The 576,716-nt window shown below is 43.0% G+C and overlaps 1 protein-coding gene across 2 annotated transcripts; it reads left to right on the forward strand.

Annotated features, from left to right (window-relative positions):
• Positions 1-40,321: 40,321 nt before the first annotated feature.
• On the forward strand, positions 40,322-416,795 carry LOC143988643 (glypican-5-like). 2 transcript variants are annotated; one of them, XM_077488351.1, is made up of 9 exons: positions 40,322-40,844; positions 71,364-71,525; positions 106,745-107,439; positions 145,069-145,199; positions 151,016-151,075; positions 152,469-152,594; positions 234,661-234,781; positions 332,553-332,697; positions 416,023-416,795. In XM_077488351.1, exons 1-9 carry the CDS (start codon positions 40,694-40,696, stop codon positions 416,232-416,234), a joined length of 1,803 nt encoding a protein of 600 aa, XP_077344477.1. In that variant the 5' UTR covers positions 40,322-40,693; the 3' UTR covers positions 416,235-416,795. The 2 variants fall into 2 exon arrangements, with proteins under 2 accessions (XP_077344477.1, XP_077344479.1); XM_077488353.1 differs by lacking the exon at positions 151,016-151,075 and having other exon boundaries at positions 40,323-40,844.
• The last annotated feature ends 159,921 nt before the right edge of the window (positions 416,796-576,716 follow it).

Here is a 576,716-nt window from a genome sequence, read left to right on the forward strand (position 1 = left end):
TTCGTTTTGATTTTTTTCAGCCTTAATTTCTTTTTTACATATTCTGTTATATTCCTTGTAACATATAAAAGATGATACTGTAGTGTTCCTTCATTTTTATATTTTTTAAAAGCTCTTTTCTTATTATATATAGCTTTTTTTTTTACTTTGGCCGGGAGCCACATAGGTTTTATTTTTAGGCTTTTAAAAGTATTGCCCATGGAGACATATTTTGCAGTGTGGTCGCACACAGTCTTTTTGAAAAATTCCCATTTCTGTTCATCAATTCAATAGTTCAAGATGATATTGTCAGTTAAGACGTTGTAAACAAGAACCGTTTGTTTTATGCAACACAACAATGCCACGAGATACTGTTTTTTCCAATTGTTTTTTGCAGTGATTGTATGGTATCAATTTTTCAATGTTTGTTCTGGTTAACATTTTGATTCACCATTCTCACTCTATGGTAGGTTTTTTTTTTTTCCTTTTTGGGATAAAGGTTTTACATAAATGAATAAAGGTTGACCATTTTAAGTCAGTGATAAATGGTTTGTCTCATCTCTGTAATTTACTTCTGCTGGACAGCTTGGTCTGTTATAGGAAGCTGAAAAGCAACAGACCTACTGACCAGATCCCCAGATAAAAATTAAGGAAAAATGCTTTAAAAAAAACAAAACAAAAAAAAATGTAGCCATCACATCTAAGAACTGGTAAACTTTAATATAATATTTTTGTTTTGTTTAATATCCTTTTTATTATAATATAACAGTTTTTAAGAGGTGTTTTTAATACAAGTATGCCTGTCCTCTGCTGTCCAGATATGTGTTGCTTATTTACTTACACATCTTGAAAGAATTCAGTAAAAATACCCCCATTCCTTAATATATACAGTGTATACTTTTCCTAAAATGTTACTATGGCTCCAGTCTTCCCCCAGCCTCCTATATTTTGCGAGTATCGTGCAGTTAAAGTTTGAAGAGCACACGGAGGGATATTAGTAGAACTGTGGATAACTGTAAAAGGAGCATAAACAACTCCTCTACTAACAGTTTACCCATGTCCCGACTTGTATTTCCATTAATTTGATATATTATTCAATATATTAACACTATGTAGCAATGACCCCCTTAGAAGCTGCTGGATTTTTATAGGACTGACTTGCTCTCCTACTGGTGATCTGCCCTGTAACTGCAACCAAACAACTCACTGACCCACCAATAATGACTGATAGGCAGATTTTATATACTCCAAAACGTTTCTTGCAATTTATTGGCTCAGTTGTCTTGGGGAGAGAGGGTTAGGTATACGGGATACCCAAGAACAGCAGTTTAAATTTACTGCACAATAGACCTTTCAAATAACTCTTTAGGCCCATAGGGGTTTTCTGTCTTCCAGTATCTAGAGCTCTGCCACAGGTCAGCTGTAAGACTCTTTTTGCGTCAGCCACAGGCTTATATAGATTCTGTAGGCATAGATGAGTGGGCTACCTATCAGTTTCTTTGACCTTTGCCAAAGAATTTAACCAGGTTAAGGCTCTTCAACACTCTGCCACAGGCCAATTTATAAAACGAGATCCAGATAGATAGCTATGAGAACAAATACCCTTTCTTGGCTCTGACTTCCTCCTCCATTCAAGGGGTGTTGAAGGCAATGACTGGGCCTGTCTGCAGCTACACACTCTTTCCAGGCAGATCTTTGGAGGCAAGGACCATCCACCACTACAGGCAAAGACTGGGAAAACTCTGCAGTGACTGGTAGATGTAGAACAAATATTTATAACTCCCTACATTGTATCTTTTCACTCCACAATAGCAGGCAGAATCAAACAATGTCTTGGCTGCTTTCATACTGGCATTCTCCGCCAGCAGATCTGCCTGTTCAGCAGGGGGGGTCTCTACACTGGTCCCTGCTGAGCAGGCAGATGAAAAGTCCATATCGGGCAGACACTGCACACTTACCTCTATGGATGTTCGTCTACATTCGACTGTCATCCAACCTGCCAGTCAGATTAAAAATGGATCCTCCATCCGTCTGTTTTTTGGACAGGATCGGATGTTGGCTGTTGTCAACGGACACGTGTCTGTTGACACACACTGCTCTATAGAGGGCAATGGATGGTCCGAAGCGGTTCTGCCTAAAAAAACTGACTGGCGGACCCAACTGCCCTAAGCTGTATGCCTCGTACACACAATTGGACTTTCCGACAACAAAACTGTGGATTTTTGTTCGAAGGGTGTTGGCTCCAACTTGTCTTGCATACACACGGTCACACAAATGTTGGCTAACAATTGCGAATGTAGTGACGTACAAGACGTACCTGATATCTCCATTACGAACACTAGTTTTACAAGACTGAGCGCTTCTGGCTCATTCCGAACATGCGTGTTTGTACTTTGGACTTTTGTCCGACGGACTTGTGTACACACAAACGGAAAATCCGACAACACACATTTGTTGCCAGAAAATCTGAGAGCAGGCTAGCCAACATTTGTTGGTGGAAAGTCCGACAGCAAATGTACGGTGGAGCATACATATGGTCGGATTTTCCACGACAAGCTCACATTCAACATTTCCCCGTCGGAAAATCCAATCGTGTGTATGGGGTATTAGGCTGAGGAAAAACCTAACAAACCCAGATAACAGTAACAAAGCTAATCAAGCACTAAATTTAGACTAGCAACACTCCAACAAAATGCAGGGTCCCTATAAATATTTTATTTCATAGTAAAAAAAAATGCATGTATATTCGATATACACACAGCTCCCATCTGTATTTAATTACCTACCATGTATGCTCACCTTCTACAGATGTTTTACATTGAAATCAGGTTTAAATCAAGCAGACCCAAATGGTCATATTTGTTCTAATACCCCCCACCTAGCTTCTGTAGTTTATTGGATACATGATTTAGCAGAGTATATGTAAAACTTTTGATGGAATGCTATTGTGAGTTATCACTGGGTAGTGAGCATTGTAACATTTTCCTGCTTGTACCATATTTTTATAATTGCTTTTCATATATCAATTGTTATTAAATTGTCAGATACCCTGAAATACTGCTGCTGTGTTGAGATCTATTAGCTTCATACAGAGTCTATTGTTTTATATCACCTGGACAGATTGATGTACCGAGAGAGTAGAAATACTGGGATGCCATTATGCAGCACCACTAAGCAGGAAGCAGAGATTGCCTATGTAATCAGCTGGGATGGCAATGTGTTCATTTATGTGTAGCGCCGGCTCCTGAAGAGCACGCGCTGTGTTTTTGAAAGTTAATGTTACACCTGAACTGTAGTTTGGTTTGGGTACACTTGTTCTAAATTTGGACCTCAGCATCAGTCTGACTGGACTACAGGATGTTCAGCCTGGCCACAGGGGACATTGTCTCTTCTGGCAGGCATGTAACCACAGTCTAGTTGGGGTGCTTTAAGTTTACTCTCTCTCGGAGCCTGCCCAGTGGGAGTGTCACTCTTGCTGTGCTTTCTGGGAGAGGGTACTTAAGAGGTATATGTCACGTGGTTCGGGGGTTCCTGTCGAGAAGTACATTCTGACTCCATGGTCCTGGTCCTCCTGACCAGCCCCCAGGAAGACTATGGCCTGGGGTGCGGATCCACCTGACTTGTTGTCTCGGGCTGGCTAGCCTGAGGCAAGGAAGCTAAAGAAGGATTTCAATGTGGTCCGGTGCCGTCTCCGGTAGTTGGAGAGGCCCAGTAACTTTGCAACTATCCAGGGGAGGACTCTTCAGAAGAATGCCACGTACGGGTTGGCTTCTTAGCAAGAGCCTGGAGGGGCTGAAGTACCTAAGTGAATCCTGTCTTGTGGGTATCGCTAAGCTGACTGAAAGATCCAGGTATCACATGAGTGTTCCACAAGTTTTAGTTTCCTGCATATTCTACAACAACATCTGTGGCAGAGACGTATTCCTGTAAGCTCTACAATGCCGTCTGTGGCTGAAACTTATTCCTGTAAGTTCTACAACAACGTCTGTGGCAGAGACTTGTTCCTGAGTAAAGCACCTTGTTGGCTGCTAGGCCTTGTGAGAGAGGGACTGTCCAACCTGAGTGAATATCAAGCTGTGAATGACTATTCTCTGGATCTAGTCAAAGTAAGCAAGTCCTTCATTCTTGACTTTGACACTAAAGCCGTGTACACACGGGCGGACTGTCTGTCCAACTTAGTCCGCCTAAAAACATTTCAGCGGACAGTCCGCTCGTGTGTGGGCTTCAGCTGACTTTTTCAGCGTGCAGTCTGGCGGACTAAGTATTTCGGAATTTCCGTAATATTGTCCGTCCAACTTTGGTTTCAGCGGACAGTCCGGTTGTGAGTAGGCTAGTTGGACGGACTAAGTATGGCGCATGCTCAGAAAGGATTTACACGGCGGAAGGTTGCATTGCTGTGTATTGGACGTCCTATTTCTAGTCCCGTCGTACGTGCTGTACACCTCATCGCGCAAGCTTTCAACGGACTGTTTGTTCATCGTGTGTGGTCAAGTCCGTTCATTCGAAAGTAGGACGGACTGTCCGTCGGATTGTCTGACGGACTTAGTTGGCCAGACAGTCCGCCCGTGTGTACGCGGCTTAAGAGTACCTGAACTTTCTTCCTAACCCTCTGATCATATTTTAAGAGACAGTTTGTTGTCTGAGTTTTTGCAATAAAAATCCCTTCATGCGGATCTGTCGTCAGTCTCTAAAGTTACTGGGCCATCTACTATGGGAAACCCCTAGACACAAATCGAGGAGGAGAAGGTAACGGTAAGCCCAATCAAACCAGCAGCTCCTTCGGGGGTTAGTGCTACATATAAATTTTGATAGGTTTTGATTTTAACACATTAAAGAGGAAGTACACCCTGATGAGTTTACTTCCTGTTTGATTCCCTGCAAAGGTAAAGCATAATGGACTACTATGCATCGCATAGTAGCCCATTATGTGTCACTTACCTGACACAGGAGCCAGCGAAGTCACCGCTGTCCCCTGTAGTCCGGAGCATCCATCTTCTCGGTGGGTCTCGCTGCTCAGGACAGGAGCCGCCACTCGCGGCATGCACCGTAGACAGCGGTGTCTGTGTTTTGGCAAATATCTCCTAAACCGCGTAGGTTTAGGAAATATTTATTGGACCTACAGGTAAGATTTAATCTAGGCTTACCTGCAGGTCAAAGTGGTTTGTAAGGGTTTACAACCACTTTTTTTTTTGCAAAATCTTTTTTATTGAATTTTTATTGATCCACTTTAACACATTCTAATAACATAATTTAGCAATTCATATTGATATGTTTAGTTACAAAAACTTTGCTTTTTTTGTCCTTTTCTGAGAAATACAAATAAGTGACCCAATCATACTACAGCTGGGGTGTATCTTGTGGAGAGTGGTAAGTAGTACTTGAGTTCTTGTATAAGGAAATGACAGTTTGCTGAGCCAGAGCTCAGTGTATTGTTATGGGATGTATCTATGGAGTTAATGAGAATGTACCCTAGGTCAGGCCAGCTGAGATTCTTTGCAGAGGAACATATGGCTTTGCTTAGGGTCTTACAATGCAGGCATGCATTACTGATGTTAAAGTTATCACAGTGTTTTTATTGTAATGCTTTATTCCATCTATAGGTATTTGGAGGTAGACCCCTGAGAGGTAAAGAATTTCCACTTTAATACTTGGATTTTGTTGTGTTTTCTGCTAAAGCAGTATAACAGCAATATAACCATTTATGGGGGAGTTAAGCATAGCATTGTACAATAGAATGCAATACAATAGGATAACAGAAACGTATCTATGGGACGTAAAGGATACAATCACCAGCAACCAAGGCACAGCAGAAACAGATGTAGCGTTAGCTCAAGCAGCATTCATGAGAAAAAAATCTATCTTTTCATCTGGGTGTTGTAATTCATTAAGACTGAGATTGGATTCAGCAAATTTAACTTCATTTGTGTATTCATTTTGTGTTTAATCAAACATTATATCATAAAGGAGACAAAATAAGCTTCCCGCTGCTTACACTGATCAGTGATTAAGGGCCATATCACATGTGTACGATGTGTTTTTGGCGTGTCGCTTTTTTTGCACGTTGTACATGTGTTTTTAGGCTCGCTACCATTGAACGCTTTGATGCACTTTTATAAAAATGCACACTTAAATTGAGTTCAATGGTAGTGCACCTAAAAAGTGCCTAAAAATGTGGCATGCAAAAAAAAAAAAAGAAAGATATACCTGTGCTCAAATCCCAATAGCTTGTACATGTATTTAAACTATCAGGTTGTAAATTGGTTTGACCACATATTAACACTACAAATTCTGGATGAACCCTCTGCACGCTGCTACACCCTTTCCAGCAAACGATGCAATGAAAAACAGGGATATTTAGTTATATATATATATATATATATATATATATATATTGCAATACATGCTTTAAGCTGACCAACTGCGTCAAAGTAATCCCTTATCTGGCCGGTCCTACATTACCTTGCCACTGCAAATGCTACGGTGGACGCCATGCCAACATGTGGCTCAAAAGGGTGTAGCAGTGTACAGAGAGTTCATCCAGAATTTGTAGTTTTAATTAAGGATGAGCTCATGCGTGTTCACATGCTCCATGTGCAGAGGCCGCCAGGAAGTCGTAAACCTAGTTACACAACATCGTTGGTGGTATTTGATCACCTCTGCGGTTTTTATTTTTTGCGCTGTAAACAAAAAAAAGACCAACAACTATGAAAAAAAACAATATTTTTTACTTTTTTGCTATAATAAATATCCCCAAAAAGTTTTTAAACAAATTTCTTCATCAGTTTGGGCCGATATATAGTCTTCTACATATTTTTGGTAAAACAAATTGCAATAAGCATATATTGATTGGTTTGCGCAAAAGTTATAGCGTCTACAAACTATGTGAAGGATTTATGGCATTTTGATGGCATTTTTTATCCTTTTTTTTTTACTAATAATGCGATTTTTAGCAGTACTGTGACATTGCAGTGGACAGCTCACTCACTTTTGACACATTTTTGGGATCATTGACATTTATACAGCGATCAATACTATAAATATGCATTGATTACTGTGTAAATGCCACTGGCAGGGAAGGGGTTAACACTAGGGGGCGATCAAGGGGTTAAATGTGTTCCCTTGTGAGTGATTCTAACTGTATGGGGATGTGACTGACTGGGGGGGAGACAGATTGTTGTTCTTACTTAGTAGGAACAGACAATCTGTCTCCTATCCCCTGACAGAAAAGGGATTTGTGTGTTTACACACACAAATCCCGGCTCTCACTCTCGTGCCCACAATCGCGGGTGGCTGGCGGCGATCACGCCTGCCGGCCACGCACATCGGGTCCCCCGTGGCGCAGCGGGCACATACGCGCGCATGCTATGGCTCTTAAAGGGGCCGACGTACCTATAAGGCAGTTTGCGCTGTGGTGCCATTCTGCCGCCGTATATGTATGTAAGGCGGTCAGGAAGTGGTTAAATACATGTACAAGCTATTGGGATTTAAAGTGGAAGTAATACCCATAGGACAAGGACATACATGTGTCATACTTGTGACTTCCCCTGAATCTGAGGTAATCCTTCACATAGTTAATTAGTTCTTGAAATTACAGTTTACAAAACTCCACAGGATCTCAAGGCTTCTCAAGAGTAAAATTAAACATCTAACCGTCAAGCCTTCCCGTACAATTTAAAGAGAAAGTAAATCCTGATGGGTTTTACTTCCTGTTTATTCCCCTGCAAACTAAAAGCATAATAGGCTAGTATGCATACTAGCCCATTATGTTGCACTTACCTGCACATGAAGCCCGCGATGTCCCGCTGGTGGCCGCATCCATCTTCACTCCTCTTCTTTCCGTGGACTCCGGCTCTGTGACTGGCCGGAGTCACATAACGGCACTCACGTGCATGTGTGCAGGAGCTGCCGGTCACGTCACAAGCCCCTTAGAAACGCCCTTTCTTCAGTGTGTATGTACCGATGACATTGGCGCAAGCGTATATGTTAAATATCTCCTAAATCGTTAGGTTTAGGAGATATTTCCAGTACCTACAGGTAAGCCTTATTATAGGCTTACCTGTAGGTAAAAGTGGTGTAACTAGGTTTACGACCACTTTAAGCACAGGTATATCTTTTCTCTGTTGTAACGTGGGTCAGTGACCAGATGTGAAACTAGTTGCTCTCCCCCACCTTGAGTCTTTATGCCCCATGCTGGCATGGTGTCCACCGTAACATTTGCAGTGGCAAGGCAGAGCAACTTTATTCTGGACTGCTGAGGGATTACTTTGACGTAGTTGGTCAGCTTAAACATGTAACATGTAATGCCATCTAAAGCCTCATACACACGATCGAACTTCCATCCGACTTTTCTGTGGATTTTGGTCCGAAGAGGCGTTGGCCGTGAACTTGGTATGCATACACACGGCAGAACATTTTCAGCCAACTTTCACCAAATCACATCGTTTTTCAGCTCTTTACCGCCACCCTTTGGGTAACTTCTGCTATTGTTGGCTGATGTTTAACATTGGTTCTGAGCATGCCTGTTTGTACTTTGGACTTTAGTCCGATGAACTCGTGTACATACGATCGGATTATCCTCCATTGGACATTTGTTGTCAAAGTTTGAGAGCATGCACAGTGAACATTTGTCCGTTGAATAAGCAACAATTATCCGATGGAGTATACAGACGGTCAGATTGTCCGATAAAACAGGTCCGTCGGACCGTTGTTGAAAAGTCCGATGGTGTGTATGGGCCTTAAGTATTCCTGTTTTTCATTGCACAGTTTGCTGGAAAGGGTGTAGCAGTGTGCAGAGGGTCCATCCAGAATTTGTAGCGCAAAAATAAACAAAAAAACTTCACACATGTGGACTGGCCCTAAAGCTAAAGTTTAGGTTTTTTTTTTGGGGGGGGGGTTACAGCACCATACAGACTCGGGGTGATAGTGTGCATCCCATTACCTACACGTGGTTGTTTCTGCTAAAAATTCTCTGTACCATGCCTCCTCACATCTGCTAGATGTTCTAAACCGCTGTCTTCCAGCACTGCAGCCGCTACTACAGAGTAAAGCTGAGCTATTCGCCCACCCCCTTCTGCCCTCTCCAACTTTAACAGAACTCGCATTATTACACCCCTACTATCAGGGGAGGACTGACAACTCATGGGGCCCCCGGGCAATAGGAAATTGTGGGGCCTCCGGGCAATAGGAGAAGATTATGGGGCCTCCGGGCAATAGGAGATTATGGGGCCCCCCGGGCAATAGGAGATTATGGGGCCACATAGCATATACACACACACACAGAATACACATACACACATACACACAGAATACACATACACACAATGAAAAGATACTGGAGAGGCTGGGCAGCTAGAATATTGGGATTTAAAAAAAACACAGATATTTACATACATACTGTCCCTGGTTTTATTGAGCCTGGCAACCATGATGGGGCCCTTAGTGGTATGGGGCCCTCGGGCAGTGCCCGAGTGCCCGAATGGTCAGTCCGCCCCTGCCTACTATGCATCATGTTATTTGAATTGTCAGAAATTGACAGAAATCCACCACCCAGAGAATGCGATGAATTGTAGGAATGTAGTAATACAAGGTCTGTGATTGGCAGAGAGTGCAGACATTTTTTTTTTCAGTAGCATCAGCTGCTAATAACCTTCACCGTGTTGGAAGAGCGACACTTAGACATTATGTGGCAGCTGTGAGGAGGCATTGTAGGAGACCCGCCGCCTGCAGGTAATGGGATACACGCCATTACACATAACTAATATGTATGTTGTTTTTGCTTTCAAACAAAACCTAAACTTCAGCTTTAAAAAATAATGTGTAACCCGTAATCACAACACAAAAGACCTAATCTAGTAAAGATTTTGTCTTGTCATAAGCAGAACGTGAAAATTTCTATCTTTTGTCCTGGAAAAAAAACAAAAAGTGTACATTCCGGTATATAAGTGTCTCTAGGCACTCCTTCAGTCTCTTAGCTCTACCGTAAAGCTGCAGTGTAAATTTAAAGCAGTATTGAACACAAAAGCAAACCATGCATTTTATTGTAGCTTATCAATCCTTAGATGTGGTGACTGTATGCCCTTGTACACACGGTCAGAGATTTCCGACAACCAAATCCGTCTGATTTTGTTCGTCGGATTTTGTCCGAAACTGTTGTATACACACGGTCGGACAAAGTTGTCGGAAAATCCGACATGATGACGTTATTTCGTTACGACGGGACTATGTTCACGCTAGTAGCCAATAGTTTTGGTGTAGGAATTTGATCTGAGCATGCGTGGCACTTTGTCCGATCGGAATTCTCTACACATGATCGGAGTATGTCCGATCGGAGCATTTTGTCGGAAAATATTTCCGGCAAGTTGGAAAAGTTGGTCCGACGGATATTCCGACAGAAACAGTCCGATGCAGACCACACACAGTCGGAATATCCGTCAAAACGCTCCGATCGGATTCTCCCACTGTGTGTACAAGGGCTATTTGTTTCTTTTTTTTTTTTTTTTTTAGGCTTGATTTTCGCCTGGTGATCCTGCCAGCAAGTCTGTTCTTTTTCAAAAGAACAAGTTGTTCTGCAGATGTAGCAGTTACAGGGTTAATCCCAAAAGGAAAAAAAAAACTGTGTGCTGTAACTGCTCATAAAGTGTTAGCTTTTTTACAGGCTTGGGAAAGAGATTTAGGGACTACGTTTTCCCCAGAACAAAAGGATAAGATGCTGTTGTTTAATCAAAAGGCCTCGATGGCAAGCAGATATCAAGAAGGGGGATACAAGATCCTTACTAGGTGGTATAGAACACCAAAAGTGTTACATCAAATTTACCCCCAGATATCAGAGACATGTTGGAGATGTCATGGAGCAGAAGGAACATTATTACATATATTTTGGGAATGTCCAAAAATTAGAGTGTTCTGGGAGATGGTAGCCGATACTATTGTAAGGATTACAGGAATTGACCTGGGAGATAAACCGGCAACTTTTCTGCTGCTGGACATCCCAATGGCAATAGAAAGATTCAAAAATTCTTTGCTGAGACATTTATTGATAGCAGCAAGGGCATGTATCCCGGTTCTGTGGAAAAAAAGCAACCCTCCAGCTAGAGCACAGTGGTTTCAGAGAATTGCAGAAATCCAACAAATGGAAAATTTAACAATGACAATGAGAGATCAAGACGAGAAATATCAGAAGATCTGGGCTCCATATCTAAATTATAGAGAAAGTATGATGTGAAACATTTCGAAATATGATAGAGCAGGCGGGTGGTGGTGGGGGGGGGGAGTGAGGGGGGGGATTATAGTGAAAATTCAAACTTTTTTTTTTTTTTTTTTTTCTTGTTTGTATATTTATCTATTTATTTCTCTGGGAGGGAAGGGTGAGGGAGGGGGGAGGATGACATGGAATTGAGGTATGGATTGAAATATTATAAGACTGTTATAGCTGTTAAAGAAGTTGTAGATGTAAAACGAAATGTAATGTGAAATCTATGGAAAGAAAAGATGAAAAAATAAAGAATTTATAAAAAAATAAAGTGTTAGCTGGAGTCTGGCCTCAATTTGTTAGTGTATTTAAATCTGCTAGTACATATAACACTCCCCTTCCTTCCTGCACTGACAATGCTGCTGTCCAAAGTGCCCCTGTTCTCCTCCATACAGATTGGAGGAACTATAATACAGGAGGTATGTTACTGGCCAGATCACCAGGTGAAAACAGATAGAAAAAAGCCTAAAAAAGAAAACGAGTGCAGCCATCAAATCTAATGATTAGTAAGCTGCAATGTATTGGATTTTTGGTTTATTACCACTTTAAGGCACTGCTGCCTCTAACTACTAGTCTCAGGAGATTTGGAATGAGGTTTGATGATGTCACTTCTGTGCTGCCCACCAATTACCCCTACATGTTAGACCCTGATGATAATCTAGGATTTCTTTACCATTGAGAAAGTTGTATAAGACATTTATACCACTGGCTGCCACTTTACAAGCTTTTTTGTGTTAAAAAATATATGCCTGCTGCTTATAAGTTTTTGATGAATTGGATCAGTTTGATACAAATGTTATAATAAGGAGGCACTACAAATTACTACATATATTCTTTTGTTTATTAAAGTTGTGGCATAATAAGAAATGTATACTCTCCTACCACTTCCATCATCTCATTCCCCACAGTTTAACCTTTTGTACCACCTGCCCCATCCTATTAGATTGTAAGCTCTTCTGAGCAGGGCCCTCTTAATCCTCTTGTATTTTATTATATTGTAACTGTATTGTCTCCTTTTATATTGTAAAGCCTTGCGTAAATTGTTGGCGCTATATAAATCCTGAATAATAATAATAATATTAATACAATCGGAATATAATGCAGCAATCAATAAATGTTACAAATCCAAACTGATAAAATGACTGCAACGTAATAAATGGGTACTATTGACTATTAAGTCATCAAAGCCCTGGTACATGCTATGTACATGCTATGTCATTATCAGCAATTATATTAAAAAAAAAAAAAAAAAGGAAAACAGGAATTTTAGTTGAGGAATGATAGATGAAAGCAGTGTAAATGTTAAACACCATTTTTATATAAGAAAGGGAGACAGAAGAAAAACAAAAAGGAAAATAAAAAGGGGGGGGGGGGGGGGTTAGGGGCTCGCTCAGGCCCTAAAACTAGCAAAAATGGCTTTTGGTACCGGTATGTTTTAGCAGAAGGTAAAACTATATTGCCTTATTTGTTAAAGAGGAAGCTGCTCACGCATATCAGTTTAGAAATAAAAAGGTAGAGACGCATTCTTATATGTGGTTCAGCAAGCTGGGGATCCAGTTATTTAAGGAATATACAGATTTATAGAGGGCCTGGTTGCAGGATCAGTTTCAAGAGAAGTCTACATCCAAGGTACATTTTGATGCTTATGTAGCGCTGGCTCCTGACGAGCAGGCGCTATGTTTCTTTTTTCTAAAGTTAACTTGCCTGAAACCACAGTTGGGTTTCAGGACTATTTTCTAAATTTCTGGTTTCAGTACCAGTCCGGCTGGGTTGCACTGGGTTCTTGACCGCAGGTGTCGCTGTCACTGCCGGCAGAAGTAGAAATGCAGTTTAGCTGGGTGTATTGAATGCCACTGTTCTTTTAGAACCAGCCCAGTGGGAGTGTTCTCCTGCTGTGCATTCTGGGGGGTGGTATTTAAGGTGCCAACGCCACGTGGTTTGGGGTTCCATCTTTGATTTTCTGTCTGTTCGGTTCTGGTGGTCCTCCTGACCCAGCCCCATGGCCCTCCTGGCCTGGGGTGAGTAACCATGCATTCTGAGTCTCGGGGATGGCTGGCCCGAGGCAACACAACTGCTGGGACAGGCCCGAGTGTATTTTGGGGCCTATTGATCCAAGGGTGGTCTGGTGCCGCCTCATCTGAAGGGAGAGGCCCAGCAACTGAAGAACACCAGGGGAGGACTCTTCAGGAGAAGGCCGTGCGCAAGGCTGGCTTCTCTGAAGGAGCCTGGAGGCTTAATTGAAGGAGGCAACCTGGATTCACACTCATACGGTATCACCGGATCGGCTGAGAGAACCTGGTACTGTATGATAGCTCTTTAAATTTATCTATGTCCCTCAGTAACGCACAAGTGTACATCACAAGTCTGTGGCAGAGACTTTGTCAAACACCCTACCGGCTGCTAGGCCTAGTGAGAGGAGGTCTATCAGGGGGTTGTAAAATCCAGCTGTGAAATGGTCTTTATTCTCTGGATTTACTATAAGGACTTCCTTTATTTTTTTCAACCTAAGTACCTGAACTTACTAATAACCCTCTACCCTCTATTGAAAGACTGTTTCTATTACGAATAAATAACCCAAACGAAGATTCAGTGTCAGTTTCCACATTCTTTGGGCCATCTACCACGGGAATCCCTAGACGGAGAAGCAAGCAAGAAGGTAACGGTAAGCCCAATAAAACCAGCAGCTTCTTCGGGGGTCAGTTCTACACTTAGAACACATATTAAAGTACAATAGAGTGCAGTAACTTTGAAGAGTTTTCATGAACTTAATACACTCTTCTTATAATAATTAAGCCTGTATATGTGTTAGTTTTGCTTTGTGTGGTTTTCAAATTGCAATGATGTTTACATGGGGGCAGCCATATTCCCACATTACATGTTGTGTTGTAGCACAATGGTTGTACCTGACATGGTTAGGAGTCACAAACTGTCCCTGATTTTGCAGGACTGTCCCTGATCTGGAGTAATGTCCCTCTGTCCCTCATTCCTCCTCATTTGTCCCTCATTTTGGTCTGATCTATATAGCTGTATATAAAATGCACTTTTTATCTATCAAAAAGTGTTTCCTAGTTTTAAACCTTTCATCTGATTTCTAAACTGCTGCATTTGTAAATTCCAAAAGCCAATATAAAGAAATAGTAGTGGTAAAAAAAAACACTTGTGGGTTTAACCAATCTTGTTTTTTGTACAATTGTCCTTGAAGAGGGCGTGACAAGGGGTGTGTCCTATGCCTACATACTTTTGCTGATAGGTGTCCCTCATTCCCATCTCAAACATTTGGGAGGTGTGGAGTCACACCTGTCTGATTGAAATCAACTTACTGTCTTATGGCCAAAATTTATTATGGCAGTTAGTGAGAGATTGCAATGAAAAGAAATGTAAGAAATGTGAAACATACATAAAAAAAGGACCTTAACTTACAATAATGGCTCAAACTATGTGCTCACAGGCAATAGGTATAAGCTGTTAGATAAAATACCAAGTGGTAGATTGAAAATCCTTTCTTGGAGGCACCATCCATGTAGAAGCACCATATAAAATGTATATTAAAAAAAATAAAAATTTTCAAAATTCAACCGGGAAAATATAAGACATAAGTACCCAGAAAACTTCAACTAAAATATTTTTTTATTGTACAAATATAAAAAATCTCATTAGAGAGATTACAAAGGCATAAAAGTATAAAATAACCTATACAGTATAAAAATACAGTTTATATGGATTAAATGCCCAATGTTAAATCAACGTGCGTCACGGGTTCACTGCTTCATCAGGGAGGGGAGTGCAATACATTTCTTTGCTCCATACAAGTTTAAAGGGGTTGTAAACCCTTGTGCATCCTATGCATTACTGTGAAAAAAACACCTGGCTGTGGCTGGCCCTCAGCCCCCGTTTTACTGCTGTCAATCAAATCCAATGATGTGGGCGCCAGGGGCAGAGCCGAATAAGGCATTTGTGTCTATGGATGCAAATGCTGGACTCGGGAGAGCACCCGCAAGGTAACCCCCCCCCCCCCCCCCCCGGGAAAACGCTTCTCCTAGGGGGTTATCTGATGCGGGGAGGAGCCGAGAGAGCCGCCAAGGGACTCCAGGAGAGGATGTTCGGGGCAACTCTGTGTAAAACGAGCTGCACAGTGGAGGTAAGTATGATATGTTTGTTATTTATAAAAAATAAAAAACAAGCCTTTACAATCACGTTAACGTATCTATAAAGAACACAAAAACGTCACAATATAATGCACATAGCCAGCATATATTGTATGTTTACAGTATATACATCCACTTGATCATGATTATATGGATTGCTTACAGGATTAGAATTTTATATAGCCTTGTATATCACCTTAACTGGGAATAATTGTTGAGTTTATATAACATATTAACCCTGTAAGCAATCCATATGATTAGTTCAAGTGGCTGTATATAGACATGCATTAAAAACCCTTATTTTTTTATATATATTTGGTATGGGACAATATGCTATTCTTTTCCGATATCTCCCAGCTGCTGACCATGCACAACTTCTAAAGATGCTTTGATACCACCTTGAGAGGTTTATATGTCACATACCAGGGGTGTCAGGTATATGTCACAGGCAATGATTGTCAGCACACTGACACTTCTGGCTGAGCTCAGCTCTTGCCTACTGAACAGTTGTCATTTATCTAAATGGTGACGAAACATGCAAGTCTTTTATCTCTTGTAGTCTGTCTTTTTGGTGCCTATCTTCTTCTTGAGCTATTCCACAAGATTTGAATATATTTGTAGGTCAGTTTGGCCATATCTATAGACCAATTTAATTAGGCAAAATGTAGTAATTCAGAATAACCAGTCAGTGCTTATCTTTCACTAATCAGATTTTATTAAAACGATTTCTGTGGGTTAGCACACCAACTATGGTCTGGAGGTTACGAAAGGAATGATATCTTGAGATGATCTTGAGTTTATTTGGGCGTAGAAGTAGGTGTGAAATGGATTTTTAAAGGTGCGTACATTATTGAATAGTCTGTCACTTTCATATATTCCATTCTGAAAACTTTGTGTTAATGGAATGTAAGACACCAGGAATCTCTGTAGTACACAACTTCTGCTCATAATAGGATGCATATGGTTGTGATCACAGATGTAATAATCACTTTGCCACAAAAACCACTGCATGACAGAGTGTCAAAGGGTTGGGTTTAATGAGTGTCCTCTGTGCTGAATCCAAGCAACATATTAACTGTTAGTATATTGACTCATCATTTTTTTGTGATTAGTTTCATTAGTTAAAAGAGGATCTGCATTTTATTTTAATTTTGTTTTTACGAAACACACATTTTCAGAATTCATGTCAGGCAGGCGCACTTCTCTTTGCTCACAGATTTTGACTGACAGCAGCAGGGGCCAATGGCTCCTGCTGCTCTCAGCCAAGCCTGTGAGAGTGGGGAGAGGGGAGAAGAGCTGCTGCAGACATGCACAACGAAAGATCGAGATAGGGCTCAGGTGAGTATTTAGGGGGGAAGGGGAGGTGATACTATTAAAATATTGTTAAACTTAATGCAATAAGGTTAAACTTTAAACAAAGGAAGCAATACAAAGAGAACAGGATACTTTCTCATACAAGTACATGGTGCAGCAGGCACATATCGGGAATATAAAATGTTGGGCTAACAAACACTTTAACTCTCTTTAATGGATTGCTGACCAACTGCCGTAGTTATACTTAAACAAGCTGGTTCGGCTGCGCGAATCACCATAGGTGTATCTGGGGCTCGTTCACGGCCCTGTGCCGATTGGGGAGCATCAATAGTTTAAAAAAACTAATACATAAGCACCTGAACAACCACAGCATACAGGGATATACACTGTAGTGGTCATCTTGGAGGTGTGTTTGAGGTCATTATCATGTTGGAATACTGCCCTGTAGCCCAGTCTCCAAAGGGAGGGGATCATGCTCTACTTCAGTACATGTTGGCATTCATGGTTCCCTCAATGAACTGTAGCTCCCCAGTACTGGCAGCACTCATGCAGCCCCAGACCATGACACTCCCACCATCATGCTTGACCATAGGCAAGACACACTTGTCTTTGTACTCCTCATCTGGTTGCCGTCACACACGCTTGACACCATCTGAACCAAATACGTTTATCTTGGTTTTATCAGACCACACTACATAGTACCAGTAATCTATGTCCTTAGTCTGCTTGTCTTCAGCAAACAGTTTGTGGGCTTTCTTGTACATAATCTTTAGAAGAGGCTTCCTTCTGGGATGACAGCCATGCAGACCAATTTGATGCAGTGTGCGGCGTATGGTCTGAGCACTGACAGGCTGACCCCCACCCCCCCCCCATCCCTTCAACCTCTGCAACATTGCTGGCAGCACTCATATGTCTATTTCCCAAAGAAAACCTCTGGATATGACGCTGAGCACATGCACTCAACTTCTTTGGTCGACCATGATGAAGCTTGCTCTGAGTGGAACCATGCTACAGCTCAGTTTCAGGGTCTTGGCAATCTTCTTAAAGCCTAGGCCATCTTTATGTAGAGCAACAATTTGTTTTTTCAGATCCTCAGAGAGTTCTTTGCCATGAGGTACCATGTTATACTTCCAGTGACCAGTATGAGAGAGCGATAGCACCAAATTTAACACAAGGGAAAAAAGGAGAACTGCTCCAGGTGGTGAACTGAAAGTGACGCCCTCCTCAGTGTGGAAGTAACAGGTGCTGGCTCAGCACAGGCAATAATGAAGAAAAAGAATCTGGACACTTACTTGCAGCTCAGACATTTATTTTCCACCAGATCCCCCTCCTTATACTTGAAGAAGCCATTGGAATTTGAAATGATATGTGCTAATGGTCCCTACGAACCCCATTTAATATCCTCCATATATAAAATATTACCCAAGGCCACTCCCTTAGCAGTAGATTGTCATCATTACACAAGGAAATGGTCTCAGTTACTTCAGCACGATGTATCCTTGTTGGATTGGGGAAGAATATGGAAATCTCCCACTGTGTGACCGCTTATAAAGTTCTATTGGTCTGGTATAGAACCCCAGAACTCTCACATGCCTGTAACCCGACGATCTCAAAACAATGCTGGAGATGTAATAAAGCTGTGGGTTCACACTTCCATACTTTCTGAGAATGCCCTTCAGTCAACCAGTTCTGGACCCAGACCCAATCACTTCTGGAAAAATTTTTATATTTTCCAATTCCCTTGAACCCTATGCACTACATATTAGGTCTTCCTTTCCCAGGTATCTTCAAAACTAAGCAGAGATTGATGTGCTTTATATTATTAGCTGCTAAAACGAGCTATCCCCAGGCTATGGCTCTCTACCTCACCCCTTACAATCCCACAAACCCTCTCTATTATAGCAGACATACGAAGAATGGAACATCTAACTGCGATCGATGACTTAGTACAGAAATTTTCAAAAATCTGGCAGATATGGGATGATTTTGACTCTGGTCCTGAAGCACATAGTCCCAGCCATTTGGTCTTTGATACCTACAACATTTCCCACATTGTCTGTTCTGCAGAGGTAGGCTAGGTAAACAATTGTTTGTGGAACTTCTACATTGTTTTTCTGACACTCTTGTACATATGGTGCTACTTATATGCTGATACTTACCCGTATGTGTATAAACGCTCTATGTCCATCTATTCTGCAACTTTATTGTTAATGTTGTTTCTAAAGCCTCATACACACGATTGGACTTTGTACAATCTTTCCCGTGGATTTTTTGTACAAAAGGCATCGGCCGTGAACTTGTTTTGCATACACATGGCAGGACTTTTTCAGCCAACTTTCACCAAATCCCGTGGTTTTTCTGTTCTTTACGACCACCTTTGGTCAACTTCTGTATTGTTGTCTGATCGTTTGCATTGGTTCTGAGCATGCGTGTTTGTACCTTGTACAAAAGTCCCATCATTTTCTGTACACACGATCAGACTTTGCTCCATCTGACTTTTGTTGCCGGAAAGTTTGTCCGTTCGCAAAGCCAACAAAAGTCTGATGTAAACTGAAAAAGTTTGTTCGATGGAGCATGCACACGCTCGGATGTTTCCTTAAAACAGCTAATTTGCATGTTTGTTGTCAAAAAGTCAGATCGTGTGTATGGGCCTTAAGATTCTGTATTTCTTTCTTTTCTATTGAAGACAGTGTATATTAGTACTGCGTGGAAAATTTGTACTATCCATCTGATTTTGTAATATTCTGAAAATTTCTTTAAATAAACAATTAAAAAAAAAAAAGAATCTGGACAGCTTCACTCCAATAAAAGCCTTTATTGTAGCATATAATCAAAGTTCATGTGACAACAGAAGTAGGGTATGATAAGCTATTTTACCCTGCTTCTGTTGTCACATGAATGTTGATTATCTGCTACAATAAAGGCTTTTTATTGGAATGCGGCTGTCCAGATTCTTTTACCAAATTGAACACACCGGCTCCCCATTCACACCTTGTAACAATAATAAGTCACATGGCACCGTGGAGAGAAAATGGCTAATTTGGACATTTTCACTGAGGGGTGTACTCACTTTTGTTTCCAGCGGTTTAGACATCATTGGCTGTGCGTTTGAGTTATTTTGAGGGGACAGCAAATTGACACTGTTATACAAGCTGTATACTCACTACTTTACATTGTAGCAAAGTGGCATTTCTTCAGTGTTGTCACATGAAAAGATATAATAAAATACTCACAGAGTATATTTTTTTATTTATTTTTTTATTTTTATTTTTTGGTTGAACTGGATGGACTTGTGTCTTTTTTCAACCTGGCTAACTATGTAACTATGTAACTATGTAACTATGTAAAAATGTGAGGGGTGTACTCACTTTTGTGAGATACTGTATATGATCACATTAGTCTAATCATATTAGTGATTTCTATAGTAACTTAATGGGATTGGTGCCAAATTAATTAATAGGATGTTAACAAAATGAATATAAATTGACCCAAAGGGGATCTACATCTCCAATTATCTAGAGACTAGAGATGAATGAGGACTATTGTGAATATTGAAGTCTGGGACGGAATGGTGGGTAGCAGGGAACCGCCAAGCTGAATATCTGAAGGGAGAGAATGCAGTCAGGGAATGACCAGAAGAGCGGTTAGTGAATCAATTCCAGATCAATACCTGATTTCTCAAGGGAACATTTCATCACGGCTGCTTTAATAGCGCAGTGTTATCCTATGACAAGAAATGGATTGGAGGTTTTCCAGTCAGCAACTGAAAAAAGAAGAATCCAATTTGTTATTAGATGAAGATTCACTAACCACTCTGAAAAAAAAGAACTATACAGAGCTAAGATAATAATTCATTTGTAGCATAGATGTCACTATATGGGGCATCATGCTGAAGTCAGGGGGAATTTGCTCCTGATTGAACATGGTGCAACAATTAATATAGTGCAACATCTATGGAGGATAATGTATGGTTTACGCAAGCCTCCCATAAAATTAGGTATTCAGTTTGAGGTCATATAGATATTAACTGTTTAAAAATCCAATAAAAGTAACAATTTATTTTAAAGGTTTAGTGGCTGACAGTTGAGATTATATGATCTATGTTGCAAAACTATGTACAATATGCTTTGTTGGGATTTTGTATTGTTCCATCTTAGCTCTTTTATTAATTTCAGGTTCATAGCTGCTAATAATCAATTATTTTTTGATGCCTCATAACAGGTACAAATCTGCAGTTTCCTGATACCATAGTAAACTTGCTTTAAAGCGGAGCTCCACCTAAAAGGTAAAGGTTTGCTTGTTTGCACCCTCCACTGCCACACCTGCCACTTTTTCGGGGGGGGGGGGAGGGGCAGGCGCTTTTAACCCTTTTTCTCTGATCGCCGTCGTATTCCCATCTGTCTCCTGCTCACGCATTCCTTTCCGTCGCTTCCACGGGGGGTGGGGGGGGGGGCATGATCTCTGCATTCATTCAGCAAGGGGGTTGTTGTCGTTGGTTTGCCACCCCTCTCCCCAAAATATTAAACACCAGCCGCCACTGATCACGGTGCTGCTTCTCTGTCACTGTCCATTCACAGTCTGAGGTGGGTTTACAGTGACCTGGTCCCAGAGTAAATAGGTTAAATGATGCTGGACATTAGACTAAGGACATCTAGTGGTAGAAAGTTTTGCAGGAGAAATCTCTGGATTGAAGCCAAATACTGCAGAAAATTCTGGTTTTGCTATTTTATTTATATTTTTATTCTTATTTTTTTGGCTGTCATGCTTTAACAAGTTCCTAAACTATGTGCAAACATTTCCCCCTGTCCTTGCATCTTCATCATCTGCACCAAGTTATAATGGGGAAAAGTGCCAGATGTTTTTGTTTTAAATAATTATTGTACATCATTATGTAATTACCGGTATATCATTTTTCATTCTGGTGACTATCTACAGTGATGTCACCACTTCAAATGAGAGGGAGGGCACAAGCATTTGGGCGCGGCAGCATGAGCATACGGTCACCCCTCCCTCCATGATAAAAAATAAATGAATAAATAAAATCCCTCAGGATTTAAAAGGTGCTGTCACTTTAAATATTGCAAGGAAAGGGATTAGGCAGGAAAAACTGGATTTAGGCGGGAAGGAGAGGTATCACGTGGCCATTTAAAAAATTCTGGAAGGTCATGTGAGGCATTGGAAAGTTCTGGAAAGCATGACTCATTATATAAAGGAGCCCCGCTGTGAGGCCAGTGGCGTAGCGAGCCCCCCACCCCACCCTCCCTTATCACAAGGCACATTTTTTGTGGTTCATCACCCTTTTTATTGAAAGGGGGGACTTGTAGTTATGATTTATGATATTGTGCTAGAGTCCTTTATGACTGAGAAAAGTTGTATTTTGCAGATTAATAAAGTTTAAGTCTAATTATTAATAAATTATATTCAATGTGAAGTTGTTATTCATAGATAATTTACACCAATAAACGTGCCACGGCCACAATTTTTGCCACTTAATGGTGTCTGTGTTATTATATGTAGAATTTAAGTTAGCTTTTGAATGAGCGACCTGCATTCTCATTATGAGTCTGCACCAAGGAGTCCCTGTACACTATAGATTTACATGACAGATACCAATCTGCTCTGTTCCTTTAGTCAGACCATGGCATTTTTTCTTTTCACACCAACTTAATTCTTATATATAATGTTGCTGTGCAGCCTTTTATATTTACAAAAATCATCACACATTATTTCCCATGTACTGTTGGTACTATATTTGTAAATGTTTTTCAATAGAGGGATATATTGGAAAAAGCATGTTTGGCTGTCTTGATGAATAAGTAAAGTGCTGCTCAGTATTAGGTGGGATATACACCAATCAGCCATAATGTTATGACCATCCACCTAATAGTGAGTAGGCCCCCCCTATTACCATCAAAATAGCTACTTTTTCTGCCAAAACAGCTCTGATCCATTCAAGCATGGACAATAATAGACCTCTGAAGGTACACTGGCACCAAGCTGACAGTAACAAACCCTTTTAAGAGGAAGTAAACCCCGATGGGTTTTACTTCCTCTTTTGATCCCAGCAAGGTTTGCAAATTAAAAGCATAATGGGCTAGTATGTGATGTATACTAGCCCATTACACAACACTTACCTGCAAACGAAGTCTGCGCTGTCCCCTGAGTAGGCTGCATCCATCTTTACCCCTCTTCCTTCCGGGGCCACGGACTCCATCTCTGTGACTGGCTGGCATCACTCCTGCGCATGCAGTCACGGCACACACAGGGGGGGAAAGAAATGGTGGTCCGTTTCATCACAGCGCATGCGCCGGTGAGAACATACATCGGCAGACTTCAAGTGAAACATCTCCTAAATGGCGCATGTTTAGGAGATATTTCCACTACCTATAGGTAAGCCTTATTCTAGGCTTACCTATAGGTAAAGATCAACAAAAAGGTTTACAACCACTTTAAGTCCTGTAAGTTGTAAGGTGAGGCCTCCATGCTCCATGGATCAGACTTGCTTTTCCAGCACATCCCACCTGATTGGATTGAGATCTGGAGAATTTGGAGATTAAGTCAACACCTTGAACTCTTTGTGCTCCTAGCCCAGTCTGATGAAGGTGGTAAGGCTTCGGAAACACATTGCCCTTGGTCTCCTGTCAATGGCGTGAGTGAGGGTTTGCGATGATGCCGACATTTAATCTTGCGCAGGTCCCTGCTTGCACCCTTCAGCTGTCCGCCAGTCCATCCAGTTTGCTGAAGCTGCCTTTGCACATCAACAAGCCATGTGAACATCATGCAGGAGTTTTAAATGTAAGCGAGTCTGTAATATTGATCTGACGCCCTTTTCAGTTCCTTCTTCCCCAAGTAAACGACGCACACGCACCCGGCCTTCCACAGGATTCATCAGACCAGTCCAGATTCTTCTATTGCTCCATAGTCCAGTTCTCCTGCTCATATACCCATTGTAGGTACTTTCCTCTGTGGACACGGGTCAGCATGGGCACCCTGACCAGTCTGCGGCTACGCGGCCCCATACACAACAAACTGCAATGCCCCTTTTTTCTGCTTTCAACACATCGACCTCAAAATGTTTGCTTGCTGCCTAGTAACATACCCCACCAGCTTTCAGATGCCATCATAGCAAGATAATTAATGTTATTCACTTAACTTGTAAGTGGTCAAGTTATGGCTGATCAGTGTGCATTAGCCAGAAGAACCTAGTCAATCAAAAGACTGTTGTTTAGAGCCAGCAAATCGGTGTTTCCAGTGTCCTGCACAGTCTCAGAAATGTTTGGTTTCTCCTCATTAGTAGATAATATACACATGCTATGATCACCAGGGTTCATGTATGCAGTCATCCTTTAGGCCAGGTTCACATTGCTGCGATGCGGGAACGCCGCGAATCCGCAGCGTTTTCCCGCATCGCACACCTCCCGCCGGCAGTTCACACTGCCCTATGCGGACGGCTGGGGGTGTCAATGTTATGTTAATGACACCCCCAGATCCGTCGGCATATCGCAGTGCGATCTGCCGACTCGCACAGGAATCGGATCGCATGGTGTGAACCCCCATGCGATCCGATTCCGTTGCGGACCCAAAAAAGGGTCCCGTGCGAGTTTGCTGCGGGACCGCTGCGAGTTCAGCCATACTATCTGTATGGCTGAACTCGCAGCGCTACGGAGATCGGATGTGATTTGCTGTGCGAATCACATCCGGTTCTCCCCCCGCAGCAGTGTGAACCCAGCCTTAATGTCAGTTTACAAGACTCTGTTAGTGTTAACACACCTCATTTTATTACCTTCCTCCTCATATGTTGTGTAAGTGATTAATGATATCACTTTTTATCTTTTCACCAAGAGTTTACGTTGTATGAAAGCGAAGATGAATAATGTTCTATGATCCTTTGAACAATGTGGCTGAGCTAGAATCAAGGAACGTTTAGGACAACTGTATTTGTTTTTCAAATGACTTTCCATATTCCTCTTCCGTTTATAGCTATTTAAAGATAGTGGATCTCAATTTATCTTCCTATGGTTTTTTTTTTTCTTTTTTAGACTGACACGCCTGCTGTTTGATGGCTAGTGTTGATATTTCATAGGCATACTTGGGATGTTTGCTCCCATTATGGGCCAGTCAAAGTGTCTGGGGTATCTCTCGGTAAGCACAATACCTTCTATCTTCACAACTTTCTCAGACAGGAAAGAGACATATTCGAGAACCCAACAGTATATCTAGAACACTTTGTTCTTTGTTCAAAATTCTGATCACAAATTGACTCATTTCAGATAACCAAGGCGTGAGTACTTAATGAACAGAACAGGAAATGTTTCAAGTGTTCACAGGAATCTACAGTATATTACTTCTTAAAAATCGAACACTGGCTAACACTTGACTACAGCATATATTGGCTTAGTATGAAATAAAATAAAAATGTGGTGCTGTCTACAACGGTCAAATTATTGTGCACTGTGGGTTTGAAGATGGACATAATTTGTTTTCCTTTGTTTTAAAGAATAGCTTATATAGTAGATCGTATCTAGTAAGAAAAGTTTAACAGGAACCAAAGAATGCATATAGATGGTTAATATGTAGATTTTTCCATATACGTAATGCATACGAGACAAAAAAGGTAAGATAAACAAATTGCTTTATGTTAAAGAGGAAGTAAACTCTCCCACTCTGATGCTTCTTTTCATTTAGTCCATTATAATAAGTCATTATCAGACTATAACCACTGTAATCCAGCCCAAATTGCATATTACTTACTGTTTAAAGAAACTTTAAAAAACTTGTTTCCAGGGGTTAGGCAGCGCCATCTTAAGTATTGTTTTCTCAGTCCACAGTGGAGTGTATTTCCGCCCTTACATTGAGCACTTCCTGTACTTTTAACCAAGCCTCCTTCTCAATCCAAAGTTTCTATGGCAACCCTGCTTCCCTGTTCATAGCTTACTTGTTTATTTCATAGTATTTACTTGTGCCAATGTCTAATGTTTCTCTTTGTCAGACTTATCAGCTTCAGCTGCAGTAATGGCCAATATTTAGACTGTATGCGAGGTCACATAGTCACATGGTGTGTAGGAGGAAGCTCTGAGTGATTAGCAGAGTTCAGTGTTGTGCCGTAGGAAGTCCTGATAACAGATAGATAAGACATAGAGAGTGTGCCATAAATCAGGGGAGATCTGGGCATGCTCAGTGACTTCATTCTACAGAACAACAAGGATTACAACAATACTAAGCAAGTAAGGAGATATCTACAAGCAGTGTTCATTAGAGTTTTTTATGCTGATTTACATGGGACAAAGTTGTGGGGGAGGGTTTACAACCACTTTAAAGAGTTACTAATAACGGAAAAAAATATATATTCACACTATTCAGAAACAAAGATGTTTAGAAGGGAAGGGGGCTTCTATAGTATTTTTAATAGTTTACACATTAAGCCATGTATTTTTTTTAAAAAGCTGGCCTTTAATTTATGTTTAGTGACCTATTAAAGCTGAACTTCAGCACTAACATTCCCAGAACAGTGTCTTTTTTTTGTACTTTGGAATCTCTTTTTAAAACCTTTTTCTCTCAGTTTCCATGTTGGCATGCCTTAATGCCACTTAGGCCTTATGTACACTGCTGCTGGTAAACGGGCATTTAGGAGCAGTTGGGCATTTTTTTCAACTGCTCCTGAACTATTCTTCTTTTATCTTATCAGTACACGTACACAGGTTCTCCTTTCTAATCGTTTCTAGGCACTTTCTAATAGTTTCGAATAGTTTCTAGGCAAGACCAACCAAACTGACAGCAGTGTCATCCAAGTCTCCACTCTAGAGTCTGCCACAAACCCCACCTCAACCACTTTGTCTTGCACTGGAGTGCCATGATGTAGAAAATAAAAAGTATCCCTCTGCCAACCTGGCCATAGAGATGAAATCCAGGGAAGAGTCCTGGGGCTGCCAGTCACCTTTCTTTGTTTATCTAAACTGACCACACAAAGCACTGAAGCTGATCTGTTCTTGTGTGGTCAGTTTGTAGCTTTCGGCTGGTCATTCTGTGGTACAGGACAGTTCACAGACACAGCAGAGGATTTAAGTGACTTTGAACGTGGCATGGGTGTCAGAGGGGCTGGTCTGAGTATTTCAAAAACTGCTGATCTACTGGAATTTTCACGCACAACCATCTCTAGGGTTTACAGAGAATGGTCAGGAAAAAAGAAAATATCCAATGAGCGGCAGGTGTGTGGACCAAAATGCTTTGTTGATGTCAGAGGAGAATGGGCAGACTGGTCTGAGATGATAGAAAGGCAACAGCAACTCAGATAACCACTCGTTACACACAAAGTATGCAGAATACCGTCTCTGAATGCACAAAACATCAAACCTTGAAGCAGATGGGCTACTGTAGCTGAAAACATCACCGGGTGCCACTGTCAGCTAAGAACAGGAAACCAAGGCTACAATTCGATCAGGCTCACCAAAATTGGACAGTAGAAGATTGGAAAAACGTTGCCTGGTCTGATGAATCCTGATTTTCAGCTGCGTCATTTAGAATGTAAGGCCAGAATATGGCGTAAACAACATGAAAGCATGGATCCATCCTACCTTGTATCAACGGTTCAGGGTGGTGGTGGGGGTGTAATGGTGTGGGGGATATTTTCTTGGCACACTTTGGACCCCTTTAGTACCAATTGAGCATTGTTTAAATGCCACAGTACGCCTGGGTATTGTTGCTGACCATGTCCATCCCTTTATGACTACAGTGTACCCATCTTCTGTTGGTCACTTCCAGCAGGATAATGCACCATGTCACAAAGCTCAAATCATCGCACCCAAATCATCGCACCACTGGTTTCTTGAACAGAACAATGAGTTCACTATACTCTAATGGCCTTCACATTCAATAGAGCCCATCCAATAGAGCACTATTGGGATGTGGTGGAACGGGAGACTCACATTACAAATGTGCAGCTGACAAATCTGCAGCAACTGCATGATGCTATCATATCACTATAGACAAAAATCTCTGAGGAATGTTTCCAACACCTTGTTGAATCTATGCCACCAAGAATTAAGGCAGTTCTGAAGACAAAGGGGGTGCAGCATGACCAAACGTTTTAACTTGGTTAAAAAAAAAAAAAAGTAACAAAAGACCATTTCTGAAACTAAGCAAAAACAGTTCCAGATAGGAAGGGTAACTTCCCAAGAAATTGTGGCAGTGTTGAATTCTAAGTCTGTTAACCTGCTGGACATTGTCACTAATAAGTTGTACACTTACAGAGCACTTGAAGCACAGTTTCTAGTTGACACTTTTCCAATTTGTAGTAAATGTGTGTGACAAGTCTCTAACAAGAGCAAAGTTGCAGTGGTGAATCTACAGCAAGAGCTCTGCTGATCTACAGCATGAAAATTCAGCTACAGTGACCCCTGTGGTGGGATGACTATTTTACAACATAGCTGAACCAGAACTTACAGCGGACTTGCAGAATGTTTGCAAAGAAAGTTCATCTGGAGTCATGCAATGCGGACTTACTGCAATTGTACAACAACATTTTGAAGCCTGGCAAGTCTAGCAATAGCTTAGCAAGTCGTTTTTAAACTTGCAGCACAATTGCTTGCTATCTGGGGTTACGGTGCCTTCATTGTTATAACTGCATTAGAAAGTGTATATAACATTGTATGTTCACAACTACTTCAACCGCTCGCTGACCAGCCGCCTCAGTTATACTGTGGCAGGTTGGCACAGCTGCGCAAATCACCGTAGGTATACATCAGCTCTTTAATACGTTATTGCTGGCACGCGTACCTGCAGTGTGTCCTCGTAGTTAATGTGCGTTCCCGGCGCAATGTCCGCCGGGCACCCGCGATTGCTCGTGACAGAATGAGAACAGGGATGTGTGTGTGCACCCGTGCTCCTTCATTCAGAGTGGTAGCTGTATAATACAGGAGGTGTGTTACTGGCCAGATCACCAGAGGAAAACATAAAAATTTAGAAAACATAGAAAAAAGCTTAAACAAATAAAACAAATGCAGCCACCCCATCTAATGATTAGTAAGCTGCAGTATATTATATTTTTTGTTTTAGGTTTAATACTGGTTTAAGTATACTTTCTGCAAGTACAGAAAAACAGCTGTTGAACTTATCTGAAATCCAGTGTCCTCAAACAATGTTATCAGCCTCCTGTTTCTCCTCCATGAACTACAGAACACCACCCCCCATGTTAAAGTGGTTGTAACCCTTAAATAAAAATAATCCTGTTAAAAAACATGTTAAACCGCATAGTGCTGTGGTGTCATTTGTTCCTTTTTATGTTGTAATATACCTGGTTAATCCTGCCTGTTCCTGTGTCCACCTTAGTGTGCTGACCACGGTAATCATGGCTGCTAAACCATGATGCCGTGGTCAGGTTATGTGCCTCCGTCATTGTACTGTTCTCCTCTCTCCCCCTTCCTCTCTCGCTGTCAGCTCAGGAGTCTGTATAGTAAACCGTCTCCTCCCTGCCTCTTTCCTTCTGCTGCTACTTCGTCTGTAATAAGTAAGTCTTTCAATTCCTGCCAGCCCCTCTGCAATAACAAGATGTACAACACAGTGGGGTTGATTTACTAAAGGCAAATCCACTATAAGTGCACTTGGAAGTGCAGTCGCTGTAAATCTGAGGGGTAGATCTGAAATGAGGGGAAGCTCTGCTTATTTAATCATCCAATCATGTGCAAGCTAAAACTCTATTTTTTATTTTCCTTGCATGTCCACCTCGGATCTACAGCGACTGCACGTCCGAGTGCACTTCTAGTGCACTTGTAGTGCAAAGTGGATTTGCCTTTTAGTAAATAAACCCCAGTGTGTGTGTGTGTGTGTGTGTGTGTGTGTGTGTTTTTATTTATTTGGCGGCTAAATACCTTTGTTCACATTACTGATGTGCAGTCGTGTAACCTCCTGGCTGACGTCAGAAGTGAAACTCAGCCCCTCCCACTGTAGTCCATAGATCGGGGAAGGAGAGCAGCAGGCGGTCACGTGTCCGCACATCGGCGACATGAAAAAAGGTATTTAGCTGCCAATTTTTTTTTTAAACATATCTTGTTATTGCAGAGGGGCTGGCAGGAATTAGAATAGGTGAGTTAACAACCACTTTAAGAATATGAGAGGGGGAGGTGTTTGTAATCCGAATCAGAAAATTAGCCTAGGGTAAGAAATGTGTTACTGGCAGGATCACCAGTTGAATATGAAGGGAAAAAGCCTGAAAAAGGTAAACTATTGCATAATACCAACAATGTCTTTCTACTAGACATTTGTTTTGTTTTGTTTCGTTTCGTACGGAAAAAAAAATGTGTTTCATAATTCGTGTACGAAATTCAATTCGGATTCGTACGAAATACGAATTTTCGTTAGATTCGTAAGCTTTACGTTAAAATAACGAAAGTTCGTTGTGATGAATTTATCATTATGAGGGGCTCCCACCATCCCTGTGCTGTGCTGAGTTCCTGGGTTTTTAACCTTTAGTTTCGTTAACTTTTTGTAAAAATAACGAAAGTTCGTTATGATGTACATCAGGTCTGTACATCTGCTGTGTGTCCATTATGAGGGGTTTCCACCATCCCTGTGCTGAGTTCCCGGGTCTGAGTGTACACCCGCTGTGCCCATTATGAGGGGTTCCCACCATCCCTGTGCTGAGTTCCCGGGTCTGAGTGTACACCCGCTGTGCCCATTATGAGGGGTTCCCACCATCCCTGTGCTGAGTTCCCGGGTCTGAGTGTACACCCGCTGTGCCCATTATGAGGGGTTCCCACCATCCCTGTGCTGAGTTCCCGGGTCTGAGTGTACACCCGCTGTGCCCATTATGAGGGGTTTCCACCATCCCTGTGCTGTGCTGACTTCCTCTGATTGTTGAACAAAACACCAGTCACAATTCTGGCCATTTGGATCCGAAATTCCAAAATTCGTTAAAGAAATTTCATATTTCGTATAAAATTTGTAAGCATAGAAGTTCCCATAGGGTTCCCACCATCCCTGTGCTGAGTTCCCAGGTCTGTACACCTGCTGTGTCCATTATGAGGGGTTGCCACCATCCCTGTGCTGAGTTCCCGGGTCTGAGTGTACACCCGCTGTGCCCATTATGAGGGGTTCCCACCATCCCTGTGCTGATTTCCCGGGTCTGAGTGTACACCCGCTGTGCCCATTATGAGGGGTTCCCACCATCCCTGTGCTGACTTCCTGGGGTTTTAACTTTTAGGTTTGTTATCTTTTTGTAACAATTACAAATTTCATTATGAATTTGGATCCGAAGTTCGTAAACGAAATTTTGTATTTTGTACAGAAATCATTTGCATAAAAATTCGTATTTCGGATTCCTACGAATGTACGAATTTCAGGAATTTCGTACGAATTTTTGATTCATACAAAACGAATCGCACATGTCTATTTTCTACTCCACACTCCACACTGTTTTTCTGTGACACCCTTCATAATTCTGTGCCCGTCATTGTCATGCTGCATTGCTGATTCCCTTAAATAAAGAATTTATTAAAAAAAAGTAAACTAATGCAGCCACCACATCTAAGAACAATATATTACAGTTTTGTTCTTGGGTTTAGACTTTAAATAGCTCCTCGGAGTTATAGAAACTTCCTTCATTTTTTTAAATGATTTTATAATATTTTTATAAGCTTTAATTGCGCTGGTGATGAATGGCTTTTCTGATCGACATGGTGATTACATTGCTTTTCTAGAATGTTTACTTTGTGCATTTGAAGCCAATTTCAACAAAATTTTAGCAAACGTGAAATCTGTAAATTTGCTGCAAAATCAAGTTTGGAGAAATCGCCCGCTCATACCTACGAAAGACATTGCCATGAAAAGAAAGCATTGAAATTCCCCAAAAACACAGAAAACACTATATTTATCACTTCTGTATTATAAGTAGTAAGAAAGTTATAGCTAAATCATTATACCCATGGCTGAAATATGAATATGGCTATCGCTTTACTGGTAAAAAATACATGTGATAAAATACAAGGAATAAAATATGACAGAGGTATGATATATTGACCAAGGTATACCTCCAACCATTCACTGTTTATGTTTACAGACACCGGTTACCCCCCCCCCCCCCCCCTCCTTTGATACTACTTGTACGTTTGTTTCTCAGTATTCCTCAATTTATGTATCAATGCTATGTACGCTTGTTCTATTTTACTTTCAATACATTTTTCACGTAAAAAAAAAAAAAAAAAAAGATATTATATGATATAATATTATATATATATATATATATATACACACACCCTATTTCCCCAAAAATAAGACCTAGCGTGATTATCGGTGATGCCTGCAATATAAGCCCTACCCTCCAAATAATTGGAAAATCTTATTTTCAGGGTAGGACTTATTTGGGGGGTAGGGCTTATATTGCAGCCATTACCAACAATCACGCTAGGTCTTATTTTCGGGGAAACAGGGTATATATATATATATATATATATATATATATATATATATATATATATATATATATTGTTTAAAAAAATGTAAAAATTACAGGTTCAAAAATGAAAGTACACTGCTAGAGGAGGACGCATCTCTAATTTTATTAGATAAAGTTTTATGATAATTTATTCTGTTTCAATAAACTTTATTGAGCATATTAAAAAATGCACAGATATCAAACTTATATTCTGTTTCTGCCTACTGTATATATAGAACAAATTCCCAACATCAATAATCCAAACCGTAGAAGAAAAAGTAATACAACTTCAATTTCTACCGAGGTGGGCAAGGAAAAAGCCTCATACCAGGAAAATACAATGTTCAAGGTGGAAAGGTCCCCCAAAATTAGGAATAGCGTCATAAATTGCATATACAACCATGGGGGGGGGGGTCTCCCCATACAGGAGAGGTTAATGAGAATCCCAGCTGTGGTAGTATAAACAGTGGGATTGTGGTACTGGTGCAAAAGTAGTGTAGGAAGAAAGAAAGGACAGAGGGACAGAAAAGGGGAGAAATAGAAAAAAGGGGTTAGATAGGTTGGAAGTGGTCCAGTATTGATCCCTCTCCCCCTCACAGGACAATTCCTCAAATGGAAAATTTAACCACTTCAGCCCTGGAATGATTTACCCCCTTCCTGACCAGAGCACTTTTTATGCGATTCGGCACTGCGTCGCTTTAACTGACAATTGCGCGGTTGTGCGATGTTGTACCCAAACAAAATTGACGTCCTTTTTTTCCCACAAAACTGGAGTTAGTACTTACCGGTAACTCCTTTTCCGGTGGTCTTCCAGGACAGCCCTTGAGAGATGGAGCTCCTCCCATCGACACAGGAAACACATTGCCACAGTTCAAAAGGCGGTCCCTCAGGTCCCTGGTCAGTCATTCACCAAGAACCGAAGGATGGAACTGAAAAACATATAAACCATAACAGGTAATAACATTAGTACATCACTACAATCAAATAAAGGGTGGGATCGTGCTGTCCTGGAAGACCACCAGAAAAGGAGTTACCGGTAAGTACTAACTCCAGTTTTCCCAAGTGTTCTTCCAGGACAGCCCTTGAGAGGATCCCCAAGTACTTACCAGATTAGGGGGGGACCACGGCCTGGAGGACTTTCCTCCCAAAGGCCTGATCCTGACTAGACATTAAGTCCAGTCGGTAATGCCTTGTAAAGGTGGAAAAGCTTGACCATGTGGCTGCTTTACATACCTGCTCCGGGGTGGCACCAGCTCTTTCTGCCCAGGATGCAGACAACGCTCTTGTTGAGTGAGCTTTAACACCCTCAGGAGGATCTCTATTCAAGGCCTTATACCCCTCTGCTATAGCTAGCCTAATCCATCTAGCTATGGTTACTTTTGAAGCTTTCTGTCCCCTACGCTGTCCGGAGAAAAGGACAAAAAGGGAGTCTGAGATTCTGAATGGATTTGTTATTTTAAGATATTCTAGAATACACCTCCTCACATCCAATAAATGAAAACGTTCCTCTTTCTCATTTGCTGCATTTTGACAAAATGAAGGGAGGACAATATCTTGGGACCTATGGAAACTAGATGCTACCTTTGGTAAGAACCCAGGGTCTGTCTTTAGAATGACTCTGTCTTCTAGGATCTGTAGGAATGGTTCCCTGATGGAAAGTGCTTGGATTTCACTGACCCTACGGGCTGAAGTGATTGCCACCAGGAGAACTGTCTTAAAGGTAATAAGCCTTAGGGAGGCCTCTGAGATAGGCTCAAAGGGTGACCCCAAGAAAGCTTTTAGCACAACTGCTAAATCCCAGGATGGGACTTTTGTGATTCTGACTGGCTTGCGTCTAGCGACTGCCTTACAGAATCTAGCGACAAAAGGATTTTCCTGTAAGCGTTCATCTAGGTATACACTTAAGGCAGCTATCTGTACTTTAATAGTACTTAGGGTTAAACCCTTGTTTACACCTTCCTGTAAAAACTGTAGAATATTAGCCGTATTTATGTCCCGGCCATTCAGCCAGCTATTGAATTTTTTCCAGACTTTTTTGTAAATAGCTCTCGTGACTGGTTTGCGACTCTGTAGTAAGGTCGCAATTACCTCGTCTGACAGGCCCTTACTCCTTAAGATTTCCTCCTCAGTAACCACGCTGACAGCTTCAGTGTGGCGACCTGCGGATGGTAAAGAGGTCCCTGCGACAGGAGGTCCTGTCTGTAGGGAAGTCTTAGAGGCGGACAGTCTGTCAATTGTAGCAACGTTGTGAACCACGGTCTCCTGGGCCAAAAAGGTGCTACTAGAATCAAACAGGTTTTTTCCTTGAGGAATCTTGCTAGGACCCTCGGAATGAGATGAAGAGGGGGAAATGCATACGCCAGACTGAAAGTCCATGGAGTTTGCAAGGCATCTACCGCCAGGGGTTGATCTCCTGGGTTTAGCGAGAAAAAATTGGGAACCTTTGCATTTTTCTTGCTCGCAAAAAGGTCTACCTCTGGTTCTCCCCAGTGAGCTGTTATGAGATTGAATGCCTCTGGGTGTAAGGACCATTCTTGGTTCGAAATCCTCTGTCGACTCAAGAAGTCCGCCTTGTTGTTCAGCTCCCCTTTCAGGTGAACTGCAGAAATGGATTCCAGATTGGCTTCTGCCCACTGGAGAATGCGTCTGGCTACCAACATCAAACGAGGACTTCTGGTTCCTCCTTGTTTGTTTATGTATGCTACAGCCGTCGTATTGTCTGAACGGACTTGTAGATGGTGACCCTGTATTGCGGGGTGGAAAGCTAGAACAGCTCTCAGGATTGCTGTTAGTTCTTTCCAATTGGAAGAGAAACATTTCTCCTCCGGGGTCCACTTGTCCTGGACCCAGCTTGAGCCTAGGTGGGCTCCCCAGCCCCAACTGCTCGCATCCGTTGTTAGTGTTGAAGTGATAGGAAGGACCCAATGAACCCCTTTGTTTAGGTTCTCCCTGTCCTTCCACCACCAGAGGGAGCGTTTTACCCTTGAGGGGATCGATACCTCCTCCTCCAGATCTCTGCCTTTTAATTGTTCTAACAGAAAACCCTGAAGTTCTCTTTGATGGAACCTGGCCCATTGTACGGCTGGAATGGCTGCCGTCATAAGACCTAAGACCGACATTACTTCCCTCACCGTACACTTGGGGCTGCATTGAAGAAAAGATATTCTCTGCCACAGATTCAAAATCTTTTCTTCCGGCAGTATAATTTTCTGATCTACAGACTTGATCCAGTACCCCAGATACAGGATCTCCTGTGTTGGGGTTGTCTTGGATTTCTCCTGACTGACAATCCACCCTAATCGACTCAGACTGAGTTGAGTCAATTCTAGGTCCTGAGAAAGACGACTCTCTGAGTGGGCTGTTAGGAGCAGATCGTCTAGGTAGGGGATAATTGAGACTGATTGAAGCCTCAGAGGAACTAAAGCCTCTCCGAGAACCTTGGTAAAGATTCTCGGAGAGGATGATAGACCGAAGGGAAGTGCTCTGCACTGAAAGTGGTAAACCTTTGTGTCTATCTGCACTGCCATCCGAAGGAATTTCTGGCATTCCTCCCTTATTGGAATGTGCAGATAAGCATCCCTTAGGTCCAGGGTTGCCATAAATGTCTCTTTCTGCAGGAGATTCTTTATGGAATAAATGGACTCCATCCGAAATCTCTTGTAACGGATGGAGCGATTCAGTGGACGGAGGTTCATAATTAGTCTGAATCTCCCTGACGGTTTTCTTACCACAAAGATGTGCGAGTAAAAACCGTCCCCTTGTTCCTGAATAGGGACTGGTGTCAATACTTCTTGATCTACCATTTCCCCTATTAGTAAAGGTAAGGCCCTGGCCTTTTCTGAGTGACTTGGAAGCTTTGTCACCAGAAACTTGGAAGGAGGGTTGCTGTGAAATTCCAGCGCATGACCCCTTTTTATTATGTTTAAGACAAACTCGTTCGAGGTTGTCTCTTCCCATTGAGGAAGAAATTTGCTTAATCTTCCTCCCACAGGAACCCTGACGTCACTGGGGTTTGGGATCCTGATTGGGGCGGCTAAACAGTATGCCCCCTTTTCCTTTCCCTTTATGTCCCGACCAATGTTTTTTGGGGGTTGAACTCTTCTCTGATTTAGAGGGTTCCTTAAAGGGACGAAAAATTTTTCTTTGAAAATTTTTCTTTTTTGCAGGAAAGGTTTTCTTTTTGTCCGCCGTCCTTTCTAAGGCGGAGTCTAATTCAGGCCCGAAGACTAAGTCTCCTGTAAAAGGGACGCTGCACAGGCGGGTTTTAGACGCCGTGTCTCCCCCCCAGGTTTTCATCCATACTGACCTCCTTGCTGCCACTGAAAGTGCTGCAGATTTAGCCGTAAATTTAACGGAGTCCGTGGAGGCGTCAGAGATGAAACTGGTGGCCTTAAAAAGCATAGGGAAAGATTTCAAAAGCTCCCCCCTAGGAGTGCCTGCCTTTAAGTGTTCTTGTAGTTGCGATAACCAGAACTCCAGGTTTCTAGCTACACAGGAAGTGGCTAGAGCTGGTTTTAAGCCTGCCATAGAGGCATCCCAGGCCCTCTTTAAGACGATGTCTGTTCTCCTGTCCATGGGATCTTTCAGGTGGCCCATATCCTCAAAGGCCAGATCAGCCTGCTTTGAGATTTTGGACAGAGGGGCGTCTAGTTTTGGATTTTTATTCCAGACCGCCTCTGGGCTCTCATCAAAAGGGAACCTTCTCTTAAGGGATTTAGGAAAGAAAACCTTCTTGTCTGGTTCAGACCACTCCTTAAGGACAAGGTCAGAAAGCACCTTATGTATAGGAAAAACCCTTGCTTTCTTTTTCCCCAGAGCCTCATACATTTGATCATGTCTGGATAACTGAGTTTCTTCCTCCTCAATTTCCAGCGTATCATAGATAGCCCCCATTAGCTCATCTACTTCCTCGAGAGATAATCTATATTTTGAGGCTTTAGATGCTGCTTGATCCTCTTCCTGACCCGAGTCAGTGTCAGAGGATTCGGGGCTAATCAACGTGGGGCTAGGCTCCCTGACCATACGGGGCTCCCCTGAGCTGGGTGTTGTAAGGCATGGTGAGGATGAGATTATAGTTGTTTTACTCGTGGAGGCAGCTGCAGCTGATCCCACGTCAGTGATTAACTCCCGGAGGGACTTAAAGGTCGACGCCATTTCCTCTTTAAAGGAGCCCAAAAACTTTGCTAAAGGGGAATCTGCCTCAGATTTAAGCAAGCTTGCAATGCATTGCTTGCATAGGGCTTTGTTAGAGCCAGAGGACAACCTATTCCCACAATTAGGACACTTTTTGCGGCCTGTCTTGTCTTCCCTTGGCATCTCTTTAGCCTGAAAATAAGAAGACAAAGGATTTCTTAGCGTCAGCACCATGTCCCTCTTAGAATCACCACTAACAAACAACCTCACTGTGAGTAAACCGCCACCGTGGGGTACTACAGGGCCCAGCCTACAAACACCACCACTCCACCAGAGTAATAGCATGCCCAGCAGCCTACCTGGGTTTGGCTGGTGCCTGTCTCCGCCGGAGTATCCTGGGGAATAGCCTCCATGGTCCCCCTCTGACGCTCCGAATCCCGCCGCTAATCCGGTATAGCTGGACGCTGGTCGGGCTTTACAGGCACAGCGCTGGCTCTCCCTCTCCTCCTTGTACCCTTAGAGACCCGGAACCGGAAGTCTCGGCACGCAGTGATGACGCGGTTCCGCCGGAAGTGAACGCTCGGCGTCTCCGACCCCCTGCAACGAGGAGGGAAGATGGAAGGTTCCACTCACCACTCCTGGGGGAAACCGGCGTCATTCTGCCCCTGGCCACCTCGGCACTGGAAGGAGGAGGGTAACGGGTCTGCTCCGGTTCAGCTGGACGGTACCCGAGCCAAAGAAAAAAAGGTATGGACCCAAACTGCAGCCATAAACCAGGACCCGGTCCCTTAGGCTTGCAGGTTCTCAGGCAGCCCCTGAGAGGGGCCTCCAGGTTCCTGGCAACATGTTCCTCCGACGGAGGAAACACAAATGACTGACCAGGGACCTGAGGGACCGCCTTTTGAACTGTGGCAATGTGTTTCCTGTGTCGATGGGAGGAGCTCCATCTCTCAAGGGCTGTCCTGGAAGAACACTTGGGAAATAGAGCTTTCTTTTGGTGCTATTTGATCACCTCTGCGGTTTTTATTTTTTGCGCTATAAACAAAAAAAAGAGCGACAATTTTGAAAAAGAAACGCATTATTTTTTAGTTTTTGTTATAATAAATATCCCCAAAAAATATATCATTTTTTTTTTTTTACTCAATTTAGGCCAATATGCATAATATACATATTCTTCAACATATTTTTGGTGTGTCATGTATTCTTCAACATATTTTTGGTTAAAAAAAAATCACAATAAGTTTATTGATTGGTTTGCGCAAAAGTTATAGCGTCTACAAAATAGGGGATAGATTTATGGCATTTTTATTTCATTTTTTTTTTTTACTAGTAATGGCGGCGATCATCATGACTGCAACATTACGGCAGACACATCGGAAATTTTGACACATTTTTGGGACCACTGGCATTAATAGAGCGATCAATGCTATAAAATTGCATTGGTTACTGTAAAAATGTTACTAGCAGGGAAGGGGTTAACCACTAGGGGGCGGGGAGTGGTTAAGTGTGTCCTGGAGTGTGTTTCTAACTGTCTGGGGGATGGGCTAGCAGTGACACGACACTGATCGCTGCTCCCGATGACAGGGAGCAGATGATCTGTGTCCTGTCACTAGGCAGAACAGGGAGAGGCTGTGTTTACATCGGCATCTCGCTGTTCTTTAGCTCCGTGTCAGGATCCCGTGGGCACGGTCGCGGAGCTCGCGGCAGGCGCCCAAGCACTGTGGGAAATTCAAAGTAACGTACGGGTACGTTACTTTGCCCAGCAGCGCTATTCTGCCAACATATATATACAGTCGGCGGTCGGCAAGTGGTTAAAGTGTTACTGAACCCAGGACCCTGCATTCACTATATCTGGTCTCCCACAGTACGCGGAACATGGAAATACAATTATTTTAGTAAATATAAACTGCTAAATACTTTTTTCTCATTAGTAGTATATAGCAGTCTTGTGACTTCTATCAGTGTCCAGCCAAGCACTGGTTAAAGCTTGTAGGAGGAGTTTTCTGACTGTCCTAGGAGACTGCAAGAACCCTGACCCTCTGTCTGGACAGTGCTGATTGGCCCTGTGCTGATCACATGCACTCTTCCAAAACAAAAAACAAAACAAAAAAATCTCTAGCAATACATACCAAACTGAGTATGTGCAGCCTGACTCCACAAACTCTGTTATCGGGAAATCATTAGGAAGAAGTGGAGGATCAGAAAAGACAGGATCAAACAGCCTTTTTACACAATGCAGAGGATTAACCCCTTAGGTTCCACAGTGAGTATAACAATCATGCTTTACTGCATATACACGCTGATTTTACTGTTGTGGGTTAAGTAACACTGTAAGCTGGTTAAATTGAACACAACGCGTCGTTTTGTTTCCTTCCTAAATAGTTGGAAATCCAGGGGTTCATATCTTATTATCATTTACTCCTGAATTAATTCTACTTGTTCCATTTTTTTAAAAGTTTTATTTTTATTACTTTATTCTTTTCATCAGTTAACGCTTTTAAAATAAAAGTCATGGTAAAAATCTAGCAGCGTGATGAAGGCCTACTGACCGCAAGTCGTCATTTTATAGAGGGAGAACATTGGTTTCTTTTCAGATGAAACTGTATCATTGTGATCTGCCTCAGTGCCAGAAAAGATTTTAGTCCTGAGACATCCTCCTCTTGTATAATTTCACAATGAAAAAAAAAAAAGAAATGTTAATTGCTTCAGCGCGCTCCGATTTTTGGAACATGCTTTATTTTGCTGTATTTATAGCGCAGTACAGTCTGCAGCTTTACATTTCTCTTGGCTGACTGTCGACCTTTCAACTGCTTGAGTCAGGAAAGCCAGGTCCAGTGTTTTCATTTGATGCAGTCATGCTGGAACAGGGTGACTGACATATCCAGATTATTTTTGTGCCAGCATGATGCGGACAGTAAGCCATGCAGGGTGAGGGGGGGGGGGGGTAAAAAAAAAAGGCATACAGTAATGTGATGATGGCTAATGGGTTGGGAAGCGTGGAGTTAATGGTCAGGAGTGAATGGGGGATGAGGAGACAGAGGGAGGGAGGAGCAGAGGGAGAGAGAGAAGAGTATGGGGAGGCATGAAGTGAGAGAGAAGTACAGAAGTGAGGGAGGGAGGGACCTGTCCTACAGTCTAGGACTCAACCTAGAGACAGAATGAAGCTGACAGCCAAATAAATAGAAGCCACACAAGACTAAAGTGGACAGCACCCTGGCATAGGTGTGACATATAGGAGAGGGGGAGGGTCTGACACTTGTCAGCCAGGGACAGATCATTGCCAACTTCTATCCTGACAACATGCTCTTCCCAGTTCATTGAGGCTATGTCCTTTAACTAGAGGCTGTGCATTGCAGGAGAAGCACGTTTGGACAACCCTAAGGAGATAGATGCAGAGTAAAGGTGAATAGAGGTGGGTACACCCTGAGTGTATCCCTGTGTTCTGCTGAGATGCCCATGTTGCTCCTGCTCCTTCTTCTGCTCCTCAACTTTGTGGCACTGATGCCCGCCCAGGGGCCCCCAAGTTGTCATGAGGTGCGCGCGGCATTCCAGCTTCAGCAGGTTGGCAGAGGACGATTGGTGCCCGAGGTGCCAGTTGAAGGTAAGTGCAGCCATCGCTTACTTCTATTACTCTTGTATTGAGTTGTATTGTAACTTTATTGACTTCGGGCAATCTGTTGGCACTATATACATCCTGTATATTAAAAACAATTATAATCGTTTACTATCATTTGAGATGCTTAGTGCATATCATGCTTGTAGTGATCGTATTTAACACCCTACTAAAATATGTGCTAATGATTCCTGTTACCTTATGGGTTGAGGGTAACACTTTCATACAGATACTCCTTGTTTAACGACTTGCCTGTATAACGACCACTGGGACTTACAACCTGCTCTCCCCACCTGAATGACGCGCTGTACATCGTTGTATTTTAGTTTTTGTTCTGAACTTATGCAAATTAAAACAATGTTATTGATCTGGAGTTTTGTGTATAGACCTTTTTTTTTTCACAATACAGTAGAGTAGTTAAGAATGCTTCAATTATTCATTACTTGTGGCTCCTCGTTTTAACGACCAATTCGTTTAACGACCTGGTCATTGGAACGAAGTGAGGAGTATCTGTACCAGTGTTTCTCAACTCCAGTCCTCAAGGCGCCCCAACATAACAGGTTTTCAGGATTTCCCTCAGACGAAGCAGCTGTGGTAATTACTAAGGCAGTGATGCTGATCAAATCACCTGTGCAAAATAATGGAAATCCTGAAAACATGACCTGTTGTGGCGCCTTGAGGACGGGAGTTTAGAAACACTGATCTGTACTAATCCCAAAATCACAGCTAACGATGGTGCTGGACGGACTTTAATTAGGCCGTATTAAATGATAATCAGTCTGTTATATGCATTATAGTTCTACAAGATATTTTCTATTTCTGAAGACCTGCACTAATACACAGTGCATATAGACTGTCCATGTTGTGTATATAGATCTGTTATAATCAGCTGTCTTGTAATAAAGCAAACCTTCTTAATTGTCATAAACCGGCTTACTGAGTGGAATAAAGTGCAATATTCAAACCCGTTTCAGCCAATTTAACTTTTCATTTTTCACCTTTATTTAACAGAAAATGGTATCTGTTTTGCCCAATATATTCATTAAGATATTTACAGTTTGCACCTTCTTTATAGGACAAGGATTGCTGTACTCAGTGTTCAGTGTACTTACTGCGCTGTGTAGATATCTCCAGTAATAGGATTAATGTGGATTCTCAGTGAGCAGTTTATACATTCAGATTATGTGATGGGTGCAGTGCAAGCAGTACCCGTCAAGGGTTACGTTTGGCTACTATTATGCCAATGATCTTCCTGAAGGTAGCGGTATACTCTGCATTTGTGGTATGACGCACGGTGTCACACAGTCGCAGCATCATATTGTCAGTGTCACAGATTATCTCTTTTAGCATGGCCATAGACAGGTAGATATTTCACCCAGAATGATAGGCGGTATGGCATCTGCTGTCTCCACCCTGCCAGGACCTCCTATCTTGTACCACGCAGCTTGGATGAAGTGCACAAATGATTAACACTTTTCTTCCCATTCTATATGGAAGAAGGGAAGGATCAGAAATGGTTGCTCAGACAAGTTAGAACATCTCTATAATAATAAGTACTTCTGGTAGCCGGGCACGCCTATTACTGCTTCATGCAGCCCAATTCTCAATATCATCAATGCTACAATAAATCTGACACTTAAGAAAAGGGTCACGCTGCGGGTTACTTCACGTTTGGTGATAAGGATGCCTGGTGGTGCACTACATGGAAAGTACCCTCAGACTGCAGCTTGCAGGCGATTCGGGTGTATATTGTCAAATCACACTGTATAATTGCATACATTTGAAAAAAAAAATTTAATATCATGGACCTGATGTCATGAATTATCAGTGCAGTTATCATAAGGTGCACCAATGCCCTGAAACGCGGCAGTCAATGTATGCAGGCAAACATTTCCACACACTTTCCTAACATATGGAGATGCCCTACAACAGTGCTTCTCAACTCCTGTCCTCAGGACCCACTAATGCCCCATACACACGGTCAGAAATTCTGACGGAAAAAGTCTGATTGGATTATGTTGTCAGAAAATTCGATCGTGTGTTGGGCTCTATCGGACTTTTTCCGTCTGAATTTTCGACGGAAAAAGTTTGAGAGCTGGATATAAAATTTTTCGACAACAAAATTTACTCAGACTTTTTCCGATCGTGTGTAAAGAATTCTGGCACACAAAGTGCAACAAAAAAAATTTGGAGACGATTGGCTACTGCCCTCTACGTAGTCCCGTCCTACATTTTGTACTTCACCTCGTTCCGAACGATCGGATTTTCTGACAAGTTTGTGCGACCGTGTGTATGCAACACAAGTTTTGGCCAAAATCCATTGGAAAAAATCTGACAGATTTTGTAGTCGACCGTGTGTATGGGGCATTACAGGCCAGGTTTGCAAGATACATCACAGATGATATCATTTGTTGCTCAGTGATTGCAGTATTCTAGTCTGCATCTCCTCAAGGTAATACCTAAAATCTGGCCTGTTAGTGGGCCCTGAGGACAGGAGTTGAGAACCACTGTCCTACAGGCATAATACACGTGCACAAACAGACTGATTTTTCTTATGACACATTATCATTTCTGGCTGTCCTATTAGTGAAGTTAGCATATCTCTATCTTTCTGTGCTTGCATTAACCACTTGCCGACCGCCGCACGCCAATATACTTCAGTGCAATGGCAGCGGTGGGCAAATGAGCGTACCTGCACGTCCTCTTTAATTTGCAGGGCTAGTGGGTGCGCGTGTGCCCGCTGTTTTCTGCGTGACTGTGCCCACGGGTCCCGCGAACTTGATGTCCCCCGGTGTCCCGCGATTGTGACATGGAGTGGCAGAACGGGGAGATGCCTATGTAAACAAGGTATTTCCCTGTTCTGCCTAGCAACATGACAGGGATCTACTGCTCTCTGTCATCAGGAGTGGTGATCGCTGTCATGTTGTAGTGAGCCCACCACCCCCTCCCCACAGTTAGAATCACTCCCTAGGACACAATTAACCCCTTGATCGCCCCCTATTGTTTAACCCCTTCCCTGCCAGTGTCATTTACACAGCAATCAGTGCGTTTTTGTAGCACTGATCGCTGTATAAATGACAATAGGCCCAAAATAGTGTCAAAAGTGTCCGATGTGTCCGCCGCAATGTCGCAGTCATGATAAAAATGGCAGATCACCGTCATTACTAATAAAAAAAAATTTATACTAAAAATGGCATACTATTCCCTATTTTGTAGATGCTATAACTTTTGCGCAAACCAATCAATATACGCTTATTGCGATTTTATTTTTTTTATTTTATTTTTATTTTTATTTTTTACCAGAAATATGTTGAATACATATTGGCCTAAAGCAGGGGTCTCAAACTGGTGGCCCTCCAGCTGTTACAGAACTACAATTCCCATGAGGCATTGCAAGGCTGAGGGTTACAAGCATGACTCCCCATAGACAGAGGCATGATGGGACTTGAAGTTCCGCAACAGCTGGAGGGCCGCCAGAGACCCCTGGCCTAAAGTGAAGAAAAAATGTGTTTTTTTAATATTCTTGGGGGATATTTATTATAGCAAAATTAAAAAATATTGCTTTTTTTTTTTTTCAAAATTGTTAATATTTTTTGTTTATAGTGGCAAAAATAAAAACCGCAGAGGTGATCAAATACCATCAAAAGAAAGTTCCATTTGTGGGAAAAAAAGGATGTTGATTTTGTTTTGATGTAGTGCCGCACGGCCGCTCAATTGTCAGTTAAAGAGACGCAGTGCCGTATCAGAAAAAGTGCTCTGGTCAGGAAGGGGGTAAATCCTTCCGGCGGTGAAGTGGTTAAACCAAATCTAAACCCCAAAACAGGAACGCAAGGCTGGCCATAGATGGGCTGATTGTAAAACAGTCCCCCATCCACAAAAGCGAGGTGGATGGAAGAATCCTTCCCGCTGTATTTAATTCTGACAGCGCGGACTCCTCCGTTCAGAATACAACGATCAGTGTTTCAGTCATTGACTGAATGAAAGTTTTCCAACAGCCTTGTTTCATAGAAGTTGATCGTTAAGGCCCGTCCACACGATCAGACTTTTTGACAATAAACATGCAAATTAGCTGTTTTGGAGCAACATCCGACCGTATGTTTGCTCCATCGGACAAACTTTTTGACAACATAAGTCCGATAGAGCAGAGTTCGATCGTGTGTACACAAAACCATCGGATTTTGTACAAAGTACAAACACGCATACTCAGAAGCAGGTGCTGGAGTAATTGAACGTCCTCTTTTGAAGTGTCGTCTGTACGTTGAAACGTCACTACGTTCGTGTTTGTTGCCTAAAAAAGTCAGATCGTGTGTATGCAATACAAACTTACGGCCAACGCCCTTTGTACAAAAGTCCACAGGAAAGTTTGTACAAAGTTCGATCGTGTGTATGGGGCTTTAGATGGACTTCTGTAGATTGGGTACAACCATAGATGGATCAAGATGCATCCAGTCCTTGCTGAACCAGCCATATTTTGATCTATTAAAGAGGTTTTAAACCTCGGAAAATATAAAAATAAATAAAAACCCTGCAAGAAAAAGGCATAATGAGCATTGCATACTAGCTCATTATGAAATACCTTAGAACGATGCACTGAAGTTACTTCCGGGTTCACAGCTCCAGCACTGTGATTGGCTGGAGCCACAATGACGCCACTCCCACGCATGCACGAGTCCTGAAGTCCAGTCACAGCACGAGTCCTGAAGAAACGGCACCAGCGGAATTTTTTTCAGTGCAGTAGCGCATATATACGGAATATCTCCTAAACTGTGCAAGTTTAGGAGATAGTCACGGTACCTACAGGTAAGCCTTATTATAGGCTTACCTGTACGTAAAAGTGGTGTAACAGAGTTTACAACCACTTTACTATAATTTACAGTAACTTGAAAAAGTATTCATACCCCTTGAAATTTACCACATTTTGTCATGTTACAACCAAAAACGTAAATGTATTTTGTTGGGATTTTATGTGATAGACCAACACAAAGTGGCCCATCATTGTGAAGTGGAAGGAAAATGATAAATGGTTTTCAACATTTTTTACAAATAAATATGTGAAAAGTGTGGCATGCATTTGTATTCAGCCCCCCTGAGTCAGTACTTTGTAGAGTAGTCTATTTGGGGATGTCTATACCAGCTTTGCACATCTAGAGAGTTACATTTTTGCCCATTCTTCTTTGCAAAATAGCCCAAGCTCTGTCAGATTTGGTGGAGAGCGTCTGTGAACAGCAATTTTCAAGTCTTGCCACAGATTCTCAATTGGATTTAGGTCTGGACTTTGACTGGGTCATTCTAACACATGAATATGCTTTGATCTACGATGTATCCGGAAAGTATTCACAACGCTTCACTTTTTCCATATTTTGTTATGTTACAGCCTTACTCCAAAATGGATTAAATTCATTATTTTCTTCAACATTCTACAAACAATATCTCATAATGGCAACGTGAAAGAAGTTTGTTTGAAATTTTTGCAAATTTATTTGTAAAAAAACTTGGGAAAAACATTTATCATTTCCTTCTACATCACAATTATGTGCTGCTTTGTGTTGGTCCATCACATAAAATCCCCAAAAAATACATTGACATTTTTGGTTGTGACCTGACAAAATATGGAGAATTTCAAGGGGTATGAATACTTTTTCAAGGCACTGTATATTGTATTTTGCCAGTCTTGCTGTTGATCTTGCTAGAAATGCAATAACTTACTGTTTGCTGAAAAGAAAGCAAAGACTTTGTATTTTTATTATGGGAACTCATCAATTCATCACGTAATGGAGATAAACAAAGGCAAACAAATTTGAAGTCTAGGCTGTGTGACAGGCATGGCTGTCCCCATAGATACAATAGAGAAATGAGTGTAGCCACCAAAGGACATGAAGTGTGTTGTTCACATGGGAAAATACTGATGACTTTCTGGTTTAGCCTAGAGACTGTATATATATTATATTAAATACTCAGTGTACTTTTTATGTATCACTTGTAGCCCTAAGGAAGGGTTACCCTTTGAACCCCCAAAACACTGTTTTTTATTAGGAGGATTTCAAGTACATTTTTTTCCTGGACTTTACATGAAGTCCAGCATTTTCCATCCTGCATATCTAGATTTATTCCCAACCACTACTGTTTCTCATAGCTGCCCAAAGTCACTGAAATATATTCCCTTCACATGCTATCCAAAGCTAAAACATTTTTTTAAATGTCTGCACATTTTTATTTCTTCATTATTACCTGTTGATCCTGCCAGTAAGGAATTTCCTTTTGTCACTGGATAACAATGTTTCAGTGTGTGCCTACTGTAAGTAGCAGCATTGCTGTACCATTGGACTACCAGCCAACGTGGAGACCAAAAGTGGAAGTTACAAGGGCACTGGATTTCTGGCAGGATCCATGGGTAATTTCTGCATTGCAGAAAAGTCACTTAAAAAAGAAAAGGAAGGCAGCTACCACATCTAAGGACTGGTACACAACAGTATATTACATTTATTGTTCTTGGATTTAGATATGCTTCAGGGTTCAACTTTCATCCAAGTAGGGGTACAGAGCTAGATTTCACTAGTGGTGGCTGGCGCTCCATTTTTTTTTTTTTTTGGGGGGGAGGGCCGCAAACAAACCCTCCTGCCAGGTCTGCATTTACCCCATCCAGGTCACAGCAACCCCGGCTTCTCCTCCCGTCTAATCCGATCTTAAGATCCACCTCCTGTCCTGATTGGCTGGGAGGAGAAGCCATAAGACAATAGTGACTATTGATTCGCTAATGTCACAAGTGGGTGGGTTCAGATGCAGTGCTCTGTGCCCCGAGGCCAACCTTTTTGAGGCCAATTAAAGGCTCAGGCTCTAATCATGTACTTAAAAAAAAAAACTCATAGAAACCTATGAGTTTGGTACCTGCATGGAGATTAGGGGGAGCGGAGCCCCCGTGCTCCTTATGTATCGGATTTCATTATGCAGAGATTTGTGTTAAAATTGAAGTTGATTGGAATAATTTTCCACTCAATTTCGAAGTGTTTTCAAATTCAAATAATTTTCTAATTCGAATACTTTTCGATTTGTTTTCCAAAGACAATAGAATAGGAAAGAATATTACAGAAAATAAAATAAAATAAAAGTGTAAAACAGAATAAAATTGAATGGAAAATAAAAGAACAGAATTCTATTCTACTCATTTCTATTCAAATTTCGGAAGATGGTTATATTCTTTCTATACTATTCTGATATTTTATATTCTATTCTAATCTATTCTTTTTTTATTCTATTCAAATTTGAATAGATTGTATTTGAATTTTGGGAAACGGTTATATTCTTTCTATTTTATTCTATTGTTTTTTTGAATTTCTATTCTGATTTAGTCTTATATATTCAAATTCAAATGTATTCTATTTGAAATTCATATTTCAAAAGATGGTTATATTCTTTCTATTTTATTATATTCTTTTTTTATTCTATTCTATTTGTTTTCTATTCTGTTCTTTTATTTTCTATTCTATTTTGTTCTGTTTTACTGTAGTATATTGTATTCTTTTATTTTCTGTTATATTCTTTTCTATTCTATTTTTTTTCTATTATATTCCTTTATTTTCTATTTTATTTTATTCACTTTGGAAATTTTAAAACAAATCGGAAAACGATTTGAATGTGGAAACTATTTGAATTAAAAAATGATGTAAACAAGTTAGATCACCATTCTGACAGGAGGGAATGCATGGATCTTGTGTTGCTGCAAAGCAGGGACATGGATCCATGTCTTCCACTAGTAAAAGCACCTCCCACAATACACTAAAACACTGGTTAGGCACATAGTTAACCCTTTGATCGCCCCTGATGGTTAAACTCTTCCCAGCAGTGCCATTAGTACAGTAATGCCCTGTAGACATGGTCGACATTCCTACAACAAAATCCGTCTGATTTTTTTCGGACGGATTTTGTCCTAAACTGGTGTTGCATGTCGGACAAAGTTGTCGGAAAATCTGATCGTTCATTCGTTATGACGGGACTACGTTGAGGCTAGTAGCCAATAGCTTTGGTCTCGTAATTTGATCTAAGCATGCGTGGCGCTTTTTCCAATCGGAATTCTCTACAAACGATCGGAAAAAGTCTGATCGGAATTTTTTGTCGGAAAATTTGAGATCCTGCTCTCAATTTTTTTTCTGAAGGAAATTCCGACGAAAAAAGTCCGATAAAGCCCACACACGATTGGATTGTCCGCCAATATAATCCGACTGGACCTTTTCCATCTTGGATTTCCGACCGTGTAGTGCATATTTTTTAGCACAACTGTATTAGTGTCACTGGTCCCCAAAAAGTGTCAATTAGTGTCCGACTGGCCGCCGCAATTTTGCAATCCTGCTGATCGCTGCCATTAATAGTAAAAAATAAATAAATAAAGCCTCATACACACGATAGGACTTTGTACAAACTTTCCCTTGGATTTTTGTACAAAGGGCGTCGGCCCTGAACTTGTATTGCATACACACAACAGGACTTTTTCAGCCAACTTTCACCAAATCATGTGGTTTTTCTGCTCTTTACCGCCACCTTTGGTCAACTTCTGTATTGTTGTCTGATCTTTTGCATTGGTTCTGAGCATGCCTGTTTGTACTTTGTACAAAAGTCCTATGGTTTTCTGTACACACGATCAGACTTTGCTCCATCGGACTTTTGTTGCCAGAAAGTTTGTCCGTTTGCACAGCCAACAAAAGTCCGATGAAAACCCAAAAAGTTTGTCCGATGGAGCGTACACACGGTCGGATGTTGCTCCAAAACAGCTAATTTGCATGTTTGTTGTCAAAAAGTCTGATCGTGTGTATGGGCCTTAAGAGTATCCCATAGTTTATAGATGCTATAACTTTTGCACAAACCAATCAATATACGCTTTTTGTTTTTTTTTATTACCAAATTTGATTCTTTATAATTTTCTTTAACTGGATATGTTTTATAGCAGAAAGTAAAAATTTTTTTTTTAATTGTCTGTATTTTTTATTTTTTTTGCTTATAGTGCAAACTGATCAAATGCCACAAAAAGAAAGCTCTATTTGTGGGAAAAAAAGGACGTACATTTTATGTTGGTACAGCATCACATGTCTGCGCAATTGTCAGTTAAAGTGACGCAGTGTCATATCGCAAAAAGTGGCCTGGTCATGAAGGGGGGTAAATCTTCTGGAGGTCAAGTGGTCAATGTAGATACTAGTGCAAATACAAATGTATAAAATAAACGAACACGATACATCAATTTGGAAGCATTGTACTAAATGGATTTTTGAGTGAATCGACCCAAAGTACTTAATAATGTAGCGCTTGTATAAAGATAAATACAGTCATCCTCTAAGTATAAATTGCAGCTGGTAGTAAATGTTCTGTGCACTATTTTGTATAACCGGGGTCTATTATTTGTACAGTTTTTGTACTCAGAATAGTTAATTCTAAGGAACCTTGAAGCAAATAGGAACAAGGCGTGTGAATAGCAATGACATTAGATCTGAGAATTTACAAGCCTATAAATGTGATGTGCGTTGTACGGATGTGTCACTAAGCCAGTAAAACTACTAGCAGTGTTTTCTACTATTGTAACTGTTTGTTTTACTTGGTCGGTTTATAAATATGAACAGTTGTTTATTTTGGCTATTACACTATGAGGCTGCTACCCATATGGAGGTGTAGGCGTTGCGCTGAAGCTGTTTGCAGGGTGCCTGTATACAAACATTCATGTCCATGTGCGCCTCCACTTTGGGTGCATTGGAGCGTGAGCTGCTTTTATGTGTACGCCACTCTCTCTAGCTGTTTGATGTTGTCATAAAAAAACAGAGCTCTTTTTATCTTCGTTTTGTTTATTTTGTCCTTTTGTGAGGCAGCCTTTGGGTAGTTTTAGGAAATGTTATAGTTGCAGGCCTCAATTTTTTTAAGTACACACAAGTATTTAGGGTGCTGCTACCCAAAGTACCTTTACCTGTATGAGAATTTTATTGACCTAGTAGTACAAGACTATGCTCTCATTTACAATGCAAATTTGAAGGCTAAATTCACCTTTAAAACAAAATAATAATAATAAATTACCATATTTATCAGCATATAAAACGCAGAGGCGTATGACACGAACCTTCGTTTTAGGAGGGAAGTTTCAGGAAAAAAACTTACATTTTAAATAAAGAACTTTGAAGCAAAATAAGGGTCAGTGCCCATCAATGCAGCCTCACCATTGCCTATCTGCAGCCTCACCATTGCCCATCAATGCAGCTTTAACAATGCCCATCTGTAGCCTCACAATTGCCCATCAATACAGCCTAATCAATGCCTATCTACAGCCTCACAATTGCCCATCGATGCAGCTTGATCAATGCCCATCTGCAGCCTCACATTTGCCCATCAATGCAGCCTGATCAATGCCCATTTGCAGCCTCACATTTGCCCATCAATGCAGCCTGATCAATGCCCATCTGCATCCTCACAATTGCCTATCAATGCAGCTTGTTCAATGCCCATATGCAGCCTCACAATTGCCCATCAATGCAGCTTGATCAATGCCATCTGTAGCCTCACAATTGCCCATTGATGCAGCTTGATCAATTCCCATATGCAGCCTCACCATTGCCATCAATGTAGCCTGATCAGTGCCCATCTGCAACCTCACCTCAGATTACTGCTGCCTCAGAGGGGACAGGGAGGGGGGCAGGGCGAGCCCTGTCAGATTACATACAGCGAGAATCTCCTGTTTATTCAGCGGCCTGTTTAATACAAAGTCCTGCCTCCTGGACCGGCTTCTATAATAGACAGAACACTGGTCCAATGGCGGCCCAGGACATGGGACTTCTTATTACAGAGGCCTCTGAGTAAACGGGGGATTCTCGCTGTATGTAATCTCACGCCTCCCAATTGCGCGGTCGTGCAACATGGCTCCCAAACAAAATTGGCGTCTTTTTTTTCCCACAAATAGAGCTTTCTTTTGGTGGTATTTGATGACCCCTGTGGTTTTTATTTTTTGCGCTATAAACAAAAAAATAGCGTCAATTTTGAAAAAAACGCATTATTTTTTACATTTTTGGCTATAATAAATATCTCCCAAAAATATATAAAAAAAAATGTTCCCCTCAATTTAGGCAATACGTATTCTTCTACATATTTTTGGTAAAAAAAATCACAATAAGCGTTTATTGATTGGTTTGCGCAAAAGTTATAGCGTTTACAAAATAGGGGATAGTTTTATGGCATTTTTATTAATATTTTTTTTTTTTTACTAGTAATGGCAGTGATCTTTGATTTTTATCATGACTGCGACATTATGGTGGACACATCACATTTTTGACACGTTTTTGGGACCACTGTCATTTATACACCAATCAGTGCTATACAAATGCACTGATTCCTGTGTAAATGACACTGGCAGTGAAGAGGTTAACCACTAGGGGGCAGGGTAAGGGTTAAGTGTGTCCTGGGGCGTGTTTCTAACTGTGGGGGGCGTGGCTACGTGTGACACATCACTGATCTCTACTTCTAATCACAGGGAGCATAGATCAGTGACACTCTCACTAGGCAGAACGGGGAGATGCTTGTTTACATTAGCATCTCCCCGTTCTTCCTCCCTGTGAGATGGTCGCGGGTATCCCTGCAGCGATCGAGTCCGCAGGACCCACGACCCGACTCACGAAGGTCCCGGCTGGCACGATGGCATGGCGGCAAATTTAAAGGGATGTGCCTGTGTGCCTATTTGCCCAGCTGTGCCATTCTGCCAACGTACATCGGCGTGCGTCGGTTGGGAACCGGTTAAGGTATGTGTGCCTACAGTCTCCTCAGCATAAATCTGGGCCAATGAACAGGTATGGCATTGAATGCTCTTTCGTAGGTTTACATTCACAATTACAGATCTTGAATTTATAGTCTCCATTCATTAGTGTAGGCATTTAATGAGTGCAATGCTGGGACCTGATTGATTCTGCATACGTACAGCAATAAGTAATAGGTGGAGCGTGCCTCCCTACTTTCACTGAACATTTCTGACAGCCCAAAGAAGACATGATTGATTGGGTTCCCTCCTCTCCAATCGCTGAATCAATGTCAATGTTGTATTCTAAATGCTAAATGGCTAAGACAATGGCAGGTGTTATGGTGAAAATCCCTCATCAAGGTTTAGATAGATAGCAACTCCAGCAATAAATAAAATCAGTTAACTGCTTATGTTGTCCTGCAAACACTGCAGTCAGGAAGTCTACACAGTTTACTTTAATCTGAGTGTTATGTAATGCTTTGCCACCTGATTCCTCTGGCTTTTCACTGTCCTTGTAGACAGACATACAGGCTTTCATCAATGATTCTGTGCCAGAAAATTGCTCTTTTATGCCCCAGTGTGTAGGCACGCAGAGAAGTACCATGCCTGTGAAACCTGAAGACGCCTGCACATCCAAATGCTAATTCAGAGCCAACCAGAATGTAAGGGTAATGGCAGCTAGCATGGTGGGCAGTGTACAGGGCGATTGAATAAAATGTTTTACCTGGCTGTGTTAAAAAGCACATATGTTTGAGGACCTTTCACAAACATTTACATGGGAATAATGGCATAAAGCCCTATTGATAACCAGTGATGTAAGTAACTCAGTTAAAATAAATGGCGTTCTAACTGATTACTCTTCCCCTCCATGGTTACTCAGTTCCCATTACTTGGGGCGCATTACCTCAATTACATCTACCGCCCGGGAGGCCCCGCCGTGGCCTGCTGCATGGCCGTTCGTTCCACCGCGGGGAGGGGGGCTTTCGCCCGCTGAGCTGCCACCCCCCCCAAGTACCACGCTGCCTGCCCCCCCCCCCCCAAGTACACCACCACCACTGCCACCCCCTCAAGTACCACCGCTGCCACCCCCCTCAACATTTGGGTTCAAATAAATACCAAATGTTCTAAAATACTGTATATATATATAGTGTTTTTTATTCTTCAGCTAATATAAACATCTTTGATATTAAAGATGTTATAGAATGTAATTGCATTATAGAATATTTTCAAAAAAAAAATCAGTTACTTTGCTGAGTAACTAATTACTTTTCCAGTGTAGTAATTGAGTTACTAACGCAATTACTTTTTGGGAGAAGTAATTTGTAACTTAACTAATTACTTTTTTAAAGTAAGATGACCAACACTGTTGATAACTAGTACAGCATCCTCATGTATAGCTCCCGACTGTCCCTGATTTCGAGGGACTGTCCCTGATTTGGAGCAATGTCCTTCTGTCCCTCATTCCTAATCATATGTCCCTCATTTTGGTCTGATCTATATAGATGTATATAAAATGCACTTTTTATCTTGCAAAAAGTGTTTTCCAGCACTAAACCTTTCACCTGATTTCTAAATTGCTGCATTTGTAAATTCCAAAAGCCAATATAAAGGAAAAGTAGTGGTAAAAAAAGCACTTGTGGGTTTAACCAATCTTTTTTTTTTTTTTTTTTTTGTACAATTCTCCTTTTAAGGGGGAGTGGTAAGGGCTGTGTCCTTTGCCTGCATACTTTTGCTGATAGGTGTCCCTCATTCCCATCTCAAAAAGTTGGGACGTATGTCCTCATGTATAGAACATTGGTATAATTCACAAAAAAATCTTTAAAAAATCTGACACCTTATATATTATCTAAAATATTCCCTACTACCTCTCCCATCTGCTGGAGGTGTGAGGAATTAGAGGGAAACCTATACCTTTCAAGTTTTTGGAACTCAGTTTCCTCCTTTATTGCAGAACTTACAGGTAATTTGACAGAACTGACATCGGCAACAGCATTATTAGGATTAAAGTGGTTGTAAACTCTCCCCCACAACTTTGTCCCATGTAAATCGGCATAAAAAACCCTATTGAACAGTGCTTGTAGATATCTCCTTACTTGCTTAGTATTGTTGTGATCCTTTTTGTTCTTTACAAAGACATCACTGAGCATGCCCATATCTGCCCTGATTTACGGCACACTCTGTGTGCCTGTCTATTATCAGGACTTCCTGCAGCACAACACTGAAATCCCACAAGACTGCATAATCAGAGCTTCCTACTGCATCCCATGTAACATCACATGGAATGTAAACCTGGGCATCGGACAGCATTACTGCAGTCTTATCAGCTGAAGCTGATAAGACTGACATGGGCAAACACTAGATAATTGGCACAAGTAAATACTATGAAATAAAGCAAGTCATCTATGAGCAGGGAAGCAGGGTTGCTATAGAAATGTTGGATTGAGAAGGAGGCTTGGTTAACAGTACAGGAAGTGCTCAATGTAAGGGCGGAAATACACTCTATTGTGGACTTAGAAAACAATACTTAAGATGGCTCTGCCTTACCCCTGGAAACAAGTTTTTTTTAAAGTTTCTTATTAAGTAATATGCGATTTGGGCTGGATTACAGTGGCTATAGTTTGATAATTACTTATTATAATGGCCTAAATGAAAAGAAGCATTAGAGTGGGAGAGTTTACTTCCTCTTTAAATCTAGATATATACCTACATTGCTATAGAACAATAGTATCCCCCTGATAGCAGTGAGACTTACCATTGCCAATATGAGGAAATCCACAGAAGCTCCTAATTTGTCAAATGTCATTATAAACACCCAGGCCCAATATGAATTGATATTAGCATTCAAAAATGTCTCTATCACTATCTTAAAAAAAAAAAAAAAAAAAAAGGCAAGTTTGGATAAACAGGAGAGCCTCCAATTACTTAAAGAATAGCGATATATGATACACCAAGATATTGAATTTCTTATAGACTTTTCATTCCTAAAAAATGTATTATTTGGTGACCAGCTCCCAACTATATTATGATCCCACTTGGGGTGGGCGGTAGCTAGATATCAAACTCCAGATATTGTACCCTAAAATCATTACTACTTCTTGTTATTCCTTCCCAATTTTTGTTATTATCTGTTCTATGCAATATGATAAGCAATACCAATGAATTGTATTCATTTATATTGGAATGCATTTTGTCAAAAATAATAAAAATGTAAAAAAAAAAAAAAAAGAAAGGACATATGTTTTAAACCATCAGTTCCTTTGAGAAATTCCCATCAACTTTTGCCATTGGGGTAATTTACCTCCACTCCCTGTCCCTTAGATGCCACAGGAAGTTATAAGAAAACTTCCCCTGTTAGATACTTGCTCTTTTCCTCCACCAACCAGCAACACATCCTCATCAATGCTCAGACTATTGGCAGTACACTGCCGGGTCTGTGTACCATTCTGTTAATGTTCCTTCACTACCTGTCCCGCAATTACCATTGGGTAAATTTACCTTCACTTCCTGTCTCAGAGCAGCAACAGGAAGTTCGAGGCAAGCTCCCGAAATTAGTGGAAGCACTTTAATAAGGGGCACTTTATTTGCAACATCTACAAATATAAAGAGAGGTAGCCAGACTCTAAGGCAAACAGCCTTAGTACACGGAGACAATGTGCTTTGTTAAGGCAATATATCTTGGGATACAAAATAACAAATAGTGCGGAGCGAATGTGCCTGGGTTTCATTCAAGGCCTGTTCATCAAACACATTGTAAAATCCCCAAATTGCAAATTTAAATCCCAACTCCACTGAAGTCTCGGGGGGGGGGGGGGGGGGGCTCTTGAAAATCAATTCTGGATATTTTCAAGGCTAATAAGAGCTGAACACTGCATGGCGGATACCAATACAATCGACCAATACAAAATCTTTTTAAAATCTCTTTCAGTGGAAAGAAGGTTCTCATTTTTATACAAATGTGAGGGTAAGATTAAAAAAAAACAATCCTTCCAATTACAGGCTTGGGAGAGGTTCTCACGTTGTATGTAGTGTTACATAACAGTACATTTCAGCTGGACAGTGTCATTGTACTCCCTATTATGACATCACATATTTTGCACGTGTAATTGATTTTTCTACTTTTACAGTATTGCTTTGTTTAAACACAGCATCAGCAGCACTCCAATCTGAATCATTATAATTGTATAAAAAAGTTGCTTTTTTTTTTAGGTAGTTTTTGGCTGTGACACTTTTTTTTTATTTTATTTCTTTTTATTTATCAGTGGTAATAAGCCTAAAATAAATGGTGAAAGTAGCAGCCAAAATTTTTTCACGGAAATTCAACTCTTAAAAAAATAAAGCTAACTCCCTCAAATTTGCACAAATTGGCCAGTGGCACAACAGCTTGATAGTATAGCCGCTTGCCGTCCAACGTACAATGATATATGTCGGCACAATGACACAGCTGTGCAAATGGGCGTACCTATATGTCCGCTTTAAATCGCCAGTGGCGCGCACCCACTTGCCCGCAATTTGTAAGCTATGTAAGCAGCTTCTACTAGACCAAATTTTCACATGGTAACAGCAGGCAGGTTTGTAATCAAGAAATCAATATCATTTATGCACACTATGTAAGCACCTTTACTAGACCGCAGTTTTCAAGTGAGAGACCAGCTGGGTTCTGATCAAGCTATGGCCAGTGGTCCAGCCTGGACCCCAAATAGCCCAAAATGTACTCATAGTGTACTCTCCTCATTTTAGGAGTGAATCGTATGGTTTATGCACATTTTACAGACCCTGCATTCTACTAACTACATGTGATGAACGAGATAAGAATTTCTTCGCTTGTTGCCCACTCGCACCAGGCTTATGGCTCAGGGCCAGTTCACACCATAGAAATGCAGTCCGGATGCGTTCTAGATGCTTTTCTGCATGCATGTTTTTTTTTTTTGTTTTTTTTACGTGTTTTTGACGTGTTCCAGTGCATTTTTGGTGCGCCTTCTATGCAGTCCAGTGCATTTTCTCCCCTCATTTTTTCTTAACATTAAGGGCTGGTTCACATCACAAAAAAATACTTCAGATTCGTCCCAGATGCATTTTTGCATGCATGTTTTTAATGCGTTATTGATGTGTTCTGGTGCATTTTTTGTGTGTTTTTGATGCGTTTCCGAATGCATTCCAGGTGCTTTTTTTAAAAAATTTTTTTATTCTTTTTCACAATACTTTTTGGTCTGGTAAGTTTTTGGTGCATTCCAGTGTGTTTCAGTGCATTCTTGATGCTTTTTACTGCGTTCAAGTACAGTCCAGTGCAGGAAAAATGCAGCATGTTCAACTTGGAACTGACCTCACTGGTGTGAACTATGCCATTGTAAACCATATAAACTACTTTCCATGCATTTTTGATGCAGAACAAAAACGGACTGGACTGCATGTGGTGTGATTTGGCCCTCAAGGACATGAATTCCAGTGCATTTTTTGTGCGTTTAGGCACATTCGAGTGCATTTTTGATGCGTTTTACAGTGTTCCAGTACAGTCCAGTGCAGGAAAAATGTTCTACTTTTTTTACTGGAACGCACTGGTGTAAACTATGCCATTGAAAACCATATAAACTACTTTCTGTGCGTTTTGGTGCATAAAAAAACACGCTGAACTAGATGTGGTGTGAACTGGTCCTCAGAAAATATTAAAGTCAAAGAGAGCCCTAATATAAGTTGACAGAAATGACAGGGCACCTATTTTCCTGGTACAGGTTTCATTCATCTGGAATTTATGAAGGATGTGCAGGATCAGTTTAGTGAATAGTTTATAATTAGAGCTAAGCTTCAGCCAAAGGTGCTAGATATAAATAAATGTGATGTCACATGGGCAAACTGACAAACAACCCATTTCATAATAATAAATCGCTGCATGTGGCATGTAACATGGTCTGACATTGAGTTAAAGTTTTACCAAAATAAAGTACAAGTATACTTCCAGGTACAAACTGTAAGGACCCATTCACAGGCAGTTACCCATACGTGTGTTGCTATTCATTCTGAATGGCTCCCTGAAACAGACATATAATAAAAAAAAAAAATAAGCACCAGTGGTGCACATAGTGCACCACATCGCTTAGATGCATATGTTGTGTGTGATGTGGTGCAATTAGATATGTGCAGAATGGAAAAATGTGTTTCGTTTTGTTTCGGAGAGATTCATTATGTTACTAATTTCGTTTCATTATGGAATTAGTATAGCTTTGTTTCATTTTCATTAAATTTAATTTAGTTTTTGTTAAAATTTTATTTTCGTTTATTAATTTTCTAACGAATTCCAACTTTTCAGAAATATTAGAACTCGGATTGGTCAAAAAACAATCAACCAATTTGAATTCTGTGTGAAAAAATAGCTGGCTGTTAAGCGGCAGGTCGGGAAGTCAGCTGCCTGCATCCTTAACAACCACGAGTCATCATCTGTCAGCGGGCTTCCCCACTGACAGATGAATGTAAAGAAAACAATACCGGCAATTGCCCAGAAATAAAAAAAAATGTAAAAGAAACACAGCAATTTTTTTAAATTTTTTTTTTTAAACGGTGTGGCCCCCTCCAAAACCCATACCAGACCCTTATCTAAGCATGCAGCCAAACAGGTCCTGATCCATACCAGGCCACATGCCCTCAACATGGGGGGGCTCAGCCTCCCTCTCCCCAAAGCATCTTGTCCCCGTTTTGATGGGGACAAGGGTCTCTTCCTAATAACCCTGGGCTGTGGTTGTCGGGGTCTGTGGGTGGCGACAGATTTTGCCAATTCCTTTATTGAAAAATAAAAAACAGTGTCCCCCCGATGTAGATCCGTTGTCAATCACGCCGTCCACCGACCCAAAAAAAACCCTCCATGGGAGGTCAGATGGGGGCGGTGCCACCGGGTGACATAGCCGGGAGGCCCCAACCCTTGCCTATATAAGAACTGTCAAAGCGCAGAGAACGAGCAGTCGGTGGGAGGCCTCCCAGCTTATTTTTTTTCTATTTTCCAGGTCCAGTGGGCGTTGTGATTGATGATGGATTTACATCGAGGGACACTATTTTTTTTTTTCTTTTTTTAATAAAGGATTTGTCAAAAACTGTTTCTTGTGGTTATTACTTTGTGACACTTTTTTGGTGAATGGGTAGGGGTATGATGTACCTGATACCCATTTACATAGGTAAGGGGCTTCCAGATTCCGATAATTCCCCCGCCCGCAGACCCCGACAACCACAGTTCAGGCATGTTGGGAAGAGGCCCTTGCTTCCATCAACATGGGGACAAGGTGCTTTGGAGTGGGGGCGCAGAGCCCCCCCCTTGCCCCAAAGCACCCAACCCAATTTTGAGGGCATGTGGCCTGGTATGGTTCAGGAGGGGGGCGCTCGCCCGTCCCCCCCTTTCCTAACCTGCCAGGCTGCATGTTCGGATAAGGGTCTAGTATGGATTTTGGGGGGGGGGTTCCACACCGTTTAAAAAACACAAACGTGCGTTTTTTAAACAGTTTTCTATTGCCGGGTGATCGCCATTCTTTTCTTTACATTCATTTTGTTTGGGTTCGGCAGGCGCCGTGGAGATGGATCTACATCAGGGGACATTGTTTGTTTTTGGCAATTCCTTTATTAAAAAAAAAAAAAAACATGTTTACTGTCTTTATTCAGGTTTTACACATTTTTGGTGAATGGGTATAGGTACTGTGTACCCCATACTCATTCACATGGGGGGGCGGGATCTGGGGGCATGCATGCTAGAGTCCGATAAGCCCCCACCCACCAGGGTTGTCAGGAAGAAGCCCTTGTCTCCAACATCGGACAAGGTGCTTTGGGGTGGGAGAGCAGAGCCCCCCTGCCCTAAAACTCACACCCCCCCATATTGAGAGTACGTGGCCTGGTATGGTTTAGGAAGGGGGGTACTCGCTGGTTTCCCCCTTTCAAAGGACCTGGTATGGACTGGGGGGCCCCACGCCATTTTCTTTTTTCTTTTCTTTTTTTCCTTAGCCATGCTGACAATTGCAACTGCTAGTCAATTCAAATGTGATTTGACAATTTTTTTTTTCCTTTAGAAATACATGCTAGAGTTCGATAAGACCCCCACAACTACCGCCCAGGGTTGTGGGGATGAGGCCCTTGTTTGCTTATCCCCCCCTTTCCTGTCCTTCTGGGATGCATCCTTAGATAAGGGTCTGGTTATGATCTTGGGGGGGAGGGGGGCACAGCGTTTTTATTTTAATTTTGGCATGGGGTTCTTCTTAGAGGACCCCACACTGTTTTTGTTCTGAATTTTCTAATGCAGGCATTGTTTTGTTTACATTTCAGCTGTCAGTAGGGAGGCCAGTTGGCAGCTGATGAGTCATCGGTTGTTAAGGACAAGGCGGCCGGCTTCCCAGCCTGCTGCTTAAAGCGACGTTCCAGCAGCAATTCTTTTTTTTAAGTTAGCAGCTATAAACACTGTAGCTGCTAACTTTTAATAAGGACAATTACCTGTCCAGGGAGCTCAGAATGTTGGCCCCCCCCCCGAGGCCGATCCATCAATCGGATTGGGTGCAGGCACCGCCATTCCAACTAAGGGAAACTTAGTTTCCTACTGCGCATGAGTGTCCTTGTTATCTTCTGGAGGACACACAGGTCTCAGAAAGCAGTGGGGGAGAAGAGGACGCAATGCACTAGGACGTGACCGAGCTAGGACGGAAGTACACAAGGTACTTCATTAAAGGTAAGTGAGAAAAAAAAAGTTATCCAAAATCAAGTGGTGGAGGGGTTGTCTTTCCTTTAAGACAAAGTAGTAAAAGTGGGTGGAACTCCACTTTAACAACCAGCTATTCTTCACACAGAATTTGTCGGTCAGCCATTTTTCGATCGATCCAAATTCTAATTGTCCTAAAAATTTGGAATTTGTTAGAAAATTTATAAACTAAATGAAATTTAACAAAAACTAAACAAAATTTCCAAAACAACCCTAAAGGAATTACAAAACAAAAGTAAATTAGTAACATGACATATATACAAAATGAAACAAAAATATTTTTTCCTTCTGCCCATGTTTAGTTCAAAGCATATCATAATACCAGTTTGTGCAAATTCGGGGGAGCAAGCAGGTTGAGGCAGAAATAGATCTACTCTGAAATGTCCAATCATGCCATGTATGACTTGGCATACTCTTAGACCAATGGACTGTGGAATCACTAGTTGAAATATGTCTCATTGTTCTATTGAAATGCAGGCCCTACAACAACCCACTTCAAATTTCCAATTTCCAATTGATCCTACTGCTGAAGTAATTGCCTGACTGTGGTTGTAAGCTTTCCTTGCTTTTGATATGCGGGTTGATGGTCCTGGGAGAGGAACCTCCAAGTCTGTGAGATGTCAGGATCTTGCTGCTGTAAGATGGCCCACTCATCGGGGAATATATTTCTGCTATTATTTGGAATGCTGTGACTCCTCCTACTGGAATAGGACAGATCCAAGGCGGAGGCCTCCAGTATTCACAACTAGTAACACGGGAGTTGGAGTCCTTTCATCACTACAATGACCAAGGGATATGAACACATCAGCTTGAACTCACACCTGGTATGTGTTGTATTAGTTCCCACAGGCTGTCCCCCTGCCCTGAGAACACTAGTTTAATGGCCAGTGGGCAGAATTCCTGTCTTCTTAGAGTTCCTTCCTACATACATGATCTCAATGGCCACACCGCCAATACTTTCTGTGCGATCCCGGGTCTCAGAGAAGGCGGATGCTACCTGCCGGAGTCTGTCCCATTTCCCATTTTACTGCTGAAATTTCCAACTGTATGGAGGCATTGGATTGCACCGCCCCCCCCCCCCCCCTCCTCTTGGGTGATGAAAACAACAGCTCCCACATCCTATTGCTACCCCATATAATGTCTCCAGCCTAGCTGTAATCTGTGCCAGGGTAGTGTGTTCCACGTCTGATAATACAAGAATGGCTATCCTTGCATCATCTTCCAATGTTTTAACAGCCAAATCAGGAAGGAGGGCCTCTGGTACCTGGAACAGGGGGGTCGCACTCTGCACCAGTCCACCCAGTCAGCTAATTGGAGATTGGTGCTGTTATACTTGAGTATCAGTGCTAAGTGTAGTCGGGGTCTTAATTAGGTACCTTAACTGGGAGAAATTACTCTCACAACATGTATATATCGGGGCAATATCCTTTTATATAAAATGTGATAAAGCTGGTAAAAGTAGTAGAACAGACAACTGTTCCTTGCATTGTTATTTAGTGATACAAAAGGAATACAGACGTAGTACGCCTCTTTCCTGTTCATTGTAGTATAGATATTGAAAAGGATAGACTTGAACCTCTCGCTGAGCTAAACATTTTCCCTCAAAAGTGGACACCTGTCCCTGTCCATTCACTTACCAGAAGCATGCCAAAACGTGGGTTTCCTTATTTAAAGGTTTCCCTTACTCAAGATGGCCACCAGAGTCTCTTGAGAGTTCTGTATCCAATCAGACTACTTTCTTCTCTCAAGACACTGAACAGAACCGCTATGAAACCAATACCCTTACAAGACACCCTTCCCTTGCAATAATGCCACTAGGCCACCTGCGGGTGGAAATGCTAACTGTACCTGCCTACACACTGCATTGCCAGAAATGGTGCAGGTACTTTTTTTGGGCATTGAGACTCATTTATTGCCCATTTAAAATGAATTGGATGCCTCAACACAACGTGCATGTGTTGACACACACAGAGAGGTATGCATGGGCCCTTACTACAGTTACTATACCTGCTTTGCTGCATCACGTATTGGAAGCAGGCTAACTCTGAGCACACACAGTACAACCTAATTGCTCAACCTCCTATAGAGTTACCAACAGTTATGTATTGTGAGGGCACGATTGGACGTAAACTGGAATGATTGCTTTAGTACTACACAGTTGTTGGTAAAGCTAAAGGAGAATGAACAAAGATTGTACATTTAGGTTGTAGCATGTGAAGCAGCTACAATGATGAGTTTTACTACTACCTCTGTGCTACTGATTGAGAGTTCTTCAGTTGCAAAAATCTGTCTCCTGGCATACCTCTCCCTTCTGCTGCTACCCAGTTGTCAGGGAAATCTCAGAGGCCGTATAATTCTGCGTAAAGTACATTGTTACATACAGCTTTACAATCACAAAAGAAATGATGCACAAAGTGCAGTAACACACATGAAACAATCAGACTGTAGTCCAGAATTTTCCAACCAGTGATACGTACAGTATACCCCAGGTAAGGGATTTCATAAACAAATCACATTTTAAAAAGGGTCAAATTTGTCATCTGAGTTACTTAAATGCTTGGCGTTGCTTGGAAAATATTTGCAGTAGAAATCTGTTCATCATTATATACAGGCATCCATCTGCCATGTGTTTTGTGTTCAGGACTGCGGGTTTAGGCTGATGGAGGAATGACCCAGACTGATCATGTTTGCCCATTCCAGGATCTTTACACATAACCCAGTAAGTGCGAAGAATATAGAAGCAGCTGCTGCCCTGTGAGATAATCTTAGTAGCAGCCTACTATTTTCCAGTTCTAGTCCTGTATTATAACAGATAAAGCTCTGGATGTATTTAGATCCTTCGAGCATGATCCATCAACATGGATGTCTGGCAACAATCTAAAGAAAAAAGATTTGTTACTTATCCAGAACTTGTCCAATTACAATGGAGACGCTGATGATGTGGGCTCTTCAGATTCAATGCCTAATATGCTATCTTTTTCACTCTACCGGTATGCTCTCGGAAACAAAGTGGATTTTTAGAAGTTTGCTCATCGCTGTTAAGGTAGCACAGAGATTTGTGCCTGCTTCAAGGGCTCAGTGGCTAAAATCTCTGAGTACCAGACGAGTTGTTCTCTCTGTTATTTTTTTTCTATCTCCCGGGGCCCATCAGTCATTTTTGGGTAATCCAGCCAAAGAAGCTTTCATTCACTCATTTGTGGTTAGAAAACATCATATTCTCTTTTCTTTGCATTTTCCAATATGTCATTTATTGGACTTGGATCTAGATCTATCAAGAATTATGTAGCACAAGGGCCTGTCTGATTGGAAACAAATTGAATGGATTGTTTAGGTTGGTCCTCATATTGCACACAGTCAGGGCCAGATTAAGAGCATCATGTGCTTGGTGCTGAGGATTTTGGTGGGCCTTTTACTGGGCACCCTTCTGCTTTCCAAGAGCCTGTGCTGGCATGCGCCCAAACTCAAAAGTGCGCAGCCGCACAGGCATAACACTAGGGAAGCCTGGCAATTGATTTGACCAAGTTTCTGTAAGGGCCGTGCATTGGCATGCACTCTGAGCTGAAAGAGTGCAGCTGCACAGGCCTAACACTATGGAAGCCCCAGACTTCTGTAAGGGCCCTGCATTGGCTTGCCTCAGGCTTCTGTTAGGACTGCTCATGCAGTGCCCATTATCAATCCCACCACCCTGCCCCAGTGGTGCATGTGGAATGCAGGGCCCATCAGGGGAGATCTCTTCCCGTTGACCCATTGCTTTCCATGTCTTTTTTGGGTGGCTGGGCCTATATTAAGGTAGGGGCCTGGAGCTGCAGCTCCAATAGCCCCTACGTTAATCCAGCCCTGCACACAGTACATTTGGTAAATCTAAAGCAGATTATGCAATCAGATTGTGAACTGTATGGCTGGCTTAACAGCGTGTGTTCTGCAGTGCAATGCCGTATGATTGTTGCAAGTGGTGCTCATATTATTTATTATTTGCAAGCAGTGCATTTATGGCAGCTGCATGCCCATGGCTTGGTCAGATGTAACACATCAAAATGCATATAACATGCAATTTGTTGCATTGGCAACAGGTATATTTAATATGCTATGGTCCTCTATTCACTCCAAATCCTAGATTAAAAAATGCATCAAAACACATGTGAATGCATAAGGGAATTGCATGGTGACGCATTACACACCTGCCTAACGCTCCAAAAAAAATGCACTTCTACTTCTATGCATAGATCTCAATGGGCCTTTATTGTTTCCCTATATAAGCCTGCATCATATGCTAGCTGAAGACAGGGGTATTTTGCTGGCAGAGTAAGGTTATGTGTATCTAATGAATCACAGCAGAAATCTTTTATGTTGTCAGTAGCTGGTGGACAGAGCGCTTGATCCTCCATGTGTTTTGTAAGTCAGACAGTGCCATCCTGGTGTCACTTTTCTGGCTCCAGTCTGAAAATAAACAGACTTACAGATAATGTCATCAGACGTTAACCTTCTGAATATGGCCTAGGGACTGGGGTTATTTGGGAACAGAAATGTAATATAACCATGGCAACTGTGAATTATGCTTTGACACTTTTTTGTCCAAGTACACCATGGCCAGCTTGCTGCTTTAGACCCTTCACTTATTATTGGTTGCATATCAAATCTAGTTTGATGTATTTTTTTTCTGAAATAGTGTAAGAACCCTATATACACTATACAACATTTGTGGTCGGATTTCCTTTATATTTACCAAAACCATGTAGTGCAAAGGCCTGCCTGATTGCATAGAAATTAAAATTCTTATGCCGCATACACATGACTGGACTTTCCGGCAGAAAAGGTCAGACGGAATCATTTCATCAGATATTCTGATCGTGTGTGGGCTTCATCTGACTTTTTTTTTCAAAAATTCTGACGGACCTAGATCGGGAAACCGTTCGTCTGTATGCTATTCTGACGGATCAAAAACGATGCAAGGGCAGCTACTGGCTATTAAAATTCCTTTTTCTAGTCCCGTTGTACGTCATTGTGTTCTAAACCAACGGACTTTGGTGTGATCGTGTGTAGGCAAGTCTGTTTCACCGGAACTCCGTCGGAAAGACTGTCAGAGTTTTTTCTGAAAAACGGTCGTGAGTACGTGGCATTAAGGTTTGACCTCATATTATATGGTTTTGGTAAATCTGAAGGAAAAAATCTACAGAAAATTGTGTAGTGTGTATCCAGCTTAAGAGGGCATGTGAATGGACAAGGCTGCTGGTCTGCATTGAGAGCCTACTGCTCAGCTCAGTGCATCTCTGCCAAGTACATTCTTCATATATAGCACTATTTATAAGTCTTCCATTTCCAGTTTGAAGGCGTTAGAAATAGTTTTAGTAGTCTGATTTAGAAAGGGAAGCACAAAGTGAATCATTGTGAGTTGATAGTGTTAAAGGTATCTATGTGATTGATATACATGATTTAAGTCTATTTTACATTTAGAATTTACATCTGGTGTCTGAATAAATGACTTCATTTAATTTTAAAGGCATTAACTTTAGGGCCCTTGCACACTGAGCGCCTAACCCAATGCGTGTCCAATCCTGGGATTTAGTGTGCCCAAAAGGCATAGGTTCAGCATCCAGTCTCGTAACCCATGGCCTCATCAAAGTCTATGGCAGGTTGAAATCTGCTGCAGCTGCATGGGGCTTAAAAGAGAAGTACGTTTTTTTTTTTTTTTGAAGATTCATACTTAGGTGGATGCAGCATTAGACCGATGCTGGATCTGTCCCCCGGCACCTCTTCACTGAGAACCGAGCCATCAAACATCGCCGATGGCTCGGATTCTCACCTCCACTCACTGAAGCTCTGAGCTGTGGAGGGGCGGAGAGCGGCCATCTCAGCGGCTTACTGAGAGGCTGAGACTGCCATTAGTCCAGGCAGCTGGCAGATCCAGACTTCCTAAGTCTGATGCGGTGCCTTGACTGATTCCAGTGACTTCAGCGGAAAGCAGACTTCAGACCGCTCTCTGCTGAAAACGGGTCATAGGCAGAAGTGCAAAACTAATTACACTCCTGTGAACCATAGGAGAGACCCAGCCTAAAAAGCTCAGGCTGGACTTCTCCTTTAACGCTGTACCAAGTGTACTCGTGTTTAGGGTCCTATGCCTTCAGGGCCATATGTTCGGAACACAGAACACTTGCGTTCTGGGCATACTCACATGTGCAATGAGAATGGAATGAGACCATGTTTCATGTTACACCCTAAATATGGGTGTAACTTGAAATTAGTTTATAAAGGTTGAGTTAGCCCTTAAATGTACAACATGTCTTTGATTTTTAAAGTATTTGTATAGTCATGATGCATGTTTACCCCAAACCTCCCTTTTTCCCCAGCAGAACATTTCCCAGCAATAAATAGTTCTTCTACTTTGTTCCTGTAGTTAGAAACTACTTGTTTTACTCCCTGTGATATCATCACCAAGCTTGTAAAATTCTTGGAAAGGAAGTTCCTGGGAGCTAAGTTTCTATAGACAGAGGAACACACACAGAACTACATCTCCCTGGAGCTCTTTCCTTACACATAATATATGGGCAGACTTCTGGGAGTGAACCAGCAGCATTGTTAAACTCGAAGAGAAATCAATGAATGCACGTGGAGAGTAGGTATGAGCTTGGGTTCGGTCCACATGGCTATATTAATTCTAATGGTGTCACGATCATCTGTTCCCGTTTGTGCATGTTACCTGCAGGGTGGGGAGTGCCTCAGCTGCAGCTGATTGGTCCAGCACTGACAGCTTCTTCCCAAGCTCCTCACTAGTGGGGAGAAACAGAGACAGACTGGGATAGGAGTTCTGTATTCCATCAGAAAGGGGTGTCACTGCTTGGAAATACTGTGCAGTAGAAGCAGAATTGTCATTCAACAGAATAAATTTAGGAGCTTACTGGATTTCTGGCAGGGCCACGTGGCTTTTTTCTGTACCTGCAGCATTTTTAAAGATATAAAACACAAAGAGAAGTAGCACCCTGCCAAAAGTTAGGCTACATTTTTAGTTTTTGGCTTCAGGGTACTCTGTGAAGGGGTGTTCTGTTTTCTTTTTTTGGTCTGGTCAGGTTTTCCTAAGCTTGGTGGTTGATTTTTCCTGTGTTCCTCTGAAAGAAGCTTCCACAGCATAGTATGAGAGGATCAACCATTAAGTGATAAATATTTATCAGATCCCAGCCAATCCCATTGGAGGGGGTGCCTAGAAGAAGAGTGTTCTTCTCTGCTAGGAGGGTTCCATTTCTCCTGGGGCTGCTTCCCCTGGGAGGCAGCTATTGTGACACAAGAGTTGCTGTTTGGGCCTCAGCTGGTGCTGGGCTGAGGACCTGGAGAAGTTTATTAAAGCAATCTGCTGCAGGCCATTGGTTTGGAAGTTCTGGTCTGGAAAAGGATTCTTTTTGTCTCCATCACTGAAGAGTGTTGTGTGGAAGCTGGGTGGCAGAAAGCTCCTGGGTCGTTGCTTTGTAAGACCTAAGCTTGGGACTTTCATGTGTGCCTGCTGCTGTAGGACTTGTGCCAAGAAGTTTGTTCCTATTTATTCCTGATATTGTTTTGGAGTATCCTACACCCTTTATACCTCTCCTGTTTTAAAAAGGAGTTCCAGGCTCCTTCAGAAAAAAAATTAAGTCAGCAGCTACAAATACTGTAGCTGCTGACTCTAATATTAGGGCATTTACCTGTTCAGGGATCCAGTAATGTCAGCATCCAAGCTGATTTTTCAATTGGCTCTTGAGTGTTGCCTACCGCCTTCTCCACTAGGGGAACCTGGCAGTGAAGCCATTGAATAGGCCAACTGCGGGGGAAGGAGGAGGGGCAAAACTGGGACCGGGTACCTGTTAAAACCAGGTCCTCACTCCCTCTCTCTCCCAAAAGGTGCCAAATTTGGCAGCAGAGGGAAGGAGGCAGACAAACGGAGCTTCCCCTTTTGGGTGGAGCGCCACTTTAAGTTTTTTTTTGCAAATAAAATCCACAAAAAGACATCACCTAGACTGAGCCTGTGTTTCGTGTGCTTTGAACTGTGTCTGTGGCAGGCAGCCTCTGTACTAGTAAGGGAGACCTGGTGTTATCTACAGTGGCCCCTCTGGGGGTGAACACTACAGAAACATGCATGTATTGCAGATATGCACATTAAATATTTTTGTTATAATTTATTTATTTTGGCCAAGCATACACTAATGCCGCATACACACGAGCAGAATGTCCGACAGAAAAAGTCAGGCAGAATCTTTTCATCGCATATTCCAATCGTGTGTATGCCTCATTGCCCTTTTTTTCACGAAAATTCTGACAGACCTAGAAATAGAACATGTTTTAAATTTTTCAGACGAAACCAATTCCTAGTCGGAAAACCACTCGTCTGTATGCTGTTCCAACGCACCAAACACAATGCATGCTCTGAAGCAAGTACGAGATGGAGGCTATTGAACTTCATTTTTCTAGTCCTGTCGTACGTGTTGTACTTCACCGTGTTCTTAACAATTGGACTTTGGTGTGATTGTGTGTATGCAAGATAGTTGCATCGGAATTCTATCGGAACTCCGTCGGAAAAACCTTCCGAGTTTATTCCGACGGGAAAACCGGTTGTGTGTACGCTGCATGAAAGCTATTTTTAAACATATGATAACTTATATGTAACTACGTAGCAACCGTGTTTCTGAGTACTCAGTTGCATGTTTGCACCCCCATCTTTGTAAGAACTCAGTTGACATATTTTATGAAATAATTTCTCTAGTGACTTAAAGAGAACAGCAGACAATGGAAAGCATTGCAGAGGAAAAGAAATGCCCCATACAACTTGTGTGCGCCTGTATCAGAGGCGGAAGCTTCTCTGTGACACTATCATGCTTGATTTATGGACATTGCCAGTCACTGTTCTACAGCAGTCCAAAGTTTCTGTCAGGGTATTATTACTGTCTATGTGCTCATTTCTGGACCCTGTAAAATGTATTCAAGAAATAGGTAGTGATATTGTCACCAGGACAAAAAAAATAACTGACAGCAATAAAAAAAAATCAGATTCTAACCATTTCTCACTCTACTAAATATTTGTTTTGTTTTTATCTGTGTCACCATTGGGGAGACTTCCCATCACTTCCTGTCAGGACCAGTAAGCCTGCGGATGGCAATAAGAACCTAACAGAGGCTCCATCCATGTTTTACTGCTTTGAACTTTAATTGTAAGAATACTGATTTAATGAATGTGTGGCAAAACCGTGTAAGTCTCATACATGTTTGGACATAGATGCACATTCTTTTGGTGGGTAAACCAGCTCCTAAATATGTAATTATCTGTGTGTTTAACAGCCTGCCTAGAGTTTGAGCTTTAATACATTTAGTCCTTAAAGCAGTGGTCTCCAAACTGTGGCCTGCGGGCCAGATTTGGCCCTTTTGTTTGCCTTTATCAGGCCCTTGGTACACTATTCCACCCACTGATACACTGCACTATTCCTTCTACCCCAACAATGGGGCATAATTCCTGTCACCAATACCAACATGAGGACACTATTCCTTCCACTAACCCCAACAATGACGCACTATTCTTCCCATTGACACCAATTATAGGACACTATTCCTCCCACTGGCACCAGCTGTGGCAATTCTTCCCACTGACACCAATGCTGAAGCACTATTCCTTGCCCTGATATCAACAACGGGGCACTATTCCTTCCACTGACACCAATGATGGGGCACTAGTTATTCCACTGATACCAACAATGGGGCACCATTCTTCCCAATGACACCAATAACGGGGCACTATTTCTTACCCTAATACCAACAATGGGGCAATATTCCTCCCATTAATACCAATGATGGGGCATTCTTTAATCCCAATGAAACCAAGGCATTTTGTACACACACTGGCCACAGTCCAGCCCCCCTAAAGTCTGAAGGACAGGAAACTGGTCCTTTGTTCAACAAGATTGGAGACCCCTGCCTTAAAGCATCAAAATGCTTAATTTCAGTGACTTTATGAACATGGCATGTGCAGCCAACCCCTGGCCAATATTTATAACCTTTATTTCTTTTTTTCCCTTATTGTATGCAATAGAGTCCGATGTTCAGATCTGTGAGCAGAAGGCTCCAACATGCTGTACCAGGAAAATGGAGGAGAGCTACCAGGCTGCAGTGAAGAGGAAGATGGCTCATAATATCCAAGCTCTGAATTTTGAGCTCAAATTCACGATTGTTGCACATGCATCTGCCTTTCAAGGTGAGGATCTGACAGCTAAAATCATGTATCATCACAGCGAACGTCTTAAATTTTTGGCTCTGTGAGGTTCAGTGGTTTCTGGTTCATTAGCTTCCCCTTCACACATGTGCCTGCCTATTTGTAGATGTTCGGTTGAAGAAAGCCTGCTGTTTTCAAAACTCAAAAGCCCAAACTCAAATTTACACACTCAACTGAATGAGTAAAGCTAATCGTACACTATAAAATCTGATTATACAATTTTTTTTTTTCGACCAACTATAGGCTATGTAACACAAGGGTCTGCCTGACTGAAAGCAAATTGAATAGAACGTTTAGGTAGATCATCATATTACATGGTTTTGGTAAAACTAAAAGATTGCACAGATATTATACAATCATATTGTATGGTGTATGGCTGGTTTTAAATAAATGACTATTCCCCCCCACCTTCCTTCTTGCCTGTCATACTAAGAATGGGCCATATTGAGTTGCTATGGGAGACAGTCTGAATGCAAACAGCATCTTCTGTCAGCTATTTAGAAAACCCTTAATGCTCTACGAATCCGGCGTATTTGCTTCACCCTGTTAAAACCTTTATTTGTAAAGTTAACCACTTTCAGACCGGACGTGCGACATGGCTCCCAAACAAAATTGACGTCCTTTTTTTCCCACAAATAGAGCTTTTTTTTGGTGGTATTTGACCACCACTGCGGTTTTTATTTTTTGCGCTATAAACAAAAAAAGAGCGACAATTTTGAAAAAAAATCATTATTTTTTACTTTTTTCTATAATAAATATCCTCCAAAAATATATAAAAAAATGTTTTTCCTCAGTTTAGGCAGATACGTATTCTTCTACATATTTTTGGTAAAAAATTGCAATAAGCGATCATTGATTGGTTTGCACAAAATTTATAGTGTTTACAAAATGGGGGATAGTTTTATGGCATTTTTATTAATAATTTTTTTTTTTACTAGTAATGGCAGCGATAAGCAATTTTTTTTTCATTTTTATTGTGACTGCGACCTTATGGCGGACACATCGGACATTTTTGACACCTTTTTGGAACCATTGTCATTTATACAGCAATCGGTGCTATACAAATGCACTGATTCCTATGTAAATGACACTGGCAGTGAAGGGGTTAACCAGGGGGTGGCAGTGTAGGGGTTAAGTGTGTCCTAGGGGCGTGTTACTATCTGTGGAGGGCGTGGCTGTGTGTTAGTGAACACTGATCTCTGCTCCAATCAAAGGGAGCAGAGATTAGTGTCACTTGTTGCTAGGCAGAATGAGGAGATGCTGTTTACTTCCGCATCTCCCCGTTCAGCCTCCCCATGAGACGATCGTGGGTATCCCAGCCGCGATCGAGTCCACGGGACCTGCAACCGGACTCACGGGGGTTACAACCAGCGCGCACGTGAAGACACGTACCTGTACGCGCCCATATGCCTGTCCGTGCCATTCTGCTGACATACATCATCGTGCGCCGGTCGGGAAGTGGTTAAGATGTATTTGTATATAGTGAAAAAGGATATTAGAGTTTAGTATACCAATGGATAAGAATATATCTTTAAAATAAGATTGACCCAGAACCATGATAATTCCCTTCAATTGTTTCTCAGAGTGGACTGCCACTCAGGAATGTACAGTTGTGCTCATAAGTTTACATACCCTGAGAGAATTTATGATTTCTTGGGCGTTTTTCAGAGAATATAAATGATAACACAAAACTTTTTTTCACTCATGGTTAGTGTTTGGCTGAAGCCATTTATTATCAATCAACTGTGTTTACTCTTTTTTTAAATCATAATGGCAACAGAAACTACCCAAATGGCCCTGATCCAAAGTTTACATACCCCAGTTCATAATACTGTGTATTGCCCCCCCCCCCAAGTGCCTCCTTATTGTGCATCTTGAAACAGACCACATGTTTTCAGAGAGTCCTGTATTTCACCTGAAGTTATTTGTGGGGTTTTCTTTGCATCCCAAACAATTTCCTGGCAGTTGTGGCTGAAATTTTAGTTGGTCTACCTGACCGAACCCTTCATTTTCCACCTCTTGATTCAAGTTTCCTTGGATATCTTTTTATATCCCTTTCCTGTTTTATACAGTTTGACTACCTTTTCCTGCAGATCCTTTTACAATTCTTTTGCCTTCCCCATGACTCAGAATCCAGAAATGTCAGTGCAGCACTGGATGAAAGATGGAAGGGTCTGTCGGGAGTCCAGAAATGCAATGACCTTTTATACACACACACTAATTACAAGCAAACAGATCACAGGGGAGGATGGTTACCTTTAATAGCCATTCAAATCCCTTTGTGTCAACTTGTGTGCATGTTATCAGGCCAAAATCACCAGGATATGTAAACTTTTGATCAGGGTCATTTGGGTAGTTGCTGTTGCCATTATAATTTAAAAGGTGTAAACACAGTTGATTGACAATAAATGGCTTCAACAAAATATTAAAGGGTTTGGTTGAAGCCATACTAGCGCATTATGTATTACTTACCTTAGATCAAAGTCCCTGCTGCGGTCCTGGTTCACCAGTCCAGCCGGCGACAATGCACCCAAGTTACTTCTGGGTATCGCGGGCTCCGACGCTGTGACTGGCTGGAGCTGCGATGACAGCACAGTCTAACTGAAGTAACGGCACGTACATGCCATTGCTGCAGTCTGCATGTGCCGATGACATCAGCACATGCAGATACAAAGGATATCTCCTAAACCGTGCAGGTTCAGGAGTTATCCAGGGTAGCTACAGGTAAGCCTTATTTTAGGCTTACCTGTAGCAAAAAGTAGTTGTAAAGGGTTTACAACCGCTTTAACCATGAGTGAAATGTTTTTGTGTTATCATTCATATTCTCTGAAAAATGATCAAAAAAATCATAAATTATGCCAGGGTATGTAAACTTATAAACGCAACTGTATATAGAGAATGTGCTGTGTTTGAGCTGCAAAGACTATGCTATTCTGCTGTTATTTTAAACCCTGGGTGCATCGAGGTAAAAAGGAAATGTACTAAAATGTTGTGTATTTTTCTAATCTGTCTCTATCTGCTACCCAAATCACTGGCACATGTTTGCCTCATGGTAAATACTAGTCCTGTCAAATCTGCATTACTAGTGAAGAAGATGGGTTTTCTCCATTCTCATCTAAGATTCAGTCTATGTCCTGTGTGTTACAGACTCTGCAGCGTAGAGATGCCCTAACAGCTGCGGAGTGCAGGAGCTTGACTGCTGCTCAATGTCTGTATTACCAATCATTTAATTAACTGACATGGTACTTACTTTTTGTACTATTAATTGGATGTATTTGCATGCACTTGACCCTAGAGCTTATTATATTTCAATTAGTTCTAGTGATTAATGAAAACATGTTTTCTCAGACCTATCATATAGAAAACCATTTAAAGTGCTACTAAAGTGATGCTAAACCTTTGATTTTTTTTATTATAAATAAACAAACATGCCTATATTCACCTGCTCTGTGCAATGGTTTTCATATGACCAAAGGCCCAAAAAGGCTACTCCTCTTTTAAAATACATTTCCTAGTTGCCCTGCACCTGCAGGTGTTAACACTGACAATTTTTTTTTTTTCACTTTTAAGAATATTGCCTTCCATTACTGACATTAAAGTGATATTAAAGGCTGTTTTTTTTTTCTTTTTTTTGTTGTTAAAATAATAAACAAAGATGTTATACTTACTTGCTCTGTGCGACAATATTGCACAGAGCAGTTCTTTGCCTCCTCTTTGGCAGTCCCCTGCCATTGCTGTCTGCTAGCTCCACTTCTGGTGGCTCCTTTGCAAACTGGATGCTATGAAGGCACCCATGCACACATGTGCTTCCAGGCTAGGCTGTGCGTTCCCTCCTCACAGAAGTTTAAATGACAGCAGCAGCAGATTTTGGCACCACTTTAAGATTCATTCAGACTCTCCTTTACCAGCAGCTCTTCCCAAAATTATATTTGTATGGTTGCTGGTTTCTTACAATTTGGAAAACATAATGGTGTTTGACTTGGCTTGGATTTTTTGTTATGAGATATGCCTTCCCAAACTCCCAGCTCTGTTTAACCGCTGCATCACTTATAAAGTCAATTGATGGTGCCATACTCCCATGAAGGATTCCTATTAAAGTGGATGTAAACCCTCACATATACCCAGTGAAGTGAACTGCCTCTGATGATACATAGAGATGAAACAAATCCTCTGACATAAGTTTTACATGTATATATGCCGTCTTCTGCTTTCTATAGTCTTTAGAAAGTTCCAATCATGTTAGGAGATTTACTCTTCCTGGTTAGCGCTGCAGTGAAGCCTGGGCATACAGCCAAGGCAGCTGATTGGAGGAAAAGCACACACCCCCTCTCCTCATAGGTATATACTTTTAGAGCTGTTCGTTGAATAGTTCAACTCTCTGCTAATCTATTTATAGCATCCTCCCCAACACAAATGTCAGGCTGCTTTTATCATATGTGACGGAGAACTCAGAAGTTACCATGCTGATAACCGAAGAGTGGAGCACTAGACAGCTACGGGACATAGTGCTTTGAAGAGAGATAAAAAAACACTGCAGATATATGTGCCCAGCTCAAATTTCATGAATCGGGCTTACATCCACTTTAAGGTAGAATTAAAAAATGAAATTGAGAATTCAGTGATAAAACAGTGACACCTAATCTTACCACTAGAGTTTGGAAAAAAATATAAAACTATTAGTTCATAGTACATAGTCTGCTAATGGAAACCCTAAAGTGTGGCCAGGCTAAAGATATTCAAATATTTACATATTTTTAGCACACAGTAAATATCCTTTACTACAACCTTACTGACCTTTGTATCTGCAGGCATTGTGGAGTAATTCATCCTAAAAATTCAGAACAGAAGCACTTCCAAATTTTAGTGGCTCAGCTCACCAGTGTTAATTTTGATGTAAAATTTCAAATGAGTTTTAGTCATAGTCGCTTGGCTAAAATGCCATTTTAGTGTCGGTTGTATTTTAGTCACATGAATTGCTTTAGTTTTACTCGTGTTTTAGTCAACTAAAATCTCCACTACATTTTAGTTGACTAAAATCAAATAGGTTTAGTAAATTGGAATGCGTTATTTAAGCATTTCTCTAGAATTGCCAAACTCATTATATACTCCTGGAGTAAAAATCGAATAACAAATGATTATTTATGGTAATAAGGTTTGAACATGCACTACAGACATGGATTTAGCCGTCGTAATATATAACATCTTCATAAATAAAACCAAGTTTCACAAACAAACAAGAATATTGCTTTTTGACAAACAGAAGTGCAACTTTAAAATATAAAAACAAAACAAGGCAAAAAACTGTAAGGGTCCTTTCACACGGGGCGGATCAGTTCTGATCCGCCCCGTGGATGTCCGTTTGCTCAGCGGGGATCACTCCGCCGATCCCCGCTGAGCAGGGAGATGACAGGTCTGTCTCCGCACACTGTGCAGGGACGGACCTGTCACAGCGCCGCTCTCCCCTATGGGAGATCGGATGACGACGGACCGCAGTGCCCGTCGTCATCCGATCCGATCCGCAGACGGATGGAAAAATAGCTTTTTCCTCCGTCACACTTTTTCGGATCGGAGCGGGTCGGATGTCAGCGGACATGTCACCGCTGACATCCGACGCTCCATAGAGCTCTATGGAGCACCCGTTCAGGTCCGCCTGAAAAACTGACAGGCGGGCCTGAACGGGACGTTAGTGTGAAAGGGGCCTAAACTCTATTAGCTGTAATGGCTTTACACATTATCTGAATATATTACTGACATTATCCTCTTCCAGGCTGATTACCAGCTTAAGTAAATGGGACACCGGTCCCATACAGGCCACACCAGTACATCCTACCAGTGCCACCTATCAATTGCCATCAGTGCCACCCACCAGTGCCACCTACCAGTGCCCCCTATCAGTGCTCATTAGTGGCAGCTATCAGTGCAGACTCATCAGTGCCCATCAGTGCAGCCTCATCAGCGCTCACCAATGAAGGAGAAAAATGGGCTGTCTGCCAAATTTTATAATAAACTATGAAAACTTTTCCAAAATTTACGGTCTTTTTTTGTTTGGGAACAGCGCTGAAAGCTGAAAATTGGCCTGGGCAGGGATGGGGTTTAAGTTCCCAGTAAGTAAGTGTTAATAAAAATATTTGTCTTATGTTTTTCTTAATATTTAACTGTTTTTCTATCAGCAGCTTAGTAAATGTCACCTACTTATGGAATAGTGCAATACATGTTTAAACTTTATTGTGCTATTATTATAGGCTGGGGATGGAATTGTGTTGTCAATTTGGAAAAGGCCAGCAGAGGGCGCCAAAGAGATAGTGTGAATGAGTATAATGTGTGGAACTGCATAGGAAAGGGAAGGGATTGATGGGAGCCTGTGTCTCTTAGCCAATACAGTTTGCCGATAGAGTCAGGGGGCTATAGCTTTAATAGACAGGCGGAGCTCCAAGGAAAGCAGAAGTGCAGGTGGGTAAATGTCCCTGCCTCACATTTTCATTCTGTTTTTGTTAGTTGATGAAAACTGAAATTGATTTTGGCAATTGACTTAATTCAAATTTTATTTTCATTTTGTTTAGTTTTCGTTACTGAAAACATGCAGCTAAAGAAAACATTGATGAAAATATTTTTTGAAAATGAAATTAACACTGCAGCTCACCCTGCTCCACTGTCCCTGACCTGGCACCCTTTCAGGCTTTTAATCTGTATGTTAACACAGAGCAGATACACAGAAATAGGGGAGAGAGAAGAAGGCTGAGACCTGAACTTCACTGCTTGTCTTGTGTTTTAACCACTTGCCAACCACCCGCCGTCATTATACTATGGCAGGTCAGCACAATCCCGTGAGTCATGGTAGCTGTACGTCGGCACCTTTAAGTGGGATAGCAGGTGCTCATACGCGTGCACGTGCCAGCTGCACTGTGGGGGGTGCTGATGCTCGTGACCGGCATGCAGTAACTGCATGCCCGAGGTACAGTATAGGCAGACAGCTGACTGAGACATGGGTGCAATGCCCTACAGGCTGCAGTGTAAAAAATATTGAATGCACATTTCTTTACCTGCAACATTATATATATATATATATATATATATATATATATATATATATATATATATATGTGTGTGTGTGTATGTGTATGCAAGACAAGTTTCGGCCAAAATCCGTCGAAAAAAATCTGACGGATTTTGTGATCGGAATGTCCGACCATGTGTATGGGGCATAACAGTTGATCATAGAAACATAGAATAGTGATGGTAGGAGTATGGCCAGGTGGTTGATCGAGACTACCCCATTTCTTTATTTTTTGCATAAATCTATGTTTGTCCCAAGCAAGTTTAAAGACGGGCATGTCTCACTATTTCTCAATGTGGATCTTTTGCTATAGATTTACTTAAAAGTGAACTAACCGTTTTTGGTACAGTTGGCTAAAGTTTTGGTTGTTTTGAAGGTTGCTTGGTAACCATATAATCTCTGTGGGACTCCATGATTACAGTCATTGTGATTGACCTGATGGATCCTATATTTTGTAGCTCATGCACAGATATGGAATAAATATACAGAGCACACTAAAGCCTTGTACACACGATCGGATTTTCTGGCGGGAATTGTGTGTTGACAGACTGTTGGCGGAAAATTCTACTATTTGTACACTCCATTGGACAATTGTTGTCAGATTTTCCGTGGACAAATGTTGGATGGCAGGCTTTAAAATTTTCCGCGGACAACGGCCTGTTGTTGGATTTTCAGATCGTGTGTACACAAGTCTGTTCGACAAAAGCCCAAAGCACAAACGCGCATGCTCGGAATCAATGCTCACCAAACACAACATTAGCAGAAGGTGCCCAAAGGGTGGCACTAAAGAGCTGTAAAGCCACGTAGTATGTCACTACGTTCGTGTTTGTTGGCCAACAATTGTGTGCCGTTTGTATGCAAGACAAGTTCATTGTCAACACCCTTTGGACAAAAGTCTGACGCTTTATCGGTGGGAAATCCAATCATGTGTACGAGGCTTTAGATTCGAATGCACATGCTTCTTGTATTTATTTTGCTTATCTCAAAGCTCAGCTTCTAAAAAAAAATGATGAAATATTTTCTGTAAGGAATGAAAAAATATAATTTTCAGATTTTGGTGAATAGGCTTCTTAGTGCTCTTTACAATTTTTTAAAATTTGTTTTCTATTTGGATATACATGATGTGGATGTTAATAGTATTTAGTTGTTCCTACCACATCTGATGCCTTTTTTTCTTTAATCAGCTTTCATATAGATTCTTTTTAAAGCATTTTCATGGCTGTAGACCATGGGAGGGTCTCTAAGGTTTGGATCATATTGGATGGGATCACAGTGCAGCCACTCTACAAACTGTTCCCTGCTGGTGTTAAGTGGGCATTTTGTAAATCCCTGGCATTACTTCATAGGTGATAAGCACCCTTCATCTTCAAGTATTACCCGATTCTTACTGCGATAACCCCTTATGGATATGGGGGCCTCTGTCTCTCCCTCCAGCTGCCCTGCTTGGAATATGTAATGATTATGAGGCTGCAACAAAGAGCCGAGCCTATGCCTTGAAGCATGACAATAAATTGCTCACATCTTATTTCACTTAAAGATTAGTGTTGGCATTTGGCAGGACTTTAAACGAATGAATGTGCAGCTTGTTAGACAAATAACATTTGGTGACAAATAAGCTTTCCCAGCTCTAACTGTTGCTTGACCTTCCTTTGAAAAAAAATGTGCCCTTTATATCACTAGAGCTATCATTACATCGGAATGATCATTTACAAAATGAAACATATCGTTCAGAATGCATATGATACCTTTTAAAGGAAAACGCAGAATACACACATAGTCATTAAAAAAAAGCCACTTGTTAATTTTATGTTATTACAGTAGAGTTAAACCTTCACTGAACTCAGCTGAATCAGCAAAATAAATATAAACTTCACAGGAAGGGTAATTTAAAAAAAAGTAATTTTTAAAACCTGCGTTTACTGCTTGGAGACTTCACCTAAATAGTAGACGAATGTTTTGTATCCTGTTATACTTGGGTTAATAAAGCTGTTACCACTAATCCCTCCATAGTACATTTGATCCTACAAAACTACAGTACAGTGCATTTCCAACGCACATTTATTTGAGGTTAGAATTGAAATTTACTTTGCAGTAGTTCTTTATGCGGCACTTACATTTTACATTTATGTTGTTCTATATTTCCATTACTATATTCAATATACCGATTTGACACGTTTCCCCTTCTGTATCCAAAAACTTAAAGTGGTGTTCCACATGCACAAAAAAAAAAAAGATTAAAATTCCTAAAAAAAAACATTTGGAATTTTTTTTTAACTCGCCTCTAAATGCCTGTTGCTAGGGGGTCCCTCGTAGTCTGCCTCCTTCAGTGCCTGGGCTGGTGACATCACTTCCCCTCGGCGCAGGAAGGGCTCAGCTCTGCCCCCTCCCTCCTGTCAGTCATCTGGGACACGTGACAGGTCCCAGATGACTGCGCAGCCAGTCACGCCGTGCATGCGCAGTGGGTGCCCGGCTGTGAAGGCACAGCCGAGTGCCCACATTTGCAATGCCCGCACCGCCGAGAGGAGGGGGGGTGGGCGGGACTTTGTTCCCCCACATCGCTGGACCCTGGGACAGGTAAGTGTCTGATTATTAAAAGTCAGCAGCTGCAGTAGTTGTAGCTGCTGACTTTTCTTCTTCTTCTTTTTTTTTTTTTTTTTTTTTTAAGGGAAACTCCTCTTTAATAAACAGGTTAATAGAGTTGGGCTTCAAGAAAAGGAAAACCAAAGACTGTATTTAAAGCTGAACTCACAAATGAACTGTTCACTTTTGTAAATACCTGAATTTGACATGGTACCAGCCTTCTGCAGTCCATAGCAAGGCTGGAGCATGAAGGAAAGAAGTAAAAGAAGAAACAATTTTTTTTTGCTGACAACGAGCATGCTGATAGGAGAAGGGAGAAAAGTGGCACAGAGATTAGCTAACCACAGTGTCATTTCTCCTTTCACGTTTAAAGTGGAACTTCACTCTCCCTACCGACATTGACTATTTTTTTTAATCTTCATGCTGCTAGCATTGGTAAATATATAGCAAAGTATATCCTATTTAACCGCTTCGACGATGTACATCAGCAGAATGGCACATGGGCGTACAGGTACGTTCCTTTAAATGTGCCGCCGTGCCATCGCGTGCGCGTGCCGGTCAGAACCTCCGTGAATTTGATCATGGGGATACCCGCGATCGTGTCACGGGGAGGAAGAAGGGGGAGATGCTGAAGTAAACAAGCATTTCCCCATTCTGCCTAGCAACAGTGACAATGATCTCTGCTTCCTGTGATTGGAGCGGAGATCAGTGATCTGTAAAACACAGCCACGCCTCCCCACAGTAAGCAGCATGCCCCTAGAACACACTTCACCCCTACACTGCCACCTCCTGGTTAACCCCATTCACTGCCAGTGTCATTTACACAGGAATCAGTGCATTTGTATAGTACTAATTGCTGTATAAATGACAATGGTCCCAAAAAGGTGTAAAAAATGTCTGATGTGTCCGCCATAATGTCGCAGTCACAATATAAATCGCTGATCGTCGCCGTTACTAGTAAAAAAAAAAAAAAATGAATAAAAATGCCATAAAACTATCCCCTATTTTGTAAACGCTATAACTTTTGCGCAAACCAATCAATAATCGCTTATTGAGATCTTTTTTACCAAAAATATGTAGAAGAATACGTATCGGCCTAAACTGAGGGAAAAAACTTTTTTTTATAAATTTTTGGGGGATAGTTATTATAGCAAAAAGTAAAAAATAATGTGTTTTTTTCAAAATTGTCGCTATTTTTTTGTTTATAGCACAAAAAATAAAAACCACAGAGGTGATCAAATACCCCCAAAAGAAAGCTCTATTTGTGGGAAAAAAAGGACGTCAAGTTTGTTTATAGCACAAAAAATAAAAACCGTAGGGGTGATCAAATACTACCAAAAGAAAGCTCTATTTGTGGGGGAAAAAAAGGACGTCAATTTTGTTTGGGTGCCATGTCGCACGACCGTGCAATTGTCAGTTAAAGCGACAAAGTGGCGAATCGCAAAAAGTGGTCTTGTCTTAAGCCAGCAAAATGGTCCAGTCTGAAAGTGGTTAAAGCGGGAGTCCACCGGGACTCCGCATTTTTTTTTTTTTTTTTTAAAAGCCAGCAGCTACAAATACTGCAGCTGCTGACTTTTAAAATAGTGACACTTACCTGTCCAGCGCGCCCGCGATGTCGGCACCCGAAGCCGATCTCTAGGTCATCTGTCGGGTCCTGCCGCCGCCATCTTGGGTATGGGAATCAGGAAATGGAGCCTTTCGGCTTCATTTCCCGGTTCCCTACTGCGCATGAGCGAATTGCGCTGCGCAATAAGGACGCTCCCCGCTGCCTCTGGGATCTGTGTGTTTCCCAGCAGGCAGCGGGGCACTTGCGGGAAGGGGCGGGCACTTGCGGAAAGGGGCGTAAGTTACGCCCCTTTCCGCAGAGAGCTATGCCGGAAGTGGGTGCAGTTACCTGGATTATCCAGGTAACTGCACCCCCCTCCCCCGTGAAAGGTGCCGATTGTGGCACCGGAGGGGGGGGGAGGGTTCCGATGAGCGGAAGGTCCACTTTAGGGTGGACCTCCGCTTTAATTTAGTTTTAAACTTTTTTAGTTTTTTACATTTTATCAGTTTCTCCCTGATTTCAGACATCCCAGGAGTATACGGGAGGGGTTTTCTCAGCTGAGCCCAAGTGATTTCCCAAAAAAATAAAACATGAAGACATGGATGGATGGGGGGGGGGGTGCTTTTAACATTAAATATGAATTAAATAGTGTTTTTGTTTAGTGGTGCTCAGATGCAGTGAAGATCTGCTTTAAGGGACTGGTCCAGGGTTCAGAGGAAGCAAGTTAGTTGATGCTGGCCATCAGACAGATGGCATCCTCTGGAAGAAAATACAAGCATACCCCAAGTAGATAATGGGGTTTATTTACTAGAGCTGAAAGTGCAAAATCAGGCTCACTTCTGCATAGAAACCAATGAGCTTCCAGGTTTTATTACCAAAGCTTAATTGAACAAGCTGGGGTTAGAAGCTCATTGGTTTCTATGAAGAAGTGAGCCTGATTTTGCACTTTTCAGCTTTAGTAAATAAATCCCATTGTGTACTTAAAAGTGCGCCTGTAAGTACTGCAGTGGAGAGCTCTGGAATAAAAGTGAATATTGCAACACCTGATTTGTATTGTTGTTACCTTTTTTGTTCACTGCCAGAACACATGGAAAACAATTGTTGTGGTGCAATGCAGTGCAGAAAAAAGTCAGCATTTTTACACATCGCACTGGGAGCATGTCATAGCACACTATGCTTCACTCTTCACTATGCTACACTTCAAAGAAAAAAAAAAAAGACATGCATCACATAAAAAGCAGTTTGCAGCTCTTCAACCCTCTTCCCCTCTGAAATTATACACATACTGTGTGTATGTGTGTGTGTGTGTGTGTGTGTGTGTGTGTGTGTGTATATATATATATATATATATATATATATATATATATATATATATATATATATATATATATATATATATATAATTTTTTATTTGCTCTGGCCCAACACCCACCTCCATTCTCATCTAGGTGAGAATGACAGGTACTGCACTCCAGCAGCCTCCTGAGATATCCACATCACATATCCCAGCAGGCATCAGCCTATATGCAGTGGCTGGAGGAGGACACTTGTTGGCATGTTATCAGGAGCTGACTGCAAGGACCCAGAAAAGACAGCTGGCTCCCAGTAACATCTAAAAGGAAGATAGTGGCGAAGGGCCAGACGTGCGGCAGATCACAGCAGGACAAAGCTGAATTTGCTGGGTATATGAGGACATTATTTGAGCAAAACTAAACAAAAAGGATAAAAGGGGGTTAAAAGCCAAATTACCCAGGGAAGGGGGGTGGAGGAGTGAAGTCTCTTTTCAGGCATATTACCTAAGATAACAGCCAAGTACAGTGTAATAACAGTCTTGTTCAGCACTGAAAGTACTCTTTTATTTGAGACACAAGATATGACTAAGTAATACACTATTGCCTTTTTCATGTGGATTTTCAGCGGTTTTGTTCAGTTTCAAATTTCATGGTTTTTGAGGTTACTTTCACCACGTGAACTGCAACATAAAACTGCCCCACAGCGGAAGTATTGTGATTTCACTTGCAGGTTTAAGAGGTTACTTAGGGCTCAGTAAAGTATTTAATATGTACTATATGGTTATCAGGGCTAGTATCACTGTAAATGTTATTATCTTTTTACTCTCGTGTTTATTTCATTATAAAACATTTTTTATGTTATTCATTTAAATAGTTTCATATTTTGGTTTATATATGGCACACCCATCCAAGTAAAAGTTTAATTTATTTTTCACTACTTTTATGAGTGACATTATTTTGGAGCTTGAAGTGTCATCAATTCAAACTGGCGTATAAAAGGCTACATTACAAAAAAGGTTTTGGACAATTTTATATCATATACACACTTAATTAGACACTCTGGGTTCTCCCCATTACTAATATATATATTTAGTAATGAATTCCTTAAATCGGTGGAAGTATATCGGTAAAAACCATTAAGCAAAACTGAGTTTAAAAACCTGATTCAACTCAACCACAAGAGGGAAAGGCAACATGTAGTGGAAACTCACTGGGCTATATTAAATCGTTACTTTATTAGTTATCAGAAATGATTAGAATATACACATCTATATATTAAAATTGGTACCGCACAAAACAAACACACCTAACATCACAAATACACATTCACATTCAAAATCACATGGCAAAAAACACATTCCCTATTCAAATTAGCTATAATCTCTCTCTCTATATATAAAATATGTGTATAGGGTAGGGCTGGTGATCCTTATAAAGGATAGGATTAAATTATGGTCATAAATAGGTTCTTGTGCATGTAAGTAACAGTTCATAGCACCCACCCAAAGATAGCATTTCTGTCAAGCAACATAATTCAAGTTCCAGGATTAATCCAAGATAAATGATGAGATGATGAGCAAATCCTCTGTTAGTGAATCAAGGTATGATGCGGTCTAGAGGAGGAACAATGTTCACTGGTTGTGTGCAGTTGTATCAGCTTTGTAGGCATATAGCCACAGCAGTAATACATCCGCCAAGAAATATGCGTAAACATGGATATCCCCATGCCCATTTTGCCTCTGAAGCAGCTGGCTTGGGCCTAGAGAAACTGGTCAGTAAGGCTTAAACTCGCTTTCCACATCCACCCTTTCTCTTGGTACATTGGTGATCCCCATCTCTGTGACCTGGGATCTCAACATCCAAGCAGGAATCTTCCCGAAATGGTAATTCTGGTCTTATATCTCCAGAGACGTCTGGACTGATAGGTATAACATGCATGCATGCACCCTGTGGAACACGCTATGATATTCTGGTCTTTGCGACACATGTACATTTAAGATTTTCCTTACCTGGAACATGATTGATGTGCAAGGGAGATGATATCCATGTTTAAACATAGTTCTTGGCGGATGTATTACTGCTGGGGCTATATGCCTATATAGCTATGAAGCTGATACAACTGCACACAACCAGTGAACATTGATCCTCCTCTAGAATGCATCATACCTTGATTCACAAACTAACTGAGGATTTGCTCATCATATCATCATATATCTTGGATTAATCCTGGAACTTGAATTATGTTGCATGACAGAAATGCTATCTTTGGGTGGGTCCTTTGAACTGTTATTTACATGCACAAGAACCTATTTATGACCATAATTTAATCCTATCCTTTATAAGGATCACCAGCCCTAACCTATACACATATGTTACATATGTGTTCAGATTTACAGTTTTTTAAAGTGAATACCCGTTACCAGATGCTTAACTTAGAAAATTTATGAGAATGTAACCCTTATCATCACCAGCTTTCAGAATTGAGACGAGGTGTGGCGGTGAGTGGTAGTCAGCACTTGTTATCTTTTGTTTAGTTTCGTTATTTTATGTTATCTTCTATAATCCTAACCTTTAATACCCTACGTTTTAATGAGAAATTACTAAATGTGAAGTGAACAGAGCCATTACAGCAATTATTGATGTACGATAAATCTGAACATATGGATACTGTATATAAAGATTGACCTAGGGTACTTGCATATTTGTTGAGGGACAGGTGTTCTTCCATAGGGGGAATATCTCGCCCTGAGCAGATCATACGTGGGGGGGGGGGGTCGTTGTACTCCACGATAGGGCACAGCTAGCTCCCATTGGGGGTGCCGGGTGTGTGGAGGGCGCCGCCCCCGAATAGTGACCAACTACAAATGATAAACGATTTGCAATGTGGATGTACCCAATAAGTCGCAAATGTGATTATCTGTATCATTATGTTTTCTAATATCATTCAGATACCTATTATATAAATGTTATGTAACTTCTGTTCATATTTGGAATCTTGATAAAAACAAATTGATAAAAAAAAAGAATAAAGGGTGGAATCTCGTGTTATAAGGGGACCCCCAACAGCAACTGGCTGTTTTAGTAGGTTTACAGCAGGTGTTACAGTGTGTTCTATGAATGCTCAAACTATTTTTCACCTTCAGCACTCCTTTTGTAGCAGATCTTATTAGTATGATATTAGAGTGAGCTAGTTGATGGGGGTCGATAGGGGTTGATTGGTGCACCTTGTGAACATGATATACTACTGCATTCCATAGCATTTTCATTTTTCTGTTGCACCTGTAGTCTGCTTAGGCCTAATAGCTTTAGCTTCTAACACAACGAAGTAAAAGCATCATCTATTTTGAAAAATCAAGGGCAGATTATAAATAAGATTCTCCCTCACAATGATATACACTTTGTAATTTTACTTGCTTGCCTTGCATGAGCAACTGCCACTAACATCTTACTCTTGGATTGCCAGGCCTACAATGGGATAAGTTGCTAAAATGTTAACTAGGCTCAATTAACAACCTACAAAGTTCATAAACAGAGAGAAAATACACAGTGGTTGGCCAAGGAAAGTTTGTGCAGCAGATGAAAGTTTACCGGCTCAGACTTGGCAGTTATATATTGTTCAGGGAAGTCTGTACAAAATCGGCCTTAAAAGAGAAGTATGTTTTGTTTTTTATACCCATCATACTTTCCTAGGTGGATGCAGCATCAGTCCCCCGGCGCCTCTGCACTGAGAAATGGCCAGCGAAAATCGCCAATGGCTCAATTCTCTCAGCTTCCCGAGCAGAGAGTTGCTGCCTGTCAGTCAGCAGCTCTCATCTCTGCTCCTCCATGGTCACCGGAACAATGAGCTGTGGGGGGGGCGGCTCTCTGAGAGGCTGAGACAGGCATCAGTTCAGGTACCTGCCCAGGCACCTGGTGGATCCAGACTTTATTGTTGCAATGACGTGGTGCCTGGACTGATTCCAGTGACGTCAGCAGAGAGCGGACTTCAGACCGCTTTCTGCTGAAACCAGGTCACAAAAGTTCAAAACGAATTGCACTCCTGTGACCCATAGGAGAGGCCCAGCCAAACGAGCTCAGGCTGGACTTCTCCTTTAATCGAAGACCTGCAGCTAAAAAGCCACACCTTCCACATTGGAAAAGGCCAAGTGACTTCTCTATTCCAGAAAACACAAAAACTGGTGTGCAGAAAAATGGCAACAGGTTCTCTAGACCGATGAGTCCAAATTTAAAATGGGGCTGTACTGCTATATGTAGAATTGGGGATTTAAGAATTGATGGCCTCCTGGGTGCTGAAAAGTACAAACAGATGCTTATATAGAGAAGGGAAGAGTTAAAACTAGTGTCAGTTTATTTTTTGCTGTCTGTATCCTGTTTGGGGGATTTCACTTCACTTACTGTCCTGGAGACACAAGTGGGAGAGGAACCCTACAATGTGAGGGAAATCCCCCTCTAAGCCCTTGTGCACACGGTTGGACATTCCGATGGACAATATCCGATAGGACCGTGTTGTCGGATAATCCGACAGTGTGTGGGCTCCATCGGACTATTTCCGTCGTAGTATCCGACGTACCAAGTTTTCCAGCTGGGCTATAACATTTTCCGACAACATGATCCGATCGGACTTTGTCCGATCATGTGTAGAGAATTCCGATCGGACAAAGTGCCACGCATGCTCAGATCAAATTCCTAGACCAAAGCTTTTGACTACTAGCCTGAACGTAGTCCTGTCCTAACGAAATAAGGTCATCATGTTAAGTACGATCGTATTTTATGACAACTTTGTCCGACTGTGTGTATGCAACAGTTTCAGACAAAATCCGTCGGACAAAATCCGACGGATTTGGTTTTCGGAATGTCCGACCATGTGTACAAGGGCTTAGACAGTTGTCACTGGGACAGCTGTCCCTATTGGAAGATGCTTCCTCACTATTTATTCAGGTGACAACTCAAATTGTTTGGATTTTCGGTCACTTTCTGATTCAGTGGCAGTTGACTAAAGGACAAATAGGGAAAGAGAAAATCTCTCCAGCAGTGACACAGACAGCAATACAAACCTGACAAGGGTTTAATCTTTCCCACTCTATCCAAAACAAGAAGAAATTGTTTTGTTACGTAAACTTTTTGATACCAAACAAAGGATTCCCTGAGCACGATGGGTTATCTAAAGAGACCACACAGCTGTACCTGCCTAGAGACACACCTTTTGAGTCATCTGACTGAGCCATCTGATAAAAGCAGGTTAATCAATGGTATATATGTACACTTGAGCAATTGGGTTATGAGAACAACAGGCTGTTTAAAAATGAAGGAAAGGCATAAAAAACAGGGAGTTCCACCTGCTAGCGCAGTTTTTTTTCTTTTTAAGAAACATGTACAAAGGTAATATAATGTGCATTCCCTTTCATACACTTTGTAGTAATAGTGTGTCTCAGATAAATGAATCAAATGCTGAACCCCTCTCGTCTGTTTAAAATCTCGTGCTTTCTACAGTAAACCAAAGTTCCCATCAATGAGATCAGTAAGTCTTTAGCAATGTACATCACTTTTAAAAATATTAATCCAGTCACTGTAAGCATTTTTTTTCTCTCCTATATGATGAAATAAAAAGGCTTGCCTAAGGTGGAAGAAGATATCTCACTGGAGACAAGGATAATCTTCTAATTAATATATCTTAGTGGTGTCATCATCAGTGTGTGTTTTGGCAGCATTGAAAAGCATGCTCATAATGAATGGTCAGTCACCTTTGTCTGACCATGCTGCCTTTTAACCAGCGCTGTGGTTCTCCGGTGTCTGTATGAGCAGATGTTGTCTCCCAGAGGGTGATAGAAAGTTTGGTTTTAGGAACATGTAACCAGGTTCTGATTTCATCCAGCAGAGAGCATTTTATTGCAGAACTGCCAAGAATTTCCCTGTGTAAGTGAGAAACTGCTGACAGCCCTCAGAAGAGCTCATTGTTGTAGGGGTGAGGTTTCGAAATCCTTAATTATTGCAAGATGTTCGAGGGAATATGGCCAAAGTAGAGGCTACAGAACAAGGAAATATTCTCAGATTTACCTGAAATAAAAATGAATGAATGTGTAAACAGTGTTTTTAATTTGATCTTTTTTCTTATAATCAATTTTCCTGTCCAACAGTTAAAATTGAACTTTTCAAATAGTACAGTGCTATCATTTTGTGCCAGTACATAGATTCAGCAAACCTTCACAGCAACAGGTAACTGAGGAGTCAGCAGAAATTGGGCGAAAATAATGGATAAAATGAAAAATAGAGATCTAATTACAGTTTACAATTAGAACATTTTATGAGATGTAACTGGTTGTCTTTTTTGTTCTAATGTTACAGCTGTTTCAACTTTAGTATGGCAATATACAACAAAATTGAACCACTTATAGGTTGTTTAAGGATAAACTACACTATTTAAAGCCTAACTCCAGCCAAAAATGAAATTTAAATAGTGCATTGTGCATCTATTATCTTACTATGCAGTCTTGATTACAGAAACCTCTTCCCAATCGATTCCACAATGTGATGGATCAAAGTCATAGTTTCCTCTACGAGCCAAGCTAATTTCCTGCACTGGGAACCAGCTTAGTTCAGCTCACTCTGCTCTTCCTCCCAGGGCACCTACCCTAAGTTTACATTAGACATTAGAATAGTGGAAAGTTGTCAAATTAAGATTTTTTAATACATTGTTATGATGTATCTCATATGCCCAATGGTCACAATTAGTTAAGTTAGTTAAAGTAAATGTAAAGCTTTGATTTTTTTTTAAAATAACAAACCTAACAAATCATACTTACCTCCACTGTGCAGTTCGTTTTCCACAGAGTGGCTCTGATCCTCGACTTCTGGGGTCCCTCGGGCGGCTCTCGCGGCTCCTCCTCTTTTCAGATAAGCCCCAGGAGAAGCACTCTCCCGGGGGGTTACATTGTGGGCACGCTCCCGAGTCCATTCTGCATCCATAGATGCCGAATGTAGGACTCAGCCCCGCCCCCGACGTCCGCATCATTGGATTGGCAGCAGTGGGAGCCAATGGCTATGCTGCTATCAATCTATCCAATCAAGAGCCGAGAACCCCGGGCAGAGGGGAAGAAACACAAGGGTTTACATCCCCTTTAAGTTGACCTAGTTGATCTGCACAATAAGGAAACGAGGAAACCAATCAGGGCACTGATACAGAAAGAAGTTCTGGACTTACATGTGTTCTTGACTGAGTATTATAAGCAGTAATTGTTTACTTTTTTCTTTATTTTCCTGAGATGACCTTGCTCTAATTAGATAAGTCACAATCAGGGTCATGCCAAGGGTCTTATAGCAGACAGTATTAATGAGACTTGAAGTCCTACAGAAGCCTTGTGCAGCCAATGTTGGTTAGCATGAGTATCTACAGCTGGAGGCATAGACTAGACGTGTGAACTAGAGATATAGTCAGGAAAGTGCAGTTGCAAGTGTAGTTGGAGTTCAAGAAACATCAGAAAATGTGAAGTTGCAATAGTTGATCCAGAACACAGTACAAAACTCACCCATAAGCTAATAAACTCTACTACAGGCAAACTGAGATTGTCATAAAGGCAACGGAACAAGTCAGGATGAGGTCCAGCACAACCAAAATAGCTGATCAGAGAGACCTCCTATGAACAACAGCTGGGTCTCAGAAGTGAACAGGTTTCCATTTTCTGCCTAAAAGTGAAAACCCTTGTAAGAAGTATTACTACAAATACAGTAGATCTGTTCCAAATGCAGATAGACAATAAATGATATAATAATTAAGTTGCTCCCCAAATACTGTAGGTGACCTACTGTGCAAATTCAAAAGGTTGCGGTAGGGGGTGCTGTGATATAAACTTATAATGAATCCATCGTAAGGAATAAATAGTGGAAAAATATATATAAACAAAATGTCTATTGGAAAAGGCCATCAAACTTCAGTGAAATATCCAAATATATTGTGATATATTCAAACAAATTGTGATAAAATCCTCCACTGCTTTATTTATATCCGAATCACACCCAATGTGCTCAAGTAAAAAAGACCTGCTCACCAGATAGCCATGTGTCAGTGCTGGGCTCAGCCCTTCCTTCTCTGAGCTGGCCGCTCAGCTGTTGGCTAATTGCCAGCTCCTATCTCTCCACAATGACTCACCTGTTGATATCCTGCTTGACGGTCCTGCTTAATTTAGCCACCCAGCCCAGATGATTTCTGCCATCGGCATGGTCACATCTCTAGAGACACTCTCCTGTGTTCTTGTTAAAGACTTGCTTGGCTGACATTCCTTCTGGCTCCATATCCTGCTTGTTGTTCTACTACGCTGATCTCTGGCTCCAAACATTTTGGCTTGTCTGACTATCCGTTATGGTTCCTGAACTCTGGCTATGTTTTGACTACATTTACTCTGTTTAACTTTTTTTTATTATAATTAAACAAGTGTGATTTAACTGTACTTCTGTCTCAGTCTGATTCATGGTTTCTGACACCACAACCTCTTTAGCTAAAAACAAGGGTCAGTATCAGCAAGGGTAATATTGTGCACAGCTGAACAAGCCAAAGGGGCAAATCAGATACCAGGCAATGGTTAGTGACAGTAGTTCAAACAACACATTTGCAGAACCCCCCTCCCTCTTTGCCCCCAAACATATGGATAAAATATGGCCACTAATTGTGGTATCGCACATTACACAGGGCTGGAGACTGTGTTCCTGCATTGACTGTTTTCCTGCATCGCTGGATCCGGGGTCCAAGGTAGGTAAACTCTCCCTGGATTCAGCGATGCGGTCCCGAGTCTGGCTCAAGGTTACCGCTTTTGGTATAAAATTTCCACCCCGAGCCAGACTCGGGAATACCGCCAGGGGGGTTAATGCCAATGGTTCCAAAAATGTTTTAAAATTGTCCGATGTGTCTGCCATAATGTCGCAGTCATGATAAAAATTTCAGATCTTCGCCATTACTAGTAAAAAAATAATAATAATAAAAATGCTATAAATCTATCCCCTATTATGTAGACGCTATAACTTTTGCGCAAACCAATCAATATATACTTATTGCGATCTTCTTTTTTTTTTTTTCCTACCAAAAATATGTAGAAGAATACATATCGGCCTAAACTGAGGGAAAAAAGTGTTTTTTATTTGTTTTTGGGGGATATTTATTATAGTAAAAAGTAATGCTTTTTTTTCAAAATTGTTGCCCTTTTTTTGTTTATAGCGCAAAAAATAAAAACCGCAGAGGCGATTGAATACCACCAAAAGAAAGCTCTATTTGTGGGAAAAAAAATTTGTTTGGGTACAACATCGCACGACCGCGCAGTTGTCAGTTAAAGCGTTGCAGTGCCAAAATCCCAAAAAGTGCTCTGGTCAGGAAGGGGGTAAATTCTTCCAGGGCTGAAGTGGTTATTGCCCAAAAAATAAAATTTGACGTTCAATAAAGGTTTATTAGGATCTGTAAAATAAGTAATTGATATTTATAATCTAATTTGAGTTGCTCTTATAAAACAGTTTTTGTTTTTTTTTGTCGTGACTGGCACAGCACCAATCAGGGCTGGTCAGACACAGACTCACACTGTAGAGACTATACATCACCAGAGAAATAGAAGCCCCTCCCATAGATCTTTCTCTGCAGATGACAAAAAACAGGGAAAGATCATATGACCACACAACAGCGCTGCAGGATTAAGGTACTTAGAGGAATTAAAAACAAAATACAATGCCATGATGTATATGATTTGTGTGAATTAAGTATGGCAATTAATACTTCTCTGTTTTGTATCACTTTAAATAAAAGAAATGTTACTTTTCTGTCATTGCTGGCTGTAGCTCCACCCCTGAAGTCTAAAAATATCAGAATTTCCATTTGGGATATAGCCAGCACTGATCTCTGCCTCCCTCTCCATTCTTTAGTGTCTCCTCTGTCCTCCTTGGTTACACAGAGTCTGGTCCTACAGCCTACTATTCAGGGGACTGGAGAGAGTATAAATTGTCAGCTTGTGTTATGAATTGTTGCTCCAGGAGCAAAAGACTTTCGTTCATAAAAACACATGCTGACAACAGTAGGAGCCAGGTACTACACTCGGCTGGCTTGGATCATAGTAGTACTGTTGTCAGCTTGTGTTTGTGAATGAACATGCTCTTCTCCAGCTGCGATTATTCACAACACAAGTTGAAATTTTCCACTTTCTCTGATCTCCCGAATAGCAGGCTACAGGTCCAGTCGTCGGTTGTCGGATAGCTAGATGCATGGGCTGGGCGATCTATATGACAACACAGCCTAGCAACCCCTGCATGGATTTAGGTTGGACAAGTGCTATGCTTACAAGATCCCCTGGGGTGGTGGTGGGGGCTATGCGTGGTGATAATTCTTATTTAACTCTTTTATGTGAAGACTGGAAGATCGGGGAAGCAGCATTGAGAGAGTAAAAGCTAGCACCATTAAAATACATCAAAACTATATTTATAGTATAGGCATGGGACTTTTAAGGCACAGCATTTTAGTAAAAAAAAAAAAAATAAGTTTTATTTAAATACACTTAAAATAAGACAATTTGGTCCATATAACAGACTATAATAAAATGCAATTTATAAAAACCAATCAGTCTTAAACACTGCAGCGATTGCACATGGTAGTATTTACAGCTCAATGCATTCCTCGGACAAGATACTCTTCATCAGGAGCTATGAATATAGATTTTCTATACATGCCATCTAAATGGAATGACAAACTTTTAGTAGTTATATCAAAATGCAACAATAATTTATTTAGCACACAATACAACTCAACCCAGGAGAACACTATTGTATCGTGTGTTAAATAACTTATTGTTGCATTTTGATATAATTACTAAAAGTTTGTCATTCCATTTAGATGGCAGGCATGGAAAGTCTGTATTGATATCTCCCGATGAAGAGGACCTTGTCTGCAAAACGCCTTAAGCTGTAAAGACTACCATGTGCAATCATTGCAGGGTTTGAGACTGGTTTTATAAATTGCATTTTATTATAGTCTGTTAAAAGTATGGACCAAAATTGTCTTTGTTAATTTTTTACTAAATTGCTGTGCCTTAAGAGTCCCGATAAATATAGTTTAGATCAGGGGTGGCCAAACTTTTTTCAAAGAGGGCCAGAATTGATGAAGTGAACATGCTTGAGGGCCAACCATTTTGCTTGACATTCTTTAAACCATTAAAAGTCAGTCTAAGTGTGTTCGTCCGAGCACTAATACACGGCCAAACAAGAACTCTCTTGCCTTTGTGCTGTGTGTGGTGAATAGATGAGCTTGGGCGTGTTATTTGGATATACCGTATTTATCGGCTTATAACACGCGCCTTAACTTTAAAAAGGTTCTCTAAAAAAGTTTCAGGACAAAAAATCTTAAATTTTAAATAAAGAACTGTGAAACAAAATAGGGGGCAGTGCCCATCAATGCAGCCTCACAAGTGCCATGAATGCAGCACCCACTGCATTGCCATGAATGCAGCACCCACTCCATTGCCATGAATGCTGTACCATCTCCATTGCCATGAATGCTGTACCATCTCCATTGGCATGAATGCTGCACCCACTCCATTGGCATGAATGCAGCACCCACCGTATTGCCATGAATGCAGCACCCACTGTATTGCCATGAACGCAGCACTCCATTGCCATGAATGCAGCACCCACTCCATTGGCATTAATGCAGCACCCACATTGACAGGAATGTAGACTCACCATTGCTGTTATTCGTTTTTGATTGGCTAGCACCATTAAAAGTTGTAATTGGCAAGTGCTGAGGTAAGAATTTAAACACATAGTTTACTGGGGAATTTATATTTTATTTTGAGCTTATATAACACTTTCAAATACACTAGAATCTTTAGAGCTCTAAAAAGATAGCAACTTTCTTTGTCCCCCTCTGTAATAGGATGTTGTTTTTTGCAGAATTGCACTAAAAATAGCCAGGTATGATGAATTCACATATAAAGGGAGTCCCATGCCTGAGCGGTTTCAAGTTCATTCTAAGCTTAGCCTCTGATGCAGCCGGCGGTGATCAGTGAAACTGGTCAGGCACGGACATCCTTTCCAACTCTCAACTTTAAACACATGGAAAATGTATGCTTACAGATGGGACTTTTTCCAGATGACCAGAATAAGCTCTGAAGGATTTTCTGTTTGCACAATGACTGATAAGTATATCTCCTTTCCACACATATGTGACTGTTGAAGCATTTGATGGAGCTGCTATATGCAATGTTGTATATTCATCCTTTGGCAAGAGGGCTACCTTAATCTTATGGATAATCCACTATATGCTATCCATTGCCAATTAATCGCTATTATCTATGGTACGAAATGGAAAAGAAGGGGTATCGTCGCGGTGCTTACAGATAATAATGGAAACCATATAGTTAAAAAAATATATATCATTTTAATGAGAATAAAGTTAAAACAAAACAGGGCCAATTCGTTCATGAGTATTCAACATTTCATGATGAAGGTGGTCATATGGCGAATGTTCAGCTTAAACAGAAGTTTCATATTCATATATTAACCCGACATATTTCGCCTAATAGCTTCATCAGGGGATATTCAAATCAGTCTGGAAATGCGTAATACTGTACAAAAAGGAACAAAATAAGTACAAGATATCAAAAAACATATATGCATCATTAAATATAAAAGTATATATCACTCGACAATGCCTGTCCCTAAGGAAGGAGAACCTACCGTGCCAAACTTCCTGAATAAATTGTATAGGATATTTATAATAGTTTACCATACAAAGAAATTTGGCACCAGAATCATAGTGAGGTGCCAAGGTAATAAAACAGAGATAAGGAAAAATCCGAATACAGACTGAATACTCATTGAAAATGAATAAATTCAGAGCATGGGGTGGAGGGCTCCTGGGGTAAAAAAAATGTAATCCAATAAGAATGTACTATACAACTCTAGAAAAGAAAAGGAATAATAAAAAGTAGTTGGTAAATAAAAAAGGAAATAGGAAAAAAAAGAAGAAAGGGGGATTGTACCAGAAAGGAGTAAAAAGCAATGATAACAATATGTAGGACAGGGGTAGATTTAGCGCCTCGTGGTCAGATATACTCGTTGATCAGATTGTGGGTTAAAGGATCAAGCAGGTACTAAGGTTTTAAGGAGATTTTTATATGGAAAGATGTGAAGATTGTAAATAATGGAAAGAACCATTGATGTCAAAAATTGTATTTAAGAAATATCAGTAACAAGATCAAAGATGCATCCAAAAATAAAGGGATGCACTGGACAATTGTCTCAATATGATCAATATGAAGAACATAAAAAGTATAATTTGGGGATAATAGTAGACAGAGAAGAGGGGTACTAACATATATCAGAGAGGGGAATATAATACTAAAATGATAAGACAAACAGGAAGGATGTTATTGAGGTTTTCCCAAACTGCAACCATCTTCACTGGGAACATACTTGCACCTCCTCTAAACCACCAGAGATTCTGCCTTCATGTACTTGGGCTCTTTCACTGGACATTACAGCTGTAAATACCCCTCTAATTTAGCACAACTGTGGATGCTCAGGGCATTGATCCCTGGATATAGTTACTGCTGCACTTTAGTGTTTTGACTTCAATACTGGTCTCTTGCAGATTGCACTCATGAGATATATATATATATATATATATATATATATATATATATATAAAATGACATATGGAGTTGTGTTGTGGATTGGTTGTAATTCCATATTGTGTGTAGTTTGTCTAGTATGGTACTATTGTATATGTTATATATGATTTTCTAATTTTGACATTAATAAATACTATTTTAATTGATCAAACAAGTTCATATCATTTTACAGGGATCGTTGAGCTCAATTTAGTTTTTTTTATTTCAGTTGTTCATGTTCCAGCATGTGGCTGGCAGCCTGGCAGTGTTGGGTCTTAGGAGGAGAAGGAAAATGCTGGGTAATAGAATGATCAGGACCCATCAGGGGTATAGTGTTCTCGGGTACATTCCGGTTAACGAGGGGTTTAACTCAGAATATGTAAATGGAGGTCACTGCGGATGATGAGGATTGTCTCTGAGCTGGGGTCTGGCTGGAGGCCTACATTTAAGAAAATGTTGTTGCAGTGACTAGGTTGTGTGCTGTTGCCCTCAAAGACCACCAAGCTCTATTTTCTCAGTTTCTGTCTAAGGCAGTGTTTCTCAACTCCAGTCCTCAAGGCGCCCCAACAGGTCATGTTTTCAGGATTTCCCTTAGATGAAATGGCTGTTGTAATTACTAAGGCAGTGAAACTGATCAAATCACCTGTGCAAAATAATGGAAAGCCTGAAAACATGATCTGTTGGGGCGCCTTGAGGACTGGAGTTGAGAAACACTGGTCTAAGGAATGTTATGTTATTTATTTTATTGGAAGATATGTAGTTTGTTTAATAAAAGGATGTGGTGGCCATTTTACTCCAAAACCTTGTGTCTTTTATCGTATAGTTTGGGGGGTTGGAGGGGATAGCCTAGCAGGCTTTGGCAATGCTGGAGGTTATCTATTCTACACATGTCATGTATGCACTAAAACATGTGCAGAGAATGCTATGCAGTTAAGCAGCTAACACAATAAATTTGTGAGTTTGTAGATTATATTTGCTAAAAAAAATTTAACTTGGATAATGTTTTACTAGTCAGTGCAAAAGCAGTTAATCATATGTATCAAAGGAAAACATTCCAATGCTTACTAAGGATTTTCCTCCCTGTGATAAGCATGGTGTTTAGATTTGCTCTGCTCATATGTGATGTTATTACTGGATTGGGGACTCTGCTTTCTCACTGCTCGGTCTCTATGGAATGTCATTATTGTGCTGACTTAAGAGTAGTATTTGTAAACTAGGCCCTAGGGAGATATATAGTGTTCACTTTGTTACCACCTGTTTTAGGACACAGCCAGAAATAATCAAATTATTTGCAAATATCCATAATGAGGTGAGGTACGGTTTATGATACAATCTTGCATCAATCCTGAAATCCTATAGCGAAATAATTAGACTGGGGTATTGCAAGTCTCTTCTGACTTGCTGGTATAGCAATATCTTGCTCATGTTATCAGCCTTCTGTCCCAGCTGAGCCAGATAAAGGTTTTCTGGAATGATTGACTTGTTGAAAATTGTAAACATATTAGAGGATTTAATTTTGAGTATGAACCAAACAGCCACACACCATGAAAGGGGGGTTGGGGGTAATATTAAATAACAACTCCGAGCACCAAGTAAAATCAGTAAAAAACTTTTAATACAGTCCAGGTAGCATGCCACTTGATATCAGATGGCTGGTTCCTTATCTTATCTTATTAATTGCAGGTATCCAGTCCAACAACTTTACCCTCAGCTTCTTTAGAAAGGCAGTGGTTGTCTTGTAGGTGTGTTTGGAGTCGTTATCATGTTGGAATACTGCCCTGCAGCCCAGTCTCTGAGTGCCGGTTCACACTAGTGCGATGCGAGAACCCTGCAAATCAACTGCGGGTTCCCGCATCGCACTTGACGTGCACGGCAGTTCACACTGCCATATGCGAACTGCTGGAGAGTGTCATTATATGTTAACGACACCCCCATTTCAGCTTGCATATCGCACTGCGAACTGACAGTTCAGACATGAATCGGATTGCATATGTGTGAACACACATGCGATCCGATTCTGGTCCGAACAGAAAAAAGGATCCTGTGCATGTTTGGACCGAATGCGGTGCAATATCAGCCATACTATCTGTAAAATTTAGTGTCAGCGTGCAAAACTTGAATAGTGGATCAATAGTGTAGCGCTAATATAAACAATAAAATATCAATGCGTGTACTTAAAACACAAAATATGTGTTAAAAAAAATATGCGAAAACAATCATTGTACATGTAGATGTACAAATAATAATTGTATAAATAATCATTATACAAGTAGATGCATAGCACAGTATAAACAATAGGTGCGTGAATCCAATTGTGAAATATAAACTTAAAAATTAAAAGTGCAGAGTAAAGTCCACAGAAAACTGAAAGTAAAATTCTTCCTGTTGGGGTGACACCAAACCAGTGAAAAAGGAAACAAGTTGTCTGTAGTCAATCTAAACAACTCTTCAAGGGTAAGTAGATGGATACTCTTACCAGCTGAGATGGACACACGTCTTACGACAGTGGGTCAGTTATGCCCCATACAGACGGTCGGACATTCCGACAACAAAATCCATCGGATTTTTTCCGACGGATGTTGGCCCAAACTTGTCTTGCATACACACGGTCACACAAAGTTGTCGGAAAATCTGATTGTTCTTAACAAGGTGACGTCAAACACGTACATCGGGACTATAAACGGGCCAGTTGCCAATAGCTTTATTTCTTAGTTTATTCTGAGCATGCACTGCACTTTGTCCATCGGAATTGTCTACACACGATCGGAATTTTATGCGATTTTGTTGTTGGAAAATTTTAGATCCTGCTCTCAAACTTTGTGCGTCGGGAAATCTGATGGAAAAAGTCAAATGGAGCCCACACACGGTCGGATTTTCCGACAACATGATCCGATCGCACATGTTCAATCGGAAAATCCGACTGTGTGTATGGGGCATAAGGCTCGAGATCCTGAATGGTCCAGATCAGGGGCTGTCCACAGAGGATGCTTGAGTAGATCTGGTGCAGGGTCCCCGATTCTCCGCGCTAGCATTTACTGCACTCCACATTGCTTTTTATATTTGTCATTTGTGATGTATGACATATTCCAATAAACCCATCGGTTTGACCTGGACTATCTGGAGTCCTTCCCCTTTTTCCATATGTTTTTTTCGTTGGAGCCTACGAGGAGCTGTTCCCAGGCTACCCCTACCTTGATCATACAGTGCTTGTGGAGTTTGTGGACGGAGAATCGGGGACCCTGCACCTGATCTACTTGATCATCCTCTATGTACAGCACCTGATCCGGACCATTCAGAATCTCGAGCCTTACTGACCCACTGTCGTAAGGCATGTGTGTCCATCTCAGCTGTGAAGAGTATCCATCTACTTACCCTTGAAGACTTATTTAGAGTGACTACAGACAACTTTCCTTTTTCACTGGTTTGGTGTCACCCCAATAGGAAGAAGTTTGCTCTCAGTTTTCTGTGGACTTTACTCTGAACTTTTTATTTTGAAGTTTATATTCACAATTGGATTCATGCACCTATTGTGTATACTGTGCCATGCATATATACTTATGATTGTTTTCACATATTTGTTTTAACACATATTTTGTGTTTTAAGTACACGCATTGATATTTTATTGTTTATATTAGCGCTACACTATTGTTCCACTATTCACGTTACACTTTGTTTGAGTGCTAGCAGCTTTTTTATTCATTTATTTTGATTTTAGCGCAGTTTTTTTCACAAATTTTCCAGCATTCAAAACTTGCCCAGAGGCAGCATTTTAAAAGCCAAACAATTTATTTATTTTATTTATTTATTTGATAGATCTGTCTTTTAAAAAGTTAAAAGGGAGCTGAAATGATATTCCACACTAGCCCAAAGCCTCATTGTCCTTGTCCTCTCACTGCAGTCATTAAAAAGTCACAGTCTACCAATATCTTCCATAACAATGGAGCAGAATTGGGCTTTCACCCTTTGGTTCCATTCACTATATTTGAAAAGCCTAGGGATCTGTACATCAACAGATAAATAGACCTCTGGGCAATCCATTATAGTCATTAGAGCTGAGTGGCAAATGCCAACTTACTGGACCATTGTTGTGAAAGATACTGCTTAGCTCTAAGCTGAAGGAATGACAAAAAACAGATCTGAATATTATGCACAATGGGAAGGATGAGGAGGAAAGCTTTGGGCTAGAGTGGACTTAAAGCCCATTTACACTTTCCATTTAATTCAGCTAAATACATTCCAGGTGTATCAAAATAGAAGATGTTTAATGACCTACAGTTTATTTTCTTTTGAAATCAGCCACAGCCTGAGTAGAAAAGCCTGTCATCAGCCAGCAATTTCAGGTTAGGACCCTTGCCCTCTGTGGGAAGCATTGGCCTCTCTGCAGAGATCCGACACAACCCTTGTCGTGTCAGGTCCAGACCAATGAGCTGATTGCAGAACTATTAGTCTGTCTAGGCAAGGGGAGTGCCAGATCTGTGCTTAGAGACCTCTACTTCCCCACAGAGGTCCACTCCGCACCAAGCTTTTGTAGTCTGTACTGTGGCTTCTTTAGAATGAAAATGAGCTGTAAGATATGGATGAATAGTCCAAACTTTTTTTTCATTTTGGATAGAGTAGGGAAGGTTTAAAACTCATGGTCCTTAATGGAATGGCGCTAGTCACAGCGACAGTGACAACAGAGTATATATTTTTAAAATGTATTGATTCATTTATATATATATATATATATATATATATATATAAAATATAATCTATATCTTCATTTAAATTGCTCATGACTTCCATTTGAGTTATAAGTGTTTACTGGTGGGTTTAATCATTCACATACTCAGATATCTAATGCTTTCTAGTTGTGAGGACTACCTGGAGAAGTAACGAGATTTTGGTGCCCAGTCCCCCGCCTTGTTCATACCACTGGTCATTATTCTGCTGCAGTCTTCATACTGTTACATAGATCATTCTTCCCCAAACTGCCAGGGGGCACAGATGTGGGCCAGCACGAATAGGGCAAGCACTGGCAGGTCAAGTCACCACCATTATAACTTCACCTGTTGAGTTTAGCATTATTTGTTACAGTGAACTTTTTTCAACTCCTGTCTAATGCCACTAGCATAAAAGGATTGCTATCACCTGATTGGCTACCATTTCCATCACCTTCACTTAGACGCCTCTCTGCTAATTTTGTACGTTTGCCCAGTGAAAAAAAAATGATCAGCCTATCATTTTAATGGCAGGTTCATTTTAACAGTTAGAGAAAGAAAAACAACAAAAAAATCCAGAAAACATGTAAAAAAAAGTTTATAAATTGATTTGCATTTTAATGAGTGAAATAAGTATTTGACCCCTTAACAAAACATGACTTAGTACTTGGTGGCAAAACCCTTGTTGGCAATCACAGAGGTCAGACGTTTCTTGTAGTTGGCCACCAGGTTTGCACACATCTCAGGAGGGATTTTGTCCCACTCCTCTTTACAGATTCTCTCCAAGTCATTAAGGTTTTGAGGCTGATGATGTTTGGTAACTTGAACCTTCAGCTCCCTCCACATACTTTCTATGGGATTAAGGTCTGGAGACTGGCTAGGCTACTCCAGGACCTTAATGTGCTTCTTCTTTCTTCTTGAGCCACTCCTTTTTTTTGCCTTGGCCATGGAATACCCATTTATGACCCATTTTCATTGCCCTGGCTGAAGGAAAGAGGTTCTCACCTAAGATTTGATGGCACACGGCCCAGTCCATCATCCCTTTGATGCAGTGAAGTTGTCCTGTCCCCTTAGTAGAAAAACACCCTCAAAGCATAATGTTTTAACCTCCATGTTTGATGGTGGGGATGGTGTTCTTGGGGTCATAGGCAGCATTCTTCCTCAACACAGTGAGTTGAGTTGATGCTAAAGAGCTTGATTTTGGTCTCATCTGACCACAACACTTTCACCCAGTTCTCCTCTGAATCATTCAGATGATTATTAGCAAACTTCAAATGGGCTTGTACATGCGCTTTCTTGAGCAGGGGGATCTTGTGGGCGACTTTGGTGACTATGATCCCAGCTGCCTTGAGATCATTGACAAGGTTCTCTCGTGTAGTTCTGGGCTGATTCTTCACTGTTCTCATGATCTTTGAAACTCCATGAGGTCAGATATTGCATGTAGCCCCAAAACAAGGGAGATTGACAGTTATTTTGTGTTTCTTCCATTTGCGAATAATCACAATAAACTGTTGTTACCCTCTCACCAAGCTGCTTGGCAATGGTCTTGTAGCCCATTTCAGCCTTGTGTAGGTCTACAATCTTGTCCCTGACATCCTTGGACAGCTCTTTGGTCTTGGCCATGGTGGAGAGATTGGAATCTGATTGATTGCGTCTGTGGACAGGTGTCTTTTATATAGGTAACAAGAGAGTTACCCTTTAAGAGAGTGATCCTAACCTCAGCTCATTACCTGTATAGGGAGACACCTGGGAGCCAGAAATCTTGCTAATTGATAAGGGATCAGATACTTGTTTCAGTCAATTTATAACTTTTTTGAACTGCGTTTTTCTGGATATTTTCGTTGTTATGCTTTCTCTCAAAATAAAATAAACCTACCTTTAAAATTATAGACTGATCATTTCTGTGTCAGTGGGCAAACGTACAAAATGAGCAGGGGATCAAATACCTTTTCCCTCACTGTACTTCTTATAGATAACCTTATAGCTATCCCCATATCATACACCACTGAAATTGTGCAGGACGTTTCAATCCAGTGCTATTATATAGAGGCCATGCTAATCAAATGCAATAAAGAAGACAAGCTTTAATGCCATAAAACAGACAAAATTTGACATGATATATCCTGTTCTTCAGAGGACTTGTATCTGTTTCAGGGATAAGAGCCAAAATATGATACAGGAATGGTAAATTCAAGCAGCTGTAGCCTCTGTTTGGCAATACGAGTAAAGAATCTTCTGCAGGAATCCTGTAAGTGCTCATGGGGGAAATGGCTTTGCCAGGCCTCGTTAACTGCAATACCTCTTATTGCCTTTTATTTAATCTGGATGTGTAAATTGTATTTATGGCTTAATATTGTATAAAGGAATAATATATCTGTTTGCTCTGGTCTGGTAATAATTATTGTTATAACATGAGATTGAGAACAATGCATAAAGTTCCTGCTTTTTTCTATACACGGAATACTTTCATGTAGTAATTTTATAGTAGTGATTAAGATAATGGAGCGATGTATGCATATAGTAATATAGGATGTCATTGACTAGTAATATCTAGTAAAAATCATCAAAAAGGAAAACATGGAGAAATTGTATATTGTTATGCATTCATGGACTTATGATCAGCAAAAATAAATTACTGCAGCTAATTTGCCAATATGTGCCATATGTTTGGAGAAATTGACCCCAGGTGATCATTATCCGTTTAATACTAAGCAGGAGGTATGACAAATGCACTTCAGGAGTTGGCTTCCTTTTAAGATTCAATGTCAACTGGTACTTAGTTGCCCAAGTACTTACTGCACAACAGCAAGCAACCGACATCTTATACCTGGGTCAACAGTAATGTCAGAACGAATTAAGGTAAATTCTAAGGCAGCAGTGGGCCGAAAACACATGGTGTAGGAGAAATGGCAAGTGCAAAATAATACTAAAAGGGGATTTGATACATGTGGCACAGAGCATACATACAGGGATAGAATTGGAAAGGGGCCATAAAGCAGGGCTGAAGGACAGAGGACAAGGAACTGGAACACAGAGGAGTAACAACTGAGAACAATTAGGAAGGGGTATGTTGACTGAGGGAAGGGATTGAGGAAGGTGTAAGGACAGTATGATTGATAGCAGGGATAATTTGAATCTTTAATGACAACAGGACTGGCACCAAATTAATAAAGTAGAGGTGAGATAACTAGGAAAATAAACTGTACATTGACAGCCAAAATCAGGCAATGCAAGAGATACGATACACAAGGCAAAAAGGCACAAAGCAGACAAAAAGGTGCAGGTTAGGAATTGAGGTTGAGGCAATGACCATTAGCCAAAACATATGTTAGTTTGGGATAGAGTAGGGAATGGTTAAAACCTCTGTCAGTTTCCTTTTCTTCTTGAATGAACCAAGACTGCCTAGCAAAAATGCCAAAGGATAGTATGTAAAAAAAAAAAGACATGCATATGTACAATTTTTGTAGTTTTTGTTTTATGCCTATAAATAATACATGTTTTATGGTTTGTAATATATATATTTTTTTCAAAAGGAATTGAGTATATGATTGGTACTTTGAAAAACGTTTTGAGATAATCTAATAAAAAATTATATTTGAAAAACAAACCCTGACAGTTTTTTTTTTTTTTTCTTTTTTTGTTGATGTCACTGTAACATTGGGGAAATTTCCCTTCATGTCCTGTCAAAGAGATGCATCGGGAAATTAGAGGACATCTCCCAAAGTGAGCTGAATTTTTCTCCTAGACAGTTAATAATGTCCCCTTTAAAAGGGTCTTATTACTTCTTGTTCTGGGAATAGCTTTGAAATATGGATTTCCTCTTTTTTTTTTCTCGGTGATAATGGTCAGAAGGACAAAGAGGGGCATGGACAGTAAGAAAAACTTACTAACCCTTCCCCAATCAATCCAAAATCTAGAGATATATTTTAAATTCCAAAAAAAGATAGAATTCAGGATGCCACACCTAACTGGCAAAGTACTCAAGCAATTATTTGGAGTAAAGAAAGGGAGCTGATACCCAAGTGATTGCTGAAAGATTAGACATGGGTTAAGAAAGGCAAGACAGGCAGAAAAGGCAGCACTGATGGGCAGTATCCTCCAATCAAATAGACAGAGAAATTAAATTCCATATCAAAATAGGAAAAACAACATAGAAATTATAAGCTTCTAAGCAAAAACCCAGAGAGGAACCTACAGTATTTCAAGAAGGGCCTATAAACATTTTTACTCAACAGAAAGGAAAAACTCAAACACAAATGGATCTCTGTTTATTACCGTATATATTCTGGAACACATATTAAATAGAAATAAATATAGATTTCGAATTATACAGTATATACTTTGTGGTGTTAATTGGTTCTGGTGAATAATTACTGTTTTCTACTTTCTCATTCCAGAGACATTTACTTATTTGATTGACTTGGCCACCAACAACACACTTTCCTTGTTTCACAGCAAGTACCGTTCCATGGCCCAGGATGTACAAGAGACAGTGAAGGAACTGTTCACTGACCTGTCCCTGAATATTATGGGAGCGGATATGCCACTGGAGGATGCATTTTCCCGGTTTTTAGATTCGCTTTTCCCTGTGGTTTACAACCACCTTATAAACCCAAGGATAGCATCACTGTCAGATGAGTACTTGGATTGCCTGCGCTTGACACGTCAAGACATTAACCCATTTGGAAACTATTCTAATGAGATGACTACAAGGTTGTCCAAATCACTGTGGACGAGCAGAATGATAAAGCAGGCATTAAACATGGCAGAGCAAGTCATTAACAGTACTGAGCATGCAGGCTTGACACGGGAGTGCACCCACGCGCTGGTGAAAATGCAATATTGTCCCCATTGTCAAGGGCTGACTCTCATCCGACCATGTGTTGGCTACTGTCTTAATGTAATGAGAGGATGTTTGGCCAGCCTGGCGAGTCTGGATGGTCCTTGGAGAGGATTCATCAGCTTAGTGGATCACCTTGCTAATCAGATTACAGGTTCAAATGACCTGGAGCAATCCCTTCTAGGGATCAGGGATGTCGTTGATCAGTCCATTCAACATGCAGAGTCACAGGGTTCTCTTCTCTCAAGGATGGTAAGCCAAAGCTTTTCATTTTCCCTGTGTGCATCATTATTGTTTAGCCCAGTGGTTCTCAACCTCAATCCTCAAGTACCCCCAACAAGCCATGTTTGCAGGTTTTCCTTTATCTTGCACAGGTGTTTTAAATCAGAGTAAATAGCTTGGTATTTTGGACAGCTATTTCATCTTAGCCTTTGTACACACGGTCGGACATTCCGACGGAAAATGTCCGATCGGACCGTGTTGTCTGATAATCCGACTGTGTGTGGGCTCCATCGGACTGTTTCCATCGGAATATCCGACGGACAAAGTTTTACAGCTGGACTATAAAATTTTCCGACAACATGGTCCGATGGGACTTTGTCCTATCGTTTGTAGAGAATTCCGATCGGACAAAGTGGCACGCATGCTCAGATCAAATTCCTAGACCAAAGCTATTGGCTACTAGCCTGAACGTAGTCCCGTCGTAACGAAATAACATCATCTCGTTCTGAACAATCGGATTTTCCGACAACTTTGTCCGACCGTGTGTATTCAACAGTTTCGGACAAAATCCAACGGATTTGGTTGTCGGAATGTCCGACCGTGTGTACAAGGGCTAAGAGAAATTCCCAAAACATGGAAAACCTGTTGGGAGCACGGAGGACCGAGGTTGAGAACCACTGGTTTAGATTATCACAGATAAAAATACAGCTCTATAAAGATGAAGTCCACAGAGACAAGAATTAATTCAAAATGCACATGAAAAAAGGTGCAATTATAATTTTATTGTGGCTCCATACATTTTTCTTTTTGCCATTTTGATAAGCATACAGAAGGATTAAAACAAATTTCAGATATATGATGTCTGTGTCCCCAGTGGGGAGATTTCCACTCATTTTCTGTCCCTGTGACCACACATGAAGTGAAAATCATTCCCTCAAAGGGAACAGAGACAGCAACAAACACCTGACAGAGGCTTTAACCCTTTCCCTCTGTAGTGTTTATTGCTGTCCCTGTTGGGGGGGGGGGGGGGGTTGTCACCTGATTTTCTTCAAAGCACACTTTATATAAATGTGTTCATTCTTTCCTTCACGTGAATATGTCGCTATACTAAGAAAATCATATTACATGTCGCCTTGTATTTCCAATATTAAAGTAAGTTGGCCTTTTTTGGAAGACAGGGAGTCTAAATGTATTTCTCTTGAAAGGATAAAGGTGTTGGTGGCATGTGACACATCAATGTGTGCTCCCCAGCAGCAGACTGTGGTTCTAGCCTCCAGCCACATTGTCACTATTGTGTCCTATAGTGACATGGCGGCCACCAGGAGGAACCATGCAGCAAAGCAGGAGAACAGATATCTGACACATCCATCCGTGTGACACACCAACAGCACCTGTAGCATTTTTAAAAGAAGATTTGACTTGAGAGAAGATTTGGCTTATTACGTGCCAGAAGGAAAATATTACCGTACCTATTTACTTTCACAGGCTCCATGTATTTAAATGTGTTAGTCTAACAACAATATAATAAATCAATGTACTTCAAAATGTACTTCGATTACCACTACAGTTGTGTTTAAATTGGAAACTTCATTTAATTTGCTTCTTCTACACTATGCATAATTCTTTCCAGCTAGACTTGTAAAGCATCTCACAATGTTCATAGGAGAGATTGGAGCTTTAAATGATATCATTCTGTACTCTGTAACCCTAAAGTGGTTGTAAACCTCAGTCATAAAATATGAACAAAGCATATCCCTCTGTAGTGTGTACTTGTCTCATTTAAAAACACTAAGGGGGTTATTTACGAAAGGCAAATCCACTTTGCACTGCAAGTGCCCTTGGAAGTGCAGTCGCTCTGAATCTAAGAGGTAGCTCTGAAATGAGTGGAAGCTCTGCTGATTGTATCATCCAATCATGGGCAAGCTAAAATGCTGTTTTTTATTTTCCTTGCATGTCCCCCTCGGATCTACAGCGACTGCACTTCCAAGTGAACTTGCAGTGCAAAGTGAATTTTCCTTTAGTAAATAACCCTCTAAGTGTAGTTTCTGTCTGCTGATTTGTTCCTCTGCTGTTAGCATGAGTCACTTCTTATAATTTTCCCTGACACCAAGAGGGTTAATTACTAAAGGAAAATCCACTTTTCACTGAAAGTGCATTTGGAAGTAAAGTCGCTGTAGATTTGAGGGGGACATGCAAGGTAAATAAAAAACAGTATTTTATCTTGCACATGATTGGATGATAAAATCAGCAGAACTTCCACTCATTTCAGATCTATTCCTGAGATTTAGAGAGACTGTACTTCCAAGTGCACTTGCAGTGCAAAGTGGATTTTCCTTTTCGTAAATAACCCCCCAAGAGAAAAATGGTGACAGGGGAGGAACCTCCTGCAGATTGACAGCCTCAGCTCTGTTCCTCTGAGCTGTGTGACGGGGGAGGGGGTGTCCCTTCCCTCCAATCAGCTTTCAGACCTCTCCACACTGAGCTCTGCAGTGTATAACTTCAGCTCCATGCCCCCCCTTTTTTCTGAATGCTCAGGAAAGTGTATAAATTCAGCATTTTGAGCGGATATAGAGGAGAGAGGACTGCAAATAGGCAGATGCAATTTATGTAGGAGGATTTGTTTTATCTCTGTATATCACCTGAAGAGTAGTCATTTCAATGGGTATATGTAAAAGTTTATAAACAAAATAAATAATATGTTTATGCTCAGCCAGAAAGACTGGCGCAGACTGCTGCAACCCTAGTATCCCGAATACTGGGCCCAAAACAATAAAGAAAATAGGTTCACTGTCCTACATCAACTTTTTATATCATATAGGTTCAAATGTAAACCTGTATGTGCTGACCCTTATTCACGCATGGATGAGTGCAAATAAACCAACATGGATCAATGTGCAAAAACTTGTGTAGAACTGACCCCCGAAGGAGCTGCTGGTTTTGTTGGGCTTACCGTTACCTTCTTGACCTCGTGTGCGTCTAGGGGTTTCCTGAGGTAGATGGCCCAAAGAATTATAGAAACTGACACTGGATCCACGTTTTGGGATATTTATTTGAAAAGGTAGACAAAAACAATATCTTAATGAAGGGTAGAGGGTTAGGTAGGAAGTTCAGGTACATTTGTAACTGCAAAAGATAGGAAGTCTCTCACTATAGAAATCCAGAGAATTACCGTTCACAACTGGATTCTCACAGCTACCGGATTGACCTCCTCTCACTAGGCCTAGCAGCCGATAGAGTGTTTAGGTAAAGCAAAGTCTCTGCCACAGACTTGAATGTAGAACAATTGAACAAAGTCTCTGCCACAGACTTGGATGTAACTGAGAGACGTAGCTAAATTTAGAGAGCTCTCATACGGTATCTTGCAGCTGGTCTGGTGATACCGTATGAGTGTAGATCCACTTAGTGTCCTTCAACTGAGCCTCCAGGCTTCTTCTGAAGCCAGCCTTATGCATGGCCTTCTCCAGAAGGGTCCTCCCCTGGGTGCTTCTCCAGTTGCTGGGCCTCTCCACAGATGAGATGACACCGGACCACCTTTGAATCCTTCTCTCAGTTACTTTGCCTGGGGCTAGCCAGCCCCGAGACTCAGAAATTGGATGGATCCGCACCCCAGGCCATGAGGGCCACGGGGGCTGGTCAGGAGGGCCAGGACCAAACAGACAGAAAAGATTTTCTGGACCGGAACCCAGAAGCACGTGATGTCAGTACCTTAAATACCCTTTCCCAGAATGCACAGCAGGATGACACTCCCACTGGGTTGATTCCGAGAAAGAATGACACTCAATATGCCTAGCAAGACTGCATTCTCACACGTGCCAGTGGTGACAGCGACACCTGTGGTCAAGGAAAAGCCAGTGCAATCCAGCTAGACTGGTACTAAAATCATAATTTGGCATAATTAACCCTAAAACCCAACTGTGATTTTAGGAATATTACATAGAAAAAACACATAGCGCGTGCTCATCAGGAGCCGGCGCTACACTTGCAATAAATACAATAAAAATATACGTGGAAAAATGCATGTTTGTGTATATATATTTTGCCTGCACATGCATTTTTCAACGTATATTTTTATTGTACATTGATCCTTATTGGATTATTTGTACTCATTCATATGTGAGTCAAGGGTCAGCAAATACATATTTGCTTTGCACCTATTTATGATATAAAAAGTTTATGTTTTTGTAATTTAAAGGGACAGCACACCTATTTTTTATATGTAAGGGTTTACAACCACTTTAATTTCATTCACCAACGTGTGAGGCTGTAGTGTACACAGAGAATGGAGAATGAACCAGGATGCTCAGATTCAAGATTATCTTAAGGGATCCAGTTGTTTAGGGCCTTGCGTCCTAAGCCACAACCTTTCAGTAACTTCAAAAGTTTGCATGAATACATTTCTGACATATCACAATATACGGCATCGGTATGCTTTTTTAGAAAAGAGATCCCCGAGCTCCAGTTAGCAACTTTGCGTCGGATGAGTTGATATCTTTAGTTTGCTGTAGGCAGGATAAGTGATTTTTCTCAGTCTCTTCCCCCCCTAGTGATAAGACTGTGCCATTGTGATATTGTATAAGATCACAAGATGAGACAAGATTAGACATTTGAACAAGTCTTCCAAAAACTGCACATACAGAAAAATTGTGTCATCTCTGAGCCAGCATCTCATGCCAAGGAGTAGACATCATAATACCTGAACAAAGATGGCCAATCCTTCCGGAGAGAAAAGTAGATGAAGGCATTGTTGTGGGGAGAGTTGTGATCTCTGTGATAGGTCATTAAAAAATGTAACACAAACATAGTTTTTACAGCACTGAACATGAAAAGGTAAATCGGATGCTTGCGGAATGTCACTCAAAAAGTGAACTGGTTTGTCCCCTCCCCCGAGCCAGAAACGTACTATTTTGGGGGGGGGGGGGGGCGCGAATATAGATTATCGGTACGCGCTTCCAGTTCCGCAATCCTCACCTTGGCGAGGATTGCGTCCCTTGCCTCCTGAGACACGTCACATATCTCAGGAGGCTGCAGAACCACCGTGCATGCACAGTGAGAAGCCAGCTGTGGTTCCTAAGAAAGCCACTGCCGCCTGCCACATCTAAGATGGTGGTGCTGGGGACCTGCAATGGCTGCAGGAAGACAGTGCTGGATCCCAGACACTGGTAGGTACCTGATATTAAAAAGTCAGCAGCTACAGTATTTGTAGCTGCTGTTAATTTACAAAAAAACAACTGAAGGTCCATTTTAGGGAGATCATACTTCCTACTTTCCTCCATCTGTCTGAAACATCTTTTTTTTTTTTTTGCTTAGTAATCTCTTAGTTATATCACTCACTTCTGGTTTCTGGCACTACTATAATTTCTTCAGAACCTGATACACAGCCAGCAGACATCACATAATTATTTGGATGCCTGGAATCTTGCTTTACACAGTTAAAATGTATGTATGTGTGGACTTTAGGAGCCCTCAAACATTCAAGAGTCAATACACATTTATGATCTCCGACCAGAGGGGGTTATTTACTAAAGGAAAATCCACTTTGCACTGCAAGTGCACTTGGAAGTAAAGTCTCTGCAGATCTGCGGGGGACATGCAAGGAAATATAAAACAGCATTTTTATTTGCACGTGATTGGATGATAAAATCAGCAGAGCTTCCACTCATTTCAGATCCTCCCCTTAGATTTAGAGCGACTGCACTTGCAGTGCAAAGTGGATTTGCCTTTCGTAAATAACCCCCAGAGTCTTATTCTATTTTTGCTGCCCCATTTAGTTGCTAGGACACTGGCACAGCAACCAATGATGCTGTGGCATGTCACCATCATCCTGAATGAATTGCTAGGATGCTGCCAGCTGGACTGTACAGCACCATAGGTTGTTATGGCCCACCTGTCAACATCCTAGCAACCAGTTCAGCAATGCTGCTCTGTATATACAGGGCAACATTACTAAACTGCCCTGAATACTCATGTTTCCAGTGTAGACACTCAGCCCCTCATCAAGTACAACCTGAGGTTGTCCCCCCTACTTCGCCTCATTGGCGACATATCCCTGTGTGGATTGTTTAGCCTGTGGAAAATGTGCTGTTCTGTTCACTCTTGTCATTTACACACTCAACCACACTGCATGACAAGGTAGGTGTTTTCACTTTTTTCTTCATTACTTTAAGAACAGTTTTATGACTTCCCTGCATTAATTCTGCTGAGGGGCAACAAAGGAGCAGCTTATATCACTTGAGTTATCTAGCTTCTTGCAAGTGGGCTCCCAGTTTTAGATGGAAAGCTTTGTGGGATGCAGTAAAGCCTTACTTGGCTCACAGCAAAATTGAATCGTGGTGTGAAACAAATGATGAGGGCTAATATAGAGACAGATGCTAGCAGTAATTAAAAATATATTTAACTATTTAATTGATAACTAGATTAAAGGGGGGCTTTTTGATTTGATCTGGGATTCAGTTTTAAAAACAGAGTTTACATATGAGTACGATGTGAATACAATATATATAACCAGAGGGATGCTACATTGACGGTTTGAGGGCACTGAAGGACGTCTTTTGTTTTTTCAATCATCAGTGCAATTTTTTATTTTTTATTTGCTTAGTCCTACTCATTAGTAGTTCTGTGTGGTAACAGCCTTTCACTTTGTTACGGGCTAGTTTCGGAAACAAGAGTACAAAGGCTGCTATAATATTTTCTTTTATAGAAAGTCATTCTCTATTGAGAAATGCCTCTGTGGTACTCGTCACACTCTGTCTGTTACAGCAAATACGTTTCCCATAGTCCACTGAAGAGTTGAGCTGACCTCAGCAACCGTTAAAGCTTCTCCGAAGGCTGAGCCGGGCTGTTGGTGCCAATGCTTGACTCATTTCCCAAACCTTGAAACATCTGCTGGCCTCCATTCTGAACTACGTCATTATTTTCCCTACTGGTTTCCTGGCGTCTGAGGGGGATACCGGCCTCCATCAGCCCTGAACAGGATGATATGGACACATATCTGACTATAAGCCACAAGAGATTGTAGCAGTACGTTTATACGGATCATAAATGTCGGACAGCATCCTTGAGATTGATCAGGCTTGTCTGTGGCACATACTGTACATGTCTCCAAGATTAGCAGTGTGTTAATTACGTCAACAGAAGGGTGGTAAAGTCAATGAGCAACAGGCTGGGAAAGATCTGAATGAGGAGAAGCCAGCTGATTTTCAGTCTTGTTAGTTACGATCTGAAAAAACTGAGCTGTAATTAAACTGTACATTTTATCAAAACCCAAGTTCATTTTTCCAAGCTGATATACATCAATAGCTGTAGTTTTCTCTACCTGTTCATGCACACGACCTTGACATGACCTTTCATTTTGCAGCCAAAAGTGAAATAGCATTGCTATTGCTGACCTCTTTCTTAAAATGCTAGTTGCCTGTCTGTCAACCTGATCCTCTGGCATCAATACTTTCTGAGTCACTGTCCTGGAACTACAATGTTGTATAGAGATCAGGATATCTGACTTCACCCACTGCATAGAAGGTTTAGAAGTATCTATTATGAAGGATTATATACAGTGGAGTCACTAGGCTTCGTGTCACCAGGTGCGGTAAAACATAGTGTCACCCCCAGTAATTTTGATTTGATTTTGGAACTGACCTGCCGACAACAAAGTGTGTTGCTACAAGGCTCTATAGTCAGAAGAAAAAGAGAACGTTGGGAATTTAAATGAGGCGGTGACTGGGTAAGGTCAATTGCCTCCATCCCTATTTGAATAAAGCAATCAGGACGACTGGGGGTTGGGACTTTAAATGAAGCAGGCAGGTGTAAAACATTTAAATTTATTGGAAAATCAATGGTAGGTTGCATGAGGGTAATCATGAGCACACCAAGAAGACCAATATATTCCATTCAGTGAATAAACATACAGCAATAACAATTGACCACTAAAAATACAAATCACATATTACAAGTGATCATTAAGTAAGTAAAACATATAGTTGGCATAAAACATGGCATATAGTAGCTCTATGCATTTTGTGGATTCATCCACTCTTCAGGAGCATGCACGTGGAAATCTGAATGCTGTAGTATAATAATAAGAATATCTGTAAGATCTGACCCTGTCACGGACAGCAGAGATTAACCCCCCTAGCGGTAATCCCGAGTCTGGCTCGGGTTGAGATTTTAATTACAGGAGCGGTAACCCCGAGCCAGACTCGGGATGGCTTCGCTCGATGCAGGGGAGGACACAGGGAGAGTTACTCACCTTGTCCCCTGGATCCAGCGATGTCCTCCGCGCTGTGTGATCGAGCCGTCCTGCGCTCGATTCACAGTGCCGAATGCCGCCGAGCTCCGTTCCCTGCGACGTTACGGCGCACGGGAGCGGAGAACGGCGGCAAATTCAAAAAAGTAAAAGTACACAAAACACACACAGCACTGTAATCTTACAGATTACAGTGCTGTATTAAAAAATACACACCCCCCTTTGTCCCTAGTGGTCTGTGCAGTGCCCTGCATGTACTTTTATATTATAAATACTGTTTTTTTTTGCCTGGAATTTGGAGATTGTCCATAGCAACCAAAAAGTGTCCCTTTTTCAGTGTTTTAGGATTTGATTACATTATTGAATATTTTTTATTATTCTTTATTATATTATAAACTTTATCATACCCGGGATGTCTGCTAGACTCTGGTTTGAACAGATTTAAGAGCGTTATTCCTAAGAATTACAGGACTACAAAATAAAACGCCAGATTTCCATGCAAAATAATTGTACCGCTTTCAGCACCTAATTCCAGACTGAATCATACCACCAGGGAGGTTAAAATAAAGTAATTAGAAGTAATATTGGCTAGGATAAACCCCCCAAAACCACTCTCAAAAGTACTTACATTATCTGTATCTATGCAGTAGCAATGTGCCAAAATGAATCAGAATAACCCCATATGGGTATCACTGGTGGGAGCTGAGGTGGTTAAGGCAGACCAGGACTGGACAAAGATGGTTTCCAAAAAAGGAAATTCCAAAAATTAATAATGGTCAACAGTGACCATACGTGCTAAAAGTAAAAGAAAGATTGTAAAATAAGTTGGAAGATCATATTATGTGGTACAATAGGTCATCTGTCCTAAACTTGGTAAAGGATAGGATAATGAGATGCTAATGAGTGTATAGGTAAGGTTAACTTAGTGAGAGTAGAAAGTTGGAATGATTAGAAAAGTGAAATACATAGAATATTTTAAGAAACCATATCAACCAAAGAGATTAGATGAAATAAAATAGAAGTGCAGCATAAATCAAATAGTGAAAAAGTGAAGATCAAATTACCTAATAGACACTTCAGTGTTGAGTGATCCACAAAGTGTGCAGATAGAGGGCTGGAACCACCATGTGAGTCAATCTGCCCCAGGAGACTTATAAGGGCTAGTCTGCCACACCCACCAACGTCATGTGAAAGCAAGCACTAAGGATATATATATATAGATATAGATATATATCTATATCTATATCTATATCCTTAGTGCTTGCTTTCACGTGACGGTGGGTGTGGCAGACTAGCCCTTATAAGTCTCCTGGGGCAGATTGACTCACATGGATTGACTCAGTGTTGAGTGTGTAAGTTTATCCTCGTATAATATAGTTTTAGTAAACTTATAACATTAGTACAATCGGATTGTAGTGTATAAGCGCGCCCGCACTATTGTCAGCTTATCTCTCAAAAATATGTAGATCACTAACGCTAAAGCACCCCTTAATGCCTAACGACGAAGTCTGGGGAATGCCCAGGAAATAACCAAAGCCTACTTACCACCAGCTCGCAGACAACCAAATTGACCTGTCTAACAGTATGTGTAAAAAACAGGGGTTTAGTCCGCACGCATTTGCAAACACATGCGTGAGCCACAGAGCCACGTCACGGCACCCTGGTATCTGTGGTCCTAACACTAAAATATAAGTGTCCCCACAGTGGAGGCACATGCATTCTGATGGATAAATGAGAGCAGGCGGACTGAAGGGGAGCCCACCACTCCTTAAAGGTACAGGAGCACACCAAACACCCAGTGATAGCACAATGGCTGCAAAGGTGTTGGTGCACTGCTGGACCAATGCAAACCACACGTGATAACAAAAGCTTGCCACCACCCTCATCTATAGCTGGCTATTGCAGTAAGCCCCCAACACCTCCCTTCATTCTTTTGGACAGAGTAGGAAAAGGATAAAACCCCTGTCAGTGTATTTTTGTGACTATTTGTTAAGTGTGTCCCTTAACCTGTCCCAGAGACGCAACAGAAAGTAAGAGAAAATCTCCACAATATGGAGGGAGTTAGACAGTTGTCACCGAAACAGGGGTTTCCATTGAAAGATTTGCCCTCACCTTCTGATTCTGTGACATTTAAAATTTTTGGATTTCTCTTCATTAGGGATGAGTCGAACGGACCCCTGTTCGGTTCGCACCAAAACTCTCGATCACCGCGAAAGTTTGGACCTGTATAACGAACAATGGGACCCGAACATCAAAAATCAAAAGTGCTAATTTTAAAGGCTTATATACAAGTAATTGAGCATACAATAGTTATAGGGGTCTGGGTCCTGCCCTGGGGGACATCTGTCAATAAAAAATTCTTTCCAATATATTGATAGTACCATTTCTAGAATCTGCTCCAGCAATAATTGCCTTTATAAAGGCCAAAAAATTACATTTTCCCTGCAAGCTGCCTTTATTTTGCTCAGCAACAGCTGGGGAGCCAGTGTGTATGATGAGACCACAATGTTGTGCACTGGGAACAAGTTTAGAGATGTTTTTGGATACATTCTGGTGTCACTTTGACTTTGTATAGAAGTAACCAGTGCGTAAAAATTGGTCTTTAGGTGTCAGTGGTGCCTTCCCTCCGTAACCCTATAGAGGTAATCTTGATGAAAGCAAGAACTGGCCTTGCTTTAAAGAAATTGCAATAATATGCACCTGTCAAACAGGTGCAGAAAAATTGGTCTTTGGGTGTTAATTGTGCCCATGAAGCCTATTCCAAAAACATTCTTCCAGATGAAATGATTGAACATCCTCAAAGCTAGGCAGCCTTGAAGTCCTGCAGAGATTCCACATCCCAAAAAGACTTAATCAGTGACATCAACATCAGGGGCTTCATAGCTGGTGTAGCGGTGTAGTTGCCACTAGTAACAAACATCCACCATATCACCCCACTGCCAGACTCCCATATATATCACTTGCAGAGACAATGAAAAGTAATTTGCTGTGTTTTGTTTTTGTTTATTGAGGATACAACTTGGTTGGGTAAAGGGGTATATGGGATGCCCATAAAATAGTTCACTTTGCCATCATAGTTTATAGATTTGACAGATTAGCACATAATTTGAGCCTGAAGAAATTATGCGCATGTGTAACAGCTACAGTCTTATCCCTGCATCACCATGCAGACTATTGCTCCTCTGCGTAACTCCTGCAAACTATTGCTTACAGAACTTCCTCACCCATGACCGTGTAAGGATGAGGACATCACTTTTGACTGTGTAAGGGTGATGTTCCCAGAAATCCTCTCCTCCTGAACAAACTTATTAATGTAGTTATTAGTGCAATGTCACATCTTCTTCTGTATGCAAAAAGGACCCACTCTGAATAGTTCCTCATGCTGACTCTGGTTACTCGCTGCTACTAGGCCAGAGGCCTGCAGTAACTCTCCCCGGAGGCCTAGTAGTTTAAAAGCATATTCTGGATGGTGGACTACTGTTCCCAGCAAGCCCAGCTTGCAAATCCTGTGCCCTCAGGCCACATCGATTTGCTACTTCTCCCCACAGTCTCTCCTCTGATCCAGGACTCCTCATCATTGACTGTGTAATGATAAGAACTTCACTAATGACCATGTAAAAGCAAAGTTCCCTCACAGACTTCCTGGCACATCCAGCCACTGTGGTACACTCACTGACCTTTCTTTGCCCCGAGTCCTTGATGGAGAAATTGACCGGACCGTACATTGCTGCAGCTTCACTTGCCCCTCTGCTCCAGGAGTTCCTCATCAATGACCGTGTAATGATGAGGACTTTGCCAATGACAGTGTAAAGGCAAAGTTTCCTCTCAGTTCTCCCCGGGCCTCCTCCTGTGATCGCTGCACCCCCCAGATGGGGGTGCCCTCCTGCTGCTGTCTAGTGCTCCATTCTCCACTTCACACAGCTGGCAACTCCTCCCAGTGGCATGTTATATAGGAGACCCAGCCCCTGCCAATACCAGTTGGGGATTGGTCAGGGCTCCCATATGAGCTGCCTGCCACTCCAGTTCTAGGCCCTCTTCCAGAACATTCTCCCTGGAAGCAGGGGAGGCGCCTCAGAACTAGAGCACAGGTGATCACACCCACTGCTATTCTAACCACTCCCAGCACCCAGATCAAAACAGACATGCTTAGCTTGCAGCAGAGGCCTCCCTAAATGTATCTGTGCTGAAAAATCACATACTAACTCCTACCTATTGGTAGAGGGTGCTACACTGGTAATCCAGGATTGATTCATTTTTATAAAAGTCAAACGGTCCACGGAGTCTGTGGGCAGACACGTTCTATGATCAGTAATGAAACCTCCTGCAGCACTGAATGCCCATTCTGAAAGCACGCTGGATGCAGGGCAGCCCAACAACTCAATAGCATACTGGGAAAGTTCTGGCCAGTGGTCTATTCGCATGACCCAGCAAGTCAGTGGATCATCAGCTGGAAAGCTCTCCATTTCTGTTTTTGGAGGTAATCGTCCACCATGTGATGCAGACGCTGCTGATGGGATGTGGAAGCTGACAGCCCTGAGCGGCAAGGACTAAAAAAATTCCAAAATGCCTCACTTAGGCGGACGCCTTCTCCAACTCTCCTTTCTTGACAAACAGAAGACTCAAAACTACACTTTCCATGACACTGTAACCTACTGGAGTCAGGATAAACGTTCAAAAAATCCTCTTTAATGTATCCTCAAGAGATTTTATCTTCTGCACTCTCTGTGGGGACGGGATGAGTACAGAGACCTTCCCCTTATAACGGTAGTCAAGGAGGGTTGCCAACCAGTAATCATCCTTCTCCTTTATGCCACATATTCTTGGGTCCTTTTGCAGGCTTTGAAGCATGAGGATGCCCATGTGCCTCAAATTTGCAGAGCCTTGAGAAGCAGAGTCCTCAGGGCCACTCAGGATGATAGCATCCGGAACGTCCTCCTCCCAGGCACTACTCCTAAGGGTCCTGAGGTTGGAAAGCCATTGCTTATAGATTGATGCATGTCTTCCTCTTCTTCTAAGCCTATGAAAGTGCCAGAATCTTCCTCCTCATCCTCATCCCATCTATCCCCCTGTGCATCTGTGACATAGGAATGATGGTGTCTGGATAAAGTGGGCCTTGAGAGGAAAGGAAGTCCTCCTCTTCCTCCTTCTGCTCTGCCTCCAGTGCTCTGTCCATAATGCCAAGGAGAACCTGCTCCAGCAGGAGCACAACAGAGATTGTGTCACTGATGCATGCACTGTCACGGCTCCCCATCCTTGTGGCCTCCTCAAAAGGTGACAATACAGTGCATGCATCCTTAACCGAATGCCGACCGGCTTATGCCGATATACGTCGACAGAAGGGCATGTACAGGCATATTAATGTACCTGTACGCTGCCCTGTAAGAAGTGGCTTGCGTGTGTGCGCATGCCTGCCGCAAGCTCTGTGAGTGTGATTGCGGGTCCCATGGACTCGATGTCTGTGGGGATACCCGCTATCATCTCACATAGAGGAAGAACAAGGAAATGCTGATGTAAACACGTATTTCCCCCTTCTGCCTAGCGACACTGATCACAGCTCCCTGTAATCAGTGATCAGTGTCGTGTCACACATAACCCACCCCCCCCCACAGTTAGAATCACTCCCTAGGATACACTTAACCCCTACAGTGCCCCCTAGTGGTTAACCCCTTCACTGCCAGTCACATACACAGTAATCAATGCATTTTTAATCGCACTGATCGCTGTATAAATGTGATTGGCCCCAAAATAGTGGCAAAAGTGTCTGATTTGTCCGCCATAATGTTGCAATCACTATAAAAATCACCGCCATTACTAGTGAAAAAAAAAATATTAATAAAAATGCCATAAAACTATCCCCTATTTTGTATACTCTATAACTTTTTCGCAAACCAATCACTACATGCTTATCGCCATTTTTATTACCAAAAATATATTGAAGAATACGTATCAGCCTAAACTAAGGAAAACATTTTTTTTATATACTTATTGGTGATATTTATTATAGCAAAAAGTAAAAAACAATGCATATTTTTCAAAATTGTCGCTATTTTTTATTTATAGTGCAAAAAAATAAAAACCGAAAAGGTGATCAAATACCACCAAGAGAAAGCTCTATTTGTGGGGAAAATTTTTTTGTTTGGGAACCACGTCACACGACCGCGCAATTGTCAGTTAAAGCGACACAGTGCCGAATCACAAAAAGTGCTCTGGTCTTTTGCCAGCCAAGTGGTCCGGGGCTGAAGTGGTTAATGATCAGCCACTGGCATGGGGAAAAAAAAGCTGAGGCGTCCTGAGCCTGTCATTGTGCCGTATTCGCAAAGGTACTTGTTAACGGCCCTCTGCTGCATGTATGGCTGCTGCAGCATTGACAAAGTCGAGTTCCACCTGGTGGGCATGTCACAAATCAGGCTGTTTAGGGGCAGGTGGATTTCCCGCTGAATCTCAGCCAACTGAGCACTGGCTGTGTATGACCGTCTGAAATAGCTACAGACTCTTCTGGCCAGTTTTAGCACATCTTGCAACAACCCTGGGTATGTATTCAGGAAACGCTGCACCACCAAATTGAGGACTTGTGCCAGGCATGGCACATGTGTCAACTTTCCCTGTCTAATGGCAGACAGGAGGTTTAAACCATTATCGCACAGCACCATTCCTGGTTCCAGCTGGCGTGGTCTTAGGCCGCGTACACACGGGCGGACTATGCGTCCAACTAACTCCGTCAGACAATCCGACAGACAGTCCGTCCTACTTTTGAATGAACGGACTTGACCACACACGACGAACAGACAGTCCGCTGAAAGCTTGCGCGATGACGTGTACAGCACGTACGACGGGACTAGAAATACGACGTCCAATACACTGCAATGCAACCTTCGGCCGTGTAAATCCTTTCTGAGCATGCGCCATACTTAGTCCGTCGAACTAGCCTACTCACAAGTGGACTGTCCGCTGAAACCAAGTTTGGACGGACAATATTACGGAAATTCCGAAAGACTTAGTCCGCCAGACTGTCCGCTGAAAAAGTCCGCTGAAGCCCACACACGAGCGGATTGTCCGCTGAAACACGTTTCAGCGGACCAAGTCCGTCAGACAGTCCGCCCGTGTGTACGCGGCCTTAGTCATCCTGCACATGGTGATTATATGCTATCTACACAGCCTTTCCAACAGCACAAATAGGCAGATTCTTGGAGTTGAGGTGACAGGTATATAGGAACAATGGTGGCCACTTAACTGCTGGTAGTGTGGATACATTTGAATAGGGATGACTCTTCTCAACTTGTCATTGCTCTGTACGGACTGCTTATATTTCCCTGCAGACAGGCTGGGAAAGATCTGAGTCATGTGACAGCTGTATATAGATTAGGAAAAAGTTACTTAGATTTTTTTTTTAATTATTAAATGAATTACAGTGCCATCATCCACATACAGAAATAGAAGGAACAATGTAAATTAAACAGTGTGTGTTTATTATCACTTAGTTAAAGTCTTACTGGTCTTGACTTTCAACCAAGAAAAATAGTAAGAGCAGCCAGTCATGTTCTGTGCATTATTTTCCAGCTCATGATTGAAGATTAATACTAGAACTCTGGTTTCTGTTATGGCTAAGTGCATTTATATTCTTTTGATGCCTTTTCATCTTTCAAATTCAGTGCTGTTTTGCTTCTTTATACTACAGGTAATACACACGATCGGACTTTCCGTCAGAATGAACTCTGACGGACTTTTCGACTGACTTTTCGACGGAGTTCCGCTGAAACAGACTTGCCTACACATGATCACACCAAAGTCTGATTGTTTAAAACGATGACATACGACGGGACTCGAAAAAGAAAGTTCATTAGCCAGTAGCCAATACCTGCCCTTGCGTCGTTGTTGGTCCGTCGGACCTGCATACAGACGAGCGGTTTTCGCGATAGGAACTGGTTCCGGTGGAAAGATTTGAAACATGTTCTATTGCTAAAGTCCATCAGATTTTTTGTCAGAAAAGGTCAGATAAAGCCCACACACAATCAAATTGTCTGACGGATTCGTTCCGTTGGACCTTTGCTGTCGAAAAGCCCTGTCGTGTGTACATGGCATAAGGGTTTGTGTTTAACTCCCTTCAATCAAGGTACTACCTCTTTCAGACGCTACTCTAAGATAGGACAAGAGTTCAAGTCTAGTTCTACCATATGTTTCTAAACCAAAATCTTAGACATTCATCTTCTATTAAATAAATTTAGAATATAAAAGGCTTTAGTTTCAATGCCAAGTCCTGTTAAACAGTTTTAAAATAATAATTATAATAATCCTTTTAGTCACGATATTGCAGTAGTCTGACTTCTAGGAAAAGAAGTATTTTTAGTTGAAGGTTTTTGTTGGCAGAAAATGGTTTACCCTGGAAACATCGATTCACTGCACAGACCTGCTTGGAATCAATAAGCTTCCTGCCTCTCTGATAGCAGCTGGAATAAGAATGTGGAGCTCTCAAGGATTTAATTTAGTAACAACATATGTCTCTTTTGAAAATGTTGCTTTGTATTGTGACTTTATCTACAGATTGTCAATGTGTCACACCTTTATGACACTTGCACGTATCCCAGAGCCACCAGAAATTATATTTGCATTTGATAAGCCATTCTGCAATCTGTCACATGTTGATATGACAAAAACAAAGGAGCGAGAATAATAAATTATGTATCTACAGTGGTGTGAAAAAGTGTTTGCCCCCTTCCTCATTTTCTGTTCCTTTGCATGTTTGTCACACTTAAGTGTTTCGGAACATCAAACCAATTTAAACAATAGTCAAGGACAACACAAGTAAACACAAAATGCAATTTGTAAATGAAGGTGTTTATTATTAAAGGTGAAAAAAAATCCAAACCATCATGGCCCTGTGTGAAAAAGTGATTGCCCCCTAAACCTAATAACTGGTTGGGCCACCCTTAGCAGCAACAACTGCAACCAAGCGTTTGCGATAACGTGCAATGAGGCTTTTACAGCGTCCTGGAGGAATTTTGGCCCACTCATCTTTGCAGAATTGTCCATTGTCCATTGTTACATTTTGGCACAATAAATCGCAGCAAACCACATCGTGTGAAGCTTGTCACCTAAAAGCTCATGCTTCTTTGGCACCCAAACCAAACTATTTGAAATCAATCATTTGACTGTAAGAAAAATGATCTACAAGTGATGTAGAGTTCAAACAACGTTCAGCAAATTCAGCCCAAGAAATCACCCCTTGATGTTAAAAGAAGTCTCCAAGAACCCCAAAATTGAATCACAGGGTGTTTAGGTAACCCTTGTAACAGTTGGGATCAAGACGCATGCATCTGCAATCAGAATGAGATTTCAACAATTTCATATTTTCTGTATGAGAGATGTGTTAAGAAAAAGCCTTTGCTGTAAAAAAAAAAAAAAAAAAAAAAAAAAAAAAGAACATTATAGCAAGACTGCAGTTTGCCACTAAATGATAAGACAAACACCAGACCTTCTAGATCAATGTTCTGAAGACTAATCAATTAAAGATAGAGTTGTTTGGTCACAGTAACAGTAGACATTATAGTATTTTAGAAGAGCAACCTAAGTACATGTGATAGTTTTATTAGTCATTAATTCAAGTTTATCATGTTTATCTGTAGGCACTTCAGATCTTGAATCAAGATCTAATGTTTTCAAAAATGTCAAAAAAAAAAACAACAATTTTCATGTTTTGAGTTATTTTTTCACATTATTATCATTATTATACAGGATTTATATAGCACCGACAGTTTACGCAGCGCTTTACAACATTAGGGCAGACAGTACAATTACAATACAATTCAATACAGGGGGAATCAGAGGGCCATGCTCGTTAGAGCTTACAATCTAGGATGACTGTATGTATGTATATTGTATATACATTATGTCATTAGGATTCTTCAAGTGGCGGTAAACCACGGCATTTAAAATGTATCACATACTAGCACATCATGAAATACTTACCTTAGAGCGAAGCCCTTCAGCGGTGCACTGTCACCACTGACAGGGCTTCCATCTTCACCCGGCTTTCTTTCTGGGTTTGCAGGTTCCAGCAGCTTGACCAGGCCGTGATGATGTCACTCCTGCAAGTGTGTGGCATAAATCACAGCACAACACCCTGAAGGAATGGCATGGGTATGCCATTTCTTCAGAGCGCATGGAGCGTCTTCAGCTCCAAAAGAGCAAATATCTCCTAAATGGTGCACATTCATGGGATATTCACTTAATCTTTATTATAAGCTTACCTGTAGGTAAAAATCACAAAATGGACTCTACTACCGCTCTAGGGCTCATGTACACTGCAACTTAAAGGCTGCTTTTAAAGGCATTTGAGCTTTTATTTCTCTGCTTAAAAGCTTGAAAAAGCTTGTGCTTTTTTTGTAATCTATCACACATTTTTATTGTGCTTTTTTGAGCATAAGTGTTTTTGTTTTTTTTCACAAACCCTCCCCTAATTTTTCCATTTTGTTTTTGTGCCTTTTCACACTTTTTCATGCTTCTTTATGCTTTTTCTGCTTGAAACTGCCTCTCAAAAACACGAGTTTAGTGGGGTTTTTTCTGCCTGTAAACTTCTGAAAATAGTTTGCATGGACACATTGGCTGATGCCACGTACACAGGACCGGACTTTTTGATGGACTAGGTCCGATGGTCTTCCCGAGGGACTTTCGACTTTCCGAATGAATGGACTTGAATACACACAATGACACCAAAGTCCGACGGATTCTAAAGTGATGACGTACGAACAGACTAGAATAAGGAAGTTCATAGCCAGTAGCCAATAGCTGCCCTAGCGTCGGTTTTTGTCTGTCGGACTAGCATACACACGAACGGATTTCTCGATAGGAACTGGATCCGGCAGAGTTCCGGTGGGAAAATTTAAAACGTGTTCTATTTCTAAAGTCCGCTGGATTTTTGGCAAGCAAAGGTCCGGTGGAGCCCACACACGATCGAATTGCTTTGCTATCAAAAAGTCTGGTCGTGTGCATGCGGCATAACATGGAGGAGAGTTTCCAGGCACAAAAAAATTAGAGCAGCTTCTTTAACCACTACAATACAGGGCACTTTCACCCCCTTCCTTCCCAGCCCAATTTTCAGCTTTCATCGCTCTCGCTCTTTCAGTGACAATTGCGCGGTCATGCTACACTGTACCCAAATGAAATTGTTATCATTTTTTTCGCACAAATAGAGCTTTATTTTGGTGTTATTTATTCACGACTCCGTTTTTTTTTTTTTGCGATATAAGCGCAAAAATAGCGGAAATTTGGAAAAAAAACAATATTTTCTTTTTTCTATTTGAAAAGAAATCCAATAAAATCAAATTTTGTCATAAATTTAAGCCAAAATGTATTCTGCTACATGTTTTTGGTAAAAAAAATTCCGTTAAGTGTATAATAATTGGTTTGTGTGATCACGGACATATGTACGCAAATGATCATGTACATATGTGTGCAGGTGATCACGTACATATGTGTGCAGATAATCATTGGGACATGTGATTTTAGTGGGACATATGTGGGGGACATGTTTTTATTATTAGGGACATGTGTTTTTATTATTTGGGGACATGTATGTTTTGGGGACATGTGTGTTTTGGGGACATATGTGGGGACTGTGTTTGTACTGTGTGGTGTGTTGTGTGTGTACACTACACTGATGATCAGTGAGTAAAAAGCTGTAAAAAGCAGCCCATACTCACTGATCATCAGCCGGCTGCAGCGTTCTGCTCTCCTCTCCTCAGCGGTGACTTCCGTGTGAGGAGAGGAGAGCCGATTGCCTAGCAACCGGCTGTTTGTTTACATCACATGACGGCCGTGATTGGACACGGCCGTCATGTGATCAGGAGGGCCAATCACAGAGCTCTCCTGCCGATCTGAGATGTGCCGTGTCCGGGTGACACGAGCACATCGGGATCGCGCCGCTGCGCGCGCGCGTGCGATCCCGCTACTCCTGAATGACGTTCCCGAACGTCCTATCAGGAGTAGACGGCTCCCACCCGGCCGTATATATGCATTGGCCGGGTGGGAAGTGGTTAAGCTTCTTTGAGATCCAGTGTGCATGAGCCCTGAAAGCTATTATATACAGTAGATGGATAGGTTTCCTTTTCAATAATATCTTTTTAGATACCTATGCTTTTACAAACAGTAAAACAAGTCATTGAAGAAATTACACTTGCATACTTTCACTTTGTGTTGCACTGAAAAGTATATGTGTGAAAATTAAATGATTTACATATGCTGAAGCTATGCCTATAAGAATTTGTTTTCAGTGTGTGTCTTATCACCATCTCTTTTGGCTAATAAAAAAACAAGAAAAGAAGCCAATGTACCATCAGTGGTGAATTGTGGCTTGCTTTGTGCTCACTGCTGCATGCCTCAGTTTCACCCAGAACAATGTGATCTTGTGTACTAATCCATCAATGGAGTCGCGGATGGCTGTGAAAAACAATGATCATTCCAGGAACCAGCTAATTGTTGTACTGGAAAGCTCGTAGGTCATTCTGTGCCATCAAACTTCATGGTCTGTTCATTAGAACTGCTTATTTTACAAAAGAGAATAGCATTAGGAAGTAGGAAAATAGGAAAGGTCTTATTGTATTATATATAATGGGTGCGGAATAGATTAGTTCTAAGTTAGTTCTTCTTGTATCTACAATGCTCAGTTTATTTAAAAAGCTGTATATATTTTTTAATTTATCGTACTACCAATCTGAGACACATCAAAAGTGAAAATAAAACTACCTTAACAGAAATACAGTGTCTGCCAGTGTGTCAGGGCTGGCTTAGCCCTTCCTTCACTGGACTGGCTGCTCAGCTGTTGGCTAATTGCCAGCTCTCTTCTCTCGCCACAGTTACCAGCTGTTCCTGATGATGCTCGTCTGACCTGCCTACTTAAAGCCTTCCAGCTCACTTCACCCCTGCCTTCGCCTTGGTCACATCACTAGAAACCATCTCTTGCGGTTTGTTTAAAGATTGGCTTGCTGACATCCCTTCTGGCTCCTTATCCTGCTTGCTGTTGTTCTACTTGGATCCCTGACTTCTGGCCTGGCTGACTACCCGATCTGGTTACTGGACTCTGGCTATGCTTGACTACGCTTTTTCTATTTACCTTTTTATTTTTATTAATAAACAAGTGTGATTTAATTGTACTTCTGTCTCAGTCTGATTCATGGTTTCTGACAGTAGGCAAAGGCCATGAATTCAGAAGATAGTCAATCCACTTGTTGGTAATATTTTTTCCAGATTGGATGAGCAAGATCACCGCATGGATCAGTTTGTCATAGAGTTACAAACGCTCCTGAATCGCACGGCTCACCTGGAATCCCCCACGGTAGCTGCTCTGGTACAACCTGAGTTGCAGGCCATTCCTGCTGCTGCGCCAGTCTCTGTGCAGGCACCCGCCTCAAGTATTACCTCGATAAGAGGTATGTCTGGTTCTGCTCCACCCCAGCGATTTGGGGGTGATCCAGTTCAGTGTAGAGGGTTTCTCAATCAGGTTGAGATATACTTCAAAATGCTGCCCCAGGCGTTTCCCACAGACAGAAGCAAAGTAGGTTTCATGATATCTTTGCTTTCTGAGAGAGCCTTGGCCTGGGCTGACCCTCTATGGGAGATGCAGAAACCTGTTGTCTTGAGTTACCCTCAGTTTGTGGCCTCCTTTAAAAGGGTATTTGACATTTCCGCATGCTCCGCATGCTTTTTCAAGAAATTGTCACCTGCTGAGTGCAATTATGAGACAGAGAGCTGTTAGCTATCATTTTATCCCTGAAAGAATGGAGACATCTCCTTGTAGGTACCACTGTGCCTGTTCTTATCCTTACTGCTCATAAGAATCTTAAATTCTTGTCTGAGGCTAAGTGACTCTCTCCCAGAAGGGCGCGATGGGCTCTTTTCTTGTCGAGCTTTAATTACATTCTTACCCGGTACTAAGAATGTAAGGGCTGATACCTTGCCACGACAATTTTCCTCCACTTCCAAGTCTGAGTCGGTTCCGGTTCCTATGATTCCTCCTGATCGTATCTTGGCTAAGGTTTCGCCCCGGTCTTACTTCTCTTTTGGGTGACAAAATTCTTGCTGCTCAGGTCCATGCTCCTAAACCTTGTGACCGCTGCTTTGTCCCAGAGAGTCTCCATACTGCTGTGCTCCAGACTTGCCATTCTCCCAAGGCAGCTGGCCATCCTGGGAAGAACCAACTCATTTGGGCCACTTCCCAACAATTCTGGTGGCCTAGTCTACGGGCTGATGTTACTGCCTTCGTAGCTGCCTGTCCCGTGTGTGCTCAGAGTAAGACTCCCGGACACCTTCCAGTGGGCCTCTTACAACCCATACCCAATGGAGAGAGGCCCTAGACTCACCTGTCTATGGATTTCATTGTGAAGTTGCCCAACTCCCAAGGCAACACTGTTATCCTTATGGTGGTTGACTGGTTCTCAAAGATGTCTCATTGTATTCCACTTAAGAAGTTGCCCACCTCTAAGGAACTGGCTTCCATTTTTGCTTGGGAGATCTTTCGCTTACATGGGCTACCCAAGGTGATTGTCTCGGACAGGGGCAGTCAATTTGTCTCCTGGTTCTGGCAAACCTTTTGCGCACAGTTAGGAATCCAGCTTGCGTTCTCTTCTGCGTATCACCTGCAGTCTAATGGGGCCACAAAACGAGCCAATCAGTCCTTGGAGCAATTCCTACGTTGCTATATTTCTGACCATCATAACAACTGGTCTGGTCTACCTTGGGCAGAGTTTGCTAGCAACAGTGCCTTGAATTCTGCATCCCGATTGTCTCCATTTATGGCGAATTATGGTTTCCAACCTTTAAAGTTGCCTGACTTGTTTGTTCCGCAGAGTATTCCTGCATTAAAGGAGCATCTCCGTGGTCTTCGTTCCACTTGGCTACAAGTCCAGGAGGCTTTGCGTCATGCTAATGATAGGTACAGACTCCATGCTGACCGCAAACGCCTGCCTGCGCCTTCCTACCAGGTTGGGGACAGGGTCTGGCTGTCATCTCGCAACCTCCGGCTTCGTGTTCCCTCACTGAAGTTTGCACCTCGGTTTATTGGGCCTTTCTGTATCCTTCGCAGGATTAACCCAGTGGCTTACGCGTTGGATCTTTCTCCTAGTATGCGCATCTCAAATGTGTTTCATGTCTCCTTATTGAAACCGTTGGTCTGTAACCGATTTACCACCTCGGTGCCACATCCTCACCCTATTCAGGTTGAGAACCATGAGGAGTATGAGGTACAATCCATTGTTGACTCCTGTAGGTTCCGTGGAAGCATACAGTACCTGGTGCATTGGAAGGGGTACGGTCCGGAGGAACGCTCCTGGGTTTCATCCTCTGACGTACATGCCCCTGTCCTCCTCCGAGTTCCATAGACGGTTTCCCCTTAAGCCTGGTGGCCCTCCGAGGGAGAGGGGTCATTGAGGAGGGGGTACTGTCAGGGCTGGCTTAGCCCTTCCTTCTCTGGGCTGGCCACTCAGCTGTTGGCTAATTGCCAGCTCTCTTCTCTCTCCACAGTTACCAGCTGTTCCTGATGATGCTCGTCTGACCTGCCTACTTAAAGCCTTCCAGCTCACTTCACCCCTGCCTTCGCCTTGGTCACATCATTAGAAACCATCTCCTGAGGTTTGTTTAACCACTTCAGGACCGCCGTATTGCCAATGTACGTCAACACAATGGCACAGGCAGGCACAATCACGTAGATGTACGTGATTGCCTTCCAGCGGGTGGGGGGTCCGATCGGACCCCCTCCCGCTGGTTACGGCGGTCCGGTTCGCTCCAGGAGCGCTCCGTGATGAGGGGATGGCCGTTCGTTTTCGGCCACCCCCTCTGGATCGCTCCTGGCCAATGAGAAGCTTCCTCCCACTGTGTATTGTTTACACAGGAAGGAGGAAGTGATGTCATTCTCCTCGGGGCGGTCTTTTTGACCGGACTACGAGGAGAAGACTAATAGTAAGTGTGCACCAACACTACACTGACATGTAGGTACACACAGGCACACAAACCCCCCCCCGATCCCCCCCCCGATCGCCCCCCGATCCCCCCCCACCCCCCCTCCCCCCCCCAGTCACAGTGTCACTGATTGCATTGATCATTTCTTTACTGATCAATGCATTCAGTGTCAGTTGTGACAGTAAAAACTGTCAGGACAGTTAGTGTTAGGTCCAGGGTAGCCCCCAATAAAGATTTAACCCCCTGATTGCCCCTAGAGTTAACCCTTTCACCCCCTTTTGCCAGAGTCACTAAGCGATCATTTTTCTGATCGCTGCATGTGTCGCTAGGTAGCTAGTTATTTTTTTAGGTTCACCGCCAGGTTTTTATATCGCTAGGTACCCCGATATACTACCCAATAATGGTTTTAACCCCCTGATTGCCGCTAGTTAACCCTTTCACCCCCTTTTGCCAGTGTCACTAAGCGATCATTTTTCTGATCGCTGCATGTGTCGCTAGGTAGCTAGTTATTTTTTTAGGTTCACCGCCAGGTTTTTATATCGCTAGGTACCCCGATATACTACCCAATAATGGTTTTAACCCCCTGATTGCCGCTAGTTAACCCTTTCACCCCCTTTTGCCAGTGTCACTAAGCGATCGTTTTTCTGATCGCTGCATTAGTGTCGCTACAGTCGCTAGGTAGCTAGTTATTTTTTTAGGTTCACCGCCAGGTTTTTATAGCGCTAGGTACCCCGATAAACTACCCAATAATGGTTTTAACCCCCTGATTTCCGCTAGTTAACCCTTTCACCCCCTTTTGCCAGTGTCACTAAGCGATAATTTTTCTGAACGCTGCATCAGTGTCGCTAGTGTCGCTAGGTAGCTAGTTATTTTTTTAGGTTCACCGCCAGGTTTTTATAGCGCTAGGTACCCCGATATACTACCCAATAATGGTTTTAACCCCCTGATTGCGGCTAGTTAACCCTTTCACCCCCTTTTGCCAGTGTCACTAAGCGATCATTTTTCTGATCGCTGCATGTGTCGCTAGGTAGCTAGTTATTTTTTTAGGTTCACCGCCAGGTTTTTATATCGCTAGGTACCCCGATATACTACCCAATAATGGTTTTAACCCCCTGATTGCCGCTAGTTAACCCTTTCACCCCCTTTTGCCAGTGTCACTAAGCGATTGTTTTTCTGATCGCTGCATTAGTGTCGCTACAGTCGCTAGGTAGCTAGTTATTTTTTTAGGTTCACCGCCAGGTTTTTATAGCGCTAGGTACCCCGATATACTACCCAATAATGGTTTTAACCCCCTGATTTCCGCTAGTTAACCCTTTCACCCCCTTTTGCCAGTGTCACTAAGCGATAATTTTTCTGAACGCTGCATCAGTGTCGCTAGTGTCGCTAGGTAGCTAGTTATTTTTTTAGGTTCACCGCCAGGTTTTTATAGCGCTAGGTACCCCGATATACTACCCAATAATGGTTTTAACCCCCTGATTGCTGCTAGTTAACCCTTTCACCCCCTTTCGCCAGCGATCACAGTATAAGTGTCACTGGTGATGCTGGTTAGCCAGTTAGTTATTTAGGTTCCCCGTCAGGTTTTTATATAGCGCCAGGGACCCCCATATACTACCTAATAAAAATTTGAACCCCCTGATTGCCCCTAGTTAACCCTTTCACCACTGATCACCGTATAAGTGTTACGGGTGACTCTGGTTAGTTTGTTTTTTATAGCATCAGGGCATCCACCATTTATTATCCAATAAAGGTTTAACCCCCTGATCACCCGGCGGGTGATATCAATTAGGTTTTAGGGTCAGGGTCTGCGTCGCCCCAGGCAGCGCTAGGTTAGTGCCAGTACCGCTAACACCCACACGCAAAGCATACACCTCCCGTAGTGGTATAGAATCTGAACAGATCAATATCTGATCTGATCAGATCTATACTAGCGTCCCCAGCAGTTTAGGGTTCCAAAAAAACGCATTGTTAGCGGGATCAGCCCAAATACCTGCTAGCACCTGCGTTTTGCCCCTCTGCCCAGCCCACCCCAGTGCAGTATCGATCGATCACTGTCACTTACAAAACACTAAACACATAACTGCAGCGATCGCAGAGTCAGGCCTGATCCCTGCCATCGCTAACAGGTTTTTTTGGTAGCATTTTATATTCAAATCCGGAAGGCAGTGCTTGGTTTTCGGGGTCCCGTACGTGGCTAGGCTCCCAAAAAGTCCCCCACATGTGGTATCCCCGTACTCGGGAGAAGCAGCAGAATTTATTTTGGGGTGTCATTTCACATATGCCCATAGCATGTGTGAGCAATATATCATTTAGTGACAACTTGGTGCAAAAAAAAAAAGTTTGTAATATTCCCGCAACTTGTGGCAAAATATAAAATATTCCATGGACTCAACATGCCTCTCAGTAAATAGCTTGGGGTGTCTACTTTCCAAAATGGGGTCATTTTGGGGGGTTTTGTGCTATTTTGGCATTTTATGGCCTTCGAAACTGTGATAGGTAGTGAGGAGTTAAATCAAAAATTTGCACCCTTAGAAATCCTGAAGGTGGTGATTGGTTTTCGGGGTGCCGTGCGCAACTAGACTCCCAAAAAGTCCCACACATGTGGTATCCCCATACTCGGGAGAAGTAGCGGAATATATTTTGGGGTGCAATTCCACATATAACCATGGCATGTGTGAGCAATATATCAATGGGCTCAACATACCCATCAGCAATTTCCTTGGGGTGTCTACTTTCCAAAATGGGGTCATTTGGGGGGGATTTGTACTGCCCTGCCATTTTAGCACCTCAAGAAATGAGATCGGCAGTCATAAATTAAAAGCTGTGTAAATTCCAGAAAATGTACTCTAGTTTGTAGACGCTATAACTTTTGCGCAAACCAAAAAATATACGCTTATTGACATTTTTTTTACTAAAGACATGTGGCTGAATAAATTTTGCCCTCAATGTATGACTAAAATTTAGTTTATTCGATTTTTCTTATAACAAAAAGAAGAAAATATCATTTTTTTTCAAAATTTTCGCTCTTTTTCCATTTATATCGCAAAAAAAAAATCGCAGAGGCAATCAAATACCATCAAAAGAAAGCTCTATTTGTGGGAAGAAAAGGACGCAAATTTCGTTTGGGTGCAATATTGCATGACCGCGCAATTACCAGTTAAAGCAGCGCAGTGCGAAATTGCAAAAAGACCTCTGGTTATTGGTCCGGAGCTGAAGTGGTTAAAGACTGGCTTGCTGACATCCCTTCTGGCTCCTTATCCTGCTTGCTGTTGCTCTACTTGGATCCCTGATTTCTGGCCTGGCTGACTACTCGATCTGGTTACTGGACTCTGGCTATGCTTGACTACGCTTTTTCTATTTACCTTTTTATTTTTTATTAATAAACAAGTGTGATTTAATTGTACTTCTGTCTCAGTCTGATTCATGGTTTCTGACACAGTTCTGACATCTCCTCCTGAAAATGCTTATTTCCTGTCCATTATGCAAATTTATTTATTTGTTTTACTTACCCAAAACATTTATGGAGATAAGTCTTCTGACTTTTCTTTGCCTGCCCTGATCTGAAGTCATTTTCATTTTAATGACTTATGCCGCGTACACATGAGCGGAATGTCTGAAAGAAAAAGTCAGACGGAAGCTTTTCATCATATATTCCGATTGTGTGTATGCCTCATCGGACCTAGAAATAGAACATGTTTTAAATATTTGCAACGGAACCAATTCCTATCGGGAAAACCACTCATCTGTATTCTGTTCCGACGGACCAAAAATTACACATGCTCTGAAGCAAGTATGAGACATAAGGTACTGGCTACTGAACTTCCTTTTTCTAGTCCCGTCGTACATGCTGTACGTCACCACGTTCTGAATGATCAGACTTTGGTGTGATCATGTGTACACACGACAGTTTCAGCGGAACTCCGTCAGAAAAACCTTCGGAGTTTATTCTGATGGGAAAACCGGTCGTGTGTACGTGGCATTAGAGCAGCGTTTCTCAACCTTTTTTTGGTCAAGGCACCCTTTAAAATTCTGCATAACATTGAGGCACCCCTTTCTAAAATGTAAAAAACGTATAGTTTTATCTAACACAGCAACATCCACAAACTTAGGACACCCAACCTTAGAGGTGATGCAAATGCACCTTTGCAAGCTAGTAATGACTAGTATTTTAGTGTTTCTTTTTCCTCAGTTTCTCTCCCTCACTCAGCTAATGTGACCCCAGTGCTGATGGAGAGTGGCAGGCGAAGGGTAAATAAGGTGTGCAGGGACCCAATGTCCTCCTCATAAACTGATGATATTAGTTGTTAGGACCCTGGCTAGAAAGTTGTATGGTGCAGATGACATCTTTGTGTAACGAAAAGGCTTCATCTACCCACTAGTTTGTATACATTTTTGGGGAAATTTTAGGCATTTTTCCAAGGCACCCCTAAAGACACCCTGTTCGAAAAAGTCTGACTTAGAGTACTGAAGCCATTGAGTCAGCATGACATCCAGGTAACTAGCAATTCAAAAGAACGTTTGCAATTGCAGTTGTCATATTTCTCTTATGAGCGGTTTGCTTGAAATATTCTTCAAGTTGAGAAACTCTAAACAGAAGAATGCTTATGTTTAGAAGGTCATTGTAAGAATTTACTTTCTTATATTGGTGTTTAGTGATGAAGAGCTCCTTTGCTTTGGTTGTCATTGGAAAAGTGCCCCCTTAAATTGTGTTCCTCACATGAGCAGTGATAAATTGAGAAGTGCCCCTATACATTACATTGATGACCAGTGCAGCAGTACCTAATTACATTGGTGGTAAGTGGAGAAAGGCTTCCGTACATTTGTGATAAGTGTACTGCCTTGCTACATTGATGGTGGTTGGGGAGAAATGTCCCCTTATATCGATTGTCAGCAGAGAAGCCCCCCTTCACATTATGGTTGCCACAGAAGTGCCCACTTACATTGGTGGTTAGTGGAGAAATGTCCCTTACTTTGGTAGTCAGTTAAAGTGGTTGTAAACCGATTATAACCACTTTAACCTACAGGTAAGCCTAGATTAAGGCTTACCTGTAGGTGCAAGAAATATCTCCCAAACCTAAAAGGTTTAGGAGATATTTGCAGAAATAACATCACCGATGTCTACAGCGCATGCACCATAGACATCGGGCGCAGGCGCACTGTGTGTGCTGTTTCTAATGGCAATCATGCCATTAGTGGCGGCACCAATGCGCATGCGTAGGAGTGACGTCATCGCTGCTCCGGCCAGTCACAGCGCTGGAGCAGAGATACCCGGAAGACACACCGAGTCAACATGTCAGCGACGGAGGAGGTAAATGAGGGTCGCTTTGGGGGCTTCGATTTCGGGTAAGTAATTCATACTTCTTTAAATAGGGTGGGTTAAGAGAAGTAAATACATAATTTTTAGTGATAGTTCTTTTGTCGTATGTTTTATTATGCCGATTAGTGATGCAATGCCCATAACCAATATGGCGTTGCTAGCCAAACCTTAGCGTCTCAGAATGAGGCTTGGCTCTAAATAATGGTGGTGCATTGCCTGTTCCCCATTGATAATGTCTTCTATGACAAAATGCACCTGGGAAGGCATGCAGCGACGCTACCACGATACACGTGGGGAGGACGGGCTCCCGAAAATTGCCAGCCGGCTTTGTTTTGATTCTGTACGAATGGTGCAAGTACTTTTGTAAGTGCATTACCTCTTTTTATCTATTAAAATGTTTAAGCAGTTTTACACTATGGCCAGTCTCTTTTCTTTTTGAGCCATTGCCAGTTAAACCACCTTGTGGAATATCTAAGTGACACTCTGAGTGTGAGGTGTTATCCAAGTATGATACAAGGTTCTTTGGCATACGTTTAAGGCTGCTGACAAGTCAGATGTAAATGCTCTTTTTGCTTCGTAATCTGGTAAGCGCAACCTTATCTCGTGGTGGGGCACTTCTTCACTTTATTTTACCTGTGTGGAGTCACCGTGGTGTTTAAGCAAGATTATTCAGAGTGGACTTTGCTTTGGTCATTATTTATCCCTTCTATTTCTGGGAATTAATGATTTGCATAGATAGATACTATCAGCGACTGATGTTATACTGATGTGGACTTATATATATGATTAAATCAATTGGTGTATAATCTGTATAACTTTTTTTAACACATGACTATTGTAGTTGGCGCAGCTCTTCAACTGTTTTTTGCTATTTCTTGTGTGCATATCCCACTTTGAGCTGCGGCCTGCATATTTATTTAGGTTTATAATGTTAATAATGTATTCATAATTTTTTGTTGAGCGCAGTTTTTCTTTTTCTATAAGTAATTCATAATGAGCTAGTATGCTATGCATACTAGCTCATTATGCCTTTGCCCTGCAGGTTGTTATTTTTTTTTTGGTTTTTTAAAGAGAGGGTTTAATTCCTCTTTTTAAGATTGGCCTCCTTACATTGGTAGTCAGTGGAGAAGTGCTGTTGCCATTGGTAATTAATGGAAAAATGCTCCTTTACTTACACTGGTAAGAGCCCCATTATACTGAAAGAGAGAGCCCCATTATACTAAAGTATCCACATATTTTTGAACTTAAAAAATAGCAAAACAAAACCTAGCCATGTCTCGGAACTAACTATACAATATATACAGGCCCTAACTACCAGGCTGAGCAAGCTTAAAGCTTGTCAGCTTCCATAGATACAGCTTAATAGCTTTTTACCAACCTTTTGCTCTCACAGACCAGTGTTGTCTGTGTTTCCCAGGCCAAGAGCACTGGCTGTCTCTCTCAAGTGAGTTTAAATTAGCCTAGGGGAAAGGACCAATATCCTAACTGGATCGTGGATCAGAGATCCTTGAATGTGTATGATAGGCGCCTGGGAGATGTATAAACACCGAACAGGACTTTTCCCACCTCTCTCTGGGATGGAACACCTGTGGCCCAACAGGAGTGAACACGGGACAGGGCATCTACATTCCCCATCTTAAAACCTGGCCTGTGTTTTACTGTGAAAGAGTAATTCTGTAGAGCCAAATGCCACCAGTTCACCCGTCTATTAGTCTCCTTCTTTTGAGCCATCCATTTCAGGGGAGCATGGTCAGTTATTAAATCAAACTGGTGTCCTAACAGATAGTACCTTAACATGTCCAAGGCTCACTTTATGACTAAACATTCCTTTTCAATGACTGCATACTTTTTCTCATGTTCATTGAGCTTTCTGCTCGGGTACCACATGGTGTTCTTCCCCATTGTGTACCTGTGACAATACTGCCCTGATACCTACATCAGGCGCATCTGTCTGAGCCCAAAAATCTTTGGAGAAATCAGGGGAGTACAGCACTGGCTGTGCACAAAGAGCCTTCTTCAGGACTTGGAAAGACTCCTCTGCAAATGGGGACAATTTCACCATTACTGAGTCTTTCCCTTTCGTAAGGTCCGTCAGTAGGGCAGCTGTAGTTGCAAAGTTTGTAAATCTTGTATTATACCCTGCAATTCCCAGAAAGTCTCTGACCTGCTTCTTGTTCGCAGGACTGGGACACTAATGGATGACTTCTACTTTGTTCAACTGAGGTTTAATGACTCTACAGCCAATAGTGTAGCCCAAATATCTTGCTTCCTCTAAAGCAATGCCACATTTTTTTTTGGATTCTCTGTTAAACCTTCTTTGAAGAGGGAATCAAGGACAGCCTAGACACGGGGCAAGTGAGACTCCCAGTCAGTGCTATGTACCACTATATTGTCCAGATAGGCTGCTGTATACTGTCGGTGAGGTCTTAGGGTCCTGTCTATGGCTGTTGTGGGGGCATTTTGCAACCCAAAAGACATTTTTTGTACTGAAACGACCCCCTCCAGGGTCACAAACGCAGTCTTATCTTTGGTGCTACCATTCAGAGGTATTTGCCAATATTCTTTGATCAAGTTAAAAGTGGTCAGATAGTGGGCTTTGCCAAGTCGTTCTATAAGTTCGTCCACCTTGGTCATTGGGTAGGTGTCAAACTTTGTCACTACATTAAGCTTTCTGAAGTTGTTACTAAACCTCCAAGTACCATAGTTTTGAAACTAACACGATGGGGCTAGACCAGTCACTATTGGATTCCTCAATAACATCTAGCTCCAACATCCTTTTAACTTCATCACTGATGTCCTTTCTTCTAGCTTCAGGAATCGGTATGGTTTGAGCCTGAAACGGACTCCAGGTTCAGTAACAATATCATTGAACCGTTGAAGTCGTACCAGGTAACTCTGAAAATTTCACTCTTTTCCTTATCAGGAACTCTCTAGCTTCCTGTTTGTGGGAATAAGACAGGGTGTCTGGAATCATGACCTCAGAGACCAGAGGGGACTCAGGCGTTAGAGGGAGGGGCATCATAGTCGATGCCAGTCTATGTTTGCAGGGCTTTAACAGGTTTATATGGTATATTTGCTCGGGCTTCCTTTTACCTGGTTGATACATTTTGTAATTGACCTCCCCAACTCTTTCAATTACTTTGAAGGGACCCTGGCACCTAGCCAGGAACTTGTTTTCCACAGTGGGAATTAACACCGGGACCCTGTCACCAGGTGAGAAAACACAGAGATGGGGCCCCCCTGTTGTATATTCTTTGTTGAGCTACTTGGGCCTGCAGTAGGTGTTCTTTTACCATAGGCATGATTTCTGAAATCCTGTGCTGAATTTGAGCGATATGCTCAATGACACTGTTGTGGGGTGTCTGCTCCACCTCCCAGGTTCCCTTGGCTATGTCTAAGATCCTCCTTATGGGTGTCTCCCATAAAGCAACTCAAATGGAGAGTACCCCGTAAAGGACTGGGTTACCTCCCTGACGGCAAACATCAAATGCGGAATCAGGAAGTCCCAATCTTTCCCATCCTTGTCAACAACCTTTTTTAACATATTCTTTAATGTTTTATTGAAGCGTTCCCTCAAGCCATCAGTTAGCCTCTCGGTGGAAGCGGAGAGTGAGAAGGAGCAGGGAGGAAGCGGCAGAATTCCCCCTGAGGAAGGTATGTAATTTCCCGGTATCGACATGCGTTGGGGAGGGGACAGGATAGCTTATGAGACAGTGGAGTGCTCTCGGAGTAGGAGAGGACACACCAGTACAGCATTGTTATATTTGTTTGGCTTGATACAGAGTGGTGCGCTTCATAAATGTATGTACTCCTCTGTTTTCCATATGAATATTCTTGCAAGCAACCATCCAAGGACCTGAAGACTAACCATAAACCCAGAGGTAGTTTAAAAGCGTGTTTTGACTGAACTTAGGTGCAAGGTCACACGCTCTACGGTGAGCACATACACCAAATGGGAGCACAATAGTGGACATGAGCACTTTACTGTTTTATCATCTGTTTTATCACCTGCAATAAGAACCAGAAGGATGGACGAGTTATGAATGGACTTTATGTTTGCGATTTTGTGCACAGATAATAATGCACTATATATTTTGACACAAGAGCACTTTAAACACGGTTATTTTATATTTATATTGATTATTGTATATTGATGCACTTTTATATAGAATTGTGATAAGTATAGGCTGTCACTGCAATTATTGCTTTTATTGCAATTATCGCATAGAGTTGCAAATTGTCTATTGCACATGAATGATTCCGGTGTATATAGAGGTGTGTATGGTACACAGGTTGTGAGTGAGAGTATTGCACAAGACTGCAGTATCGTCCATGATTGCAATTTTTTTATCGCATCAGATTGCATTATTATGTTTGTTTAATTAATTGCATAGGAATACAATACTTCACCATCACTATTCAAATGCAGTAGCAATTTTAGGATTAAGTAAAATGACCACTTTATTATAATTGGATAGCGCAGCATTATATTGGTTTTATATTTTTGTTTGGCACAAGCATATGGGGCGTGATCAATGTTAGCAGCTGTCCTTTAATTATCTCTTATTATCATCTAGATTTTTGCACGGTAGCATGCAAGACTTTGTTTGTTTTTTTAGATTATACAATATATACAGGCCCGAACTACCAGGCTGAGCAAGCCTACAGCTTGGCAGCTTCCACAGATACTGCTTAACAGCTTTTTACGAACCTTTCACTCTCACAGACCAGTGTTGTCTGTGTTTCCCAGGCCGAAAGCACTGGCTGTCTGTCTCGGGTGAGTTTAAAGAGGGATTCCACCTAAAAAAAAAATATTAAAAGCCAGCAGCTATAAATACTACAGCTGCTGACTTTTAATAAATGGACACTCACCTGTCCCGGGTTCCAGCGATGCCGAGGCTGATCGATCGCTCGGCTCTCGGCTGCTGCTGTCACCATTCTAGGTGAGGGAATCAGGAAGTGAAGCGAATCGGCTTCACTTCCCGGTTCCCTACTGCGCATGCGCGAGTCGCGCAGCGCAATAGGAATTGTCTGCGCTGTCACTGGGACCCATGTGTGTCCCAGCAGACAGCGCGGCAGGACAGGAAATGACATAGACTCCCACGGGAGTCTATGCCCGGAAGTGGGTGTAAATACCTGTCTTTGACAGGTATCTCCACCCCTCTCGCCCCTGTAAGGTGCCAATTGTGACATCAGAGGGGGGGAGGGTTCCGATCAGCGGAAGTTCATCTTTAGGGTGGAACCCCGCTTTAAGTTCGCCTGGGGGAAAGGACCAAGATTTGAACTGTATCTTGGATCAGAGATCCCTGAATGTGTATGAGAGGAGCCTGGGAGATTTATAAACCCCAAACAGGGCTTTTCCTGGCTCTCTCTGGCATGCCCTGCTACAATAAATATATATAAAAAATTATGAATATCTTGTGTTTTTTTTTTTTTTTACGTTATCATATTCCCTCTGTACTCGGCTCCATAATAGGCTTGGGGGTGGAGACTGCAAGGTAGAGTGTTAACAGGAGGCAGAGAAAGAGCAATACACTGATCTTCCCAGTGAAGAACTGTGTAGGGGCGTGCCAGCAGAAGTCTTGACCATTGGAAGGAGGCAGGCTATGCTCCCAACACAACCAGAAAATCAATCACGCTGGAATGGATGTGTTTCTATGCCTAGTGTAGTATGGGCAGTTTGAAATAGCAAAGCATAGGAACTGGCAAGATCACCAGGTATTTCACGCAATGGAAAAAATACAAAGAGAACAGGATACTTTTTAATACAAGTACATGGTACAACATATACCTATCAGGAATATGAAATGTTGTGGTGGAAACATACACTTTAACACGAATGCTCCTCAATATGTCAAAGTTATTTTCAGTAGTAATCGTCAAATGAATACCAAATTGTATCAATGAAAATTTTGTTATCTGAATGTTTTATACATAATCCTGTTGCCTAAAAATTTTTTAATTCAAAGTTTTAATAGGAGCAGTATTGAGAAACATGGGGATAATAACAGTGTGCCAAGTGAAATACAATTTAAGGGTTTAAAAGCGGTGCATCTCCATGGCAAAACATAAATTTAATAACAGCTTCTTTTGATAGTGACAGGCCTACAGGGGACTAAATTATAATATTTTATATTTTTTTTATCTTTATTTATAAATAATAAATTATAATATTTTAATATAGTCCTATAAACCTCATTGACTTCACAATACATAAGAAAAAAAGCCAAGACTGACAATATACCGGCCACAATCAATTAATCGAATACAGTACACAGGCAACAACTAGTTAATCGTTTCAATTTACAGGCAATATATTGGCAATATATAGAATATGTGCACAGAAAACAGCCAACCAACAAGCAATTGTGACTATATGTGTTGTGTCTGTGCATTACATTATTATTATTATCATCATTTATAATACAGGATTTATATAGCGCCACCATACAGGAAGAATCAGAGGGCCCTTACATTTTTACACGCTTCAACAAATGTTCATTTTCTTTTAGTATGTCAGAGTCAGATATGATAGTTCCTTCCTCTAGTCTTCACAGCTTTGTCTAGGGCCTAAGTTATAGTAGTATAGTTGAATCATCAATAAACATAGTACACTGTAACCTGCAATGAAATGTAAGATCCCACACCACTCCATTAGCACACTGTTGACTGGACTGTTTGTTGGGAAACAGAGCGTCCTTTGAGCCCGCACAGAAGACACCATGTGAGTGCATTTTGATAAGGGTTGTGCAGCAGCACATAGTGTCCACAGTGGCTTTCTCCTTGCAGTCTTCAGGCTTGAGGCACAACAGAGCTCCCTTTTCTCCAGGAGTCCAGTTCACTGTGCCCTTGCACTGTTGCAGCAGCCAATCACCGTCCTCTAGACCCAGCCAAGATGGTTACTCCCTGCACTGGAGATACTCCATAGATAAGTATTACAAAGTGGTCTCCTTAAAGATGGCTGCTGCACTTCTGCATTAATGAATATTCACCTCAACCCTATCCACACTGCAGAAGGATAATACAGCAGCAACAAAGGAAAAAGTTTCACAGCAGTTATAAGCTACAGTCCAGGTTACATAGACTAATGTTAGTGGATAAATAATGTTTGTCAGTGAGGGGTATCTTCCTGTAGCACAAGGCGTTTTGGCACAGCATGATAAAATGTTACCTGATTTTGAAAGCACCCTGCTATGGCTACCACTGACAACTGGAATGAAGTAGTCAAGCTCTTTCATGTCACTAGTAAAATGTGCCCTCTGAAGCTGATCATTATTCATTGTTAGCCAGCCAAACAGTGAGAGAACCCCTGTTCATCTTTTGTGTACTGCTTGCTCCTTTTAATACAATGTAAGTGTACCAAGGTGTAAATATTGGGCCAGCTGCATACAAGTGAGGCTGCTAATAGTGGGGTTTCTGTTTTCAAAAGGTACACATTTATAGGCAGGTGTAGTCTATTTTCTCCACTGCAGGTGGCACTCGACTGCACCGAAGTCAAGAGGGATATTGTTCCTTTATAGCTTTCCTGGGTCACTGGGGAAGCTATCTGATTGGATGCTGCCACCCCATGTGACACTGACAGCGATCTTGGGTGAGCCAGAGCCTGTTTAGGACCCTGGCTCCTAGGCTGGGTGTGCTTTCCGCATGTGGGTAGTGTATGGACAGGTCACCCGTCTGACTGGGACAGTATAATGGGTAAGGAGAGGTTCCTAAAAAGTAGTGAAAGAGCAAGGACATGCTATCCTTCCTGGAAGTCTCCTCATTTAGGCACAGACCTGCCAGGTTGCATTCGATCCCTCGAGACAGACGCTATCTGAGACCTGCTGCTATCCTCTTCTCCACAACATCCTGTGAACGCTCCTAGTTGTGTTGTCTTCTCGCCAGATAGTTGTGTTTGGACTTTTACTAAAATACAGTTCTGTTATTGCATCTGGCCTCCAAGTGTTTCCTGCCGCCACACCACACTGCTCCTCACCGCACAATTATAGTCAAAGGTATACGTCAATCAAAGTTAACATATTTGGTATTTCTAGTGAACTTTCTGACTTACAGTACAGCTGCAGTGTGTGCCGGATAGATAGATAGACAGATAAATACAAAAGTAAATACTGTGCAGTTATTTTTGTACACATTTTATCAAATGATATGCTTTGACTTGCAGGTAGAGAAAGTGTGTGGTGAGCTACAAGAGAGCCCAGTCAAACAGATGTCTGAGAAGAAGACGAACGAACAAGATCCAGCTGCTGTGCCGCCTTCTGGAACAAAACGCCATTCTCTTGCACAGATAAGAAGGTACTACATGGAATTTACTTTCCCTGATATTCCTTCCTTGCCTTAGGTTGCAGGCTTAAAAGAAAACTTTAGTCAAAGACACGATTCTGCAGGAAACTTACATAATATCCGCTTATGTTCACTTGGTATTGTTTTTTTTTTTCAAACCTGAGCACCCAATGCCTTACATTTAGGTTAACCACTTGACTGCCACGGAGAAAAATGTTTAATGGCATGACTGTATCTCAGTGACCTCCTCCAGAAACATGGGAGCATAGGCATCGGCTCAGGGTCCAGGTAATTAGAGCTGGGTGGCGAGAAGACTCTGTTGCTGATCTCAATCATCAGGTGGTCTCTACTTATACTTCTGATGTCACAGTAGAGCAAATGTGTCGTCACCCATGCACAGCACTAGAAAAAACATACAGGTATTTAACCCATTGGTTGTCATGGATGTTTATTTAGGCTGCTTCTATTATAAAATAAAGATAATTTGAGGGACAAAGTATTTATAACGATTTTAGTTTGCAAATGTACACAATATAAAAAGTTGATATATAGACATTTTGTATTTAGTAAGATATTATGCTTTCTTTTTGTGCACAAATTTTGTTATTTTGCAAGAAAAGGATGGAAGGGGTGAAAATTGTAGAACCACCCTATTTTAGTTGCACAAACCCCTCCATGTAAATCGAGGGATTAACTGACATCAGTGATGGGGCTGTGTAACTAGAACAGGGTGGTTCCACAATTTCCAGACCTTCCATCCTGTTCTCGAAAAATAGCATGTGCCTTTCTATGGGGAAAGGATCAAGGTTTTGGTGTTAATTGCTTGGATATAAATACTGGTGTATTTTCCTGACGCACATTAGAAATGAACTTGGCTTGGACAGGCTATGACACATCTTTGGCATTACAGAACAAGTCCAGTTGAATGTGACTAACTACTACTGGGTATTCAGGACCAATACACTGCAGTCCTTGACATATACTGTTGTTAGGGTTGTTGGGAGAAGTTCCCGTGCAGTCTGTGCTCAGTAAAATATATAGAATCATAAAAAAATGATCTAACAATATCTACCATATAATCAACAACATCTGTTATAACAAATGACAAAACATTGCAATAAAAGTTCATAAGGTGCTGTGATTCTTCAATATCGCGATGATTCCTTTAATCACTTCAGCCCCCGAAGGATTTACCCCCTTCCTGACCAAGCCCTTTTTTGTGATACGGCACTGCGTTGCTTTAACTGACGCTGTACCCTAACAATTTCCCACAAATAGAGCTTTCTTTTGGTGGTATTTGATCACCTCTGTTTTTATTTGTTGTGCTATAAACAAAAATATCCCCGAAAAATATCCCCCAAAAATTTATAAAAAAACTAATTTCTTCCTCAATTTAGGCTGATATGTATTCTTCTACATATTTTTGGTAATAAAAAATCGCAATAAGCGTATATTGATTGGTTTGCGCAAAAGTTATCGCATTTACAAAAGAGGGGATAGATTTATGGCATTTTTATTATAATTATTTTTTTAACAAGTAATGGCAGCGATCTGTGATTTTTATCGTGACTGCGAAATTGCGGCTGACAGATCAGACACTATTTTGGGACCATTGGCATTTATACAGCGATCAGTGCTAAAAAAAATGCATTGATTACTGTGTAAATGTCACTGCCAGGGAGGAGGTTAAACACTAGGGGGGGCGATCAAGGGGTTAAGTGTGTTCCCTGGGCGTGTTCTAACTGTAGGGGGGATGGGCTCACTAGAACATGACGGAGATCACTGCTCCCGATCACTGGGAGCAGTAGATCCCTGTCATGTTGCTAGGCAGAACAGGGAAAAGTCTTGTTTACATAGTCCGCGGGAACCGCAGGCACGCTCCCGAAGCGGGCACGCCCACTAGCTGCCGATGACGCAGCGATGTATGGGTACGTTGTTTTGCACACCTGTGCCACTTTGCTGATGTATATCAGCGTGTGCCAGTCGGCAAGTGACTAAAGTGTTACCTGTGCAGGAAAAGTTCTTTATAAGGTGCAATCCGTGCAATAATATATAACAAAAGTAATAAAACTGCAACACTCCCATTCCTCTTGTGCCCTCACTCACCACCTATCCATGTAAACATGTCCTGGTGAAATATATCTTTTGAAGATGTATCTTTTCCTCTTCCACTTGGCCCCAGTAGTTGGACAGTTGGACGTACTCATAGGATAAGAAATAGAGCATACATGGCGTAATATCGTTTAAAAAGGCTTTATATCTGTAAAGTAATATCTGCTCACATGTTAGTCTGTCATGACAAGCATATAAAACGCTGTGCAGTCTGGGGTTTGCGTCCCAGAATACAGGATTTCATCACTTTTGTCATATATTATCACACAAATTGCACCTTGGATGACACTTTAAAGGAATGATTGTGATATTGAAGAATCACAGCACCTTATGATCTTTTATTGCAGTGTTTTGTCATTTGTTATAACAGAGGTTGTTGAGTATATGGTAGATATTGTAGATTATTTTTTTATTATGATTCTATATATTTTGCTGAGCACAGACAGCGCAGGAACTTCACACTAATTCTTAAATGAATATACACTTTTTTCTTGCACAAGTCAAAATTTTATTTAATTTAAATGTATTTAAGCACACCACAGCATGGGGATATCCATAGTATTTTGTTGTTATGGTTGCCACCTTCAAGCCAAACCCGAACATGTAGCGGCGCACAGCATTTTTGCTTATCAAGGGATTTCTGCTTATCAAAGCCCCTACTTACATCAGAGTTCCCAAAATTCCCCCTAAATGTGAGTTCTCAAAGTCCCCCTTAGATCAGAGTCTGCAGAGCACCCTTTACATCTGAGTCCCTCTTACCTTAGTGTACTCACTCACTCAGATGCAGGAGAGAGAAGCGAGGGAGGGGGGAGACTTCAGTCACAGATAGTGGATGGTGAGCTCCCACACCCAAGGATGGAAGCTCAGGTATCAGCACCATTCATCCACGATATTCCTGCTGGATGCTGTGCTCCAAATTTCCCACCTTCCCAACACCTCCCTTTTCCGAGGCACAGCACACCAGAGATTGGAGTGCAGGTGGGCAGACACAGAGGCGTAGGGGCGGGAGAAGGAGGAACAGATTGAGCCATCTCTCCTCTTCCATCAGCCCTCTGGAGGGTTGGCAACCCTGGTGATTATGCACTCGTCAGTTGTGATACTCGGCTACTTGGGGAGCCACAGTCCGATCTGCAATTATGTGTGGGTTTAAGGCGATCTGAAACCCGGAGACGTGATCCAAAACCCGAACTGCCCAGGTGAATCCTGGACAGGTGGCAACCCTAATTGTTGTACATCTATTCTTTTGTCAAATACTCATCTTTGGGGTTACAATAGACAAACATTTAATGTGGCTGATTAGCTTTTCTGCTGAACATTGTTTCCAAAGTTAAAACCTAAACATGGGTAAGCATCTATATCTGTAACTGATTATTGATGGATTTTCTGCTTTGCATGAAGCTCCCTTTTATGCCGCGTACACACGGTCGGAGAATCCGTCGGAATGCGTCTTATCGGACCGTGTCATCAGATAATCTGACTGTGTGTGGTATGCATCGGACTGATTCCGTCCGAATCTCCGTCGGACCCAGTTTTCCAACATGTTGGAAATATTTCCCGACCAACTGGGCCGGTCGGACATACTCCGATCATGTGTAGAGAATTTTGATCGGACCAAGTGCCACGCATGCTCAGATCAAATTCCTACATCAAAGCTATTGGCTACTAGCCTGAATGTAGTCCCATCGTAACGAAATTACGTCATCACGTTCTGAAAGATCGGATTTTTCGACAACTTAGTCCGACCGTGTGTATGCAACAGTTTTGGACACAATCCATCGGACTAAATCTGACGGACAAAATCCGACGGATTTGGCTGTGGAAATCTCCGACCGTGTGTACAGGGGCTAAGGGGGGTCTCATTTGATTAAGATATCAATATGTGTTAGACCCTTTTCACACTGTAGTGCTTTGCAGGCGCTACAGCGCTATAAATAACGCCTGCAAAGCGCAGTGAAAGAGCTGCTGCTGTCTCTCCAATGTGAAAACCCAGAGGGCTTTCACACTGGAGTGCGCTGGCAGGACGCTAAAAAAAGTCCTGCAAGCAGCATTTTTGGAAATCAATGGGGCATCACGGCTATACCGCTGGCATAGCGCTGCCGTAGCAGCTCTTTGTGGTGGTTTTAACCCTTTCTCGGCCACTAGTGAGGGGTAAAAGTGCCCCGCTAGCGGCCAAATAGCGCCACGAAATTGACGTAAAGCACCGCTAAAAATAACGGCGCTTTACCGCCCAAGCACCCACCTCCCCAGTGTGAAAGGGGCCTTAGGAAAACCTTTTTGCTGTGTAGGCCCTATGTTTTGTATAGCAATCTCTGGTAAAGTACAAAACCACTTCAGACAATGAAAGCAGACCTTGCACTAGAAAGCAAGATCAGCTGATTAGATCAGGGTGCCTCCAGCCTGTAGAATCACCATCTCCCACCTGTGACCCTAGGCAATAATAATTCTGGCAAAAAGCTAAAAACAATGAGGATGACAAATATCTGGAGAAGATGCCCTTGCATTTGCTGGGGTGTCTTCTTGCAAGATTTGGGTGTTCTTTGTTCCCCAGAAATCTCATTGGAAGGATAGTGACATCATGCCCTGCAATGCAGCAGATGAGGGATAGGCAAGCATTTAATCAAACTTTCCCCCCACAGGTACATTTTGCCCTTCTATTATATAGCAATGTATACAGGTGGAGGGAGTCCTGAGATAATGATCTGATCTTGCTTGCTAGGAAAGGTGTGTATTGGTATTATAATAAGCATATTCTTACCTGTCTGCCAAAACACATGACCTAAATCCTGAATTAGCTGCCGTGGTCTGCAGTATCTCTGCATTGTGGGTGCTGATCTCAAGAGTCTTCATTCACTTGGATAAAACTCACCAGCATCCTAATTCTGCTCTACCATTGCATTCAATCACACGATTCATCAGTGGCGTGCTTCAGAACTTTGTGTTATGATAGACAGATAGCTGTATGCTAATTGTTATACTAATGCCGCGTACAGACTATAGGAATTTGCAAAGGGAAATGTTCAATGTGAGTTTGTTGTCGGAAATTCCCACCGTGTTTATGCTCCATCGAACATTTGTTGTTGGAATTTCCGACAACAACTGTTTGAGAGCAGGTTCTCAAATTTTCCGACAACAAGACTTGTTGGAAATTCCGAGCATATGTACACAATTTCCGACGCACAAATGCATACTCGGAATCGAGCAGAAGAGCCGCACTGGCTATTGAACTTCATTTTTCTTGGTCATCATACGTGTTGTACGTCACCGCGTTCTTGACGCTCTGAATTTCCGCTAACATTTGTGTGACCGTGTGTATGCAAGATAAGTTTGAGCCAACATCTGTCAGAAAAAAATCCACGTTTTGGTTTGTCGTAAATTCCGATTGTCTGTACACGGCATAAGGCTTATAATAATGGAAAGGTGTGTACTAATAAGCCTTTCCAAATGCCTTCCTACCCCTACATTTTGAATTTTAGTCCAGTATAGGGTTCAAGATTCCATTTTCAACTTTTTCTGTAAATTTTAATTATTTTTAAATCCCTGACGTCCTTGCGCAGTTTGCATCTTCCTATTCCATTTTTGGCTTGTTTGCTATTGCTACTGCACGAAGAACTGATTATTTCTTGAGTAATTTGCTTTTTTCTTTCTCCAACTCTTTGCATGTTTTCTTCCACCTCTTCTTATCTGGGGGGTTATCTGCTACACCCTGAACCCTCCAGCTCTCTGCCTCTGAAAGCTTCGAAGAATGACAAGCCTAACAGCTTGAAAAGAATCTCTCGGTAAGATAAAATCACCGGCTGGCTGTTTGCTCTCAGACTTTGCATGTCCTGTTAGTTGAGCGCCTTGGAATGTTTGTGCTCCTCAGCCACCTGCTGGACAATAACATTATGTTTGGCTGCTGCCTCCTATGTGGGTCCCGTTTGATCCAGCAATGTGATATCAACAGATGTTAATAATTTCTTTCTGATGCACAGGTTCATATTTTCTAAAAAGCAATCCGAGTGTTATTTGTACTCAGTTTTGCGAAAAGGTTCACAGGACAGTAATGAAAATGAATGCCAGGGAGCTTACAGTGCTTGCAATTCATAGCTTGCAGTGCTTATATTATATACACTGTTACCAAAAGTATTAAGACACCTGCCTTTACCCGCACATGAACTTCAACGGCATCCAAGTCTTAGCCCTTGTACACACGGTCGGACATTCCGACGGAAAATGTCCGATCGGACTGTGTTATTGGATAATCTGACCGCGTGTTGGCTCCATCAGACTGTTTCCGTCGGAATATCCGACCGACAAAGTTTTAGAGCTGGGCTATAAAATTTTCCGACAACATGGTCCGATAGGACTTTGTCCTATCGTTTGTAGAGAATTCCGATCGGACAAAGTGCCACGCATGCTCAGATCAAATTCCTAGACCAAAGCTATTGGCTACTAGCCTGAACGTAGTCCAGTCGTAACGAAATAACGTCACCACGTTCTGAGCGATCTGATTTTCTGACAACTTTGTCCGACCTTGTGTATGCAACACAAGTTTTGGACAAAATGCGTCAGACAAAATCCAACGGATTTTGTTGTCGGAATGTCCGACCGTGTGTACAAGGGCTTAGTCTGTAAGGTTCAATATTGAGTTGGCCCACCCTTTGCAGCTATATAAGCTTAAACTCTTCTTGGAAGGCTGTCCACAAGGCTTAGGAGTGTGTCTATGGGAATGTTTGACCATTCTTCCAGAAGTAAATTTGTGAGGTCAGGCACTGCTTTAATTAATCCCAAAGGTGTTCTACTGTATGTGACTCACAATACTTACATTACATATGTGGCTCAAAGTGCTCATAATATATGTGATTCATGGTGCTTTTATTACATATGTAGCTCATGGGCCTCACAATACATAATGTATGTGGCCCATAGTGCTTCCATTATATATATGGCTCACATTATTTATATTATATATGTGGCTCACAGAAGTGCTCACATTATATATGTGGCTCACTGTGCTTATATTCTCCACTTCATTCAAAATGTCAGTAAGTTTGGGCTATGCATACTGTACGCTTTAACACCATATAGAATACAAAATAGTTGTTTGGGCATTTTCAGAGAAAAGCAACATAGTGTAGTCAGAATTCCCCTTTAAGATTTGCAACCCATCATATCTTGTATTTATTACAGTGAATTTACGAAGTACATAAAGCCATCAAGGACATTCTACACCACCCTGGCAGAGCGTCTTTGTGATGGGGATCTGGCAGTGAGGGATGGTTCGACGTGCTGGAATGGAGAGGATGTGGTAGAAAGGTAAGCGTTTTTCTTCACGGAACAGTGTTTGTGCTGTTATAGAGAACAGATGGTTTGACATAAAAGCAAATGGGTCTCTTAAGGTCATTATACGCAGCTGTCAATTGTGTGGAAGAACTCTACAAATGCAAGATTTTTACAAAAGTAATAAAGCCAGTAAAAATAAAAGTTCAGGATAGTTTAAATAAAGCTGCTATGGATATAATGTATACATATATAGCTGAACAAAACTTTATCACCGCTGAAGATATTAGCGTAAAGGTTTGGCCTTAGAAGGATAAATTATCAGATGTACAACTAACTTCCCTTTTAGAAATGAGGAATACAACATTAACATCCTTTCCTAAAGCCTCGTACACACGATCGGATTTTTGGCAGGGAATTGTGTGACGACGGACTGTTTGCCTAAAAGTTCGGCCAATTTTCCGTGGACAACAATTTTCGTATCGTCCATACACAAGTGCATGCTTGGAATCAATGCTCACCAAATACGACATTAGCAGAAGGTGCCCAAAGGGTGGCACTCAAGAGCTGAAATTCCACATAGTATGTCACTACGTTTGTGTTTGTTGGCCGAAAATTGTGTGCCGTTAGTATGCAAGACAATATCCTGGCACACGCCCTTTGGGCAAAAGTCTGACGCTCTGCTGGCCAACAATCTGATCATGTTTACAAGGCTTTAGACTCACTAAGACATATACGTATATGCACAAAGCCAAATGGATGAATATTAAAATGTATTAGCATTTTCGGTTTGTGGTGATCAGATACAGTGTAGTTCCGCCTTAAGTATTACTTGCTTTGTAAGAGAGTCTAAAATCTGGATGTTTCTCATTCATTGGATCACTGTCATAGATATTAAAGAAAAGTCATATCAAATGGCGATAGAATGGAAAACCAAAAAAGTGAATGTGAAAATAACCCTGAGAGCCCTTTCACACTGCCAGAGTGGGGGTGTCGGCTGTAAAGCCCGACTAGTTTTAGCGATGCTTTACTGTCATTTAGAGCGCCTTTAACCCCCTCTAGCGCCCAAAATAAAGGATTAAAAGCGCAGATGCCGAGTCGCTTTGCAGGCGCTGCCCATTGGTTTCAATGGGCAGGGGTGCTTTAGGAGCGGTGTATATAACACCGCTCCTAAATTGCCTCAAAGAAGCTGTTTGCAGGACTTTTTATTAGACGTACTGCTAGCGCAGCGCCCCAGTGTGAAAGCACTTGGGCTTTCACACTGGGATAACAGATGAAGCATTTTTCAGGCACTTTACAGGCGCTATTTTTAGCGCTAAAGTGCCTGAAAAATGCCTCCAATGTAAAAGGGGTCTTTAGTGTGAAATACCCCTTGAGAAACAAGGGGATCAGTTTAGTTCCTGAGTTGTATGTAGACAGAAGGGGAAAGATAACATAAAGGAAGCATAGGAAAATAACCCAGACATGTGCTTACATGGGGTCTGGTAGCACATACAAGTACACAGACAATGGGACCAATCCAAGCAGTGTGGGTAGAGTTTTTTAAGCCTAGTACACACAATGAGAAAATAGGATGAAAATACCACTTTCAAAGCGTACTATAATCTGATCAATAATTCACAGCTTTTGAAAGCCAATCACAACAGTTCATGCAAAATTATCTGAAGGGACAAATATAAAAACATTTCTTGTGAGATACTAGAATGAATGATTTTAATTTCATCAGAAAAGTATTCGTCCAAAAAAAATCAGAAGACCAAAACTAAGCATGCTCGGAAATAAAGAATACAATACAATACAACACATTACATCACTTTCGAAGTTGTATTTTGTCGTATGAGAATTTTTGTAACTGTAGTAACCTATTGGTTTTCGATATGAGACAAGCATGCAAAAAAAAACAGACAATCAAAACAGAAAGTCAATTTATAATTTTCTTATGCAAATTATCATTACTTATAAATGGTTGGACAGCAGTACATATAAATATTATCATAGGAGAATCCCAAATGACCAACGTGTGTATGTATGTATGTATAGATTGTAAGCGCTAACGAGCAGGGCCCTCTTATTCCTTTTGTGCCAAATTGTAATGTAAATGTAATGTCTGCCCTCATGTTGTAAAGCGCTGAGCAAACTGTTGGCGCTATATAAAACCTGTATAATAATAATAATAATATGTCTCTTTATTTGAGACAAATGGGTGAAACACAGAGTAACTGGTCATTTGAAGACAAGCTTTATCCCATTTGGAAACTTCTAAGGATTGAGCGTCTAACAGCTATTTGCTCTTATCCAACGCCTATGTGTCATGGTTAAGGAATTTGTGTTATACACAAAATTAACTGCATCACCACATTCCTTTTTAAGAAACTACATCAGCACACTCCTTTTTAAGAAAAAAGGAGAAAAACATAAAAAAGTCCCAAAAGTTCAGAAACATGTCTCAAAATGACAGCACTCGTTCTTGTGCTCAAATGCTAATATTTTGTTTTCCACTGTTTAAGTTATCAGTCCCAGTATATAAGACATTTTAAATTGTCTAGTGCTTCCTTTCAATGTAGAGTGAAGCTATCAGATTTAAAAGACAAATGTTCTGTTCCATCCTCGTTAGAGTTTATGATCGTTCCAACTTGGTACAGCTCTGTGGATGACTAGAAGCCCCGGAGTCAGGAATGGCTGTCATACATCAGATACCTCAAGATCAGAAATAGCTGCCATGATTATCTCCTGCCCAAGGGTCAGGAATTCTTTGTGTATTAGTGAATGCCTAAAGTAATATTTATATTAACCTAAACTCCAGCAAAATCTGATTGAGCCATAGAAACTTTCAATAAAATTCTCATTTATTCATCAAAGTTGAACTAGCAAAGGATGTTATAACACAGTAAAATTCTTTAAGTGAATAGAGTGATGTCTCCCTGTCAAGGTTCTGAAAACCGAGGCTTGTAAGGTATTAACCTATGCTCCATTTACCAAAAGCACACTTCAATTACGTGGCCTTGTAAGGCACTTTGACCACAGATTTTATTCCAGGCACAGTTATATACACCTTATATGAAAAGGCCAATCTACCAAAAGGGGATATTTCAGTATTTGGTAGATTGTATAGGATTAAATATTATAATGGTTTGTCATCGCTCTCATGGACTATTGTAGAACAAACGTTTGCTCTTTTTCAGTTATATAAAGCCCAATTCAAGTGCATTTTAAAAATAAAAACATAAATACCCATCGCTTTTAAAATGCAGTGATTGTTGCAATACGTACCTCCTCTCCGGCACTTACCCTCATCAACTCAACCAATTCAACTCATTCAACCCACAGTCAATGGGGTCAATTCACTAACGTTTACCAAATGCAATAACGTAGTCATGTGACTCATTTTGTGAGTGACACATCATAAATTATCCCATGCGGTAAAATTAAGTCCAATTTATGAAAAAAAAAATAACGATTATGAGGTACAATTATAACGAAAAATACCGATTATGGGGTATTTCCAGCAAAAAAAAATTTCTGGTAAATATCTTTACCACTTCAGACCCAGAAGGGTTTGCCCCCTTCCTGACCAGGCCATTTTTTGTGATACGGCACTGCGCCGCTTTAACTGACAATTGCGCAGTTGTGCGATGTTTTTCCTAAACAAAATTTCTTTCCTCTTTTTCCCCACAGATAGAACTTTCTTTCCCCCCCCCCCCCCCCCCCCCCAAAATTCATACCAGACTCTTATCTGAGCTCAGATCCCGCCCCCCCCCCCCCCCCCCCATTCTTAATGGATTGAACACTTGCACAACTGTTACCTCATGCAGTATTTTGCGGCATTTATTTAACTTAGTGAATTGACCTCTTTGAGTCCAAGGCCAAACCCTAGGGATTGCATCATCAAGCCATCCTGAGCTCATAGGAGAATTCTGCAGGGAAGGGTACAATGCCTTAATGCAGCACGATGCTCTGCAGCATTCAGAACCCACCCACAGATGGAGAAGGATTTCCAATGAGTGAACTGAAGACCCATGGAATAAAGGTTTGTACACAAGATAAAGCAATAAATAAAGGTGACAATGTGTTCCAAGGGGATAGGGGTGACAAAGAGGAAAGGGTGGCTGGATTTGGGGATTAAAATTGTAAGGAAATAGTGGGAACACCTCAGGATGGACATGACAGAGCAGGAAGATAACCCAGAGGGAGAGCATACAAGATATAAGGAACCAATTGGAGATACAGACTACGTATTACTAAGGTATTACTTTTTGGTTAGCTGATCTCTTAACATGCAGTCTACTTATTTAAATGATATTGCCTGCAGGGTAAACTGTTTAACATTGAGACATACTCGCTGAACTATATACAGTAGGTACAGTGCTTCAGATTGTCATGTTACAAGTAATAGCTGTTCTGGGAATTCCAGTTAAAGAACCTGTGAATGTGTAGACCAGTTCTTTTAAAGTCTATTAATGATGTGCTCTTCACTGAAATGTTCATGGTGTTTAGTGATGATCTTGTCATTTTTCAGATGGATATTATTAGTTCCAGCTACTTTCCATATTCCAGGTTGCCAGAATCATTAAATTTCAGCTGATGCATGACTTTTTTCTCATGCATACTAACATAAAAAAAATCATCAAGGAATAAATCCTATTGCAGCATATAAACAATGGCATTGAAATCTTTCATCTGGAGTTATTACTGTGGGTAGGAAACACAGACTTTACTGTCCTATGCACCATTGTATGTGTAGCCCAGTCTGCAGAACTGGCAGGTGGGGAGTAACATCATGGACCTGACAGTTTACTGCTTACAATGATGCTCTTGTTCATGTTTTTAAAAGAGAATCTTTGTGTCTGATCAGTAACAGACAGTTTACAGGCAACGCTGCAGGAGGGGCTGCTATTACAGTACATTGAATAGCCAGTACTAAGCCTGTCCTCCAGCCACTATGGGGCACACTGAGGATGTAGACAACTCGAGATTCTGGAGAGATCGTGGAGTATTGTGGGAGGTATAGTTTCTAGAGACTGAGTTGGCTTGAGACTCTAATGCCCCCTACACACTATCTGAATTTCGGCCAGCAAAAGACCGATGAGAGCCTTTCATCGGAAAATGCGTAGGCTCCATCGGAATTTAGCTGTCCAAATTTCCGCCAGCAAAAATTTGATAGCATGTTCTTAATTTTTCTGACGGAAAAACTTTCTATCAGAAATTCCGATCGTGTGTATGCTGCATAAGAGGAAAGACTTTAGGTCCTAGAGACACTGGAATGGAGAGTAGGTGGAGCTTTGTAACTTTACCAGGCTTTAGGTAGGAAAAAGTAACGATCTCAGAGGAACTGAGGCTGCGAGCAGGCTGCTGCACCTGAGAGGAGAGACACAGTGGCAGCCATTCTGGAACATTGGAGGACACCCTGGATGCTGGTTCAGCCTGTTGTCAAATTGAGAAACCGGGCACTAAGGACAGTGACTCGGTTAAACTTTGTCCAGTAAGCAGAAGGGGATCTCCTGGTGATGCAGAGTTCGTAAAAGGCTGATGGCCAATCCTGCACTACACTTTGATAAAAGAGGGACAGATTTGTCTTCAAGAAATAGTGTCAGTGCCTACATTACTTCTTAATGGGACACTACCCTTAGCACACCGCCATAATGGTTGGGCCCCAACGAGCTGGCAAGCAGAACAAATAGAGTAGTATACAATGACTGTTAAACTATTGTAGTGGTATAACATCCCCTAGTTAGGATTGCCCTGATATAGGGTTTAGGATGGATGTTTGCCCATTTACAGTTTTTTCTCCTACTGTTTATCCATTTTGCAGTATGTTTTTTCTACTGTTTACCTTCTTGCATTGCAGCACCTTATTTTTCTTTTGCTTAACCATTTTCTGTGTCATTGCTGGTATTTAGAGTATATCCATTTAAGCACCTTTGCGCTTCTGCTTCTGATTGCAAGTGACATGTGGAACTCTCCTCGGTTTGCCTCTGCTGCTTATCTACAGTGACCTGGTCGCCTGCCCAGCAGCCGGGTTCATGAGTATCTAATTCCTAGCCTTGTGACCTGAGCTAAGTTGTGTTCCTCCTTGCAGTGCATCATGCCTGGTTCTAGACTCATGGTTGACAGTCCGGCTGTACTGAATAGCTCCCCTTAAGACAATGGTCATCAACCCTCTCCTCAGGTCCCACTAACAGGGGTTAGACAAACCCTTATTTAAGCTTTTGGTCTTAGGGCTGGCTCACACCTGAATTGCACAGGAACGCGGTCCGCTACCCTGTGTGATTTAGTGCGGAGTGATTTTTAGTCCATTCATTTGAAAGGTCTGAAATTGAACTGGATTGCACAAAAAGTAGAGCATGCACCACTTTTTAAAAAAACGCACTTCAGTGGATTGCATCTTACTGCAATCATGTAACAAATATAAAGTGTTATCCCAATCTGGCTTGGGTTGGGTTCTACCCTTTCTTGCTAAGGTGGACTCTACTAGATCTGTGAGCACTTCATGGGCTTTCTGGCATCAGACAACCATTTCTCAGATTTTCAAGGCTGCCACCTGGCCTTCTGTTCACATGTTCTACAAGTTTTTATCAAGTGGATGTTCAGCCTTAATCTGATGCCATCTTGAAGTGTAAGGTCTTTTAGGTGGCTCTTTGAGCTGCAAGTAGACCCCAGTTCTGTTGTTTTTGTGGGCCTGATAATGTTCTGTTGCTATTGCCCACCACCCTCAGCACTAATTTTGGACATTCTTACAGTCTCTGATTTCCTGAACTAAAAACTGAACTAAAAAGAAAATGTAATTATTGTACTTATTATAAAATGTGTTTCTTGGAGTTCATTGAGAGACACACATCCCATCCCTCTGTATTTATGTTCATGGTTTTGGTTTTGGTTTTCCACAGAGTAGGAGGGGTTTGCACTGGGCTGGCCCACAATTTGTTTTGTTTGCTAGTGTCCAAATCCTCCTGTAGGTGGCAGTATAACCCAACTGGTTCTGAATTCCTGTGTGCCCCATTGAACTCCAAGAAATTAGTATTTTCATAGGAGAAAGGGAATCTGTGGGAAAATCTGTCAGAAATAAAAGAATAATAAGTGAAAATTAATAAAAGTATATGTTTTTTTTAAATAATGAACTGCATTTTTACTGCATCGATCACAGACAGGGCAGCCATCAGACATTTTGGGGCCCCTTACACAGCTTTAAGCCTGGGCCCCCCTGGGTCTGATCATCAACATTCCCCAGGGTCCACCCACTGGCCATCCCACTGAATCCACTGTGAGTGGAGATGAATACAATTTACAGCTTACCAATACTTAGATGTGGTGGCTGCATTCTTTTTTTTTTTTTTTTTTTTTTTTTTTAGGCTTTTAATTTTCTGTTTTCCCCTGGGGATCTGGTCAGTAACACACCTCCTGTTTTAGAGTGCCCCACTCTGGATTAAGGAGCAGCAGAGGCACCTTAGGACAGCAGCCTGAAGGGCGGGGGGGGTCAGGTAGAGAGAGGGGGTCAGGGAGAGAGAGGGGGGGTCAGGGAGAAAGCAGGGGGTTCAGAGAGAGAGAGCAGGGTCTGGTCACAATGCTCACTTGCTTGGAAGGTCCCTGGGGGCTCTCAGTCAGCAGCTTCTCTCAATGTGGCTGTCGGCTCCTTAAACTTCCCGTCCCCACATCCCCTTCACAGGCGCAGCAGCACATGAGCGGGGAGAGAGGGTCGGGAGAAGGAATGTGTGTGTGTAAAGCTCAGGCATGCTAGAGAGGACAGAGCAGTGTTTCTTTCCAGGAAATCCGCACCTCACGAGTTGCTCATCACCGCACACTGAGGCCAGGGATGGTCGGGAGGATGGAGCGGCTCAGCAGCCATCAAAGGAGGGGGAGGAGAGGAGCAGGCAGATGGAACCACAGAATTCTGGGGGGGGGGCACTCATTTCTGTGCCCCTCTAGTGCACTGGCTAACAATCCCCCTCTGCCCCCACATGCGTAGGAGGAGAAAAAGAACAAAGGGGATGTGCCAAATTGGAGCCCGATCATCCTGAGGGACCAGGCCTCTTGGGTTGCTCAGGCCCCTTACACTTGTATGGGCTGTACCCCCCAATCACAGATTCCCATTGTGGCCTACCAGTCACTAGTCTGCATTTGTTTTCTTTTTTCACTGCTTTTTTTTCTCATTTACTTTCACTTGTTGATCCTACTAACATTTTTCTTGCCCTAAGGAACCTAAGCGTGAAGCGTGCGATGTGTACTAACATTACCTGTGACCAAGTTGATTAGACAATTAAAATAATCTAACCAGTATGTTGGTAGCTTGCAATCAAAGAAGCCCCCATACTCCTGATGATGGTCCCCAGACACGGATTCATGATTACTGATTACTCATCTTTGTGATACTCCAATTACTTTTCTTTTGGATCATTTAAAGCACCAATAACAATTTTAGGTAGGCGTGACAAGCTCAATCAGTTTTCTCTGATCTCATCAAATTCCAGATAATATCTGTAAAGTCCCAGTTCCATATATTTCTCATGGCAAATGCAAAGAATTTCATTCAATCATTTACTTGACATCACGAGGAATGCAGCAGAGGGAGGGATACCTCAGGGAAGGGGGAACAGAATGAGGGCCACAGTCCAGAAGAAATTCCCACTAAAGGGAATAATAGTTGGTTCATCCTACCATTGTAAGTCACATCTGGAATAACACTTTTAGGTTGATACATTCATTTTGCAGTACATTGACTTTCAGAGCTGAAATCTCATTATTGGTAGTTCAAAACACAGAGCTCCTGGTGCAGGGAGTGATGCCCTTACCCTAGTCCATTCACCATACTTAAAAACATAGTAGCAAATGTAATGTACATTGGTGCAATGCTATGCCATTCATTTTAAATGTCAGCCCAGAATATCTGGCCAATGCACCAGCAGACTACAACGTATGGTAACCCACTACCTTGTCTTGTGGTGCCCTCTGTCACTACACATGCTGCAAGTATGTTTTTTGTAAAATTAATGTTCTGCTTTAAAGGCTAAGTTTACCTTTTCTGGGAAAATGTCAATTTTCATAATAAAATAGAAGCGTTTTCTAATGTAATTTCTGGCCAAGCCGTCCCAATGTGCTCATCTCTCATCTCTCACTTACCTCATCTATAGCAGCTTTAAAGTTTCCCCCCCTTGAAAACATCTTATTGGAACGAAACGCGTCGGGTAAAACCTATGCTGATGTGATCATTCCACCTTATGCCGTGATCCTTACTAGTGTTCCCTGTGATTTCCTTCTTTGGGGTGTAAGACCCTCATTGCAGAGCGCTATTTAGACCACCTTTAATTTGGGGTCTATTAAAAGGCTGCATGTTTTAGTGGTGGTAGAGCTCACACAACTTTACAGACATATTTCACGTGGGTGGATTTAATAGCTTTATTGGAGTAGTTTTGTAACTCACCTAATTATACAAGTTACACTTATTTGCACTTCATTTGATTGTTTATTTGTTATTTAACTGCATCATTTAGGTGGTGGGAAACTCACCAAGAGGTGTACGTTCTATTCATTTGTATGGACTTTATTTGATTGCAGCATCGCAATGGTGGTGGAACCCACTTTTATTCTAGGATTTTAGGTAATTATATAGTTTGTTGTGACACTTGAACCCAAAAGTTTAATCTGTTTTTAAAAAATGTTTTCTGCTTGCATCAATTCCTGTAAATCAAATCCCAGCATGCACTGGCTTGCTGCATCACAGAACAGGGCACAACAGGACGTGTTCACCACCCTGGACCACGCCTCCCTTATTACTATACAACCTCTTGTTTTATTTCTACCCACTTTCTGTACAATGATTGTTCAATCTCCTTTAGAGTTACAATCAGCTATGTAGTTTAAGGCCTGCTAATTTCGTTGGATTGAATGGATAGGTCATCCTATTCCATATTTTTGGTAAATCTAAAGGAAATTGTAAGGCGATTATACAATTAGACAGCATAGTGTATGGACATCTTTATACAAGTACATAGAAGGGAATGGACACTCAGCTGTCAGGTCCCATTCACATCTCCATGTAGCAAGAATTCAATTTCCCACGCATATTTATTTTTGGTGTTTTGGAGCATTTCTGATCATCACACATAGGGCAGCTCATTCACTCGAATGGGTTGACCTATGCGTGTCTCCAGAGCTTTCTGGACTCTAGCGCTTTTTATATTGCGCTTTTTGGTACGTTTGCAGTGCTTTTGCCGTATGGCAAACGCATCCCTGCAATCCATATTTGAGGTGCCATTAACATTTATTGACAACACAAGCATAATGCGCATTTGCAGCATGTTCCTGAAATGCATGGCACAGCAGGCGTTTTGTGTGCAGCTTGCCATGTGTTCAGAAGTACACAGATGTGAATGGAGCCTCATTGTTCTTGTGGAAACACAATAATTTCACTTTCAGGCCCCATTTATACCTAGAGCAGTGAGAATGCACATTTTCTGCCTCCTTTTTCCCTTAACTTGCATAGGGCAATGGGCTGCCCTACACGTGGCAAAGTAGCTCATGGGACATTTTGGTGTGTTGTGGTTTGCACATTTTTTCTACATTTTGCTGCATTTGTTGCTTGTTTCTTCACACAGCAAAATTAACAATTAATGGCACCAAAATATAGCTGCACAATTAATCTTTAAAAGATTGTGATATTGGTTCAACCCCCCCCCCCCCCCCCATCATGATCTTAAAGCGGAGTTCCGCATAAAAAAATAATTAAAAGTCAGCAGCTACAAATAGTGCAGCTGCTGTCTCTTAATAGTCGGACACTTACCTGTCCCAGGGTCCAGCGATGCAAGGGAACAAAGCCCCACTCTTCTACCTCTCCTCTCTGTGGCGCTCGCATTGTCACTGTGGGCACATGCATGAGCCGCGTGGTGCGCTGTGACTGGCCGGACAATCATCTGGGACCTGTGATGCATCCCAGATGATTGCAGAGAAAGAGGGGTGAGAGGTGAACTTCCTTCCAGCGCCGCTATGCCCCGGGAGGAAGTGGAAGCTAGAACCCTCTAAAAAGAGTGTTTCCGCTCCCCCCCAAAAAAATGACATGCCAAATGTGGCATGTCAAGCGGAAGTTCCATTTTTGGGTGGATCTCCGCTTTAATACAGCATTTTCACAATTCATGTAACAAGTGCAGAACAGTTCCCTGCTCACAGCTGTCAAAAAAAACAAAACAGCCGGCAATGTTTAGCAACAGCATTGCTCAGTGCTGAAAGAGAGATACAAAGAAGCATTGGGGGTTATTTACGAAAGACAAATCCACTTTGCACTGCAAGTGAACTTGGAAGTGCAGTCACTCTAAATCTAAGGGGTAGATCTGAAATGAGGGGAAGCTCTGCTGATTTTATCATCCAATCATGTGCAAGCTAAAATGCTGTTTTTTATTTTCCTTATATGTCCCCCTCGGATCTACAACGACTTTACTTCCAAGTGTACTTGCAGTGCAAAGTGGATTTTCCATTAGCAAATAACCACCATAACATTTTTCTGTTCATTTACAGATCAAAGGGATGAACTTCAGTCTGCAATTGAAGTAATTCTATTTTATAAGCTATTAATAATTAAAACTTTTTTTTTGTTTTGTTTATTAATATTTTTACACCTTTAACATATATATTTACACATTTCACATTGAAGAAAAGCGCAACATTAAAATAAAAAAAAATTATTTAATTTGAAAATAACTTTTCCATGCTTTGTACAATTGCTGACAGCTAAATTGTAAACAAAAAAGTTGTGGTAGGTATTGCTAATTGGTATCCAGTAGTACTAAAGAAAAGGACCTTAATATAACTTAATGGTCATTTTTTTATTTCTTTACACATTAAATTATTTCTCATTACATTTTTTCTGATTGAAGCAAAGAGTATTATGTCTTGTTTTATTGCTACCATAATGTTCAGGGGTTGTAAATCTTTAAAATAAAAAAAGTTCTTCACAATCGTAATCTTTATTCTAACCAAAAAAAATTGCGATTCTCATTTTATCCAGAATCGCGCAGCTCTACACCGAAAGCGCAATTCGTTTATTTTAGATGTATAAAGGTACAATATAAAATTTAAGAATGGTGATCGCTGATTGCATTGGAAATGCATTATCTGCAGAGGTGGGGGGGAGCGATCTCTTGGAGAAAAGGGGGCAGGGTGTGTGTTAATAAGGTCGGCTGCTCAGCTACTTCCTTCTATTTGTTCTTCCATTCCCGAATACCAAATTCAGGACGGCTAATGTACTGTAGCTGTTTTCACCAGGACACTTATGGGCAGTGCTTGGTCTAGGACAAATAGAAAGCATTCTCTTTTTTGCGAAAGAGCTACATTAATTTTATATTTGTACATAAGGGAGCTGGGATTTAAACACAAATTTAAAACAAAAGTAGATTTAAAACAAAAGTAAACGTAGCCTTTAAGTCAACACTGGTGCAACATAATATGGTATCAGTGGGTGAGGGGGGTGGCTTTTAAGAGAACATGGCATTTGCCCTGAATAAGCCAAGTGGCAGATTCTAACACCTGACACCTAAAAGAAGTGTAGGACTTCAAAATAACAAACATACATACTCACCTAGGTGCACCTAGGTGAATGCAGCATTACTCCGATGCTGCACCTGTCCTCTACACCGAGAACTGAGCAATTAAAGACCTCTGATTGCTCAGTTCTCAGTTTTCAGTGAGCTGAGAGCCAATGAATATCAGTGACAAGCTCTCTGCTCTTCCCCTTCAGTGCTCCGAAGCCCCACACTGTGGAGGGGGCAGGAGCAGCTAACTCCTCCTCTCAGGCCCTATTTACACCTCAGTGTTTTGTAGCTAGAAGCTAAAGCTCCAAAACGCTGGAGGAGAAAAAAATCTATGGAGATGGTTCACATCTCCGCTCAGTCACTTAAAGCCAAACTCCTGAAGCACAAACAAATTCTGGGGCTCTTTTTGTAGTTCAAATTGGGCAGATTTGTGTATATTTGGTGTGGTTTTATTCCCATAGAAATGAATAGAAACAGGCCATTTGTGTGCATTTGCGCATTTTGCCATGCATTTTTGTGCGATTTTCTGCTCAAATGAAAAACTATTTAAAAAAAGTAATAATATATTAATAAATACATGTAAAATACATGTAAAATGCACACAAATAACTAAATATCACCATAAATAAATAATAAAAAATAAAAATAAAAATGAATAATATGTAATAATACATACATAATAATTAATCTTAAAAAAAAAATTACTATTGTTATTAATAATGATAATAATAACAATAACAATAATCATCATAAATACTACATAAACACCCAAACAAAGAAAAAAGTATAATAATAATGTATTTATTTTGTGTAAAGATGTTTAGTTATTTATTATTGTTATTTTATTATTATTATTCATACTTATTATTCTTTGTTTAAGGGTTAGGGGTTAAATATGTATTTATTATTACATAGTGTTCATTTATTGTATTTATTATTTATATATGATTATTTTTATTGTGTATTTACTTTACATTTATTTATTCCTTTATTATTAATATTATTATTATTATTATTATTAGTAGTAGTAGTACTAGTAGTAGTAGTATTAACACCCTAACCCTAATAAAATAAATAAATAACCCTAATCCCTAATTCTAAACCTAAGCCCAACCCCTAATTATTATTATTATTATTATTATTATCTATTTATATAGTGCCAACAGTTTATGCAGCGCTTTACAATGTATAGGGGGGACAACACAATTACAGTACAATACAAAAGATACAGGAGGGCCCTGCTCGTAGAGCTTACATTCTAAAGGGAGGGGGTGGTGGTACAAAAGGTAATACCCGCAGAAATAATTTGATGGGGGTGGCTCGGGGACAGTTAGGTGGGTGTGGGATAGGTTTATCCTAATCCTAACTCTAACCTAACCTTAACTCTAACCCCTTACCCTAACAAAAAAATAAATAATAATAAATGAATAATAAAAAATTAAATAAGAGCTGATGGAAAAGCTAAAAAGCTGAAAAACCTAACAACAAATGATGCAACAGATGCTAATTTTCTCTATTGGCTAATAAAAAAACGCTAAAGCTTAAAAAACGCTGTATAAAAAAGCGCAAATCGCACATAAAAACACACCAAAATTGTGCTTAAAAATTTGCATATAAACACCAGTAAAAAGCTCAAAGATGCTATGCTCAGGTGTGTATGTAGCCTGAGAGAGGTTGAGCCAGCTGCCTCTCAGGCATCTGGGAGGATCCTGACATTAAAGTCGGGATCCCTCCAGAGCCTGGACTGGCTGAGTGACGTCAGCCAACAGCAGACTTTAACCTGCTGTTGGCTGAATCTGGATCAAAGGAGTGCAGAACTAAGTGCATCCCAAAGAGCTTTGGCCCTTCTTCTCCTTTAACTCTTAAACGGAACCCCTAACACTTAGCTCTTACCCTGATACAAAAACTGCCACTTAAATGTAACCTTCACATTGACACTGAGACTTAATTCCCCAAAGAATCAGCAAGATAGCAAGATACCAGCGCTGAGAACTATTGATCCAGCTTTAGGGGGCATGCCCTTTAAAATGTCACAGCTTTTTCCATACATCATTATTACTGGCCTGTGTTCAAAAGCAATGCTATAAGTAGCTGGTATATAAGACACTAAAAGGAAGACATTGTTTGATAAAGCTAAGATAGCACTATTTTTATAATATTTCCTCCATGCTTGACTTATTTAGAGCAAATTTGCAGAACAGAACGAAATAGAGTTATTGAATGAAGTAAAGTATTGTTTGATTTCGTTTTTTTTTTTTTTTTGTAGTGATCCCATTAACATGCTCTCTGTCTTTTACAACACAACTTTGTGTTCCCAAGGTTACCATGGTATCCAGATTCTTGGCCTACTAACTGTTCAGCTTGGATTTGTTTCCCATCTCTGCGCCATTGTTGTGCAAATTGAACCAACAGTCATTTAAATGCAAAAGCTTGAGAAAAATGGCAATCATGGCCGAGAAGTGTGCTAGGAAACGCAGGAGAATAATTGTGGGTGGGAGCATTCATGTACATAAAAGCATTTTCTCTAAAATCCCTACATCTTACTTTGCAACCCTGCAACTCTTCTATGTGTGTAAGGGAAATGGTGAATGACCAGGATGAACTGATCCGTCATTAACAACAGGCTGTGACCTGAGGGATAGCTTTTTATTTTAATGAAATTGTAAATGAATAGCTTTCGTTTAAAGGAAATCTGTTCTGAGAGAAATATGGAGGCTGCAATCTATGATATACTAATAGCCTGTCCATCTCTGGCTTTCTGTGTCATTGAACAAACACAAAGATTAAAGAGTGAAGTCATGATTCTTCATCTGCATGTGTTCTAGGGAGGTGTCTTAGAACATTAATAAAGCTACTGGATCAACATGACATCCAGACAACTAGCTTTTAAAGTAGAACACCGACCACAAAGCTCCGCTCATGAGCAAACCCTTTTTTTAAATATAAATATATAAAAAAATATATATATATCTCACAGTATCTCATAAAAGTGAAAAACAAACAAAAAACACACAGCCATTAATGTCTAAACTGCTGGCAACAAAAGTGAGCACATCTCTAAGACCACTTTCACACTGAGGCGCTTTTCAGGCGCTTTCACGCTAAAAACAGCACCTAAAAGGCTCACGAAAACTTATTTCCATTGAAATCAATGCATGCTTTCACATTGGGGCAGTGTGCTGGCAGGGCGGTGCAAAACTCCCCTCTCCATTGAAAAGAATGGAAAGCTCTTCAAAAGCGCCTGAAAAGCTCTTCAAAAGCGCTCAGTGTTTTTACTGGCAGTTTAGAAGCGCTTCAGTGTGAAAGTGGCCTTAGAGAAGATGTTCAAATTGGGCCCATATTGTCAAAATTTAGTGTGGCCACCATTATTTTCCAGCACTGCCTTAACCGCTTAAGGACCGACTCATGCCGATGTACATCGGCAGAATGGCATGGTCGGGCACAAGTACATACCTGTACGTTGCTCTTTAAGTGCCCAGCCGCGGGTCGCGAGCGCGCCGGCGCATTCGCGATCCGGTCATGAGGCACCGTGGCCATGGGACCCCTGGACCGGATCGCCAATGGTGCCCCGCGATCGGGTCACAGAGCTGAAGAACGAGCAGAGGTAAGTGTAAACAAACCTCTCCTCGTGCTTCCTACTGAGCTTGTCACTGATCGTTTGTTCCCTGTTATAGGGAAAGACGATCAGTGATGTCAGACGCCAAGCCACGCCCCCTACAGTTAAAAAAACACACACACACACTTAACCCCTATACTGCCCCCTAGTGGTTAACCCCTTCACTGGCAGTGACATTTTTACAGTAATCAGTGCATTTTTAATTGCACTGATTGCTGTATTAATGCCAATGGTCCCAAAAATGTGTCAAAATTGTCCGATGTGTCTTTTGCGCAAACCAATCAAACGCTTATTGCGATTTTTTTTTCCCCAAAAAATATGTACAAGAATACGTATCGGCCTAAACTGAGGAAAAAATGTTTTTTTATATATATTTTTGGGATATTTATTATAGCAAAATGTAAAAAATAATGAGTTTTTTTCAAAATTGTCCCTATTTTTTTTGTTTATAGCACAAAAAATATAAACCGCAGGGGTAATCAGATACCACCAAAAGAAAGCTCTATTTGTGGTAAAAAAAGGATGCCAATTTTGTTTTGGAGCCACGTCGCACGTGTCAGGTAATGCGACACAGTGCCGAATTGCAAAATGGGGCTTGGTCCGGGGGAAAATGGTCCGGGGCTTAAGTGGTTAACCTTCTTGGGCAAGGAGTTCACTAGAGCTTCACAGGTTATCATTGGAGTCCTCTTCCACTCCTCCATAACGATATCATGGAGCTGGTGGATGTTAGAGACCTTGTGCTCCTCCGTTTGAGGATGCCCCACAGATGCTCAATAGGGTTTAGGTCTGGAGACATGCTTGGCCAGTCCATTGCCTTTACCCTCAGCTTCTTTAGCAAGGCAGTGGTCATCTTGGAGGTGTGTTTGGGGTCGTTATCATGTTGGAATGCTGCCCTGCGGCCGATTCTCCGAAAGGAGGGGATCATGCTCTGCTTCAGTATGTCACAGTACATGTTGACATTCATGGTTCCCTCAGTGAACTATAGCTCCCCAGTGCCGGCAGCAGGGGCGGACTGACAACACTCAGGGCCCCCAGACCAAATAAAGCAAGGGCCCACTGTCAGGCCCCACCCATGGCCCACCCCTGGCCCCACACCTACGTTTGCACAAACTACAACTTCTGCCTTTTTTTTAAATGGGTCCTAGAGGGGGGTCTCTTTCTAACAGTTTCCGTTAGACAGTCTGTTAGAAAGCACCCCTCCAGGCTCCATTAGAGTCTACAACAGAGTCTAACGGGACCTGGAGGGGGGTCTGTTAACGAGAGACCCCCCCTCAGAACCTATTAGAGACCACAAAGGATAATGGGACCTTTCTAACCAAGTGTACAGTGAACACCTTCATTCACTCTGGTTCTCACAGGACCCCCTCCTTGTGCCATGACTCTCACCCCTGCCTCAACCTCTCCCAAAGTAGAAATAAAATTGGTTCTGTGTAGCGCTCCTCTTACCTTAAGTATGGGTAAAGTAGCTGTAGCTGGTTCCCGTGTCCTCTGTGGCTGGCTCCCGCATCCTTTGTAGCTGGCTGGCTGGCACCTTGCTGTGGCTGGCTGGCTCACTGATGTGGGTGGGTCACCGTGGGTGGCTGGTACCCTGGCCCTGGTGTAGGTGGGTCACTGTGGGTGGCTAGCTTGCTGGCACGCCTGGCCCTGCTGTGGGTGGGTCACCTTGAGTGGTTGGCTGGCACACAGACCCTAATGTTGGTGGGTTACCGGTGTGGCTGGCTGGCGTGTCCTCTCCTCTTTCGCCATTCCGGGCACTGTTTGCTGAGGCGAGGGAGGGACTTGGAGGGAGGCAGCAGCCTTTTGCCCTATCCGGGATGATAGAACTAGAAGGTTTGCAGCAGGCCCAGTGCTCAGAGGCACGTGGCGCAACACATAAGGACATTGCATGCGTGTGTGTGGGTCCTCTCTGTGACTATTTGAGAGTCTATGTTAAAAGTCGCCCCCCTCAGTGCCCATCAATGCAATCTCAATCAGTGCCCATCAAAGCAGCCTCACAAGTGCCCATCAATCCAACCTCACCAGTGCCCATCAGTGCAGCCTGATCAATGCCCATGAATGCAGCCTCATCAGTGCCAATCGGCGCAGCCTCATCAGTGCCCATCAATGCAATGTCACCAGTGCCCATCAGTGCAGCCTGATCAATGCCCATGAATGCAGCCTCACCGGTGCCCATCAATGAAGCCTCAACAGTGCCCATCAATGCAGCCTTATTAGTGCCCATCAATGCAGCCTCACCAGTGCCCTTCAATACAGCCTCACCAGTGCCCTTCAATACAGCCTCACCAGTGCCCTTCAATACAGCCTCATTAGTGCCCATCAATGCAGCCTCACCAGTGCCCATCAGTGCACCCTCACTAGTGCCCTTCAATGCAGCTTTACCAGTGCCCATCAATGCAGCATCATCAGTACCCCTCAATGCCGCCTCACCAGTGCCCATCAATTCAGCTTTACCAGTATCACCTCAATGCAGCCTCACCAGTGTCCCCTCCATGCAGCTTCACCAGTGTCCCCTCAATGCAGCTTCACCAGTGTCCCCTCAATTCAGCTTCACCAGTGTCCCCTCAATTCAGCTTCACCAGTGTCCCCTCAATGCAGCTTCACCAGTGTCCCCTCAATGCAGCTTCACCAGTGTCCCCTCAATGCAGCTTCACCAGTGTCCCCTCAATGCAGCTTCACCAGTGTCCCCTCAATGCAGCTTCACCATTGTCCCTCAATGCAGCTTCACCAGTGTCCCTCAATGCAGCTTCCCCAGTGCCTCTCAATGCAGCTTCACCAGTGTCCTCTCACTGCAGCTTCACCAGTGTCCTCTCACTGCAGCTTCACCAGTGTCCTCTCACTGCAGCTTCACCAGTGTCCTCTCACTGCAGCTTCACCAGTGTCCCCTCATTGCATCTTCACCAGTTTCCCCTCATTGCATCTTCACCAGTTTCCCCTCATTGCATCTTCACCAGTTTCCCCTCAATGCAGCTTTACCACTGTCCCTCAATGCAGCTTTACCAATGTCCCTCAATGCAGCTTCACCAGTGTCCTTCCAATTCAGCTTTGGCAGTTCCCTCAATGCAGCTTCACCAATGCCCCTCAATGCAGCTTTACCAGTGCCCCTCAATTCAGCTTTATCAGTGCCCCTCAATGCAACTTCACCAGTGTCCCCTCAATGCAACTTCACCAGTGTCTCCTCAATGCAGCTTCCAAGTGCCCCTCAATACAGCTTCACCATGCATGGGGGTTAGAGAGGAGAGCGGCCCAATCCCACTGTGACACCTGACGACCGTTGTCTTCAGATGTCCTGCCTCCTTCACCGGCACCTTCGCTATATATATCGCATGCTCCGGCATTGGACCAGTGTGACGTCTATCAAAAGAGCCAGTGCAGGAGGCAGGACATCCGATGACAGCTCTCGCTGAGTAATTGGGAGATCCCCGCTCTGTGTGATCCGGCGGCGCTCACCCTGTTATATCGCTGTATGGTTTTGGCCACCATACTGCAGCTCAATTTCAGGGTCTTGGCAATCTTCTTATAGCCTAGGCCATCTTTAAGTAGAGCGACAATTCTTTTTTTCAGATCCTCAGAGTTCTTTGCTATATTGAACTTCCAGTAACCAGTATGAGAGAGTGAGAGCGACAACCCCTGCTCCCCATTCACACCTAAGACCTTGTAACACTAATGAGTCACATGACACCGGGGAGGATAAATGGCTAATTGGGCCCAATTTGGACAAAATTTCACATTGAGGTGTACTCACTTTTGTTGCCAGCGGTTTGGACATTAATGGCTGTGTGTTGAGTTATTTTGAGGGGACAGCAAATTTACACTGTTATACAAGTTGTACACTCAGTACTTTACATTGTAGCAAAGTGTCATTTCTTCAGTGTTGTCACATTAAAAGATATAATAAAATATTTACAAAAATGTGAGATACTGTATATACAGTATATTTATAAAGATAGTAACACCCAGTAACACTCACCTCGATTCATGGTTCCATAACAGCCAGAGCGCCAGTCCTTGACTCTTCAGGCTTGGAATGTAAATACAGGTACCTCTGGCAGCAGCTACATCCCAAACTGATGATGTGGCCGCTTGTTAGCAGCATGGGGGTCCTTCATGCCAACCAACCTAAATGAGTGTATCAATTAGCTTCTGTGAGAATTAGCACCCCTTGAGGGCACTTAACAGACCACCTTTTCAGGGTTTTTTTTTTTCACCAACTCCAGAGACTGTCCTAGCCACCACACAGAGACACTTTGAGGGCACTGTACAGAACATTTTTTAGCCTCATCACACTATAGCAATAGCAGTATACTTCATTCCTCATTAGAATTCACTGCATGAATGTGCAAGTTACCAGACCAGACATTACTGAATAAAATTATTTACTGACGTTTAGGGTGTTTATATTGAATGATAGAATTTACATACGTTTTTAGAGAAACAAGCTACAGCGAGACATAGGTTGTTAACATAGTTTTCTGAACTGTTATTTCGGAGGTGGCATTGGTGCACATACCTGTAAAAGAATGACCATAAGTCTGTATTCCTCCTTTCAATTTCCCCATGCTTGGGTCCATTAGTTCAGGTAGCAATCACCCTTCAATAGTCAGAACATCATTGTTGCACCTTTCTCATATCTCCCACGGAAAGAGCCTGTGAGAACCACTTCCTCCACAGTTAAAGCATTTATACTTCCCTATACAAAACCATTGCACGGTGCAGGGAAGTATAACATGTTTGTTATTTTAGAAAAAAAAAAGGAAGCCTTTACAAATGCTTTAACTGTGGACGGCAGAGTATCAGCCTGGGTTAGGTCACTTGCCATAGTGTTTATAGTAAAGAGGAAGTTGTTCTCTTTCCATGGGAGACAGAGGGGCCCTGATCCTCTTCGCCTGGGGCCCCCTGCTGGCACTCTAAGCTCCTCCTCTTCTTCATGCACCAACATAGAAAGCCACTTGTCCATAGACACACACAGTGTGGAGTGGCCCCACCCCTGCTTCCTCCTCACAAGATGTAATTAACAGCAGGGGCAGCCAATGGCTTCCACTGCTACCTCTGAGTCCTGTGAGGAGAGGAAGAGACACCAGCACTGCTACAAACAGGCACATCGCTAGATCGCGATAGGACTCAGATAAGTATAAAGGGAGGTGAGAGCGCAATACAAACAGTGGGACATATTTTAACCTTAATGCAGGGAATTCATTAAGGTAAAAAAATGTCTTACCTTTGGAACCCCTTTAACCCTGAAATCAGCAAACATTAACCCATGCAGTACATTTTTACAACACTTGCCTACACACTGGTCCTGCGTTGATTACAGTGCAGGTATGATGGCATTAGCAAAAGGGACAGCAACAAGACCAGTCCACTTTGGATATCTATTTGTGCCCTAGGCATAAATAGTCTGTCATGGACTCACCTGGGCCCTTAAATCAATCAGGTGCCCAAGGCTCCTGTTGCTAATTCAGATTTAGAGCCCTGACAGTCTACTCCTAGAGAGGCTGATTTTAATGCCATTTGCAGATGACTCCGATTTATACGGGGTTGTTTCTAACCTGATTATTGCAGTCCATTCTACCTTGTGTCTATATGATCAGCTTGCTGGTCAAGGCCTTTTAGAGCTCTCATGGTTGCAAAAACCTTCCCATTACATCCTTTATTTAAGTAATGAAGGATTCATAATGAGTCCTCAAAACATAATATCCCAATTGATAGAAAACATGACTCCCAAGGGTACCAACCATGAAGTCAGTAAAATGAACAGGAACTCCAACAAACACCCCTGAGAGTTCCCGAGGTTAACAGAAAATGCTGCAAACTGACCCAACCATTTACCAATTACACAATTCCAAGAATCATCCAACTTCTCTCTTGTGAGATTGGTTGTCTGATCAGGCAACCTCTTTCCTCATCATGGATCCTCCTTTTCTTTGAGCCTTCTGCTGTTGGCTGGCTGGTCTGCTGACATCCTGTTGCCCTCATCTTGTTCTGGGGTCTAGTTTTCTCCTTTTATTGTAGTTTGCTTTTCCAACAGTTTTTGGTGGATTGTTGACTAACTCTCTTGTCTCTTGTTGGTGGGGGTTAACGTTTCCTTAAGGCTGGGTTCACACTGCTGCGGGGGGAGATCCGGATGTGATTCGCACCCGCACTGCAGTGCAAATCACATCCGATCTCCGTAGCGATGCGAGTTCAGCCATACAGATAGTATGGCTGAATTCGCATCGCTCCCGCAGCAAACTCGCACAGGACCCTTTTTTTGGTCCGCAACAGAATCGGATCGCATGGGGGTTCACACCATGCGATCCAATTCCTGTGCGAGTCTGCAGATCACACTGCGATATGCAGACGGATCTGGGGGTATCATTAACATATCATTGACACTCCCAGCCGTCCGCATAGGGCAGTGTGAACTGCCGGCGGGAGGTGTGCGATGCGGGAAAACGCCGCGGGTTCGCGGCGTTCCCGCATCGCTGTGGTGTGAACCCGGCCTAAAGCACAAGCTTCCCCTTGGTGGTGATTCCTTGCCCTGGTCTGGGGAACCAGGTTGATCTTCTGTGCCCTCGATTTGGTTGTGGCCGTTTTCTTATTTTGGAAGGACTTCACCTCCTCTAACCTTGATCTGGATGTTGGCCCTTCAGATAACTCCAAAAAGCAGGTGGCTCATTTGGGCCTGTCATTAACTGTCGCCCATTTCTCAGTTGGACTGCTTTTGAGCACCCCATTTTAAAATTCTTTTGTCGCTCAATTTATAATGGAGTAAATATGTTTTTTTTACCTATAATAACATCTTTTTTCTTTAAGTCCATTGAGGGGCCCAGGTCTTGTTCCTCTGTGTTAGTATTATGCACTGCTTGCTTACAAAACTGAGCCATGCTGGGTAGAGGAGGGGTTACACAAGGGTTGGCCTGCAATTGTTTGCCAGTTTCCAAACCTCCTGTAGGTGTTAGTATAACCCGACTGTTTTACAGTACACATGGCATAATATCTTCTGCTTTAATAGACATTGCTTTGATTTGTGGTATTTTTAGAACATGCTTTTACACCTTTTGGCCCTCCCAACTATATAATTTTTTATTTTTTTTTAAATGCAGGTAATGTGGTTTTTCGATTAACCACTTGCCCTCCGGAAGATTTACCCCTCCCTCATGACCAGGCCATTTTTTGCAATAAGGCACTGCCTTACTTTAACTGATAATTGTGCGGTCATGTGACTCTGTACCCAATTAAAATGTATGCCCCTTTTTTACAACAATCTAATTTCTTTATCAGTTTAGGCCAATATGTATTCTGCTACATATTTTTGGTAAAAAATCCCAACAAGCAATGTTGATTGGTTTGCGCAAAAGTTATGGTGTGTACAAACTATGGGATTTTTTTTTAAACTAGTAATGGTGGGGATCAGCGACTAATAGCGAGAGATGGACATGCCATGGACAAATCGGACACTAAGCAACACTTTTGACACTTTTTGAGGACTAGTGACACTAATACAGTGATCAGTGCTAAAAAATATGCCCTGTTAATGTACTAATGGCACTGGCTGGGAAAAGGCTAACATCGGGGGCAATCAAAGGGTTAAACTGTGTGCCTAGCTGGTGTTATCTTACTGTGAGAAAAGTGCTTGTAAAGGGGAAGGCTTCTGTACTGACAAAACAGCGATCTGCTCTGTTTACATAGACAGATCACCGTTCTCCCTCTGTACCGAAGGATCGGCAGGTACTAGCGACCGTCACATCTGCCATACCTGCTGATCAGCTCCTTCTGTGTATAATCACAGGGGGAGTAGGTATGGGATCTGGCACAGCCGTGACACTTTGCTGCTGCATATATAAGTTTTACGGCCAGCAAGTGGTTAAAATATGACAAGTGCTTTTGATGTTTCCTATACACTTATAGCACTAGATGTTGTCTCAATGACAGTTACATCTGCTAGTTGTGAGATTAAAGTGGTATCAAACCCAAAATCAAAAATATAATTAAATATATTACAGCTTACCAATTCTTAAATGTGCTGGCTGCATTTGTTTACTTTTTAGTTTTTTTCCCCTTTCTGGCTCAGAAGTCTAATGCATACACTACAGGAACACACAGAGATCAATAGGGATGAATTATCCTAATAATATGCTTTTGAAATGCAGAAGGAAGACCATGAATAAAGGGGTAGAACATTTAGAATGTAATACCCACAGTGTTCCTGGAGGCACTGAGCCTTAAACCTTAGACCTTAGTGTTGTTATCATTGAGTAGTAATAATCGTGCCTTCTGATCCCAGTATAATTGACCATAGACAGGTGAATCCCACTTCCATTTTCATTGACTTATGCAACTAACTGGCAATGATCGAGCCATTGAATTGGGACAGGAAAAAATGCTAATGACTGTTGGAGGTGCTGTCACATAATGGCATATTACGGCTTTTTGGAAATCTTGGTCCAAATTTTTTTCCAATTTAAAGACATGCACAGAATCGCCTGCCTTGGTCTCATGTCACTGAAGCCAAAATGCTAAGTATCCAGCTATACTGAGCACACATTAAGTCAAAGAAATTCTGTGAGCTCTTGCGTACATAAGAAATAAAGTATATTTTTCTCTCAGGGGCTTTTGCTTGTAGTACAAGGTGAAGATATACACCCCTAAACCATTCTTTTCTCATGGTCGCTTCTTGGAAATAATAGGTGTAATACAAATCCATAGGGAATTGAATCACAAAAGTACCCTGAAGCAACAAAAATACTTATTTAACATTGTTGAAGGGCATTTACTAACCTGTCAGTGAAAGAGTCAGTCCAGCCAAAACTGATATTCCAATCATTGGTGGATGCTGGTTGGTGCAATCACTCTCTGGTTTCCACCAAAGATTCCAGCTGTAAGATCTCTCCAGAAGAGCTCCTGGCTCTGTCTTCTTCAGCATGGATTCTTACTCTTGGTATAGATTTAGTGGGGAGTATTTTCAGCAGTGGGAAATGACTGCTTTTTATTTCTTCTTTGTAAATTCACAGATCCTCAGTGCAAAACTGCATGGAGTCTATAGCTCTAGAAACCCTACTGTGCCAGGAGGTTCAGTGTGGTGGCATTTGCATTGAAATTAACATTACACTGTAACACACCTCCCAACTTTTTGAGATGGGAATTAGGGACACCTATCAGCAAAAGTATGCAGACATAGGACACATGCCTTGCCACACTCCCTTAAAAGGAGAATTGTACAAAAAAAAAAAAAGATTGGTCAAAACCACAAGTGCTTTTTTACCTCTACTATCCCTTTATATTGGCTTTTGGAATTTACAAATGCGAGAAATTTATAAATCAGATGAGAGGTTTAGTGCTGGAAAACACTCTTTGATAAATAAAAAGTGCATTTTACATACAGTGGTGTGAAAAAGTGTTTGCCCCCTTCCTCATTTCCTGTTCCTTTGCATGTTTGTCACACTTAAGTGTTTCGGAACATCAAACCAATTTAAACAATAGTCAAGGACAACACAAGTAAACACAAAATGCAATTTGTAAATGAAGGTGTTTATTATTAAAGGTGAAAAAAAATCCAAACCATCATGGCCCTGTGTGAAAAAGTGATTGCCCCCTAAACCTAATAACTGGTTGGGCCACCCTTAGCAGCAACAACTGCAACCAAGCGTTTGCGATAACGTGCAATGAGGCTTTTACAGCGTCCTGGAGGAATTTTGGCCCACTCATCTTTGCAGAATTGTCCTAATTCAGATACATTAGAGGGTTTTCGAGCATGAACGGCCTTTTTAAGGTCATACCACAACATCTCAATAGGATTCAGGTCAGGACTTTGGCTAGGCCACTCCAAAGTCTTCATTTTGTTTTTCTTCAGCCATTCGGTGGTGGGCTTGCTGCTGTGTTTAGGATCATTGTCCTGCTGCAGAACCTAAGTTCGTTTCAGCTTGAGTACACGAACAGATGGTCGGACATTCTCCTTCAGGATCTCTTGGTAGACAGCAGAATTCATAGTTCCTTTTATCACGGCAAGTCTTCCAGGTCCTGAAGCAGCAAAACAGCCCCAGACCATCACACTACCACCACCATATTTTACTGTTGGTATAATGTTCTTTTTATGAAATGCAGTGTTCCTTCTACGCCAGATATACTTGGACACACACCTTCCAAAGAGTTCCACTTTTGTCTCATCGGTCCACAAAATGTTGTCCCAAAAGTCTTGGGGATCATCAAGATGTGTTGTGGAGAAATTGAGACGAGCTTTGATGTTCTTTTTGCTCAGCAGTGGTTTTCTCCTTGGAACTCTGCCATGCAGGCCATTTTTGCCCAGTCTTTTCCTGATGGTGGAGGCATGAACGCTGACCTTAACTGAGGCAAGTGAGGCCTGCAGTTCCTTGGACGTTGTTGTGGGGTCTTTTGTGACCTCTTGGATGAGTCGTCGCTGCGCTCTTGGGGTAATTTTGGGCGGCCGGCCACTCCTGGGAAGGTTCACCACTGTTCCATGTCTTCGCCATTTGTGGATAATGGCTCTCACTGTGGTTCGCTGGATTCCCAAAGCTTTGGAAATGGCTTTATAACCCTTTCCAGACTGATAGATCTCAATTACTTTCTTTCTCAATTGTTCCTGAATTTCTTTGGGTCTCGGCATGATGTGTAGCTTTTAAGGATCTTCTGGTGGACCTTACTGTGTCAAGCAGCTCCTATTTAAGTGATGCCTTGATTGTGAACAGGTGTGGCAATAATCAGGCCTGGGTGTGGCTAGAGAAATTGAACTCAGGTGTGGACAACCACAGTTATAGTATGTTTTAACAAGGGGGGCAATCACTTTTTCACACAGGGCCATGATGGTTTGGATTTTTTTTCACCTTTAATAATAAACACCTTCATTTACAAATTGCATTTTGTGTTTACTTGTGTTGTCCTTGACTATTGTTTAAATTGGTTTGACGTTCCGAAACACTTAAGTGTGACAAACATGCAAAGGAACAGGAAATGAGGAAGGGGGCAAACACTTTTTCACACCACTGTACATCTATATAGATCAGACCAACATGAGGGACAACCGAGGAATGAGGGACAGAGGGACATTGATCCAAATCAGGGACAGTCCCTCAAAATCAGGGACAGTTGGGAGCTAAGCTGTAATATGAATGTGGGCATTGATAAAAAGTTATTGTTTCTGGGTTTGCTGTTTGCCAATTTGTTTTTTTTTTTAAATTAAAGTGAACTTATTACTGCAAAATAATATCTGTAGAAAAAATGAATTTGTACAATTCTGTAAATACTGTGTCAGGCTGAATTAAGGCTAAAGTTTGTCGGCACATTTACATCTCTGCATGTGGTTCTTTTTTTTATGCCTTATATAGTACATGATGGTATAAAAATCTTTCCTGAGCATTAATATAAAGCAATGTACAGCTTGTTAGGTTTGCATTACTTCTTGGATTCTGTTTCTGTAATGTATTCACTGTGCAACTCTCAATTTCTGGGACTTTTTCACATTACAAGCCTGTCAGCTTTTTCGTGCTTATAAATTGCACATAAAGTGTTCAATGCCTTCAAACAATATGCTTTCAAAATGCTACTAAAGCGATTGTGAAATGCATTGAAAAGCATGGAAAAAAGCTTCAGAATATCTTGAAACCATCTATAATTGCTCATACATCAATGCTGGTATATGCCTGGCATTTTGAAGCATTTCCGATATGAACAGGCCCTCAGCTGTTTTGGTAAATTAAAGATAACAACAGCTTGACAACCTTAGCTGGGTGGAATGTGAGCTTTACATGCAGTTTTGCAGAATGGGCAGTAGAGGGCACTTGTGTAATACACAATGAAGGCACAAGCTGTTCTCTACAGACAGCAAACATGCAGTATATAGCTATTCTAATTAATAGGCTTCCACACGTTACAGTTCATCTGCTAGAGGCCTCCATTGGTTTTATTAAACACGCAGCAGGCAGGATAAAGCTGTGTGCTCAATGGCCTCAGCTTTTTGTTCTACTGATTGGAGGGTGCACCATAGAGATAATGGGTTTCTGGTGTCAGGACAAAGTTACTATTATTATTATTATTATTATACAGGATTTATATAGTGCCAACTGTTTGCGGAGCGCGTTACAACATTAGGGCAAACAGTACAGTTAGAATACAGTTCAATAAAGGAGGAATCAGGGGACCCTGCTTGATAGAGCTTACAATCTAAAAGTGGTAATGGAGAAAATAAAAGTACAATTGTTAAGTGGAGGCAGGATAGACTTCTCTGATGAGAAATGTTTTCAGGGATCGCCTAGAAGTGGATAGAGTAGGAGATACTCAGACAGATTGGGATAGGGAATTCCAAAGGATGGGAGAGGCTCAGGAGAAGTCCTTGAGGCGAGCATGGGAGGAGGTGACAAGGGAACTAGAGAGCAGGAGGTCTTGGGAGGATGAAGAGAACAATTTGGTTGGTATTTAGAGACTAGGTTAGTGATGTAGCTGGGGGCCGAGTTGTGGGTGGCATTGTAAGTTATTGTTAGTATTTTGGATTTATTTGTTGGGTGAGTGGCAGCCAATTGGAGGGTTGTCAGAGAGGAGTAGCAGACACTGAGCGGATAAGGTGGTTGAGTCTAGCAGCAGTATTCATGATGGACTGAATAGGGGATAGCCTATTTAAAGGTAAGCCAATGAGGAGGGATTTGCAGTAGTCTAGACAAGATATAACCAGGGAGTGAATTAGAAGCTTTGTAGTGTCATTGGTTGGAAAGTGACGTATTTTGGATATTTTTTCAGAGGTTGAGGCAGCAAGCTTTGGAAAGTGATTTGATGTGGGGCCAAAGGGAGAGTTAATGCGAAGTTCCACCCAAAATTAGAACTTCCGCTTTAAGGGAAGGCGACCACCTGACATGCCACAATTCGTATGTAATTTTTTTTTGGGGGGGAGCGGAAACCCTCTTTTTAGAGGGTTCCAGCTTGCATTTCCTCCTGGCGCACCCACGGTGCTGGAAGTAAGATCAGCTCTCCCCCCCTCTCGGCAATCATCTGGGACATGTCACAGGTGGATGATTGCCCGGCCAGTCACAGCATGCAGCGCGGCTTGCGCATGCGCAGTGCATGCCCACATTGACAATGCCAGTGCTGTAGAGAGGAGGGGGAGATGAGCGGGGCTTTGTTCCCCCGCATCGCTGGACCCTGGGACAAGTAAGTGTCCGATTATTAAAAGTCAGCAGCTGCAGTATTTGTAGCTGCTGACTTTTAACTTTTTTTGTTTAATTGGAACTGCGCTTTAAGATTCCAGGATAACACCTAGCACCTTGGAATGCAGGGATGGGTTCATGGTTGTGCCATTGATCTCGAGAGAAGTCAGGGGAAAGGGGCACGTGGGGGAAGAAATATTATGAGCTTGGTTTTGGACACATTGATTTTGAGGAAGTTGTGTGACATCCAGCCTGATATGTCTGTTAGTAAATTAGATATGCATGAGGAGACAGATGGAGTGAACTGAGAGGTAGATAGATTTGGGTGTTGTCAGCGTAAAAATTATATGGGGAACCATGGGAGGCTATAAGCTGACCCAAAGAGGAGGTGTAGATTGAGAACAGGGGAGATCCAAGAACAGAACCTTGGGGGACCCCAATGGAGAAAGGAAGAGGAGAGGAGGAAGTAGAATTGTAAATAACATTGAAGGTGCGGTGGGATAGGTAAGACGGGAGCTAACAAAGAGCGCAGTCACGTAGACCAACGTTTTCTGAGGAAGATTGGGGGGGTCAACTGTATCAAAGCAGCTGAAAAGTCCAGAATTAGGAGTGCAGAATAGTGTCCATTGTTTTTTGCTGTTAGTATGTATTTTGTGAGTTTTAGGAGAATAGTTTTAGGAGAGCAGTTTTAAGAGTATTGAGAGCGAAATCCAGACTGAAGGGGATCAAGAAGGTTATTCTTAATGAGGCGGTCACTCAGTCAGTTGTATACCAGTTTGGAGGAAAAGGGGAGCAAGTAGCAGGGCCATAGGTTGGTGGGGTCCAAGGAAGGGGGTGACTAGTACATGTTTTAAAGAAGATGCCAGAAGAGAGGTAGAGATTGAAGATGTGGGTTAGAGATTGTAGGATAGAGTTAGAGGGTGACCACATTATTTGAGAGGGAACTGGGTCCAGGGGACAGGTGGTTAGGTGGGTGTTAAGTGTGGTGGGTGGGTAAATATCTTTAGAGTGGAGATTTTTTATCAAGAATTGAATCAATCTTATTTTTGAAGTGATTGGCGATCTCCTGGACAGTGAGTGAGTTAGTAGGTGGAGGCAGTAGAGGACGAAGTAGGGAGTTCAAGGTAGAGAGTAATGTTTCATGCCCTGCCTGTTTGCTTACCTCTCTGGTCTGTGTATCAGCTTAGGGAACACACTCTCACACCTACATGTTTAAGTAATCTTCTCCCAGCATGGCTCCACCCCAGCCTCTAACAGCACACACTATTTACAGTAACTCCGTGCACTGCAAGCCAGCCTTGCCCGAGCAATAGTGTGTTTAGGCTCCTCTGTGTGTTTCTTGCTGTGTGCTCTACGTTTGATTCTGTGCCCCGACTTTGGCCTGTTCTCCTGACGATCCCTGTCTGCTTGTTACCCTGACTTTTGGCATGTCCTCCTGGCCATCCCTGTCTGCTTGTAGCCTCGACCTTTGGTGTGTTCTCTTGACCCTCCCTGTCTGCTTGTTACCCCATCCCATTGGCTTGTCCTTCTGCCTATTCCTTATTGCCCTGGACTGCTGCTTCCTCTCCATCTACCAGAGCCAGCCGTGAGCTGGGAGACCCTGGGGGCCGCGACCTGGAGAGTCAGGAGCAGCAAAGTCCATCCTCACCATCAGAGGCTCTGGTGAAAACCTGCTGGCTCTTAGACTCTGCGTCCTGGGGAATCTTATGCTCTAGCTCCCTGTTTGATCCGTGTCAGGTGACCAGACAGTGGGACTGGATGAGAAGTTGTTAATGAGAGTGATGAAATGGGTCTGCTTGGCAGTGCAGAGGCAAGAATTGTATTTTTGGAAGGCAGATTTATATTGGTTGAAGTCTTTGTGAGACTTAGTCTGAAGCCACAGATGCTCAAGAGTTCAGCTATGATTTTTGAGACTTGTGGTGTCATCTGTTTGCCAGGGTTGTAGGGGTCAGGCCTGATTCTGTGTGTAGTGAGGGGGGTGAGCTCACCCAGGGCAGAGGACAGGGATCTATTGTAGACAGAAGTGGCTAGATTGGGGCAGGGATGTGGATTTTGTCATAGAGGTGGTCAGTAGCAAAAAAGAGAACAAAAGAGTTGACGTGGCGAAAGTCTCTACAGGTAATTGTTAGGCAGTTGGAGGGAAAGGTGGTGGAAGACAGGGAGAGAGCGAAACTAATAAGTTGGTGATTATAAAGATGAAAAGGAGAATGTAAAGTCAATGACGTTGCCATCATGCCATCAGAGTGAGTAGAAGCATGTACCCATTGCTTCAGGTCAAATGAGGAGGTTAGACTAAGGAGTTTAAAAGTAGCAGGAGTGCTAATATTAACAGGGATGTTAAAGTCCCCAAAAATAATTGTGGGAATTTCAGAAGAGAGAAAGTAGGGTAGTTGGGCAGAGAAGTCATCAAGGAAAGTTGATACCGGTCCAGGGGGGTGGTAGATCACAGCAATTCTTAAAGAAATTGCAGAAAATAGACCTAAACAGTGACCTTCAAATGATGAGAGTGACCGAGAGGTAGGAGGTTGAAGAACCACTCCACCTCCCTTGTGTCCACTAGGTCTAGGGGAGTGAGTCCAAGGAAGGCCACCATCGGAGAGAGAAGCAGAAGAAGCAGTTTCGGATTCATGAAATCAGGTTGCAGTGAGAGTAGATTAGTAGTTAGTATTAGAAAGCAGTTAGTGGCAAACAGGTCATGAGCAGAGATGAGTTTGTTGCAGACACAAAGGACATTTCACAGGGCACAGTAGAAGGAAAGGCTGGTTTTGTGAAGAAGAGGAATGAAAACTAAATTGTGTGGATTGTGGCTGCTGCCAGAGGGTACAGGGTGATGGGTGCGTTGGGGTACAGTTAAATAAAGGAGGCCCAGGGTTTGGGGATATCATACCTCCCAACATTTTGAGATGGGAATGAGGAACACCCACTAACATAACGTATATAGGCATAGGGAAGACCCACTGCCACACCCCCTTTTTGAAAGATACAAAAGAGCATTTTATATACAAGTATATGGATCAGACTAAAATAAGGGACAAATGAGGGGGGAAAGAGGGTCAGGGGGGACATTGCTTCAATTCAGGGACAGTCCCTCCATATTAGGGACAGTTGGGAGCTATGGGATATATCTCCAGAGGTTAGGAGAAGCAGAAGGGTGAGGGAGGTAATTTGAGAGTAAGTGCTCTCTGCTGAGCACTTATTGCATTCTGTTCAAGTGGGAACTGGTGTAAGCTGTGAATTACCATTGTACGGCACTGTCAGTATTATGTTCAAGCTATACTCGAAGACCAGTGGCAGCCCGTGCACTGTGGGCCCCTCTCATCCATGCACCCGGACCCTTTCAGGACGCCGGACGCATGGATTCCTATGGTGGGGGTGTTACTTTTTGAAGCACCTGATTAGAGCCAGACATTAATAGGCTTCAAAATAGGATGGGCTCGAGGAGCAGAGAGTGCGACCTGATCCCTCCCAATTGTGTGACAATAGCGAACGAATCTTCACTATTTTCACACTAACCTTCCTCCCCGCCAATCAGGAGGCAGGGTGTCAGACCTTTTTCCTGATTGGCCAAAGAAGAGGTGTGGAGGACTCGGAGACACACACTGGAGCAGAGGCTGTTGTAAGTGCCACAATGTCAGAGCCACGTGCGGAGGTTGGGGGTGCTGCCAGAGCCGCAAGCCCCGTGGGGGGGGGGGGGGGGGGGGGTTGGTAGGCACAGTGGCTGCATTTGACGGGCACAAGTGGCTGCATTTTATGGGCACAATTGGCTGCATATGATGGGTACAAGTGGCTTCATTTGAAGGGTACAAGTGGCTGCATATGATGGGCACAAGTGGCTGCGTTTGGGCACAATAGCTGCATATGATGGGCACAAGTGGCTGCATTTGACGGGCACACAGGCTGCATATGACGGGCACAGTGACTGCATATTATGGGCACAGTGGCTGCATTTGATGGTCACAATGGGTGCAATTGATGGGCACAATTGGCACAGTGGCTGCATTTGATGGGCACAATGGCTGCATTTGATGGGCACAGTGAGGCTGCAATTGATGGGGAGGGGGCTTTCAATATTTTTCAGTTTGTTTGTGCCCCCCCAAAAAATTCTGAGCACCAACCGCCACTGTTGAAGACACTGAATGTGAAAATGTAGGGCCAGTATGCACTTTAATGAATACTTGTAGACCAAATACAGTATATCCAAATTCTCATAGAATTCAAAGAGGAACACAATTGTGTGCAAAAATTCTACAGTTTGAACAATGCAGTCCAAGCAGTATTAAATCCAGAAGCAAACATTTATTATATTGTAGCTTACAAATTCTTAGATGTGATGGCTGAATTCGTTTTCTTTTTAGGCTATCTTTCTTTAGCTTAACCTAGTGATTCAGCCAGCAAGTCTGTTATTTTTCAAAAAAATAAGCTGTTGTACAAATATTACAGTGTTGAGACAAACCATTTACCACTAGCAGGGATGCTTACAATGATCATCTTTTATTTATTAGTTATTTATTTATTTTTTATTGTATTTAACCACTTAACGTCCAGCGCACGACGATGTACGTCCTATTTTTGAAGAGGGATAGCTCGGTAACGGCAGCAGCTGTTGCCACAACCGAGATATCCATCTCTTCAGGCGCCGGTCGTCTGTACGATAATGTTGGTCTCTGCAGCGGATTCACCATGAGATCACCGCTATCGGCGGCGGGAGAGGTGCCACCCCCCCTCCCGCCGCCCTCCTGCACCTTCCGCCGCTTACCGGAGCCGTCGGTAGCGGCGGAGGCGATCGGGTCCTTTTGCTAGCTGGGTATGGCGACGAGTGAGGCTAAGATGGCCCCCACTCGTCTCTATACCATAGGAGGGCGGAAGCGACGTCAAAACGTCACTTCCGCCCATACCTCTTAAAGGTATATTTTTTTTAATGTCATTTTTTTTTTTTTTTTGCATTTTAGTCCAAATATGAGATCTGAGGACTTTTTGACCCAGATCTCATATTTAAGAGGACCTGTCATGCTTTTTTCTATTACAAGGGATGTTTACATTCCTTGTAATAGGAATAAAAGTGATCCATTTTTTTTTTTTTTTAAAACAGTGTAAAAATAAATAAAATCAATTAAAATAAATAAGAAAAAAAAAAGGTTTTTAAAAACACCCCGTCACGACGAGCTTGCGCACAGAAGCCACACATGTGAGGTACCGCCGCGATCGGTAGAGCGAGAGCAATAATTCTAGCCCTAGAACTCCTCTGTAATGCAAAAAATGCAACCTGTAGAATTTTTTATATGTCGCTTATGGAGATTTTTGAGGCTAGCAGGCGCAATTTTGAAGCGTGACATGTTGGGTATCAATTTACTCGGCGTACCATTATCTTTCACAATATAAAAAAAAATTGGGCTAATTTTACTGTTTTCTTATTTTTTTTATTCAAAAAAAGTTAATTTTTTCCAAAAAAAGTACGCTTGTAAGACCGCTGCGCAAATACGATGTGAAAAAAAGTATTTCAATGACCGCCATTTTATTCTCTAGGGTGTTAGAAAAAAAACAATATAAAATGTTTGGGGGTTCTAAGTAATTTTCTAGCAAAAAAAACATGTAAACACCAAATCTGAAAAAGAGGCCTGGTCCTTAAGTGGTTAAATCTGCTAGTACATCTAACACTCAATTCCTGAAGACTGACAATGCTGCTGTCCAAAGGTGCCCCTGTTCTCCTTCATCCAGACTGGGGGTACTTTAAAACAGGAGGTATGTTACTGGCCAGATCACCAGGTGAAAACAGGGGGAAAAAACCCTAAAAAAAGAAAATGAATGTAGACACCACATTTAATGATTGGTGAGCTGCAATATATTAGTATATAGTTTTGGTTTTGGGTTTAATTCCGCTTTAAAGCAGAACTATGGCCGAACTATAAAACATATATTTTTCCTATGAAACCAAACTCTCTGGACCAGATAAAGTATTTAAGGTGTGCCAAATATTTGACACATGGTACATTGATTGAATATTGAGCTCATAATAGCTCAAGTTGAAGGGTTTGAACAGTAATATGCGACTAGTGCGCCAAATGGTAATAAGTGCACCATGTCACACAAAGTCACTGGAGGTGGTCTGTATTGTGCCAAGAGGATGATGATGCAATACAAGTAGGACCTTGGTTTCTGCACCTAACAAACTATATACACTGTGACACAGTGTATGTGAAAACATATGTGCAATGTATTCCTCCACAACTGCTAATCACAATTTATCTGCTCCTCTGTTTTTCCAAGTACCAATGAAACATTTTATAAATACCTGTTGATCCTGCTGATAGAGCAATTTGATAGACGGTTTCTTTAATAGATTGACAATGCTTGTTGCTATTGCTATTGCTTAGATGCTGGGACCGAAATCAGCGCAACCAGTGAAAAGCCATGCCTAGCTCAATCTACAGCCCTTTAGAGTGACGGCACATTGATTTACCGTTCAAAAAGAGGGAAACTACATTTCTTTTAAGAAGCTAAAGTGCCAACTTGCCTGTTTATCATGCCGAAAGGAAAAAAATAAAAGGTCATACGTGGACTTGTTATGCATGAGCCACAGACCACAAAACAGGTGTATGGCAAAACAAAAAGTCAAGTTTGGACCAATGTAAGTATGCGTATTTCATATGGCAGGGGCCACTAGGGAAGCTGGAAATCACTGTAGTAGTCGGCATCACATATTGTAATGGTCACAATCTTGCCAACTGTGCAAGTTGGCTGCCCCACTGCAAACAGACCACAGAGGGACACTTGGCACGGTCCCCAGTCACAGAACACCTTGAATTTTTTCAATGTACAGAAGATATTCTCTGATTGGACAAGGTAGAGAGCATAGGCAGTGATTTTATAATCTGTACCTTGTCCAATCTGAGAACACCTTGTATTTACTGAAAAATATTAGGCAGTTCTGTAACTGAGTGACCTCCATGTGGTCAGTTTGGGCAGAGGGGAAGCCACTCAACACAGGACCCTGAAGATAATAACTGTGGTAGTGCCAACTATCAGGTATGAAATATGTATATTTAGATTGCTGCAATCTAGAGCAATACATCTATGCAATTAAGATCATACATAGAGTTCAGCATTAAGCGTGATCAGAGATTTTCAATTGTTGTGACATTGCTGGTTCTTAAATCACAGCTCAGTGTGGCAATAGAATGCATTACACAAAGAAGGCACAAATAAACAGGCTTGTCCAACCAGCCAGTCTTCCTTTTTTACCTAATGTAAACACATTATTTCAATATATATTTGATAAATATGCCGGCCTTCTCCAAATGAATGTTGTTGTTATATGCTGGTGTACTAACTGCTCTTGGTTGTTAGCGAGAGCAAAACTTACAGTCTGTAAATTTAATGGGCGCTGTACTAAGCACCAAGGGGACTATTTAAAAATAATTTTATTCTTTGAACCGTAAACATTCATTATGAGTTTGTGATTTCCCTGCTGGTCCAGTGGCATTAAGGGCATAACATTCAACCCCGTTGAGTGCAAATGATACAGCAGACCTCTAAATGTTTTGCTATTACTGATGAGTGCTGTGTTCAGCAAAATCAGACCAGCTGATCGAGGTAAATTAGTGCACATTAAGAATATTCTTCTCTCTGATCAATAAATATGCTCTTGTAACACAGAGCATTGCAACACAAGCCGTGCCTATAAGGGCAGTGACTGGGGGATGGCAGTGCTGGATACAGCCTTGCAACTTGTGTCTTAATAAGGCAATGGCCTGCCCATAACAATTAGTGCGTGGATGATAAATTCTCCTTCAAGGTTGCCAAGAAAGAGTTGTGACACGACAGCAGACTGTACTCAAGGTTTAGCACTGAAAGGGGAATTAGAATTGGTAGTTTGTAATCAGTGGTGCATTGGGCCAGTACTATGCAGACAGGTTCACACCATGCCAAGGTATCTCATAGCAGACAGATTTGCCTATGAAATAGTGATACCCCGAGACCTGCCAAGGACCTTGGATCAGGTTACACTTTTATTTTTGTGTGGGCTTGAATAGCTTCCTTCGTGCTTGGTTTGTAAATTAGAATGTATGCTCCACCTGAATAAGGGCTTGTACACATAATAACTTGTTCTTTAGCATCCAGCAATCTCTATTGTAGCTGGCACACTCAAACAAAACATTACAGTTCCTGCAGGCTGGAGATATAAAAGAGAATTCAGATTGCAGCATCAGTGTTAATCAAAATGGCAGCTGGGTATGAACAGACACGCTGACTGAGCATGCTGTTCTGTGATCCTCAGGCTCCAGGAAGATAGGCAGCAGTGTTCGACGGGCTCCTGACCAGCTACAGTATGTCCACACGCTGCCACACGGCTGCACCCCCACTCGGCGGTGGTGGAAAGAGCCAGGTGAACAGGCTTAGAGCTTACCTTGTGGCGCAGAGCGTGGATGCAGGGAGTGAAAGTGGGAGAGTCGCGGCCCAGGAGGGAAGGAGGTTCGGCTCCCCTGACCTGAAGGGAGGACCGGAGAGGGCCGGATGTGACCTCCCCCTGCACAGGGTCGATGAGCAACAGGAAGGGGAATTGCTTTACCTGGTGGCGGCCATGTATTCCCAAGCCCAGGGCAGAGTTGCCTGGACCTGGAGAGGGAACCCTCTGGAAAAGGGAGAGACCCTGTGGCTCACGTGGGTGAAGGTGTGGACCTGGAGGGGGAACGTATTGGAGGGGATCCGAACCCTCAGGAGGTGGAGGGAATCCCGAGGGATGGCTGAACCCTTGGAAGGCTAACACTTTGGTATTACAAAGCCCAGCAGTGAATCTGCAAAAATCAAATGGATCCAGAGACCGCCTCTACAGGGCAGGTGCAGTATGTTAACCCTTTGTATGGTGATCTTAATAATGAACCAAATGCATCTCAATCAGAGTTTACCAGTGGACTGGGATTTAAGAGAACATTTGAGAACACTTCCCACAAAAAAAGATATTCAACTACTTATAACTGCTGTTGAATTATCCTGCAAGCATGCTGTGGAGGGGTTACGGGAGGATATAGGGGCACTGGGACATCGAGTGGAGGAAATGGAGAGGGGCCAGCATGATATTAGACAAGGAGTAGCTGATATCCAAGATATGACAAAATACCATGAGGAAGTGTTGAATTATATGTTAGATCAGATGGATAATCAAGAAAATAGAGAGCCAATCACTCATTGCTAACAATATCAAATATCATTGGGCATTTCCGTTCCAACTGAACTTCACCTTCCGTAACAAAAAACACGCCTTCTCGACTTTCCCTGAAGGTGAAACATTGCTGAAAAGCCTGGGTCTGATCTCCACTGAACCTGGAGTTTCCCCCCATACCCCACAATCCAAACCTTCAAGCAGCAGGCCCCTACAGAGCCCTCTAACCCAGGTGTGGTGCTTCACAAGAAGCAAGGCCAAGCTCAAGGCTAGACCTCCATGATGATGACGTCCATCGTGGTCCCTTTCGGGACGTTGCAAGCTATCTTTGATGCTAATTTCCCCAATTGATCCTAGGGCGGGATCACAGTTGAAACATATTCTGGTGGCTCCTAAGTTTTCTGTTATCTTCAAGAAGGAAGGAAGCTCTCTCTTAAAAACAAGCACTATCTCTTAGCTTTGTGTACAACCACAAAGAGACTTCTGCTCCTCGTTAAAAATGTATTCTTTGAAGTTAATGATTTAAGGGTGTGTTAGTGTCCAGTGGAGGTTTTCGTCTGCCCTGTTTGATTTTGTTGCCCTTCCTTGTTGAGGGGACTGGGATCAAACCTGGCTCTGGATCCAACCCAGGGCTGATACTTATTGTCGACAAGGGGTCTATACCCCTTTTTCCTTGTTGTTATAGTTCAGTTGTAAGTGATTTGTCCTAATATTGTTCCTGGCATTTTGTAGGACAGTACCTGTTCTGATTGTATGACTTATTCCTTCTCTCTCCCGCACCTTCTCTTCTTTCCTCAAATCTTCACTTACTCTGGAGTCCCTCGGTCCTGGGCCCTGACTTCTAGGTGAACTTCACCAGTTGGACGATCCCACAAACAATCCTCTGAAGTATTGGTGAGTGAGTTTACTGTTTCCTGAGTGCACAATGGTAAACCAGGCTACAGCCCCCCCCCCCCTTTAAATTCGTTACACATAATGTCCAGGGATTTATTTCTCCAATTAAATGTAGAATGGCTTTTCAACACTACAAATCCCTAGAAACGGATGTGCTTTTCCTTCAGGAAACATATTTTCCTCTGAATTACAACCCTACATTTCTACACCACTACTACCCTAATTTTTACCTAGTGAATGCCCCAGGTAAGACTGGGGGTGTGGCAGTATGTTCCTCTTATTAGTGGGTCTCTTTCTCACTGGAGAAGCAGATTAGTGACCCGGAGGGCAGATACCTGTACCTGCAGGGCTCCCCCGTTACCTTAATTTTAATTACCTTACCTTAAGACTCCAACGTGGCCTTAGACTCTATCTTTGACAAAAACCAGGAGGCCTTCATCTGCTCTGGGACATTTCCCCAAAGTTGGACGTAAATTAGCCAAAATGTTACACTACCATAAACTAATTGACGTTTGGAGAGAGTTAAACCCATCCAGAATTATACTTCTTTTCCCATGTCCACCTATTCCAGAATGGACCAATTCTTCACAAACCCCACTAATGTACCTCTTTTTCAGGCCAGTAAAATAGGGGAAGGGACTTGGTCAGATCAGTACTTGCTTTGGACCATATGTGATTTTTTTTTGCAAGATGCTAGGGGTCCCGCTCCCTGGAAACTAAATGATTCTCTTCTGAGTAACCCTTCTGTCTGTTTTGATGTGGAATAGAGTTTCACTGAATATTTCTCCTTGAACAACTTGGAGGACTCTTCCCCTGTGATTAATTGGGCAGCCCACAAGGCCACAATTAGAGGCTATTTCATACAAATAGTGTCCTGAATTAAAAAACACTCTAACTCATTAAGGTACAAAAAACAGGAATTGACCGACCTGCTGACCCTGCAAAAACAAAACCCAGACTTAAGCCGCGTACACACGGGCGGACTGTCTGGCCAACTAAGTCCGTCAGACAATCCGACAGACAGTCCGTCCTACTTTTGAATGAACGGACTTGACCACACACGATGAACAGACAGTCCGTTGAAAGCTTGCGCGATGACGTGTACAGCACGTACGACGGGACTAGAAATACGACGTCCAATACACTGCAATGCAACCTGCGGCCGTGTAAATCCTTTCTGAGCATGCGCCATACTAAGTCTGTCCAACTTGCCTACTCACGAGCGGACTGTCCGCTGAAACCAAAGTTGGACGGACAATATTACGGAAATTCAGAAAGACTTAGTCCGCCAGACAGTCCGCTGAAAAAGTCCGCTGAAGCCCACACACGAGCGGACTGTCCGCTGAAATGTGTTTCAGCGGACTAAGTTGGACAGACAGTCCGCCCATGTGTACGCGGCCTTAGATTCCAGAATAGATTCCGTTTGGTTAAAGTTAAACCTTTGTTTGACAACTAAAGCAGATAAAAGCCTTATGCCGCATACACACGGTCGGACTTTCCAACGGCAAATGTGCTATCGGAGCTTGTTGTCGGAAATTTCGACCGTGTGTAGGCTTCATCGAACAGTTTCCGTCACACAAAATTTAAGATCTGTTTCTCAAATTTTCCGACAAAAATACCCATTCGCGTAAATTCCGATCGTGTGTACACAATTCCACGCATGCTCGGAATCAAGCAGAAGAGCCGCCTTAGCTATTGAACTTCATTTTTCTCTTCTCGTTGTACACGTTGTACGTCACTGCGTTCTTGACGTTCGAAAATTCCGACAACTTTGTGCGACCGTGTGTATGCAAGACAAGTTTGAGCCAACATCCGTCTGAAAAAATCCCATGGATTTTATTGTTGGAATGTGTGATCATGTGTATAAGGTGGATCCAGGCTTCCTTGTACACATTGAAGGATAAGCCTAGTACTATGCTGGCTCGCAGACTTACACTTTGGACTCGTCGAACTGGCCTCCCTAAACTTAGACAGCCCAATGGAAACTTGACACAGAACCCGCAGATTATAACAAAATTATTCCATTCCTACTATTCTTCCCTATACTCTGAACAGGGAGGCCCTCCACCCGGGGCCTTGGATGACTTTTTTAAGGATGTGGCCCTCCCATCTTTTTAGGATTCTCACCATGATATCTTGGAGGGGGGCATTACTGTGGCAGAAATACTGGCTGCAATCAAACAGGCTAATGCATCCAGGACCCTGAGGCTGCTCAGCTTCTTATTATAAGGCTCAGGCTTAGCTTCTTATTATAAGAAGTTTGCTTCACTGTTGGTACCCCATCTACTAAAATTCTTTATTGCCTTTCGCGACGGGGTATCACTCAATGCAGACTCTAATAGAGCCCATATAAGTCTGATCCCTAAAACAGATAAGGATCATAGCGATGTGGCAAATTATCACTCGATATCACTGATCAATAGCAACTTGAAACTACTCACAAAAATATATGCAACCCGATTTAATACATTTTTGGTACAATATATCCACGTGGGCCAAGTGGGATTTGTTATGGGGTGGCAAGTTGCTGACCAGATGCGACGGGCCATAGGCCTGATCTCTATCTTACGCTCTAATTAGGATCAGGTAGGCGCTAGACGAGGAATGCTGCTGTCATTGGACCCTCACAAGGCCTTTGACTCCGTTTCCTGGCCCTTCCTCTTCCACATATTGAGACGATGGAATTGCGGACCAAAATGTTTAAGTCTTATTAGCACATTATACTCAAATCCTTCAGCTAACATTCTCGCATATGGGGCAAATCGGATCTTTTACAGATAAGGAGAGGAACTAGGCAGGGATGCCCTCTCTCGCCTCTCCTTTTTATTCTGGCAATAGAATCATTGACTGCGGGCATTCATGCTAACCCCAACAGTCTAGTGGTTGCAAGACTCATAAATGTGCTTTCTTTGCAGACGATTTGTTATTATTTATAACAGATCCCATCACTCTTGCCCAATTATTTGCAACACTTTCTAGGTTTGAAACTCAGGACTGCAAGTTAATTAATCTAAATGAAGCGTGGACATAAATCTTCCTGACTCGGTACAGGATGCAGTACAGCAGTCTCTTCCCTTTAAATGGTGCACACAAGCACTCCCTTATCTTGGAAATAAACTCACTTGTGACATTCCCACACTGTTTCAGGTTAATTATACCCCCTTTTATAACTCCACTGAACAAGAATTAAAGAACTGGTAGATACATGATCTTTCTTGGATGGGTAGAATAGCGGCCATTAAGATGGCGGTACTCCCTCGAATCTTCTTTTATTTTGGATCATTGCTGTTTCCGATTCCATTCACATTCTTTAAAAAACTTCAATCTCTGCTTTACAAATTTGTTTGGGGTGGTAGTTGATGTAGGGTGGCTCACTCCACTCTCTATATCTCCAAGTGGAGAGGTAGACTGGGAGTTCCTCTCTTCTTGAGGTACTATAGGGCTGCTCAACTGGTACAACTATACCAAATTTTCTCCACGATATACCAACCTGACTGGGTACGGTTGGAAGCGCAGGCTAGTCCCTCACTGCATGTAGACCTCCTGATGTGGCTTCCAACAAGAGAACATCAAGCCATTTTGAGTCCTTCTTTATCTCCCTGGTTCCCCCCCGGGGGAAGAGAAAGAAGAGAAAGGGAGTTTAGACCATTGGGGGATGGATGGGAAGGGTAATTGTGCTAGCATGGCCCCACAAGGTAAATTGCTACCATTGGCAGAATTAATTTTGAGATTGGGGGAAATACCAAAGGCCGTATGGAAATATTGTCAATTGACAGATCTGTTTAATAAGTGGAAGCATCAGGTTAGGCCAGCGAAGGGTGTGTCCGCTTATCAGAACCAGGCCATATGTTGTCTCGTATGTATAAGCTGGTTCTGAGTGCCCGAAATTTGACAACTCCCTATTTTATCCAAGAATGGGAAAGGGAACTGGGGTATAATTTTACATGGGAACAAATTAAAAGAGTGATAGGGGCAACACAACATATCTCAATAAGTTCCCATATACAGGAGATGTCGTATAAGTTCTTGACAAGATGGTATCATACACCGGTTCGATTTAGGGGGACTTTGGTGTGATATCAGGGGTCTAAACAGATCCCTGACATCTCACCTTTGAGAAAATGGGACTGAGGACATTTTTTTTTATTCTTTTCTCTGTAGAACACAGTTTATGATACTCCGTTATCAGAACAGAATAGGGAGGGGGATTGATGCAGGGGAAGAATTTACAGAAAGGATCCCCTGTGTGTCTCTCCCTGCAGCAGCTGAAATCCATCTGGAAGGAGAGAAACTTGCTTACACACACCTGGCATAGTCTGAAAAGGACTCACTAACACGTCCCTGAAGTTCACAGGACCTTTAACTATTTTTAAAAGAAAAACCATCACAGAAGTGATTCTATTACTAAACAACCAATGTCTCATATGGAATTAATGTATGCCAGGGCCCATTTGTGAGTCCCCACATTCCTAAACTGATGGAACCCCTGGTTAACACACCGTAAATGTTTACCCCTACCATAACTTCTTACGCTCACAACACAACCCTAAAATATTGACACCCAAAAAGATCACCTGCGCTTTCTCTACTATCGCTGGTGTGTGGACCTACAGGTTGTAAGCAACACACTATTGTTGATAACTTTTCAGTTGTGAAATGTGAGCTGTCACACCACAGCTGAGTGTACCTATTGGTACAGTGTATTTGCTATCAAACTGTATCCACATCTCTGAAAGATCTAGTAGTGTTGTACTGATGAAATGCCTTAATAAAAAACTCAAGTTAAAAAAAAAGAACAAGAAAAACCATCACTTGTTTTTAAATCACCAGCTGACCTTGCTTTTTGAATGTCAGCATAGTTGTAGAGCTGGCACTTTAACCACTTCAGCCCAAGACGATTTGGCTGCTTAATGACCAGGCCATTTTTTGCGATTCTGCATTTCTTTAACTGACAATTGCACAGTCGTGCTAAGCTGTACCCAAACAAAATTTATGTCCCTTTTTTCCCACAAATAAAGCTTTCTGTTTGTGGTATTTAATCACCTTTTATTTTTTGCACTATAAACAAAAGAAGAGCAACACTTTTGAAAAAAATCACAATATCTTTTACTTTTTGCTATATGTATTCTTCTACATATTTTTGGTAAAAAAAACTTAATAAGCGCATACTGATTGGATTGCACAAAAGTTATAGTGTCTACAAAATAGGGAATAGATTTATGCCATTTTTATTATTATTATTATTGTAGCACTAATCCCCGAAGGAGCAGCTGGTTTAATTGGGCTTACCGTTACCTTCTTCTCCTCGATTTATGTCTGGGGGTTTACCGTGGTAGATGGTCCAGTAACTTGAGAGACTGATGACAGATCCGCATAAAGGGATTTTTATTTGAAAAAACGTAGACAACGAACAGTCTTTTAAAATAGGATCAGAGGGTTAGGAAGAAAGTTCAGGTCCTTAATGTCAGTCAATAATGAAGGACTTGCTTACTTTGACTGAATACAGGATGTTCACTGAAGTTGGATAGTCCCTCTCTCATAAGGCCTAGCAACTAACAAGGTGCTTTACTCAGGAACGAGTCTCTGCCACAGATGTTGTAGAACATACAGGAATAAGTCTCTGCCACAGATGTTGTAGAACATGCAGGAAACTAAAACTTGTGGAACACTCGTGTAATACCTGGATCTTTCAGCCAGCTTGGCGATACTCACGAGATTGGATTCACTTAGGTACTTCAGCCCCACCAGGCTCTTGCTAAGAAACCAACCCGTACGTGGCCTTCTTCTGAAGAGTCCTCCCCTGGATAGCTACGAAGTTACTGGGCCTCTCCAACTACCGGAGACGGCACTGGATCACCTCGGAATCCTTCTTTAGTTTCCTTGCCTCGGGCTAGCCAGCCCTGAGACAATAAGTCGGGTGGATCCGCACCCCAGGCCATAGCCTTCCTGGAGGCTGGTCAGAAGGACCAGGACCATGGAGTCAGAACGTACTTCTGGACCGGAACCCCGAAACCACGTGACATCTGCATCTTAAGTACCCTCTCCCAGGAAGCACAGCAAGAGTGACACTCCCACTGGGCGGGCCCAGAGAGAATGCAACCTTAAAGCACCCAACCAGATTGTGGTTCCATGCCTGCCAGAAGAGACAGTGCCCCCTGTGACCAAGCTGAACATCCTATAGTCCAGTCAGACTGATGCTGAGGTCCAAATTTGGAACAATTGTACCCAAACCAACTGCGGTTCAGGTGTAACATTAACTTTTAAAACATAAAGCGCGTGCTCTTCAGGAGCTGGCACTACATTATTTTTTTACTAGTAATGGCAGTGATCTGCGATTTTTATTATATTTTTGGGACCAGTGACATTTATACAGCGATCAGTGCTATAAAAATGCACTGATTACTGTATAAATGACACTGGCAGGGGAGGGGTTAACACTAGGGGGCAATCAAGGGGTTAAATGTGTTCTCTAGATGTGTTCTAACTATAGGGGGATGGAACTGACTAGGGGAAGAGAGAGATCGGTGTTCCTACTTAGTATGAACACACGATCTGTCTCATCTCCCCTGAGAGAACCGGGATTTGTGTGTTTACACACACACATCCCCATTCTCGTTCTGTAACGAGCAATCGCGGGTGCCCGGCGGTCATCGTGCCAGCCGGGTGCTCGCATCAGATCTGGGGACACGCTTCAGGCATGCGCAAGCTGCCGGAGACATCTTAAAGAGCCAAAGTACAGCTACGACAGCTCGCGCAGGGGAGCCAGGCTGCCGCAGTATAACTGTGGTGGCTGGTCCAGAAGTGGTTAAAGGAATGATGGCTTCAAGGTTGCTATAGTAACATACAGACACTTGAATTAATCAAATGTGCCTTTGTAATACAATTACTATTTAAGAAAAGTATCACCTACGTCTCTAAATAAGGTTGATGCATGCAATTATTAGCAAGGCATTGCATTATAAAGGGATTAATACATGAGTCATCAGCTTACTCTTAACAAGGCATGACTTAGTCACTATATTATTTCATTATCATATCAAGCCCTGTAATGTCTATACACAAATTTTTGCTTTTACCAGTAGGCCACCCTTTGGAGGGCCAACCCACCAATTGATCTGCATTGCATATGCAGCGCTTAAAGTGGTTGTAAACCCTTAGGGCCGGTTCACACTGCGGCGCGAGGCGAGGCGACACGGCTCGCCTCGCCTCGCTCCCGCAAGTTGTCCCCATTGAGTACAATGGAACCGTTCTGAGAGGAGCGACTCGAGTCGCTCCGACTCAGAAAAAAGGTTCCTGTACTACTTCGGGGCGACTTCGGGGGCGACTTGCATTGACTTCTATGCAGAAGTCCTCTGCAAGTCGCCGCTGACCCCCCCTGCAAGTCGCGGCGAGGAAGTCGGAGACGCCTCGCCGCGGCTCGCAGTGTGAACCGGCCCTTACAAACCACTTTGACCTACAGGTAAGCCTAGATTAAGGCTTACCTGTAGGTCCAAGAAATATCTCCTAAACCTGTATGGTTTAGGAGATATTTGCCCGAAAACAGGCACTGCTGTCTACGGCGCATGCGCCGTAGACAGCGGCGCGCAGGCGCACTGAGCGCGGCATTCTCAACGACGGAGCTGCCGCGCGTGTCGGCTCCCGTGCGCATGCGCGGGAGTGACGTCATCGCGGCTTCGCCGAATGACAGCGGCGGAGCTGCGAGACCCCACCAAGAAGATGTATGCGGCGGACTACAAGGGACAGCGGCAACTTCGCTGGCTCCTGTGTCAGGTAAGTGACAAGTAATGGGCTACTATGCGATGCATAGTAGTCCATTATGCTTTGCCTTTGCAGGGAATGAAAGAGGAAGTAAACTCATCAGGGTTTACTTCCTCTTTAACCCCGGAGGGCCTGCTGATAATAACTAGGTCTTCCTTGCCAGAGTACAGAGGCTGCCAGACCCAGTTCCAAGCATACCATCAAATGTAGTCTCTAGTCTAAAGAATGTATTTTTTGGGGATTTATAACATAAAACAGGAGAAGGATAGGGATGCAGGATACTCCAGAATGTACTTCCCCAAGCACATACACACTGAGAGTCTTTAGCAAGGCTCTTACTCACAATGCCCAAAGATAGCTGTCGCTTACCAGCTACCATGCAACATTCCTCGGTCATGCCAGGACCCCTCATTAGGTCAGTCTACAGGGGTGATGGCCTCTAGCAAGTATCATTTAGTCTGGATTTCTTAAGGCCCTTAGCCAAGCATAGGCTGAGGCTCAACATCAACTCCCAGGTACACAGGCTGCATTCCAGGGGCAGCAGCCCCAGGACAAGCACAGTCTGAGCAGGCCTCCAAAACATTAATCTTCTCCATCGGCCACCTTCTGGGTTCCCCTCCCAGAGATTGGCTGAGAGTAGATAAATATTCATAACTTCAGTGGTTGACCCACCTACTCTATTTTCTGGAGCTAAATACTGTATGTGTACAGGTCATGCTGGTAGTCAAGTGTCTTCCTGACTGATGTCCAGATAAGGCACTAGAGATAGGGAATATTTGCCCTAAGATCCTTACATAAAAAACTAGTATACAGGAATAGCAAAAGGACGGCACAAATCATTGTTTTGGGACCGATTTATGAAACTACAACAAAGGGAAGAAGTTTTCATCTGGTTCTTAGCATCCATTTATTATAATGCACTATGAAATGCTGAATCTGCGTGGCTTTGGTGGGCAACACTGGGGATTTTTTTTATTCGATATGTATGTACACATTCTTCTTTTGTGTTATACAACAAAACTGATAAAACTGTACCAAGGGGTAATCTAATAGCAGCAAAGGTACCTTTCTGGGAGTATGTGATTTTTGCTCATTCAGTTAGAGAACATTTGGCACTTCAGTGCAGGACGGTTAGTGCTGGACTTTTGTGTTTTTACAATAAACTGATGCAGACTCTAACCCTCCAGGCCATTTCATGTGGCCCTCACATCTCTCCTGCAGCTGCAGCTCCCCTTTGTCTCTTACCCCACCTTGTCTCAGCAATCAGCAGCAGAGAGGAGGACAGAACTCCTCAACCAGATCGTGTACTTCTCCATGGAGCTGCAGCAGACTCCAGCCCTCCTCTGGCCCTCCTCCAGACCCTGCACTTTTTGCTTCCTAACTCCGTCCCCAGCTTCTTCCCCGCAGTGGCACAAGTCAAGGGGGGTGCACTGTGATGTAAGGGATAGTGGGGGGCTCTTTACTTCTGATGGTGGGGAGGCTCTTGATATCTGATTTAAGGGAAGGTGTGGTGCTCTGGATATCTACTCGTACAGATACAATCAGCCCTTTGAGGGAAACCATAATGCTGACGAGGCCCGTGTTGAAATTGCGTTTGACATCCCTTCTTTCTCTCTTGCGTTCATTGATGGACACAGCTCCATTAATCTTGACCGTAGGGTTATTATGCCACCTTCAGGAGAGGACTAGGCAGAACATGTAATACATGTGAAAAACAACAGAACTGTACAGTTCTGTCCATGGGGCGGTCCTTCTGGCAATAACCCCTCCACCTGCTTCCTGCAGCTCAGTTTTTTTCTGCCCAGTGAAGGAGAAGGACCTAGGCTCCCTGCAGGACCATCGGTCCTGGGGTTTTTCTGGATTTTTGCCTTTTACGCAATAGAAGATCACAGGATCAAAATATCAACAGCCGGCTGGGTGACAGGCTGGATAAATATAGATCCTTGTAGTCTCCCCAGCCTGGCCATCGAGCGTGTGCAGGCCCTAGCTACGCGCTGGGCGGCCACGACATGCCCCTCAGGCTCCAGGGGCGGCCAGTGAGCACAATGCTCCGGGGCACACATATGGCCGGGCTACAGATGTCTTTGTCGCAGCCACCCCATACTGCTTGGGTGTGGGTCTGTGATGGGATGCTTCCAGCTCGTCCGGACGGTAAGTACAGCTCTCCCTGTCTCGGCAGGACAGAGCAGCTGGGCATTTCCTGGAAGGTCAATTAGGGGTCCCATTTCTCCCTTTCCTCTCTCCCTGTTCCTGTATTCCACCCTCCCTGTGGGGGATGCTGCATAACTGGGCTGTAGTACAGTGTGTGTACCTGGGCTTGGGGCTCCGATCCTTGATTGGGTGCTGAGCTGGCTGCCTGTGTCCCTGGGCTGTCATCTGTCTCTTGCTGGTGTCTGTGGGCTTGGTATGTGCTGAAGCCATAGTGCTGACCGCCGCCATTTTTTGTGTACTCTCTGTGTACAGCATGATCATCTGTCATTTTCTGTTAGCCTCTGTGAGAAGTATGGTCGTCAGGCATTTTCTCTGAGTCTGGTGGCCATTTTCCCTGTGCTTTTTTTCTATACAAGGACAGCCGGTGGCCATTTTCTTGTAGCCTCAGACAGGTTTTTCTCCCCAGCGCTGGTTCCTGTGCCTCAGAACAGCGCAATTTTTGTTCCTGGACAGTTGTGGGCTGACACAGGACACAGCGATCAGCAACAGTACGGCGCAGCACTCGGTCAGGGTGGTGAGTCCTGTGGTGGGGCCCCTCAAACAGTTAGCAGCTAGGAGGGTGGGATTGAGCACCTTGTCCTAAGTCCCCAAGGGTGGCAGACAGGGTGGGTCAGCATGGCGTCAGAAGCTGGCTTTTCTTCCCCAGATCTCCCTGAAATTGCAACCGGCTCACCTGCAAACAGTACAGTGCCTTTGGATGCTTTGTCGGCGGGCCATGTGTGTAACTTTGACTTTTTTTTTTTTTTTTTTCTTTTTTTTTTCTTTGTTCTTCTTGCCACGTCAGAGGTCCTGTGCTTGAGACACAATCATATTGCCTCTCAGTTTTTATCTCAGCATCATATCTCATCATCGTGGATTATAATTCTTATTTTCAATATTTTTTTATATATTTTTTTTTTTGCTATTACAATATCCGGCAAAAATTACCCGCCTTCCTGAGGCCTATCTAGACAACAACAATCTACCTATATTTTATCCCTTACCCGCCCTACCCCTACCCATCCTAATCCCCCCCCCCCCCCTCACCCCCCTACACATCCCTCCCTTGCACCCTCTTGCACATAAACATCAATATGCTACCACTATGTCTCCTATTCATTCTAATCTATAGCTAATAGTAACTTTGACTTTAGATGTGTGTTTGATCTGAAGAAGGGCGTAAGCTTGTGAGCCCGAAACATAGAACTTACACATCATGTAATGTTTGTCTGAACTTTTATTCAATAAAGAAATTTTAAGTGCAGCGATCCTCTGGAATTTTTTTTTATATTTTGGTCAGTGGGATGGCCAGATTGCATTGCACTAATTGAAGATTGAGTGCAGCTCTCCTCTACTTTGAAAAGTTGTGTGTGTATATATGTGTATATATAGATATATATATATATATATGTATATATATATATATATATATATTGTGAGGGGTTAGCTCGGCAGCGGGTGTGTGTGACCCCCTGGATGGGTTCACAACACAAAGTCAGGCACAGCAGACAGCGGTGTAGGTTCAAAAAACAAAAGATCTGGTTTATTTATGCTCCATGCAGTGATACATATAACAGCCAAACAAAATAAAACAAGAAAATAAATCCTGGTCAGCTTGACCTCTAACTACACACATAGACTCCCTGTCTAACAACTGGGTACAGCCTTGTGCTGTACCAGTCCCTGCCTTTGTTGTAAAGGCCACATACCCCCCCCCCCTCTTGTTTCAACCTTGGGGTTGTAACACCAGCAGTCAGACACGCATGTATCCGAGACAAAGCATCCACATTTCCCATTTTAACACCAGGGCGATGCTTAACTGTAAAGTTAAATTCCTGTAGGGCTAGGAACCACCTATTTACTCTTCTATTGGTCTCCTTGTTCTGAGCCATCCACTTTAAAGGAGCGTGATCAGTCACCAGGTCAAAGTGCCTACCTAGCAGATAGTACCGAAGGGAATCTAGAGCCCACTTCACTGCTAAACATTCCTTCTCAATCGTGGAGTAATTTACCTCATGGGACTTCAACTTCCTGCTGAGGTAAATGACTGGGTGCTCTTCCCCGTTCCAGACCTGGGATAACACTGCTCCTAACCCAACGTCTGATGCATCAGTTTGTACCACGAAGTCCTTAGAGAAGTCTGGTGAGTACAACACTGGCTGGCTACATAAGGCTGTTTTTAAGGACTGAAATGCTTCCTCAGCCTCTGGGGACCATTTAACCATAACCGACTCTTTCCCTTTTGTCAGGTTGGTGAGGGGCACAGCCTGAGAAGCAAAATGGGGAATGAATCGTCGGTAATAGCCAGCGATTCCCAGAAAGGCTCGTACCTGTTTCTTGCTGTTGGGACGTGGCCAACTCTGTATGGCCTCGACTTTATTGACTTGGGGTTTTATCACCCCCCTCCCAATAGTGTACCCAAGATATTTGGCCTCCTCCTGTCCAATGGTACACTTCTTTGGATTGGCCGTAAACCCAGCTTCCCGGATAGAGTCTAGGACTGCTTGTACTTTTGGCAAATGTGAGACCCAGTCTGTGCTATGGATAATCACATCATCCAGGTAAGCTGCAGCATATTTCTGATGGGGCCTCAGAATCTTATCCATTTTCCGCTGGAATGTTGCCGGTGCATTCTGTAACCCAAACGGCATTCTCTTATATTGGAATGCCCCATCTGGGGTTACAAACGCAGTTTTCTCCTTGGCCGACTCGGCCAGGGGAATTTGCCAATACCCTTTGGTGAGATCAAGAGTTGTCATATATCGGGCTGTTCCCAGCCGGTCAATCAACTCATCTATACGTGGCATGGGGTAGGTGTCAAATTTTGTAACTTTATTTAATTGTCTAAAATCGTTACAAAACCGCCAGCTCCCATCAGGTTTGGGCACTAGTACGATAGGACTGGACCAGTCACTCTGGGACTCCTCTATCACACCCAATTCCAGCATCCTTTGAACCTCCCCACGTATTGCCTCCCGTCGGGCCTCTGGTATTCTATAAGGTTTTAGTTTTACCCTTTCTCCTGGCGGGGTGATAATGTCATGCTCTACGCCAGATGTTTGTCCCGGAAGCTCAGAGAAAATCTCTTTGTTACGAAGTACAAACTCTTTAACCTCCTGTTGTTGGGCTTTCGATAAGGTGTCTGCTATTCCAACCTCAGGAACTAAGCAATCAGGCTGTACTTGTGACAAAGTCTCTGCGACTAGGGATTCCCTATCCCTCCAGGCTTTCAGCAGATTGACGTGATAGATCTGCTCCGGCTTTCGCCTTCCTGGCTGTCTAACCCTGTAGTTCACCTCACTCATTTTTTCAATTACTTCATATGGACCTTGCCATTTGGCCAGAAATTTGCTTTCAACCGTAGGGACTAGCACCAAGACCCTATCCCCCGGGGAAAAAGTACGGGTCTTGGCCCCACGGTTGTACACTCTCTGCTGTGCTAACTGCGCTTGGGTTAAATGTTCCTTTACAATTGGCATTACCTGTGCAATTCTATCTTGCATCAGGGCGACATGCTCAATCACACTCCTGTGAGGAGAACTCTCATTTTCCCAAGTTTCCTTGGCGATATCCAGCAGCCCTCTTGGGTGTCTCCCATAGAGCAACTCGAAGGGTGAGAAACCCGTAGAGGATTGGGGTACCTCCCTAATGGCAAACATCAGATAGGGTATTAGACAATCCCAATTCTTTCCATCTCTATCCACCACCTTCTTTAACATTTGTTTTAGGGTTTTGTTGAATCTTTCAACCAACCCATCTGTTTGGGGGTGATACACAGATGTACGCAATTGCTTCACTTTGTACAACTTGCATAATTCTTTCATAACCCGGGACATAAAGGGTGTACCTTGGTCCGTAAGCAGTTCCTTACAAATACCCACGCGGCTAAAAACAAGAGATAGCTCTTTGGCTATGGTTTTGGCCGAGGTATTTCGGAGAGGAATTGCTTCCGGATAACGGGTGGCATAGTCCAAAATAACCAAAATGTACTGATGCCCCCTAGCAGACTTCATTATCGGACCTACCAAATCCATTGCGATCCTCTCAAAGGGGACCTCAATGATAGGAAGAGGTACCAGTGGGTTACGGAAATGTGGCATAGGTGCCGACTTCTGACACACAGGGCAGGAGGAACAATACTTTTCTATTTCCTTCATGACCCCAGGCCAATAGAATCTCTGCAGTACCCTCTCTCTGGTTTTCTCTGTCCCCAGATGACCTCCCAGAATGTGTCCATGAGCCAATTCTAACACCAACTTCCTGTAAGGTTTGGGCACTACAAGTTGCTCAATGGTTTCTTCTGCCCTTTGAGCCACTCGATATAGCAGGTCCCTTTCCATAGTGAAGTAAGGATAAGGGCAAGTCTTATCTGGGTTCACTAACTCGCCATCTATTTTCACCACATTTTCCCGTGCCTTTATTAGGGTGGGGTCTTTTAACTGTTCTGTGGCAAAATTTTCCCTGTGAACCTCAAGATCCGAAAACTCCACAGACGGCATGTTTTCATCTGAGGATGTTGGCTCCTCCCCAGTTTCTCGAGTTTCCCCCGCCAATACCGACAAGGGAAATTCAGGAGAGTCCTCACCACTCCCAGAGGAATTCTGGTCATCTTCCTGGTTTATAGGGGCACCAATGGGGGCCTCAGGACAATCCCAGAGTTCCCAGAATTTTGGAAAATCCCTTCCCACAATAGCATCATGTGGTAAGTGAGCCACTAACCCCACCTGATGAGAGAGGTTACCTTTGGGGGTCTCAAAAAACACTGAAGTTACAGGATACTCTCGGGTGTCCCCATGCACACAAATAACAGCCACCCTGTTCTTCCCAGAGACCTCTGTAGTAACTAATTCAGCTTTTATCAATGTTACCAGGCTACCTGAATCTAGCAACACATCAACATGTCTACCATTAATACACATTTTACATAAATCTCTCAGGTCCCCGAATGGCAGTGCATGCAACTGTCGCAAACAGCGACTGACGTCTCTCCCTTATAAAGTCACATTGCATAGGCTCATCCACAACTGGGCAATTGGCTGCAATATGTCCCTCTTGCCGGCAGCGGTAGCAAATAATCTTTTTCGCTGCCTCTTGCAGCATGGGCTTCCTGGGCTGCTCCCGCCAGACCTTAGGTAGAACTCCCACCCTCTCACTCTCTCCACCCTCACCCCTTGGAGTCATCTTACCCGCCACTGGGGATGATCTGGTCTTAGGGGGGAAAGTCCGTGAGTCCCTGGAAGAGGTGGTCAGGTTCTCTGTAGCCAAGTACCTCTCAACCAGATCCACAAGTTTATCTGCATTTTCTGGGTCTCCATGGCTTACCCATTTTTGGATGGCAGTAGGAAGAGCTCTCAGGAAACGATCCATAACCACACGTTCCACAATGTTTGGTGCAGTCAAAGTCTCTGGCTGCAGCCACTTCCTGCTCAGGTGAATGAGATCATACATTTGAGACCTGGGAGGTTTTCCAACCTGAAAAGTCCAGTTATGCACACGCTGAGCCCGGACGGCCAGGGTGACACCCAGCCGTGCCAATATTTCTGCTTTTAGCACCACATAGTCTTTTGCTTGGTCAGGCTCTAGGTCATAATAAGCTTTCTGCGATTCCCCAGTTAACAGAGGGGCCACCAGTCCAGCCCATTGCTCCTTAGGCCACTTTTCCCTTTCAGCAGTCCTTTCAAATGTGGTCAAAAACACCTCCGGATCATCCTCTCCAGTCATTTTTGTCAGTAAACGGCTCACACCAAAGGATGCGGTATTATTGTAACCACTTGCTTCATTGGTCTGCGGACGTTGCTGTATTAATGTCTCTATTTTCTGTTGAAAATTCTGCTCTTGCTTCTGCAACAGGTCTATGAAGCGGGCTTCAGATCGCTGCTGGGCTTGTTGCTGAGCTTCCAAACTCTGCTGGTGAGCCTTCTGCTGATTTTCCAAACTCTGCTGCAAAGTTGCATTTGTCTGCTGCTGGGCTGCAAGGCTCTGTTGTTGAGCTGCAAGGCTCTTTTGTAAACCTGCATTTGTTTGCTGCTGATTTGCATTTGCTTGTTGCTGGTTTGCATTTGCTAGAGCCAGCTGTCTCAGTATCTCCTCCATGCTGGCCTTAACAAAAAAAAAAAAAAAAAAAGTGCCAAAATTCTCCACCAACTGTAAGGCGTTAGCTCGGCAGCGGGTGTGTGTGACCCCCTGGATGGGTTCACAACACAAAGTCAGGCACAGCAGACAGCGGTGTAGGTTCAAAAAACAAAAGATCCGGTTTATTTATGCTCCATGCAGTGATACATATAACAGCCAAACAAAATAAAACAAGAAAATAAATCCTGGTCAGCTTGACCTCTAACTACACACATAGACTCCCTGTCTAACAACTGGGTACAGCCTTGTGCTGTACCAGTCCCTGCCTTTGTTGTAAAGGTTTTGCCACACAGGCGTTAACTCACCGCACAGTACAGGTGACACACTCCCCAGTCTATACAACACAAAACTGGTTCCAGGATGGAGCATCTCCCTATGCATGCTGGGGTTTTTTGTAGAGGCCTTAATGAGCCCACTTGCTTCAGCTGGGCTCATTAACTCTTCCCCTCTAATTGTAAAAGTCTGCATAAAGCCTGAATCTAGGACACACATATTTACCATCCTGGACACAACCAGGTGACTTCACCTGCCTGCTGCCACAATATATATATATATATATATATATATATATATATATATATATATATATATATATGATAAACAAATTGATTTTCTGCTTGCATTGCTTAAAATTGACCCATTATGCGCGTGCGGCATGGCATGTGCTTATGCATGTGTAAATACTTTATGTTTATATATACATACAGTATACACGCATGCATAAGTACAGTATATAAATAAAACATTTCTAGTTGTTTGGAGCAGGCCTTGCTCAAACTTCAAATCACTTTGATCAATTTGAAATAGGAGGAAACCCAACCTGTCCCCACTGACACTGAGTTTCCCCTCTTTAACATATGCAGAAGCTCAGCTTTTACAAATGTAACAAATTGTTAGAACAGACAGTGATCAAATCTAGTTGACATCTAATTATTATTATTATTATTCACGATTTATATAGCGCCAACAGTTTACGCAGCGCTTTACAATGTATAGGGGGGGACAACACAATTACAGTACAATATAAAAGGTACAGGAGGGCCCTGCTCGTAGAGCTTACATTCTGAAGGGAGGGGGGTGGTGGTACAAAAAGGTAATAGCTGCAGAGAATGGTTTGCTGGAGGTGGCTCGGGGGCAGTTAGGTGGGTGTGGGATAGGCTTCCCTGAATAAATGAGTTTTCAGGGAACTCCTAAAGGTGGACAGGGTAGGGGCTGATCGGACAGACTGGGGCAGGGAGTTCCAGAGGATGGGAGAGGAGATATTGATAGCACAGTACAGACCAGGGTTAATTACGGTACACAATAACTTACCAGCCCACTCTGCACAGCAGAAAAAAACTTCAGTTTTGGAGTTTTGAGAAAAGATTAGCAAAATGCAGCAGGATTTTATTTAATTTTTTTTTTAATTTATGCTATGTGAATGAGAACATATAAAGTAGGTGTTTTTCCAATTTAGCTGCAAAAGTGGAAATACGCATTACGATTTTACCTTAGGCATAAAAGCTAACACGGCATAGCTGGAAATATGCTTTTATTGACACCAGAGACCTCCAACATACAATGCAATAAACACATTTAACACATTGGGACTCCCCAGTATTAACAACTCCAAGATTTACCTACTCACCCTAAATGAATTCTCCATATATTGTTGCTCTATGCAAAAATCTTCCAACATTAAAAACATCTAAACACCCGTCCCTAAAAGAATACAACCAATTATAATAAATCAGTCCCCTTATTCAAATCACCTGGGAACCTAAAGGTCACTTTTGATAAGTTGCAGGGACCATCATAGTCAGTGTTCATCCTCCCAACCTTTCAACCAGCTGTTCCATCAAACGTGATTATATACCATCAGTTACATGTGTAATAAAAAGAATATTACTCTGTGTAATTCTCATGGCAATGATTATGACAACATCACACTAATACTATTGAATAAGACAAGGAGGATTTTATGATGTGCTAAAATGTTCTTATTGTGTAATTGTTAGACTTTTTAAAAGTAAATAAAAATCCTCTGTTAAAAAAGTCTAGGCCCTATATTTAGTTGGAACCGCTTTTTGGTAATCAATTGTAAACAGATAGCAACATTTCTGGTAACTTATATAAACTTCATGGACCATAGTTATTAATGCACCTGTGTACATGTATATTCTGTGTGAAAAATCAGCATCAAATGGTAAGGTTAACACAGCAATGATCTCAGGAAACAGTCCAGCAAACCTTTGCAGGACACATGAGGACCAAAGCACAGAAGCACCTCAACAAGCATTTAATGGGTTTCTTGGCCCTTTATACGCCATTAAAAAGTTTAACAGAAGATCTCCATGCTTGGAGGGGGTATATCAAGCACAACACAAACAATACAAAATGCACTGGACTACAACAACAGCAAAATTCCTTGGAGGAACATGCAAGTGAAGCCCTGCATCCACAGCGTGTCAGCAGAATAAAAAAACGAAAGTCTGCAGGAAACCCAGGATCTATCTGTAATCTTCCCTGAGGAAATCTTCCCTCTTGATAATGCTGACTCCTCTAAAGTTTCAAGATGGGGTTAATGCCAGATCTACACACAGTGACATATCCTTGCAGACCTCAGGGATTCTCTGGGGCAAGATAAACCATCTCTGTCCCAGATAATGGAAGCTATAAAGGACTGTGCGTCATTTCTAACCTCACACATTGATGCTGTCAGAATTGATAACTTGATTATTAATCATGATGCAGACCCTCAGAGAGAAAACAACAAAGGCTGAGCGTAAGGTTTTTGTTTTTAGATTCTGTACAACCTATGAGAAGAGATGTAAAATATATACTTCAACAGCTATCAGATCAGAGACTTAAAATAGATGATATGGAAAACAAAGGTATAAGGAACAATATTTGTACTGTAGACTTTTCTGAACACGTATGGAAGAACAGCACTTTTCACTCTTTATGTTGATCAAGAGAGCACCTAGGGTCCTTATCAGACCTTTACACCCTGATGCACCACCTACACATCATCTAGAGTGTATTAACATAGTTCATAATAATAACAATTCTGTAGATTTGTAAAACATGTGTTTCTTCTACCAAGACCAAGCATGAACTATTCTTTTGTAAAATTGCTCATAGCATGATGTTTTTTTTATTATATTTCTGCATATTTGAAGAAACACGTGTTTCTTTTACCAAGGCCATATTTCAGCTACTCTTTTATAACATTTCTTACAACAGTGTTTCTCAACCTTTTTAAGAAAAGGCACACTTTAAAATTATGCACAATCTTGAGACACCCCATTCTCAAATGTAAAACACAAAACTAATTGTTTTACATAATGCAGCAACTAAAGCAAATACACCTTTGCACACTAGTACTGATTAGTATTGCAATGTTTCAGCTAAAGTGACCCCAGTGCTGATGGAGAGAGGCAAACAAGGATGTCCTCCTTATCAACTGATAATGTCATTGGTTGTTAGGATGCTAGTGGTTGGAAGGTTGTAATGGTGCACAATGAAAACCCATGGCTTTGTGTACCTAAAAAGCAGGCTTGATCCACCTGTTGTATACAATTTTGGGGACATTTTTTGACATTTTGCCAAGGCACCCCTGAAGAAAACTGAAGGCACCCTGATTGAAAAAGCCTGGCTTATAGTTTTCTTTTCCAAGCAGATTGAGGGAGCTGAATATAGGTACAGCTGGCCACACAATAGTAGGATTTTATTCAAAAATATTCATATTTGGAGCATTTGATTTTCTTATCTTTAATGGGTCAACAATCGTTTTTGCTCAGGAAATTTCAAAAATACCAAGATCAAATGTTAAAAGCAAATTCAATTTTGAAGTAGTCTCTGTTGGCATTATCCAATATACTTACGAGAATCTACCAGTGTATGGTCAACTTGAGACCTTGTTTTGCAACTCCACCAGAGAAATTAATGTATGCAGATATTTCCTTTGGCTTTCTCATGAAAAAATTCTAGTCTCAAGTGTATATTTGCCATATGAACCCAGAGCTTTCTATCCCAAAATGGACATCTGCCATCTTTTTTTCTCTGCTGTCATCTTCAAGCTGTATTTAAAGCAGTAGTAAACTTAGGAAAAGAACACAAAAAAAAAACCCTGCACGACTATTACGCATTGCATACTAGCACATGATGAAATATTTACCTTAGAACTAAGCCCTGCAGTGACGCCCAGTCACTGCTGAGGGATCTGATATGTTCCTTAGGCGTTTCTTCTGAGGTCGCTGGCTCCAGCGCTGTGAGGGGCCAGATCCGCAATGACGTCATTCCCGTGCGGGAGCCCTCCTTTCTGGCAAGTTCTGGCAGGATACGCCGGACCTGCAGAGTGCATGGGCCGCTGATGTCAGCAGCTGTATGCAGGGTGAATATCTCCTAAACCTGCATGGTTTAGGAGATATTCTTTTTACCTACAGGTAAGCCTTATTATAGGCTTAAGTGTAGGTAAAAAGGTCCAAGCGAGGGATACAACCGCTTTAAGAAGTTCTCACATTCAATTAAAACTTCCATTTCATTGATACTTCTTGTGCTGGAGTAGTTTCAATATTATTTTCCAAGTTTCTTACTGTGGAAGTGGGTGATGTCAGGGTGGGAAATAATGACTGCTACACCAACTTTGCATGCCTCTTCCCTTCTAGAGAATGTCACAGCAAAGGTGCTTAGGGTCACAATTGTATTTCTGGTCATTTTAATGCAGGGCCAGATATGCCACATGTGCTTGTAGCTGATGAGGCATTGGCACTTTCTAGGCATCACCTAAGGCCTTATGCACAATCAAACTCGCCCAAAAACAATCTTTAACTACCGGCTGAGTCGCGCAAGGCACCTTATTGAATGCATCTTTGGTATTTTGACAAGCAAGTGGCGCACATTCCATACTACTATTCAAATGAGGCTGCCGAATGCCGAACTAGTTATACAAGCATGTTGTGTTCTCAATAACATTATACGTGACATAGAAGGAATTACTGTCAAAGAAGAGGACGACATCAATTTGCCCTCTGTACGGTATACTGAACTGCGACCCAACAATTCAGACATTACCATGCGTGATACATTTGCAAACTATTTCCGTGGCAGTATCAACATGTGTAAAAACACTCAGCAGCCACTTTGTTAGGTACACCCTGCTAGTACCATGTTTGATCCCCTTTTGCTTTTAGAACTGCCTTTGTGGCATAGATTAAAGAAGCTGTTATACATATAAAAGCAGTGCCTAGATCGATCATCACTGCCCCAATGACCATCATGTCTTTTCTATCAGTTCTATTTGGTTTATATAGAGTAAAATAATAAAATTCACTTTTCCATGCAGTACATTTTTTTATTAATGTCATAGAAAACAATTGACCACAACATATATCCCAAAAAATATAATATGTGCAAACATATTTTTGTAGAAAAAAATAATATATATACAAACTAAAACATCTAGTCCTCTGAAAATGTGTGGTGTACATTTGGATTCAGCCCCCAACTCTGATACCCTTTTGCCTTCAGAAGTCATAAAACATATTCATGTGTTAGAATGGGCCTGTCAAAGTCCACACCTTAATCCAATTAAGAATTTGTTTCCAGCCTTGAAAATTGCTGTTTCCAGCCACTCTTCACCCAATCTGACAGAGCTTGAGGTATTGTGCAAAGAAAAATTGCACAAAATGTTACTCTCTAGATTTGCAACTCTATAGGCAGGAGCTCAAAGATGAAGCGGAGGAAAAAGGGAGTGTTGCAGGAGTGATTAAAAAAAAATCATAGGCCCTTTCTTTGAAATGTTCAAAATGTAAAGGACTTAAGACAGAAACAAAAAAAATGTCCTTGGTCTCTCTAAAATTGTATTCGTTTCATTAGTTGGACAAGTAGACCAAATCAGACTCCTTTTAATAACACACATGGATCTGTGTATTGTGATAAAGTCACTAATTACTAGTTACTAATCTAACATGTTACCATTCCCACATTTCTGGGACAGAAGGGGAGGGGGGGAAACATGGTCAGAGAAAACAGGTCAAGAGCCAGAGGTAGAGATGGGAGTTGTAGAACCTGAGCAGGATTTCAATCGGACTGAGGTGGAGATAATATCTAAAGATATTATCAAACTTTAACTCTCTAGATGTGCAAAGCAGGTAGAGCCTTGGCCACGTGGTTTGGGTCATTGTCATGCTGGAATACCCATCCACACCAGTTTAAATGCCCTGTCTGAGGGAAGTTCTCCTGTCCCCATAGCCAAAATACGTCCTGAAGCATAATATTTCCACCTCCATGCAAAGGGACTACCTTAGGGCGGGGGGGCTCGTGGAACCCAGCTTAGAGCTCTGGAAACCCATTTTGTAGCTTACACATCCCGTCTTATGAGTAAGTCACCCTGTGTCTGTTAGGGGCACAGCGTGATTGAGAACCACAGAACAGACTCCTACTGGGGTTCTCAGTCAACTTGTGCCCCTAAGACACAGGCTGTAAAATGTGTTTCCTGAGCTCCAAGCTGGGTTCCACGGCCCCCTCGCCCTAAGTTAGTGCCTTTATACATGGAAGTGGAAACATTATGCTTCGGGATGTATTTTGGCTATGGAGATAGGAGAACTTCCCTCAGCCAGGGCATTTAAACTGGTGTGGATGGGTATTCTAGCATGACAATGACCCAACCCACATGGCCAAGGCAACAAAGGAGTGGCTCAAGAAGAAGCACATTAAGATCCTGGATTGGCCTAGCCAGTCTACAGACCTTAATCCCTTAGAAAATATGTGGAGAGAGCCTAAGGTTCGAGTTGCCAAATGTCAGCCTTGAAACCTTAATCACTTGGAGGGGATCTGCAAAGAGGAGTGGGACAAAATCTCTCCTGAGATGTGTACAAACATGGTGACCAACTACAAGAACAGGGAAACCTTTAATGAATGGATATACTGATAATAAGGACTGGGGAATTGGTATAGGGATTTGATGATTGGGAGAAACTACCATATGAATTGTCCTGGGAACTGGTGGACTGGTGGGAAATGGAGGATGGCTGGCTAGGAGGTGCCACTTGAAGTGGGGGTAATACATTTTTGGCAGTGGTGACTGGTATGCGTTGGTGATGGGGATAATGCTTGGGTGGTAATGATGCTGAAACATGTTCTGTGAGGATGGGTTTAGTGGAGCAGGCTCACTATGGTAGGAACATTGTAATGAGCAGAGGCATGGGATCACCAGACATTGCTGCACTTATGCACACACCAGCGTGATTTAATATAGCCATTTGCACATCCATTTTTCATGGAGTGGGTACTTGTGCGACATGGTGATATAGATTTTTAACAAAGATTGCATCCTAATTGGTGGGGTCAGCAAATAGATCATTGGCATCAACCCTTCTCATCACCTTCATCTCCTCCATGAATGACAACATCGCTCCATCCATGTCAGGTTTGGGTCGGGATTGGCGTCGTTGACGACTGCTTATTGACGTGATGGCTGGAACAGAACGAATCTATGGAGTGGGAAATTTATTAGAACATTTGTTTTTGTCGACATTTTTACAGGCACATGTTGTCTTTCATGAGTGGTTCTTGTTGCTGCTGATTCTTGATTTGCCAACAATTGGGAAGACGCGGGTTGTTCGGCACCTGCTCAGTTTGTTGAACTCCCAACTCTTCCTCTGGTGCTTGCTCTGTATCCTCTGAGCCTGCATCCCTCCCCCCCCCCTTCTGTCTCTGAAATGTTGGTTCTGGTACTGTAAAAGATATGTTGATAGATGGATCAGTACAGTAGATTAAGTCTAACAATTCAAAGAAAGGGCTTCTTTTTTTTTTTTTTTTTTTTTTTAGACGCCCCTGCACCACTTCTATTGTAATCAGCCACATCTTTAATTTCACGTCTATATTGGTCTCTTTGTGATGTCTACCACATCATGATTTTTTGGCCTGCATAGGAACAGTAGACACAATTAAAAGACAGAACTCCAATATGACAATTAGGTATACTATTTAAAACACATATGTGGAATACAATGTTAAAGTGGTTTTAAACCACTCTTTTTGTCATTTGTACCTATAGGTAAGCAGAGTGTGGCAAAACAAAATCACCGTAGACTAAAACTCATATAACATCTCACCTACAATTTTCCAAAAAGAACCTGAGTGACTCTAAAATCAGTTAGTCTGAAGAAAAAAAAATGTTAATTAGCTTTTTGGCCACCAGACCATACATTTTACTTGATGTAAGCCAAACACTTCACATAATCATAAATAAACCATCCCCACCATGAAGCATGTTGATAGCAGCATGATGCTGTGGGTTTCTCTGAAGTAGGTCCTGAGAGGTTTGCAATGGTATAGGGTAGAATAAATATAGCAAAATAGAATGAATTCTGTAAAATACAAGGAAACCAAATGCTGCCTGCATTTTTTTTAAAATTCTAAGTCCAGGAAGGCCTGTTTTTTAGGAAGACAATGAATAGCAATAAAGCCCAAACTACACGAGAATGACTTAAAACAACATAATAGAATAGCCAAGTCCAGACCCCAACCCAGGAATTTGTTAATAGCTCCTGCTGCTGCCAGAAGCCCATCAGGAGTACGAGTCCCCAGAGAGGCAAGGATCTTGTGGACATTGCTGGATCGAGAGGGAGCTCAGGTAAGTATTTGGGGGGCAGGGGGGCTGCTGCACACAAGGTGTTTTACCTTTATGCATAGAATGTGTTTAGGTAAAAAACCTTGTGTCTTTACAACGACTTTAAGGTTGTAAGTGCTGACAAAAGTGCATTTACTAGATACTACTCTGAATTATCGTGGGTATACAATTAAAATTTCCATTGTAATTTATTTAAGACACCTTTTAAATATCGGTTTTACATTTGATATTACAGAGTATATTTCTGTTGATCAATGTAAAATATAGTAAATCAACTATGATTCAATGTACTATGAAAATAATATTCCAATGGAAATATAGTATATCAACCTCCATTCTCAACCCTTGGAATGTTTCAGAGGTTGCTAGGGGGTTCCTTGAGCTTGCATGATTGACCTAAAAAGTTGATTTGCCAGACAAGACTTTGGATACTCCTATTACATTTGAAAGCTCTGGAGGCTTATGTGGATTAGCCAACTTTTTTAAACAAAAAACACCTATTCAAGATGTGTTGCCAGCATAGTAGTATCTTTCATTTAGAAATCTTTTACCTTCTAAGTTCCTTAACCAATAAGATCTGAATCAGGAATTATTCAGTGACCCATGATTGAGCCCTATGTTGTTATACTTAATACAGATTTGGCAAGCTGGTAGAGAATCATATAATTCATGAATCATGACTAAATTCCTGAGTTCCATGATCCTTCAAGTCAATCAATCACTTTTTCTGATTTGATCAGCACTGATGCTGACACTTTACAGTTTTATAAGAAACAAATACTGCTGCTTTAAAAAATAAGTAACATAGATGTGCAGACAGGGACAGATTCAAGACCTTGGGGGTTATTTACGAAAGGCAAATCCGCTTTGCACTGAAAGTGCACTTGGAAGTACAGTCGCTCTAAATCTAAGGGGTAGATCTGAAATGAGTGGAAGCTCTGCTGATTTTATCATCCAATCATGTGCAATATAAAATGCTGTTTTTTATTTTCCTTGCATGTCCCCCTCGGATCTACAGTGACTTTACTTCTAAGTGCATTTTCATTTTCCTTTAGTAAATAACCCCCCTTATGTAATAAAAAAAAAAGTACTTACAGTTTTATAGTTGGTAAATAACAAGATGTCAGATTCCCCCTTTAACTCAAAAAGCTAGTGTAATATAACTAAGTATTTGAAATTCAGTGTAACATTAGTATTAACATAGTTTTTTGGTCTAAATCTGGAAAATGTTCTTATCAGGAACAGTTGAAAAAAATAAGTTACATAGTATGGCATTGCTTACAGACAGCTTTTTTAACTCTAAGTGACCTTACTGATATGAAAAATAGGACATACCGTGCATTACTTTGACACGTTGGCTTCTTATTCATTTACAATTGATCTGAACAGGAACTAAGGAAATACAACAGGTCTAAGTAAGCAGCTGCACTATTCTATTATCAGCTGGGCCTTCCTCTTATACATTGATTATGGTGTAATAAATTGTAAATATTTTTTTAACTCCAAACACATCTAAGCCCTTGTACACATGGTCGGACATTCTAACAACCAAATCCGTTGGATTTTGTCTGACGGATTTTGTCCGAAACTGTTGGATACACACGGTCGGACAAAGTTGTCGGAAAATCCGATTGTACATAACGTGATGACGTTATTTCGTTACGACGGGACTACGTTCAAGCTAGTAGCCAAGAGCTTTGGTCTAGGAATTTGATCTGAGCATGCGTGGCACTTTGTCCGTCGGAGTAGGCTACACATGATCGGAGTATGTCCGATCGGAGCATGTTGTCAGAAAATTTTATAGACAAGTTGGAAAACTTGGTCTGTCGGATATTCCAACGGAAACAGTCCGATGGAGACCACACACAGTCAGATTATCCGACAATACGGTCCGATCGGACACATTCAATCGGAATCTCCGACTGTGTGTACAAGGGCTAAGTGTATGAAACAGTGGCATGGGTTTCATACTGTTTATCGATAAATAAATACAAGCTATTTTCCATCAGTGTTTTTCGGTTTTGGCCTTCTTACTATAGCATATTAGGTTCCATGCAAAACTTCCAGCTTTCTCAGAAAGGAAAGAGGGAGACTTTTTATTTCCAAAATGTTTATTTCAAAGTGGTTTCAAACCTCAGACATGAAAAATGAACAAAGCACATCATTCTATAGTGTGTACTAGTCTGAAACCAAAGCACCACGTCTTTCTGATTTCTCCCCTCTGCTATCTGCATTAATGACTTATGATAGGTTATACCGATACTGAAACAGCCTCACGGGAGATGACCCGCCTCTCTTCCAGCACACAGCAGGTGACTCATAGCCTCAGTTCTGAATGTTTTTCTGTGAGCATGTTAGAGGGGGTGTGTCCCTTCCCTCCACTCAGCTATAAGATTACATTGAACTCTGTGCTCTAGCTCTGTAGTGTGTGTGATATCAGATCCCCGCCCCGCCTGCTAGAGCTGAAAAAAATTCTTTGATCGGGGGTTTTAGAACAATCTACAGGATAGCTGCAGATAAACAGCTATAACTTAGGTAGGGTGATTTATTTCATCTCTGTATATCACCTGGGGCTATCCACTTCTCTTGTTATATGCAAGGGTTTATGTTGTACAACCACTTTAAGATATACACCTGTTACATTCCCTGTATTGCTACCACCATTTTAGACACACCTTTACGCACTAACTGGCTTTTAAACTGATTAACAGAAAAAGATTACTTCAGGGAAAAAAAAAATCAAATGACTTAATGCAGTGGGGTTTAATAACTAGGTTGTCCATAGCATCCAATCTCCACTGTGGTTCTGGATCTAGAAAGTGAAAGCATACATCTGACATGGATTATTGTTTTTTCTTCTTTGCCCCAGTGTTTGTACCCAACATAATTATTTACAGGAAACATAGTGATGGCTCCCAGAATCTTATTGCATCATGCAATTTTAAATCGTGTACAGTTTCTGTGCATTTTGGTGTTTTGGTGGTTTAAACTGACTCTGGTGTAAACTTTGCAGTTGGGTTTTTATTCAGGGTAGGTTCACACTATAAAAAAGACAGAAAACAGAAAACTATTTTTTTGTGTGCCTGGTTTGCACTTCCACACTGCGGGGCATAGCAGTGCAGAAACATGCAGTCAAGTTGCATTTTTCACAACATTTCACAGCTGTCTGTGTGTCCCTATGCATGGCAGCTAAGCTATGTTATGTCACGTCAAGACATTTCATTAAAGTTTATTAAAAAAGTGTACATTTGTTTAAAAATTGCAAGGAACCACATCCCAGCTGTGATCCCTAATGTGAACCTGTCCTTAATGTGGTGCTGAAAATTAAAGGCACTGAACTTGAAGAATCCAGCCACCTAATGAGTTTTTAGCCCACCATCCCTGAGGCTGGAAGTTGTCACAGCTTTTGGTAGTTTTTACCTTGCAAGCCCTTTGGTTGCTGCTTACTGTTTATGTTCTTAAAGTAGATGTAAACCATAACTGAGTTAATTGACTGCATGGGATTTCTAAGATCAGGATTGTTGATTAGGGATGAGCCGAACACCCCCCGGTTTGGTTCGCACCAGAACTTGCGAACGACCCCCGCGTTCGGTACGAACGTTAGAACCCCATTGAAGTCTATGGGACTCGAACGTTCGAATTGGAAAGTGCTAATTTTAATGGCTAATATGCAAGATAGTGTCCTAAAAAGGGTTTGGGGACCTGCCTCCTGCCTCAGGGGACATGGGTCACTGCAAAAAAAAGTTTTAAAAACTGCCGTTTTGGCGGGAGCACTGATTTTAATGACTATTAAAGTGAAAAAAAAAAAGTGAAATATTCCTTTAAATATGGTGCCTGGGGGGTGTCTGTAGTATGCCTGTGAAGTGCCACGTGTTTCCCGTGTTTAGAACAGTACCTGCACAAAATGACATTAAACGGAAATAACACCATTTAAAGCTGCTTGCGGTTTTAATGTTATATCTGGTTCCTGCAATATGGTTGAAAATCATTGAGAAACATGGCATGGGTAGCCCTCCCTGCCCATTACCAGCCTATTTGGGTCTTGTACGCATATTAAGGGGAACCCCGTACCCATATTAAAAAAAGGAAATGCGTGTGGCCCCCAGGCCCTATATACTCAGAAGAGCAGTATACAGGCGGTGCAAACAAGACAGGGACTGTGTAGGTTTGTTGTGTTAAGTTGAATCTGTTTGTCATTTTCAACCGGTACATTTTTAAAGTGTAGCTCCAGTCAAAAAAACTATCTTTAAGCTTTTTGGAAAACATAGGGAAGGGTTATCACCCCTGTATAATTTGTTTTGTCGTCCATCTTTTTTCATCTCACTTGCTGCTGTCTCCTTGCGTTTGCAAGTAGGAGATGTTTGTAAGTTGGATGTTTGAAAGTAGGGGCCTGCCCTATATTATAGCGGTATGTACTGGGTACAGAGCACGCAGACAGCACGCACTATCTCCTAACACTACTGACTGCAAGCTCTATTATTAACCACTTGTTAGCCCAATGTTTGCATAAAGTGAAAGATGAAGTTATGCTGAGTAAATAGATATCAAACATGTCACTCTTCAAAATTGCACATGCCCGTGGAATGGCGCCAAACGTCGCTACTTAAAAAATCCCCATAGGCGACGCTTTAATTTTTTTTTTACTGGTTACATGTTTACTCAAAACATGTAACCAGTAAAAAAAAAAATGCAGAGGAGGTCTAGGACTAGAATTATTGCTCTCGCTCTAACATTCTCGGCGATACCTCACATGTGTGGCACATGCGAGCACATGGGGACATGGGCGCTTTAATTTTTATTTTATTTTTTTATTGTTCATTTTACTTTATTTATGTTAGTTTGACATTTTTTTCCCCAAAAATATATTTTTGATCACTTTTATTCCTATTACAAGAAATGTAAACATCCCTTGTAATAGGAATATGGGGTGACAGGTCCTCTTTACAGTGAAATCTGGGGGGTCAATATGACCCCACATCTCACCTCTAGGCTGGGAAGCCTGAAATAAAAAATAAAAAAAAGATTCTGGCTTTGATCGTACTGGCGAGTTGGTAGAAGCACCGGAGGGCGGTGAGGGGTGGGGGGCGTCTATGGCTGGGTATTTCAGGGTATCACCGAGTATGGCTGGGTATCTCTGAGTATGGCTGGGTATGGCAATTTATGGCAGGGTATTACAGAGTATTGGCGGGGTATTGGCGGGGTACTACAGAGTAATAGCAGGGTACTGCAGAGTAATGGCAGGGTACTGCAGAGTATTGGGGGTACTGCAGAGTAATGGCGGGTACTGCAGAGTAATGGCGGGTACTGCAGAGTATTGGGGGGTACTGCAGAGTAATGGGGGTACTGCAGAGTAATGGCGGGTACTGCAGAGTATTGGGGGGTACTGCAGAGTATTGGGGGGTACTGCAGAGTAATGGGGGTTACTGCAGAGTAATGGGGGTTACTGCAGAGTAATGGGGGGTACTGCAGAGTAATGGCGGGTACTGCAGAGTATTGGGGGGTACTGCAGAGTAATGGGGGTTACTGCAGAGTAATGGGGGGTACTGCAGAGTAATGGCAGGGTACTGCACTGCAGAGTAATGGCAGGGTACTGCACTGCAGAGTAATGGCGGGGTACTGCAGAGTAATGGCAGGGTACTGCAGAGTATGCACTGGTATTGCAGAGTATTGGCAGGGAATTGAGGGGTTAAATTCGGTGAGCAGCGATGTGGGCACTGCAGATGCAGCCCACATCGCTGCTGACACCGATCTCTTTCCCCTCCGCTGTACCGATCGGTACAGAGAGGGGAGGGAGGAACAGGCGTCATAACATGACGCCGGTTTGTTTCCAAGTGATCACTCCGTCATTTGACGGAGCAATCACGTGGTAAACGGCCGCTATGAGCGGCCGTTTACCGTGATCCGTGATGCGACCCGGCGGTCACGGATGCTCTCGAGTGCGCACACCTTGGGGCACGCGAGAGCAGAATTCTGGGAGGCCGTTAATTAACGGCCTCTCAGAGTTAAACAACCCCCCTGAAGCCGTTAATCGGCAATGGGCAGTTGTTAAGTGGTTAAAGCTAGATCACTAGCTATATAGGTGAGGTGAATATAGTGGTGTATACTGCAGTCAGGGCACAGACAACAACCACTACACAGCAGCAAGATAGGAAATCAGCCAAAAACGATTGGTGTGTACTGTGTTGAAGGTACACAGAACACCCACTGCTTCAGATGCTAAGTAACACACTACACGAGGCCGCCTCAAAGGCGGCCTTATATAGTGTGGGGCGTGCACTACACAGCCTGAGCTATGATTGGCCACAGGCAGGATGCCTGTGGCCAATCATGGCTCTCCTCGCTGCCGGCGCTGCGATTGGCCAAGCATGCGGGGTCACAGTGCATGCTTGGCCAATCATGGGGCAGCAATGCACTGCGCCACCGCAGTGCATTGTGGTCCGCGCGCGCGTCACTCGAATTTTGACGCGAACGGCCCAAACGTTCGGAATTCGCTGAACGGCCGAACAGCCAATGTTCGAGTCGAACGTACGTTCGACTCGAACACGAAGCTCATCCCTATTGTTGATTATGACAACAGTAGACCATGCCTGCATAATAAAAAGAAAGGGTTACCCAACTGATGTGAGTGAGAAAGCCTGTATTGTAGTTCAGCTTAATATTGTATTTTTTATTGGAATTTGTCCATATAAGCTTCAAAAAAGATTCAGGTGCAGCGTATCCAAGGTACCCTGTGAGCAATGCAAAAGAGAGAAGGAGGGAGGCACACCTAAGTGCAATATTAAAAAGTTAATTCAAAAGCACAAACCTAAATGCACTTACAGAAACAAAGACATCACAGGCATATCTGTCATGTATAGGGCCCTCCTTGAGGGATGCCAACAATCTGTTTTTCCCCAGCGATCCGCAGTGTTTTCTCATGTACAGGACGCTTTTTCCAGAGCAGGAAGTGAAGGAGATCCCAGGTGCCCAGCGTGGACCGCATGGGGTAAATTACGTCACCCAGTGGGCGGACCTTGATGTGAGGAGGACAGGAAAGAAACTAGGCTACCCACTTGCATCAGTGCATGCATCAGTGACTCTGTCCCTCTTGTCCACCTGTTGGAGCTCATACTGCATGGAATAATGGACAGGGCACTTGAGGCAGAACAGAGGCAGGAAGAGGAGGACTTCCTTACTTCTCAAGACTCCCTTTATCCAGACAGTGTTCCTGTGTGCCCGCCGATCACGCAGGAAGAGGAGGAGGAGGACTGTGTCCGCATGGAGGTGGAGCCTAGCACTCAGCATCAGCAGCAGTCTTCAAGGGATCATTTACAGTCCGAAGAAACCCATGGACTTGTACGTGGCTGGGAGGAGGTGGCTGCGGATGATGTCCTTGGTGACCCAGAGGACTCAGGACCGAATGCCTCAGCAAATCTACGCTGCATGGCCTCCCTGATCCTGCAAAGCCTGTGGAAGGATCCTCATATTCGTGGTATCAAGGAGAGGGATCATTACTGGCTGGCAACCCTCCTTTATCCACATTACAAAGGTAAGGTTGCGGACCTTATCTTACCATCGCAGAGGGAGTAGAGGATGAAACATCTTCAGGAGGCCTTGTAGAAAGGTTTGTGCAATGCGTTTCCAGAGCCTGGGATGTTACTGGACAATGTATTGCTGAGGTTTTGTTCAGTCACAGAAGGAGCAGTGGAGAAGGTGTCCATCTGACCGATGCGTTCAGACAATTTTTTCGTCTGCAGCTCCAAGGTATGATCGGTTCCAGCAACCTTTGCCAGCGTCTGATTCACGTGGTGCAGGAATACCTAGGAGCAAGATCAGACTTGGACACCTTTCCCACCAAAAATACTCTGGGTTACTGGGTCTTGAGGATGGATCACTGGCCAGAGCTTGCACAGTATGCAATTGAGCTACTGGCCTGTCCTGCATCCAGCGTTCTTTCAGAACACACCTTCAGTGCTGCTGGTGGCTTTGTAACCGATCACAGGGTGTGCCTGTCCACCTGCTCAGTTGATCGACTGACCTTCATAAAGATGAATCAGTCTTGGATCACCACCAGCTACCAAGCACCCGAAGCTGATGTAACCAAATATTTTTTTTGGAAAGGTCACATCCCTTCAAGACTGCCTATGCTGATGCTAAGTGCCTGTCCTGTTATGTTGACTGACTATCCTCTTCCTTGCACAGTATGCAATTGAGCTACTGGCCAGCCCTGCATCCAGCGTTCTTTCGGAACGCACATTTAGTGCTCCTGGAGGCTTTGTAACTGATCACAGGCTGCGATTGTCCACCGCTTCGGTCGAACGGCTGACCTTCATAAAAATGAATCAATCTTGGATCACCAGCTACCAAGCATCTGATGCTGATGTAACCAAATTTTTTTTTTTGAAATGTCAGATCCCTTCAAGACTGCCTATGCTGATGCTAAGTGACTATCCTGTTATGCTAAGGGAATATCCTCTTCCTCCTGTTCATGCTGATAGCTTGTAAGAACATTTTTGGTTCTGGGCACCACCACCAGTGGCTAAGGCCCAATTTTTCTGCCCCTGTTTAAGAGGGTGGCGTGTAATTGCAATTTTTAATGCAATACTTTGCAGTAGGGCTCATTCCTGCACTCCAACTAGAGTATCTGTGAGGGGTTGCAGTGTTGTGGCACCAGCACCAGTGCCTTAGGCCCAACTTTTCAGCCCCTGTTTAACAGGGGCATGTAATTACAATTCTTGATCTAATATTTCACAGCAGGGCCCATTCCTGCGCCCACCAAGAGTAACTGTGAGGCCTTAAAGTGTTGTGGGAACACCACCACACCGTCCACCACCAAAGGCCCAATTTTTCTGACTCTGTTCGACAGGGGCATGTAATTACTATTCTTGATCTAATATTTCACAGCAGGGCCCGTTAATGCACCCACCAAGAGTAATTGTGAGGGCTTACAGTGTTGTGGCAACACCAACACCTAAGGACCAAATATATGCAGAGTATATAGGGCAGGCCCCTACTTTCAAACATCCAACTTACAAACGATGGAAACGGAAGGAGACAACTGGAAGTTAGAGGAAATCTATCCCTAGGAAGGGAAATGCTCTCCTGTAAGAGCTCCTTGTTTCACTAAAAACCCCAAATTTTCAAAATTCAATTGTCATTGGGACAGAAAGTGAGGTGAAATCTTCTGAACAGGTACACAGACAGCAAAACAAATGTTACAGGGGTGATAATACTCCCCTATATTTTCCAAAAAGCTTAAAAATATATTTTTTGGCTGGAGCTACACGTAAAAAATGTACCAGTTCAAAATTACAAACAGATTCTACTTAAGAACAAACCTACAGTCCCTGTCTTGTTTGCACCACCTGTATATTGCTGTTCAGAGTATAAAGGGCCTGAGGGCCCCACGCCTTTTCTTTTTTTTATTTGGGTGCGGGGTTCCCCTTAATATCCATACAAGCCCCAAAGGGGCTTGTAATGGGCTGGGTGGGTTCTCAATGATTTTCATCCATATTGCCAGGACCAGACATGACATTAAATCCACAAGCACTTTTTTTCCTTTAGAAATGTCATTTTGAGAAGGGACTGTTTTAAACACGGGAAACATGCACCACTTTACAGGCATACTATAGACACCCCCAGGCACAATATTTAAAGGAATATTTCACTTTTATTTTTTCACTTTAAGCATCATTAACCAGTTAAGCCCCGGCCCATTTGGCTGGCCAAAGACCAGACCACTTTTTGCGATTCAGCACTTCGTCGCTTTAACTGACAATTGCGTGGTCGTGCAACGTGGCTTCCAAACAAAATTGACGTCCTTTTTTTCCCGCATAAATAGAGCTTTCTTTTGGTGGTATTTGATCACCTCTACGGTTTTTATTTTTTGTGCTATAAACAAAAAAAGAGCGACAAATTTTGAAAAAAAAAGATTTTTAACTTTTTGCTATAATAAATATCCCCAAAAAATATATAAAAAAACTTTTTCCTCAGTTTAGGCCGATACGTATTTTTGGTAAAAAAAATTGCAATAAGCGTATATTAATTGGTTTGTGCAAAAGTAGGGAAACTAACAGATAGCTGTTCATACTCTGTATGAACAGACGATCTATCAGTTCACTGCTTAGAGAATCGGTAACTGTGTGTTTACACACACAGCTCCCGGCTCTCCGTGTGCCCCGAGCGATCACGGGAGCCCGGCGGCAATCGAGACTGCTGGGCACTCGCATCGGCTCGGGAAACAAGCGGGGGGTGCGCAAGCGTAACGGCGATTCACGCAGCCGAGCCATGCTGCCACAGTACGACTGCGGTGGCTGGTCGGCTAGCGGTTAAAAACACTGCTACCGAAAAAACAGCTGTTTTTAAAACTTTTTTGGAATTTATACATGTACCCTGGGGTAGGACCCGGGTCCCCAAAGCCTATTAAGGACAATAACTTGCAAATTAGTCTTTAAAATTCGCACTTTTGATTTCTGACGTTCGAGTCCCATAGACTGTAACAGGGTTTGAAAGTTCACGTGAACTTTCAGTCCGTTCGAATGTTCTGATGCGAACCGAACTGGGGGGTGTTTGGCTCATCTCTACTGAACAAGAACCTTTATAGCAAGATCGCAAGGTATTATTTGTATGATAGTTGCAAGTTTAAACATTTTAAAGAAGACTTTTGAAATGACATTAGCAAGTTAAACTACTGTATTATTGGATTTTAGTTATTCGGTTTACTTAATGCAGGAACTGATCTTTGTTCCTCTTTAAAGTAGACGAGAGCCCAATCTGTGAGGCTACTGTTCAGATTTGATTCAACATGTGCTCACAGTATAAATGTGACTGGCACATATTCTATATGTAATGGTGAGGATCTTATGTAAAACTATACTACCCCAATAAAGACATGATTTTGTTCCTTTTAAACATAATGGTGCATATTTATAAAGCATGTATGTGGGGTGCAGTGTGTGCGGCAGCAATAATTCGCACAGTCAGGTGCAATGTTAAACTTGTATTGAAGTAATTTAGCAAGTATTATAGCAACAGTTAACGACAAACCCAGTGGGAAGGCTACCCAGCCTGGTGCACTCAGTTTCCAACTACGTGAAGAAGCAGATTGCAGCTGGACTGACAGTGTCTGTAGAGAGGGAGCAGTATGTGGCCTGGTTGTCTCACTCCCGAATAGAAAGGTGTCCAGAAGAGATGCAACCCTACGCTTTCCCTCCTCATCAGGAACCTTTCTCTAGTGCTAGTACTCTCCCTCACAGGCAGGTTACCTGTCCCTACTCTACCAGCTCTCCAAAAGCCCACCAAAGCCTGACCCAAGATAGTTGCCAGAGTCACATGGGGCAGCAGCATCTAATCTGATTGCTTCCCCAGTGACCCAGGAACCATAGAGGAACCATGTTCTCTTGACTTCCTCCCCAATGTCAGTGCTGCTGTGATAGCACCACCTGCAGTGGAGAAAGCAGACTGCGCCTGCCTACAAACAGGTAATTTGATATCTCAAATATGTATTGCATGGGAGTGTTCATAGTGCACTTGATTTAGGGCTCCTGCACACAGCCACAAGGGGGCCATACAGCGTCCAAGTTTGTACAGTATGTCTGCTCCCAGGGTTGTATGTCGCCACATGTACATGTGTTTATATAAGGACCAGCGTAAACCCATGTACAGATACATCCTGTATTTGCGTCTTGTGTGCATTTGTACACAGCAGCTGTCACTCCCAGGAAAACATTTACACAGGGTTCTGTATGTTCTTGCATGCTATACAGCCCATCTGTGGCCATATGCTTGGACCAATAAATGGCAGTGATTAATTCACCACCAGTGATTGTTTAATGAGTTGTATTCACTATTTAAATATATGCCCCAAATTTGGTATGTCTCATGTTGACTTTCAAAGTCAGTTTTTACTTCGCAAAGAGGAAATGTATTTAACTTTGTGAAAGAGGTGAAGTTGTGTTGACCCAATGCACCTTTTTAGTTTTACATTAAAAATGCCCTTTGCTGTGAGGACATAAATTAACCATGCAGCGGAGAACTAGGAATGCACAACTTTGTGTGTTCCTAGTCCTTGATGTCAAACTGAAAATGTTGTCATAAAGCCAAGATAACTAATACATTTTGACGTAGCAAATGTGTGTGCCACTCAGGCTTGGTGGTAAAGGGGTATGTAATCAATGCTTCCGCAGCTGCTGACAGGGGATGGAACCCATCCTGGTTCCTATCAGGCTTCAGTGAACAATGGGGTGGCCCCTAAAAGTAGAACATCTAGGTGTCCTGAAGTGGTGAGTAGGCCCTTTACAAAATAATCCAGAGTGGGTGACTGGGGACAAAGAGAAGGTGAATCTATTAAATACTTTATTCAGCTCTTTGTATACAAAGGAGCATGGGGAAGCTCATGTACATAATGGGGGTGGTAGTGACACAGCCCCAAATGATCCACACTGGCTCAAAAGGGATATGGTCCAGAAATATTTAGACGGAATAAAAGTGGTTAAAGCACTTGGACCAGATGGCATCCACCCACAGATCCTAAAAGAATTGAGCTCTGTAATTTCAAAGCCATTGTATCTAATTTTTAGGGACTCATTACACCCCTGTACAAATCATTAGTAAGACCTCATCTGGATTATGCAGTTCAGTTTTGGACATCAGTTCTCAAAAAGGATATTGGGGAACTGAAGAAAGTGCAGGGAAGGGCAACCAAACTGATAAGAGGCATGGAGGAGCTCAGCTATGAGGAAATATTAGAGGAACTGAATTTATTCACTCTTGAGAAGATGAGATTAAGGGGGGATATGATCACCATGTATAAATATATAAGGGGTCTATATAGTGAACTTGGTATTGAGTTATTCACTTTACGTTCAATGCTGAGGTCAAGGGGGTACTCATTACATCTAGAGGAAAAGAGATTTAATCTCCAAATACGGAAAGGTTTCTTCACAGTAAAGCCTTGTACACACGGTCGGACATTCCGACCACAAAATCCGTCAGATTTTTTCCAACAGATTTTGTCCTAAACTGGTGTTGCATACACACGGTCAGACAAAGTTGTCGGAAAATCCGTTCGTTCGGAACGTGATGACGTTCATTCATTATGACGGGACTATGTTGAGGCTAGTAGCCAATAGCTTTGGTCTCCTAATTTGATCTAAGCATGTGTGGCACTTTGTCCGATCAGAATTCTCTACATACGATTGGAAAAAGTCAGATTTTTTTGTCTGAAAATTTGAGATCCTGCTCTCAAATTTTTTCCGTCTGATTTTCCAATAGAGCTCACACATGATTGGATTTTCCGACAATATAATCCGAACTGACCTTTTCCATCTGAATTTCCGATCTGGTGTACAAGGCATAAGAGCTGTGAAAATGTGCAATAGACTCCCTCCAGAGGTGGTTCTGGCCAGCTCAGTAGATTGTTTTAAGAAAGGCCTGGATTCTGTCCTAAAAGTACATAATATAATTGGGTACTAACATTTATAGGTAAAGTTGATCCAGGGAAAATCCGATTGCTTCTCCGGGATCAGGAAGGAATTTTTTCCCTTGCTGTAGCAAATTGGATCATGCTTTTCTGAGTTTTTTTCTGCCTTCCTCTGGATCAACTGTGGGTATAGGATTGGGTATATGGGATTGTATGATATTATTTTTATTTATTTTTTATGCCTGAACTAGATGGACTTGTGTCTTTTTTCAACCGGACTAACTATGAGTGGAATGGCAACCTCAGCCTGGACTCCAACCAGGCCACACCCCCAACACATTTTACTCTGCCCCGGAGCTTAGTCGTGACTAAGGGTGGAGTGAAACATGTTTGGAGTGGTGCCTGGTTGGAGTCTAGGCTGAGTTTGCCACTCTATTCATCACTTCAGGACACCTAAATGTGCGACTTTTAGGGGCCACTGCATTGTTCTCTGAATACATTTTGACGTTGTTAAACTTGGTCTGAGCATCAAAGTTTCAAAAACTCTAGTCAAAAGAGGATTAAACACCTAATCATGTGCAAGCAAAAAATAATAATCACTTTGTTTCACTATATTCACAAAGACAAATTGAATTTCACTTTGCAAAGTCAAAATGTTATACTCTTTAAGTAGATAAATTCCACGTACACACGATCAAACAATCGAGTGGAAAAGTCCGGCAAACTCAAGTCCGCCGGACAATCCCCCCGTGTGTAGCCTCCGGCGTACTTTTTTGACCCGAAAGTGCGGCGGACTTAGAAAGTAGTTTTGCACTCCAATCTTCCCGCCGGACTTGCATTTCGGCGGACAATCCGGCCGTGCGCATGCAAGTCCGCCGTACTTTCGAAATGAACAGACTTTTCCCGCCCGGAGAAAAGTACGCTCATTTTGAGCACGTCTCCAGGTAGGCGGGGCCCGCGAAGGATGCGTCGCTGGCCCCCGCCACCTGGTATGGACTTAAAGGGGAACCCCGACGCCGAAAAAATCGGCGTGGGGGTCCCCCCCAGGTCCGCATCAGACCCTTGTCCGAGCACGCTACCCGGCCGGCCAGGAAAGGGGTGGGGACGAGCGAGCGCCCCCCCCCCTCCTGAGCCGTACCAGGCCGCGTGCCCTCAACATGGGGGGTGCCTTGGGGAAGGGGGGGGCCGCGCGACCCCCCCACCCCAAAGCACCTTGTCCCCATGTTGATGAGGACAAGGGCCTCTTCCCGACAACCCTGGCCGTTGGTTGTCGGGGTCTGCGGGAGGGGGGCTTATCGGAATCCGGGAGCCTTTAATAAGGGGGCCCCCAGATACTGGCCCCCCACCCCATGTGAATGAGTATACCTCATTCACCTGTAAAATAAAGTAAAAAAAAACACAACACACAAGATAAAATAGTTTATTGCACAGCTCCGGGGGTCTTCTGTCTTCTATCTTCTGCTAGCTCTTTTGCTAGCGGAAAAGCCCGGCTTTCTTCCTCGCCGCCGGCCTCTTCTTCCGACTTCAGGGGTCTTGTCCCCCTCTTCGGTTCTTCTGCCGGGCCACCGCGCCTTCTTCTAGCTCTTTTACAGGCGGTGGCCCGGTCTTCTGTCGACGCTGTCGTCGTCGCTGCCTTCTGTTCTTCTCTTCAGATGTTGCCTCGTCGCTCGCTCCGCTCACAATGACGGGGACCGGGCGTGCGGCGACTTATATAGGGACATCACCGGATGATGTCCCCGCCCAGTATGATGTCACAGTCCAAGAGGATGCTTCAATATTGTTCACTATTGGAGCACCTTGTTTGGACTTTTATTGTGTTTATAGACAAAGTGTATTGTCATTACATACCATTGTCAGTTTTCCCTTTTGTTTCAAGGGAGTTATATATACTGTTTGGTTGCGCACTTTTTTTTATTTATATACACGTGTAATAATTTACAATGAGTAATTTTTTTTTAAAAGAGTAATCCAGATTTGGGAATTGTTAATAACTACACATTTAGGATACACCAAAAGAAGATAGTATAAATGACTCTACAGTATGTTTTAAACTGCGATCTGTTTGGAAAACCTAAAACCTAGAAGTGACCAGTAGCAACAGGCTCCTGGGCACTTCTAATAGCCTCTTACAGGATGTCAAGGAGAAGAACGAGGATGAAGAGGATGTGCCCGACCTCGAATGGTGTGCTTTAGGTTTTTAGAACTGAGTACAGAAGGTAGATTGAATGACAACTCGCTTATGGTCAAGGCATGGTTGGAGAGCACATAAAAACTGGGTGTTGCGGTGGAGGTATAGCAGTCTGGGGAGTACATTTATCTTTAATATGCCATTTTTCCCAAATCAGGAAAATGTTCCAGTGTTCCAATTTCTAAGGTCCTGTCTAATTTGTGTGAGAAAGGGGGAACTTTGTGAAAAATAATTTGTCAGTTGTAGGAGTTATCCCAAGCGTACCCCAAGACGACGTGATTTATCACGAAACGCGTAGGGCGGTGTGACACGCTACGTTTTTGCCTCACTAGAACAGCAGTAGAACTAGGATATGATTTTGGAGTTGCGATCGGCCGACGCTTTCCATGATGATATGCCTTTCTTTACAATAACTCTGTAAGTGCATTTCTTCTTTCTTACTTTTATTTTAATAAATGGTTTTACACTATCTGGAGTGCTTTTTTCCTTCCTATGGTGGACCATTTGCCTTCCTGTCGGAATACACCCGAGTCCTGTTCTAAAGTGGATCCAGGGTTGGACGATTCAAGTTTCATGCATATTCTGACCTGATCTTTCAAAAAGCGCACCTTACTAGGGCATCTGGTAAGGAGCTAATTTTATTCGTTTGGTGGTGGTGCACTTCAATTTGTTCCACGTTGACACATGATTCAGAGACTTGGAGCCATTTTGGACACGTGGTGTTTCCGTTTATAGTGCATTTGCACTCAAAATTTTGTTTTTCACAAAGAATTATTTCAATGAGGACACATCAATAATTTATGTGATTTATTTATTTGCACATTTCTTTTGTGTCAGTTTTGGGCACAAATATTACTGAGATTCACTGTTTATGTAATTAGTGACAGGGTTATGTAATTAGTGACACTGTTATACATGTATTATCAAATGTGGTTAGTATATGCCATGCAATAGGTTTGGTTTCTATGGTTTTCTTTGTACAATATTGTGCACTTTTAAGTTCTCATTCAATTTTGGGTGAGATGTTTATATCCTAATATAGGACATTAGGGATTGCGCAGTTTCTTCCTTTTTTTCTTATCTACATACGTATATAACTTTTTGGTATATATTTGAACTGCAGCATCATACAATTTTCTGTGTTTTTGTTTACTCTGTAGCGCAAATTTTTTCTCTGTTTTCCAGTTGTAGGAGTTATATTGATTCCCAAATATTTGATGGGGGTGGAGACCTATTTAAACGGAAAAGCTGATTTGAGGGCTGAGTGTAAGATAAAATGTTGAGATTTAGCACTTTTAATTTTTGATCATTTATTTTAAAGTTGAAGAGGAAACCCTGTATGTCAAGTTCTTGCATTGAAATTGGGAATGATGTGATAGGTTTGGTAATGAAATAGAGTAGAGCATCAGCAAAGTCTGTGACTTTATGTTCCAAGGTACCGACTAAGATACCAGCTGGCTCTGACATGACATAAGAAAGGTTCAAGAGCGAAAACTAATGGAGAAAGTACCCAACCCTTTGGTTCCATTCTTCATGTTGAAATATTCCAAAAAGGTGGAGTTTACTTTTATCCTTGCTGAGTGGTGGGAATAGATTGTCTCAATTCATTTTCCTATCCTATCCCCTAAGCCCAGGTGTTGAAGACTGTCTTTAATGAATGACCAGTCGACCCAGTCAAGTGCCTTTTTGGCATCAGTTGACAGAAAAATGGTGGAAATTTCCTAAAGAGGGTTGGGTGGATTGCATTTGGGAACAGCTTTAGGTCTATATTGAGGAGGAAACTGGGAGGAAACGTGGGACAAATTCTTCCTTTCGTTCAGAATTAAGCCAATTGTTACCCTCGGTAAATTTGTAGTTAGTCTGGTCATCAAGAATAGAGTTATAGGCCATCAAAAAAGAGATTGAAGATACTACTGAAAGTTTTAATAGCACTGAAGTGAGTAATCTTTTTTGACAGTAAAGTTTGTTACGTTTTATGGCTTGATCTTTCAAAGAATGAATGTAGATGAGTGTTCATAAGTCTGCCAAACGGTTTTATTCTTGTAGGTAGACAAGTCCTTTATCTCAGATGACTGTCATTTGGGATACTGAATTTCAGTTATACAAATATCATATGTCAAACCTGTAAATAACAAAAAATATGGGTAACATTCAGAATAATACCTTAGGATATGGACATATACATATGTGCTATAGTTTTCTTTTTAATTTGTCTTTGAACCCATTCTGTAAAAGTAACCATAGCAAACAATCAAATGTTTTTTTTAATTCAGCTCCAAAAAACATGTTGATTTTAGTTGGGTCAAGGTAGCATTAATTTTATTTTCATATAAACCCCTGTGCATATGTTTAATATACATTTTATGTTGATTGTTGCAGGTGTCTGTCATTTATATATAAAGTACAATATCATTGGTCTGTCTGTGAAATAAAGGAAGTATAACCAAAGCCACACATTTTGCAATTTATATTGCAGTTAACTATATATGTATACTTTTTTTGTATTTTTTAGCTATACAAACCTTGTAGTTTCCAGTGATTTTAAGGATCAAGTGAACAACCCAGAAGTTAAGGTACGAGGGTCCAATGTAATCATCAATCAAGTCATCAATAAGCTGCGTCTCTTCATACAGGTATGGATGCTCACTGAGTTACAAATGAATGATGGTTGCTGGAATGGCAACTACTTTTCTGCTTGGCATAACTTTAATTTATTCATTCATAGAGTGCTATCAAGTACCTTTATTAAACTACAAATCCTAGTATGTCCCTAGGGAGCCTGAAACTCGGACAAGCACTGTAACTAAATCCTTTGCTTCTTCAACTTCCTCCGACTACCTCATATCCTGTGTTGTTATTGGTCACTTAAGTGTTTTTAATAGATAGTGTGGTTTTGGGGGGGGGGGAGTCTCAAAGATAGAGATGCTGAGCACTTCTTGGATGCAATATTGATCTTGCAAGTACCTTGAATATCTGCTATCAGCCAGACCCACATTTGAGTTGATTATTTGTGCTGTATATACAGTATCTCACAAAAGTGAGTACACCCCTCTCATTTTTGTAAATATTCTATTATATCTATTCATGTGACAACACTGAAGAAATTACAATTTGCTACAATGTAAAGTAGTGAGTGTACAGCTTGTATAACAGTGTAAATTTGCCATTTACAGCCCTAGGGACTGTATGCTGACCTGCTCATTACTGCTGAATTGTCTATTTTAAGCGCTTGTTGTTACCTGGAGCATGTAAGTGCAATTCCTATATCATTCATTTTAATTAAACTCCCTATATGGAATTATGCTATGTTCCTCCCTTTTTTCTTCTTCTTTGCTTCTCCGATGGGGTTGATCTCTACATTATTCGGTATACCCCATATCTATGAGAACGATTTTCTGGAGGTTTGATCTGCATAAAAGAACCTTGGACCCCTGGGATTATACTATTAAGCCTGTTAGACCCACCAAGTATATGCTTGTGTGTGTCCACGTCCTCTGGTAAGCAATGCGTGCTGTCGGTGGGGGATCACGTTTATCACTTACTGAGTTGGACTCTCATGGAACCATTATTGTGTTTTATAGTCGCTTATAATTTGATGTCACATATTCATTTGGATACTTTTTGGAACAACATTTATTGGTTCTGGACCTTTTTTTCACGAGTTTAGAATATTTCTTATTTTAGTTGATGATTTACATTGGACTGTATTATTTATGTCACTATATGTGACTATTTTTGTATGAGTTACTGGATTACTGTATTATTTATTATTGATTTATTTAGCGCTGCACTTTTTCCCTTTTACATATGTGAATGGGGAGCAGGTGTGTTAAATTTAATGTTATTGCTCTCACTCTCTCATACTGGTCACTGGACGTTCAACCTGGTACCTCATGGCAAAGAACCCCCTGGGGATCTATAAAAAGAATTGTTGCTCTACATAAAGATGGCCTAGGCTATAAGAAGATTGCCGAGACCCTGAAACTGAGCTGCAGCACGGTGGCCAAGACCATACAGCAGTTTAACTGGACAGGTTCACTCAGAACAGGCCTCGCCATGATTGACCAAAGAAATTGAGTGCACGCGCTCAGCTTCATATCCAGAGGTTGTCTTTGGTAAATAGACGTATGAGTGCTGCCAGCATTTCTGCAGAGGTTGGAGGGGTGGGGGTGGGGTCAGCCTGTCAGTGCTCAGACCATACACCGCACATTGCATCAAATTGGTCTGCATGGCTGTCATCCCAGAAGGAAGCTTCTTCTAAAGATGATGCACAAGAAAGCCCGCAAATAGATTACTGGTCCTGTGGTCTGATGAGAACAAGATAAACTTATTTGGTTCAGATGGTGTCAAGCGTAAGCGGCGGCAACCAGGTGAGGAGTACAAAGACAAGTGTGTCTTGCCTACATTCAAGCATGATTGTAGGAGTGTTTTGGTCTGGGACCGCATGGGTGCTGCTGACACCGGGGAGCTACAGTTCATTGAGGGAACCATGAATGCCAACATGTACTGTGACATACTGAAGTAGAGCATGATCCCTCCCTTTGGAGACTGGGCCACAGGGCAGTATTCCAACATGATAACGACACCAAACACACCTCCAAGATGACCACTGCCTTGCTAAAGAAGCTGAGGGTAAAGGTCATGGACTGGCCAAGCATGTCTCCAGACCCAAACCCTATTGAGCATCTGTGGGGCATCTTCAAATGGTAGGTGGAGAAGCACAAGGTCTCCAACAGCTCCGTGATGTCATTGTGGAGGAGTGGAAGAGGACTCCAATGGCAACCTGTGAAGCTCTGGTGAACTCCATGCCCAAGAGGGTTAAGGCAGTGCTGGAAAATGATGGTGGCCACACAAACTATTGACACTTTGGGCCCAATTTGTATATTTGCACTTAAGGGTGTACTCACTTTTGCTGGTTTATACATTAAGGGCTGTGTGTTGAGTTATTTTGAGGGGACAGCAAATTTACACTGTTATACAAGCTGTATACTCACCACTTTACATTTGTAGCAAAGTGTCATTTATTCAGTGTTGTCACTTTAATAGATAGCATAAAATATTTACAAAAATGTTAGGGATGTAATCACTTTTATGAGATACTGTATAAGGAGGAGGCTGGCGGGGGGCGCTGAACCCATGAGTTTTTTTTTACCTTGATGCACAGAATGCATTTTGCCTTTAGAACCACTTTAACCACTTGAAGATCAGGCTTATTCTGACACTTTCGTTTACAAGTAAAAATCGTAATTTTTTGCTAGAAAATTACTTAGAGCCCCCAAACATTATATATTTTTTTTAGCAGAGGCTCGAGAGAATAAAATGGTGGTTGTTGCAATTTTTATGTCACACAATATTTGTGCAGTGGTTTTTCAAAGCAATTGTTTGGAAAATAGAGATTTTAATGAATTTTAATGCAAAAAACACAATATATAACCCAATTTGTTGGTAAAATATAAAAGATGATGATGACGATGAATATAAAAACACAACAGGACAAAAAATTAATGTCCAAAACTCTATCAAATGTATATAACGATCAAAAACTTGGTCTTGGACTTCATCAGAAGAGTTCAAACTCACTATCCCCTGGAGTGGAAAGTATTTTTATGTCTTCTTTTGCAGGTGGCAAGCTTTGGATTTTTTTGGGGGTGAAAACGATAATTGTTTGAAACTGCTCTTTTGTTTTGTTCAGTTTTTTGCAATCTGTGCCTTGTAGGAGAGACTTATCTTCAATTTCTGTGCAGGACACACAGCAGGTGTCTTTAACACTTCCTAACTCTATCCAAGACTAAAAAAAAAGTTTTGAGTATTACTGAATACTACAGTAATTAACCCCATACAGTTATCAGAATACAACTTTTTTTTTAACATCATGGACCTTTATTGGTGCTTACTTAAGCTGGGTATGCACTAGTAGAATTTTGTTTTACATTTTCCGTGGTAAGAATCTTGTAAGGATGTTCATTAGACAAATCAATGTTCATTTTCTACCACAATGACAAGAAAATTTAGAGGAGCAGAATGGAGAATTTTCTCAAATGTACGAAATGTTTAATGCCACGTACACACGATCGGAATTATGGTCAGAAAAAGGTCTGATGGTTTTCCCAACGGAATTCCACTCAAGCTGTCTTGCCTACACATGGTCACACCAAATTCCGACCATCGAGAACACAATGACGTACAACACGTACGACAGGACTAGAAAAAGGAAGTTCAATAGCCAGTAGCCAATAGCTTCCGTCTCCTAGTTGAATCTGAGCATACGTGAGTTTTTGCGTGTCAGAATTGCATATACACGATCGGAATTTCCGACAGAATGTTTTTCCGTCCGGAAAATTGAGAACACGCTCCCAAATTTTTGCTGGCGGGAATTCGGCCAGCTAAATTTCCGATGGAGCATACGCACGCTCGCATTTTCCAATGAAAAAATCTCATTGGTCTTTTGTTGGCCGAAATTATGGTACGCGGCATGGTTTTCGTTGAATAAACTCAATTTATTCCAAAAGTGAATGTTAAAAGCAAATGAAATCTTGAACTTCTTTTGAACAACATTCAGAATGTTTGTGTACATTTTTATTTGAAATTCTACTAGTGTATACCCAGGTTTAGTCTATGTTTGTCATCTGTTACACTAAAGTCAAAGCTCCAAGGTATCTTTTGCTGGAGCAGCTCCCCTAAGCACAAAGGAACCACAAACCCAGGATTTGCCAAATCACAAACCTTTCTTTTTTACTAAAAAGTAAACTGTTGATAGCATAAAATAGAATAAGTTATTAATTGTAGTGTGATGCTGCTTGCTGTTTCTAATGACTGACAGCCTGAGGTCCCTTCTTACGTGTTCATTTATTCCCTAGGAAAAAAAAGATAGAATACTGATTAATTCCTTAGTGTTTTCTTTTTTAACGCTCTAAATAGCACAGGTCGTTTGATCATAATTTATATAAGTATCTTCTGAAACATCAAAGCTTTCAAAGCATGACTAACTTTCCCTGTTGATTTTAACACTGCAGATGTATTTCCAACATATGTGATTTTTTTTCTTTTTTTTTATATTTTTATTCACATACATTTGCTGTATTGATTCAGCTGGGACTGGTTTGAGGGTGCTGTGCAAAGAAACATAGCACAATGTACTCTAGCTGTAGTGGAACATCTGCAGTGGGCATGCTGATAAATCACTTTCCTAGTTGAAGGATGATCCTGTTAGTCCATCAAATCTAGTCAGGTTTTACTACAGGTTGTGCCAAACAAGTTATTTTGTGAAATGTTCACTACTGGTTTGCTGGCATTAAGAACTTGCTTACTAGCTTTCTTTTGATGTGACACAGATGTGCGTGGCAGACATAATGCCATAGCTCATCTTCAGGAAGCGATAGGACCTACTTTATGGCTGCAGCAACATAGCCATGCTAACATCCACTGTTTTCCCTTTTGTTGTGGGAATATTCATTCATTATATTTAGAGACACGTGTGTTACAGAATGCAGTTTAGTGTGGAAGTTATGGCACCATTGGACAGTATGGAGGGGCTTTTCCAGTTACACGTCTTCAAATTATTATTATTATTTTACAGAATTTATATAGCACCAACAGTTTACAAAGTGAGGGCAGACAGCACCGTTACAATACAGTTCAACACAAGAGGAATCAGAGGGTTCTGCTTGTTAGAGCTTACAATCTAAAGGGAGGGTCAAGTGATACAAAAGGTAATCGCTGTAGGGTAAAGGGCTGATGGAGAAAATAAAACATGTATTTGTTAGGTGGAGGAGGGATAGGCCTCTCTACAAAGATGCCTTTTCAGGGATCACCTAAAGCTGTATAGAGAGGAAGATAGTTCGGACAGACTGAAGTAAGAAATTCCGGAGGATGGGAAAGGCTGTAGATAAGTCCTGGAGATGAGCATGGGAGGAGGTGATGAGGGAGCTAGAGAGTAGGAGGTCTTTGGAGGAGCAAGGAGAACAGTTGGTTGGTACTTTGTGACAATGTTAGTGATGTAGTTGGGTATGGATGGCTTTGTAAATTGTTAGTATTTAGAATTGTATTTGTTCAGTGAATGGAAGCCAGTGGAGGGATCAACAAAGAGGGATACCGGATAATGAATGGCTGGTAAGGTGGATGAGTATGGTAGCAGCTTTCATTATGGTCTGAAGCAGAGATAGCTCGTGTAAAGGTGAGCCAATAGGGAGGGGTTGTAGTAGTCGAGGTGAGAGATAACCACTGAGTGAATTAAAAGCTCTCTGGTGTCATTGATTAGGAAAAGGCGTATTTTGGAGATGTTGCGTAGATTGAGGTGGCAAGATTTGGACAGTGATTGGATGTGGGGCTAAAAGAAACGTTTAGAGTCCAGGAATATACTGAATACCCTGGCATGTGGAGACTTCAAACTATGCAAACTATAGCTTATTGGAATCATCAGCATAGTTCAGGTCTGGGATACGAGCCCTGTTTTTCTATATATTGTTTAAAAATTCTGACCTGGACAGGCGTTCCTATTTATCTTATTATTTTCTTGTCTGGCTTGAAGGATGATTCTCAGGCACTGTTTGCAAATATTAAATCACAAAGACAATTCCTCCCTGCTCTGAAGGAGATATCAATACTCAATGACACTTTGCTGATTGTTGCACATACCCCAAATGCTCATTTCAGGAAGACCTGGAATGGCAACTCTAAGGCCGCGTACACACGCGGAGACTGTTCGGCCAACTTTGTCCGTCAAACAGTTTCGGCAAACAGTCCGCTCAAAATTTGCATGGACGGACATGGCCACACACGACGTACGAACAGTTTGCTGAAACCGTGCGCGATGACGTGAACGGCACGTACGACGGGACGAAAAATACGACGTCCTATACACTGCATTATAACTTTCGGCGTGTAAATCCTTTCTGAGCATGCGCGGAACTTAGTTTGTCGAACAAGCCTACACACGAGGGAACTGTTCGCTGAAACAAGGTTTCAGCGGACAGTTTTTCGGAAATTCCGAAAAACCTTGTTCAGCGGACTGTTCGCTGAAACTGTCCGCTGAACGCCCACACACGGGCGGACTGTCCGCCGAAACACTGTTCAGCGGACAAAGTTGGCCGAACAGTCCCCGCGTGTGTACGCGGCCTAACATTTGCCATAAAAGGTATTGAGCACCTGAAAATAATTGTTAACTAGTATTAGCCTAAATGCTGTGTTTAGTCCCAAGCAGAACATTTTCTAGATGCTCCCCATTTCAAAATATGCTGTCACTAAAAGCATGTATTACAATCTCTGGAAATTCAGAAAGTAACAACAGTGGGGTACAGTGCAGAATAGTCTGCACTCGGTGTGACAAAATACACAATGAGAGAAGTAAAGATGGTGCATTTATATACAAGAGGCAAAGCATGTCATGGGCTGTTGGCTGTAGTGCTGTTGCACCAGAGGCACACATCATTGTTTTTAAAAAGCCTTCACGCTACTATATAAATATAAAAATCCCACGTCTATGATAAATATTAAATAATGAGTATCAAATATGTGATAGAAAAAAATGAATAAAAGTCCATCAAAGTGCTAATATATAAAGTGCTAATGTACAAATAAAGTGAACGTGCACTATCAAAAATAATAAATAAATGCATATACACGTGCAAATTGCAATTAAAGTGCTAAGAGAATGCAGCAGGGTCTATTAGCATTCACATAATACTAAATCAAAAATAAAGTGCATAGTGATCCTGAGCAAAAAAAATGTGTATAAAACAATATAGCAATCATAAACGGGATAAAACGCTAGTAATAGTCCTAAATATTAGGGAAAGTATGAACCATTTCATAAATCCATATATATAAGTCTCTTAGTAACATAAACCACACAAGGGGCACTGAAACTAGTTCCCATAAGCAGAAGAGAACAATGAATGAAATCCTAATCTGGGCTTTTAGAACTCTCACCTCCACTCCTTTGTTATAACCGCATCAAGTTTAGGTAAATCTCCTGCTCGTCCTGTTGTCCACCACCAGGGGGTCTTCCACTGTTGTACTTTACAACTCGGTAATGTGGGCGCATATATTAGACCACCAGGGGGCCATCCATCCCTGTAGCAGATGTACTATACACCAGGTTGCTACCTCCGCAGTGTTGTGCCACTCATTAAGAGAAACAGGAAAGGGGAAAAAGAGGCTCCGATAGTGTAGTATTTAAAATCAGAAACGTTCGATTTATTAAAACAATTAGACTCTCGCATTGAATAAGAACGGTAACAGCTCAAAAGAAAAATTACTGCCTGGCGTCTTCCGCCAGTCTTACGTCACTTCCGGTATTACTTTCGGTTCACGGCCACTCCCTAAGCGTTACGTCAATCACATGACTTCATCAGGGGATTCTGATGTAGTCACGTGATTGTTCTCTTCTGCTTATGGGAACTCGTTTCAGTGCCCCTTGTGTGGTTTATGTTACTAAGAGACTTATATATATATGGATTTATGAAATGGTGCATACTTTCCCTAATATTTTGGACTATTACTAGTGTTTTATCCTGTCCTACCTGTTAGCACTTATCACTTTATGATTGCTATATTGTTTTATACACATTTTTTTGTGCAGGATCACTATGGACTTTATTAGACACAGGCATAGCTTAGAACCTCCTCAACACCTACATTTATGTACACCTGCATATAGGTTTAAAGCACACAGTACAGAGTTGAGCAGGTTTAGCGTAGTTATCAATACTGAGAGGTGTGCTGTGTTCATGTGTTAAAAGAACGGACATCCCAAGTCTCCCGTGATGTGCGGGAGCCTCCCGCATTTTGGCTGCGGCTCCCGCACACCCCCGAGTGCCCCATGATATCCCGGCTGCCAGCCCCAGCCGCACAAGAAGAATGGCTGTGGCCACAGTCAAAGAGAAATACATGTCGATGAAACAAATTCCACTTCCTACTTCCTCTTCCTGTTTTCTCCCCCCTCCATGTCTGATCAGCGCTCTCTCATTGGGGGCTCACTCATACTGAGTACACCCCTGAGGTGGAGCCTGCTCCTAGGCTCACATTTTGATTGGGTGGGACTCTGGGAAGGGGTGTGGCTGTCCTTTGAGGTGGTCACACCAAGCCCACCTTCTCTGGTGCAGGAAAGAGTAACACGGAGAGAGGTAAGTGTGCTGTGGCAGCCACTTTCTCTGACTGTACTAAGAACACATCTTACACCATAGATTACATCGCAGTACAGGTCATATACCCTGAAAACGGGAGAGTGTCCTATGTCATAAGGAAAGAGGGGAGCTACAGGGATGAATAAGATGGTGAAAAAGAGGGTGGGGATGAGGATGATGGGTGATTATGGAGAGAGGGAAGGATAGAGGCTGCTTGAGGCATGAGGATGAAGATGGATCATGTGGTGATAGATTAAATAGAGGAAAGAGCACATAGAGATTACTAGGATGAGGATGATGGGTTACAAAGCAGGGAGGGATGGGGATGATTAAGGAGAGTGAAGTTGGGGATGAACATGGTTATGGAGAAAGATGAGAATGATGGAGTTACAATTGTGGAGAGAGATGAGGATCATTCTGGAGAGGGATGAGAATGATGTGGACGATTATAAGAATGAGGAAGATCAATAAGGATGATGATTATGGAGGGGGTGTTGGGGTTGAGAATGATGAGGTTACAGTGGAGAGGAATGAGGACAGGTGTTTATTAAGAAGTCAGGGATGAGGAAGACTTGGATACAGTGTGAAATAGAATGAGGATGATAGCGGAGAGGGAAGTTAGGGATGAAGATGGTTGTGGTGGTTATTGTTCCTTTAATATCTCTCAGAAGTAAATCTCTGTATACTGATTCCATTTCATTTGATCAAAGTGGTAGATTGATGGTGGGAGGAGTGGGCGCACCTCCCTGGAATGAGTTTTTGCAGGTTGGGATGTCTGAAAGAAGCTAAACAATAAAAACTGTTTGCTGGGAGAGCATTGTATTTTTCTGTTACATCCATGTCACTGCCACAGAGCAGCAGCCATTTTGTTCAGCTCGTAAAATAACTAAGCTCTGAATTACCCTTTTCTGAGTATGAGGCATATTTATATAATCAATAGCAACTTAAGTGTATCAGGATATACCACATACCTAACAATTAAAAATGAACACAGAAAAAAAGAAGAACTACAAAGACTGGGATTTTTCAGGAAGTATATATATGTATGAATTTACAAGAAAGGATTATAACAGCTAGGAAGCAGAAAATGTTCTATACGTATTCATAGAAAACAGGAATACATGCTCTTATTTGCAATGAAAAACAATATGAACAGTGCAATCTGCTTAAGAATATGTACTCTTGTTTGCTGTGAATAAATATAGAGGATTTCCAACATTTGTCTGGTAATGAATTCTTATGACATATTGGTGGGAAGTGGCAAGCCCAGCATTTAGGAACTACAGAAGAGTATGGACATACTGTATCTGAAGCAGTGTATGCTTCTTTATAGAGCATATATATTTTTAAATACTGGCAACTATCAAGCAGCCATGTTGTAATTGCTATGCAATATTCCATGTGTATTTGGTTTACAATAGCCTATGAAATGACTAATCTTACAAACTAATGTATGTAAAGGGAAAAAGGGAATGCAAAATGTACCAGGGCTGACTTTCAGTCTGGCACTGTCTTTAGGTGAATATGGGCCCATACCTTACAAATAGAGAGAGCACTGGACAGATTAAATAGACTATTTTGCTTCAGTAGGATTTTACTCTGATGAACTTTTTTATGGGTCATACTAACTTATACTTACCTTTATATCTTGTCGTCATGTGCTTCCCAGTTCATATATGTAATCCCCTCATGAAATGTGTAACTGCTATAAGTTATTACCTAGATATCATGTTGAATGTTTTGTATACACATGCATCTATATAGGTTATGTCACGTGCGCATGCACATGCAACCTTTTACATGTGATATATACCAGTACTACTTATATGTAATAAATTAGATTTTTTTTATCTTAACCCCAATCTGTCAACTGCTTCATTTAAAGTCCCTATGTCTTCCCTCTTTTCTCTCATACCTTACAAATAAACATTGCACTGGACAGATGAAATAGACTAATTCACTGATTCCAACTTGTTACATTTTTTTCCTACACAATATGAATACAGACTGATGTGATACGTAAGATTATAGGTTTGGAAAACCCAAATGAAATGCTTTAGTTAAAAGCGGAAATAGTGGATTGAACTATCTCCCTCCTTTTTATTTCTCTTGGGCGCTTTAGAAAATTAGATCTGCTAGTTGGAGTTCCTGATCTCCAGTCCCTTGGAGCCATACTGCCCTCAGTACTTTTTCTGCGCTCTCTGCAATATAAAATAAATGAAGAATCCAACAGGAAGAACGGTAGCAGACCAAGAGTATCAAACAAATTAGGTAGCTGTAAGATTTTAGTGTGATAAATTGTATTTGAATTACTGAATTGTTCATGAGACCATTTTTTTTAATTTGAAGATGGATATTTTAGCTTGACCCTTTTTATCAAATTTTGCTTTCCTAAGAAGAAAATAAATTGTAGGCGACAAATATTTGATCAAACTGTGTTTTATGAAACTCTTTCCTAAAAAACAGAAACGCCCTTCTGAGACCTAGAAATAAAATGATGTCTCAGTGGTAGGATATTTTTATAAACTTTATTTTCTTCAATTTAACTTTTGAAAAATGTACTGTATCTAGAACTAAAGGTAAAGTGGAGCAATCATTTTTAAATTCTACTTTTCATACTCCACACTAAAGAGACCTTGTCCCCAACTTAGATCGGACTTTCACCCTAAACTAACTGTCATATTGCCGTGCCTCCTTTCCCCTCCCTCTCTCACAAGTGTATATATATTTGTCCATACACAAGGGGACCAAATTTCCTGTTTAAAGAGATCACAGGTAAACACGCATACAAATTAATTACTTTAATTGCTTACTTGCAGTGTTTTTCCTTTTGATAAATTAATTTTATTTACTTGGAATGTGCCATTGAACCTGCTAGGAAATTTGACTACTCCAGTAGACTCAATTGCCTACCACAGGCCCCTCCTTCCTGCCATGTTAACCCTCTTTACATCTGTGAGTGTCTAATTACTGTATCTGCTGGCCCAGATCCTCCGCCCCTTCCCCCTTGAAATAAAATGTTATGTAGCTGCCAGGGGGGAGAAAGGGGAATACTATAGACTCTCACTGGAGTGACAGTTGTGAGTCGGCAGTGACTCTCCTAGCTGCCGGGGGAAGAAATCCTCCAATGAGAGTGGGGGGGAAGCGAAGAGAAAGGAAAGACAGATTCTGGTCATAGGGGACTCAATTCTTAGAAGGACAGAGAGGGCAATCTGTAATAAAGACCTGAAGCGCCAAACTGTATGTTGTCTACCAGGTGCTTGGGTTCGGTACATCACGGATCTGGTGGACAAATTACTGGGAGGGGCTGGGGAAGACCCGGTTGTCATGGTGCACATTGACACCAATGACGAAGTCAGTGGCAGCTGGAGTGTCCTAAAGAATGATTTTCGGGAGCTAAATTGATGAAAGGGACCTCCAAGGTAGTATTCTCAGGAATATTACCGGTACCTCGAGCCACACTAGAAAGGCAGAGGGAGATTAAGGAAGTAAAGTGTCTGAGAAGCTGGTGTAGTAAGGAAGGGTTTGGGTTCCTGGAGGACTGCGCCGACTTCAGTCGGCCACCAATACTGTAGAAGGGATGGACTGCACCTAAATGAGGAGGGTGCAGATTAGCTGGGAGTAAAGATGGCCAAAAAGTTAGAGGGGATTTTGAAACTACATGAAGGGGGAATGGCCCAGAGGTAGAGATAGTCAGCGCGGAACATATTCCAGAGGGTAGTATTGGGGGCATTAGTGGTAGGTTGACTAAAGAACATAAACCCAAGGTAAGTATAGTAACACATCCTAGTTGCAATCTCAGAACACCCAATAAGTGGATAGTATGCGAACGGTCTAAACTACTTGGCATGTTCACCAATGCCATGACCAGTGTAACCCAGATATACCACCCTTATTATGTTACCCCCTTTATACTCCCTTCCCACCTTTACCTTGAATGAAAGACCACACTGTTCTTATGGAGTATAATGGCCTTAACAGCCTTTATTAAACAAACTGAAGTGAAACTCCAAATTAACTTTAAATATATAACAATATATATAACCACAGAGAAACAACATGTTTCAACCCCAATTTATACGTCAGTGACAGAGCTACCTCCTTTTTCCACCGTATATATCACCAGTACACTGCGGGACCTTTACCAAATATCATAGGCCTCCAGCTGTACCACTCGGAGACCACCCCTTTTTGTCACGTACCTAGTTGTTGAGCCTGGAATGCAGGGATCGGCCCTCGTATCCCCCTGGCTAATGAACCCCTGGAGATGGGGAACAGGTATTCAAAAGTTCAGGGGGCACAAGTGCCTGGCAGATGGAGACTGGTCCAGATGAGCAGCTGGGCACCGACAGCGAGTAGGTAGAGCTGGTAGGACTGAACTGTAGCGGGCAGGCACCCGTGGATAGACTGCTGGGCAGGTGGTCGTCAGGAGGCACCAGGAACCCAATGGGTAAGCAGAAACGAGAGTATCGGGTACAGGCCGGGTCAGCAGGAATCGGTCAGCGAGGTACAAGGGATGAGGCAGAGACGTGGTCAGACAAGCAGAGGTCGTAGGCAGGCAGCAATGGATCGGAGTCAAGGAACAGGCCGGATATCAGGAAACCAGAGTAACGGGTACAGATTCAGACAACAAGATCACGGACACGCTGTAGACTGGACAGCACGGGTGGAAGGGAGCCAGTGACTAAAGAAGGCCTTAGGGCGCCAAACCGACGTACGACGGGTCAGCGCGTCCTCGCAAGGGAACGTGCTCCCGTGCGTGACCCACGTGCGCGTGCGCGTTCGTTCGGGTTGACGCGAGTGCGTTCGTTGGCTTTAGCGCGCGTCAAAGGGAAACGACGGCCTCTCCACGACGGGACTCTACGGGTAAGTCTCTTGCGTTCGACCGTGGTGCCCGAGCGGTCGTGACACTTTTCCTGCAGTGCAACCAAACCAGTATTCATCAACCTTTTGATGTAATACACCGGATGGGCCATACTACCGATGAGCCCCCACCCCTTTTACCCCATCTGTCACTGGTACCGTCACTGACCAACAAAACAAACACCGCTAACCCCCCAGCTGTCATGACGACCATCTTTTTATGAACCTGCAATGACAACATGCAACATAAACCATTAAAACAAACATAAAGGAGGGTGGGTGGGAAAAACTGCCTCCTCGTGTGGTCACTTCTGCCGACTGACTCCAGCTCGGCTCCTCCCCCTTTATCAATGGCTTCTCCCCCTGCTCCAGCCCCGCCCATTGCTCCGCCTAAACTCCAACCCCTTCTTCACAGTGTATCACTGGGCACACTGTCATGCCCAAGCCTCCCCTAACGTTCCCCTGCTGTCCACTCCCACTCCGGTCCTCTCTGGAGCCTGCCGGACAAGATGGGTGAAATAAAGATACTGTTGTATGAGGAGGATTTGGATTTTGTGGGAATTTCAGAGACTTGGTTCAACAGCTCTCATGATTGGCTGGCAACCATTCAAGGGTATACCCTTTATCACAGAGATAGAGAGGGTCAAAAAAAAGGGGAGGGCTATGCCTATATATAAAAAAAATGTACAAGTGAATGTGAGAGATGACATCATTAAGGGAGCTAGGGAGGAGGTATAATCCTCATGGGTAGAGCTAAGGGGAAAATAATACTGGGAGTATGCTATAGTAGGCCCCCTAACCTGAGGGAAGAGGGGGAGGCAGATCTCCTATTTCAATTTGGATTTGTAACAAGGATGGGAAGTGTTATCATAATGGGGGATTTTAATTATCCAGACACTGGGCGAAGGGAACCACGCATTTGTCTAAGGCTCGTCAGTTCCTAAATGTCTTGCAGGACAATTTCATGGTTCAGATGGTAGATGCATCAACTAGAAATTAAGTTTATGGGGAACCACAGTTCCCCATAAACATTTATGTTACAAAATAAGGTCCGTTGGCATGGACCATAGGGTGAGTACATGGATTGAAACCTGGCTACAAGGGTGAGTTCCGAGGGTGGTGATAAATGGGAAGCACTTAAAACGGTCAGAGGTGGGTAGTGGGCCCCACCCCCAGGGTTCTATATTGGGACCGATCCTATTTAATTTGTTCATAAACAACCTGGAGGATGGGGTAAACAGTTCAATCTCTGTATTTGCAGAGAATACTAAGCTAAGCACGACAATAACTTCTCCGCAGGATGTGGAAACCTTGCAAAAAGGTCTGAACAAATTAATTGGGTGAGCAACTACATGACAAATGAGGTTTAATGTAGAAAAATGTAAAATAATGCATTTGGGTGGCAAACATATGAATGCAATCTATATACTGGAGGAGAATCCCTGGGGGAATCTAGGATGAAAAAGGACCTGGGGCCCTAGTAGATGACAGGCTCAGCAATGGGATGCAATGTCAAGCTGCTGCTAACAAAGCAAACAGAATATTGGCCTGCATTAAAAAAGGGACCGACTCCAGAGATAAAACGATAATTCTCCCGCTCTACAAGACTCTGGTCCGGCCGCATCTAGAGTATACTGCCCAGTTCTAGGCACCAGTCCTCAGGAAGGATGTACTGGAAATGGAGCCAGTACAGAGAAGGGCAACAAAGCTAATAAAGGGTCTGGAGGATATTAGTTATGAGGAAAGGTTGCAAGCACTGAACTTATTCTCTCTGGAGAAGAGACGCTTGAGAGGGGATATGATTTCAACTTACAAATACCATACTGGTGACCCCACAATAGGGATAAAACTTTTTTGCGGAAGGGAGTTTAACCACTTAAGCCCCGGACCATTTTGCGGCTAAAGGACCAAGCTCCTTTTTGCGATTTGGCACTGCGTCGCTTTAACTGACAATTGTGTGGTCGTGCGATGTGACTCCCAAACAAAATTGGCGTCCTTTTTTTCCCACAAATAGAGTTTTCATGTCATGGTATTTGATCACCCCTGTGGTTTTTATTTTTTGCGTTATAAACAAAAATAGAGCGACAATTTTGAAAAAAATGCAATATTGTTTACTTTTTGTTATAATAAATATCCCCCAAAAATATATAAAAAAAACATTTTTTCCTCAGTTTAGGCCGATACGTATTCTTCTACTTATTTTTTTGGTAAAAAAAAAAAATCACAATAAGCGTTTATTGATTGGTTTGCGCAAAAGTTATAGCGTCTACTAAATAGGGGATCGTTTTATGGCATTTTTATTAATATATATTTTTTTTTACTAGTAATGGCGGCGATCAGTGATTTTTATTGTGACTGCGATATTATGGCAGACACATTGGACATTTTTTGACACATTTTTGGGACCATTGGCATTAGTACAGCGATCAGTGCAATTAAAAATGCACTGATTACTGTAAAAATTTTACTGGCAGTGAAGGGGTTAACCACTAGGGGGCAGTTTAGGGGTTAAGTGTGTGTGTTTTTTTAACTGTAGGGGGGTGTGGCTCAGCGTGTGACATCACTGATCGTCTTTCCCTATAACAGGGAAAAGATGATCTGTGACAGCCTCACTAGGAAGCACGAGGAGAGGTTTGTTTACACTTAACTCTCCTCGTTCTTCAGCTCTGTGACCCGATTGCGGGACACCGGCGGTGATCGGGTCCCACGGCCACGGTCACAGAGCTCAGGACCGAGTCGCGAGTGTGCCACCGGGGGGCGCGCGCGTGACCCATGGCTGGGCACTTAAAGGGCAACGTACCTGTACATGCTTGTGCCCAGCCATGCCATTCTGCCGACGTATATCGACGTGAGGTGGTCCTTAAGCGGTTAACAAGACACGTGGCCGCTCATTAAAATTAGAAGAAAAGAGGTTTAACCTTAAACTACGTAGAGGGTTCTTTACTGTAAGAGCAGCAAGGATGTGGAATTCCCTTCCGCAGGCGGCGGTCTCACGGGGGAGCATCGATTAGTTTCAAAAAACTATTAGATAAGCTCCTGAATGACCAAAACATACAGGGATATACAATGTAATACTGACATATAATCATACACATAGGTTAGACTTGATGGTGTCTTTTTTCAACCGCATCTACAATGTAACTGCATGTAACTATGCAGGGGCTGCTAACATCACATCCAAGATGGCAACACCGAGCAACAGGCTTTTACAGGTAAATTACATGCATAAATTACAATGAATGCATAAATAATCTCATTTTTGTTGAAATGGTTTCATGACAGGGTCTCTTTAAGAATGCCTAATGAGGCTAGAGCTTCAGTATGTGAGTGTATCCTCTCTTTCCAGTTCATATTCAGATTATGTTATAATTTACAACTGCTATACAGTGGCTGCAGGGGGGAGTATGGCTTTACATAAGACTTTTCAAGCCTTGTGACATTTGCTATTTGGGTGTTTAAATAAAAATAGAATCTCGTGACCCACCTTCCATTATGTTCCTTTGTGTAATATACTGCTCACTTTCAGCTTTTGGAAGAAAAAGCCAACTTGATTTGTGAGGCTGAAATGCATGGGTGGGGAGCTGGAAGTTGTAGAAGGTATGCATTCCACATTCAGAAGTCATCATAACTAGTCCAGATCTGCTCATTTTCACTCATACAATAGAGCCTAATATCTGTATGTCAACACCTGAACACTGCCTCGATTCAACAAATGTTCTCTTGAACTTGTTAGTGCTATTCATATAGTATTTATACAGTAATCCCATTAGTTTTAGGTGGTATACTTAACTAATGACCAGATTTTGACTTGTGCTCTTTCCCTGCCCTGGAATATTGTGCTGCACTGAAGTACAGTATATGTGAAAATGTGGGATCTGTTACCGAGCATGCTAACTTTGATCTGGGTTTTACCTTGTAAAGAATTTTCCATTATTAAGGCACCATAAATAAAATCAACCTGTTAAATTCCATTTTAAAATTGGCCTGGAACCTTTTCTGCAATGTGTTTGCTTAGTTTTAATTGTGCTTTACAAAGTGTATGGAAGGTCATGCCAGTGGCGGAAATTTCAGGATCGCAGCAGTCGCACTTGCGACTAGGTCCTGCCATTCTGCCGCTGTGGGGGGGACCCAAGACCTATCTTCCCTGCACCTCTGGCTGTCCATTTTAGTATGCAGTGGGGGGGAGGTGGGAGGCCACGATCGGCAGCTGTATGGTGCCCTCGAGCCGCGGGATCTCCTTGGGGCTTGTAGTTCTCTTTTCAAATGTATAAAGTGGAGAGGAGAGGGGCCTCTGACCTGGGAATGTATCGGCTTCACTCTTCAGTGAGTCGCTCTGCTTCTACATTGTTGCCTATACATGCCCTGGTCAGAGGCCCTTCCCCTCTCCGCTATATACATTTGGAGAGACAACTACAAGCCCCAGGGAGATCCTGTGGCTAGTGGACACAATAGAGCTGCCAATCGCCACCTCCCCCCAGGTGGGGGGTACAGAGATGTGCTGGGGGTCGGAGGTGCACAGACAGCGGAGACCAGCCAGGTAAAGGGGAACCTCTGGAAGGGGGGGAGCTGTCTGGGGACCCTGATATAAGGAAGGGGCTGTCTGGGGACCCTGAAGTAAGCGTATAATAGCCGTATGTGTGAATAACCCTTCTTAGCATGCTGTGTGCAACATGTTTGACCAAGGCTAAAATTCGCAGCCACCATGTCTGAGCTATTCTTGAGGCTATTGTCATTTTTGGAATAAAGAGGGGTATCCCACATTTTTTAAAAATATTTTATTATATCTTTTTATGTGACAACACTGACGAAATTACACTTTGCTACAATGTAAAGTAGTGACAGTACAGCTTGAATAACAGTGTAAATTTACTGTCCCCCTCAAAATAACTCAACACACAGCCATTAATGGCTAAACTGCTGGCAACAAAAGTGAGTACACTCCTAAGTAAAAATGTCTAAATTGGGCCCAAAGTGTCAATATTTTGTGTGGCCACCATTATTTTTCAGCACTGCCTTAAACCCTCTTGGCCATTGAGTTTACCAGAGCTTCACAGGTTGCCACTGTAGTCCTCTTCCACTCCTCCATGATCGGTGAAAAATGTAGTGCAAGCGCTCAACCTGTATACACTTCTTATAGTGCTACAAAGTGATATAAATTCAAATGTATATATAAAATAACCCAAAAGCAAAAGTAAATACGATATTATACAGGTACAAAATATAAACATATATATAGTGACTTATACATGTGTATATATAACCAAAAATGGTGATTATTAGAATATTGTATCCCAAAAGGGAAACAGTGACTGTGGATATCTGTAAACACAAATCACAGTGACGAAGTCTATAAATAGATATATAGTCCAAAGCAATCGTGCAAAGTGCCAATATCAGCCAGGGTTCTGTAATGTTGTGACCGAAGAGAACAATATTTCACCATGTGACGATCCCACCACCGTATAAAGTGCAGGCTTACCGGATCTATATGACCCTAACAGGCATACGCCTCAGGGGTCAATCACAGCTTGCGATCCCAAAAAGGTCTCAAGAATTGGATGTATCAGTCATATCATATACGATCCCACCAGATCCCAGCAGATGGCTAGATGTGGTCAATATTCCTCATGTGCATGTACAAATCCAACAACGACTCATAGGTAGGCATAAAGGATGAGAAGACGGAGCCAACATAGCATAATAACGTTTTTTTAAAAAACTTTAATAAAAAATATTTTTTCTAAAACTCACATTTCAAGAAGAACAATCAAGCGTGTCAGAGAGATGAAAGTGGCAGTAGCGGAGTCCTCCCGACGCGTTTCGACCCACCGGTCATCATCTGGGGTGGACTCACACTACTGTCCTACTGCCTTATATAGGTGAAATGATGGCAATCCCCCATGTGTTGTGAATATGCCCACTTCCGGTCTATCCAAGATGGCGGACGGGCGTGCGTTCCACGCCTCGGTTAATATGCGTTCCACCAGTATAACTACACCATTTGACCTCAGAAATCACATTAAGAAGTGATGGTAGCTATACTTCCGGTATACGGAAAAATGGCGGCCCGGCGTGCGTTCCACGCCTCGCTTAGGATGCGTTTCACCCATTCGTGTTGATGTGTGAGAAAAAAATGTAGACAGAGGCCTGTTTGAAATGATCTCTATGTAAAGAGGGGCCGACATCTAAAAAGAATTAAGAAACAAATGGGTAAAAATTGTGTCCAAAACCCTTTTAAAGATGGTGGTTGAGAACCGGAAGTGCGCATCCACAAGACCCGGAACCGGAAGTAAATGTGCATCACTTCCGGAGCGGGATGGGGATGTAAACAAGACATGGATATAGAAAAATCACTGTCTATTCTCTTATACTGATGAAAAGGTGGCGCTAATGACACCTAATGGCCGCTAATGGAATTGCGACTAGGTAACACAGAAAGTAAGCCATCAATGCTTCACACTGTACAAAAAATACATCACGTGTTATAGAGTGATAACCTTCTGGTCAAAATGACTGTGTGACCAGTCACCCTGACCATAAAGAGACCACAGTCACCACTCTACAACCATATAAATGGATGAATATTATTGATAATATCATTCAAAAAATAAATAAAATTGAAATAAAAATATGAATATCTAAAATAAATTAAGAACTACTACATAGATGATACCCACGGGTAAGAACCTACCCGATGCCAGACTACGAACATACCCAATACCAGACTATACATTGCTAATGCCTAAAGGTCCTATGAATCATCAATGAACGCATTAATGTCCCACTCCACATTCATGCCGAATGGGGAGTGGGACTGAAGTTCATATATCCAAAAAGTTTCGAGCCTGGAGACCCCACGAGTGAGGGGTCCCCCTCTCCAAGGTGGAGTGCATTTATCTATCGCGATAAATTGGGTGCCACGTAAGTCATTACTGTGGCATTCCCTATAGTGTTTCGGCACCGTATGCTTGGATAATTTACTTCTAATCAGAGAAATGTGTTCACCAACCCTCGTTGAGAAAGTTCTGGTAGTACGGCCCACATATTGCTTCCCGCAAGGGCATGTTATCAAATAGACCACATATTTAGTTTTGCAAGTGCAAAAACATTTAATAGAATATCTTTTGCCGGTTACTGTAGATGTGAATTCCGAGATTCTTCTTTGTGTCAGTGCATTATGCTGACACACACTACATTTTTTGCACGGGAAATAGCCTAACATGTTATGGAAAAAAGTGGGCTGTGTTGGAGGGTTAATGATATTGGGGGCAATTTTACTTTGCAAGGTGGGAGCCCCTCTGAATAGGACATTAGCTCTTTCAGGAAGATTAGGACCCAGTACAGTGTCCTGTCTCAAAACCTCCCAATGTTTACTAAAAATCTGTTTTACCTGCCTATGTTGCATACTGAAGGTGGTTATAAAGGACCATTTAAATTTCTCACTGTCATTCCGAGGGGTTTTCACCTGCAGGAGGGTGTCCCTATTTATATTCGAGACTTCCTGTAGTTGTTTTTCTAAAGTCGGTGCATGGTACCCCTTGTCTAAAAACCGTTGTTTTAAACAGTTTGCCTGATCCACAAAAGTACGTTCGTCAGTACAATTACGACGCAGTCTAATAAATTGACTGCGTGGAACGGAAGTAAGCCAACTTTTATGATGGCAGCTATCCATGGCAATATAGCTGTTACGGTCAGTGGACTTAAAGTGAGTTTTGAAACTAAAACCCCCGGAAGTGATTCCAATCTCCAAATCGAGAAATTGGATTTTATCTGTGCTGGTCTGATAAGACAATGAGATTCCCCTGTCATTATTATTCAAACCACTGAAAAATTCAAGGAGGGCATCGGAGGTGCCCCCCCATAGGAGGAGGATGTCGTCTATGTACCGGACCCAAAAAATTAATGATGGGCTCCGCTGGGCATAGACGACATCCTCCTCCCATTTGGCCATAAAAAGATTGGCCAAACTGGGCGCAAATTTGGCCCCCATGGCCACACCCCTTTGTTGTGAGTAATACTGACCACCAAACCAAAAATAGCTATGGCTGGTGGCGAATTCCAATAATTCTATAATGTAATTACGTTGACAAGGAACTAGCGTGCGTTCTTGTTCAAGAAAGAAGCGTACCGCTTCTATTCCCTTATCCTGTGGGATACAGGTGTAAAGGGATGAAACATCTGCAGTAGCTATGATGCATTGTCCTTGGAACTGTATACCTTCCAATTTTCTGATGGTATAAAAATTATATTTTTATAAATTTTCTACATTTATAGATATACACAAATTTACACGGAAGTTGAATATTCAAAGATATCTCACATCCAATCCGTATCGCACAGACTACCATGCTAGTACGTCAGGCACTGTCCACTCAGGGTTATCTAATCCCTCCCTTTTCTCCCCTCCGGTATCCACTGCTCCTGCAGTGAAAATTTTCAGAGATCTAGTACTCAGCGATCTAGCGAAATTACCAGTGAAAAAACATTACTCCACTTCTTTACCGAGAGTCGCATTGAGGTCTCTCTGTGACCAAAAGCAAGTTATAATACGCCCAGCTGACAAGGGAGGGGGCATAGTTGTACTTGATAAAACTCAGTATGAGGAGGAAATGGCAAATATCTTGAGTGAGCCAGACACATATCGGAAATTACCCAATAACCCCACAAATGTTTACAGAAAACAATTAAAAGCCCTTGTTGATAAAGGTCATGAACAAAAAATCTTGAACAAAAAAGAGAAAGCTTTTTTGGTCCCCACATCCCCTAGAATACCTACCATCTATTATCTACCTAAAATCCACAAGAGCTTAACAGCTCCCCCCGGTAGACCCATTGTAAGTGGTATAAATTCGGTCACAGCACGCATAGGTAGATACATAGACTTTTACCTTCAACCTCTTGTGAGAAAGATGCCCTCATATATACAAGATACTGGGGATACCATCAGAAAATTGGAAGGTATACAGTTCCAAGGACAATGCATCATAGCTACTGCAGATGTTTCATCCCTTTACACCTGTATCCCACAGGATAAGGGAATAGAAGCGGTACGCTTCTTTCTTGAACAAGAACGCACGCTAGTTCCTTGTCAACGTAATTACATTATAGAATTATTGGAATTCGCCACCAGCCATAGCTATTTTTGGTTTGGTGGTCAGTATTACTCACAACAAAGGGGTGTGGCCATGGGGGCCAAATTTGCGCCCAGTTTGGCCAATCTTTTTATGGCCAAATGGGAGGAGGATGTCGTCTATGCCCAGCGGAACCCATCATTAATTTTTTGGGTCCGGTACATAGACGACATCCTCCTCCTATGGGGGGGCACCTCCGATGCCCTCCTTGAATTTTTCAGTGGTTTGAATAATAATGACAGGGGAATCTCATTGTCTTATCAGACCAGCACAGATAAAATCCAATTTCTCGATTTGGAGATTGGAATCACTTCCGGGGGTTTTAGTTTCAAAACTCACTTTAAGTCCACTGACCGTAACAGCTATATTGCCATGGATAGCTGCCATCATAAAAGTTGGCTTACTTCCGTTCCACACAGTCAATTTATTAGACTGCGTCGTAATTGTACTGACGAACGTACTTTTGTGGATCAGGCAAACTGTTTAAAACAACGGTTTTTAGACAAGGGGTACCATGCACCGACTTTAGAAAAACAACTACAGGAAGTCTCGAATATAAATAGGGACACCCTCCTGCAGGTGAAAACCCCTCGGAATGACAGTGAGAAATTTAAATGGTCCTTTATAACCACCTTCAGTATGCAACATAGGCAGGTAAAACAGATTTTTAGTAAACATTGGGAGGTTTTGAGACAGGACACTGTACTGGGTCCTAATCTTCCTGAAAAGCTAATGTCCTATTCAGAGGGGCTCCCACCTTGCAAAGTAAAATTGCCCCCAATATCATTAACCCTCCAACACAGCCCACTTTTTTCCATAACATGTTAGGCTATTTCCCGTGCAAAAAATGTAGTGTGTGTCAGCATAATGCACTGACACAAAGAAGAATCTCGGAATTCACATCTACAGTAACCGGCAAAAGATATTCTATTAAATGTTTTTGCACTTGCAAAACTAAATATGTGGTCTATTTGATAACATGCCCTTGCGGGAAGCAATATGTGGGCCGTACTACCAGAACTTTCTCAACGAGGGTTGGTGAACACATTTCTCTGATTAGAAGTAAATTATCCAAGCATACGGTGCCGAAACACTATAGGGAATGCCACAGTAATGACTTACGTGGCACCCAATTTATCGCGATAGATAAATGCACTCCACCTTGGAGAGGGGGACCCCTCACTCGTGGGGTCTCCAGGCTCGAAACTTTTTGGATATATGAACTTCAGTCCCACTCCCCATTCGGCATGAATGTGGAGTGGGACATTAATGCGTTCATTGATGATTCATAGGACCTTTAGGCATTAGCAATGTATAGTCTGGTATTGGGTATGTTCGTAGTCTGGCATCGGGTAGGTTCTTACCCGTGGGTATCATCTATGTAGTAGTTCTTAATTTATTTTAGATATTCATATTTTTATTTCAATTTTATTTATTTTTTGAATGATATTATCAATAATATTCATCCATTTATATGGTTGTAGAGTGGTGACTGTGGTCTCTTTATGGTCAGGGTGACTGGTCACACAGTCATTTTGACCAGAAGGTTATCACTCTATAACACGTGATGTATTTTTTGTACAGTGTGAAGCATTGATGGCTTACTTTCTGTGTTACCTAGTCGCAATTCCATTAGCGGCCATTAGGTGTCATTAGCGCCACCTTTTCATCAGTATAAGAGAATAGACAGTGATTTTTCTATATCCATGTCTTGTTTACATCCCCATCCCGCTCCGGAAGTGATGCACATTTACTTCCGGTTCCGGGTCTTGTGGATGCGCACTTCCGGTTCTCAACCACCATCTTTAAAAGGGTTTTGGACACAATTTTTACCCATTTGTTTCTTAATTCTTTTTAGATGTCGGCCCCTCTTTACATAGAGATCATTTCAAACAGGCCTCTGTCTACATTTTTTTCTCACACATCAACACGAATGGGTGAAACGCATCCTAAGCGAGGCGTGGAACGCACGCCGGGCCGCCATTTTTCCGTATACCGGAAGTATAGCTACCATCACTTCTTAATGTGATTTCTGAGGTCAAATGGTGTAGTTATACTGGTGGAACGCATATTAACCGAGGCGTGGAACGCACGCCCGTCCGCCATCTTGGATAGACCGGAAGTGGGCATATTCACAACACATGGGGGATTGCCATCATTTCACCTATATAAGGCAGTAGGACAGTAGTGTGAGTCCACCCCAGATGATGACCGGTGGGTCGAAACGCGTCGGGAGGACTCCGCTACTGCCACTTTCATCTCTCTGACACGCTTGATTGTTCTTCTTGAAATGTGAGTTTTAGAAAAAATATTTTTTATTAAAGTTTTTTAAAAAAACGTTATTATGCTATGTTGGCTCCGTCTTCTCATCCTTTATGCCTACCTATGAGTCGTTGTTGGATTTGTACATGCACATGAGGAATATTGACCACATCTAGCCATCTGCTGGGATCTGGTGGGATCGTATATGATATGACTGATACATCCAATTCTTGAGACCTTTTTGGGATCGCAAGCTGTGATTGACCCCTGAGGCGTATGCCTGTTAGGGTCATATAGATCCGGTAAGCCTGCACTTTATACGGTGGTGGGATCGTCACATGGTGAAATATTGTTCTCTTCGGTCACAACATTACAGAACCCTGGCTGATATTGGCACTTTGCACGATTGCTTTGGACTATATATCTATTTATAGACTTCGTCACTGTGATTTGTGTTTACAGATATCCACAGTCACTGTTTCCCTTTTGGGATACAATATTCTAATAATCACCATTTTTGGTTATATATACACATGTATAAGTCACTATATATATGTTTATATTTTGTACCTGTATAATATCGTATTTACTTTTGCTTTTGGGTTATTTTATATATACATTTGAATTTATATCACTTTGTAGCACTATAAGAAGTGTATACAGGTTGAGCGCTTGCACTACATTTTTCACCGATTTCTCAGCTAAAAAATCCCTAGTTTTAGCGTGCTGGCTGCTAACCATACACACTTCTTGTTATTTTTCCATTTTCTTTTGCGCAATATTGTTGGTGTATACTCACTCCTCCATGATGACATCACAGAGCTGGTGGATGTTAGAGACTTTGTGCTCCTCCACCTTCCGTTTGAGGATGCCCCTCAGATGCTCAATAGGGTTTAGGTCTGAAAACATGCTTGGCCACCTTTACTTTCCACTTCCTTAGCAAGGCAGTGGTTGTCTTGGAGGTGTTTTTGGGGTCGTTATCATGTTGGAATACTGCCCTGCAGCTCAGTCTCCATAGGGAGGGGTTCATGATCTACTTCAGTATGTCACAGTACATGTTGGCATTCGTGGTTCCCTCAATGAACTATAGCTCCCCAGTGCTGGCATAACTCATGCAGCCCCAGAGCATGACACTCCCACCACCATGCTTGACTGTAGGCAAGACACACTTGTCTTTGTACTCCTCACCTGCTTGACACCATCTGAACCAAATAAGTTTATCTTGATCTCAGCAGACCACAGGACACAGTTCCAGTAATCCATGTCCTTAGTCTGCTTGTCTTCAGCAAACTGTTTGTGGGCTTTCTTGTGCATCATCTTTAGAATAGGCTTCCTTTTGGGACGACAGTCATCCAGACCAATTTGATGCAGTGTGCGGCATATGGTCTGAGCACTGACAGGCTGACCCCCCACCCCTTCAACCTCTGCAGCAATGCTGGCAGCAGTCATACATTGATGTCACAAAGGCAACCTCTGGATATGACGCTGAGCACATGCACTCAGATTCTTTGGTCGACCATGGCGAGGCCTGTTCTGAGTGAACCTGTCCTGTTAAACCACTGTATGTTCTTGGCCACTGTTCTGCAGCTCAGTTTCAGGTTCTTGGCAATCTTCTTATAGCCTAGGCCACCGTTATGTAGAACAACAATTCTTTTTTTTCAGATCCTCAGAGAGTTCTTTGCCATGAGGTGCCACGTTGAACTTCCAGTGACCAGTATGAGATAGTGAGAGCGATAAAACCAAATTTAACACACTTGCTCCCCATTCACACTTGAGAAAATGGCTAATTGGCCCCAATTCGGACATTATCACTTAGGGGTGTACTCACTTTTGTTGCAAGCAGTTTAGGCATTAATGGCTGTGTGTTGAGTTATTTTAAGGGGACAGCAAATTTACTCTGTTATACAAGCTGTACACTCACTACTTTACATTATAGCAAAGTGTAATTTCTTCAGTGTTGTCACATGAAAATATATAATACAATATTTACAAAAATGTGAGGGTGTACTCACTTTTGTGAGATACTGTATATTACAAATTGCTTTTCCATTTTAGTGTTATGAATGGATATTGTAATAAAGAACACAGACCGATGGATCACAAAAACACAAGAATTTCAGAACAGTTTTACATTTGTGGCTAACAGAACCAGGTATATCATAATATAGTGCTGCAAATTCCCAAAAAACACTGATTGACAGAATATGCAAATGTACATGTGTTATATTCCTCACTTAGAGAATCATGTCTAGGAGAATCTGTTCCTTTATAAAAAACAGGCTGAAGGAGTGGGCTGCCTGTTCGTCATCCACCCAAGTAATTTGTTTAAGCAACATGATTATTTCTGTAGTCAGCAACTCGTTACTTAAAGCATACAGTAAAATGTAAGACCTGCTTATAATATCAGAGCCCACTCCTCCTGTAAAAAAAAGCACCTGCTGTAGGTAGGTGTAAAATATACCTGTAAAATTTAGATTTATACTTACCTTACCTCCATCTTTTGCCCAGGGTGATGTTACACTCCTTCCAGCTAGATCATAAGAGCAGCCAAAATCTTGCAAGAAGATGCTAAATGGAGTTAGTATCATCTTGTGATGTTTGGGCTGTTCTGCATCCCCTGGAAACATAGCAATGCAGAAGACAGGGTTAAGGTAAGTGTAAATCTAACTTTTTTTTTTTTATCAATGCTTTTTACACCTACAGTACTAGTAGAAGATGATGTTTACAGGGGTATTGGGCCCAGACATTATAAGGGGATCTAATTTATTGTTTCAAGGTCCAATATAAAGCACATCAAAACTCTGTTTAAGTTATCCAGCACTTTTGGGAATGTCAGAAGTCTGCTTTCCGCTCCACGTTGGGAGGACCTTCCCACCAGTCTTTCCATTTCCTGTAGTGATATATTGCCAAACAGCAGGGACGCCAGTGGCCAATGGGTGGACACTCTATCTGATAAACCTGGAAGTGTAAGATACAAGTGGTAGCCAGAATTCTACAAGATAGCAACTATCACATTGCTGTAATCTTTTTATATGGACTATAGACGGAAGAACTTATGAATAAATGGTTGTGAAATGAATCATTGGTGTTTCCATTATTTCTGATGGGGAAATTTGATTTGATATACAAGTGCTTTGGATTACAAGTAAGTTTTGCGGTTTTACTGTATATTAGAATTTTAAGACAACAGCTCTTTTATATGTATTTAATCTGTGCATATAGCAGTTTGCCTGAAGTTCAGCTTTAACTTAAGGAAAACACAATATTTGTGAGCTGTAAACCACCTGGAGCTACCCCATGTCCTCACCTTCACATCCCTCTGTACTGATGTATGTGATAAGCCATCACTCCACCCTCAGCGGTGTAAATATTTCTCACCTGAGCCTACCTTCAGGGCACATTCTCTTTGGCAGCTGACTGCAGTGCTCTGGAATGGAGATACCCATCCACACACAATTTCCCGTAACCCTTGTATCACTATGTGACATGAAAGTGGGGCAGTTGGCTAGTGAGTTGTCACACCAGCTATAGCCGGGAGTCATAGTCTGTTTATTTTCACAGACATTTGCAGATACCATCTGTTCTCATAGCGCCTAGTATGTGCACAGGCTTGTCATAGATTTTTTCCCTCTATCTTTGCTCAGCTATTTGCTGTCAGGTGAAAGGGCTGTTTCTGAATTCCATTTTTATTCAAATAATGCACAGAAAATCTTTGTTTCTTCTTGTTGGGTGCAGTTGTTAGTTTCTCATGCATGACTGATTTTCCATCATTCCTGGCTGTCTCATTGTTTGTTTCATGTACATAACAGCTGCCCTAAAATCAGACTGCACAGCCAGAAAGAAAAGTCTTTGGCAAAAAGCTGTATTTTTACACACCTCTTCTCACCCCAAGAACAGAAGCAAGCAATCTGTTTTTATTTTAATGCCTCTATAATATTCTATTATATTTTATTTGTCAGCAGCAAATAACACAGGTAAACCATCATGTAGCCATCATGCAATGAGTATTTCACAATCCTATTTTGTTTCATCAAACAATACCAGCGGACACTCCCAGCCATTAATTTTTAGCAGAACAGATACTTTTCTGGGCCCAATATATTTGGTGTTCATTGTATTTTTTCCTGTCTGGCCAATCTTTTCTTCTATATGAACGCTAATGCCGCGTACACGCGATCGAATTGTATCGAATTGGACCGCATTACGCCGGATAATTCGATCGCGTGTGGGCTCCAGCGGACTTTTTCATCGTAAAGTCCGGCGGACTTAGAAAGTAGTTTTGACTCAAACTTTGTCTGCCGGACTTGGTTTACAGCAGACAGTCCGTTCGTCAGTGTGCTAGTTCCGCAGACTAAGAATGACGCATGCTCAGAAGCAAGTACGAGAAGGAAGCTTTTGGTTATTGGCTATTGAACTTCCTATTTCTAGTCCCGTCGTACGTGCTGTACGTCATCTCATTAGAAATTGCCAGACTTTCGGAGTGTCCGTGTGTGGCCAAGTGCGTTTGTTAGAAAGTCTGGCGGATTGTTTGCCGAACAATTTGATCGTGTGTACGCGGCATTAGATAGCAACACTCTGTTGGAGCATTCTATGAGTCCTGCAATAGTAAGACATTTACCTCAGAAAAGGATCTTTAGGGAAAAAATGGCTAGAGACATGTCAGTGCATAAACCCCTTTCAAGCCCCCTTGAATGTTTTCAATTATAGGTTTGTTGCGTATGTAGCACCCTCTACCAGTAGGTAAGTGCTAGAATAGGATTTTTCTGGGTTTAAGATATCAGTGTAGGAAAATGTAGACAGGCCTGTGCTTTAGGTTAGGCTTGTTTGTTTTGATTTGAGATTGGGGGTCTAGTGTAGTGGTGGGTGTGACCACCTGTGTCTCAGAGGTGCCACCCCTTCTTTCAGGAAGATTGTTCTGGAACAGAGGTTGAACCTGAGGTTTGAGTGGGAGACAGCTCATATGAGGAGCTCTGACCAATTACCTTTCGGAATTGGGAGGGGACAGGTCTCCCATATAAGCTGGGGTCACATTCTGCCAGGGAGTTCTGATGGTGCAGGAAAGAAGGATAATGGAGTTTTAGGAAGCTGCTGCAGGGTGTCCCCACGTGGGAGGAGGGATTGAGGAGCGCTAGGATCTATTCCTGGATAAAGATCTTCATCATGGAGTTGATGTCAGGCTGCTGTGACCGGGGAACACAGGACTTGCATGCAGGAGAAGATTGGTGAAGGAGAAGCAACAGTAGGACTGAGGAGAGTAGAACAAAGTTCTGTGCCCGGGGAACACAGAACTTGTCCTTTGGAGAAGGTCAGTGTGAAAAGATGCAAAAGGAGAATTGTTGAGAGTAGTGCAGAATGCTGTGGCCGGGGAACGTATCATTTGCAGTTATGGACTGGCTGGGAACAGTAGTCTGCTCATTACCATGTGCTAGGCCGTCGGGGAGAGGCACCAAGTATCTCTGGCCTGGTAAAGCACTCTGGTAATACCTTCCAAGAGACTATGTAGCTATCAAATTCATTGAGCCACCGGGGAGAGGTATTGTATGCCTCTGGCTTATTTATTTGCTAAGGCAACACTATTCAAGTACAGCCAGCAAATTGGGGTTATTCAGAGTGATCCCTTTTTGTCTTGCTGGAAGTGAAGCAACAGGAATGTTATGCAAACACAGGATCAGAATTTTGGTCGGAAAAAGCTTTGATGGTTTTCCCGACGGAATTCCGATGGGATTTTGCTCAAGCTGTCTTGCATACACATGGTTACACCAAATTCCGACCGTCAAGAACGCGGTGGCCTACAACACGTACAATGGGACTAGAAAAAGGAAGTTCAATACCCAGTAGCCAATAGCTTCCATCTCGTAGTTGAATTTGAGCAATGCGTGAGTTTTTGCATGATCGGAATTTTTGATAAAAAGTTTTTCCGTCTGAAAAATTGAGAACATGCTCTCAAATTTTAGCTGGCGGGAATTTGGCCAGCTAAATTCCGATGTAGCATACACACAGTCGCATTTTCCGATGAAAAGTTTTCATTGGTCTTTTGCTGGCCGAAATTCCGATCATGTGTACGCAGCATAACAGTTTTTCAGTGGAGGATTTGTACAAGAAGAGAGGAATCTAGAGGAGTAATAGTCTGCAGGAGTGAGTGCAGAGGAAGAGGAGCAATAGTCTGCAGTGGAGTTATGCAGAGGAAATAGACTGTGAATGTTAGAAGTGCATCATTTTCAGGGCTAAAGCTGCTAATCAATGTTCTGCAAAAAAAAAAGACAGGTCATTTTGAAAAAAAAAAAGATTTTTTACTTTTTGCTATAATAAATATCCCAAAAACAAATCTTGAAAACAAATGTCTTCATCAGTTTCGGCCAATATGCATTCTTCTACATATTTTTGGTAAAAGAAATAGCAATAAGCATATATTGATTGTTTGCACAAAAGTTATAGCGTCTACAAAATAGGGAATAGATTTATGGCATTTTTTATTATTATTATTTTTTTTTACTAGTAATGGCAGCGGTCAGCAATTTTTATTGGGACTGCAACATTGCGGCAGACAAATCAGACACTTTTGACGCTTTTTTGGGACCATTGACATCTATACAGCGATCAGTGCTATAAAACTGCACTGATTACTGTGTAAATGTCACTGGCAGGGAGGGGGTTAACACTAGGGGTCGCTCAAGGGGTTAAATGTGTTCCCTAGGTATGTTTCTAACTGTGATGGGATAGGAATGACTAGAGGAGGAACCAGATCATTGTTTCTACTTAGTAGGAACAGACAATCTGTCTCCCCTGTCAAAGCGGGAATTTGCCCGTAGGTGCCCGTGCACACAGTGGGCGTGTGGTTCTTAAAGGAGCTGCCGTACAGGTACAGCGGGTCGCCCAGCAGTGCTATTCTGCCGACATTATCAGCATGAGCCAGTTGGTAAGCAGTTAAGCATCTTGAGAAAGAGTTTTTTAAAAGTTAAAAATAACAGAAAAACTGTTTAAGACCTTTGACTGGACAGGGTCATTTGGAATCTCCTATTTTAGTCGGAACAAAGTTGAATATCAGCAGGAGTTTAGTTTGAGATGACATCCTTGATACATTTGCTCATTTGTATTCTATTCTACAAAAAAAATATTTTTTTTAGAGCTGAATACAACCAAACAATATTCCCAGCCCCTCCACCCCTCCTCTTAGAGGCCTTAGGCCTCATGCACACTGGATGTTTTTACAGTTGCTGTTTTTGGCTTCTGGCATTTTCTTCTACAGCCAGAAAACTCCCCAACATGTTATCCTATGTGTCCATGCCCACATAGGCTGTTATCAGTGGTTTTGCCTGGAGCGTTTTCTGGCTGGAAAAAAACCCCCCAGAACTAGTGGGTTTTAAAAGGAGTTTTTGAGCTGTAGAAACTTTCTAATGCCGGTAAACGTGTTCTTGACCATTTTTTTATCCCATAGCTTTTGTTTTCTTTCTAAAAATGCTAACTGTAAAATACGCAGGAAAATGTGGCAAAACAGTACTGCTTAAAAGCAGAAAAATGCTGAAAAACTCACGTATTTAACGCGGCAAAGCTGCTGACGCTTTTGGAACGTTCAGTGTGCATGAGGCCTAAAAGTCCTGTAAAATATCAACAAGAAAGTCCTGTAAAATGAAGGTTATACAAGCCAGTCATAAATATATTACAAAGTTACTAAAGATTGTTATTGTAGTTGAAAATGTGCAAAATAACTCTCTAAACATTGTTTATACCTATATAACTAATGGCAGCATCTTGAAGACTGGGTAATGCAGAGTTTTCAGCTGTGTACTGTTGGTTACATAGTTACATAGTTGGTAAGGTTGAATAGAGACACCAGTCTATCCAGTTCAACCTGTGTGGGTGTGTGTGTGTGTGTGGTAATGTCTGATTGTGAAAGTAAGTTCCACATCCTTACCTCCCTGGCAGTGAAAAACCCTTTACGCAGTTTAAGGTTAAACCGCTTCTCCTCCAATTTCATTGAGTGACCACATATCTTCCTATACTCCATGAGACTCAATAGTTTACTCGCTATAAGACTAGCAGAGGTATAATCCCGTGCTATCACTGGAAGTGGAAAAAACAATGTATTGCACAATTGCCGCAATATACTGCCTAAATCTATAGGTGGATCCATGACCAATAAGTGTATGTGTATAATAAGGGATGTTAGGCTGTTAAACTGAAGTGCAACCAATATGTCACAAAATAATAAACGTACTTGAAATGAAAAGGCAATGATAAAGGTATGCACAAGGTGGCAGTGCAAACCAAACGTGCAAATAAACTCTTCTAATAAAAACAAAATGACATATATAAAACATGGGGTGGTTAGTCAATCGATGCTCATCAAGCTGGTCGACATACACTAAACCGTGAAGTGAAAATGTGACAAGGAACAAGTCTTCTATTCTTCTTGTACATTTTCTACATCCTGCTGTGAAGTTATCACCCTGCTTAGCTTTGTATCTTCAGCAAACACTGAGATTGAGCTATTTATCCCATTTTCTATATTATTTATAAATAAATTTAACAGAATTGGTCCGAGGACAGAGCCTTGGCTCCTGTTACCAATTTTCTATCCATGTACAAACCCTATGGTCCATGCCTACAGATTGTAAACTAAGCATTTGTGGGGCACTGTATCCAATGCTTTTTCAAAATCCAGGTACACCACATCCACAGGTCTACCCTTATCCAGATGGCAACTCACTTGGTCATCATCCTCATCATACTTAGCAATGCTTGTTTGACCAATTCCTAGTCATCCTCATCATACATCTTGGATGTTGTTCACAGGTTAAAAAAAAATAGAAATCAGGTAGGATACTTTGTCTGAATATATTTGAATATATTTGTGCTATTGTGTTATAAATACTGCATAACAAATATCAACATCTTGGGGACTGGGCAATATTATCATTTTAACTTTGTACCATTGATGATCAGCCTCATCATACTTAGCAACACTTGCTTTACCATTTACTTTTTGTGTAACCTTCCATCCATCTGTTTCTTTGCTGTTATATAGCTCTTAGATGTTGTTTATTGCAAGATGTATAAATCAGATAGAATCAGTAGTCTCAAAATATTTGCCGAGGTAGGACCCCAGACCTAACTTTCTCTGGTGGGATCAAGTGTTTCAATCCAATGCTGTATTTGGACCCATTACCACATGTGACACATTTTTCTTGGCAATACACCAGAGGATTGGAGTGACAAGGGAGCACCATCTGCAAAGCTTGAAAGTATGTTTACTAAACCTATTATGGATAAAGATTTACTTTAAATTCATGGGCAGTACTCTTTGCCTTACCATCATTTACCCTAGTGCCCTGAGTTCACTGAAGGCTCTCCCTTGACAGGAAGTGGACTCACTTTATGGGAAATGTTCTCTTCAGATATACTACAGGGACTTTATTCTGCATGTGGTCAAATCATTTTTCAGCTAATTTGCAGTACATCCAACTCCTAAAATAATAACAAATTAAAGCATATTTCTGTTTAACTATTTAAATCACTTTCAGAACATAAAAAACATGTTGAAGTCAATTGCTAATAACTCCTGTAGACATGAAAACCAAGTAGCTGTTTCATTTTTTTTAAAGGACACTCTCAAGTTGAAGTGAAGATTCTGGAAAACATCTAAACTTGTATCCCTATGGCCATATTTGGCCAGTGATGTCATGCTATCCCCACCCCTTTGTTTACATGGCTGGGGATTGAGTGACTTCATTGATAGCTAAAGATGCTTCCTTACAAATCATTGACAGGAGGCTGTGATATATAGTAGCAGCAAAAATACCACTACTATATATGACAGTAAACTTCTGCCGAACAAGCAAAAAGTCTGGCATTCAGATGAATGCCCAAACAGCCAAAGCTTGGGTCCAACCTATGTTCAGACTGAACCTTGAGCTTATCCCTAGTCGTGAGTACTCCTGAGGGGGTGTCTTCACCCTCATGGCAGAAATCAGGCATAAGGATGAGGAGCCAGGCCAGCATATTGTACACTGTGCATGTGGCCATGATGTGGTTATTAGGGGTTCCTCTGAAAACTTTACTCCTGGTACTTTGGATTTTAGTCTACACACCTCAGAGTCTCCCCTTATCTCATTGAGTACTCCTCATTCCTCCTTTTTAACCAGAGAGGAATTTTCAGTCTTTATGGCAGACCTGACGGGGAAGTCTCTGCACTAATATAGATCACATTCTCAGCTGAGTCTTTGTCTAATGCCTTGCTTCCCAATGAAGATGAGAATGAAGACTGGGACATAGAAGTTGAATCCTCAGAATCTGAGAACTCCTCAGAGGAGAATGTGCAGTTACCTTAAATTTCTCAGAAGCCATTAGGGTTCTGGTAGGGCAGGGATCCTCAAACTACGGCCCTCCAGCTGTTGCGAAACTACACATCCTATGAGGCATTGTAAAACTCTGACATTCACAGACATTACTAGGCATTATGGGAATTGTAGTTCCTGAACAACTGGAGGGCCATAGTTTGAAGACCCATGTGGTAGGGGAAGTAAGCTCATGTTTAAAGTTGACCTGTCCCCACATACTTTCCAATTAACTCTTCAGTACATTGTGATCTGTACAAGGACTAGCAGGGGCCATGCAAAGTGTATACAGAGGTTAGAGGTTAGAGTAGCAGTTCCCAGTGGAAGGCGCTTACCACAGAAAATGCATAGTGCCAGTAGTAAATTAAGCTATTTACTGCCTCAACCAATGTCTTACTGTTTTGGTTGAGGATGTTCTAGTCCTCAAACCCTGTGGACAAATGGTGGGAGGCTTCTTTAAAAGCCTCTTTTGCTATATCAAGCTCAGCCATGCAACTGTTGGTGGAGACTTTAGCAGTTTGCCAAACAATGGCATGAAGCGCAAGGCCTGTTTTATCCTAAAAGCCCCCTTGGTACTCCAAATATTGGAGCTCCTCCCAGTAACCTTGTGCTACACCATAGACAGTTTGGCAGACTCCCTGTGTCAAAATGTTCACCTAGCTCTTATGTCAGTTCAGATATGCAGGATTCTCTGGCTGTGAAACTGATCTGTGAAGACAGTCTGTGAGAAACATCTGTAAAGGATCTTGTTTGATGGAGAATGATTCTGGGAAGTCAGGGGCGGAAAGAGCATGCTCTTACCTAGTAAGAAGAATGCTAATGTGCCCGCAGTAAAATCTGATGTTTCTCGTTTTCAAAAGAGTTCCATTCATTCTTTCCAGACCTCTGCTTCTAAAGCTAAGTCCTCCTCTTAATTCCATCACAAATCCTGGACTTCCAAGCCAGCCAACTTTGGGATCAAGTCTTCCTCTCAATGAAGTAGGGAGATATCTTTTTTCCTTTTCCTCACCAGTTTGATCATATGGAGAAAGGAGGAAATGCTTCCTTCTGCACGTAGAAGACAGATGACATCACGTAACCCTAGGCAAAGTAATTTGACTGAAATTCAAGAACAGCTTATTAATGTTAGGAAGTACAGTTTTTTTTTTTTTGTTTTTGTATTTTAATCAACAGACATACATTCACAGAGAGATTAAATTCAAGAACTCTTTATCAATGGGCTGAAACAGTGAAAACCTAGTCTAAGGAAAAAGAATACAAACGCATTTGAAAGCTTAGGGCTAGCCAGAGTGGACCCCTGGTAAAAGAACAAAGACAGAATAAACAAAGTGTACAAAAAAGTGACAACCACCCCAAACTATAACTAGCCTTTGCAGTAAGGTGCACTGGAAAGGGAAACACACATCACAAACAAACAGAAGATTTCCCAGCACTTTTACCAGCCAGCCTTCAAAACAACCAAATTTATCCTAACAATTTACGCATAAAACCGAGCATAAGCTGCAGTACCCACGTCAAGGTTCCTCTGCATACTGCAGTCCTAACCCTATCATTTTCAGAGCCTCCATAGTAGGAGCACATACATTATATATCAGCAGATAGATAGAAGGTAGATGTGCCTGGAGAAAGCCCATCCCTCCTTAAAGACACAGGGAAGCACGTGATGCCCAGCAAGAGTACAATAGCAGTGAAGGCATCCAGTGCTTCCCCACACCCAATTTAACCAACTGTACAAAAAATTGGCAACTACCTTGAACTATAACTAGCTGTTGCAGCAAGGTACACCAGGAAGGGCAGTGCACATCACAAACTAACAGAAGATTTCCCAGCACACTTACCAGCCAGCCTGCAATAAAACCAATAAAAAAAGGTATCTCTTATGTGGCTTATGTATCAGACTTTCAGCATGTTCAATGTACAATACAGTAGAGGCTGGCATAGATGACATTTTATTATTTGTATTCCCTTTATAAATAATGTAAATATAGACATGTAAAGCTGCTGGAAAAAAAACTAAGCATGTGAGGTCCACAGAAGTTAGGTGTAAACTGCTGTGAAGGAACCCCCATAGCAGATATCATAATTAGAATGTTTCCTGTTGGGTAAAAAAGCATATTCTTCTAACACATAAGGCACAAAACAGCATATTAGTACAGTTTTCAAAGCTATTGATTACACTATCCTGCTTAACAGTATATTGACAATGATTCTTGTTAATGTAGTGGTAGAAAGTCATGGGTAGTAAAATAAACTGTCATGATCAGTAACCCTGAATTTATTTATCAGCACTTGGCCTTTATCATCCTACCTAGCACAGTCCAAAGGATAAATGATCACTTCTTGTAAATAGGTAATATTGTGAACAAGGATCCATGGCAGCTGTGAAATGTTCCATAATTTCATTGCGAAGACAACATGATTATGTCTCTTTTATGCATGGAACAAGTCAAGCTCCATATTGCACAAACGGATTAGCTGTGACATGCCATCTCTCTAAAACTAATAGATTGCAAGCTGCTGGGACACAGATCCGCAGATTAAAATGTACAATAGCATTTGCTTTACATTTCCAGAGATATCATTTGCCAAGCAAGGCAATGTATTTGTATGCAAGATAAAAATAATCTGTTCACTGCTGTGCACATTGATTGAGGGATGTGAGGAAGCAAATAACTCAGTGACCATGGTGTGAGCTCATCTGCCACACATACAGCGGGATACTGATGTGATTCTTGGACCTGGCTCATTGCTTACACTGTCCTGTCCAGTCCCTGCTGACACGTGCTCATATGCTGGATACACAGAAATGGCAGAGTCTTTATAACACAAGCCGATGAATAACACATTAAGATACAACCATTTGCTAATGTAATATGGCATAAAATATTCAGTCTTCTAAAATGGAGATATCTTCCCAAATATCTGATCAACTACAGTTGCAGGCAAAGAGATATTAAGAGCCTTGGATTTAGCAATGTTAACTGTGGTACCTGAGATTGCTGCAAATTTCAACAGCAGGGCCAACAGACTTGGAAGGGTGATGGTAGGGTTAGTAGCATGCAATATAACTTTGTCTGCAAAAATACTAAGCTTATGGGAAACTCCTGCTATATAGATATCAGAAATATTAGGATTGGCTCTGAGAAGGAGAGCACAGGGTATTATAAGTAATGCAAATTGGAGTGGTGAGATTGAACACCCCTGCCAAGTACCATATCCAATGGGAAAACACATGGATTGGAAGCCTAAATATATCATGTATGCATGTGGAGTACAGAGAGAGAATCCAGGAATGGAAATGAGGGCCTAGACCCCACTTAGGAAACAGTGCAAGTCAGACCTGGTATTAGAGTCAAATGCTTTATGTAAGTCCAGAGACAACAGAAGAGGAGAGATCCTTTTGGACATAGCATGGATATATGTAATATATCCTCTCCAAATTGTTTGCCTTTAAAGATTCTATTGAAAGCAGCAGCAAGAAGAGGGGTAAGAAGCCCAGCAAACTTTTTATAAGTGGCTGTAAAGCCATTCTGGCCAGGCCTCTTATTGGCTTTCAGAGTTTTGATTGTTCAAAGAACCTCCTCCAACGTGATCAGGCATTCAAGAAAGGTACATGCCTCTGCCTAAACTTGAAGTAACGTTATCAAGACAAAAAAACGGTATCTTCCTGGATTTCTGAGAATGTAGAAATCTAGTAATACAACCAAGAGAGATGTAGTTTGAACTCATGAATTTGACAGGATCAGTGGCGTAGGTGACTTAGGATCACATCTAGCACAATATGAGTCTCATTTGGAGAGCATCAATTGGAGGGGGGGCGGGTCAAAGGATTAGCATTTATGAACGTTTTTAAACTAAGGATGGAATTCTGTAACTAGAACATGGTGGTCCCTCAATTTTCACACCTACTGACTAGGGATGAGCTCGGTATTCGACTCAAACGCATGTTTTACTCGAACATCGGCCGTTCGTCTGTTCGGTGAATTCAGAACTTTGTGGACCGTTCGCACCCATTTCGTGTGGCACGAACGGCCCACAATGCACTACGCCATTGCAGTGCATTGCTGGCACATGATTGGCCAAGCATGCACTGTGACCCCGCATGCTTGGCCAATCACAGCGCCGGCAGTGAGGAGAGCCATAATTGGCCACAGGCAGGATACCTGTGGCCAATTATAGCTCAGGGGGTTTAGTACATGCCCCACGCTATATAAGGCCGCCAGCGCGGCGGCCTTGTGTAGTGTGTTCCAGCGTGCAGGGAAAGAGCAAGATGGGCAGGGACAGTGTGTTCTTTTCTCAGGCATCTGCAGGAGTTAAAGTGGGTGTTGTGTGCCTCCAGCACAGTATACACCTGTAGCTACGCTTTGGACACAGCCCAAGCTAGGATTTTCCTTCTCCCATAAAACTTATCCTTTTACATGGAAGGCTTGCTTTGCCTAGTGCGAGGACAAGAGGATATGTCCCAGGGAATACACTATCACTTGTATTTTGGCTTTGAGTACCCCCAAGGGACAGGTTTCTGCTTTTTAACTGTATTCTATTTTACTCTGTCTTATTTTGTCACCTTGAGATGTCACCTGGACCAGGTGCTCTCTGTGTGTCAGAGACCCCCCCCCCCCCCCCCCTTTGAACCAATCAGAAATATTCAGTTGGAAGACCTTCATAAAAAGTTTTCCTTCCTGTTAGCCATTACATCTCTTAGGCCTGGTTCTGATTTGGCATGTCTTATGTAGCACTGTCCCCTTGGGGGTTGCTTAGAATTGCATGTTCGCCTGTTCCACCTTTACCCTGTGAACTTTCCAGCCCTCCTGACACTCTAGGTTCAGACATTTTGTGTATACCTTTAAATAACACACTGACACAAGATATATTGATTAGCTCTCTCAGGTTTTACCAAGAGGAGGGTCTTGTAACAGGATATTATTCAGTCAAATCCTGAATCAACAGCCAAGACTGAAAAAGTCCCCAAAACAATCAAATGAGAGTTTGAAATGACAGACACATAATATCAAGGCATACAGAAAGACAATAAATGAACGGATCACAAAAAGGGCTACTGGTTTCTGTATATAACACCACTGCTAAAGGGTAACCCCAGGCCAGCTTATTATACCTTTAAACCTAATGAGAGGGGAAGTAATATAGGTACTAGTGGTGTGTCCCTTTAAATAGCGATAGAATAGCAGTGTCCAAAATGCAAGGCCTTGTGGTTGTCTTCACGGGCAGTTGAAGCTCAAAGAAACAAGACTTTTGGCACAGTGATATGCAGTCAAGACAAAACAGCTGAGACCAGTAGTAATCCTTAGGATAATCCAGGTATAAGTTGTCTGTATACAGTGTCCTGTGGAGTATGCTAGTAACTGGTACTAGATGTGTGGGCAGGTGCCTGCTCACCAATCTGCAGACAGTGTAGGCACTTCCTGAAAAGTTATCCAAGTCAATTCTTCCTTCTGCAGAACGGACTGAGATGACGAACTGGCTGCTAGAACAGTGAATCGTCTGGTCCTGTTGTTTACAGCGACGCTGCGATGGTTGCCCCTCATGTAGCAAGCCTGGGTTGGAGCTGGGAGAGCCATGTTGCCACATGGTAGGGCACAGTCCTCTCGCACAGCAGTGAAGGGAGTGTTTACTTGATGAGATGCGGGAAGCAGAAGGGCTTGGGCCTGGTCTGCTGATCCCTTTATAGTCTCTCCCTGAGTTCCCTTCCCGGAGCAGATGGCTTGCTGTGAAGTGTAGTTCATGGATAGTTCTGCAGATTCTGCAGGATGTCTATTCAGGAGACTACAGTTCCTAAGGTGCTCTCTGCTTGGCTCAGGAATATGATGCATGTAATCCGTGCCCAGCACTAGAGGAACACAGAGACAGTCTAAAGCCATGTACACACGGTCAGATTTTCAGATGGGAAATGTTCGATATGAGCTTGTTGTTGGAAAGTCCGACCGTGTGTATGCTCGATCAAACATTTGCTGTCGGAATTTCTGCACACAAATGTTTGAGAGCAGGTTCTCAAATTCCGATCCGATCGTGTGTACAGTCCGTCTCACCAAAGTTTACGCATGCTCTGAATCAAGCTATTGAACTTCCTTTTTCTCGGCTCATCGTACGTCTTGTACACACCTCGTTCTCATGTTCGGAATTTTTGGCCAACATTTGTGTGACCGTGTGTATGCAAGACAAGTTTGAGCCAACACCCTTTGGAAAATAAATCCATGGTTTTATTGTCGGAAAATCCGATCGTGTGTACGGGGCATAAGAAAGGAGAGGGTAAATCTGCAGTACCAGATAACTGTAGTCAATTGTCAGCTACATCTATAAAGACCCCTTTCTTGTTTTACAGAAGGGCTAAAGTCATTTTGAGACCAAAACCTTCCTTCCCATAGTGATTTCTTCTTTACACCTCAATGAGGACATTATTCTTCATTCCCTGTGTCGTTCCCCAAAACATGACAAAGAAGTTGCACTACAATGCCTAGATATGGTGAGAGCTGTCATGGTCTCCCGAAAGGATACACCTTCTATTTGCAAGACAAAGTTCCCCTTTGTTTTGCCTGTAGGCCCTTGTAGAAGACATGCTGCTATCAGTTCCATCATTGCTGTGTGAATTAGGTAAATTCCTTAAATAATTTTTTTTTTTTTTTCCTTATTAGTACAGTCCAGGACGCAGGTCCCTACCCTCTGTACAGTGTCTGGATCACTTTTTATTGCTTGCTAAAAAAAGGATACTTCCAGATTGTGTGGGGTTATATGGTGCGCTCTGGAGGTGGCTCTAGTACGTTTTTTGCCAGTTTCCAATCACCTGAAGCTAGTTACATATTATTATTATTATACAGGATTTATACAGTGCCAACAGTTTGCAATCGTGAAAAACAGTACAATAACAATACACTACAGGAGGGATCAGAAGGCCCTGCTCGTTAGAGCTTACAATCTATAACCCATGGTCTAAAAATACAAGTCGTGCATCCTATTCTGTACTCCAAGATACAGAATTTACAGGTTATTCAAAATTTCCTATTTTATTTTTCATTTTGACAGCCAATGTTAGACTGACATACAATGCCTTGAAAAAGTATTCATACCGCTTGAAATTTTCCACATTTTGTTATGTTACAACCAAAAACTTAAATGTATGTTTTTGCAATTTTATGCGATAGACCAACACAAAGTAGCACATAATTGTGAAGTGGAAGGAAAATAATAAATGGTTTTCAAAATGATTTACCAATAAATATCTGAAAAGTGTGGCGTGCATTTGTATTTAGCCCCCTTTACTGATACCCCTAACTAATATCTAGCGGAACCAATTACCTTCAGAAGTCACCTAATTAGTAAATAGCGTCCATCTGTGTGTAATGTAAACTCAGCATAAATACAGCTGTTCTGTGAAGCCCTCAGAGGTTTGTTAGAGATCCTTAGTAAACAAATAGCATCATGAAAACCAAAGAACACACTGGACAGATCAGGGTTAACGTTGTGGAGAAGTTTAACCACTTCAATAACAGGCACTTTCCCTCCTTCCTTCCCAGGACAATTTTCAGCTTTCAGCGCTGTCGCACTTTAAATGACAATTGCGTGGTCATGCAGCACTCTGCCCAAACTACATTTTTTTATCATTTTCTTCCCACAAATAGTGCTTTCTTTTGGTGGTATTTAATCACCACTGGGGTTTTTATTTTTTTCTAAACAAACTAAAAAAGACCAGCATTTAAAAAAAAAAAAATTATGGGCACTAATAGGCGGTGCTGATAGGCGGTACTGATAGGCGACACTAATGGGCACTGATAAATGGCACTGGATAGGCAGCACTGATGAGGGGCTACTGACAGGCATTACTGAGTGGCATCCGAAGGGCACTGACAGGCATTACTGATTGGCACTTTTATGGGCACTGACGGGCACTCTTTATGGGACACAAGCTGGCAGCTCATGGGCACATCCGATGGGACTGTGCTGATAATTAGTGTGCTGATTAGCACAGATACCCCCCTCTGACAGGGAGAGCTGCCGATTGGCTCTCCTTGTCAGTGCGAACCGAGGAAAGCCGTTTACCGGCACTTCCTGGTTCATGCGATGATCAGCTGTGATTGGTCACAGCTACTCATGTGGTAAGAAGCCTCTGTCAGAGGCTCGATACCACGATCAGAGTTGCAGTGTGTCAGACTGACACACCGCACCTCCGTTCGCTGCACTGCGCCTCCCCCCCCCACCCCTGAGTGGGCGCACCCGCTTTTTATCATGATCACATCAGGATAACTAAACCACTTTGCCAATGTCATATTTCTATATGGCGGGCGGCAAGTAGGCTAAAGCAGGGTTAGGTTATAAAAAAATATCCCAAGCTTTGAACATCTCACACTGTTCAATCCATCATCCAAAAATGGAAAGAGTATAGCACAACTACAAACCTACCAAGACATGGCCGTCCACCTAATCTGACAGGCCGGGCAAGGAGAGCATTAATCAGAGAAGCAGCAGAGAGGCCCATGGTAACTCTGGAGGAGCTGCAGAGATCCACAGCACAGGTGGGAGAATCTGTCCACAGGACAACTATTAGTCGCGCACTCCACAAATCTGGCCTTTATGGGAGAGTGGCAAGAAGAAAGCCATTGTTGAAAGAAAGCCATAAGAAGTCCCATTTGCAGTTTGCGAGCAGCCATGTGGGGGACACACCAAACATGTGGAAGAATGTTCTCTGGTCAGATGAGACCAAAATTTAACTTTTTGGCCTAAAAGCAAAACACTATGTGTGGCAGAAAACTAACACTGCACATCACCCTGAACATACCATCTGCACCATGAAACATGGTGGTGGCAGCATCATGCTGTGGGGATGCTTTTGTTCAGCAGGGACAGGGAAGCTGGTCAGAGTTGATGGGAAGATGGAAGGCGCCAAATAAAGGGCAATCTTAGAAGAAAACCTGTTAGTCTTCAAAAGACTTGAGTCCGGGGCTGAGGTTCACTTTCCAGCAGGACAGCGACCCTAAACATACAGCCGGGGCTACAATGGAATAATTTCTGTCAAAGCATATTCATGTGTTAGAATAGCCCAGTCACAGTCCAGACCTAAATCCAATTGAACCTGTGGCAAGACTTGAAAATTGATGTTCACAGACACTCTCCATCCAATCTGACAGAGCTTGAGCTATTTTGCACAGTAGAATGGGCAAACATGTCGCTCTCTAGATGTGCAAAGCTAGTAGAGACATCCCCAAAAGGACTTGCAGCTGTAATTGCAGCCAAAGGTGGTTCTACAAAGTATTGACTCAGGGGGGCTGAATACAAATGCACCCCACAACATTTTAACATATTTATTTGTAAATAAATTTGAAAACCATTTTTCATTTTCATTCTACTTCACAACTATGTGCCACTTTGGGTTGGTCTACCACATAACATCCCATTAAAATACATTTACGTTTTTGGTTGTAACATAACAAAATGTGGAAAACTTCAAGGGGTATGAATACTTTTTCAAGGCACTGTATACTGATAAAAGTTTAAAAGCTAGGCAGGTTGACTTCCATACATTATTGGTAAGTTTGTCTGTCTGTTATCTATGGTACATTCCAGCTGTTGCTGTTGAAAGGCTTTGTTACATGTCTTTTATTGTATACTTACAATAAAACTTAATATTAAATCATTGAAAAGAAAAAGCTTTTGCTGGGACAGCTTTAAAAAGCACATTTCAACTTGTAATAAAATGCAACTGTTAACCAAACATAATGATGTTCAATTTAAGAATTACTCAGAGTCTGGCACTTTGGGATGTCTAGCATATGAATTTGTGTCATTGTGGTTTACATAACAGGACCACAATAAGTATAAGAGGGCAAAGGGTGTTTGTTACAGAAATATCTATGGGAACCGGCGTATTCACTAATGCAATATTTTATTTATCAAGCGCAACATAATCGGCTTGCTGTACATCTGTAACTGGTAAATAGCAATAAAAGAGATTGTGGTGCTCGTGTTATTGTAAATAGGGATGCTCCCAATGTTCGTGTCAACCCTAAATGACTGATGAGGCAATACTGATGGGCATTGATGGGCACTGACGTGGCGGCACTGGTGGGCACTGATGAGACTGCACTAATAGGTGTAACTGATGGACACTGACAGGTGGCACTGATTGGCAGCACTCAGGGCCAATGATAAGGAAGTACAACTGGTCCTTCTGTACTGGACCCAAGGGGGGGGGGGGGGGGGGCAGAGCAGCTTCATTGTTTCTGTTCAAATTAATAAATAGATTTTTACTAGACCACACCCCTACTCCAACTTGCTTACCAGGACTTGAATTACATTTCCATGGGCCCCATCACATCAAAGAGATTCAGGAGGTGGGAGCAGAGGAGGGACTTATTTCTTTCATTTTTGGGGTGGGGTTGCGGGTGCCCTATCAGGAAGGGTGTACGGGCCCCATGATTTCTAACAGCAGCCTTGGCAGCACTGGTGGGCACTGATTGGCAGCACTGCTGTTGGGACTGCACTGATAATCGGGACACTGATTATCGGAGTGTACATGTACCTTTTACAGAAGTTGATTATTGGCTCTCTTCTCCTCTGTCAGCATGATGAAAGGAATGCCAATAACCAGCTTCTGTTCACATTGTGATCAGCTGTGATTAGACACAGCTGATCATTTGATAAATAGCTGCTGATTGGCTCTTTACCTCAATCTGTGATTAGCAGTGTCCGGAGAACAGCGGGCTAGCAGCAGGCACGATTACAGGAGGACGTCATATGACCCTTCCCAGAACTGGTTGGCCGCGCTGTAACCATCATTTGTCTATAGCGCGATTGGCGTGGTTAAGTGACTGCATCAGTTTTCATTTTAAAGCTTTCTGTTCATTTTTTTTCACTTGATAATCCTGCAAATAACACACTTCCTATCTTTGAGTGGCTATTCTCACTGCTCCACTGTGTCTATAGAGGCAGCCATAGTTATTGCTCAGACAGGACTCATCTGCGTTTGTTTATAATATGGGGGTGATGATTTCCAGTGTTTCCGGTTTGTCTCACAGGCAGGGATTGAAAAGGACACTGCATTTCTGACAAGGCTATATTCTGTATTTGTAAAGCTTCCACCACTCTCAAATAACTTAGCTAGGTTAACAACCTCACGTTTCTCTACTGCAGATAAAGTGACACTAAACGATATCCTTATTCTCCAAAAATGATCCATATCCACCCACTACTTAATGGCTCTGTGTTTTTCTGCCTCTTTGTAATGACTTCTGTGAGCTTCTGAACTTGTCCTCTCCCCCTCATTTCCATTTGTGCTAGTTGTACCTCAAATTAATTGAATTCTATACATGAAGATAAAAACCTTCAGTGTGCAGCTCCCCCCGCAGCCCCTCGTAACACTTACCCAAGACCGATCTCAATCCAGCGATGTGCACGGGAGTTCCTGCTCTCCCAGGTCTCTGACTCCACATTGGCTGGGACCCTGGGATTCTGTCATTCACAGCCAAAAAAAAGTAAAATGATTTTATACCAGCATGTGGAGTAGCATGCTGATATCATTTTATTGAAAGGAGGGATAAATCTGCTACAACTAACCAATGTTGTGAGAAAACAGGGGCACTGATTGGGTATGTCTGCCCTCATTACACACGCCTCTAAGTGCATGCTGAGGTCCATTGATTACTTCTTCTATGTTCTCAGCAGCAGTGAAGGGTATGGTTAACCACTTCAATTCCAGGCACTTATACCCCTTCCTGCCCAGACCAATTTTGAGCTTTCAGCACTGTTGCACTTTGAATGACAATTGCGCGGTCATACAATACTGTACCCAAACTAAATTTGAATCATTTTGTTCCCACAAATAGAGTTTCTTTTGGTGTTATTTGATCACTTCTGGGATTTTTATTTTCTGTTAAATAAAAAAAGACCTAACATTTTGAAAAAAATGTTTTTTTTGTTTCAGTTACAAAACATTGTAAATAAGTACGTTTTCTCCTTCACTGATGGTCACTGACGGGGCTGCAGTGACGGGCACTGATAAGGAGGCACGGATGGGCACCGATGATGTGGCACCAATGAAGTGGCACTGATATGTGGCACTGATAGGCAGCACTGATAGGCACTTATAGGTGGCACTGATATGCGACACAGAAATAGGCACTGATAGGTGGAATGGATTGGCATGGATAGGAGGCGTGGATGGGCATGGATAGGTGGCACGGATGGGCATGGATAGGTGGCACGGATGAGCGTGGATGAGCACTGATAGGCGGCATGGATGGGCACTGATAGGTGGCACGGATGGGCACTGATAGGTGGCATTGTAGTGTACAGTATTGTACGCATGGATGCCAATCAGTGCCAAACAATAATGCATGCCAATCAGTGATGCCCATTGTGGGCACTGATTGGCATCCACTATGGGCACTGATTGGCATCCATTGTTGACACTGACTGGCATCCCTGGTGGTCTAATGTGGCATACCTGGTGCTGGGCATCCCTGCTGGTCTGGCGGCATCCCTGGTGGTCCAGTGTGGGCATCCTCGGGGGGCTGCGCCGATAAGCGATCAGCACAGACCCCCTGTCAGAGGAGCAGCCGATCGGCTCTCCTCTACTTGCGTCTGTCAGAGACTCTTTACCGAGATCGTAGTTGCGGTGTGTCAGACTGACACACAGCAACAACGATTGCCACAAAGCGTGCCCCGGGGGCGCGCAGCGGCTTAATATCCTGAGGACGTCATATGATGCCCAGTCAGGATAATGAAACCACTTTGCCGCCGTCGTTCTGCTATATGGCTGGCGGCAAGTGGTTAAACAAATTCACTGTCCATCTCATAAAAAAACGTACGTAAACTAGAAGGCTTAGACTGGCACCCCTGGTGGTCTAAGGTGGCATACCTGGTGCTGGGCATCCCTGGTGGTCTGGTGGCGTACCTGGTGGTCCAGTGTGGGCATCCTTGGGGGGGCTGCGCTGATAAGCAATCAGCACAGACCCCCCTGTCAGAGGAGCAGCTGATCGGCTCTCCTCTACTTGCGTCTGACAGACGCGAGTGAGGAAAAGCCGATCAAGGCTCTTCCTATTTACACTGTGATGAGCCATGATAAAGAGTCTGTCAGAGACTCTTTACAGAGATCGTAGTTGCGGTGTGTCGGACTGACACACAGCAACAATGATTGAAACGAACCACGCCCCCGGGGGCGCGCAGCGGCTTAATATCCTGAGGACGTCATATGATGCCCAGTCAGGATAATGAAACCACTTTGCCGCCGTCATTCTGCTATATGGCGGGTGGCAAGTGGTTAAAGGAATTCACTGTCCATCTCATAAAAAAAGTACGTAAACTAGAAGGCTTACAACACAATGGGGCTGATTTACTAAGATGAATGTGCTGCGCCGGTTCATAGCTCAATTTGAGCGCCACATAAATTATTAAGTGAGCGTATGAACCGGCGCACGTATAAGCGCAACAGATGATAATATGCCGGCGCATGCGATAATAGTATCCCATTGATAATAGCGCACGCCATATCATTAACAGTCCATTCACAAAGGGGCAACACCACTTCCAGCGCAACTTTAGGAGGCAACTTGGGCACGACTTTCATGTAAATCACAGCGCGACTTGGGGCAACTTACAACACGACTTTAAGTCATCCCCAGGCCAGGTGACTTTAATTAAAAAAACAAAAAACGGCATGGGTTCCCCTCCAAGAGCCTACCAGGCCCTTCAGGTCTTACCAGCCTACCAGGCCCTTCTGACAATTCTTATATAACACAGGGGGCGGGGCCACCCGGTGACCCCACTCCCTCTGACGCACGGTTCCATTATATAAGTGTCAGAAGAAGAGAAGCATCACACAGCGGGAGCCTCCCATTGCGTGGAGCGGCCCGAGAAGGAAGAAGAGATGCCGTGGAGGAAGATCCCAGGCGAGAACACCGGAGCAAGAAGAGGATCAGATGAAAAAGAAGATGGAGGAAGAAGTTGGAGGAAGAAACCGAAGGATGAAGGAAAGAAGAAGGAAGAAGACCAGAAGAAAGAAGATGAAAGAAGAAGACTTTAATAAAAGAATTGTCAAAAACTGTCTCTTGTAATTTTTAACACTTTTGTCACTTTTTTTGGTGAAATGGTAGGGATACCATTTCACACATTCATTAAAAAATGTTTTTTTACTATAAATAGCATATATTTTTGTTTTACAAATTAAGATTTAATACATGATAAATTATTATACGTTAGCTAAAGAGAGTGGACAGCAAAGCTACTTGCTTTGAGGCAAAATTTGTCTAACTGAAACTTCAGAAATGTATGAAGGGATTAATTCCTGTTAAATGATTTGTCCGTGTATATCCCAGGCTGGGATGCCCATACTGACATTATTTTAAATTTCCTCTACCTAAGAATTGTTTTTTCTAATGGAGGAGGGGGAGGGCAGGCATCAGGAGACTTTCATAGCCTCTGCTCAAAAACCAATGCAATGCTGGAAGTTCAGAGCTGCAAGGAGGATCCAGCATCAGTGAAAGGAAGATTTCTACAGTAACGTCTCATTTAGACTTGTGGTTGGGGGTCGACAAAAATATGTGGGATTGAGCTGTGATTTTGCCACCTGCCAACTGCCTCCACTTAAGCTGCAATAGGCAACAGTGGGCAATGTTTACATGCTAACGGGCGTAATGCTTCCCTTTGTCACCAAGGCTAAGTTGACTCAACATGTAGCGATTGGCAGGCAGCAAACAGCCGAACACTACACGTTATAGTCAATGGCTACTTGGCGCGGTTGTGATACAATTGTTGGCAATAATCGGGTTAAAATAGGAGGTGTTGCATTTCTTGATCACTGCCTTTCAGCAGCCTCTGGAGTGCAATCAAGAAGTATATCAGGCTTCAAAGGCAAGAGATATTTAGATGCATGTACCTTTAGAAGCAGTGGGCAGGGCATAGAACGCCCTTCATTAGAGGTAAGTTATTTCCCTGGTGCAGTACAGCAAAAAAATTCATAAATGTCAGCATTAATTTTTTTTCAAAGAAACCTATAGGCAGGACACTAATTACATGGTCACAGTCCTAGTCACACATTTGCATAAACTGTATTTCTGGTTAGTACTGCTACCAGCGATTATGCTTTACTGGCACTGCCAGTCCATCAGCCTGCTCAGATTGACAGAGAACACGAAAATCTATAATACACTGTCTATGTCTAGTTGACTATCTTAGGAGCAGTTATGCAGGGATTTAAACTGTAGCATGTGATATACTAAGTATAAAATACACTATAGTATCCCTTTAATATTTGTTAATAATATTGGTTGAATTCACTATTCAGGTTTAGTGTGTGGTCAACATCAGTAAGACATAGTTCACTAAGAACATGGCAGCCAAAAACATTACACTAAATGTACAAGTTTACTTTTTCCTTTACGGAGAAAATGCATCTATTGTTAAATCCTTTGAAAATGTTAATGTATATCACCCTAGCAGAGGGGAAATGAAAAGTAACAGCAAGGCTGCACTAGTTGTGCAGGTGTGTTGGTGTCCCCTTGTGGGGTTGGGCTGTTAGGGATCTCTTTGTGGAACAGATGTTGCTGGATCAGCACTAACAATTCATTGTTTATCATCACATCTGGTGAATTAATCACTGCTGCTGCACACACCGTGTGAAATGTCTTATATCACTTTTATTATCCATCAGCCTAGAGATTACAGGCATGCATATCCAGATTTTACTTTATCATCTTGTGAGTGACCTTTTTCTTGTTCCTTTTAAACCATATTCTAAGAATTTGTCTTTGTTGTAGACTGTTAATCCCACCGTGCACTTGGGTCTAGAACCGGCCTCATTAGTGGTCAGTGTGGGTGGAGACTGGGCCAGAGAGGAAATACCAGAGTTTTTGCAGGACAGGATGAGGTTTTAATAACATTACAAGCATCCAACTCATCTGGGTAAATCACAAAATAAATCTGTGAAAGGTCAAAAAGGATAAACCCAAAGGAACAGTATATTATATACTTTATGGCTTGCTACTCTAAGTCTCCGAGGAATATCCATACCTATACAATCTCATAAGGCTTCCTTTATTAGAGCTTTTTTTTTACTAACTGCTGCCGACAGGGCCGAAATTCCTAAAGAACAAACCTATTGAGGTTTTGGGTCACATAACTTCATCTTTTAATGTCTCTGTTTTTTTTTTTTGTTGTCATATAATACAAACATTGCCAGACCAATCTACTCAGTTTGCAGGCTAAGACATGTAGCACTTTTGATTATTAAGTCATTAATGTTTTTTGACGTTTTCATACCCAAGTCAATCCATTTTTATTATCAGCACATAGTCTATCATACATTAGGTACCGCTCATAAATACCTAAAAGTATTTTGATAGGAATAATAGTTGGTTCACTATTTCTTTGTTTTGAGAATGATTTCTGCTCTACCCTTCTACTTCTGTCCTTACATTGGGGCATCAGGAGGCCTTGCATGTGACCGAGTTTCAGGTAATGTTTTAGTGAGATATTATGGTTTCATTCCATTCTTACTTGGACAGGACTTCTGTCACTTTTTCTCCAAACCTGACAGTTTTCTTTGATGGAGAACTAAAAAACCCATGAGAGTCAGTCATTTTTTACTTGCCAAACATCAGACATGGATTTTATTGACATTATAGCTATTACCTGAAGAAGAAAAAACAGATCCACAGCTCAACACAACATGCCTGTGGTTCTGTCCATATATTCACAGGGAAATACCCAAGCTTTTGAACTTCTGGAGCACCAGTTGTTAGAGATCCAGAGATTAAGACCCATTTACCCATCGGTAGGTTTGCAAAAAGAGGAGAGACATAGAAAAAGACTACTACCGTAAATTCAATATCACCCAACTCTATACCTTAGGGTTATAGTTTTGTAAGGTGTTTAGTACACACAGGGAAGGTGCATGGTGGTATGTACTGATGTATTGGTGGGTTCACTGTTTTGCACTTCATGGAGAACAGTTTAATGTGAGCACAATTTATTGAGTGTCATTAGATGTGGTCATATTACACTATATTGTATTTTTTCATTTCAAATAATACTGGGCAGAAGAGGATTCTGTAAATGAGAATATGGATTTTAAGTGCTGTGATATGCATTTTAAAGTGGACATTCGGTACGCAGATTATCAGGAGGGGTGAGAAGTCACATATAACTGGCGATATTCATGTATATTTTGTCTTGCACACGTGAGCACAATATAAAATGTTTTATGTTTGAAAGAAATTACTACACTATACGTTTTTTATTTTTGGGGATACACTCGTGATGTATAAAAAAGATGAAACTGTGAGCGCACACAAATATCGAGTATAAAGAAAATTGCAAGCTGTACACTGAAGGTATATCATAACACCTCAAATAAAATGTAAAAAGAGTAAAATTAGTGCAGCACAATATGTAAGTCCATAAACAGGTATGGAGAAAGCAGACAGTTCTCAGCAATGAAAAGGCAAGGACGCCTCGTGAGGAGAAACACAATTCGCTGAGTAGTCTGAGTGACTGATCCTCCACCAACAAATCCAAACTCTTATCAGATAGGTTAGACATCTGAACTAACAGAAGGTCATGCAGGCTTGTATCCACAAATGGGATGGAGGTGGTTGGTTGGTGAACTGGATAAGGGCAGATGATCCAGGAACGAGGATATGGATGGATGCATGTGGATGGAAAAAGAGACACGATCTAAGTGTTCTCCGTAAGGTACATTTATTAAGGCAATCCACAGTACATTAAAAACTGGTAGCTGAAATTAAAAGCGCTGAAGCAGCAATCTAATAAAGCGGCAGTTGATGTCTGTCATGACCAAAAGGCTATTCTCACTACATGGCAAGGTTTCAATGGTTTGAATAACATGCTTGGTGTCTTTCAGGTATGCTGTCATTTTAGATACTAAAGGTTTTAAAAAGTAGTCAATGATTTGGCCCAAGTGAGCAGTCACTGAATCAATGCCATTGACAATCGGCCTCCCTGGAGGCAACTGGGCATTTTTGTGCACTTTAGGAAAAAAGTACACAATAGGCCTCCTACAAGCACTGGGATCCAAATACATGGCTTCCTTCCTATTTAAAACCCAAATACTTTTACCATGTTGGATTTGTAACTCACTCTTATACTAGAAAACCGGATCATTATTCAACACTTGATATGTGGTCCGGTCAGCCAACAACCGTTCGATCTCTCCCTTGTAGAAGCTTTTGCTCATAACTACTAGTTTGTTTTTTTCCAGGGTAGCAATTCCTGATTTAAGATAAACAGGATCTCTCACTTTTTTAATTTTCATAGATTCTAGGTCTCTGGAGACCATATTTTTAAACACCTCAATGTGTCCATGATCATTTTTAGGCAGATTAAATACTGATTTGTTCGCTAGATTAGAATGAACTGCAGAGGGAGCTTCATACGTGGGTAGTGAAAGTCTCTCACCAGGTTTGGAGAGAAAATATTGTTTAATATTAAGGGTTCTAACAAATTTTTGTAAACTGATATACGTTTGAAACCGAGGCAAACTTGAGTCCCTTGTCAAAGACTTTCAATTCATCCTCAGATAGCACTGAACCGCAGATATGTTAAATGCCTTCACCTATTATAGTCTTTGCCTTTTTTGTTCTTCTGCTGGCTCTTCTTCCTCTCTTTCTCTTCTTTTACCACCTTGTTTGTTTCCAGTGGGTGTCTGTCCCCAAGGATCTCACCATTGAGGTTGGCGGTTCCCTAAACCCCCCGTGATAATTCATCATTAAATAGGGGTGCAAAATGATTCTGAACTAATGGTGCTTTTTCCTGGTAGTATTCATTTCCCATAGGGTATTCGTTTTCCCTAGGGTATTGGTTATAATTATTATAATAATAGAAATCCCTATTAGGTGAACCATAAGGATTCTACCTCTAGACGGTCGTGAGGTACCATTGTGATCCCACCAATAAGCAGGTCCTGAACTTCCTTATCCCATTTCACCATTTTGGTTTTCAGTTCACTAAAAAATTTGGGAAAGTCTGGTGAATCTTGGAATGGTTCTAATTTATTCTTAAGATCTACCATTTGTTTATCCAATAATTTAATTTCCTTTGTTTTCTAAGTAATAAAAGTTCCAGCAATTCCTGACCTTTTTTATTGAAAAAGCTTTGCCATTCCAATAATGATTCATCATCAACAAGGCCATCATTGGGTGGGAGGTCCCACCTTAATCTCCAAAGGACCAATTTGCTTTTGATGTATTGTTCAAACAATGCAAAGTCCCACCATGCTTTGATTTTCTTTTCAAATATATAGCCCAACTTTTTGAAACAAATAGATAAATCATCAGAGCTACTAGGGGATTGAGTCTCGGTGAAGACTTCATTCAATCTAACCTCCCTTTGTTCCAAAAATTGAAACACATCCATGTATGCTGCTGAGAGGAATGTGATAAATAGACAGTATAAAAAATATGAAACAATCAGCGCACACAGACATCGAGTATAAAGAAAATTGCAAGCTGTACACTGAAGGCAAATCACAACACCTCAAATATAACATAAAGAGTAAAATTATTGCAGCACAATATGCAAGTCTGTAAACAGGTATGGAGAAAGCAGACAGTTCTCAGCAATGAAAAGGCAGGGACACCTCACGAGGAGAAACACAATTCAGTTCTGCTGAATAGTGATGTGAACTCTTACCAGATAGTATGGACCTCTGAACTAACAGAAGGTCATGCAGGCTTGTATCCACAAATGGGATGGAGGTGATTGGTTGGTGAACTGGATAAGGGTAGATGATCCAGGAACGAGGATATGGATGGATGTGGATGAAAAAAGAGACACGATCTAAGTGTTCTCCGTAAGGTTCATTTATTAAGGTAATCCACAGTATATTAAAAACTGGTAGCCGTAATTAAAAGTGCTGAAGCAACAATCAAATAAAGCGGCAGTATAAAATGGCATGTATATGAAAGCCAATGTAAAGAACAACAGTATAACAAGGATGACTGCAGGTGGCGTCCCCATAATAGCTCTTCCCCCTACGTGTTAGGTCCTACGGGACTTCATCAGCGAGGGCGGGGCTATCGCGTCACCCATCATTCATGATGAGATGAAGATTCTTGTGGAAGATGTGGAAATATTGAAGTGAGAGGATTATTGGAAGCAAAAAAAGACACAGAGATGGTGATGTTGTAAAGCTTTTTGGTACCAATTTGACATATGTGGGTCAAAAAATCTGGTAGGAGTCTGGGAAAATGAGTGGTAAAGATACTCACCTTTGACAACTAATATATTCCTGAAGCGCTGGACATTTGGATCTTACTAAACCGAAAAACGCCAGGGGGCTTTGATGTTTTGTTCAGCAGCTGAAGTTTGGCATTGGAAGCACTTGTGTGTTGGTGGAAATTTGAATTAGAGACTGCCGGTCACCTGAAAAGTGATACACGCTTGGATCACCATCTCATTTAACCCTTTAAATGCCGCACTACTGCGGCACAGTGTGAATGAGCACTAGAAGTTTCAGCATAATTTATATGCATAAGTAGCATTATAATACTATCACCTGAAAGGCAGTAAGTAAATTGTGGGGTTGATTTACTAAAACTGGAGAGAGCAAAATCTGGTGCAGCTTTGCTTTGTAGCCAACCAGCTTCTAACTTCAGCTTGTTCAATTAAGCTTTGACAATAATATCTGGAAGCTGATTGGTTTCTATGCAGAGCTGCACCATATTTTGCACTCTCCAGTTTTTGTAAATCACCCCTATTTGTTGCTTAGCAACCAACATTTTGCCACAAAATAGTCACATTTATAATATGGCTTGTTTGAAACTAACACATGTGACATATAACCATCATGCTAACAACTATTGTTTAATAGTAACCTTCAAGGCCACTGTGTAAAGAGTTTTTAGTGTGGCCAGCAAGTTTAAAGAGGAAGTAAACCCTTACAAACCACTTTGGCCTACAGGTAAGCCTAGATTAAGGCTTACCTGTAGGTCCAAGAAATATCTCCTAAACCTATATGGTTTAGGAGATATTTGCCCGAAAACGGGCACCGCTGTCTACGGCGTATGCGCCGTAGACAGCGGCGCGCAGGCGCACTAAACGCGGCAGTTCCAAGAATGGAGCTGCCGCATTTGTTGACTCCCGTGCGCATGCGCGGGAGTGACGTCATCGCGGCTTTGCCGAATGACAGCGGTGGAGCTGCGAGACGCCACTCCCGTGCGCATGCGCGGGAGTGACGTCATCGCGGCTTCGCCGCTGTCATTCGGCGGAGCTGCGAGACGCCACAAGCAAAATGGATGCGGCGGACTACAGGGGACAGCGGCGACACATAATGGGCTACTATGCGATGCATAGTAGTCCATTATGCTTTACCTTTGCAGGGAAAAAAAGAGGAAGTAAACTCATCAGGGTTTACTTCCTCTTTAAGAGTTCACTTTTACATCCACAAAATCTTGCTCAACTAAGAGTAGGCAGACATTTTTACTGGGCAGACTTAAGTAAACTGACCCCTACTCTTATTTCCAGTTTGCCATTGCAGAAGAATGGGAACCCCTTTATTTAAATCCCATATCTGTGGATTTAACCTGTAGGCAGGTTGCCTGCAATGTGGGTCTTGTTACAGTGAGTCAGTTAGTATGCCCAGGTTGGCAAGAGGTTAACCAGGTTCGGGTTCCTTTTCCAGTCTTTTGGAGCCCAGCTTTCCGACCTGCGCCCTGTAGTTCCTTGGAACACCGGAAGAAAAGATAAACCACTAAGCTTTGTAAGATGCCAATATTGGACTTTCATTTTTGTCAAGGTATGCCTGAGCAGATTCAGTTCAGTTTAGTTGTGGATTGGACTGTTCTGCACTTAATGCTCTAATGTTCCTGAAGCAATGTTTTTCAACTGTTCCTTAGCCTGGTCTGAAGGTATTTAAAGGGGTCCATGGTAGACCTCCAGGGGGAATAACCTAGGCACACATCTTCATTTGTGCATGGTAGATAATGGGGTATCAGAAGAACAGGGCCTCTAATGCACAATGGGGTATGATGCAAGGCCATTACAAAAGGTTGACTCGGCAGGACAAGTGCAAGGAGGAATACAGTTGCTATGGGTAACCAGTAACTAATCCAAAGTATGTAGCAGCTGGTCAGAAGTGTGGTACTTGGCGTAGGTGAATAGTCCTTTGGTAGCGAGGGTGTCGCTAACCCTTGGTATGGAGACCTCATGTACCTGGCTGTTTGGGGTCCACACAAGTGCTCGGTGGGACCCCATTCTGTTACAGGGAGTGAGGCGGCAGAGGTATGCTGGACTGCGCAGTGGGCACAGGTTTAGCAGTGTCCCTCCGAAATACAAACAAATAACAGTAAGGCGTGTAGTGACATGAGACAATGCTTTTACAGAAGGACTCTATACATTTATTGCTGGACACAGTGTACAGCTCATATCTAAGCTGGGATACTGCCATAATGTTTGATTTTCACATGAATGCGGCCCCACCTTGTCCCGGGCATTCTTGAGCGTGTTCACAGAAAAAGGTACCCCCACATGCAGGGCGAGTAGGCCCCGTCCACAAACATATGGAATGTCTGGAAGATGCTCCAGGGCATACAGTCTACTTACGTCTGTAGGATTCCTACAAACACTTTGACAATATATTAGTCAATGTCACCCAACTCTTTACAATTTTGTAAACTTCATATCATCACTGTGCTGTACATACAGTAGTCACACAGTAGGAATAAAGCAGAGCTGTGGAAGGGCTCATTAGGCCCCACCCACTGCAGGCTGTCTGGAGAAAACTACAGGAAGGGGTGGATATAAGACCATCACCCTGCACAATGAGAGAGAGCAGCACAGCAGTGACCGGTCTGTATTACAGGGAGCTCCTGCACAGAGGCATAGTTTTACCCTGGATTATTGCACAGATTATTGCAAAAATGCACATGCCTATTGTATGTAGACAATATTTTCTCATCCCGGAGTTCAGCTTTAAATTTAACTGCCAAATATTATGGTCTGATCAAGCTGCAGTGTTTGCTGTAAGAATATGCTTCCTCCATCCATCTGTCACTTGGTGTTTAAATAAATCTATGCTAGTTGATTCATTAATCATGTCCTACAGTTCTCAGGAAATTTCATTATACACCTCAACAAGCACTATACCTAACACCTATGGGGGCATATTATGCTTTCCCCATAATCCTGATATAGATGGTAGATTTTTTTTTCTATGCTTTTTACCATGTATGCAGACATAAGACTAGATTTGTCATATTGGTATACAAGGTCAAAGATCTTGAGATCTAAATCTCATTGCTCTTATGTAATCACATTTAAATTGTTTATTTCTCAAATTAATATAAAGTCTCATTTGGTTTGCTCAACAGAAACATGAATAACCTCATCTGCAAACGTAATCAAAGTTAGCCCGTGCATCTTGTACAATGTTTAACTTATATAAGCTGCACTAAAGGATGCATAACATAAATAAATGCAAAACAAAAGTAAAACTAATCTAGTAAAGAATGATCCAACAGCTAAAAATAAATCAAACAGTGAAAATTAATTATCCAGTAAAAAGCCCAATAACATAAATAACCTTCTGGCTCTATTCTATACTCACTAACCCACATCTTTAATCTCTCCCTCTCTTCTGGCATCTTCCCCAACTCTGTAAAGCATGCACTAGTCACCCCCATATGTAAAAACCCCTTACTGGACCCATCCAATCTTAACAACCTATGCCCCGTCTCTTTGCTCCTCTTTTTATCCAAACTCCTTGAACATCTGGGCTACAACTGACTGAGCGACCAACTCACCAAGAATAGCTGTCTTGATCCCCTTCAGTCTGGATTTCATCCTCAACACTCCACAGAAACTACCCTCCTAAAACTAACAAACCATCTACTAATGGCCAATAGACATTATTCTGTACTTCTACTCCTGGACATTTCTGCTGCCTTTGATACGGTTGACCACCCCTTCCTCCTCAAAAAACTCCATGCCTTTGGTCTCTGTGACTATACTCTTCGCTGGTTCTCTTCCTACTTATCCAACCGCACCTTTTGCGTTCCTTACAATTCTACCTCCTCTCCTCTTCCTTTCTCTGTTGCTGTCCCCCAAGGTTCTGTTATTGGACCTCTCCTATTTTCAATCTACACCTCCACCCTGGGTCAGCCTCCCATGGCATCCAGCGCCATCTCTACACTGATGACACCGAAATCTATCTCTCTACCCAGGGCGGGACAAGGGATGGGCAGGAGGGGAGTTTGCCCTGGGTGCTGTGGTATCATATGAGTGGAGGGGGGGGGGGGCGTTTCATTGAGAGAGCCTACCTACAAGCTGGCAGAAGTACTAGAAAAGGGGAAATTTTGTTTGGGGAGAATTTTGGTTTCCAAAGGGAATTTATACTTGGGGGTAAACGTGCAGATTAGGGCTCAAAGTATTTTGGAGGGAAGGGAGGGGATCTTTGCTAACACACAATTTGCTCATTTTGTTGAGGTTTGGACATCTTTGCCCTGGGCGTTGGATGGTCTTGCCCTGCCACTGTCTCTACCCCACAGCTCACTCCCTCAGTCTCCTCACATATCACTAATTTACTGACACATACACCACTTCCTCAAACTCAATCTATCCAAAACCAAATTATAATTGTTCCTCCTCCAGGTGCCTCTTCCCCTGACTTCTCTGTCAAAATCCATGGCACAACTATCAGTCCATCCCCACATGCCAAGGTTCTAGGTGTAATACTGGACTCTGATTTATTCTTTAAGCCCCACATCCAATCATTGTCCAAATCTTGCCGCCTCAACCTCCGCAACATCTTTAAAATACGCCCCTTTCTAACCAATGACACCACAAAGCTTTTAATTCACTCCCTGGTCATCTCTCGACTTGACTACTGCAGCTCTCTTCTCATTGTCTTGCCTTTACATAGGCTATACCCCCTTCAGTCCATCATGAATGCTGCTGCCAGACTCATCCACCTTACCAACTTCTCTGTGTCTGCTACCCCTCTCTGACAATCCCTCCATTGGCTTCAACAAATTAAATTCAAACTACTAATAACAACTTACAAAGCCATCCACAACTCAGCCCCCAACTACTTTACTAACCCAGTCTCAAAATACCAACCTAATCGTTCTCTTCGTTCCTCCCAAGACCTCCTGCTTTCTAGCTTCCTAGTCACCACCTCCCACGCTCGCCTCCAGGAATTTTCCAGAGCCTGTCCCATCCAATGGAGCTCTCTACCCTAATCTGTCTGATTATCTCCTACTCTGTTAGCTTTTAGATGATCCCTAAGAACCCTCCTCTTCAGAGAAGCCTATCCTGCCCACACCTAACAACTGTATGTTTATTTTCTCTATCAGCTCACCCTCCACAGTTATTACCTTTTGTATCACCTGACTCACCCTTCTAGATTGTAAGCTCTAATGAGCAGGACCCTCTGATTCCTCCTGTATTGAATTGTATTGCAACTGTACTGTCTCCCCTCAAGTTGTAAAGCACTGCGCAAATTGTTGGCGCTATATAAATCCTGTATAATATTAATAATATTTATGTGAAACTTACGCTGTCACTGCTGAAGGTGCTTTCATCTTCACCCTGTCTTCCTTCTGGGTTCACAGACTCCAACTGTGAGTGGCCGGAGCTGCGATGACGTCACTCCTGCTCATGCGCGTGGGAGCCGTCGTTTAGGGCACAGGACTCTGAAGGAATGGCATGGGTATGCCATTCCATCAGATGCCCCAGTGATGTCACCAGCTGCATCTACAGTAAATATCCTCTAAAGGGTGCACATTTAGGAGGTATTTACAGTACATATAGGTAAGCCTTACTATAGGCTTAGTTTGCTTCCACTTTAAGAGTGTTTAGATAAACCATGTACCACTGGCAGAGATGCTTACAATGATCAGCTTTTATTCATTCATGTAAAATCTTTATCCCAAAAGAAATTTTTTTTTGCCGTAATTGCCTGTGTAATTGGAGTGTGAGCTGGAGTTTGATTAAATTTTGTTAGTTTAGCTAAATCTAATACATTTAACACTACCCCCCCCCCCAGACTTACAATGCTACTGTCTGCTGTGCCTCCTGTTCTCATTCATCCAGAGTTGTGTCTCACTAATACAGGACGTGTGTTACTGGCCAGATCACCAGATAAAGAAAGAGAGGAAAAGGGCCTAAAAAAGTAAAACTCGGGGGGAGAGGGCTGCACTCTCTCCTTGTCCTTATCCCACACTTATCCAAAACTCGGTAGGACACTGGCGGAGACTTCTTACTCCTCTTCAACTGCTCTTCATCAGGAATCCTTTAGGCATGTCTGTGGCAGAAGCAGTGCAGCCTTTTTATGGACCATCAGGCCTGCCTTGGTTCAAACACACAAACAGCCAAGATTGCAGCTAAACTGTTGATTTTCCTTTTTTTTTTTTTTTTTTTACCCCCTGTTTCCACCTGGCGATCTGGCCAGTAACACCTCCTGTAAAATAGCTCCCCACTCAGGATAAAGGAGCAAAGAGACACTTTTGGACAGCAGCATTGCCATTCTGGGTGGGGGTTTATATGCACTAGCCAAACGCCAACTAATACAGTTACAACAGTGACGGCCCATCCATAAGGGGTGCAGGGGCGTCAACCCCCCTAAGCCATGCGCCCTGGCCCCTGATCTACATGCAGGGCGCCAGATGGCTGGATTCCAATGGGTTTTAGAGACTTGGCTTCAGAAAGGGTGGGCTCAGAGTGCAGAGCACTGTGCCCTGAACCCACCCAGTTGTGAGACAATGGGGTAAGTGAGGGGCTGGTGGGTGGACGAGTGAGGGGGGGATCGACTGATGGCTGGTTGGTTTGCTGTCCCCGCCCCTCCAAAATGGAGCACCAGGCGCCACTGAGTTCCAACAACAGTTCTTTCCTTATGGGATAAAAATTTCCTGTAAATAAATAACAGCAGATCATTGTAATCACCCCTGTCAGTGTTAAATGGTTTGTCCCAACCCTCAAACTGCAACATTTGCAGGACAGCTTGTTCTGTTGAAGAAAAATAAAAGCAAAGAAAAGAAAGCCAAAGAAAGAAAACAAATGCAGCCATCACATCATAGTATTATGTTGTCATGGCAGGATTTTCTACTAGGTAAAGTAGTCTTATGACTATAGGCAGCAAAAGCAAAAAGACTGCATTGACCACACTTTTTTTCCCCATTATTGTTAAAAATAGTAATCTCTTACAAGATTATTAACACAATCTCACAATATTATAGTCTTTGTAAAGACCAGTAAATCAAAGAAATGTACTGTGTTCACGCTGGATGCACTCCAGTGCTTTTTTACTCTGCATCAAAAATTTATGGACAGTGTTTAACATGAATCTCTAGTTCACACCAGTGCAGTGCGTTCCACTGCAGTTGACAAAAGTATCATGTTGCTTTTTTTCTGTATATCTGAAATGTGTCACAATGCGTCAAAAACGCACCAACCCACCAATTGTCCAAAATTGAGATAAGGAAAAAAGAAGGGGAAAAACGCACTGGAATGCATCAAAAACGTGCATGCAGAAACCCAATCATAATGCAGAAATTGAGGTGTGAATGGGCCCTAAAAGAAGTAACCCTAACAGTTGCTTTCAATGCTTAAGTTGTTTGCCAACACTGTCTCCAAAACTGAAAACCTGGCATTGCATGCTACATGTAATCCCTGTTTTATCAGATCTTACTATTTCATATTAATATGATAAGGCTTTCTATACCTGACCTTAAATTATACCTAAAGGCAACACTTTTTTTTTTAAATCTTAGATAGAATGAAGAGGAATTAGAACACTTGTCAAGCTTTTATCGCTGATAGGGAGATAAGGAGATTTACCCTTTGCTATCACCAAATGTAAAAGTAAAATAAAGTCCTAAATTTTGGGTTGACATCAGAAAAGGAATAGAGTTGAAATCTTCCAATAAGGACACTAGTTCTAGTGACCCTGGTAAGATTTCTTCTCACTTCCTGTTTTGGCTATGGGACAGGAAGTAAAGGGAAATCTACCCAATGGAACACAGTGATAAAAAGAAACTGACAGAAGTATAATCCTTCCTTACTCTATCCAAAATGAAAAAGAACAATTTTGAATTTAACCATTTATGATTTGTATTGACATTGACAGTGTAACTTAATTTAATGACAATTATTACAACCTGTAAGTTCTCACTAAGGCCACCTGTCAGGTGACTGACAAGTCTCGCTCCATGCAGTGCAATGGGACCGTTCTAATTAGTGCCACTCAAGTCGCTCCGACTTAGAAAAAGGTTCCTGTACATTTTGGGTGGCGACTTCGGAGCGGCTTGCATTGACTTCTATTAAAGAAGTTGTTTGCAAGCTGCGCTGATGTTGCACTGTGCGTGGCGGCTTTAAAGTCAGATGACTTTGAGGCCGCCCAGTGTGGACCGTCACTTAGTGCTAACAAAATGCACATCACAAATTTATGGTTATGTTCATATATATTTATCTTTAATTATTTTCCTTTGTACAGAATTCTTTAACCTGAACTCCAGGCAGCTATAAAAGGCACAGATTCACACCTATGTAGGTGCACCTGCATTTTTGATTTTTTTTTTCTCATTTAGGTGTGTTGCGCCTAGGGCAGCCTATTAATTTCAATGGGCTATCCTACCTGTGTTAATCGCACAAAAAGAAGAACAGGCAAAGTTGTTGTTTTTTTATTGAATCACACTATAATGCATAACAATACGTTACCATGCATTATGGTGTGATTTAGTGCTTGTACATGGGCTGGTGCGTTTTTAGTGCCCTTAAGAATGAATGTCACTGCAGTGCACCTACCAGAAAATAGCATATTTTTTTTCTTGTTCACCGCATTTTTTATTTATCACCAGAGATCACGCATTTAACATCACATTAACAATGTTAAAGGTTTGCTGCATATAAAGTACAGATGTATTAAAAACAATAAATGCAATTGCGCTTATGTACACTATCAAAGACAGCATGGAAACTGAACAATTGGAAGAGGGGGAGAGAAGAGAGGGAAGAGAGCAGAAAAGAAGGGAGAGAAAGGAGGGGTCCCGGGGGTTTGCATATACAGTAGGTACAATTGAATTGCTGAGAAGACTTGAATTGCCATGGAAGCAAATTAGGGCTCATAGAGCTCAAGCAAGGACTTGTCAAAACCCATAGGAAAAAGTGAGTCACAAAATGTTGCCATAACTTGGTGTTTGCAGAGACTCTATCTCGCAAGGTGGCTTCTATTTTACAGTGAGTTATTGCCTACTTAACCCTGTGCTTGGTTTCGGTGAGGAACATCCTAGGAGTCTTCCATGCCTTAGCCAGTGTCTGCTTAGCAGCTGTGGTGACACGCAGAAGAATTTTAAACTGCCGCTTAGAGAGCTCAATAGTATTCCTGTTAAGGAGAACTACTGTCGACTTAGGGGAGCTTTTTCCTGTCAAATAGTGTGGAAAGGATCTCAAACACTTCAGTCCAGAAAACACGCACCAGTGGACACGTCCACCAGATGTGGAGATGAGTGCCTGTCTCACCACAACCCCTAAACCAGTCAGGCGACTAAATAGACACATTTAGCAATCAATCAGGAGACCAAATACCAGCGCCCAAGAACTTTAGGAAGTTTCAATGGCAGTCACGTTCAACGAGCAGAACTTGGTGGCCCCCAGATGTCTGTCCAATCCTCAGGTTCTAGATTCACATTGAGGTCAGCTGCCTACTTATAAACCTATGAGGAGGATAGGGCTACATCTTGTTAATCTCATGAGAGTACTATATAAAGCTGAGGCATGGGGAATGAAAATCTTTAGTGTACATGCCCTCAAAGGGCAAAAAGTGGTTTAACCACTTGACCTCTGGGAGATTTAAAATGTATGTAACTTTTTCCCCACAATTAGAGCTTTCTTTTGGTGGTATTTGATCACCTCTGCTCTTTTTTTTTTTTTTTTTGCGCTATAAACCAAAAAAAAACAAGTATTTTGACCAAAAAAACGTTTTTTTTTTACTTTCTGCTATAAAACATATCCAATAAAAACATTAAAATTTCTGCATAAATGTAGGCTAATACCGTATGTATTCTTCTACATATTTTTGGTAAAAAAAATCCCAATGAGTGTATATTGATTGGTTTTCTCCCAAATTTTAGCTTCTACAAACTCTGGTATATACTGGAATTTCCCACATTGCTTTAGTGTTAATGGAGCCTAGTGTAGATCTATAGTAATTAATACATCATAAAACTTAGTTTTTTTAATGCAGGCAGTGTAAGCACTTAAATTTGACTTGGCATCAGCCTCTTACAGTCTAGTGTACTGTCCATAAAGCTTAGTTTGACACGGAATACTTATTTTACAAATATTTTGTGCAAAAATTGCTGGCCAATAAATAAAATGTAAGAAAGTTTCTTTTTTTTTTCTGTAAAACACAACACAAGTATCTCTCTGATTATTTGGGGTCATGAGGCAAAGAACTACGTGATCTCATACAGGTCCCATGCATATGAAAGTGATTACTTTATTATGCATCATCAGGACCCTTTCATCAAAGGTCATTTTAATAAAAAAAGCCAGCTAAAATGTTCCATTCCTAATGGATGAATCTGGATTAGGGATGTTTGTAGTATTTCACTAGTAGTAGTGGTCTACAGCCAATCTCCTCCACTACCTGGCTTTTATTCCACATAACACAAGCTCTGTGCTCTCTCCATACTCTCCTACTTAGTACTTGTGAGCTCTTTGGTCTAAAACTCTTGAGAAGACTTGTACCTACCTTTTGCTCTCCATCTGTTAGCAGAGCACTAGTACTTCTGGTATGGAACACTCATAAACACTCTCTCTGCCACAAAGCAATTCTTACAAAGCAATACAAATAAAACAGCACCCCCCCCCCCCCCCCATTATAAAAATTAAAAAAAATGTTTGGCTGTAACAATCACTATCCCCTGCAGACTCAACCTTCCTGCTATTTGGCACCAGTCCTCTTCTGGAATGAGTGATGCCCAGAGTCCATTAATCCACTTTCTGTGGGCCAAGACCATCAATGGCCCATCCTGCAATCACAGGAGAATGCTGAAGAGAATGGTGCAAGCATTCTGCCATCAAAAGAAAAAGAGCATAAATAGGTGGCAGGTTTCTTTTAGAATGCCAACTTGGGGTTCCCCAGGGCACAGAGTCTAAGACTGGCCATGCACCTATAGATTATCTGCAGATTTTCTATGGTCAGATGGAAAAAGCAGAACAGATTCCTCAATCTACACTGAACTGCGTGGATCTAAGAATCTCCCACTGGCCCAAGCTTCCATATCTTGCTAGTCGGCCCTGCTGGCTCTCACAATACTTCAACATTCTGATTGGGTGCAGGCATTGTTTAGGTTGAGAGCCAGTGGGGCCAACTAGCAAGATACTGAAGCTTGGCCCTGTAGGAGATTCCTCCATCTACACAGTTCAGTACACATGGACAAATCTGTTGCACTTTTTCCATCTAACCATAGAAAATCTGCAGATAATCTATAGGTTTTTGGCCAGCTTAAGCCTCAGCCTGTTTCTTCACTAGGGCCCCTGATGGTGAGGATGAGCTTGCCACTAGCTGGAACCAGGTCGCAGCCCCAGGTACACCCAGCTGACGAAGCAGAGAGCACTCTCATATGCTGATTACAGATGGCAGGAGACAGAAGATGATTCGGGAAACGAGCCAAGGTCAGGACGGGGAGCAGACAAGCAAAAACAGTTGTCAAAGCTGGGGTTGGCAGATGGGAAGTTAGACCCTGAATACAAGTAATACTAGCCAAATAGGAGCTCAGAGAACTAGTCAGTTGCTCAGGCAATGCAGGCTGCACTGAGCATGTCTTTTATATAGGGAAGAAAACTGGGAGGCGGGCTAGGAAATGATAGGAAAGCAAAATCACACCATATAATACCTGTTTTGGTTAAAATATAAAAGATGAGATTTCATTGAGTAAATAACATAGCTAATATTCCATGTTTTAAAATTGTGTGCGCATGCGATATTGCCAAAAACAATGGTACCCAAAAATCACCATAGGCGACACTTTAAAAGCCGTTATAGCTCATCAATTTAGCATTAACTAGGAGTTCTTGTGTTAGAATTATTGTTCTCACTCTAATGTTCGTGGTGATATGGCACATGTGTGGTGCAAAAAAAGTTACTTCCTGGTGACGCATTATTTATGCAAAACGGGCTGAGGCTGGTTGTGCGACGCTGACCTAATTTCCTGCTGATTGTACCACACTGAGAACAAAGCTTGAACTGCACACTGGCTCCTAGTAGCGTACAGCCATTACAGGCAAACACTGGAAAGCTGGGGAAACTCTGTGCCAGTCTGAGGCACACATACATGTGAGTGCAAATCTTTTATATGACCTTTTTAATGATAAGAGTTTTTGTCTTTTGAGAACTATATTAACTGGAGGATTATAAGAGACTAGTCTGTGATTTGGTGGAGACATATTTATTCACCTACGTGGGGATTAGCGAAAGGCAACACACAGCTTGTTTATAACTGCTTTTTGGTAAGCACATAGATTGGATGGTGGTGGTTAATCACAACACGCTTGCTTTGGAAGTCACCATTTGTTCAACGGTGGATTAATCCATTTGGACTTTATTGTTTATTTTTATTTCTTATATATATTTTATTTTTGCTATGGGACTTTTCACATTTGTATAATATGTTTTTTGATGAAAAATCCCTAGCACATTAATACACTGATTGATTTATGTATTTAAAGGGCTAGCGCAGCTACACAAATAAAAAGTTTTTTTTTCCGTTAATTTGCTGTCCCCACAAAATAACTCAACACACAGCCATTAATGTCTGAACCATTGGCAACAAAAGTGAGTAGACCCCCTAAGTGAAAATGTCCAAATTGGGCCCAATTAGCCATTTTCCCTCCCCGGTGTCATGTGACTCGTTAGTGTTACAAGGTCTCAGGTGTGAATGGGGAGCAGGTGTGTTAAATGTGGTGTTATCGCTCTCACTCTCTCATACTGGTCACTGGAAGTTCAGCATGGCACCTCATGGCAAAGAACTGTCTGAGGATCTGAAAAAAAATAATTGTTGCTCTACATAAAGATGGCCTAGGCTATACGAAGATTGCCAAGACCCTGAAACTGAGCTGCAGCATGGTGGCCAAGACCATACAGCGGTTTAACAGGACAGGTCCCACTCAGAACAGGTCGACCAAAATAGTTGAGTGCACATGCTCAGTGTCATATCCAGAGGTTGTCTTTGGGAAATAGACATATGAGCGCTGCCAGATTTGCTCCAGAGGTTGAGGGGGGGGGGGGGGCAGCCTCTCAGTGCTCAGACCTATACGCCGCACACTGCATCAAATTGGTCTGCATATCTGTCATCCCAGAAGGATGGCTCTTTAAAAGATGATGCACAAGAAAGCCTGCAAACAGCTTTCTGAAGACAAGCAGACTAAGGACATGGATTGCTGGAACCATGTCCTGTGGTCTGATGAGACCAAGATACACTTATTTGGTTCAGATGGTATCAAGCGTGTGTGGCGGCAACCAGGTGAGGAGTACAAAGACAAGTGTGTCTTGCCTACAGTCAAGCATGGTGGTGGGAGTGTCATAGTCTGGGGCTTCATGGGACTGGGCCGCAGGGCAGTATTCCAACATGATAATGACCCCAAACACACCTCCAAGACATCCACTACCTTGCTAAAGAAGCTGAGGGTAAAGGTGATGGACTGGCCAAGCATGTCACCAGACCTAAACCCTAAAAAGGATCTGTGGGGCATCCTCAGACAGAAGGTGGGGGAGCTCAAGGTCTCTAACACCCACCAGCTCCCTGATGTCGTTATGGAGGCGTGGAAGAGGACTCCAGTGGCAACCTGTGAAGCTCTGGTGAACTCCATGCCCAAGAGGGTTAAGGCAGTGCTGGAAAATAATGGTGACCACACAAAATATTGACACTTTGGGTCCAATTTGGACATTTTCACTTAGGGGTGTACTCACTTTTGTTGCCAGCAGTTTAGACATTAATGGCTGTGTGTTGAGTTATTTTGAGGGGACAACAAGTTTACACTGTTATACAAGCTGTACAGTCACTACTTTACATTGTAGCACAGTATCATTTCTTTAGTGTTGTCACATTAAAAGTAATAATAAAATATTTGCAAAAATATGAGAGGTGTACTCACTTTTTTGAGATACTGTGTGTGTGTGTGTATATATATATATATATATAAATATACACACACACACACACAGCAGATTTTTATATATATATATATATATATATCTATATATATAGATAGATATAGATAGATATAGATATATATATATATATATATATATATATATATATATATATATATATATACATAATGCTGTGAAAAAGTATATGCCCACTTTCTGATTTTTTATTTTTTTGCCGCACTTAAATGACTAAGATCATCAAACTAATTTTCTTATTACACAAAGATAACCTGAATAATTATAAAATGCAGGTTTTAAATGATGGTTTCATTTTATATGGCAAAAAAGCTGTCCAAGCCTGCCTGGCTTTATGTGAAAAAGGAATTGCCCCCTAAACCTAATAACTAGTTGTGCCACCCTTGGCAGCAACAACTGTAAAGAAACATTTGCGATAACTGGCAATGAGTCTTCCACATTGCTGTTCTTTGTAGAATTGTTTTAATTCAGCCACATTGGAGGGTTTTCCAGCATGAACAGCCTGTGTAATTATGGTCATAATACAGCACCTCAATTGGATTTAAGTCCGGGCTTTGACTAGGCCACTCCGAAACCTAAATTTTGCTTTGTTTGAACCATTTAGAGGTGGACTTGCTGTTGTGTTTTGGATCATTGTCCTGCTGCATAACCCAAGTGCACTTGAGCTTGAGGTCACAAACTGATAGTCGAACATTCTCCTTCAGGATTTTCTGGTAGAGCTCAGAATTCATGGTTCCATCAATTATGGTAAGTCGTCCAGGTCCTGAAGCTGCAAAGCAGCCCCAGACCATCACGCTACCACCACCATGTCTGTCTGTTGGTATGATGTTCTTGTTATGAAATGCTGTATTCATTTAATGCCAAATGTAACAGGACGCACACCTTCCAAAAAGTTAAATTTTTGTCTCATCAGTCCACAGAATATTTGCATAAAAGTCAAGATTTTTTTTGGTAAATGTGAGATGAGCCTTTTTGGCTAACAGTGACTTTGGCCTTGGAGCTCTCCCATGGATGCCATTTTTGCCCAGTCTCTTTCTTATTGTTGAATCGTGAACACTGATCTTACCTGAGGCAAGTGAGGCCTGTAGTTCTTTAGATGTTGTTCTGGGTGCTTTTATGACCTCCTGGATGGTCATCGTCATGCCGTTGGAGTAATTTTTGTAGGCTGGCGACTCCTGGGAAAGTTCACCACTGTTCCAAGTTATCTCCATTTTTAGATAATGGCTCTCCCCGTGGTTCACTAGAGTTCCAAAGCCTTAGAAATGGCTTTGAAACTCTTACTAGACCAATACATGTTTGTTTCTAACCTGTTTTTTTTTTTTAGATTGTGGCATGATGTGCTGCTTTTTGTGCTTCACTTTGTCAGACAGCTTCTATTTGTGATTTCTTGATTCAACAGGTCTGGCAGTAATCAGGCCTGTGTGTCGCAAGTGAAAACTAACTCTAACTCAGCTTTTCCCCAAAAAATTGTTTAATCACAGTTCATTCATGATTCAGCATGGGAGGGGGCAATTACTTTTTCACATAGGGCCAGGCAGGTTTGAACATATGTTTTCCTTTTAATAAATGAAATAATAATTTAAAAACTGCATCTTGGATTTACTCGGGTTATCTTTGTGTAATTTTAAAATTTGTTTGATGATCTGAATAATTTAAGTGTGAGAAATATGCAAAAAAATAAAAAAATCAGGAAGGGGCAAATACACAGCATTGTATATATGTAGTGTATATATTTATGTTATATAAGTGATCCACTGTGGTCACACAGACTGCTGCCACTGATTTAATCCTTCATTGATATTGCTAAATCTTGTAGGCCTATTTCACATTTACTGCCCCTCGACTGCCCACCTAAGGTCTAAAATACCGTCAGGGGAGGCTGTTCATATGCTGCCAGAACTCTCGAACATCGCAAAAGTTCGGACCCAAATTTTAAACCCTATTAAAGTCTATAGGAATATGGGGAGTTTAATAAATGAAAGGGTTTTCAATTGTGGTATAACAAAGGGATATGGTATATGGTACAATTGTATGAAAATGCATCTCTTAAATTATTTGATCAACTGTGTGGGGAATTTGACCTCCCACATCAGAGGTTTTTTCAGTACCTCCAGGTAAGACATGCTATCCAGTCTCAAACTTGTGCACATACATTGCAATATAGCAGGTCCACTATTTTGTCTATGCTTCAGAGTGGTGATACTAAAAAGGCCATCTTTTCTGCATTGGACATACCACACTCCAGAAAATCTGTTCACCTGGACTCGTAGAGAGAATCCATTTTGTCCTAAATGTAACAGTGGCCTTGCCACTTTGATCCACGTGAAGTGGAGATGCCCAAAACTTCATAGATACTGGAAAGAGGTTCTGACTACTATAAGATCTGTTTTTCAGGTTACCTTTGCAGAAGATCCAGGGATATGTTTATTGAACATGTTGGATGAGGCTACTTTACCAGAAAATTTACCTGGGTTTAGCTTCGATTTCATTTATTCTGAATAGAATATTGTCTTGAAAGAAGAGGAGACTGGCTGGTGTGTCCTATATTGGAGGGTACTTAGGTATTCATGATGATCAGCCAGTTATTATATTGCTTATGGCTGTATGAAATATATGTGGGATTTAGAAGGCAAGGCACTGATTGTGTGTTTTGGTTTTGTTTTGGTGTTTAGAAAATTTATATTGGACTTTCTCTTTGTTTTTGTATTATGCCCTGTACAAACGATTGGACTTTCCGCCAACAAAACTGTGGATTTTTGTTTGAAGGTTGTTGACTCAAACTTGTCTTGCATACACACGGTCACACAAATGTTGGGTAACAATTAAGTACGTAGTGACGTACTATGTGTTTTTTCAGCTCTTTAGTGCCACCCTTCTGCTAATTTTGTGTTGGTAGAAGTTTGGTGAATGTTGAGTCGTGCTTTTCTTTTTGCGTTTTTATTTTGCGCTATTATTATTATTCTTGGAAAAAAAAGAAAAATTTGTTTGCAATAACACCAGCAACGCAGCTTCATTATTATCCCATTAAAGAAGAGAATGTGTGCTGCATTTGTAGATTTCCTAATGTGCCACGTCACAAATGTTAATTCTCCATTATGAATGCTAGTTTACAAGACCGGCCGCTTCTGCTCCTGAGCATGCATGGACTTTTGTGCGACGGACTTGTGTACGCACGATCGGCCTTTCCGACAACAACGTTTTGTTGGTGGAAAATTCGAGAACCTGCTAGCAAACATTTATTGGCGGAAAGTCCGACAGCAAATGTTCGATGGAGCATACACATGGTCGGACTTTCTGACAACAGGCTCACATCCAACATTTCCCATTGGAAAATCTGATAGTGCGAGAGTAATTTAAGAAGGTATTTGGATAATTCATTTCTAGAAGGCTTTTGAGAGATTGAATTGTAAGATTGTTGGTATTATAAAACAAATGTCTAATAATGAATATAAATGATTGCAGAAAAAAAAAAAGTGTATGGGACCCAACATAGAAAAATCATTTGCCCATTTTGAAGGCTTATATGCAAGTTATTGGCCATAAAAAAGCATATGGGGACTGGGGACTGGGTACTGCCCTGGAGGACATGTATCAATGCAAACATTTTTTTTTTTTAAATATTGTTTTTACAGGAGCAGTGGTTTTCATGATACTTAAAGCGGGAGTCCACCGGGACTCCGCGTTTTTTTTTTTTTTTTTTAAAAGCCAGCAGCTACAAATACTGCAGCTGCTGACTTTTAAATAGTGACACTTACCTGTCCAGCGCGCCCGCGATGTCGGCACCCGAAGCCGATCGCTCGCTCGGCTGCCGGGTCCCGCCGCCATCTTGGGTATGGGAATCAGGAAATGGAGCCTTTCGGCTTCATTTCCCGGTTCCCTACTGCGCATGCGCGAGCCGCGCGGCGCAATCCGGACGGTCCCCGCTGCCTCTGGGAGCTGTGTGTTTCCCAGCAGGCAGCGGGGCACTTGCTAAAGGGGGCGGGGCATTGCGGAACGGGGGCGTAACCTACGCTCGTTCCGCAGACAGCTAGCCCGGAAGTGGGTGCAGTTACCTGGATTATCCAGGTAACTGCACCCCCCTCCCCCCTGAAAGGTGCCGATTGTGGCGCCGGAGGGGGGGAGGGATCAGATGAGCGGAGGTCCATTTTAGGGTGGACCTCCGCTTTAAAGTAAAACAATAAAAATGAAAAGTGAATTTATATATAGTGCCTGGGGGGTCCCCACAGTCTGTCTGTAAAGTGGTGCTTCTGTACCGTATATAGAACGTGCTGCAGAAAAACTGACATTTATAAAGAAAGAAAATTACCATATATACTCGAGTATAAGCCGAGATTTTCAGCCTCTTTTTTGAGGCTGAAAGTGCCCCCCTCGGCTTATACTCGAGTCACCGCTGTCTGACTGCCCGAACAGCGTGTCGAGCAGACAGACAGCGGCCATTCTACCTTTCAAAAGCCGCGCCTCTGCCTCCGCCTCCGCCTGTGATAGGCGGAACACTCAATTTCCCAGCAGTCAGTGTTCCGCCTATCACGGACATCGGCTCATCCTCGGATGAGCCGATGTCCGTGATAGGCGGAACACTGACTGCTGGGAAATTGAGTGTTCCGCCTATCACAGGCGGAGGCGGAGGCGCGGCTTTTGAACAGGGGAATGGCCGCCAGGGCGCCGACGAAGAGCGGCGATCCTGGCATGGGACGACACGGAGGCTCAGGACGGGACGACACGGAGGCTCGGGACGGGACGACACGGAGGCTCGGGACGGGACGACACGGAGGCTCGGGACGGGACCGGACGGAGGCTCGGGGCACAGGTAGGCTGGACACACAAGGCTGCACGGACACACACACACACACACACACACACACACACACACACACAGGGATGGATGGATGGACACACACACACACACAGGGATGGATGGATGGATGGATGGACACACACACACACACAGGGATGGATGGATGGATGGACACACACACACAGGGATGGATGGATGGATGGACACACACACACACACACACACACAGGGATGGATGGATGGATGGACGCACACACACACAGGGATGGATGGATGGACACACACACAGGGATGGATGGATGGACACACACACAGGGATGGATGGATGGACACACACACAGGGATGGACGGACACACAGGGATGGACGGACACAGAGGGATGGACGGACACACACAGGGATGGACAGGCATATCTCACCCTCGGCTTATACACGAGTCAATAGGTTTCCCAGTTTTTTGGGGGTAAATTGGGGGCCTCAGCTTATACTCGGGTCTGCCTATACTCGAGTATATACGGTACATTTAAATTGCTGGCAATACAATACCATTGCTGGCAATACAAAAATGTTATAAAAAAAAATCATGGATGTCTCCCCCCACCCCCCCCCAAGATCCATACTAAATCCTTATCTGAGAAGGCAGCCTGGCAAATGCATGCTGGGTCGGTGGTGTCACCCCTTATAAGAGCTTTCAAACAGCGGAGCCTGCAGTCGGAGGTTAGCCTTTGCCGCAGGCGGAGCTTCTTTTTTTTTTCGGGTTGGGCGATGACGATGGGCATCATTAATGAGGTTTTATATTTAATAAAGGTATTGTCAAAAATTGCATCTGTGTTTTTATCTCTTTTTGACACTCTTTTTTTGGTTAATGGGTAGGGGTACCCCATACACTTTCACATGAGAAGGCAGGATTTGGGGGCCCCCTTGTTAAAGGAGGCTTCCAGATTCCAATAGGCCCCTTGCTTGCAGACTCCCACAGCCCAGGGTTGTGGTGAAGAGGTCCTTGTCCTCATCAACATGGGGACAAGGTGCTGTGGGGTGTCCCCCTGCCCCAAACCACCTCCCCATGTTGAGGGCATGTGGCCTGGTATGATTCAGGAGGGGGGTCGCTCACTCATCCCCCCCTTTCCTGGCCTGCCAGGCTGCATGCTTGGGGAAGGGCCTGGTATAGACTGGGGGGGTGGCCCCCACGCTATTTTTTAAAACATATTTCTATTGGCGACAATGTTTTTTTTTTTCATTCAGCTGTAAGCAGGGAAGTCCGTTGACAGCTGAAGACCCATCTGTTGTTAAGGACACCGCAGGCCGGCTTCCTGGCCCACTCCTCATTAACCAGCTATTCACTGTGCCCTGACTGGGAAAAGCTTTACCCAATCGGGGATTACAATGCACTGTGCAGCAGGCAGTGCATTGTGGGGCCCTCTGCAAACATCCTGCCAAGCGCCCTGCAAATTTGGGTGTTCACTAAACAAGTGAACAGGCAATGTTCAGGCCGAACTTTTGCTTGGCTGGAACTGTGCACCCAACTCTAACGCAAAGCATTACAAACCACAGCAACTTTAATGCAGCACATCAAGTTCACAAGTTGCAAACTCCTGTCAGTCGCCCTTCAAGTCAATGGGGTCACGTCGAAAATGCGAGCCAAACACTTGCATGTAAAGTGCATTAGCCCTTTGAAAAAAATAAATAAATAGGCATTTAGAAGACATCCGGATTGCCTTCTGAACACTTAACAGTGGCTAATTAGCTGCGCTCTACTGTTGATTGCTTTTCAGAGCATGTGCTAGTATGAACCTAGCTTAACCTCGTAGCAACTGTCCACCATAGATATAATATGGCAGGGTGGCTGCTCTGCGACAGATCATGTACCTGATACGTGATCTGACACTTTTGGGTCTGGGGCCGATTGGACACAGTGGAAGCCAATCAGCAGGACCCGTCGATCGTTCCTTTCTATGAGAGGGGAATGTGCTGATCCCGTGTTTCTGCTTAGCCAAGGTTTGTAGATGCTGTAACTTTTGCACAAACCAATCAATAAACACGGATTGGGATTTATTTTTACCCAAAATATGTAGCAGAATACATATTGGCCTAAATTGATTAAAAAAAAATTTAAAATTTTTTGTTGAGAATGTTTTGTAGCAGAAAGTAAAAAATATTGTTTTTTTTTTTCAAAATTGTCGGCCTTTTTTTGTATATAGCGCAAAAAAAAAAAAACACAGAGGTGATCAAATACCACCAAAAAAAAGTTCTATTTGTGGGAAAAAAAGTTCATCAATTTTATTTGGGTACAGCGTCGCACGACTACGCAATTGGCAGTTAACCGGTTCCCGACCGGCGCACGTCGGCAGAATGGCACGAGCAGGCAAATGGGCGTACCTGTACGTCCCTTTAAATTTGCCGCCCTGCCATCGCGAGCATGTGATTGGAGCAGAGATCAGTGTTCACTAAATGAAAGCCTAGCCCCCAGAGTTAGTAACACACCCCTAGGAATACTTAACCCCTACACTGCCACCCACTGGTTAACCTCTTCACTGCCAGTGTCATTTACACAGGAATCACTGCATTTGTATAGCAGTGATTGCTGTATAAATGACAATGGTCCCAAAAATTTGTCAAAAATGTCCGATGTGTCCGCCATAATGTCGCAGTCACAATAAAAAACGCTGATCGCCGCCATTACTAGTAAAAAAAAAATATTAATAAAAATGCCATAAAACTATCCCCTATTTTGTAAACGCTATAACTTTTGCGCAAACCAATCAATAATCGCTTATTGCAATTTTTTTTTACCAAAAATATGTAGAGGAATACGTATCGGCCTAAACTGAGGGAAACATTTTTTTTTATATATTTTTGGGGGATATTTATTATAACAAAAAGTAAAAAATAATGCGTTTTTTTCAAAATTGTCGCTCTATTTTTGTTTATAGCGCAAAAAATAAAAACCGCAGAGGTTATCAAATACCACCAAAAGAAAAAAAGGATGTCAATTTTGTTTTTGGGAGCCACGTCGCACAACCGCGCAATTGTCAGTTAAAGCGACGCAGTGCCGAATCTCAAAAAGTGGTCTGGTCTTTGACCAGCCAAATGGACCAGGGCTGAAGTGGTTAAAATAACACAGTGCCTTATCGCAAAAAAAATGGCCTGTCGTTAAGTGGGGGTAAACCTTCCAGTGCTCAAGTGATTAAATTGGACATTAAAAGCATAGAGATTTTAGGAGAACAGTTTATTTTCTTAATTTATCATTAAAGTAGTCCAAAAACCAAAAACAATCAATGTCCATATTCATTATAACATATCTGTAAGTGACTAAAAAATATGATTAGCGTTGGTTACCTAAATTCAAACTGCATAGCAATTGAGTAATTAAATGAAGAAACTGTACTGCAGAAGCAATATATCAGGAACACCCATTTGCAATTCATACTCAGCAGTTTCATGGGCCAGAAGCAGCCAGACAGATTCAAACTGCAAGCAATATTTGACAGTCTTGTCCGGCCGTATATTCTGTGGATAGAAAGAATGGATGCCAGTGACAACGGGGCTTTGGTTTTCAATGCATCTTCTCCCTCGATAATGTCATCTAATAATGGCTGTTCCTTTTTGTTCGTGTGTGGTGTTGGAGTAGAGCTGTCACTTTGTTAAATTTGAGTTGGTTGATCCTGAAGTGAAATGATCCTTGGAAACGGAGTATTGAGACACAAATAATTATTCCAAGAGCATGCTAGAGAATTAACATTCACTGAAGCGAGAAAACAGCACTTCCTCCCTCAGATGAAAAGGTAATTGTTGAACTTGTGCCGAACGATTGGCTTGGCCTTGTGTTCACTGACAATTTAGGGAAAGGTTACAGGTTATAGAACATGAGGGAGATCGCGGAGTCAGAATGGTGCCCTTCAGGAACTGCTGGACTGAGACAGTTTTAAAACTCACTTCTAACAGTGAGCAGCCTTCTAGCAACAGTAATCATGAGTCTTAAGCGAGCAGATTAGTAGACAACTGACCTTTTGGATTAATATATATTTATAGGCCTTTTACTCCAGGCAAAAAAACGAGAGAGAGAGAAAAAGGCAAATGTGATTCAGACGTGGTGGGGGATTTGGAAAATGCCACAGCAGCCTTGCAAGAAAGGGCTAAGTTTCCACCTCTCCTACTCACGTACAAGATAAATCAGGAGCTTAGCGCTAACGGTTTCATTAATCAGCGGTGCTGTGAGACACTCCGGCATGGCGGGGAACTCATGCATGGTTCTCATACACTGAGAACACTGGCTGTTTCCTGCCCAGCCTACTTTGCTCTTGAAATTGTACACTCTATTCAAGGACATTAAACATCTTTGTATCTTGGAGGATTAGCATGTTTAGCAGTTTTCTTTGTGGAGACAAGGCCTGGGGGTTACAGATAGAATCTGAGAGCCTATATATTTGTTCCCTGTACAATAGGGATTCTTTGCAGCCTTTTCTTTAAAATCAGGAAACAGTCATTGATGTAACTTACCAAACACCATCGTACTCACACATAATGCTGCTCTCTTGGAAGAAGTGTACAAGCAATAAAAGACCAAATGGTTGCTCATATTCTTATTTCAAGTCATACAACACTCCCACAATCCTTAACTAAGCCTTATTTAGATACCAGAATAAATTATCAGTAATGTACTTTATGCGATCCTAAAGAGGGGACCCCTTTAAGGGAGCAGCATGATGATGTCATTACTGTCAGAGTGGTGCCTTCACCAGTATGGACAACTCTACTACTCAGCAGGGTCTTGCAAGAGCATACCACCTTAAAAGAGATTAGTAGTAGTTTCTTGGAACATGACCATTGATGGATCACAGTCTTGCCAAGGTGCTAGAAGGAGGTCTCACGGGGAGCAGGCACATGGGATCCCCTAAGGCACAGAGTCAATTGGTTTTCACCAAGGATCTTCTCATGAGGGTTGGAGCCTAGCTGCATGCTGATCCCAGGTCGTGACCCTGGAAAGAAGAACACCGGATAGCAGACGGCTGCAGTAGATGGTTGGATGCAAGGTAGCAGGTAGCAAACATGGTCGGTAAAAGCTGCATTTTATTTCTTTACAAGTCATAACACTGCCTACAGCTTCATTTGAACTGTGCCTCAACCGACAAGCTGACTCTAAAGCGGACCTTCAGTCAATTTTTCATCTTTCCATCTATTAAATCTTCTGCTCTTGTTGTTTTACCTTTGGTTAGTAAAACATTTTTTTTCTGCCAGTAAATACCGTATACAGCCCACTTCCTGTTTCTTGTCTGGTAAAAAGCCTAGGCTTATGACCTCATGCACAGCTCTCTCTCTCACTCTTGTGAGAGTTTGCCAGGAAGGGAGGGGGTGAGTCATAAGAGGGACAATTACAGCTGCAGAGCTAAAGGTGTGCCTCTGTGTGTCTGTGTAAATCCAAGAAGGGAACAGGCTGCAGCTTCAGCTGCCCACAGTTAAAATGGATGCAACCAGACTTAGTGGAGGGAGATTTCTGCAGATATTTGGCAAATACAGAATCACAGTATGTATAAAATAATATGCAAAGTGGTTGGAGGGAAGATTCAGAATGGCAAAGATGTTTTTAGTACAAGCTATGTAAACAGACTGCAGTTTCTCTTTAAAAACAACTCCGCTTTCCATCAGCGAATCAAAAAGCACCACTTAGACTTTATGACTAAGGCCTTATAGGCTGAAACGCATCAACCTTTCTTATTTGCGTTTGGTCACTGTGGCTTGTTAATAAATACTACATTTTTTAAGAGCAATCACCGGAGTGCGGATCATCTTTTCCTAATTTCCCTACTCAGCCAACAACTGTGGATCAAGCACCTGGGAGCTCTGCTATCTATGTGATGTATGGGTAGTAGCACTGACTTTTTTTGTTTATATCCACAACTTAGACTTTGAGGCCAGCTGCAATGGAACGTGGGAGTTGAATTCCAGGAAGGGAGAGCTATTGTGGACTTCTATTAACCAATTAACTAAAGTTCCCAGGTGAAGCAGCGACAGGGGAGCAGAAAGAAGCAGTATCTTCCTGGGCTGCAGTCTGACTAGCACAGTCTTTTGCTGTGGGAGTTTGAGTGAGCACATCCCCTGTTTGAGCCTGCTAGAAGTTGGATTGGAGACCTCAGTTTCACACAGCAAGGAGACAAGAGTGAGGATGGGAGAGCACAGAGACTGGGAGTGAGTCACTACTGTGGGAGAAGTTTACTACTACACTGATGCTAAATCACTACAACTAAGTGAAATGAGGACCAGAATCAAAATAGAAGATACCCACATGGTGGGACTCATGAATTGGTGAGAGGGCCATGTGGTCACAACCTGCTGCTGCTGCTATCAGAACCTAAGCTTAAAAGGATTAGGCATTCACCCAATAGCTTTTAATACTGCATGCAGATTCCCATGGGGACTACACTTATGTTTACACATGAACAGCAAGATGGGCCTCAACATTAGCCAGCTGAATGCAGAATGTAGGCAGGGCCAAAACTAGGCAGGGCAGAGGGCCGCCTGCCCCGGGTGACACATTTAGTGGGGTGATGCCAGGGGTGCCGCCCCCACCCGCACTGGGAACTGCTGCTCTAAGGGTGCCGCTGCCGCCCGATCAAGTGTAATGGAGAGGCAGGTCACCCTCCTAGTCCTGCCCAGTGCCCAAACAGCCTATGTCTTTTCTGTCTGAGGCATCCCAGAGAAGGGGAGGCTTTAAAGAAGGCCCAGGACTAGGGGGGAGGGGCGGAAGAGGAGGCCATGGATTGGGAGGGGGTGCAGAAGAGGCTCTGGACTGGGGGGGGTGCAGTGAAGGCCCTGGACTGAGAGGGGGGATAGAGGAGTCTCTGGACTTGAGGGTGCAGTGGAGGCCCTTGGCTGGTGGGGGATGTGGAGGAGGCTTTGGGCTGGAGAGTGTGGAGGAGGCCCTTACCTGGGGGGGCGCAGAGGGGACCTTGGCCTTGGGGGATGCAGAAGAGGTCCCCTGATGGGGGGGGGTGCAGACGAGGCCCTAACCTTGGGGGGCGCAGAGGAGGCCCTGGACTTGGGGGATGCAGAGGGAGGTGCTGGAATAGGGGGGGTGCAGAGGAGGCCCTGGATTAGGAGGGGAGTACACAGGAGACCCTTGACTGGGGGGTGCAGAGGAGGCCCTGGACTGGGGAATGCAGAGGAGGCCCTGGACTTGAAAAGTGGGTTTATAAAGGACCTGGGTTCAGAGGAGGCTCTTAAGTTGGGGTGGGCTGTAAAGGAGGCCTTGGACTGGGATTGGAGTACAGAGGAGGCCACTGACTGGGAAATGGTGGTTGGTGTGGCAAAGGCCCCTGGATGGGGGGTACAACGGAGATACTGGGCTAGGTGAGGAGGTGCCTGGAGGTCCCAGATTAGGAGAGGGGGTGTCTGGAGGCCCTGGACTAGGGCAGCAGGTGTCTGGAGGCCCTGGTCTATGAGAGGGGGACCGTGGAGGCCCTCTGGACTAGGGAAGAGGGTGCCTGAAGGACCTTTCAGCTTCAGTGAGAAAGAGCCTGGATTTAAAGCCTGAGGAAGAGCCTGCCTGGGTCCTGGAAGGTGAGTTCACAACATAAATGGGGACATTTATCAGTTGTTGCAAGTGATGCCAAACAGAAGCAGAGTCAGAGACTGACATCCACCAGCTCTCTGCTCAGGAAGCACTGAGTGAGAACTGATTTTAATTACTCAGTTCTCAGCCTTAGAGCTGACGGGAGACAGATGCAGCATCTACCTAGGTAAGTATGATTCATAAAATTCCCATACTTCTCTTTTAATTACCCGGCCAGTCAAAGTCAATTTGGACGCAGCAGCTCCATGTACATAGTCAAATTTCAACATTTGACATGCAGACAGGAAGGAATGCATGTATTCGAACGCACGGTGTCTGCATTCAGATCTGTGCACCCATTTCTATAGGGGAAGCTCTCTGGTGGATACAGATGTTCTGTCTTGGCTAGGGTTGCCACCTCATCCCTTTAAAACTGAACACATATGAATTACACAGGTTCTATGGCTGGTTAAGATGGTAATGAAACTCACTAGGTGAGATCTGCATTAAATTAGCCTCAGAACCTGTGTACTTCATATGTTTTCAGGTTTAAAGGGATGAGGTGGCAACCCTAGTCTCAGCACCTGTCTGAAGGAACCCTGAGGGGAATTTATCAAAACTAGAGCAGACAGAATTTGGAACAGCTATGCATGGCAACCAATCAGCTCATAGCTTTTATTTTTAAAGCTGAACAAGCTGAAGATAGAAGCTGATTGGCTGCCATGCACAGCTATTCCAAATTCTGACTGCACCAGGTTTGATAAATTCCCCTGTGTTTTACATTTCTTACTGCTGACTACTACATTTTATGTACAGCACATTCTTTACTCGGTAATATCAAACATAGAACAGATATTTGGAAGGTGTCTTAAATAAATGACAATGAAAAATGTAATAAGTATACACACAATGATTCAGAGTGGTATCTAGTAAATGCACTTTTGTCGGTGCTTACAACCTTAAAGTGGTTGTAAAGGCACAAGATTTTTAATCTCCACTCGCACTCCTGATTGGCTTTTGGCAGCAATGGCTCACAATGCTGTCAATAACAACCAGTGAGCCAATCGGAAGACGAAAGGAGCGGAGTTAAACCATGGCTCTGTGTGTGAATGGACACACAGTGCTGTGGCTCGGGAATGCGCCTGCTTAGGTGCCCCCATAGCAAGCTGGTTGCTGTGGGGGCACCCAGAAAGAGGGATTGGGACAGGGGTGCTGGCAAGGGACCCAAGAAGAGGAGAATCCAAGCTGCCCTATACAAAACCACTACACAGAGCAGGTAAGTATAACATGTTTATTGTTTAGAAAAAAAAAGAAGACTTCAATATCACTTTAAGGGTAGTTATGTGTAGTAAAGTATATGCAAAAGATACGTTTTATTTTATTAAAATGAGTATACTGAGGTTTGTACTGTCTGCTACATACTCACTTGTGGCACAGTCATTAAAACATATGGTCATTTAAGCCCCTCCCACTTTTGATGCAATATGACCACACCCACAGTTTTGGTGTGGTGCCGCTATATGGCCACATACCAGTTTGCTTGGGGGGGGGGTGCAAACAAATCCAGCCCCGGGTGCCACTGAATGTAGGACTGTCTATTCAGGTAAGCTGTCCTATAGCTCTGCAGTAAACCTGTGCTATAATCTAGTGCACTCTACTCTAGTTATTATGTTATTATTCACATCACAGTTGATGCTTATATGCACTGCTTATTGCTGACTTTGTTGGTTTATGAGTTGTTTCCAGTATATTGGTACAGAACTCAAATCTAAGTTACTTTGGTCTAAACCAGGGGTGTGCAAACTTTTTTCAAAGAGGGCCAGATTTGATGAAGTGAACATGCGTGAGGGCCAACCATTTTGCCTGACATTCTTTGAACCATTAAAATTCGGTCGTTCGAGCACTCATACACTGCCCAACAAGAATTCTCTTGCCTTTGTCGCGCTCTTGCCTTTGTCTTAATGGTACCCTACACATTTGAAACGTGGGGTGCTTTTGGTGCAGTGCAATTTAAAAAAAATAAAACTCTGGGACTTCTTTCCCTGCATTTTTGTGGGTGAAATGCATGGGCTGCCCTACACGCAGCATGCAGCCACGCAGTTGTTGAAGGGGCAGTAAAACCACATGGTTAAGCTGTTTTTACCACCCCCAACTTCTCCCCCTTTAGCTGCAGAGGGAGCGACTGGGGGTGTACACATGCTGTGGCTGGATTAAAAGTAACACACAGACACATGCATACACATACAGACACATACATACATACAGACACATGCATATACTTACATACATACAGACACATGCATATACTTACATACATACAGACACATGCGCACACACACACACAAACATACATACATACAGACACATGCATACATATATATACAGACACATGCATACACATACATACAGGCATACATACAGACACATGCACACACATACAGACACATGCATACACATACATACAGACACATGCGTGCACACACGTACATACAGATACATGCACGCACATACATAGACATGCACGCACATACATACAGACATACATGCACACATACAGACACATGCATGCACACACATACATACAGACACACATACATACAGAAACACATACATACAGACACACATGCACACACATACAGACACACATACATGCACACACATACAGACAGACATGCACGCACATACAGACAGACATACATGCACACACATACATACAGACACACATGCACACACACAAACAGACATACATGCGCGCACACACACACACACACACACACACACACACACACACACATACAGACATATATATGCGCACACACACATACATACACACATGCACACACACAGAAACAGACATACATGCGCAGACACAGACACATACAGACATATATGCGCACACACACACATACATACACACATGCACACACACAGAAACAGACATACATGCGCACACACAGAGAAACAGACATACATGCGCTCACACACACATACAGACATATGCGCGCGCACACACACACACACACACATACATGCGCGCACACACACATACAGACATGCACACACACACACATACAGACACACATGCACACACATACATACAGACACACATGCACACACATACATACATACAGACACACATGCACACACATATAAATAAAGGCTTTTTAAAACGAATCTAGCTTGTAGCATAATACATTACCTTTGCAGCTTCCTCATTCAGCCGGGTACTGCACTGTAGGGGGAAGCAGAGAGCACAGCACACTTCCCTGCATTTTACTTTCACTTTTGAAGCCGACGGAGCTTCTCAGTGCAGGAGATCTGGCTCATCTGACAGCCCTGATCCCGCAGCACACCAGGCGGGCCGTTCAAAACCAGACTGCGGGCCGCGATTGGCCCGCGGGCCGGACTTTGGACATGCCTGGTCTAAACAATGACATTGCTTATCAGACTGTATCTAAAGCCATCCCCTGTGTGCTAATTTATGCTTATACCGTTATTTACCCTAAACTGTACCAATCATTTACCACCAAATGATCCTGAGTCTATTGCCTAGTACCAGCTCACAACCAAGTTAAAGGTATCTATGCTCATGTTTTATAAGTGCTTTGCATTTACTTTCATTTAACCAAGTCTGTCAGAGGGGCTGAGGTTGTTGTTGGACTAGAGGTGCAGAAAAGAGAACCCAAATTACCCCAAGTCACTACTTTGAGGGTAGTGCTACACAAATCACCTTAAGGCCTCATGCACACTAAATGATAAAATAAGGTTATAAAATCGCCAGTAGCTTTACAGTGAGTTTTTCAACTTTCTTCAGCTTTTTTCAATGTTTTGGCAATAGCACTTTTTAGAGTTTTTTTAGGGGTTTTTCCATGTTAGCATTTTTCTTAAGAAAATGTTATTTTTTACATTTTTTTCAATGGACCAAAAACGTTAAAAACGCTGGTGAGCAATGTTTTTGAGCGTTTATCAACGTTTATCAGCGTTTATCAGCATTAGAGCATTTTTACAGCTGAAAAGCGTCTCTCAGAACACACTAGTTTTGTTTTGTTTTTTCACTGCTCAAAAACGTTACTGCCCAAAACTGCTGATAACAGCCTATGTGTGCATGGACACATAGGATAACATGATGGAGAGTTTAATGACTGTAGAAAACAAATGTCTACTGCCAAAAACAGCTGCTGTAAAAACGTCCAAAAACGTCCAGTGTGCATGAGGCCTAAAAGCTGTTACAGGTTTATTGGCCACCATCAGTACAGCTATGGTTTCTACATTATAATTATTATTATTATACAGGATTTATATAGCGCCGGCAGTTGACGCAGTGCTTTACAACATTAGGGTAGACATTACAATACAATACAATTCAAGACGGGGGGAATCGGAGGGCCCTGCTCGTTAGAGTTTACAATCTAGGAACTTCTACATAGTAGGACATGAGATTACTAAGACATTACAAACAGACAGGTTATGATTAGATGGGCTGAAAGAAACAGAAAATGCACCATTTATCTGTATTCCTCCAAAAGGTATGCAATCGTTTTTTAGTTCAGCTTGGATAAATGACCTGGCATATGTATTGATAGTGATTTAAAATCAGGCTTGCAGTGGAAGTGCATTACTTGTACTGTAAGCCGAAAGAGGCAATTGTGAGCTTACAGATGGGAGAAAGCTAAAGCCGGATACACTGGATGGGAAATACTAGAAGTAAAATAAGGATGCATGGGACTCAGCAGTGGTATGGATTGTTCAGAATTATACAGTATGGGTGGATGAGTAACAATGTATGTTTCTTTGTCATTCTATTTGTAGGCAACTGTGTTGTATCACATGGGATATTTTGCATTTATATGTATGATAATTGTTGTAATGGGTGTTGTTTGTGATCCCTTTTAACTTCCCTGGCGTGGGCTGTGTTCAAATGGGAAGCAAATGCTCTATTGGGTATTGTGTGAACATAATAATGCACTGTTACTTTACTACACAGCTCTCTCCCTTGTGCTGTGTGATCTAACCTCTGACTAATCTCTATCAGCAATGGCCTTGTCCACATCACTGGTTATACGATGGGAAATCTATTTCACACAGCTATGTGATAGGCATATAATGAACATTTAATTGCAGGTTAATCATACCCCAAGGCTGGCATGACTGAAGCCCATGCTTCTTCAGGGGACAACAACACGCACACCGTATGTTTATCTTAATCTTTTTAAATCAAGATGATTTCCTAACAATAGTGCATATAGAGAACATATCTCAGCATCAGGCATACATCAAATCACAGTTTCCTGACAATAAACACAGCAATAAAATGGAGGTCAGTGGCATAAGTGACATTTCTTAAATATTCATTACAAAGCTAATCTAAAAATAATCCCATGGGTACTCTTGCTATAGGCAAAATTCAGGAAAACGTCTCTTCTCCCATCAACAAATATACAGATTGCAGACTAAGCATTAATATTGCCAAATCCCAAACCACCACAAGAGAACGGTTATGTTTTGGTCACAGTCCAGTTGAAATGACATCTATAAAATGTTTTTAAAATGTCACTCATCTCAATTTAGGAGATCTGAACTCAATCTCAGCACAACACATAATCAGCATTTAACTGTGCTTTTCAATCAGCTAACCATGGAAAGTCAAGTACTGTATAGCATACAAAGTTTGTAAAACAATGCAAGTCAGTTGATTTATTTAGAAGCCTTGTACTAAGTCCATAAAGTGGAACCAAAGTTTCGCTATGATAAATTGCGAGCAGGTAGGCATTTTATTGCAGAAGAGACATGCAATATCCCCTCTGTAATAAAACATACCTACCTGCCCACAGCGATCCCTGGATTGTAAACTGAGCTGAGCATGAGCAGCTCAGCTTACAGCGGCCAGGTCAATCTTGTGTACTGGAATGACTGGCTCCCGCTCATGCGCAGGTCTGACATCATCTCGCACTGGCCAATGAAGATGGTCAAAAGCCAGCACACAGGAGAAAAGGCTGGCTTGTAAAGAGTTGGGTAGGTGAGTACCTTCCCTTTAGTTCTGCTTCAATGCTGCCTCAAGCAGCCAATCAGACTTGAGCTTTTGTGATAATGACTCTCTAGGAAGCAGTTTCTTCTAAATCGACTTCTTTCAAGTGGGTGCACCATATATGGATCCGCCAGTCCCTAGTGAGCCAGCCAAATGTCTACCCATCTAAGGCCATCCTAAGTGTCCCTTTTAGGGTGGTCTCTGCCCTGTTGCCAGTCAGTCTGGACTAGAATTTCTTTCCCTTGAGGGTATATAAAGTGGGGGTAGAGCTGCTAGAGGTGGTGGTGCATGGGGGAAGAGCAGGACCATGGCTCTATCAGATGGTGGTAAGATAGCCATGTGCTTCCCTTCAGTGTGCCCCAATTTGGGCCAGGTTCAGGAGAAAAGGACTGCGAGAGTAGCTTCTGGCAAAGACTCTTATGGAGAACGCTTCATTAGGACCATGGATCTCAATTATACATAAGGGTACATACTTTATTATCAAATTATGATCATATGGTGTAGTGGAGTGCATTTGGACAAATCCTACTGGCCCATAAGGAATTTTATTTTTAAAGAAAAACTGTAAGCAAGCTGGGTGCCATCTTCTATACATGGGGTGGGAGCCTGTGTCGGCCATTATTTGTGTGGTTGTACACATTTTACTATAGCCTTAAAGTATTGGAGTTACGAGATTTGTAGGATCATTTTGTTACAGTCGCAGCAGGAACTGTGTTTGGTTATAGTTTTTCTTTATTTGCTTGGCAGTGAATTTCTCATGGGCGGTAGGATTTCTCTGGATCCATTTCCCTACACACCATCAGGATCATGATTTGATCTTAAAGTATTCACCCTTATTGGCAACAAGACCTAAATTAAATGTATATAATTTTTGAGACAGATTATGCTTTCTTTGGGTGGCATTTATTCACCACTGTTTTTCTGTTTTTTTTTATTACTATATAAATGAAAAAAAAAAATGAAAATAAAAAAAAAAGCATGTTTTTTTCTAGTTTCAGCTATAATACTTAACAAAATCCTTGCAAATTAATGGAATACATTGGTTCCCCTCAGATCACCAAAACTAGTCTCCATTGGAAGATTTCCCCTCTCCAAAATGTTGGATTTTCTTTTACTTTCACAGGATCTCCCTAACAGGGTCAACGAGCAATAAAAACGTACTACCTAATAGGTGTTCTAACCAATCTCCACTCTGTCCAAAACTAAAAAACAAAGTTTTGCCTTTAATCATACTGTTAAGCATAACTAGGATGGAAGTTTGTTTTGGATAGAGTGGAGAGGGATTAGAACACCTGTCATAACTTTAATGTTGTCTGTGCCTCCATTAGGGGGATTCACCTATCTAATTTTCTAGTGTACCGTTATCCATTATCACTGAAAGTAAAAGTAACATTTTTAAATTTTGGGTTGTTGCCAGAAAAGGAATAGAGGAGAAACTTTCCAATGGGGGTGCTAGTTATGGCGACCCATCCTGTTTTGTCTATGGGACAAGAAGTGAAATCTACCCAATCAGGACACAGATGACAGATAAAAAGCTGACATGAGTTATAGCACTCCCTTACTCTATCCAAAATAAAATAAAAGTTTTGCCTTTAGTGCAACTTAAAGAACTATGTGAAGAAATAAATAGTAAATAAATAAAACCAATTACGACACAAAGTTATCATGACAACCCTTTGTGGTGGAAAGAAGGAGGGTGCTGCAACAGTTCACCATGACACAAGATATTTGGCACTACATCATTTATCAGACTCCAGAGGCATTTTTCAAGGTGAATAGAAATTGGCTAATCCGCAAGATTGTAAATAAAAAAAAATTCTGCCAGTAGTTTGGCAGGACATTGCCATATAGTAAAGTATACTGTATGTTGAGACATTATTGAAATTGCTGTTGTTGGTACATAGCTTGTTAATTTATTTGCTGTCTGTGCCTCCATTAGGGGGATTCGCCACCATTGGTATCAGTGGAAGGAATAGTGCCCCATTGTTGGTGTCACTGGAAGAAATTGTGTCCCATTGTTGGTGTCAGTGGAATGAATAGTGGCTATTGTTGGTATCATTGGATGGACTCTCTGGCTTCAGTGAAACTGTGCATACTCCTGCCACTGTAGCGGTCACAAGACAGCACAGAAGCAGTGAGTTTTGGATCTGTGTAGGTCAGGCTTCATCAGGCTTGCTCCTGTTGTGACAGCAGGCGGGCATTAATGTTGGCCACCTCATCCCTTCAAACACGAACACATATGAATTACACGGGCTCTGAGGCTAATTTAATGCAGATAAGGCACCAAGTGAGTTTAAATGCCACCTTAATCAGCAACAGAACCTATGTAATTAATATGTGTTTGGGTTTAAAGGGAGGAGATGGCAACACTAAGCAGGCAATAGGCAGATCCATAGCCAATACACTACCTACCTATGGCTATAGAATCCACCCACTGAATTCTATCAGTAACGGGGGAGAGAGGGAACCTGATGGGAACTATTGTCACTGATTGTTAGGATGCTGTTGACTGTTAAGCTGACAGTATCCTTAACAACTAATGACAGGTGGGGAGGGTAGGAAGCATTCAATAGCAGCATTCATGCCGCTCTACTACACAAGCACTCAACCTATACCTTGGTCTTCATTACCTCTAGTTTCATTATCCATAAACTGAAAGTAATTCTCTTTGAATTTAGTACATTCATATCACCATTTGTAAAAATGGCGCTATTAAAGCGGAACTAAAGATATCAATACTTACCTTTCTAATGATTCCTCGCCAGCGCTGGCATCTTCTGTGTGCTGGTTTTTGGCCACTACATTAACCAGTGCAGGATGACATCACTCCTGCCCATGTGAAATAGCCTCCTCATTCTGCCACACAGGGATCAGGTTGGCCACTGTATGCTGAGTTAAGCATGCTCAGCTGCGTTCACATTGCAGAAATTGCTTTGTGCAGGCAGGTAAGTGTATTTTATTGCAGAAGAGACTTTAGATGTCTCTTTTGCAATAAAAAAAAATCTGCCTTCTCACAGTATGTAACCTTGGAACTTTAGTCCTGCTTTAAGAACCACTGGAAATTGCTGCACGTGGTAATAAAGCTACCAAAATGGGCAGCAGGTATTTTTTTCATTTGGTGCAGACCTCTATAAAGGGCCATAGTGGCAGAAAAGTGTGGTTAGGGATTTATTCAATTTCCCCAAATGTATTTTTTCCTGTCCATGCATAATAATGAGTCTTGTGTGAATGAATCCTTATGCCTAGGGCAAGGCCCGGTCTCCAAGAATTGCCCCTGGAAACAGTCTACAATACACCTGCTTCCCACACCTAACAGGGATCAGTGATGTAGGAGCCAGTTTCATCTTTTTCTTTATTCCAACCAGTTTTCCAACATTAAAAATGTATAAAACAGATGAAAAGCTTATGGAGTATGTGTGAGCATTCAGCACATGTCCTCCAGCACTTTTAGGCTTATGAAATCTGTCTTGTTTTTGTGAACTTACTGAGAATAAAAAGGCAGAAGCTGGAGTTTAGTAATATATACCGTATATTTCACACTGTAATACTTTCCAAGGTAAACCTGTTATTTTTTTTTATTCCTGTTAACGACATGTACAAGTGTTTGTAATACAGGTGTATGAGGAAACTGAGGAAGCTAATGTGTAGAAAAATGCTTTTAATGTCTTCATTTTACACCACAACCCTTTCTGGAATAAAACCGTTTTTTTTAGTGATTGCAAGGCAGGCGTTTATGAAAAACAATGACAATAATGTGCACTGCTATCATTTGGAAGCAGTGGCGGAACTACCACCATAGCGACCCGTGCGGTCGCTATGGGGCCCGCAGCTGAGAAGGGCCCGGTGAGCGGGCGGCGGGTGAGCCGCCGAGCTGCCTATCCGCTCAGCTCTCGTACAGTCACACTGACTGTACGAGCGGGCGGAGGCGGCGGCGGCGGCGGGGGGGGGCGTGGCGGGGAAGCTGCCAGCGGGGAGGCTTGGTGGGTGGCCAATCAGCGAGTGGCGGGGCAGAGAGATGACATCTTCTCTCACCGCCCAGCGCCCGCCCTGCGAACTGCCAGCTCCACCCTCACTCACTGTGCTGGCAGCAGAGAGATTACATCATCTCTCTGCTGCCTGAATCTCTCTGCCAGCTCCACCCTCACTCACTGTGCTGGCAGCAGAGAGATTACATCATCTCTCTGCTGCCTGAATCTCTCTGCTGCCTGACTCAGACGTGACAATCCCATTCCCCACCTTAAAAGGAAAGTGACAATCCACAACTTGTGGTAGGTGATGTGGCAAGTGGACAATCTGCAATGGGTGGCAGGTGACGTGGCAAGTGGACAATCTGCAACTTGTGGCAGGTGACGTGGCAAATGGACAATCCGCAACAGGTGGCAGGTGACGTGGCAAGTGAACAATACGCAATGGGTGGCAGGTGACGTGGCAAGTGAACAATACGCAATGGGTGGCAGGTGACGTGGCAAGTGGACAATCCGCAACTTGTGGCAGGTGACGTGGCAAGTGGACAATACGCAATGGGTGGCAGGTGACGTGGCAAGTGGACAATCCACAATGGGTGGCAGGTGATGTGGCAAGTGGACAATCCGCAACTTGTGGCAGGTGACGTGGCAAGTGGACAATCCGCAATGTGTGGCAGGTGACGTGGCAAATGGACAATCCACAATGGGTGGCAGGTGACGTGGCAAGTGGACAATCCACAACGTGTGGCAGGTGACGTGGCAAACAGACAATCCGCAACGGGTGGCAGGTGACGTGGCAAGTGGACAATTTGCAATGTGTGGCAGGTGACGTGGCAAGTGGACAATCTGCACCTGGTGGCAGGTGACACACTCGGGGCTTCCACTGATTCTGCATTATGGTGAGTTGAACTATAACAATGTAATAATAGAAATAATGTGTTTCAATCATCCTTACACCATAACACAAATGGTGCCGTGACAATTGAAGCGCCAACATCAGCCATTGCCCCAATAAATTGCCCCCCCAAAAAAGTATTTTTTATCAGTGCCCCTCCCGAGACTAGACTCTGGATCCGCCCCTGGGTGAGGGGGGGGGGGGGCCCATACAACATTTTGCTATGGGGCCCTGTGATTTCTAGTTACGCCCCTGTTTGGAAGTAAAAATTTACTTCTGTTTTCATTATGCCTCTACTTATATTTTATCCTTTGGAAGGAGATGGGACGCTATACACCTGTGAGGTTGTTGGGGCAGTCTGTGTGCCCACTGGGAAGATTTTCTGTTATTTCCTGTCAGGACAGGAAGTGATGGGAAGTCTTTATAGTGGGGACACAGACGGCAATAAAACTATTTTTTCAGTGGAGGTGGGAAAGGTTTGAACCTATGTCAGGTTATTACTGTCTGTGTCGTTCTTTTCCAGTGACAACCACTATCCTTATTTTTTGTCCTACTATCACAGGCTATCAGAGGGACAGGGTGGGAGATAAAATCTTCCCAGCCAGCAGGCCGTAGGACAACAAAATGAATTTGACAAAAGTATTTACTATTTGTAAGTCTATTCAAAAAAAAAAAGTTTAAGGTGGACAAGGACAGCAAATAGCCAAGATATAGAGCACATATGTCAAACACAAGGCCCACAGGCTGAATCCACCCGGCTAGGCCTTGTCATGTGGCCCTCACATAGGGTTTTTGAATGATGTGTTCGGGTGTACTTCTGCCCCAGACCCGGACACATCATTCACATGGACTGTACCGAGAGTGACAAGTCTCCCCTCTCCCTGACAGCAGCTTGGTTCAGCAGAGCAGAGTGTCAGTGTATCAAAGCTCCTCCCCTCCTCCTCCTCTGTTCTGTACACACACGAGGAAGGGGGAGCAAGGACCCGATGATATCAGGTCTGTAGAAAGTTTTTTTTATGCTCTGTAGATGGAAGAGGGAGGGGGAGAGAGTGACTGGACAGGAGGACAAGGTAGAAAATATGTGGAGTGATGGAGGGATTCGGAGGATATGTGCTGGAGGGGCTTTGGCAGGGGGAAGACATGCTAGAAGTGTGGATTGGATTTGAAATCTGACAACCTCTCCTTCTCTACCTTCCCAAAGCACCCCTCCAGCACATATCCTACCCCCCTCCCCCTTGCATTGGCCCTCTTCTCTCACAAAGCGTCCCCAGCACATATCTGACCCCCCCCCCAAGCGCCCCCAGCACATATGGGCACAGGCTGCATATGATGGGCCCAGAGGCTGTATGATCGGCTCAGAGGCTGCATATGATGGGCACAGTGGCTGTTTGATTGGCTCAGAGGGTGCATATGATGGGCACAGTGGCTGTATGATGGCCACAGAGGCTGCATATGATGGGCATAGGCTGCATATGATGGGCATAGGCTGCATATGATGGGGTACAGTGGCTGCATATGATGGGGTACAGTGGCTGCATTTTATGGGGCACAGTGGCTGCATTTTTGGGGCACAGTGGCTGCATTTGATGGGCACAGTGGCTGCATTTGATGGGGCGCACTGGCTGCATTTGATGGGGCACAGTGGCTGCATTTGATGGGGCACAGTGGCTGCGTTTCATAGGGCACAGTGGCTGCATTTTATGGGGCACAGTGAGGCTGCAATTGATGGGGTTTTTTTTCAGAATTTTTCAGTTGTTTGCGCCCCTCCCCCCAAAAAAATGTTTATCACCAGCCACCACTGCCCCCCAGCACATATCTAACTCTCTTCACCCCCCTGCTAGCACTAGCCCTCTCCCCGGGACATATCTGACCCCTGCATTCCGTGCAGAACACTCACAATTCAGCCACGTGCACTGTTTGCTGCGGCCAGCTATGTGCCACATTTCTACTCTCTTTCAGGCCACCAAAAGTGTCCCAGGTTTTTTTGCAATCTTATAGTGTATGACCCCCCCACAAAAAAATGCCACCGCTAAAGTGTTCGGATTCGCCTTGAAGAAAAGGTGGCAACCATATCCTCACACCCAATTTTGCAGCCAGAACATGAGAGAATTCTATTCCACCACCTCCAGCTCTCACCATCTAATCCTGCTCACCCCTGTCACTTATAAACACAGAAGGCTTCTGCATTTACAATGAACAGCTTTGCTCTCAGAAGCTCCTGGATGCAGATCTCTGCACGCACACACGGTGGGGCACAGCAGGGACAGATTTTCGGAGTGAATGATCTCACAGCAACGCAAGGCAAAGTTTCCTACACAGGAAGGAACTAGAGCCGAGCCAGGTAGAAGAGCATAGAGATGCAAGGAAGCATTGGGGAAGGGGGTTGGAGTTGTAGTAGTATACTGTGCATAGTGCACCCCTAAGTCCTGCAGTATGTAAACAGTGTACCCCTGAACTCTGCACTCTGTATGTAATGCACTCCTGAACCCTGCACTCTGTAAACAACGCACCCCTGAACTTTGCACTTTGTATGTCACGCATTGCTGATTCCTGCACTTTGTACGTTACGCACTCCTGAACCCTGCACTCTGTAAGTAGTGCACCCCTAAACCCTGCACTCTGTATGTAGCGCACCACTGAACTCTGCACATGCTCCTAAAACATATTCCTAAACTCTGAACGTAATGCACTCCTGAACTTTGCACTCTGTACATAGCGCATTCTTGAACTCTGCACTCTATATATAGTACACCCCAGATACAACCGACCCTTTGAGGGAAACCATACTGCTAATTCGGCCTGCAATGAAATTGAGGTGGACATCCCTGATATTGAGAGTAGACTCTCTTCTACTTCCCAAATGCACCTCTTGCAACTATAAGGCTGTGTCTTTGTCTTCTAGCATCTGGAGGTAGTCACTGCAGTACATGCAGATTTTCCAGTTTATGAGCAGGTCCCAGTCCTTCATTCCTATGTGAAAGAGAAAAGAATAGTATAGCATGTCTGTCACAATGTTGAGTAAGAGCCATGGTGGATACTGCAGCTTGTGTAAAGGTGGGCGAAAAATTTCCTTGTATGTGTCTACCACACCACATTATGTGTAAGAGAAGGTAATTAAACCCCTAGCCTGCATTTTAAAGCAGAACTAAACTTTCTCAATCAACGCTGACTATTTTTACTCCTTATGCTCCTTATATGTTATTTGATTATTATAGGTACTTATATAGCGGCATCAATTTACGCAGCACACTTTACATATATATATTGTACATTCACATCAGTCCCTGCTCTCAAGGAGCTTACAATCTAAGATCCCTAAAGCTACTCCCTGCGTGTAAAGGCAGGTGCCCCAATACTTTTAGCAATATAGTGTATATATATATATATATATATATATACGCATACATATATATACAGTCATGGCCAAAATTATTGGCATCCCAGAAATTATTCCAGAAAATCAAGTATTTCTCACAGGAATGTATTGCAGTAACACATGTTTTGCTATACACGTTTATTCCCTTTGTGTTTATTGGAACAAAACAAAATAAAAGCAAATTGAACATAATGTCACACAAAATTCCATCACCTTTTAGTGTTAAATTTTTTTTTTAATGTGTAAAGGAGTGCAGCAATATTCTGGACTTGTGCGTGTTACTGAAACTCACAGATGAGCTGTGCAGCACCCTCGGTTCCAGTCCATAACATGTGAGAGTCAGTCATTCACATAGAGTGACATCACTTTGTGTCATGAATCTGCAGTAATGTTTCATGCCCTGACTGCCTGCTTACCTCTCTGGTCTGTGTATCAGCTTTAGGGACCGTGCTACCACACCTGTGTGTTTAAGTAATCTTCTCTCAGCATGGCTCCACCCCAGCCTCTAACAGGAAACACTATTGAACCCGTGCACTACAAGCCAGCCTTGCCCAAGTAACGATTGTGTGAAGGCTTCCCTGAGTGATTCTTGCCGTGTGCGCTATGTTTGATTCCATGTATTGACCTTTTGGCATGTTCTCCTGACCATCCCTGTCTGCTTGTTGCCCTGACCTTCAGCGTGTCCTGCTGATCATCCCTATCTGCTTGTTGCCTTAACATTGGCCTGTCCTCCTGACTAATCCTTGTTTCCCTGGAAAGTTGCTTCCCCTCCATCCACCAGAGCCAGCTATGAGTGTGAGCTGGGAGACCGGGGGGCATGACCTGAAGTCATTTGCAGCCAAGTCCATCCTCACCATAAGAGGCTCTGGTGAAAATCTGCTGGCTCTTAGACTTCGTACCCTGGGGAATCTTAGGCTCTAGCTCCCTGTCCAGGACCATGGCTGCGACCCTGTGTAGCTGCTTCTCAGAACCATCGACATTCAGCAGTCAGCCGTTGGGTCCACAACCTCCATGGTGCAATTCTAGTCACTTGTCCCCGCAGGTGACCTGACACTGGTTTACCGATCATGGTCAAATCTACTTTCTGTACTAAAATGTTGAGATTGCTCCATGACATACATTTCGATGCCTGTGCACTAGCTTAGATGTTCTTGTTAGCGAGTACACATAGCAGCCCCCTACTTGCAACTCAGAAGACCAAATCTTTCAGTTTTTTTATATGCACATTACAAACCTATAAAAGCCCCACACCATACATTTTTTGAGCCAGAATTATAAAACTTTAAGATTATGACTTTGAACGTATCATGGTACATGTGCAAGTGTTGATCTAGTATATAGTTGGCTTGACACTGACAAGAACCAAGCTAGAAGGGACCAGCGAATGTAAGAAATGCACCAGTTTCCCTACTTGCCATTCTGAAAAAAAGGGCCACACTTCCAGCAGGAGGAACCTGTCAGGTGCAAGTGGGGACACATCACAGCAGAGGGGGGAGCTTATTTTTTAAGTTTGTATGGTGGTAAGGATGTGGAACTCTCTTCCACAATCGTGTCCGCAGGAAGTATGGATAATTTTAAAAGACTCTTGGACATGCATCTTAGCGAAAAAAATATAAGGTGATATGGGAAATGATTTTTCTACACACACACCTACACAGGTTGAACTGCATGGACTGTTGTCTTTATTCAACCATACCTACTATGTAACTATAGTAGTGATGGGGTAAGGTTGTAGGCTTCTGAATTACTTCTACAGCATGAACTGGCCATTAATAAAAATTAGTATAAGCTCATGGCTGATGGTTTGTCTGTAATATAATTTTGCATAATCTTACTACAATATTATTTGTTTGGATGTTGAGTTTTATAAATTGGATATCACTTCTGGAAACGCTGTACAGTTGATATCATATTTATATTTATGTCCTTTTCTTATATGTTTTCAGATGGGAAGTGAGAGAAGAATCAAGGCAGAAAGATGGCGCATCACAGAGGGTAGCGGAGAAGGGGGTTCAGAGGGTGAGGAGGATCAAAGTGGTGACTGTGATGATGAAGATGGTTGTCAAGGATCTGGTGAGAGTATAGAAACAGGTAGGGGTGCACGATATTTACAATGGCCTAACAAAAATTTGCATAAATTGTGTCTGGAAAGAGGTGGGTAGACGGTCTGAATTTCGGACTTTCATTTACCAAGGTTATAAAGCCTAATGTAGAGAAAAAGAAAACATTGGGTACCATATTTTAAAGGTCAGTTTGGTTACTTGCTCACATTGCAACAGTTTGGTTACTGGCTCACATCCACAATGTGTATATAGATGGGTGCAGCAGTGGATCCCGTAGAGCACTGGTTTCCAAACTGTGGCCCAGGGGCCGAATGTGTCCTTTTGCTTTCTTTTATCTGGCCCTTGGGGCACTATTCCATCCACTGACACAAATGGTGGGGCAAAATTCCTCTCACTGACCCCACAAAAAAGGAAAATTGCTCCCAATTACACCAATGGTGGGGCGCAATTCCTCCCACTGATACCAAAGAATGAGCACTATTCCTCCCATAATACCAATGATGGGGCACTATTCCTCCCATAATACCAATGATGGGGCACTATTCCTCCCAATGACACCAATCACGGGGCACTAATTCCTACTAATAGTGCTTTATTCAATAAAAAGCAGCAAAATATATACTCACAAACGAGTATTGATAGAAAGCATAATCAATAAAGCAGAATCCACTATTCTGAACATCGACAAGCCAGGACCTGACGTCGAGTGGATCAAACGATACCTCAAAATGGCTAACACGTTTCGGAGGAGAACCCCTATATTCAGAGCCTAAACGGGCAATGGTTTCTCACATGCAGACAGCCCCATATATATGTGTGGTTGTCTGTGTGTGTACGGCCGCACAACCCAAGCCCCACCCAAACCACCCCCACAGGCCACACCCACTCATACAAAAAAATTATTTCAATTTAAAAATTAAAAAATATAAAAAATGTATATTAAATTAATAAATTAGGAAATTATTATTATATTATATATCATTTTTATATGTATAGTAAAAATAGTGATAATAGTGAATGGATGAATCATGAATCAGATCTCCATGGTAGTACTCAGAAATGCACCTCCATCTCACACTCACCCCTACTGGTAACCAAAATAGCGGGGAGGGGAGGTGTAGACCAGCCAAGGTTTCCCATCCACACAATGCAGGGGGTGGAACGCATGCCGCACTACCGAACAGGAAGTAAGGGTGAAACTGCGTTCCACTTCCAGCTGCCCCACACGTCACTTCTGCTCATGCGCACGCAAGCGGTAAGCCTGTGTGCGCGAACAACAGCACTAGTATCACGGCGCATGCATATGGACTGAATGCGTGCGCCGGTAGCGCGTTCCGGAAATGCGGGTGTGTGTGTGTTCCACCCTCTACTTCCGGCTGACGTATATATGCAAATAGCGTCACAATGACACTGTCCGGAAGTACGGACCATGTCAACTTTTTTTGTATGAGTGGGTGTGGCCTGTGGGGTTGGTTCCGGTGGGGCTTGGGTTATGTGGCTGCACACACACACAGACACACACACACATATATGGGGTTGTCTGCATGTGAGAAACCATTGCCCGTTTAGGCTCTGAAGAAAGGGGTTCTCCCCTGAAATGCTTTAACCATTTTGAGGTATCTTTTGATCCACTCAACGTCAGGTCCTGGCTTGTCAATGTTCGGAATAGTCAAATCTGCTTTAATGATTATGCCTTCTATCAATACTCATGTGTGATATTTTGCTGTGGTTTATTGAATAAAGCTCTATTAGTGGTAATGCACTAGGTTGGTGCGCCCTCCTTTTCTTTTTCATTTCCTTTAGTATCTGAATACCCATTATTCTGAGAAGGTCTGCGAGACGCTAGACATTACTATGTGAAACTGGTTACACCACATACTGAGGACCTAGACACCAGAGCGCAGGAGAAATTCTTTCTTTTTTGGGCCACTATTCCTCCCATTGATACCAGTGCTGGGGCACTATTCTTTCCACTGATGCCAATGATGGATCACTATTCTTCCCACTGATACCAATGATGAGGTGCTATTCCTCCGACTAATACCAATGATGGGGCACAATTTCTCCCACTGACACCAACGACGGGGTGATATTCCTCACAATGACACCAATTATGGGGCACTATTTCTCTCACTGACACCAATGATGGGGCAGTATTCCTCCCAATGATGGGGCACTATTCCTCCAAATGACACTAATAGTGGGGCACTATTCCTTCCACTGATACCAATGATAGGGCACTAGTCCTTCCACTGATACCAGTCCAGTTACAAAGGAAACGCCCCTAACCCAGAACAGGCTGAATCACATACAGGTACATGAAACAGCCTGCCCACACTGCCCAACCGCTGTACATTTACTGTGGGCAGCTGTCAAATGGTTCAAGTGTATTTTTCCAAAAAACTTTCATTTGATACATCGCTGTGCAACATATACAGTATATATAATGTTTTGGTGTCCTGAGTAATTTTCTAGCAAAAAATGCTATGTTTTCTATGTATGAGAGACATGTCAGAATTGACCTGGAGGTCAAGTGGTTCATCAGTGGTGGTATAGCTTGTTTTGTCTTTTAATTCTTTCCTATGTTCCACTTCAATACTAGGAACTTTCATCCCCTTCCTTCCCAGGCCACTTTTGGCGCTCTCGCACTTTGAATAACAATTGCGCCGTCATGCAACACTGTACCCATATGAGTTTTTTTAGCATTTGTTTCACAAAAATAGAGCATACTTTTGGTAGTATTTATTAACCACTGCGTTTTATTTTTATTTTTTGCTAAGTAAACAAAAAAAACTAATTTTTCTTTGATTCTGTTAGAAAAGTTTGCAAATAAATAATCTTTCTTCATAAATTTAGGACAAACTGTATTCTGCTACATTTCTTTGGTTGGTGAAAATAACCCAAATCAGTGTATATTAATTAGTTTGTAGGAAAGTTAGAGAGTCCACAAACTATGGCATATATCTGAAAATCTATGTAAAGTGCCAGGACAGTACAAATATCCTCAATATTCTGAAAAGTAGACACTCCAAGATATTTAGTAAGAGGCCTGGCAAGTTTTTTGAAAGTTAAATTATTTTGTTCAAATTCTTTGGAAAATTAAGAAATGAAAAGAAAATTGTACTCCATTCACAAAGCGGAATGCAGTAAGATACTGCGTAGCATTTAAAAAAAAAACACTGTAAATAGCTAGTCGTTAGGGAGTGGATGGCCGCTGGCATCCTTAACAACCAGTAAACAACATGGCTATTACGGAGTGCACAGACTCCACGTCCTTAACAACCAGTGAGTCATCAGCTGACAGCTAAATGTAAAGAAAGAAATTGCCAGTAATGAAAAATTAAGAAAAGGAATGGTGAGGGGTCCACCCCAACCCATACCAGGCCCTTCGGATCTGGTATGGATCTTGATGGGGACTCCCATACCAAAATGTAAAAAAAAATATCAGGGACCCCCCCCAAAATCCATACCAGACCCTTATCCAAGCATGCAACACAGCAGATCAGGAAAGCCAGGGGTGGAGCAAGCAACATCCCTTCCTGAACCATACCAGGCCACATGCCCTCAGCATATAAGGGGTGCTTTGGGGCAGATGGGGCTCTGCCCTCCCCCAAGCACCGTGTCCCCATGTTGATGGGGACAAGGACCTTCTCCCTACAACCCTAGCTGGTGGTTGTGGGGGTTTGCGGACGGGCGGGATTATCAGAATTATGATGCCCCCTTTAACAATGCCCCCAGATCCCGGCCCTCCATATGTGAATGAGTACTATGTACCCCCATACTCATGCACATAGGAGGGGGGGTCACATCAGGGGGCCTCCTTGTTAAAGGAGGCTTCCAGATTCCAATAAGCACCCCACCCACAGACCCCCCACAACCACTGGCCAGGGTTGTGGGGAAGAGGCCCTTGTTCCCATCAACATGGAGGAAAAGGTGCCTGCCCCAAAGAACGCCCCCCCCGTGTTGAAGGCTTATGACCGGGTATGGTTCAGGGGGGGATGCTCACTCCTCTTTAGTCAGATGTCAGTGGGGAAGCCTGCCAGCTGATGACTCATCGGTTGTTAAGGACATGGCAGCCCCTGCTTCATAACAACCATATTGTTTACTGGTTGTTAAGGATGCCAGCGGCTGCCGGATCCATAAATAATGCATGCCGGGACCACTACTTATTTACCACATGCATTTTCAGGATCGTATGCGGTATTTGTGAAAACACCTAAATACTGCATGCAATCTGCTTTTGTGAATGGAGTCCAGTGTTGGAAGAGGGTGGCAGGGGATGCAGAGGTGAACAGTACTGGGAGAGGGTGGCAGGCAGTGGCGTCGGGAGGGTGGCTGGAGCCCCAAATGGGTCCCTGAAAAGCCCCGGGACTCAGGCAAGGACCATTGTATTGTTAGCCCTGAGCGTCGCCACCAAGCGAGGACCAATCTGATCCTGAGCACCACCGAGTGCGGCCGAGTGACATAGCAGGTCCCGCTTCCTGGAGCCTGAAGCGCCTATGATGGACATCCCACTGGTCCAATGCCGGGACCGCGGGACGTGTAACGTCCATCGTAGGTGCTGCAGGCTCCAGAAGGTGGGAATTACAATGCGGCTGCCACGCCACATCACTGCGAGATCCGCGATCCCCGCACGGTGCTTGGGTGGGTGGCTCTCCTCTCCTCTGGCTGCCTGCTGTGATGACGATGGGCGCACTGAACACCATGGCTGAGCTGCTGCAGGACACATGAAGTCTGTCTCCTGGTCAGGTAGGTCAGTGTATGTCAGGTAGGTTGGTCAGTGTATGTATGTCAGTTATGTCAGTGTATGTATGTCACTACCGTCAGTGTATGTATGTCAGGTAGGTAGGTAGGTCAGTGTGTGTATGTCACTACTGTCAGTGTATGTATGTCAGGGAGGTAGGTCAGTGTATATATGTCAGGTAGGTAGGTCAGTGTATTTCACTATGGTCAATGTATGTATGTCCGGTAGGGCAGTGTAATGGTCAGTGTGTCAGGCAGTTGAGTTTAGTGGTCAGCATTGATGGGCACTGGTAAGCCAGGCAGCAACCAGCAAGTGAGCTTACCCCCTGCCACACAACCCCACCGTACAGCCAAAAAACCCTGAGCCACTATCGCTCCTGGATTTGGATTTCGGGCTGAAGCCCCTGGTCTTTTTGCCACCTAGTAACGCCCCTGGTGGCAGGGGATGCAGAGGTGGGTAGTGTTGGAAGGGGATGCAGAGTTGAGCAGTGCTGGGAGAGTGTGGCAGGGGATGCTGAGTTGAGCAGTGCTGGGAGAGGGTGGCAAAGGATGCAGAGGTGAGCAGTGTTGGGAGAATGTATAAGGGGATACAGAGATGAGCAGTGCTGGGAGAGGTTGGCAGAGGATGCAGAGGTAAACGGCATTAGAAGAGGGTGGCAGGGGATGCAGAGGTGAGCAGTGTTGGTAGAGGGTGGCAGGGGATGCAGAGGTGAGCAGTGTTGGGAGAATGTATAAGGGGATACGGAGATGAGCAGTGCTGGGAGAGGTTGGCAGAGAATGCAGAGGTAAACGGCATTAGAAGAGGGTGGCAGGGGATGCAGAAGTGAGCAGTGTTGGTAGTGGGTGGCAGGGGATGCAGAGGTGAGCAGTGTTGGGAGAATGTATAAGGGGATACAGAGATGAGCAGTGCCGGGAGAGGTTGACAGAGGATGCAGAGGTAAACGGCATTAGAAGAGGGTGGCAGGAGATGCAGAGGTGAGCAGTGTTGATAGAGGATGGCAGGGGATGCAGAGGTGAGCAGTGTTGGGAGAATGTATAAGGGGATGCAGGGATGAGCAGTGTTGGGAGAGGATGGCAGGGTATGCCAAGGTCAGCAGTGTTGAGAGAGGTTGTTAGGGGATGCAGAGGAGCATTGCTGGGAGAGGGTGGCAGGGGTAAAACCCCCTGGCTGGGGATGCATTTTTGGTGTGCTGAAAGCTGAGTTTGGACTGTGAGAAGGTGCCAATGTCCCTTTTCCCCATGCAGCAGTGGATCGATCACAGGAGCGACAGAGTCAGCAGAAGCATGGGTGGGTGGAGGAGAACTACATTGACTAACATTCACCTGGCTCTGTATGGGCTGTATAGATGTGTCTCCTGACTCAAGAGACGTCTCCTGACTCAAGAGACATCTCCTGACTCAAGAGACGTCTCCTGACTCATGCTTGCTATATTTCTCTATTGATATTGTGTGCAGTGTAATGATTACATGACCGCAAAGTTGATCAACAGACATACATAGTAGACATGAGACAGGCAATAAAAGTTTTTGGTCATACAATCAATGAATGGGAAGAGATGTTTTGCATTCCCATAATTTTAAGGTATGTTAAAGCTGCTTTGCTTCTTGGCTGCGGCAGGAATTATAGCCCCTATCATGCCTGGCGGGCAGTATCACCCCCCAATTGCAACCAATTTAAATGCATGGGCCACTCTGCAACCGCCCGCAGTTTCTTCACAGTTGTCCGGTCTTTAGGGTGTGATAACAGACCTCAAGGAGGGTTTTACCACAACTAGGTTCTTCCTCATCTTCTATTATTGCAAATCCTTCAATTGCTGCGTGTCTTTCTTTCATCGCTGTGCGTCCTCTTTCCATCAAAAATTTTCAGAATAGCTATCTCCACCTAAATCTGTGTTTAACAGAAAAAAAAATAGTCACATGCAATCACACTATTTGTTACTGTTACCAGCAGCCTCAGTTCACCTCTCCCCCACAGAACAAATCTTAGAGATGTGTTACTCTCATTATGACCAGTGAGGGCTTTGCACTGCTAAACCCCGGGCAATGAGCACAGAAAGCACACCATGCCTGTCTGATCAACTGCCTGTCTGCAGGCAGGGAAACGGTAAATATTAGGCGGTGGGAGCTCAGTGACAGTGGGTGATAACATAAAAATGTGTAATGTAGAAAATAGAGAAAACCTATGAAGAATGTACAATGACTTACCTAAAGTAGCATCCTGCTGTATTGGTAATGATTGATGTTAGAAGAAAGAGTCCAACCATTATGGCCATTGATAGAAGGAGGCCACCTTTTTCATTTAATAGAACGTACTGACAAAATATATTTCACATCGGGATTGGTGACTGGGATTCCGGAAAAAATAAGTACTGGTCTCAGTCATTGTTGGTGGAGACATCCTGAAGCTCTCAGTGTCAGTGACTGAAGGAGTTGTGTTATGTATATCTAGGCTCCCCAAATGATAGTCCTTGGTGGAAGCATCCTGGAACCCTCAGTCTCAGTGACTGAATGGGCCGCGCTATCTTTGTCTAGTCTTCCTGAATCATGGTCACTGGTCTCAGTTATTGGTGGAAGCATCCTGGAGCCCTACGTGTCAGTGACTGAAGGGGTTGCACTATCTATATCAAAGGCTTCCCGAATCATAGTAAGCATAGTCACTGGTTTTAGTCATAGTTGGTGGAGGTATCCTGGGACCTTCAGTGTCAGTCACTGAATGGGTCACGCTATCTATAGCTGGGCTTCCCAAATCATAGTAAGTATAGTCACAGGTCTATCATTGTTGGTGGAGATATCTCAGGGCTGTTTGTGCCAGTGATTGAATGGGTCGCATTATCTATATCAAGGCTTCCCGAATCAAGGTAAGCATAGTCAATGGTCATAGTCATTATTGGTGGAGATATCCCAGGGCCCTCAGTGTCAGTAACTAAATGGGTCACTCTATCTTTATCTAGGCTCCCCAAATTGTAGTAAGCATAGTCACTGGTCACGCTATCTATATCTTAGCTTCCAGAATCATAGTAAGCATAGTCACTGATCTTAGTCATTGTTGGTGGAGACATCCTGGAGCCCTCAGAGTCAGTGACTGAAGGGGAAGTGTTATCTGTATATTGGAATCCCAAACCATTGTTGCTGGTCTCAGTTGTTAATGGAGACATCCCAGAACCCAGTGATTGATGGGGTCTCGCTCAGTTTATGTAGGTCTCCGTTATGGTCTTGACGGTCTCGGTATCAGTGGCCTCCAAAGTGGAATCTGATGAAACAAAAACAAAGGGAATTAGCTTAAATGTCTGATTATTGAACACGAGTTGAGAAAACCAGGGTGCATTCATGAAACTAACTCTACTCCAACCAATTCTACCGCCATTTCTCTCATCCCCCCTCTCTCTAAGCCCCCTCCCTTCTCTCCTAGCCCTCCCTTTTCTATCAGCCCCCCTCTCTCGGCCCACCCTATTCTCTCAGCCCCCTCTCTTCTCTCTCAGCCCTCCCTATTATCTCAACCCACCTGTCTCTATCAGCCCCCCTCTCAGCCCCCACTCTCTTAACCCCCCTCTCTCAGTCCTCCCTTCTACCTCTCTCTCTCAGCCCACCCGTCACTCTCAGCCCACCCGTCACTCTCAGCGCCCCTCTCTTAGCCCTCCCTCCATTCTTAGCCAGCCCTCCCTCTCTCAGCCCCCACTCTCTCAGCATCCCTCTCTCTCAGCCCTGCCTCCTACCCCCTCTCTTTCAGCCCGCTCTCAGTCCCCCTCTCTCTTAGCCCCCCTCTCCCCTCCCCCCAATTAGCTGGTCTTGCCTAGGGCACAAAATAGGCTAGCACTGGCCCTGGTCAGGTAGGCAAGTGTATGTGTCAGGTAGGTCAGTGTATGTGTCAAGTCACATGTGTTACAGGGGCAAAGGGGGTGGAGTCAGGGGTGGGGCCAAAGTGGGGGTGACAAAATGAGGTTTCGCCTAGTGTGTCAAAAGTCCTTGCACCAGCCCTGCCAGCAGCCCACAAGTACTCTGAGCTGTACCTGCCCAGACTATTCCTGGTCTTCAGTAGAGCCCCCTCCTCCCCACAGCAGGAGAAGAACCCCATAGAATAAACAATAAACTGAAACTGGTAACACTTACCAGTCATGTTAACAATGAGCTTCTTGAATGGATGACACTGGATGTTATCCATGCGGAGGTGGACCTCGTAGGTACTGCTGTCTCTTTGCAGGACCGGACTGATGACCATGGAGAAATCCTCTTCGGCTAGGTTCACACTGCTGTGGTGTACGAGATCGGATGTGATTCGCACCGCACTGCAGTGCAAATCACATCCGATCTCTGTGCGATGCAATTTCAGCCATACAGATAGTATGGCTGAATTCGCATCGCATACGGCCCAAACTCGCACAGGACCCTTTTTTTGGTCCGCAGCAGAATTGGATCGCATGGGTGTTCACATCATGCGATCCGATTCCTTTCCGAGTTTGCAGATCGCACTGCGATATGCGAACTGATTTGGAGGTGTCATTAACTTTTCACTGACACTCCCAGCAGTTCGCATAGGGCAGTGTGAACTTCTGCCGGGAGGCATGCAATGCGGGAATCCTCAGTAGATTTGCAGCGTTCCCGCATCGCAGCAGTGTGAACCCAGCCTTAATCTGAGCTGGTCAGATGCATATTAAACCTTTTACCTTGGTGTTTCTGCAGGTGACCTGATTATGGTACATGATTGGTGTTTAGGGACTGCCTCCTTCCAGAGTCATTCCCCACTCAATCCCAAAACTGCTTGCACTAGAGAGATGATGGGCGGTGAACACACATGGTATCACCAGTTAAAGAGACGGCTTTAACCTCCAGATGAGTCGGGCATGTGCAAATTCCACACCAAATGGCAAGTGCACAAAGCAGAAAATGCTGGAGAATGATTCCCTACATTTTACTATATACAAGTGTATGAGGAGGGGGGGTTATTTATGGGAGTTAGGACTGTATTTCATCTGCTTGTCTTCAATTTTTAAATCTCACTTCAGCTAAAAATAGATCCAAAAAAGTTTTTTCAGCTGGCAAAAATTAACAGTTACTTTGTTTGAAAAAAAAGTTAGGTTTGAGAAATAAGCATTGCATCCTGGTGTGAATTACTCTGTAAATGACTGTAGATATTATATGTCTATATATATATATATATATATATATATATATATATATATATATATATATATATATATATATATATATATATATATATACAGTGGTGTGAAAAAGTGTTTGCCCCCTTCCTCATTTCCTGTTCCTTTGCATGTTTGTCACACTTAAGTGTTTCGGAACATCAAACCAATTTAAACAATAGTCAAGGACACCACAAGTAAACACAAAATGCAATTTGTAAATTAAGGTGTTTATTATTAAAGGTGAAAAAAAATCCAAACCATCATGGCCCTGTGTGAAAAAGTGATTGCCCCCTAAACCTAATAACTGGTTGGGCCACCCTTAGCAGCAACAACTGCAACCAAGCGTTTGCGATAACGTGCAATGAGGCTTTTACAGCGTCCTGGAGGAATTTTGGCCCACTCATCTTTGCAGAATTGTCCTAATTCAGTTACATTAGAGGGTTTTCGAGCATGAACGGCCTTTTTAAGGTCATACCACAACATCTCAATAGGATTCAGGTCAGGACTTTGGCTAGGCCACTCCAAAGTCTTCATTTTGTTTTTCTTCAGCCATTCGGTGGTGGACTTGCTGGTGTGTTTAGGATCATTGTCCTGCTGCAGAACCCAAGTTCGTTTCAGCTTGAGTACACGAACAGATGGTCGGACATTCTCCTTCAGGATCTCTTGGTAGACAGCAGAATTCATAGTTCCTTTTATCACGGCAAGTCTTCCAGGTCCTGAAGCAGCAAAACAGCCCCAGACCATCACACTACCACCACCATATTTTACTGTTGGTATAATGTTCTTTTTATGAAATGCAGTGTTCCTTCTACGCCAGATATACTTGGACACACACCTTCCAAAGAGTTCCACTTTTGTCTCATCGGTCCACAGAATGTTGTCCCAAAAGTCTTGGGGATCATCAAGATGTGTTGTGGAGAAATTGAGACGAGCTTTGATGTTCTTTTTGCTCAGCAGTGGTTTTCTCCTTGGAACTCTGCCATGCAGGCCATTTTTGCCCAGTCTTTTCCTGATGGTGGAGGCATGAACGCTGACCTTAACTGGGGCAAGTGAGGCCTGCAGTTCCTTGGACGTTGTTGTGGGGTCTTTTGTGACCTCTTGGATGAGTCATCGCTGCGCTCTTGGGGTAATTTTGGGCGGCCGGCCACTCCTGGGAAGGTTCACCACTGTTCCATGTCTTCGCCATTTGTGGATAATGGCTCTCACTGTGGTTCGCTGGATTCCCAAAGCTTTGGAAATGGCTTTATAACCCTTTCCAGACTGATAGATCTCAATTACTTTCTTTCTCAATTGTTCCTGAATTTCTTTGGGTCTCGGCATGATGTGTAGCTTTTAAGGATCTTCTGGTGGACCTTACTGTGTCAAGCAGCTCCTATTTAAGTGATGCCTTGATTGTGAACAGGTGTGGCAATAATCAGGCCTGGGTGTGGCTAGAGAAATTGAACTCAGGTGTGGACAACCACAGTTATAGTATGTTTTAACAAGGGAGGCAATCACTTTTTCACACAGGGCCATGATGGTTTGGATTTTTTTTCACCTTTAATAATAAACACCTTCATTTACAAATTGCATTTTGTGTTTACTTGTGTTGTCCTTGACTATTGTTTAAATTGGTTTGATGTTCCGAAACACTTAAGTGTGACAAACATGCAAAGGAACAGGAAATGAGGAAAGGGGCAAACACTTTTTCACACCACTGTATATATATATATATATATATATAATATGTAGCGGCCATAACCCGTTGCAGGGAGGCCTTGACTGAATGGGCTTACCAGTTACCTTCTCCTGGCCTGCCCTTCCGTGTCTAGGGGTTCCCAGGGTTGACACCCAACGACTTGTACACTGACACAGATAAAGTCCTTTCAAAATGGTTTATTTTGCAGTAGAACTTTCACAAAACACAGTCTCTTAGGGAACAGAGGGCACGGGTGAAGAACTCAGGTACCTTGAACTGCAGGTTTAACAAGTCTCTACTTCCACCCAGAGAGTAACCACTCGCAGCTGGGCACTTCAAGGCTGAACAGACCTCTAGCCAGAGATCATGGCAGTCAGCATATTGACTCAAAACTTGAACAATCAACTGAAGATGAACAGGAACCTTTTTCCAACCGTACCTGGAACGTTTCCCGCTTCCTTTGAGGTACTGGAAAAGTGTGAACTCATCAATGTCCTTCCCAACTCAGTAACCAGGCACTTCTCAGGAAGCCACTTGCTGGCCCTCCTCCGAAGAGTCCACCCCCGGTCACTCTCACGTGCTGTGGTGTCCCTCCAAGCCGAGAGCACACCCGGACACTTTGAATCCTCCCTCAGTTACAGCGTCTCGGACCAGCAGGTTCCGAGACTCAGGAACAGACGGATCCCTACCGCAGACCAGACGGGTCTATCAGGGGCCACTGACAGGAACATGCAGCGGGATGTCCAACACCCCGTGCCCGGGACCCCTCATGGGGCTACCCCGGTCCTGGAACCAGAACAGACCACAGGGGTCTCACGGACAACTCTGGAACCCCCGAACACGTGACCCACACCTGCTTAAGTGCCCCCTCCCAGACTCCTCAGCGGGCCCCGGCACTCCCGCTGATTGGCTCCGAGAGGGCCATACCCAAACATCCAACCAGGCCTGGTTCTAGCCTGTCATGTGCACCTCACCGTTGATATGACCTGGCAGAACTTCAAACAAACATGGCCTGGCCAGACTGTGTTAAGGCTTACCTACACAATTAACCCTCAGTACCGAAGGGTCCTGAGGCAAAAACGAAATTTACAATGTATGTGACATTTATATGTATATATATATATATACAGTGGTACCTTGGATTACGAGCATAATTAGTTCCAGAAGCAATGCTTGTAATCCAAAGCACTCGTATATCAAAGCAAGTTTCCCCATAGAAGTCAATGGAAACTCAGATAATTTGTTCCACAGTGACTTCTATGGTATGCAGTACCGCATGTGGCTAGAGGTGCGGGGCACTCGGAAACACTCAGAAAGGAGTGTTTCCGAGTGCTTCCAAACAACTCTAAATGTCACCGGTGCCCCCGCACCTCTGGCCAAATGCTGTACTGCACACTGCAGAGCCTTGAATCCTGCTCGTTTTGCGAGACAACGCTCACAAACCGAGTCAGGATTTACAAAAAATAGCTTGTATTGCGAAACACTTGTTAACCACTTTACTAGCAATCTGAGGTATTACTGTATATATTTAGAGTAGTACCTTGGATTATGAGCATAATTAGTTCCAGAAGAATGCTTGTAATCCAAAGTACTCGTATACCAAAGAGAGTTTCCCCATAGGAATCAATGGAAACTCAGATAATTCGTTCTAGTGTCTAGTGTATGCAGTACCACATGTGGCCGGGGGGGGGGCGCCAGAGAAACTCAAAAAGCTTGGAGATACTCAGACACCAGGGAACTGAGTGTTTTCGAGTGGCTCCGAGCGTCGCTGACGCCCCCGCACCTGTGGCCACATTCGGTACTACACACCCCATACGCTTGAATCCTGCTCGTCTTGCGAGACAACGTTCACAAATCAAGTCAGGATTTAAAAACAGCTCATATTGCACAATGCTCGTAAACTGCGTTACTCACAATTTGAGGTTTTACTGTGTATATATTGCATGTAAATATTTGCTATTTGCTTGCTATAAGCAGGAAATATATTTTTTTTTATAGTGGAAGTGTATGGAATAATTTTTGTAGAATAAAGATAACTTCAGCATCACTTTCATTTTAGCCAAAAATAAAAAGCAGAATTTTAGCCCAAAAAAGCTGAATTTTAACCAAAAAAAAAAATGAATTGTTATTAATAATAATAATAATAATAATATATACAATAGTAATAATAATTATTATTATTATTAAAGTGGAGGGCCACCCTGAAAAAAAAAATACAAAAAAAATTAGAAAAAATCAGAAAAAAAAATGAAACATTTTTTTTTTTTAACTTACCAGAAATGCCTGTTGCTAGGCACATCATCCTAATCTGCCTCTTCCTCCTCCGCGGAGATCTTCTTTCTTCTCTCCTCCGTGCGGTGTCTTCTGGGTAATGGGTCGCGCTGTATTCTGGGAACTGTGTGTCCCAGAACACAGCGCGCCCCATTCACAAAGCGCTGCGTGACTCACGCATGCGCATTAGGAAACGGGCAGTGAAGCCGCAAGGCTCCACTGCCTGTTTCCCTTCGATAAAATGACGGCGCCGGGACTCGGGCTACAGTGTTTGCAGCTGCTGACTTTTAATTTTTTTTTTTTAAACCGGCCCTCCTCTTTAACTAATGTATTTATTTCAGAATAAGAATAAGAAAAGTTAGAGGGGTTTTTAAACTAGGCGACGGGGGGAAGGGTCCAGAGGTAGAGATAGTCAGCACGGAACATATTCCAGAGGGTAGTATCAGGGGCATGTGTGGTAGCTTGACTAAATCACATCTTACCCCTTAAAGCATAAGTTTGAATTATAACTTGCCAAATCCACTTAGCAACAGTGGATTTCGACGCTACCTGTCCTCTTAGGACCCTCTGGCAGAATAAATCAGTCTTACGAAGCTGAGCAGTTGCCTTTAAATAGATTTTCACTGCTGTCACCACATCAAGACAATGTAGCGACTTTCCTTCCTTGGAACATTGTTTTTGAAAAAAACGATGGCAGGACAATATCTTGGTTTAGGTGAAAACCTGAAGGTGAAAAACTTTTGGCAAAAAGCCTAGACGAGAGCGTAACACCACTCTGTTCTCATGAATAAAAATATGGTTCTTTTCAAGAAAGAGTAGCCAATTCTGAAACGCTCCTTGCTGAGGATATAGCAACCAAAAAAATACCAGCTTCCTTGTCAGAAGGGCTATGGGAATATGCTGTATCGGTTCAAATGGCTGTTTTTGTAACACTGACAAAACAAAATTCAAGTCCCAAGGGTTTAAAAGTGATTTAACTGGCAGATGAATCCGCATCATCCCTTGCATAAAAACCCCAGACTAAAGAATGCGTAGCAAGCGGTCTTTGAAATAAGATCAATAAGGCTGAGACTTGGCCCCTAATAGCACTCAGGGCCAATTTCATCTCTACGCCTATTTGTAGAAAGGCAAGTATTCTGCCTATGATAGATCTACTTGGGTGTCAACCCTTGGATTCACACCAGGAAACATAAGCCCTCCAGACTCTATAATATATAGTTCTGGAAGCTGGTTTCCTTGCATTAATCAAAGTAGAGATAACTGACCCGGAAAGCCCACATTTCCTCAGAATGTAGGTTTCAATAGCCAAGCTGTTAAATTTTGCGTTCGTAAAGTAGGATGGAATATCGGGCTCTGTGAGAGCAGGTCTGGCTATAGTGGAAGGGACTATGGATCCTGCACTGCCATCTTTACGATTTCTGCATACCATGACCTTCTGGGTCATGCTGGTGCTGCCAGAATTACCAATTTTCTTTCCAGCTTGATCCCGCAAAGAAGTTGAGGCAGCAATTGAATAGGGGGAAATGCATAGATCAGTGAGAACTGAACACTTGGTATCACCAATGAATCTTTTCTGCATGCGAATGGATCCTTTGTTCTGGACACAAATTTAACTAACTTTATGTTGAACTGGAAGCTAAGAGATCTATGTCCCGAGTCCCCAATCTTTGACAAACAGCACAAGCATATGTCAGGGTGAAGAAACCATTCCCCTGGGAATAATCTGCTGGCGACTTAAGTAGTCCGTGTGCCAATCTTCTATTCCCAGAATGAAGACTGAATATATTTCTTTCTGCCCAAGATAAAATATGGTTCACCTCTTTCTGCGCTGAGAGATTTTTGGTGCCCCCTTTGTTGATTGATATATGCCATAGCCATGGCATTGACGGATTGGATCCTGACAGGACAATCCCTTAACTTGGAAGTCCAGGTCTTTAGAGCCAGACGCACTGCCTGAATCTCTAGGATGTTGATGGGCAAGGCTCTTTTGATTCTTGACCACTGTCCTTGGACAGATGTCTACTTTAGTACTGCTCCCCAGCCTAAAAGGCTGGCATCTGTCATTACCACTTTCCAGATAACAGGTATGAAGGATTTTCCTTTCAGCAGATTCTGGTTAATAACCACCATTTGAGGCTTTGGGACACCCTTGGGGACAGCCGTATTGGCAAGTCCAAAGCTTCAATAGTCTTGTTAACAGATAGAATTTTGTTTTGAAACAGTCTTGAATGGAACTGGGCATAGGGAACTGCTTCAAATTAAGCCACCATCCTTTCTAACAACAAGATGCTAAGGTGAAAGGAGGCATCTCCTTTTGACCTGACCATCCACACCAACTCTCTTATGAAGTTGTCTTTTGCCTGGGCAAGAACACCCTTTTTCTGTATCTATGATCAGACCCAAATACTACAGCTTTTTTTAGCGGTTTTAAGGGAGACTTCACTAGGTTAAGAACGCAACCCAGACTTTTCCAGGTAACGTTGTAACCTTACTCTGAACACCGATTGGTCTATTAGCAATAGATCGTCTTGGTATGGATTCATGAAGAATTGTTCTTGCCAAACCAATCTATTATCCTATGAGGAGGTGAGTGGCCATCTAAATAAAGGAAGACCCATAGATGTGGTGTAGCTGGATTTTGCAAAAGCATTTGATACAGTTCCCCATAAATGTGTACTATACAAAATAAGGTCTGTTGGCATGGACCGTAGGGTGAGTACATGGATTGAAAACTGACTACAAGGGCAAGTTCAGAGGGTGGTGATAAACGTGGAGTACTCTGAATGGTCAGGGGTGGGTAGTGGGGTCCCCCAGTTTTCTGTGCTGGGGCCAATCCTATTTCATTTGTTCATAAACAACCTGGACTCTCTTTCCCTCTATGTTCCCTACCCCCCCCCCCCTTTTCCATTTAATTCAAAAACTGGTATGTGTTGACCCTAGTTGGTCACTCCGTATCACTCTTTCCCCAGGCACTGACACCCATACTTTTCAAGGGTATTGGTGCTAAACCCTATAGAATTTTAATTAATTAGATGGCCTGTCAATGTGAAGTCCTAGTCTCAAACCTTCTAGGTGTCGGGGTACATTAAACACCTGCAGAGCTAATCACTCGTCATTACCCCCGGGGTCCGTACCTTTGTTTCAGACACAACTATCTGTTGATCATATAATTGCTCCTTTGTTTGTACCACATATTCTGTGAAGCTACCGTTTCAATTTATGTCGCATACCACTAAATAGAAAAAAACAACAAAAAAAAACAGTTCAATTTTTGTATTTGCGGATGACACTAAGCTTTTGCAGGGCAATAACTTCTCCGCAGGATGTGGAAACCTTGCAAAAAGATCTGAACAAATTAATGGGGTGGGCAAATAAGATTTAACCCCACAGTAAAGATAAAACTTTTTTTGCGGAAGGGAGTTTAATAAGACGCTTGGCCACTCATTAGAATTAGAAGAAAAGAGGTTTAACCTTAAACTATGTAGAAGGTTCTTTACTGTAAGAGCAGCAAGGATGTGGAATTCCTTTCCACAGGCGGTGGTCTCAGCGGGGAGCATCAATAGTTTAAAAAAAAATATTAGATAAGCACCTGAACAACCACAACATACAGGGATATACAATGTAATACTGACATATAATCACACACATAGGTTGGACTTGATGGACTTTTGTCTTTTTTTCAACCTCACCTACTATGTAACTATGAATAATATTAAGAATAATAATAGTAAATTAGAAATTATTATTAGTACTATTTTTATTAATTTCATAATTATTAACAATAATATAAAAAACAAATAAATAATATAGAAATATTCCTAAATTCCTATATGAATATACATACAGTATACATATAGTAAAGGGCTATATTATATGTGGACGACGCAGGAGTGAAACCAAGGCTAAGAGCACCCTAGATAGGAGACTGCACAGGGCTGGTCTTACACTTTACACTTACACTTTATTCCTGCACCCTTAGGCTGGCCATACATGGCTTGAACCTCAGCCAGTTGAGCAGGAACCAGCCAAGCTTCGAACCGTTGATGAGCAGGCTAAATGTACCAAGTTGATCGATCAATCAACTGGGGTACAACTAGCCTGCTGGATTTGCTTCCAATTATCACAAGTGGCTGCTATAGCCGCTATGGTCTGTTTGGTGCCCAGACTGCTATTTGAGCCACCATAAAGAATCAGCTTCCCATTCTTAACCTACAGACCTGCATAGACCTGCTGATCAATTTAAGTGCTGTTCCACCAAAACCGGAGACTTTTATCCCAGCCCTTGTATCTGTGGCAGGATTCAACAGCACATCAGATTGGGAGTTTTTCATTTTTATTTTATTAAAAACAGTGATTTTAAATGGGGGAAGTACCATAGAGCCTTTTTTATTCTGTTGACTACTACCATGGATAATACTGGCATAGTGATATGATGGAAGAGATCAAGGGTGAAGATCACGCAGGCAAGTCGGGATATATTCCCAGTTTAAAAAGCAGAATTCCAAGTGAGACCTTTTATAGTTTTAAGGTCCTTCATCTAAGACTGTGGTCTCCACATTGTGACCGATAGAATGGATGCAGCCCTTTGCTTGCCTTTATTTGGCCCTTGGGACTATTGCTCCCACTGGCACCAATTATAGGAAATTACACTATACCCCTCACTGACACCAAGCCAAACCTCAACACTTTAACGGCGCACAGCATTTTTCTTTTTTTTGTAGTATATACACTATGCAAAAACTCTAATCTAGGGTGGTCTTGCAGAATTTATGTAATGACTTAAAAGCGCCATTCTGCGCAAATGTAATAAGAACCATGATGACATACAACCTGGAGTTTGTACCTCACACCTTTCACCAGACTCTAATCTAATGGGAGGTCTGTAAGGGGGGAGAACACTGATATAAGGGGACTCTCAGCTAATGGGGGGGAGGGTATGCTTATATAAGGTGATACTGATATAATTGGGGTCTCTAATGAGGGGTGCTGACTGCTGATTTAATGGTCGGTCAGCAAATTCTCTTTCCCCTGCTGGTACAACCGCCCCCCTATCCCTTACCCCACAACCTGTAACCCATGCAACCACATTTTATAGAATGGTTGGAGAAATCTGTTACATTCCATCAAATCCACCAATATATGGCCAGTTTTAACTTTGAACACTTGAATTTTGATAGCCAATTAAACCAGAATTTATTGAATACATATTATATAAGCAACAGCCACTTATAGCCTGTAATGTAATAACATGTAAAACCGCGAAGGACAGTCGTGTGCCTTAATTCTTAACAACCATACTTATGAATCTGCCCTCTCCAAGCTGCCGGAAAACAAACTTCTCGTTGGATAATGTGGGCCACAGCACACCCTGTATAATGTTATGAAGCTGGCCCATCTGTAATCAGGCTTCAACTTTATTTTTTTGCCTCAGTGCTCATGGAAATGATTTACATCGTTTACTGCAGTTCTAATGCTCTCAGAATTTGCACCAAGGCTTTGACCATAAAGAAGCAAATGTGTTGAGCGAGCTGGCTGGTTTGCTGAGCCTGGGCGTCCAGTCCACAAACACAGTGAAGGATATGTGTACACTGGGAGGGATTTGTGAATGATTTCTTTGTATGCCCCAAGTTGTGCTCTTGTTCATTCATTTATATGATCCATAGACAAGGCCCCCTTGTTTCCTTGCCATTGTTCTTTTATGTAACTATGGAGCCCCTTATTTTGGCCAAGGACCCTTGCTTTCTTCATAAAGAATTAGTCGCAATCTATTTGACATGGCTGTCAGGTCACGCTCTCCAGCCCACAAGTTGGCTTTGTTAGAACTTTTCACATTTTCTCATTTATGTCTTTAATTTAAAACACAAAGCGCGTCAAAACTAGTTCTGAGTCACAGCTCATCCTGTATTGATGGAATGAATTATCCTGTTTGATCTAGAAGGCCGTGTATTTGGTGAAAATTTAATTTGACAAAGTTATCTGAAATATAGAGGCAAATCATTCAGGCTCAATAAACACTGGTGAGCATATCTGCTTGCATTAGGGAGTTCTGTGCTCACTGCATACTGGTGTGCACAGTGACTATATCTGTCAGTATACATTGAGAGTGTATAATTCCTAAATGCATTTCTGACATAACATGTAAAATGTTGGTTGATTTTTGCGAACCGCAAAGTCATCAGTTTGCTCTGACTACTGCCGACAGTTAGTATCGCAGGAATGACATCATGCCAGTCCCAGCCATTCAAAGTGCAGCAAACCTGGAAGGAAGACTGGATGAAGATGGAAGTGCCAGGGATCCATGACATCGCTGAGCTGGAGGGCTGCAGGTAAGTCTGTCATAATGTGCTAGTATGCAGTGCAATTAGTACATTATGACTTAAACCTGCAGGGGGCCCAATTTTATGAATTTATCATTTTATAATTTATTATTAATGTATTTAATTATTAATTTATTTTTTATCTTCTGGTGGTTTACTACCACTTTAAGGCTCATTCATAAATGTAGCAGCCTTTGCCGTCCCAATAAAAAGCAAGCTAGTACAAAAAAAAAAGTAAACAATAAATAAGCACAGCTATATATAATTACATATTTGGCAAGGTTGAATAAAGACACCAGTCAATCCAATTCAGTGTGTGTATTTTTTTGTTCCTAACATTTTCCATAACCCTGTACATTGCATTCGCTAAGAAACAGAAACTTTTTTTAATTGATCTACACTCCACGCTGACACCACCAACTGTGGAAGAGAATTCCACATCTCAGCCACTCTAACAGCAAATAACCCCTTATGCAGTTTAAAGCGGAGGTCCACCCTAAAGTGGACCTTCCGCTCATTGGAACTCTCCCCCCCTCCGGCGCCACACCTTTCAGGGGGGAGGGGGGTGCAGGTACCTGTACAGTACAGGTATCTGCACCCACTTACGGCGTAGATTCTGCAGAAGGTACGCCCCTTTCCGCAGAATCGACGCCCCTTTCCGAAGGTCCCCCACTGCCTGCTGGGAAACACATGGATCCCAGAGACAGCGGGGACCATCCTTATTGCGCAGCGCGACTCGCGCATGCGCAGTAGGGAACCGGGAAATGAAGCCGAAAGGCTCCACTTCCTGATTCCCATAGCCAAGATGGCGGCGGCAGCATCCGAGAGACGATCGAGAGATCGGCTTCGCACTGGGCGGGTAAGTGTCATTATTTTAAAAGTCAGCAGCTGCAGTATTTGTAGCTGCTGGCTTTAAAAAAAAAAAAAAAACGGCGGACTCCCGGCTTTAAGACTAAACCGCCACTTGTAAATTGTATGCATACTGTGTCTTCTTTAGAGACCTTAGGTTAAATGGTTTCCCCCCCAATGCTAAAGTCACCATTTAAAGATTTGTATATTACAATTAAAGGTGAGACTGAGTAGGGCAGAACAGAGCTGGCTGGCTGGGAGAACTGAGACTGACTGCTGAACATGTGACATGCACAGAGGAGAGATCCTGAATGACCTGATTAGATTGCTTTTTCTAATCAACCATTTAGAAAACTAAGAAGTGGATAATACAGAATAGGATGTCAGTAAGCATCCAAAGCTGTGAGATATTATCATTCTTGCCTAGAATTCCACTTTAATAAAAAATAAAACCTAAAAAATTGCCCTGCCATGTAAATCAACTGTCAGTGACTTTCTCCGGCGATGTAAATCCACATCCATGATAAACATGGATGCCTGCTGACTGCCGACACAATGTCCTTCCATCGCTTATTCACACTGAATTAAACCTCCTGGGGCCTCAGCACTGAAAGTAAATAAAGGAATGGGGTCTCCTAGATGATGTCATTGACCAAATATAAACAAGATCATATTTGACAGTGAAAACATGGGGCAAGGTTTCCCTCCCACCTAGGGTTGCCACCATTCTGGGATTTACCTGGACAATCCGGGTTTCAGTCCACCTGAAACCTGGACACATAATTCAGACAGGAATATGGCTCAGAACAGGGCCTGACAGGAGGGTGAGGGGACACTATGTTTGTCACATTATTATCTTTGGAGTGCCCAAAGGTATCCCAGGTCTGTTACAATATTAAACAAAAAAAATTGCTGAGCGCCACTAAAGTGTTCGTATTTGGTTTAAAGAAAAATTGGCAACACTATTCCCACCATGTTGAGGGTAAATGGCCTGGTATGGTTTGGGAATGGGGTTGAGTATAGAGCCAGCCAAGCTGGAAGCACTAATCAGGGCCTGGTGTGAACTTTGGGGGGAACTCACACTTTTTTTTTTTATCTCTTGGTTTGCTCTTAAAGTTCATGCCAGACCTGGAGGGTCTGATATTAATGTTAGGTAGGGGGCATATGTCAATATTTTTTATTTATTTTTTTGTAAATCCAGCCTACAGTTATGGCTGGAAGCTGAATGGGCTAGGTGGGGAGTTGTTAAGGCCTTGGCAGGTGCCGACACTTCCTAACAACCTGCCCTAGGGGAAGCTGTCAAATTATAAGTGGTAATAACACTGCTGCCAAATGATTAACTTCCTGCTACCACCTCAGGTTCAACTTGACCGAACACCAATTTAGTTCCTCTGTTTGCTGAATCTCTAAACATGCAACATTTGGTCCACACCGGCAACTCATCCCTCCTTTTAAAACACTTTATGGCCACTTGCTAGGACTTATAATAAACTGTAAAGAGGTATTTATTCCTTCCTCTGTATTACTTATGTTGCATCCATCTAAAGAACCTGTCTGAGCACTGCTACAGTAAAGAGAAGAATTTAAGGCCATGCGGGTGAAAGTGTTATTCTGTTATGTTTTCATCTCTCTTTTAAACAATATCCTGCTTTTCTGTTGGACTGGAGGCTTTGTGAACTTAATCTCATCACTTTAAAACAAGATAAACCCTAGGCTTAGAGATCACAGCTTGTCAACCACATGTGTTTAATAAAGGGTGATTTGCATAGCAGAAGATTTGACTTTGCATGGTTCAGAGGTTCCATCTATTTATTGTAACATGGGCAATTAGATGTGCCGTGCTCCAATTCTTAAAAACCAACTGAATCCAACATCTCTTATCTAATTTTGAATGTAATAGTGAGGGGTTAGAACTTCTGCCAGGTTCTTATTGGTGGCTGTGTTTATCATCGTTACTGGGATACACATGAAGTCACTGGACTCTCCCCAACAAGAACAGCAGTAAAAACCTGATGACTTGTGCCCTATTTCTGCTCCAAGTAATCAAACTATAATTTTAACTTACCTGTAAAATCTTTTACCTGGAGTACAGTACAGGACACAGGCTTCCATTACTCAAGACCATGATAAGCTGCTACTTTCAGGTGAGGACAATGGCAAACAAAGATGTTAGGGCAACCCAAATAACCCTTCCAACTCCCAACAATTCTCAAATTTTTTGCCAAGCAATAAGAAGATATGCTAGGACAGAAGGGAGGGTGGCTCATGTCCTGTACTGTACAGGTAAGTAAAAAATCCTTATTTCTTAATTGTACAGTACAGGACAAAAGCTTCCATTAATAAGACCATGGCATGTTCCCAAGCAAAATAACTGAGGGATAATCAACAATGCCAAAAGACCCAAAATAAGGGAATTAGATTCCCAAATTTAAAAAAGTGCCTTGAAGCACCTGATAGCTAAACCTGGCACCAGCAGTGCCCGGAACATCCACTTGGTAAAACAGAGGACTAGGTGGCAAATCTGAGAAACAGACACCCGGCGCTAAGAGCTTGAAAGGTACCGAGGCATAAGCCTCAGTGATAACCTGCCTAATCCACCTAGATATTGTAGAACAAAATGAGGACAACTCTTGCTGGAACCAGCAGGCAGGGCAAAATAAAGAATCTGAGTTTTGGATAGAAGCAGTGGCCAAGAAGTAAACTAGCCAGTGGGGTATCAGCCATGGGTGCGATGTGTGTGCAGTGCACATGGGTCCTGAGGTCTGTGGAGCCCACTGTGTCCTCACACATTGCAAACATGGATATGCTGCTTGCATTCCACCTGCCCTGTAAAATGCCCCCTTCCACTTATGTGCCCCCCACCCCATAGCACAGATCCCCTGTGGCTCCACTGTAGCTGCCAGCTTTCTATCCCTTCCTGACAGCTTTGGGTGCTGCTGAGAGCCACAGGGGGGATTTAACTCTACATCCCCCCCACTGCACCTACCCTCCCTGTACTGAGCCCCCCTCAATGATCCCCAGTGCCCCCTCCCTGTAGCACTGCCGGCTGGCTTCCCCTCCTCTTTTCCCGCTGGCTGCAGCTACTGCAGGAGAGCCTCAGGAGACTCAAACTCTCTCAATATATTCAATTGGTGTGAGGATGGTGAGCGGAAGTGAGGGGTGGTCAGGAAAATATGTCATGTTTACCAGCCACTTCCTGAGTGAACACAATGAGTGATCGGTACCGATCGTTCCTGTGTTCATTCATTACTGAAGCATAGTGAACTTCTATTCATTCATCTGCAGTGCAGCTAAAACTGCAGAGAAAGGGAATGGGGACTCTCTGTCCTTGGTCCCTTTCTCTGTCTCAAAAAAAGACATCAGGGGTCTGTTTAGACTCCTGATGTTTCACCAAAGCCCCCACCATTACCCAAATAATGCAGTAAAAAATATTAAGAATAACATTGTAAAAAAAAAAACATAATGATAAAAAAAAAGAAGTAAAGTCATGTTTACCCACACTTGGATGCTCAAGTGTTCTGTGCATCCCCATGCAGGTAGTCCCATTGATGTCAATTGGGGAGCAGCAGTTGCATGAACATAGCTGATGTTCTCATTTTGACATCTGTGTGGTATAGGTGTGTGTCCTTGAAGCCCTGGGAGCAGCAACTCTGTCATTGCAACAGATATATGTCAATTGACATGAATGAGACTGCCTGCACAGGGATGCATGGAACACCTGTGCATACCTGTGCGCATAAACACAGCCCTCACATGGGTGTACACTTTAATACACATCATGTGAACAAGGCCTTAGTAGGAACTTAACAGGAATTTTTAGTTACATTGAGTTTGTGTGCTAATGATTTCAGTGTATTTTTTGTGAAAACAGTGATTTAATAAATATTTGCACTACTATTGAGGGGCCTAAAATCAACTATTGCAGAGATTGTACTGGGGGTTAGTCTGTACCCCAGTCCACCCCCACTAGGTCAGTCTGACTGACCTAAGGGGATTGCACTGGGGAACAGTCTGGCCTGTGGGGATTATACTGAGGAACAGATTGACCTGGGGGGTTATACTGGGGGCAGACTGACCTGGTGAATTATCCTGGGGAGACAGTTTGACCTAGGGGGGAAGGAATATACTAATATACTGGAGGACAGACTGACCTGGAGGGGGGTTATACTGAGGAACAAATTGATCCAATATGAGCCACACCCTGAAAAAACACCTTTCCAGTGAATGAGTTGCCAAACAGGACAGGGGATTCAGCAACTAAGCCATCAAAGTCAGGGACCTTGAAACAGGACGGTAGATCAGTCATTGAAACAGTAGGTCAAGTTGGTTGGGAATACCCACGGAGTGTCTCCCAGGACCTTGCCAATGTCCTAGATCCAAGTCCTTCTGGGCCCATTGGTGCCACCAAGATCACTGGGATGTCCTCCATCTGTATCCTACAAAGCAGCCACGGAAGACTCTATAATGAAGGGAAGGCATATATTAGCCGAAAGTGATCCCACAGGGTCACCAGCATGTCATGTGAAGACCTTGGATTCCTGATTCTGGCCACAGACCTGTCCACCCTCTTGTTTAAGAGGTATGCAGGCAGATCATGGATGACATGTCTGGTGTCATCCAGAGGTGACAGATGTCCCAGAACACAAGGGGGTAAGGAGACCATTCCCTCGCCTCCAAGCACTGAGGAATGAGGAAGTCTGGCTGTCAGTTGTCTACTCTGGGAATGTGATCTGTGGACAAGGATGAAGCATGTCCTTTTGACCCAATCCTTCATCTTGAAGGACTACGTGGCTACTGTTGTGACCTTGATGACCGATGTAAACCATGTCTCTGGAATTGTATGACTAAACCCTTGTTGGTTATCTTGATCCACTACAGTACATCAGGAATAGACAAATAGCTTAACAATGTTGATAGGAAGTCTGAATTTCTTCAGCGACTATTTTCCTTAGACCATTTCCATCCCTAAGTCTTCTCCCTAGCCAGGCACTCTAACATCCATCGTGTGAGCCATCCAAGCTAAAGGGAGAAAGGCTTTGCCAATTTTCAGCACCGTAAAGTGATTTTACACTCTTCACTCTATTTGTTTGTGGGAAATGGGTTGTAGGAGATAGCTCCTATGTGCAACCCATACACCAGCATCTCCTCTTTGACAACCCCTTGTTTCCACCAGGTATGCATGCTGAAGATTCAACATATCAACACTAACCAATATTGAATGAGATTCACCGTCAATATGCATAATCAGCATGCAGATTTTTTGGATCTACATAGATTCAAAGATGGAGATAAGCTTAGAACTAAAACTCACTTTAAGGCTACCAATAGGAATGGTTACATTCCTATCGGTAGTTGCCATCACCCTCAATGGAAAACTGCAATCCCCAAAGGTCAGTTCATTCGTATACGCAGAAATTGTTCAGTGTTCAAAGACCACATAGACCAGACCAATGTATTAATACAGATATACCTGGATAAGGGTTATACCCTTGCCAGGTTACTGGAAGTCAGAAATCTGATGGGAAGAATAAACATAGAAACTCTTCTAGAAAGTAAACAAAAACAAAAACACACCAGAGACATTACTTTTATAACAGGCTTCAATAAGCAATACAAACACTTATGCCACGTACACACGATCAGAATTTCGGGCCAGCAAAAGACAGATGAGAGCTTGTCATCGGAAAATGCGACCGTGTGTATGCTCCATCGGAATTTAGCTGGCCAAATTCCCGCCAGCAAAAATTTGAGAGCATGATCTCAATTTTCCAGACGGAAAAACTTTCTATCGGAAATTCCGATTGTGTGTATGTACACGCAAAAACTCACACATGCTCAAATTCAACTACGGGAGGGAAGCTATTGGCTACTGGCTATTGAACTTCCTTTTTCTAATCCCGTACGTGTTGTAAGTCACTGCGTTCTTGACAGTCGGAATTTGGTGTGACCGTGTGTAGGCAAGACAGCATGAGCGGAATTCTGTTGGGAAAACCATCAGACCTTTTTCCGACCATAATTCTGATCGTGGCATTAGAGAAGATCTTTAAGAAGTATTGGCCAATTCTGCAAAAAGATCCTACACTTAAAGAAATATTACCCCCCAAACCCAAATTTATTTATGGGAGAGTGCCTGGGCTGAGAACCAGATTTGTTAAAAATATTTCTGACCCCCCAAATTGGGGAAGGACAACCATGTTCGACTTCAAGGGTTTCTACAGGTGCAGAAGATGCCTGCCCTGTAGAAGTACTGGGGCTGCACCTAGAAAATGTATCAATTTCAAATCTAATCAAACTAACAAACAATACTCTATAAAAAGTTTTATTACATGCAATACCAGACACATGATCTATGTCCTAGAGCAGTGATGGCGAACCTTGGCACCCCAGATGTTTTGGAACTACATTTCCCATGATGCTCACCTACACTGCAGAGTGCATGAGCATCATGGGAAATGTAGTTCCAAAACATCTGGGGTGCCAAGGTTCGCCATCACTGTCCTAGAGTGTAGTTGTGGGCATCAGTTTGTAAGCCATACACCTCGGACAGTGGCCATACAAGTTGGAGAGCACATTGCCTATATACGCAATGGTTTCCCAAAACACAGCGTGTCAAATCATTTCAAAATGGTACATAACTATGACCCATCCACATTATCTTTTTATGCTATTGATGCTATAGATAGACACTGGAGAGGTGCTAATATGGTTAAACAGATATCCCAAAACGAATCTAGGTGGATTTTTGAGCTCCAGACACTTACACCATTAGGGTTAAATATTGAGCTGGACCTCAATTGTTTTATAACTCATTTTTAAAACTTTTCCTTTTTTATTATTTTCTCTTCTCCCTTTTTTTCCTTTTTCTTTCAGTTTTTTTCTATTTTTATTTTATTTTAATAAAATGTTATCTTATTCTTATATTTTTTTTATTCAAAGTGCTTTGGACAGTTACCACCTTGAGCCACCGGATGGTCTCAGATTAGTACTATGAAGGTAGAGAGACAATGACCTATTTTCAACCACAAGATGGCACTAATATGTATTTGTAGGCACAAATTTGTTTCTGATAGATTCTCTTCAACTACCGGTTTGCTCCGGTTTTTGAAAGTTATATTATTATTTTTAACTCTCTGATCTTATGATTTACATCATACTGAAATGTTTAGGTATGGTGTTTTAAGTATTTGGTGCATTGAATGTGTTATTAAAGAGATTGTGAGCACCTAGAGTAAATAGCAGGTAAAACAATTCCAATAAATCCTAATTGGATAGACTCACACATGTGACCAGAAGTGAGGGTATTACTTTTTACACCCTCAACAAAAATGGCGGAACCACAATGTACTGAAGACGGCTCGTTTGATTGGCTGAAACACGTAGAGTTTGGCCCGCATCATCGCGACACACTTCCCGTCCCGGAAACCAACCAGTATACCGTGGCGGCGGCTTACCACTGCCTGTGGGCAGATTTCCTGGGAACTTACCTGCTGATCACATCAGGTGCCAGGCTTATAGGCACCCTTACATGTGAGTTTAATTACCACGTTTTTTATCTGGAATAAATGTTTTAAAAACATTGCTGCACATTGAGGCTTTCTCTGTCATTTTTATGAGGAACATCTGCCCCAAACAACGTTAGTACATAGAGGAATGAGGCCCACTTTATTACATCCAGTCATATAAGGAAACATCTATCCCGAACCACATCAGCCCACAGATAATCCATGGGGACTGCCCCACATGCGTGTTTGATCGAACTAGAAATAGTTGGTCCATTTGGAGGGGTGAGTTCACATCTATGTGGGGGCATCGTCTTGTGAGCACATATCAAGTACTTATCAAGCATGGATTCGTATCCACTTTGTAGAGCACGAGCACTTTACTTGGGATTTGGAACTTTTAATGCTTCAAGGTTATTGATGTTTGCAACAAATTATCTGTATGGTACTTTCTGGCAATTTTTTTCAAAGTCGCATCAGGTTTCAAATGTGATATTTATTTAATATCTGTGGCACTTAGTGCAAATTATCTGTATGGGACTTTCTAGTGATTTTTCCAAAGTCACATTAGGTTCCAAATGTGATATCTATTCAACATTTGTGGCATTTAGCACGGTATATTTATTTTCTTTATTAGGCTGAAGACTTTGGTTAAACAAGGGCCTTTACTGGATAGGGGATTACCTTGACCATAGAGGGATACACTCCCCCATCACACTTTGTGAACTGTCTGGAGATTCACCCTCTCAGAGAATTTCCATCTACAGCAAATTTATCACTTTCTTAAAACGTTACAGAACAATAGCTGAGACCTAGCAGTACACACCATGTTTGAAAACAGGTGCATGCAGGAGGCCTCTCTGCAGGGGGGTGTCTCCAAGCTATATAAACTATTCTCCAATCCTGCGGTCAAGTTGACTTATCAGCTGGCATGGGAGATAGACCTGGGCATAGTTCCTGATGTGGAGGACTGGCAAAAATGGAGCACACGGATTCACAAATGCATTTTAAATGTCGCTCTGATTAAGTCTATCTACAAAGTGCATGCTAAAGGATACCTGGTACCAGAACGCCTCTCAAAAATATATCTGGGCTCGTCAGCTTCCTGCTTCAGAGGATGTGGCCAGATTTGCACTTTTCTACACACATGGTGAACTTGTCCTAAAGTGTGCTGCTTTTGGATGAGCGTTCCCTCTTTTTTATTTTTTCGGTTAAGACGGTCAATATTATTAAAGACGCAAGTCTTGCCCTACTGAATAAACCAGTTGAAAATGTCCAGAGACACACAGACCTTAATATATTTCATATTCCTGGTGGACAAAATTTCTATTGTGACCACCTGGAAAAGCCCAGTAATAAACATAGCATTGATGAAGCATAAACTCATGTGGATAATGCTAAATGAAAAAATAGTGTCTTGTGAGTAGGGATGAGCCCTGTGTTCGATTCGAACCCATGTTCGAATTGAAAATCGGCCGTTCGTCCGTTTGTCGAAATCAGAACTTTGTGGGCCGTTCGCATCAAATTCGTGTGATACAAACAGCCCACAATGCACTGCGACAGTCGCAGTGCATTGCTGGCTGATGATTGGCCAAGCATGCACTGTGACCCTGCATGCTTGGCCAATCACAGCTCCGGCAGCGAGGAGAGCCATAATTGGCCACAGGTTGGATGCCTGTGGCCAATTATAGCTCAGGGGGTTTAGTGCATGCCCCACACTATATAAGGCCGCCAGTGCGGCGGCCTGGTGTAGTGTGTTGCGGCGTTCATAGAGAGCAGGATAGGCAGGGACAGTGTCAGCTTTGCTTTGCTTCCTAACCTAGCGCTGTTACAGTGGGTGTAGTGTGCCTCCTGCACAGCATACACCTGAATCTACCCCCCCCCCCCCCCCTCATTGCTTGTGTTGTGTAGTTTATTTGTGCAACACAGGCATCTGCCTAATATTCAGTCAGTGTAGTGTGCCTCCTGCACAGCATACACCTGAATCTACCCCCTCGTTGCTGGTGTTGTGTAGTTCATTTGTGCAACACAGGCATCTGCCTAACATTAACATAACATATTTTGGGTGCAGGATTCACCTTAATATGCATACAAGACCTAAAGGGGCTAGCAATGGGCTGGGGTAGGGGGGTGATGGGGTAGCCATGCCATTTTTCTCAAAGATTTTCCTCCATATTGCCAGGACAAGACATTACTTAATAATTACTTAACTAATGATTTAATAGCCGCAAGCAGTTTTAAATGGCTTTTTTTTCCTTTACAAATGTCATTTTGTGCAGGGACTGTTCTAAACATGGGAAACACGTGCCACTTCACAGGCATACTTTAGACACCCCCCAGGTACGATATTTAAAGTAATATTTCACTTTTTTTTTCACTTTATGCATCATTAAAATGACTGCTCCAGAAAAAACGTCAGTTTTTAAAACTTCTTTTTGCATTGATACATGTCCCCTGGGGCAGGTCTCAGGTCCCCAAACCCTTTTTAGGACAATAACATGCATATTGGCCGTTATAATTAGCACTTTAGAATTCAAACGTTCGAGTCCATTGTAATTAATAGAGTTCTAACGTTCGTGCAAACTTTCCGTCCGTTCGCAGGTTCTGGTGCGAACCGAACCGTGTTCGGCTCATCCCTACTTGTAAGACAAACAATGCCTCTTAGACAAAATATGCTATTTGCTCTTTTTTGTTCTTTTTTCAATTCTTCCCTTTTTTTTTCCTTTTCTGTTTATGCCAATTCTGAGTACGACACTTTTCCCTTCTACCCCTTTCTTTACTTATTTTCAACAAATGATCAGTAGTGGGTGTTACATTCCCCATAAATGACTGCAATGTGTTATGATAATGGAGAGAGTAACTGAAGTTTAAAACATAATGTAAATGTCTCATACTTTGAAGAATATATCCTAAAGGTTTCATGATATTGTTGTTCAAAGCCTTATGTACACACGATCGGAATTTTGGTTGGAAAAAGCTCTGATGGTTTTCCCAACGGAATTCTGACGGGATTTCACTCAAGCTGTCTTGCATACACACGGTCACACCAAATTCTGACCGTCAAGAAAGCGGTGGCGTACAACACTTACGACGGGACTAGAAAAAGAAAGTTGAATAGCCAGTAGCCAATAGCTTCCGTCTCGTAGTTGAATCTAAGCATGTATGAGTTTTTGAGCGTCAGAATTGCATACACACAATCGGAATTTCCGGAATTTCCGTCGGAAAAATTGAGAACCTGCTCTCAATCTTTTGCTGGCAGAAATTCAGCCAGCAAAATTCCGATGGAGTATATACATGGTCACATTTTCCAACGAAAAGCTCTCATCAGTCTTTTGCTGGCTGAAATTCCGACCATATGTACGCAGCATCAGAGCTTATAGGTTCATCGTAAGCTAAAGGGCTGTCCCTGAGAGGGCTTTCTTCCATCTTCAATGGCATTACAGGTTTCTTCTATGCAACCATCTACTGAACATTTGTTCTTCATATTTGTTTTTGTGCTTATATCGGACACCAAAGCTGACCTGGCCTACCCCCCCCCCCCCCCCCCCCACCACTTCTCTTCCCTTGGAGTGTGGCAAGAATGGTTTGCTGCTCTATTTTGTAATGTTTTCAATAAAAACAATTAAAACAGAAAGTTTGGAGACCCCTGCTCTAGACATTTGGGAAATAGGCACTACTATTGAGCCAAATGACCAATATCCTTTGCAACTATCTCTTAAAGTTCTCACCAGCATGGCTTATTATTCTGGTCAGATAAATGATTTCCATAGCAAAATGGATGGAACCCTGGTGCCCAACTAGTGAGTCGAGAGCACATTACTCTTTGGTTCTTGCTGTGCAGCCCATGAACCCAACAGTCAGCAGCAAAAGTGAGAATGCATTGATTTGTAAAGGGGCTGTAATAGAGGTGATATCTAATGCCGCGTACACATGGCCAGACTTTCTGGCAGACTAGGTCCAACGGTCTTTCCGACTGACATTCCGACGGACTTTTGGAACGGATGGACTTGGCCACATACAAACGGACTAAGTCCGGTCATTTTGAATGTGATGACATAAACGGGACTAAACAAGGAAGTTCAATAGCCAGTAGCCAATAGCTTCCCTTGTGTCATATTTGGCCCATCGGACCAGCACACAGACGAATGGTTTTCCCGATTTTAGTCCATCGGAATTGAGTCCGTCGGATAGATTTCAAACATGTTCTATTTCTGGGTCCATCGGATTTATTTTTCGAAAAACGATCGGACTAGCCCACACTAATCCCTTCGGACCTAGTCTGCCGGAAAGTCCAGTCATGTGTACGCGGCATTACAGTTTCATATGAAATGTCCTCTATCTCTCTACAGAATTCTATCAGTTTCCAACCAGACTTGTAGCACTTCCACATTCTCTGCATTTTACTGTAATAGGTCTGCAGTCTTTGACAGTTTTCTGAAGAATTACATATACTGAATATGACATCAGGGGCTTCAGATGAGGCCCCCTATAACTTGTTAGTTGACAACCACTGGTCTAGAGCTATGTAGTCATGAATATGGCACAGTCATGACTGTTACTACCAAACAGATTCCAGTTATCATATTTTAGGGATGGTGTAAATCTGAATGGAGAACTCAATTTAGTTGCTACAGCAACACACAATATCAGTATTTGTGACCCTCCCATTTTGTAATTATACACTAGGATGCTATGTTACGATAAATGAAAGGTCTGTTTTATTAGTTCTTTTTCGTGGATAGTAACACACTTACAGAATATGAATACTAACACAAAACATCCATAAATGGCCTTGATAATAAAACACAACACAGGACAATCGATATAGCCTTGATGAGCACAGCTCAGAGAGCAAAGCCTGTAATAAAATGATGTCCCATCACTGCAGGTGTGGAAACAATAAATAGCTCAGGCACTGAATCGATAAAATTACAGTGATAGATGAGAGCTTAATAAGATAACGTTCATTAGCCAGCTCTCCAGAGTAGCTCTCTGAGCACTTTAGCAGCAGGGCCCTCAACAAGGAGGAGGCCCTCAGCCTGGTGTCACTTTCATTAGCTGCTGTCATCATCTCACAAAGCTTTCCATTCGCTGTTTATTAAACCCATCTCTCTACCAGCTGTTCAAGGAGCATCTCTTTGTAGTCCAAATCACACAGCTTGCCATGGCACGTGCAATCCTGGAGCTTCCGAGAAAATGAACTAGCTTCATTGCCAACTTTTTTTTACAGTCAGGTAAAAATACAAAAGCTCTTTTGTATTTTTTTATTTCTGATACACATGTATGTTGTACATAAGGCATTGAGACTGCTTCCTATGATAAATATATACATTCAGAGTGTGCTTTATTATACTGTATACAGTGTATGTCTATCTAGCAAATTTCTGGTAACAGAATTTGGGTCCATGGTGACACTAGAATCACGCAGTTCCTGTCTTTTATGCTTCAGGCAGACCCCCCCATTCCATTTCATCAAAAAAAATAAGTTGTTCCTTTAAAAAAGGAAAATTGTCCTCCTCTTTTTGGAGTTCTTTGTGACTGCTTTTTCTGCTCTCTTATGATTGAAGAGAGAGCACTGATGGCAGGAGTTTGGCAGTCCGTTTGAATTTGACAGTTTGGGCAGTTAGTGCCAGACCGGACTGAGAAAAATGAGCTTTGTGCTTAAGCTCTGTGAAGGAATGAATCTGAGCTTTTGGTGGCATGTGAGAAAGAGTTTGCACCTAGTTATGGTGAAGGGAGTGTTAAAGCAAATGTAAAGAATAAATTTACCTTATACTAAAACAATATTAAAATCACTCAAAGTAACTGAGTTCCTTATAACATTGCAGCAGCGCTCTTGTCATATAATCAAAGATGGCAAGCTTCAATATAATGTTCATATATGGAAATTTATGATGCGATTCAGTGATATCATATGTAGTGATTAATCGTGAAGAAGCACCTTTCACCAGAAAAAAATCCACCACATGAGTTGATCTCCCCTTTGGGAATGCACTCACCACATTTGTAGAGATAATGCGCCTGAAATCTTAAACTGAATCTCCACCATTTTGAAAGAACTCCCACTGTATTTACAGACGTGTAGCACTGACCCTCGTAGGAGCGGCTGGTTTTGTTTGGCTTACCGTTACCTTCTTGACCTCGTGTGCGTCTAGGGGTTTTCCGAGGTAGATGGCCCAAAGAACTGCAGAGACGGACACTAAATCCACTTTTAGTGTATTTATTGGACAACAAGTAGACAGAACAGTCTCTCAATGAAGGTTAAAGGGTTAGGTAGGAAATTCGGGTACTCTTGGAACTGTACAAGATAGGAAGTCTCTCACTATAGAAATCCAGAGAATTGCCACTCGCAACTGGATTCTCACAGCCACCATATAGACCTCCTCTCACCAGGCCTAGCAGCCGATGATGAATAAAGTGAAGCCTCTGCCACAGACTTGCGTATAGGACACTTAAATAAAGTCTCTGCCACAGACTTGGATGTAGAACACTTGTGAATAAAGTCTCTGCCACAGACTTAGATGTAGAACACTTGTGAATAAAGTCTCTGCCACAGACTTGGATGTAACTGAAGGATGTAGATAAATTTAGAGAGCCATCATATGGTACCAGTATCTTGCAGCCGGTCCGGTGATACCATATGAGTGTAGATTCGCTTGGTGTCTTTCAATTGAGCCTCCAGGCTCTTTCTGAGAAGCCAACCTTCAGGGTGGCCTTCTCCCGAAGAGTCCTCCCCTGGTTGCTTCTCCAGTTGCTGGGCCTCGCCACAGATGAGACGGCACCGGACCACCTTGAATCCTCCTTCCAGTTACTTTGCCTCAGGCTAGCCAGCCCTGAGACTCGAAATTGGATGGATCCACACTCCAGACCATGAGGGCTGGTCAGGAGGACCAGGACCAAACAGACAGGAAGATCTTCTGAACCGGAACCCAGAAGCACGTGATGTCAATACCTTAAGTACCTTCTCCCAGAATGCACAGCAAGATGACACTCCCACTGGGCTGGTTCCAAGAAAGAATGGCACTCAATGCGCCTAGCTAAACTGCATTCTCACACCTGCCAGTGATGACAGCGCCACCTGTGGCCAAGCAGAACACAGTGCAATCCAGCTAGACTGGTACTGAAACCATAATTTGGTATAATTGACCCTAAAACCCAACTGTGGTTTTAGGAATTTTAAATAGAAAAAACACATAGCGCGTGCTCTTCAGGAGCTGGCACTACAGATGTATCATGCAGGGATCCCTTTTGTTATTCTGAAGAAATCCATGTGTTTCTCTGCGACAGAGAAACACACATTGATTTTTTCAGAATAACAAAAGGGTTTTTTTCTGTTGGAAGGTGCTTCTTCACGATTAATCACTACATATGATATCACTGAATCGCATCATAAATTTCCATATATGAACATTATATTGAAGCTTGCCATCTTTGATTATATGACAAGAGCACTGCTGCAATGTTATAAGGAACTCGATTACTTTGAGTGATTTTAATATTGTTTTAGTATATATTATACATTATATTTTAGCAGCTGCTGTATTGTGGTCTTTTAATTAAGGTTATAATTACATGATCCAGTTTAAGAGTTCCACTGCACACCAGCCTCAAGTGGTATATTCAGGGCGTTGATTGGTGCTTTTCTTAGTGGGCCATATAAAGCATCTTCATATAATAAATTTACCTTATTTTCCTTCTTTTTGGTCTGCTAAATATACAATACAAAAAATAGTTGCTCATTCAGCCAGAAATCTTGTGAGCTAATAACTTCCTGTGCTTTTTTGCATCTGGAATGTAATCAGTTGCTTTCTCTGTGAACTACAAAACCTGCTATGGAGAAGGGAGGGAGGTTTTATGCAATCTTAACACAGTATTATGTAGTACTAATACACTCCCTATTCTGGGGAGAACAACGTTACGATTTGTAAGCAGGTGTTAATATCCCTATTAGAGAGACTCCTCCCCTAGGTGTAGTTGTGGGTGGAGTCTGTACGCCTTTATAATCTTGTGTAGACAGAGTCCTGGACAAAAACAGCATAGGAACAAGCTACCTCTTCTTAACTAATATCCTCTAGACCCTTTATTAGCTTTGTTGCTCTTCTTTGTACTCGCTCCATTTCTAGTACATCCTTCCTGAGGACTGGTGATCAGAACTGGACAGCATACTCTGGGTGAGGCCGGACCAAGGTCTTCTGGGTGGCAGAATTTTCGCTTTATCCCTGGAGTTAGTCCCCTTTTTAATGCATGCCAATATTCAGTTTGCTTTGTTAGCTACAGCTTGGCATTGCATCCCATTGCTGAGCATTTCATCTACTAAGACCCCCGGGTCCTTTTCCATCCTAGATTCCCTCAGTGGTTCACCCCCTAGTGAGTAGATTGCATTCATATTTTTGCCACCCAAATGCATTATTTAAAATTTTTCTACATTAAACCTCATTTTCCATGTAGTTGCCCACCCCATTAATTTGTTCAGATCTTCTTGCAAGGTTTCCAGATACTGTGGAGAAGTTATTGCCCTGCTTAGCTTAGTGTCATGCACAAATATAGAGATCGAGCTGTTTACCCCATCCTCCAAGTTGTTTATGAACAAATTAAACAGGATTGGTCCCAGTACAGAACCCTGTGAGACCTCACTTCCCACCCCTGACCATTCAGAGTATTCCCCATTTGTCACCACCCTCTAAACTCGCCCTTGTAGACAGTTTTCAATCCATGTACTCACCCTATGGTCCATGCCAACAGACCTTACTGTACAGTAAACGTTTATGGGGAACTGTGCCAAATGCTTTTGCAAAATCCAGATACACAATGTCTACGGGCCTTCCTTTATCTAGATGGCAGCTCACCTCCTCATTTTAGGTTAATAGATTAGTTTGGCAAGAACGATTCTTCATTAATCCATACTGTACTGCTAATGATACAGTTTTCATTACTAAAATCTTGTATATAGTCCCTTTATCATCCCCTCCAAGAGCTTGCATACTATTGATGTTAGGCTAAATGATCTGTAATTTCCAGGGATGTATTTTGGCCCTTTTTTTAATTATTGGTGCTAAATTGGCTTTTCTCCAATCAGCTGGTACCATTCCAGTCAGTAGACTGTCAGTAAAAATTAGGAACAATGGTCTGGCAATTATTTGACTGAGTTCCCTATGTACCCTCGGGTGCAAGCCATCTGGTCCCGGTTATTTATTAATGTTAAGTTTCTCAAGTCTATTTCTAATTCTGTCCTCTGTTAACCATGAGGGTGCTTCCTGTGATGTGTCATGAGGATAAACACTGCAGTTTTGGTTACTGAAGCCCCCGATTCCCTTGTGAAGACTGAGGAGAAGAATAAATGTAATACCATCGCCATCTCCCCATCCTTTGTAACCAGATGTCCTTCCTCATTCTTTATGGCACCAATATGGTCTGTCCTCCCTTTTTATATACTTAAAGCATTTTTGGGGATTTTTTTGCTCTGCTCCATTATGTGTCTTTCGTGTTCTATCTGAGCCACCCTAATTGCACCCTTACATATCTTGTTGCATTCTTTGTAAAGTCTGAATGCTGATGATGATCCCTCAGCCTTTTATTTTTTGAAAGCCTTCTCCTTTGCTTTTATATGCATTTTTACATTGGTGTTAAGCCATCCAGGACTTTTGTTTGCTCTTTTAAAATGATTTCCCAATGGGATGCACTGGCAAATGCCCTTATTTAATATGCTCTTAAAGCAAACCCATCTCTCCTCTGTGTTTTTTGTTGCTAAGATATTATCCCAATTGATATATTCTAGCAAGGTTCGTAGTTTAGGGAAGTTGGCTCTTTTGAAATTCAGTGTCTTTGTGTTCCCCTCGTGTTTTTCCTATTTGTGTGATTTATAATAAAGCCAATTGACCTGTGATCAATGTTTCCTAAATTGCCCCGCATTTCCACATCTGTGATCAGTTCTGTATTGTTGGTAATCAGTAGATCTAGTAATGCCTTGTTTCTAGTTGGTGCATCTATCATCTGACTCATGAAATTGTCCTGCAAGACATTTAGGAACTGGCAAGCCTTAGACGAATGCGTGGTTTCCCCCGCCCAGTCTACTGTATGTCCGGATAAATAAAATACCCCATTATGATGACACTTCCCATCCTTGCTGCTAATCCAAATTGTGAAAGGAGGTCAGTCTCCCCCCCCCCCTCAAGTTAGGGGGCCTATAGCATACTCTCAGTGTTATTTCCCCTTAGGTTCATCTCTTCCTTGTTTCCTTACAGTAACTGCAGTGTGTGCTTGTGAGCAGTGCCGAACAAGGTAATTTAGCATCCAGGACGAAGACGCCAAACTGCACCCCCTCCACACACACACACACACAAGATGTATGAGCATCATGTGTTAGCAAACCCCCCCCCCAAAAAAAAGAATTGAGCACTTATCGGCATACTTAGCCCTAAGCAAAAATTCCCTCTGCAAGCCAAAATTCTCCCCAAACAAAAATTCCCCCTCCTCCCAATACAAATCTCTCCCTGCTGAAATCACCCCTCCCAGCACAAATCTTTTCCCCATCCTCTCTCTAAGCTTCTAAATCTTCTCTCTTCCCAAATGTTCCATGCTAGCACAACTATCCCTCCCCAAAAAAGCACCCTCCTCCAAGCACAAATCCTCCCCATCTCCAAATCCCCTCTCCCAGCACAAATACTCTCCTCCCTCAAATGTCCCCTCCTAGCACAAATACCCCCCAGTCATCCCAACTAGCAATAATCCTCCCCCTCTTAGCACAAATACTCATCAACCACATCTACTAGCACAAATCCTCTCCTCCACCCCCCCCTCAAAATAGTTTCCCCTTCTCTCACAAATCCTCCTTCCAAACCCCTCCATCCTCCCCCAAATTTCCCCTCTAGCACGAATACCCCCTATCATCCCTACTAGCATAAATTCTCCCCCCAATCCTCATTTCTAACAGCCCCAATATTTTCTGTACCTAGCACAAATCCCCCCATCACCTCTTCTAGCTCAACCCCCCCCCCCCCCCCCAACCACCCTCCTAGCACAAATCCTCTTCCCCACGGCACAAATCCTTCTTCCTGGCACACATTTTCTCCCCCTTACCACCACAGCACAAATCCTCCCTCCTGGCAAAAAATCTCTTTCACCCACCCCCACAGCACAAATCCCCACTCCTGGCAAAAAATCCTCATCCTCCCAGCACAAATCTTACCCCTGTCAACCCCCTAAATCACTAAATCACTCCCCAGCACAAATCCTCCCACCAAATTCCCCCTCTAGAACAAATATCCCCCTCATCCCTACTAGCCTAAATCCCCCCCCCCATCCCCATTTATAACAGTCCCAATATTTCCTATCCTAGCACAAATCCCCCCCATCACTTCTTCTTGCACACACCTCCCAAATACTCCTACTAGACAAAAATCTTATCCTGGCACCCCTCAAATTCCCCATCCCAGCACACCCCCCCCAGAATTCCCTTACCAGCACAAATACCCCCCCCCCATATCGATCCCACCTAAAAGTAATCATTTTCTCCCTACAAATACGCTCATTCCTCCCCTTGTGTCCTCAGTGCAGCTCTCCCTTCCCTCAGCTTGGCAGCAGATTTCCTCACACATGCACACACACACAGATACAGTGCGGCACATTGCTCTGTGATGCCCTTCTTCCGACGTTCTTCCTCATGTTTTCCTGTCAGAGCTGAGGAGGAGGTGCCAATTTCGAAACTTGTCTGTGCAGCAGCTGGCGGGTGAGATACTGCTGCTGAAGGGGACTGGGATCGCAGCTTGTAGATGCCCGCCTCCTACCCACACTTCTTTCCACTTCCAGCTAGAACCAGGCTCCTCAGTTCCTCTAGGTTGCAGCACCACTACAGCTCTCTGTGATCCTCTGAGTCCTCCCATCCCGCCTTTGGCCATGAGTGTTATCAATTTCTCCAACCAATTAGAAACTCCAACCACATCACTTCCTGTTTATTTAAAACCTTAGTAATTGGAGATTTTGATGAATTGGTGGTTGGACACAACACCAACAACCAAATAGGGTCCAGTAAAGGAAGATAGAGCTGTTTTGACAGCACAATGGCTAATGAGGACAAAGTTGTCGCCACCTCTGAGCCGGCCATTTTGTTGGCTAGTATCAGAGCGGAGTAAGAACCTCCACTCATAATATCCTTCACTGGACTCTATTCGGTTGCCGGTGTTGTGTCCAACCACCAATTTGTCAAAAACTCCACTTACTGCTGGTTTAAAGAAACCAAAAGGAAAGTAGTTGGAGTTGCTGACGGGTTGGAGAATTTGACAGCACACTGGGACTACGAGGCTCCTCCATAGAGGGTATGAACAGTGAAGCTGACAGGGAAGAGAGGTGAAGCCAGAGCTTCTTGTGCTGGATGCAGGAGAGCACTCTGCACACTTACAGACAATTTTTCGGGTACAGCAGCATCGGCTAGTGTGTATAATGACACAGGTGTGAAGCACATTGCCAGTACTTCACCTGTGCCCCCCCCCCCTCCTATAGAAAATTGTACCGCCCAGGGCATCCACCCCTTCCTTCACTGCCTTGTACCGGCCCTGCTTGTGAGTACCCATTGTGAGAATCCCTCATTTACACATTTAGCATAGTGGATCATAAGTGCAGGGGCAGCGGTCCTGTGGAGCTTACAATCCCCACAAGAGTTCCCGGAAGGCTTGCAGTGTAGAAGAAGGCACCTGACATTGATTTTTTTGGACTAATGTTTCCTGCCTGTCTTCTGTCACAACACTCCTGTGATTGCCTCTTAACCCCTACAGGGGTGGCTCCCTCCTCTCTTCTATCCAGGAAGCAATTTTCGGTGACTATGCCTGAGTTTTTAGGGAAAATTTTAGCCATGTTTGCTAACTCAAAATGCAAGGGATGCATGTCTAGCCATGTCCTTTACTCCAGACTCCATTTCTGATTTCTCTTTGGCTACACCTGCTTTTCACAATCAGCTGAGGATGAAGCGGAATGTACCTTTTCTGTGTTTGATGACTTACATAATGAGTCTTACATAAGACTTACATAATGAGTCTTTTGACGTTATTCTGAAGCTTGAGGACACCATATTGGTCCTTGCTGACATTGTGCATGGGCCTTGACCTGGAGCAACCTGTGTCTGCCATACCTAAGGTTATTAGCCTAGGTTTTCTTAAAAGTCTCCAGACTGCTAAAACCTTTCCTGATCACACACTTTCATAACAAAGGAAGACTAAGCTTCAGACTGTTGAACCCTTTACCCCAGATGCTAGGAGGAGTTCCTTTCATTTCTCCCAGGCCTTCAAATCCAAGGCAATCCAAGGCAAAAACTAGGGACTCTATTGCTTGATAAAACCTGCACCCCCTCATGCTCCAAGCTCATGAACATGTCCTCCTCTCAATTAAAGGGCACCCCACTTGTCAGAGGGATGTGTTGTGGCCACCTAGTCCCAGGTAGAAATACTGGGCACTCCATTCCTTGATAAATCTTGCATCTATTGAGGCCACCTAGCCCTGGGTGACAAAACTGTGGACTTGACTCCTTAATAAATTTTGCACCACCATATCCTCCAAGGGGTACACCACTTGTCAGAGGAACATTTGTTGTGGCCACCTAGTCCCAGATGGAAAAACTGGGGCTCCATCCCTTGATAAATCTTGCACCCCCACACCCTCCAAGCCCACGAACAAGTCCTCCTCTTAATGAAGAGGCACCACATTTGTCAGGGGGCATCTATCGTGGCCACGCAGTCCTCGATTTATTTAAGTTTAAGTACTTTGCTGCAGAGCTAAGAAAAATAATCACTTTTTCATTTCAGAAAACCCCACCTATCTTTAGTTCTCTGCTTTGTCATGCAAGAGACAGACTCTCAGGCTGGTAGTCAGTTAGCAAGTACCTTGCCAACTGGTTTACTTTTCAGTAGCCTGGGGCTATTAGTAGTTAGGTAGGTCATGTATGAAGCATTCCCTTCACTACCACATATAAAATCTACATTCTTCATTTAACCCATATCAAGTATTAGAATTTGTGGCTGCAAAATCCCTTAAAGCAACAACTTTAATTAGAAACTGACAAGTGCATTGTCATAAAGCAGCTTATTATTTTGGACAACATCCATAAAACGCACATCATAAAGCAAACCCATGTGCATGAAGTGAGATGAATGGCAGCCCCAGCCCGGACTCCAGCCAGGCCACGCCCCCAATGCATTTTGCTCTGCCCCCTGGAGCTTAATCATATTTCCCATTATTAAGCTCTAAGGGATGGAGCGAAACACAGAGGCTGCCATTCATCGCACTTCATGCACATGGGTCTGCAATATGATGTGCATTGACATTGCTGCAGCTTGGAGCTAGGAGGAGCTCCCTGTCTCTGCCTGCACTCACAGCGGTCTATTGGACTTTAACTCTCTACCACAGCAGCACCTGAGTTTTGTCTTTCTGGGTCACAGCTTATTAGTTAGTTGCTCAGTGCCATATTGCTTTGCCTTGAATCAAACCAATTACAATGCATACATTAAATGATTAGCACATCACCTGACTCTTATCCCAGCATGCTATCTGTGCAAAATCCATTTTTCTACACTTATCGCTAATGTACATCAGAAATGCTACACGTCTGACCTTTTATACTGTAAGACTGTAATTGAATAAAGCGATATCAGAAACCGATCCTCCATACAGAATACTGTAATGCGCTAAAGAACACGTTTCAGCACAATCACATGTCTGCATGAGCTCCATGTGGATGTGCTCATAAGTGTTTGTTATCTCCACTAATTTTATTTCACGACTTCCGATCCCCATGAGAAACAGAAGGGACTGAGTAGTGCTGCTTCCTGGTGACCTTTAATCAATATCCTTCTCTGTTGAACATGTGATTCACCATCACTCGCTCAATAAGCTCTGTATGTGGCTCACTGTGTATTGACTACACCTTCAGACTTATTGGGAAAGGTACACTCAACTCAAATAGAAATATGTTGCAAAAAATAAATTCACATGCATCAATGTTGTGGTTTGACTTTTCATCCTGACCTTGTGTCTGCTCTGCTACGTCCTCACAATTGTGATGAGAATCGCGTTGAGACTAAAATTTCAGGACAAATTTTAACATAAATATTGTTAGAAATTTTTTATAACTGTCCTTTTGCGATGTTTGGTCAGGTTATTAAAGATTTCAGTATATCATATTTTATATATATATATATATATATATATATATATATATATATATATATTTATAATATACTTATAACCTAAAATGACCACAAAGTAATTCAAAGCAGTGTTAAATTCAAAACCAACATTGTATTACATTGTAGCTTACCAATTTTCAAATGTAGTGCCTGCATTTGTTTTGTTTTTTTCCTTTATTTTGATCTGGTGATCCTGCTTGTAAGTCTGTTTTTTTAACTGCATTTACCAGAACAAGCTGTCCAGCAAACGTGGCCTTTGGAGGGATAAGGCAAACCAATTACCACTAACAAGGGTTCTTACAATGGTCAACCTTTATTAGTTTTAGTAAAACCTCTTTCCAAAACAAAATAAAAATTGTTGCTGTAGCAGCCTAATATGTGTTAGAAAGAGTTAGGCATTAATATGTTAATCAAGTTTATCTAAATCTGCCTGTGCATCTAACATCACTAGCTCCCAAGACTTACAATGCTGATGTCCAAAGGTGTCTCTATTACTCCTCCATCCAGAGTGGAGCCACCCTAAGACAGGAAGGTTGTTACTAGTCGGGCGACCAGGTGAAAATAATGGAAAAAACCTAAAAGAAAACGAAAAAAAAGCTAATTGTCATGATCAAGGGTCAGGCTCGAAGACCAGTTGCTAAAGCAGTAGTGGGACTTCCACGGGCCAGAGGGATAGGTATACAAGTGTTTCATACTAGCGGATGATGCAGGCTCACTTGAGGTGCGGGGTCTAAGTACTAACTGCTGTTCACTAGAGCTCTTGAAGTGTAGATAGAGTTAGCTGCGTCTTAGTAACAGGTCGCGGTTCTCAGGATTGCCCCACTAGGAGGTAAGCAGGCCGGGGTCCAGAAACGGATAGAACAGGTAAGGATCAAACAGAAGCATGGTCAGTAAACAAGCCAAAAGTCAGTAACGGTAGATGCAGTTTGGGATCAGGTAGAACAATCCAAGGTTTAGAAACGAGTGGTGGCAAAGATAAGGACAGCAGAAGGGAAGACAGAGCGAGATATTTGCTGGAGAGAGCACAATAATTTGGCAAACAGGAAGTGCAGAAACATGGCTTAAGGAAGTTCATGGGAGGAGCAAAGAGTTCAAGGTTCAGCAGAAGTCAAGGCACAAGGCAGGGTTGTCCAATGGATCAACAGGCTTTTGTCCAGCATCTCAGGTAGCTCAGCGAGAAGAGTCATTGCAGACACAACAGAGGTCTCAGGTTCAAGTCCAGGCCCTGACACTAATGCGGTTACCACATTTAATGCTTGATATGCTGCAGTATACCTTGTATTACGTTCTTGGGTTTAAAGTGCTACTAAACCCACAACAGTAAAATCAGTCTGTATATGCAGTAAAGCATGCTTGTTATACTCACTGTGGAACCTAAGAGGTTAATCCTGTGTATTGTGTAAAAAGGCTGTTTGATCCTCCCCTACTTCCACAGTTCCCAATCCATCTCCTGATAAAACAGTCCCTTGGGGACACTCTGCACATGCCCAGTTTGGTGTGTATTGCTAGAGTTTTTTTTCTTGGGGGTGTCTGTGATCAGCACTGTCCAGACAAAGGATCAGGGGTCCCCTGATTGTCATAGGACAATCAGGGGAAAATGAAAACTCCTCCTACAAGTTTTTACCAGTGCTCAGCTGGTCACTGATAAGAGGCACAAAACTGCTATATACTGCTTATGAGAAAAGGTATTTAGCAGTTTATATTTACTAAAATAATTGCATTTCCATGTTCTGTGTACTGTGGGAGACCAGATATAGTGAATGCTGGGTCCTGGGTTTAGTAACACTTTAAAAAAGTAGGTGCTTATTTCCTGGGTCAGTAATGTATTTTGTTGTTCTTCCAATGGAATCAGTGAGGCCAGAAACTCCCCATTCTGTCTCAAAAGTAGCTCACATACTTATTGAAGCTTCAAGAGTTGAGCTACAGGAGCCTGAACACTCATGTGTGAACAAGGTCAATTTGAAATCATGGGATTTGGCTTGTTGAACGTTTTGAAGCTTGAGAGCCGGTTCACACAGGGGCAACACGACTACCAACGCGACTTTTAGAGGCAACTTGGACACGACTTGTCAACTCGACTTGGGGCGACTTACAACAGGACTTTAAGTCGCCCCAGGCCAGGCAACTTTTGCCGTGGCCAATCAGAGAATGAGCTCTCAAGGAGGAACTCCACGCCAATTTTTTTTTTTTAAACGGCGTGGGATCCCCCTCCGGGAGCATACCAGACCTAGGTCTTGTATGGATTTTAAGGGGAATCCCCTACGCCGAAAAAACGGCCTGGGGGTCCCCCCCCAGATCCATACCAGACCCTTATCCGAGCACGAAGCCTGGCCGGTCAGGAAGAGGGTGGGGAAGAGCGAGCGCCCCCCCTCCTGGACCGTGGCAGGCCGTGTGCCCTCAACATGAGGGGGTTGGTGCTTTGGGAAGGGGGGCGCCCTGTGGCCCCCCCACCCCAAAGCACCTTGTCCCCATGTTGATGAGGACAACAACCCTGGCAGTTGGTTGTCGGGGTATGCGGGCGGGGTGCTTATCAGAATCCGGGAGCCCCCTTTAATAAGGGGGCCCCCAGATCCCGGCCCCACACCCTATGTGAATGAGTAAGGGGTACATCGTACCCCTACCCATTCACCTGGGGAAAAAATGTCAATAAAAAACACAACACAAGTTTTAAAAGTTCTTTATTAAGCAGCTCCGGGGGTCTTCTTCTGATGTCGGGGGGTCTTCTGACGACTTCTCCACTCTGTTCGGCCTCTTCTCCCTCTCTCCGGCGTCTTCTCCCGGGCTCCTCCGCTGTCTTCTTGCAGCTCTTTTACTAGCGGAGGAGCCCGGTCTCCTCCGACCTCTGTCCTTCTTCTCTCTTCTTTCTTATTTCTTCCAATGTGGACCCGGCGCTGTCTTCTGCTGTACTGGCTTGTGCGACATGCGTGACGACTTATATAGGTATGGGGCGTGGTCACCGGATGATGTCACATGGTGACCCCGCCCCTTTATGACGTCACAGTCCCAGGGCATGCTGATGTCCCTATATAAGTCTCAGCGACTTATATAGGGACATCACCGGATGATGTCCCCGCCCATTATGATGTCACAGTCCCAGCATCCTCTGGGACTGTGACATTATAATGGGCGGGGACATCGTCCGGTGATGTCCCTATATATGACGCCGCGCGCCGCGTCCTTGCCATTGTGAGCGGAGGCAGCGACGAGGCAACATCTGAAGAGAAAAGAAGAACAGAAGACGACGACAGCGGCGACAGAAGACCAGGCCACTGCTTGTAAAAGAGCTAGAAGAAGGCGCGGTGGCCCGGCAAGAAGAACCGAAGAGGGGGACAAGACCGCCGAAGTCGGAAGAAGAGGGCGGCGGCAAAGAAGAAAGCCGGGCTCCTCCGCTAGTAAAAGAGCTAGCAGAAGATAGCGGAGGAGTCCGGCGAGAAGACCCCCGAAGATGGACAGAAGACCCTCGGAGCTGTGCAAAAAACTATTTTAACCCTTGTGTGTTGTGTTTTTTTTTACACAGGTGAATGGGTAGGGGTACATTGTACCCCATACTCATTCACATAGGGTGGGGGGCCGGTATCCGGAGGCCCCCTTATTAAAGGGGGCTCCCGGATTCCGATAAGCCAACGGCCAGGGTTGTCGGGAAGAGGCCCTTGTCCTCATCAACATGGGTAGCCCCCCTTCCCCAAGGCACCCCCCCATGTTGAGGGCACGTGGCCTGGTACGGCTCAGGAGGGGGAGGCGCTGGCTCGTCCCCACCCCCTTTCCTGGCCGGCCGGGTAGCGTGCTCGGATAAGGGTCTGATATAGACCTAGGGGGGACCCCACACCGATTTTTTTCCGGCGTAGGGGTTCCCCTTTAAGTCCATACCAGGTGACAGGGCCAGTGACGCCTCCTTCGCTGTTCCCGGCTACCTGGCGACGCGCTCAAAATGAGCGTACTTTCCTCCATGTGTGTGGGCGAGTCCCTTCATTTCAAAAGTACGGCGGATAGTCCGGCGGACTTAGTACGCCGTATTAGTCAGCTGAAAAAATGCCATGTGTGGGAAAGTCCGCCAAACTAAGTCCACCGGATAGTCTGCTACGTGTGTACGTGGCATTACAGATATTTAAGATGGAAGGATCATTTTTAAGACCAGTTAGGTTTATCTAGGAATTTAAAATTAACACTTGTTGATTCTGAACATTCTTTTCACCAGAATTCCAGCTAAAATAGTTTTTTTGTTTTGTTTTTGGCTATAGTGGAGAAGAGTCTGAACCTCCCTCATAGTTTTATTGCTGTCTGTGTTCTTACACCTCCCCATTACCTCTTCAGAACTATACAAAAAAAAAAGGTTTTGGATATAGGACAATTTTAAACACTGAGATACAACTTCTACTGCTCTTTCAGGTGCACTAGAGGCCATAGATCCTACATGTACTTTAGTTGTCACTTTGATTTTGCAGATGGCAGAGGGCATTTTAGCTAGAACCTCAGTTTTCAAAGCAGAGCTGGTAATGCCGAGCAAAAGTCTGTTCCTGAACACAAGATCTTCAGTGTCGTTTTAGTATTTAGCTTTCAGCTGAATCGGATCTCCAGTGTTTGGCGGCTTGTTTGCTCCAAACTGCAATCTTTAAAACACCGTTGCTTTCTGAATTGTGATAAAAATTACTTTCATGATGGGTGCTGGGAATTCTCATATGCTGTGCATTGCGGAACTCCAAACCTTCTTCATCTATTGTGTGCAGCAAAATGGATTCTTCAGATCCCTTGGGTATTTACAATAACCAGTTGAAGTCAGATATAGTTCTAGCTTTCATTCCCCTCTTCTCTACTTTTACTGAGAATATTTAATATAAATACAAAGCATTCAGGAGTTTCACTTTTACCTTGATCACGTCATGTAAATTATCTGTTCGATCTCCCTAACAGTTGACCTAGGCCCTCTATAATAAGAGAAATATAAAGGCTACCATTACTGTGCTTGCTTCTGAAACTACGATTTGCCTGGCGGCTATGTTATTCCTTCCTTTTTCAATACTTATTATAAAGATTTATCCGAGCTGGAAGATCGACATAATAGCAAGTCATCTAGTATTCTTAGTCAGAGGCAATGACAGGCTCATGCATGGGTATCTTGAGTAAAGCGGAACTAAATTCTCCTATCCTTTACATCCAAGAAAGCTGCCATCTTATCTGTGTTTGATCTGCAGCTGCCATGGTGCTGCACATGTGATCAGTTATGACATCAGCAGTTTGATGGCCTGACAGTTCGATTGAGATATAAAAAAGCATACTAGATCGCTCAGATAAATTTGTAAACACATGGGAACCTTGGGCTGCCTTCGTGGGAGTTACCCTTTAACAATGACCTTGAGTGAAAGATGGTCTCGCTCACTCCACCTCAGTCGGCTCCTACTTGCCTTACCCTAACCCTTTCTCATCTACTTCTTTCTCCTTCCTTTTCCTTCTTTCTCATTCGCTCTCTTCTTCCTGCTGATCCCTGGGCTTCGAACTCTAATCATAGGAGCCCAAACCCAGGCCAAGGTCAGACTACACCTAGTTACTAGTCATGTCATACATTACTGAGTAAGGCGGAACCCTAATGTTCCAAAACCTAGAGGTGCGTCCATATATATTTGTTCTGGTTAATATGGACTCTGTAGCCCTTCTTGGAGTAAACTAGAATTACACCTTAGACATACAGATCATTGATCATACCTAATGGTTTCATTTTCTCATGCTTGAGGGCGGCGTACAGTTGCCCTAAGATGGGAGGTGTTGGGGGAGGGGACTCACCCGCAGCATGATTCCTACTGGGGTGGCGGAACCTTCCCCTTCCAACCCCTCCAGCCTGGTTCATTGTATGCTGAACACTGAAACCTCTTGGACACGAGGCTACTTTGTCTAATTCACATTGTATGCTTTATTTGACAAATGTACAAAATTAATGTATGACCCTTCTGCACTTATTTGTTATGCTTATGGCCTTGTTGGTCGACTCAGGGCTAAAGACCCTCATTATATCTTGCTATATCTTGGTATACTGATGTCTTTCAAAAATAAAAATATATTGAAACAAAAAAGCATACTAGTTACAATGCCAGTTATCATTCAAGACATAATTGAATGTAATTGTTTTGGGAAACAGTCAAAGCTGATGTTTAGGTATGGTCAGGGCCAGACCGGCCTACCGGGATATCAGGAAATTTCCCAGTAGGCCGCCTGCCCTGGGGCCACTTTGAGTTGTAGCTGTGAACACCGATGCAGCGCTGCCCCTCCTCTCCTGCCCCGAGCAGCCAGGAGACACTAATATGCTGCAGAAAGAAAGACATATCCCGCCTGTGCAGCTTGTAGTATGAAGAGGAAGATGATTGACCAGCTGTCATATCTCTGCTTTGCACTACGTTCTCTGATTGGTGAAGGCGGGTTCAGCGTCTTCCTCTTTGGAACAATCATTAGGATGAGATCTCGCTTATTTCCTGCTTCCTCCTCTCCCGGGCTGAGCACTGAGTTCCCAGCCACAGACGCCTGTACTGGGAAATACATCAAACTCTCCTCTCTATAGTACTTTCCTATCTGTGCTGTTTGAGTGTGTAGGTCCTAGTACCGGGAGGAGGGGGGCACAACATTGACAATGGTGTCCTGATCACATCAGGCTGCACATGCTTTGTATAATCCTGGGGCTTCATGCATACTAAGGAAAGGTTCACATTTACATGTGCACAGCAGTGCAAGTGGAACTAAAGGGGTTAATACTCACCTTAGATCATTACCTTCTAAACCACAGGTGTCAAACAACTGGCGGCTCTCCAGCTGTTGCAGAACTACAAGTCCCATGAGGCTTTCCAAGGCTGACAGTTAAAAGCATGATTCCCACAGGCAGAGGCATGATGGAACTTGAAGTTCTATAACAGGTGGAGGGCAGCCAGTCTAAACCATGATCCTTCCTCTCCGCCCCTCTGCATGGATTATGTTTTAACTATTTTTACAAAATTGTCCTGGCACACCACCCTTGCACAGCATTTGCAGAGGGGAATGACATGCAAAGTCCTCCCTTAGCCTCCTGGAATATATACGTCACCCAGGGACAAACTTAGGTGGGTGCACAGGGTGCCGCAAGCTGAGGAGGGGGGCGCAAAAGCCAGGGGCCTACCAATGGGGGGGGGGGGGTTCGCCTCGGATGCCACAGATTGGAGGGCTGTCAGGCTGGCATCGCCTGCTGTGACAGCTTTGATTTGAATCATCAGGCTCCCACAGACAGTCGCACAAATTCCTGCCTCCTGGATAGGCAACTTTGATAGACAACACACTGGTCCAATCCCAGGACGTGTGACTTTTATCATAGGAGCCGATCCAGGAAGAGGGACTTTGTGTGACTGAGAGCACCGGGAGATTCAAATCAAAACTGTCACAGCGGACGATCCCCACTCTGTGCGATGATCTGGCCTGCTCGCCTCATCCTCTCCTCTCTCTTATTCCCTGCACTGGTCAGGCTGTACTTATGGGCACTGGTGAGGTGAGGCTGCACTGATGGGCACTAATGAGGCTGCACTGATTGGCACTGGTGAGGCTGCATTGTTGGGCACTGATCAGGCTGCGCTGATGGGCATTGGTGAGGCTGCGCTGATGGGCACTGGTGAGGCTGCATTGATAGGCACTTATGAGGCTGTGCTGATGGGCACAAGTGAGACTGCGTTGATGGGCACTGATGAGGCTGCGCTGATGGGCACTGGTGAGTATAATGCACTGTTCAAATGTGCTTTTAAATGCATGGTTTTCCCTTTTATGAACAAGAAAATAATGACGTTATGCTGTTGGGCTGGTATATTAATGCTATGGGGCTGGTATGAAATTATTTCCAGGGCTGGTTTTTATCCCTAGTCCGGCCCTGGGTATGGTAATTTTTATATAGTTAATTTGGTCCAGCCTGGACCAATGCAAATATGTAAGCGCCATGCTTATAGGATTCCTGGGGAACCTGGAAATCACTGTAGTAGGAAATGCTACTGCAGGGATTTCCATTAACTTCTGGGTCCCATGTCAGCTGCTCTTCTGCATTGTGAACACAGGAGGCTGCTCCCTCGGCGCAGGTGCCATTCAGGGAAAACTTTGTAGCTTGTCAATTAATTCAAAGTGTTCTCTGATTGGACTGGGTAAAGATATGCAGTAATGTCACAATCTTCTCCTCGTCTAGTCAGGCCTGTGCCAAGTTATCAGTGGCTTTGTGTCCATTAAGGACGCACACCCTCCTTATTCTGCCCCATTTCAGATGCCGGGTGCCTGAATTCCAGTGGCGGGGAGTGTTTTTGATTAGAACCATAGGCTCTAATAGTCTTCAAAAAAGGTGAACTGCGAGCACACAGCATTGCACTCGCAGTTCACCCAGGTGTGTTAGAAAAGCGAATGAATATTCGCTTTTCTAACACTGAATCGCCTCTCAGCCAATCAGGTGCGTGGGTCTGTTACCCGTCACCTGATTGGCTGAAACGACAGGTGCTACGATTGTACGCCTATCGGGAGGAGATGCATGGAGGTCACAGGAGCCTCTGTCTGACCCGCTGCAAGGTCCCACCACTCGCCGCCGTCACCCACTGCCTGACCCCCCACTAGACCGGGTAAGTGGCATAGTCGCAGCATTTGATGTGGCACTATTTGATGGGGCATAGTGGCAGCGTTTGATGGGGCACAGTGGCAGCATTTGATGGGCATAGTGGCATTTTCATGTGATACTATTTGATGGACACAGTGGCAACATTTAGTGGGCATAGTGGCAGCATTTAATGTGGCACTATTTGATGGGCACAGTGGCAGCATTTGATGGGCACAGTGGCAGCATTTGATGGGGCACAGTGGCAGCATTTGATGGGGCACAGTCGCTGCATTTGATGAGGCACAGTCGCTGTGTTTGATGGGCACAGTGGCTGCGTTTGATGGCACAGTGGCTGCGTTTGATGGCGCAGTGGCTGCGTTTGATGGCACAGTGGCTGCGTTTGAGGGCACAGTGGCTGCGTTTGATGGGTGCAGTGGCTGCGTTTGATGGGTGCAGTGGCTGCGTTTGATGGGCACAGTGACTGCGTTTGTTGGGCACGGTGGCTGCATTTGATGGGCACAGTGGTTACATTTGATGGGCACAGTGGCTGCGTTTGATGGCACAGTGGCTGCGTTTGATGGGTACAGTGAGGCTGCAATTGATGGGTTTTTTTCTGAATCTTTCAGTTTGTTTGCCCCCCCCCTGTTCCTAAGGATCCAGAGAAAAATAAGTCTTTCTTTCAAGCATTGCACCATCTTATGGCAAAATGTGATCATGGTGGTTGCCATGTAAGGGCAGGGGTTGGGGTTTTGTTCAAACCTTTTTCAGGGTGCCAAAAATCTAAATCTGTTCCTGAATATCTGCTCTTTTTTTCACATGGAGTCAATCCAATCAGTTGTCTCCATCCTACAAGGAGGAGAACTTCTGGCATCAATAAACATGGATGCATACCTCCATATGCCTATTTCCCAGCTCACCAGTAATATCTGCTTTTCATGGTATAAAATCTTCATTTTCAGTTTGTAGCTCTGCTTCTCGGTATAGCTACCGCACCTTGAGTGTTTGCAAAGGTTCTGGCCCCTCCCCTAGCCATGTTAAGGGCCCAAGATATAATGATTATAGTTTACTTAGATGATCTGCTCTTGATAGACCAGTCGGTAGCAAACTTAGACCCAAAGTATGTCCACCACATTCAACTACCTGGAATACCTAGGTTGGATTCTCAACCTAGAGAAATCTTCCATAAAACCATGAAGAAGGCTAAAATACTTGGGTCTGATCATAGATACACCCATAAAAGGGTATTCTTGCCCCAGGCAAAGATCAGCGCCATAAAGGAACTGATTCAGTTGGTCAATCAAGATGAATCCTTCTATTCAGCTTTGCATGAGGTTGTTGGGAAAGATGGTGGCTTCATTTTAGGCCGTTCCTTTTTGCTCAGTTTCATTTGAGACTGCTGAAAAACAGTATCCTATCGGCTTGGAACAAAAGGGTTCAAGCTCTAGATTTCCCAATGTGTCTGACTCCAAAGGTGCGCTGGAGCCCCAGTTTATGGTTAATAACCAAAAATCTGCAAAAGGGAAAATCCTTCCGTACAGTTACTTGGGAAGTGGTAACAACATATGCCAACCTTTTTTGGGTTGGGGAGCAGTCCTGGAAGAGGCAACTGTCAAGAGAAGTGGTCAAGATCAGAAATGACCTTGCCCATTAACATTCTAGAGATTCGGGCAGAGCACTTGGTCCTGAGGGCCTGAACGTTCAGTTTATGGAATTGCCCTGTCAGGATCCAATCCGACAATGCCACAGCAATGGCCTATATCAATCATCAAGGGGGCACAAGAAGTTGTGAGGCCCAGAGAGAGACCAATCATATCCTATCTTGAGCAGAAAACAATGTACTTTGCCTATCAGCAGTCTTCATTCTAGGAATAGAAAATTGGCAGGCGGACTACTTGAGTCACCAGAAGTTGTTTCTGGGAAAATGGTTCCTTCACCCTCATATTTTCCTCTCAATATGTCAAAGATGGGGGATCCCAGATGTAGATCTGTTTGCGTCCAGGTTCAACAAAGAAATTGACAAATTTGTGTCAAGCACTAAGGATCCGGTAGCATGCAGAACAGATGTCTTGCTGTTCCGGTGGAATCAGTTCTCACTGATTTATGCATTCCTTCCTATTCTGCCAGCGTCAACTTCTTTGCAGGATCAAGCAGGAAGGGAAGTCGGTGATTCTTGTGGCCATCGTGGCCCGGGAGATCTTGGTATGCAGAGATTATAAAGATGGCGGTAGGGGTCCCATGGACCCTACCACTACATCCAAACCTTCTCTCGCAAGGTCTGGTATTCCATCCTACCTTACAAACACTAAATTTAACGGTTTGGCTATTGAGACCCACATTCTGAAGAAACGCGGGCTGCCAAGTTCAGTGGTATCTACCTTGGTTAATGCAAGGAAGCTGACCTCCAGAATCACACATTATATAGTCTGGAAAGCATGTCTCCTGGGATGAATCAGGGGTTAGCACCCCAGGAGATATGTCATAGGTAGAATCCTTGACTTTCTGCAGATGGGGTTAGAAATGAAGCTGACATTGAGTACTTTCAAAGGCCAGGTCTCAGCTTTAGGGAGAAAGATATAACCACTCCAGGTAGGTCAAACAGTGGAAAACCTCTCATCCAGCTTGGAAACCCGGGTGCCGCAATGCATATAGCAATCAAAACAAGAAGATCTGGACAGACACACTCCAAAAAAGTTTTTTTCCTTTTACTCAAAAATGATAGCTATGACTAAGCACTACATTGAAGTGTGAAACATGTTAGCTCCTGTCTGTTCCTGCTGTGGCTTGTATTTTTGCTTGCAATCATTTTTGAATTTTAAAAGGCAAAAACTTTTTTGGAGTGTGGCTGTCCAGATCTTCTTCTTGTTTTGATTGCCAGGTCTCGGCCTTAGCGGTATTGTTTCAATGACCACTTGCTTTGCATTCTTTGGTTCGTAGTTTTTTTCAGGGGGTAGCACGGCTTTATCACCTGGTTAGGTCACCCCTGAACCCTTGGGACTTGAATTTAGTTCTGTCGGCATTACAAAAAAAGCCTTTTTGAGCCAATTCGACATATTCCCTTGGTCCTTTTGACAAGGAAACTAGTTTTTTCTGTTAACCATATCCTTTGCAAGAAGGGTATCAGAGTTGGGTGCTCTTTCTTGTAAAGAGCCATATTATTATTCACAAGGATAAGGTGGTAGTGTGGCGTCCTCATCCTAACTTTCTACCGAAAGTAGTGTCAGGTTTTTATCTAAACTAGGATGTTGTTCTACCTTCATTTTTTTTCCCAGAACCCTGTTCTATGGAAGAAAAATCACTACATTCTCTTGATGTGGGGAGAGCAGTCAAGGTCTACTTAAAGGCTACTGCTCAGATTCGATAAAAACTGATGTTTTGTTTGTGTTGCTGGAAGGTCCTAAAAGAGGACAGGCAGCATCAAAATCTACTATTTCTAAATGGATTCGACAAGTAATTATTCTAGCTTGTGGGTTAAAGAGGTAGATTCCACCCTCTCAAATCAAAATCACTCCTCCAGGGCTGTTAGTGCTTCAGGGGCAGTGCATCACCAAGCCTCCATGGCTCAAATCTGCAAGGCCGCAACTTGGTCTTCAGTCCATACATTTACCAGATTCTATCAGGTGGATGTAAAAAGATGAGGATGTCGCCTTTGGGCGCAGTGTGCTGCGGGCAGCAGTATAAGTCCTCTGATCTCATGTTGCCCTACTTTTGTTGTGTCTCCCTCCCTTCAATTGGCATTGCTCTGGGACATCCTACATAGCAATTACTATGGCTCTGTGTCCCGTGATGTACGATTAAGAAAATAGTATTTTTATAACAGCTTACTTGTAAAATACTTTTCTTTGAAATACATCACGGGACACAGAGGTCCCTTCCCTCTTTCTGGTCCACACGTGTATTGCTTTGCTACAAAAACTGAGGTACACCCAGTAGGTTATATAGGGAGGCAACTTTCTGTTTAGGGTGTGCCAGTGTCCATCACCTGAAGGTGGCCTATAAACCACATCGTAATTATTATGGCTCTGTGTCTATTTTGTTGCCATACTTTATTTTTCCCATGGGGGGTAGTATAACCCGATCTGGAGTATAACCCGGATTTTACAGTATCTGATATGTTGTTGCAGAGCATACTGGTGAAATGATCATATATTTATTATGGTGGAAAAGAGATAACTGTAAGTAAAAAATTAGCACTTCCAATACTCAAAAGTGTTTAGAGTCTCAAAACTTTTCTCACTCATCATGATCTGCAGCTATAGAGAAAAGCATCCTTAGAATTTCAAGTGTGTATTTGTCTGTTTCCTTCGTCCTGACATTGTTTGAAATAGATTAATTTGATACAATAATGTAGAGAAGTTAAACAGGGCACCAATTTGTTAAGCTACTTTAATTAGTTCTAAGCCATGGGCCAAGCAGTGACCCCTTGTGGGCTGGGTGCAGGCTATATGGTATATAGTAGTGGTTTATGCATTGATCTGAGCTATGACTCATCCTTCTGCTGCGGTCAGTGGATATAATGGAAATGCACAGTCACACCATCAGCTTGGCAGTACCCAGCTCTGCCATAGAATTTGCCAGCAATGAAATGCCACGTTTAACAAGGCAAACCCAGAGTAAATGAAAGATCAGTGACACATTCATACATCGTAGAACAAATCCGGTCTGCAGTAAGGTAAAATGTATTTAATTCTTTGTGTCCTTGTATTCTAAAGGAAGGTTTTAAGCTGACAGTATAGTATAAACCAGTGTTGCTCTTGGCCTGGTAATTAAGGGCTTGTGCTATGAATCTCCTGGCTAGTGACCCATGTATTGTGCCAGTGTTCAACTCCATGATCACCTCAGAACCTACCACATATCACAAGTTTTAGTTCCTTTTGTTTAAATGTTTTGTTTTTCCTTCCTTTTGTGTTGGAAGACATATTTCTAAATATTCTTTTTTTAAATATTTTTACATAGTTACATTGAGCCAGCTTGGACCAATGGAAATATGTATATACCATGCCTGTGGGATCCCTCTAGAAGCTGGCAGACATTGCTAGCAGTTGCACAGGAGGTCAACAGCTCAGCACGGGCACCATTCAGAGGTCATCTTGCACTTTCTCAATGGATACAAAGAGTTCTCTGACTGGACGAGGGGGGTGGTAACTTTTACGCTTTACCTTTTCAATGCTTTACCTTTATTGAGAAAATGCAAAGCAGGTGAACTTTTGCATTTACAATGCAGCAGGATGGCACAAGACCCAAAATCTAGTAGAGGCCACTGTGCTAGCAGTGTTTACTGCAGTGATTTCCAGCTTCTAGGGGGATCCCACAATTTATGGTGTATGCATAGTTACATTGGTCCAAACTAGACCAATGCAAAAGTGTAAATATGTAAAAATATTCATACCTAATTTCTTCTTTAATGATCTCATTATGCCTTCAATATACCAAATTAATAGGCTTGAAAATGGCTGTTATTTAGTTTTGCTTTAGACATTAAAGTGTACCCGTAGTAAAAATGTTTCACTAAAGCTCGGGCATAATGAGGAGGTTCACTCTGTAAAACAAATTAAAAGTCAGCAGCTACAAATCCTGTAGCTGCTGACTTTTAATAAATAAATAAAAGGACACTTACATGTCCAGGGATCCAGCTCTGTCCTCACCTGGGCTAGTTTTTCAGTAGCCGTCATGTTCCTGGCAATGACAACCTAACTGGCTATGCTGCTTTTTGGCTTCACAGCCAGCTGCCCACTGCACGTGCGCAAGCCCCGCTGCACTTTGTCACAGGTCCCAGAAAACTGTAGGGAGGAAGGAGGAGAAGACAACTTCCACTTGGATCACCTAGGTGATCCAAACAGAAGTGGGAGTGGACACCGGTCAAAACTAAGTATCCACTCCCCCCAAAAAATGACATGCCAAATGTGGCAGTGGAGGGGGGAGAAGGACTTAAAGGGGAAATTCCTCTTTTGGGTTGCGTTCCGCTTTAACGCATAACTAAACAAAACAATCGTTTTAGTTATGAATAAGGTAGAAAAAAGATGAAGGGTTATCGTAAATGTAAAAAAAAAAAAGTCGCCATTAGTTTTACTTTAAAGTATGTTACAGCAACATAACTCCCACCAGCAAGCACATATCAGTGATTTATGCACAATTAATTAGTGATCGCACTTCATGTACTGAAATCTTTTGCACCATTTTTCATAAATTCTAAATTGGGTAACATACATCAGTTACATTATTTTAGCTCAACACGCTGATCTAGCTATCAATCAGAGAACAGGACCTAGGAAATCTTCAGATCACAGGAAGCTGAGAATAGCGAGTGATGTTTAATACAGATTTGGCAAATCCAGGTATGCTAGGTGGATTCCTACACTGTATTTTGTATGTACAGATACCAGCTCACAGAATCCATGTATTTGTAAAGGGGATAACGGGGTGGTGTGGTCAGGATCGCAAAGTGAATAAGTGTAAAAAGGGGGAAGAAAAGTAATTAAATTTAATGCATATACACAACATACAGGATATATGATAACATTGTAACAAATAGTACAGGCATACCCCACTTTTAAGTACATTATGGGGTTTATTTACTAAAGCTGTAAAGCACAAAATCAGGCTCACTTCTGCATAGAAACCAATGAGCTTCTAACCCCAGCTTGTTCAATTAAGCTTTGGTAATAAAACCTGGAAGCTCATTGGTTTCTATGCAGAAGTGAGCCTGATTTTGCACTTTCCAGCTTTAGTAAATAAACCCCATTGTGTACTTAAAAGTGGGGTATGCCTGTATGTAATGGGAATATTCAATTTTTTTTAACAGAAAAGGTTGCTTTTTAGTGTAAAATTTTAATTTAACCACTTGCCGACCGCCTCACGCCGATGTACGTCGGCAGAATGGCACGGGCAGGCATAAGCACGTACATGTACGTGATTTGCCTCCCGCGGGTCGGGGGCCCGATCGGGCCCCCGCCCGGTGCCTGCGGCGGTCGGTTTTCGTTCGGGAGCGATCCCGGACGAGGGGACGGCCATTCATTCATGGCCACCCCCTCGCGATCGCTCCCGACGAATGGAAATCCCCGGTGACATCACTTCCTCTCCTGTAATGTAAACACAGGAGAGGAAGTGATGTATTCTCTCCTCCGTGTCGGTATTTTTCGTTCCGACACGGAGGAGAGCGGATCAGTGAGTTGCACCAACACATCCCACACACAGTAGAACATGCCAGGCACACTCACACCCCCCCTTTACCCCCCGATCACCCCCCCAATTACCCCTGCCCCCCCAGTCACAGTGACACCAATGTCATTTTTTTTTTTTTTTTTTTTTTTTTTGCATTGGTGTCATTTGTGACTGTAATAACTGTTAGGGCAGTTAGGGTTAGCCCCCTTTAGTTCTAATGTACCCCCCTAACCCCCCCAATAAAGGTTTAACCCCGTGATCACCCCCCGTCGCCAGTGTCACTAAGGCTGGGTTCACATTGCAGCGGTTTATGAGAACGAATGTGATTCGCACCGCACTGCAGTGCAAATCACATCCGATCTCTGTGCGATTCGAGTTCAGCCATTCGCCGCACCCGCCGCACCCGCCACACCCGCCGCACCCGCCGCAAATTCGCACGGGACCCTTTTTTTGGCCCGCAGCAGAATCGGATCGCATGGGTGTTCACACCATGCGATCCGAGTTTGCAGATCGCACTGCGATATGCGAACTGATCTGGGGGTGTCAGTAACATTTCACTGACACTCCCAGCAGTTCGCATAGGGCAGTGTGAACTGCCGCCGGGAGGCATGCGATGCGGGAACCCGCCGCGGATTCGCGGCGTTTCCGCATCGCTCCAGTGTGAACCCAGCCTAATAAGCGATCATTTTTCTGATCGCCGTATTAGTGTCACAGGTGACGCTAGTTAGGCAGGTAGGTATTTAGGTTCGCCGCAGCTTTTTATAGCGCTAGGGACCCCCATATACTACCGCATAAAGCCCCCTGATTGCCCCCTAGTTAACCCTTTCACCAGTGATCACCATATAACTGTTACAGGTGACGCTGGTTGGTTAGTTATTTTTTTATAGTTTCAGGGCACCCGCCATTTATTACCTAATAAAGGTTTAACCCCCTGATCACCCGGCAGGTGTCATTTGTGACTAATAACTGTTAGGGCAGTTAGGGTTAGCCCCCTTTAGTTCTAAGGTACCCCCCTAACCCCCCCAATAAAGGTTTAACCCCGTGATCACCCCCCGTCGCCAGTGTCACTAAGGCTGGGTTCACATTGCAGCGGTTTATGAGAACGGATGTGATTCGCACCGCACTGCAGTGCAAATCACATCCGATCTCTGTGCGATTCGAGTTCAGCTATACAGATAGTATGGCTGAATTCGTGTCGCACCCGCCGCACCCGCCGCAAACTCGCACGGGACCCTTTTTTTGGTCCGCAGCAGAATCGGATCGCATGGGTGTTCACACCATGCGATCCAAGTTTGCAGATCGCACTGCGATATGCGAACTGATCTGGGGGTGTCATTAACATTTCACTGACACTCCCAGCAGTTCGCATAGGGCAGTGTGAACTGCCGCCGGGAGGCATGCGATGCGGGAACCCGCCGCGCATTCGTGGCGTTCCCGCATCGCTCCAGTGTGAACCCAGCCTAATAAGCGATCGTTTTTCTGATCGCTGTATTAGTGTCACAGGTGACGCTAGTTAGGCAGGTAGGTATTTAGGTTCGCCGCAGCTTTTTATAGCGCCAGGGACCCCCATATACTACCGCATAAAGCCCCCTGATTGCCCCCTAGTTAACCCTTTCACCAGTGATCACCATATAACTGTTACAGGTGACGCTGGTTGGTTAGTTATTTTTTTATAGTTTCAGGGCACCCGCCATTTATTACCTAGTCTCACTAGTGTACCCCTAAATTTAGGGGTGTCTACTTTCTAAAATGGGGTCATTTGGGGGGGGGGGGTTTGTGCCATCTTGGCATTTTATGGCCTTCAAAACTGTAACGCCCTTAGAAAGCCTGAAGGCGGTGCTTGGTTTTTGGGGCCCCGTACGCGGCTAGGCTCCCAAAAAGTCCCACATATGTGGTATCCCCGTACTCAGGAGAAGCAGCAGAATTTATTTTGGGGTGTCATTTCACATATGCCCATGGCATGCGTGAGCAATATATCATTTAGTGACAACTTTGTGAAAAAAAAAAAAAGTTTGTAATTTTCCCGCAACTTGTGGCAAAATATAAAATATTCCATGGACTCAACATGCCTCTCAGCAAATAGCTTGGGGTGTCTACTTTCTAAAATGGGGTCATTTGTGGGGGTTTTGTGCCATCTTGGCATTTTATGGCCTTCAAAACTGTAATAGGTAGTGAGAAGTGAACTCAAAAAATTACGCCCTTAGAAAGCCTGAAGGCGGTGCTTGGTTTTCGGGGCCCCGTACGCGGCTAGGCTCCCAAAAAGTCCCACATATGTGGTATCCCCGTACTCAGGAGAAGCAGCAGAATTTATTTTGGGGTGTCATTTCACATATGCCCATGGCATGCATGAGCAATATATCATTTAGTGACAACTTTGTGAAAAAAAAAAAAAAAAAAAAAAAGTTTGTAATTTTCCCGCAACTTGTGGCAAAATATAAAATATTCCATGGACTCAACATGCCTCTCAGCAAATAGCTTGGGGTGTCTACTTTCTAAAATGGGGTCATTTGTGGGGGTTTTGTGCCATCTTGGCATTTTATGGCCTTCAAAACTGTAATAGGTAGTGAGGCGTGAAATCAAAAATTTACGCCCTTAGAAAGCCTGAAGGCGGTGCTTGGTTTTCGGGGCCCTGTACGCGGCTAGGCTCCCAAAAAGTCCCACATATGTGGTATCCCCGTACTCAGGAGAAGCAGCAGAATTTATTTTGGGGTGTCATTTCACATACGCCCATAGCATGTGTGAGCAATATATCATTTAGTGACAACTTTGTGTAAAAAAAAAAAAAAAATTTTTTTTTTGTCATTATTCAATCGCTTGAGGCAAAAAAATAAAATATTCAATGGGCTCAACATGCCTCTTATCAATTTCCTTAGGGGGTCTACTTTCCAAAATGGGGTCATTTGGGGGGGTTTTGTACTGCCCTGTCATTTTAGCACCTCAAGAAATGAGATAGGCAGTCGTAAACTAAAAGCTGCGTAAATTCCAGAAAACGTACCTTAGTTTGTAGATGTGACAACTTTTGCGCAAACCAATAAATATACAATTATTGACTTTTTTTTTACCAAAGACATGTGGCTGAATACATTTTGGCCTAAATGTATGACTAAAATTGAGTTTATTGGATTTTTCTAATAACAAAAAGTAGAAAATATCATTTTTTTTCAAAATTTGCGGTCTTTTTACGTTTATATCGCAAAAAATAAAAATCGCAGAGGCAATCAAATACCATCAAAAGAAAGCTCTATTTGTGGGAAGAAAAGGACGCAAATTTTGTTTGGGTACAACATTGCATGACCGCGCAATTACCAGTTAAAGCAGCGCAGTGCCAAAGTGTAAAAAGACCTCTGGTCATTTACCAGCAAAATGGTCCGGTCTGAAAGTGGTTAAAGTGACGTAATAGTAACTTAGGGATTGGATTTTCATGCTCCATTTTGGCCTACCTAATTTTATCAACCAAATCCTCTATTCTGTACCTCATTGGCTCTTATGAAATGTGACATTAGAGAGCTATAGTGGCTATTTTGCTTCCTTTGTACACGGGGTATACATTTGTGTTAATCCGCATCAATATTTGTCATTAGTATAGAATGTCTTGGAGCTGTTCCCTGTCATGGTCTGATCAATCTCGGTGTCAGCTAAGATAGAACTTGTGTGCTTTTACATGTTTGTGTGGAATCTTCATTTTTCAGATTGTGTATCCAGCCAAAGTGATGGAATGCAGCTAACAGAAGAATGCTACACTTCTGCCTCTTGTGTGAGACCTGTGGGGGTTTATGATTGGATGGGTGTTTGATGATTAGTATTTTCTTTCTAAATATTCAGAGTGCACAGTCCAATCAAAGCCCCTGTCAATAACTGTCATCTGTGATAGAGCTGCTGTTCTGCTTGACTGAGTGTAGACGTTGGTGTGGAGAGCTGGTGATGTGTGCTGAATATTTGCTAAACTAAAGGCAATTACAGGTTGGCAGTGACAGACACTCTGCGTAATAAAGAGATGCTGGCTTGTGAGAAAGATCCCTGAAAACTCCCTTTTATTTAACACTTGCTGCTCAGAATGGAACCCTATTTGTGAACTTTGCTGAAGGAAACTTTCTTCATTGATTTTATATTTTAGAATACAAAAAAAAAATTCTCAAAATTTTACATCATAAAATATTGCATATTAGTATATAAGTTTATTTACATTTCAGCAGGTGAATCTCTGGGGTCTTCTTCATATCTGCTAGGCTTTTCTTAGCTGCTTTGCTAAAATCCTTGGTTTACAGAGCTCAGTTGCTAAAGCTTAAATCCTAAGATTAGTGGAAAATACTTTTTTTAACCACTTTGTGCCCGCGCTATAGCCAAAAGATGGCTACAGCGCGGACGCTACCTGCCGGGAGGGCGTCCCTGGATGTCCCCCTATTTACTTTCGCAACGCACGCTCCTGAGAGCACGCATCGGGAAAGTTCTGTGTTGGCCTTGTCCCTTGGACACAGCCAATCACAGATCGCTGTAAACGGCCAATCACAGCGGCCGTTTACAGCGCGATCGGCGTGTCCAATGAGAGATGATAACATATGTAAACATATGAGATCATCTCTCAGCGCCACTCTCCCTCCTCACACAGAGACAGAATGTGAGGAGGGAGAGATGAACGGCTGCAGTGGCCGTAAGTTAAAAAAAAAAGTGTAAAATAAACTGCCATCTGCCCCCACTGCCACCTGTTTCCAGTGCCACCAGTTAGTGCCATCTGTCCCCAGTGCCATCTGTCCCCAGTGCCACCTGTTGTCAGTGCCACGTATAAGTGCCATCTGTCATCAGTGCCACATCATGCCACGTGTCATCAGTGCCACATAGTGCCATCTGACATCAGTGCCACCTGTCAGTATCATGTGCCATCTGTTATCAGTGTCACATGTCATCAATGCCACGTATCAGTGCCATCTGTCATCAGTGCCACGTATTAGTGCCATCTGTCATCAGTGTCACGTATTAGTGCCATCTGTCATCATTACCATGTATTAGTGTCACGTGTCATCAGTGCCCCGTATTAGTGGCATCTGTCATCAGTGCCATATCAGTGTCACGTGTCATCAGTGCCACGTATCAGTGTCATCTGTCATCAGTGCCACGTGTCATTGTCCTAGTGCTCCAGGGCCTTCAAAAGTGTAATAGGTAGTCAACAATTTAGATGCGTAATTTATGCTCCTAGAACACGTGATGGTGCTCCCTGCATGTTGGGCCTCTCTAAATGGCTAGGCTGTGGAAAAGTCCCACACATGTGGTATCGTAATACTCAGGAGGAGTAGCAGAATTTATTTTGGGGCATCATTTGTGGTATACACATGCCATGTGAGAGAAATAACATATTACAATGACAATTGAATTGAAAAAAAATAAAAAAAATAAAAAAATCTTAATTTTGCAAAGAATTGTGGGAAAAAAATTACAACATCAAAAAGCTCACCATGCCTCTTACTAAATACCTTGGAATGTCTACTTTCAAAAAAGGGGTCATTTGGGGGGTATTTGTTAGAGGTCGACCGATATATCGGCCGATATTTGCCGTTTTTTAAATAATCGGCATCGGCCGATTGTGCTGATAAAAAGCCGATTTAGAACTACAGCGGGACTTTGAAATGACTTCTGTAATAGAAGTCAGTGTAAGTTGCCTGAGTCGTCATAGTAACCTCTTTCCTCCTCTCTGGGCAGGCTGCCAAGAAAAGAAGAGAAAGATACAATGTTTACACTTGAATGAATGAAATCATCTCTGTGTGTAGAAGTTCTCAGTTTAACCATTTAAAGACTAAGGCCGCGTACACACGGGCGGATTGTCTGCCCAACTAAGTTCGTCAGACAATCCGACAGACAGTCCGTTCAAAATTTGAATGAACGGACTTGACCACACACGATGAGCAGACAGTCCGCTGAAAGCGTGCGTGATGACGTGTGCAGCACGTAAGACGGGACTAGAAAAACGACGTCCTATACACTGCAATGCAACCTTCGGCCGTGTAAATCCTTTCTGAGCATGCACCATACTTAGTCCGTTCAACTTGCCTACACACGAGCGGACTGTCCGCTGAAACCAAGTTTGGACGGACAAAACCAAGTTTGAACGGACAAAATTACGGAAATTCCGTAAGACTTTGTTCGTCAGACAGTCCGCTGAAAAAGTCCGCTGAAGCCCCCACACGAGCGGATTGTCCGCTGAAACACGGTTCAGCGGACTAAGTTGGACAGACAATCCGCCCGTGTGTACGCGGCCTAAATCTTTTCTGACACTTGTTGCTTACAAGTAAAAATCCAGTATTTTCTGCCAGAAAATCACTTAGACCCCCCAAAAAGTATATATATATTTTTTAGCAGAGATCCTAGGGAATAAAATAGCGGTTGTTGCAATATTTTATGTCACACGGTATTTGCACAGAGGTCTTTCAAATGCATTTTTTTGGGAAAAAAAATACACTATTTAAAAAATAAAAACAGTAAAGTTAGCCCATTTTTTTTTTCGTCCAAAAGTTTTTATTTAATATATAGTTTTTTTTTTTTTTTTAATCTAAATCATACATACAAGTAAACTGATTGGAGGTTTGTTTTGTTTAATAAATGTTTAAATGTAAGAAATTTTCTGTATCACTTATGAAGGCCGCTTTCACACTGGAGCGGGCAGGCGTTGATGGTAAAACGCAAGTTTTAGCGGCTCTTTACCATCATTTTAGCGGTGCTATTTGGCTGCTAGTGGGGCACATATAACCCAGCTAGCGGCCAAGGAAGAGGTTAAATGCGCCCATGAAGCACTGCTGCCAAAACGCATTGCATGCGCTTCGGCAGTGGTGCCCATTCATATCAATGGGCAGGAGTGGTGGGGGAGGGGTATACACCACTCCAAACGTGCTGCTTGCAGGACTTTTTTTTAAGATCCTGCCAGCGCATTGCCTCAGTGTGAAAGCACTCTGTCTTTCACACAGACTGCAGGGGAGCCATTTTGCAGGCACTTTACAGGCGCTATTTTTAGCCCAAAAGCGCCTGAAAAACACCCCAGTGGGAAAGGTGTGTTAGATCAAGGGGGATTTAAAAAAAAATAAAAAAAATAAAAAAGGAAAAAATAAATAAATAAAATAAAATCGGCCTAACATATCGGCCCAAAAAAATCGGCATCATATATCGGCTATCGGCCGCCATGATTTCTAAATATCGGCATCGGCCAGAGAAAAACCCATATCGGTCGACCTCTAGTATTTGTACTTTCCTGGCTTGTTCAGGTCACAAGAAATGAGATAGGCCACTAGTACATCAGATGTGATCAATTTTCTATGATTTGCACCAAAGCTTGTAGACTCTCTAACTTTCACAAAGACCAAATAATATCCACTAATTTGGGTTATTTTTTACCAAAGATATGTAGCAGTATAAATTGTGGCCAAAATTTATTAAGAAAAACTAATAATTTGCATAATTTTACCACAGGAACAAAGAAAAATTCTTTTTTTTCACATTTTTCGTTTTTTTTTTTCATTTATAGCGCAAAAAACCCCCCCAAAGGTGATCAAATACCACCAAATGAAAGCTCTATTTGTGGAGAAAAAGGACAAAAAAATCATTTGGGTACAGTGTTACATGACTGAGTAATTGTCATTCAAACTGTGAGAGCACTGAAAGCTGAAAATTGGTCTGGGCAGGAGGGGGGTTTAAGTTCCCAGTAGGCAAGTGGTTAAAACAGCAAAGACATTTAATCTGAAATATCTTTTTTTTTAACTTTTAATAATCTTTATTTATTTTCTTCAATATTTTTACAATTATATATTGATCTGAAATATCTGGTGTGCAGGTGATGGCTGTAATAGTGGAAACTCAAACTCCTCTGCCCCCCTCCAATACATTTTGTAACTATCCAGTGCTGTGGGTATTAGTAGAAGCACTGGACCCATGACAGGTACTCATAAAGAGTGCCAACTACGCCTACCCATTCCACCCAGCTCCTTCATTCATAGAAGCCATACTATAGCTTTCATTATTAAACAGTGCTCTATGAATGGAGGACAGGAAGATGACTTATGGCGCGTACACACAATCAGACTATCCAATGGACTTGGTCCGGCAGATAATCTGCCGTGTGTGGGCTTTGGCGGACTTTTTCTTTCCAAAAGTCTGGCGGACTTATAAGGAAGTTTTGACTCAAAATTGACAATCTGGCCGTCTGTGTGCTAGTCCGCCGTATTTTTTAAATGAATGGACTTGCCCACACACGGAGAGAAGTCCGTTCATTTTAAACACGGCTCCAGGTAGACGGAACTAACGAAGGAAGTCAATGTCGCTGCCTCCATCAGCAAGATTGACACCTCGCTGGCCCCTTCACCTGGTATGGACTTAAAGGGGAAGCCCTACGCGGAAAAAACTGCGTGGGGGTCCCCCCCAAAGTCCATATCAGACCCTTATCCAAGCACGCAGCCCGGTCGGTCAGGAAAGGGGGTGGGGTCGAGCGAGCACCCCCCTCCTGAGCCATACCAGGCCGCGTGCCCTCAACATGGGGGGTACTTTAGGTAAGGGGGGCTCTGCGGCCCCCCACCCCAAAGCACCTTGTCCCCATGTTGATGAGGACAAGGGCCTCTTCCCGACAACCCTGGCCGTTGGTTGTCGTGGTCTGCGGGCGGGGGGCTTATCGGAATCTGGGGGCCCCCTTTAATAAGGGGGCCCCCAGATACCGGATCCCCACCCTTTGTGAATGAGTATTGGGGTACCATGTACCCCTACCCATTCACCTGGTGAAAAAAAGTGTAAAGAAAAAAAACATGTTTTTAAAATAATTTATTGCACAGCTCCGGTGGTCTTCCGTCTTGGGGGGTCTTTTCGCTGGACTCCTCCGCTATCTTCTGCTAGCTCTTTTACTAGCGGAGGAGCCCGGCTTTCTTATTTGTCCTCGCCGCCACCGTCCAGGGGTCTTCTTCCGACTTCGGGGGTCTTGTCCCCCTCTTCGGGTCTTTTTGCCGGGCCTCCACTTTCTTCTTCCAGCTCTTTTACTAGCGGTGGCCCGGTCTTCTGTCGCGGCCACCACCTTCTCTTCTTCTTCCTTGAGATGTTGACTCAACACTCTCTCTGGCCGCAATCACAGGGACGCGTTGTGCGGCGACTTATATAAGGACAAGGGGCGGGGTCACCGGGTGAGGTCACATGGTGACCCGCCCCCTTATGATGTCACAGTCCCAGCATCCTCCAGCACAGACTATACCTAAGTAACTTAAAAATGCTTCCCCCCCTTCCCAAGGCCTGTACTAACTAAAGTGTGTAAGAAAGATGTAAATACTTCACTTTTTTTTAGCCTGCTACAATCCGGTCACTTGATCTCCCCTGTGTCAGCCAGCAGCAGCTGCAGGGGAGAGGAGTGAGCGTTTGATAACTGTTGGAAATGCCCAGAAGTGGTGAGCTCACCCATAGGCTCCCATGGCCCATCTACTGTCAGCGGTCTCCTCTCTTCCCAGCAGCTGCTGCTGGCTGACATAGGGGAGCCAGATCACGTGACCACACAGAGCAGGCCTAAAAATAGGTAAGTATTTACATCTTTCTTACACAGGTTAGTTAGTATAGGTGTTGGGAGGGAGGAAAGCTCATTTCTAAGTTGGTTAGGTAATGCGTGGAATTCCACTTTAACTGGAAAGCAATCTGACCACAGGAATGATTTAAAACAATAATGACTCACTGCTATATTCTTCATTTGATTTGTCATCCAAGTATAAAAGGAGACGGCCAATAGTCTGTCAAATTTGTATTGCAATCTGCATCCTTTTTGGGGATATTTTACCTCCCCTTCTGTCCAGACAGCTTATAATGGGAGATCTCTTCAATGGGGACATAGACAAAAATGCATTTTTAACAGTTATGATGTGGAAGTGCCACCCAATGCTGTAATATTTTAAACCCAAGTCATGATGATCCTCCTGAGGGCGGGTCCATGACAGCCTGGGCACAGGGGAAGTGGGTTGAAAGATGCTGGCCATCATTCCACCCAGAAGACTGAAGACATTTGGCTTTGGTAAGAAATTACTGCAGGGGACAACTGCAGATTAATTTTTTGGGGTTTTTTTTTTGCATTCAATTTATTGTTATTTTTTTTGCTGTAATTCAGCAACATTTTGGCATGAACAAGGGTGATATTTTTGTTGTGGAATGACTGTTGAGGTGGTCTCCGCATTAACACAGCGTATAATGACACATCACCTGAGTGGTGAATTTAATCTGATGATACTGAGCTGTGTTTCCACAACAATATTTGTTCTTGCAGGTCATGGCAGCTTGGTAAATTGAGAATGCTAGAGACAATGCAAAGCAATAAAACTGCTTGGCAATAACTTGCAGTGTCAGCAGATATTGTGTAAAATGCGTTTTGCTGTGATGCAATGGTAATCCATCTTATTGTGGACTAGTACAAGGAATCTACACTTGAAATGCACTAAAATCAAATTTTTTGCTTTCTTGTGTTGCAATGAGTAACTGGAACAGAAAGTGCTCTTGACTTTCTGTTCATCTTGTGGTCTCATACAGTTACTGAAAGGGCGATTGATTTGGAAGATTCTCTATTCCGATAAATCCAGTGTAATTAGAATTGGATAGCCAATATTCAACAGCACTAGGCACTTTAGACTTGCTGCGCCGAGTTCCCGGGTGGAAATCGCATTGAGTTTGTATGCTCTTCCCATATTTGAAGTGCTTCTTTGGGTGCTGACATACTGACACTACCTTATTAACAAACAGATCATCCACAGGACTGTTGTGAATTTTCATTAAAGCAAGCTATCTGATACCAACAGGGGCAAAGCTAAAAAAGACCTTAAGACACCTCCTAAGCAAATCCATCTAAAACCCACAACAGCAGCAGATCATAGCCTTTGGACTAAATCGGCATCTCAACCATGGTCCCGTAGAGCCCTAGGGTTCCTTGAGAGGTTGCTGGACTGTCTTTGAGCGAGGGGCACTGTGTACTTCTCAGATAAGTAACCACTGACATCAATGATCTTTTTAGTTATCTGTAAGGGGCATTTTGTCCCCTCAAGGAGCACAAATGTAAGGAGCATATTTCCCACTGACCACAAATGTAAGGAGCATTCTTCCCACTGACCACAAATCTAAGGGGCATTCTTCCTACCGACCCACTTATCCTCATGCTATCAATCAGTGAGCTGTAGATATAGTGGTTATTAGCAGGGACTCCTTGATACCAGAAAGTTATTTCAAGGATTCTTTCATGTTAAAAAGGTTGAGAAAGGCTGGCTAAAGCCATATTAAACTATTCACTGTAGTAAATAGTTACAGTGGCCCAAAACCACCACTTGATAGCATACATACCATGCTAAAGCTTGATACAATGCTAATGTAAATTTTACTAGAACGGTAGGTAAGTTTGGGGATTAGGATAAAGACTGTTAGGGTCAGAATTAGGTTTAGTTAGTTTGCAAGTCGGAGTGTATTTTCTGGTGTGATAAATAATTTTATTGCAAATGTAATAAATGTGAGGTTATAAGGGGGGTGTAAGGGGGTGCTTCCCTCTCTCATCGGGTGCCATGCAAGGGTCACATGAGCATGGTGAGTCCAGCTAGGGAGGGAGTCCAAGCACTGACCCCCTCGCTACCGGAAAACCTGTCACCTAAGCAGGTACCATGCCAACGAAGGGTTGCTGTTTCTCCTTAAGCCCCATACACACTATCAAATCTTCTGCTGATTTTTGTCTTCGGATTTACCAAAACCATGTAGTGCAAGGGCCTGCCTGATTACATACAAATTGAAACTCCTAAGGTTTGACCTCATATTATATGGTTTTGGTAAATCTGAAGGAAAAAATCAGCAGAAAATCTGATAGTTTATATGGGGCTTTACAGTTACTCATGAACCTCTGCCGTAGTGAATAGTGATGTTATGCCGCGTACACACGATCAGATTGTCCGGCGTACTTAGTCCGCTGAAGCGCATTTCAGCGGACAATTCGATCGTGTGTGGGCTTCAGCGGACTTTTCCAGCGTGAAGTCCGGTGGACTAAGAAAGTATTTTTGCACTCCAATCTTCCCGTCGGACTTGGGTTTCAGAGGATAATACGTTCATCAGTATGCTAGTACGGCGGACTAAGAATGACGCATGCTCAGAAGCAAGTACGAAAAAGGAAGCTATTGGCTACTGGCTATTGAACTTCCTTTTTCTAGTCCCGTCGTACGTGCTGTACGTCATCGCGCAAGCGTACGTTGGACTTTCTGTGTGTCCGTGTGTGGCCAAGTCCGTTCGGTAGAAAGTCCGCCAGACTATCCGCCGGATTGTATGTCGGATTAAGTACGCCAGACAATTCAATCGTGTGTACGCGCCATTACACATACCCCATCTTGTGGTTAAGGACCCAAGTTCTTTGATAAATTGCCTAATTCTCACGTGCACTCATTGAATAACTTCAGACTAGGCTCTAAGTAGTTGAATAATATTTACTGTAAACTTGGCAAGATGTATAACATGCAATATCATTCCATTCCTAACTGAACCTAACTGTGGCTGCCCCAGATTACCTGCACATGTGTAGTCTTGGCAATGCTCTATAAGAGAAGTCCATGTTCCAGGTTTCTTCTGGCAGATTGGTGTTCCAGAACAGACTATAGGTCCCAGCAAGTCTTCAGCGTAGGTTTCCCAATGCGTTTCCCCAAGTGTTCCCCAGAGCCTATCTTAGGATCCTGACATCTTCCATTTTATATAACACGCGAGAGAGGCTAGACACCAGTGAAATCCCGTGCACACACGGGTGAGAGGAGGCAAAAACATTAACCCCTTCCCCCTGACCTGAGCAGTCAGGTGCTAACTACACATTCAGTAAGTAACCTGACTACAAGCTGAATTAACACATGCACTTAAAGTGGTTCTAAAGGCTGAAGGTTTTTTACCTTCATGCATTCTATGTATGAAGGTAAAAAAAAACCTTAGTGTGCAGCTCCCCCCTCAGCCCCCCTAAAACTTACCTAAGCCCAATCTCAATTCAGTGCTGTGCATGGGAGACTCAGCTCTCCCAGGTCTCTCCCTGCTCATTGGCTGAGACACAAGGAGCAAGAGTCATTGGCTCCCACTGCTATCAATCACAGCCAGTGAGGAGGAAGCGGAGGGCAGGACGGAGCAGGGACAAACCACGCTCCTTGTATCTTATAGGCACACAGAGGTGGCTCAGAAGCAAGCACGCCCAAGTGCTACCATAGCAAATCGGCTTTATATGGAGGCACTCAGCAAGGGGGGTGTGCTAGGAGTGCTGGTGGGGGACTCGAGAAGAGGAGGATTGGGACTGCTCTGTGCAAAGCAATTGCACAGAGCAGGTAAGTATAAAAATGTTTTGTTTTTTTTTGGTTTTTAAATCAGAACCTTTTAGTATAACTTTATAGCTGCTAAAAGTTGTATATGACCAAAATTTTAAAGTGGAAATGCCCATGCCTAAAACGCCAATTTTTAGAAGCCTGAGGTCACAGTGCAACAAATGGTGGTCTGTGGCATGTTCCCTTCCACCTGTGAGGACAGCTGTACTACAAGCTAGCATTGGGAGCAGGCACCTTGCCTTGGCATTACTTTCTATCAGTCATGGCTGGCTATGTAAGCACCTTCTGACTAATCTGGACCTGGGGTTTGTGATTCCACACAGAATCTGCATTTCACTTTTTAGAAAAGTCTTAGGTTTTCTTCCAAAGTAGAATGTATTCTTTCAGACATCGTGATGCAAGCTGGATGTGAGACATAAGCTGGCAGAAGAGGACAGAAAGTATTCTTGGAACAGATTATGTCACTTCAGGGCAGATGTGAGCTGCATTGTGGCAAACGCTGTGTGTGGCATGTGGGCAGCTCAGCACACAATATGTTCTGTTATTTCTACTAAGCCCCTCGCTTTAGGATGCGTGGGTGTACTTTCACTTTAAAAAGATTCAAGTACTGGAAATCTTTCCCTTTCCCCTCTAGTACACGTTCAGTCTGTCTGCCTCCAGCCTTTAAGCTGTGAGGATGTGAATAGGGAAACTCTGCTTGTTTTTCTTGCCTCCTTCTGTCACTTTATTTTATGTTGTGACAACTGTTGTTAGTCGGTTAGATACTTAGTGAATTTCCCATTATCATTTTAGGATAGGGACATATGACAAAAAAATAATAGCTCTGTACCAGTGTTCAGTGCTTTGTAAAATGACCAATCATAAGTTAGCTTTCAGTAGCTTGCAGTAAGTAGGTGAATGGAATTTGAAAAGTGACTGGTTATCATGGAGTACTAATGTCTGCACTTTCCATAGTTGCACTTGTTTACCCCTGCGGACAAATTAAAGTTACTGTGCCAACTTTTTTTTTTGTTTGTTTAACTTTCAATTTAGTGACAAAAACTTTTTTAAAAATGGGAAAAAATCCTTTTCCATGTTGACTAGTGGCAGCTGGCATCCAACCCTGAAGCTCTAGTTTGGGAGTGGGCCCTTTGCTTCCTCACTTACAATGCAGAACTGCAAGGGAAGGGAGAGATACTGTAAGTAAAAGTGTTTTTTACCATTACCCTAAGCCATCTATGTCAAACACAAGGCCCACAGGCTGAATCCGGCCATACCAGGCCTTGTCATGTGCTCCTCGCACCCAGTTTTGCAGCTGGAACATGGCAGAGTTCTATTCCATTACTTCCAGCTCCTGCCTTCTGCTCCCACTCCCTGCTGTCACTTGTAAACACAGAAACCTTCTAGCTACTTTACAGGCGCTACATCGCTAAAAATAGTGATTGCATAGCGCCTGTAAAGAGCCGCTCCTGTCTTTCCAGTGTGAAAACCCAAGGGCTTTCACACTGGAGCGGTGCGCGCTTGCAGGATGGTCAAAAAAGTTCTGTAAGCCACATCTTTTCAGCGCTGAAGGAATGGTGTATTCACCCCTCCTAAAGCGCCCTTGCCCAGTGAAAACATGACGGCGCTTTGCGGGTGGTTTAAACCCTTCTTTGGCCACTAGCGGGGGTTTAAACTGCCCCCCTAGAGGCCAAATAGAGCCGCTAAAACAACGGTAAATCAGCACTAAAAATATCGCCGCTTTACCACCGGCGCCTGCCCACCCCAATGTAAAAGTAGTCTCTGTGTTTCGAAGGAACAGCTTTGCTCTCAGCAGCTCCTGTATGAAAATCTCTGAAAGCACTCACAGTGGGGCACAGTGGTGACAGATTTCCAGAGAGAGAGAGAGAGAGAGAGAAAATGATTTCACAGCACGGTGAGGCAAAGTTGCATACACAGGGAGGTACTAGAGCTGAGCCAGGTAGGATAGAGTAGAGAGGCGAGGAAGCTTTAGGGAAGGGGGTTGTAGTTGTGGTTGCATACTGTGCACTCTGCATAACGCGCCCCTAAACCCTGCACTCTGTAAACAGTGCACCCCTGAACTCTGCATGCACTATGTATGTAACGCACTCCTGAACCCTGCACTGTATGTAGCACACCCCTGAACTCGGCACTATGTATGTTGCATACTCCTGATCTCTGTACTCTGTATGTAACACACTCCTGAACTCTGCAGTCTGTACATAGCACATTCCCAAACACTGCACTCTGTACATAGCGCACCCCAGATACAACCAGCCCTTTTAGGGTAATCATACTGCTTTTGTGGCCTGCAAGGATATTGAGTTCGACACCCCTGCCCTTTGAACTCACTTGGGTGTTTTATAAATTAAGCTAATTTTTTTCTGCATTATATATTATAAAAATGTATCAAGAGGAGTAAGACTGTATGTAGGAAGGAGGTGGGGGTTCAACCTCCAGAAGACATACAAGACCAAAATGTATTAACCCAGCTTTATACAACCATATCTAAAAGATAACTTGTCGGATGATAGCTTCAGATATACATCCTGATTTTCTGTGACATTTGAGCTCACAAGACACATCGGTCACAAATACCAAGGTACGTGTTTACGGTCTTACAGCAATGGCTTAATGATTACTTCTTAATGGCCCCTTGGAGGTTATTGCTGATTTTCATTGGCAATGTCCGTATGTCATTACTTTGCTTAAACAGGCCTCACATTTCTAGCAGAGGCCACTTGCCCTTAGATGCCTCCTGTACTAAACCTTCACCCCTCAGAGAGACTGCTGAAATCTGCAAGTTTCTGATGCTTAGGTGTTCCAGGATGTGGCTGATCTGTGGTGAGGGGTTAAAAAGCTCTGCTGGCAGGCTGGGAAATCCAGGCAAAGCCAGACCGGCTTCATACCGCCTCTGCAAGTCATGAATCAACTTAGAACAAACATAGCGGAATACATATTCCATCATAAACAGTGACAATGGAAAATGAAAATCTTTGTGTTTTTTGAAGAACAATTATTAATAAGATAATCAAGAGGTGTTGAAAAAACGTTTAATAAAGTTTCATATTCTTGGGGGAAATTCAGTAAATTTGGATATACTAAATGTATACTAAACTTATATATAGTTATATAAATGTATGCTATAGTTAAATATACCGGTAATTCGAATTGTATACTTAATTTAATTATATTATTTACACTATACTAATACATTGCATTGAGCAGTTTATTAACTTCAGTGTATACATGTTTTATTTTTTAATTCTGACACCTTTCCTTAAGTTTTAAAAAGACAATATCTTTTTAGACTATTCAAACCTGTCCCAATGGATCCTAACATGTAATGACCCTACTAAAATCACACACTAGGTCCTATTAAAGGACAAATTAACCACCTGGGAACTTTTGTTATCCTATGTTAGGTAGCTGCAGATGCCAAAACAAACACCTCCAGCACCCAGTACAGGTACCAGCGCCCGTCTTAAGGAGGCCTAATGCTGACCACACATACTGTATATAATGATAAACCAGCCATTGATTGGAGTTAAATCAGAGGTCCACCCTGAAAAAAAAAAAATTACATAAAAAGGCTCCTAAAAATGAAAAAAAAATGGCTGTTGCTAGGCAGATCGTCCTAATCTGCCACTTCCTACTCCTCGGTAGTCTTCATTCTTCTCCTCGCGTTGTCTTCTGGGGAATGGGGCGCACTGTCTTCTGGGACATTTGTGTGTCCCAGAACACAGCCGGCCATTCACAAAGCACTGTGCGACTCGCGCATGCACAGTAGGAAATGGGCAGTGAAGCAGCAAGGCTCTACTGCCTGTTTCCCTTGGTTCGAATCCGATCCGATGGACGTATCGGCCTCGGGCAGCCGACGTTGCGGGAACCCTGGACAGATACGTGTGCTTATTAAAAGTCAGCAACTACAGTGTTTGTAGCTGCTGACTTTTAAAAAAAAATATTTTCAGCTGGAACATCGCTTTAAGATAGCTGAAGAGCTTTCATTTAAAAACAATTATTACACACTAGGAAAAAAAAAAGACAGTTACGGGTAAACTGTTAGGGGGAGGATATGTGTTAAAGATTATTTAGGGACTGCGAAAAGGTTTAGGGTTTGGGTGGGGGATTTAATGATACAGTCAGCCCAAAGGCTGGCCATACACAAGTTATTTATTTTTCTTCAACGCAAAGGAAATTACTCAATACCCTCATCCACACACAATGTGAACCCTCATCCACACACACACACACTTCTTTTTATTTTACATTGAGGAGATTTTCCCACCATGAGAATACACTCATCCACACCACAGTAACATTTTTCCAACAGGTTGGTTGTACACAGGTTAATTGATAGATTGACTTGTGTACAATCAGCTTTCCCATACATGGATCAAAATTTGGTCAGTCCCTGCTGAACTGACTGCATTTTGATCCATGTATGGTCAGCTTAAAAGTTAAGTTAAAGAGACCCTGTCACCTAGCCCATTAAGGGCAAATTAACATGATCTATGTAAAGCCCATCCACAAACCACTTTATAATTACCTAAACACAGAGCCAGGGATCCCAGGTAACATCTTTGATCAAAATTGGCCAATCATTTTGAATGGTATCCGTTTCTGTACCTTACAGCAGCCAGACATGGAACTAGTACTTATGTAAAGAAAGGTCATTGTTGTATTGTATTTGTTATTCTCCTAGTGGGTAGGAGTTTGAGTTTGAAGTAAATAAAATTACTTAAAATGTATGGCAGCTGCAGACTGTTTCCATTTTGACACAGTGCACTGCTATAAGCATGAATCATAAAGTTTATGTACATGGAATCATTCAGATTGACACATTGGGGGTTATTTACGAAAGGCAAATCCACTTTGCACTGCAAGTGCACATGAAAGTGCAGGCCCTCTAAATCTAAGGGGTAGATCTGAAATGAGGGGAAGCTCTGCTGATTTTACCATCCAATCACGTGCATGTGTTTATTTTCCTCGCATGTGCCCCTCGGATCTACAGCAACTTTACTTCCAAGTGCACTTGCAATGCAAAGTGGCTTTTCCTTTAGTAAATAACCACCATTGCTAGTACACTGGATGCCATAGTGCTCTTACCATGACAGAAATGGGTGTCAAACTCTAGGTCTGAGCCTAAGATGTAATTAAAGAAGTATAAAGATGATTCTCAAAGGTTCATAAAGGGACAAGATTGATAGTCAGAACTTTTCACAGCTCAGACAGAATAATAAAAGATGCTTATAGTTTCATGTGAAGGAGTTGAGATAACTGGGACAGAGAGAGCAGGGAGGAGTGACGGGGAGTCCCTGGAGAGGCTAGGAGGTGTCTGCTCCAACAGTGACAGTGATAGAACGACACATGCTGTCTGTCCTAGTACTGATGCTTTCTCTGGAATTTATTCCTAATTATCTGTAATGGTAGTCTGAATGATTTCCATTTCTCATTCTGGATTTACCGCATACAATATCTCTAAGACTCATTGTGCATACTAATGGCAGCCAAGTCCACAGTGGCTTTTGAGTTGTCTTCTCTCTTACATTAGGACTTCCACAAGCAATTATTAACACAGCTAATATTATTTATGATACGGAGGAGTTTGGATGGGCTGATCCGTGGCGCAATCGCAACCCACTGCAGAAACAATTTTCTTGTTTTTCGAAAACCCACCTCTCCCTGTCGAGAATTGATCTGTGTCTCTGCTCACCTCAAGCGACGCATTTATTGGAGGATATTAAACATCTGGTGAGGGGTATATCAGATCATTCGCCCCTATTGGTTTCCTTGATTGCCAAGCCGGCTGCGAAGGCACCATGGAAACTCAATGCGTTTTGCCTTAAAATATTTCCGTCTCATGAAAGGGTGTTGGCTGAGATTTCTGAGTTTTGGAGACGACATGAGGACCACCCTGATTTAAGGCTGGCATGGGAGATGTTTAAAGCGTTTCTCAGGGGACTCCTGATCAATGAGGTGGTGGAAATTAAATCTAAATCACATGTTATCAGGGAGCAGATGGAACGGCTTGTAAGCCGACTAGAGGCAGATTACATTGCCAACCCCTCTGATGCGGCTAGGGCGGCGTGGTTTGCCGCGCAGGAGGCGGTTACCCGGATTTCAAGGGAGGCAGCTGACAGCAAAAGATTTTTCAGCAAGCAGTCCTTCTATGAGGAGGGAGAGCAAACGGGCCGCCTTCTGGCCAAAATAGTTAAGGTCTCCCAGATGTCTCCGTCTATTGGAGCGTTGCGCACTGAGGGGGGAAGGCTGGTGATAAACACCCAAACTCAGGTTATGGCAGAACTGGTGAGGTTTTACTCTGATTTGTACAAATCCAGGGCGACTTATTCGACCACTGACTTAAAGGATTACCTGCAGGGAATTGAGCTGCCTAAACTCTCTGATTCTCACAGAGCACTCCTGGACTCTCCAATTAGTCTGGAGGAACTGCAAGCGGCTCTTAGCCTCTTTCCAAACTCAAAGGCCCCAGGGAATGACGGCCTCCCAATGGAAGTCTTCAAACAATATGGGGAGGCAATTCTGCCTCACCTGCTGAGGGTTCTTAACTATGCAAGGGAATGCCAGAGCCTGCCTGACTCCATGACCAGGGCTAATATTGTTCTCCTCTTAAAACCAGGTAAAGACCCCTTAGACCCGGGCTCATACAGACCGATATCGCTTTTACAGAGTGATATCAAACTCCTGGCCAAGGTTTTGACCTTGAGACTCAATGGGGTTATCTCCTCCATTATACACTCGGACCAGGCAGGTTTCATGCCCCAAAAGTCCACAGCCAATAATCTCTGCAGGCTTTACTTAAACCTTCAAACACAGGGGGAGAATGTGGGCGACAGGGCCTTGCTCTCTCTGGACGCCCACAAGGCGTTTGACAGCGTGGAGTGGGAATATTTATGGGCTGTCATGGGTAAGTTTGGCTTCAGGGAAGGGTTTCTGTCATGGGTGAAGCTATTATACTGCTCACCTCGGGCGACTATCAGAGAGGCGGGACACATTTCTGCCCCATTCACCCTGCATAGGGGCACTCGGCAAGGGCATCCTTGATTGGAGCAAATCAGAGGGTGCGAGGCTTCCAGTATGGGAGGTTTCAGGAAAAACTCATGCTCTACGCAGACGATACCATGCTACTTCTGGGAGACACATCTGATTCCCTGCGGGAGGCTATGGAAACAATAGGAAAGTTTGGATTGTATTCAGGACTGATCATAAACTGGACCAAATCCTCCCTGCTGCTGCTGGATGCCAATCCGGACAGTGGAGGTTGGATGATACATGGCGTGCCGGTGTTCGCGGGTATGAAGTACCTGGGTATACAGGTCACGTCGGAACCTCTTGACTATATTTCCCTTAACCTAGCCCCACTATTAAATAGAATTTGAAACTAAACTAAAATTTGGTCCCGTCTTAAGATGTCTCTGGTCGGAATCAACCTGATAAAGATGATCTTTATGCCCCAACTTCTATATATTCTGCACAATACCCATATGGTAATCCCTCTGAAGTTCTTTCGCATTATCAACTCAATTTTTAGAGCTTTCATTTGGTTAGATAAACCCCCAAGGATAAAACTAGAACAACTACAAAAGTCCAAGGAGGCAGGGGGCCTCGCCCTCCCTAATCCTTGGGCCTACTACCTGGCAGCGCAGGCACAGCATATAGCCAGGGCTATGCAGGGGGGGACAGGGGGAGAGGAGGAGACCATACGCTTGGAACCAATTAAGGCCCTGATGTGCTTGGCTTCCGGCCATGGCGATGTACCCTCGGGTATGGAGGCCTTGGCCTACGCAAAATCAAATAAACAACTGCCCACTTATGCTCTTATGCAGAAAATCTGGAATAAACTTTGACAACTACAGGGGGTGGAGGGCTTTACTGAGTGCAGCCCAATTTGGGAGAATAGGCACTATGAGGAGCTACTATTGCTGGATTGTGGCGCTCGGTGGAAGAGATATGGGGTTACGCATTTGGGACAAATTTTTACAGCAGGGAGGCTGACTCCCTTCCCCGATTTGAGGGAGAGATTTCATCTCCCACAGTCCATGCTTTTCTACTACCTACAACTGCAACATGCAGTGAAGGCGCAGGCTGGGGGGACCCCGTAGACTCTTTCACCGACCCCGATCTTCCGATCTATGGCTAACGTAACACAGTTCCAGGGTTTTATTTCTAGAACTTACTCTATGGTCCTTACTGCCTGCCTCGGAGGATTTCCACAGACGGCACTAAATAAATGGAGGAGGGATTGTGGTATATTTGAGGATGAGCAATGGGAGGAGGCACTACAGGCAGTACGATCTTGCTCGGTAAATGTGGTCCAGTGACTATCTCAATTATATATTGTGCTCAGAGTACACTACACGCCTGACAGACTGTTTAGGATAGGGGTGCGACAGGACTCAGACTGCCCCAGGTGCGCGAGAGACCACCGGGATTTGATCCACCCGCTGTGGAGATGCCCCAAACTACATCTATTCTGGACAGGGGCACTGGACACTATTAACAGAGTGTTTCAGATTACCATACCCTCAAACCCGAAACCGTGTCTACTCGGGATCCTAGACGATGTTTCCATGGGGAACAATAGTAGACAGGCCGTGGCCAGGGCCCTGTTCCAAGCACGAAAGATGATTCTTCGGCATTGGAAGGCGTCCGAGCCTCCAACACTGGGGGAGTGGATTGCCCAAATGGGGGACACTATTAGGATGGAAAAGTACATTTTTCAACATAAAGGGCGACCGGAAAAGTTTGAGAAACTCTGGGCACTCTGGTTGAATACTCCCGGCCTTTCACCGGTAGATCTGGTCATGGACAGACTGCTGAGATATGAGCAAGGGAAGTGAGATTTGCGTTGGGGGGGGGCACTAACTGTTAGACACCCACTGCAAGTGATTTTGTATGGGTGAATCGAGGCACAGCTAGGCTATACGGTGCCAATAAATAAGGTGGTTGGGACGATATGGCATGAGAAGTGGTGAAATAAATGCTTGAATATTCCTTTTGTAGAGGTGAACAAGTTTATGTGCTGTGCCAAAAAATGTATGCTTGAGATGTAAGCTGCAAGTTTTACTTATATGCTTTTGTTATTTAATAAACTTTCTCTTATTTAAAAAAAATATATTATTTATGAAGCTACTGTGCCTTTAAATATTTCACGCACTGTAGTGCTGTTATTTTACTTGTTTGTAATCCACTTTTTCACAGGTCAAAAACAGCTATGTAAGGAAAGCCACAAGGAACACAACAGCCATATGGGTCAAACCTTAACAGCAGTTGTCTTGTTGACGCTAAAAGTAATTTCATATAGTCAAATGCTGTAAGACAGTGTTTTTTGACCAACTCCCCACAATTTATATCTGTTCCATACTACAGTTACCAAATATGTATATTTGGGTTCCTATATTGCAAGACAAAAAGCGAATACATAGCTGTATACAATATAAATAAATGGCTCTATGTTCTGGATGATATATCAGGACTTCATATAGATATCCAATGTAAATGGAGGGAGGATCTGATATCGAACCATCACTAGGAATGGGCCTAGACATGTGCAGATTGTCATCAAAGCAGAGCAAATGCATTATCTGTTCATCAGGAGTACACGCTCCCATACTGTACATTTGTCATGGTGATGAATATTATTGTTAGTTCTACCTCAGCTTTTCTTAACTTTTTTTTACCACCAGAGGAGCCCCTTAAAGTGGGGTACCCCCTAAAAAAAAAAAATTAAAAGTCAGCAGCTACAAATACTGCAGCTGCTGGCTTTTAATAATCGGACACTTACCTGTCCCGGGTTCCAGCGATGCGGGGGAACGAAGCCCCCCCCTCGCTCCCCGCTCCGCTCGCGGCGCCGTCATGCATACTGTGGGCACCCGGCTGTGGCTTCACAGCCGGGCACCCACTGCGCATGCGCGAGCGGCGCAGGGCGCCGTGATACGCCGTACAGTCACCTGGGACACGTGACAGGTCCCAGGTGAATGTGCGGCGCGAGGGGAAGTGATGTCACCAGCCCGGGCAATGAAGAAGGCAGACTACGAGGGACCCCCTAGCAACCGGTATTTAGAGGTGAGTAAAAATTTTTTTTTTTGCCAATTATTTTTTTTTGATTTTTTTTAAGAATTTTAAGTAGTTTTATTTTTTGGGGGGCAACTCCACTTTAAATAAGTTGTAAGTCTCAGAAAACCCCTGTTAAAATAAGTTCATGGGGTCATTGAAAAAATGCCCCTTACATTGATGGTCACTCGGAAGAATGCCCCCCCTTACAGTAGTTGTCAGAATGCCAACCTTACAGATGGCTAGAAAGATCATTGGTGCTATCTCACTAGCTCTGTCAAGTGGCATTAGAACTGTAAGGCAGGCAGGCACCATCAGATGGGAGATCAATCATCCACAACTTAAGGAACCCCCAGCAACCTCTGGAAGAAACTTAGGGTTTCATGCAACCCTGATTAAGGATGGCTGTACTACATAGAAAAAACTACATATGAGTGTTTTTATTGATCTCATCTGAGTTTCTAGTTGTACTTACCTAAGCTCTAGGGAAAATAAGTGCAACTGTACTTTGTGCACTGTCTACTTGCCTTTAGTAAATCCACCCTTTAGCTTTTTGTTTGGTAGCAGGAAAAATACCATTTATATTGTTTCTTTTTTTTTTCAGATACAAAAAGACGGACTAACAGCTCAGTTATGGTGGACCTAACCATGAAAGCTGTCCCACAAAACCCCAGTGCCACAAAAACAGCTCCGAAGGAAAAGGATTCAACAAATTCCAGTAGCAGAGTGTGCACTTCCCCACTTATTGTTGTGGCCTCCTTATTAATTATGTGTCAGATTATATCACAGCTTTGCAGTGCCGCAGCTACCTTTTAAGAATCTGCTCCTAATCCTCTGAAGCCTTATTCAAGAGAAGAAAGAAGAAGTAGCTTTTTAGGACAAAAGACAAAAAGACAGCATGAGCTGATGCTGAATGACCTTGGATGAGTCAACCCGTGGTTTAAATGGGATGACAGGCTGGCAAGCTAGACGTACATCTCGGGAACAGTACAGATGGAGGTGACAGATAATAAACAACTCTCACACCTCAAGCAACACGAAAACAAAGTCTCCGTTATTAAGCGGCTTGGTTGCAGATATGAGATTTACAGTTCAGGAGTGAAACTTGGACAAAGTCACTGTGGATAGATGCTCAGAGCCCGATATCTAATCCAATAATGTAGACAAACCTGCCTGGTTGTTAAACTAACATGGCGGGGCTGAAGTGATACTTTTCTACTGCTGTGCGTGTCAGACCTATGAGTCTCTTTGCACTTTAGAAGCCATTAAGCAAAGATGAGCTTCACATGTTACAGATACCTCTAGGATTCTCCTCTATATTTGTCACTTTTGCTCCCACTTTAAAAGTCAGCAAATACAAGTGTATGTTTGTCAGTGTTCTTTTTGTATTGTATTGTTTACCTGCCCTGTTTTAACATTTTAACAGGTTGATAAAGTTGTTTAAATTGCAAAAGTGCAAGAATAACTGCTTCATCAAAAAAGAGCAGAGCACTGGAAGTTGCAAGCTATAGGCTTTATAAATCCAGAATGGGGGCAGGGTTGTATTGAGAGGTAAATGTTCATGTTTATGTAATTTTAGAAGTCATTTTCAATCGTTTTAAATTTGCACCTCTTATTCAAATAACACCTGGTGATCCTGCAATGAAGGTCCTTATCCAGGCAATTTCTGTCATAGGGTGACAGCACCCTGTCCTTGTCTACCAACTGTGATCCTGTGTTGTCACACTGTCGCTTGAGCTTCCAATGGGGGCATCCAAATGGCCATGCACAGGCATGGTCAGAACTACCCACCTCCTGATAAATGCCGTTGGAGTGCAGCTATGTAGACAGGAAGTAGCTTTAAGAAGGCTGTCGGAATTCAACAGTAGTGAGATGCAACGAAGGATTGAAAAAGTGAAAAGCACGGCAAACATTAAAGATATAAGATGGTTTAGCAAACTCAACATTATTTACTTGGGGTTTACATGCATGTCAACACTGTCTTAGATACATCTAAACCATAATGTTCTTTTAGCAATCTTTTGTCTCCAACCATTCTACGTAACTGTTGTCCTAAACATTTACAACAACAGGATGCTTGGCTGGATATGGTATGCATCCTGCAGTGTTATAACTTTACTGTATAGCCCTCTAGTCAGAAACAGAAAGGAGATAGATGTATGGTACTTGAGCTACAGAGAGTCCTGTGACTCCTCCTGACAACCCCTGGTCTTTTATTTCTGCTGTCTTTTATCCTGTTGACCTACAGTCTGGCCCATAGGTGCCTTATGGTATATGAAACTAATTTTAAACATGGCGCATGCAAGCGCTTTTGATATGGAAAACCACAGAAGTTCTTCAAGCCTGTTTTACCTCCAGCTTGATGGGTCCTCGTGTCAAATAAGGTTGTAAAGTTTTGATCTAAATTCTAACATAATATCAGGTATGATGAAATAATTCTGACTGCAGCCAAAACATATAAACAATGCATATGATGAAAATACTTCACACTATTAACCTCCTTAGCGGTAATCCCGAGTCTGGCTCGGGTTGGGAATTTCATTACAATAGCGGTAACCCCGAGCCAGACTCGGGCTTGCACCGCTCGATGCAGGGGAGGACACAGGGATCGTTACTTACCTTGTCCCCTGGATCCAGCGATGTCCGCCGCGCTGTGTGATCGAGCCGTCCTGCGCTCGATTCACAGTGCCGAATGCCGCCGAGCTCCGTTCCCTGTGACGTTACGGCGCACGGGAGCGGAGAACGGCGGCAAATTCAAAAAGTAAAGAGACACAAAACACACACAGCACTGTAATCTTACAGATTACAGTGCTGTAGTAAAAAATACACACCCCCTTTGTCCCTAGTGGTCTGTGCAATGCCCTGCATGCACTTTTATATTATAAATACTGTTTTTTACTGCTTGGAATTTGGAGATTGTCCATAGCAACCAAAACATGTCCCTTTTTCATTTTTTTTTGGATTTGATTACATTATTGAATAATTTTTATTATTCTTTATTATATTATAAACTTTATCATACCCGGGATGTCCGCTAGACTCTGGTTTGAAGAGATTTCAGAGCGTTATTCCTAAGAATTACAGGACTACAAAATAAAAGCCAGATTTCCATGCAAAATAATTGTACCGCTTTCAGCACCTTATTCCAGACTGAATCATACCGCCAGGGAGGTTAAAAAACAAGCCAACATTGAAATCAGCTAATTTACTAAATATAACCAACACTTTTGCATATAAGTATTACAATGGAAGGCTTTCATTGCACTCTTGAAACAAAGAAGAAGGAGCAGTGAATATAATCCAGGGCTGGACTGGGACAAAAATTTGGCCCTGGACTTCATCATGACCGGCCCACTTTAATTTTGAGTGTCTCCATCAGCACTTCCCCGTACATCAGAGTGTCCTCCCTCTCCTCCCCCTCCCATGTGTACTCACAGTTTTGAAGGCAGCTTCTCGTTCCTCTCTCCAGTCATATGTTAAGTGACAAATGATAAAGGGAGAGAGGATGGAACGTCTGCCAGCTGCAGGCTGGAGGGAGCAGAAAGCCTAACGCTCTCTTCATCAAGTGACGGCAGCTGCTCCTCCTAACAGGAGTGAAATCGCGATCACTCACTGTCAGAGAGGAGCGGCTCCAGGACTGCACCTGACCGGCCCACTGAGCCATCGGCCCACCGGGAAACTCCCTGTAGTCCCGATGGCCAGTACATGCCTGATATAATCCACATTTCTGCCTATGTACATTACACTTAGTATGACGGTACAGATACAGTAAGCATTTCTGTTCACAAACAGAGAAAACAAACTTTTTTTTTCAAAATTGCTCTAGGGTTTTGCCAGTGTTTGAAGCAAGCAATATATAGAGTAGGTCTCCTTTTAAATTGGTGCTTGCTTTCAAATGGAGAAGGTGGATGTTACAGAAGAGATCCTCCAAGTTTTCTTGTGGCCCTTTGCTTGTTCCTTTCTGTGAAAATGATTGTGAGCGGGGTTTTGAAATACCAGCCAATGATCTGACAACTAGGGATGAACAAATCACTAATTTATGTTTTGTATGCAAATCTGTGTGATGTGCAGAACATTGCACAAATCAGGATCCAGACCTTTGTGATTAATAAACTGTAAAACTTACTGTAGATTGGGCAAGTCTGCATAAATACATGTATACAAAAAACAACATTTGCCTTATGTTCTAAATCCATTCACTGACAACATGAAATGTGGAGGAGTAGCAGCCTCTCGTGGAGCATTTGGATGGATTAAAAGGGTATACATCGGATCAGCCATAACATTAGGTGAAGTGATTAACATTGATTATCGCTTTACAATGGCATCTGAAAGTTGGTGGGATATATTAGGCAGCAAGTGAACATGTTGTCCCTGACATTGGTGTATTGAAGCAGAAAAAAATAGGCAGTATTTGAGTGGCAAATTGTAATGGCTAGACTACTGGGTCAAAGTATCTCCAAAACTGCAGCTCTTGTGGGATGTTCCCAATTTTCAGTGGTCAAGACCTACCAAAAATGGTCAAAGGATGGAAAACTGAAGAACCAACAACAGGATCATGGTCAGCCAAGGCTCACTGATGCATGTGGGGAGCAAAGGCTAGCCTGTGTATTCTGATCCAATATAAGAGCTACTGTATATGCTGAACAAGCCCATGGCGGCTCCAATAGAAAGGTGTTAGGTGTGCATTGTAATTTGTTGTGCATGGGGCTATGTAGCAACAGACCGCTCAGGGTGCCCATGCTGACCCGTGTCCACAGCCAAAAACTCCTAAAATAGGCATGTGAGTATCAGAACTGCAATGGAAGAAGGTGGCCTGGTCTGTTGAATTCATGAATGGTTTGAGAAACACAACAACGGGCTTAAGGAGTTTACTAAGCCTCCAAATTTTCCAGATTTCAACCCAATTGAACATCTATGAGATGTGCTAGAAAACAAATCGGATCCATGGGGGCCCAACCTCGCAACTTACGGGACTTAAAGCATCTGCTACTGGCAACTTGGTGCCAGATACTTCAGACGGGTTAGGGTAGGTGGTTATAGTGTTATGATTGATAGCTGTATGTACGAGTGTTTCTATGCATTAAGACTATATTTATCACTCTGGCTTCACTAGGCCCATGTGAGCTACAAAGCTTTTCTGAACATGCTCAGATTTGACACATGCATGTGTCACATGATGTTTTACCATTACCTTGTAAAATAATACAACACAAATAGAGCAACATTAGCTGCATGTTCAACACTCTCTGCAATATGAAACATTTACTTTACTGGAGAATATTCATTCTCCATAGGCACCATTCCCCTCTAATCTATACTTTTATTTTACATAAAACTTCATCTTGACTGTCCTTACAGGAGAAAATGTTGCTTTCTTATAATCTCATTAAAGCAGATGCTTCACATATTTTCCAAAGCTGTTGGAACAAAACATAACAGCAGTTTAGAAAAAAACACCTTTGCCTTTAGGCATCAATCTACTTCTGCCTAATAATGAGTTAGTCATAAGAGTTGGTCTTTGACAATTGAAAATATTTCTCTGCATTGTCAGGGCATTGTCCTCCGATCAACACAATACACACTGCATACAATAGACAGTAAGATATTAGAACTCTCATCTTCTGTATCCCTACTTGCATTTTCAGCCTTTGGACTATATATAACTATAGCTCAATAAAAAGCATCCTAAACTACAAAGCTCCATAGACGTGCTTGTGTATTGCATAACTATGGCAAGAGAGCATCCAACCTTGAAATGACTTAAAACAAAGCAAGATATGCAGGTGGGAAGGACACTAGGAAGTAGTCATTCATATTTTGCATTAAGCCGTGGTCCCACGGGAGCTTTTACACTGGTATCTTATCGCCATAAAAGCCAGACAGAACATTGACTACTTCCACTTTTAATTCTGGCTTTATGGAGTTGTGTAGACCAGGTTAGCGAATCTGGGGTAAGCAGAACTCATCCTTTATATTGATTTCCTGAACTATATTGTATTCATCATGTGTACTGCTGGGATTTACGGATAAGAGGGGTATATTTGTAAGACCTGTCATTGTTTAATTAGGTTTATGTCACATATGTTCCATAATGGATCACATATAAAGAACTCATTTGAGATGTTGTAATGTGACTAGTAGTTTGTGAGTTTGATTAGATTGCCTTTCTTAAATTTACCTGCAATTTACACTTCAAAGTTCAGACTTTGTCAATTCCTTGAATTAGTTTTGTTGAAAATTTGAGTTAGAACCTTTAAAAACCTTCAAATTAACTAAGGGAGGAAAGAGGGACACATTTGAGAATATTTTAACCTCCCTGGCAGTAATCCCGAGTCTGGCTCGGGCTGGAATTTCATTACCAAGAGCGGTAACCCCAAGCCAGGATGCAGGGAGACTTACTTACCTTGTCCCTTGGATCCAGCGATGTCCCCCACTGTGTGTGCGAGCTGTCCTCCGCTCAATTCACACAGTGCCCGAGTGCCGCGGAGCTCCGTTCCCTGCGACGTTACGACGCACGGGAGTGGAGATCGGCGCCAAACTCAAAAAAGTAAAAATACACAATACACATACAGTACTGTAATCTTACAGATTACAGTACTGTATAAAAAAAAATACACATCCCCTTTGTCCCTAGTGGTCTGTCCAGTGCCCTGCATGCACTTTTATATTATAAATACTGTTTTTTCTGCCTGGAATTTGGAGATTGTCCATAGCAACCAAAAAGTGTCACTTTAGATCAAAAGTGATTTTAGACTAGCTAGAAAACAGCAATATAAATTAGAATCACTTGCACAATTGAGCGATAGCGATTTGTGGGGAGATCCGTCATCAAACACTTAATCTAATGACAGCGACAATTCAGCAAATTAGCAAATTTCTGTGTTTTTGGATTTGATTACATTATTGAATAATTTTTATTATTATTTGTTATCATTATTTATAGTTATTTATTATATTATAAACTTTATCATACCCGGGATGTCTACTAGACTCTTGTTTGAACAGATTTAAGAGAGTTATTCCTAAGAATTGCAGGCCTACAATATAAAACGGCACATTTCCATGCAAAATAATTGTACCGCTTTCAGCACCTTAAATCATCTATAATCATACCGCCAGGGAGGTTAAGCAATGGACACCCTCTACCCCCGCTAAGCACATGAACCATGTCATATTAAGTCCCACTACTTTCCCCTTTCTCACATGACAGGGTGTCTTTAAATTCTACCAAGCATTGCATCAGTAACTGTTAGTCTCAGTTCACACTATGAACCACATATGAATCGCAAATGAACCACATTGCATTCCTGTACAATTCACATTTGAATTGTACAATTCAGTACGGTGTGATTAGAGTCCATTCATTTTGCAAAGTTTCGTCCTAACGCTCACAGGTTGGAACCTATGGTAGTGGTAAAGCTGAACTTTGCAGGATGAAAAAAGGTGAAAAAAAAGTCTGGGATTATTTACTAAAGGCAAATCCACTTTGCACTGCAAGTGCACTTGGAAGTGCAGTCACTGTACATCTGAGGGGAACATGCAAGGAAAATAAAAAACAGAATTTTTGCTTGCACATGATTGGATGATAGAAATCAGCAATAAAGCAATCAGCAGTAATACATTTAAAAGAACGATCAAAGGTCCCGGATGGCTTAACTCCAATGTAAAAATGCATATAAAAGTGTAGCACTAACCCCCGAAGGAGCTGCTGAGTTTGTTTGGGCCTGTACTCTGCTAATGCACCCCCACTGAATTGGCTCAGTCCCTTTGACACAGCTGTGGTGCAATTTTGGTGTGAAGCTAAAGGTAAAGGATAACCCCACAATATGCAATATAATAACAGTATACCTTTATTACCTGGGTATCCAATGGCTCCACCTGCTTGAAAAGGAACAACATTCCACACCAGTTGTACTTAACCAAGAACGTATATTTACTGAGGTTAGTGTAAAATAGTAATTACAGCATTTGCACTGTCACACCAACATAATGCAACAGCACAGTAAGAACACAAAACAGTATGCACATGTACAGTTGTCTTAACCTCCCTGGCGGTATTCCCAAGTCTGGCTCGGGGTAAGATTTAAGTACCATAAGCGGTATTCCCGAGACAGACTCGGAGCGCATTGCTGGATCCATGGAGGTGTTTACTTACCTTGTCCCCTGGATCCAGCGATGTCCCCCCACTGTGATCTGCGAGCCGTCCTCCGCTCGATCTGTCACATCGCCGGGCTCCGTTCCCTGAGAGATTTGCAACGCACTGGGACGGAGTTCGGCGAAAAAAATTTGAAAAGTAAAATACACAGTATAGATACAGTATACTGTAATCTTACAGATTACAGTACTGTCTCAAATAATTACACATCCCCTTTGTCCCTAGTGGTTTGTCCAGTGCCCTGCAGACAGTTTTATATTATAAATAGTGTTCTTTATGCCTGGAAACTGGAGATTTTCCATAGCCACCAAAAAGTGTCCATTTACATCAAAAGTGGTTGTAGACCAGCTAGAAAACAGCGATAATTAATTTGAATCACTGGCAGAATTGAGCGATAGTAATTTGTGGGGAAATTCATCAAACACTAAAAGTAATGACAGCGACAATTCTGCAACTCAGCATATTTCAGTGTTTTTGATTTGATTACATTATTGAATAATTTTAATTATTATTATATTATTATTTGTTATAATTATTTATAGTTATTTATTTTATTATATATATATATATATATATATATATATATATATATTTATATTCTAATTTATGATTTCATATTTCAAATTTTATCATACCCGGGATGTCTATTACACTCTTGTTTGGACAGATTTAAGTGAATTATTTCTAAGAATTACAGGCCTACAATATAAAACGCCAAATTTCCATGCAAAATAATTGTACCGCTTTCAGCACAAAAAAATCTGAAATAATCATACCGCCAGGGAGGTTAAGTGATCCCTAAGAATGTGTCTCCAATTAGGACTAGTGCTCAGAGTGACTACACCTTACTCTGGGCACCTTTCCACTTCCAGTACACCCTAATAGCTATAGAAATGCAGGATCAATAATGAATTACAACACAATCCCTAGGGAGCTCCCCCTACTTAATAAGGTACAAGGCCTTGTAATAAAGGATGCAGTCTTTGATCTTCTTTCTTCTGCTAGCTATAGTTGTTGTAACAATTGTACTCCAACAGTAATCCGATGGTGGAACAACAAGGGTTAACGTGAGATGAATATTAGAACTGTTCCTGTAGTGTGATACACCTGTAATTACCTCTGGTATAACACAGTGCTAATAGTATTGTGATGAATAGGCTTGAGGCCTGCTTAAACTCAGTCTGTCTATTGGATTCTCCACCGTGGGACTACAGGTCCCAGCGACACTGTGTTAAAGTTTAGGTGTATGCAAGTGAGTAAGAAACTGTGGGCAACTGCCCTCTCACCAAACTGGGTCTGAAGAATAAGTCAGCTCCACTCCGCTGGTCTCAGTCCATTTTCTGTGGCCATGCCGTCAAGCTGTTCCGCTTCACAAGGTCACCAGGAGCTCTCAGTTACCTCCGTCAGGGTGCCTCTGGATCCTTTCCGATCCAACCACACTGCTGTCCCAGCATGCTGTGGTGTGAAGTCCTCCTCTGGCTTTAGATTGCTGCTCCGCAGGCTGCAGTTCTCTGGAGACCTCCTCACAGGTCCTCACAGGCAGGCCATGTGTCCAGAAGAGAAATAAAATGGCCGTGCGGGCCCTTTTATAGGCTACCCAGCATGCAGTTCAGTACAGGGTGATCATGGGTAGGTCACCAGGCCTTCTGGGTAAATGAGGACAAATATTAAAAGTAAGCACAGTCACTTCCTGTTATATTTTCCAACACTATGAAAAGGAAAATCATCCAAGTCCATTTCCAGTTTTGGTCACTAGATGGCGCCAAAAACGAAAGAATAACATTGTCCATAAGTTTACATTGTATTCACATTAACATTGCATTAGTAGGCAAAAATGTCAGTGCTACATACTCCCCCTACTTTGAATCTTTGGTCCCCAAAGATATTCAAAATCTTAGCTCTATTCTGTATTTTTGCCTCTATGCGATCACATAACACAGACAGGGGAGCTTCCCACCAATTTGCATGTGGTGGGGAGCTGTCCTGTGCACTCACAGCTGACACTATAGTGTCTGGTACAGATGTGCCAAGGGGTGAGATGGGGTAATCCTTCTCCAAATCTGTGGTGAGAAGGTTAGGCTCTCTTGATACCCTTGAGGGGTGAGAATAACTTCTTTGGCACTCTCATCCAGCACATCACAAGTTGGTCTCTTGAATCTGGAAATGACTCTTCGTTCCTCTGATTCACTGACTCAGACATGGTAGGCTCACCAGCCTTCTCTTTCCGTGCAAATACTTCTACCTCTTGCTGATCGGTTTCTTCCACTTCTGTTTTGGATACTTCTCCATGCAATGTGGGAAAAAGAGGCACTTCCGACCCTTCTTCTGGCACTGAGGGTAAAGAGTCGCATCTGGGGACAACAGGGACTAACAGCCACTTCATCAGATCTGTGTTGGTCCCAACGATCAATGAACTTCTTGAGGATCCTGGCAGCCAGGGGCAAACAATGGCCAGGGTTTCAAAGTTCTGGGGCTCCCCAGCCCTCAATGGATCACATGACAACTTGACCCGCAGATATCCATCACAAGAGTAGTCCTCTGCTTGAATACCCTGGATCTCTATGTCATCCAGTTGCTTCAAGGGCAGGTACGACAGTACCTCTGGTAAAAGTCTCTTGTCAACAGGGTAACTTGGAAGCCTGAATCAAGGATGGCTCTGGTGTAGATCCCTCCAACCAGAATGGGCACAATAGGTTGAGGACCTACCAACTGGGTGGGAGGCCTGTTGGAAACACCTAGAACAATAGGTTTTTGTGACTGGACTCATGTTTCCTTCAGTTTTCGTCGTTGAGAATGCTGTTTCTGGCTCCATTTTGGAGGCTGATGAGCACTTCTCACTGAGACAGTATAAACTGCAGAATTTCTCCATTGTTCTCTTGCAGGTTCAGATCTCCTCCCCATCCTTGGGTCACTTCTCTGGGGTCCATGCCTCTCTCTTGTCTCCTCTCGTAGGCTGGAACATACCTGCTGGTAGTGACCTACACCTCCACAGTTTCGGCAGACATCTTGATTCGTGTGCTTCTGGCCAGACAACCCAGTACCTTCTGCCATTAATTTGTCCATCATCTTGGCCATCTCAGCTACTTGCATCTTCAATGCGGCTATCTCAGACGCGAGAGCCAATGACCCGGTCATCATCTCCATAATTTTGGACATCTGAGCCTGCAAACTCTGAATCTCTATTAGCTGCGCTGACCACTCTGACTCTAACAGATTCAGACTTTTGACTCTTCTTCTTTTCCCTTTCCATCTCCATGTTAGCTGCCTCATTAGTTTCTTCTATGAGCACCTCATCTGGGATGGAGGGATCTTCCAAATACTATCTTAACTGGAACTTGATGTAATTACTCCTCAGTCCTGTAGCCATGGATCTCAAGAATTTCTTCTGAATCAGTTCAGCCCCAAAGCGCTCATCCAAGTCTTCTCCTTCTGAGGCAAACAACAGACAGTCCTTCAGCTCGATAGCTCTGAACAAGAAATTCTGGGAAGTTTCTTTACTGTCTTGGGCAAGATTTATCAATTGGTGGTACAGTTCAGAAGCATTCTCCTCCTTGTAATGACTTTTTAATATTCTCCTGAGTTGTACTAGGGTCAGGCCACTCTTCATTTCCAGCATACTTCTGAGACTTAGGCCAGGACAGATTGCGTTGACCACATCTTCCACAATTTCGGATTCAGGATACCCTTTGTGTAGGACAGTTTGTCTCTCTGTTCCCTCTCACCTATCTGACCTTCAATCTTGAAGTCCTTCCTGATTGTCACCTCTGGCAATTACCATGGGAAAATCTCTGCTTGACTAAGACAGGTCTTGGCTTTGAATGCCTGTCCCTCGAGTCCTTGCACGTAGCACTTAGCTTTCTGATCTGTTCCTCAATCATTCTAGAGGTTTACTGGAGCTTCTCAGTTATATGGTGAGATTGTTGCTTCAGATCAGCTAGTTGTCTCGGTTGGGAACCTCTCTTGGGGGTGCTGGGTACTTCAACAAACATCTCCGACTCTGCTTGCCTAGAGCTGGTAGGGCTTTCACCTGGTCCCTCTGGGTGTGTCAGTTAAAACTTAGTCTCGTCAGCTAGTTGTACACTTGTGCCTTTCAAACTTTCAGGGACTCCCTTTTTCCACTCCAACAGCGCATAAGTGCGGGAGGTCCCATGATCTGGTCTGACTGTGATCACATAGGCCTTCCTATCTGGGGACAATGCCTTCACAACTTGATTGACAGCTGATTTGTTCTTCCTCCCACACATCTCCCCAGAACTCAATTGCCACGCTCGCTTCTGAGCGGGTGCCTTCCGATTCGCACCACTTCGCCACAGTGAGAGGGTGCATTCTAGCGCCAAGGGGGCGGGCTTACTTGTAGAGTGACAGGATCCCGGACAAGCCCCCATGTGTAGCATTGACCCCCTAAGGAGTGGCTGGTTTTCTTGGGCTTACCGTTTACCTCCTCCGTCTTGTAACTTGTCGTTCTTGTGTAGGGGTTCCCGAGGTTGAGAGGCCCAATAACTGCAGAGACCGACACTTGAATTCCTTTAGGAATTTTTATTTGCTTAAAACGTTGAACAGAAACACAGTCTCTCAGTTGGGAATAGAGGGTATAGGTATGGAAGCTCAGGCACTTTGAAACTGCTGACACTTAATAAATGTCTTTCTCTAGGTAATCCAGGGAATAGCCACTCGCAACTTCAGTAATCAAAACTGCAGTGTTTATCCTCATGACACATCACAGGAAGCACCTCCATGGTTAATAGAGGACAGAATTAAAATTAGACTTGGGAAACTTAACATTAATAAATCACCGGGACCAGATGGCTTGCACCCGAGGGTAGTTAGGGAACTCAGTCAAGTAAATTCCAGACCATTGTTCCTAATTTTTACTGACAGTCTACTGACTGGAATGGTACCAGCTGATTGGAGAAAAGCCGATGTAGCACCAATATTTAAAAAGGGCCCAACATACATCCCTGGGAATTACAGACCAGCTAGCCTAACATCAATAGTATGTAAATTCTTGGAGGGGATGATAAGGGACTATAGACAAGATTTTGGTAATAAGAACGGTATCATTAGCAGTAATCAGCAGGGATTCATAAAGAATCATTTTTGCCAAACCAGTCTATTAACCTTCTATGTGGAGGTGAGTTGCCATCTAGCTAAAGGAAGGCCCATAGACGTGGTGTATCTGGATTTTGCAAAAGCATTTGACAAAGTTCCCCATAAACGTTTACTGTACAAAATACGGTCCATTGGCATGGACCATAGGGTGAGTACATGGATTGAAAACTGTCTATAGGGACGAGTTCAGAGGGTGGTGATAAATGGGAAGAATGGTCAGGAGTGGGTAGTGGGGTTCCCCAGGGTTCTCTGCTGGGACCAATCCTCTTTAATTTGTTCATAAACAACCTGGAGGATGGGGTAAACAGTTCAATCTCTGTATTTGTGAGTGATACTAAGCTAAGCAGGGCAATAACTTCTCCGCAGGATGTGGAAACCTTGCTAAAAGTTCTGAAAAAATGTATGGGGTGGGCAACTGCATGGAAAATGAGGTTCAATGTAGAAAAATGTAAAATAATGCATTTGGGTGGCAAAAATATGAATGCAATCTATACACTGGGTGAAGAATCTCTGGTGGAATCTAGGATGGAAAAGGACCTGGGGCTCCTAGTAGATGATAGGCTCAGCAATGGCATGCAATGCCAAGCTGCAGCTAACAAAGCAAACAGAATATTGGCATGCATTAAGAAAGGGATTCATTCCAGAGATAAATTGATCATTCTCCCACTCTACACGACTTTGGTTCGAGTATGCTGTCCAGTTCTGGGCACCAGTCCTCAGGAAAGATATACTGGAAATGGAGCGAGTACAAAGAAGGGCAACAAAGCTAATAAAGGATCTGGAGGATATTAGTGAACTTATTCTCTCTGGAGAAGAGACGCCTGGGAGGGAATATGATTTCAATATACAAATACCATACTGGTGATCCCACAATAGGGATAAAACTTTTTTGCAAAAGGGAGTTCAACCAGACTCGTGACCACAAAATTTGAAGAAAGGAGGTTTAACCTTAAACTACGTAGAGGGTTCTTTACTGTAAAAGCGGCAAGTATGTGGAATTCCCTTCCACAGGCGGTGGTCTCAGCGGGGGGCTTCGATAGTTTCAAGAAACTATTAGATAAGCACCTGAACAGCCACAACATACAGGGATATAAAATGTAATATTGACATATAATCACACACATATTAAGTCTATATCTACGTCTCACATTAAGTCTATGATGATTGGATTACTCTAGAAAAGATTTGCACTCATCTAAATCCAATGGAAAAAGAGTACACTAAAAAAAATGCCCTGCAGTTGATCCTGCCATCTCAGTCTTAAATACACATTTCACTGTACCAATCATAGATGTTCCTGCGTTCAAAGATTCAACAAGTAGACCATTGGAAATGATCTTAAATATTTTCTTTATTCTTGCAGGCCAGCTTTCGCTGAAGTTTCAGTGTTTTTAGACTGCATCTAACTAGAATAATGCAATGAAAAACCAACATGATATTGTGTGTCCAGGACTGTGCCTTAAAGTGGTTGTAAACCCTTACAAACCACTTTGACCTACAGGTAAGCCTAGATTAAGGCTTACCTGTAGGTCCAAGAAATATCTCCTAAACCTATACGGTTTAGGAGGTATTTACAAAAAGACAGGCACCGCTGTGGCGGGCAGGCGCACTGAGCCGGCTGCAGATAACTGCGATATGCTGCTCGTGTCGGCTCCCGTGCGCATGCGCGGGAGTGACGTCATCGCTGCTCTGGCGAATCACAGCGCTGGAGCAGCGAGACCTGGAAGTCACTCTGGGATACATGACCACGGTGAAGATGAAGACGGAGGACCGCTTAGGGGGCTTCGTTCTCAGGTAAGTTATTCATAATGAGCTAGTATGCTATGCATACTAGCTCATTATGCCTTTGCCTTTTTTTTTTTGAATAGCCTTTACTTCCTCTTTAACTGAGAAAATAGCTTCTGCTCTACTCTTTTGTGTGGATGCCCTGGAACATTCATGTGTGCAAAATATTGTGGCTTAAAGCCTGGACAGCTGAAGCTGCCTGTAAAAAAAAAATGCCTCACACGTACTGTATGACCTTTCAAGGTAGACATCTTTTTGGGGAGGCACTTGACTAATTTATAAAAGATTTCACAGGGAAGTGAATATACAATCCCTGTGCTCAACCGCTGTCTCAGCTTCCCGTGGCTGAAGAGCGGTGCTCTGGCAAAAGTATTCCCACAAGAATTTAGGGTGGAACATGTAATATGTTCCCAGTGCTGAAGCCATCGCCCACTGCCCTACCCCCGTTTCAGTATGGGGAGAAGTTCCCCTTACTAGCTGCCACTGTTAGAAAAATAGCGCAGACGTACTGGGCTCCTCCCATACAGTTGCGTCATTCAGACATACAGCACCTCTGAAAGATATAAAGTCTGAATGATATACAAGCACCAAATCATTAGCGGCTGTTGGCTTGTAGTTCTCACCGAACTAGCACGGCAATGTGAAGCGCTGTGGTAGTTCATTGAGTGTTCCTGTCAGGGAGTATCGGCTTACCCATATGGGATGTACAGGTAACCTGATACACTGACAGTGTGCAGGAGACCTGCATGGCATCAGCAATCTGCTGATCGATCGTGCAATGCTTTCCAGGCTCCTGCAAGAAACAATAATGAATGCACATTTTCCCAGACCTGTGTTTTTAATTGGTGGCTTTAAATGCGTACAAAATAGAGTTCAAAAATGTACCCCCTCACCATTTTCTACCCCCTCCAACTGCACAAGGACAGTCAGACATCTCCCAAGGCATATTTTGCCAGTACCTCCATAAGACAGGTTTAAAGGTTTCTATTCAAACCTTTTCAAGGTACCAAAGTTCAACGGGGGTATTCATCCTATTTGGCACCTACAATTTTTTTCATTGAAGACATAGCCTTACTGTCAGGGTCAGGCATCAGGCTCGGAGACCAGCAGCAATAGCAGTAGAGAAATTCCCACTGACCAGCTGGATAAGTACAGAAGCAGGTCACCTTGGCAGATGACACGGGCTTACCAGAGGTGTGGAGTCTAAGAACTAACCGGTATTCACCAGAGCTCCTGATGGTGAAGATGAGTTTTGTTGTGTGTTAGTTCCAGGCAACAGTTCTCAGGATCACCCCACCAGGAGGTAAGCAAGCCAGGGTCCAGTAGCTGGTAGAGCAGGTAGGGATCAAACAGAAGCGTAGTCAGTAACAGGCCAAAGGTCAGTAACAAGTGGTTGCAGATTGGGATCAACCATAAGCATAGTCAAGGAACAAGCCAAAGGTCGCAAAAATGTTAGCCAAAATACAAATTGCAGAAGAAGTGACATGAGCGAGATATTGGCTGGAGAGATCACAAATCTTGCAAACAGGAAGTATAAAGGCATGACTAATATAGGAAGTTCATGGGAGGAGCAAAAGGGTTCAAGGTTCAAGAGAAACAAGGTTCAAAGCAAGATTGTTTGAGGAATTGTCCAAGTTGATGTCCAACATCCCCAGTGGCTCAGCAAGAAGAGACACTGGCAGGCACAGCAGAGGTTGCAGGTTTGGACCTGGGTCCTGACACTAATACTGTGTACACACGAGCAGATTTTCCGTCTGAAAAATCTTGGATGGTTTTTCCAACGGAATTCCGTTCAAGCTCGGCTTGCATACACGCGGTCACACAAACTTTAGACTGTCAAGAACGCGGTGATGTACAACACTACCACGAACCGAGACAATGAAGTGCAATGCTTCCGAGCATGCTTCGGAATTTGTACAGACGATCGGAATTTCGGGTCAGAACTTTTTCTGACCGAAAAATTGAGAACCTGCTCTCAATCTTTTGCTGGCTGGAATTCGACCAGGAAAAGTCCGATGGAGCATACACACAGTCGCATTTTCCGAGCTCTCATCAGTCTTTTGCTGGCCGAATTTCCGATCGTGTGTACGGGGTGTAAGGGTTGATTTGCTAACGGCAAAGAGCACTTGTGCCACAGCTTAGTAAATGAGGTGAAGCTCTGCTGATTTCCATCATCCAATAATTCCATAGTGAAAAGTGAATCTTTATCTAATTTACTAAGCTCTGGAGCAACTGCACTCTGAAAAGTGCACAGCCTATATGCCTTTGGAAAATCAACCCTGTATAATACTTATGACCTGCTCCAGAGCACCCAAAGTAAATTGACTGGATGTATCATAGCCATAAGAGTCTACATCAATGCAACAACTTGCCTGTTCCTCAAGGGACATCCATCTTCCACCGATGTTTGATGAATAAGCCATCCGATTGCTAGAGGTTACACTCTCAAGGGTAAATCTCCTCCTGCACTTTTACGCACCCATGCTACCAGATCAGTGGATGTTTCCTGGAAATTGATTTGTAAGGCCACCATGTGGTCCTCTGTTCATACGTTTTCAAAATTCTACCATGTGGATGTTCCATCTTCTGTACTTACAGCTTTTTCAGAGCTGGTTCTTACAGCGGCAATTTGAAGTTGCATCTGTTGAATCTTGTTGTTTATTGTGCCTGTTGCAACAGGTCTGTATGTATATTTGTTTCCCACCATTTTATTCACTGCTTTGGGGGATCACAGGGTCTATGAATACTCAGCAGGTGTCCTGTACTGTACAATTAAGATAGGATACATTTTGACTTGTAAATTCCATATCTTGGAGTACAGTACAGGGCACAGGGCAGCCTCTCTTCTCTTCCAGTGTCCAGTCACCTGAAGGTCACCTTAAAAGTCTGTAACCCAGGTCTATAAATATTCTTTGTCCTGTAATGTACTCTGAAATATGTCATTTCCAGTTAAGTCAAAAGACCTGGTATTATTTTAAAAATAAATTATAATTTTTTTCCATGATAAACAGTGCTTTGGTAAACTAAATTTATTTCACAAAGCTTTACTGAGAAAGACTAGAGCAAAACACAAAAGGCTTGTCATGAAACCTGATACATACAAAAAAGGCTAAGTACAGGCACAATGGTTATTACAAGGATTGCAGATAATGCACTCCTAATGGTATAGTCAAGTTTTGAGTATAATCGTTTGTAACTATAACTATATAACTATAACTATATGAGCCTTAGTGTAGGGGCTAAAAGTGTTATGAGAAAAAGTGAAGCCTATTTACAAAGGAAAATGTATAGATGAAAAGTTAACGTGCAAAAAAGAGGTGAGAGAAAGATAAACTCAAGGAGGAAAGGGTAATAAAAGGGGGAAGAGAGAGAGGATAAGGGTGGAGAGAAGAAAAAAAGGAATGGGGGGGGGGGGCATGCTTAGTGCTCAAATCAATCAGATAGCTAATAATAAGTAGGCATGAAATCCTAAAGGTTGGGTGTAGGCTATCCAGAAATTTTGCGCAAGTATCTGCAAGTATGGCCATACATTTTTCATTATACACGATTGGTAAGGCTGCATTTGATGGGTGCTGGTAAGGCTGCATTTGATGGGCGCTGGTAAGGCTGCATTTGATGGGCGCTGGTAAGGCTGCATTTGATGGGCACTGGTGAGGCTGCATTTGAATGGGCACTGGGGAGGCTGCATTTGAATGAGCACTGGTGAGGCTGCATTTAATGGGTGCTGGTGAGGCTGCATTGATGGGCACTGATGAGGCTGCATTTGATGGGTGCTGGTAAAGCTGTATTTGATGGGCATTGGTGAGGCTGCATTTGATGGGCACTGGTAAGGCTGCATTTGAAGGGGCACTGGTGAGGCTGCATTGATGGGCACTGGCAAGGCTGCATTTGATTGGCATTGGCGAGGCTGCATTTGATCGGTGCTGGTGGGCTGAATTTTAGGGGTGCTTCATTAAAAAGGTGGGGCATACATGGGCAGGACAGAGGGGGTAGAGTCAGGGGTGGGGCAGCCAGGGGGGAGGCAAATTGCAGTGAGGGTGTCTAAAATCCTTGCAAATCCTTCCCTGTGATGGAAGAAAAGTTGCCAAAAGAGCTGTGGTACAATACCACCTCTAGAGGATTGTATATGAGTTTTCCAAAACTGAGAGGTTTCTAGAACTTTATGCTGTTGCTTAACATATATTCTGCAGCTGCCAGTCTTCAGGCGTGGAGGGAGATTTTATGGGTTTATATGCTAAAGTAACCATCTGCTTAGAAGATCTGATAGAAGCATAAATGAAAGATTTCAGGCCAGGAGCATGGCGATCATGCTGGGAAGATGGAGGGGCATTGAAGAATTTTGAGTAGGGAATGGTATAGTAATATGAAACCTCTTGGGAATTTATGTCCAAAAATTGGAATGAATTGGTAAAAATGGAATTTAGTGATTTCGGGTATGAATATGGAAGAAACCATGGGAAGGTTACTATAACTAACAGCCTGAACTCTATGAAATCCAGATAGGTTTATTTATTCACTTAAAGCTGAACTCCGGGCAGAACATTTATTAGCTGGCAGTATTGGTGCTGTCATACCTGTGTTGCTTGTTTCTCTCCCCACTGTGTAATCTCATTATTTGAATCATAATTTGAATCCTTCTGACATCCATTTTGTAAGACCGGTGACCCCTATGCTCTGTATCCCTGTGGCCACCAGTCTTGTGTCTGCCTCACTGTAGTTCTTTACAGTGAGCAGAGACATAATTACGTTCCTGCTCACTGTAGTGGGCGGACTTGGGAGTCTTAGACTCCTGAACTAAACCGTCCAATGTGTACAGCAGATACAGCGCTCAGCTCCAACTCCCCCCTCTGCTTCCCCTCTAGTTCACTGAACGCACTGCCTCTCAGGATAGTAGATACAGGTCTTAGTACCAACTCATCCTCCAGTCTGCTGCACACGCTGACTCATCTCCTGCAATTCCCTTTTCATCATGGGAAATATAGTCCTCTTTCCCTGCTCAGATGTGATGTACAGCAAGAGAGAAGGTCCTCCTCCCGAAACTAGGAGCAAGCATTCTTTTCCTAAGGAAATTAAGATGTCACTGGAGCTGAAACTCTTGGATTACAAGAAAAGTAAGGCACTATCATGTAAACTGTGTCAGCAGTTCAAGAGAATTTAGGGAGACGATCAGTAATCAAAAATAGCTAGATCCCGGAGTTCAGCTATAATAGATTATCATGGAAAATATGCTGTAATGTGAGGGACAATAGAATGTCATCCACAAACATTGTGAGTCAACAACAGATATCTCCATCCTTTTCACATTGACATTTGATCACAAGTCCTCTGCAAAAAGATCAAGTCCTAAGAGAAATAGAATGGATTAGAGTGGCGTCCCGGCCAGGGCAGGATTAGGAGAATTATGGGCCTGTGCTGAGGATTTTTGTGGGCCTTAAGGGCTGTGCGTTGGCGTGCTACCTGAGGTGAAATGGTGCAGCGGCACAGGCCCACTGCTATGGAAGTCCCAAGCTTCTATAAGAGCCCTGCATGGCATGCCCTGAGGTGAGGTTGAAGGCCACAGCTGTGCACACCTAACACAACACTATAGAAGCTGAATACCTGGCTTCCATTAGGACTACCCACGGCGTCCATCATTAATCCCGCCAGCCAGGCCAGGTGGTGCATGCAGAATTCAGGACCGGTCAGGCCAGGCCAGGGGAGAGTTCTCCCTGTTGGCCCATTGCTTTCTGTGTGCGACCTGTCCTTTTTGGGCAGTGGCCCAAGGCTTTTCTTCTCAGGAAATAGGTGCAGGCACCCCCCCTTCCTGTGGGGGAGCACGCCATGTCATAGGGTGCGTAATACAGAGACCATAATACACAGAGCCCTGTGTTCAGGAGACCGTAATACACAGAGAGCTGGGTTCAGAAGAGTGTAATATACACAGAGCGCTGGGTTCAGGAGACCATAATACACAGAGCGCTGGGTTCAGGACTGCTTAATACACAGAGTGCTGGGTTCAGAAGAGTGTAATACACAGAGTGCTTGGTTTAGAAGAGCGTAATACACAGAGTGCTGGGGTCAGAAGAACGTAATAGACAGAGAGTGGGTTCAGGACAGCATAATAAACAGAGCCCTGGTTCAGGAGACTGTAATTCACAGAGCTCTGTGTTCTGGAGACGGCAATACACAGAGCACTAGGGTCAGAAGAGTGTAATACACAGAGCGCTGGGTTCAGGAGACTGTAATACACAGAGTGCTGAAGTCAGGAGTGCGTAATACACAGAGTGCTAGGATCTGAAGACGATAATACACAGATTGCATGGGTCAGAGGTTTGCTATGGACACTTCTGCCCCCACATTCAAAGCTTACTCTGCACCTTTCTTTCACAGATCTCTGCAGTCTGCAGCCACATCCTAACCCTCCATCAGCTAAGCTCTGCCTTCTGCTGCTTCAGCTTTGAGCCCTGCTTTCCCACTGCCCTCACCTTTGCACAAACAGACCCCCCTTCACCTTACCTCACCTCCCCTTCCCCTCACCTCATCCCCTTCACTTTTGCACAAACAGACCCCCCCTTACCTCACCTCACCTCAGAAGCAGTGAGTCTTAGCTTCCTACACAGTCCATTTGTGGCTCGGCCTCTCCTTCACTGGACAGCAGCAGCAACGGCCGGTGTCCCATCATATAAGGTCCCCCATCAGATAGTGTCCGCTGTGTACTGCGCATGCGCAGTACACAGCAACACAGATTCCGAAAATAGCCAAGGATGAACGGCGCCTGAGAAAACCTTATGTCCGCTTGGATGGTGGGGCTACCACCTCCACTCACGGCGCAGGCGCCGTTCGGCTTCAGAGATTTTCCGAAGCTTCTTCTGCCCCGTACTGCGCATGCGCAGTACGGGGCGGATGCTATATTATGGCAGGACACTATCTGCCAGAACACCTGCAGTGAGATCGTCCAGCAGGATGCTACGGCATTCAAGCACCAGACTGTTTCTCTGCCAGCAAGCCCTCTAATGATTCCCATAATATGTCAGTGCCCCGGCAGCTGTGTCTGTGTCTGAGTGCTGTGCAGGGAGGTTTTGAGGGAGCAGCGTGCTGTCACTTGTGGCACAGAAGGCAGGCTTCTGTGTTTACAAGTGACAGAAAATAGCAGTGACAGTTAATCTGGCCAGCCAGGGCCTATATTATGGTAGGGGCCTGGTGCTGCAGCTCCGATAGCCCCTATGTCAATCCGGCCCTGGTCCCGGCAGATAGTGAACAAGGCAGTGTCAACCCTTAGTATATTAGATGGCTTGTGGGGAGTTGTAAAGAGCCACTCTCCATGAAATTAACCTCCCTGGCTGGTATGATTCAGTCTGGATTTAGGTGCTGAAAGCGGTACAATTATTTTGCATGGAAATTTGGCGTCTTATATTGTAGTCCTGTAATTCTTAAGAATAACTCTCTTAAATATGTTCAAACCAGAGTCTAGCAGACATCCCAGGTATGATAAAGTTTATAATATAATAAAGAATAATAAAAAATATTCAATAATGTTATCAAATCCTAAAACACTGAAAAAGGGACAGTTTTTGGATGCTATGGACAATCTCCAAATTCCAGGCAGAAAAAACAGTATTTATAATATAAAAGTGCATGCAGGGCACTGCACAGACCACTAGGGACAAAGGGGTTGTGTAATTTTGTAATACAGCACTGTAATCTGTAAGATTACAGTGCTGTGTATGTTTTGTGTACTTTTACTTTTTTGAATTTGCTGCCGTTCTCCGCTCCCGTGCGCCGTAACGTCGCAGGGAACGGAGCTCGGCGGCATTCGGGCACTGTGTGAATCGAGCGGAGGACAGCTTGATCACACAGCGCAGAGGACATCGCTGGATCCAGGGGACAAGGTAAGTAAGTCTCACTGTGTCCTCCCCTGCATCCAGCGATGCGATTCCGAGTCTGGCTCAGGGTTACCGCTCCTATCAGTAAATTCCTAACCCGAGCCAGACTCGGGATTACCGCTAGGGGGGTTAAGTATGGACCAAACCTGAAGTGTTGTTATACTGCTGTCAAGTAGGACCAGAATAAGGTGCCAAAGCTTTGGAAATGTTTAAAGATATAAGCTAGAGTTCCTCCGAATTATAGTAGATCAAATGGTTAAGTTGACCATTATTACTTTAACAATATTTTTTCTAACAATGCTATCTGTTGCTTTTAGTCTGGGAATTAATCCAACCAGGTCTATTTTTGATCATCTTAGCTGGAAAAGTGTTTAGTCTGCAAGTTAATATTTATGCAAGCATTATTATATCAATGATAATTGAGATGGCTGATAATTTAACCAACTATGAGGATCTTGATTTGGTTTGGGGACCATCACAACATTTTCTGTAAGCATAGTTATATAAAAGATCCTCCTTGTTTAGTTTGATTCAAACAAACTCAGCTTCATTTAGTTAGGGCTCACTTGTACTTTAGAGTAATCCCTATAGCCTGGCTTCTGTAGAAGACTGCATTAAAGAAGACAGATATCTACTCATCTTCAACTCCAGCAACAGGACTCAATACAGTGCCAAAGGAAGTTGTAGTTTTTTTCCTGTTGGTAAGTGGGCAATTACTTGAACACTGCAAATTATGCGCAGTTCAAGTGCTTCACTTGAGATTATGTGTGTGAATGTAGCTAATCTTTCTTTCTAAAATTCATATTTTGGTTTTGGTTATTTGGTGTTTATATATATATATATATATATATATATATATATATATATATATATATATATATATATATATATATATAATATAGACATGTTTATAGAGCATTGAGAGTTTATTGTTTACTGGACAAGCATATTTTTCTAAAGAAGATACATAACAAACCAATGGCATGTACAGAGGATGGACTTAGTTATAATTGTTTTAAACCACTTCAAATAATTTATTATAAGCAAGCAAATCAAACGCACAAGCAAATAAGCTCAGCTTTTCCTCGCTAGGATTATCTAGGGTCCATCTGATCACATTTCCTTTGTCTTCCAATAACATTGTCTTCAGACACAGAACTCTCTGCATTCAGGTATATATAACAATAAGGCATCACCAACAAATCTTTAGATGTCAATGTTCTCCAGGCTAACTCACAATTGGCTATACATTTTAAAGGATGCCAGGATGACCTTGTTCATCTAACATTGAAAAGGTTTCCTGTCTTCCTTGCACCCATACCTTCAATTCATTTCCTTTTGTGTATGATTCCAGACACTTTGATGAAGGCATATTCTGTATAGAAAAGATAATTGCCGCTGCTTGCATTGTATCAACTAGCTATAAGAAGCAGTATAAGTCATTTTTCTTTTCTTTTTTTTCCCCAAAGTTATACTTACTTTTTTAAATTGTCCTTTATAGCTTCATTCAATCTTTATTCTTTAATATGTTTGGCTACATCTTATTTGATAATAAAAAGTATTCTCTTCAGTTACCATGGGAATAAGAACGAGGGGTACATACAACAATGATCCATGTCCAAGTTTTATTTTTCAGTAGAGCTAAAGTGAAAGATCATGTACAGTATGTGACCTGATGTCTGGAAAAGCTAAACAAGAAATTTGGGGAAAAAGATACATAATTTTCCCCAATCCAACACACATAATTGGCCACATAACATATTTTGTTGTCCAAGGCCAACCAAAGCACGAAACCCCATTTCTAAGTAAAGCAACATCCTAATAACTACAAGATCTTCAGAAAAAATTTCTGAACAGATTCCTCATTCAAGTCTACTAGACAAAATGCCTTTAGCACTTTGTTTCAAATTTCCTTTTATTTCTCTTTTTTTTTAAAAAAAAAAAGAACATATATTACATTATCATTTATCCATTCGGAAATCACACAACACAAAAAACTAAACAAAAAAACACTACATTGAAAATTTTAAACACCCCCCCCCTCCCTCTACTCCACCCCTTTTTCTTCCATATATTCTTTCAATTTCCCTGAGGTACAGAACTCCTCCCCTTTTTTCCAATATTCTGAAATCAGATTTTCTGTATATCCTTCTTCTCTTATTTGCTTTTCCATATGATATACTTCGTTCATCTCACATACCCACTCCATTACTGTTGGTCCATTTATTTTTTTCCATTTTCAAGCTATTACTACCTTTGCTACTGTAGTCATATAATGTAAAAACTCTATCTCCCTTTGTTTTAATATCTTTGGTGTATGGGAAAATAACACCATATATATATATCTGGTTCTAACCCTATTCTTGTCACGTTTTGGTATATTTCCATTATCCTTTCCCAGAAAATTCTTATCTTCCAGCAACTGTACCATATATGTTCTAAAGTTCCCTTTTCTACCTTACATCTCCAACACTTTTCAGAGTTTCCTTTATTATATTCAATACTACTGGGCTCCTATACCATCTTATTGCTATCTTATAGTTTGTTTCTTGATATCTGGTTGCTATCGATCATTTATGTATTCTCCCAAGTATTTCTTCCCAGTCTTTCTCCAGTAGTACTTTCCCAGTTTCTTCCTCCCATTTTTTCATTCCTACCATTTTCTTGATATCTCCAAAAGGAAGCAATAAGTTATATATTTTCGTTTTTTATTCACTTTATCTTTATTTATTACTATTTGTTCAAATTTAGTTGCTTGCCTATTAATTATCCTCACAATTGGGTCAATAAATGTTCTCAACTGATAATATTGCAGCCATTTATTTTTACATTCTTGTCCCAGATCCTGGAACATTGGTATTTCCCCATCAACCAAGATTTGTATTAACCGTTCATGCTCAACCGTGTTCCATTATAAGTATTCTGTAACTTTTAGGGCTGGTTCAAATTCGGGATTAGAGAATAGCGGGGTCATAGGTCCTATCATAGAAGATAGGTTTCCTTTTCTTATTAAACCATCCCAGGTTTTTAAAGTAGTTTTCACGAAGATAGGTAATTCCTTCTCTTTTGCTGCCATTCTATTATTATTATTAATGAGGCTGCTTGCAAGTATTTAGAGAAGTCAGGTAATGCCAAACCTCCACTTTTTTTTGTTCTAATATATCTCTACCCACTCTAGGAACTTTATGGGACCATATAAAGCTTTCCACCGATCTTCTAAGGTCTTTCATAAGCTTTTTTCGATGGTATAATAGGTACTGTTTGAAAAATATATACCTCAAAGCCTTTAGGACTTTGAGAAAGATTGCCAAGGGTTATTTGCATAAATGAATGCAACACCTGAAAATATAACTTGAGTTTTAGGTTAAACTAAAATACCACTTTGAAGAATTGCTAGGATTTTGTTTTCCTGACAAGAGATACCCAAAGTCTCCTTTGCCCAAAAAAACATTTCCCCCTTACTTCTTGCAGTTTTTCTTATCTATGTTCACTGGACACCATGAAAATATCCAGGATGATGTAACTCCTGTGATTTTTCTTGTTACTTCAATGGCCAAAGAGGAGCGTAACATTTCCCAAAAGAAGTGGTGAGGGAGATGACAACAACTTCATATGGAGTGGTGGTGATTGGAGGCTTGACCCGTCACTGCCTGAGCAGGGCACACTGAAATATAAGTGCGCCTTAAGGTAGTTTTAAAGGCTCAGGGTTTTGTACCTTGATGCATTCTATAAGTAGAATTTTTTTTTTAAAGTGTAAAAAAAAGGAAAATTCCTATCAAAATACTTACCGTAATTTTCCTTTCCTGATGGACTCCATGGCAGCCAAAGTGTGGGTTTAGTCCCACCTCTACTACCCTATAGGACACCACTCCCATTATCTTTTCTCCTCACCAGCAGCCATGTTCGATAACTAGCCTACTCCAGCCATTTGGGAGGGAACTCCTGCTGCCATCAGGAAAGGAAAATTACGGTAAGTACTTTGGTAGGAATTTTCCATTTTCTTGACAGACTCCATGGCAGCCAACGTGTGGAAAATAACTCCCCGTACACACTCTGGTGGGCAAAAATGCTGAAAACAAAGATTTATTTAACACTGTCAACTGACAGTACTTTAACACCAAAATCAACTGGGCAGCTGGCTCAACACAATAGTGAGACATAAAGGTATGAATCGATGACCAAGATGCCGCTCTGCAGATCACTTCAAGTGCAACATGGCGTGAAGCTGCCCATGAGATCGAAAAGGCTTGTAGTTGAGTGCGCTGTTACCGCCTCAGGAGGAGCCAAGCCCTTCTCTTTATATGCCCACTGAATCGCTTGTACAATCCACACAGTGATTGATCTGACGGAGGCCCTTGTTCTTTCCATAGAATAAAACAAAAAGATGATCCAACTGATGGAAAGGAGCCGTTACTTCCAGGTATTGCTTTAAGGAGACACCAACATCGAGAGGGTGAATATCTAGATTTCCAGTAGATGTAAAGGTGGGGAGTGAGATCTCTTGGTTCTCATGAAAGATTGAGGTGACTTTAGGGTTTGACATTAGCATCGGAACCAGTACCACCCTGTCCGGGAATTAAGTTAAGAAAGGTTCTTTGGATCCTAAAACGTGAATTTCGGATACCCTCTTCTCCGAGGTGATGGCCACCAAAAAGGCAGTTTTGATAGTAAGCTCTTTGATAGATAGTGGCTTAACGAGATAAAAAATCGAAAACTAGAGGTAGATCCCATTTGGGGAACCTGGGTTTCCTTTGAGGCCTCAGTTTAACTGTTCCTTTGAAGAATTGTTGAATAAGGGCGTGTCTGGCCCATGACACCCTGGTGAAGGCTGAGATTGCTGACACCTATACACGAAGGGAACTGACGGATAAGGGCAAATCCAGGCCTGATTGCAGGAAACTCAAGATGTCTTGAACTGCAGGTGTGCCACATGAATTAGCTCTAGAAAACAGATGGGACGAGAACTTAGCCCAAATACGTTCATACACTCTGTTAGTACTTCGTCTTCTTGCATTCAAGAGAGTGGGAATAACTTCCTTGGGACATCCTAATGCTTCCAACCTTTCCCTCTCAAAAACCAAGCCCTCAACTGTAGGTGAGCCGGGCACGGGTGGAGAATCGTGCCTTGGGAGAGCAGATCCCGCCTGATCGGTAGATGAACTGGTTCTTGGAAGCTGAGAAGTGTTAGGAGAGGAGTTACACCTATTATTTCCACCTCCTCCCACCTGAGTCTCCGCAGGAACTGGAAGACAATGGGTGTCGGAGGGAAAGCATATGCTCTGTAAAACCATCAGCGCTCTGTCAGGGCATCTATCCCGTAGGCCTGAGGGTCCCAGAACCTTGCGTAGTATCTCATTAGCTTCCTCTTGCATGGAGAGGCGAAGAGATCGACCTCTGGAGAAATCCCTAAGGTTAAGATCCATTTGAACACACCCTTGTGGAGGGACCACTCATTGTTGTCCAAGTGGACCCGCGAGAGGAAGTCCGCTTGGACATTGAGAATCCCCGGAACATATGTTGCCGTCAAGTTGGCCAGATTCTTCTGTGCCCAGACCATTATTGGTTCCACTTCTTGTAGCAGAGACAGGCTTCTGGTACCCCCTTGTTTCCTTACATAGGCTACTGCCGTCTTGTTGTCCAGGCTGAGTAGTACAGATGCCCCTGCTATCAAATGGCGAAATGCCAATAGTGCCTGGAATGCTGCCCATAACTCTAGGATGTTTGAAGCTATTCTTCGAGAGGGAAAATCCCAGGAGCCTTAAGCCACTTCTGGCAATGAGCACCCCAACCTCTGTTGCTGGCATCCAACGTCACTGTGATCCATGTGATGGGAAGGATGGAGTGACACTTGCATAGATTTTCTCTTTGAAGCCACCAGAAGAGGGAACTCCTCATGGTTTGAGTGATGTGAATATGCTGGCTTTTGTCTCCCAACCATTGCTGAAGAAACCCCTTCTGAAAAGGTTGCATCCTCCACTGTGCCCACTTCACCATTGGTATTCTGGACACCATAGTACCTATGATTCTCAGACACTGGAGGGCATGGAGATGAGAAGTGGAGAGAGCCAGACGAATCCTGTCTCAAACTATTGTAGCCTTCTCCTCGGGTAGAGAGATGGTGCCTCTCACCGTATCGAAGAGCGCTCCGAGGAACACAAGAGACTGTGAAGGCTCTAACTGACTCTTCTGCAGGTTCAGGAGCCATCTGAATTCCTGGAGAGTTGAAATGACTTGATCTCTGTGCCAGCCAACAAGACATCTGGAGAGGTCAACAGTCCGAAGGGAAGGCATGTGAATTGTAAATGTAGTTGGCCTATAGAAAACCGGAGAAACCGTTAAAAATCTGCTGCCACTGGGACATGAAAATAGGCGTCTTTGAGGTCTATAGAGACTGGCCAGTCTCCTGGATGGAATGACTGCTGTATTGTGGACAGGGTTTCCATTTTGAACCTTTTATTTGATGAAATGGTTCAGATGCGTCAGATCTATGACGGGTCTCCATGTACCATTCTTTTTCTAGACTATGAAGAGAGGAGAATACATCCCCATGCCACACTGGTTGTCTGGGACAGGTATTTCAGCGCCTTGTTCCAATAAAGATTTTACGTAGGTTGTTAGAATTTGCCTTTTTTCTTCTGAGGCAGGAAGAGACGTGGGAACACACATGAGCCTGGGGGTACTGCTGAAAATCCAGGTGTGACCTGAAGAGACCGTTCTGATGGTCTAAAAGTCCTGGATCGAGGCCGCCCAGATATGCCGAAAGCGGAGAAGACGAGCCCCCACTGGGCGGGCCCAATCTCAAAAAACTTGGTCAGTTCCTTCTCACCCATCAAACCCCTCTTAGGTTTCTTGAAGGATGACTGTCTAGTTTTCCAAGATCTGGAGAATTCCTGGCCTGGCCTGTAACTACGTGCTTCCCGGGCACGATCCTGGTTCTGTTTCCTTGGAAATGATCTTCTCTGGCCTTGCAGCCGCCTGTCCTGAGGGAGGAACCCCGACTTTCCTTCTGGTGGCACGGGTTATGGCCTTGTCCAATTTGTTGCCAAAAAGAGAGGACCCATTAAAAGTAATACGGCACCATACCTGTTTAGATGCCGGGTCGGCCAGCCAAGGACGAAGCCAGAGGGCGCGCTTGGCGGTGACTACGGACAACATAACCCGAGCCACCAGGCAGATAATATAAATCGAGGCCTCCCCCAGGAAAGCTGATGCCAACCTCAATTCCTGGATGGGAGAACGCTTGACCACTTCCTCCGAGACATTTCTGAGTGTCTCATCCACATTGTCTGACCAAATTTCCATAGCTCTTGACATCGCGGCCAAAGCCAAAGCTGGCTTACATGCCATGCCTGCCGTAAGATAGACCCTCTTCAAATCAGAGTCTATCCTTCTGTCCAAAGCATCTCTGAACGAGACCGTGTCTTCCAGAGGAAGGGTCACGTGCCTGACCAACCTCTTCATGGCTGCATCCACCAGAGGGCCAATTCCAATTGTTTAACTTCATCTTCTTTAAAAGGATAAAGTCTCTGTATTTTAGAGAGAAGAGAGTTTTTCTTCTCTACTTTCCCCCACTCGTCCGTGATAACTTCCCCTAATTCGGAGAGAAAAGGAAAGCTGATACGTTCCTTCTTCCATTGTTTGAAGAATTTTCTCTGCTTTGCAGGAGCCTCCACTGGCTCTTCCCAGTTTAAAGTCTCCTTTATGGCCTTAACCAAAGGAGGAAGCAGAGCAAAGTCAAATCCGGTGCAAGGGTCTTCTCCCTCAGAATCACTATCCGAGGTGACAGCAGATGGATGACTAGGTAAAGAAGACTCCCAGGTGTCCTGAGCCTGAGTATCCTTCCCTGGCGAGCGTGGAGGCTCTGTAGGAGAAACATGGGGTTGACTGGTCCCCATCTCTTATAGACTCTCTTTAACGATCCTTTTGACCAGAGATTTTAGCTGCTGGTCCGTACCACCTCTTTCGCCTGTTGCTTTTGCATAGCAGGAATCACAGAGAGATTTGCCCTACACCCCCAGCAGATTCCATCAGCTGCCTGACTGGAGTGATCCTTGGAAAGGCGAGATGGTTCCCGGCTACGGTGTCTCGACCTTGAGGGAGCATCGTGGTGTCTAGATCTGGAAGAGAAATGCCGGTGATCCAACTTTGAAGAATCACTTCCTCTGCGAGAACTGCGTTGCTGTGTAGACCTAGAGGGGCTGACTGGAAAAAAACAAGGAAATAACACGGTACATCTGTGTTAATGGAGACAACAGACAAACTGATGCTCCACCAAACACCCCCCCCTCAACAGGCAACCCCCAGGTAGGACCCCCTACCAACTACCTGTTGCTAGAGGGCTAGCCACTAGTAGGTGGTGACGAGTCCATGCTCCTGGAAAGATCCATCAGGGCTGAAAGCAAGCAAACCAGTCAGAAGAAAAAGAGCAGTAAACAGGCAATCATGCCTGTCCCATAGAAGCCCCCTTACCTGTACCACAAGATCAAGGAGCCAGGGGAAGTCACTGCTATAAGCCTGCAAGCATTCCCAAGCTTGCAGGCTATTTTCTTTGTTTAAATCTGGCGCCCCTGTGACGTCACCACCGTGTCAATCATGGCACTAGTGAGCACAAGCGAATACCACTATGATGCGCGAACCAAGCCTCGCTCTCATGCGCAGAACGATCGCGAGAACGAAACAAGGAAGCGCACGGCGGCTGGAACGCAGAAGAAACCAGCCGCCATGCCTGCCAGCCATGCTTTATCCAACAGCATGCGGGGAGGAAAACACAGGAAGGGGACAATGGAACACAACACCAAATAGGGAGAGAAAAACAAAAACTGCTGCCATTCAGAACAAATTGGAACAGACTCACCACTCCTACCGCGATCGATACCAGGCCAAGGTAAGACATCATAAGCCGGACTTTGCTGGGCAAAGGCCACCTGCTAGTAGCTAGGCTGTATAACCAATGCACGGTTTTGCCCGCCAGTGGCTAGGACTGCACCAACTTCAGCGCCTCTTCCATATGCCCCTTCCATACCCTGCTAGTAGCTAGGGCTTATTGGAATAATGCGACTCCCATTCTTTAAGGATCGCTCAACCGGATCTGATCGAAGGAGGGAAAAAAACAAGAAATCTTCGGGTAGGAAGACCATTTTAGCTAGGTACTTCAGAAGAGGACAAAAAAAAAGAACACGGCTGCTGGTGAGGAGCAAAGATTTATGAGAGTGGTGTTCTATAGGGTAATCGAGGCAGGACTAAACCCACACGTTGGCTGCCATAGAGTCTGCCAGGAAATAAAAGTTACACTCAAGCACATAAACACCCCCCCCCCAATTTTTTTCTTTGAGGCCCTCACCCCCACATATATGCACGTCTGAACGTAAACAAACACATCGGGAGTGCCTATGCATGAAAATGCAGATTGTGACACACACGTTAAATTTTGCTGTGCACCCCGGGGTGAGAGCAATATTTCTAGTACCAGGCTTCCTCTGCAACAATAAATTGATGACCGATAGGAGGCTCTTAAAGTGTTGCCTATAGAAAATATGGGGTACTGAAGTTTGTCACCATTTCACAGGCGCACGCAAATTTAAGGTTTGACATGTTGGGTATCTATTTACTCGGTGCAATCTCGTCTTTTATATTTTAGCAAAAAAAAAAGGTAATTTATGGCATGTGTGTGCCCTAAAATTAACTTTAGTGTATTTTGTTTTGAAATTTGACCTTTAGAGTGTCTGCTTTCAGAAAATATCTAATGTTTTGGAGGTTTTATGTAATCTTCAGGTTTAAAATTATTTTTTACTTCAAATTGCACCTGAACTGGACTGAAAAATACACAGAACTCTTTTTAATAACGGACCGCGGTCGGCACGCAGATATGTGAACCTGTCGGTTCACATGTCACGTGAATTGGGTTCAAAACACATCAAATGCGCATAAATGTGAACCGAACCTTAGTCACTAACCCAAAACAAGAATGCTGATAGGAGTTTCCTAATCAGTGTTCATCTATGGAACAGTGACTACATTTTTTTTGCAAAAAAAAAAGATATTAAAGATATGAATGTGAATAATGTGTCAGATGAATATTCCTTTAACCAGAGCTGAACAGACATCTGCAGATTTAAAATAAGTGTCCTCCTCCCATTTATGACAGATTGAGGTACACAGAACAATACGGTTATGTCCCCGCAGTGGGAAGAGTTTAAGCTGGTTACATATGTGAGTCGTGCTCAATCAAACTGACAGCTGTGTAAACATAACCATGTCACCCACACACATTTTAATATTTTGTCACTTATTTTTCTTCTGCCTGTTTCTATAAACCATTACACAATTAAAAAACTTCCAGTAAATCTGTTATTTTACAGCCTCAATCAGTTTGCACTGCACGTTTACTTTTGCAGGAGAGCATCTCCAGATGTATGTTGTAAATCATTTATTTACATAGGAAGTGTCAGAGCTGAAAAAACTCACACAACACACAAAACACTCTAGTTCATATGTAAAGTTTAATGTTACTTACTGTACGTGTATCTGGATTTCCTGTTTGGATGCTTCAACTGGAAGGAAAGGAAAAAATTGCATAGTGCTCATGCACATGAATTTACAGTGTCAAATTCTGGATTTTTCTGCATCAAGGAAGCCTGGTTGCTGCATACAGTTACCCTTAGCCCTTGTACACACGGTCGGACATTCCGACGGAAAATGTCCGATCGGACCGTGTTGTCGGATAATCCGACTGTGTGTGGGCTCCATTGAACTGTTTCCGTCGGAATATTAAAGGACAAAGTGTAAGGGCTGGGCTATAAAACTTACCGACAACATGATCCGATCGAAATTTGTCTGATTTTGTGTAGAGAATTCCGATCAGACAAAGTGCCATGCATGCTCAGATCAAATTCCTAGACCAAAGCTATTGGCTACTAGCCTGAATGTATAGTCCCGTCGTAACGAAATAACGTCATCACGTTACGTACGATCAGATTTTCCGACAACTTTTCCGACCATGTGTATGCAACACAAGTTTCGGACAAAATCCGACGGACTTTGTTGCCGGAATGTCCGACCGTGTACAAGGGCTTAGACAAAAATGGCTGCGTGCAGCTGTATGCAGGTATATGCTGCTACTTGCAAATAGCCTTTAAACTTATTCCAAGACTGGCTTCTTATATGTCTCAGATATTCTCAGAGTAAGTTCTTCCATGCTGTAATTCCCAACTCTGCTCCTGTGCGCCCAATAGTGTCAAGTAGTCTCCCCATGTTTTATGGGATATAGCACTTTTGGTTGCTTTCTCCATAATATGGGTGAATACAAAATTCAATAAGGTGTACAGAAGGTGTGAAAGTTTAACTAACCTCCTAATCAGATAAAGACAAGAGTCTACAAGGAGACAGGTTCCCCATTCGGATTATAAGGTACAAGTACACAGCTGTCCTTTGGTGACATTTAGTGGCTAGTTGGGGAACAGCAAAGTTAGAGTTGGGAACCCTGTAGTAAAGAGTAGGCAGTGTAGTTGCCTTTGTAGCTGCTAGAGGTCTCCAGAGTAGGGGTGTACCAAATGTCGAGAGGTAGTGTCAGTCCTGGAGTATGAGGCATCTTGGACGCTGTAAAAAGAGTCTGGCAGCCCCTCGCCTGGGAAGTTGGCCATAGGAAACAGTGCAAGGACCAATGCAGTGCAAAGATGTAATCTTTGAGGATTTACACTCTGGGAGCTTCTCCTTAGAGTGAATCAATGAAAGAGAGAATCAGGATTAAGGGGACTACTAACATCCTTTTTGGCATGGGATGTAGGACTTTGCCAAACCCTTAAATGCATTAGCTATTCCTTTACTTGGCTCTCATATCTGCTGTAAGAAACTTGCCTTCGCCATTGGGATGACTGAAATTATGCCTATATGTAAATCCACCATGTTTCAGAGTTAAAAGGATGTGTGCATTCCTTCTCCTAACCTCAAGATAGGAATGTCTTCTGCAAATCAATCGGTGCTGGATGAAGCTGGCATTGGGGTCCATTGCAGTAATGTTTGAGGAGGGTGTGGAACAGGCTACTAAATGATGCTGGTTAAGCCAGGGCAGGGGTGTCTCTGTACTGGCACTCAGGGGAAGATCCTGTGCTTCTAGTGGCTCAGTAAGTCTAAGGGGATTCATTTATGACAGGCAGGAATAGGTAATGAGTACAGGTGCTACTTCTCCACCACATGGCTGTGCATATGGAGGACATTCAGCCCAGTATGGGGCTAGGCCAAAACATCACAGCGTCTATAGAGAAAAGGAACTTTCCTTTTCTCCATAGTCCTTAATTAAAAACTTTCTAGAATGTAAACTGTCAATGAGCCTAGGTTGTGACTCTCGGACAATGTCACCTTCTTAGCTAAGGCCCATAGTGGGGGTTATACAGCATACTGTATATTGCACGGGGAAGATGAAGGGGTGCAGGTGCGCTCAATGTTAAGATTACTTTTCTGCCAGACAAAAAAAAAGCAATCCTGCAATATAATTTAATATCATTTAATGTATTAAATAATTATTAAATGAATTATTTAATAATTAATTACATTAATTATTTCATAATAAATGAATTTAATATAATTGAATATATTAAATTATTATGAAATATTTATTAAATTAATAAATCATATATATTAAATTACTTTAATATAATTCTGGCTGCTGTGACTCTAATTTTTACTCTCCTTCAAAGCTACAGCGGTAGAAGAATCTTCAGCATTCATTAGACTTCCAGGTGTGTCCGAAGTCTGTGTCACCCACTGGCCACTATACAGATCTTTAGAGATACATCATACAGTAGTGACACAACAGCCAGACAATTTAGACACAATCAGGGGCGGACTGACAACTCATGGGGCCCCCGGGCAATAAGATATTATGGGGCCACACAGTATACACACACACACACACAGTATACAATCACACAATATACACATACATGTACACACAGTATACACAGAAATGTTTCTATTGGCTGAGAAGGTACTGGAGAGGTGGGGCAGCTATAATCTCAGGATTTTTAGTCCAAAAGGATGTCGGTAAGGGACATTTCAGAAACAGATGTAAAAAAAACACAGATTTTTACATACTGTCCCTGGTTTTTCTGAGGCTGGCCACCCTGATGGGGCCCTCTAGTGGCCCAGGGCCCTCGGGCGGTGCCCGAGTGGGCGAATGGTCAGTCCGCCCCTGGACACAATGCACCCAAAGGTGTCCCAGAGGCTGAAGATTCTTAGGCTGGTGTAGCTTTACAGGAAGGTAAAGATATTGATCACTACCCACCAGAATACAAAGTATTATAACTGTTCTTTTGTAGAAAGCTCTGCTTTTCTAAAACCAAGTGTTGGTGGGTTTGTGCACCTGCACGCCTGTCAAACATGGATGTGCAGCTGTGTATGTACAGTCACTATATCTCCCTTCACTAGCACAGACTGCTTTCATGCAGCACGAGGTGACTCCGCATGGCAAATGAACACCTCCATCAACACGGTACGGGCCTCAGCATCTGTATCGAGATAGCCTATGAAGTATTTATTTCTATATTTTAGGAATGTTTATAACCATTAAAGGCTTAAGGACTTGTTCACGTAGGCAGCCCAGGTGTAGTAAAAGCAATTGGTTGACTAAAGGAATTACTGCCTTCCGACCTAAAGAAGGGCTTATATCCTTCCAGGGCTGTACACATGCTGCAACAAAAATTAAACCGCACATTGCATTCGCTGGGTGGTACCACCACCAATCGCAACCCATTTAAGTGTATGGAACCACGTCACAACCACCCTGCAACCGCGTGCAATGCATGTGGTTGCATCACAGTGCTTCAGCCTGCAAACACATTTTCAGAGGGGCAACAAGGACTACTAAACATAAGAACAAGCCCTAAGAGTGAGCAGGGTTTCTCTGCTTGGGCACCAGTAAAAACACTGATATAATGAATGCAGCAATTGTGCCATACATTTTAAGTGCCCATGAGGCTCAGTATTTCATGAAGATGGCCCACCTTTCAGTTTAAATTATCATTACATTAAAATATAGTTGCAAAATAGTTAATGTGGGAACCAGAGCCAGCTACAATCTGTAAGAACTGTAGTAGTTACCCTTGGAGGAGCCATTGGATGTATCGGGCTCCCTCTTCTTGTGCCTTCACTCTGCAAACAGCTCCCTGTTCCCTCTAACACACCTGGCTGGGTAGAGGATTGTTTAAAATACAAATAGACTGTAATTATACTAAATACAACTAGAAAAAAGGCACCAGAAATGGACACCAGACTGGTTGATTGCAAGTAGAGTATATTGTCAAAAATTAAGTGCAAGCAACTGTGCAAGAATGCATCAGTTGGGGCCGAAAGAGTTAATGCTTAGCAGTTATTGTGATTAGGTTTTAGTGACTCCCGCTTAACATTTATACCACAAAATAGATCAAACAGAGAATAGCATCAGCAATGAACAATATTAAAGTGGTTGTAAACCCTTACAATCCAATTTTTACTACAGGTAAGCCTATAATAAGGCTTACCTGTAGCTTCCGTTGATATCTCCTAAACCTGCACAGTTTAGGAGACATCCCCTGTATCAGCATGTGCCGACATAATTTTGCCGTTGCTTCAGCTAGTGTGCCGTTACCGGCAGCTCCTGTGGGGGTGCATTATCGCAGCTCCGGCCAATCACAGCTACAGAGCCCGCGATACCCAGAAGTAACTCCGGGAGCGATGTTGCCGTCCGGGAGGCTGTGTACTGGGACCACTGCGGGGGCTTCGATCTAAGGTGAGTATTTCATAATGAGCTAGTATGCGTGTAGAGAATTCCGATCGGACAAAGTGCCACGCATGCTCAGATCGAATTCCAAGACCAAAGCTATTAGCTACTAGCCTGAATGTAGTCCCGTCGTAACAAAATAACGTCATTGCGTTACATACGATCGGATTTTCTGACAACTTTGTCCGACCGTGTGTATGCAACACAAGTTTCGGACAAAATCCGTCGGACAAAATCCAATGGATTTTGTTGTTGGAATGTCCGACCTTGTGTACAAGGGCTTATAGGTGTACATTACAATCTTATATGCACCAGGCAGATGATAAAATCCAAATGTATCCAAGGGATGCTTTGTCTCTACATAAACACTGCATGTAAGTGTAGAAGGAACAAGTACTAAATTGGTAATTGGTAGCTTTATTATTTCCCAATGAATAGGACACAACAAGATATAAGGAGCACCCCTCTATGGTGGGTCAGATGTGCTGCTTCAGAGCTGCAGTTGTTTCAGAGATAAAGCATTCATCTGCAGGCACCAGAGAGGCATCTGATATGCTGGTGTTATAAAGGTTGCTGCACACAGTACTTTAGTGTTCTTCATGCTCTTGAAAAATATTGCGCTATTAAAATAAATGTGATCATCTATGGCTCTGTCACGTAGAGTTGTGTGTCAGTACCATGTATAGCCATTACAGTGATATTATTAAAATCCTTCAATTAACTTATAACTAACACAAAGCTGAAAGCCCCCCTCTGTTCTTGTTCTAAAGCAATCCAAGAATCTAGTTTTCAAGCTATGCTTCTAATAGCATCTTTGTACATTGCAGGCAGCAACTTTATTTTACAAATGGTAAGAAAGCCATTTGTCTTGCAAGTTTCTGATCTTCAGACTTACTGATAATAGATCTGTGCATGATGAGACCTACCCAACAGATTTTCCTTTATAAACCTATGAAAAAAGCTTACAAATTGGTTCTAAGCCATGAAGTCATATCATCCCCAAACTTCACAAATGTTATAAGTTCTCTTGCTTCAAAATCGACACCTACAGTATCTAGAAAGGTAGGCAGGAACCCACCAATGTCACCTTTTGTTCTTGGTCCTCTAATGACTACTGCTCTACTTAGATATTGATAAAAATTAGATATTAGAGATTAAAGCCTCAATTTCTTTTTTCTTAAAATAATAATAAACATACCATAGATACCAGCTCTGTGTAATAGTTTTGCACAGAGCAGCCCTGATCCTCCTCTTCTGGGGTTCCTGGCACCTCCTCTTCGGTGAGTGCCCCCCATAGAAGTTTTCTATGTGGGCACTCATGCAGGCTTGCTCCCAAGACACCCTGTCTACATCCATTGACACAGACAGGGACGCTTGGCCCCACCCCATCCCCTTGTCACTGACTTGGATTGAAAGCCGCAGGAGCCAATGATCTTCACTCTGCTGATGGAGGAGGGACAAAGCCAGGAGAGCTGCTGTTGTCGTGCACAATTCTGGATCAAGATCAGGCTCAGGGAAGTATAAGTTAGAGCTGAGGGAGATTCTGTAGCACAGAAGGTCTTTTACCTTAATGTATAGGATGCATTAAGAAAAAAAACTTTAACGCTTTGGAACTACATTAACTTTATGTAGATAAGTATCCACACAACAGATCTGAGCATCTCCCTAGCATGTGTTTCACTCACTAAAAACTTGAATCTGAACTCTAGTCAGATATAAGACACAACATAAATTTAAAAAAAATAATAAAAAAAAGTGGTTACACAGGTAGAAATAAACAAAATCCAAAAGTGAATGTAAGCTGCTGGCAACACCACAATAGGACAATTTATGATAAAACCAAATAAATAACATAAATTGCTGCACTAAGCAATCAAGGTGATGCAAATTATAGAATTATAAAGAAAGTGTCCTTATATAAAAACAGTTCATGTGGTTCTCCAAAGGAGAAGCGTTGATTGTGAGCAAAGTCTCCTGTTAAAGTATCCAGTATAGGTGAGCAGGTAATTAGTGGCAACCTGTCACCTAAGTGCACCTCCATGAAACCTCCATGAAATGTTTACTTACCTGAAACCTAGACTCCAAATTATAAGAGTCTTGCATGCGCAGTGTGGGTAGTCTGACCCGGTGACGTCCTCCTGAAGAAGCGGTCCCTTGATCGCAAAACTGTTGAGGATTGCATAAATCTTTAAACAAACTCTCTAACTATTAATCTTTCTGGAAGTCTACAAGTATTTCATTGCTATATTGACTTTCCTTTATTGTTTTGATATTTAATGTTGTGATATATGTTTTTATATGTAATAAATGAATATTTTATCATAAATCAAACTCTGTGGTTGGTACAGAGATAGTCCATTCCTTTTCCTTTCTGAGGCCTTAGTAGGACAGCTTCAGCAATTGTCCCTATTTTCCTCATTCCCTGCATTTAACTATCCTGGATGATGGTACTCTTCATTTTTATTTTTATCTTTTTGTAAACCCGAGGCTAACCCATTATATTTATATAGTTTGAATAGAAGATCTTTGCAATAGATCTTTGCAATAGGATGGATAGTCAAGTCTCGGTTTGAAAACAAGATGTGCACTTTTGCAATAGCACAGATGACCAAACCTTGGTTTGAAAACAAGACAGACAACCAGACCTCACCTAGGATTAAATATAAAAGATACAAATTATCTGTAACTATTTATACATCATCCAATGTATTCTTAACATGCAAGCAATGTAAGTACCTGAACTTGTCCTGGTATCAACCTCTTGCATTTCTTGTACAGCAGGACTGGAGTGTGAGAATAGGAAGCAGAACAAGGAGCCAATCAGTTCATATGCTGAGAAGAAGCATGTTGATATGAAGAGAATGCAGAGTAACAGCTCATCACTGTTCTGCTTCTCCTTTCACTGTCCAGTCACAGGTAAATCCGAGACAACCTGAGCTCAGAGAAAATTGACTGATGGTGGTAATCAGACTAAGGACGTTAAGGACATCTAGCTGTTTTTTTATTTATTATTGGCTATTCATTTTTTCTGTTTGTTGTGGAGTTCTGCTTTAATGGGAACTTACAGGAACAGAAAAAGTTTTTTACCAGCATTGATTAGGCAACTGAAAACATGTAGAAAACATATGAATATTCAGGAAGTATCCCCATGTCACCATTCCTAATATAATTATATAAGTAATACAAATTATTACACAGGATTTACACAGTGCAGTTTGCACAGCACTTTACAATATAAGGGGAGACAGTAAAATTACTATAAAGTTCATGAGAGAAATCATAGGGGGGCCCTGCTCGTGGAACTTACAATCTAAAGGGAAGAGAAGACGTTTATTATATTGAAATGTTAATCACTTTGGGAATCATATTGATGCATACCAGGGCCGGCCCAAGAGATTGTGCTGCATGGGACCAAGAATGAAATGCTGCCCACCCAAAGGCCCCCACATCCATTATTTTATATCATGATAACTAAAGGGGACCCACCATGGTTCTATACATGTATGTATATAGGAGTATAAAGAGGACCTCTCATGGCTCTATACATGTATATAGAAGTATAATGAGGACCTGTCATGGCTCTATACATGTATATAGGAGTATAAAAGGATGTGTCATGGCTCTGTATATGTGTATATGAGTGTAAAAGGACATGTCATGGCTCAATACATGTATGTAAGAATATTGTTTGATTTTGATATTGATTGTCACTTGCCACTTCACCTACCACACATAGCGGATTGTCACTTGCCACACATTGCAGATTGTCACTTGCCACAACGTCACCTGACACACATTGCGGATTGTCCCTTGCCACGATGTCACCTGCTACACGTTGTGGAATGTCACTTGCTACTTCACCTGGCACATGTAGCGGATTATAACTTGCCACTTCACCTGCCACACAACGGATTGTCACTTGCCACTTCACCTGCCACACGTAGCGGACTGTCACCTGCCACTTCTTCTGACACACGTAGCAGATTGTCACTTGCCAAAACGTCACCTGCCACATGTATATAGAAGTATAAAGAGGACCTGTCATGCCTCTATACATGTACGTAGGAGTATAAAAGGACGTGCCATGGCTCTGTACATGTATATAGAAGTATAAAAGGAGGTGTCATGGCTCTATATATGTGTATAGGAGTGTAAAAGGACATGTCATGGCTCAATACATATATGTAAGAATATAAAGAGGACCTGTCATGGCTCAATACATGTATGTTGGAATCTAAAGAGGACACTTGCAACAATGTCACCTGCCACACATTGCGGATTGTCACTTGCCACGACATCACTTGCCACACATTGAGGATTGTCACTTGCCACGATGTCACCTGCTACACATTGCGGATTGTCACTTGCCATGTCACCTGCCACACGTAGCGGATCGTCACTTCACCTCCCACGCATAGCGGATTGTCACTTGCCACAATGTCACCTGCCACACGTTGCGGATTGCCACTTGCCACTTCACCTGCCACATGTGGCAGATTGTCACTTGCCACAACGTCACCTGCCACACATTGCAGATTGTCACTTGTCACGACGTCACCTGCCACACATTGCGGATTGTCACTTGCCACGATGTCACCTGCTACACGTTGTGGAATGTCACTTGCCACTTCACCTGCCACACGTAGCGGATTATCACTTGCCACTTCACCTTCCACACATAGCGGATTGTCGCTTGCCACTTCCCCTGCCACACGTAGCGGACTGTCACTTGCCACTTCACCTGCCACAAGTAGCAGATTGTCACTTGCCACGACGTCACCTGCCACATGTATATAGAAGTATAAAAGGACGTGCCATGGCTCTGTAAATGTATATAGGAGTATAAAAGGACGTGTCATGGCTTTATATATGTGTATAGGAGTGTAAAAGGACATGTCATGGCTCAATACATGTATATAGGAATATAAAGAGGACCGTCATGACTCAATACATGTATGTCGCAATCTAAAGAGGACACTTGCCACAATGTCACCTGCCACACATTGTGGATTGTCACTTGCCACGACGTCACCTGCCACACATTGCGGATTGTCACTTGCCACAATGTCACCTGCTACACATTGCGGATTGTCACTTGCCACAATGTCACCTGCCACACATTGTGGATTGTCACTTGCCACAATGTCACCTGCTACACATTGCGGATTGTCACTTGCCACAATGTCACCTGCTACACATTGCGGATTGTCACTTGCCACAATGTCACCTGCTACACATTGCGGATTGTCACTTGCCACAATGTCACCTGCCACATGTTGTGGATTGTCACTTGCCACTTAACCTGCCACAAGTAGCGGATTGTCACTTGCCACGACGTCACCTGCCACACATTGCGGATTGTCACTTGCCACAATGTCACCTGCCACATGTTGTGGATTGTCACTTGCCACTTAACCTGCCACAAGTAGCGGATTGTCACTTGCCACAACGTCACCTGCCACACATTGCGGATTGTTACTTGCCACGATTTTTCCTGCCACATGTTGCGGATTATCACTTGCCACGACATCACCTGTCACACGTAGCGGATTATCACTTGCCACGATGTCACCTGCCCCATGTTGTGGATTGTCACTTGCCATGTCACCTGCCACACATAGTGGATAGCCACTTCACCTCTCACACATAGCCGATTGTCACTTGCCACGACGTCACCTGCAACACGTTGCGGATTGTCACTTACCACTTCACCTGCCACACGTAGCGGATTGTCACTTGCCACTTCACCTGCCACACGTAGCGGATTGTCTCTTGCCACTTCACCTGCCACATGTAACAGATTGTCACTTGCCACTACCTCATCTGACACACGTTGTGGATTGTCACTTGCCACTTCACCTGCCACATGTAGTGGTTTGTCACTTGCCACTTCACCTGCCACATGTAGCAGATTGCCACTTGCCATGACATCACTTGCACTTCACCTTCCACACGTAGCAGATTGTCACTTGCCACTTCACCTTCCACACATAGCGGATTGTCACTTGCCACAACATCATCTGCCACACATTGCGGATTGTCACTTGCCACATTGTCACCTGCCACACATTGCGGATTGTCACTTGCCACAACGTCACTTGCCACTTCACCTGCCACATGTAGCAGATTGCCACTTGCCATGACGTCACTTGCACTTCACCTGCCACACGTAGCAGATTGTCACTTGCCACTTCACCTTCCACACATAGCGGATTGTCACTTGCCACAACATCATCTGCCACACATTGCGGATTGTCACTTGCCACATTGTCATCTGCCACACATTGCGGATTGTCACTTGCCACGACGTCACTTGCCACTTCACCTGCCACATGTAGTGGATTGCAACTTGCTGTGTCCCAGAGTGAAGACAGGCAGCAGAGAGATGATGTAATCTTTCTGCTGCCCAAGGCTGCACAGTGAGGGCGGAACTGCAGTGATGCAGGGCGGGCGCTGGGAGATGATGCTGACCCGCTTGCTGACTATTCCCCTGTTCTGCTTGTACACTCCTGTCACCTCGGCGCCAGGCTCCACACAGTGGGATAAGCAGCGGAGCGGGTGGAACGGGCTTGGCTGGCAGTATCATCGGGTCCCATGGTAGGGCCGGCCCTGATGCATACATTAAACATACAGTATCTCACTGATCTTCTAAAGCCTACCTTCCCAAGTGCATATTAAGGTGCCTTATGCCACGTACACACGTATCAGACTATCCGGCGGACTTAGTCTGGTGGACAAACCGCCGGACTGTCCGCCGGACTTTCTGAACGAGCTACCTGCCCACACACGGTACTTTTGCGGCAGACTAGGTCTGGCGGACTAAGTCCGCTGGACTATCCGCCGTACCGTCGGACTATCCGCCGTACTTTTGAAATAGTAGCGGAGGCGGACGATATCGGGTGTCTGCGGATGAACAGCTATCCCATAGGGATGAATGTATGCCCGTATTTCATCCGCAAACGGATGGATGAAGTACGGACATATCATCCGCATGTGTGAAAGGGGCCTTAGAGTGTAAATAAAGTCAAAACTTGTTTTTTTATGTTTTAGCATGTGGAAGAAGTAGAACCTCTTTTAGGTTTTTATTGTTAGAATTACAAAAACAAAGAAGATTTTCAATGGGACTTTACAGTAATCTTACATAATCTTAATCAACCACATGTCATATTAAGAATTATACATTTTATTAATGCTAATTTAAATTGTAATAAATTAAAAGGCTGCTATTCACTTCTTCAGTAAACATGGAGAATTCTCCATTCTCTTCTAAATAAGTGAATATAATTAAGAAATGCGTGAATGTTCAGTACAGTCTCATCAATAATTGATGATAAGAATTGATGTTCAGGATGAACTGATATGTATACTGTATGTAGCAAGGTCCCAGACCTCCAAAGGCCTAATGGTGACCTCCAAAGTCAGGGACAGCTGACACCCTTCTGTCTAGAGTGGGTTACAAGGCATGGTGGGTGTAATGCGAGGTATATTCTTAAATACAAAGAGATTTATTGTCTCTTAAACAGAACTGTGAGAGAAAGGGCTAGGGCCAGGGCACCCTTAAGTAGATGCAATGTCAAATGGCAGACTGCCATGCAGGGAAAGGTATCTAGTCAGACACCACATCTACATGAGTAGGAACGCTGTCTCCTATGGCAACAGTCTTGCAAAACAGTTAACAATTTCTAACAAGTTGCAATAACTCTTCCACTTCTTCCACAGTCTCCAACTGCAGAACTTCACTTCCACTGAGCTCTCAGTCTTTCGCTAGACTGATCCACTACCACTGTCTCCCCTAAGCTCTTCCAATCTAGCACTCTGTATCTTCCTCAAGCGCCACCCCCACTTCATCGCTGGGTCCCTGGCTTGGCACTCACAGATACTCCTCAAGCTACACCCCTGCTGACACGTTAGGTCCCTGGCTTGGCGCTCCACAAGCGTCACCTCTGCTGTCCCGCTGGATCCCTGACTTGACACTTGTGAAGTTTTCCCACTTCTTCACCATCCCCAGCTGGCGAGAAGTCTGCTCTGCTACTGGCCTCAGCTTACTCACAATGGTCTATGGCAGCAAGGTGGATGGACCCTTAGTGGCGACAGCTTTACTTCCGACCACAACTGGTTTCTGGGCTGGCGGAACTATTACTTCTGGTTGGACTGCAAGCCGCAGTCCCAGCCCTACACTGCTCTCTTGCTTCTGTATAGGCTCTCAGACAGCCTAGCAGCCAGATGTCCCGGGGATAGGCCCAAGGCCACACATCCACCCAGACATCCGTCTAGTTGGACCCAAGAAAATCCCTGCCCATTGGCTGAGACACCCCTTTCATTCCTAATCTGTTCTTGCAATGCTCTTGTCTTATCTAATGCCACCAGATACCCGGCTATCTAGTTTTTCAAAGATATAGTTGTAATCGGCATTATCCTTTTTGTTTATCACTTAGATTAAAAACAAATACATAATAATTTTAGCATCGTTTTATCATTGGGTTCAGTATGATTATGGTACCAGTAAAGTCTCATTTAAACTTTTCTTTGTGTAATTGAATCTATAATTGATGAATCCCCTACTGAGAAAACAGTGATCCACATTGGTAGGCAAATGGGTATTTTCTTGCTGTCTGTGTTCCAGCTGTGTGACCATCATCTCTGGTGCAGAAATTGATGGGCACTCCAAAAATGTAAAATTTTTACAAAGACAGGAAGTGAGGAGAACTCTTCCTACGAGGAAACTTGTTCTCATAACAGCTGTCTGGGGGATTGTAAAAACATGCTTTTGAGATGTGTTTGGTGGGCTGTACTGTTGCCGAACACAACCCATTCCAGCGAATGAGGCTGTGCTGTAACCACTCTGAACAGCTGTATACGCCATGCTCTTGTAAACTTTGCATCTGTGTTTACCAGAGTATGTGCATCCAAAATATTAGTACAGTTTTACCGATCAGAAAATAAATTAGATGTGCATGCAAAGAAGTATTGGTGTGTACCACACTGCATTGTTACTGGTTAAATGACCACAAGATGGCAGTGTTCTGCAGTTTAGCTATTACAGGATCTAGTATAGCAATGCTTTATTATAGCAATGCTAAGAATGTTATGACTTGTACAGCCGTGGCCAAAAGTTTTGAGAATTACATAAATATTAATTTTCACAAAGAGCCCTTTCACACTGGGTCGTTTTGCAGGCACTATTGCGCTAAAAGTAGCGCCTGCAAACCGACCTGAAACAGCTGCTGCTGTGTCTCCAGTGTGAAAGCCCTGGGGGCTTTCACACTGGAGCGGTGCGCTAGCAGGACAGTAAAAAAAGTCCTGCTAGCAGCATCTTTGGAGTGGTGAAAGAGTGGTATATACACCGCTCCTTCTCCACTCCAAAGATGCTGCTAGCAGGAATTCTTTTGACTGCTCTTGCCCATTGAAATTAGCGCTTTGCGGTGGTTTTAACCCTTTCTCGGCCACTAACGGGGGTAACACCATCCCGCTAGCGGCTGGATACCGCTGCTAAAACTATGGTAAAGCGCCGCTAAACATATCGCTGTTTTACCGCCGACACTGCTCCCGCCCCAGTGTGAAAGGGACTTAAGTCTACTGCCTCTGTTTTTATGGTGGCAATCTGCACATACTCTAGAATGCTATGAAGAGTGATCAGATGAATTGCAATTAATTGCAAAGTCCCTCTTTCCCATGAAAATTAACTTGATCCCATAAAAAACATTTCCACTGCATTTGTGAAGAAGGCTTCAGGGCGCCGAAGAAAGTCCAGCAAGCGCCAGGATCCTCTCCTACAGTTGATTCAGCTGCGGGATCGGGCCCCATCAGTGCAGAGCTTGATCAAGAATGGCCGTAGGCAGGTGTGAGTACATCTGCACACACAGTGAGGAGAAATCTTTTGGAGGATGGCCTGATGTCAAGAAGGGCAGCAAAGAAGCCACTTCTCTCCAGGAAAAACATCAGGGACAGACTGATATTCTGCAAAAGGTACAGGGATTGGACTGCTGAGGATTCGGGTAAAGTAATTTTCTCTGATAAATCCCCTTTCTGATTGTTTGAGGCATCTGGAGGAAACCTTGTCTGGAGAAGAAAAGGTGAGCGCTACCATCAGTCGTGTTTATGCCAACCGTAAAGCATCCTGAGACCATTCATGTGTGGGGTCGCTTTTCAGGCAAGGGAGTGGGCTCACTCACAATTTAGCCTAAGAACACAGCCATGAATAAGAAATGGTACAAAACCTTCTCCGAGAGCAACCTCTCCCATTCGCCCAAAAACAGTTTGGTGAGGAATACCTTTTCCAGCATGATGGAACAACTTGCCATAAGGCAAAAGTAATAACTAAGGAAACATCAACATTTTTGAACCATGGCCGGGAATCCTTAATCCCAGAAAACCTTAATCCCATTGAGAATTTGTGGTCAATCCTCAAGAGGCTGGTGAACCCCCCCCCCCCCCCCTCCCCATGAATTCAGGCAAAAGCCAAGCATTGATTATGCAAGAATGGGCTGCCAACAGTCAGGATGTGGCCCAGAAGTTGATTGACATCATGCGAGGGTGAATGGCAGAGGTCTTGAAAAAGAAGGGTCAGCACTGCAAATATTGCTTTATGTCATTGTCAATAAAAGCCTTTGACACTTATGAAATGCTTGTAATTATACTTCAGTATACCATAGTAACATCGGACAAAAAGATCTAAAAACGCTTAAGCAGCAGACTTTGTAAAAATTAATATTTGTGTCATTGTCAAAACCTTTGGCCATGGCTGTATGCTGCAAGCAGGATTTCTTCACTCAGATAAGCTGTAACTGAGCTACAGATCCCGGAAGAGTGGGAAAAGGGTCAGGAGCCTTTAAAAAAGAAAAGCCCGAAAGCCCGGGAACATTCGGGGGAGAAAGGAGGAGACTCTGACAGAGTAAGGGTAGTGCGAATCCAGGAGGACTCGGGCCAGATCGGATTGGGCCTGGAGAGCTGTGACAGGCAGGCAGATCGGGTCATTAACATCAGCAACCGTGGAAGGATAGAGAGAAAAGGACTCCCCAATAGCAAGGTCATCGCTTCACCCTGCTACATTGAAGGACTGGGTAAGAGGGTTCTTCCTAACCCATACCACTTCACCACAAGTTAAAAGCTTACTTGTTGTTGGCAGTTATTTAAGCTCAGGATTTCCTACAATACAGACTGCAACATAGAGACACAGACTCCACAGGCCATTCAGTGCTATCTCCATTAGCTGCTCATTGATGCACTGCACACAGGATATCAGCATTAACACTTTGCTTCCCTGCTAGGCAGGAATTCTGAAATCATTCCACTTCAGACCTTTTCTACCCAAGGAAGGAATACGTTTCACAAGCCCAGTTCTTCCCTTAAAGGGACACACTTCTGCTAAATTCTGCTCCCACCCCATCCCAGCTTAAGCAATCTCTATAATCATCTAAGGTCCTTAAAGCATCTTCCCAGGTTTGTCGCCTCAACTAAAGGGGAACTCTGTTTACTATTTCACAATCTCTGGGGAAATGGCATTTCTCATCCAAAGAGACTACACCTCTACTGTGCAACAACGTAAGGGCCCCATCAAGCCGGCAGAAAAGGCCTTCCTGTATTTCGTGATTGGATCTTTATGGGACATTTTCTTATCAAAATAATCAGAGAAACCTTAACTCTGGTTACTGGGAGCCCACAAGAGAGCAAGCCTAACATCCCTTGCTCTTTTCTGCTCACTTTGGGAAATCCTCTCAGTGGGAGAGCTAACGTTTAAACTCTGAGCCCTGCAGGACGAATAGGACTACTTAAAGTGGTACTGTTCTCTGTTATATTGCTTATTTCTTATATTTGGTTCTCTTTTGTGTACATCAAACATTGATTTTCATGCTTATACTACTGCAAATCTGACCTTAACATAAACTGAATAATTGTTCATCAAAAGTGGTGTGTTTATTCTTTGTGTAATAACCAGGGTGACATCTGGCTAAAGTATTACATTGGTGTCAACAGGGGTTATGCTTCAATCAGGGCTCAGAAGTGAACAGGAAACTCCAAAAAATTAGTGGCTCCTGAGGGGCTAGCGCTTCAGGTGTTTATAAGAGCATAGCTGTGTACAGACATATTCTTATCTCGCAGGCTGTATGTGGCATATGCAGCTCTCCAGGCATAGGAAATCGTCAGGAAATTACACCAGGCATCTAAAATGACTATGTAAGCCCCATGTGCATAAACCTTAATTCGCTCATCCTCAGCACTAACTTAATGGGAAGGGGTAGGTCTTAAAGCTGAGTTCCACACATTGTTTAGTTCATTAAAAGTCAGCAGCTACAAAAAGTGTAGCTGCTGACTTTTAATAAACACACACTTGTCCCACAGTCCAGCGATGCGGCCGCCCGAAGCCTCGCTCCTCTCCTCCTCCTCTACGCTGGCACCGTCACAGCCACTGTGGGCACCGCGGCGTAACAATTTTCGACTTCACAGCTGGGCGTGCACTGCGCATGCGAGAGTCGCGCTGCGCTCTGCTAGTGACCAGGCAATCTTCTGGGACCTGTCACGTGTCCCAGAAGATTGCTGGCAGGGAGGGGCCGCCTAGGGGGAGAGGAGGAGTGACCTAGGCAGCCAAGAGCAGGAAGAAGGAAGTGGGACAGGAAGTCCCACTCTAAACTAAGTACCCACTCCTCCCCTCAAAAAATGACATGCCAAATGTGGCATGTCAGGGGGTGAGGAGTGCTTAAAGCGGAAGTTCCACTTTTGGGTGGAACTCCACTTTAAACTTATAGTTAACCAAAGTATTGCCTTTCTATTACCCACTTACAAGTTATCATCATCCTGCAGAATGAAACTGATATCTGTACCACCCCCTTGAAATGCTCTTGGATATAACACATGAATTTCCAGTGTGACATGGTGTTTGCATTGGTGGCATAGTTCAGTACACACGCTGAATCAGCAGCTGTCATGTAATGAGATGTCACTCTGCATCTGTGGTATTTACACATAGGCAGTACAGGCTGAGAGATCTGGAGACAGGCTGCAGGATATTTCTGACATACATAAAGACTTCTGTACTTTGCTTTGTATGATCTGTTCTGTAAGAGGTAGCACAAGCTACAAATGCAGGCACTGCAGCTGTTGGCTCCAGTACAGTGGTCAGTAGCTTGGAGAACTGTGTAGCATATCCAGTTACAAGCACATCTCAAACGAATCTTGTAATCAGAATTTTCTGGGACCAGCAAAATAATAATAAGTTGAAGTGCAGCTTAAATCAGAGCGCAATATGCAAAGTGCATTAATAGCAGTGAATGGAAAATGATATTTAATTTTTCTGAGTAATTGCACTAAAAAAGTACAAGATATAATCTGGATGTGAAGGAAAGTACAAAGCGTTACACTGTAAATAGTCCTCTGTCAGGCATGGATTTAGGCTTCATGCACACATTTGTTCAGGGACCGTATAACGCAGAGTCTCCATTATGACGTTCCCAGGACCTGCTGCCACTGCTTACAGTCTCCCATTGAGATGCATTAGAAGAAGTGGCTGTAGACGGTTGTGTGCAGGGGTCTGCGCAAAGCACCCAAATGTGCACTGACACAGATAGTGTGTTTTTGGATAATATGTCAGTGTGCATGCGGGTACTTTACAGACCTCCCCCAGTTTACAACTGTACAGCCACCTCTTTTAAAGCAACTTAAAGTGGAGTTTCACTCGTTTTTGTGTTTAGTAAAAGTCAGCAGCTACAGAAAGTGTAGCTGCTGACTTTTAATAAACACACACTCACCTGTCCCGGGATCCAGTGATGTGGCCGCCCGAACCCTCGCTTCGCTCTTCTCCCCAGCGCCAGCATCACAAGTGCAGGCAGCCGGCTATGACAGCTTGTGGCTTCACAGCCAGGTGTGTACTGTGCATGCGTGAGTGGCGCTGCACCTCCTCAATGGCTGTGCAATCTTCTGGGACCTGTGACGTGCCCCAGAAGATTGCAGGAAGGGAGGGGGAGAGGAGAACTTCCACTTGAGTCGCCTAGGTGGCCGGAGAGGAAGTGGGAGCTGAGTACCTGTCAAAAGTAGGTACCTGCTCCCCCTCCAAAAAAAAAAAAAAATGACATGCCAAATGTGGCATAGGAGGGGGGGGGGAGAGAAATGCTTAAAGCTGTACTTCCACTTTTGGGTGGAACACCGCTTCAGTAGGCAGCAGCAGGTCCTGGGAATGTCGCTATGCAGACTTTGTAGGCTATATTGGTGTAATGTGTCCATTCCAAATAGTACTGAACTCCGGCCAGGCAGCAGAAACCCAGACAACATAGTATTTTACATTACAAGGGACTTATAGCTGCATCACATTTTTTAAAGATAAATGGAGTGCATTTTCTGACGTTACCAGTTATAATGATCATAGTTTACTTCCTCCTTGTTCTTGGAAAAAGTCCCTTTCCAGCTAGAATTTTTATTGTGACAGTTAAAAAAGTGAAGCTATCATTGAATTGGCTGGTAAATGCAGCACCCCCTTCCTCTTCTTCTCTAGTTATTATACATCATTGTAAGCAGAACTCGAAGATTCTTACTAGTGGCTAAACACAACTGCAGCAGCATGAATTATTTTACTGACATACATAAATCTTGAATCTATTTTTCAGTGTGTTTATGATATGTGTCTATACAATTTCTTAAGTAGATCATTTTTTGTGATTCTGTGGTAAAGTTTCTTACTTAGAGATCCTGCCAGGATTAGCACTTCCTGTTGCAAGCTGACAATACTTAAGGGCCGAGCCTCTTTTTTTAGATATGCTGTTTATAAGTTAAAAACATTTTTTTTTGCTGGAAAATTACTTAGAACCCCCAAACTTTATACATTTTTTCTAACACCCTAAATAAATAAAATGGCAGTCATCGCAATACTTTCTGTCACACTGTATTTGCACAGCGGTCTTACAAGCACACATTTGTTGGAAAAAAATACACTTTTTTGAATTAAGAAATAAGACACTTTTTTTTTATATTGTTAAAGATAATGTTATGCCGAGTAAATTGATACCCAACATGTCTCGCTTCAAAATTGCGCCCGTTCGTGGAATGGTGACAAACTTTTACCCTTAAAAATCTCCATAGGAGACGTTTAAAAAATTCTACAGGTTGCATGTTTTGAGTTACTGAAAAAATCTAGGGCTAGAATTATTACTCTTGCTCTACCAATCGCGGCGATATCTGCGCATGTGTGGTTTGAACACCGTTTTCATATGCGGGCGCTACTCACGCATGCGTTCGCTTCTGCACGCGAGCTTGGCAGGTCGGGGCGCGCTTAAACATTTTTCGCTTAAACATTTTTTTTCTTATTTATTTTAACTTTTATTTTTTTATTTTTACACTGTTTTTAAAAAATAAAAAAAAACTGTGGCACTTTTATTCCTATTACAAGGAATGTAAACATCCCATGTAATAGAACAAAAGCATGACAGGAAAAAAAATACCTCAGATCTCATAATATTTACACTAAAATTAAATTTAAAAAAATACAAATATTTTTTTTTCAAATGGTCCTTTAAGAGCTATGGGCGGAAGTGACGTTTTGACATAGTTTCCGCTCTGCAATGTCATGGATACGGGTGGGGGACATCTTCCCCTTGCTCATCTCCATGGCCAGCATGTGAAAGGATCCGATCGCCTTTGCCGCTGTCGACAGATACGGTAAGTGGCGGAGGGCACTGGAGTGCGGCGGGAGGGGGGCCCTCTCCCGCCGCCGATAAAAGTGATCTTGCCAAATCTGCCACAGAGACCACTTTTATCTTGAAGAGGACCGCCGGCCGAACAAGAGGATACCAGGGTTATGATAGCTAGCTGCTGCCATAACTACAATTTCCCCCTTCAAAGTCAGGACGTATATCGGTGTGCAGCGGTCTGGAAGTGGTTAAGCGGCTGCCTCGCAATTAGCAGCAGCATTGTCAGTTTGCCATGTGCGCTTCTTCAGCTGGATATTGGCTTGTCTATAAGGACTATCAGACAGGCAGCCCAGCTTCCAACTCAGATGAACTGCAGGAACTTGCACAGCAGGCTGACAGCACAGCTACTAAGTGTAAGGATTAGTGTATTCAGCCTACAACAGAAAGTGCTGCTAGGATCTCCAGGTAAGAAACTTTGCAATAGATAAAAAAAAAGCAAAACATTATTTGCTTAAGAAATCTGTATACATGAGGAATGATGCTAAACATACTAAAAATTTATTTTGGGTGTACACACACTTTAAGTGACATGAGAGTCCAGAGAGTGACTCAGCTCAGCAAATTCCACCTATCACTATTCATAAATGCAGAATAGTTCATCTTGGTTTTGAATTTTGCTATGCTGTATAGGCTACATTTAGATGTGGAAAAAAACCCTAGAAAGTAAAACAAGGACTATAACGGTTATTCTGACTCTGATTGTTGTGAAGCGACTATCCCTTGTGAGACCTCTATGCCTGGCCTGTAGAAGATATAATCACTGAGGACAATCCTCATCAGATAGTTTGAACTCACCAGATACCGATTCCATCCACAAGATGCTTTTATTCTGAACATCATTTTACAGCAGATGACAGGATACAAACTGATGAATAGGTTGTAGTATTTATGCGGTCAAAAGATGATATTGTCTGTAGCTTACAATGCAGAATACATGTGTCCTGCTACATGTGGCTTGTAGCTACATCCATGACAGAGGAAGTACAAACACAGGAAGAAGGGCGGAGCATTACATACAAAGTAAGTGTGTCATAACATAATGGAAAAAGAACATAATAAAACAAGTGCATTACCACAAAAGGTCACTACATGGCAGCATGTGAACTAAATAAAAAAAAAGAAAATGGTTAAGAAAACAATCTATATAAATTCTATGCCCCAGTGGGGCATCACAACAGTACTACTGAATAAAGTGTCAATGTTTTATTAATACAAAAGTTTAAAAAACATGTCTGTGACACAAATATACATAGGGCTTGCAGTGCACTTGTAGTGCAAAGTGGATTTAAATAAACCCCATAGTGTACATATGATAACACATATCTAAGAAAAAATTAGATACCCCCATGTAATGGGGGAGCTGGTGACAGCTGATTGTAGGATAACCATTTATTTATTTTTCTTGCTTATAACCGCTTATATATCCAATCACCTTGATAACAGCAAACAAACACTCTTGCACATTATTGTGATGTCTGGGTGGTCTACTACTCAAGGGATAGTTTCTCTGGCCTTGCTGCCCTCCAGGATAGGGGACATCCTAGTAGTAATAAAAAAGATAGAAAAAGGAGAGGACTCACCAGCCTAGTGCATTATTCCCTTTACATATATTTATTAATATAAATAAGGTAAAATCTACTCACAACCATATGGAGAAATATTGCTTGTAAAAGCCACTTATTTGTGGCAATCAGTCCTGAAACTAACAGTCTCCAGATGACAGAGAGGTGGACATCAGGACTGCTACTGGCTGATGCATTTCAAAGGAGTACCTTCTTCTTCAGGTATTTCACAAGTGGTAAGGAGGCAATAGGTTGCCTTCTCACCTCTAGGTCTAACCTGGCAGTTATGAAGTGGCCCCACTTCACTAGAGTGGGTCACCTTTAGGGGTGGTAGTGATCATTGAATGTGACAGTGGGTATCACTTTTGCTGGAAATCAGAGTACCGTGGGCACAAAATTTGTACATCCCTGGCTTCCTTTATAAATTTAGGGGGAGCGGCTAACCGCCAGTGCTAGTAGGGATGAGCTGAACACCCCCCGGTTCGGTTCGCACCAGAACTTTCGAACGGACCCCAAATTCGAACGAACTTTAGAACCCCATTGACGTCTATGGGACTCGAACGTTCGAAATTAAAAGTGCTAATTTTAACAGCCAATATGCAAGATACTGTCCTAAAAAGGGTTTGGGGACCTGGCTCTTGCCCCAGGGGACATGGGTCAATGCCTAAAATGTTTTTAAAAATGGACGTTTTGGCGGGAGCACTGATTTTAATGACGATTAAAGTGAAAAAAAAAGTGAAATATTCCTTTAAATATGGTGCCTGGGGGGTGTCTGTAGTATGCCTTTGAAGTGCCACGTGTTTACCGTGTTTAGAACAGTCCCTGCACAAAATGACATTAAACAGAAATAACATCATTGAAAACTGCTTGCGGTTTTAATGTTATATCTGGTTCCTGCAATTTGGTTGAAAACCATTGAGAAAAATGGCATGGGTAGCCCTCCCTGCCCATTACCAGCCCCTTTGGGTCTTGTACGCATATCAAGGGGAACCCTGTACCCATATTAAAAAAAGAAAATGCGTGTGGCCCCCAGGCCCTATATACTCAGAACAGCAGTATACAGGCGGTGCAAACAAGACAGGGACTGTGTAGGTTTGTTGTGTTAAGTTGAATCTGTTTGTAATTTTCAACTGGTACATTTTTAAAGTGTAGCTCCAGTCAAAAAAACTATTTTTAAGCTTTTTGGAAAACATAGGGAAGGGTTATCACCCCTGTATAATTTGTTTTGTCGTCCATCTTTTTTCATCTCACTTGCTGTTGTCTCCTTCCGTTTGCAAGTAGGAGAGGTTTGTAAGTTGGATGTTTGAAAGTAGGGGCCTGCCCTATATGCTCTGCAGAAATGGCGGAACAAGGTGTTGGTTTTGCCACAACATTGTAAGCCCTCAAAGTGACTCTTGCTGGGCGCTGGAGCGCCCTGCTGTGAACGATTATATCAAGAATTGTAATTACATGCCATTGTTGAACAGTGGTAGAAAAATTGACCTTTGGTGGTTGTGGTGCTGGTGCCACAACACTATAAGTCCTCACAGTTACTCTGGGTGGGCACAGGAACGGGCCCTCCTGTGAAATATTATATCAAGAATTGTAATTACATGTCCCTGTTAAACAGGGGCAGAAAAATTGGGCCTTAGGCACTGGTGCTGGTGCCACGACACTGCAACCTCTCCCATATTGTCATGGTTATGCAGTGATCTTCCTGTGTTTGCTTACCTTCCCTCATGTCTTCAGACTAAGAAGCCAGCTACTTCCACCTGGTGGTTTTTATAACCTCTCCTCTAAGCATGGCTCCACCCCAGGCCCTATCAGGGAGCCTATATAAACCTGTGCACTGCAGGGCTCAGTGCTGATCAACCATTGTGTATTCCTTTGTGTATTAGCTTCCTGTTTCCTGTCGTGTGCTCTGCTACTGATTTCCGTTACCGACCTTGGCGTGTTCTGACCATCCCTGCTTGCCTGTGACCCTGACCTATTGGCGTGTACCCGACTATTCTGTTCTGCTTGTGGCCCCGACTTTGGCTTTGTCCCTCACCATCCCTATCCTCCTGTTCCCTACTGTGGGTGTGAGCTGGGGGACCCTGGGGGTCGCGACCTGGAGCCAGTTGCAGCCAAGACCATCTTCACCACTCGAAGCTCTGGTGAACACCAGCTGGCTCTTAGACTCAGCGCCCCGGGGAATCTTACGCTCTTACCCCAGTGGGATCTGTCCCCCGTCTGCAGCAGTCAGCCGTAGGGTCCACTACCTTGCGGTGCACTCCGGATCCCTACGGGGTGCACCTGTCACCTCGCCTCTAGGTGACCTGACAGTTTGATCAGCCATGGACCCAGCTGACGTGCCGCTTCCTGCAGATGATCCATTGCAGAGCTTAGTTCGGCGACTTGAGACCCAAGAATCGCATCAGACGCAGGTGATGCAATTCCTTCAGGATTTGGCATCCCGTTTTGAACAGGTTCAGGCCTCATTAGGACCCCCAGTTCAACAACCTCAACCGCTATCTGCGACTGCACCTATCGCACCAGTCGCATCCACGCATTCATTAGTACTGCCAGCTCCGTCCCGTTTCTCTGGGGACTCCAAGGCCTGCAGGGGCTTCCTCAGCCAATGCACAATTCATTTTGAACTTCTGCCCCAAAACTTCCTGTCCGATCGGGCAAAAGTCGCATATATCATATCCCTCCTGTCCGGCGAGGCGTTAGCCTGAGCCGCTCCTCTGTGGGAACTGAATGATCCAGTGGTTTCTAACCTGTCTGATTTCTTGAAACTTTTTCGGAATATCTTCGAGGAACCGGGTCGTGTCTCCTCAGCGGCTAGCGCTCTTTTACGTCTCTGTCAAGAGTCCGCTTTGTGGGACAGTATGCTCTTCAGTTCCGTATCCTCACAGCTGAATTGAGCTGGAATAATGAGGCCCTAGTTGCAACCTTTTTACATGGCCTCTCTGATAGAGTGAAGGATGAATTAGCAGGAAGATCCCTTCCTGCTGATCTGGATAGTGTCATCACCTTGTGTAACCAGATCGATACTCGCTTTCAGGAGAGGGCCCTGGAAAAAAGACGCCAGCACTCCCCGTTCTTTAGGCAGCCTGAGTCCCCAGTCCCTTCTCCTCGATCCGAGGAGCACCCCCTGCCTACCGAGGAACCTATGCAGTTGGGCTGGACTAAGTTATCTCCCGAAGAACGCGCTAGGCGCAGAACTCTGGGCCTATGCCTCTATTGTGGGGCCAAAGGTCATTTCCGTGACACTTGTTCCCTTCGTCCGGAAAAACGCTCAGGGCTAATACATCTGGAAGGTGGAGTATTAGACCCTGAAATATCACCTTCACCTTCTCGTTTTCTCCTTTCTGTGTTGCTTCATGTCGGTGCTTCCTCTCGTTCGGTCTCAGCACATCTGGATTCCGGAGCCGCTGCCAATTTCATGGATTGGGAAACTGCATCCTCCATGAGACTTACCCTTTTGCCCCTTACAACACCATTGGTGGTCTTGGCGATTGATGGCACGGTCCTCCCAGAGGGCCCTATCCGCTTCCAGACTATTCCTGTTAAGATGTCAGTAGGGACCCTCCACCAGGAGTGGATTTCCTTCCTTGTCTTACCTAAGGCTTCATCTCCTATCATATTAGGTCTTCCTTGGTTTCGGCTCCATTCTCCACACGTTGACTGGTCTGCTGGACAGATCCTGGCTTGGGGTTCCTCCTGTTCCTCTTCCTGACTACTCAAGGGTACCCCAAAGGAGAGACTTCCTGTTTCCACCATCCCAGTATCTTCTGCTTTTGCTGCTGTATATAGCGATCCCTGCGATACGTCCTGCAATAGTCGGACTGGAGCAGTCTCTAGGTCATGTGGTACTCTGGATGAGGAGCCCACCTATGAACCTGAGTCGATCATTCACTCCAGTTCGCATAACCATTTACCTTTGCCTGTCCCTAATCTCCCTTGGACACACAGCCAGGTTAACTTGTCTGCAAGTTCCAGAGTCGCTATGCCTTGTGATGCGATGGTCGCTACATCTGACTATACTAATCAGTCGGCCTCCACACCACTTATGCCAGTCCAGCCCATGCCCTATGAGCTTCCTGCTTCTTGTTCAGGACCTTCTGTGACCCAGTCTCACCCTACTACTACTATGTCCGTTCAAACCCATTTAAGAGGCTCAATCCATCCTTTGGATAGAATACCTCATTCGGCCAAGAGGGGTTTTCAATCTTTTTCTCTGGGTTCTGTTTGTGTTTCTGCTATCCAGCTTAAATCTTGCGACATGTCACCCTCTAACCAACCTGACCTCAGGGATCCACTGACCTCTGCCCAGTTTGGTGGTCCTGTGATGGATGCCCAACTCAACTTTAAGGGTTTGGGGGTCCCTGCTCAGACTCCTGATCTTCTCATGCCCTTACCCATTCCTAAAAAGCCTTTAGTCCTCAAGTCCTCTCGTCCTCTCCCTACCTCTGCTTTGGTTTCTGAGGATAATCTAAAATACGAGGTTAGTCAAGTTTTGGATTCCCGGCTCCGTAAAGGCATTCTTCAATACCTCGTACTTTGGAAAGGGTTGGGTTCTGAGGAGAGGTCTTGGATCACTGCATCTGAGGTCTTTGCTCCCTGTCTGTTAAGGAGGTTCCATCTGGAGTTTCCCTTTAAGCCTGGACCCAGGCAGGGAAGGGGGAGGCCTCGTAAGAGGGAGGGTACTGTCATGGTTATGCAGTGATCTTCCTGTGTTTTCTTACCTTCCCTCATGTCTTCAGACTAAGAAGCCAGCTACTTCCACCTGGTGGTTTTTATAACCTCTCCTCTAAGCATGGCTCCACCCCAGGCCCTATCAGGGAGCCTATATAAACCTGTGCACTGCAGGGCTCAGTGCTGATCAACCATTGTGTATTCCTTTGTGTATTAGCTTCCTGTTTCCTGTCGTGTGCTCTGCTACTGATTTCCGTTACCGACCTTGGCGTGTTCTGACCATCCCTGCTTGCCTGTGACCCTGACCTATTGGCGTGTACCCGACTATTCTGTTCTGCTTGTGGCCCCGACTTTGGCTTTGTCCCTCACCATCCCTATCCTCCTGTTCCCTACTGTGGGTGTGAGCTGGGGGACCCTGGGGGTCGCGACCTGGAGCCAGTTGCAGCCAAGACCATCTTCACCACTCGAAGCTCTGGTGAACACCAGCTGGCTCTTAGACTCCGCGCCCCGGGGAATCTTACGCTCTTACCCCAGTGGGATCTGTCCCCCGTCTGCAGCAGTCAGCCGTAGGGTCCACTACCTTGCGGTGCACTCCGGATCCCTACGGGGTGCACCTGTCACCTCGCCTCTAGGTGACCTGACACATATACTCTAGTTTTATTGCAGGAATTAGCCCTGCTGCAAAGCATTGCATCAAAAATTGTACTTAAACGCCCCTGTTAAACAGGGGCAGAAAAATTGGGCCTTAGGCACTGGTGCTGGTGCCACGACACTGCAACCTCTCCCATATACTCTAGTTTTATTGCAGGAATTAGCCCTGCTGCAAAGCATTGCATCAAAAATTGTACTTAAACGCCCCTGTTAAACAGGGGCAGAAAAATTGGGCCTTAGGCACTGGTGCTGGTGCAACCACACTGAAACCTCTCCCATATACTCTAGTTTTATTGCAGGAATTAGCCCTGCTGCAAAGCATTGCATCAAAAATTGTACTTAAACGCCCCTGTTAAACAGGGGCAGAAAAATTGGGCCTTAGGCGCTGGTGCTGGTGCCACCACACTGCAACCTCTCCCATATACTCTAGTTTTATTGCAGGAATTAGCCCTGCTGCAAAGCATTGCATCAAAAATTGTACTTAAACGCCCCTGTTAAACAGGGGCAGAAAATTTGGGCCTTAGGCACTGGTGCTGTTGCCACCACACTGCAACCTCTCCCATATACTCTAGTTTTATTGCAGGAATTAGCCCTGCTGCAAAGCATTGCATCAAAAATTGTACTTAAACACCCCTGTTAAACAGGGGCAGAAAAATTGGGCCTTAGGCACTGGTGCTGGTGCAACCACACTGAAACCTCTCCCATATACTCTAGTTTTATTGCAGGAATTAGCCCTGCTGCAAAGCATTGCATCAAAAATTGTACTTAAACGCCCCTGTTAAACAGGGGCAGAAAAATTGGGCCTTAGGCGCTGGTGCTGGTGCCACCACACTGCAACCTCTCCCATATACTCTAGTTTTATTGCAGGAATTAGCCCTGCTGCAAAGCATTGCATCAAAAATTGTACTTAAACGCCCCTGTTAAACAGGGGCAGAAAATTTGGGCCTTAGGCACTGGTGCTGTTGCCACCACACTGCAACCTCTCCCATATACTCTAGTTTTATTGCAGGAATTAGCCCTGCTGCAAAGCATTGCATCAAAAATTGTACTTAAACGCCCCTGTTAAACAGTGGCAGAAAAATTGGGCTAATGGCATCACCCAGAACCAGAAATGTTCTTCCAACATATCAGCGGAGGAGGAAGAGGATAGACAATCAACATAACAGGACAGTAACTCAGCATCAGCATAGGCAGTCTTGAAGGGATGTGATATTTCAAAAAAAATTATTCGGTTACATCAGCTTCAGGTGCTTGGTAGCTGTGGGTGATCCAAGACTGATTCATCTTGATGAAGGTCAGTCGATCAACTGATTCGGTGGACAGGCGCACCCTGTGATCGGTAACAAAGCCACCAGCAGCACTGAAGGTGCGTTCCGAAAGAACGCTGGATGCAGGACAGGCCAGTAGCTCAATTGCATACTGTGCAAGCTCTGGCCAGTGATCCATCCTCAAGACCCAGTAAGCCAGAGGATTTTTGGTGGGAAAGGTGTCCAAGTCTGACCTTGCCCCTAGGTATTCCTGCACCATGTAAATCAGAAGCTGGCGATGGTTGCTGGAACCGATCATACCTTGGGGCTGCGGACTAAAAAATTGTCTGAAAGCATCAGTCAGACGGCCACCTTCTCCACCGCTCCTTCTGACCGATGCCTCAGCAACACGTTGTCCAGGACCAGGAGTTTGTAACCTCCCAGTCTCTGGGAACGCGTTGCACAGACCTTTCTGCAAGGCCTCCCGGAGATGTCTCATCCTCTGCTCCCTCTGCGATGGCAAGATAAGGTCGGCAACCTTACCCTTATACCGTGGATCAAGGAGAGTGGCCAGCCAGTAATGGTCCCTCTCCTTGATCCGAAGAATACGAGGATCCTTCCGCAGGCTTTGCAGGATCAGGGAGGCCATGCAGCGTAGGTTAGCTGAGGCATTCGGTCCGGAGTCCTCTGGGTCACTAAGGGCAACATGATCCGCAGCTACCTCCTCCCAGCCACGTACAAGTCCACGTGTTTCTTGGGACTGTAAATCATCCCTACAAGACTGCTGTTGCTGCTGCTGATGCTGAGTGCCAGCCTCCACCTCCATGCTGACACAATCAACCTCCTCCTCCTCTTCCTCCTCCTCATCCTCTTCCTGTGTGATGGGTGGCACAGCAGGAACACTGTCTGGATAAAGGGGGCCTTGAGAGGCAAGGAAGTCCTCCTCTTCCTGCCTCTGTTCTGCCTCAAGTGCCCTGTCCATTATTCCACGCAGCGTATGCTCCAAGAGGTGGACAAGAGGTACAGTGTCACTGATGTATGCACTGTCACTGCTCACCATCCTTGTGGCCTCCTCAAATGGTGACAGGACAGTGCATGCATCCCTGATCATGCCCCACTGGCGTGATGAGAAAAAACCGAGCTCCCCTGACCCTGTCCTGGTGCCGTAGTCGCACAGGTACTCATTGATGGCCCTCTGCTGCGTGTGCAGCCGCTGCAGCATGGCCAACGTTGAGTTCCACCTGGTGGGCATGTCACATATAAGGCGGTTCTTTGGCAGGTTCAACTCCTTTTGGAGCTCAGCCAGCCGAGCACAGGCATTAAATGATCGGCGGAAATGCACACAGACTTTCCTGGCCTGCTTCAGTACATCCTGTAAGCCGGGGTACCTGCCCAAGAACCGCTGCACCACCAGGTTAAGGACGTGAGCTACACAGGGCACATGGGTCAGTTGTCCCTGTCGGAGGGTGGAGAGGAGGTTGGTGCCATTGTCACAAACCACCATTCCTGGCTTAAGCTGGCGTGGCGTCAACCACCTCTCGGCCTGCCCCTGCAGAGCTGACAAAACATCCTCCCCAGTGTGGCTCCTGTCCCCCAAACAAACCAGCGCAAGCACGGCATGGCATCATTTTGCCTGCGTACTTGCGTAGCCCCTGGAACGCCTACGGAGCACCGCTGGTTCTGAGGACAGAGCACTGGAAGAGGCCATGGAGGAAGAAGAAGAGGAGGGGGTGGAGGAGAGAGGTGTGTCACAACCAATAGTAGCATTTTGGAGGCGTGGTGGCGGAACAACCTCCAACACTACTGCACCTTGTCCTGCATCCTTCCCAGCAGCCAGAAGAGTGACCCAATGGGCCGTGAAAGACAGGTAATGTCCCTGTCCATGCCATGCCATGTCTATGCACCTTACCGCTGACCGCCCTGTCCAGCGAGGCAAGGACATTGCCTTCCACATGCCGGTAGAGAGCCAGAATCGCCTTCCGTGAGAAAAAGTGGAGTTTGGGAACCTGCCACTGAGGAACCGCACATTGTACAAACTCACGGAAGGGGGCCGAGTCTACCAACTGAAAAGGCAGCAGTTGAAGTGCTAGCAATTTAGCCAAGCTAGTATTCAACTGCTGGGCATGTGGATGGCTGGGAGTGAACTTCTTTCGCCGGTCCAGCAGCTGGGGCAGGGACATTTGCCTGCTATAATCTGACGTGGGTGTACCGCTAGCAGAGTTCCCGGAAGCACTTGGCTGTGACACACCTAATTCTACACCTTCATTCCTCTCAGAGCAGGTTTCAGAGAGGACTGAAGGTCTAGTGGGGTTGGAGATGCCATCTGATGAGGAGCAAGGAGAGGTCCGCTTTGTTCTTTGGTGTGGGTCTTTGAGGTACGCTTGCCAACGAGCTGCATGGCAGGTCAACATATGTCTGGTCAAGCATGTGGTGCCCAAGCGGCTGATGTTTTGGCCACGCGAGATACGCTTGAGACATATGTTGCAAATAGCAGCGGTGCGATCTGATGCACTCGTCTCAAAAAAGGCCCACACCAAAGAACTTTTAGAATAACGTGCAGAGGCAGCGCCCTGCACAGGCGGAGCTCTGCGGTGTGATTCAGTCGGTGTGCTGCCCCTAAGCTGGCCCCCGGAGGGCATCCTGCCTCGTTGGACATGTGCCTCCTCCTCCTCCTCTCTCCTACCAGGCACCCACGTGGAGTCAGTGCCCTCATCATCCCCTCCCTCTTCATCGCTGTAGCAAACCTGGCAGTATGCTGCAGCTTGTGGAACATGACTGCCAGATTGCTGTCCTTCTTGAGCATCCCCTCTCTCTGCGCTCACGCTACTGCCTTCCTCTAGCTGAGTGTCATCATCAGAGCCCACAAAACACTGGGCATCCTCCTGGAGCATGTACCCAACACTGTGCTCAAAGAGTTCAGGAGACTCCTCAGGAGGACGTGGTGAGTCTAGGGAAGGAGTCACTGATGATAACATTGAGAGGAGGGAAGACGATGCGTTGGCAGCTGCTTTGCTAGTACCCTGAGACTGGGTGAGAGAGGATGAGGAGGATGAAGTGGGCTTGGTCATCCACTCTACCAAGTCATTGGCATGTTGCGGTTCAACATGTCCAGCTGCCGAAAAGAAGGACAAGCGTGTCCCATGGCCACGTGCTGATGACAATGCACCGTGTCCACGACCAGCACTGTTGTCTCTAGACACAGAGCCTGCTTGCCCTCTTTTATCGGCTCGCGCCTGTCTGCCTCTCCTTGCTGGCCTTCCAGACATGGTAATGGCCTGAAGGGAGTTGGGTAAAACAGCAGTGTAATGGAGTCACACAACACCCACTAAGCCCTGCAGATGGCTCTATTAGAGAACAGCAATAAACGGTAGATACAGGTGTATATTGTGCTGGAGTCACACAACACCCACTAACTCCTGCAGATGCCTTTATTATAGAACACCAGAGATAAAGGGGTATACTGTAATTGAGTCACACAACACCCACTAAGCCCTGCAGATGCCTCTATTAGAGAACAGCAATAAACGGTAGATACAGGTGTATATTGTGCTGGAGGCACAAAAAACCCACTAACTCCTGCAGATGCCTTTTTTATAGAACACCAGAGATAAAGGGGTATATACAGATGTATACTGTGCTGTGCTGGAGGCACACACAACTTCCAATAACTCCTGCAGATGGCAAGTGGGCTCAAATAGAGAAGAGCTATGTAGGTGGATATAGCGGTGTGTACTGGGTACAGAGCACGCAGACAGCAGGCACAAGCTCCTAACACTACTGACTGCAAGCTCTATTATAAAAGATAGATCACTAGCTATATAGGTAAGGTGAATATATCGGTGTATACTGCGGTCAGGGCACACAGACAACAACCACTACACAACAGCAAGATCGAAAATCGGCCGAAAACGATCGGTGTGTACTGTGTTGAAGGTACACAGAACACCCACTAACTGCTTCAGACGCCAACACACTACACTAGGCAGCCGCGCTGGCGGCCTTATATAGTGTGGGGCGTGTACTACACAGCCTGAGCTATGATTGGCCACAGGCATCCTGCCTGTGGCCAATCATGGCTCTCCTCGCTGCTGGCGCTGTGATTGGCCAAGCATGCGGGGTCACAGTGCATGCTTGGCCAATCATGAGCCAGTAATGCACTGCGATGACGCAGTGCATTGTGGGCCGTGAGCGCCACACAAATTTGGCGCGAACGGCCCATAACGTTCGGAATTCGCCAAACGGGCATACGTTTGACTCGAACACGAAGCTCATCCCTATTTACTAGCTACCCAACCACAAGTATAAATGGGCCCTTACTAAGCATAAAATCTTGAACAGATGACATGAAATCAATTTCTGGAAAATACATTTTTCGGGAACCTGGAGGTCGTTGTATTCAGTGTGCCATGGGGGTGAGCATACAGTTGTGGCTATGATCTGGTTAGATGTTTGTTCATTCCCAGTAAACAAATGCTCCTTTTCGCAGGTAACATCAAAGCTAAGTCTGCTTAATTAGATTGCAGAATGTCTCTTTTTTCTTACCATTATTTCACCTTACTTATTAAGGTCTGAAAGTGAATTAATGAGATTTGGAAGATGATTAGATGGCAAAGGAGAGGAACACTCAGGATAATAAAGTCGCCTGTCAGCTTATCTGCGGTATGATTTGCAGAAGTATCTAAACTGGAGTAAAAAAAAAAAATCCAGAACTGAGGTGCTTTCTAATCAATGTACTCCATGGGTGGTTGTTGGCTTTACTGTTGAATAGTGCAGCATTCAACTGTATATGTAATAGCTAGCTGAATTCCAAAAATTAATAAAGTAAAGCAAACAACATAAAGCCAAACTCTGAACTATTTTGTTTAACCACTTCCCTACCCACCCATAGTAATATGACGTCCGCAGATGGGACTTCCTCCCATTTCTGGCCATCTAGGGGGAGCTCGTGCCCGCGGCGGCGCTTGGGACCCGGTCCACGTGCCTCGGCACCCGCGATTGCCCGGGAACACAGCAGGACCGTGGATTGTGTCCTTGCAGAGGAGAGGAGACCGATGGTGTGTTCCCAGTACAGAGGAACACCGATTGGTCTCCTCCCCTTGTGAGTCCCCTCCCCCCACAGTTAGAATCACTCCCAGGGAACATAAATAACCCCTGCACCGCCCCCTAGTGTTAACCCCTTCCCTGACAGTCACATTTACACAGTAATCAGTGCAATTTTATAGCACCGATCGCTGTGTAAATGTGAATGGTCCCAAAAATGTGTCCGTTATGTCCATCACAATGTCGCAGTCAAAAAAAAAATCGCAGATCACCGCCATTACTAGTAAAAAAAAAGCCATAAATCTATCCCCTATTTTGTAGACACTATAACTTTTGCGCAAACCAATCAATAAACGCTTATTGCGTTTTTTTGTTTTTTTTTACCAAAAACATGTAGAAGAATACGGATCGGCCTAAACTGAGGAATTTTTTTTTTTAATGGGATATTTATTATAGCAAAAAGTTAAACAAATTGTTTTTTTTTTCAAAATTGTCGCTCTTCTTTTGTTTATAGCGCAAAAAATAAAAAGTGCAGAGGTGATCAAATACCACCAAAAGAAAGCTCTATTTGTGGGAAAAAAATGAAGACAATTTTGTTTGGGTACAACATTGTCAGTTAAAGCGACGCAGTGCCGAATCGCAAAAAGTGCTCTGGTAAAGAAGGGGGCAAAATCTTCCGGAGCTGAAGTGGTTAATTAAACGTTTTTCCAGCTGGTTAAAAATATGCAGCTCATGATGCAAAACTCACCTCTTATCCATTTGTAGCACTGACCCCCAAAGGAGCTGCTGGTTTGATTTGGGCCTGCACTCTGCTAATGAACCCCACTTACTTGCCTCAGTCCCCTTGACACAGCTGTGATGCAATACAATACAGTACAATATAATATAACACAATATACCTGTATTGTCCTCTCAGGATCCACTGGCTCCACCTGCTGGGAGAAAACAATTCTCCAAACAACGGGGTACTTAACCAAAGTATATTTTACCATATATATTGGTAAACAGGTGATTACAGCAATTGTACTGTCATCCCAACATAGAATGACAGGACAATGAATTTTGATAAAACAGTTATAAACAATATATATATATATATATATATATATATATATATATATATATACATATATGGGAGCTCCCTCTACTTTTATATAGCTATACGGGAGATCTCACTCAAAGTACTCAGTCTTTAGTCTTTTTGTCTTCGCTAGCAATGATATTTTATTATAATTTGTAATCCAAGGGTTAAAGTAATTAAAGTTGACTTAAGGATGATCCTAGTGTTGCTTCCGTAATTATAATACAATACTTGAGATGCGATAGCAAGTAGGCCTTATGCCTGTCTAGTGTCAGTTACTATACTCCTCCTCAGTGGGACTATGGATCCCAGCAAGGCCTGTATATAAGTCTGACTAGGTGCAAAGTTTAGAAAACGGTGGGCCGCAACCCACTCACCAACTGGATCAGACGCTTGGTATGGTAACTCTGTTCCATTCCGATAGGTGGACCTGGTCTTCCGATGCTCAAATGAGTGTCTCTGGATATTCCCAATTCGATCACTGTGTCTCTGGCACGTCAGGTCACTCACACAATCGAGCAGAGTTGCGCTCTGCAAGGGCAATAGGCCGCTTCCTTCTGGAGGCCACCTCACAAGTCCTCATAGACAGGCCATACGTTCCCAAGAGACCTATGATGGCCACTCGGGGTCCTTTTATGTCCTACCCAGCATGCAGTGCAAGAGAGGGTCCATGGGGAGGTAACCCGCACCCGGCATCCTGGGTAAAAAGGTCAACTCTCTAGTGTAAATAACAGTCACTTCCTGTACCAAGTTCAATGCTTTGATAAAGCAAAAATCATTTAAGTCCACTATCAGTGTTTGGCCGCTAGATGGCACCAAACACTAAGCCATAGAAACGTCCATAGACTTCCATTATAAATGCTAATACACATTAGTAGACAAGAATACCAGCAGTACACATTGATGCCTCCTTTTGTAATTTTCTTGTGCTATTACATTTTTTGTACCTTCAGTTTTCTGGAATGCCAAGTGACACGCTAACCACTGGAAAAGAGGCAAAGTAGCAGAGTACCCTGAATCTGTGTGAATGCGTGTGTGTTTGGAGGAGAGGGGGATTGGTGTACAATAGAGCTTACTTTATTTATTCTTAAAGGCAAACTATATATTTTAGTTGTTATCCTTATAATTACCCCCAACAACCCCCAGCTTCCATAGAAGCTTGTAGATCACCTTAGATCCAAATTGTGTGGCCACATCTGCAAACTCTCCCAGTTGTTTTCTTACTTCCTCTGTGCATGTGTGGAAAAAATGTATTTATGCCTATGGAGAGACAATCTCTTATGCATCCCAAAGAGAGCCAAGACAAAGAGGGGGACAAGAGAGGCACTAGCCCTGGGTGCAGTTTTTTTATATGGATAAGGGTGCACTGGGAGCAGGCCAGTGCTTTGTTTACTAGCTCCCTGAATAACAGGAGTGATGCTCGGGGTGGGGGAGGACGCAGTTTGGCATCTTCATTTGGGGCACTGGATGACCTTGTCCTGGCACTGGTCACACATATAGGCTTTTTCAGTGCTACTTCAGGAGATATCTGGGTGAAACATGCAACCCAACAATCTTATAAATTAGCAATTGTTGAGCAATTAACCTCTACCAACACTAAAGTCTATGGAGAAGGTGAGGACATTAAAGCCTATCTAGAGCTTTATGGGGCCGCCCACCCAATGGCCAATTTACTAATTTACTAAAAGTTCCTGCTTGAAAAGCTAAAGCCGACCATAGACAGTTTGAATCTTGGCCAGTTCAGTAAGAACTGGGTGAAATTCAAACCATGTATTGACAGGCTGACTATCCCCAAGTTGATTGAGCACAACCAGCCTGCCGGATTTTACATGCTATTATTGCTAGCGGCTGTTATAGCTACTAGAAATAATCACTGTGTTTTCTTGGTGTGGACAGTCTTCTCCATCAACCCTCCACAGCGAGAACACTGGCTGTGTTAATGGGGAATGCAGGAAGGAAAATTGCTCTGTCTTGGGCTGGCTTAAAGAGGAAGTAAACCCTGATCTTTCATTCCCTGCAAAGGTAAAGTATAATGGACTACTATGCATCGCATAGTAGTCCATTATGTGTCACTTACCTGACACAGGAGCCAGCGAAGTCACCGCTGTCCCCTGTAGTCCGGCGCATCCATCTTCTCAGTGGGTCTCGCTGCTCCGCCGCTGTCATTCGGCGAAGCCGCGATGATGTCACTCCCACGCATGCGCATGGGAGCCACCACTCGCGGCACATCGCCGTTGACTGTGGCGCGCTCAGTGCGCCTGCGCACTGCTGTCTACGGCGCATGCGGTGCCTGTCTTTCGGCAAATATCTCCTAAACCGTGTAGGTTTAGGAGATATTTCTTGGACCTACAGGTAAGCCTTAATCTAGGCTTACCTGTAGGTCAAAGCTGGCTGTAAGGGTTTACAACCACTTTAAAGTGTCACTAAAACCACAAGAGTAAAATCAGTCTATTTAAAAAAGTAAAGCATGCTTGTTATACACACATATATATATATATATATATATATATATATATATATATATATATATATATGGAACCTAAGGGGTTAATCCTCACTGTGTAAAAAGGCTGTTTAATCTTATCTTCTCTGATCCTCCCCTTCTTTTACTTTCCCCAATCCACCTCCTGATATTACAGAGCCTTGGAGGCACTCTACACGTGCTCAGTTTGGTGTGTATCTATAGAGAGGTTTTGTTTTTTTCTTGGAATGGTGCATGTGATCAGTACAAGGCCAATAAGGCCTGATTCACACCTATACATATTTAGTGCTTTTTGCATTTTGCATATTTGTACTACAGTCCATTTAACATGGTTTCCTATGGAACACGTTCTATAGTAAAAATCTGCAAAATGCAAAAAGCACAAATAATGCATAGATGGGAACCAGGCCTAAGCACTGTCCAGGCAGGGGTCATGCAGCCTCATAGGACAGTGAGAGGAGAATGAAAACTCATCTTACAAGCTTTAACCAGTGCTCAGCTGGACACTGATAAAAGTCACAAGACTACTATATACTGCTAATGAGAAAAAGCATTTAGCAGATTATATTTACTAAAATAATTGCATTTCCATGTTCTGTGCACTGTGGGAGACCAGATATAGTGAATGCAGGGTTCTGGGTTTAGTAGCACTTTAACTCTTTCTGCGTCATAGTTTGTTTGTGGGGGATCGATCACCCAAATCATGATCCCTTCTGCAGCTGTCATGAAAATAAATGTAACATGATAAAAGTGATTAACTGCTTAAGATTTTAGTAGTACGGCTGACTAAAAATCGTCATATAGCTCCGGCTGCACTGGAATAGCAGGTGGGAGCTGGGTATGTGTTAATGCCCTTTACAGACTTGCGGAATACATCTCACTTTTCTGTTCTGTTTGGCCTTGCCAGCTTCAATCCTGAAATGCCAGGCAGTTCTGAGGATTCCTCTCAGTGGGAGTAATTACCAGCAGTGTAATTAGTGACCCAGTCAAACAGAAGGAAAGTCTTCAGTGTTTGATAAGGGCAATCCTCAAAACACAAAATGTTAGTCATACTTGAGAAATGGTTCTTAAGGGATTTCAGGTCACTACCTGCAGGGACTCAGCTGGCGGGCCTGGTATCTAATATTAGAGTTTTGTATTTGTGTCATTGCAAGCTGGATCTATGGAGCTTGTGAGTTAATGGGGTCTATTTATAAATGTTTTTTTTTAAGATTCAAACAACTTTCACCCAGGAGTTACACATTTTTATAACTGAAATGTATGTATGTTGGATGAAAGCTAGGTGGCTCTTGTGTAATCAAAAATGATAAATAGGTCCCTATAAGTCATAAATGACTACTGAACATACAACACATATACAAATAGAAGGATGCCTATTAGGGATGAGCAGGTGATTTCAGTAAAATGTATTTAATTGGCGAATTAGCATATTTTTCTTATTAATTGTGCTGCTTAGGTGATTTGTCAAAAAAAAAAAAATTAATTTAGTGTTCTGTGTATTTGCATGTATTTGCCATTTGTGTGTGTGTGCATTTGATTGTTATTTATGTTCTTCACTGTTTGCTTTCTCTGTTTAAAAAATGTAATAAAGGGTAATGTGGTCTTAGGCCCTTTTCACACATGCGGACCGTTCAGATCTGCCTGTCAGTTTTATTCAGGTGGATCTGAACGGTCGTTCCATATGTTCAATGGAGCGATCCCCACTGAGCAAGCGGAGTAGTAAAAACGGACAGCCCTCTGTGAAAAGGGGCCTAATAAGGGGCCATTTTTTGGGGAACAGGTCCAGTATCATTAAAACGGTAGCAAACCACTGTTTTTTTTTCTACACCTGCAAGGCAATTGCATAATGTGCTAGTATGCATCACATACTATGATATTATGTAAAACTTACCTTAGAATGAAGCCCTCCAGGGGCGCGCTGTCACGCTGAAGGCCCTTATATCTTCACCCAGTCTTCCTTCCAGGTTTGCGAATTTTGGCTGTGTGAGTGGCCAGAGCCGCGATGATGTCACTCCCACACATGCACGTAGGAGTGGATGTTTATGGCACAAACTCTGAAGGAACGGTATGGGTGGCCGTTCCTTCAGAGCGCATGCTCCAATGACGTCACTGGCTGAATCTACAGTAAATATCATCTAAACTGTGCACATTTAGGAGATATTTACAGTGCCTATAGGTATTATAGGCTTACCTTCAGGTAAAATTCACGCATTGGAGTTTACTCCCACTTTAAATGGAGCATCGATATCCTTCAGGAGCCAATTAAAGCCCATCAAACCTTTCAGAAAAAAAAAAAAATGTTTGCCTTGCCCATTGAAACCAATGTATATTGCTTTAATGGCAACATTTCTCCAAAATCTCTAAATTTTTGCAGGAATTTCAGTAAAAAAAATGAAAACTCCCAATTTTGCTCATCCTTAGTACTTACAGTTGTCATAGCTGCCAAAGGTATTATAAGAAACATTTATAAGGTGGTGAATAATGGCAAAAGTCACTCGACTTATAAAGCACATTCACCAGTTCATTTGATAAACACTCAGGTATCACAGTAACATTTTCTGTATTTATATACAGTAGATTATTGTTAGGGATGAGCCAAACACCCCCAGGTTCGGTTCGCAGCAGAACATACCACTGGGCAAAAAATTTGTTTGAACACGCGAACACTGTTAAAGTCTATGGGACACGTACGTGAAAAATCAAAAGTGCTAATTTTAAAGGCTTATATGCAAGTTATTGTCATAAAAAGTGTTTGGGGACCTGAGTCCTGCCCCAGGAGACATGTATGTTGATGGGGACAAGGGCCTCATCCCCACAACGTTTGCCCGGTGGTTGTGAGGGTCTGCGAGTGGGGGGCTTATCGGACTCTGGAAGCTCCCTTTAACAAGGGGACTCCCAGATCCTGGCCTCCCCCCTGTGTAAAATGGTAACAGGGTACAAATGTAGCCCTACCATTTCACAAAAAAGTGTGAAAATTTTAAAAATGACATGACACGGCTTGGGGACAAGTCCTTTATTAAAAAGTAAAAAAGTTAAAACTGTCCATTCATCTTCTTCTCCTCCACCAATGGACCAAAAAAGAAGAAAAAATGTGTCCGACCCGCCTCCATGGGAGGCACCCACCATATGATGCGTGTTCGATTTGACAGCTCTTTCATAATTGAGGGCGCTGGGTGATCCCTCCCCCTCTGATGCATGGGGGCATCCCTATGGCTTCCCCATAGCGTCAGAGGGGGGCGGGTCCATTTCCTTTAGAAATGTCATTTTGCTCTCGGACTGTTCTAAACACGGGAAACATGCGCCACTTTACAGGCATACTATAGAAAACCCCCTAGGTATGAAATTTAAAGGAATATTTCACTTTTATTGCTTCACTTTAAGCATTATTATAATCACTGCTCCCGAAAAAGGGTAGTTTTTAAAACGGTCCCCAAACACTTTTTATGACAAAACCATGTATATAAGCCTTTAAAATTTAGCACTTTTGATTTCTCCCATAGACTTTTCCATGGCTTTCGAATTTGCCGCGAACACCCCAAATTGTTCGCTATTCGGCGAACAGGCGAGCACACAATGTGAACATCAGGCTCATCCCTAATTATTGTAAATAGTAATCAGCCATTGATTGTTGTGAAAACCATAAGCCACACATTCAGCTCCCGCAAATCAAGATTTAATCCTAAAATTTTCATTTGCATTCATCCTCTTCACCCACAATAGGTCCAATTTTTAACAGAACCTGCTGAGTGAATGTTGAAAAACAGCCAGTGAATGTAGATGAATCCGGGCAAGGGGCTGCTTGTTTTTAAATATGCATCACCAATGCTGGACAAATGAATTTCTGCCAGTCATACAAAATACTTATTTAGAAAACTAAGAACCACCATAGATTTCTAATTATATGTCCAGAAATGGTTGATAACATATGTTGCATTTCAAGTCAGTTCGCTCAAAAATCATGGCTTAGTTATGCATGGAGCCTGGTGGACTTATTCAACATCTGCCTTTATCCACTTATCAGGGCCGGGACAAGGGGTGGGCAGGAGAGACGGCTGCCCCTGGTGCAATGGTTTATTGCAGGGGTAGGGGGCACCCTGACCCTAACCCTAAGGGAAAGGGGGGCGCAGTTTGGCATCTTTGCCCTGTGCGCTGGATGACCTTGTCTCGGCACTGCCACTTATTCCATCTTGGATGATCCAACAAAGAACAACATTTTCAGCTTTGCTTATTTCCACCTGAAGGTGTTTTGCTTGATGTTGCTAAATATCTACTTCAATGGCTGCCTTCAGTAGGTCCCCCTTCAAGGCACAAAAACATGTTGAAACAACTGGGGTACTGGAGATTGTCTGCATGCATATGAAAATAGCCTGACTAAAAACCTCATCAAAACGAATTAGACATTCTCTTGTAGGTACAGTAGGGCAGATATTTAAAGTGTTTGAAAACAATCACCTTGTAAAACAACCATTTCAGTTTAAAATAGAAATGAAAGGTAAAACAATTTTGTATAGATATAAAATATATAAAAAATACCTTATTTCCCTTTTTTTATAAGTGCTCACATTCCCTCTGTTCTCAGTTGTATAAGCGCTGGGGGGGGGGGGGAGGAGAGGCAGCAGTACACTGAGCTTCCCAGTGAATGGCAGTGCAGGGAGGGGAGTGTCAGGACAAGTCTGATCATTGGAGGAGAGCACACAAGCATAGCTAGAGAACTGACCACAATGTATTCTACTGCTTAGTGTGGTCAGTTTTTAATAGGAAAGCAGAGGGACTGGCAGGAACACCAGGGATTTCACATAAAGAAAGCAATACAAAGAGAGCAGGATTATTTTTCATACAAGTACATGGTGCAGCACGCACAAACCAGGAATATGAAATTTTGGGGTAACAAACACTTTAACAATGGGGACATTTACTAAAACTGGTGCACACAGAATCTGGTGCAGCTGTGCATAGTAACCAATAATTTATAGGTTTTATTGTCAAAGCTTAATTGAACAAGCTGAAGTTAGAAGCCGATTGGTTACTATGCCCAGCTGCAGCAAATTCTGTTTGCACCAGTTTAGTACATCACCCCCATGCATTAAGTAACCTGTGCTAACCCTCATCAGCCAACTAGATTTATATGTTCATTAATCAGCTGTCATTTTTAAAGTGTAGAGTTGCATCTGTCTGGTTACAATGGGGTAACACTGGACTAGAGAACCTCTACTAAATGAGGAACATGAGATGTGACCTTGCTGCACCTGTGAGGCAGGATGTGCGAAGAGCACTTTGGCAGACGAAGGGTTACACATAAGCCATTTTGTCTTATTGTGCTGTTGTGACTCTAAGCATCTTGTTGGATTCCCCGGAGAAGTCGGAGATATAAGTGGCATCAGGTGAAGAGAGGGGAGCTGATGAAACACTTAATGAAGGTGTTTGTCACCTTGGCAAGTATTCCAGCCAGAAAGAAAAAGGTGGTGAGGAGAAGACTAACGTGACAGCCCTCTGCAGTGTGACATATGTGATATGTATCAGCGATCAGCTGGTTACAACAGACCCCCGTGTCACAGGCTTCATAGAACTGTAATATTTGCTGATACAATTATTCTTCAAATGCCTGTACCTGAACAGTGCAAGAAAGTAACCCCCTACTTACAGTATTGATATTGCTGCACTGCTAATAGGACCATTGCCCTCAAGGGATTCATCTCAGGCTACTAAGTGCCCACAGAGACCACCGCCAGACAGTTCTTGGGGGAAATCATGACTGGACAGGCTAGAAAACCTTGAAAAAAATAAGTATTGTGTCTATTTTATTTTTTTTTCATCCATCATCTTTTGCTATATTTAACCAATTGCTAGCTTTATTTTGCCTTGCGAAATTGGTTGCATCAGAAGTACCAAGGAATTTGTACTCAGAGTCTCAACCAGAGATTGAGTAAGTACGTAATAAAGGAACACATGGAAAAGACCTGGGGTGTGCCAAAGGTCACGTGGTCAGTATGCCTAAAGGGGGCATACCCAAATATGAAGTATGAATAAAAAAGGGGCCGGGAGGGTGGGACACGAAAATACCAGGCCAACGGGAATAAGGAGGAGGGCGGGTTTAAATAGCCCCGACTCCTCCTACAAACTCAGGCCGGCCCGCGGCCAACCTTCCCATTAATCCCTATAAAGTAAGGAGTTGTCACTTTCACATGATCACACAATGCTCCAATCATGTGCAATTCATTGCTATGAGCAGCTAATGCATGCTTTTGTGTGGGGCCTGCTCTGGGTGGAGTCGTGTTCATGTGTAAGTCAACGTCATGGCAGTACCCCCGGCTTAGAGATGAGCCATACACTGCGTGCAGTAGTTAAATGTACAGAGCCTCTGTGTAAAATTTGCTGTCCCATCACTACACACCTTCCTCAATGTATTTTGCATTTAGGAGGGACATTGCTGAGCCCATGCCCTCTCCACCAGTCCAGCATACCTCTGACACTCCCAGTGACAGAATGGGTCTTGCACCCAGCGTGGACCGCATGTGTGCACTTACTTACTAAGTCATTCAACTGTCCTGCACCATGTGGCTAGGTACAGGAAGTCTCCATAGTGCGGATTCAGTCCCAGTTGCTTTTGGGGAGCCAACCGCTAGGGAGGGAGTCAGAGCACGGACCCTCTTGCTACCAGAGGACCTGTTGTCTATACGCTAGATACTACACTTTTGACCAGTTGCTATATATTCTCGCCAGTTCATGGTTACCCATGGCAACTGCTCTCATCCTCCGATTCTCCACTGAGGTAACCATTCGTGTGGCCTTGCTTTCATATCCCATGTGCACAATACAGGCCCTGGTCTTCTGATGCACCTTGTACCACCATGCATCCCTTTGAATAACTTCAGACCAAGCTTAAAACAGTTAACAGATTTACTGAAGGTTCGACAACACAGTTCAACAGTGCACATGAGTCCAGCCCTAACTAACTATTGTAGTCTGCCCATGCTTATACCTTCTAGAGAAGCAAAGTCCATGCAGCAAATGTCCAGTAATGATAGGCTCCTAGTCCAGGTAGAATCCCACCAGGCAGTGGCGGCTGGTGTTTTTTTTGGTCTGGCACTTACCCCATCTAGGTGGCAGGTATCGGGCATTGGCATCGGTAGTGGGCAGTGGCTCCTGTGTCCTTTCCTCTATCATGGTGGCTGTGCGTCTCCTCCCTTCCTCCTATGCATCCAATAGGATCACCTGTCCTTTCAGTCAATCGTGTGATGGGTCTCAAGACCCGCTTCCTGATTGGCTGCGAGGAGGATCAGTGTTACAATAGTGAATATTCATCCGCTGTTGTAACACACCTGGGTGGGCTCGGTTTGCATTCTCTGCGCTCCGAGCCCAGCCTAATTTGAAGCCTATTAGAGCATCTGGCTCTAATCAAGTGCTTTAAAAAAACTCCCCCAGATTGGAGTCCATGCATCTGGCATCCTAAAAGGGGCCAGACGTATTGATGGGGGGGGGTGGCGCCCATGCGCCCTTAAAAAACAGGCCTTCCCTGCCACCAGGGTTACCCAGAATGGGGGGTGGGAGACTATGTAGCAATTCTTACTCTGGAATCCCATGTAGAAGAGAGAAAGCCCTGAGCCCTGCCCTGGTATTTATGTGGCTTTCAGCAGGGGCAGGACTCAGAAAGCCCCCAGGAAAGAGTCTAGACCATGGGCATAGTATAAGGGGTTGCAGAGGTCACGATCGCAACCCTGTCCCTAGCTCCAGGGGGCCCCTGCAGCCTCCCTGTCATATGTCATATTATCATATCCTCCACAAAGTCCAGCTCTGATCTGCCCTGGGGCCCCACAGCCACGCTTCAGTACTGGGCTTCCACTTTGCTAAACTCTTAAGCCACTTTAAGTATATTGGCGAGCGGTGGGTGTATCTGCACACGAGGTGGAAGTGGTGGGTGGTAGTGGTGGGGGGGGGCTAGGTCAACATTTGCATAGAGGCCCTCTAGTATAGACATATGTAACCCCTTCCCATCCTGGGCAGCCTGTAACTGTCTGTATAACTACACAGTGCAAAGAATACAACAGCAGAAATACATTCAATGACACCCCACAAGCCCCTGCCTTTACGCTACTTATGTAGCTCATTGTACTTGAGAGGGAGTCATTTGTTTCATTCATTGAGCAATCAAGTGCCACCTCTAGCTATGAATCACATGCTTGAGCTACTAAAATTCTTCTATCTGTAACCTAATGGGGTGACTACCAGCAAGTGCTTTAAAACTCTCAGTAGAAAAATATTACAATCACCTGTGTAGCTTTAGCCATAAAGCCCACCTCCAGTTTTGTGGGACCCCTCTCCCCAACACATATTGCGCAATATTACCTGGATGTGATGATTGCACACTAAGCCTAACTCTGTGCAGTTAACCCTTTACTCCCACGAACAGTAGCCACCATCACAAGTTTTACCAGAAACATACACCATTCGCAACATCCACTTTATCAATTTTGACCTTTAACCACTCCATCAAAAGATGGCTACAATGTGTCTCTGTTGTTCTGGGAGAGTGGCCATGGCCATTCTCCCAGAACAACGCCCCTAGGGTGTGCATTTGGCACGCACTGTGATCGTTGTGTCCTTCAGACACAGCCAATCACAGATTGCGGTAAAAGGCCAATCACAGCCGCCATTTACCATATAATCAGCTGTGTTCAATCACAGCTCATCACAATGTAAACAGACTTGCCTGTTATCGGCAGTATTTTTCTTGCACGCTGGGAGCAGATTTTGTAACCGGCAAGTGTGACAGGGGACATATACACATATTATCAGTGCAGCCCATCAGTGCCAATTATTGCCCATCAGTGCTGGCCATCAGTGCCTATTAGTGCCTTTAGTGTTGCCTGTCAGTGACACATATCAGTGCAGCCTCATCAGTGCCTATCAGTGCTCCCTCATCAGTGCCCATCAGTGCCCATCAGAACACGTCAGTGAAGGAGATTTTCAAATGTGTCGGTCTTTTTTCATTTGTTTAGCAAAAAATAAAAAATCCAGTGGTGAAAAAATACTACCCAAAGACAGCTCTATTTGTGTGAAAAAAAATGATAAAAAAAGTCATATGACTACAGTGTTGCATGACTGCGCAATTGTCATTCAAAGTGCGACAGCACTGAAAGCTGAAAATTGGCCTGGTCAGGAAGGGGGTGAAAATGCCCAGTATTAAATTGGTTAGCAAAATGTTTGTGACACTCAGGGCTGTCTTTAATATTGTCTGTACCCTAGGCAAACATTTTCTTGGGCCCCCTCTTCCATGCAATTTCACTCTCCACATGCATTGAGACATACAATAAATAGCACTGAGACTCTAATTCAGTTTACTGAATCAGGTCAGGTAGTGATTGCTATTGGTTGCCAGAGGTTACAGTGTATCATTACCGCTCACTGACTGGCTGCTAGAGGTTACAGCACACATTTTGGCTCACTGTTTATTTTCTGGACATTACAGCACATGACTTCTGTCTGTTGTTTGGTTGCTAGAGATTACTGTACATCAATACTGCTCACTGATTAATTGCTAGAGGTTACTGGCTATCTATACCACTCACTAATTGGTTGCTAGAAGTTACTGCACATTATTACTGCTCACTGGCTGGTTCCTAGAGGTTACTGCATATCCTTACTGCTCAATGATTGGTTGCTAAAGGTTACAGCACATCATATCCTCACTGCCTGCACACCATGGACTGGGGAGGTGAGGGGACAAATCAATAGACAGAAAACTCCTGGGATCAGTGGCAATGCTGGGGGAGGGGGGGTGTTATCAGTGGCAATGCTGGGGAGTTGTTGGGATCAGTGGTAGTGGTGGGGGCATGGGATTAGTTAGGAGGCAGTACACTGTGACAAATTCTGAATCATGTAGATCAAAGCTGGAAATCTTTGGCAAGTATATATTGGGGGCGTTCTACCAATGTAATGGGAAATTTACAATGACCAATGTGAGGAGAGTTTTCATTGACCACCATGTAATGGGGGATTTTACACCACCCACCAATAGAAAAGAGGGGTTTCTACACTGACATCAATGTAATAAAAGCATCTATGCCAACCACCAGTGTAAGGGGGAATATATAATGACCTCCATGTAAGGGGGAATTTACATTGACAAGCATTGTCGAGGAGATTTGTACTGACCACTAATGTAAGGTGACACTTCTACACCGACCACCAATGTTAGGGGGGATTTACACTGACCACCAATGTAAAGGGGGGTTTGCACTGATCGTCAGTGTATGGGCAATTCTGCACTTACCACGAATGTAAAGGAAAATGTGCACTGATCTACATTGTTATGAAGAATTTACACTGACAACCAATGCAATGGGGGGATTTTACATCAACACCGGCCACCAATGTAAGGGAGATTTACACTCACCACCAATTTAAAGGAGCTTCTACATGGACCATCAATGTAAGGGGGGATTCCAAACTGACCACAAATGCAAGTTTTTTTTTTTTTAACGATTACCAATATAAAGAGGAGTTTCTACACTGGTCACCGATGTAATGGGGTTTTACACTGATCACTAATGTAAGAGGAGCATTCACAGTAACCACCAATGTAAAGAGGGATTTACACTGACCACCAATGCAAGGGGGACCTTCACACTGGTCCCTAGTGTGAATGAAAGGATTGTACACCAAGCCCCAATGCAATGAGAAGATTTACACTGACCACCCATGCAACTGAGACATTTAGCCTGCGTTAACATTTGTGTGTATGTTGGGAATACATGAAAAATCACTTTCCTGACACCACAGAAACATGCTGTCCTTTATCAGATACACAGAAGTCCCATTAATTGTTAATGGCACCCTCATGCATTGGCACATGCACCAAAATTGAGGGTGCTGTGGCACCATGTTCTTTTGAAGAAGGGTTCCACCTTAAATTTGCTTACCTTTGCAGAAAAGGCTGTTAGGCTTAATGACTATAGTTGAAGGCAGGACTTTCAAGCATGCCCCTTTCCCTCCCCAGTGGGCAGCATTCAACAGAAGTGATGGTAGATATGACATCAGGGGGACATGATATACATATGAATGCCGCCTCTATTTAAATATCAATGCAGTGGTCCGCGACTATTTACATATTATTGCCGCTGCTATTCACATATCAATGCAGGTTATTTACATGTAAACACAGGGTCTGCAGGAGAGTAATCTGTACATGGCAATACGGTAGAGCTGGGCAGCAGCAACAGAACTTTACACTGAGATATCGGGACACAGCACAGGACTAAAACTTCCAGGGATAAGGGAATTGACACAGAGAAAGTATATAGCCAGTGAAAATAAAACTCCCATACTACTTCATATGCTGTGTACACACGATCGGACTATCCGGTGGACTTAGTCAGGCGGACCAGAGTCCGCCGGACAATTCGCCCGTGTGTGGGCTCCGGTGGACTTTTTCTTCCCAAAAGTTCAACGGACTTAGAAAGAAGTTTTGACTCAAAATTGCCCATTTGTGTGCTAGTCCGCCGGACTTTTCAAATGAACGGACTTGCCCAAACACGGAGTAAAGTCCGTTAATTTTGAACGTGATTCCAGGTAGACGGGACTAGCGAAGGAAGTCAATGTCGCCGCCTCCATCGGTGAGATTGACACCTCGCGAGCCCGTCGCCTGGTATTGATTTAAAGGGGAGCCCCTACACCGAAAAAGTGGCATGGGCTCCCCACAAAGTCCATACCAGACCCTTATCCGGGCACACAGCGCAGCCGGTCAGGAAAAGGGGTGGGCACGAGCGAGCGCCCCCCCTCCTGAACCGTACCAGGCCTCAACTGCGGCCCCCCCACCCCAAAGTACCTTGTCCTCATGTTGATGAGGACAAGGGCCTCTTCCCCACAACCCTAGCCGTTAGTTGTCGGGGTCTGCGGGCGGGGGGGCTTATCGGAATCCAGGAGCCCCCTTTAATAAGGAGGCCCTCACATGCCGGCCCCCACCCTATGTGAATGAGTATGGGGTACATCATACCCCTACCCATTGACCTAAGGAAAAAAAGTATCAATAAAAAAACCACAACACAGGTTTTTAAAGTCGTTTATTAGACAGCTCCGGGGGTCTTCTTCCGACTTTGGGGGTCTTCTCGTCGGGCTATCTTCTGCTCTTTTGCTGCTCTTTTGCTAGCGGAGGAGCCCAGCTTTCTTCTTCGTCATCACCGCCATCCATGCGTCTTATTCCGACTTCGGGGGTCTTCTTTTGATTTCAGGATTCTTCTGCCGGGTCTCCGCTATCTTCTTCCAGCTCTTTTACTAGCATTGGCCCGGACTTCTGTCCCTGTCGCCGCCTTCTTCTTCTTACTTCTTCTTCCCTTCTTCTTCCCTTCTTCTTCCCTTCTTCCGATGTTGACACGACGCTCTCTCAGTCCGCAATGCCAGGTATATAGGCATATGGGGCGAGGTCGCTGGGTGATGTCACATGGTGACCCGCCCCTTATGATGTCACAGTCCCGGGGATGCTGGGACTGTTGGGCAGAATAAAAAATGCAAAACATTTGTTTCTGCAGTGCTTTTTGTGGTGCTTGTCGTGTTTTTCGACATGTGTTTTTACAGAGATTTGCATTTTGCGTTTTTTGGGGTTTTTTTTTACACTGTATATAGCTGGTTTCTAAGGAGGGGGCCGGGTTCATCAATTGTCAGCAGGTTTCCCGCTGAATGTAAAAAAAAGACTTGCTGGCTAAAAAGAAGTTGAGAGAACAAGAGAAAAAAAAAATGGCGTGGGGTCCCCCCAAAATCCATACCAGACCCTTATGTGAGCATGCAGCACGGCAGGGCAGGAAAGCGAGGGGACGAGCAATCGCCCCCCATGAACCATACCAGAAGGCCATTTCTTTTTCTCTCGTTCTCTCAACTTTTTTTTAGCCGGCAAGTCCTTCCTTTCCTGACCTGCCGGGCTGCATGCTCGGATAAGCGTCTGGTATGTATTTTGGGGGGACCCCCATGACATTTTTTTTAAATTTATGAGTTGTGGAGGCCCCCTCCGAATCCATATTAGACCCAAGGGTCTTTTTTTTCATTTATTTAGCCAGATTTTTTTTTTACAGCTGACAGCTGATGACTCATCGGTTGTTAAGGACACGGCAGGCGGCTTCCCAGCCCTCTCCTTAGCAACCAGCTATATACAATGTAAAATAAAGAAAAGAAAACTGTGAAATGCAAATCACTGCAAAATCGCAGTAAAAATGCAGTACTTGCATTTTAGATGTGGGTTCATTGAATTATATTACATGCAAAACGCTGCATTTTGCGTGGAAAAAAATGCTGACCCTTTGCAAAAACGCAGAGGCACAAAATGCATTGATGTGAACATGTTCCATAGGAACCCATGTTAAAAAATTTCCCTGCATTTCTGAAAAATGCTAAATACATCAAAAAACGCATTCGTGTGAATCAAAGCCACTGCTTTTTTGGAAAGGGTCAGGGACTTTTTAGAGCTTTTCAGATTTGCACTACAGTCCATTTAACATGGTTTTCATATGGAACACGTTCTATAGTAAAAATCTGCAAAATGCAAAAAGCACAAAAAATGCATAGGTGTGAATCAGGCCTAAAAAGTCCCTGACCCTTTCCAAAAATGCAGCGGCTTAAAAAAGCGTAGATGTGAACGTGTCCTATAGGAAACAATGTTTAAAAAGCAGTAAAAAATGCATAAGTGTGAACCAGGCCTGAGAGAACATGACACAGGAGTGGAGAATCCTTACAACACTAGCTCTGCCACGTCCAGCTCCCCTTATAAAGCAAACACAACGCTTGGATGACTGCAGCGATTGGCTTTCCTCCTTTTCCCATCAAAATTAATTATTTGATCGACAATATGTTCTCTTCCAGCTGACTAATCAGAAACTATGGGCAGATACACAGTGAAAATCCTATCAATCAAAAGGAGGACTGCAAAGCACTACACTGGAGGAGAAAAAGATGAGCTGTAAGCTGTAAAATCATCTAAACTTAGCATTTTAGTATTGTACTCCATTTACATATTTAAAGCACCAAAAGATGCATGTTGTTACTGCTCTAAACCAGTAATGCTTCTTGATACCTCTCCATGGTTAGTTTCACTTTGGGGCCTTGCTGGATGACATGTAACTGGAGTGCTGGAGAGTAGGGATGAGCTGAACACTCCTCGGTTCAGTTCGCACCAGAACTTGCGAACAGAGAAAAAATTTGTTGCGAAAACCATTAAAGTCTATGGGACATTAATGTGAAAAATCAAAAGTGCTCATTTTAAAGGATTGCATGCAAGTTATTGCCATAAAAAGTGTTTGGGGACCCAGATACTGCCCTAGGGGAAATGTATAAATGCGAAAAAAAGTTTTTAAAAAGGCAGTTTTCTCAGGAGCAGTGAGTTAAGGAACGCTTAAAGTGAAATAATAAAAATGAAATATTCCTTTAAATATTGTTCCTGGGGAGTCCCCTTAGTCTGCCTGTAAAGTAGCACATTTTTCCCATGTTTAGAAAAGTACCACAGCAAAATTATATTTCTAAAGGAAAAAAATGTCATTTAAAATTGCTCACGGCTGTAATGTATTACCAGATCTTGGCAATTTACATAAAAAATCATTTAAAAAACAGCATGGGTTCCTCCCCCCCCCCCCAGCCCATACCAGGTCCTTTGGGTCTGGTATGGTTTTAAGGTGAACTCCACGCCAATCTTTTTTTTTTAATTGGGGGCCCCCCCCAAAATCCATAACAGACCCTCATAGGCAAACCCAATGCCGTTTTTTCTTAATTCTGTCATAGGGCTCACCTTAACTCCTTCAATACACTATATTATATACTGTACACCACTATATTCCCTGCACTGTATTATATATACTACACTGATTGCACTATATACTCTGAACTGCAGTATATATACTATATGGACTGCACTAGATACTCTGAACTGCAGTATATATACTATACGGACCTCATTATTTACTCTGCTGAAAAATTGGGCCTTAGGTGTTGGTGGTGACAGAACACGGTAACCCCTCACAGTTACTCTTGTTGGGCACAGGAACGGTTCCTGCTGTTAAATATTATTACAAAAATTGTAATTACATGCCCCTGTTGAACAGAGACAGAAACATTTGGGCCTTAGTAACCCTTCACAATTACTCTTGTAGGGTGCAGGAATGGTCCCTATTATTTCAGAGGCTGCTTGCCCTCTTTTAGTGGCCTGTGAGCGTCTGCCTCTCCTCGGAGGCCTTCCGGACACGGTATTTTTTTTTTTTAATACCGCACTACACTGTATTATATACTGTGTACACCGCCTGAAGTGTATTTGAAACTGTACTGTATTACAGTGGGGCAAAAAAGTATTTAGTCAGCCACCAAGGTTGTCATACACTGTTGCTGGTATGTTGGCCCATTCCTCCATGATCTCCTCTAGAGCAGAGATGTTTTGGGGCTGTTGCTGGACAACACGGACTTTCAACTCCCTCCAAATGTTTTCTATGGGGTTGAGATCTGGAGACTGGCTAGGCCACTCCAGGACCTTGAAATGCTTCTTACGAAGCCACTCCTTTATTGCCCAGGTGGTGTGTTTGGGATCATTGTCATGCTGAAAGACCCAGCCATGTTTCATCTTCAACGCCCTTGCTGATGGGAGGAGGTTTGCACTCAAAATCTCACGATACATGGCCCCATTCATTCTTTCATGTAGACGGATCAGTCGTCCTGTTCCATTTGCAGAGAAACAGCCCCAAAGCATGATGTTGCCACCCCCATGCTTTACAGTATGTGTGGTGTTCTTTGGTTGCAACTCAGCATTCTCTCTCCTCCAAACCAGATGAGTTGTGTTTCTACCAAACAGTTCTACTTTGGTTTCATCTGACCATATGACATTCTCCCAATCCTCTTCTGGATCATCCAAATGCTCTCTAGCAAACCTCAGATGGGCCCCGGACATGTACTGGCTTAAGCAGGGGGACACGTCTGGCACTGCAGGATCTGAGTCCCTGGCGGCCTAGTGTGTTACTGATGGTAGCCTTTGCTACGTTGGTCCCAGCTCTATGCAGGTCATTCACTAGATTCCCCCGTGTGGTTCTGGGATTTTTTCTCACCGTTCTTGTGATCATTTTGACCCCAGGGGGTGAGATCTTGCATGGAGCCCCAGATCGAGGGAGATTATCAGTGGTCTTGTATGTCTTCCATTTTCTAATTATTGCTCCCACAGTTGATTTCTTCACACCAAGCTGCTTGCCTATTGCAGATTCAGTCTTCCCAGTCTGATGCAGGTCTACAATTTTGTTTCTGGTGTCCTTCCACAGCTCTATAGTCTTCACCATAGTGGAGTCTGGAGTGTGACTGTTTGAGGTTGTGGACAGGTGTCTTTTATACTGATAACAAGTTCAAACAGGTGCCATTAATACAGGTAATGAGTGGAGGACAGAGAAGCCTCTTAACCACTTGCCGACCGCCGCACGACGATGTACGTCGACAGAATGGCACGGGCAGGCATATGGGCGTACCTGTACGTCCCTGCCTTCCCGCGGGGGGGGGGGGCCCGATCGGGCCCCCCCCGGTGCCAGCGGCGGTCGGTATCCGTTCAGGAGCGATCCGGGATGAGGGGGCGGCCATTCGTTCATGGCCACCCCCTCGCGATCGCTCCTGACGAATGGAAGTGAGGCGTGACATCACTTCCTCTCCTGTAATGTAAACACAGGCAGAGGAAGTGATATAATCTCTCCTCCGTGTCGGTATTTTTCGTTCCGGCACCGAGGAGAGAGGATCGGTGAGTTGCACCAACACGACACTACACAGTAGAACATGCCAGGCACACTCTCACCCCCCCTTCACCCCCCGATCATCCCCCCCAATCACCCCTGCCCCCCCAGTCACAGTGACACCAATTGCATTTTTTTATTTTTTTTGCATTGGTGTCATTTGTGACTGTAATAACTGTTAGGGCAGTTAGGGTTAGCCCCCTTTAGTTCTAAGGTACCCCCCTAACCCCCCCAATAACGGTTTAACCCCGTGATCACCCCCCGTCGCCAGTGTCACTAAGGCTGGGTTCACATTGCAGCGGTTTATGAGAACAGATGTGATTCGCACCGCACTGCAGTGCAAATCACATCCGATCTCTGTGCGATTCGAGTTCAGCCATACAGATAGTATGGCTGAATTTGCATCGCACCCGCCGTACCCGCCGGAAACTCGCACGGGACCCTTTTTTTGGTCCGCAGCAGAATCGGATCGCGTGGGTGTTCACACCATGCGATCCGAGTTTGCAGATCGCACTGCGATATGCAAACTGATCTGGGGGTGTCATTAACATTTCACTGACACTCCCAGCAGTTCGCATAGGGCAGTGTGAACTGCCGCCGGGAGGCATGCGATGCGGGAACCCGCCGCGGATTTGTGGCGTTCCCGCATCGCTCCAGTGTGAACCCAGCCTAATAAGCGATCGTTTTTCTGATCGCTGTATTAGTGTCACAGGTGACGCTAGTTAGGCAGGTAGGTATTTAGGTTCACCGCAGCTTTTTATAGCGCCAGGGACCCCCATATACTACCGCATAAAGCCCCCTGATTGCCCCCTAGTTAACCCTTTCACCAGTGATCACCATATAACTGTTACAGGTGACGCTGGTTGGTTAGTTATTTTTTTATAGTTTCAGGGCACCCGCCATTTATTACCTAATAAAGGTTTAACCCCCTGATCACCCGGCGGGTGTCATTTGTGACTGTAATAACTGTTAGGGCAGTTAGGGTTAGCCCCCTTTAGTTCTAAGGTACCCCCCTAACCCCCCCAATAAAGGTTTAACCCCGTGATCACCCCCCGTCGCCAGTGTCACTAAGGCTGGGTTCACATTGCAGCGTTTTATGAGAACGGATGTGATTCGCACCGCACTGCAGTGCAAATCACATCCGATCTCTGTGCGATTCGAGTTCAGCCATACAGATAGTATGGCTGAATTTGCGTCGCACCCGCCGCACCCGCCGCAAACTCGCACGGGACCCTTTTTTTGGTCCGCAGCAGAATCGGATCGCGTGGGTGTTCACACCATGCGATCCGAGTTTGCAGATCGCACTGCGATATGCGAACTGATCTGGGGGTGTCATTAACATTTCACTGACACTCCCAGCAGTTCGCATAGAGCAGTGTGAACTGCCGCCGGGAGGCATGCGATGCGGGAACCCGCCGTGGATTCGTGGCGTTCCCGCATCGCTCCAGTGTGAACCCAGCCTAATAAGCGATCGTTTTTCTGATCGCTGTATTAGTGTCACAGGTGACGCTAGTTAGGCAGGTAGATATTTAGGTTCGCCGCAGCTTTTTATAGCGCCAGGGACCCCCATATACTACCGCATAAAGCCCCCTGATTGCCCCCTAGTTAACCCTTTCACCAGTGATCACCATATAACTGTTACAGGTGACGCTGGTTGGTTAGTTATTTTTTTATAGTTTCAGGGCACCCGCCATTTATTACCTAATAAAGGTTTAACCCCCTGATCACCCGGCGGGTGATATAAGTTTGAGGGTCAGATAAGGTCTGCGTCGCCCCAGGCAGCGTCAGGTTAGTGCCAGTACCGCTAACACCCACGCACAAAGCATACACCTCCCTTAGTAATATAGTATCTGATCAGATCTATATTAGCGTCGCCAGCAGTTTAGGTTTCCCAAAACGCATTGTTAGCGGGATCAGCCCAGATACCTGCTAGCACCTGCGTTTAGCCCCTCCGCCAAGCCCAGACCAGCCCACCCAAGTGCAGTATCGATCGATCACTGTCACTTACAAAACACAACACACATAACTGCAGCGTTTGCAGAGTCAGGCCTGATCCCTGCGATCGCTAACAGTTTTTCTTGTAGCGTTTTGATACAGTCGCTGACAGCCTAGGTGCTTTTTTACCTGTGAGTCTCACTTGTGTACCCCTAAATTTAGGGGTGTCTACTTTCCAAAATAGGGTCATTTGGGGGGGGTTTGTGCCATCTTGGCATTTTATGGCCTTCAAAACTGTAATAGGTAGTGAGGATGCGGTGCTTGTTTTTCGGGGCCCCGTACGCGGCTAGGCTCCCAAAAAGTCCCACATATGTGGTATCCCCGTACTCAGGAGAAGCAGCAGAACTTATTTTGGGGTGTCATTTCACATATGCCCATAGCATGTGTGAGCAATATATCATTTAGTGACAACTTTGTGAAAAAAAATAAATAAATAAATAAAAGTTTGTAATTTTCCTGCAACTTGTGCCAAATATAAAATATTCCATGGACTCAACATGCCTCTCAGCAAATAGCTTGGGGTGTCTACTTTCTAAAATGGGGTCATTTGTGGGGGTTTTGTGCCATCTTGGCATTTAATGGCCTTCAAAACTGTAATAGGTAGTGAGGAGTGAAGTCAAAAATTTACGCCCTTAGAAAACCTGAAGGCGGTTCTTGGCTTTCGGGGCCCCGTACGCGGCTAAGCTCCCAAAAAATCCCACACATGTGGTATCCCCGTACTCAGGAGAAGCAGCAGAATTTATTTTGGGGTGTCATTTCACATATGCCCATGGCATGCGTGAGCAATATATCATTTAGTGACAACTTTGTGAAAAAATAAAATAAAAAAGTTTGTAATTTTCCCGCAACTTGTGGCAAAATATAAAATATTCCATGGACTCAACATGCCTCTCAGCAAATAGCTTGGGGTGTCTACTTTCTAAAATGGGGTCATTTGTGGGGGTTTTGTGCCATCTTGGCATTTTATGGCCTTCAAAACTGTAATAGGTAGTGAGGAGTGAAGTCAAAAATTTTACGCCCTTAGAAAGCCTGAAGGCGGTGCTTGGATTTCGGGGCCCCGTACGTGGCTAGGCTCCCAAAAAGTCCCACATATGTGGTATCCCCGTACTCAGGAGAAGTAGCAGAACTTATTTTGGGGTGTCATTTCACATATGCCCATAGCATGTGTGAGCAATATATCATTTAGTGACAACTTTGTGAAAAAAAAAAAAAAGTTTGTAATTTTCCCGCAACTTGTGCCAAATATAAAATATTCCATGGACTCAACATGCCTCTCATCAAATAGCTTGGGGTGTCTACTTTCTAAAATGGGGTCATTTGTGGGGGTTTTGTGCCATCTTGGCATTTTATGGCCTTCAAAACTGTGATAGGTAGTGAGGAGTGAAATTACAAATGTATGCCCTTAGAAATCCTGAAGGCGGTGCTTGGCTTTCGGGGCCCCGTACACGGCTAGGCTTCCAAAAAGTCGACCACATGTGGTATCCCCGTACTCAGGAGAAGCAGCAGAATGTATTTTGGGGTACAATTCCACATATAACCATGGCATGTGTGAGCAATATATCATTTAGTGACAACTTTGTGTAAAAAAATAAATACATTTTTTTTTTGTCATTATTCAATCGCTTGAGGCAAAAAAATAAAATATTCAATGGGCTCAACATGCCTCTTATCAATTTCCTTAGGGTATCTACTTTCCAAAATGGGGTCATTTGGGGGGGTTTTGTACTGCCCTGCCATTTTAGCACCTCAAGAAATGAGATAGGCAGTCATAAACTAAAAGCTGCGTAAATTCCAGAAAACGTATCTTAGTTTGTAGATGTGACAACTTTTGCGCAAACCAATAAATATACAGTTATTGACTTTTTTTTTACCAAAGACATGTGGCTGAATACATTTTGGCCTAAATGTATGACTAAAATTGAGTTTATTGGATTTTTCTAATAACAAAAAGTAGAAAATATCATTTTTTTTCAAAATTTGCGGTCTTTTTACGTTTATATCGGAAAAAAAAAAAATCGCAGAGTCAGTCAAATACCTTTAAAAGAAAGCTCTATTTGTGGGAAAAAAAGGACGCAAATTTTGTTTGGGTACAACATTGCATGACCGCGCAATTACCAGTTAAAGCAGCACAGTGCCAAATTGTAAAAAGACCTCTGGTCATTGACCAGCAAAATGGTCCGGTCTGAAAGTGGTTAAAGAAGAAGATACAGGTCTGTGAGAGCCAGAAATCTTGCTTGTAGATGACCAAATACTTATTTTCCACCATAATTTGCAAATAAATTCTTTAAAAATGTGATTGTCTGGATTTGTTTCCACATTTTGTCTCTCATAGTTGAGGTATACCTATGATGACTATCTCAGGCCTCTCTCATCTTTTTAAGTGGGAGAACTTGCACAATTGGTGGCTGAATTAATACTTTTTTGCCCCACTGTATATACTGTGTACACCGCCTGCACTGTATTAGAAATTGTACACTGCCGCAGCACTGTATATATAGGCTATGCTGAATACAGAGTGTGTGTGTGTGTATATATATATATATATATATATATATATATTAATATTAATCTGACTGTGTATATATACTAACCTGTCTGCCTAATCTAGCTCAATCTCTCTATCTCCATCCACTATAATACACTATAACACTATACAGGCGCTGTGTAAGCAGCCTTATATAGTGTGGTGCGTGGACTTAGTCCCCCTGAGCCATGATTGGCCAATCTCTGAGGAGCGTGCTGTGATTGCAGGTCAGGTGTATGGTTTGGCCAATCATCATGCAGCAATGCACTGCAGACTTGCAGTGCATTATTGGGTGCTCGAATTTGCTGCGAACACCCAATAAAATTCGCTGTTCAGCGAATGGGAGAACACCTGATGTTTGAGTCAAACTTACGTTCGACTCAAACTCAAAGCTAATCCCTACTGGAGAAATACAAGAATTGCTTACATATAAATGTAATTGCAATTTTGGTGGATTACCCTTAAGTACTAATAAGAACTGTTTGTGTTGCCCACACCTACCAGTCATTCTCAAGCTTTTAGAGTCTAACTGCCATTTAAGATCTGAAGGTTTGAATCTAATTGGGGACTGTTGGCTATTCTTAATCTAGTTACAAATGTATAATTTCTGTACATTTTTCTGTCTATCATGCCACATTTATGTTCTGCCCAAGACAGAGCCTGAGGTGTGTCAGGGAGCAAGAGTGCTGTGAGTACTCCTGAGGGCACTTTTATAACTGAGGTCATGAGTGCCGTAATTAGCATTAATTACAATATCTACTTGTGCATGTCTAGTGGAAAGTAATGCAGTATCCTCTGGATGAGACACTGCCAACTATGCTCACACGTTCCAGAAGAAAAAAGGACATTAATGTGTTCCTTGCCCTGTGCCCACTAATGCCTTAATGACTTGCGGCTTGTTCATGATTACGTGCACAAAGTCCACAACAGCACAGAATGTCCTATTAGCAGGGTAAATACAGTACATGATTGTAAGCATAGCGTGCATCATCAGGTATGTTGTGTTCATCTAGGAGGCTGATTTGTGTTTACCGCACAGCCTTGTATAATGTCTGCATTAGACAGAGTAACCACAGACAGCTGTGCTATGGCTGACCTCCAGAAGCCTGAAATAGTCTGCTAAATTGTTACACAAGGGAAGTGTAGACAGAGCACCGGAAGACCTGCATACAATCTCCTGACTCATAGATGGTTTATGAACAGCTGTATGTATAATGCCTTACTCACATATCCGTTATTATCACTTATACTAGCAATACCCCTACCCTGCACAGTGTACAAGGAGCAATAAAGAAATTGGAAGATGAATGGAAAATACAGTAGATATAGGGCATGGGGCTTAGCTTGTACTGCAAGTGTTAATAGGGAGGACCTTACTTGGAGAATGTCTTTCAGGGTTCAGGTTAAAAACGATCAGTATGCACCGTTGCAGTAAATGCACCATTGCAGTAAATTTGGGTTACCTGATATTCATACCCATGAGCCCCTTTTTTGAACTGTAGCTCAGCTGAAGTAAGTGGTTTCTGTCATTTTTCTTTAGGTAATACTCACAAATGCCATTCGCAGCTTTATTTTAAGCAGGCTTGAATTCAAAAAGTAAAGATGTGCTATTGTATAGAAAAAAAATGAAATTTACCTTATGTCCTTATTTCCTTAGCAGTGCACCTCCTAGTATGTCAGGGTGCCTAGGTGTGCCAGTGCCTACAGCCTTATAGCTGTATGTCTGCCGTGTGAGATCTAAGACCCTACTGCCTGTAACTGGTATTTTCAGGATATTTGAAGTGAAATTTGGTGATAGCATAACTGCTCACTGTTCTCTGTGCTGAAGGCTCTGTCACGAAGAAGTAAAGCCCTTCCTCCACCAAGATAGGCATTTCATGCAGAGACACAGTGCAGAACAAGACATGGTAAGTCTATAACAGAGAAAGATCACCTATGGGAACACCCCTGGCAATATTGTTGACTAGTCCTATACTTCCTCAGCAATTTCACCTCAGATGGTCAAGGTAATGTATAGCTGTGTTGGTCATAAAAGAAAGATGGAATTATTGCCTCTGCCTGCTCTTAGGTTCTATGCCTGGGAGGACAACATACAGACACTCTTTGCATCTAACAAGGGACGAATCCCCTTGGTGGTATATGTGAAGTCCGTAGTTACACCACCCCCTTTAAGGCATTCAGTGGCGCCTTTTCCAGATGGTATGACTATACAGTATCTAATGATCTCTAGGTGTCTGGACAGCAGCGGCTTCTTTTGTGGGAACTTCCATGGGGGCTTCTTGGGACCCTGTGGCAGCGATGCCTCACTGGTTCCTCCACCCAGGCAGAGACAACAATTGTATCTTTCTTTTATGATCAACGCGGCTAAACATTACCTTGACCATCTGAGGTGAAATTGCTGAACACATGCATCTCCTTTACAATACCCCCAAAGAAAAGTTGTTGACCTGAACTCAGAGTATCCTGGCACTCCCTTGGACTAATGGAGTCTGGAAATTCTCACTACTATTGGAGACCTAACCCTCTCTTCCTGTGAAGCTGGAGCAATAAAACTTGAAAAGACCAAAGTGACTGGTGCCTTTCACTGTCATGTGATGCTCTCCACTGTGACCATGGATACACCCTGAGGTAAATGCTAGTCTTGTCCCCACTGGAGGTAAGTCTTTCCTACTACCCCATGCAGGAGGGGTGCTAAACCTTTTTTTACAAAAGTTCTGTTGTGTGAAAATGCATTTCTTCTTCCTGATAGTGGGGGTGGGGTAACAGGACACTGTGCAATCACACAATGTGCCTGTTTTCCATAGTCTGTTCAGCCTGTGGCAAGTTGCAGGATGTATTTATACAGAGATTAAATTACACACAGGTCAACTCTATTTACTAATTAGGTGACTTCTGAAGGCAATTGGTTCCACTAAATTTTAGTTAGGGGTATCAGAGTAAAGGGGATTGAATACAAATGCATGCAACACTTTTCACGCATTTATTTGTAAAAAAAAATAGAAGACTATTTATAATTTTCCTTCAAATTCACAATTATGTGCCACTTTGTGTTAGTTTACCACATTTTTTGGTTGTATTAAAGGGGTATGAATACTTTTTTTCTGTACACATGTGAACACACACATAGAATTTTTTTTTAGGGTAACATACATGTTCATGTGCAAAGCTAAGCTATGTAGATGTTATGTTGTTACTGTCTCCAGGTGCCTAGCACTCAAACACTTCAATAAGACATTACATGGAGCCACTAAAATGTTTATAGAACTGCACTACCCTAAATAATCTTTGAGCTGCTGTATCAAACACCCCTATATTATCTAACTATGATGTAACACAATTTTTAACTATAGTAAAGTGCAACAGATATCCACATAAATTCATAAAGTGTCCCTTTAATATAAAGTGCCCTGTGCTTTAAGCCAAGTGCTTTGTGCTCTTTTAGTACTTATAAATCGCTCCCTGAAGTCGTCGGTTGATTAACCGCGTAGGGGAAGAGTTTTGGACATTGACGTCACCATGCACAGAAGCCACGCTCACACTGGGAAATTAGCGGTTTTATTTGTTTTATTATAGCTTTTTAATATTATATTGACTTTTCTGCTTTCACCCTATGGCATATGGAGAGGATACTGGAGAAATAGAGAGCATTGAAGAGAGCAGTGGAGATATCTCTTGGGGGAAATAAACCGCTATATGATGCACTTATAATTTAAAGGGGTCAAAGGATCTGGTGAGTTCTTGCATAGTTGGAGGGGCTGTGCACAGAAGATGTAAAGCACTTTATGGTATGGACTGAGAGATTGCTCTTCAAGACTTAGACTGGGAGTGAATAATGGCATCTATGAACACAGAACAGAAATTGGAATTCTTCAAAATGACTGTATCTGAACACGCTACAAAATATATTCCCATGGGCAATAGGTTTAAAAGACTAAAAATAAAACATATGTGGCTCTCGGCCAAAGTTAAAAAAGCTATAAATAATAAGAAAAGTGCTTTTAAAAAATATAAAAATGAAGAGACACTACCTATCATCATTTAAATGTTACAAGGAATATAACAGAATATGTAAAAAGGTTCCTGTAGATGTTATGTTGTTACTGTCTCCAGATGCCTAGCACTCAAACCCAACAATAAGACATTACATGGAGCCACTAAAACGTATATAGACCCGCACTACCCTAAATAATCTTTTAGCTGCTGTATTAAACACCCTTATAATATCGTTATAACACAATTTTTAACAATATTAAAGTGCAACAGATATCCACATAAATCAATAAAGTATCCTGTTCTCTAGACCAAGTCCTTCGTGCTCTTTTCTCTACAATACTTTGGTCCCACTGTACAGCAAATCACTCCTTGCTTCCACATATCCACATATCCAATTCAAACAACATAGTTACATAGTTAATCTGGTTGAAAAAAAAGACAAGTCCATCAAGTTCAATCAGCAAAGAAAAGTAAATAAAACCAACACACTCAAATAGGAAACCTCCATATACATTATCCAATACACAAAGGTGAAGGAAAAAAATCCTAATAAAGCATGATGCTTCATTGGGGGATAAAAATCTTTCCTGATCCCCCAAGAGGCAATTGGATATTCCCTGGATGAACTATACCTATAAAAATTAGTATCCATATATACAGTGCCTTGAAAAAGTATTTATACCCCTTGAAAATTTCCACATTTACAACAAAAACTGACATTTATTTTATTGGGAATTAATGTGATAGACCAACACAAAGTGGCACATAATTGTGAAGCAGAAGGAAAATGATAAATGGTTTTCCAAATTTTTTACAAATAAATAAGTGAAAAGTGTGACTTGCATTTGTATTCAGCCCCCCTGAGTCAATACTTTGTAGAACCACCTTTTGCTGCAATTACAGCTACAAGTTTTTTTGGGGTATGTCTCTACTTAATGTGGTATGTCTCTACTTAATGTGACCTCTGAGTGACTGAGTTCTGATTGGCTGTAGAGTCTGAACGAAGGTCAATTAAGCAGGTGGAAGTGATTGGTGGTTGGCTATAAATTAGTAAATGGATGTGAGGGCCTCTTTATCTACTGATGAAGTCCAGTTTCGGACGATACGCGTGCGGGAGGACCCTGGAATGTCACTGCAACCACCTTACTGTATCATACCGTTTAAAATGATGTTATGCTTGTAACCCAGCACTAGGCTTTAATGCGTTGTATGTGAGTACCTGTTTTTTTTTTTAAATACATATAGAATTTTATCTATACGGTCTGCACTATATATCTTTCCATTTCATGATATCTTATTTGGAGAATGAGAGCTACCATTGATGACAGCGCCAAATAATAAAGAAGCCGTAGTTCATCCATCTGGCTTACCAAGACCCTGGTGTGTGACCACTGACAGTGGTGAAATGTGCATTTGACCTATCCGTTAATTCAGGGGTCTATATGTTGAGGTGAGTGGTTTGGCTAGCTGGTGGTGGAATCACTGATGTAGTTTGCACCATAAGGATATCTGCATGTATCTCTATCATCCCAGAGGAATGCATCACTATCAACTATTGCTATCAAAGTCTTTTCTTCAAAGTTGTTATGCTTCTTACTTTTTGAGAGACTTTTAATTACTAGGGTTTTTTTTTCAGCGCTGCACTACTATGTATTCTATGTCTCTACCAACTTTGCCCATCTAGAGAGTGATATTTTTGCCCATTCTTCTTTACAAAACTGCTCAAGCTCTGTCAGATTGGACGGAGACCATTTGAGGACAGCAATTTTCAAGTCTTGCAACAGAGTCTTAATTGAATTTAGGACTAAACTTTGACTGGGCCATTCTAACACATGAATATGCTTTGATCTAAACCATTCCATTGTAGCTCTGGCTGTATGTTTAGGGTCGTTGTCTTGCTGGAAGGTGAACCTCTACCCCTATCTCAAGTATTTTGCAGGCTCTAACAGATTTTCTTCTAAGATTGCCCTGTATTTGGCTCCATCCATCTTCCCACCAACTCTGATCAGCTTCCCTGTCCCTGCTGAAGAAAATCATCCCTACAACATGCTGCTGCCATCGCCATGTTTCGCATTGGGGATGGTATGTTCAGGGTGATGTGCAGTGTTAGTTTCCCACCACACATAGCATTTTGCTTTTAGGCCAAACAGTTAAATTTTGGTCTCATCTGACCAGAGCACCTTCTTCCACATGTTTGCTGTGTCCCCCACATGGCTTCTCATAAACTGCAAAAGGAACTTCTTATAGATTTCTTTTAACAATAGCTTTTTTGTTGCCACTCTTCCATAAAGGCCATATTTGTGGAGTGCACAACTAATAGTTGTCCTGTGGACAGATTCTCCCACCTGAGCTGTGGATCTCTGCAGCTCTTCCAGAGTTACCAGTTCTGAATAATGCTCTCCTTTTCCAGCCTGTCAGTTTAGGTAGACGCCCATGTCTTGGTAGGTTTGCAGTTGTGCCATTGTAACTGTCCGCTTGTCACTTTAAACCTTTGTTCAGCACTGACTGGAAGTTTTCTAAAGTTTAAAGTTTGCACCCCTTGGCAAGCGGAGCAAGGTATGCAGTAAAGGTGCATTGTCATTGTCAGTATATATGTTTTAGGCACAAATTGACCATGCTGTTAGTTAAAGATATACTGCAGACAATCCACATGTTTGAACATATAGTCATGTTTCCTTAACCACTTAAGGACCGCCGTATTGCCATTGTACGTCATCGCAATGGCACCGGCAGGCACAAGCACGTACATGTACGTGCTTGCCTTCCAGTGGGTGGGGGGTCCGATCGGACCCCCTCCCGCTGGATACGGCGGTCCGTTTCGCTTCAGGAGCGATCCGAGATGAGGGGATGGCCGTTGGTTTCTGGCCATCCCCTCTCGATCGCTCCTGGCGAATGAGAAGCTTCCTCCCTCTGTGTATAGTAAACACAGGCAGGGAGGAAGTGATGTCATTCTCCTCGGGGCGGTCTTTTTGACCGGACTATGAGGAGAAGACAGAAAGTAAGTGTGCACCAAAACTACACTGACATGTAGGCACACACAGGCACACAAACCCCCCCGACCCCCCCCCCGATCACCCCCCGCCCCCCCCCCCCAGTCACAGTGTCACTGATTGCAGTGATCATTTATTTACTGATCACTGCATTCAGTGTCAGTTGTAAAAGTAAAAACTGTCAGGGCAGTTAGTGTTAGGTCCAGGGTAGCCCCCTACCACCCCCCAATAAAGGTTTAACCCCCTGATTGCCCCTAGAGTTAACCCTTTCACCCCCTTTTGCCAGTGTCACTAAGCGATCATTTTTCTGATCGCTGCATTAGTGTCGCTAGGTAGCTAGTTATTTTTTTAGGTTCACCGCCAGGTTTTTATAGCGCTAGGTACCCCGATATACTACCCAATAATGGTTTTAACCCCCTGATTGCCCCTAGTTAACCCTTTCATCCCCTTTTGCCAGTGTCACTAAGCGATCATTTTTCTGATCGCTGCATTAGTGTCGCTAGTGTCGCTAGGTATCTAGTTATTTTTTTAGGTTCACCGCCAGGTTTTTATAGCACTAGGTACCCCGATATACTACCCAATAATGGTTTTAACCCCCTGATTGCCCCTAGTTAACCCTTTCATCCCCTTTTGCCAGTGTCACTAAGCGATAATTTTTCTGATCACTGCATTATTGTCGCTAGTGTCGCTAGGTAGCTAGTTATTTTTTTAGGTTCATCGCCAGGTTTTTATAGCGCTAGGTACCCCGATATACTACCCAATAATGGTTTTAACCCCCTGATTGCCCCTAGTTAACCCTTTCACCCCCTTTTGCCAGTGTCACTAAGCGATTATTTTTCTGATCGCTGCATTAGTGTTGCTAGTGTCGCTAGGTAGCTAGTTATTTTTTTAGGTTCACCGCCAGGTTTTTATAGTGCTAGGTACCCCGATATACTACCCAATAATGGTTTTAACCCCCTGATTGCCCCTAGTTAACCCTTTCACCCCCCTTTTGCCAGTGTCACTAAGCGATCATTTTTCTGATCGCTGCATTAGTGTCGCTAGTGTCCCTAGGTAGCTAGTTATTTTTTTAGGTTCACCGCCAGGTTTTTATAGCGCTAGGTACCCCGATATACTACCCAATAATGGTTTTAACCCCCTGATTGCCCCTAGTTAACCCTTTCACCCCCTTTTGCCAGGGTCACTAAGCGATAATTTTTCTGATCGCTGCATTAGTGTCACTAGTGTCGCTAGGTAGCTAGTTATTTTTTTAGGTTCATCGCCAGGTTTTTATAGCCCCAGGCAGCGCTAGGTTAGTGCCAGTACCGCTAACACCCACACGCAAAGCATAAACCTCCCGTAGTGGTATAGAATCTGAACAGATCAATATCTGATCTGGTCAGATCTATACTAGCACCCCCAGCAGTTTAGGGTTCCAAAAAAACGCATTGTTAGCGGGATCAGCCCAGATACCTGCTGGCACCTGCGTTTTGCCCCTCTGCCCAGCCCACCCAAGTGCAGTATCGATCGATCACTGTCACTTACAAAACACTAAACACATAACTGCAGCGATCGCAGAGTCAGGCCTGATCCCTGTGATTGCTAACAGTTTTTTTTGGTAGCATTTTATATTTAAATCCGGAAGGCAGTGCTTGGTTTTCGGGGTCCCGTACGTGGCTAGGCTCCCAAAAAGTCCCCCACATGTGGTATCCCCGTACTCGGGAGAAGCAGCAGAATTTATTTTGGGGTGTGATTTGACTTATGCCCATAGCATGTGTGAGCAATATATCATTTAGTGACAACTTTGTGCAAAAAAAAAAAGTTAAATTCCTGCAACCTGTGGCAAAATATAAAATATTTCATGGACTCAACATGCCTCTCAGTAAATAGCTTGGGGTGTCTACTTTTCAAAATGGGGTCATTTGGGGGGGTTTTGTGCTATTTTGGCATTTTATGGCCTTCGAAACTGTGATAGGTAGTGAGGAGTGAAATCAAAAATTTGCACCCTTAGAAACCCTGAAGGCAGTGATTGGGTTTCGGGGTGCCGTACGCAGCTAGACTCCCAAAAAGTCCCACATATGTGGTATCCTCGTACTCAGGAGAAGTAGCAGAATATACTTTGAGGTGCAATTCCACATATAACTATGGCATGTGTGAGCAATATATCATTTAGTGACAACTTTTTGTAAACTTTTTTTTTTTTTTTGTGTCATTATTCAATCACTTGGGACAAAAAAAAAATATTCAATGGGCTCAACATGCCTCTCCACAACTTCCTTGGGGTGTCTACTTTCCAAAATGGGGTCATTTGGGGGGGTTTTGTGTTATTTTGGCATTTTATGGCCTTCGAAACTGTGAAAGGTACTGAGGAGTGAAATCAAAAATTTGCACCCTTAGAAATTCTGAAGGCAGTGATTGGTTTTCAGGGTGCCGTACGCGGCTAGACTCCCAAAAAGTCCCACATATGTGGTATCCCCGTACTCAGGAGAAGCAGTAGAATATATTTTGGGGTGCAATTCCACATATAACTATGGCATGTGTGAGCAATATATCATTTAGTGGCAACTTTTTGTAAACTTTTTTTTTTTTCTGTGTCATTATTCAATCACTTGGGACAAAAAAAAAATATTCAATGGGCTCAACATGCCTCTCCACAACTTCCTTGGGGTGTCTACTTTCCAAAATGGGGCCATTTGGGGGGGGGTTTGTACTGCCCTGCCATTTTAGCACCTCAAGAAATGAGATAGGCAGTCGTAAATTAAAAGCTGTGTAAATTCCAGAAAATGTACTCTAGTTTGTAGACGCTATAACTTTTGCGCAAACCAATAAATATACAATTATTGACATTTTGTTTTACTAAAGACATATGGCTGAATAAATTTTGTCCTAAATGTATGACTAAAATTGAGTTTATTCGATTTTTCTTATAACAAAAAGTAGAAAATATCATTTTTTCTCAAAATTTTCGGTATTTTTCCATTTATATCGCAAAAAATAAAAATCGCAGAGGCAATCAAATACCATCAAAAGAAAGCTCTATTTGTGGGAAGAAAAGGACGCAAATTTTGTTTGGGTACAACATTGCATGACCGCGCATTTACCAGTTAAAGCAGTGCAGTGCGAAATTGTAAAAAGACCTCTGGTCCTTAGGCTGTTAATTGGTCCGGGGCTGAAGTGGTTAAATGTTTAATGTTAATTTAGATATATGTATGTAGATAATGGAACACCACTGTGTAACTAATTTGTAATTCTGTTCTAACCCTCTTTTGGTGAAGCTTATGGTGCTTAAGGTGTTTAACCACTTCCCGCCCGGCCACTGCATATGTACGGCCCTCTGGGTGCTCTCTCCTTCTGAGTGGACATTCAGAAACGTCCCTCAGAAGGAGGCGGATCGCGCGCGCGCACAACGGCCCGATCCCGATGCGCTTGTGTCATCCAGACACGGTGCATCTCTGATCGGCAGGAGGGCTCTGTGATTGGCCCTCCTGATCGCATGATGGCTGTGTCCAATCACAGCCGTCATGTGATGTAAACAAAGAGCCAATTGCTAGGCGATCAGCTCTCCTCTCCTCACACAGAAGTTGTCGTTGAGGAGAGAAGAGCGGATTGCTGCAGCCGGCTGGTGATCAGTGAGTATGAGCAGTTTTTTTACAGCTTTTTACACACTGATCACCAGTGCAAAACACGCATGTAAAACACACATGTAAAACATATACACAATGTAAAACACACGCAAAACATGTACACAATGTAAAAACACACATGTCCCCAAAACACATGTCCCCACATAGTAAAAATAACTGTCCCCCACAGATTTAACAGTAAAATCACATGTCCCAATGATTATCTGCCACATTATCTGCACACATATGTCCATGATCATCTGTACATGATCATCTGAATACATATGTCCGTGATCACGTGAAACACTCACATTACATACAGTATAATGTAATCTTACAGATTACATTACTGTATGTAATTATTTCACATCCCTTTTTGTCCCTAGTGGTCTGCCCAGTGCCCTGCATTCAGTTTTATATTATAAAAACTGTTCTTTCTGCCTGGAAACTGGAGATTGCCCATAACAACAAAAACTGTCCCTTCAAAAGCAGTTTTAGACCAGCTAGAAAACAGCGATAATAAATTAGAATCACTTGCAGAATTGAGCGATAGTGATTTGTGGGGAGATCCGTCATCAAATACTGAAAAGTAATGACAGTGGCAATTTTGCAACTGAGCAAATTTCTGTGTTTTTGATTTGATTACATTACTGAATAATTTTTATTATTATTATTATTATATTATTATTTGGTATAATTATTTATAGTTATTTATTATATTTTAATTTATAATTTTGTTTTTCAAATTTTATCATACTCGGGATGTCTACTAGACTCTGGTTTAGACAGATTTAAGTGAGTTATTCCTAAGAATTACAGGCCTACAATATAAAACGCCAAATTTCCATGCAAAACATTGTACCGCTTTCAGCACCTAAAATCTGATATAATCATACCGCCAGGGAGGTTAAAGAGCAAATAAAGTCTCCTAAAGCCCCATACACACTATCAGTTTTTCTGCTGAGTTTTTCCTTCAGGTTTACCAAAACCATGTAGTAGAAGGGCCTGCCTGATTGCATACACATTGAAACTCCTAAGGTTTGACCTCATATTATATGGTTTTGGTAAATCTGAAGGAAAAACTCAGCAGAAAAACTGATAGTGTGTATGGGGCTTAACAGTTTGAGCTAACATGGAAGTTATGCCATGTAAACATGGTCGGACCTTCCAACAGAAAATGTGCGATTGCACTGTATTGTCGGGAATTCCGATCTTGTGTGGGCTCCATAGGTCTTTTTCCGTCAGAATTTCTGACACACAAAGTTTGAGATCTGGATCAAAAATTTTCCGACAACAAAATCTGATCGTTTAAATTCCAATTGTGAGTATACAATTCCGACACACAAGCATGCTCAGAATAAATTACGAGACGAAAGCTATTGACCTCTTTATAGTCCCATCATACGTGATTTACGTCACCTCATTCTGAACTATCACATTTTCCAACAACTTTGTGCGACAGTGTATATGCAAGACAAGTTTGGGCCAAAATCTGACGGATTTTGTCGTCGGAATGTCCGACCGGGTGTACAAGGCATTAGACTTATTGAGCAGTCTTTATAAAAGTGGTAACGTTTATAGTAAAATTTCATGCCAACAAATATGTTGAAACATTTTTAGGGTACTGACAATTTTTTTAATCAAAACTTTTCTTCAGAAAGTAAAGGCTCCATAAATCCAAGTTGGGAGTGGAAGTTTGGCCTTTGAGTGAGCCTAAAGAGCCCAAAAATGTATTGAGGTTCAGTATGCGTTCTTTTTGGGAATAAAAGGTTTTTAAATACTGGGTTCAAAGATGATGGCCTAGGAGATATTTGCCATTATTCATGACTTTTGCTTAGGGCCTGAGAAAGTTTTTCTTTTATTAGACTTTACATAAATTTTAATAAGTAACATATTATATGCTCAATACATGCCACATCATGGTAAGTAGTTAGAACTCTGAAAGTCATGTTCAATGCATACCCCTTTAAATATTCAACACAGCAATAAAAATAAGCATAAAGGATAAAGTCAGATGACCTTACTTTGTAGCAAATCAGATTTTTTTTTATGTTTTGTTTTTTAATTAATTTTTTTTTTTTTTAATGATGAGGATAACACAGCATGAGCACAGCATCCTATATGTCATCAAATAAAGTTAGTTCCAAGGTTGCCAGATCATGCTGAATTTATACAGGGAATTGTTCCAGCTTGCTCTAAACTTTCCATGGAGTAGACATCATTTATGCAACAATATAATTTGTCCAATGAGGGCAGTGTCTGTTTTTTCCATTTCAAAAAAGATCAATTTACAGTATAGAGTTCTGAAGATTTTTTAAGGTAAACCATGAAAATGCAGCAGGATCTAATGGTGGCAGGTACGTAACATAGGATCCTAGTATTTTACTGACCATTCACCAATATGATTATGTTTTTGTGCAAGTCCAGAAGGTGCAGCTTATGGAACCTGCTGCTCCATAACATCCCCAACTAAGTTGGAATTGGGAGGGTGACATTTCCTGTAGCCTAAAGGTCTGTGTTAACAGGCTTTCAATTTACATTGATGGCAAATGGGTTTTGCTTCTGACATCAGAATGGGATGCTTCTGAGGTCCTTCCGAATTTATTGCAGATACAATAGACATATAGATGACTTTCTCTGACCTGCTTCAAACTGCTTTTGCACTTCCATTGATTTGCATGAGGAGCAAAGTAGATGTGAAGTGAAACAAAGCCTGTAGGCACAAGGCCAAGAGGTAAATCGACTATGTAGCTAGATTAAAAGTAAAAAAAAAATCCTACCTGTAAAGGAAAGAATCAATACTTAGAGTTAACACATATACATCCAGCATGGTCCCCCACTGAGAGATGCTGTTCCAGTCACTCTTCTCTACATTACTAATGACTGAGCTTTGTGGTGTGTGGTTTGCATCTCTATTTTATACCATATAACTGGACAAGGGTTGGATTGGTGATTTACCTATTTTCTTAATTTCAGGCCACTTGTTCTAAGGGTGACAGTGAAAGAACAAAAATTTGAGATGGGAGGCTTAACAATGGAATATTTAGTATATTTAATTATTTTCCTAACAATACTTTTTTTTCACATCATTTTTTGTCTATGGTAGATTTCTATAGGGTACAGGAGGTTGTGCTTTATTGACTTCAAAACCTTGGTAGGAATAGCTATTTCTAGATTTCAAAGGTACTACCATTTAAGCAGTCTTCGAGCCTGTTTGAACAAAGGGGCGAAGTTTGAAGTTGATACTGTAGTTGGGAACATGTGGTTGTCACATAGACATCTAAATACTCCTTCATAGAGAAATTGTAGCTTAATAGTTTAAGCTTCCCTGAGGGTATATGGAAAGCTAATACTTTGTATTAGCTAGGTACAATGGCTCTCTTGCTGTAACAGCAGGCAGTATTTTGCTGTTGGCACATACTTGGGGCCCTGGCATAAGTCCCAAATAAGGCAAGGAAAAAAACATTCTAAATCTGTATTTTGTATGTTTGGGTTATTCCATTAGGATGCATAGAAGCTAACTTGGAAATCATGTGAGATCATTTATGGATAACCCCATTAGAATGTTTCCAACAAAATAAAGAACAGCTGTGAAAAAATTTTGTAACTGCAACCTCTCCCAGTCTTATACTCATTGCCCCCAATCCAGTGAGATATCGGCTGTGCAACCTCATCAACACAGCACAGCTGCTTGTCAGAATCATCCCGGCGGGGCCCTCACGTGGGCTCTGCACTTTAATTCAGTCTTATGAGAGTTATTCAGCATTACAATCTGAAAAAATCTATACAAAAATAGCTTTAACTTATAAAAACCAATTGTGAAATTGAACTTTTCAAGTGGTTGTAAACCTCAGACATGAAATATGGAAAAAAAAACATCCTTCGACAGTGTGTCTCAATTAAGAACACTAAGTATCATTTCTGTCTGCTGCTTCATATTTCTGCTATCAGCATAAGTCACTTCTGACAAGTGTTCCTGACACCAAGAGAAAAAAGGAGACAAGGGAGGGGCCTTCAGCAGACTGACAGCTCTGTTTCTGTGTGCTGTGTGAAGGGTGTGTGTCTTTTCCCTCCAATCAGCTCTCAGAGCTGGTAGTGTAATTTCTGCTCTGTGCCCCCTTTTTTTCTGACAGCTCGGACAAGCTTTATGAATTTGAATGGTTATAGAGAAGAGAAGACTGTAGATAAACGGGCACAACTTATGTAGGAGAATGTGTTTAGTCTCTGTGTATCACCTGAGGCCAATCACTTAAATGGGTATGTGTAAGGGTTTACAAGTGTTAAGTAAAATCTCTTCAATCAACCTGTACGCTACTATATGCCCTGAACTCCCAGCACTGAAACTTGCAGGTCCAGCTCTAGTACAGTGATGATGATGGGTCACTTGCTCTCCAGCTCTTCAATTACAAACTGTTCTGTGAATGGACAAGGAGACATGTGAGGTTCATCCACTCCTGCTCTCCCGCCTTGCTGGTGGCATCACTAGGAATGATTAAATTAAAAAGAAGGAATTAAAAAAAAAGAGTTTGACGTGTTGACCTACATGTATATGTGCAAGAACATATGTATTTTGAGGAACTATTTGGCTGAGGAACATTTAGATTACAATGGAGCAGTAACGCCCATGATGAATTTGTATTTCCCCCTTAATTTAAATTGTACATGGAATGAAATTTTGCAGGTAAAGCTGATCAGTGTACATTATTCTAATGGTGGGGAAGCTTCCCCGCTGTCAGAATACAATAGCTCAGCGGGGAGGATTCCCCCATCCTTGTGGATGGGGAATTGAGTCCGTTTTCATTCAACCTGCCGATTGAACAAAAAAAACTGACTTAACTATGGGCTGCCATACTTAGCTTTACTTGTGTTGCCTGACATTGTGTGAGATCAAGGAAATTAACGGACTAGCAAATGTTTGATGTCCGGTAAACCTTGACATTGTGAATGTAATGGTATTTCTATATTTCTGTGCTATTTTCAAAAGAATAATATGATGAAAATACATAATTAAGCTCCACTTGTTTACAGCATACACACATTTTTTATTTTTACATGTTTTCATTAAACGCATACCGTCTTTGCGTGCAAAGCTATCTTAAACTGGAGAGCAAAGTTAATTTAATAAGAAAGCAACCCTAGGGGGTTGCTATGGTACAATGGATTTTTAACATGGTTACTTTTAGCAGCACTGGATCTATTAACCAAGGAAGGCAGAAGGAAGAGCAATGGCATTGTACAAAGTGCAGTAAACCTTTCTAATTAGACCTGCCTTTTCCTGATTTCAACATTTGTGGACGTGGTATTGATGGGCCTGGATACCTGTGGCACTGTTTCCAATTAAGTGCCCCATGTCTTGCATCCCTATAACCCAGCAGTGTAAACACTGTAAATAAAAAAATGTGTATTGTTTGTAATGTAACTAATGCAGCTTTGTCATTAAATCAGCCTTGCTCTTCCTCTTCTCCATGCTCCTCTATTAGAACTGTGCAAGATACGCTATATTGTCAAAAGCATTGCAATGTCTGCCTTTACACGCACATGAAATTTAATGGCATCCCAGTCTTAGTCCGTAGGGTTCAATATTAAGTTGGCCCAATCTTTGCAGATATAACAGCTTCAACTCTTCTGGGAAGGCTGCCCACAAGATTTAGGAGCGTGTCTATGGGAATGTTTGACCATTTTTTCCAGAAGCACATTTGTGAGGTCAGGCACTTATGTTGGATGAGAAGGCCTGACTCACAATCTCTGTTCTAATTCATCCCAAAGGTGTTCTATTGTGTTGAGGTCAGGACACATTACAGACCAGTCAAGTTCCACCCCAAACTTGCTTATCAATGTCTTTATGGACTTTACTTTGTGCACAGGTGTGCAGTCATGTGGGAACAGGAAGGGGCCATCCCAAAACTGTTCCCACAAAGTTGGGAGCATGAAGTTGTCCAAAATGTCTTGGTATGCTGACACCTTAAGAGTTCCCTTCACTGGAACTAAGAGGCCAAGCCCAACCCCTAAAAAACAACCCAACACCATAATCTGGTACTGGATGAGCTGTCAAGATCCTGAGAGTGTGATATACAGACAGAAACCGTGCCATCCAAAATGTACTTTTTAGCCATTTGTACAATTTGCCACAAGTTGTCACAATTTGTGGGCCGTGTGTCATCCCTTATCTATCAAACTGGTGCTTCAGGGTACCTGTGATCGTTTAAAAACTCAACAATGTCCCTGGTAAAAAGTGAATTGGGATTAGTTACTGTAAGTGTAGCGGCCATAACCCTTTGTAGGGCAGCCTTGACTTATTGGGCTTACCGTTTACCTCCGCTTGGCTTGTTCTTCCATGTCTAGGGGCTCCCAGGGTTGATACCCAACAACTTGGACGCTGACACCAATAAAGTCCTTTTGAAAGGTTTAATTTTGCAGGGGTAACATCCAATAACACAGTCTCATATAGGAACAGAGGGCAAGGGTGAAGAGCTCAGGCACCTTGAACTGCAGACATAAAGTCTCTAATACCCCCCAGAGAGTAGCCACTCGCAGCTGGGCACTTCACGGCTGAACAGATCTCTAGCCAGAGACCATGGCAATCAGCACATTGATTTGGAACTTGTCAAAACTTCTGAAAATGTACAAGTTATAACTGAAAGTGAACAGGAACCTTTTTCTTCAGTACCTGGAACGTTCTCTGTCTCCTTGATAGTACTGTAAAAAGTGTGGATTCGTCAATGTCCTTCTCAACTCAGTAACCAGGCACTTCTCAGGATGCCACTTGTCGGCCCTCCTCCGAAGAGTCCTCCCCCGGTCACTTTCACGAGCTGTGGTGCCCCTCCAAGCCGAGAGCACACCCGGACACCTTGAATCCTCCCTCAGTTATTGCGCCTCGGACCAGCCAGTTCCGAGACTCAGGAACAGACGGATCCCTGCCCCAGACCAGACGGGTCTATTGGGGGTAACCAACAGATGCATGCTGTGGGATGTCGAGCACCCCGTGACCAAGACCCCTCGCGGGGCTACCCTAGTCCTGGAACCAGAACAAACCACACAGGCCTCACAAACTACTCTCTTGAACACGTGACCTCCACATCTTAAGTACCCCTTCCCAGACTCCTCAGCGGGGCCTGGCACACCCACTGATTGGTTCCGAGAAGGCTGATACCCAAAACGTCCAACCAGGCCTGGTTCTGGCTTGTCATGTGCACTTCACTGACACAGCCCAGCCAAACTGATGTCAAGGTTAACCTACATAATTAACCCTCAGAACCCCTATTAGTCTGAGGCAAAAACTAAATTTACACATGAATGACATTTTGTCCAAAATGTCATCTGCTACATAAGTATTTACGCTGTATTGTTGCTCTTTGCATTTTTTTTTTTTTTTTTTTTTATAAAACTGTTTGTCTTTCACAAAGTTCCATCTTTATGTCCTGGAATAGAGCTGGTTAAATAGTTTATATATAAAAATTCTGATGCTATTTATAAAAAAATAAATATTCATAAATGGTGTAGAAAAATCAATGCATCGGATGTGTCCCACTCGGATTAAAATTGGGGATTGTCGAACAATTTCCCACATACCACTTTAACAAAGCTATGGTATGTCTGTAATATAAATAAAATGGATTGTGTATAACTGAAACAAGAAATGTGAAAGGCTGATATGGAGATTAGAGATGGACGAACTTCCGACGGGACGTTTCGCAAACGTAAAGTTTGCGGCGGGCCCCATTGACTTCAATGGCAGGCGAACTTTAAAAACCTATAGGTCATATTTCCAGCCACAAAATAATTACTAGCTGTGCACACATAGTCCCACCACATGGCCACTGACGTAACACATGTATGAAGTGAATCTGGGATAGGCAGCTACAAGCATTCTTTTTTTATATGTGAAATTTTGACAATTCAGGAGCACATGAAGGTAATGGAGGAGAGGAAAGGTCAGGGTAGGCTATGAAGAGGGTGTAGAAGATGATCACCAGCACCATGATATAGAGCACTGACACCAGCACCGTGATATAGAGCACTGACACCAGCACCATGATAGAGTGCACTGGCACCAGCACCATGTAGCTAGTGATTTGCAGACTGTACCTCAGTCCCTACACTGATAAAGGACTGCTGCAGAATAGGGCAGTAATCTGCAGCAGTGCACCAGCACCCTATATATTGTACACCTATACCAGTCCTTACAAGGACCTTTGTGGACCTAGCAGCTAGTGATTTGCAGACTGTACCTCAGTCCCTACACTGATAAAGGACTGCTGCAGAATAGGGCAGTAATCTGCAGCAGTGCACCAGCACCCTATATATTGTACACCTATACCAGTCCTTACAAGGACCTTTGTGGACCTAGCAGCTAGTGATTTGCAGACTGCACCTCAGTTCCTACACTGATAAAGGACTGCTGCAGAATAGGGCAGCAGTCAAGTATAATATTATTTCTATATTTGGAAGAAAGTATATTATACGTGTACAACCCTATATACTGTACACCTATACCAGTCCTTAAAAGGACCTTTGTGGACCTAATAGTAATAGCTAGTGATTAAACTGACTGTCCCTGCTGCACACAGCGTCCTGTCCCTCCCTGCACTGACAAAAGACAGGCTGCTGCAATCACTACCACAGCAGTGCACTGAACCCTATATACTGTACTACACCTATACCATACCAATCCTTAAAAGGACTTTTGTGGACCTAATAGCTAGCGATTTGTGTCACTACAGTCTCTCCCTGCTCCACACAGCAACCTCTCCCTATAATGACATAAGACAGAATGTAAAATGGCCCACCAGATCAGGTCTATTTATAAGGTAGGGGGAATGTCCAATTGTCCATGTGCTGAAATGTCTCAATTGGCTGTCCTGTACCCCATGATGGATGTGTCATCATGGGTCAAAATTCTTTCACACTGTAAACACATATGTCTGCCGGGCGAACAGCAGCAATAGTCCGCCGATCGGGCGAATCGCGAACATGCAAACGACCGGGCGAACAGTTTGGCCATCCCTAATGAAGATGAACACAAGCAGACCCTGTCACATGCAGATGGACATACACATACTACAATGTAAATGTATACGTTTTATTCATAGAACAAAGCTACGTTCACATGACTTATGTTTGTAATGTTAACTGTAACAGTCACAAATGTATACTTAGGATTAATGGGAAGCTGTTAAAAACCCACAGAGAGGGTGGAGTGATCATGTGGTTGTAATGTGTGTTACTGGTTTTGCATGGAAGAATGTTAACTCATTTTGAATATTGTATAGAAGATATGTAATAAAATAATCATCTATCGAATTAAATAGTTCAGGTAAAAATAGTAAACAGTAAATCAAAACTATATAAGACAATTCAAATAAAAATAATTTGATTACACTTTTTTCTGCCTACTCTAATGTGTTTAGTCCCTATTTTAATGGACCTGTCAATTCTTGGGACATCTTTAGGGTGGATTGGGTGGAATGCGTGTTTTAATTTAAATGAAATGGTTATATTTTGGCCACATTTTCCAACATCTTACTAGCAAATTTTGAGAATTTAAAGAGAACCTGTAGCCAGATGATGTAAATTCAAGCATTTACATATTCTTAATAAACATCTCACTGACCTCTTGTAGCTGCAGACTAAGGATGGTCCCAATGTTCAAATCGAACATCGGATGTTTGTTTGTACGCAAACTAACCTAATATATGGGGTGTTCGCGGCAAATTCAAGCGCCGCAGAGCGCCCCATAATGCACTGCGAGATCACAGTGCATTGATGGCTGCTGATTGGCCAAAGCATGCACCTGACCTGCATGCTTTGGCCAATCACACCACAATCTGCTGCGAGAGCCATGACTGGCCAAAAGTAGGATACCAGATTGCACCGTATATACTGTGTAGTATATATATATATATATATATATATATATATATATATATATATATATAATACATCACGTCAGCGGATGGCCCCGTCCTTGCCTATATAAGAGCCGTCAAAGGGAAAAGACAGCAGTTGGCAGGAAGCAGAGTTTTTTTTTATATTTTCGGGTCCATCATACATGGTGGGACAATTTATTTTATGTTTTTAAATAAAGGAATTGTCAAAAACTCTGTCTATTGTGGTTTTCATTTTTGACACTTTTTTTGGTGAATGGGTAGGGGTATAATGTACCAAGACCCATTCACATAGGCGGGGGGGGGGCCTTGATCTGGGTTTCCCCTTGAAAAAGTGGGCTTCCAGATTCCGATAAGACCCCGCCCGCAGACCCCAACAACCAATGGTCAGGGTTGTCAGGAAGAGGCTCTTGTTCCCGTCAACATGGGGAGGGTGCTTTTGGTGCTTTCCCCATATTGAGGGCATGTGGCCTGGCTTGGTTCAGGAGGGGGGGGATTTCACTCCTCCACCCCTTATCCTGACCTCCAAGCTGCATGCTCCGATAAGGGTCTGGTATGGATTTTGGGGGAGACCCCATGCCAATTCTTTAAAAAATTTTGGTGTGGATTCCCCTTAAAATCCATACCAGACCCGATGGGCCTGATATGGACTGGGGGGCGCACGTTGTTTTTTTCCTTGATTTTTATCTATATTGCTGGGAGCCGGCAATACATTACACTTTGTACACTTCACAATTATGTGCCACTTTGTTGTTGGTCCATCACATAAAATTCCAATAAAATACATTTATGTTTTTGGTTGTAACATGACCAAATGTGGAAAATGTCAAGGGGTGTGAATACTTTTTCAAGGCACTGTATATACACAGGAAATTAAGTCCATATTATAACAGAAAATCCATGAAAAAAGTCATATAACCAAATCCAATAAAAATAACATTAGCTGTGAAATTTATAAAACGTGAGTGAGTTCTTCAGAAATTCCTTCTGGTGTACACCAAACACCCAGTGCAGTCCACCACCACCACAAGTACTAAATGGACTCACCAGAGCTCTATGCTGGTAAAATTATAAACCAGCTAATTTGCATCACACTCTGGGAGAGACAACCTGCAGCTTGATAACTCCTCCACTCAAAAGGCACCACTCGATGTTAGTTTCATATATTCCACAATCACATAAAGGAAAAGAGGGAAGAAAGGAAGATCCCATGGCATAAAAAACATCTAAACCTGCTTTAGTCCTTAAAAACATGAAGCACACTCACATTCCCATGTGTCTCCACTAACACAAATGTAAAGGAAAAATCCTATAGCCGAGTCACCACCAGCTGAAGCTCTGGGCACGGTCTCAGTGTATGTGGTGACGTCAAACCCTATCCCTACGCGTTTCATCATTTGACATCCTCCAGGGACGGGCAGGACATGGAATGATGAAACGCATAGGGCGGGGCTAGGATGTGACGTCACTATGCACACCAAGATCACGCATACGGCTCAGTGCTTTGACCGAAGGCAACTCGGCCATAGGATTTTTTCTTTACACTTGTGCCAGTGGAATGTGAGTGCACTTCATGTTATTAAAGCATAAAGCAGTTTTAGATTTTTTTTTGTGCGACAAAAGATTCCTTTCTTCCCTTTTCTTCTTTTATGTGATTGTGGAATATATGAAACTAACAGCGGGTGGTGCCTTTTGGGTGGAAGAGCTATAGTATCTCACATAAGTAAGTATACCCCTCACATTTTGTAAATATTTTATTATATCTTTTCATGTGACAACACGAAAAGATATAATAAAATATTTACAAAATGTGAGGGGTATACTTACTTATGTGAGAAGAAATTACACTTTGCTACAATGTTAAGTATTGAGTCTACAGCTTGTATAATAGTGTAAATTTGATCTACCCTCAAAAATAACACAATAAACAGCCATTAATGTCTAAACTACTGGCAACAAAAGTGAGTGCACCCCTAAGTGAAAATGTCCAAATTGGGCACAAAGGGTCAATATTTTGTGTGTCCACCATTATTTCCCAGCACTGCCTTAACCCTCTTGGGCATGGAGTTCACTAGAGCTTCACAGGTTGCCACTGGAGTCCTCTTCCACTCCTCCATGACGACATCACAGAGACCTTCTGCTCCTCCACCTTTCATTTGAGGATGCCCCACAGATGCTCAATAGGGTTTAGGTCTGGAGACATGCTTGGCCAGTCCATCACCTTTACCCTTAGCTTCTTTAGCAAGCAGCGGTCCTCTTGCAGGTGTGTTTGGGGTCGTTATCATGTTGGATAATGGGGATCATGCTCTGCTTCAGTATGTCACAGTACATGTTGGCATTCATGGTTCCCTCAATGAACTGTAGCTCCCCAGTGTTGGCAGCACTTATGTAGCCCCAGACCATGACACTTCCACCATCATGCTTGACTGTAGGCAAGACACACTTGTCTTTGTACTCCTCACCTGGTTGTCGCCACACATGCTTTACACTATCTGAACCAAATAAGTTTATCTTGGCCTCATTAGACCACAGGACATGGTTCCAGAAATCCATGTCCTTAGTCTGCTTGTCTTCAGAAAACTGTTTGCAGGCTTTCTTGTGCATTATCTTTAGAAGAGGCTTCCTTCTGGGATGACAGCCATGCAGACCAATTTTATTCAGTGTGCAGCATATGGTCTGAGCACTGACAGGTTGACCCCCCCCCCATCCCTTCAACCTCTGCAGCAATGCTGGCAACACTCATAAGTCTATGTCCCAAAGCCAACCTCTGGATATGATGCTGAGCATATGCACTCAACTTCTTTGGTCGACCATGGTGAGGCTTGTTCTGAGTAAAACCTGCCCTTTTAAATCGCTGTATGGTCTTCGCCACATGCTGCAGCTCAGTTTCAGGGTCTTGGCAATCTTCTTATAGCCTAGGTCATATTTATGTAGAGCAACAATTCTTTTTTTCAGATCCTCAGAGTTCTTTGTCATAAGGTGCCACGTTGAACTTCCAGTGACCAGTACGAGAGCATGAGAGTGATAACACCAAATTTAACACACCTGCTCCCCATTCACACCTAAGATCTTGTAACACTAACGACCCACATGACATTGGGGAGGGAAAATGGCTAATTGGGCCCAATTTGGACATTTTCACTTAGGGGTGTACTCACTTTTGCTGCCAGCGGTTTAGACATCAATGGCTGTGTTGAGTTATTTTGAGGGGATAGCAAATTTACACTGTTATACAAGCCGTACACTCACTACTTTACATTGTAGCAAAGCATAATTTCTTCGTGTTGTCACATGAAAAGATATAACAAAATATTTACAAAAATGTGAGGGGTGTACTCACTTTTGTGAGCTAATGTATCAAGCTATCAAGCTGCAGATTGTCTCTCCCTGAGTGTAATGTGCATTAGCTGGTTTATAATTTTCCCAGCATAGAGCTCTGGTAAGTCCATTTAGTATTTGTGGTGGTGGATTGTACTGGGTGTTTGGTTTACACCTGAAGAAATTTGTGAACAACACATATTCATTTTTGTATGAATTTTCTCTTATAATATGGACTGATTTACCTGTATATAAATATATATATATATATATATATATATATATATATATATATATATATATATATATATTATACACACACATTGCACATTGCACAGGGCACTTTAATGTGTATCAATTAAGTTTTTTACCGTATTTATTGTGTTTTTGTATATGTTGCACTTGCCCTTGTCACTTTTATATATCGTGATATACAAGATTGGTATATACTTTTTAGAGAGTGTGAGCGCACTATTGCAACATAGGAGTGATAGCACTGTCTATTCTTTAACCACTTTCAGACCGGACCAATTTGCTGGTCAAAGACCAGACCACTTTTTGCGATTCGGCACTGCGTCGCTTTAACTGACAATTGCGCGGTCGTGCGACGTGGCTCCCAAACAAAATTGACGTCCTTTTTTTCCCACAAATAGAGCTTTCTTTTGGTGGTATTTGATCACCCCTGCGGTTTTTATTTTTTGTGCTATAAACAAAAATATAGCGACATCTTTGAAAAAAACGCATTATTTTTTACTTTTTGTTATAATAAATATCCCCCAAAAATATATAAAAAAACATTTTTTTCCCTCAGTTTAGGCTGATACGTATTCTTCTACATATTTTTGGTAAAAAAAATCCCAATAAGCGATTATTGATTGGTTTGCGCAAAAGTTATAGCGTTTACAAAATAGGGATAGTTTTATAGCATTTTTATTAATAATTTTTTTTTTTTTTTACTAGTAATGGCGGCAATCAGCGATTTTTATTGTGACTGCGACATTGTGGGGGACCCATCGGACATTTTTGACACATTTTTGGGACCATTGTCATTTATACAGTAATCACTGCTATATAAATGCAGTGATTCCTGTGTAAATGACACTGGCAGTGAAGGGGTTAACCAGTGGGTGGCAGTGTAGGGGTTAAGTGTTCCTAGGGATGTGTTACTAACTGTGGGGGGGTTGGGCTTTCATTTAGTGAACACTGATCTCTGCTCCAATCACATGGAGCAGAGATCAGCGTCACTAGTTGCTAGGCAGAATGGAGAAATGTTGTTTAAAGCGGCACTTCTCCATTCGGCCGCTCCGTGAGACGATCGCGGGGATGCCCGCGGCGATCGAGTCCGCGGGTCCCGTGACCGGACTCACGGGGGTCCCAACCAGCGCGGGAGCGCACCGCCGGCGACGCGCTCCCGATGCCAGGGTGGCAAATTTAAAGGGACATACATGTACGCCCATTTGCCTGCCCATGCCATTCTGTCGACGTACATCGTCGTGCGCTAGTCGGCAAGTGGTTAATAATCTTAGTGATTTGATGGTGCAGCAAAATAGAATAGCAGCTGGCCTGATATAAATATTTGGGGGGAACCCCACGTCATTTTTTTTTTTAAATTAGACACGGGGTTCCCCTTAATATCCATACCAGACCTGAAGGGCCTGGTAATTGACCCGGGTCCCCAAACCCTGTTTATGACAATAACTTGCATATAAGCCTTTAAAATTAGCAGTTTATATTTCTCCCATAGACTTTTACAGGGTGTTCCGCGGCATTTCGAATTTGCCACGAACACCCCAAATTGTTCGCTGTTCGGCGAACAGGCAATGTTCGAGTCGAACATGAGTTTGACTCGAACTCGAAGCTCATCCCTAATGTTAAGTTAGAGGTTCTGCATTCAATATAACTAATGGATCAGTTCAGTGCTTTAACTTGAAAAGCTCCAGCCTTAACTTCCCTTTATATGTCCATAAATCTTGATAAGTATCTTAATAAAGATGAAATGCCTACTGTAGGGAGTGTGTGTAATTCGGCTTCAAGCACTGTGCTTTTTTTCGGGTAAAATGATCCAACTATTTAAGCAGGGGAAGTTAATTATGAAGTATTCAATACATAGAGTATTCTTCCCATAGCTAGAAGCAGACAAAAACTAAATTCCAATAACATTGAGTTATAAAATGGCATTGTAGAAACTATAAACGTAATATAATGATTATAATGAGGTGGTTTAATAGTGGAGTTTTCCTTTAGAGCTGAACTCCATGCATATAAAAATATAATTCTTCCAAGTGTTCAATAAATAAAATTACATTTTTATAAAGCACCCCGAATTTGACTTTGTATTGAATGTTTGAAATCTAATTACAGCACAGCTCAGAATGGGAGAGGGAGAAGCAGCATAAGGAGCAGCAACGTGCTGATAGGAAGAGAAGACAGAGGGACAGCAGCAGTCTGCTGTTTTTCCTTCACTGTCCAATTATTGGCTTGGGCCGGTATAGGGCCATAAAATCTAGTTGTATTACTTAACAGCAGGTAGAAAAAATTCAGGCTGGCTGTGTTGTCTTGTGCAGATGTGTAAATCTCAGGAATGAATGAGCAGAAATACAAATCCATTGGTAAGTAAAACAACTCTCATTATATATGTACTTGTACATTATATTACTTATTACTTGTATATTAAACTATGTACAAACATAGATGCAACAACTATTCTCATAGATTATACTGTGATTAGTAACTATGATGCCGCATACACAAGACCAGACTTTCCTGCAGACTAGGTCCGACGGTCTTCCCGTCGGACTTTCGGCGGAGTTCCGACTGACTTTTCCAAACGAACGGACTTGGCCACACATGAACGAAAGTCCGTTTGTTTTGAACGTGATGATGTAAACAGGATTAAACAAGGAAGTTCAATACCCAACAGCCAATAAACACCCGTGCGTCGTATTTGGTCCGTCGGACTAGCACACAGACAAATGGTTTTCCCGATTTTAGTCCGTCGGAATTTAGTCCATCGGATACATTTGAAACATTTTCTATTTCTGGGTCTGTCTGATTTTTTATTTTTTTTTTAAACGATCGGATTAGCCCACACATGATCAGATTGTCCAACAGACTGATCCCATCGCACCTAGTCTGCTGGAAAGTCCGGTCGTGTGTAAGCGGCATGACAGTTTGTACTAGTGTGTTGTATGTTTAACCACTTCAATACTGGGCACTTTTACCACCTTTCTGCCCAAGCAAATTTTCAGCTTTCAGCGCTGTCACACTTTGAATGACATTGGTCATCCAACGCTGTACCCAAATTACATTTTTATATATTTTTCATACAAATATAGCTTCCTTTTGGTGGTATTTAATCACCACTTGGTTATTTATTTTTTGAAAAAACAAACCAAAAAAAATACTTTTTGAGAAAAAAAATTTTTTCCCAAAAAGGTTGTAAATAAGTAATTTTCCTCCTTCACTGACGTGCACTGATAAGGCTGCACTGATGGGCACTGATAGGCTGCACTGATGAGATGGCACTGAAGAAAACTTATGAGGAGGCACTAATATGCAGCACTGATAGGCAACACTGATAGGTGGCACTGATGGGCACTGATAGGCGGCACTTATGGGCAATGATAGGCAGCATAGATAGGCGGCACTGATGGACGCCACTGATGGGTGGCACTGATGGCCACTAATCAGCTGCACTGATGAGTAGGCACTGATGGCACTGAAAGCACTGACATGCATCACTGATGGGCACAGATTGGCATCACAGACGGACACAGGCTGGCATCACTGCTGGACACTGTTGGGGCTGTACTGATCATCAGGGCACTGATGATCTGTGCAGGTCTCCCCTGTGAGGAAATGCCACTGATCGGCTCTCCTTGCCTCACACCCTGTCAGTGTGAGGCAAGGAGAGCCGACAACTAGAATTTCCTTCTTTACATGTGATCAGCTGTGATTGGACACAGCTGATCACATGGCTAAAGAGCCGTGTCATCGGCTCATTACCGAGATTGGGATCCTGCCATGTCCCAGTAGCACAGAGCCCTCAATTTTCATGCAAGTGAGACTGGGGCGACGTCATGACTTCGTCCCAGAACAATGGAGCATCCCGTCAGCCATCATTTGTCTATAAAGCGGGCGGGAGGTAGTTAAGCCTTGTATAATGTAATGTTCTTTCTAGTAGAACTACATTGGTGTAATGTAATTTCCTGTCTCCGAGTTTCTGGAGTTTCCAATAAAACAAGGAAAGCTCAGCCATTTTTTGTAACTATTTTGACTGGTAATCATCTATGGTCTATCATCTATGTATTTACCTTTTTGCTTGGATTTCAGTTTTGAGTGCACTGGTGTATTGCCTCAACCAACAATAGAAAAGTCTTCAACAGCAGTAGAATGGAAGTAAACATTGGCATAGGGAAGAACAGTCAGTAGTTCCAGTAAGAGCAGTTAGTGCGTCCTTAAAGGCTTGGGACTTAGAGATAGATTTTGCATGGTCCAATCCCTTCAAAAGCTTTAGCTCAGCTCTGCTGCCAACAAAATGACATTTCCTTGCTTTTATTTTTCAACAACATCTTATATAAAATTTATCAAGCAAGGAGAAAAAAAAAAAACCTCTTTCCACATGGACACAGTTTAAATATACAAATGGAAAGATGGAAAATCTGCAACATAGTGAAACCACTTCTCCAGGCTGTCTGCTGCAATGAAAGCAAGCAGCGTGTCTTTTCCGAGCACACAACCAATTAAATATTTAAGGTATGAGAACCGCACTTACTTAATTCATTTCTTTCTATGGAGCCCTGTAATTTCCTGGTAATTATTGTTTTTAAAGGGTGGCACACAGAAATAGATGGGCCTGCAGAATACAAATTGTCTTTTTTTTTTTTTTAAGATTGAGGCTTTCTGAAATTCCATGGATTTCAGCAGCAATGCCTGCCAAAGGGGAGAGGGAAAAAAAACGGTTGACTTGGTAAAATTAGAAATAGCTGTTGAAGCTTTAAATTACAGAGAGACAAGTTGTTCCATGTGAGAAGGGTAGACCAGCCTTGTGGGGAACATGCAGCATGTAATTCATACGCTAGCAAAAGATGATATGTTATTCTGAATATGGGCACAGGCAATAGCATCTTTTATAGGATGTGGTTGGATGTTGTCTGTACCTGCAATGCAGCCCTGACAGGCCCTATGTGTTGCCAAGGTTCAAATCACAGCTTTCACCACTAAATGACAGAGAGGTGGAAGATGGCACAACAGTGTTTTAGTTGTGCTACGATAATAGAGATGTTACTGAAACATAGAGCCTGAATTTATGAAAAAGTACCCCATATAACTTATTACAATTATGAAAATGCCGGCCCAATTTATAAGTGTGCTAAGAGAAATCAGCTTTTGGAATTTCTACAGTTTGAGGTCGTCTGTCAAAAAAATATTTTTGGATTAATTACTATGGGCAGCAGCACATGTTCCCATTGGCCACGTTAAATGACAGTTGGGTTCTAGTCATCGCAATAGCTTATTCATTTTCCTTGACACTTTAAGACCAATATAATTTTTTCTCTTAAAGTGGAAGTAACCCCTCCTATCGTTTTCAGCCAAGGAAGCTGCCATCTTGGCCTCTGTTTAATCTTCAACTGTCATGATGCTGCACATGTGATCAGTTATAACACCCATCATTGGATGGTTTAACAGTTTGGTTGAGAGTGCAACCAATGTAACAGTTATGCCGCATACACACACCCAGACTTTCCGGTGAACTAGGTCCGACGGTCTTCCCGACGGACTTTCAGCAGAGATCTGACGGACTTTCCAAACAAACAGACATGGCCACACACGAACGGACTAAGTCCGTTTGAAAGTCCGTTCATTTTGAACGTGATGACGTAAGACGGGACTAAAAAAGGAAGTTCAATAGCCAGTGGTGAATAGCTTCCCTTGTGTTGTATTTGGTCCATCGGACCAGCATACAGGCGAATGGTTTTCCCGATAGGAATTGAGTCCGTCGGACAGATTTGAAACATGTTCTATTTCTAGGTCCATCTGATTTTTTTATGTGAAAAAAGATTGGATTAGCCCACACGCGATCGGATTGTCTGACGGACTGATTCCGTCGGACCTAGTCTGTCGGAAAGTCCGGTCGTGTGAACGTGGCATTACATTCAAGGCATGTGCCGTTATATCTATGGGTTTACTTCTGCTAGACTTTCACTCAAGCTCAGCACTTAAAGGTCTCTTGCACATATACTGATGTATGAGTGAGTATCCGACATTCCTGGCAGAAAAAAAAAACATGAGGATGGGCTGTATATCACTTTTATTATTGTGGATAAAGGAGGGTTTAAACCCCTGTCAGATTTTTGTGTTCGCCATCTGTGTCCCATTGCGGAGATTTCCCTTCACTTCCTATCCCATAAGCCAAACAGGAAGTGAGAGGAAATCCCCCCAGGCTACCAGAACTAGTGTCCCTATTGGAAGATATCACATCTATCACTTTTCTAGGGACAGCCCAAAATGTTGTACTTTCTTTCACTTTCAATGATAATGGTAAACAGGACAAATAGAGAGGGTGAATCACCCTAACAGGGACACAGAAAGCAACAATAAAACTGACAGGTGTTCTAATCCCTCTCCACTCTATCCAAAAAAAAAAGTTTTGCTTTTAGTTTATTTCCTACGAGCCTCCCACCCCCTGCAATCTAAGATGCCAGTTTAAAAAAAAAGTTTGTATTTTTTTTTATATTCCAACCTGCCACACCTTCACTTGTGAAGCCTCATATGCACATCACATATGCCAGGGGGCATTAGCTTCAACACGACAGGTGGAGGAGGATGGACCTGCCAACGCTTCTATCAGATATCAGAAAGGAAAATGGCGGTGCAGGATCCAGCATGCAGCAGCAATTCAGTTGTTTGCAGCAGGACTATGGTATATTTGCTGGGCATGTGAGTATGTCAGTATGTTTTTTGGAGACAATTCAGCAAGCAAGGTAAGAGGGAAACAATCAAAAATATACAGGGGGTGAAGATCCTCTTTAGTCCTAAACTGTAGACTATGTCAAAGGGGCGATTCCAATGTTTCCAACTAGCAATTGACAGGATAGCTACCAACCTATTTGTATGGTGTCCCTTCATTGCTAGCCTATACCTCCTAACATTTTGAGATGGGAATGTGGGACACCTACTAGCAAACATATGTAGGCATAGGACACGCCTCCTGTCACACCCCCATAAAGGAGAATTACCAAAAAAAAGGTTAAATCCACAAGGACTTTTTTTTACCACTACTATTCCTTTATATTGGCTTTTAAAATGTACAAATTCAGCAATTTAGAATTTAGATGACAGGTTTAGCACCGGGAAACACTTTTTGGAAGATTAAAAGTGCATTTTATATACAACTATATAGATCAGACAAAAATGAGGGACAAATCAGGAGGAAAGAGGGACAGAGGGGCATTGCCCCAAATTAAGGACAGTCCCTCAAAATCAGGGACAGTTGGGAGCTATGCTAGCTAGACCAGCTTTGTGTTGCTGTCTTGCTGCCCCTTGATAGTAACTGAAATGCCTGGGTGACTCTGCCCATCTGACATCATCCTCAAAGTTCATCTAAAAACAGAAATGTATATATATATATTGATTTCTTATTTAGGGTATAGTAGCCAGCACAGGAAAGTTACCAGATCACAAGCTTTCTGGTAGGAGCAACAGGTCAAAACATGTCCTTTGTTATGATTAGGGATGAGCCAAACCTACCTGGGTTTAATTTGAAGCAGGTTGAAGTCAATTGGATCTGAATGTTAATATCAGTAATTTTCTAGACTTATAGGCAAGGGGATGTCAAATAAATGTCAAAAAGAGTACTGAGGAACAGAAAAATGGTAAGGTCTCTCCCAAAAATCCACATCAGAACCTTGCCCAAGAATGCAGCCTGGCAGGCCAGGATAGGAGGGGACATTTTACGAGTGTGCACCCCTCTTCCTGAATTATGCCAGGCCACATGCCCTCAACATGGGGGGGGGGGATGGGCAAGGACCTCTTCTCCACAACCCTAGCCCATTTGTTGTGGGGGTTTGTGTGTCTTTTACCTTTGAACGCTAAGGCTGGGTTCACACCATTGCAAATTGGAGGTGGGTTCCCCACCTCCAATTAGCAATAGCAGGAGATTTTGACCAGCTCTCTATGGAGCCAGTTCACATATCTTAACTGCAAATTTGCACAGGAGCCCTGTGCATCTTTTGGTCTGTTTCAGGTCTGAATTCAGCCAAAAAATCAGGCTGAAATCAGGACTGAAACTGTGAACAGGGAGGCAGAGGATCCCTGCTGTGAGCCGCATCGGTATTAGATGTGAACCCAACCTAAAGGTAAAACAGACTTTCCCCTACCATTAGCCGAAGTCGGTTTTATTTTACACCATTTTAAATTACCCTTCAGGTGTCCAGAAGATGAAGTATCTTTTGTGGGGGATTTAGACTCCCCTCCTCTTAAATAGTAGTGCCAGATCTAAGAGAAACCCATATTGCAACATAAAAAAACTTTCCAGAATACATTGCTAAACCAAACCACATCTTGTTTGATTCAGTGAAGCATCAATATTACTAAGTAAAGTATTTCATGGCTGCAACATTGCAAATTCATTTCCAGAGAAACGTTGCCGTTAAGCCTTTAACTGTTATAAAATGAGGCAATATGTCCAGGCCATGCAATAGGCAGAACATCCTTTATGGCTGGTGGAGTTGACTCTATTGTAAACACTCCCACTGTCAGAAATATGGATTATTGCATGGAGATTTTAAAAATAATATGTTGCAAACAATTGGTGGGTAATACTGCCATTTTATCTATGGAACAGTACAACACTGAACATACCTGACAAACAAAATTGAATAACAATGGTCAATAATGTCCTCTGTCAGCTGAAAATGGGTCACAGGAGTCCAGAACTAACTGCACTCCTGTGACCCATAGGATAAGTATAGCCATATAAGCTTTGGCCAAACTTCTCCTTTAAGTGCAATTACCCTCTCCTGTCTGTATAGATTTTTTTTCTCCACAAGCCACATACCATTGAAAGTGTTTTCTTTTTAAAGTGGTTGAAAACCACAGATATGAAATATGAACAAAACATATCCCTCTATAATGTGTACTTGTCTCAATTAAGAGCAATAAGTGTGATTTCTGTTTATTGCTTCATTCCTCTGCTATCAGTACGACTTACTTTTAACACCAAGAGAAAAAGGTGAGCTGCGGTAAGGGGAGTGTGTCCCCTCCCTCCAATCAGCTCTCAGAGCTCTCCACACTGAGCTCTATAGAGCATAACTTCAGCTCTTTGCCCCCCCCCCCCCTTTTTATTTATTTTTGGAACACTCAGACAAGCTTTATAAATTTAGCACTTTGAACAAATGTAGAGATGCAGAGAGACAGGTACAACCTATGTAGGAGGATGTATTTAATCTCTGCATATCATCTGAGGCCAGTCACTTCACTGGATATATGTAATCATGCCTAGTTTGTCCCTATGTTAGGAAGATAAAGAGGGAAGGTGCTTCATAGTCCAAATTAGGACACAGGACCTTTAACTGAAGACATATTTTTTTTTTTGTTTTGGATAGAGAGGAGAGTAAATAGAACACTTGACATTTTTTTTATTGCTGTCTGTTCCCCCCTTCCAATAAGTAGACTAGTTCTAGTGACCCTGGTGACAACCAGGGACTCACTTTGGAGTGATTTTCTCTCACTTCCTGTTTTGGCTATGGGACAGGAAGTGAAGGGAAATCTCCCCAATGCGACACAGAAGGCAAAAAACTGAAAGGGGTTATAACCCTCCCTTACTCTATCCAAATTTTTTTTTTTAAAGTATTGCCTTTAGTTCTCTTTTAAGTATTTACAGTCTTCCCTTTGATGTTTTTGATATTGATATAAATATTTCATATATATATATATATAATTATATATATATACGTAGCCATGAGCCCAGCCCAGCCCGGCATCCATCTCTCAGTCACTCAGGGACACAGAACAGTCCATAAGCTGTTTTCTTTTTTGTTTTGTTTTTTGTTTTGTTTTTATTTGAGGAGATTGAACTTGGATGGTAATAGGAAATTATGGGATGCCCAGAAGATTCAGTGTAACATGCTTGGGACTACTATATACACTCCTGTATATACACTCCAGTCTTCTCTCCAGCACAAACACTTGCTTAAGACCTCTTTTCCTTCCCTCCTCGAGCACTTCACTTGCTGCAGACTGTTACTCCTCCAGCACTTCCTTTGCTGCAGACTAGCTAGCACCACATGGTTAGGCCTGACACTAACTCAGCCAGGCCTCAGTAGATTGCCTTTTGCAAGCAGGGACCTCAGGCCCCTGTGGTGTAGAAATCGTTCAGGTGCTAACGGTTCTCTATTCAGCTACCAATCCCAGATAGCTCTCTTCAGGCCCTGCCAGCCAACCTGGCTGCAATGACCTCTTTCCACTGCCCTTCCAACAGTCCTCTCTTTTGGTTCTGCACCCATCTCAAACTGCAAACTCCCAGTTCTCTCAGGCATGCCTCTCCAGCCCTCCCGACTGTGCTTCACTCACCAGCCCTCCTGGCTGTGACCAGTTGTCCTCCCTGGAGTCTCTTAGGCAGTTTTCTCTCCCACTGTCCACTCCTTGTTCTCTCATGTGCCTCTCTTCTAGGATCTCGTCTCTCCTCCTGGATGCACCCGAGCCCCAGCCCTAGATCACCCCACCTAGACTGGGGAGCTCCCTGTGGGCCCACACTCTCTCACTCCAGCGCTTCCACCCAACAACTCCTCCCCAGCTGGGCTGACCCTAGGTATTTAAGGAAACATGTCTCCTGTCAACCCAAGTTGGGGATTGGTTAAGGCTCCTCAAATTACCCCAGGCAGCTCCATCTCACCTCTCTCCAGATTAGCACCTTCTAGAAAGAAGAGGAAGGCGACAGTGATGCTACCTGGGAGTCACTCAGCCTGTCCTGAGCCACTCCCAGCCCAGAATGAAAACAAACAGGCCTAGCAACCTAAATTTTCTGTCAGAAAAATACTCACTCTAGTGCCTACCTAACTAGAGGGTGCTACATATATAAATTATTTATGTATTTATATAAATTACATTTTATATATTTTATATATTTGATATTGGCAACAGGGTTACTATTAAGTAAAACTTTTATGAAAACGATATGGGGATGGCTATTGCCGCCACCCTTCATAAAATGTTAGTTTCCTGGTTAAGCTGACCCTTGCTCAATACTTTGCTAACCTAAAACAAGTATGCAGTTCAGGAAAGTTTGAATTCTACATACTTATTCCGTTTTAGTACCCAAGGTATTGAATCAATTAGGCCAATGTGACAGCCAGACAACTAGTATTTGCAGATTGAGACGTCAGCAATGGCAGCCATCACACTTTATTTGGGAAAGGTTTCCTGTATACAGGACTGATTGAGGTCAAGTACACCAAACCTTCTGCCTTCTGAAATGCCAGCTTGATAACACAATATTGTGTTCAATTATCCTTGTGCAAACAGAAGAGAAAGAAAAGAAGGATCAGAGACAGTTTGTCCTTCGTTCCCAGTGAAAAATGCTGATGTGTGTTTCTTGCCACCTGAAAATACATGAACCGGCCACATCCACCTCCACAGACAGCCCATTATAATTCTGAGATGCCCACCAGCCCAGCTGCCTTAGTTATTTCAAGGACACTCCAGGGATTCTAAGCACTCTCATGTGGGCTGCAGACAGCACGGGACATCAGTAGAGCGCGATGTGCGTCCTTCTGTGCTGGAGCCTCTCATGCTGGTGCTGTTAGCTAGACCGTGATCTCAACAGTTGGACAGAATGCGGGAAATAATCAGGAAAGATTAACATTTGGTCATGGTATTATCCCCAAATAAATGTGTTAATCTGAGCAACACTGACAATTTCAAACTGTCAAATCTTAACCCAGTGTGAATGAACACAGTCAAGTGAATATAGGGTGTAAAGACAAATATTGTAGGAATCCGCAGACTAATTCTGTCGTCAATACAAGTACAACAAGCATGTTTGTTTCAAAGTGTATGAGTACCTTTGTGTGAACTCTTTACAGATTTCTTTCTAAAAAACAAGATTTAAAAATCAGCGCTTCCATTAAACTGGAGTTTATCCAGTCTTTCCCTATGACTGTACAAAGTATCTTAATAAAAAAATAAGGTGTTTTTTCCCTGTAGTTTATTGGCTTAGGTTTTATATCATCAGTAGGAATAGTCATCTCATATAATTTAATTTACACGTTATTAAAATATTGATAAATGCCCAGTGTAAAAGAGGTAATCCTAGTCGAAGGGTGTTACTTAGAATGGTCTTTCTCAACCTTTTTTTCAATCATGTCAACTTTAGGCCTTATTTACACTTGCGGTTGGGGGGCAGCATCAAGGTGCGACAAAAATTGTCCTTGATGTTGCGTTTGGCAGGCAGTCCCACCTAATAAACATGACTGATTGGGGGGCATCCCACACCCACCCCATAGTGGTGTGCAATACACAGGGTTGCGCACTCTGGTGTGGGGTTTAAGGGGTTATTCCAGTTAAAGGTATGCAAAATCTCAAAGCACCCAAGGTGGATTATACCTTGTCTTTTGTTTTGTTTTTTCAGGACAAATTTCATGATTTTTCAATGAATTTTTTTATAACAGGAAAACTGGCCCAAAACAGTAAAAAAAAAAAAAAAAAAATCTAAATACACCATCATTAAAAATCACATTGGCACTATATATAAAACCGTTTTTTCCACCTAAAAACCTTATAATAGTAGCTCCCCCCTCCCCATCAAATACTCACCTGAGCCCGATCTCAAACCATCGCCGTACATGTCTGCAGCAGCTCTTCTTCCCTCTCCTCTGTCTCACAGGCTTGGCTGAGAGCAGCAGGAGCCATTGGCTCCTGCTGTTCTCAGTCAAGCCTGTGAGCAGGGAGCGGGCCAAGCCAAGCTGTGTGTCTGAATAGACTCAAACAGCCCAGCTTGGGAACAAGCACACGAGTGCCCCCATAGGAAGTGGTTTCTTATGGGTGCACTCCGTGGAGGGGGTGGGAGCAAAGAGAAGTGGCAAGGGACCCCAGAAGAGGAGGATTGGGGCTGCTCTGTGCAAAACCATTGCAGAAAGCAGGTAAGTATGACATGCATATTATTTTAATTTAAAAATAAATAAAGCTTTACAATCACTTTAAGAATACTGCACCTATACTACACCTGTTCCACACATTTACTGCATCTTTACCACACTTTTACTGCACCTATACTGCATGCTGGCTTACTAAAACTATCGTTAAGTGCTCCAACACTTCTTAAAGAGCCCCAACAATAGCAGAAGAACAACATAAAGAACTGCCCCTCCTGTAAAACCATCCTGTAAGCCCCCTTTGTTCCCTTCTCCCATTTCCTTAATTTCTATGGACAATGCATGTCCAGTCCATCTAGGCCTAGCATAGTTGCCATCAATGCACTTTGGCAGTATAGTTCCTGTGTTTGGTAAAATCAAGCTTTATTACTGCTGTGCTCTAGGTGACCTTGCTACTGTTTATGCTGATCTGGATGCCAAGTGTCAACCTATGCCTAAGCCTTATCACTAATCACCCTGTTTCCTAAATTGTATTATTACCATTGTTAACCCATTTCTATACTTACTTTCTTACCCACCATATCAGGTGACAATATATTAAGTTTGCCTTTACTAACTGGTTCACTACCTGTTTCTTTTATATAGCACTAATACTAAATACTAATGCCTGGTACACACAATGAGATTATGGGCCAAATATTCGTACTTTTTTTTGTTGTTGTTGCATGCTAGTCTCATATAAAAAATGAAGAGTTTACTAAAGTAATGAAAATTCTCGTATGACAGAATAAAAATTCAGAAGTGATGCAATGCGTTGTATTGTATTGTATTGTGTTGTATTGTATTTGTATTGCATTTTCAAACAACTGTACTGATTAAAACAAAACAAAAAATTTGCGCTTGTCTGATCAGATAATATCAGATGAACTATCAGATTATCATATGATTGTTCCAAAAGCTGTCTGATCATATGTACAGGCCTTAAGTATTACTTTCAGTGATTTTCTGTGATATTGAATGCTTTGCACACTCAACCTATTGTGGCCTAGAGTGGCTGAAGTTTTTAAAGAGGAGTTCCACCAAACCTCCTTCACGTGGCTAGGCAAAATCAACATACTTAAAATGAATGTTCTCCCTAGAGATGCTACCTATCCCCCTCCCCAAATGTTTTTTCACACAGCTCCAAAGCCTAATGATTGGCTTCATATGGCACAATAAAAAACCCAGGCTGGCCATGTCTTTACTACAGAAGCCTAAGGAGATTTAGGCATCCTAGACATCCGTCGCTATTACAGAGCCATTGTGATTCAACACATCCTAAACTGGCGTCACCACTCTGGCACCAAAATGTAGGTCTCTTTGGAGAAAAGCCTAGCTGGCCGCAACCTGTCTTATGCCCCTTGGCTACCCCGGGAATACAGAGGGCTCTCACAGACAACTTCCCCACTGACCATCCACGCCCTCCATGCCCTCCGGGTTTGGGACCGTACCAATGCTTTATATGCCCTGGTACCCCCAGGCTCTCCGCTGGCACTGCTGGGGGGGTTCAGGTGGTTCCCTCCTGGGGAGCAGGCAGCCTTTTTCAGGTCCTGGGTGACCGACGGTAAATATAGTTATGGCAAATTCCTAGATAAGGGTAAGCTGATACCCCTAGAAACCTTGAGGGATAGACATGGAAGATTTCCAATGGACTGGTGGACACATAAACAGCTCCATCACTTCATTGTAAACCAAGGTGCCGTGAAAAGAGGACTAGACACTCTTACCTCGCTTGAAAAATTGTTTATAGGAGAGGAGCTCACTCTCCTTGTGATCTCTGAACTATATCAGCTTCTGGGATCAGCCTCTGACCGGATTTATACGGGAATGGGAGCGTGATCTAAGGGTTGAGTTTTCAGCAGACCAATGGTCGCATATGTACAGACTCGCACACTCCAGCTCCATCGATTGCAGGACTCAAGAAACAAACTAAAAGCTTCTGACCCGCTGGTACCGTGTACCAGCGGTACTATCACGCATCTACACCCGGGTCACGGACCACTGTTGGCGTGGCTGTGGTCAGAAAGTCACTCTCCTCCATTTCTGGTGGGACTGCTCTGTAAAGAATGCTCTGCAGATCGAGATTCAGTTTTCCCCAACCCATTTTCTCCTGCACCTCCCCGCCCTTCCTTTCAGCCACTACAAGAAGAGCACACTTCCTCACCTCTTAAACGCTGCTAAGCAAGTTATACCTCGCTATTGGAAATGCCCTCAGATCTATACTATAACAGAGTGGCTTAAGAAGGTAGATGAAATTAGGGAGGCAGAGGAATGGGTGGCGAGGTGCAAGGACAGGAGCAAACGTTTCAACTGTATTTGGGCACGGTGGCGGAATCATACAACCGATGCGGACCCAATGCCATCTAGCCTAGATGTTGCATTGTTGGAGTTAGCAGTGCTCTCACTGAAGCTGAGGAGGCAGGTGAGTAGTGATGTGCATGCCTGATCATGGTGTCTCACCAACCTTAATTGCAGTGAAATGACCTGTACTCCTCTTTTCCTCTCTACGGTTCACAAGGCCTACAATGAAGAACAACTCCAAGGTGCAGCACACCCTTTGTAATCTGTTGATATGTTTTATCCCTTTAACCACTATCTTCTCGGCACTCCGACAGTTGCAATGGATGGAGGACAAACCTGGTGGCCCTGGTGTCACGGTAGGACCTACACCCAAGAAGGCTGTGGAGGGGGCCAGAGAGATGCTCCCCCCCAGATAGAGGTATTATGCAGGCTCTTTGGCCCCTCTCCAGGGGAGGTATCTGTCCGGACCCTGTTGGCTACACGGTGGTGATGTGCCCCAATATAAGAGCTGAAAGGGGGTGCGGGTCCTGTCTGGGGTCACCGGGGTGGAACATCCTCCATGCTGTTCCTCATCCCCCTCCCCATGTCAACCCAGTTTTTATGGTTATTGCTTTTTGCTTTACTTAAACTCACATGTTGTACGTCAGGTCTTTTTGGCTAGAACAGCCACTGAACACCCTCAATAATGATACGCTGTTGTCTCTATTGTGCATTATATGTTTTGTATGTTCAACAAAAGTAAAGATTATATATAAAAAAAAGAGGAGTTCCAGCCACTACAAAAAGTGTATCTTCTGACTTTTTAAAAACACACACTCACCTGTTTCCAGGATCCAGCGATGCGGCCGCCCAAAGCCTCAGTTCTCTCCCCCACCTCTCCTCGGAACCAGGATCACTAGTGTATGAACCCAGCTGTGACAGCTTGTGGCTTCACAGCGGGGTGAGCACTGCGTATGCGCGTGTCACATTGTGGGTCCTGATTGGCCTTGGAATCCTCTGGGACCTGTGGCGTGTCTGAGAAGATTGCAGGGGGGGACTTCCGTTTGAGTCACCAAGGTGGCGGAAGTGGAAGCTGGGTACCTATCAAAAATAGGTACCCCCCCCCCCCCCCCCCCAAAGAAAAATGACATGCCAAATGTGGCATGTAAGGAGGTTAGGGGCCCTTAAAGTGGAAGTTCCACTTTTGGGTGGAACTCTGCTTTAAGCAGGTTGAGGCAAAGAACACAGGCCCCATTCTAACCAGCAGCTCCTACAGAGGTAGCAATACAGTAGGTTACCTTTCATGATGTGAGCCATCTTATATTATTTAACTGTATGCACCAAAATCGCTCCTACAGTGTTCATACATGAGCAAGGATTGGATATCAAGTGGCAGTGACTAATGTGATTAGTGCAATGTTCTTTGTAAACTGTTACAATAATGATGGCACCAATTAGGTAAAATAAAGAAAAATATAAGAGGCAATTTAAGGTAAGACTGTATTCTCTCTAACAATGGTGTAATCCACATCCAAAGCATTACATCATGGCCACAAAGTGATATAAGGACATTGGTAGGTTTTACGGACTCTACGAGCTCGGCCAGCCAGGACAAGACTCTAGGGAGCAAACAATTTACATTAGACAAAGAGATCAGAAACATCAGCAACAATTATTTCAGCAAGTCATGCTCAGACCTTGATGAAACATATTGAACAAAGGTCATTATTGCTACTCATTCATTTGATGTGCCTAGTAATGTCTCCTGCCAGCTTTCTCTGGACTTCTGTTTTTTTCTTAAACATGTGGTGAGGTGGTCACAGTCATCTACAGATTGAGAGAATGTACCAGTGGCCATGTCTGCTTCCTCCCCCGGCATACAGACATCGCTCTCTATTTTTGCTGATGGATAATCCCACAGAAGCAGCTGACTTCCAGGCACACTAATGCTAGCAGCTGACTAGCAGAAGGACTGATCTTAGATAAAATGCAGACTGAAGCACAGCCAGTCAGCCAGTTCACATCATTAGAAGGTTTTCAGCTGTCAGCCAGATACCATAATCAGGTTTTGTGTGTTTCAATGCCTTTAACTCCTTGTGCTCTGACATCTAGGAATATACAGTAGGTCCAGATGTAAATTTCAAGCACAAACTACCGGTTAGAACCCCAAGCACAAACTACTGTTTGAAACCCCAAGCACAAACTACCAATTTGGACCCCAAGCACAAACTACTGGTTCGGAACCCCAAGCACAAACTACTGGTTGGGAACCCCAAGCACAAACTACCGGTTACAACCCCAGCACAAACTACCGGTTGGAACCCCAAGCACAAACTACCGGTTACAACCCCAGCACAAACTACCGGTTGGAACCCCAAGCACAAACTACCGGTTAGAACCCCAAGCACAAACTACCGGTTGGAACCCCAAGCACAAACTACCGGTTGGAACCCTAAGCACAAACTACCGGTTGGAACCCCAAGCACAAACTACTGGTTGGAACCTCCCTTGGGAATTGATTACGCAAATTACCTAAGCTATAACCGGCAGATGTAATGATTGTCGTATTCTCTGCAGTTTTGCAGGCAATCCTGGGTTATTTGTCTGCTGTCAGAACAGCTGTGCCAGTTGTTGATTGCAGTACCTGAGATTGATTGCAAAGCTTGATAGTAGTGACCACAATGTCTGATAATGACTGTGATGTATGATGCTGAAAGAATCGCCTGATGTTGACTGTGAGGCACAATGCCAATTGCTATGTCTGATACTGATTGTGATGCAAGAGGGTGAGCTGACTAGTGCATACAGGTGGGATTTCAGCTTAGACCACTGTTATGATACCTAAACTGTACTACTGACTCTTTATATACTTTATTTTTTGCTCCATTCTTGCTTAATTACATTGCAGAAATACAATGACCAGGAACTTTGTGGTCTGTGCAGAAATAGTAAGTGAAAAGGGAATAAAATAGCATTCCTACAGTTTGTCTATCCAAATGTGTGTTGTTCCAACTACATCCCCAACAAGTACAGATATAAAAACAACACTACTCCTTACCACTCCTTATTTCAAAATATGCACACTAATACATCGACTAAGCGTAGTGCCTCATTGCGCTATTATCTTTAATGGCACTCCCATAAAGTTGGCCAGTGGAGCACAATGCATGTGTGTTTTAGTGCACCGCAATGTCAACCATCTGCGTATTGCAGTGCAGTCCATTAAAAACTGCATTATGGTGCATTAGGAGTTCACTAAAAATGTATGGGCCTTGTCAAAATGTTCTGCAAAAGCCTGACTCGAAAACCTACACCCTCTCCCCCTATTCATACTTCAGAAAGGCCCCAGTCATTTTACATGGTCAAGACAAACAGAATAACAATACTTCAAAAGACTCTGTCCTCAGTTATTTCCGCTAACATTGATTCTCAAAAGATCTAAGCATATCTCTTACCTTCAGTATAGGTAGGGAAGTGACTGATAAGGAGAATCATTATACTCCTTCCAATGCCCACTCAAGAGCACTACAGAGCCACACCATCCTGTTTATAACATCAGTGGTGTCCTGAAAACCGAGCAGTGACTACAGTGACACTCTCCACTAATTCCAAAAGTTTTGGGTTCCTGTGAAGTTTGTTTATACATTATTTAAGCAGAATTTAATGGTAGGGTCTCTTTTATTAGCCGGAAATGCATTTTAATGTATTTACTTATGCCTACAATGTCACCATAATTTTTAGGTACTTATATGGCGCCGTCAATTAACACAGCGCTTTACATATGTATTATACAATGGATCACATCAGTCCCTGCCCTCAAGGAGCTTACAATCTAAGGTCCCTAACTCACATTCATACCTACACATACTAGGACCAATTTAGACTGGAGCCAATTAATCTACCAACATGTCTTTGGAGTGTGGGAGGAAACCGGAGTACCCGGAGGAAACCCACGCAGGCACAAGAAGCACATGCAAACTCAGTACAGGTAATGCCATGGTTGGGATTCGAACCAACAACCTTAGTGCTGCCAGGTGGAAGTGCGAAGTCTTTTTTTGTGTTACCCACAGTGATCCAAGTCCATTATGTTTCTTTAAAAAGATGGATCAGCTAATTGTTTTGGGGACTTCACTTATTTTCCTGTATGGTAGTGTTTGTACTATATTGGGTAAACTAGTTAGGCAAACTATAAACCCTTCAGTCATTTAAATAGTACATGTATTTTTACAGATCTGTACATCAAAAGAAAAAGGGCCAGGTTGAGGCTATGATGATGCTATACATGATCAACTGCTATACATGATACTACAATATCTGGTAATGAATGTTGCAGGTAAACCAGGATCTTTCAATAAAGCAATTTTAGACAGTATTGATGGGTACTATATCGATGCTTATACTGTACCTAAGCAGTCTCTTGCGCTGAGGGATGGGCTGGAAGTTCGAGCCAAACATAACTTTGTCTTTAATATTGGCTGTTCGTTTGTTCTTAGAACAAATGGTGCACTTGCTGGAAGTTTGCCTGCTCAGCAGTGACACATAATGCACTGCGAGATCGCGTTGATGGCTGCTGATTGGCCAAAGCATGCACATCACCTGTATGCTTTGGCGAATCAAAACGCAATTTCCACACCCCACAATCGACTATTTGGGATAGATACACTATGCAGTTCTAAGACTCTCTTTGATGGCTGAGATATTGGAGCAGAAAGACAGAAAGCACAGTCCTTTTTTATTTTTACTTTTTTTTAATTGTAAAACGATGGAATGTTAATCTATCACATCACCATAATATATGTAAGTGTATCTTCCATTTTTTTTATAATTGTCATCCACAATATATATGCATATCTTCATGTTGTTATATACTTACTTCTTTTCAAATTATATTATAGATATATTTTCCTCTTCAATATACACCCCTGAAGAAGGAGGTATCTGTACTTCCGAAACACGTTGGGTGCAAGAGGATCATATCTATCATGCTATTAGATGGTGACAATGTCATAGATGCATAATACATTCCTTCTTTATATGTCTCTTTTTACTTAATATGTTTAATAAATAATATTTTTTCTACTGAAATACTCTTAGATACTTTTACTTTAATTAGGTGTGCCTTAAAAGTCCATCATAGGGGTTTTTTCGTTTTGGCTTTTATATATATATTTAGAATATAGTTCAGAGTATAGAGTGCAGTTAGTGTAGTATATATAATACAGTTCAGAGTATATATTGCAGTCCGTGTAGTATATATATATAATAGAGTGGAGCATATATAGTACAGTTAGTTTAGTATATATATAATACAGTGCAGGGTATATAGTGCAGTGCAGAGTATATAATACAGTGTATTGAGGTGGTTAAGGGGAACCCTATGGCAGCATTAAGAGAAAACTGGTGTGGGGTCCCCCCAAAATCTATAGATTTTAAGGGGAACTTCACACCAATTAAAAAAAAAAACAGCTTGGGGTCCCCCCCAAAAATCCATACCAGGTCCTTTGGGTCTGGCATGGCATGAAGCACCCCCCTCTGAACCATACCAGTCCACTTGTCTTCAACATGCCCCCAAAGCACCTTGTCTCCTTCTGGATGGGGAAAAGGGCCTCTTCCCGACAACCCTGGCCAGTGGTAAAAAGAGGGACTTCCAGATTCTGATAAGCCCCACGCCCACAGACCCCTACAACCAATGGGCAGAGTTGTTGGGAAGAGGCTCTTGTCCCCATTAACAGGGGTACAAGGTGCTTTGGGGGCACCCCAAAGCACTCTCCCCATGTTGAGGACAAGCAGCCTGGTATGGTTCAGGAGGGGGGGCACTCGCTTGCCCCCCCTTTCCTGCTTACTTGCATAAGGGTCTGATTTGGATTGTGGGGGGGACCCCACGCCAATTTTTTTTAATTTTGGCATGGAATTTCACTTCAAATCTATGCCAGACCCAAAGGGCCTGGTATGGATTTTGTGGGGGACCAAACGCTGTTTTTTTTTTTAAATAGACTTTAATAGGGCTTGCATGTTCACTAGAACTTTTTGCCTGTTTCCAGTGTTCTGGTGCAAACCGAACCGAGGTGTGAGCCCATCTCTACTTGCACTAGCACATTGTTATCTACCTCCAAAGGAATACAGCAAACAAATGGATACACCTTAAGTGAACTAGCCCCAATTAGATCTCTGAAATGCAGTATGTCCCGGATCTATGAATTTTGTTGCATAAATATTACTACATACTACTTTTTTCAAGAGTCAATAGAAATGAAAAAAGAACACAAGATAAAGCACAAGTGGGGCTTACTGTGTTTTAATGTGGCATACCATACAATGAGCAGATAATGTTTTTCAGGCCAGGTCGCAGAAAATGCATACATTCTAACAAAATGCCTAAAGGAAGATATTTTCCTGGAGAGTAATATCAGTTACTAGGTCTTAAACATAACATACACTATATTGTCAAAAGTATTGGAACACCTGCCTTTACACGCACATGAACTCTAATGGCAACACAGTCTTCGTCCGTAGGGTTTAATATTACGTTGACCCCCTTTTGCAGCTATAACAGCTTCAACTCTTCTAGGAAAGCTGTCTGCATGGTTTAGGAGTGTGTCTATGGGTATGTTTATCTATTCTGCCAGAAGCGTATTTGTGAGGTCAGGTACTGATGTTGGACGAGAAAGCCTGGCTTGTAGTCTCCGCTCTAATTCATCCCAGAGGTGTTCTATTGAGTTTAAGTCAGTCAAATTTCTCCACCCCAAACTCGCTCATCCATGTCTTTATGGACCTTGCTTCGTGCACTGGTGCGCAGTCATGTTGAAACAGGATGGGCCCATCCCCAAACTATTCCCACATAGTTAGGAGCATGAAATTGTCCAAAATGGTCTTAGTATGCTGACGTTTTAAGAGTTCCCTTCAATGAAACTAAGGAGCCAAACCCTGTAAAACAACCCCACACCATAATCCCCCTCCACCAAATGATTTGGACCAGTGCACAAAACAAGGTGCATAAAGACATATATGAGCGAGGTTAGGGTGGAGGAACTTGACTGGCCTGCACAGAGTCCTGACCTCAACCCAGTAGAACAACTTTGGGATGAATTAGAGCGGAGACTGCGAGCCAGGCCTTCACATCCAACATCAGTGCCTGACCTCACAAATGCGCTTGTGGAAGAATGGTCAAACATTCCCATAGACATACTCCTAAACCTTGAGGACAGCCCTCCCAGAAGAGTTGAAGCTGTTATAGCTGCAAAGGGTGGGTCAACTCAATGTTGAACTCTACAGACCAATATTGGGATGCCGCTAAAGTTCATGTGCCCATAAAGCCAGGTGTCACAAAACTTTTGACAATATAATGTATGTCCAAGGGATCAATGTTTTAAACTGACTTTTAAAATGAACCTGAAGTCTCTGTTTATAAAACTGTTCTCGGGTGACCCATCCACAGTAGTTGTAGCTTACATATGCAACTTGATTTGCTAACTGTAAAATATCTTATGTCTTCTTTCTTGCACAGTAAGGACAGTCTGGCCCCAGCAAGACCACCTACTGTACATATCACAGACTCCAGGACCTGTCTGAAGCATGTCAGTAATAATAGCACAAAGAATTTAAGATGGCACACATGTTGTGATCCTTCCAGGGGTATAGGGTCACTGTCTGTTTTGACCACACACTTTGACCAAGAGAATTCGATATTTCAGATGTCCTATGGGCCTTCTAAATGGATTTGAACAAGAAAACAAATATAGTTCCAATTCAACTGCACATACCATAATTATCATATAAAATGTAAATAATGCTCGAGACTGTGCTAAAGCATTACATACCACAGTCAATATAAGGGAAACAAGTATCATACAGTAATGCCCTGTACACGCAAGCCGAATTTCCTTCAGAAAAATCTCGGATGTTTTTTCTGACGGAATTCCGCTCAAGCTTGGCTTGCATACACATGGTCACACAAAAGTTCTCTGAACATTCGACCGTCATGAACACAGTGACATACAATAGTACGACGAGCCGAGAAAATGCTTCCAAGCATGCATGAATAGGAATTTTGCGTGACGGAATTGCCACAGACGATCGGAATTTCTGATCGTAACTTTTTCTGTCGGAAAAATAGAGAACCTGCTCTCAATCTTTTGCTGGCGGAAAGTCTGCCAGCAAAAGTCCAATCGAGCATACACAATTTCCAACCAAAAGCTCACATCGTACTTTTGCTGGCGGAATTTCTGATCGTGTGTGTACGAGGCATTCGTGAAAAAATGTAGAATGCACATAAGCATCATTTGTAGAGAGAATGCGGATGCTGCAACCATAAATAGAGCTTCTTAACAAAAACTCAAATATACTAGTAAGAAGAAAATAGTATAAAAGAATAAAAAGTGCAGCATACCACAATGTTAATGTTTTAAAGATGTACATATATTGTAAATCACTTAGTTTAGAAAGGTTACATCACAATGCACATATGAATATGTACAGCGGATATGACCATCTACTTTACTAAATCTAACAGAGGAATATTGTTAAGTATCAGATAAGACCAGAACTGTGTGGACTGCAACAGAGGAAACCCAAACGTGTATAAGTGAAATATGATTTATTAAAGAAAGTGAATAATATAAATACAACCACACAGTACAATAAACCAACCAACAAAGACCCCCAAACAACAACAGACAGATATGTACAATAAATGGGAAATGCAAGGACCGTAAACGATAGGCAGGCCAGGGTCATACACAGGGAGATCAGCAGATAAACAAGGGCAGTCCAGAATCAGAGTCACAAGCCAGGCCAAGGTCATACACGGGAGATCAGTAAATGGGGTAAGGAACACAGGACAGGGAGAGGATGGACGGATCAGACTGCAGGACAGGGATAATGGTAACAGGTGGGACAGGGTAGGGACCAGGACAGGGAAACAGGATAAGAACCACGGGTCACAGGTTCAGGGCACAGGAATAGGTACAGAATCAGGATCACAAGCAGCAGGTCAGGGCACAAGGAACAATACCAAGGCGAGGTGTGTGTGCACCTGCCGTGTATTTATAATGGCTGCTGTCAGTCATGTGACGCCTGACTGCAGAAGGCAATACCTGCTCCATACTGCCAGGATCCCTCCGCTGGTGGACACCAGTACTGCGGACCAAAGATGACAAAATTCCAGCAGGAGACACCTGCTGGTGGATCGCAGTACTGCATGACAAATGATTGATATTACCAGCGGAGGGAACCTTTCCTGACAGTACCCCCCCTCAAAGGAGCGACCTCCGGACGCTCCAACTAGCAGTTGCTGGGGAAAGTCCATTGCGTCAAGCTGGGCTATGAGCAAAGTCACATCAGGTTGGGTAACGGGCACTTCAAGCAGGGCAGCAGACAGAAGCACATCGGACCGGGAAGCTGGCACATCGGGCTGGAAGGCGGGCAACGACACGTCAGGCTGGAAGGCGGGCAGCGGCACGTCAGGCTGGAAGGCGGGCAGCGGCACGTCAGGCTGGAAGGCGGGCAGCGGCACGTCAGGCTGGAAGGCGGGCAGTGGCACGTCAGGCTGGAAGGCGGGCAGCGGCACGTCAGGCTGGAAGGCGGGCACTGGGACGTCAAGCTGGAAGGCGGGCACTGGGACGTCAAGCTGGAAGGTGGGCACTGGGACGTCAAGCTGGAAGGTAGGCACTGGGACGTCAAGCTGGAAGGTAGGCACTGGGACGTCAAGCTGGAAGGCAGGCACTGGGATGTCAGGCACATCAGACTGGAAGGCATCGGACTGCAAGGCCGGGACATCAGACTGGAAGGCGTCGGACTGCAAGGCCGGGACATCAGACTGGAAGGAATCGGACTGCAAGGCCGGGACATCAGACTGGAAGGAATCGGACTGCAAGGCCGGGACATCAGACTGGAAGGAATCGGACTGCGAGGCCGGGACATCAGACTGCGAGGCCGGGACATCAGACTGCGAGGCCGGGACATCAGACTGCGAGGCCGGGACATCAGACTGCGAGGCCGGGACATCAGACTGCGAGGCCGGGACATCAGACTGCGAGGCCAGGACATCAGACTGGAAGGCATCAGACTGGAAGGCCAGGACATCAGACTGGAAGGCATCAGACTGGAAGGCCGGGACATCAGACTGGAAGGCATCAGACTGGAAGGCATCAGACTGGAAGGCCGGGGCATCAGACTGGAAGGCATCAGACTGGAAGGCCGGGGCATCAGACTGGAAGGCTGGGGCATCAGACTGGAAGGCATCAGACTGGAAGGCCGGGGCATCAGACTGGAAGGCATCGGACTGAAAGGCCGGGACATCAGACTGGAAGGCATCGGACTGAAAGGCCGGGACATCAGACTGGAAGGCATCGGACTGAAAGGCCGGGACATCAGACTGCAAGACATCGGACTGGAAGGCCGGGACTTCAGACTGCAAGACATCGGACTGGAAGGCCGGGACATCAGACTGCAAGACATCAGACTGGAAGGCCGGGACATCAGACTGCAAGACATCAGACTGGAAGGCCGGGACATCAGACTGCAAGACATCAGACTGGAAGGCCGGGACATCAGACTGCAAGACATCAGACTGGAAGGCCGGGACATCAGACTGCAAGACATTAGACTGGAAGGCCGGGACATCAGACTGCAAGACATCAGACTGGAAGGCCGGGACATCAGACTGCAAGACATCAGACTGGAAGGCCGGGACATCAGACTGCAAGACATCAGACTGGAAGGCCGGGACATCAGACTGCAAGACATCAGACTGGAAGGCCGGGACATCAGACTGCAAGACATCAGACTGGAAGGCCGGGACATCAGACTGCAAGACATCAGACTGGAAGGCCGGGACATCAGACTGCAAGACATCAGGCTGGAAGGCCGGCTGGAAGGCCGGGACATCAGGCTGGAAGGCGTCTGGCTGGAAGGCCGGGACATCAGGCTGGAAGGCGTCTGGCTGGAAGGCCGGGACATCAGGCTGGAAGGCGTCTGGCTGGAAGGCCGGGACATCAGGCTGGAAGGCGTCTGGCTGGAAGGCCGGGACATCAGGCTGGAAGGCGTCTGGCTGGAAGGCCGGGACATCAGGCTGGAAGGCGTCTGGCTGGAAGGCCGGGACATCAGGCTGGAAGGCCGGGACATCAGGCTGGAAGGCGTCTGGCTGGAAGGCTGGGACATCAGGCTGCAAGGCGTCTGGCTGGAAGGCCGGGACATCAGGCTGCAAGGCGTCTGGCTGGAAGGCCGGGACATCAGGCTGCAAGGCGTCTGGCTGGAAGGCCGGGACATCAGGCTGCAAGGCGTCTGGCTGGAAGGCCGGGACATCAGGCTGCAAGGCGTCTGGCTGGAAGGCCGGGACATCAGGCTGCAAGGCGTCTGGCTGGAAGGCCGGGACATCAGGCTGCAAGGCGTCTGGCTGGAAGGCTGGGACATCAGGCTGCAAGGCGTCTGGCTGGAAGGCCGGGACATCAGGCTGCAAGGCGTCTGGCTGGAAGGCCGGGACATCAGGCTGCAAGGCGTCTGGCTGGAAGGCCGGGACATCAGGCTGCAAGGCGTCTGGCTGGAAGGCCGGGACATCAGGCTGCAAGGCGTCTGGCTGGAAGGCCGGGACATCAGGCTGCAAGGCGTCTGGCTGGAAGGCCGGGACATCAGGCTGCAAGGCGTCTGGCTGGAAGGCCGGGACATCAGGCTGCAAGGCGTCTGGCTGGAAGGCCGGGACATCAGGCTGCAAGGCGTCTGGCTGGAAGGCCGGGACATCAGGCTGCAAGGCCTCAGGCTGGAAGGCCGGGACATCAGGCTGGAAGGCGTCTGGCTGGAAGGCCGGGACATCAGGCTGGAAGGCGTCTGGCTGGAAGGCCGGGACATCAGGCTGGAAGGCGTCTGGCTGGAAGGCCGGGACATCAGGCTGGAAGGCGTCTGGCTGGAAGGCCGGGACATCAGGCTGGAAGGCCGGGACATCAGGCTGGAAGGCGTCTGGCTGGAAGGCCGGGACATCAGGCTGCAAGGCGTCTGGCTGGAAGGCTGGGACATCAGGCTGCAAGGCGTCTGGATGGAAGGCCGGGACATCAGGCTGGAAGGCGTCTGGCTGGAAGGCCGGGACATCAGGCTGGAAGGCGTCTGGCTGGAAGGCCGGGACATCAGGCTGGAAGGCGTCTGGCTGGAAGGCCGGGACATCAGGCTGGAAGGCCGGGACATCAGGCTGCAAGGCGTCTGGCTGGAAGGCCGGGCCATCAGGCTGCAAGGCGTCTGGCTGGAAGGCCGGGCCATCAGGCTGCAAGGCGTCAGGCTGGAGCAGGTTGGTTGATGTGGAGGCAGGTTGCGTTACTGGCAGGATCAAATGGGTAGGAAAGAACTTCCGTCTCTTTTTAGATTTAGCTACTGAAGGCCTGTAGGTAGCTGCAGATCTATAGGTAGGGGATGAAGCAAACTGGAGAGAAGGGTTGGAATATGGCAGGGAAGAGGTAACAGTGGCTGGGGGAAGTTCTTGAGGGATAGTGGGCCATGGGAAAGAGGCAGTTGGATTAAAGGCAGGATATGTACAGCAGGAAGAAACAGGGTATTGATATTTGGTGGGGAGTAGAGTATATTGGGCTGAAACTGAGGTTGCCATAAGTGATGGAGGAAGAGACTCTTGGGCAGGCAGGTGTTTGGTAGCAGAGATGGTTTGTTGTGGGCTGGCTGTGGCTGATTGCAAAATACCGGACCATGCTAAAAGTAGTGGTTGTACAAACTGCGGGTTGCAGACTGCCTGTCTAACAAGGGATTGTACGGAATCAACACATTCTATTATCATCTGTTGGGAACAGGCTGTGTAATGCTCAAAAAAGTAAGGGGAATCATCTTCCAGAAGCCATACCAGTGATGCGACTTGATTAATACTGAAGGGGGGAGAAAAATCATCATGGCCCCCTGAGATGCAGGGCAGGGCCAGCTCTGTGCAGATTTGAATTAACGGCTGAACATCCCCAAACAACATACAGCCCTGATCAACCCAGGAGTGAGCTAAACAAATGGTTTCCAACAGCTGATCACTGGTCCACCCTTTCAGTGTCTGGCGGAGATAGTCACCACTCTCAGACGCCAACAAAGCATAATAACGAATCACTTCTAAATTCATTTCTGTAAGCAACCTGAACCAAGATGGTTCCTCTGTGTAGCCACTTCTGGTCAGGGATGGCCTTGGTATTCTGTTAAGTATCAGATAAGACCAGAACTGTGTGGACTGCAACAGAGGAAACCCAAACGTGTATAAGTGAAATATGATTTATTAAAGAAAGTGAATAATATAAATACAACCACACAGTACAATAAACCAACCAACAAAGACCCCCAAACAACAACAGACAGATATGTACAATAAATGGGAAATGCAAGGACCGTAAACGATAGGCAGGCCAGGGTCATACACAGGGAGATCAGCAGATAAACAAGGGCAGTCCAGAATCAGAGTCACAAGCCAGGCCAAGGTCATACACGGGAGATCAGTAAATGGGGTAAGGAACACAGGACAGGGAGAGGATGGACGGATCAGACTGCAGGACAGGGATAATGGTAACAGGTGGGACAGGGTAGGGACCAGGACAGGGAAACAGGATAAGAACCACGGGTCACAGGTTCAGGGCACAGGAATAGGTACAGAATCAGGATCACAAGCAGCAGGTCAGGGCACAAGGAACAATACCAAGGCGAGGTGTGTGTGCACCTGCCGTGTATTTATAATGGCTGCTGTCAGTCATGTGACGCCTGACTGCAGAAGGCAATACCTGCTCCATACTGCCAGGATCCCTCCGCTGGTGGACACCAGTACTGCGGACCAAAGATGACAAAATTCCAGCAGGAGACACCTGCTGGTGGATCGCAGTACTGCATGACAAATGATTGATATTACCAGCGGAGGGAACCTTTCCTGACAAATATGCTAATCTGAATAAAATCAATCAATTAGATTGGCATGATGGGGAGATCAAATATAGCAATACAAAAATACAAATTTGTATAATGCCAGAAAGAAAGCACATAGGCATGTGGACACCAGTGAAGCAAGTGGAGGTGGACTTATCTAACAATGTCTCTGGTTAACCATTTCTCAATTCAGACCACAAGTGTGATCACCACAGATAAGAACCCCTTTCTCAATTCATAACTCAAGTGTGATCACCACAGATAAGAACCTCTTTCTCAATTCATAACTCAAGTGTGATCACCACAGATAAGAACCTCTTTCTCAATTCATAACTCAAGTGTGATCACCACAGATGAGAACCCCTTTCTCAATTCATAACTCAAGTGTGATCACCACAGATGAGAACCCCTTTCTCAATTCATAACTCAAGTGTGATCACCACAGATGAGAACCCCTTTCTCAATTCATAACTCAAGTGTGATCACCACAGATGAGAACCCCTTTCTCAATTCATAACTCAAGTGTGATCACCGCAGATAAGAACCCCTTTCTCAATTCATAACTCAAGTGTGATCACCGCAGATGAAAACCCCTTTCTCAATTCATAACTCAAGTGTGATCACCACAGATGAAAACCCCTTTCTCAATTCATAACTCAAGTGTGATCACCACAGATGAGAACCCCTTTCTCAATTCATAACTCAAGAGTGATCACCACAGATAAGAACCCCTTTCTCAATTCATAACTTAAGTGTGATCACCACAGATAAGAACCCCTTTCTCAATTCATAACTCAAGTGTGATCACCGCAGATGAAAACCCCTTTCTCAATTCATAACTCAAGTGTGATCACCACAGATGAGAACCCCTTTCTCAATTCATAACTCAAGTGTGATCACCACAGATGAGAACCCCTTTCTCAATTCATAACTCAAGTGTGATCACCACAGATAAGAACCCCTTTCTCAATTCATAACTTAAGTGTGATCAGCACAGATGAGAACCCCTTTCTCAATTCATAACTCAAGTGTGATCACCACAGATGAGAACCCCTTTCTCAATTCATAACTCAAGTGTGATCACCACAGGTAAGAAACCCTTTCTCAATTCATAACTCAAGTGTGATCACCACAGATGAGAACCCCTTTTTCAATTCATAACTCAAGTGTGATCACCACAGATAAGAACCCCTTTCTCAATTCATAACTCAAGTGTGATCACCACAGGTAATAAAATGTGCCATAATGGTGGTCCTAGCCATGTTTTCTATTTTGGATATCAACATCATGGGACTCCGTAACTTATGTGATTTAGGTTTCATTATGTATTTGTTTAGCTTAGTGGGATAGATGGTGAGATCTGCTGTGTATATCCATGTGTGTATTGTGAGCTATACATTCTGTACTATGATGAGATTGATTATACATTTACATGTTTTATATGCTAAATAGTGTATATTGTGTGCTGCCTTTTATTTACATATTATAAAAGTATCGTACTCCATAGTCAATATCAAGCTTAGTATCAAAGCATCAGTCGTTACTATCAGGCATACCAGTCAGCACTGAACGCAACAGCAAGTCTACATTGACTCAGATGGTGTATTACTAGAAATTGTCCTTTCAAATTAGACATGATAGCTTTGACCCATTAAGCTTTAATGGAGTGCTAAACAACACTGAAGGCATGCTAAAACTACATGAAATATTGACTGAGAGTCCACTTTAGAATGCTTTATGCTCCTCATTGTGATGTTTCAGTAATTGCAAACCATGTCTTCACTCATTGAAGGACACCTGTAGTTAAAGAATTTTGGGGACTCTGTTGACCCCCATCTACGAGTATTTGCTACCTGAATGTCTCAGCCATAAAGACTTTCTGAGTCACTGACCCGAAACAAGCAACAGATTAGAAAGTGAAGTCAGAACTGATCTGCATACTTTTTCCAGGTCAATGGTTCTGAAAGTATTGAAGCTATTGGACATGACTACTAGACAGCTATAATTTTTAGGAGAGGTCACCAATGGAAGACATCAAATCCTTTTAGTATATATTTCCTTTAACAGTTAAGCATTGATATGCAAGAGAATAGGTGTGGTTTATATACTAGATACTGGTGAAGGAAAACATCGTTTTTGGTTTATTCAAATAACTTAAGACCAACTCCCAACTGAATTTTTTACATTAAATACATTCAAAATTTTTACATTCTTTTAAATTAAAAAAATATATTATACACTTCACTGAATCCTTGCCTAGGTGGGGATGACATGCCCAGTCACCCACTGCTCCCTGAAATGTCTATATCACATCCCAGGAGGCAGTATGTTGGTGTTTCAGTGTAATATCTTGCCCCTACGCAGACCCGCAGTGCATCTGTGCATGCACAAACTCCCCGTACTCTTGCTCAGACCGCAAAGCATCTTTGCTTGTACCCATAGACCAATCAAATCTGGGCAGGCCTGAGCTTGCAATTCAAGATGGCTTTGCAGGAGCAGAGTGACAAAGAAGAACTTTGGGTTGGAGGGACGACAACACAAGACAACAATAGACTACATGAAGTAGTAAATATGTTTATTTGTTTTTTTATAAACATACCTGGACAGTTATTAGGGATTAGAAATACAATTTTAGCATGTTAGGTTGATTATTATCAAAGATGTAAGCTTTCAGGATAATTTAGATCCCTTCTTCAGGCTTGAAGCGTTGAAAACCTGAAGAAGGTATTGCTTAGACCCCATACACACTATTAGATTTTCTGCAGATTTTTTTCTGCAGATTTACCAAAACCATATAATTTGAAGTCAAACCTTAATGTCGCGTACATACGATCGGACCATCCGGTGGACTTAGTCTGGTGGACAATCCCACAGACTTTCCAGCTGAGGTCCGCCGGACTTACACGATCGATCCAAAAGTCTGGCGGATTTGAACGTGATGACGTAGAATAAGGAAGTTCATAGCCAGTAGCTAATAGCTGCCCTAGCGTCGGCTTTAGTCCGATGGACTAGCACACAGATGAACAGATTGTCCGCTAAATGCCGAGTCCGGTGGACAATTTTGAAGCAATTCTTATTTCTAAGTCCGCCGGACTTTTGGCAAGAAAAAGTGTGCTGGAGCCCACACATGATCGAATTGTCCACCGGATAATCCAATCGTGTGTATGCGGCATAAGAGTTTCAATTTGTATGCACTACATAGTTTTGGTAAATACAGTATGAAGACAAAAGTCTGCAGAAAATCTAATTGAGTGTATGGGGCCTTAGGCCTTGGGTGAACCAATCCCTGTGTGCAGGATGTACAGGTCTCCCATGCTAATGCAGAAAATTTGGAATTTAGGGCCTCATTCACACAGGCGAACCAATTCATACTCCCATTCAAAGAGCTGTCTTCATCTGTGTGGGATCAGAGGTGTTCTGTGCAGCCACATGCAGGCAGCCTGTTCAAATCAATGAAAGACGGGCGGCTGCATGGACCTGCAAGGATGTCCTCTCTGCATCAGAAAACAGACAGACTGCGTTTCTTATCTGTCCATTGGTCCACGGATGTACAATCAAAGATGCTCTTGGAGATCAATGCATATCTATGCAACTGCCCACATGCCATTGATCTGAACAGGCTGCCTGCATGCGGGTGCATGGAACTCCTGTGCATTCTGCGTGGGTGAAGGCAGCCCTTCATTTGGGCGTGAAGATTGGTTTGCCTGTGTGAATGAGGCCTTAAACGCCAAACTTTCTGCATTCATTTGGTTCACTATTCTACTATTATTTTAGACCTGTAATGTATCTCTATTGCATTTATCATTGAAAAAAATACTGAAAGATACAACTTAGTTGTGTTGCAGCATCCAGCAGCAATTGTCTGTGCTGTCATCAGTCATTTCTGCTTTGGTTTATAAAAAAAGATACCATAGGTTTTTAGGACTATGAACCGTTTTATAAAAAAATACACATGACAACCCAATGTGTCCACTAGACAACAGCACCCTGGCTGTCCAACCTTATAACAAGTAGCTATGCTGTGCCTATGTACATCAGCTTGGTACCCTTCGAAGCTTGAGAGTAATAGGATGAGAATATCCCAGGCTATTGTGCTGCTAGCACTGTTTAATTTATTTTTAGATTTCATAATGCTTAATACATTGCTTTTCCATTACCATTAGACTGAAGAGCACACAAGAACTGCAGATTAATTCTCCAAACCCTGGAAATAAACAAACAGCAATGAACACGGAATGATACTGGGCAGACACGCAGGCTGAATGTTTATGAAGCGTCCAGATACAGAAATAACTGCTGTGTTTTATTAGGAATGCTTTCTGTGTGCGTCCAACTTTATAAACAATATTTATAAATAATTGGTTATCGTTTTATGTGCTAGATATTGCATTTTATCGTGTATATATGAACAGGTCACAAATTTCCTTTTGTGTTGTAAGGGTAAAATGTTTCATTAAAAGAGGCCCTTTGGGAAGCCATGCTGTGAATCAGAAAATAATGTACAGATAAAGTTTAGTGTTTACTAGAGGGAGTTTATTCTTGTGTCTATAAAACCATTTTTTTCTGCATTGTAGTGCATTGGGAGGCCCATAGAAGTCAATTGCAGCGCATCAAAATGGCAACAGGTGATAACAAGCCTTGGTCAATGGCTGTGACCTTATCCACTTCAAATTCTAAAGGAAAAAACCCATTGAAAATGTGCATCAAAGCACGTCAATGCATAAACAAAACACAGATTGGTGCTTTTATCCATAACAGCCAGTACCATTACACCATAAATGTTGGAAATTATCACATAATTCCCTATTCTTCTACATCAGTCTATCCCAACCTTTTTACCGTAAAGGAATCCTTGAGATAATTTTCAGGGAACCCCTAATAATACCAATTCATTAGAGGTTGGTGGGAAGAAAACCCCCTTTACAGTGGTAATTAGAACATCCCTTTAACCAGTTCCCACCCGGCCTATAGTCAAATGTCGGGCAGAACATTTACCGTTTCCGGTGGATGTCACATGACAGCCTCCCAGAGAACATCTCCTATGCGCCCCATTGGCTGCACTGCGGCACGATCTGTCACCCAATGTGATCTGTCACTCCTCCTCCCTTAGAACCACTTTGAGTTGACCAGGCCACATATCTGTGTGTGATGTGGCTTTTCTCCATGTTTTCTTCTATTAGTGGATGTAAACCTGAAAAAAAAATGTTTGATGTCATAATGTAGAGTATAAGATTTCCTATCATTTGAGCCCAGTCTTGGCACAAAGAGTTAATCCAGCTCTGAGCAATCCTCCTTTATTGTTCAAGTGAGATAAATCTTGACAAACAGAGAAAAACTTTGTTAAATCCTCCCCCTTGCTGTGAGTGACAGGTGATTTACATATCTGGTGCACTAGCCTAAGAGACAGGCATTATTTTTTAATTCCCTCCCCCACTCCTTTCTTCTGCTGCTGTTCTGCAAGGATTGGCTGTTCCACACCTCAACATGATTTGGCATGCTGAAGTCATGTGGGGACTTTTCTGGGTTTTGACTGGAAGTTAGAGATCATAGCAGAAGTTCAGTGTAAGAAATACACTGGAGAAAATTCATGTTGATAAGGGGAATGTAGAGGTTGGCAGGGAATCTGCTAGACATGTGCAGAGTAAAATATTTTGTTTCGGAATTTCGTTTTCGTCCGAAAACTTAATTTATTTAGTTACTCCCGAAATTCGTTTTTATTTATTTAGTTTTTCGTTCAAAAATTGCATTCATCCGAAAATCCACATGAATTACGGTCGAATCTGTCTTTGAAGGCTTATGGTGTCTGTCGAATGTATAAAGAAGATTCGACGGAGCTAGTATATAGCATACTTTAGAACCCTATTAAATTCTATGGGACTCCAACGTTCAAAATCTAAAGTGCTAATTTTAAAGGCTAATTTGCAAGTTACTGTCCTAAAAAGTGTTTGGGGACCCGGGTCCTGCCCCAGGGGACATGTATCAATGCAAAAAAAAGTTTTAAAAACGGCCGTTTTTTCAGGAGCAGTGATTTTAATAATGATTAAAGTGAAACAATAAAAGTGTAATATTCCTTTAAATTTCGTAGGGGGGGGTTGTCTATAGTATGCCTGTGAAGGGGCGCATGTTTCTGGTGCTTAGAACTGTCCCTGCACAAAGTGTCATTTATGCAGGAAAAAAAGTCCTTTAAATTCACTCGCAGCTATTATGAATTGTCGGCTCCGTAATACAGAGAACACTCATTGAAAGTCATTGATAAAAAAATAAATAAATAAAAAAGCGTGGGGGTCCCCCAAATTCAATTACCAGGCCCTTCAGGTCTGGTATGGATATTAAGGGGAACCCTGCCTCAAATTTAAGAAAAAATTTGACGTGGGGTTCCCCCTAAATATCCATAACCAGACCCTTCAGGTCTGGTATGGATATTAAGGGGAACCCCGCGTCAAATTTAAAAAAAAATTGACGTGGGGTTCCCCCTAAAAATCCATACCAGACCCTTTATCTGAGCACGCAACCTGGCAGGCCGCAGGAAAAGAGGGGGGGACGAGAGAGCGGCCCCCCTCCCTCCTGAACCGTACCAGGCCACATGCCCTCAACATTGGGAGGATGCTTTGGGGGTCTGTGACCCCTCAAAGCACCTTGTCCCCATGTTGATGAGGACAAGGGCCCAGGGGCGTACTAAGTGGGGGGGCGGGGGGGTGTGCCGCCCGGGTGCTACACACTGGGGGGGGGTGTCAGGCCAGCGCCCCCCCCTCCCCTCTCCGCAACTGAAGTGTCAGACAGCGCCGTGAGGAGCCCGAGGCACTGGCAGTGGGCGGCATTGCGGGGGGGGGGTGCGAGCAGCACCCGAGTGGAGTGACATCTGCTGGCTCAGTGATCCGGGACCCGGCTCCCCTTCTCTCTGTGGTCGCGTCGCGTCGCGCTGCCGTTCTGATCAGTCTCGGGCAGCGGCTGTCACTCACAGAGGAGCAGAGTGAAGCCGCCTCCCCCTCCTCCATGCACAGCACTGTGTAGACAAGGAGGGGGAAGCGGCTTCACTCTGCTCGGCTGTGAGTGACAGCCGCTGCCCGAGACTGATCTGAACGGCGCGATGTGAGTCACGTGACTACAGAGAGAAGGGGATTATTGCGCCGGGTCCCGGATCACTGAGCCGACAGGTGACACTCCACTCGGGTGCTGCTCGCACCTCCACCCTGCAACGCCGCTGCCTTGTAGACATGTGCATTCGTTTTCGTCCGAATGCATTTTCGTCCGAATTTCAGCTATTTTCGTTTTCGTTTTGACAAACGATAACGAAAGCACAAAATCCGAAAAACGAAAGATCCGACATAAATAAATGCTTTATTTTAGTTTTCATTGTTACAACAGTTCGATATAGAATAGGAGATTCGACATGACTCTGACAACAATCTGTGTCTATAGAACCTGTGTTCGAATGTGCCTAACCTTACCTCTATTAGTCCAAGATTATATAGAGAAAATATTCGACAGAGAAAAAAGATTTGACAGAGAGAAAAGATTCTGCAAGATACTGTCCTAAAAAGTGTTTGGGGACCCGGGTCCTGCCCCAGGGGACATGTATCAATGCAAAAAAAAGTTTTAAAAACGGCCGTTTTTTCGGGAGCAGTGATTTTAATAATGATTAAAGTGAAACAATAAAAGTGTAATATTCCTTTAAATTTCGTAGGGGGGGGTTGTCTATAGTATGCCTGTGAAGGGGCGCATGTTTCCCGTGCTTAGAATTGTCCCTGCACAAAGTGTCATTTATGCAGGAAAAAAAGTCCTTTAAAATCACTCGCAGCTATTATGAATTGTCGGCTCCGTAATACAGAGAACACTCATTGAAAGTCATTGATAAAAAAATAAATAAATAAATAAAAAAAAAAAAAGCGTGGGGGTCCCCCAAATTCAATTACCAGGCCCTTCAGGTCTGGTATGGATATTAAGGGGAACCCTGCCTCAAATTTAAGAAAAAATTTGACGTGGGGTTCCCCCTAAATATCCATAACCAGACCCTTCAGGTCTGGTATGGATATTAAGGGGAACCCCGCGTCAAATTTAAAAAAAAATTGACGTGGGGTTCCCCCTAAAAATCCATACCAGACCCTTTATCCGAGCACGCAACCTGGCAGGCCGCAGGAAAAGAGGGGGGGACGAGAGAGCGGCCCCCCCTCCCTCCTGAACCGTACCAGGCCACATGCCCTCAACATTGGGAGGATGCTTTGGGGGTCTGTGACCCCTCAAAGCACCTTGTCCCCATGTTGATGAGGACAAGGGCCTCATCCCCACAACCCTGGCCGGTGGTTGTGGAGGTCTGCGGGCGGGGGGCTTATCAGAATCTGGAAGCCCCCTTTAATAAGGGGACCCCCAGATCCCGGCCCCCCCCCGTTTGAAATGGTAAGGGGGTACAAAAGTACCCCTACCATTTCACAAAGAAAGTGTAAAAAATGTTTAAATAAAACAAACACACTTTTGAAAAATTCCTTTATTAAAAATAAAAAAATAAAAAAAAGATTCCAGCGGCGGTAATCCACTCTTGCTATCCATCGACGGACGGTCATCTCTCCAGCGATGTCTAATATCATCCAGCGCAGCGCAGCATCCTTTTTACACTTTTTTGTGAAATGGTAGGGGTACTTTTGTACCCCCTTACCATTTCAAACAGGGGGGGGGCCGGGATCTGGGGGTCCCCTTGTTAAAGGGGGCTTCCAGATTCTGATAAGCCCCCCGCCCGCAGACCTCCACAACCACCGGCCACGGTTGTGGGGATGAGGCCCTTGTCCTCATCAACATGGGGACAAGGTGCTTTGAGGGGTCACAGACCCCCAAAGCATCCTCCCAATGTTGAGGGCATGTGGCCTGGTACGGTTCAGGAGGGAGGGGGGGCCGCTCTCGTCCCCCCCTCTTTTCCTGCGGCCTGCCAGGTTGCGTGCTCGGATAAAGGGTCTGGTATGGATTTTTAGGGGGAACCCCACGTCAATTTTCTTTTTAAATTTGACGCGGGGTTCCCCTTAATATCCATACCAGACCTGAAGGGTCTGGTTATGGATATTTAGGGGGAACCCCACGTCAAATTTTTTCTTAAATTTGAGGCAGGGTTCCCCTTAATATCCATACCAGACCTGAAGGGCCTGGTAATTGAATTTGGGGGACCCCCATGCTTTTTTATTTATTTATTTTTTTATCAATGACTTTCAATGAGTGTTCTCTGTATTACGGAGCCGACAATTCATTATAGCTGCGAGTGATTTTAAAGGACTTTTTTTCCTGCATAAATGACACTTTGTGCAGGGACAATTCTAAGCACCAGAAACATGCGCCCCTTCACAGGCATACTATAGACAACCCCCCCCTACGAAATTTAAAGGAATATTACACTTTTATTGTTTCACTTTAATCATTATTAAAATCACTGCTCCCGAAAAAACGGCCGTTTTTAAAACTTTTTTTTGCATTGATCCATGTCCCCTGGGGCAGGACCCGGGTCCCCAAACACTTTTTAGGACAGTAACTTGCAAATTAGCCTTTAAAATGAGCACTTTAGATTTTGAACGTTGGAGTCCCATAGACTTTAATAGGGTTCTAAAGTATGCTATATACTAGCTCCGTCGAATCTTCTTTATACATTCGACAGACACCATAAGCCTTCAAAGACAGATTCGACCGTGATTCATGTGGATTTTCGGACGAATGCAATTTTTGAACGAAAAATGAAATAAATAAAAACGAATTTCGGGAGTAACTAAATAAATTAAGTTTTCAGACGAAAACGAAATTCCGAAACGAAATATTTTACTCTGCACATGTCTACTGCCTTGGACTCCAGGTACACTAGGGGTTCTTTACTGTGGTGGGTCCTGCACTGTAGGGGGGTCCTGCACTGTAGGGGGTCTGCACTGTAGGGGGGTCCTGCACTGTAGGGGGGTCCTGCACTGTAGGGGGGTCCTGCACTGTAGGGGGTCTGCAGGGGGGTCCTGCACTGTAGGGGGGTCCTGCACTGTAGGGGGGGTCCTGCACTGTTGGGGGGTTCTTTACTGTGGTGGGTCCTGCACTGTAGGGGGGTCCTGCACTGTAGGGGGTCCTGCACTGTAGGGGGTCTGCACTGTAGGGGGGGTCTGCACTGTAGGGGGATCCTGCACTGTAGGGGGGGTCCTGCACTGTAGAAGGGGTCCTGCACTGTAGAAGGGGTCTTGCACTATAGGGGTCCTGCACTGTAGGGGTCCTGCACTGTAGAAGGGGTCCTGAGCTGTAGGGGGGGTCCTGCACTGTAGGGGGGTCCTGCACTGTAGAAGGGGTCCTGCACTGTAGGGGGGTCCTGCACTGTAGGGGGGGTCCTGCACTGTAGGGGGGTCCTGCACTGTAGGGTGTCCTTCACTGTAGAAGGGGTCCTGCACTGTAGGGGGGTCCTGCACTGTAGGGGGGTCTGCACTGTAGGGGGGTCTGCACTGTAGAAGGGGTCCTGCACTGTAGGGGGTCCTGCACTGTAGAAGGGTTCCTGCACTGTAGAAGGGGTCCTGCGCTGTAGAAGGGGTCCTGCACTGTAGGGGGGGGTCTGTACTGTAGGGGAAGATTCTGCACTGTAGGGGGGTCTGTACTGTAGGTGAGGATTCTGTACTGTAGGGGAGTCTGTACTGTAGGGGGGTCTGCGCTGTAGGGGGGTGGGTCTGTACTGTAGGAGGGTCTGCACTGTAGGGGGGGGGGTCTGCGCTATAGGGTGGAGGGGTCTGTACTGTAGGAGGGTCTGCACTGTAGGGGAGGATTCCGTACTGTAGGGGGGTCTACACTGTAGATGGGGGTCTGTATGGTAGGGAGGGGGGTCTGCACTGTAGGGGATCTGTGTAACATGCAGAGGGTCCAGAGCTGTGAGGGGCTGTGTAATGTAAAGGGGTGCAGAGGTGCAGGGTGCTGTGTAATGTAAAGGGGTCCAGAGGTACAAGGGCTGTGTAATGTAAAGGGGTCCAGAGGTTCAGGGTGCTGTGTAATGTAAAAGGATCCATGGGTACAAGGGCTGTGTAATGTAAAGGGGTCAGGAGGTTCAGGGTGCTATGTTATGTAAAGGGGTCCAGAGGTACAAGAGCTGTGTAATGTAAAGGGGTCCAGAGGTGCAGGCTGCTGTGTAATGTAAAGAGGTCCTTAGGCGCAAGGTCCTGTGTAATGTAAAGGGGTCCAGAGGTGCAGGGCGCTGTGTAATGTAAAGGGGTCAGGAGGTTCAGGGTGCTATGTTATGTAAAGGGGTCCAGTGGTACAAGAGCTGTGTAATGTAAAGGGGTCCAGAGGTGCAGGCTGCTGTGTAATGTAAAGAGGTCCTTAGGTGCAAGGTCCTGTGTAATGTAAAGGGGTCCAGAGGTGCAGGGTGCTGTGTAATTTAAAGGGGTCCAGAGGTGCAGTTGTGGAGAGGGGGGGTACACAGTAGTGACAAAAAGATATTGAAGGATGCAGAGGTATGCAGGGGACACGGTGGGTGTTTTTACATTTTATGGTGGGGGGGGGGGTGCCAGATATAGGATCCACCCCGGGTGCCAAATGCTCTAGGTACGCCCCTGCAAGGGCCTCATCCCCACAACCGTGGCCGGTGGTTATGGAGGTCTGCGGGCGGGGGGCTTATCAGAATCTGGAAGCCCCCTTTAACAAGGGGACCCCCAGATCCCGGCCCCCCCCTGTTTGAAATGGTAAGGGGGTACAAAAGTACCCCTACCATTTCACAAAGAAAGTGTAAAAAATGGTTAAATAAAACAAACACACTTTTGAAAAATTCCTTTATTAAAAATAAAAAAATAAAAAAAAGATTCCAGCGGTGGTAATCCACTCTTGCTATCCAGCGACGGACGGTCATCTCTCCAGCGATGGCTCATCTCATCCAGCGCAGCGTATCCATCCTTCTTCTGTCTCCGTGGAGGAGACACTGCAAGGATTCCGGCGGCCTGACGTTTCTTATATACGGTGGGCGGGGCCACCCGTCACCTGACCCCGCCCCCTCTGACGCAAGGGGAAACCCGGGGTTCCCCGTGACGTATGGGTGACCCCGCCCCCCTCTGATGTAACGGAAACCTGCCTGTGTTACATCAGAGGGGTGCGGGGTCACCCATACGTCACAGGGAACCCCGGGTTTCCCCTTGCGTCAGAGGGGGGCGGGGTCAGGTGACGGGTGGCCCCGCCCTCCGTATATAAGAAACGTCAGGCCGCCGGAATGCCTGCAGTGTCTCCTCCACGGAGACAGAAGAAGGATGTATTCACTGCGCTGGATGAGATGAGCCATCGCTGGAGAGATGACCGTCCGTCGCTGGATAGCAAGAGTGGATTACCGCCGCTGGAATCTTTTTTTTATTTTTTTATTTTTAATAAAGGAATTTTTCAAAAGTGTATTTGTTTTATTTAACCATTTTTTACACTTTCTTTGTGAAATGGTAGGGGTACTTTTGTACCCCCTTACCATTTCAAACAGGGGGGGGGGCGGGATCTGGGGGTCCCCTTGTTAAAGGGGGCTTCCAGATTCTGATAAGCCCCCTGCCCGCAGACCTCCACAACCACCGGCCACGGTTGTGGGGATGAGGCCCTTGTCCTCATCAACATGGGGACAAGGTGCTTTGAGGGGTCACAGACCCCCAAAGCATCCTCCCAATGTTGAGGGCATGTGGCCTGGTACGGTTCAGGAGGGAGGGGGGGCCGCTCTCGTCCCCCCCTCTTTTCCTGCGGCCTGCCAGGTTGCGTGCTCGGATAAAGGGTCTGGTATGGATTTTTAGGGGGAACCCCACGTCAATTTTCTTTTTAAATTTGACGCGGGGTTCCCCTTAATATCCATACCAGACCTGAAGGGTCTGGTTATGGATATTTAGGGGGAACCCCACGTCAATTTTTTTCTTACATTTGAGGCAGGGTTCCCCTTAATATCCATACCAGACCTGAAGGGCCTGGTAATTGAATTTGGGGGACCCCCACGCTTTTTTATTTATTTATTTTTTTATCAATGACTTTCAATGAGTGTTCTCTGTATTATGGAACCGACAATTCATAATAGCTGCGAGTGAATTTAAAGGACTTTTTTTCCTGCATAAATGACACTTTGTGCAGGGACAGTTCTAAGCACCAGAAACATGAGCCCCTTCACAGGCATACTATAGACAACCCCCCCTACGAAATTTAAAGGGATATTACACTTTTATTGTTTCACTTTAATCATTATTAAAATCACTGCTCCCGAAAAAACGGCCGTTTTTAAAACTTTTTTGCATTGATACATGTCCCCTGGGGCAGGACCCGGGTCCCCAAACACTTTTTAGGACAGTAACTTGCAGAATCTTTTCTCTCTGTCAAATCTTTTTTCTCTGTCGAATATTTTCTCTATATAATCTTGGACTAATAGAGGTAAGGTTAAGCACATTCGACCACAGGTTCTATAGACAGATTGTTATTGTCAGAGTCACATCGAATCTCCTATTCTATATCGAACTGTTGTAACAATGAAAACGAAAATAAAGCATTTATTTATGTCGGATCTTTCGTTTTTCGGATTTTGTGCTTTCGTTATCGTTTGTCAAAACGAAAACTAAAATAGCTGAAATTCGGACGAAAATGCATTCGGACGAAAACGAATGCACATGTCTAGAATCTGCTGACATCACGACTCCACCTACTGAGCCCTGGAAAACCAACCCACCCACAAAATCTGCAGTTTTTTGGGTCTCATAGCAGACAGAGGGGAGACGTTTGACAGATAAGTATACATGTAGGAGACCTCTATATCCTTATAGAAAACCCCTATGGCAGTAGTTTAGAAAGGATGAGAGTGGGTTTACATCCACTTTAAAGGAAAATCTATGATCACAGCATACATTTTTATTTTATAACATCATCATCATTGTAATAACAACAAAAACAATAATTATTACTGACAATCCAGTATAAGATGACTTGCAAAATCTCCTTTCATTTTGTGAAATCTGCTTGCCCATCTATTTCCACAACTTTCTGGATTTCTAGCATAGTTTGCAGTTTCTCCTTCGGCTGATAACTTTAAATTTCTAAGGACTACATATCCCATGGTACCTTGCTGCCTGCAAGCTGTGATTCCTCTACTGACTCTGCCTCCTGAAACTCCTCCTCTTGGCACCTCTGTAGTTCAGAAGTGAAATGTGTGACACAGCAGTGTCTACTCAGGCAACAATCATATACAATATTTGCCACAGAATCCAAAGAGGTAAATGTGTGTGGATCTTCACAAAGTAAGTTTACAAACTTCAGGATCATTCAGATTAAGAGGAATAGGCAAGAAATAATTGAAATACAAAGTGGAAATTAATTTACAAAATATGAATTTTGGCACATAATGCTGCCTAGCCACCCATCTACCACACCACACTACCTAAATAAACCACATCAACACCAATCGCAGTTTTGATGGCTAAAGCAGACAATTTATTTAACCACTTACAGACCGGACCAATTCGGCACTGCGCCGCTTTAACTGACAATTGCGCGGTCGTGCGACGTGGCTCCCAAACAAAATTGACGTTCTTTTTTTCCCACAAATAGAGCTTTCTTTTGGTGGTATTTGATCACCCCTGCGGTTTTTATTTTTTGCGCTATAAACAAAAATAGAGCGACAATTTTGAAAAAAACGCATTATTTTTTACTTTTTGTAATAATAAATATCCCCCAAAAATATATAAAAAAACATTTTTTCCCCTCAGTTTAGGCCGATACGTATTCTTCTACATATTTTTGGTAAAAAAAATCGCAATAGGCGATTATTGATTGGTTTGCGCAAAAGTTATAGCGTTTACAAAATAGGGATAGTTTTATAGCATTTTTATTAATAATTTTTTATTATTTTTTTTTTACTAGTAATGGCGGCGATCTGCGATTTTTATTGTGACTGCGACATTGTCGGGGACCCATCGGACATTTTTGACACATTTTTGGGACCATTGTCATTTATACAGTAATCACTGCTATATAAATGCAGTGATTCCTGTGTAAATGACACTGGCAGTGAAAGGGTTAACCAGTGGGTGGCAGTGTAGGGGTTAAGTGTTCCTAGGGGTGTGTTACTAACTGTGGGGGGGGTTGGGCTTTCATTTAGTGTACACTGATCTCTGCTCCAATCACATGGAGCAGAGATCAGCGTCACTAGTTGCTAGGCAGAATGGAAAAATGTTGTTTACACAGCATTTCCTCCATTCGGCCGCTCCGTGAGACGATCGCGGGGATGCCCGCAGCGATCGAGTCCGCGGGTCCCGCGACCGGACTCAAGGGGGTCCCGACCAGCGCGGGAGCGCGCCGCCGGCGGCGCGCTCCTGATGGCAGGGCGGCATCGAATATTGGACGTACCTGTACGCCAATATGCCTGCCCGTGCCATTCTGTCGACGTATATCGTCGTGCGCTGGTCGGGAAGTGGTTAAAAAAAAATCTAAATTAAAAAAATAAAATAGCATATAAATAACAAATAATCAAAAAGACAGAATGACCTTGAGGCCCGGTTCACACAATTTTAACCACTCGCTGACCAGGCCTTTTTCTGACACTTGTTAACAAATAAAAATCAATATTTAGAACCTCCAAACATTATATATTTTTTAGCAGAGACCCTAGAAATTAAAATGGCAGTCATTGCAATTTTTTTATGTCACATGGTTTTTGCACAGCGTTTTTTTAAATGCAACTTTTGGGGAAAAAATTAATTTAATGAATAAATAATAATAAAAAAAATGTATAGCCCATTTTTTTTTTTTATAATATGAATGATAATGTTACGCTGAGTAAATAGATACCTAACATGTCATGCTTTAAAATTGCGCATGTTCGTGGAATGGCACCAAACGACAGTACTTAAAAATCTCAATAGGCGATGCCTAAAAAGTTTCTACGGGTTACCAGCTGAGAGTTACAGAGGAGGTCTAGTTCTAGAAGTATTGCTCATGCTCAGGTGTTCACAGCAAAACCCCACGTATGGTGCGAACACCGTTTAAATATGTGGGCGTGACCTACGTATGCATTCACTACTGGGCGCGAACACGCAGGGACAGGGGCAATAACATTTAAATTTTTTAGTACATTTTTCATTTTTGCACTGTCCCTTTAAACATTCTTTTTTTTTTTTTTTTTTACATTTCATTAATAACTTCCTTGTTTCCAATCCATGCCTAGATAAATTATGTCATACATCCCAGAATTGCCACGGGGTGTTTTTTAAAATGCTAAATAATGCGTGAAGACATACTTTATTAGGTACACCTGTTCAATTGCTTGGTGACACAAATTGCTAATCAGCCAATCACATGGTAGCAACTCATTTAGGCATCTAGATGTGGTGAAGACAACTTGCTGAAGTTCAAACCGAGCATCTGAATGGGGAAGAAAGGGGATTTAAGTGACTTTGAACATGGCATGGTTGTTGGTGCCAGATGGGCTGGTCTGAGAATTTCAAAAACTGAACTGCTGCTCTACTGGGATTTTTCACACACAACCATCTCTAGGGTTTACAGAGAATGGTCTGAAAAAGAGAAAATATCCAGTGAGCGGTAGTCGTGGGGATGAAAATGCCTTGTTGGGGTCAGAGGAGAATGGGCAGACTGGTTTGACATGATAGGCAATAGTAACTCAAAAAAACACTTGTTCCAACCAAGGTATGCAGAACACTATCTCTGAACGCACAACACATGGAACCTTGAAGAAGGTGGGCTACAGCAGCAGGAGACCACACCGGGTGCCACTCCTGTCAGATAAAATAGGAAACTGGAGCTATAATATGCACAGGCTCACCAAAATTGGACAATAGAAGACTGGAAAAATGTTGCCTGGCCTGATGAGTCTCAATTTCAACTGCGACATCAGATGGTAGGGTCAGAAATTGGTGCAAGCAACATGAAAGCATGGATCCATCCTGCCTTGCATCAACAATTCAGGCTGCTGGTGGTG

The sequence above is a fragment of the Lithobates pipiens genome, unplaced genomic scaffold, assembly GCF_037356315.1.
Source record: "Lithobates pipiens isolate NorthernLeopardFrog02 unplaced genomic scaffold, aLitPip1_a1.2 Scaffold_18, whole genome shotgun sequence".
Classification (NCBI taxonomy): domain Eukaryota; kingdom Metazoa; phylum Chordata; class Amphibia; order Anura; family Ranidae; genus Lithobates; species Lithobates pipiens.

Excerpts from the sequence above, each read along its gene's own strand:
- LOC143988643 (XM_077488351.1), top strand. The coding sequence starts at position 40,694 with ATGCCCATGTTGCTCCTGCTCCTTCTTCTGCTCCTCAACTTTGTGGCA. Across the intron at positions 151,076-152,468 it reads AGCTTGAAAAGAATCTCTCG|TGAATTTACGAAGTACATAA; the intron begins GTAAGATAAAAT and ends TATTTATTACAG. Across the intron at positions 152,595-234,660 it reads GGAGAGGATGTGGTAGAAAG|CTATACAAACCTTGTAGTTT; the intron begins GTAAGCGTTTTT and ends TGTATTTTTTAG.